We start from the raw sequence: 576,716 nt of genomic DNA, 5'->3' as shown, positions 1-576,716 counted from the left end.
TTCACAATGGTTGATTGCCCTACAGAGATGTATCTCATGAGGTCAATAGCCTCCTCACTCATAGCAGCAGGGCTCACTGGGGCAGGGCCTGAGGTGCCTGGGGAGAAGCACGTGTCCACCCTTATGGGTGAGCGGGCACGGGCAACTCGCTGAGGGGCTGCTGGGAGGGCAGTGCTGGTATGGGGGTAGCAGCTGTACCTGTACATGGGGTGGTCACAGAGGTGTCCGCCACCACAAGGGAGCTCCCATCGGAGGAGGTATCTGAGTCTGTATTGTCCCCTTCAGTCTCTGCCATGGTGCTCCCCTCGCCTTCCGTCACACTGGTGCCCTCAGCATCACTGGACTCTGCCTCCAGGTTCCTGTGGGATGAAGCTCCCTCCGTCGCTGGTGCTTCTGCTCCGCCGCCAGATGATGCTAATGCACATAAGGACAAGATGACAAAACAAGAAAGGGGGGGAGAGAAACAAATGATACACTGGGTCAATGACTGCACCAACACCTCCGTTGGCGTACTCAGCACCGTCACACACAGGGAACAGGCCTACGCACTTTGCATTGCACTACCAGTGATATTGCTAGCCACCAAGGCATGAGGAGAAGCACACACTGCCAACTGCAGCACACCTGGGACCCATGCAACCCTGACCAGTAGTGGATGCTAACAAGGTAGGTAGGCAGTATTTCCCCTTCAGACACTTAGCCACCAGAGGACCTATGCTGCTATGTCTGGCCTGGCCTAGGGGCACCCACTGACACCCACCCACCACCAGGATACCATCCCTCTAGCCATTTCCTTCAATGATGGCCACTGTACTCACCCCCTTGTGGTTGCTGTGATGCCCTCAAGCGCCCATCAAACTCTAGATAGGGCACCACAAGTATGCAGGCCATCAGAGGGGTCAGGGTTCGACGGACACCCCTTCCTCATTTGGAGGCCATCCCCAGCTGGGCCTCCGCTGTCTTCCGTGACCAGCGTCTCAGGTACTCCCAGTGTTTGCGACAGTGGGTGCTCTGCCTGCCATTGACCCCCAGGGTCCGCACCTCCTTGGCGATGGCACGCCATATACCCTTCTTTTGATGGACGCTGACCTGGAGAGGCCATACAGACAGGAGAACACCATTAGCCAAACAGTCCAGCCTGTAGCAGGTATGACCCACCATACCCGTTTCTATCACTATTGGCACACACATAGCCCAGCACTCAACATGTACCCAACCAAGAGAACATCCTTCCCCTACTTACACGATGCCTTCACACACACCTCCATACATTCATGCCACATGCATCGTGCCCACAGTGTACTCACCTGTTGGTCTGGAGGCCCATACAGCAGTCCGTACTGGGGTAGGACCCCATCCACCAGCTGCCCCAATTCCTCTGAAGTGAAGGCTGGAGCCCTTTCCCCGGTCACACGGGCCATGGTAGGTCCCAGACACAGGTCACAGCAGCACATGCAGTGTAGGTCTTCTCCTGTGAAAGGTCAGGAAACGAGTGAGGAATCAGATAGAAAATGGCTGTCACGTCTGCGGCAGTGCATACCGTCACCGCTGGCGTAGATCGCCATTGGCCACTGTACCCCATAGGGCCTAATAGTAACCAATGAGGAATTCTACAGTGGTTACCGACTGCCTCCCACTACGTCGCACAACGTCAGCGGCATTACCTCACTTCTACCTGTCCCTCCACACACGACAAACTGACACCATTTTGGGGGGGGCAGGCCTACAGAATAATTCCGCATCACAGTAGAAATAGGCACATAATTGACAATTCACACTGTCCCATAACATGTTTACAGATTGCAGACTACTGTTGTGGCTCCATTGTTCAGTTTGTGACAGCTTCCTCACTCTTTTGTTCCTTAGATTCCTACCACTGCGGATGAATAGGAGATGGTGTACAGAACCCTGGTGGACTTGGCTACACTGGAGGACAGGCACATTATCCTCACCTATAGACTGGACATGGCCAAAATCACAGAGCTGTGTGCCCAATTGGAGCCTGACCTGATATCTGCTATCCGTCATCCCACTGTGAGCCCCCCTCCTGTGCCAGTACTATCAGTACTCCATTTCTTGGCAAGTGGTTCTTTCCAAATGACAGTGGACTTGGCAGCAGGAATGTCACAGCCAATGTTCTCAAATATGCTGACAAGACTGTTGTCTGCCCTGTTTTAACACATGTGCAGCTACATTGCATTCCCCCAGGTTGAGGATTTGACCACTGTGAAGGGCGAATTCTATGCAATGGGACATATTAATTGAGGCGATTGACAGAACACAAATTGCATTGTCCCCCCCACCAGAATGAACAGGTGTTCAGGAATCGTAAGAGTTTCCACTCTATGAATGTGCAGATGGTGTGCTTGGCGGACCAGTACATCTCCCACATCAATGCTAAGTATCCCGGGTCGGTGCATGATGCCTTTGTCCTAAGGAAGAGCAGCATCCCAAATGTGATAGCCCAACTACAGAGGCACAGGGTGTAGCTAATAGGTGAGGCCTGGTTCCCACCCAGTATATGTTGGTGTATGAATATGGTGTTGGCCATATAGGATAGTGTAAGGCTAAATGTTGTCCCTCAATATTTGCAGATGACTCTGGTTACCCAAACCTATCATGGTTGCTGATCCCTGTGAGGAATGCCAGGACAAGGACAGAAGAATGTTATTATGAGGCACATGGGCGAACCAGAAGGATAATTGAAAGGACCTTTTGCCTCCTGAAGGCAAGGTTCTGGTGCCTCCATCTAACAGGTGGATCCCTGTGTCACTCACCCTACAAGGTCTGCCAGATAGTGGTGGCATGCTGCATATTGCACAATCTGGCCCTCAGATGCCATGTCTCTTTTCTGCAGGAGGAGGAGACTGGAGATGCCCTGTGGCAGCAGTGGACCCAGTGGACAGTGAGGATGAGGAGGCAGAGGATGAGGCTGTGGACAACAGAGCATCTGTAATCCGTCAGTACTTCCAATGACACACAGGAAAGACAGTGCAATTTTACATTTCAATGACGTTGGTTGTATTCTGTGTGGCATTGGCATGCTGGTATTTCCCACTTCAATGCCCACTTACTGTTCCCTCTGGGTATTCATTTTGCGGATGTTGGTGATTTGACAAATACTCCGGGGGTGATCACAACAGCCAGCTACACGTCATTAATTCTATGCTCATTTTATGTACAGTTCATTTGCAATGGTTGTACCTGTTTCAATCAATACATATTTGAAATACATGACATACTTGAAATAAATTATTATCAAAGGGCGTTTATTATAGTGCTAATATATAGAGGGGCAAGCGCAAGGGGATGGGGTGAGGATGGAGGAAAGTCCTGAGTATTGTTCAAGTCTGTTTGTAGCACAGGTGTATTGTCCAAGGGTACATAGGAAGGAAAGCAATGGCAGTTCAAGGTGGACAGGGTGACAGAGTGGGACACAAGGGTGACAATCAGGAGAGTCTCATTTCCTGGCGGGACTCTTGGCAAGTGTCTCTTGCTTTTATCTGGATTGCAGGGAACATTTGTGGGGCGGTTCACCTTCTGCAGGGGGAGGGGTGTTTGTGGCCTGTGAGTCCTGCTGCGGGGCCTCCTGGCCACTAGCGGCAGTGGAAGTGGAAGGGTGTTCAGATGACTGGCTAGTGGCAGGGGCCCGCTGGTGTGACACTGCCTCCCTCATAATGTTGGCCATGTCTGCCAGCACCCCTGCTATAGAGATCAGGGTGTTGTTGATTCCCTGCAAGTCCTCCCTGATCCCCTGGTGCTGTCCCTCCTGCAGCTGCCTGTTCTCCTACACGTTGTCTAGGATCTGACCCATCGTGTCCTGGGAATGTTGATAGGCTCCCAGGATCTCGGAGAGTGCCTCCTGGAGAGTCGGTTTCCTGGTCCTGTCCTCCCCCTGGCGCACAGCAGTACTCACTGTGTCCCTGTTGGCCCGTTCTTCTGTCCCCTAAACGGTGTGCCCACGGCCACTGACCCCAGGTCCCTGATTGTCTTGTGTGCGAGGTGTGGCCTGGGGTCCCTGTACAGGTTGGCACACTGCTGATTGACGTGGCCTGGGGACAGAGGTTTGGGGATGCTGGGTGGGTGCTGTGATGTTGTTTCCTGATGGGGGAGGCTCTGTGGTGGTCTGTAACTGGCTTGGGTTACCGGCTGTCCAGTGGTCCCTGATGGCCAGATGGATCGTCCAGATCCTGAAGACCAGAGTTACTGTCATCACTGTGGGCCTCTTCTGTTGGGGAACTGGATAGTAGGGGCACCTTCTCTCTTGTGACATTGGCTGGGGTACCTGTGGGGATGTAAATGATGTGCTATGGTTAATGTGTATGACATATTGTACATCCCTGGCGTCCCCTCTATGGTTGGTGTTGTCCTGACAGCTTTTACTTGTGTATGTTGGTGTATGGTGGGATTGTTAGTTTTCTATGCTGTGCATGCTTTAGTGATGAGTGTCCATGCAGGGCTGCGAGCTGTTTCCAAGCATTGGTACAGCATGCAGGGCTTGGCATTGGGATTAAAGAGATGTGATGGTGGAGTGTGTGGGATGTAGTGGAGTGATGGGAGTGAGGGTATATGATGGCATGCAGGCAGGGGGGTGAAAATGGTAGAGAGTTGACTTACTAGAGTCCTGTCCTCCTCCAACTCCGGCCAGGCCCTCAGGGTGCAGTATTGCCAAGACTTGCTCCTCCCATGTTGTGAGTTGTGAGGGAAGAGGTGGGGGTTCACCGCCAGTCCTCTGAATAGCGAGCTGGTGTGTTGCTGCTATGGAACGTACCTTCCCGCACAATTCTCCACCATAGCTCCATCTTCTTGGCTATTGATATCTGCTGTACCTGTGCTCCAAATAGCTGTGGCTCTACCCTGACGATTTCTTCCACCATGACCCTTAAATCCTCCTCAGTGAAACAGGGGTGCCTTTGTGGTTCCATGGGTGTTATGTGATTTGTGTTGGTGAGGGTGTGTTGAGTAATGTGTTGGGGTGTGTGAAGTGGGGTGGGTGAGGGAAGTATGGGTGTATGTGGTGTGTTTATGTAGTTGTGTCAGTGGTCTTGGTGTCAGTTTCGTGGCAATGGTTTGTATTCGTAAGGGGTTGTGGGTAATGTGGGTGTGTGTTTTATAGTGGTGTGGTGTGTGTATGGGTGTCAGGTGAGTGGTGTTTGAATTGTCCAATGTAATGTTGTTTTGTCTGTGGGTGTCCATTGTGAGCGCGGCGGTATGTACTGCCAATGGTTTACCGCTGTTGAATGTCCACCGTGGTGATTCGTGGGTCATAATGTGGTGGGCGTTGTTCTGTTGGCGAAACGGTGTGGGTTTTGATACTGCTACTTTATCACTGACCTTTGGTCTGACGGATTTGTGTGTGCGGCTGGATTCTGTTAGATTGGTGTGTGTGCGTGTCATAATATGATGAATGGATAGCCGCCGCTGCGGGGTAAGTTGGCGGCCGTTAGCATGGCAGTAAGCGGGATTTACCCCCAGGGCCATAATGAGGGCTTATGTCTCACCAAAACATGCATACAAGGGTGTTCTCATGTACCATCTTTATTCCATTGCACCAACAATAGCCTGCCATTCTGTCAGAAGCAAATCAAATCATGCATGGCACCGAAAATCTGTGCCAGTCATCACATTTTCATTTACAGACCTTAACAACTTAGGAGGGAGTATATCTGACAATTTTCCATTGAATATGCATTATGTCTATATCAGCAGCTGGAGCCATGTCACCTAGCCTATAAAGGAAGTCCCTAATTAATAACACCAATAGACAAACACATGACAGTACTACATTTTCTGATCACAGGGTTATTCCATTCCATTTTTCCAGTTTGGAAAGTGGAATGTCACCAACAAATATCTGTGTTGTGCCACAAACACTTTGCCCTACAATGAGGAGACACATCAACAGAAACATACACTTTATGCTCAATGAGGATTTAGCCAATCTGAAGGGAGAAGAGCATGATTTGGCTCCACAACATCATGTGTTGGAGCACACAATGGCACCCATTTGGTATTAGGACTGCCACATGACAAGTAGCAAGTCCAATGGAGTCCTTATAACCTCTATCCTCTTGCTGTGTGAGCTGTCTTGGTACAGGATTTGTACATCCAAACTCTGTGACTTTTATACCCAGGAACAACCCATGTCCCCATTATACTTCCAGACAGCATCATATACCCCCAAATTTCACAACTCTGAAATGTCCAAATGAAGATTCCATAGTGAAAGTACCTAAAAGAGACCAAAACAAAATAATAGCTATCAAACCATAAATATAAAACAATTCACATAGTCAACTCCTGGAGAACACTGTCCATGACAAAAATCTGATCAAAACAAAGCAATACAAACAAAATGACCATATGTTATAACCTTTCTCAACAAACACCTTTCACGTGGATTAACCAGAGCTTGCCCTCCCTGATATTTTCCCCTAACATACTCCTTTCATCATCATGAGAATTGCTGTAACAGTCAAACTTATGACATTTGACAAAAATACTCACACTCATGAGAAGACGTTGTTGATGAGATGTTGGCGGAAGTCAGCTTCCTCCTCTTCACCACTATCATCATCATTTGGCATTCCAGGATTGTCACCCAGTGGCACTTCATGGCCTCCATCCTCTGGGATTTAAGGGATGACTGCTTTGCAGGGGCTAGGTTGTGAAGCATGCAGCAAGCCACAGTGATCTGACACACCTTCACAGGTAAGTGGAGGAGGGCTCCCCCAGTTTTGCCCAGACATCTAAATGTGGCCTTCTGAAGCCCAAAAGCCCGCTCCATTGGCTGCCTTGTCCTATTATCGGCCTCACTGAAGCAGACTTCCCCTGGAGTCCTCCACTGGGCCAACAATAATAGCTGGTTGAGATATGCTGAGTCTCCTAGATGGAAGACAGACAAAAGTGCAACAATAAGTTACACACTTCCTGATTATGCTTCTTGACATTACCCATACAAAGTTAGGACAGATCATATTTACAAACAAGCCAGGCCCTCTGTGGTAGCAGTTGTGACATCAGCTTGGGTATGGTGCTGTTCCTCATGACAAAGAAATCATGGGCTGATCAAGGGACCCGGGGGCAGGTGTTTACGATATTCACACTGGGTAAGCAGAAAACTTGCTTGTTGATAGAATGGAAGTTCTTCCTGCTATGGTAAACTTGTTCCCTTGCTTGCAGTGGTGCTAGGGCAATATGGGTGCCATAAATGACTCCACAAACATGGGGTAGCAGAGCAAATCCATAGAATCCAACCTTCACATTGGCTAAATCCTCATGCCTGGGGAGCTGGATGTAGCTGGAGGTAGCTGTCAATGTGTCTCATCACTGCCAAAAGCACATCTTTTAGTAAATAACACAACATTGATTGTGATATACCAGCATATATTGCCAATGTGTATTGAAAGGAACCTGTGGCCAGAAAATGCAATACTGCCAGAACTTTCACAATTTTTGTAATCCATTTGGGATTCGTATTTTGAGGCATGAGAGGCTCCAACCTATATCATAGATCCAGTATGGTTTGCCTATTCAAACAAAACATCCGGATGATATCCCTTTCTTCCATGGTCTGAAGGTCTGGAAATGGGTGGTACACTGGAAGCTGTTGTCTTCTCCCTCTCCCAGGGTACCTATGTAGGAATTGGAAACAATATATGAAAGTTGCCCAGAATGTCCACAGTAAGAAATGTGAAGAGTAAGCCAACATTCATGTGACGGTACATGACTGTTTCATATTGCAAAATACACATATTACTTTTAAAGACTATATAGGGGCAGCATCCCTATCCAATCCCCATTGTGGACTCAACATGTGTCTTGACCATGACTGTATAATTTGCAACCCTTTTTCATAAGCATTTGTTTTTGGACAAAATACCATCAACGGTGGTGTATACTGTACCACCCTAATATAGACTAATGCATTAAACAAATGAATAGTGGAGTCAAATGTAAATGTCACGGGATTTGTACATACTTAAACATGTAACTCCTCATTTGGAGTGGTGGTGATGGAGCTAACAGTCACCAATACAGTACTTTCAAATGCTAAAATGGCAGCTGCCTGACCTCACACATTGGACATTTTGCATCTGACGTGTCCGGTGGAAGTCGACCATGCAGTGAACGGTTGAGTCCACGACAGACACAACCATAGGCTAACATTGGTAATTGTGATGGTAGTGGGCCAATGTCTGTGTATGCTGGGGACCGCATACATGTAACATAGTTGTTCACCTTCTATAGTTTGGCCCTTTTAGCATACCATAGTGAACTGATGTAACCAAATAAGATGGCTACAAAATTATTTCCACAGTGTCCACACGAGCCCCTGAATTCTGCAAATACTCATTTACCTTAAACAACATCATGATGTGATGATGGTCGTGTAATATAGCACTGTAGCTACACTATGGGGGTCATTCTGACTTTGGCGGGCGGCGGAGGCCGCCCGCCAAAGTCCCGCCGTCAGAATACTGCTGCGCGGTCAAAAGACCGCCGCGGTAATTCTGAGTTTCCCGCTGGGCTGGCGGGCGACCGCCAGAAGGCCGCCCGCCAGCCCAGCGGGAAACCCCCTTCCATGAGGATGCCGGCTCCGAATGGAGCCGGCGGAGTGGAAGGGGTGCGACGAGTGCAGTTGCACCCGTCGCGATTTTCAGTGTCTGCTTGGCAGACACTGAAAATCTTGGTGGGGCCCTGTTAGGGGGCCCCTGCAGTGCCCATGCCATTGGCATGGGCACTTCAGGGGTCCCCAGGGGCCCCACGACACCCGTTACCGCCAGCCAGGTTCTGGCGGTCAAAACCGCCAGAACCAGGCTGGCGGTAAGGGGGTCGGAATCCCCATGGCGGAGCTGCCTGCAGCGCCGCCATGGAGGATTCCCTAGGGCAGCGGGAAACTGGCAGTACACCGCCGGTTTCCCGTTTCTGACCGCGGCTGTACCACCGCGGTCAGAATGCCCATGGATGCACCGCCAGCCTGTTGGCGGTGCATCCGCGGTCCCCGGCCCTGGCGGTAGTCTACCGCCAGGGTCGGAATGACCCCCTATGTGCTGTAGAAGTAATCCTGTCACATGCAAAGGCTCATTTCAAATTGACGCTACCTAATATGCCTACTGTCTAAGTAGTGAAATGAAAGGTGTACTGAAGTAGTTTAGCTAAGTATGACAGGTAGCATAGAACTGTAGCCTTAAGACAGTCATGGCCAAATTACTGCAAGATATAGCCCTATAAACATCCCCAATGTTGCATGATACTGGTGACAACAGAAGTCTTAGATTGTATTGCTGAAAGCTAATATACCGTTGAATATTGTTGTGTGTCAGTAGATATCTATGATGTGAAGAGGTGGAATCACTTCAGTCCTAATGGGATAGTACATCACAGCACCATTTTGTATTGCAAACACTGATTGCCTTCTAAGTCGGATGGTAGACACACATATATGATCTCTACATTACAACATCTCACTCCCTGATGCATCTCACCAGTCAATTAATGATTCTTGAAACAGTATTGCAGTATTACAGATAAGACAACAACAGGGAAAGGGACACCGGGCAACGTGCAGCCACTAATGCTGATGGCACCAGTGATGACTGCACACTCAAATTACTGTAGAATCCCAGTGGGAAGTGTTGTCCAGTCACTGCAGTACAAATGCACTGTATGCTATGTTACATGTAATAGGGCTACCATCACATGGTTCTGGCACTTTGCAGGATTAGCATAAAAAATGTTGACGATGATCCTGCAAGGCATCTAGAGGCCCTTTGAAAACAATGGAAGCCTCACTTTAATGCCTGCTCTTCGCAGGCAATAAAACTGCTGATAAAAATGATGCAAAGAAATCTCCTAGATTTCTTTGTGCCATTTTTTCGTCCTCCTTCGCACTGGAACACCCCCTTGCATACATGATGTGTGGCGCACGCATAATGGGCGTAAGGGTTTACAAAGTGGTACAATGCAAGAATTGCGCCACTTTGAAAATATGGTGCAGCGTTTTTGGCCTTCCAGTGCCACATTAGCGTATTTAAAATGATGCTAATGTGGCATTGGAATGGCGCTAGGCCCTCTTAAATCTGTGTCTCGGAATTTAGAAGAGTGTGCCTGTGCAGTGTCAGTGACCTGGCCAAAGAGGGCATCAAAGAGCAGATTTTGAATCATACATTCAAAGCTGTTCTGAGAGGGACTCCCAGATTAGGTTTGGTCCACAGCCCCCATAGACCTTAGGATTTACCTGGCTGTGCATTTGTTAAATGAAATGTCAATTGAAATGGGTAGGGTTGTGGCTTATCATCAGTTGCGCCCACAATGGTGTGGGTTTTAGACATCATCAAGCAGCAGCTGCATGAGGTGTATGATGGGCTCAATGGCAGCAGAGGACAAGCACAGCTGAGTACAGGTGAGTCTTTGCCTTTTATCCCTCTCTTTCCGCCAACTCAGGTGTGGTGTTTTTACCACCACAATCACGTCATCGTGATTGGGCCGGTGGGGAAACTGGAGGTCTGTCCTCTGGCATACGCATTGGCCTATCCTGCCACAATTGAGATTTCCTGGTGGTGACGGTGGTGCTGCAGCAGTCTTTAGTTCATGCAATTGCTTGCTTCGTATTTGGACAGGCGGACCACCAAGTTGGCGGCGGAGGTCTCCGATGTCATTTCGATGGCGTACCCTTTCTGCCAAACTTGTAATCAGGCCCTAGGATTGGAACAATGACTAACCCAACTAAAACCTAAAGGCTCAAAATGAACCAAAGTAGGGTACAATATATTACACTGCAAGGTCCAACTCTTTGCCAACAATCAGGGCCTACCAAGAAAACAAGAACAGGAGCTCAAGCAAACAAATCCAAAATAGTATGAAATTTTACTATTTTGACATTCAATCTTATGTCAAAATTAGGAATTACAAATTAATCAATAGGATTGAATAGTTAAAAAAAATACTGTTGACAATAAAAAAATAATTTAATATTAACGAAAACAAATATCAGCTCTCCAAACCAGAACACGTAATACAATATACTATATAAGATATACAGACCGCAAAAACATCTTTAACAATAAAAACATTTATAAAATAAAACAATATAATAATATATTACACTCTTTAAAAATTAAAAAAGTGTTACTTGCAGTTTTGCAGCTGAAAAATTTAAATTCCATGACAATTTGGAATGCAAAAATAACCCGTAAATTAAACCATTAAAACATCCCCCAAATAATGCCAATACGCCAAAGACTAAAATACAATTTCAACAGATTAATAACAGTTCATGGAAACCAACCAAAACCTGAAAAGGTAAAATATTTCAAATGCTACAGGAAAACTGAAAAGTTAAGGAAATTAAAAATAATCTTAGGACAAATGTATTTCTTGACTTAAAGCATCCAAAAAGGTTTCACCAATGACCGAAACCTTTAAAATAAACACAAAATGAAAACCCACACACCTTCTCAGCCCCATAATCATTACAATCCAGTATACAAATTAAAAAAAGACCCAATGCATAAGTATTACTACCAGGCTATTCACACTCAACAACTACAGCCCAATTCTAACACTAAGCCAACAAACCACTAAACACCATTACCCTAAAGGTGGACTAGGGAGTGGTCACTGGAGGTAGAACCTGATGATGACATGGTTGATCCTATGTACTTTGTGGCATTCCCCTCATCCATCAGGAATAGCTCCTGTACCATCCTTGTCCGTCACCCCTAGTTCTATCGCCACCCTCACTGTTGTTCCTCACTCAGTTGGCTGTGCCCGCTCATGCAAAAGAGTGGGCGTCTCCTTTGCCCCTGGCACCTCATCCCCAGCCCCTGTTACCCTTGCTGCCCTGAGTGAGGAGGCTATTGACCCCCTGAGGATTATCAATGCCACCCAGGGTTTAGCAAGCCAACTTCAGCAGACAAATGCTTTCCTGGAAGGCATTGATAGTGACATGTTGGGCCTACAGAGATCTTTTCAGGCTCTAGTTCCTTGCTAATGGCAGTCATCCACCCCCTCCCTCTTTCCAATCCAAATTCTCTATTCCCCAGGTCTTGCGACCTCTGGCGACAGTGGGTGTTCTGCCTGCTATGGACCCCTGGGGTCCACAACTTTCAGGGGATGACTCTCCAAACCTTCTTCTGGGGGGCGTCTACCTGTATAAATGCAATAGACAAATCAAGCAATTACAAACACAAACTTTTGTCCAAAGGATTGTGTCACATACTTGTCAGAAACACTAAGCAAAATATGGGCAATCTGACAATACACCACAATTGTAAAGCACACAGGCCAATAAGTACAGGGGCATTGGATTCATCTGAAGACTAACCCAGCCTACTGAAATCAGGAAACCCATGCTCAAGCACATGTACTGTGATGTGAGCTATAATAAAACACTACACACCAATGTGGCTTCTGAAGGATAAACTCCTTAGACCTGACAGGACAACCACATGTATACTGTGCAAGATTGGCTCAATGCATACAGTCCTTACAAGCAACTGCCCTAGTACAGACGTCCCCCTTACATTTGAATGACAATGAAAGGGCTGGCACGGTGGGTATGGAAAGTGTATTCCCTGTGCATGTGTGTACATGTGGCCTACCAAATGCAGTCTCATGCCGCTTCAGGGTGGGTTTCAGTGGTATGTACCTGTAACACAGAACACTCTGTTGAACATATGTTTCTAACCTACAGAGATGGTATCCAACACACAAAGGTATGTATTGTATAGTTTCTGCTACGTCAACAAGCTACTGAGTCACATGTCATGGACTCCAAGGAATCTACACACTGTCGGCTCTGTGGGTCTGTCATTTGTGCAATTAGCCGGTACAGAACAAATATGTCTTCTGTGAAGGTGACAACAGAGTTGTGGGAGTAAGGGACCTGTCATTATTCAAAGACACACATTGACAATGATGCAACATGCATACATGGACTAGAAATGGGATTTTCCTCAGTACCCATTCCTAATCTAGTCAATTCACTGAGGCATTCTGGGCACGTTTTGCCACTAGAGCCTCAAATTACCCGCATGACAGGATCTTCAGGTCTGCAGAGAGTGGGCACAGTGCCACAGTTGCATAGCCAAAGTGACTCTCTCACAGTTTGGACTATGTCCCATACTGGGAGATACATTTGACAGACCCTGGTCTCTCCATGCTACAGAAGCTATATGACACTCACATTTCCATCACTTCCATTCATGACAGTGCAGTATATGGAAAGCAGAAATATGGCTTGTGGCTTGAGTGGTAACCTGAAGGGCACAGTGAGTCATGATATGCCTTCCATAAACAGTTTGTCAGGGGCAGATGTGGGGTGAAAGATCTGTGGCACATTACACATTGCTTACACAATTTTCAAATGACTCAGACAAGATGCATACACAGCTTATGCTATCATGCACATACATATACCCATCATAACGAGAAATGTCATTGGATGGCAGTAAAGACTCCTTGCCTGGTTAGGTGCATCCAGCACAAGGAGCTAGGGCCCACAAAACCCACACAACACAATGTGAATGAACAAAACATATAGGCCCTCATTCTGACCTTGGCGGGCGGCGGAGGCCGACCGCCAAAGTCCCGCCGTCAGGTTACCGTTCCGCGGTCGAAAGACCGCGGCGGTAATTCTGACTTTCCCGCTGGGCTGGCGGGCGGTCGCCTTCAGACCGCCAGCCAGCCCAGCGGGAAAGAGGCTTCCACGATGAAGCCGGCTCGGAATCGAGCCGGCGGAGTGGAAGCTGTGCGACGGGTGCAGTTGCACCCGTCGCGTATTTCACTGTCTGCGCAGCAGACAGTGAAATACATTTAGGGGCCCTCTTACGGGGGCCCCTGCAGTGCCCATGCCAGTGGCATGGGCACTGCAGGGGCCCCCAGGGGCCCCGCGACCCCCCCTACCGCCATCCGGATCTCGGCGGTCCGACCGCCGGGATCTGGATGGCGGTAGGGGGGGTCGGAATCCCCGCGGCGGTGCAGCAAGCTGCGCCGCCGCGGAGGATTCAATGGGGCCGCGGTACACTGGCGGGACCCCGCCAGTGGTGCCGGTCCGACCGCGGCTTTACCGCCGCGGTCGGAATCCCCATTGGAGCACCGCCGGCCTGTCGGCGGTGCTCCCGCGGTCCTCCGCCCTGGCGGCCAAAGACCGCCAGGGTCAGAATGACCACCATAGTACCTGTCTCCAATACCTGCACCATGAACATCCCATTGATGCCACACAGAATGCAACAACAGGAACACTTGAAGTCTAACTGGCACACAGGGGCACATTGTAGACTGTGAGGAAAGAAAGGATGGTGTTTAACCTATGTACCTATGAGGTACTTACCTGCTCCTTTGGTGAGCCATAGAGCTGACCAAGCAGGGGAATGACCTCACTCACAAGCATCTACAGCTTCTCTTGAGAGAAGGCAGGGGCCCTTTCACCAGCTGGACGTGGCATTATTACTCCCAGAGGTGACAAGCAGCAGCTGAAGTGGTGGAGGTGTTGCGGGCAGTAGTGTCAGGAGTCAACTGACTGATTTTGCACAACGCAGCGTACACGTACATGGTCATCACCACCGAAGGACTCAGCCGTTGGGCCGTGACAATGTTAGCCCAATGGTTGTGTCTGCCACAGTTGGAACTGCCTACTGCATGAACTACATCCGCTAGTAACCACAGGTAGTTCCTGAGGTCCAGTGGAGTAGGTCAAGCATCCATCAGTTAGGCAGCTTGAAAGACTGTATGGCCCTGTTCTATGCATCACAAAAACAATATGAGTTTAATATCATCACAAACATCCTCAATCTGTCTTGCTGTGTAGGTCCAAGCAAAGCAATTACCAGTGTACTGTATTGCAGGGCACATATGGCATATGACAGGGGTCAACATGACACCACCACTGACAGTGTTTTTGGGTGTCGGAAAATACTGTCACATTTTGAGGGGCAATCATGTAGCAGATAGTTGAGTGTCACCCAAATCCATGTTTTGGACACGTGTTTACAACCATGGGGGTCACATTTGAACCTTGTGTAGCTGCCAGCTGTGAAGTGTACTGGGTGTCATATGTATCCAGTCAGAAGTGCTTTGTCACATGATATTGTTGGCATGCATCATGTATGTTGATGTGGACACAGTGCCTAATGTTCCGGTAATCATGTCTTTTCTCACATAGGTAGCCTGGAAGAGAGAGGATGTGGCAACCTCCTGTCTATCGTCCATTGCCAGACCTCCAGACCATGGAGGAACACCACGTCATCCAGCTCTACAGTCTGAAGAGGCAAACAATAGTGGATTTATGCCATCAGTTGGAGCCAGAACTGATGCCAGCCAACAGTAATTCATACTGCATACCACCCATTGCATAAGTCATTTCAGTATTGCACTTCCTAGCCACAGGGTCCTTTCAACATACAGTGGCCCTATCTGTGGTATTTCCCAACCTATGTTCAGTCTATTGTTGAAAGATTTCCTATTAGCAATATTGAAACATGTGAGAGAACAGGGCTGATTGCAGAGGCCCTCTAACTTTTTGCCCCCATTTTCCACTTTTTGCTGGTGTTTTCCTGACTCTGATGGTGCCCTGGGTACTGCTAACCAGTCCCAGGGCCTGTGCTCTGTGTGAAATCAATGTGCAAATTACGCTAATTATAATTGGCTAAGTCAACCTACCTATAAGTCCCTAGTATATGGTAGGGCATGTAGGTTTAGGGACCCCAGCAGAGGTAGGTGTACTGCTGAGGTGCCCACTGTCATTTTAAAGGCAGGCCTGCCTTGCTGGCTGCTTTTAAATTAAAGTTACATACAAATTCGACTTTGGAATTAAAAGTAGTTCCAAAGTCTTAAACTCCCTTATTTTTACATATAAGACACCCCTAAGGTGTGCCCTATGTGCCCCTAGGGCTGGGTGCCATGTAACTATAAGCAGGGACCTTATACAAATAGTTTTATAAGCCCTAGTGAGGTAAAAACAGCCAAATTGGTTTTCCCTTATTGTAGTGAATGGCCTTCATAGGCTAGAATGGGGAGACTTTGTTTTAATTTTAAAAGTCCCCTTAAGTGACAGACACTAAGAGTTTGGTATCAAAATAGTTTGTATAATAAATCCCACAACTTCCAGTTGTTGGATTTAATGTAACTTGTTCAGATAAAGAGCTTTAAACTTTACCTGAAAAGTTGCCAACTTTAGCCCTGCATTGTTTTTGCTGCTGTGCTCTGATTGGCCAGCCTCTGGCAGCCAGGCCAGGCTGCCTTGATGAGGTTTGAAGTGTCCTGGCTTCACACAAAGAGATGTGCCTGTGGGAGGGGATCTCCCCTCAGCAGATGGTGAGGCAGGAAAGGGGAGGGCGGACAAACTGGTCTTCAAAGGGAGAGAAGGACATTTGGAGCAACCCAGCAACACCCCCACATCCTGTAATCCCAGACAACTAGGTGCCCCCTTGATTAGATTAGGAGAGGGCAGGAGAGGGGTGTGTTTATGATTTTTAGCTACACCAGTGGGTGGGCGCAGCCAGATATAACCTCCAAAAATCACTTTCAGCCATGATGGATTTTTGAGGAATGTTGCCTCCTGGGATTGATTTTTGCCACGCTGCCCAGGAAGTGGTCATCACAAGGGGAAGGACACTGCACCTGATTGGAGAATCAGCCCCCCCCCTTTTTCACCCATGAGCAAGGATAAAACTGGCAGACTTGCACCCACACCTCAGATCCCCATCAGATTCCAACAAGGAAGAACCAAAGGAGAAGAAGGACTGCCCTGCTGGACCCCTGGCCTGCACCTGGAACCTGCACTCTGAAGGACTGCACCAGCTGCAAACTTGGGCTTCACCACAAGAAGGACTTTGCCTGGCTTCAACTGGTTCAAGGAGGGACTCCCTGTTTGCTACAGGTGATAAATTGCTAACCAGAGTCCCCTGCACCAACACCTGAATAAATCAACCAGTTGACCACTGCCCGGTGGCCAAAAAGGAGTTTGCGCCAGGTGCATTCTGGGAGTTGCAGTCCACAGCCCCAAGGATCATCTCAGAGCTTCTGGATCCTTGGGGCGAGCTGTGGACCCCAAAAGAACCTTAAAGGAACATCTAGAAGAAGATCCAGAAGTTTGGAGAAGTTTGGAGAACTTTTGAAAAAAAGCTCCATAGAGGGACCGACCCGCCGCAGTAACTCTAGCTGGCTTGCCTCAACCGCGACCCGGCCTGATTTGCAGGTTTGACCCGGTGAAGAAAATCTCCAAAAAAAGAGACTAAGGGCCAGATGTAGTAAGATATGATTTTGCGACTTGGAAATTGAGAGTCGCATGACTCGCAGTTCCTGAGTCGCAAAATCATATGCAGAATGGTATCCCAGACACCTTCTGCGAATCGCAAGAGGGACGCAAAGACCCACCTCATTAATATTAATGAGGTGGGTCGCAATTTGCGACCCCCTTGCGATTCCCTGCACTCACAGGGATGGTGGCCTGCTGGAGACAGCAGACCTCCATGTCTGTGACTGCTTTTTGAATAAAGCAGTTTTTTTTGTTTGTATTGCAGCCCGTTTTCCTTAAAGGAAAACGAGTTGCAATACAAAAGAAAAAATGAAACCATTTGGTTTAATTTTTTCAGAGTAGGCAGTGGTCCATTGGACCACTGCCTGCTCTGAAAAAATATTTATGGCGACATTCACAAAGGGGAAGGGGTCCCATGGGGACCCCTTCCCTTTTGCGAATGAGTTAGCACCCACTTGACATGGGTGCTAACTGCGAATTGCTTTGCGACCGCATTCGCGGTCACAAAGCAATTCTGCATTGCGGTGCGAATCGCAAATAGGAAGGGAACACCCCTTCCTATTTGTTAGTCACATTCCCATTTTGCGAGTCGGAACTGACTTGCAAAATGGGATTGTGCATCGCGATGCGCTTTTTGCATGGCGCAAACTGCGAATTTTGCAGTTTGCGCCACGCAAAACGCTTTGTACATCTCACAGCCAGCGTATCCAAGGAGTGCTCCAAGGATGTCGGATCAAGATCCAGGTTTACCCCGGTCGAAGGATTTTCACCTCGAAAAAATGACGAAGTCCGAAGGTAAAAATCTCCACTGAGGACTCCCGCGACGTGTATCTGGAGAAGAGTTCCAGGAGGTCGGATTGGACTGGCAGGTTCGTCCCGCTGAAGAAAATCTTCAGAAAAACAACTACGTTTTGACCGAGGCCTCCCGCGGCCTGTAGCCGAGCCGGGCTCCATCGTGGTTTTCCTTAAACTTCGACTTTGTCCCGGTCGAGGTACAACCAGATGACCCGATTGGCGCTTTTTGTTTCTAGGAGCTAAAAAAACTATAATTCTTTAAAAATTAATATCTCCGGTTCCACTTATCCGATTTTATTAGTTTCTGTGTCATTTTGAAGATAAAAATATAACCTATTTTTGTACATTGATATTGGATTTTTAAACTGTTTCCTGTGTTTTATTTAGTTACTGTTTTGTGATACTTGAATGCTTTACACTCTGTCTCCTAAGTTAAGCCTTGTCGCTCGTTGCCAAGCTACCAAGGGTTCAGCTAGGTTTAATTTACTGAGACCTGAAGATGGCAGCCGAGCGGACGCTTGAACAAAGAGCTCTGCTCACGGCCCACCACAATCGGCATTTATCCTGTTCCCTGCGTGGCACTGCTGCCAAGACTACGGCAAGTGGAGGCCCCTCTCATGACAGCGGTGCACCGGAGGCCGAAAAAGCAAGAAAAAGAAAAAGAGCAGCCCAAGAGTGTGAACGTCTGCAGCTCCGGTAGCACAGCTGGCGCCTTGAGTTGAGCGGCCCGGAACACACTTACAGGAAAAAAGGTGAGCGCCGGGGTTGCCGCCGGGCACGGGCCTTTGTAATTCCTGGACGGGCGGGCCCCCGGCGATGCAGCTGGCGAGGCAATACCTATTCCCTGCGGGTGCCTGGGTTCAGGCCCTAGCGGCACCTGGTGGGCCGCATTATAGTCTGAGACGCGCTGGGCTGGAGAGGGTGGCTTGTCCCCACGGGTGCCCAGGCTCGGGCTCCCGCGGCGCCTGGGCCAAATTGAAATTAGAGTCGAGCTGGGCCAAGGGGGCTGGAACCGAGCCCGAGTGAACAGCGTGTGAGCGGCAATAGAAACAACCCCAGGGACCTCCAACAAAGTGTAAACAAAGATAGCAGCCCCCGACGAGTATCCCGGATGACACGGGGGCTGGGGGCAACACCGGTACCCTAGAAACAAAGAGGAAAAGAAGAGCGTGGAAGATCAATAAAACAAAAAAAAAGGGGGACAATATAACAAACTAATACAACGGAAAACAACAAGTAATAAAAGCGAAAAATGGCAAAGGAAGGAAAGTAAGAATCAGGAAGGGCCCTACCAGACCCCCTGAGGCACTACTTTTGGACAATATCAAAGATCTGAGTAGATAACACATAAGTTGACAGATCCTCCTTATCTGCTTTCCCAAAACACTGCGGTAAAACACAAGATGACTAACTGAAACTCCTTCTGTGACCAAGTATTAAACCAGGCACTGTGCAAATTCAGCACAAAGGTGGAACTCCTTGACAAGAGGCCCACACGGAAATAACACACTAGAATCGCAAGCGGAAGATGTGTAAAACATCACTCCAAACGGCCGTGAACATATAAATGGAGCAGTCTGTGGCACCGGCTCCCTGGAACCCCTAGGATATTCGTAAAAACACTACCCAATCCTCTACCGGTGAATCAAGCTTACACTAAACTACTACAGTGGAAAAAGAGTTTCATCAGCAGATCTATTGCTTGGATACACACGGAACAACATCAAATTGGGCCCTTGGAGCCTGTGGCGGAGGCTCAACTACGGAGGCACGCATTGGCTCCCCAGCCGCTTGCGCCTGTGGGGTCATTCAGACGTAGGTAACTCTAACCCATTAATGCGCACTACGGCCTCTGGCAATCCCCGCCAAATACAGAAACAGTGTCTAGAGCACCAGTGATTATTACTATAGGACACAATGGTCAAACCAAAACAGCCCAAACCGGGGACCCACATGGACGGTGGTATCCCACCCGCCGCAATCAATTCTGACACGCATATTGCAACACTTCTTCAGGTGAGCGAAACGCTGCGTACACATTCCCTAAAATTTTATAAACTCTTACAAGTGATAATGGATACCAAGTCCTCACTTGAGGGTAAAATCGATGCTGCGGTCATGGAGGTCACACTACTCCGTGCGGACCATCGCAAGCTAATGGACAGGGTCGTCAACACAGAACAGGCACTAAAAACTGTCCAGCCAGAGGTCGCAAGTATGAAAACTAAAATTCAACAAATGGAATTGGAACTGACACAACTGCAGTGCAGGGCCGAGGACGCGGAGGGTCGCTCCAGACACAATAACATCAGATTCCTGGGTATTCCGGAACAAACAGAGTCACCCAAAGCTGAGGATTTCTTAGAGGTCTGGCAGAAAGACATAATGAAAATACAGGACACCACCAAAGCACCAGTGATAGAAAGAGCACACAGAATTCCTGGTAGACCCCCGCGACCAGGCGCTCCACCCCGACCTCTGATAGCACGATTCCTAAACTACAGAGACAGGGATCAAGTCCTACAATATTTCAGAACCTCAGGAACAGTTAGTTTGGAGAACTGTAACGTAACAGCCTATCCTGACTATACAATGGAATTACAACGTAAGAGAGCATCATATGTCAAAATCAAGCAACTGCTACGCAAACACAAAATTACTTACTCACTCATGTTCCCAGCTCGCCTCCGAATAATAATTGACAAAAAGACTCTTATGTTCCGTTCTCCGGAAGATGCATGGACATGGATACATGCCAAGGGCCTGGTTGACTCATCCAAAGACGATACAGCAAAGGAGGAATGGATTACACCCAACTCCCGGAGAAAGAAAAAGAAAAGCACGTCCAACAAAATCACAGATGGAGTTCGACAAGGCGCAAGTTCTAAAAGAAGCTAGCACATTCGCTCACTCGCAATCGGATACTAGAAGCGAAGCAGACCTCAACGACAGCGGCTTGTTACGCAGTGAATCCAGCTCCTTCCTCTCCCCACTGACGGGAGGCCCTGACCTTACTCCACGTATGGCAGACGAAATATGAGAACCTACTGACGATGCCTTGAGCGAGATTGCCCTCCCTAAAACAGCCGGGGGCGAACCCCCCTTCTGGGTGCGGAAATGGACATATGAACATTCCTTGATGTAGGCCGACTCAGCGCTGACTCTGGAAGCTGCGGAAATGCCAGCGTTGGATAACGCGACTTCATCTAGGGCTGCGCAGGGAAAAAGCATCATGGAGGTGGGCCACATAAATGTGCCCAACCTCCACTAACCTACATCCCCTACCACCTGAATGGTACCCGAATGGAACAGAACTGTACAGACACTAGTTTAGGCACTGGTTGTGCCACAGCATATAAAGTTTGGCTTTGTCCAATGCATCCTTTTTACTACCTTAAGTCGATTGTCTTACTTTCTTTCTCTATTGGAGGGGCTTATTCCACTTTTCTATGGTCACTAGTATCCTACACAAAAGATTGGGACGTGGGGGGAGAGACTGTGGGGGCGTGTGCTGCGGGGGGCCTGGACGATGGGGGGGGATCGGAGCTCCAGCTCTTCGAGTGGGATTGGTGGGAAGAGACAATGTAACAAAATATATTGCACAAGGAACCCATATATAACATGCTAACTTGGAATGTGAAGGGTATGGCGGGTATGACTAAACAAAATAGGATATATGCATTTCTAAAACGCCATCACATACACATAGCCATACTGTAAGAAACACATGTCACGCCAGAAGATATTAAAGCAATGGAGGGGAGATGGGAGGGACTAGTGTACGGCTCTGGGACATCGACTTTTGCAAGGGGAGTACTGATTTGGATAGCCCCAGGGTCCCATACAGAGTGAAGCATAGCATAACGGGCAAAGAAGGCAGGTTTATTCAACTAGAAGGCTAGTGATCAATGGACTATATGCCCCAAATTTTAAACAGGGCGAATTCCTACAGAACACTATTTCACACCTGTCAAATGTCCTAACTACACCTAGTATTTGGGGAGGGGACATGAACTGTGTCCCACAAGTAGATATGGATAGGTCACACCCCCCATCAGTAGCTGCCCCAGTAAGGAAAAACTCACAGATACTACACTCCTGGATAATAGAACGCCGTCTAATAGACGTATGGAGGCACCTACATCCTCTAGACAGGAAGTACTCTTACCACTTCCCCGTGCATCTCCTATACACCCGAATAGATTTAATACTCACCTCTCAAAACTTGATTCACAGGCGCAGAATACACCGCAAGGGTAATTTCAGATAATTGTCCACTTATAGCACACATTAAATGGGGCAGACCACGCGCTTGCATTCCAACATGGCATCTCCAACCAAGCTTGCTGCAAGATCCCCCGTTCAGAAAAGAGATAGCCACCCACATCACTTCTTATTTTACTCTAAACAACGGGACAACGAGCTCCAGAGCAAATGAATGGGATACACATAAGGTGGTAATAAGGGGCACATGTATATCAGTGACAGTGGGTGTACGACAAACACTGACGCAAGAGCTCCGCAAGTATGAACAAGACGTTCGCACTGCAGAGTGCAAACTCGCAGAAGGCACAATAGCTGACACGGAGCTTGCTAGACTACGAGTACAGTGGAACGAGGCGGATCATCGCCTTAGGCAATACGACTACCGCCACTACCTGGCCGCAACACATGCAGAGGGGGATTGATCAGGGAGACTTCTAGCATGGCTGCTAAAGAATGAACGATGGAATTCCCCTATAGGGGCCATCCGCCTTGACACAGGGACAATAGTAAACACCCAAGCGGAAATAAACAATGCCTTCAGAGAATATTATAGCAAGTTATACAAGGCTCAACCCCCTCCCTCATTAGAACAGTTAAGTGAGTTCTTCAGAGGGATAAAATTAAATCGCCTAACCGTCACACAGGTGGGAGAGCTGGAGAAACTGATGGATTTCGCAGAGATACAACAGGCATTGCAACAATTGGCACACGGCAAAGCACCAGGTAGCGATGGCATTCCCATAGAGTATTATAGCACATTCTCGGCTCAAACATTAGCGCCATACTTAGAAATGCTATCTCAGGCCTTAGAGCGAGGTCAATTGCCAGACACCCAACGTGAGGCGTTGATAGCGGTACTACCTAAACCAGGTCGTGACCCACTGGTTTTTCGCTCATACAGACCGCTATCGTTGCTGAACACAGATTGCAAATTGCTCGGCAAAATCTTAGCAAATCGTCTGCTCCCTTTGCTGCTGGACCTGGTCCACCAAGACCAGTCCGGATTCATACCTGGCCTCAATACTTTTATCAACATACGGAACCTACTACACCTGATGGCAAATACCCCAGAGGGTGAGTACAAACTTGGCAGTGTCACTAGATATTGAAAAAGCATTCGATACGCTAGGATGGCCCTTCCTGATAGAAACGCTTAACCGAATGGGATTTGGCAAGACATATATCAGCTGGGTCAGGCTTTTATACTCTAAGCCAACAGCGAGAGTCAAGACAGGTGACACTATATCCGAGAAGTTCAGTATCGAAAGAGGCACCCTAAAGGGCTGCCCATTATCCCCACTACTGTTTGCTCTTGCTATTGAACCATTAGCTGCCTGGCTACGTACATTTGCTCCGGAATGGGGCATTTTGGATGGGCGCACACATCGTATAGTGTCACTGTATGCAGACGACGCACTAATATTCCTACAAAATCACGCAGATTCCCTTCCTGATCTATTGGTACTGCTGGATCAATTCAGTGCAGTGTCTGGATAAAAAGTTAACTCGTCAAAATCCTGCCTATTTCCAATGCGTACGGTACCAGAAATACACCGCTTAACCTCCATTACGGGGGACCTGAAATGGTGTCACACCACTTTCAAATATTGAGGAATAACTGTGTACCATGATCCCCAGGATCTTAAAGAGGGCAACCTGGGACAGGCGATAATGTCCTTCAGGGGCTCTCTATCTTTCTGGTGTTCGCTTCCACTCTCTCCCATGGGAAGGGTGGTCAAAGCGAAGATGATTGTATTGCCGCGTTTACTGTATTTCTTTATGGCGCTACCACTGGTGCTTCCCACCTCCTTTTTCAAAATACTGAATAGCATACTGATAGACTTAGTATGGGGCAACTGTCGCTGACGCGTTGCTCTTGCGAAAATACATCAACCACTTACACTGGGAGGACTTGGGGCACCACGATTTGAACTGTATTATGCATCCGCCCAATTGCAATGGGTGTTTAAATGGCTTTTTAATCCTATGAGTTAAGAGGCACAGACAGTACACACGGACCTAGGTCATACTAACATAATATATTACCTGCTGGACCGAGAGGGCTCACGGCAGACACATTTTTTTTACTAAACACTGCCTGTTGGGTCTGGAACCGATTTGCACTAACCGGGAACAAGAAACTACAGTACTCCCCTAAGATCCAACTCTTGGCCATTCCGAAAATCGAAAAGACAGCAGCAAAGCTAGGCCTGACCACATGGCCTGAGAAAGGCATACAAACAGTGGGTGATATATACGGTGAAGGGCACCTCCTAACATATGAGGCATTGGCCAGCGCCCATAACCTGGGACAAAGGGGCTTTATAGCATTTGACGCAATACGACAATTGGTACGTTCAGCATGGAACAGTGGAAACAATGAACGTAAAGCAGCCCCTATACTACATGATTTACTAGATAGCGTAGACGCCCCAATATATGTATCAGGAATATACAGAATCCTAACTGCACATATCGAACACGGCAGGAACAAGCAAAAAAATAGATCGGACCAAGTACTTGCCACACCGCTTTCGCAGCATGCATGGAACCAGGCTATGACAATGATCTATGAAGTGTCACGCAACCCCCGGCTGCGTTGCACCCAGTTCAATTATTTACACCACACATATTTATCACCACATCGACTAGCACGCATATTTCCCCAAACGCCACAGAGGTGCCCCAGATGTGGAGTCACAGAAGCCACCTTTTTCCACATGACATGGGAATGCCCCCCAATTTTGCATGCATGGAATGATATAATAACTTTGTTAACTGAGTGGATGGATACTCCATTGTCCTCTAAGCTGGAGCTATGCTTGTTAGGAATTAGAGATAGAGCCAAAGGACAGAAGCAGATACATAGATGCATAGCACTGGCACTAGTGCTGTACAGGCGTCTGATAGCAATCCATTGGAAAGCGCCCAATGTGCCGAGCACCCGTCAGTGGCAAGAAGAGCTGTTACGCTGGGCAAAAGCAGAAGCACAAACACTCCAATCACTCCAGGAGAAAGGGGTCCAAGTCAAGGGCGTAGAAACCTGGAACTCCTTTGTGATAACCTTGGAAAGTAAAGATGATAAGCGACCCCCCTGAGCAAACACTATTGACAAACAACATCAGACAACTCATAGAACATACACACAATGCTGGCACAGACAGTATATCCCAGAATACGCAGCAAAGATGGAATTCAGCAGGGAATAGTTGTATCAACTGAGACTTTAGGGCTGCGAGATGCGGTGCACAATAAGATACAGATACACCAGAACAAATAAATCAAATCTAAGGTGAAAAAATAAAAAAAAAGAAACCGTGCAGACCGCCGAAGACCAGCCCTTGTCTCCCCTTTTCCGCTGCTCCTCCCCGCTTCCCTCTCCCTCCTATTTCCTCCCCTGTCCCTGGGTGGCCAACGTGTCGCTTTTGATCACTCCGTGCCCAAACCACTGTGGGAGCATATGTCGCGCTGTTCCCGCTTCTGTTGTGGGCTATGGAGACGCGGGCGGCCTCCCCCCTCACCCCTTGCTATGTAACTTGTGTCATGTGTATGGTTTCAATCCTATTCTCCTTGTTTTGTTATTTGTAGAGGTACCTTCAACATTACATCTTCATGTGGGCATTTCAGAGCTGTGGCATTGACAGGTATGTGATGCTGTTCTGACACATGGAGTGGACATGGATTGTTTCAGGTAATGTAGGTCACATAGTTTGGGTGTATGAGACCTGTGCCAAGACCGCTTGCATAGTGTATGATGGAAGCTCAGAAATGCCCATTGGACTTGTTGTGTGTCCTGTGGTGGGCCTGATGCCTCATGTGTGTCATCATGTGAACATAAAGTATGTAGTCATAGCTCACAACTAAGTCAGTTTCCATTCACATTGACAGAACACTCTTTTTGTATGACCTGTATATACCTATAGATGGGTTTCATCATTGAAGAGCATAGTGCCTGTGACCAAACACTGACATATGCTTGTGTCATACCACCAGATGCATGAGCATTGGATTCAAAGACCCTGTGATCAGGAACTGTTGTACTCCCATCTGCCTGAATCTTGGATTATGTGATGTTGGATTACTTTGGTGTGGTATGTGATAAGGCTCAAGCTGGCGACATCAACCTCTTCAATGTTTGCCTATTCTACAGGACAATGTCTGACAAATCCCTTTCTTCTGTGGCCTGGAGGTCTGTACCTGCAAATATGTTCATTTACTCAGTATGTCTCAATCATTTATAATTTCCAATAGTTCGGACATATTGACAGCGTATGTGCTGAACACAGTAATTAATGTTTTTGTTTGACCAGACACTTGTATGTACGTGTTTGTGTGGGATGGTTGTAATCCTGAGCTGGGAACTGTTGAGATGCAACATATTTCATCGTGAACAAGTACTTTGAATCATCATTGTATGGTTCACATGGTCCAACATATCTACATGGCTAAATATGAAAACAAAATCAGCAGGCAATGAGTTAGTGATTGGTGATTTTATTGTGAAGCTACGACTATCAGAAAATATATGTGAAATGAATCAACCAAAGAAAATATGTGAAGGGCTCATTCAGGATAAACGAAATCATTGGAATAGATACCACACCACTGGAAGTCCAAAGTCCAGAGTACTCCTCCTAGAAATGGAAGGTTTTTCAGGATTAGTCCACAAAATTAATGTGTAACACATAAAGGAGGACCTTAAGGAAGAGCGTTATTGAAGCAGGTGGTGGGTGTCTTGCAATCCACACCTCCTGGATTCTTTGCTGGGTGTCCCCACTTGCAAGAGGGGATCAGCTGCTGCAGAGGCAGGGTGTCTGTGGCTGGTTTTTCCTTCGGTAGGGCTTCCACCGATATTGATGGTCCTGCTGTTGATGAACCAAAGGATGGGGTAGATTGGTTTTTAAAAGCCCTGCTCAGGGTTGTGTGTATGTCCCTCAACACCCCTGTTAGGGAGGCCATGCTGGAATTGTGGGCCTCCATCTGTTCATGCATGTCCCTATGAATGTCCCTCTGTAGCTGCTTGATTTCTTGGAGTTCAGTAAACACCTGGCCCATTTCATCTTGGGCCTCCTGATAGACACCCAAGATGTGGCTGATGGTGTCCTGGCCAAGAGCAGCATCAGTGCCTTACCCCACAGGCCCACAGCATTCCACCCACATACCCTACCACCACAGATCTGTGCCTTTGCCACACGGTGCCCTCTCCAACTTGTTCTTGGCCCTTCATTGTCTGAAGTGTTGCGATGCAGCTCAGGATCTAGGGCTGGGGTCACAAAGTGGTGGAAACTGTGCTAGGTACACAGGTTGGGAGGCAAATGGTTCCCTGTGATGTTAAAAGAACAGGGCTGGGAGGTGACATTGTGGGCACATTAAGACTCACTGTTGCCATCTGTTGTTCAGATGGTCCAGAACCATCCTCAATGTCCACAAGTTCAGGAGTAGTATTGTCACTGAGGGTTCATCCAGGGGGGCAGTGGCAGTCTGTTCTGTGGACTTCCGGTGCCCACCGGCAGATCCACCTGCTGATGAAAAATATACATTGTTACTGGTTGAATTGTGAAATCTACCTCCAAAGGTTTTGTGTTACAGTAAGCAGAGCCCTTGGACAAAGTTAAATTGTAGGTAATCCAATTGTGCCAAGTAACTATGGTATTGGGTGATTTGACATGGTGTGTGAAGCATATAAACCCTATTTGACTCAAGCAGCTGATGAGATGTGCAGATCAGTTGCAATTTGGAAAGCTGTGGAGAGGCAAGATATGGCTTTGACCAATTGGAGGCCTAGTTGAGTGGGATGCAGGCAAACCAAGTACTTGGTTATATATGTGACTGGAGTGCCAATGTGTCTGCTGCCAATACCAATCTGGTGATGTAGCTTGAGGCCTTAGGAATACTTGTTGTACACACTGGGTAAGGTGTCATTCCTGTCTTAAATAGTTGTATCTTGGGTTAGCAAGTCAAGATAGAGCTAGGTAGACAGACAAGTCTCTCATTTGAGCATGATATGTATCTTGATCACATCCAGGTGAGTAAACTTCAATCAAGAGTTCATAAACAGGAGTATTTGGATAAGTGACCACTGGCCTGGGGTTTGAAGTTACCCGAACAGGGCCTATTGTGCTTCGCAGTCAGAATACTCTCTCTACTACACCCACTATGCAAATGGGATCCTCCCAGGTGAGAACACTAAATTGAGAGTATTTGGACAAGTACCCACTGGGCTGGTGTTTGGAGTTACCCGAACAGTGCTTCCTGGGAGTTGCAATATGGTCACTCCCTCTACTAAACACACTTGACAAATGGTATGCCACCAGGTGACTAAACTCCAATTGAGAGTTCACAAACAAGGGTATTTTGGGCAAGTAACCAGTGGGCTGATGTTTGGAGTTACTGTGTCGCGTAGGCTCTCATTATTCTAATGAGACTACTGGATTTTGAGCAGCAAGATCGTCCACAGTGTGGGAGACTGAGTCTGACCCACGGTGGGTGACACCTGTCGCTCCAAATCCAGGCTTTGCTCTGGCTAATTATCAGTGCCTCATCTCTCCTGAATGGTAGAGATGATTGGGCAGCCGAGCGCATGACATATCGTACTTCTCAGGGAAGTCGTGGTCACTCAGGTCGCATCCGGTTCTCTCATTCACAATTCGGTCTCATATATAAATGACAATAAGAGCAGTATACGTTTTAAAGATTGGTTTAATAAAACGACTGCATTTTAGATAGCAAAGCGTGAGCTGCAATAACCAGAACAACACAGCACAACAATATTAAAATGGTGACGATGAGAGTGAAGCATAAGAATAATGCTATCATATTGCTACTAGAATCGATGGACTATTTCCTATCTAAATCATATTTTGAGCACGGCATGTTAAGCTCTAATCCTGCCTTTGAGGTTACCCTGGAAGGACATCAACCCTCATTCCTGAGCAAAGGCCTGTAATCTGCGTCAGCATCTGCAGCGAAGCATTCAGCATACAGTTGTGGTTCTCTGCCTGGAATCTCCCTCTTGACGTGTAATGGGACTAAAAAGTGTTTTTATAATTAACACAGCTGATGTTCTAAGAAAATGTCCATAAGTAAGGATATGTATTTTCTATGAATGTTGGAGACTAAACATCTACCACGTTTACCGGCAATCTACCAGACTGTAGCCTTGACTGAAGCACAGAGTGATCAAGAATGTGTTGTTTGAGAACACAGTGCTGGACTATAATACAGTTAAATAGAAGAAATTAAAACAAGACCATAAAACTGGTTATTGTAAAAATAATGCGAAGCTGAATAAAATATATCTAGGTCAAGGTGCACAGCGGCCAAGTGTATTAAACTAACGTGCATGGAGCTATAACTAAAATGGCTACACAACACCCTCCCCTTGTCGAAAGAAAGTGGTTCAAGCCAAAACTAACATTTCTCAACCTAAGATATACCTAAAACTCTATTCAATTTTGACAAGTTAAAAGGACACACAAGCACACTACTGGGCAATTTAAAACATGAGCATGTGGCTTAGAACTGAATTCAATGAAAATGTCAATTTAAAAGAGTTCCAAATCGAGCACGATTCATGGAAAGCAGGAGATATTCCACTTCGGCAAATGACAAAACCGCAAAGTCCGTGCCACAAATGATCGAGGAGCAGGTGTGTTCCATAGCCCCAGTATCAACCAAGGCGGCATCCCGTGCAGTGCCCATTGATAAGTTGATGGCAACTTCCTCCAGGAAGTGTAACTCATAATTAGCTTCACGTAGCAAACACAGCCTCAGTGTGCATGTCTGGTGATGAACCCTCAGCGAGAACATCAACAGATCAGCATCTATTGCTGGGGGGCTCTGCTGTGAAAGACAAACATCCAGTGCATGTTCAAAAGAGCACCAAAGGCACCGGAACATGGGCTGCACACAATACAAAACTGGTCTGAATGACAAAGACCAGTCACACTCCAAATGCTCCAGGACTGTTGCTACGAAATGCAGCATCATACGTTCACGACACAGCTGCGCTGATGGGAGCGCCGTCATTTGTCCTTGTTGTGGTGGGACAGCCATTGCACAGAAACAACAGCAACAGCAGGATGCCGGCTAATAAAGCCAAAGTTATCGGAAATCCCCCAAAAATACTACTGAAAATTGAGTGGATAGCTGAAGGTATCAAACCGAATATGGAGGAGAAGGTGTGAACAAAACCAGAACCGACAGCTTTGAAAAAATGTGCTAATCCAGCCATGCTGGACGCATTAAATATTCGTTCCACGAGTTCACCAAAGTGACTCGGAAAGTTCGTATTTAACAGGGATTGTATTGCTGCTGATGACCTTGCTACTTGAAAGGGAGTTGGTCTTGCGTGCAGATGTAAGGGCCACATGCTTTTCAAACAATAAAGACTTGAGTCTACTTAACTTGCCAAACTTCACGTTTGAAGTAGCAATGTGAGGCCAGGTATTGGCTACCTCCTTCATTTTAGTGGGGGGAAACAATAGGTTCCCGCAGCATGTAACGACCTTAGGGACCGAGACAACGTAAACTATTCCGGCGCACATGCCACAACAGTCTTCACTATTGAGAAGGACGTAGCTGCCGTTTAAAAGCACCTGGAACGTAGGTCTAATCAAGGGGACTGGAACTCCCTTAAGATAACAAGCCAAGTTTGCAGCCGAGGCGTTACACGCCCCATGCAAGGACAGCTGTTTACAAATCATCGAATGGCTGACAGAAGTCTAGCATTCACTACTGCTAAGAAAGACCTCTTTCATGCCATTGAAGCATTTGTACAAGAAGGGAAGCTCCTACACCTCATGGATATAACTATCTCCCAGCTTTTCATATCTGCCTACTGGAATGTGTTTCAAACAGGAGGTGAATTGTAGTGTTGAAATAGGCAGATTAATAACCCCGTGTATTAACCACTCTGACGATGGTATTTTGGCCACCGTGAAAGGCAACCTTTCTAGTTCCTCGATGTTAAGCATGACATAAGTCGCTTCTTTCTTAGCCATTAGTTGTTGTTGCCGCGTTAGATTAAAGGAAAAAATATTTCCCTTGCACTGACGTGCTGCCACGGAACGTGACCCGCCGTCAATGTTTTAAGCGTCCAACCTAACTGCATAATGGACCTGGTCTGACTCTGTCCATGGTCTAAAGAAGACATATCAGATCGTATAATGTCTATAGAAGAAGAGACAATGTTGCTAATTGTACATATCCGGTCGGACAAGGTGTTGATCCCATTATCCATAACAACTAATGCCTTTTTTCAGATTTTCCTGATCTATTTGCCTTAACCGGGCAGCAGCATCTTGTTGGGAAAGTTTCCATATTTCATTGTATACTGCATATAAGAAACGCTTCCTACGTGGTATTCTGGGGCCTGAGAAGAAATCTTGTAAGTCAGTGATGTTAGACAAGAGATTTAGGTGTGCTTTGACCGCGTTTAGTGAGGATGATTTTAGCCACTGTTGGCATAATTTTCCTACACTATGGGGGTCATTCTGACCCTGGCGGCCGGTGACCGCCAGGGTCACCGACCACGGGAGCACCGCCAACAGGCTGGCGGTGCTCCCGAGGGCATTCTGACCGCGGCGGTTCAGCCGCGGTCAGAAAGGGTAAACCGGCGGTCTCCCGCCGGTTTACCGCTGCCCCATTGAATCCTCCATGGCGGCGGAGCGCGCTCCGCCGCCATGGGGATTCAGACACCCCCTACCGCCATCCTGTTCATGGCGGGAAACCCGCCATGAACAGGATGGCGGTAGGGGGTGCCGCGGGGGTTATGGGGTCGCAAAGACCCACCTCATGAATATTAATGAGGTGGGTCGCAGTTTGCGACCCCATAGCGAGTCTAGGCACTCACAGGGACGGTGGCCTGCTGGAGACAGCAGACCACCATGTCCATGACTGCTTTTTGAATAAAGCCGTTTTTTTTTTCTTTTTGCAGCCCGTTTTCCTTAAAGGAAAACGAGCTGCAAAAAGAAAAAATTCCGAAACCATTTGGTTTCGTTTTTTTCAGAGTAGGCAGTGGTCCATAGGACCACTGCCTGCTCTGAAAAAATATTTGTATTCGCATTCACAAAGGGGAAGGGGTCCCATGGGGACCCCTTCCCTTTTGCATATGAGTTACCATCCACTTCAAGTGGATGGTAACTGCGAGTTGGTTTGCGACCGCATTCGCGGTCCCAAAGCAACTCTGCATGGCGATGCGGTCGCAAATAGGACGGGAACACCCCTTCCTATTTGCGAGTCGCAGCCTCAAATTGCGAGGCGCAAAAGGCTTGCTACATCTGGCCCATACTGCTTAGTCTCTTTATAGAGACCTGGCCACCAATAACGGGGCCTGTAAGATTGAAATTGTACCCGCCACACCAGCATGTGCAGATGCCACCCCCTCATGCGCTGCTTTGATCAATTGTGGTCTTATATCTTTGTTAGGAACGTCTCGTACGCCTACGCCTGGTATCTTAACTTCAGCGTTCAGCATACTTCCCATATGATATTGATATTTGTTAGGAAATCCTTTAGGATGGAGCATACCATCATCCGTAGCTTTTACAGCAGCCCAAATGTCTGCGTCTGGTTTGGAACTTGAGCGAGTCACTGCAGCTACAGTGGCTACTGCCACTGCTGACTTTGCGGCTTCATCTGCCAATGTATTTCCAGCAATGTGTATTCCAGCACGCCGGTGTCCAAGTGTATGCACAACATGGACATTCGGTAGCGTCTCTTTCAGATCCGCTACTTTCCCCCACAGTAGTCTATGTTTAATGGTGTTGCCTTTGGAGTCTCTGAACCCATTCTGGCGCCAATAATGCAGGTATTCATTAAAGGACTGGACACAATAATATGAATCGCAAACAATCAGCGTAGGCTGTGCCGGATCCGTGTGTTCCAGTGCCATCAGCAGAGCTTTTAGCTCAGCCAATTGTGCCGTACAATTCCCTAGGGTCTGTGTAAAGGTATGTAGAGAACCAAATGTATCCCCTTCTATATAGCCACTTACAACTGCGCAAGCAGCAGAATATTGATGTTTAGTTCCAATTGCAGGTTGTGCAAAGCCATCGGTGTACATGACTCTATAATACTGATCAATAGGCAAAGTATTTGCTGGAACTGGATATTCTACTTCATATTGTAGGAATTCCTGAGTTTGTAACTTTGGGTCAAAAATGTAGTCTACATCAGTGGCTGTTAAAGACATAGCCCATTGTATCCAACACGGCCTATTGTGCTTTGCAGTCAGATCACTCTCTGTATTACACACACTTGACAAATGATATCCTCCCAGGTGAGTAAACTTCAATTGAGAGTTCAAAAACAAGGGTATTTGGACAAGTGTCCACTACGCTAGTGGTTGTAGTTACAGAAACAGGACCTCCTGGGAGTTGCAAACAGATTACTCTCTCTACTCCCCAACACTTGACAAATGTTTGGCATTACATCGCTGTATGCAGGCTGCATTTAGGTTTAAGTATAAGTTGACATTTTGGGACATAACATGAACCCTGGAATGTGTTTTTGTTAATGGTAGATTTCCAGGTACCATTTGGACATATGGCATGTGACAGGCCTTGGTAGCTGTGATGTTGGGTCCAATTTTATACATTGACAGTGTTAAATTTCAGATACTTTGGGTATTGAATGTTAGTGAGGTACATGAACAAGACAGTGGCAAAAGCTGAGCTGTGAGCATGCATGACATTGAATTTTGTGACAGTTGTGTTGTAACTTACTTGACTCCACTCCCCGAGGTATTCCTATCACGCCCTCAGGATGCAGGATGGCCAAGCCCTTCTCCTCCCAGGAAATAGACTTAATGGGGCACCGGGAGGGCCACCGCTAGTGTTTTTGGCATTCAGCTGCTTCCTGGAGACCAGGGAATGGACCTTGCCCCTGGGGTCACTCCACTTTTTTCTAATGTCCTTCTTTGTGCACAGGGTGGTGCCTACATCATTCACTCTGTTGACTATCCTGTTCCACATTTCCATTTTCCTACTGAGAGGAGTGTGCTGGACTTGGCCTCCAAACAATTATGGCTTTACTCTATTTATTTCATCCACCATGACTCGCAGCTCATCCTCTAAAAATCATGGGTTTTTGGCCTGTGACATGACTGGAAATTAAAGGGGGTGACAGTGACTAACTCTATTCTCTACTCCAACTTCAAATTAAACGATATGGCTATAATCCCTAAACTAAGCAGATATTTGTAATTTATCACAGAACACATTTTAAAAACATCTAGGTGGTCATTACAACCCTGGCGGATGGTGTTAGAGCAGCGGTAAGACCGCCAACAGGCCGGCTGTAAAAAAAAATTGACTTACGACCGTGGCGGAAACCGCCAACATAGACAGCCACTTTAATACTCCGACCGCCATGGCGGTACAAACAAACAGCTTGGCGTCACCACCAACAGACAGGCGGAGGACAATGTACCGCCCACAGTATCACAACCTACCAATCCGCCACCTTTTCTGGGGCGGATTCACCATGAACAAAAACACGGTGGAAACTGGACTTCGAAGGGAAACTGCTCACCTCTACACACCCCACGAGAAACCAGGACGCCATGGAACCAGAGCTTCACATTTTTCCAGCCTTTATCTTCTTGCTCCTCTACAAGGAGCAGGAACGCCGGCGGCGAAGACCACGGTGAGTAGTGCACCTACGACAGAGGGGAGGGGGGAGGGAATAAACAGGGACACACGCAACACGCAACACCCCCACCCTCACCCACGACAACACACACACTAATACAGCATGATACATTACAGTTACACCCCCAAACCTCCCCGGAAGAATGCAAAGACAAAAGAAAATGAGTGTAACCATTGTAATCTATTAAAATCCAGTACGCAAAAATATATTTACACTATAAACAAATATATACACCAAGAATAGAAGTCCAGGTATTGCACCATTTAAGTCCGTGGAACACTGGGCCCACACTGCATGGGCGAGGCCCACACAAGATGCCCGAACTTGACGGAGAGAACAATGCAGGGGCATCAGATAGAAATAAAACAGGCACCTCAGGGGGAAGCGAAAGGGGGGCACCTCACCCGGTTGAGTGCACAGCGCCAAATCCACGAGGGGGCCACATGCCCAATGTTCAATCCTGGGAAGTGCAAAGCCACAGTCTCAAAAGTCTCTACAGTGGGTGGTTTGCCCACTGTACAATCCTGGGGAGTGCAAAGCCACAGTCTCTCAAGTGGATAACAGTATCCACTGGTTCTGGAAGGGGCTTGGTACCCAGAGTGCTTCATCCTGCCAAGGACAGAGGTAGTAGATGTAAATCTCCACTGGTTCTGGAGGGGGCTTTGTGCCCAGAGTGCTTCATCCTGTTAAGGACAGAGGTAGTGGATGTAAATCTCCACTGGTTCTGGAGTGGGCTTTGTGCCCAGAGTGCTTCATCCTACCAAGGACAGAGGTAGTGGATGCCTTTCTCCACTGGTTCTGGAGGGGGCTTGGTGCCCAGAGTGCTTCATCCTGTCAAGGACAGAGGTAGTGGATGTAAATCTCCACTGGTTCTGGAGGGGGCTTTGTGCCCAGAGTGCTTCATCCTGCCAAGGACAGAGGTAGTGGATGCCTTTCTCCACTGGTTCTGGAGGGGGCTTGGTGTCTAGAGTTCTTCATCCTTCCAAAGACAGAGGTAATGGATGTAAACCTCCACTGGTTCTGGAGGGGGCATGTGCCCAGAGTGCTTCATCCTGCAAGGACAGAGGTAGTGGATGCCTTTCTCCACTGGTTCTGGAGGAGGCTTGGTGCCCAGAGTGCTTCATCCTGCCAAGGACGTAGGTAGTGGATGTAAATCTCCACTGGTTCTGGAGGGGGTTTGGTGCCCAGAGTGCTTCATCCTGCCAAGGACAGAGATGGTGGATGTAAATCTCCACTGGTTCTGGAGTGGGCTTGGTGCCCAGAGTGCTTTATCATGCTGGTGGCGGACTCAGTAGCGTCAGTGCTGTTGGCGCGCATGGGCCAGCGGTGCTGGTGGCGGCGGTGTCCTGTTCAGTGGTGCTTGTGGCGGCAGGTGTCCTTGGCAGTGGTACTTGTGGCGGCGGTGTCCTGTTCAGCGCTGCTTGTTGCGGCGGTGTCCTTGGCAGCGGTGCTTGTGGCGGCGGTGTCCTGTTTAGCGGTGCTTGTTGCGGCGGTGTCCTTGGCAGCGGTGCTGGTGGCAGCAGGTGTCCTTGGCAGTGGTGCTTGTGGCGGCGGTGTCCTGTTCAGGGGACTTAACTAGCACACTCGCCGTGCCTAGGGAAACACACAGTCCACCTCCCCCACCCAGACACCTCCTCTGCGTGCTGAATCAGCAGAATGAGTGTGTACTCACCCCCTTGTTGCTGCTGTGATGCCCTCAAGCGCCCATCCAACTCTGGGTACGCCACCGCCAGGATCCTGAACATCAGGGGGGTCATGGTGCAACGGGCACCCCCTCCCACGTTGGGATGCCATCCCCAGCTGGGCCTCCGCCGTCTTCTTGCTCCAGCTGCGAATGTCCTCCCATCTCTTCCGGCAGTGGGTGCTCTGTCTGTGATAGACCCCCAGGGTCCGGACGTCCTTGGCGATGGCACGGCAAATATCCTTCTTCTGGTGGGCCTACATGAATTGTACAGTGGAAAAAGAGAAGTTATTACCAACTGCACCATCACAGTCATTGGCCCGCATCCCTATCCTTGCCATGTGGCACATGCACTCTCCGTCGTTTCATGCATGCATCATTCTCCCCACCCCTATCTTTCATCCGCACCACTCCACACAGGCATTTCCCATACAGCATGCTCCCAGTGTACTTACCTGTTTGTCTGGAGGACCGTAGAGTAGCGTGTACTGGGGGAGGACCCCATCCAAGAGTTTCTCCAACTCCCCTGTGCTGAAGGCAGGGGCCCTTTCCTCAAACGCACAAGCCATTGTCTCTTCCAGACTGAGGTCACAGCAGCACTTGCAGTGTAGGTCCTCTCCTGTCGAAGATCAGGTATCGAGTGATTGAAGTGATAGAAAATGGCAGTCACGTCCGCGGCGGTGCGTACCGTCACCGCCGGCGTACATCGTCATTGGCTCCTGGGACCCATAGGGTCCCATGTTAACCAATGCAGAATTGCGCCGCGGTCTTCGACCGCCTACCGCAACGGTGTACAACGCCAGGGCAGTTACCTCACATCCCATTGTCCCACTTTACGGGTCAGGCAGCCGCCATTTCAGGGGCCCACATGCCTTTATTTTAACTGCATCCCACATACCTAGGCCTTGCCTCAACACTCACACAGGCAATATTTGGGTTATAAATGGTTTTCTGAGTAAGCTGTGTTTACGTACCTCTGAGTTGGTTGACTCTGTGTTCGCTGTTGTCCTTCATAGGCACCGTCCGCTGGGACATGTGAGGAGATGGCAGCATCTTCCGGTGTACAGACTGCTTGTGGACCTGTCGACAATGGAGGAAAGACATGTGATCATCACCTACAGGCTTGATCGTGCCACAATCCTGGAACTGTGTGCACAGCTATCCGCCATCCCACAGGAATCCCACCTCAAGTGCAGGTGCTGTCAGTACTCCAGTTCCTTGCAAGTGGGTCTTTTCAAACTTCAGTGCCCATAGCATCAGGGATGTCCCAGCCTATGTTTTCCAACGTGTTGTCCAGAGTGTTGTCTGCCCTGCTGAAACACATGAGGAGCTACATCATTTTCCCTCAGGTGGAGGATTTTCCTACAGTGAAAGGTGACTTCTATGCCCTGGGACATATCTCCAACATCACAGGTGCCATTGATGGGACACATGTGGCCTTGGTCCCCCCACGCAGGAGTGAACAGGTGTACATAAACCGGAAGGGTTATCATTCGATGAATGTGCAGATGGTGTGTTTGGCCGTCCAGTACATCTCCCATGTTAATGCCAAATTCCCTGGCTCAGTGCATGACGCTTACATCCTGCGTAATAGCAGCATCCCTTATGTGATGGGTCAACTCCAGAGGCACCGTGTGTGGCTATTAGGTGAGCACCTGGAAGTAAGTGAGTGGGAATAGTTGTCTGGGGATATCCCTACTGGTTAGTGTGTGTCTAACAGTTGTCCCTCGCCATTTTCAGGTGACCTCTGGTTACCCCAACCTGTCATGGCTACTAACCACAGTGAGGAATCCCAGGACAAGGGCAGAGGAACGCTACAATGAGGCCCATGTGCGAACTAGGAGGATTATCGAGCGGACCTTCGGCCTCCTGAAGGCCAGGTTCCGGTGCCTCCATATGACAGGTGGATCCCTATTCTACTCACCAAAGAAGGTGTGCCAGATCATCGTGGCCTGCTGTATGCTTCACAACTTAGCTTTGCGATGACAGGTGCCTTTTCTGCAGGAGGATGGTCCAGATGCAAGTGTTGTGGCAGCTCTGGAGCCTGTGGACAGTGAAGACGAGGAAGCAGAAGAAGAGGACATCGACAACATGAACTCTGTGATCCTGCAATATTTCCAGTGAGACACAGGTAAGAAGACAAAGCTGCCTACTACATGTACTTAAACACTACTACCTCTCTACTGTCTGTCCTTCTCACCCAGTGTATGATCAATGAGTTGTCACTTTCCCTTACGATTTCACAGATGTGGGTCCCACTGTGTGACATCTGCTTTGTTTCCTCATGGACCACAGCTGTGTGTCATTGGTATGTTGACATTACATTTGAAAGAGCATTTTGTTACTGTAATTGCTAATACACTATTTCGAAATCACAGACAGACTCCAGATTGTTTTGTGCTTCAAGGGTGTTTATTTAAGTGCTCAATATTTGAGGGTGCTGTAACATTGTGAGGGGTGATGGTAGAGGAATGTCCATGGCAGAGTCCAGTCTATTAGTCTCACAGGTGCATTGCCCAAAGGGGCATAGGGAGTGGAGCTGGGGCAGTTTGAGCATGGACAGGGTGACAAGGTGGGACAAAAGGATGACATTCAGGGCGGTCTCATTTCTTGGCAGGGGTCTTGGCATCGTTATCTGTCTTTGTCCTTGATCTCAGGGACCGTTTGCGGGGTGGTTCTCCATCTGCAGGGGGTGGGGTGCTGGTGTGGTGGTCCTGTGCGGTGCCTCCTGTCCACTAGCGCTGGCGGAGGTGTTGGGCAGTTCATCGTCCAGGCTAGTGTCAGGGGCCCCTTGTTGTGCCACAGTGTCCCTCCTGGTGTTGAGGACTTCCTTCAGCACCCCTACGATGGTGCCCAGGTTGGAATTGATGGATCTGAGTTCCTCCTTGAAGCCCAAATACTGTTGCTCCTGCAGCCGCTGGGTCTCCTGAAACTTGGCCAGTACCATTGCCATTATCTCCTGGGAATGATGGTACGCTCCCATGATGTTGGAGAGGGCCTCATGGAGAGTGGGTTCCCTGGGCCTGTCCTCCCCCTGTCGCACAGCAGCCCTCCCAGTTCCCCTGTTTCCCTGGGCCTCTGTCCCCTGAACGGTGTGCCCACTGCCACTGCCCCCAGGTCCCTGTTGTTGTTGGGGTGGTGGGTTAGCCTGGGTTCCCTGTTGTGGTGGACACACTGCTGATTGACGTGTCCTGGGGACAGAGGGATGGGCCCGCTGGGTGGGTGCTGTGCTGGTGTTTCCAGAGGGGGCAAGCTCTGTGGTGGCCTGTGCCAGTGTGAGGGGAACCGACTGTACCGAGGTCCCAGATGGGCCGGGCTGGTCATCTAGATCCAGTTGGACAGAGCTGCTGTCATCAGTGTGGGCCTCTTCTGTTGGTGGTGTGGACATGTCTGGACCCTCCTGTGCGGTGACGTTCGGTAGGGGTCCTGCAGGGGTGAAAAAGCATGAGTATTGCATCTGTATGTGCCATGGTGTGCAATGAGTGGGTGACCGTGTACCCCAGTGCTGCATTCCTGTGTGGGACCTTGTGTGATGATGGTTTAGGGGGGTATATGGGTTTGTGCAGTGTCCATGCATTGGTGATGGGTGTCCATGCTTTGGTGTTGCATGCAGGGCTTGGTGTTGGGATGTGTGGTTTGTGATATTGGGACATTTGTGAGGAGTAGGAGTGATGGGGGTGAGGGTGGGGGTATGTGATGGCATGCAGGTAGGGTGGGGGATATATATTAGTTAAGGTTTGACTCACCAGAGTCCATTCCTCCAGCTACTCCTTCGAGGCCCTTAGGATGCAGAATCGCCAAGACTTGCTCCTCCTATGTTGTTAGTTGTGGGGGAGGGAGTGCGGGTCCGCCGCCATTCTTCTGTACCGCAAGGTGGTGTCTGGATACCACGGAACGCACCTTCCCCCGTAGGTCGTTCCACCTCTTCCTGATGTCATCCCTATTTCTTGGGTGCTGTCCCACTGCGTTGACCCTGTCCACTATTCTGCGCCATAGCTCCATCTTCCTAGCTATGGAAGTGTGCTGCACCTGTGATCCGAATAGCTGTGGCTCTACCCGGATGATTTCCTCCACCATGACCCTGAGCTCCTCCTCAGAGAACCTGGGGTGTCTCTGCCGTGCCATGGGGTGGTGTGGGTGATGTGTGGGGTGGTGTGTGTTGTGATATGTGGGGTGATATTTAGTTGTGTGTTGTGTGGGATGCGTGGATGTTATGTGGGTGATGGTGTTGTGTGCCTGTGGATGCTTGTTTGTAGATTGTAGTCTCTCTCTCTGGACTTCTTTCGGAATTTTGGTCGTAGGGGTTTGTGGGTGATGTGGGTGTGTGTTTTATATTGTATTGGGCATGTGGGAGTGGTGTGTGTATGTGTATCAGGTGTGTGTATTTCGATTTGTCCAATGTGGTAGTGTTTTGTAAGAGTGTGTGTATTTTGAGCGCATCGGTGTGTACCACCAATGGAATACCGTGGTTGAAAGACCGCCGCGTGGATTCGTGGGTCGTGATAGTGTGGGTGTATTCCTGTTGGCGTGACGGTGGAGGTTTTGTTTTCGCCAGTTTATCACTGACCTTTGGCGTGGCGGACTCGTGTGGGTGTCTCAATTTTGGCGGATTCCGAGCTGTGGGTCATAATGGCTGTGGCGGATTTCCACGGCGGTGTGTTGGCGGTCTTTTGCACGGCGGTAAGCAGCTTTTACTGCCAATGTTGAAATGACCCCCCAGTCTCTACTGTATTATGGCCTAAAACAAGTAAGATTAACAGTAAAAAAACTCTTACACTAGTAAAAAAACATTAAATAGAAAAACATTTTTCAACACAAAGGGGGTCATTCCGACCGCCAGGGTCACGAATGACGGAAGCACCTCCAACAGGCTGGCGGTGCTTCAAATGCCATTCTGACCGCAGCGGTAAAGCCACGGTCGCCCCGCCGGGGCCGGCGGTTTTCCGCCGTTTTTGCCCCGGCTGGGAGAATCCGCCAGGGCAGCGCTGCAAGCAGCGCTGCCCTGGGGATTCTGACCCCCGTACCGCCAGCCTGTTTCTGGCGGTTTTCACCGCCAGGAAGAGGCTGGTGGTAAGGGGTGTCCTGGGGCCCCTGGGGGCCCCTGCACTGCCCATGCCACTGGCATGGGCAGTGCAGGGGCCCCCTAACAGGGCCCCGGCCAGCTTTTCACTGTCTGCCTAGCAGACAGTGAAAAGCGCGACAGGTGCAACTGCACCCGTCGCACGTCCGCAACACCGCCGGCTCCATTCGGAGCCGGCTCCTGTGTTGCGGCCCTCATTCCCGCTGGGCCGGCGGGCGCTAACTTGGTTAGCGCCCGCCGGCCCAGCGGGAATGTCAGAATGGGGGCCGCGGAATTTTGACCGCATGGCGGCCAAATGGCGGTTTCCGCCCGCCAAAGTTGGAATGACCCCCAAAATCATTACTATCATCAAAGTAATAATCATTACTAAAAGTTATTTCAATAACTATAAATAAAATAATTAACAATTTACAAAAACACGTATAACACATGCAGAATTAACATATACCCTTACCAAATTATTATTTATAAAATAAAAATAACATTTAAAAAACATTGATTTAACATTGAAAAATGAATAAATAGTATTACAATTACTAAGTTGGAAATAAAATAAATGATTTTTATTGAAATTGTCCTTAAAGTGAAAAAATATGTAATCAATCAAAAACGAATACTCTATAGAACTAAAATGTAAGTATCATTATTAAATTTGTAAAACATAAAAAAAATATCCAATTAAATTAGTTTGAGAAAAACAGATTAAATATATATTTTTTAATGAATTCATATATTTAAAAAAATTGATAACGCTAAAAAAATAGTTACAATTTCACAACATCCCACACAGCTCTCTCCAAAAGCATTTCCAAAATGTAAAAGAATGTTTTAAAAAATATAACGATAAATCCAAAATGTGTAAAGGCCCCCTCCTATTCCCCATAACTCTATGCTACTCTCCTAAAAATATGCACTACTTACAAAACATAACAAAAAAACAAAAATAGCAGATGACAACAACCTTAAATGCAGTAATATATTAATCAACTATATTAGTTATAACAACAATGAAGAAGCACTTAAAAAATGTATTCTCACCTACTATAGGACAATCAACTATATCTTCACAATATTATTGCCACAATATTCTTGTCCCACAATATTTTAAATTGAGCATTGCAGCAGAACACTCTCCAAAACACCCATTGGTAAATGGTATGGTACTGTACATAAAGTATTCAAGCAAGAGTTAAACATGTTTGGCGGGGGTTGTGATTGAACACTTTTCAGAGTGAGGGCACTGCCAATAATGTTATTTCACTTAAGTTTTAGGAATTGTGAAAAATCCAAACATCACATGAAGTAGGAGCCACAGCCATTTAGCAGGACAGTGATAACTGTGTGGTACGCAGCCAGTGGTGCATTCTGGAGCCCACTGTCATAAATATATTACAATAGCTTAGTGTGGCTGTTCACTATCATTTACAGGCAGCACATTCACTAGCCTTTCCTTTCACACTCCATTTACCCCAGCACATTTTTTCAGATAATTGACTTTTCAAAAATCAGACATATCCTGACAATTGACCAGTGTCTTTTAAAGTACAGCAAATGCGATGAAAACCTCATTTAAAGACATCTTTAATACTCATATCCCATCTGAAGTCCACCATGGTTATTTTGGGGGTGCTGTACTATGCCCAGCGGCCCTATTTTCAGCATCTGTGGTTGGCAGTGCAAGTTGTGTTGTCAGTTGTATGCATTGCACAGCATAACTGGTAAATGTAAATTCTATTCTTAATTTTATGTTAGTGTTTAAGGGTGTTTATTCAGTGAGTGTTTATATAAATATAGAGCATTCGGACAGTGTTTATGCTGCCTCAGCCTGGTACATATAAATGCCATGAACCTCAAACATTCAGGCCTCATGTAGAAGAATCTGCTGCATTGCCATCGATGCGTCAGATTTCTTGCACTTCCTGCACATTCCCTAACAACGCCATGTATGCACTTTATTAACAACACAGAGCTCCATGGCGCACATTTTCACAAATGCATCAGAAATACTGATGCATCTGTTGGCGCTAAACTCACGCATTGCTGGAGTGGCATCATTAAACAGACACAACTCCAGTAGTGGGAGGAATCTCCCATAGGAAAAAGCACTGCATCAACTCTATGCATGCTCTGAGCTGGCAGTAAAAAGATACAGTAGTGGTGCAAAGGGCTTTTAAATTAGGTCCTCAGTTCATATTTCATATACGAAAACTCAAAACATTCATTACAGTTGAAAAGTATTGTTGTTATGAATGTTAGCAAAAAATTATACATTGTGTGCTAATTAGCAAGGGCGAGAACAACAAATGGTGTATTCTGTGGAATACATTTGAAAATTAAGGAGAAAAATAGTAAGCTTCGGCAATCCAATGCATATGCAAACCAATATCTGATAGTTGAGCCATCTCCTAATCCACTTGTAAAGCACAGAACAGCCTGCCACTGCACATAAGAGCGTCCTCACTTTTTGAATTCCACAAGAAGCTGAAGACCTGGATTTTGAGTAGTCCCAATAGGTCCTTGGTGGACTGACTCCCACCCACTCAGTGCCTCCCAGGTCATAATGCATTGCAGAAATTTGGATAGCATAACATAACAAACAAAACATAACATTGGAGACAAAAGGTGATAATAGGTAAAATAAATGCCTTGTTTCGGGATTCTTTAGTTTTTAAAGTACAAAACAGTGTTGCAGAGAAGGCAAATCTGGTTTCCAAAACTGTGAAGAGGAGAACAAAGCAGAAGAAATAAATCTACATGTTACTGCTTCTTTATTATCACGCATTTTCTTCCATACTGCAGCAATTGGATTTGAAAGTAGCCTTCTTTCTACGCAGTACTGTTAAGCGGTAACGTTGAAATGTGCTGACCAATTTACAAACTTTTCTTTAACTGTGCTTGTTGAAGCCCAGGTTTACATACTGAGTGATACATTGACTGATAATCCATGAATCCCCTATATATTTGTAAATCCATTTTTTAAAAAAAAAGCAAACTGTTGGGTGAGGGATTTTTTTCTATTACCATGCATTGAAGTTTTACAAATCTGCAGTGTTAGACCTGACTGCCTTAGGGAGGTCACCCCTAACTTTTTGTCTGCCTCCCTCCACTTTTTGGACACTGTTTTTGCTGGTTTTAGGACTCTGCGCACTTTACCACTGCTAACCAGTGCTAAAGTGCATATGCTCTCTCCCGTAAAACATGGTTACATTGGTTAATACCCAATTGGCTTATTTAATCTACTTGTAAGACCCCAGTAAAGTGCACTACATGTGCCCAGGGTCTGTAGATTAAATGCTATTAGTGGGCCTGGGGAAACGCTGTGATAGACGACTCCGTAATATCGAAGTTGTGGTTAACGAAAGCGGAAACAACGCTTTCCTTAACCACGACTTCGTTGTTTTGTGCCTTAACCACGCATGTGCTGAACAACGCACATGCGTGGTTAAGGCACAGAACAAGGGAGTCGGCTGAGGAGGCCGACGATATGAGTCAGGTACGTAGGGTGGGGGTTTGGGGTTTTAGTTTTAGGGGCAGGGTGGGGGGTTGGGGTATTTTTTGTTTTAGGGGCGGAGTGGGGGGTTGGGGTTTTAGTTTTAGGGGTGGGGGTCAGGGTATTTTTAGTTTTAGGGACGGGGTGGGGGGTTGGGTGTTAGTTTTAGGGGCGAGGTGGGGGGTCGGGGTATTTTTAGGTTTAGGGTTGGGGTGGGGGGTTGGAGCTTTAGTTTTAGGGGCAGGGGTTGGAGTATTTTTAGTTTTAGGGGCGGGGTGGGGGTTGGGGTTTTAGTTTTAGGGGTGGGGGGTCGGGGTATTTTTAGTTTTAGGGACAGGGGTGGGGGTTGGGGTTTTAGTTTTAGGGGAGGAGGCGTTGGGACGGTTTAGGGGTGGGGAGGGTGGGAGGGGTATTTTTAGTTTTACGGTCGGGGGGTCGGGGTATTTTTAGTTTTAGGGGCGGGTTGGGGTTTTAGTTTTAGGGGCAGGGTGGGGGGTCGGGTATTTTTAGTTTTAGGGGCGGGGTGGGGGTCGGGGGGTTTTAGTTTTAGGGGCGGGGTGGGGGGTCAGGGTACTTTTAGTGTTAGGGGTGGGGGTTGGGGTTTTAGCTTTAGGAGAGGGGGCGGTTTAGGTTTAGGGCGGGGAGGGGTATTTTTAGTTTTAGGGGTGGGGGTTCGGGCGGTTTAGGTTTGGGGAGGGGTATTTTTAGTTTTAGGGGCGGGGTGGGTGGTCGGGTATTTTTAGTATTTGGGGGTGGGGGTCAGGGTGGTTTAGGTTTTTAGGGGCGGGATGGGGGATTGGGGTGGTTTAGGTTTTAGGGGTGGGGTGGTTTTAGGTTTTAGGGGCGGGGTGAGGGGTTGCAGTAATTTTAGGGGTGGGGGTTTGGGTGGTTTTAGGTTTTAGGGGTGGGTTGGGGGTCGGGTAATTTTAGGGGTGGGGTGGGGAGGTTGGGAGGCTTTTAGGTTTTAGGGGCGGGTCGGGGGCTCGGGTAGTTTTAGGGGCAGGGTGTTGGGGTGGTAACTACACTCTAATATCAAGAACTTCATCTGTGAAGTACAACAAGGATCATCCCTCAGGCCAACAATATTCAACATACACAGGATTACACTAGTGAACATCGTCCGATAGATAAAAACTAACTGCCCCAAACTAAAAATGGCCAGAACTAAAGTAATAATTCCTGAAAAGAAAGCATCCCTCGAGAACTCTACCTGGTGGACAACTAACCTCGGACCCTTAACCATCCCCACTGCAAGAATCCTGGAATCACTCAGGCTTTGATCATCAGGAGACTCAGTTACAGCAGTACACTTGTTGGACCTGACAGCCTTCGGCATGGTCCCCCCAACATTTTGCCCTCAATCTTCCAGTTTTTGCTCATTTTGTTTTTGCCCCCCCTTAGGACTCTGCACAAGTTACCAGTGCTAATGTCCTTTTGCTTTCTACTTTAAACTTGGTAAAATTGACTTACAGCCAATTGCCAGATTTAATGTAAGTGTATGACACTATTAAAGAGGTACCACAGGTACCCAGGACCTGTAACTTAAATTCTGCTGGTGGGACTGAAGTGTTCCTTGTAGCTCTTAAGTAGCTCTTTAAACATTTCTCAGGCCTGCCATTGCACCCTCTGTATGCAACTGAGAGAAACTCTTACATTCATTTTTCACTACAGCAAGGCCTATCTCTTCCATAGGATAACATAGGGTTACCCTATTACATTTAAAAAGTGAAAACTTTCAATTGGGACCAAGTAGGTGAGTTGTGTTTGGACTCTAAATAATTCTAATTTAAAACCCACTTTAATGGTGAAGTTTGATTTTAAGTCACAATTCTGAAAATGTCATTGCATTTTCCTCCTAAAAGCCAAAATGGAGGGGACATTTACTTCCTTGTGCAAAGGCTTTGCGTTTACCAAAAAGTGTAGCCAACGAAAGTTAGTATTCCCTTCCACTGTATCTACTCTTGACTGGTTTTGTGGGTAGTTGTATGACAGAATATTGACAAAACAATATCAAATTACACAAATATTGGGTAAAAATATTGTATACAAAAATATCAGGTTTACATAACTTATTTGTAAACTACAAAAATAGTGTTGAAAATATATTGGAACAGATTATTGAAAAAAGGGGAGAATATTGTTGTTTACTAATTGGCAAATTATGAGTAATTTATTTCAGTTATTAAATTAGTAAATAATAACATCATTTGAATAAACTAGCTTCAGTGTATTATATTTAAAATTATATATGTGCATTAGTATTTTAAGTAAACAATTTTAAATACCTTAAACTTAAAGCACATTAAACTTAAAACATTAACAGTAGCATACATCTAAATTTACCCAAGGTATGTATAGCCAACCAATATATCTAACTTAATATAAATATTACAATTATCAATAGTTTAAATCAATGCTTCAAAATGTGTATATAAATTATATGTAGAAACATATATACATAATTATTTATAAATATATATATATATATTTAATAATGTAAAACAATATATTAACAATTAACAATTAAAAACTCAGATTTCAACAAAAGTAGGAAATGTGTTATACTAAGCAAGCATTACAATCGGGGCCTCGTAAAGTGTTTGGTGGACTTAAAATTCCATCCGCCAAACTCCTGACAGGGTGTCCGCCACCTACATGTTGACCTTCCCACCGGAGTCATTAAGAGTTTACCGCTAGGTCGGTAGGCGGAAACCTAGGAAAAGGCTGGCGGAGAATGAAGGTTGTAATCCGCAGGGCAGCGCTGCTTGCAGTTCTGCCCTGGGGGATTAGGATCTCCACTACCTCCAGACCGTCAGGATCCAAGATCCTGGTGGAGCTGGTAGTTCCCTGGCAGTTGGATCACCAGGGTTGTTATGTGGCAGTCGGATCGGCACATCCTGGGAGGTCCAGACCGCCACTGTGAGTATGGCGGTTATAAGACCACCACACTCTTAATGAGGGCCTTAGCATTCCCAACTCCAACATGACTAAAACAGGGGAAAGTTTTGGACTTCTGAGAGGTTGGATTTACTATTCCTACTGCAGTCTATGCAACAACAGGGAAAGTATTAGACAATATTCCCACTCCAATCTAAGCATGGAAGGTGTTAGACTCCCAAGTGGTTAGATTAAATATTACTACTCCAGTCTAAGCAACAGTAGGGAAAGTGTTAGACTCCAGGAGGGTTAGATTTACTATTCTCACTCCAAACTATGCAACAGTAGGGGAAGTGTTTGACTCTGGAAAGTTAGATTGACCATTCCCACTCCAGACTACACAATCGGAGGTAAAGTGTTGGATGTGGTCAGCCCGCCGTGCTGATCACGAGACCAGTTTCTACCAGCCATTCAATGGCAGGGCACCACGCAGGGGAGTACAGCAGTCCCCTGCACTGCCCACAACCATGTTATGGGCAGTGCATGGGTCCATCTGCCCAGCACCCTCTGTGCCACGGCATCGGCCTGGGCTTCATGAGGAGCTGAGGCCAATGCCGCCACACTGTTTCCACTGGGCTGACTGGCAGAAAACTCTGATTTAAGAGGTTTCTGCTGATCATTCCAAGTGAAAACCTCGTAATGGGTCCGGGGGGAGACGTCCATCTCCATGGTGGTCTCCTGTCCGCGAGTTTGGGGGTTGGCTGGTCCAACTGCCAAGCTCTTAAAGAGCCCTTAAATTTACTGTAAAATATAAAACATAAAAAAATAAACCAGCGGTTACTAAATGAAACAACTGAAATAATTGATAATCAGATACATATAATTAGCAGTAATATAAAATTATTAGTGATCTTAAAAAAAATCCCACCATGATCCCCAGCGAAAACAGACAACTGGCTACTGCGATAAAAGTACTTACTCACATTTTTAAATGTAAATATTAATTAAAAATAGCAAATTAGATTTAAATACATAATATAATTATTAACAAATTAAATATATTATAATTTAAATCACTTCCACAATGCTACTACATTTTAAATTACTGAGGTTATAAAAATGAATTTTACATTTTAAATTTCAAACCGTAGTATAACAAATTAATAAAGATTGTACTAACAATACTAACACCTAAGGTTAATATTTTACTAATATATTTTAAATTAAAAAAACTATGGGGGTCATTCTTAGTCTGGCGGGCGGCGGAGGCCGCCCGCCAGACTTCCCCCACCAAAATACCACTCCGCGGTCGAAAGACCGCGGAGGGTATTTTGGGATTTGCCCTGGGCTGGCGGGCGACCGCCAAAAGGCCGCCCGCCAGCCCAGGGCAAATCAACCTTCCCACGAGGACGCCGGCTCAGAATTGAGCCGGCGGAGTGGGAAGGTGCGACGGGTGCAGTGGCACCCGTCGCGTATTTCAGTGTCTGCAAAGCAGACACTGAAATACAGAGTGGGGCCCTCTTACGGGGGCCCCTGCAGTGCCCATGCCATTGGCATGGGCACTGCAGGGGCCCCCAGGGGCCGCGCGGCACCCCCTACCGCCATCCTGTTCCTGGCGGGAGACCAGCCAGGAACAGGATGGCGGTAGGGGGTGTCAGAATCCCCATGGCGGTGGAGCGCGCTCCGCCGCCATGGAGGATTCTCAAGGGCAGCGGAAAACCGGCGGGAGACCGCCGGTTTTCCGAATTTGACCGCGGCCAAACCGCCGCGGTCAGAATGCCCTGTGGGGCACCGCCGGCCTGTCAGCGGTGCTCCCGCCGACCCTGGCCCCGGCGGTCTCAGACCGCCGGGGTCAGAATCAGGGCCTATATTTTTTACAGCTGTATTTAAGTAGGATAATACTTAAAACAATATTATTTAAAAAGACGATATATGAAAGAAATAATATACTTGCCAATGATCTTCTCTGACACAATATTTCTGTAGTATATTTTTGATATCATATTTATGTATCACAATATTTAAACCTAGAGATTTTGTCAAGACCATGTTTTTTTAGGTTTCAAGGATGGATAGGGATGGGTTTTTTGGTTTGCTAATAACTTTGTACCACTATGACAAATCTTCACAAAACATTTTTTTTAAAGTTCATCTATCTCTGCTCCTTCTTGGAAAGTTTCGGGGTGATACATCAAGCTGGGCCCAAATAAAAACAGCGACCCCAAAACATAAAACTCTATGCATTTTCTATAGAATTTTTAGGCAGGGCTACAGCAAAAACTGCTAAATGGAATTACACCAAATCTGGCAGGAAGCTAGATCTTGGTCTACGGATTGTGCTTTTTGTGATTTGGTTCAGGAGTTTTTATGAAATTAAGGGTCAAATATAATTGTATATCTTGGCAGTTGGGCTCACAAGAGTCTCTGAGACTCATGCACTAGCACCAATTTAAAAACTAGTGCATTCAGACTGGCCCATGGACATTTATTTCACTTGGGTCATCTTGCTCTGTGAGAGCTCTTGAGAAAAATTTTACTGGCAGGAGCAGGAACTAAGGGCTTGATTTAGAGTTTGGGGGATAGGTTATTCCATCACAAATGTGACAGGTATCCTGTCCACAGAATTATGATCTCTATGGGCTATAATGGGATTGTAATACAGGGGAAGGAATACCTGTAATGCTTGTGATGGAGCAACCCCCTCCGCAAAACTCAAAATTAGGTTCATAGGCTCCTGTCCTAAAGTTAATTACAAAATAAAGATTTACAGGGGCCCCTAAGGCCCCATGGGGGGACCCAGCCCTACCCCCCTAATGGGGCCAAATAAGAAACAAATGGCAAACCTGAAATGCTCCAAAATGCTTTAGGCGGTAATTTTTTGCTACAGGAAATTAATAAATACATTGCGTAGATTGGAGCCACAGTTTGTTTCTTTGCAGGTTGTAATGAACGTTTAGAGGAGGCCACGGATGTTGGATGAAATAAGGGTTCACTACCCTGCCAAAGGCTTGCCACTGTAAGTGGCTGGGAATCAGCGAAAAGAGTGGTAATATATATTTATGTATATAAGTGTATATCTGCATATATACAGTGTGTATGTAATATAAATTTGGTAAATTAGGTTACACATACATTTAGCTATATAGATAGATATTTATAGATGGTATACATAAATCTTTATAAATTAAGTTATACATACATAATAAAGTATTATTAAAAACTATAAAATATAAACATAATACCTCCCTATCGACTTAGTTAAGGACTTCAGATGTAAGGGATAGCAACGTTAAATGTATTTTAACATAACGTAAAGACACTCCTGACATCAGAGCCTCCATGTTATGACTCCTGATGTAAATGACACAAAGGCTCATCACTCAGTCCTACATTGTCACCACATTGCCCCCCCCCCACTTCTCTTGGTCGAGCCATTGGTTTCAATATGTTGTGTGTGGATGATACACAGATTATCTTCTCTATTAATACAATGTATTTCATACAAAAGAAAAATGAAATGCTTGCTTTGTCCAACTAAGCTCTTGAATGTATGATGACTGCCTAAGCTCAATGTTGAATTTGGTAAAGACTCTTCCATCTGGCCTCATGCCCTACAAATCTTCCCCCCCCCACTGGCCTATGCTTTCAGACAGAAATCCTGGTATCAATAAACTCACTTTTTCAGCTTAGGTGCTAAAAATAATCACCATTTTTTTTCCTCATCAACACATTTTGGAAGACCAAAAGTAAGCTCTCCTTGACTATGGTAAGTTCCTATCTGTTGGCATCTCTGCTTTAATATTTTAAAAACAGTTCAAAACTCAGCTGCTCGCTTGATTTTAAGACTGCAACTTGATCTTCTGTTTCCTCATAACGACAGATTTTCATTATCTTCCATTTCTGCAAATGAATACTGTTAAACTTCACTGTATTGTACAACGTGCAATTTGGAACCTTGGCCTAAGTCACAAATCCTTCCCTTATTATCTCTCATGGTCCCTTCTCGCCTCCTCTACTAATCTAATTGTATTTCTACACCTGCTGTAGCAGTCATGCATTCTCTTTTCTGCCTGTCAAACTTTGGAATTCTCTCCTTTAGTATCTCAGGCTCATCATTCTTCTACTTTCAATTCAGAAAAAAGCTAAAAGCATCGCTCCTCACTACCATCTACCTTCCTTATGTTGTTGTCTAAAGACACGGACCCAGGATCAAAAAGGAGAGGGGGACAAGATGAGTATCTCGGAGGGGCCCATCTTCCTAGTTGTATAGTGCTCCTGATTATTTCACAGGTGGTAGGATGCCCTGTTCTATAACCAAACAGGAGGAACCCAATGATGAAGCATGCCACCAAGAGATATCCCTAATAGGTGAGGGATATATTAAAAAGCCCTGCTCTTTTTCTCAGCTTGCAGGAGGTTCAGCATGCACTACCAAGACAGGGATCTTTTTTCTTGAGATACAGACACAGGGCACCCTTATGTGTGCATTAGAGGCATGTTACAAATTTCTATTCATACATTTATCCATTCATTCATTCACTCATTCTTTCAAAGTTCAACAAAAAACTCATACAAAGATTTGGTGAATACACAATAAAAAGAAAAAAAGATCAATATACAACACCCACAAACCTTTTCCTTTCCCTATTAACACTATACTTCTCATTCCCTTGGACATTATGGACCTCATTACGACTTTGGTGGTCACACAGACCGCCGTATTACGGGTTACACAGACAGGACCACCAAAACCCAGCCAGAAAATACAGCAACGCCAGTATGTTGGAGGGTGGGAAAGAGGTGGTCCGACCACCAGCACTGAGAGCTCGTCAACCAACCACTGAACTTATAACAAGTTCAAAATTGCAGTGACAGTCATGCCGTGGTGGTCCTCCAATGGTGGCCCGAACCAAGGCAGTTTGCCTCCACGATAGTAATACACACCACATTAGATGATTTTCAACAATACACAGCTGACACACATCCACATCCCTGACACACCTACAAACCACACTATAAAACACAACCCCCTCGCACACTACAATCCTTTGCAACTCCCATGCAGAACACACCATTCAGAGCACTCAAAATATGAAATTCTCAATTTAATTGGCACCCCTCAATCTCACACTGAGCAAATATCCAACATCCTCAACACACCTACATCACACCCATTTGCACCCCTCCAATACATTTACTACCCATCACCTTCTAAATTCTCAGCACCTTTCTTTATCATTTATTATTGCATTTCACCACCATGTCACCCCAGAAAAATCCCTGTTTCACCAAAGATGAGTTAAGAGTCATGGTGGATGAAATCATTAGAGTAGAGCCATGTCTATTTGGAGCCCAAGTCCAGCACGCTACCATGGATAGGAAAATGTGAATGTGGCAAAGGATAGTCGACAGAGTGAATACTGTAGGCCCCACCCCACGCACAAGAGATGACATTAGGAAGAGGTGGAACAACCTCAGGGGAAGGTACGAAACATGGCATCCAGACACCAGCTGCATGTCAAAATGACTGGCGGTGGGCCCCCACCTCCTCCCTTACAACTCACATCATGGGAGGAGAAGGTCTTGGCCATCCTGCATCTGAAGGGCTTGACATGGAAACCTGGGGGAGTGGAGTCAGGTAAGCCACAACAATAAAAATGGCACCAAAATGTATTGGCATGCATACTCACTGCTCACCTTTTGCCACCCTCACTGTTACACCACTCAACAGTCCAGTGTCCACCTGTCCATAGATCCCTGTCTGGCCTACAACATGTGAATTAGACAACCATGAGGGAACTACTTCTCTCTATAGTAGGTGTAATACAGGGATTGGCAGCATTACAAATCCCAGTAGGCACTGTACCAACATCAGTAAAACCAGAACTGTGTAGCCTACTCAAATTGTATATTTAGTACAAACTCTGCATTAGAGTGTACCTCACCTGAGAGGATGGCATCTGTATAGTTTATGTATATGGCAGGCCCTGACAGCAATGCAAAGGCCAGGAGGCACTGTATACCTAATGCCAAACATCAGCCCACTGTACATCTGTTCAAGTATCCCTGCATGTGAACTTGCTATGGAAGTGTACTCACCTGAGAGGATGACCCATGTATATTGTGTGTACAGCTTGAAGTGACATGACTGTATATCCAAGAGGGGCCTGTCCCTGTAACTCAAAAAACCATGCCAGTGTCCTTTTGACAATATGCATATGCATGTAAACTCACAGATGAAGTTTACCCACCAGGAGGGAGCAAGATACATATCATGGTACACTCTGTGATGTGACCACCTAGATCCATCTTGGACAGCTATGCCAAGATGCCCAAAATGTGGACAGGAATGACAGCTCAAGCCTTGTACCAAAAAACATTAAATACAGATCAAAGGCACAAAAATGTCTCATCTGATTGGTATTTGCAGCACACATGGTCCCAAATCCCTGAGCACATGATGACAACTATCACTCTTACTGTCTTCTTGACAGCATGAGCCCCGCACCCCTGCACAGCACCACCTGTTGCTCCTGCATCCTGTGTCATCTGAGCCTGCCTGGCTCTGGTATTCGAGGACCTCCTCCATCCACAGGCATTTGCCTGTGCCTCATCCTTTGTGGTCTAGTGGTGAGTTATATTACCTTTCTGCCCCTCTTCCCTTTTTTACTGTGTGCCCTTCTTTTATTTTACTGCTCATTTACTGTTTATCCTTCCTTTTAGTGCCTGTACTCCTTTTTTACTCCTTTGCACTTCTTGCCTATAAGCTCTCTTTTTTGTGCTTTTTGACCATTTATCTCTGCTGCTGCTACTCCTGCAGCCCTCCCAGCACTGTGTTTTCCCAACATCATAGCTGAACAACCCCTTCCCACTTCCCTCCCCTTCTTAAAGGTGCCCACTGCACAGTAAGGAGCGACTCTTACTGTCTTCTTGACAGTGTGAGCCGCGCTCCCCCCGAGCAGCACCACCTGTTGCTGCTGCGCCCTGTGGCACTTGAGCCTGGTATTTGAGGCCCTCCTCCACCTGCAGGCATTCCCCTGTGCCTCATCCCTGATGGTCCAGTGGTGAGTTCTAGTGCCTTTCTGCCCCTCTGCCTTTTTTACTGTTTGCCTTTCTCTTACTGCTCCTTTTCTGGTTACCCTTCCTTTTAGTGCTTTTACTCCTTTTTTGTTCTTTTGCACTTCTTTCCTGTTCACACTGTTTTTTTCTATTTTTTGACAATTTTTACCTAACCCTGCTACCCATGCAACCCCCCTCCCAGCCTAGCGTTTTCCCGACCTCCCGCCTCCCATTTGAGTGACCCTTCCCACCTGCCTTCCCTTCTTATTGGTGGCTGCGCCAATGGTGCACCAAAGGCAAGCCCACCAGTGCCTGGACCGTGCCCAGCGACATGTACCCTGGTCCTCTGAACATCCATCGTTATGTGGCAAAGATACTCTACACACTGAACTCCAGATGTTCCACTGCCTGCCATAACGCATCAACCTAAGACAACATTGGACCTTTTTACTGCTTCAACTGCCACTGCACCTTCACCCTCCACCAATTGTCGAACCCCCCACTATGGGACCATCGAACACCCACCCGACCGCCGCAACTGAATCTTCCTCAACACACCCTCCCTCCACAAACACGATGTTGCATTCTGGGACCTGCTAGACTCCACCCACCCGGACATTGCCTTTCTCACCGAAACTGGGACAAAAGTCAGCCCCCGACATCGCCACCACCATCCCCAGCAGCTATAAAGTGCTCCATAAGGGCTAGCCCTCTCTGCCAGGTGGTGGGCTGGCCATCGCACAGAAATCCACCCTCCGTCTGACAACCAACTCAGGAGAACACTCCCCCATCATGGAGCACCTCCATTTCCAGATCTGCGTCAACCCTAACCCCACCTTCCATGGCATTATCATCTACAGGCCAACCGGCCCCCATCCAACCTTCAGCGACTCCATCGTCAACATAATACTCCACGCACTTACCTCTGGAAACTACTTTCTCCTCAGTGACCTAAACTATCAGATTGACAACTGCAAATGACCACAACACTGCTTCCCTGCTTGAGAACCTCACCACCATTGGCATCAAGCACCTGGTCACCTCGACTACACACATCGCTGGACATACACTCAACCCCATCTTCTCCGTCAGAAACAACATCACCTACGCCAACACCTCCACACTATACTAGACGACCACCACTGCATACACTTCTCCATCACCACGCCTATTGTCCGCCTCTGCACCCTCCGCTCCACACATAGAAAATGGAACCAGATCACCAAGGGGCAACTCACCAGCACCCTCAGCAAGTCACCACCTCCACCCGCAACAAATGCAAACATCTTGGCCTGGAACTTCCTCCGAATCTCTGAATGCACCAACAAGCTAGTGCTACTCCGAACTACCTCAGACAAACATGACCCCAAGAAGACCAGCTGATTCTCCCCCACACTTTAGGACTCCAGGTGCATCTGCAGACATCTAGAAAAAAGATGGAGGAAACGCAAGACCTCGTAGGAAGTCCGCCATCCACTCTCACCACAACCTTTTCAGACCCACTGGGAAAACCGCCCTGCAGGACCATATCAACTCCACTGCACACAATATTAAAGAGCTCTTTGCCATGATAAATGATTTAGCTAAACACCAAACAGAAGCTGTAAACATCCCTCCATCCTAGGACCTCGTGACAGACTAGCCACCTTCTTCCATCAAAACATCTAGGACATCTGAGATAGCTTCAGATCCCAAAACCCTCCATGCCCACCTACAACCAACCAGCCCAGGTCCTCTATACCTCTGCAGATCCTGCACTGCTGGGCCACCCTCACCACGGACGACACTCGCTCCATCATGAGTAGCATCCACTCTGGAGCCACCACAAATCTCTGTCCCCACCACATTTTTTATGAAACGAACACCTCCATTGCACTGAGCTCCACCACAGTCTCAACGGCTCCCTAGAGATGGCTACCTTCCCTGAGGACTGGAGGCACACAGAAATCCATCCGCTCCTAAAAAAAAACATGACCGTCCTTCTAGACCTCAAGAACTACTGCCCGATTTCACTGCTGCCGTACCCAGCCAAGGTAATTGAAAAGGCTATCAACGCACAGCTCGGCAATTATATTGAAAATAACATCATCGTGGACATCTCCCAGTCAGGCTTCAGGAGCAACCACACCGTAGAGATCCCCCTCCATCATGCCACAGATAACATCTGCTTGCTCCTCAACACAGCCAAACAGCAGCCCTTATCCTACTGGACCTTTTGGCCACTTTTGACATGGTCTCCCACCACACCCACCACATCCTCTACTCCAGACTCCACACAGCTGGCATCCGCCGTAAGGTCCTAAAATGGATATGCTCCTTCCTGACCAGCAGAACACAGAGAGTCAGACTCCCACGCTACCTGTCAGAACCTACAGAGATCAGCTGTGGAGTACCCAGGTTCCTTCCTGAGCTCACAACATCTACAACATCTACGTCCATCGTGTCCATCATCAAATGCCACAGACTCAACATCGTCTCCTGTGCCAATGACAACCAGCTGATCATCTTCCTGACTGAAAACCCCACAACTGCCAAGAAGAACTTCCACAACAGGATGGAAGCCATTGCTTCCTTGATCAATGAGAGCTGCCTCAAGCTCAAATCAGACATGACCGAAATCCTCATCCTGGGACCCTCCACATCTGCCTGGGATGACTCCTGGTGGTCTGAGACACTCGGCACCCCGCCCACCCCAATAAAACACGCACACAACCGTGGCTTCACCCTGGACTCATCTCTCTCAATGACTCTCCAGATCAGCTCTATCACATCCTCCTGTTTCCACACACTCCGACTTCTCCTGAAAATCTTCAAATGGATTCCAAACAATTGCCACAAGACTGTAACCCATGCCCTGGTCACCAGCAGTCTTGACTATAGCAACGCCCTCTACGCCGGCACCACCCAGAAGAATATGAAGAAACTACAGCACATCCTCTGCCAGACTCATCCTGAACATTTCCCACCACGAACACATCACCAAACACCTGAAAGACCTCCACTGGCCCCCCATTGAGAAAAGGATCAACTTCAAACTCCTCGTCCAAGCATACAAGGCTCTCCACAACTAAGGATCTGCCTACCTCAATGCATCACCTTCAACGCTGTGCTTCACAAGCACTGCCCACACTACCCCGCATAAGGAAAACCTCGGCTGGAGAAAGATCCTTCACCTACCTTGTGGCGAAGAGGTGGAACACCTTGCCTCTTCACCTTCACCATTGTTACCTCAATTCAGGAAGGACCTTAAGACCTAACTCTTCGACTGAACCACAAAGGACACAACCCCCCACAGCGTCTTGAGATCCTTACGGGTGAGTAGTTGCACTTTATAAGATTTGAATTATTGATAAGGAGCTGGAACTGCCTGCATGACAGTCAACTAGAACTTAAGCTGACCTAACCCACATCCTGCCCAGCCACTGTCTTCGCTGCACTGCTGGCAGGATATAGGTCTAGGACATCCCTTAACAGTAATGGTCCCACATTCAGTTGAAATTCTGTTGTCCCGAACAAAGACTCAACATATGATGAATGCTCACCTGACAAAGTACGAAACAATTATAGTAGGGTCACCTAATGTATCTTTGAAGAGATGTACTGTGTTGAGCCCGGCAACTTTGCTTCCTAATGAAAATGCAGACATTGATGATGCTGAGGAGGTAGAACATGATTGTCTTGAGGTAACGGATCTGCGCACCAAACCGAGACCCGACATTAATGATACCCAATTGGAAGAAAATGATTACATTATCTTTGTTGATGGTTCATGCCTGAGAGACTCAGTAGGAGTACTGAGAGCGGAATATGCTGTGTGTACAATCTCTGGTATCCTAGAAGCATCCTGGCTCGAAAGAGTATACTCTGCTCAAGTGGCTGAATTAATTGCTCTTACTAGGGCATGCCACGCTGCTGAGAACCTGAAAGTCACTATTTCTACTGATAGCAGATATGGATTTTGAATTGTCCATGATTTTGGCCAGTTGCGGTCACAGAGGGGTTTCCTCACCTCTTCTGGTTCTCCAGTGAAAAATGGTGAAAGAATTAAGGAATTGTTGCACGCGATACAATTACCTCTTGAAATTGCCGTGGTAAAATGCAATGCTCATGTTAAATCACAAGACTTTGAGGGTCATTCCGACTCCCGCTGGCGGCGGTAACCGCATGCCCGGTGGGAGCCGCCGAATGACCGCACCGCGGTCAAATGACCGCGGCGGCCATTCTGGCTTTCCCGCTGGGCTGGCGGGCGACCGCCAGAAGGCCGCCCGCCGGCCCAGTGGGAAAGCACCTTCAACGAGGAAGCCGGCTCCGAATGGAGCCGGCGGAGTTGAAGGCGTGCGACGGGTGCAGTGGCACCCGTCGTGATTTTCAGTGTCTGCTTGGCAGACACTGAAAATCAATGTGGGGCCCTGTTAGGGGGCCCCTGCAGTGCCCATGCCATTGGCATGGGCACTGCAGGGGCCCCCAGGGGCCCCACGACACCCGTTACCGCCATCTTCACCTCCAGGAACAGGATGGCGGTAAGGGGGTCGGAATCCCCATGGCGGCGCTGCTTGCAGCGCCGCCGTGGAGGATTCCCTGGGGCAGCGGGAAACCGGCGGGACACCGCCGGTTTCCCGTTTCTGACCGCGGCTGTACCGCTGCGGTCAGAATGCCCATGGAAGCACCGCCAGCCTGTTGGCGGTGCTTCCGCGGTCGTTGGCCCTGGCGGTCGGTGACAGCCAGGGTCAGAATGACCCCCTTTGTGTCAATTGGAAACGGATATGCAGATCAAGTTGCAAGGTTTTGTGCATTGAACTGTATATTGTTTCAAGACCAATGGGAATTGTTACCTGAAACTGAAAATGAAACATGCTCAGGGTATGCATTAAGGGTGGTTGACACACTGGATGAGTTGAGATCATTGCAGGGACGTGCCAGCAAAGAGGAGAAACGCTCTTGGCTCAAAATGCAATGTGTACAGAGATCTGATGATTTATGGGTTTCTGAGGAGGGGAAAATGGTTTTGCCAAACAGCCTTTTGCCACAGTTTGCGAGGTTTTACCATGGTCAAGCACATGTTGGGAGAGACGCAATGATCAGGTTGTTCAAAGTTGATTGGTTCAATCCAAAGTTCAGACAAGCTGCAGAAGTTATCTGTCACTGGTGCATTATCTGTCAGCAGATGAATGCGGGGAAAGGGACTGTGGTGAATTTGAGCCACATTGGGAGAGCAGGAGGTCCATTTAGCAGAATGCAAATGGATTTTATTGAGATGCCTGTATGTGGAGGTCTGAGGTACGTGTTGGTGATTGTGTGCATTTTCAGTCACTGGATTGAAGCTTACCCTACACGTAGAAATGACAGTCTCAAAGTAGCGAAGCTGCTGCTTAGGGAGTTGATACCACGTTTCGGGTTTCCGATCTCTTTAGAATCAGATAGGGGAAGTCACTTCAACAATGAGGTGATTAAGCTCTTGTGTGCTGCCCTGAACATTGAACAGAAATTACACTGTAGCTACCGCCCTGAAGCATAAGGATTAGTGGAGCAGATGAAGGGTACCTTGAAGTCGAGAATGGCAAATATGTGTGCAGCCACAAATTTGAAATGGGCAGATGCATTGCCCTTAGTGCTGATGTCAATGAGAAACACACCCGACAAGAAAACAGGACTATCTCCTCATGAAATTCTTATGGGCCGAGCTATGAGATTGCCTGCAGTGCCTGCAAATGCTCTTGTGAATATCACGGATGATATGGTGTTGGACTACAGCAAGGGTCTGGCTGACGTGGTCCGCTCTTTCTCTCACCAGGTGGAAGCTACCACATTGCCACCGATAACTGATCCAGGTCACACCCTGAAAGCCGGTGACTGGGTTGTTGTCAAGAAACACGTGAGGAAGTCGTGTTTGGAGGGGGCCGTATCAAGTAATACTGACAACTACTACTGCTGTGAAATGTGCAGGACTTCCAAACTGGATCCATGCCAGTCACACAAAGAAGGTGACGTGTCCAACTGATGAGGAACTGGAATTGTCAAAAACAACAGCTGCAGAGAAGGAAGTCTCAGGGCCTGAGAGTAATCAAAGGGGAACTGAGACTGAAGGAGAGCCCGTTGAGGATGGCTTGGTCACTCAAACAGCAAACGAAATCCAGAGGGGTGACGGTCAGCCTATCTCAACTGAGGAGCCAGGAGGACCGACCCAAAGAGAGGTTCTCCCAGAAGCAGACGGATACGGGTTCGAAGTTGAGCCCTTGACAGACCCTGAAGGGGAAGGAGGTGAGGTAGAAGGAGGTCAAAGTGTTCCGACTCCTCCTGAGCCGTTTGCAGATCCATCAAGAGAAAACACCATAGCACAAGAGGAGGGCACTGTTCAACATCCTGAAAGGCCGAGCGATAGGAAAACACTTAAAGGAGATAATTGGCCGGAACCACAAGCTGCAAAGGAGAAAGTGGTCCTTAATGAAACAATAGAAGAAGAAATTGACACAACAAGGAAAGAAGATCTCAGTAAAGGAGAGTTGCAGGGTGATCGCAAACTGAAAAGAAAGAGAGTTTCAAACAGGAGGTACGCAGGCACTGAATGGGCTTATGCGACATCAGCTGAATGGCAACAAGAATTCTTGGCTTTCTGTTTTGATCAAGAAATTCCAGGTCAATACTACGGCACCTGAATTCAACCATAGAAAGAGACTGTGTTAAATTGAAATTAAATAGTGAGAAAAACCTGAGAAAAGAGACTGATAAATTACTGGATGTGACACTGTTAACCTGAATTGACTCTGAAAAACCGATTATGACAGGCTGCTAACCTGATTTGACAAAGGGTCCTGGGAGTGAGTGAAACGCTGTAAATACTTGCCAAGAGAGAGACGTTGCACGAAAAAAAAAAAAGAGCTTTTGATTTTCCTCAAGTTGATTGTTTGCTTTATATTATTCTGCTCTCTTATTCTTTACAGATCATGAGTAACATTAGAGATAATGATGATAGGGGTAGGATTCATAAATGGTTAAGTGTTATTTTGGGTGTTGTGTGTGCAATGGTAATTAGAGGTGTGATTGTGGGAAGGCCATTGGTGGATAAGAGTGCGATTAACAGTTCTTCAATTCCTGAGACTGCTACACTAACACCATGGGAGAGGTTTGAGCAGGATACAAAGTATTTGCATGAGGGAACTAATACGAAAAAGGAACTATCTACTAATGTCTTCTATCGCTTATTGAATGAGTATGTTGAAACAATGGATGCGAAGAATTGCTATGTGTGCACGAAGATTCCTTCGTCAGTCAAGAAGGAGTTACTTATCATAGTTTGCTGCTTACCTACGGAATAAGCTGTAGTTTGCTATTAACAAGATTCTATTATCAAGAACATATTCAATACTTCTATTCTAATCTTGGTGTAGTGTTTTCTTTTGTACCTGTAATTGAGTTTTTAAGTAAAATAGCTAAGGAACATAACATAAAAATAGTTAGGGGTTTCTTTGAGCCGACACTGACATTTGGGACAGCTTATGCGCACCGCAATAATCTAACATGCTTACTAACGCCTGAGGAGAAGAGCTTAGATCACACTGATGATAGAAGAAAATTGTTAAAGGAAAAGCTAGAAAAGGGATTAGGAAAATGAAAGTTTGTGAATGATTATGCTTATAGTGCAATAAAGGCGCGAGGCAAGCTAGCTGTAGATGCATTACACGTAGGAAAGCTTTGGATATATAGGCCAAAATCTGAGCATGACACTTTATTTGTGGGAACGAGTTAATGCAGACGTGTTTTTGTTTCAGAGTAAGTGAACATTCATGTTAAATGGACAGGATCCAGCGATCCCTGGGATCTATTATATATGTGGGCTCAATGCTTATTACCGTCTTCCAAAGGGATGGTATGGGACATGTTATTTGGGAATAGTTTTCCCAAAGATCTACCAATTTGACAACTTAAAGAAATTTCCTAAAATGTCTCAATTACATCATACAAGACAGAAGAGAGAGACAGCGGCTGCTGTCGTAGGTGATATATTTGGAGCCATAATTCCTTCTTATCTTAAACTCCATAAAGATTCGAAAGTTGACTACTATTGTGGATAAAATGCTGACAAACTTCACAGGGGCTATACTCCTGATGGATACTGAACTTGCTGCAGAGAGGGCTATGACTCTTCAAAACCGGCTTGCTTTAGACCAGAGGTCTTCAAACTAGGGGGCGGGCCCCCCTTGGGGGGCCTCAAGTGATCCCAGGGGGGGCGCCAAACTCTGGCCAAAAGAAATATTATATAGATAACATGCCTTTGTTTTAAGCAGAAGCATGTTATTGTAGTTTTAAAAAGGTAACAGTACTTAACTGCAATGTTTAAATAGGTTTAGACCTATTTAAACATTGCCATCTTTCTAAAATAATTGTGAAAAATTCTGAGGGGGGGCCCAATGATTTTTATTTTTCAACTGGGGGGGCGCGGCATTAAAAAGTTTGAAGACCACTGCTTTAGACATTCTTTTAGCGAAGCGTGGCGGAGTCTGTAAGATGCTCAATGAGCGCCACTGTTGTGCATTCATACCTGACAATAGTAATAAGATTAGGAGTATGCTTACTAAACTAACAAGAGCTAGTACAGATTTGAAGGAGCTGAAGGAACCTGGAGTTTGGGAAAAGGTTGGAAAGGGACTTGCGAAAGTAGGGAGTTGGTTTAGTAGTATTTGGAATGGGATACTTGCAAAAATAACATGGGGTATATTGATTGTTCTAGCTTGTTTATTTGGACTATGTTTATCGTGCAAAATTAGTAAAAGAACTAGAGAAAATTTGGCAAAACGCAATAAAAGGAAAGAGGAAAAAAAAAGGATAAAATATTCAAAGAAATTTATACAAAATTAAGGAAGGGAGAAAAAATTGAAATGCGTAATTTAAGAAAGTAAAAGGTTGTGAAGGGAAAGGTTTTTGTGTGATGACAAGTGTCATCAGAGGAGGGATTGTTGGAGCGTAGCTCTTATAATCAAAATTAACATGAAAATATTTATGAACTAATGCATAATAATGCAGCATAGAAAATGTATTAATGTCTTTTACTAACGTGAGTCCGAAATGTGCCCACAGAGAGTGGCCGCCAATATATACCGGGACTAATAAAATTGACTAATAATGAGTTATTGATGCACTAATGTATGATTTTGAATTAGTATTAAAAGCTATACATTAAGGTTTTGCTAATTAATTCACTAGGCCTTAGTTGGCATAATTCGGGGCCTAGCTGCCCGGTTTCATATGAAATGTGTTTTTCTAACGTGCAGTATGCTGACTTGCTGAAGGACATGTAATCGTATTTTTCCAGAAGCTAGAAGATGTGTGTAACTGTAGTAGATCCGTTCTCATGAAACTCGACTTGCACAAGGAAACATTCTTGCTGAATGCAACAGTGTAGACTCGCAACAGGTACAAGGTCGCCTAAACTGGTATAGACAATGGAACCACTAACTGGGGATGCGAGAGGACCACGAGAATATGAAATCATAACGGACATTCTACCCGTTGGAGACGTCAATCACAAGAACCAATAAACTACGTGAGAACTGTTATGAGGTGACAATTTTGATGGTAACCATTGGATGGAGATAATGGTGTGCCAAACCTGCCTAATTGGGAATTAGGGGACTGTACAACAGAAAAGGGATAAAAACCTTTGACACGAGGAGACTAGAGATATGCCATTGCGAACTGTTCTTGCTATTACCCAGACACTTTGTCACTCTGCCTAAAAACTTTGCTGTTTGACTCTTCAAACCATCCTCACCCTTACGTTGCCCGTTCTATACGTCTCCTCCTTATGAGGGTAGTGTCCCTACTTACCCCGTTTTGCTGAACTTTGCTGTGTTTCCGGGCTGATGGCGAATTAACTGATGTCCTGAAGACGAAGACTGACTCTGTATGCTGACCCATTACAGAGGGTAACTATATGATGATGAAATTGTAATTGTCTCTTTGCCTTTCCTTTCTAGGTACCAACTGCTTCTTTTGACAGAGACCATAGTTAGATATTTTCTAAATTTGTGTTGCAAAATTGTTTTGCATGAAGCCAACATGCCAATGCTAATTCGAGGGTAGTTAAGAAGTTCACTAAAAGGACGCAAATAGAAAAATGACTGAATCAATGCTTTGTTGAATAATGCGCTAATGATACTCTGCTAAGGTTAACCTATGTTGACGTTGTGTTGTGTTCTAATGTTTGTGGTCTTTGCTTTGATGAAATCTTATTTGAGTTGCCAGATTATGACAATGCTTATGTGTTTCATGGTTTTGAGACTAAAAACCCTACTAGTAGAATTGTAATCAATAGGGAATAAATATCCTAAAATCGTACTAAACTGGTGTGGTTATTCATGACTGAAAGGTCATGGTGGTTTCCGAGTCTTATTAATGTTATTGATTAATCTAATTGATTTGTTATGGTGATTATTGATGACGTTATTGACTTATTGGTTGACATGTTGATTAGCTATCTCGTCTTAAGGTGTCTTCAATCAGGGTCAAAAGATTAATCGGCCTAAAACGAGTCCCGAGTGAATAAATTATCTAGATTGGGACGCGTTATCAGCATCTACAACTTGTCAGGCTCCTGTGGGTTCCAGGTGTGCAGCAAATGGTGTTAGGCATAGTCCCCCATGGGCAGGTGATTTTCCTACTAACTGCTAGTGCATGGCCTAGTGCATAGGGCTGCTCCCAGTGTGTTGTATTCACCAACAGTAGTGGTGTTGATGGCATTGACCATGTGTCTCCTCTGTCTTTCCCCACCTTCTTGTTTTGTCACCCTGTCCTTGTGTGCATTAGCATCATCTGGCGGAGGAGAAGAGGCACCGGAGACGGAGGGATCTGCATCCCACATGTAGCCCAGGAGGGTGAATCCACAGAGGGTGAAGGCACCAGTGGGACCGAGGGCGAGCGGAGCTCCACGACAGGGACAGGAGGGGACACCACCGACTCCTCCCCTGATGGGAGCTCCCTTGCGGTGGTGGGCTCCTCTGTGCCTACCCCAACAACAGGTGCAGCCGCCACCCCCCTCCCAGCACCGCCCTCCCAGCAGCCCCTCAGCGTGTTTCCTGTGCCCGCTCACCCAGGAGGGTGGGCATCTCCTTCGCCCCAGGCACCTCAGGCCCTGCCCCAGTCAGCCCTGCTGCCCTCACTGAGGAGGCTATTGACCTCCTGAGATCCCTCACTGTTGGGCAGTCAACCATTCTTAAGGCATTTGCAGCAAATAAATGCATACCTGGAGGGCATTCATTCTGGTGTGGTGGCCCAACAGAGAGCAATTCAGGCTCTGGCCTCTGCACTGATGGCAGCCATTGTCCCTGTGGCCAGCCTCCCCCTCCAACTTCCACTACCCAGACTCAATCCCCTCTACCTCAGCCTATCCCAAGCACACCATCAGACCAGCATGCACACACATCAACACACAAAAGTGGCTCAGGAAACATAAGCACCACACATCCCACAGGCACTCACACAAGCACCATACCCATGCAGACACACCAACATCCACTGCCTCCACTCTGTCTCCCTCCTTCACGTCCTCCACCTCCCTCCCAGTCTCATCCCCTCTCACCCCTGCATGCACTACATCCTCAGCCACTACCTCCATCACCAGCACGCCCATCACTACACACCGCTCACGTGCAATCACCACCCCCACTACCATTCACACGTCCCCTGTGTCCTCTCCCAGGGTGTCTGTGAGCCCTCCTCCCAAAGTACACAAACGCAGGCACACACCCACTCAACACCCATCCGCCTCACAACAGCCTCCAACCCATGCACCTTCACCCAAACTCAGCAGACGTACTCCTCCTACAACCACTACCTCTTCCTCCACTGCCAGTGTGTCCAAAAAAATTATCCTAGCTATCCTGGAGCTCTTCCCCACACCACCACCCCATCTTTCTCCTAGGGCCAGGATGTCTCGATCCCAGTCCAGCACCTCAGCTACCAAATCTGCATCCGCTGTGGTCCCTGCTACTCCAGTACGTTCAAAGGAGGCACCCGTCAGAGCTGCCAGAGGGCCACCTACACAAAAGAAGGCCCACCCTATTTCACCACCTGCATAGCTCAAAAAGGGACCGGCTTCCAGCAGGGGATGGTCACACCACCCATCCAGTAAGGCCTCGCACAAACACAGAGTGAACAGTGCCAAGGTTCCTGCAGCGGCTGTCAAGATGGGGAAGGGCCACAAGCCAAAGGGCACATCACCTCTGGGCACGATTTCACCTGGGGAGGGGCTGGTGACCACCAAATCATCAGGGATGGCAGGCACATGCACCCCCGTCACCACCGCTGCTCCGAACGCCACCTGCACCGCCTTTGCCACAACGTCAGTCTGCAGCACCCTCCCCAAGGATCAGCCATCCGAGGCTGCCAGAGACGATATGGTGTCTCCATCCACCCCAACAGTCACTTGCACCACGGCCAGCACTGGCAGCATCTCCGCCGGAGCCATCGCCGCTGCACCACCATCAGCACCGCCAAGTGCAAAGCAGATGCAACTCTGTTGGACATCAGCCCCATCCCCAGTGTGCAGCCGTCAGAGTCTGCAGGTAACGTCCTGGACCCTGGACACACCACTTGAGACACCACCTCCAGCACTGACATGAACCAGCAACTGGCAGCCTAACTCGCCGCAGGATGGAGTGTGGGTCTGCCTCCATGGAGTATCATGCTACCTGTTCTGGGTACATCACGTGGCTGTGACACCCAGGTGAGATGAAGTCAACATGCCAACCCCAGTACAGCATCACAGGGCACAAAGCCCCCTCCAGAACCAGTGGAGAAAAACATCCACTAACACAGTCCTTGGCAGGATGAAGCACTCTGGGCACAGAGCCCCCTCCAGAACCAGTGGAGAAAAACATCCACCAACACAGTCCTTGGCAGGATGAAGCACTCTGGGCACAAAGCCCCCTACAGAACTAGTGGAACATGTCACCGACTTGAGAGACTGTGGCTTTGCACTCCCCAGGACCAAGCAGTGGGCAAAGCACCCACTTGAGAGACTTGAGAGACTGTGGCTTTGCACTCCCCAGGACCAAGCAGTGGGCAGTGCACACAGTTGAGAGACTTGAGAGACTGTGGCTTTGCACTCCCCAGAAGCAAGCAGTGGGCAAACCACCCACTTGAGAGACTGTGGTTTTGCACTCCCCAGGACCAAGCAGTGGGCAAAGCACCCACTTGGGAGACTTGAGAGACTGTGGCTTTGCACTCCCCAGGAGCAAGCAGTGGGCATGGAGCCCCCTCAAGGAGCAGTGGCGTCGTACCATCATCCGGCTGAGGTGCCCCCCTCCCCTTCTGAGGTGCCTGTTTTTTTTCAACCTGATGCCCCTGCAGTGTTCTCTCCGTTTTGGGCCCACTGGCCTACGGACATTCAATTGGACAGTGTACGGACTTGTGTACTTGCTGTAAATATTTGTGTATACTGCTTATTTGCTGTTCTCTTGGGCTATCTGATTGGTCAATATTACACTAGTTAAACTCATTTTGTTTGGTCCTTGCGTTCTTCCAGGGGGTGACGCGGTGTATCTGTGATGTTATTGGATATGTGTGTGTGTGTGTTGTTGGGGCTGGGGGTGTTGTGTTTTGCGTGTGTGTATCACTCTCTTTTCCCTCCTCCCCTCCCCTGTGTGCTAGTTGCAGTACTCACTGTGGTCGTCGCCGCCGCCTCTTTCTTTCCACTTCGTGGTGTCTTAAGAGATACAGCAACATGGGCAGGACCTGTAGTTCGGGCTCCATGGCGTCCTGGTTCTTCGTTGAGTGCCGTGAGGTGAAGGGTTTCCCTTCCAAAGACTGTTTCCGCTGTGCTTTTGATGGCATTGGTACCGCCCCGTAAAAGCTGGCGGATTGGTGCCTTGTAATAGTGTGGGAGGTACATTGTCTTCTGCCTGTCTGTTGGCGGTGTTCGCCGCAGTGCTTGTTGCTACTGCCGTGGTGGTCTGAGTGTTAAAGTGGCTGTCTGTGTTGGCGGTTTCCACCATGGTCGTGATTCAATTTTATTGACCACCAGCCTGTTAACGGTATTACCGCCGCTTTATCATCGACCGCCAGGGTTGTAATGAGGGCCATGGTGTGTTTCAAGTTGTGCTAGGTTACTTAGCATTTGGGTGTGCATGTCCCCTATTGGGTGTGAACCTTGCAGCTAGTTCGTGTAGAGGTATGTCCTATGCTGTTGGAGTTTGTAGACTTGCCCTTCCCCATTGTGTAGCTGCAATTGGTTTGGGTATTGTTTGTCCCCGAGATCTATGTACGGCCATTTCCTATGCACATGTTGTTTGAGGAGCCACTTCAACCTGACGTGTCCCGTTGCAGACTCCTTCCATGTATGCTCCTGATGCTCCCATCCCAAATGTGCTGGTATTGGTGGTTTGGTGCACTTTGTCTTTTTTGACTTTTTGTCTCTCTGTCTATTGTGTATGCCATTGTGCTTCCATTGTGGTGTGCTGTGTGTGTCCATTACAGGGATGTTTTTTTGGTGGTGTTGTATATATTCTATGCTACATCGATCGATATATGTGTTGTATGTGTGGACAATCCCTGGCCAGTGTTGTATGTGACAGCGTGATTTGTATTTGTATAGGTGCTGTAGGTATGTTGTTGTTGCTGCGTGTGACTATGTTGTGTAGCCTTCAGTGTCCCTGTGCCTGAGCTGTATGTCTGTGTGTATTTGTGTGTTGGTGTAGTGCAATATGAGTGTGCTGGACAAAGTGTGCTTATTGTGAGTGTGTAGGTGTCTGTGTTGCTGTATGTCAGTGAGTATGTGTGGCTTGAGACGTGTCCCTGCTGCCCGTGGTGTCCTCCATGATGTGTTTGATGGTGCTACAAGCTGTTTTTAAGGTTAATGATGCAGGTAAGTTTGTGTACTTACAGTTGCTGTTGTCCACAGCAACGTTGATTTAGTTGTCTTTCGGCAAGCAGGAGCTGCGTCATGATGTTTGCAAAGGTCTCCATGGTGGCTCCGGACATGTGCAGCTGTCTGCAGGTGAGTGTCTCCCTTTATACTGTCCATTTCTGCCAGGTTGTCCCTGGTGGTTGGACCGCCACAATCTCGTAATGACTCGGGCAGAAACACAGGCTCTGCCGATCTGTTTGTGGTTCAAGGTGATTGTTACGGTCTCTGTGGTCTGTCGGTGCTGGCAGACTGCTGGCTGTCTTCTGTTTATACAACTGTGATGAAATGGATTATTAATTGTGGTGTTATTTTCAGTAAAAGGGCTTCAGTAATTTAAACCTGGGCTCAGTCCTTGATAGCTATCGGACAGAGCAGACAGGCTTAGCTGAAGAACATGTGTAAACCATTTACAATTACCAAAACATAACACAATAAAACTCCTACTAAAATGTATAAGCTAAAGAATAATTTAGTGAAAGAAATTGCACCAAAACAACAAAAACTTAATGAGGGGAACCAAAAATATGATATGAATTTGTAAATAAAAATAGCAGCAAAAACTGCAAATCGTCAACCACGGGCAACTGGTTGCACTAGACTGGGAAAAGGGAAAGGTATGAGGCCAACGGAGATGGCGAGAGGGCCGGATGCAACTTCTTTGTTGGTCCCAGTCAAAACGTTACCTTCAGACTTAGGGCCCAATTAGGAGTTGGGTGGTTGAACCACCACAACTCCAATACAGTGATGGTGAGGCGACCATCAAGCCAGTGGCCTCACCATCGTCATATTACGATGTTTCTACCGGGCTGACAGAGGAAACCGTGGTATTACAACGCTTCCACTAGTCAGCCCACTGGGAAAAGTGGGGCAGCAATGCCATCACACACAGCACCCATGGAATGCACACTGCCTGCCATAGCAAACAGTGTGCATTCTGAGGGTTTTGGCAGAGAGGCTCCTGCACTGCCTTTCTGCTGGTCTTTTAATGGTGGGGACCCGCCATTAAAAGGCTGGCTAAAAGTCATGACCAGCATGGCGGTGCCGAAATTGACACCACTGTGGGTGACCATGAATTCGACCACCACCAACCCATTGGGATCCCTGATCCTGTCAGAGGCTGCAGTCTCCTGGCGGTCAGACCGCCCAACACCATGTCACATTGACCAACACCGTGAGTTTGGCGGTCTGTGGACTACCAGACTTGTTAATTAGGCCCTTTGAAAATGTAAAAGAAATTAGAGTGCGTAGTGGGGCAAAGCAGCAGGAAACGGATTTGGTGAGGCAGAAAAGAATGTAGCCAGTGCTATGGAAAAGCCAGGCTTCCAGTAGATGTGCCCTTGGTGAATTTGCTCAGAAAAAGTTTCTATGTGCCAGGGTTTATGGTTAGGAAGGAGGATTACACTCTGTCACCAACAAAGGGTTCCAGGCCCTAAGGAACAGCACTTGGACTTCAGGACTTACTCCAACAGAAGCCAACAGTATGGTCCAGGGCAGGTCCATTAGAAATTGGTCATCCATGTTCTTCAGGAATGTGGGCTTCTTGTAGCTTTTGTGTCCCTTTAGCTTAAAAGGAAATCAGTTAACTGACCCTTGGACTTCACTTCTTTGTCCTGGGTACAAGTGGGAGCAGGTTAGGTTTGTAGGCTTCTCTTCACAGGTCTCAGCAGCAGGTGCAGTCCTTCTTCTGTCTTCCATCAATCCAGTAGTGATCTGAAGGAGGTGCCCAAGGGTGCCAGAAGTATGCCTGGCACTAGCCTGTGTGTGGGGGTGACTCCTGTCCCCCAGTGATCAATAGGGAAAAGGTTCACATTTGCAGCAGTTTCTGTGTGCCCTACTGTGAACAACTCCACAGTACCCATCTCTACCTTATTTCAACATGGCAGGACCTTTCTCTATGTTATAGAGTTCCTGTGCCATCCCTAGACCTGTGGGCGGGGAAATGAGCAGTGTCTCTTCTGTGGTCACTTAACACTGATTCTTGGGGCAGCTCCTTTTCTGTTGTTTGGACAAAATATCTTAAAAAAATATTGTGATACAAAAATATGATGTCCAGGTATATCAAAGGTGAAAATATTTGTTGATGTTGTAAAAAAAATTCAGTGTAGAAAAAATTTGTTACATGCAATATTACTTCTATTCCGTCGATGGGTGGTTTAAAGGAGTATTGGCGTTCCTGTCACCTATATGTTCAAATTATACCACAATAGTTATTCATTTTTCAGACAGTGCACTTCCGGAAAAAGACACCCCAAATCCCTGCAAATCAACGATCTGTGATCGCCGATGACAATGTCTATATACAAAAGGCACACATCCCACCAATGTCCAATGTTTTTCAATCTTCACAGTTTATTCCGTATTCCTCCTCCAATTACATTCAGCTTCAGTTCAAACTCCAGCCACTCTTGCCAACACGTGTTTCATCTGGGGAATCTCCCAGTTACTTCTTCAGGGCTGCAATTACACATGTACTTCATATTGTATGTCCACTATTTTACATCAATGATATTCTTTTACAGAATAATCCACCTTCTGTGAAGTAAGTGGGAACCTTTTGTAATTTACATCAACTTCTTTTTCCATTCCCATGTATTGGGTAACCATAAAATATAAGTGCATGTCTATCCACTCTCCTTATTAAATTAATCTTATAGATAATATTTAAGATGATTAAATTGATTGCAGATAATTTTCTTTGTGTACATGCATACGCATGTGTGACCCTACTAGATTACCGTACACCCATATTGTGGTGGATGAGACAGACTGCCACCATCACCCATATAGAGTACCTGTATATTCATACTTTTTATATATATCAAGCTGTTGTCCTGTTGTCCTCCTTATTACATACTCCTTCGACCAATATTTACATATCTTTTTCAACTATTCATAAGTCTCCATATCTCTTATGCATATTCTCCCCTCATATCGGGTTCTCTGTAAATATAATCCCTCGTTAAGGTCTCCCTTATCATATGTACTCAACCTTCCAATCTAGTCCAAATTTCCCATCTATAGTTACCACGTTCTTCTCCATCATGCTCCTCTCTAAATATTCTAACGCGCTCCCCCTGTCCTGTGTGTTCTTCATGTGTTCCGTTTATATGCAGTTACAATCTGATCAGTGCTTGTCAATTGAACCCTGTTCAAGTTAATGTCGTATATCATTTTCTTCTCCAACCTATGCTTCCTGCATTTTGCTACAGCGGTATCCTTCCAAACCCACACTGTATTGAAATAAAAGTGAACTAAGTCTCTGCGGACTATTGGTCCACACCCCTCTCAAATCCATCATAATAAATTCTTAATTCACATCACTACCCACATTTTAGTCGGCCCGCCTCTTCTAGTGTCCTCCCTTTTACTGTAGCTACTCAATAAACACATCGTGTTAATGGAAATTCGCTCGAAACCTCCCACATATGCCCCAGTCCTCTCACCTGCGTTCACCCTCCTCATTTGCAGCGAGTCCACTTCCTTGCGATCTATCAGTCCGCTCTCTATCTAGACGTGTGCCTTTTGTATATAGACAATGTCATATTACTTGTAAGTATAATTAACATAATGTATTGTGTGGTTGATTGCATATGTTGTACACGTTTATTATTTGTATTTGTGTTTTTAGTCATGTCAGTTTATACTTATGAAATTGTTCACATTTGTATTTTCGTTGTATTTATGCATATAATTAATTGCTGATTTTTTTAGAAGAGGGATATTGAGTTTTTAGGGAATAAAGAAGGGGAGATTAAAAAAAATATGCTTTAAATGTAAATTGTATGTGAATAATTGTCAAGATATGCAAATTAATAATTTACAATGTTTTTAATTTTTTTAATATGTTAATATTTTTATATATTTTAATTTTATGTTAAGACATACATTAATGGTTTTCATATTTTTCAAAGAAACAAAATGTATTATAAAAGATGAAAAACATACAAATATTTTAATAAAGTTACATTATTTAAATAATATGCAAAATTGTACAAAGTTTTTTGTTTAAAAGCTGATTTTTAGATTTGTTATTTTTACATTTAAAAAATAAATAAAATGTAACTATTATTCACATTGGTTATATTTTTCTAGGCTATATTAGTGTAAAATTGGATAAAATTTCAGTTAATTTCATCTAAATATATATGTGAATGTAGAGTATTAATTGTGTAGTTATTATTTGCATTATATAATGTTATGTAAAATGCTTTTTTCAAGTGATTATTGTAAATTTCAACTCTTTAGCATCCAATAACCTTCTTTAAATAGGTTTAGATTGGGCCAGCAAATCCAAGGCCCTCATTATGACCACCAGCCTTGTAGTGGTGGTCAGGACCGCCGCTGCAGTGGCGGTCTGACTGCCACATTAAGACCCTAGCAGTTAGACTGCCGGCACCAACAGGATCCATGATCCTGACGGCCTGGAGGTGACGGTGATCGCAATCAGCCAGGGCAGTGCTGTACGCATTATGACCGTATTCTCCATCACCTTTTTCAGTAAAACTGCCATGAAAAGACTGGCAGGGGGCCATAAGGATGCCCAAGCACTTGGCATTAGCAGTGCAGGCAGTGAACTTTGGTGGTGGTGAACCCTGTGGTGGTAGCATTGCCACCAGCTCTATAACAAGCCAGAGACAATGCTGCTGCCTGTTTCCCATGAGGTTAGTGGACAGAAACCTCGGTTCCCACTCGCCAGCCCAGTGGAAAACTCCTAATGGTTCAGGCGGGGAAGTAGTCAGTGTGGCGGTGTCAACTATCCACCAAACTCCTAATGAGGCCCTAAATGTTACCCTTTAAGTGTCCAACACCTTCCCCAATATGGTTAGATTGGAGTGGGAATAGTAAATGTTACACCCTTTAGTGTCAAACACCTTCACCCAAATTGGTTTAGATTGGAGTGGGAATAGTACATGTCATCTCTTTAGTGTCCAACACCTACCCCAAATTGCTTCAGATTGGAGTCCAAACAGTAAATGTAACCCTTTTAATGTCCAACACCTTCCCTAAATTGCTTTATATTGGAGTGGGAACACTAAATGTAACCTCTTCAGTGTCCAACACCTTCCCCCAATCTGATTAGGTTGGTTTGGGAATGTTGAATTTCACACCCCTTTAGTATCCAACGTGTTCCCACAGTAAGATTAGATTGGAGTGGGAATGGTAAATGTTGCCCCTTTAGTGTGAACAGTAAGGGCTCTATTACAAATCTGGTGGTCCAAAGGACCGCTCTGGCTGTGGTAGTCTGACCGCCACATTACGACCCTGGTGGTCGGACTGCCAAAAGACCGCTGTCTCCAACAGGATCTTTGATATAAGCTGGATGACGGCGGTCATGGTTGTAATCAGCCATGGCGGCACTGAATTCAGTGCCGATGTGCTGATTACAACCATGTTCCCCAGCAGCCTTTTCAAGCGGTACAACCACCATGAAAAGGTTGGGAGACCACAAGTGCTGGGGCTCCCCCTCCCTAGCACCGTCAGAATGTGCACTGTCTCCTTAGCAGACAGTGTGCACCACGAGGGTGCTGTGGGGACCCCTGTGTGACGGCATTGGACTCAGATCCATGGGGAACTGAGTCCAATGCCACCGCAAATTTTCCACTGGACTGATCAGCAGAAACCTTTGTTTCCATCGGTCAGCCTTGTGGAAAACTTGTAATGGAGCTGGTGGGGAGCCCACCAGCACCATGGCAGTCTCCTCATCAGGAGTTTGGCAGTCAGGTTTTTCCAACCGCCAAACTCATGATCAGCCCCTAAATGTCACCCCTTTAGTGTCCAACACCTTCCCCAAATTGGTTTACATTGGAGTGTGAATAGTAAATGCCACCCCTTTAGTATAAAAAATCTTCCCCAAAATCTGTTGAGATCAGAGTGGAAATAGTAAATGTTACCCCATTGGTGTCCAACACCTACCCTTAATATGGTTAGATTGGAGCCTCTTTAGTGCCCAACATCTTCCCCCTATATAGTTAGATTGGAGTTGTAATGGTAAATGTCACCCCTTTAGTGTCCAACACCTTCCCCAAATCAGTTTACATTGGAGTGGGAATAGTAAATATCACCCCCTCAGTGTACAACACCTTATTTAAATTAGTTTAGATTGGAAGGGAAATAGTAAATGTTACTATTTTAGTGTCCAACATCTTCCTCCAAATTGGTTTAGATATGTGTGATAATAACAAACATCACCCCATTAGTATCTAACAAAATTGTAAATTATTTATATTGGAGTATGATCATTTAAATTTATAATTTTATTTACAAATCAATTATTTTTCTTTTCTTTGTTTGTAATAGAAATACTTATTGTTATTTCATCATTATGGTTGGTGCTAAATATATAAAAAGTTATATGTTTGCAACAATAATACAATTAATTACATTTTTTATACAAAAGACATGCAACACATTTTCTATTTGTATTTATATTTCCAATTGGAATTTATTATATAGCTTTACATTTCTAATGTTATATATTTCAAATAAAAAAACATATATATAACAAAGTAAATGCAACTTTTTTTTATTTGTTTTTTTACATAATAAAAAACAGGTAAAGCACATTAACTTTATTTTAACATATTTTATTAGTATTCATAATAAATGTGCATATATTATACTATTATTTAATTTATACTTTGCTATTTTCATAATCCTTTATAACATTGCTTTGTATGGTTTACATGTTAAATGATTTTTTACATTTTTTCTCTACATTTATTCAACATTTTTACAATATCTAACATGTATTTCTATAGGAAGGTAGTGTTTTTTTTTGTTTCAATTACCAGCCATTTTTTACCGCTACCTTCTATTTTGTATTATATTATGGTTATTTTTTGTTTATTTTACTGGAACCAGGTTGCAATAAGGTACTTCTATTTGTTGGAACAGGCAAATCATTTTTTAAATTGTTTAAGGGTTTTGAGGGTAGGGGTATTTAAGAGTGAGTCCTACAATTTAGCTATAGTACTCTTTGTGTTTTTTGTGTATATTTAAGTATATTTCTGTTAGTGTTTTCACTAGTTTGTAGTTTTGCATTTTGTACACAGTTTTACTAATGTATCACTATACTGTGGTAAATTGTGTGATGATAGTTATATTTTGATTATTAACTGGTATGTATATGTGAATGTTTGGAAATGTAGTGTGCTTTTTATATGGGTTTATTATTTATTTTGCAATCTGTTGTCTACAAACATGTTCTATATGATTCTGGATTTTTTTTTTTTTAAGGAAATCACTTTTTGTTTATAATAAACCAATGGTTTTGCATTGATTTCTTTTTTACAGGTTTCCTTTTTTAAGTTTTTTATGGTACCTTTTTGGGTTTATTATGAAACCTAGATACTTTTGATTGCTTTGCGGTACTTCTATCAGATTCATTATATTTTTACATTCTTTTGGGTATTTTGTGATATTTTTGATCTCGTTTTTGGTGGGTTACTATTTTTATTACATGGAGACAGCTACACAGAACAGCAAGTTGTATTTCTTTGATTTATTTTGGGAGGGAAATGTGATATTATATTATTTATGTCAAATTTATGTGATTATGTGGAATTGTTTAGGTTATGTGTTGTACGTATTTTATATCATGGACTGCATTTGCTTTTACTTATCTTGGTGAGTGATGGGAACATGTTTTACAAAATAATTTAAATACAATTTTATTTATTATTAATATTCTTTATTAACATGGACTCTGTTTGGCAGAAAGGATACTGCCATCGAAACGGCGCTGGATTCCCTGACCACCAACTTCGCAGTTCGCCTGCTGAATTACAATGTTGGCGGTCTGAATGAGAGACCGCTCGAGTCCTGCCGACTCACCCTGCCATTCGCTGACCACCTCAGTGGTGGCTTGGGGAAAAGTAGATATCAGAGGGCAGTACAGACAAGGTTCCTGCTGTCCGGATTACAAAGTGCCTTTCTGTCAAGCCGACTGTGGTGAGGAGACCCTCTGCTTCGAGATGGCGTAATCGAAGAAAATGGGGTGCAAACTCACCCATTTCTTTTGTTTCACCTTCAGTCTGTGCCATGGACCTCTTCATCCAGGGCCCCCCTTCATAGCACCACTATGGCTTTGGAGAAAATGATCCCGTTGGGGTAGAAATCCAAGTAAGTATAGTTCACACTCTTCTACCATTGACTGGACTGGTCACATCTGGCCCAGACACCAGCTATGGAAAAGTACTCATTGTAGGAGGCTGGTCTGGTTTGTAGTGGGTACATAAGATCCTTACACCTATACCAAGGTCCTGTTATCCCTTATCAGTGAAATGTGGGCAGTGTCTAGAAGCCAGGCTTTGTAGGGATAGCTGTAGCTGAGCAGCCAAGTCTTATCTTATGATATGCAAAGCTCATGCAATACCATTGTAGTCACACAGTCTTCACATACATGAAGGAAAATACTCAGTTTTACAAAAATAAAGGTACTTCATTTTGGTGACACAAATGCCAAAAATATCACAGAGACTATACTCCCTTAGAAGGTAAGTAAATCACAAATTATATTCACTAGTATGCAGAAATAGCTGTAAAAACAGTTAGAAAACAGTGCAAATAGTGAAAATCATGATATTTAGAAATGGGCCTGGGGGAACACAAACCATATATAATAAAGTGAAATGCGAATGTCAGTTTCCCACCTAGGAAAGTGTAGTGTGTAGAGGGGCACTGAGAGTATTAGAAAACACCAAAGGTAAGTAATATAACTTACCCCAGAGCCCAGGAAAACAGGAGTACATCACAGTAACTTTCCTAGAACACAAGAACACAAGAAAGAAGATTATGCAAGAACCAGAAGAGACTGCAAGACACCAATGATGGATTCCTGGACCTGAAGACATGTGGAAGAAGGCGACCAAGTCCAAGAAGTACAGAAGAGTCCAGGGACAAGAGGAGCCCCTGCTAACCCGGATAAAGGTGTAAAATAGGAACCACAAGTGAAGAACAACAGTGAGCACTGCACCCAAGGAGACAGTTGGGGGTTCCTGGTTAGTGCAGATGATGTCCCACGACGGATGGATGAGTGCTGTCTGGTTTGTGTCGCTGGATTCCGCCAAAAAGACTCAACACATGCAAAGCTTGTGGTTAGCAGAAAATGGCGCTGTCCGAGACCAGGAGGGACCTGGTGGGCTCTACCCATGAGGGGGAGTCAGAGGAGGCTCTTAGCAACTCAGAGAGCCCTCAGAGGACCAGGCAGCGCACACGAGTCCCACAGCATCGGGACAAAGAAGGTGCAAAAGGAGGCCCATGCAGCAGTACAACTAAGGGTCCCATGCCACCGGAGAACCACACAGGAAGCTGTGCATTGCAGGAAGGAGTGCTGGAAGCCAGAGATGTACGGTGCATGAAGAACTTCATGGAAGGATGGCAACAAGCCTTGGCAACTGCAAAACAAGCAGTGCACTTGGTACTTTCTTGTGTGGGGAGGCAAGCTCTTACCTCCACCAAAGTTGGACAGCTGGATGTCAGGACAATCAGGACCACTTCAGTCTACCACCCGTGATGCAGGATCCAAGCAGCTCATCAGGAGAGGGGTCCCACTCAACCGGCTGTCGTTGTAGAGAGGTGCCTGCTGAAGAAGCGAAGTGACTCCTTCACCACAAAGGGAGATTCCTTCATTCTTCTGGTGCAGGCTGAAGACAGGCTGTCCTCTGAGGATACACAACTGGAAAACAGTTGCAGTTGCTGGCAGGAGCTGAAGATACAATGTTGCAGAAGTCGTCTTTGCTTCTTTGTTGCAGTTGTAGAGTTCCTGGAGGGTCCAGATGCAGTTTCTATGGTACAAAGGTGAAGTGAAGGATGCAGAGGATTCCTGCGGGAGTCTTGCAATCCGATTCTGAAGAACCACCCAAGAGAGAGACCCTAACTAGCCCTGAAAGGGGGATTGGTCAGCTAAACAGGTAAACACCTATCAGGGGAGGGTTCTGACGTCACCTGCTGGCACTGGCCACACAGATGCTCCCAGAGTGCACTGCCAACTTGGAATCCAAAATGGCAAAACCCAGGGACCCTCTGGGGTAGCTTTGAGCACCAGCCCTGGGGTGCTGATGCACAGGGGAGTGGTCATTCCCCTTTCCTCTGTCCAGTTTCGCACCAGAGCAGGGAATGGGAGTCCTTTGTTCTGCCTTTCTGGGATTGAGCTCCTCAAGCAACAGGCGGGCAGAAACCTGCCTGAGAGGTGGCAGCAGCTGGGGCTGCCTGGAAAACCTCAGAAGGCTGGAATAGCAATACTGTGGGTCCCCCAAGGAGCTCCTAGAGTGCACGGAATCATGCATCCAATGCTTGCAAGAGCATTAGGATATGACTCCAACATGTTTGATACCAAATATGCCTATGTTCGGAGTTACCATTATGTAGCTGGACATAGGTAGTGACCTATGTCCAATAAACGCATAAAATGGCGTACCCGCACTCACTAAGTCTTGGAAAATGGTCCTGGAGGTTGTGGGGGCACCTCTGCTAAAGCAGGGGTGCCCTCACACACAGGTACTCAGCACCCTGCCCTCATGGGTGAAGGGCCTGTTATAGGGCTGACTTGTAAGTGACCTGGTGCACTGCAAATGGCAGTGGAAGGGTTCATCCATCCTTTCACACAGGCTGCAATAGCAGTCCTGTAGAAGCCTTTGCATGGGCTCCCTATGGGTGGCAAAAGATATGCTGAAGCCCATAGGGATCCCCTGGGACCCCAATGCCCTGGGCACCTAAGTACCAAATACTAGGGACTTATAAGAGGCACCAGTATGCCAATTGTGGGTGCAATACTGGATTACCAGTATGAAATAACCATAATTTAAGGGAGAGATCATAACTACCGGGGTCCTGATTAGCAGGATCCCAGTAGACACAGTCAAACACACTGATGGACAGGCCAAAAGTGGAGGTAACCAAGCTAGAAAGAGGATACTTTCATTCACCCCCCCAAATGAAGGACAATAAGGTTAACCGTGGCAAGTTGAGACTTCATTGTCTAAGTGGTGATAAGTGGAGAGTAGCTCTGCAATAGAGTGGTTACTCCCTTCATCATCCACTATGTGATCCCTTCCCTGTGGGGAGGTGAATCACCCTGGTTGGTTACTTTTAGTTAGAGAACAGTGAAACTGTGGACTCTGAGATTCCCTAGGTTTAAGGTTACGAAAAAGTTTGAAAGAGCCACAGGATCACTGACCCTGGGACCATATGTCAGGACAGGGTTGCTGTCCTAGGGATTGTAATGCCAGACAGGGACGCAGGGCTAGAACAGGGCAATAAAATTGGCCCCATGGTTCTAAAAGAGGACAGTTGCTGTCCCTCTTTGGGTAGAGCAGGACAGGGTTGCTGTCTCAAGGGCTCTACATAAGGACAGCGCTGTTGTCCTATGGTTTTAGAGATAGTGCAGGGGTGCTGCACTAAAGTTTCTCTGGGAGGGCTGGAGGGTCGCTCCAAATTTTCTAAGACAGGGCAGGGATGCTTTTCTGTCTTAGGTTTCTCACAGAGAGGTACTTTTACCTACGGGAGTCCAGCTGTGGTAGCTTTTGACTCCCTTGATACAGGTTCCACTCTAGGACGGGTGTCTCCCACCACAGGAATGATATCCTTTGTGGCAGGGTAGGTTTGGGATACTTTGATACCCCTTTTACCTATGGTGTGAGGAGGATCCTGAGGCTTCAGGGCTTTTTCTCTTCTTTGCATTATAATCTCACTTCAGATTAAAGGAAGCAATTCCTGTGGTATGCATGGGTCATAAACTCTAGTCCAGCCCAACATGAGGCCTCTAGGTCATTTCCTAGGTGACAGTCTACAGGTAAGCTAGGTGACACCACCACCCGCTTAGGGCCAGCAACGCCACCCCGACTAAGTTGCACTACAGCTAAGGGGAGAGACTAAGTGGTATTGTTGCCATCAGTAACTTGGTAGTTCTGTCTAAGGAGGTGTTGTGCAGGTGACACGAGGTTTTCAGTCACTAAAGTGATACTGGCAACTGTGTCTATGTAGGACTGGGCCTCAACACCATTTATTTAAATTGACTGCTTGTACTAATCCATGTTAAGGGGACAAGCAGCCAAGGTGGCAAGGCCAATGCCTCCAGGTGAGACAGAAACTGTCTTGGGAGTTTCTATACCTACCCCAGTTTTTATGATGGACTCAAAAGTGAACCCAACCACACCTTTACTTTGACTATTGCCAGTAGTCCCACCACTATTAGTACTATTAGTAGGGACACTAGAAGGGGATGTAGTAGTGATGGTAGGCTCAGGAGCTTTTCCTGGACAGGATGTGTCCCCTGGCCTATGGCCTTTCCCTCTGCACACATAGCACTAAGGTGTTTTAGTGTGTGCAGAAGAGGAAGATGAGGAAAATGTTTTATTCCCTCCCCCAGAAGAGTTTTCTGGACCTGATGAGGAGTCTTTACTTTTGTGTTTGTCCCCTCCCTTGTCCTGAGACTTATCACCTTCTTTCTTCTTGTCCTTGTCATCCCCTGTATGAGCTTTTCTGCTAACCCTTGTTCTTGGGGAGATGTCAGATCTGAGTCTACCAAGTACTGGTGCAACAAGTCAGACACACAGCTATTTAAAATATGCTCTCTCAAAAGAAGATTGTATAAACCCTCATAATTAGACACTTTGCTGCCATGTAACCAGCCTTCTAAAGCCTTAGTAGAGCAGTCCACAAAGTCAAACCAATTTTGTGAGGACTCTTTTCTGGTCTCCCTGAACTTTATTCTATGGTTGTCAGTGGTTAAGCCAAAACCATCTGAGTCTGCAGTCTTAAGAATGCTGTGGTTTCTGAGTCTTCTTCTCTGACAACCCCTGTCTTTCCCTTTCCACAACCAAGGCCTCTCTATCTAGAGCTAGCTGTTGCTGCAGCAGCCTCTGCCTGGCCTCCTCCAGTCTCAGTTCCCTGAGCTCCCTATCTATGGAATCCTCACCTGGAGTTGTACCATGTGATCCTTCAGACACTGAGGTGATACAGGAATGGGCAGAGGTAGACCTTTCCCTAACTTTTGTGACCCTAGTGACCTGACTTCTGGGTGTGAAAGGAGCCCTACTTGTGTGATTACCCCCCCTCCCACTACCAGCTACACTACTGGGTCTGCTAGGTGTAAGATCCTTGGAAGCGCCCTCTCCTTCACCTCGCCTCACATCAGAGTCAACTAAAGATATGCTCCTTCCACCATAGTTTCACCAAATCTCTTCAAAATACTCCTTTAAATGTAGCAGCAATTAGTTTTACTTCATATCCGACCTCAAAACGGATGTGAGGCGAGGTGAAGTGATGTTGAAGAAGATTGAGGCTTCAAGAGTGAGATTGTATGAAATTGGTCCCCTATCGTTTTAGTCCTGATGAAGACCCGTGTGTGAGCCCAGAATTGGCCAGAGAGCCAGAGGGGGTTGACGATGGTGGTTGAGCCTGGTTGTGTTTTCTCTTTTTTATAACAATGGAAGGACTTGCATGGGGATTTGATACTCTTGTAATTATATTAATGATTCAATGTGTAAAAGGTTGAACCAACAGGCATTTCTTTTAAATCTCTATATCTATTGGATAGTTGTGAGACTTTTTCTTCTAATCACGAGCACTTACACTTTCTCTTCTAGTTTGTTTTTTTGAATGTTTTTTTTATGTGAAAACTTTTGTACGTAAATAAAGGATGTTTTTCAAATATCTAATTATGCTGCATGTAAATTATAGGATATATGTATGTTTTTAGATTTGGTTCCAAAGTGGGAATTGTGGAACAGCATAGAAGTTGCCATTGTATCTATAACACTGCTATACATTGACGTCAAAATCAGCTGTGTAACACAGCCCTTGGGTTAAAGTGTTACGTTCCAACACACAGGAGAAACACAGTTTTCCGTTTCCACAGTGTTGTTCCACCATTGACCAGTCTCAGTCTGACCACTGTGTATTTGCCTTGTTAAATGTTTGGATCCTGATTGACCCTGCATCCTGTTAGCTTGACTGGCTCCTGTCTTTGCGTTACCCTAAAGGTTCCTTGTGCCTACATTCATATCATAGTTGCTTTCCCAACCCTCACATTCTTCCTGGGGTATTGTGTCAGGTGGGTCTACAATGCATACTCAAATACATTGTATAGCATAATCAGTTTATTTATCGTACCATGGGGGGAACTTGTCTCCAAATAGCCGAATCATGGCCTATCCCTTATCTGGGTTTCATGTATGCATGAGTGACAAATAGTGACAGTGTACCATGGCTGTATGCATGGATTGGGTATGGTGCCTCCAGCACAACAAACAACGTCAGATAATGTGCATGAAATGTCTACACATGTTAGACCCTGACAGTCCACACGCTGATTCACATTGCTCCCAACATATTGATGGGGTTTGTGTGGTGAATAGCTGTGAGATTATTCAGCACAGAGGCACTGATGTTCCCAGATGCAGTGGGAAATTTAGAGGCCAACCTGTGTACAAGTGTTGTGAGGACACCTGCCAGTATAAGAATCCTGAGACATTAACTTAGCCAGCACACCAAGGTTGCCCTGTTGCCAGTCTCATAAAACGTCTGCAGTGACAGGACTGGACCATCCCCATGTGTGTTCTCAATTCCTCATTTGCTTTCCTTCTATTGATCTGCAAAGGATACTTTGTAGATACAGGAAATGGCTCCACAGACTCATGACTAGACCTGCACGTAACTGACAACATAGACCCCACTAATTATACAGGCTAAACATTGGCCCACACACATGAACCAGACACCTCTGTGCATTTTACCACTGGAAATATGTGCTGCTTGGTCTGCTGGTCCTCGACTGCCACAGGAGAGACATGGCTCAGTTACATGACTCCAACTGTGGCATAACATTACAATTGTGTATTATATGCGGTGTCACAAACACGGTACCCACATAGTATTATCTCATGCCTGACTCATGGTGGGTAAACAAACAAGTGCCTAGGAAGGAGTATCCAACATTCCAGGACATGTGATGGCTAGGTTTTGGAACATTGCCATGAACAACCGTCTGCTATCTATCCTGTGCATGCTTTGTCATTGGTGGTGTTTATGTTCCAAAAAACCTAGGAAGTGCACACAGCAGTTGCTGCTATGTGTATGACTAACACATGTCCTCTCTCATTTCCACACTGACTTGCATCTGAGGGTTGGACACATTGATTCCACATGCATACAAGCAGATTTGCAAAAATGCATCTTGTGATGGTCACACAGTGGGACAACAACAATTGTAGTAGCCAAATCACACACATTGACCCATACGCATTGAGTTACTGTATTGAGTTGGGTCGCCTTGCTATCCTCTCTTGACGCAAAACATGCCCAAACTGGGTAATGCATAATTGTATCCCACATGTTTGGCCATCTATTGCGTCAGTGAAGAGTGCAAATCCGGTACAACAAGTAGAGGATCATGGTCCACAGTAGTATGATCTGTCACATGTGCCCATACACTGTAATGCCCAATGTGGGTGCAATCAGCCTATCTCTGTATTGTCACAACTGTCATGTACCATTACAAATGAGAAATGACCCAAACCCAGTTAAAGACAGAAATGTTGATGCAGATGCGTCGAAATATGACGCACATTGCCATGAAACATCCATTGGCCCTGAGCGGTAATTCCCACACTGTACCCCCGGAAATTGGTTAAGTATGAAACATATTTCACAATATGGATGCAGGGTTATTTCTAATCATCTGTGTAAAAAAAATGACGCACAGACTGTAAGCGTCATAATATTTTGATTCATAACAATAGAAACGCACCGCATTTGAGGCAGGAAGTGATGTAATAGGATATCCTGTTTACAGAATTGGTACAGTGGGTGTACTTTCACTTTCAATTTGTAGTCTGTAGTATTTCCTGACTGTGTGGCTGTGTTTTGACTTGTCTCTCTGTGCATTTTGTGATTTTGTCTCCAGTGTGGTATTTAAATTGTCTTATTGTGTTTCATAACTGTCTGTGGTATCCTGCCTTAGATTTTTGTGGTAATTTGTGGTGTCAACATTTGTCTTTGTTGTGTTGGGAGTATGTTGTGGGTAGTGGTAGTTTGGGTATAGTTGGGCTGTGTTCTTAGTTATTTTGCATTTCCCTGTCCTACTTTCCCTGTATTCTCCTCTGTACCCCTTTATTCCCTTTTTTTGGTGTAAGAATTTTGGGTAGGCCTCGTCTTGGCAGGATGGGAGAGGAGGAGCTGGGTGGGTTTATTTGACTGGTGTGCCACTTCGTACCCTTAATGATAGAGGCAGGTGGTCGTGTGATCCAAGGCTATCACACAAATGCAAGGAGGCTCCGGTGGGCAAAAGTGTTGTACCATCTCCAAAGAATCTACAACACACCGCGCAATGACCACCAGCTGAAGCACCGCTGGGCTGACCTTGTTGCCAGGGAGCAAGACCTGCTGGACCACCTGGGGATTGTGATTGGTGGCCCTGTTGGTGAGTACAAATCAGAGTAATGTGTACATTTAAATGCTCTGTAGTGACAGTAGCTGATTTGTTCATATGCTGCCGGCAATGTTTTTGAACATGTGGAATGCTAGTTAAACATACAGGGCCATATTTCTACTTTGTTAGCACCACAATTGTGACCTGTTTTGAAGCAAGAGCGGCACAAATTTACAAAATACAATTGTATTTTGTAAGTTTACGCCGCCTTTGTGTCAAAAAGCAGCCCAAATGTGGTGCAAAATGTGTATAAATATGGGCCACAGTTGCCTGTGAGGTATACAATATTTCCTACAAATTACCGTCATTTGTTGACGCAACAGCTAGACTAACTTTCAAAACACAACAGGAGCCTGTAAATTAGTGCTGCCTTCACGTCAATTGATGATGCCAATGTGGCACTAAAATATGTTTCATGTGTGGTCTGTGAGTGTATCAGGAAACATATGTTGGAAATCCAGATGTTTTCAAGAAATAATGTGTCCCTCAATTGTTTTCGGATACATGTCTGGACTGGATTCTGACACATACATAACAAGTTATAGCGTACCTCAGGTAACATCTTAGACTGATATTTTGAGTTTGTAGTGCCACATTTAAATTAGGGATGGGTGGTAAAAGGTATGCACACGGGTTCACATCTCTGTGGTTGGTGCAACTTCCCATAGCTGTGGCACATCAAATGAAGAAAATGATACAAATTGAGGGCTAACAACTGTCCCTGGCCCTCTGTACATTGTACGTGTGTCTTAAATTGGTCTTAGTCACAATGTCTGAGTGACTGGTATTGCAGTCCTAACGGAAAGTGGCTTTGCATGTCTCCCATGGATGCACATGATGGGAGGAATACACTCCATGAATTTGTCTGCTAACTAATGAAAGAGCATGTTTGCCACCAAATGATAGTTAGGGCCTCTGCATGTGTGCAGATATGTGTGTCTCACTCACTGGAGTCCCCGGGTCTATACATTTTTGCAGTGGTATGTAGGATGCAGTATCATCATATCTGAGAGGCTTGACTTTCTGAGTTAATATTACACATGGTATTTGGAAGTGTTGTACATTGCACAGACATTGAGCACATTTCTCCCTTCCATGACTTACAGGTGGACCGATTTGCGGACCCAGACATCCCCAGTAAGTGTTGATATTTATGTTCTGTGCTGTGTTTGCTGATGATGTGTAATGGACTCCTGTGTGTTGGACACATAGCAAGGTGTGATGCGCTGGTCATTGATCTGTTTTGTTACTTGAGTGGAATATCATTTTTTCCCCATCTTTGAGTTGGCCAATCCTTATCGTATTGTCATAATTTGGGATTGTAGGTCGGTCCTGTAGGCACGGCAAAGTGAATAGGGATGAGTTATGTGGAGAAAACTTGAAATCAGAAAATGTAGCAGTGGACCATATTTGTGATTTAGTCAGCTAGTCAGACCCTGATTCTCCCAGAATAGGGATGCCAAAGTCTTACCCACAGACTTCAGCTTCCCTATTCAATAATAAACATGTTTGACTGTATGTTTAACTTCATAGCAGCATGTAGCTCCACATGTTATGCCACGAGTATGAGGCACTTGAGTACAATGGCCTAGGTGTGCATGCAGCTCATGGCCAGAGATGTGCTTGCATCTATCTGTTTGTTGTAAGTAATGGGTTACTGGTAGGAATTTATGTTGACAATGGTCTGCATTTCCAAACATAAATGTTGATGGGATTTTCCAAGGTTTGGGTGTATCCTAGTTGGACTTCCTCCTTACCTGTTGTGTGCTGGCCAAACCCATGTACAGCTTTTCAAAGCTTCCTGGGTGTCCTTGTTGTTAAGAATTATTAGTTGCTTGTCCACCCACCACCCCTCAGGCACAGGCGTAGGGTTGTGAATAGTGTACCTAGGACTGATGATCCAATTTTAGTACACAGATATGTAAATCTGTAAATCATTTGTCCAAACTTAGGATACCCACTCATGATAAGCACCTGCATTCTATACTGGCAATTCCATTTACAACTCGCAGATCTTGTGGCCCTAGATTCTCATCAAGAACATAGTAATTTGTTGGCCTGCCAGTGGTGGAGGATTTGCAGCAGGATTTTTACCTGACAAGTGGCTGAACAATGATGCCAAAGTCATTCCAGTTGTTACCCATCTTTTAGGGTTTTGATGTGCTGTTTGATGATAGGACATGTGTAGGCTGGCTTGGCATGTACTGCCTCAGGGACAATCAGTGATCTGTATGATGATATGGGCTGTTTCAGGTACACTAGATGTATTGTCTGATTTACTTCTTGAACCATTTCACACAATGAAGTACCTAATGTTTGGTTTACTATTTGTCTTAACAGCTGCCAATATGACACCCATCCAGATTTGAGAGTTTCAGCAAAGGGCAATGTGTTACCGCCACATTCTGGATGTGGAGTCTGGGTTCCGCAACATGGCAAGGCGTTATCGCCATGATAGAGCCTCCGGAGTGTGGAGGGCATTTGCCCAAGGGGGCCCTTCAGTGTCCACCCCAGCCAACACCACCAGCACCACCACTACCACCCAGGTGGCACCAACATTAGCAGGGACCTTTGCTGGACCATCAACATCCACAGCTCCAGGGCCTGTCACAGCACCACCTGCACCTCAGCCTGCAGACATGGCACCAACAAGGGCCCATACTTCCTCCACTGGCACCCAGACCACCCCTGATGCAGTCATAGACCCTGCAGCTTTTAACTAGATGCAACAGAACTTGGACCATGTGTTGCGTAAAATGACCACACTGCAGCAGGAGGTGGCACAAGTGAATCAGAGGGTGCGTGCCATCAAAAAGACCCTGCGTAGGGCAAACTTGTAGGCTTATACTCAGCCATGATTCCCTACCCTCCCTACTCTTTTCTGGTTATTTAAATTAGTGGGTTTAGGGGGCTAAGTGTTAGGTTAGTATAGGCTGTTAGTTTAGTTAGTAGTAGTGGGTGAGGGGTGGGGATATCATACTTTTTACAACTGTTTTTTATTATGTGTGTGTTGAACGATGTTGGGATTTTGGTGTATAAAAAAAAATATATATATAAATATATATTTGTTTAGTATAAGATAGTATGTGTTTAGGTTAGTATATGTTGTCCTTCATGTGTCCCGTCTTATAAGGTGGGTGGGGGATTGATGTTTAGATCGTTTCGTTAAATGTGATAAGTAAGTTTCACTTAGGTTAGTTAGGGACAGTTGTGGGTAATGTGTAGTTAGAGTAGTTTAGGTTAGGTAAGGTGTTTCCCCTGATTTTTTGGTTTCTGTTTTTACTGTTTAATAAATATCTGGGTAACCCTTTACAGTACTTGTCAAATGCTTACAGATCAGGGCCTTGCCATGAGTGAACAGTGTCTCTTTTGTATTAGCTTTTGTGTCCCATGCTGCAACCATATCCCAACTGAGCTGTTACATTGGCAGCTACACCAAAGCTACTTAGCTACGATTCAGCCATCCATTGCACCCACCACTCACGGTTACTGTGGATCCCAAAGTGTGGTTATTTTGTGATGTATGTTTTCAATGTCACATACTTTGCTAACAGATTTGGTATTGGGGACACTGTGTTAAGTCTGTCTGCAGCCTGATGTCCAAGCAAATCCTTATAAGGTGAGTGGTATTGTGCTCTCATGTAGTATGGTATATATAACTCACACCTAACATTTGTTACAATGTTCAGCCCGGTGGCTTATTTCTATGGAAACTCATACACATCCATTCATGCTGTATGTTGTGTTAGCTAAAAAGTGGGGAAAATTTCACATACGTAAGTTTTGACTTTCAGTTAAAATTAAAAACACTATTTTCTGGCTTAGACATCCTTTGAAGAAGCGTTATTCTGTCCAACACAGTATTATGGTGTATAGTTTATATTTTCCTAGGAAATAACCCTCAGGAAGGGCAGATGATGGTACAATCCAGACCACTGGGCATAGTTATCAGCCAAGATTCGTTCAGGCCAGGTGTATTGACAATCAATAATCATTGACCTGAGGTAAACATTACTGATGGCCATCACGGTTGATGTGTCACATTACACAGAGACAAAGGTGTTGTGTAAGTGCTATTTATTTTCAAGTGCTGTAGTGCTATATGTACATTGTCCATGATTGTCCATTAGTGTGACATCTTCCACTGTGATCCTAAACAAGTGCAAAAGGACATGTCAATGGACATGCTGAGGTGAAGTGTCAGACAGTGCAGAGGGACAGGATTTGCCAATGAGATAGTGAGAGACAATCACAGGGCAGGGTGACAAGATAAACAGTGGGTTGAAGAGCAGTGCTTGAGTACAGTTGTTGCAAGACTGGCATGTTATAAAGCACAGGACCTTGGAAATAGGTGGCCATGTGGCAGGGACTAGTGCTACCAGGTACTCTTACGGGTGAAGGTGATCAGTTTCACGTCTTCATCTTCTGATGTGTGTGTTGTCTCTTCTGCCCTTGGTGGTGGTGGTTGTGAAGGGGCAACACACACCTCAGTGTTTGAAGACGTGGAGTCAGACATCCCAGTAGCTGCCAACTGTGGGGCTCTTAAGGGCAGTACTGCAGCAAGGAGGAGCTGCTGGTTCTTAAGAATAGCAGCCACATCACGGTGGTAGGCAGCCAGGTCGGCCCGAGGGGTTCAATATTGCATTCGTGCATGCGTTGACAGGATTGTTGTTGTAGGTGTTGGGTCAACTCTATTAAAGCTGTGCTGATTTCCTCCAACCTTTTTTCAAGTTCCTGCAAGATTGTTGTTCACCCTTGCATAGCTGCTGCCTGTTCTTGAGTTGACATCATGCATGAACGCACCCCACCCTCACCTCCTTGGCCAGCTCCCGCTGTACTCCAACTACAGTTCTCTCAAACCTGGTGCAAGTGTCGTCAGAGTCCTCAGCTGTGTTGGAGCTGGCAGGTCGTACAATTGGGGTGGTGGGTGGGTTCTCTGTGATGGCTGCTAGTTCTGTGCTCCTCCTTGTGACTGAAGGTGGGGTCTGGAGGGTTCCAAGGACACCTTGGAGGGTCTTCTGGCTGATGTTCGTCAGCTCGTCATCCATGTCATGAGGGTAGTCCTGGAGAGGCATATCCGCAGGAGAGCCATCGTCCTCTGCAATGAGATATGGTACAATTAGTGTGTCTGTGTTGTGGGATTTGTAATGTGACATGCCTGCCTTCTGATTATTTTCACATTGTGATCTTGGTTCCTGCTCATTGTTCATGTCTATAATATAAGCATTCTCCCAGGCCTATGCCCCACCTGCATGTCACATGTATTGTGGTCAGTTTGTGGACTTGTCAGCATCACATCCTCTAGGTGTTGGTTCAGGCCAAATTGTGAATTGCCACCTTCTTGTCCTACTCAACCCTCTGTCACTTCCATTCTCATGGTGAGGCCTTTCACTGTCTGTGGGTGTTCTGATGGCACTAGCACCACACTTAACAATCTGGAACTGCCCCAGTCTCTGATCTTTCACATCCACCTAAATGTTGTTGAGATCTAGCATATACTATGTATAGCATTGTTATGGCACAATATGGATGTCAGCATTGGTAATGTGTACTGCTGATGTTGGGGAATGTGTGGTACATTGGATTGCACTGATATTCCTAGCAGTGTTCCATTTCCTCCTCTGACAGTGCAGGTGTATTTCTATAACCAGTTACATGTGTCCTCCCCCTCAATGCTGTTGTCTGAGCAGTATGACATTTGTGATGTTGCATGTTGTCATTGGAGCTATTGCGAACCAGACACAGGGTGGACCCTGACATATGCAGCATGGGTATGGCATTGGTGCTGTGTACCTCCTAATGTTTATGACAATGGCTGATGTTTGTAGCAACTTTGGAGAATCAAATTTGACAGGATTAGAACATTTATATTGATTTCAGGGGATTGATAACGTTGTCATCCTGAACCCTCTAATTTGGGTGTGTTTGATCCATGGGGATGTTACTGCCATTAGCTACTTGACCTGCACACACAGCAGAGGTGGTAGTGGCAACTGTTGTCAATGTTACATTCCACTTGCAGATATGGCCAGAGGTTGGTAATTGGGCCCTAGTTAATGTAGGGAGAAAACTGGCTGATGTGTGACAGGCTGCCAGTTTTACGTTGTACCCTGCCCTCCTGGCCTGGCTTTACCTTTGCAACATCCTTGGCATGGCAGCATATCCACATGCAAAGGTTGTTGGTGTTGTGTAGTATTGTGCCCCAAGTTTCCTCTGAATGGGCCATTCCCCTGTGCCGTGCCCCTTTATCCATTCCACTCCCTGAATATCATGACTTACATGCATTGTGTAGTAGGTATGTCCACCCCCCCTTCTTACAGTTAACATTTGTGCATTTTAATTCCCCATGCGACTTACCCTGCATGTGTGTTGTCTCCTGGTAGTCTGCACTGTCCTGTCCTTGAATCCCTGTGACGATCTCCTCAGGGATGACGGCTGCCACCATCTCCTCCATGTGGTCCAGGGCCTCCTGTGGTGCTGGACTGCCACCTCCAGTCTGCAGTGCTGCCTTCCTGTTCCTGGCTATCTTTTCCTTGGTCCTGCGCTTGCAGTCATGCCAGCGTTTCTTGCACTCAATGACTGTTCTCTGTACTTCTGCCACACTGTTGATCTTGTCAACAATTTGTTGCCATATTGCCTCTTTCCTACTGATTGGCAAACAGTTGGTGCTGGTGTTCGTCACCTCTTTAACCAGAATTTCCTGCTCCTCTGCACGGAAGAGACACTTTCTTTTCTTCTTCTCCTTGTCCTGGGCCTTTTGTGGGTCCTCCAGGCTGGTTCCTGGTCTGTTGTCATCTTCCTGGGGTCTGTGCAACCATCTACGATCCATTTTGTCTCTCCTTAGCACATTTTGCAGTGTTTGCGCTGCTTTTTGATGCAATTGCATTAAAAAACGGCGCGTATCCAGTTTGCAACGTCGTAAACCGGCTCACAGTTTTTCGCCGCATTAACGTTGTTTTCCTTTACGATGTGACGCATTGGTTTGAGTAAAAAAAAAAGACTCACAACTGTGTATAAGTATAAATTTGACGCCCGGACTGCGCAAAGAAATGGCGTTAGCTGGCTGTAATATTTTTGACCCAAAACTGCGTTGGCGCAGTTTTGCGTCAAAAAGTATAAATATGGCCCAAGGTACTTTATTTTGGTGACCCAAATGCCAAAAATAACATAGAGACTATACTCCTTTAGGAGGTAAGTAATAAACAAATTATATACACTAGTATGCAGAAATAGCTGTAAAAACAGTTAGAAAACAGTACAAATAGTGAAAATCACAATAGTTAGAAATGGGCCTGGGGGAACAAAAACCATATACTAAGAAAGTGGAATGCAAATATCAGTTTCCCACCTAGGCAAGTGTAGTGTGTAGAGGGGCACTGGGAGTATTAGAAAACACCAAACGTAAGTAATAGAACCCACCCCAGAGCCTAGGAAAGCAGGAGTAAATCACAGTAACTTTCCTAGAACACACAAGAACACAAAAAAGAAGATTATGCTAGAACCAGAAGAGACTGCAAGACACCAGTGATGGAGTCCTGGATCTGAAGACCTGTGGAAGAAGGGGACCAAGTCCAAGAAGTACAGAAGAGTTGAGGGAGAAGAGAAGCCCCTGCTAACCTGGATGAAGGTGCAAAAAAGAACCACCAGTGAAGAACAACAGTCAGTACTGCACCCAAGAAGACGGATGTGGGTTCTTGGTTGGTGAAGATGATGTCCCACGCGGATGGACGCTTGCAGTCTGGTTTGCATCGCTGGATTCCGCCAACAAGCCTTGGCACATGCAAAGTTTGCAGTTAGCGGAAAATGGCACTGCCCGGGACCAGGACGGACCTGGTGGAGACTTGCCAGAAAAGGCTGTCAGAGGGGGTTCTCAGCAACTCAGTGAGCCCTCAGAAGACCAGGCAGCATGCACAGGAGTCGCACAGCATGGAGACAATGCAGGTGAAAAAGGAGGCCCAAGCAGCAGTACAACAAACGCCCCACGCCGCTGGAGAACCACGCAGGAAGCTATGCATCACAGGAGGGAGTGCTGAGGGCTGTAGCTGAACAGTACATGAAGAACTTTGTGGAAGGATGCCAAAAAGCCTTGGCAACTTCAAAAGATGGGGTGCACAGGGGTACTGTCTTGCGTGGGGAGGCAAGTTCTTACCTCCACCAAAGTTGGTCAGTTCGACGTCAGGACCATTTGGACCACTTCAGTCTACCAACTGTGATGCAGGATCCATGCAGCTCATCAGGAGAGGGGTCACACACAACCATTCATCGTTGCAGAGAGGTGCCTGCTGAAGCAGGGGAGTGTCTCCTTCACCCCAAGGGAGATTCCTTTATTCTTCTGGTGCAGGCTGAAGACAGGCTGTACTTTGAGGATGCGCGACTGGGAAGCAGTTGCAGTTGCTGGCAGAAGCTGAAGATACAATGTTGCAAAAGTCGTCTTTGCTGCTTTCTTGCAGTTGTAGAGTTCCTTGAGGGTCCAGATGCAGTTTCATCAGTAAGAAAGTGAAGTAAAGGATGCAGAGGAGTCCTGTTGGAGTCTTGCAATCCAAATCTGAAGAACCACCCAAGAGGGAGACCCTAAATAGCCCTAAAAGGGGGATTGGTTAGCTAAACAGGTAAGCACCTATCAGGGAAGGGCTCCTACTTCTTCTTCTGGTATTGTCCACTCAGATGCTCCCAGAGTGCCCTGCCAACTTGGAATGTAAGATGGCAAAATCCAGGGACCCTCAGGAGGAGCTCTGAGCACCACCCCTGGGGTGGTGATGGACAGGAAAGTGGCCACTCCCCTTTTCTTTTTTTCCAGTTTCACTCCAGGGCAGAGACTGGGGGTCCCTGAACCGGTCTAGACTGGATCATGCAAGGAGTGCACCAAATGTGCCTTCTAAAGCATTTCCAATTGCTTGGGGAGGCTACCCCTCCCAAGCCTGTAATGCCTAATTCCAAAGGGAGAGGGTGTAACACCCCTCTTCCAAAGGAAATCCTTTGTTCTGCCTTCCTGGGCTTGCGCTCCTCAAGCAACAGGAGGGCAGAAACCTGTCTGAGAGGTGGCAGCAGCTGGGGCTGTCTGGAAAACATCAGAAGGCTGGAATGGCAATGCTGGGGGTCCTCTAATAAGCCCCCAGAGTGCATGAAATCATACAACCAATGCTTGCCAAAGCATTGGGGTATGATTCCAACATGTTTGATAGCAAACATGCCTGTGTTCGGAGTTACAATTATGTAGCTGGACATAGGCAGCGACTTATGTCCAGTACACGCATAAAATGGCGTCCCCGCTCTCACGGCATCTTGGAAAATGGGCAAGGAGGTCATGGGGGCATCTCTGCTATTGCAGGGATGCCCTCACACACAGGTACTATGCACCCTGCCCTCATGGCTGAAGGGCCTGCTATAGGGGTGACATATAAGTGGCCTAATGCAGTGTAATTGGCAGTGAAAGGGTGCATGCACCCTTTCACACAGGCTGCAATGGCAGTCCTGTAGAAGCCTTTGCATGGGCTCCCTATGGGTGGCAAATGATATACTGCAGCCCATAGGCTGCCCCAATGGGATGGTTACCTAAGTACCATGCATTAGGGACTTATAATGGGGCACCAGTATGCCCATTGTGGGTGAAGTACTGGATTACCAGAATGCAATAACCATAGTTTAAGGGAGAGAGCATAACTATTGGGGTCCTGATTAGCAGGATCCCTGTAGACTCAGTCAAAAACACTGACAAACAGGCCAAATGTGGAGGTAACCAAGCTACAAAGAGGTTATTTTCCTACACTCATAGGCTGTATTTTTCACATATGATGCACAAGTGTATATGTTTCACTCATTTAGTCAAAATGTACAAACCTGCATTGACATGTATAAAAAATATTTCTGGAATTGCTGACCACGTCCCAAGCTGTTCCCCTTCCTTCAGAGAGATTGCAGCTGGGCCAGTGGTGGCATCTAAATATGGGGGGCGAAAGACCGCTGAGTCCATTGAGTACTCGGGACAGTCACCATGGCGGAATTACTTTGAGACCTCCAAACTTGTAATCAGACACTAAGTTTGTCTTTGTTTTATTGGTGACATGATTAGGGTTGTTATCTCATGGAGACACAATGTAGCCTTCAAGTTGCCTGGTCCCAACTCCACCTGGACGCCAGAGCCCTAATCATGATTGTAACATGGCTACCACAGGGGCGTTCCGGGGTAAGGGGATTGGATGAAAGAGAGAGAGAGAACTGCACTGATCATCCTTTGGAACCCCTGGACATCCGTCTCGGTTAGTTTTATGCCGGGTCCCTATTATAAGGTCAGCTAATTAGTGGTTACTCTATTTTTATATGTGTGTGACTATTTAAGCCTAAGGATTTCAGCTTCCAATACCTGTGGTAATCCCCCTTACCGTGTTTGTTTCTCTCTCCCTCTTTGGTGAGCCTCTAGAAATTTGCTATGTGGATGTGGATGTGGATCCTGTAAAAAGAAACATATTTACTTCTCTCTATATCTCCTAATACCCAGCCAAACCTTTCTCTTTCTCTTTCCTTGCATATGACCTACCTATCTGTCAAATGAGGTGAGGTATCTCTGAAAGTCCTACTAGAGTAGTTGGTTAGGCCACTAGAAAATGCGTGTGAAATAGTACAGGGTACAGGTACAGACAATATTCAATGTTAGTACATTCAGTAATCAATATTAACAATACCACGAGGTAATGTTCAAGCACACTAAGGGGAAGGTATGAACCCAGGGACTCAATGTTAATTGTACACTAATGCTGAGCAATGTTAATGGCATATGAACCATAACAGGATTATTCCTGTCTAAACCACACATAAAGAAGAATGTTTATATTGTACATGTAACTTCTCAACTGTGCTGGTTATTATTAATATTAACAGCGCGACCAACAGCTCTCAACTCTCAGTTGCAATGTACAGACAATCAACATAAAGAATGCGAGCAATAATTGTACTGACAATCAGCATAAAGAATGCAGGCAATGTTCTTGTTCTGTAACATACAACAACCAACATCCACATTGTATGCATCAACTAAAACTAATGCAATTCAACAAGGGCGCTGTCTTCAAGAATAGTGACAGCGCTATAGCAAAGAATCAGTGGGTAAGATCAGGTTGTATTTGCTGTTGTGGCGCGTTACCGCTCTAGTAATACTCAAATTATCTCTCTTGTTATTGCCAGGTTTCCTGATACCGCCGTCCGAATTTGGAAGAAAATGATCGGCACAGCAGCACAAGGAAAGGCGTCAGCTGACTTGAACCCAGAGACACGCTGTTGCTGACAGTTGCTTCCACTCAGGAGTTCAGGAGATGAGCTGCAGTTCCCTGGAGAATCTCTGACAGCAAGCAGAGATATCAAGAACGTGCATGCTTAAAGTAAACACTGTTAACGACCACGGCCATTGCCCGAGGCCACGCCCACTAAGCCTCAAGAGTCAGCCAGCCTCAGGGGAGAAACAAACAAGAATAGGCAAGGTAAATCAACCACACCCATTAAAGCCTCTTGAGCCAACCAGCCCCAGGAGAGACAAGCACAGGCAAATCAAAAGCACAATAAATAACACTATTTGAGCATCTTCATGGTCATCAAGCAGAGATTTATCAACAAGGATTGAAACATGCTCATGTCAGTGGAAACCTGTTAAATAATTGTAGGAAAGCACCATCTTGCCTGGTATGTCACCCCCATGTTTACTTGTGCGTCAGTTTGTTTTTGTCTGTGTCACTCAGATCCTGCTAGCCCAGACCCCAGTGCTCATAGTTTGTGGCCTATATGTGTTCCCTGTGTGGTGCCTAACTGTATCACTGAGGCTCTGCTAACCAGAACCTCAGTGTTTATGCTCTCTCTGCTTTTAAAATTGTCACTGCAGGCTAGTGACCATTTTCACCAATTCTGATTGGCACACTGGAACACCCTTATAATTCCCTAGTATATGGTACCTCGTTACCCAGGGTATTGGGGTTCCAGGAGATCCCTATGGGCTGCAGCATTTCTCTTGCCACCCATAGGGAGCTCAGACAATTTTTACACAGAACTGCCACTGCAGCCTGAGTGAAATAACACCCACGTTATTTCACAGCCATCTTACACTGCACTTAAGTCACCTATCTGTCTAACCCTTAGTGAAGGTTAGGTGCAAAGTTACTAAGTGTGAGGGTACCCTGGCACTAGCCAAGGTGCCCCCACATTGTTCAGGGCAATTTCCTCGGACTTTGTGAGTGCGGGGACACCATTACACGCATGCACTACATATAGGTCAATACCTATCTGTAGCTTCACAATGGTAACTCTGAATATGGCCATGTAAAAAATCTAAGATCGTGGAATTGTCCCCCATGCCAAATCTGGTGTTGGGGTTCCAATCCCATGCATCCCCGGGGCTCCACCATGGACCCTGGGTACTGCCAAACTAGCTCTCTGGGGTTTTCTCTGCAGCTATTGCTGCTGCCAACCCTCAGACAGGTATCTGCCCTCCTGGGGTCTAGGCAGCCCAGTCCCAGGAAGGCAGAACAAAGGATTTCATCTGAGAGAGGGTGTTACACCCTCTCCCTTTGGAAATAGGTGTTAGGGGCTGGGGAGGAGTAGCCTCCCACAGCCTCTGGAAATGCTTTGAAGGGAACAGGTGGTGCCCTCCTTGCATAAGCCAGTCTACACCGGTTCAGGGATCCCCCAGCCCCTGCTCTGGTGCAAAACTGGACAAAGGAAAGGGGAGTGACCACTCCCCTGTCCAGCACCATCCCAGGGGTGGTGCCCAGAGCTCCTCCAGTGTGTCCCAGACCTCTGCCATCTTGAATGCAGAGCTGTAGGCACAGTGGAGGCCTCTGAGTGGCCACTGCCAGCAGGTGACGTCAGAGACCCCTCCTGATAGATGCTTACCTGGTTAGGTGGCCAATCCTCCTCTGAAGGCTATTTAGGGTCTCTCCTGTGGGTTTTCTCATCAGATAATGAATACAAGAGCTCACCAGAGTTCCTCTGCATCTCCCTCTTCGACTTCTGCCAAGGATCGATCACTGACTACTCCAGGATGCCTGCAAAATGGCAACTAAGTAGCAAGACAACTACCAGCAACATTGTAGCGCCTAATCCTGTTGGCTTTATCAACTGTTTCCTGGTGGTGCATGCTCTGAGGGCTGTCTGCCTTCACCCTGCACTGGAAGCCAATAAGAAATCTTCTGTGGGTCGATGGAATCTTCCCCCTGCTAACGCAGGCACAAAACTTCTGCATCACCGGTCCTCTGGGTCCCCTCTCATCTTGACGAGCGTGGTCCCTGGAACACAGGAGCTGGATCCAAGTGACCCTGACAGTCCAGTGGTCCTTCTGTCCAAATTTGGTGGAGGTAAGTCCTTGCCTCTCCACACCAGACAGTAATCCTGTGTACTGCATGATCTGCAGCTGCTAGGGCTTCTGTACACTTTTGCAAGTATTCCTTCATTCACAGCATAGCCCAGGTCCCCAGGACTCCATCCTGCATTGCTCAACTCGCTGAGTTGACCACCGGCTTCGTGGGACCCTCTTTTGTTGTGTTGAGATGACCGTTGTGCTCAGATTTCTTGAACACCTGTTCAAGTACTTCTGCGGGTGCTACCTGCTTCTGCGCCTCCTCTGTCTCCTCCTTCTGGGCCCAGGCAGCACCCATTATCTTCAACCATGACTCTTGCAGCTAGCAAGGCTTGCTTGCGGTCTCTCTGCATGGAAACAACTCTGCATCCTCCAGCACACTGTGGGACATCTTCTGACCAAAGGAGAAGTTGCTGGCACCTTCCGTTGTTGCAGAATCTTCAGCTTCTTCCACAAGGAGGTAGCCCTTTTGCACCTTCATCCGGGGTTTAGTGGGCTCCTGCCCCCCCGGACACTTGCGTGACTCTCGGACTTGGTCCCCTTCCTTTGCAGGTCCTCAGGTCCAGGAATCCGTCTTCAGTGCTTGGCAGTCAGTTGTTGCCTTTGCAGAATCCCCTATCTTGTCTTTACTGTCACTATGGTAGTAGTGTAACTTTACTCCCACTTTTAAGGGTCTTGGGGTGGGGTATCTTGGACACCCCTAGTGTTTTCTTATACTCCCAGCGACCCTCTACACACTACATTAGGCATGGGGTCCATTCGTGGTTCGCATTCCACTTTTGGAGTATATGGTTTATGTTGCCCCTAGGCCTATTGTGTCTTATTGCATCCTATTGTATTCTACAGTGTTTGCACTACTTTTCTAACTGTTTACTTACCTGATTTTGGTTTGTGTGTATATTTTGTGTATTTTATTTACCTCCTAAGGGAATACATCCTCTGAGATACTTTTGGCATATTGTCACTAAAATAAAGTACCTTTATTTTTAATAACTCTGAGTATTGTGTTTCTTATGATATAGTGCTATATGATATAAGTGGTATAGTAGGAGCTTTGTATGTCTCCTAGTTCAGCCTAAGCTGCTCTGCTATAGCTACCTCTATCACCCTAAGCTGCTAGAAGACTACGAATCTACTAATAAGGGATAACCTGACCTGGCACAAGATGTAAGTACCATCAGGTACCCACTATAAGCTAGGCCAGCCTCCTACAATAATGTACATTGGTTCACATTTAGTGGGAATCCCTACTCTTTTGAAAGGCCTCAGCAGACCCGCAAGCTTGACAATTCACCCCTCCCAAGGTGCCCACTAGGCTTGTCTGGGTGTCGCAAATGGGACTATCAGACTAATCGAGGGGTGTGAACATGTGTAGATAGTTATTATTAACACTCTTCCAGACCGTAGCCTTTCCAGTCAAGCAAATAATAACATTTTTTACGCACTCACTTGGAATCCAACACTGCTTTCACCTCATACTGGGGTTGATTGACTCCCAGTATAGGCGATAGGCCTTTAGGACAATGCATTGTTTCAGATACTGGCTTTAGCAATGATATGTGGAAAACTGGATGTATAGGTAAATTGGGGGGCAACTCCAGTTTCATTGCCACCTTACTCGCTTTCTTGTTGATTACAAAAGGCCCAAGAAAATGGGGATGGAATTTCCATGTACCCTTTATATTGATGTGTTTATTTCACAATCAAACCATTTGTCCTTCCTGGTGCACTGATCCAGGATGCCTCTTTTTGTCTGCGTACATCTTTTATGTTTGCTTAGCTAGTCTTAAGTTTCTTGGGCCAGTCTTTGAATGTCCAAAAGTTGTGTTAAAAAGTCTGGCACACCTAGTGTAGTTAAGGTAGGTACCATATCTATTTGTAACATTCGTGGATGAAAACCATAAGTGGAAAAGAAGGGAGAATAACCTGTAGTTGTATGGATAGTGTTATTCTATGCAAACTCTGCAGCCCATAAACAATCTGCCCAGTCAACATCGGAGCCTAGAAGATAGCACCCAATGTACTGCTTCATGCATTGGTTGACCCTTTCCATATGACCATAAGTTTGTGGGTAATGGCTAGACAAAAGGCAGACTTCCATATCCAATTCACTACAAAGATGTTTCCAGAATTTTAATATGAATTGAGGTCCTTGATTAGAGATTAAGACAGATGGCAGTCCATGGAGACTGTTCGACTTTTCATTCTTGGCGTGGTGTCCCTTGACTTTTTGCCTCTGTTTCCCAGGTTGTTGATGTGTGCTGGACTCTGATTTTGCTGTTTTTGTTACTCTGGGCACTTTATCACTGCTAACCAGTGCTAAAGTGCAAGTGCTTCTTTGCAAAATGCGTATGTTATTGGTTTATCCATGATTGGCATATTTGTTTTACTAGTAAGTCCCTAGAGGTGCCCAGGGCCTCTAAATCAAATGCTACTAGTGGGCCTGCAGCACTGATTCTGCCACCCACATTAGTAGCTCTGTAATCATGTCTCAGACCTGCCACTGCAGTGTCTCTGTGTGCAGTTTTAACTGTAAATTCGACTTAGCAAGTGTACTCAATTGCCAAGCCTATACCGTCCCTTTTCTCACCTGTCAGACACCCCTAAGGTAGGCCCTAGGTAGCCTCAAGGGTAGGGTGCTATGTATGGTTAAGGCAGGACATATAGGCCCTCATTACAACATTGGCGGTAAGTGCCCCTTACTGCCATGCTGACTGCTGTCAACATACCGCGGCGGGATACCGCTACGGGTATCATGACCCACACATAGCAATCAGCCACTATACAGACACACACACAAGTGCCGCAAAGACACCCCAGGTTCTCAGAGGAGGAGTTAAGGTGTCAACACCAGAGCAGTATGCGCTCTATTGGCGACAAAAATGCAAAAACCCAGCACTCTCAAAAAAAAGTTATTTATGCATTGTGCTGATGTGTTGTGGTTTAACCTTTTGCATTGCAGAGTTCAATCCTGAAAACTTATTTTTAATATGCTTACAAATACTGTTCCTTTACAATGTATTGCTGCAAGTTTTCAGAGTGTGTTAGGGTGTGGCCCCTTTCCAGGGCCTTCCAGAGCCTTTCCCTGCAACATGCCTGGGCGTGGTTCTGGGCTGGGCCAAGACTCTATAAAAGAGAGCCAGCCCAACTCCCAGTGCTCACTATTCAGAGGTCCCGGTGCAGAGCAGCAGCTTCTTCCTGAGCTCCTGTTCCGGCGGCCTATTTGGATTTTCCGGTCTTCTGCCCTTCATCCTTCATTGGTGATCATTGTTCCACGCGGTAAGACGGTGGTTGGACTGTCCCGACACCGTTATTTAGAATTTTCATATTCTTGGTTTAATTCTTAAATGAGTAACAGATTACTTGCGCGCTACCATTTCTTGACATTTATATGGTAGTTTACAAATAGGCAAGACGCGCGATTGGTTTCATAAAGGTTTGACTTTGTTATTCATTGCGTGCTACCATTTCTTGACATTGGCATGGTGGCTTAAGAATCGGCAAGACGATTCGTTTTATGGTGTTTAAACATTGTTGTCCATTGCGCGCTACTATTTCTTGACATTTACATGATGTCTTACGAAATGACAAGACGCGCAATTCGTTTCATGAGGATTTAACTTTGTTGTTCATTGCGGGCTACCATTTCTTGACATTTACCTTATTGGCTTAAGAATCAGCAAAAGAAGCGCGATTCGTTTCATTGTACTTTGATCTTGTTATTTATTGTGTGCTGTTATTTCTTGAAATTTACATAGTGTTTTACGAATCGGCAAGACGCGTGATTCGATTAATGATGATTTGACCTTGATATTCATTGGGTGTTACCATTTCTTGGTATTTTACATGGTGACACTCGAATCGGCAAGACGCACAATTCTCTCCTCTTGTTTATTTCATGTTGTTTATTATATGACACTATTCTAAGATACTTATATATATATATCTGCAATATGTGCAATTTGTGTTGAAATATTTTAAGAGTACACAGAAAGCCAGAGTTTCTAGATGCAAAATTGTATGGTCCTAGTGTACATTCTCAAAACAGGATTTGTATGACTGGTTTAAAATTTAGTCCGAATGTTTTTCTGATTCTCATGTAAAGGAAAGTACTTGAACAAGAAAGTTTTCATTTAATTCATCTTGATTCCCCTACAGGTATCCGGCCATCTTGAAACTTAATCATTTTAAACTTAACTCTTAGATTGTTCATGTTTTCAGAGTCACTAGGCTTAGAATCATAGTCTAGTATTGATTTCAGGAGATCTAATTTTCATATTGTGTGTTCTAACCTTTTTCTTACTACAGGTCTCCTTCCCAGCTGTTCCCTTCCTAATCCCCTCTTCCCCTCTTGAACTCTCTCAGTCTCTGTGATTTATCTATCAGAGTCTTGGAGCTGTTCAGTGGTGGATGTGTTGGGAACGTGCACAGACCCCGAGGATCTGGTGACTCTGACAGAATAGTGAGCCCACAAATTATTATCCTCCTGGCTTGTGTATGTTCTCAGCATGGCCACGCTAGACGAGTTAGTCAAGGCTATCACCCAGCTCCAAGCAGAGGTGGTATCATCCAAAGAATTGACAACTAGCTTAGCAGAGAGAGTAAGTCAGTTGCAAGATAAGGTAGAGAAGAAGGAACAAAGTCCCACAGGAGTGTCTTGGCCAGGTACTTCTTCTCAGGCTTCTGGAAGTAATCTGATTTCCCTAAATGTTCCTTCTGCAATTCCTTTAGCTCCCTCAGAATGTTTCTCAGGTGACCCTTTGAGAGCGCAATCTTTCTTGGTTCAAGTGGAACTACACTTCACCTGCAGACCAAATATTTTCCCCGATGCCCAGTCCAAAGTAGCTTTCTTGTTATCATATCTGTCTGGGGATGCAGCTACTTGGGCAATTCCTCTTGTGCGTAAAAATAGTCCCTTGTTGCACAACTGGAGAAATTTTGTTTGTGAATTTGAGAGAGTTTTTGATCGTAGAACTGTAACACAGTCAGCAGATCGTGAATTATTAGATTTACGCCAAGGGAATCAAGACCTGGTGTCGTATTTAGCCAACTTTAACCGGCTGGTTGCCGAGACATCCTGGCCTGAAGAAAAACAAGCGGTCTTGTTTTACAAGGGACTCAAAGAGGAACTAAAAGATATCTTAGCGCAAGTCGATCCACAACCTACAAACTGTCAAGAATGAATAAATCTTGTATTGAGACTTGATCATCGTTTAGCAGAACGTAAAGGAACGCGCAAAAAGGTTGAAAAATATTCATGGCGCGTTCATGATAACAGAGAATCAAGAACTCCGAAAGAAAGAACGCCGGAACCAATGAAAATTGGAATCATCAGAAGACCTTTGACCAAAGATGAAAAGGACCTACGCAGAAAAAATGGACAATGTCTTTATTGTGGGTGAAAAAGTAATTTTGCCAAAGATTGTCCAATCAAACCAAAGAACAAGCATGGTCCAGTTCAGTAGGTTGCAGCCAATGCACCAGTCGAGTTGGAAAAATAAAACACCCAAGATGCAAAGAAGGGTTGCTCTTGGGTGTCACCGTGGACCCTTCACAATCTAGACATCTTAAACTGGAAATAAGAGTTCAGGTCAAGAAAAAGATCTATTTCAAAAAAGCTCTAGTCGATTCTGGGGCTACTGGGAACTCTGTTGATGTCCAATTGGTTTGTGCATGGGGGATCCCATGTATTGAAAAGAAGACCCCAGAAATCATCCAGGCAGTCAATGGAAAACTCTTGACTGGAGGTCCGGTAACTCTTCAGACTATCCCCTTGTTGATGATTTGTGAAGATAAGAATCAAAGAAAGAAACATAAAGAGAAAATCATCCTTGACGTGATCCATGCTCCCCAATATGGGATTATCCTCGGCTTGCCATGGTTAACCCATCACAATCCGGAGATCAATTGGGCAGAACGAAAAATTGTGTTCTCATCTGAGCTATGCAACGAACAATGGCCCTCATTACAACATTGGCGGTAAAAGCCGCTTACCGCCGTGCAGAAGACCGCCAACACACAGCCGCGGCCGCGGAATTCCGCCACAGCTATTACGACCCACTGTTCGCAATCCGCCGAAATTCAGACACCCACACAAGTCCGCCACACCAAAGGTCAGTGATAAACTGGCGAAAACAAAACCTCCACTGTCACGCCAACAGAAACACGCCCATGCTATTACCACCCATGAATCCATGCAGCGGTCTTTCAACCGCGGTATTTCATTGGCGGTACACACCACCGCGCTCAAAATACACACACATCTCCAAAACACCGCCACATTGGACAATTCCAAATACACACACCTGATACACATACAAACACCACTCCCACACACCCATCACAATATAAAACACACACCCACATCATCCACAAACCCCTACGACCAAAAATTAGAGACGAAGGCGACAGACAGAGAGCACAGCAATAGACAACCCCACCACACAGAGGCACACAACACCATCACCCATACAACATCCACGCACAAAACACCCCACACCACTACACATCACGACACTCATCAACACATACACCGCCCCACACATCACCTACACCACCCCATGGCACGCCAAAGACACCCCAGGTTTTCGGAGGAGGAGCTCAGGGTTATGGTGGAGGAAATCGTATGGGTAGAGCCACAGCTATTTGGTCACAGGTGCAGCACACCTCTATAGCTAGGAAGATGGAGCTATGGCGAAGAATCATGGACAGGATCAACGCAGTGGGACAGCACCCAAGAAATAGGGAGGACATCAGGAAGAGGTGGAACGACCTACGGGGGAAGGTGCGTTCAGTGGTCTCCATGCACAACATCGCGATTCAGCGGACTGGCAGCGGACCCCCACCTTCTCCCCCACAACTAACAACATGGGAGGAGCAGGTCTTGACCATTATACATCCAGAGGGCCTCGGAAGAGTCAGTGGAGGAATGGACACTGGTAAGTCAAATCTTAACTATCATATCCCCCACCCTACCTGCATGCTATCACACACCCCCACCCTCACCCCCTCCCCTATCACTCCAACTCCTCACTAATGTACTAATAACACAAACCACCCATCCCTACACCAAGCCCTGCATGACACAACAAAGCATGGACCCCTATCACTAAAGCATGCCCACTGCACATACCCATAACACCCCCCCAACCATCATCACACAAGCCCCCACACAGGAATGCTTGCACAGGGGTACACGCACACCCACCCATTGCACACCATGACACACACAGATACAATAATCATGCTTTTATAACCCTGCAGGAACACTACGTAACGTCACCAGACAGGAGGGTCCAGACATCCACAGAAGAGGCCCACAGTGACGACAGCAGCTCTGGCAAACTGGATCCAGATGACCAGCCCGGACCATCGTGGGCCTCGGGACAGTTGGTTCCCTTCGCACAGGCACAGCCCAACACTGACCTTCCACCCTCTGGTAACACCAGCACAGCACCCACCCTGCGGGCCCATACCTCCGTCCCCAGGACACGTCAATCAGCTGTGTGTCCACCACTACAGAGAACCCAGGATAACCCACCATCCCAACAACAACAGGGACCTGGGGGCAGTGGTAGTGGGCACACAGTCCAGGGGACGGAGGCACGGGAACACAGGGGAACTGGGAGGGCTGCTGTGCGACAGGGGGCGGACAGGCCAAGAGAACCCACTCTCCTGGAGGCCCTCTCCTCCATCATGGGAGCATACCACCTCTCCCAGGAGACGATGACTACGGTCCTGGCCAAGTTTCAGGAGACCCAGCGCATGCAGGAGGAACAGTATTTGGGGTTCAGGGAGGAGCTCAGAACCATCAGCTCCGCCCTGGGCACCATCGTAGGGGTGCTGAAGGACATACAAAAGACCATGAGGGACACCGTGGCACTCCAAGGGGCCCCTGACACTAGCCTGGACGATGTACTGCCCACCACCTCCGCCGGCGATAGTGGAAATGATGCCCCGTCACAGGACCACCACACCAGCACCCCACCCCCTGCAGACGGTGAACCACCCCGCAAGCAGTCCCTGAGATCCAGGAATATGACAGACCAAGATGGCAAGCCCCCAGCCAGGAAATGAGACCACCCTGATTGTCCTCCCACTGTCCCACTTTGTTACCCTGTCCAGATTGGAACTGCCCCAGCTCCACTTCCTATGCCCATATGGGCAAAGCACCTGTGAGACTAATAGACTGGACTCTGCCATGGACATTCCTCCACCATCACCCATCACCGTTTTGCCACCCACTCCAATAATTAGCACTTCAATGAACACCCTTGAACCACAAAGCAATCTGGAGTCAGTCTGTGATTTTGAAAAATTGTAATATCTATGACAATGACAAAAACCGTTCGAAAATGTAATGTCAACATACCTATGTTACACATCACAAGCCCATGAAGGATGCAAGCAGATGACACACATTGGCAACCACACCTGTGAAACCGTAATGGAAATGTATCACTCAGTTAGCAAATACTACTTCAAATTGACAGACAGGATAGAGGTAGAAGTGTGAAAGTACTTGTAGTAGGCAGGAATGTGTTCTCACCTGTGCGTCACTGGAAATACTGCTGTATCACAGAGTCCCTGTTGTCAATGTCTTCTTCCTTTGCTTCCTCCTCATCACTGTCCACAGGCTCCACAGCTGCCACAACACCGTCATCTGGACCATCCTCCTGCAGAAAAAGCACCTGTCGTCGCAAAGCCAAGTTGTGAAGCATAGAGCAGGCGATGATGATTGGCACACCTTCCTTGGTGAGTAGAATAGGGAACCACCTGTCATATGGAGGCACCTGAACCTGGCCTTCAGGAGGCCGAAGGTGCATTCGATCACCCTCCTAGTCCGCCCAGGGGCCTCATTGTAGCCTTCCTCTGCCCTGATCCTGGGATTCCTCACTGGGGTCAGTAGCCATGACAGGTTGGGGTAACCAGAGTCCCCTAATAGCCACACACGGTGCCTCTGGAGTTGACCCATCACATACAGGATGCTGCTATTCCGCAGGATGTAGGCGTCATGCACTGAGCCAGGGAACATAGCATTTACCTGCGAGATGTACTGGTCTGCCAAACATGCCATCTGTACATTCATCGAATGATAACTCTTCCGGTTCCTGTACACCTGTTCACTCCTGCGGGGGGGACCAGAGCTACATGGGTGCCATCAATGGCACCTATGATGTTAGGGATATGTCCCAGGGCATAGAAGTCACCTTTAACTGTAGCCAAATCCTCCACCTGAGGGAAAACGATGTAGCTCCTCACGTGTTTCAGCAGGGCAGACAACACTCTGGACAACACGTTGGAAAACATAGGCTGGGACATCCCTGATGCCATGGCCACTGTTGTTTGAAATGACCCACTTGCTAGGAAATGGAGCACTAATAGCACCTGCACTTGAGGGGGGATTCCTGTGGGATGGCGGATTGGTGACATCAGGTCTGGCTCCAACTGGGTACACAGTTCCTAGATTGTGGCACGGTCAAACCTGTAGGTGATGATTAAATGTCGCTCCTCCATTGTTAACAGGTCCACCAGCGGTCGGTACACCGGAGGATTCCGCCATCTCCTGAAATGTCCCTGCTGACGGTGCCTAAGAAGGACAACAGCGACCACAGAGTCAACCAATTCTGAGGTATGTACCCACAGCTACACAGAACACAACACTAAATACAAAATTCTTCCTGGATGTGTGTTGAGTCTAGGCCTAGGTATGTGTGACGCAGTTGTAAATGAAGCCATGGGCCCCTAAAATGGCGGCTGCCTGACCTCTAAACTGGGACAATGGGATTTGAGGTAACTGCGCTGGCATTGTACACCGTTGCGGTAGGCGGTCGTAGACCGCGGCGCAATGCTGCATTGGTTAACATTGGACCCTATGGGTCCCAGGAGCCAATGATGAAGTGCGCCGGCGGTGATGATACGCACCGCCGCGTACGTCACCGCCGCGGACGTGACCGCCATTTTCTATCTGTTCAATCACTCTATACCTGATCTTCGACAGGAGAGGACCTACACTGCAAGTGCTGCTGTGACCTCGGTCTGGAAGAGACAATGGCTGGGGCGTCTGGGGAAAGGGCCTCTGCCTTCACTGCACAGGAGTTGGAGAAGCTTGTGGACGGGGTCCTCCCCCAGTACACGCTACTCTACGGTCCTCCAGACCAACAGGTAAGTACACAAGGAGCACGTTGTATGGGCTATGCCTGGGTGGAGAGGGCAGGATGTCAGTAGGAAGGGGGCAGAGTTCTGCGAGCATGAAGGACTGTGAATGCATGTGCCACATGGCAAGGGTAGGGATGTGGGCCACTCACTTCGACGGTGCTGTTGCTAATGACTTCTCTTCTTCCCCTGTACATGTCATGTAGGTCAGCGCCCACCAGAAGAAGGATATTTGGCGTGCCATCGCCAAGGACGTCCGGACCCTGGGGGTCCACCAGAGACGGAGCACCCACTGCCGTAAAAGATGGGAGGACATCCGTAGCTGGAGCAAGAAGACGGCAGAGGCTCAGCTGGGGATGGCCTCCCAATGTGGGAGGGGTGCCAGTCGCACCATTACCCCCCTGATGTTCCGGATCCTGGAGGTGGCCTACCCTGAGTTGGATGGGCGCATGAAGGCATCACAGCAGACACAAGGGGGTGAGTACAGCATGCACACACCTCAACACACAAAAGTGGCTCTGGCAAACATAGGCACCACACATCCCACAGGCACTCACACAAGCATCACCCACATACAGACACAGCAACATCCACTGCCTCCACTGTGTCCCCCTCCTCATTGTCTCCCTCCTCCCTCCCAGTGTCGTCTACACTCTCACCTGCATGCACTACATCTACAGCCACTAGGACTCGCACCAGAACACCCAGCACCACACCCCGCTCACCTGCACTCACCACCCCCACTACCATTTACACATCCCCTGTGTCCTCTCCCAGTGTGTCTGTGACGCCCCCTCCCAAAGTACACAAACACAGGCACCCACACACCCAACATCCATCCACCTCACGACAGCCTCAGAACATGCACCTGCACCCAAATCATCTAAAGTTACACCTCCTACAACCACCTCCTCTTCCTCCACTCCCAGAACCCCTCCAGCTAGCCGTCTCAGTGTTCATCAGAAACTTTTCCGGAGCAACCTTGACCTCTGTCCCACCACCCCCCCTCCAATTCATAGGTCCCGCACTAGCACCTCAGCCAAAAAAAGTCTGGTTCCAGTGGTGCGTGTTAGAGGTATGTGGAGTGCACCGGGCACCAGGGCAGCCAGTGTGACACGGAGCCAAAGCACTGCCAGTCCACCCCCTGTAAAGCACCAGAAGTTGGACAGTGCCCGACGGGAGAAGGGGAAGACTCCTGCCGGCAAAGCCGCTCACAAGGGTCCCGGGGGAAGTGCCGAGTCAGCTGTGACTCCTCCCAAGGTGGTGAAAGGGCAGAAGAAGTCTCCAAAGTCTGGTAAGAGCAGCACGGCAGAGAAGGCCGCCATCCTCCCCGCTGGCCAGGACGCCACCGCCAGCCCCTTCGTCACTGGTTCGGAGACCACCGCCAGAGTCAGTGCCCTGGAGGGCAGCACTATCGTCACAGGTCCGGAGACCACCGCCAGAGTTAGTGCCCTGGAGGGCAGCACTATCGTCACTGGTCCGGAGACCACCGCCAGAGTCCACTGCCCAGGAGGGCAGCACTATCGTCACTGGTCCGGAGACCACCGCCAGAGTCAGTGCCCAGGAGGGCAGCACTATCGTCACTGGTCCGGAGACCACCACCAGAGTCAGTGCCCAGGAGGGCAGCACTATCGTCACTGGTCAGGAGACCACCGCCAGCGTCAGTGCCCTGGGGGGCCCGACAGCCACAGCCCCGCTGGGCACTAAGGGACCGTCATGCCACACACCGCTGCACAGGTCAGAGACAGAAATGTCAAGCCCCGCTGAACAGGGCAAAGACCGCCATGGCAAGCACCGCTGAACAGGGCAAGCACCGCTGAACAGGGCAAGCACCGCTGAACAGGGCAAAGACCGCCATGGCAAGCACCGCTGAACAGGGCAAAGACCGCTGAACAGGGCAAAGACCGCCATGGGAAGCAACGCTGAACAGGTCAGAAACTGCAAAGTCAAGCACCGCTGAACAGGGCAAAGACCGCCATGGCACGCACCGCTGAACAGGGCAAAGACCGCCATGGCAAGCACCGCTGAACAGGTCAGAAACTGCAAAGTCAAGCACCGCTGAACAGGGCAAAGAACGCTGAACAGGGCAAGCACCGCCAACTCAAGCATCGTTAGCCCATGTGCGGCTGGGACAGTGACGGAACTGGGACCGTCACGGGGAGCGTGATGCACTCTAGGCACCAGTCCCCCTCCAGAACCAGTAGAGAACTGCATCTACTACCTGAATCCTTCACAGGATGAAGCACTCTGGGTACCAGTCCCCCTCCAGAACCAGTGGAGAACTGCATCCACTACCTGAATCCTTCACAGGATGAAGCACTCTGGGCACCAGTCCCCCTCTAGAACCAGTGGAGAACTGCATCCACTACCTGAATCCCTCACAGGATGAAGCACTCTGGGCACCAGTCCCCCTCCAGAACCAGTGGAGAACTGCATCCACTACCTAATTCCTTCACAGGATGAAGCACTCTGGGCACCAGTCCCCCTCCAGAACCAGTGGAGAACTGCATCCACTACCTGAATCCTTCACAGGATGAAGCACTCTGGGCACCAGTCCCCCTCCAGAACCAGTGAAGACTGTTATCCACTTAAGAGACTGTGGCTTTGCACTTCCCAGGATGGTACAGTGGGCAAACCACCCAGTGTAGAGATTTGAGAGACTGTGGCTTTGCACTCCCCAGGATGGTACAGTGGGCAAACCACCCACTGTAGAGACTTGAGAGACTGTGGCTTTGCATTCCCCAGGATACATCAATGGGCATGGAGCCCCGTCGTGGATATGGCGTGGTGCTGTCATCCGGCTGAGGTGCCCCCCTTTCCCTTCCCCCTGAGGTGCCTGTTGTATTTCTACCTGATGCCCCTGCAGTGTTCTCTCCGTTTGTGGACAGGTATCTAGTGTGGGCCTCGCCCATGCATTGTGGGCCCAGTGGTCCGCGGACATTGAATTGTGCATACCTGCACTACTAATCGTGATTAATATATTTGTAATGTGTATATATTTCTGTATATATGAGCTTACTGTATTTGGATACATTACAATGGTTCAACTAATTTCGTTTTGTCTTTGCATTCTTCCTGGGGGTTGGGGGTTGTTACTGTGATGTATGGAAATGCATTGGTGTGTGTGTTGTAGTGTGCAAGGGTCGGGTTGAGGGTGGGGGTGTTGCGTGTGTGTGTCCCTGACTTTGGCTCCCCCCTCCCCTATGTCGTAGGTGCAGTACTCACCGTTGTGTTCGGCACCGCCGTTGCTGGTGTTCGTAGAGGAGCAGGAAGACAAGCGCAGGGGGTATTTGGAGTTCCGGCTCCATGGTGGCCTCCTTCCTCGTGGAGTGTGTTAAGGTAAGCGTTTTCCCATTGCAAAAGCTGTTTCCGCCGTGTTTTTATCCACGGTGAATCCGCCCCAGAAAAGGTGGTGGATTGGTGGGTTGTAATAATGTGGGCGGTACATTGTCCTCTGCCTGTCTGTTGGCGGTGACCGCTGCGCTCCTTATATGTACCGCCGTGGCGGTCGGAGTGTTAAAGTGGCTGTCTATGTTGGCGGTTTCCGCCACGGTCATAATTCCCTTTTTTTTCCGCTGGCCTGTTTGCGGTATTACCGCAGCTTTAACACTGTCCGCCAGGGTTGTAATGACCACCAATGTCTCCAAAAGATTCCAGTACCAAAAGTTTGCAACTATTACATAGCTACTGCTGCGGAGAAGGAAATTCAGCTGCCCAAACAGTATTCATCTTACAAAGATGTATTTGATGAGAAAGGAGCAGAGACTCTACCTCCTCATAGATTTTATGACTGTCAAATTGATCTAGCCCCAGGTGCGATACCTCCCAACTGTCGTGTATATGCCCTGTCAGAACATGAAAATCAACATTTACGAAAATACCTAGATCAATTTTTGGAGAATGGCTTCATTCGCCCCTCTAAGTCTCCTGCAGCTTCGACTTTGTTTTTTGTTACAAAAGCTAATGGAGAACTTCGACCTTGCATCGACTATAGGGGTTTGAACGAAGTCACCATCAAGAATAAATATCCTTTGCTCCTAATTCCGGTCTTATTGGAACAAATAAAGAGAGCAAAAATCTACACGAAGCTTGACCTTCGAGGTGCTTATCATTTGGTCAGAATGAGAGAGGGTGACGAATGGAAAACAGCGTTCAAGACAAGATATGGCCTTTTTGAATACACCGTCATGCCTTTTGGTCTGTGTAATGCTCCAGCAGCATTTCAATTTTTCTTGAATGGCGTTGTTAGAGAGTACCTCGACATATTTGCCATAGTCTACATCAATGACATTTTGATCTACTCAGACAATGAAAATGAACATGTCCAACATGTCAAGAAAATTCTTGCAGCCCTTCGAAAACACCATTTATATTGCAAACTAACCAAGTGTGAGTTTCATGTTACCACAGTTGAGTTTTTAGGGGTTATTCTTACCCCTCAAGGTATGGTGATGGCAGAAAAGAAAGTAAAAGCCGTATCTGATTGGCCCACCCCAAAGACTGTTCGTGATGTACAATGTTTCCTGGGGTTTGCAAATTTTTACCGGAGGTTCATAAATCATTTCTCCCAGACAGTGGCTCCAATCACTAAGCTACTAAGAAAGAAAGAAAAGTTTGTATGGTCCCCAGAAGCTGATCAAGCCTTCTCGACTTTGAAGGAAGCTTTCTCCACTGCCCCAGTCTTGACTCATCCTGATGCAAATCAACCTTTCATAGTGGAAGCTGATGCTTCAGATGTAGCAATAGGAGCCGTCTTATCACAACTAAATAAAGACACTGGTCAACTTCATCCTGTAGCTTATATGTCTTGGAAGTTGAACGAAGCCGAACAGAACTATGTCATTGCTGAAAAAGAGCTTCTGGCGATTCGTGATGCCTTTAAAGAATGGAGACATCATTTGTTTGGTGCTAAATACACTGTCACAGTATATACTGATCATGGAAACTTCAATTCATGAGTTCCGCCAGACTTTTGACCCCTCGGCAATTACGCTGGATGCTTTTTTTTGCCGAATTTGATTTTGTAGTAACCTTCCGGCCTGGTGAAGATAATCGCAAGGCTGACGCCTTGTCCCGTCAAGAGTCCACCACGTTGCCTGCATTTCAAGCCTCCAGAGCTATCATTGCTCCTGACCAGGTTCTATGTATCATAAAAACTGAAGATTTCTTTGAAGAAATTTGCAACTCTTTCACTGTTGAAAAATGGCAAACATGGGCCCAAGCAGATCCCAAAAGGTCAATCAAGCAAGGTTTACCCTTTTATGATGCTCGTTTGTTCGTACCCACTACCAAACTTCGCAAGATAGTGTTTCATTGGTTGCATGTTATACCTACGGCAGGTCACCCAGGTACTCCTAAAACTCTTGAACTGATACAACGCTATTTTTGGCGGCCTACCCTAACAAAAGATGTAAAAGCAATGTTAAACAACTGTGAAGTTTGTGCTCGCATTAAAACAAGTCATTCAAAACCAAAAGGGTTGTTACATCCACTTCCAACCCCAAGTCGTCCATGGGAGCACATTTCTTTAGACTTTATTACCGGTCTGCCAGTGGTTCAACAGCATTCAGTAATTCTGGTGGTAGTAGATAGTCTCACGAAATATGGACATTTCATCGCCTGTAAAAAATTGCCCACTTCTAGTGAATTGGCAACTATTTTACTGAACAGAGTGGTTCGTTATTATGGACTGCCAAAGGTTATCCTCTCCGATCGGGGGTCACAATTTTCCTCCAATTTCTGGAAGACATGGTGCAAAACACTCCAAGTGACATCTACGCTATCTACTAGTGACCATCCTCAAACAGATGGTCAAACGGAGAGACTAAATCAGACTTTGAAACAATACCTACGTGCCTACGCTGAAAAGGCACTTCACTCTTGGTCATCTATGCTCTGGTTAGCTGAGTTAGCTTACAATAACTCATTCCACACTTCTATTGGCGTTACTCCCTTTTTTGGTTTATTTGGCTATCATCCTGACACCTTGCCCATCATAATTCCTCAAGAAAGTTCTCTTACTCCAGCTGTGTCAGAAACCATTCAGCATTTACATCAAACCCAGAAACTGATTCAACAGCATTTAGAAAAAGCCAAACAAAAATATAAAAGGCATTATGACAAGAAACATTGTGAGGGACCGCAATATCAACCAGGTGACAAAGTGTGGCTGTCCACAAAACATATAGACTTCAAGAAGAAGCACATGTTTAACCCTAAATTCATAGGTCCTTATACTGTCCTTCAGCAAATCAATCTGGTGACCTATAAACTACAATTGCCCAGATCCTTACGGATTCATCCAGTGTTCCACACTTCCCTCTTGAAAATGGCAGTCCAAAAGGTCCACCCTCATCCATCTCCTGTTCTAGTACAAGGGGAAAAAGAATACGAAGTCAAGAAAGTGTTGGATTCTAAACTGGGAGGGCGTAATCTATGGTACTTAATCTCATGAAAAGGTTATGGTCCTGAAAGTAACTCATGGGTTTCCGCATCTGATGTTCATGGTCCAGTACTTGTGAGACGCTTTCATCGTCTTAATCCAAGCAAACCAGGCCCTAGAGCGCGTCTGGGAGAGTGGAGTACTGTCAACACCAGAGCAGTACGCGCTCTATTGGCGACAAAAATGCAAAAACCCAGCACTCTCAAAACAAAGGGCCTCATTCTGAGGCCGGCGGGCGGCGGTCGCCGCCCGCCTGGCGGGGACCGCCATATGGCCGCTCCGCGGTCGAAAGTCCGCGGAGGCCATTCTGGCTTTCCCGCTGGGCTGGCGGGCGACCGCCAGAAGGCCGCCCGCCAGCCCAGCAGGAAACCCCTTCCCACGAGGAAGCCGGCTCCGAATGGAGCCGGCGGAGTGGGAAGGGTGCGACGGGTGCAGTAGCACCTGTCGCGAATTTCAGTTTCTGCTAAGCAGACACTGAAATTCAAAGTGGGGCCCTCTTACGGGGGCCCCTGCAGTGCCCATGCCATTGGCATGGGCACTGCAGGGGCTGCCAGGGGCCCCACGACACCCCTCACCGCCATCCTGTTCCTGGAGGTCGGAACCGCCAGGAACAGGATGGCGGTGAGGGGGTCGGAATCCCCCATGGCGGCGCAGCAAGCTGCGCTGCCATGGGGGATTCCCCAGGGCAGCGGAAAACCGGCGGGACACCGCCGGTTTTCCTGTTCTGACCGCGGCCATACCGCCGCGGTCAGAATGCCCTGCTGAGCACCGCCAGCCTGTTGGCGGTGCTCCCGCCGACCCCGGCGGTCCTTGACCGCCGGGGTCGGAATAACCCCCAAAGTAATTTATGCATTGTGCTGATATGTTGTGGTTTTAACCTTTTGCATTGCAGAGTTCAATCCTGAAAACTTATTTTTAATATGCTTACAAATACTGTTCCTTTGCAATGTATTGCTGCAGGTTTTCAGAGTGTGTTAGGGTGTGGCCCCTTTCCAGGGCCTTCCAGAGACTTTCCCTGCAATATGCCTGGGCGTGGTTCTGGGCTGGGCCAAGACTCTATAAAAGAGAGCCAACCCAACTCCCAGTGCTCACTATTCAGAGGTCCCGATGCAGAGCAGCAGCTTCTTCCTGAGCTCCTGTTCCGGCGGCCTATTTGGATTTTCCGGTCTTCTGCCCTTCATCCTTCATTGGTGATCATTGTTCTAGACGGTAAGACGGTGGTTGGACTGTCCCGACACCGTTATTGAGAATTTTCATATTCTTGGTTTAATTCTTAAATGAGTAACAGATTACTTGCGCGCTACCATTTCTTGACATTTATATGGTAGTTTACAAATAGGCAAGACGCGCGATTGGTTTCATAAAGGTTTGACTTTGTTATTCATTGCGTGCTACCATTTCTTGACATTGGCATGGTGGCTTAAGAATCGGCAAGACGCACGATTCGTTTTATGGTCTTTAAACATTGTTGTCCATTAGCGCGCTACTTTTTCTTGACATTTACATGATGTCTTACGAATTGACAAGACGCGCAACTCGTTTCATGAGGATTTAACTTTGTTGTTCATTGCGGGCTACCATTTCTTGACATTTACATGGTGGCTTAAGAATCGGCAAAAGAAGCGGGTTTACTATATATATATATATATATATATATATATATATAGATAGATATATATCTGCAATATGCGCAATTTGTGTTGAAACATTTTAAGAGTACACAGAAGGCCAGAGTTTCTAGATGCAATATTGTATGGTCCCAGTATACATTCTCAAAACAGGATTTATATGACTGGTTTAAAATTTAGTCAGAATGTTTTTCTGATTCTCATGTAAAGGAAAGTACTTGAACAAGAAATTTATCATTTAATTCATCTTGATTCCCCTACAGGTATCCAGCCATCTTTAAACTTAATCATTTTAAACTTAACTCTTAGATTGTTCATGTTTTCAGAGTGACTAGGCTTAGAATCATAGTCTAGTATTGATTTCAGGAGATAAAATTTTCATATTGTGTATTCTAACCTATTTCTTACTACAGGTTTCCTTCCCAGCTGTTCCCTTCCTAATCCCCTCTTCCCCTCTTGAACTCTCTCAGTCTCTGTGATTTATCTATCAGAGTCTTGGAGCTGTTCAGTGGTGGATGTGTTGGGAACGTGCACAGACCCCTAGGATCTGGTGACTCCACAAATTATTATCCTCCTGGCTTGTGTATGTTCTCAGCATGGCCACGCTAGACGAGTTAGTCAAGGCTATCACCCAGCTCCAAGCAGAGGTGGTATCATCCAAAGAATTGACAACTAGCTTAGCAGAGAGAGTAAGTCAGTTGCAAGATAAGGTAGAGAAGAAGGAACAAAGTCCCACAGGAGTGTCTTGGCTAGGTACTTCTTCTCAGGCTTCTGGAAGTAATCCGATTTCCCTAAATGTTCCTTCTGCAATTCCTTTAGCTCCCCCAGAATGTTTCTCAGGTGACCCTTTGAAAGCGCAATCTTTCCTGGGTCAAGTGGAACTACACTTCACCTGCAGACCAAATACTTTCCCCGATGCCCAGTCCAAAGTAGCTTTCTTGTTATCATATCTGTCTGGGGATGCAGCTACTTGGGCAATTCCTCTTGTGCGTAAAAATAGTCCCTTGTTGTACAACTGGAGAAATTTTGTTCGTGAATTTGAGAGAGTTTTTGATCATAGAACTGTAACACAGTCAGCAGATCATGAATTATTAGATTTACGCCAAGGGAATCAAGATCTAGTGTCGTATTTAGCCAACTTTAACCGGCTGGTTGCCGAGACATCCTGGCCTGAAGAAAAACAAGCGGTCTTGTTTTACAAGGGACTCAAAGAGGAACTAAAAGATATCTTAGCGCAAGTCGATCCACAACCTACAGACTTTCTAGAATGAATAAATCTTGTCTTGAGACTTGATCATGGTTTAGCAGAACGTAAAGGAACGCGCAAAAAGATTGAAAAATATTCATGGCGCGTTCATGATAACAGAGACTCAAGAACTCTGAAAGAAAGAACACCAGAACCGATGAAAATTGGAACCATCAGAAGACCTTTGACCAAAGATGAAAAGGACCTACGCAGAAAAAATTTACAATGTCTTTATTGTGGGTGAAAAAGTAATTTTGCCAAAGATTGTCCAATCAAACCAAAGAACAAGCAAGGTCCAGTTCAGAAGGTCGCAGCCAATGCACCAATCGAGTTAGAAAACTAAAACACCCAAGATGCAGAGAAGGGTTGCTCTTGGGTGTCACCGTGGACCCTTCACAATCTAGACATCTTAAACTGGAAATAAGAGTTCAGGTCAAGAAAAAGATCTATTTCAAAAAAGCTCTAGTCGATTTTGGGGCTACTGGGAACTTTGTTGATGTCCAATTGGTTCGTGCATGGGGGATCCCATGTATTGAAAAGAAGACCCCAGAAATCATCCAGGCAGTCGATGGAAAACTCTTGACTGGAGGTCCGGTAACTCTTCAGACTATCCCCTTGTTGATGATTTGTGAAGATAAGAATCAAAGAAAGAAACATAAAGAGAAAATCATCCTTGACGTGATCCATGCTCCCCAATATGGGATTATCCTCGGCTTGCCATGGTTAACTCATCACAATCCGGAGATCAATTGGGCAGAACGAAAAATCGTGTTCTCATCTGAGCTATGTAATGAACAATGGCCCTCATTACAACATTGGCGGTAAAAGCTGCTTACCGCCGTTCAGAAGACCGCCAACACACAGCCGCGGCCGCGGAATTCCGCCACAGCTATTACGACCCACTGTTCGGAATCCGCCGAAATTCAGACACCCACACAAGTCCGCCACACCAAAGGTCAGTGATAAACTGGCGAAAACAAAACCTCCACTGTCACGCGAACAGAAACACGCCCATGCTATTACAACCCACAAATCCACATGGCGGCCTTTCAGCCGCGGTATTTCATTGGCGGTACACACCACCGGGCTCAAAATATACACACATCTCCAAAACACCACCACATTGGACAATATCAAATACAGACACCTGATACACATACAAACACCACTCCCACACACCCATCACAATATAAAACACACACCCACATCATCCACAAACCCCTACGACCAAAAATTTGAGACGAAGGCGACAGACAGAGAGCACAGCAGTAGACAATCCCACCACACAGAGGCACACAACACCATCACCCATACAACATCCACGCACAAAACACCCCACACCACTACACATCACCACACTCATCAACACATACACCACCCCACACATCACCTACACCACCCCATGGCACGCCAAAGACACCCCAGGTTTTCGGAGGAGGAGCTCAGGGTTATGGTGGAGGAATTCTTACGGGTAGAGCCACAGCTATTTGGATCACAGGTGCAGCACACCTCTATAGCTAGGAAGATGGAGCTATGGCAAAGAATCATGGACAGGGTCACCGCAGTGGGACAGAACCCAAGAAATAGGGAGGACATCAGGAAGAGGTGGAACGACCTACGGGGGAAGGTGCGTTCAGTGGTCTCCATGCACAACATCGCGATTCAGCGGACTGGCAGCGGACCCCCACCTCCTCCCCCACAACTAACAACATGGGAGGAGCAGGTCTTGACCATTATACATCCAGAGGGCCTCGGAGGAGTCGGTGGAGGAATGGACACTGGTAAGTCAAATCTTAACTATCATATCCCCCACCCTACCTGCATGCTATCACATACCCCTACCCTCACCCCCTCCCCTATCACTCCAACTCCTCACTAATGTACTAATAACACAAATCACCCATCCCTACACCAAGCCCTGCATGACACAACAAAGCATGGACACCCATCACTAAAGCATGCCCACTGCACATACCCATAACTCCCCCCCAACCATCATCACACAAGCCCCCACACAGGAATGCTTGCACTGGGGTACACGCACACCCACCCATTGCACACCATGACACACACAAATGCAATAATCATGCTTTTATAACCCTGCAGGACCACTGCGTAACGTCACCAGACAATAGGGTCCAGACATCTCCACTCCACCCACAGAAGAGGCCCACAGTGACGACAGCAGCTCTGGCCAACTGGATCCAGAGGACCAGCCCGGACCATCGTGGGCCTCGGGACAGTCGGTTCCCTTCGCACAGGCACAGCCCAACACTGACCTTCCACCCTCTGGTAACACCAGCACAGCACCCACCCAGCGGGCCCATACCTCTGTCCCCAGGACACGTCAATCAGCTGTGTGTCCACCACTACAGGGAACCCAGGATAACCCACCACCCCAACAACAACAGGGACCTGGGGGCAGTGGTAGTGGGCACACGTTCCAGGGGACGGAGGCACGGGAACACAGGGGAACTGGGAGGGCTGCTGTGCGACAGGGGGCGGACAGGCCAAGAGAACCCACTCTCCACGAGGCTCTCTCCTCCATCATGGGAGCATACCACCACTCCCAGGAGACGATGGCTACGGTCCTGGCCAAGTTTCAGGAGACCCAGCGCATTCAGGAGGAACAGTATTTGGGGTTTAGGGAGGAGCTCAGAACCATCAGCTCCACCGTGGGACCATCGTAGGGGTGCTGAAGGACATACAAAAGACCATGAGGGACACCGTGGCACTCCAAGGGGCCCCTGACACTAGCCTGGACGATGAACTGCCCACCACCTCCGCCGGCGCTAGTGGACAGGACACCCCGCCACAGGACCACCACACCAGCACCCCACCCCCTGCAGACGGTGAACCACCCCGCAAGCGGTCCCTGAGATCCAGGAACAGGACAGACCAAGATGGCAAGACCCCCGCCAGGAAATGAGACCACCCTGATTGTCCCCCCACTGTCCCACTTTGTTACCCTGTCCAGATTGGAACTGCCCCAGCTCCACTTCCTATGCCCATATGGGCAAAGCACCTGTGAGACTAATAGACTGGACTCTGCCATGGACATTCCTCCACCATCACCCATCACCATTTTGCCACCCCCTCCAATAATTAGCACTTCAATAAACTCCCTTGAACCACAAAGCAATCTGGAGTCAGTCTGTGATTTTGAAAAATTGTGATATCTATGACAATGACAAAAACCGTTCGAAAATGTAATGTCAACATACCTATGTTACACATCACAAGCCCATGAAGGATGCAAGCAGATGACACACGTTGGCAACCACACCTGTGAAGCCGTAATGGAAATGTATCACTTAGTTAGCAAATACTACTTCAAATTGACAGACAGGATAGAGATAGAAGTGTGAAAGTACTTGTAGTAGGCAGGAATGTGTTCTCACCTGTGTGTCACTGGAAATATTGCTGTATGACAGAGTCCCTGTTGTCAATGTCTTCTTCCTCTGCTTCCTCCTCATCACTGTCCACAGGCTCCACAGCTGCCACAACACCATCATCTGCACCATCCTCCTGCAGAAAAGGCACCTGTCGTCGCAAAGCCAAGTTGTGAAGCATAGAGCAGGCGATGATGATCTGGCACACCTTCCTTGGTGAGTAGAATAGGGAACCACCTGTCATATGGAGGCACCTGAACCTGGCCTTCAGGAGGCCGACGGTGCTTCGATCACCCTCCTAGTCCACCCATGGGCCTCATTGTAGCGTTCCTCTGCCCTTGTCCTGGGATTCCTCACTGGGGTCAGTAGCCATGACAGGTTGGGGTAACCAGAGTCCCCTAATAGCCACACACGGTGCCTCTGTAGTTGACCCATCACATACGGGATGCTGCTATTCCGCAGGATGTAGGCGTCATGCACTGAGCCACGGAACATAGCATTTACCTGCGAGATGTACTGGTCTTCCAAACATACCATCTGTACATTCATCGAATGATAACTCTTCCGGTTCCTGTACACCTGTTCACTCCTGCGGGGGGACCAGAGCTACATGGGTGCCATCAATGGCACCTATGATGTTAGGGATATGCCCCAGGGCATAGAAGTCACCTTTAACTGTAGCCAAATCCTCCACCTGAGGGGAAACGATGTAGCTCCTCACGTGTTTCAGCAGGGCAGACAACACTCTGGACAACACGTTGGAAAACATAGGCTGGGACATCCCTGATGCCATAGCCACTGTTGTTTGAAATTACCCACTTGCTAGGAAATGGAGCACTGATAGCACCTGCACTTGAGGGGGGATTCCTTTGGGATGATTGATTGGTGACATCAGGTCTGGCTCCAACTGGGTACACAGTTCCTGGATTGTGGCACGGTCAAACCTGTAGGTGATGATTAAATGTCGCTCCTCCATTGTTATCAGGTCCACCAGCGGTCGGTACACCGGAGGATTCCGCCATCTCCTCAAATGTCCCAGCTGACGGTGCCTAAGAAGGACAACAGCGACCACAGAGTCAACCAATTCTGAGGTATGTACCCACAGCTACACAGAACACGACACTAAATAAAAAATTCTTCCTGGATGTGTGTTCAGTCTAGGCCTAGGTATGTGTGACGCAGTTGTAAATGAAGCCATGTGGGCCCCTGAAATGGCGGCTGCCTGACCTCTAAACTGGGACAATGGGATATGAGGTAACTGCGCTGGCGTTGTATACCGTTGCGGTAGGCGGTCGTAAACCGCGGCGCAATGCTGCATTGGTTAACATTGGACCCTATGGGTCGCAGGAGCCAATGATGAAGTGCACCGGCGGTGATGATACGCACCGCCGCGGACGTCACTGCCATGGACGTGACCGCCATTTTCTATCTGTTCAATCACTCGATACCTAATCTTCGACAGGAGAGGACCCATACTGCAAGTGCTGCTGTGACCTCGGTCTGGAAGAGACAATGGCTGGTGCGTCTGGGGAAAGGGCCTCTGCCTTCACTGCACAGGAGTTGGAGAAGCTCGTGGACGGGGTCCTCCCCCAGTACACGCTACTCTACGGTCCTCCAGACCAACAGGTAAGTACACAGGGAGCACGTTGTATGGACTATGTCTGGGTGGAGAGGGCTGGATGTCAGTAGGAAGGGGACAGAGTTCTGTGAGCATGAAGGACTGTGAATGCATGTGCCACATGGCAAGGGTAGGGATGTGGGCCACTCACTTCGACGGTGCTGTTGCTAATGACTTCTCTTCTTACCCTGTACATGTCATGTAGGTCAGCGCCCACCAGAAGAAGGATATTTGGCGTGCCATCGCCAAGGACATCCGGACCCTGGGGGTCCACCAGAGACGGAGCACCCACTGCCGTAAAAGATGGGAGGACATTCGCCGCTGGAGCAAGAAGACGGCACAGGCTCAGCTGGGGATAGCCTCCCAACGTGGGAGGGGTGCCCTTCGCACCATAACCCCCCTGATGTTCCGGATCCTGGAGGTGGCCTACCCTGAGTTGGATGGGTGCATGAGGGCTTCACAGCAGACACAAGGGGGTGAGTACACTCACATTCTGATGACTTTGCGTGCAGTGGAGGGGTGAGGGCTGTGGGTTTCCCTAGGCCAGGGCGAGTTCCGTAGGCTAGGCCCCTCCGGAATGCAGGCCATGTGCCACTCCAACCCACCTCTGTGGAGTGCCAAGTACAGGTATACATGCCCCTGTGTCATCTATGTGGGAAGATGACACTCATAGCCATGTAGGCCATATCCCAGGAACTGCATCTGTAGAGGCCAAGAGCACGGTGTAGTGCAGGGGGCTGCTGTGTCTGTATTGTCCGCCAACGGTAGCGATAAGCCATGCACTCAACCTGTCTTTCTTCTGTTTCCCCACCCCTTTTTGTGCTCTCCCTGTTCTTTTGTGCATCAGCATCATCAGGCGGAGGTACAGTGGCACCGGAGCACAAGGGAGCTGCATCCCACATGGCCATGGAGGGCCACACCACGGACTCAGAATACACCAGAGGGATGGAGGGCGAGGGGAGCTTCACGTCAGTCACCGGATCAGCAAACAGCGACACAGACTCGTCCTCCTATGGGAGCTCCCTTGAGGTGGCGGCACCATCTGTGCCCCCCACTTCTACAGGTACAGCCGCCACCCCCCCTACTGGCACCGCCCTCCCAGCAGCTCCTCAGCCTTCGCTCCGTGTCCGCTCATCCAGGAGGGTGGGCATCACCTTCGCCCCAGGCACCTCAGCCCCTGCCCCTGTCACCCCTGCTGCCCTCAGTGAGGAGGCCATTGACCTCCTCAGGTCACTCACTGTTGTGCAGTCTACCATTGTGAATGCCATCCAGGGTGTAGAAACGGAGTTGCAACACACTAATGCATTCCTGGAGGGCATTCATTCTGGTCAGGCTGCCCATCATCGAACCCTGCAATCTCTGGCCTCAGCACTGATGGCAGCCATTGTCCCTGTGTCTAGCCTCCCCCCTCCAACTTCCTCCACCCAGACCCAATCCCCTGTACCCAAGCCTATCCTAAGCACACCATCAGACCAGCATGCACACACCTCAACACACAAAAGTGGCTCTGGCAAACATAGGCACCACGCATCCCACAGGCACTCACACAAGCATCACCCACATACACACACAGCAACATCCACTGCCTCCACTGTGTCCCCCTCCTCGTTGTCTCCCTCCTCCCTCCCAGTGTCGTCTACACTCTCACCTGCATGCACTACATCTACAGCCACTAGGACTCGCACCAGAACACCCAGCACCACACCCCGCTCACCTGCACTCACCACCCCCACTACCATTTACACGTCCCCTGTGTCCTCTCCCAGTGTGTCTGTGACGCCCCCTCCCAAAGTACACAAACGCGGGCACCCACACACCCAACATCCATCCACCTCACGACAGCCTCCAGAACATGCACCTGCACCCAAATCATCTAAAGTTACACCTCCTACAACCACCTCCTCTTCCTCCACTCCCAGACCCCCTCCAGCTAGCCGTCCCAGTGTTCATCAGAAACTTTTCCTGAGCAACCTTGACCTCTGTCCCACCACCCCCCCTCCAATTGATAGGTCCCGTACTAGCACCTCAGGCAAAAAAAGTCTGGTTCCAGTGGTGCGTGTTTGAGGTATGTGGAGTGCACCGGGCACCAGGGCAGCCAGTGTGACACGGAGCCAAAGCTCTGCCAGTCCACCCCCTGTAAAGCACCAGAAGTTGGACAGTGCCCGACGAGAGAAGGGGAAGACTCCTGCCGGCAAAGCCGCTCACAAGGGTCCCAGGGGGAGTGCCGAGTCAGCTGTGACTCCTCCCAAGGTGGTGAAGGGGCAGAAGAAGTCTCCAAAGTATGGTAAGAGCAGCACGGCAGAGAAGGCCGCCATCCTCCCCGCTGGCCAGGACGCCACCGTCAGCCCCTTCGTCACTGGTCCAGAGACCACCGCCAGAGTCAGTGCCCTGGAGGGCAGCACTATTGTCACAGGTCCGGAGACCACCGCCAGAGTCAGTGCCCTGGAGGGCAGCACTATCGTCACTGGTCCGGAGACCACCGCCAGAGTCCAGTGCCCAGGAGGGCAGCACTATCGTCACTGGTCCGGAGACCACCACCAGAGTCAGTGCCCAGTAGGGCAGCACTATCGTCACTGGTCCGGAGACCACCGCCAGAGTCAGTGCCCAGGAGGGCAGCACTATCGTCACTGGTCCGGAGACCACCGCCAGCGTCAGTGCCCTGGAGGGCCCCATCAGCCACAGCCCCGCTGGGCACTGAGGGACTGTCATTGCCACACACCGCTGCACAGGTCAGAGACAGAAAAGTCAAGCCCCGCTGAACAGGGCAAGCACCGTTGAACAGGGCAAAGACTGCCATGGCAAGACGCTGAACAGGGCAAAGACCGCCATGGCAAGCACCGCTGAACAGGGCAAAGACCGCTGAACAGGGCAAAGACCGCCATGGCAAGCACCGCTGAACAGGTCAGAAACTGCAAAGTCAAGCACCGCTGAACAGGGCAAAGACCGCCATGGCAAGCACCGCTGAACAGGGCAAAGACCGCCATGGGAAGCACAGCTGAACAGGTCAGAAACTGCAAAGTCAAGCACCGCTGAACAGGGCAAAGACTGCTGAACAGGGCAAAGACCGCCATGGCAAGCACCGCTGAACAGGGCAAGCACCGCCAACTCAAGCATCGTTAGCCCATGTGCGGCTGGGACAGTGACGGAACTGGGACCGTCTCGGGGAGCGTGATGCACTCTGGGCACCAGTCCCCCTCCAGAACCAGTGGAGAACTGCATCCACTACCTGAATCCTTCACAGGATGAAGCACTCTGCGTACCAGTCCCCCTCCAGAAACAGTGGAGAACTGCATCCACTACCTGAATCCTTCACAGGATGAAGCACTCTGGGCACCAGTCCCCCTCCAGAACCAGTGGAGAACTGCATCCTCTACCTGAATCCTTCACAGGATGAAGCACTCTGGGCACCAGTCCCCCTCCAGAACCAGTGGAGAACTGCATCCACTATCTGATTCCTTCACAGGATGAAGCACTCTGGGCACCAGTCCCCCTCCAGAACCAGTGGAGAACTGCATCCACTACCTGAACCCTTCACAGGATGAAGCACTCTGGGCACCAGTCCCCCTCCAGAACCAGTGGAGACTGATATCCACTTGAGAGACTGTGGCTTTGCACTTCCCAGGATGGTACAGTGGGCAAACCACCCAGTGTAGAAACTTGAGAGACTGTGGCTTTGCACTCCCCAGGATGGTACAGTGGGCAAACCACCCACGGTAGAGACTTGAGAGACTGTGGCTTTGCACTCCCTAGGATACATCAATGGGCATGGAGCCCCGTCGTGGATCTGGCGTGGTGCTGTCATCCGGCTGAGGTGCCCCCCCTTCCCTTCCCCCTGAGGTGCCTGTTGTATTTCTATCTGATGCCCCTGCAGTGTTCTCTCCGTTTGTGGACAGGTATCTAGTGTGGGCCTTGCCCATGCATTGTGGGCCCAGTGGTCCACGGACATTGAATTGTGCATAATTGCACTACTAATCGTGATGTATATATTTGGAATGTGTATATATTTCTGTATATATGAGCTTACTGTATTTGGATACATTACAATGGTTCAACTAATTTCGTTTTGTCTTTGCATTCTTCCGGGGGGTTGTGGGTTGTTACTGTGATGTTTGGAAATGCGTGTGTGTGTTGTAGTGTGGAAGGGTCGGGTTGAGGGTGGGGGTGTTGCGTGTGTGTGTCCCTGACTTTGGCTTCCCCCTCCCCTATGTTGTAGGTGCAGTACTCACCATTGTCTTCGGCACCGCCGTTGCTGGTGTTCGTAGAGGTGCAGGAAGACAAGCGCAGGGGGTATTTGGAGTTCCGGCTCCATGGTGGCCGGTGAGCGTTTTTCCATTGCAAAAGCTGTTTGTGCTCGCATTAAAACAAGTCATTCAAAACCAAAAGGGTTGTTACATCCACTTCCAACCCCAAGTCATCCATGGGAGCACGTTTTTTTAGACTTTATTACCGGTCTGCCAGTGGTTCAACAGAATTCAGTAATTCTGGTGGTAGTAGATAGTCTCACGAAATATGGACATTTCATCGCCTGTAAAAAATTGCCCACTTCTAGTGAATTGGCAACTATTTTACTGAACAGAGTGGTTCGTTATCATGGGCTGCCAAAGGTTATCCTCTCCGATCGGGGGTCACAATTTTCCTCCAATTTCTGGAAGACATGGTATAAAACACTCCAAGTGACGTCTACGCTATCTACTAGTCACCATCCTCAAACAGATGGTCAAACGGAGAGACTAAATCAGACTTTGAAACAATACTTACGTGCCTACGCTGAAAAGGCACTTCATTCTTGGACATCTATGCTCTGGTTAGCTGAGTTAGCTTACAATAACTCATTCCACACTTCTATTGGCATTACACCCTTTTTTGGTTTATTTGGCTATCATCCTGACACCTTGCCCTTCACAATTCCTCAAGAAAGTTCTCTTACTCCAGCTGTGTCAGAAACCATTCAGCATTTACATCAAACCCAGAAACTGATTCAACAGCATTTAGAAAAAGCCAAACAAAAATATAAAAGGCATTATGACAAGAAACATTGTGAGGGACTGCAATATCAACCAGGTGACAAAGTGTGGCTTTCCACAAAACATATAGGGGCTCATTCTGAGCCCGGCGGGCGGCGGGAGCCGCCCGCCTGGAGGGAGCCGCCAAATTACCGCACCGCGGTCAAAAGACCGCGGCGGCCATTCAGACATTTCCTCGGGGCCGGCGGGCGCTCTCCAAAAGAGCACCCTCTGGCCCAGAGGAAATGCCCCTGCAACGAGGACGCCGGCTCAGAATTGAGCCGGCGTAGTTGCAGGGGTGCGACGGGTGCAGTTTGCACCCGTCGCGTATTTCAGTGTCTGCATTGCAGACACTGAAATACACAGTGGGGCCCTCTTACGGGGGCCCCTGCAGTGCCCATGCCATTGGCATGGGCACTGCAGGGGCCCCCAGGGGCCCCGCGGCACCCCCTACCGCCATCCTGTTCCTGGCGGGAGACCCGCCAGGAACAGGATGGCGGTAGGGGGTGTCAGAATCCCCATGGCTGCGGAGCGCGCTCCGCAGCCATGGAGGATTCCCCCGAGCAGCGGGAAGTCGGCGGGAGACCGCCGACTTTCCGCTTCTGACCGCGGCTGGACCACCGCGGTCAGAATGCTCGTGGGAGCACCGCCAGCCTGTTGGCGGTGCTCCCGTGGTCGGTGGCCCTGGCGGCCACCGGCCGCCAGGGTCAGAATGACCCCCATAGACTTCAAGAAGAAGCACATGTTTATCCCTAAATTCATAGGTCCTTATACTGTCCTTCAGCAAATCAATCCGGTGACCTATAAACTACAATTGCCCAGATCCTTACGGATTCATCCAGTGTTCCACGCTTCCCTCTTGAAAATGGCAGTCCAAAAGGTCCACCCTCATCCAGCTCCTGTTGTAGTACAAGGGGAAGAAGAATACGAAGTCAAGAAAGTGTTGGATTCTAAACTGGGAGGGCGTAATCTATGGTACTTAATCTCATGGAAAGGTTATGGTCCTGAAAGTAACTCATGGGTTTCCGCATCTGATGTTCATGCTCCAGTACTTGTGAGACGCTTTCATCATCTTAATCCAAGCAAACCAGGCCCTAGAGCACGTCTGGGAGAGGGGAGTACTGTCAACACCAGAGCAGTACGCGCTCTACTGGCGTCAAAAATGCAAAAACCCAGCACTCTCAAAACAAAGTAATTTATGCATTGTGCTGATATGTTGTGGTTTTAACCTTTTGCATTGCAGAGTTCAATCCTGAAAACTTATTTTTAATATGCTTACAAATACTGTTCCTTTGCAATGTATTGCTGCAGGTTTTCAGAGTGTGTTAGGGTGTGGCCCCTTTCCAGGGCCTTCCAAAGACTTTCCCTGCAACATGCCTGGGCATGGTTCTGGGCTGGGCCAAGACTCTATAAAAGAGAGCCAGCCCAACTCCCAGTGCTCACTATTCAGAGGTCCCGGTGCAGAGCAGCAGCTTTTTCCTGAGCTCCTGTTCCGGCGGCCTATTTGGATTTTCCAGTCTTCTGCCCTTCATCCTTCATTGGTGATCATTGTTCCATGCGGTAAGACGGTGGTTGGACTGTCCCGATACCGTTATTGAGAATTTTCATATTCTTGGTTTAATTCTTAAATGAGTAACAGATTACTTGCGCGCTACCATTTCTTGACATTTTTATGGTAGTTTTCAAATAGGCAAGACGCATGATTGGTTTCATAAAGGTTTGACTTTGTTATTCATTGCGTGCTACCATTTCTTGACATTGGCATGGTGGCTTAAGAATCGGCAAGATGTGCAATTAGTTTTATGGTGTTTAAACATTGTTGTACATTGCGCGCTACTATTTCTTGACATTTACATGATGTTTTACGAATTGACAGGACGCGCAACTCGTTTCATGAGGATTTAACTTTGTTGTTCATTGTGCGCTACCATTTCTTGACATTTACATGGTGGCTTAAGAATCGGCAAAAGAAGCGCAATTCGTTTCATTGTACTTTGATCTTGTTATTTATTGTGAGCTGTTATTTCTTGACATTTACATCGTGTTTTACGAATCGGCAAGACACGCAATTCGCTTAATGATGATTTGACCTTGATATTCATTGCGTGTTACCATTTCTTGGTATTTTACATGGTGACACTCGAATGTGCAAGACACATGATTCTCTCCTCGAGTTTATTTCATGTTGTTTATTGTATGCCACTATTCTAAGATATGTATTATGTAATATTCGAGTTGACAAGTTATGTGATTTGTTTCCTGAATCCATATCATGTTATTCATGGTGCACAATCCTTTTATGGTGTTTACTATATATATATATATAGATATATATGCAATTTGCGCAATTTGTGTTGAAACATTTTAAGAGTACACAGAAGGCCATAGTTTCTAGATGCAATATTGTATGGTCCTAGTATACATTCTCAAAACAGGATTTATATGACTGTTTTAAAATTTAGTCAGAATGTTTTTCTGATTCTCATGTAAAGGAAAGTACTTGAACAAGAAAGTTTTCATTTAATTCATCTTGATTCCCCTACAGGTATCCGGCCATCTTGAAACTTAATCATTGTAAACTTAACTCTTAGATTGTTCATGTTTTCAGAGTGACTAGGCTTAGAATCATAGTCTAGTATTGATTTCAGGAGATATAATTTTCATATTGTGTGTTCTAACCTTTTTCTTACTACAGGTCTCCTTCCCAGCTGTTCCCTTCCTAATCCCCTCTTCCCCTCTTGAACTCTTTCAGTCTCTGTGATTTATCTATCAGAGCCTTGGAGCTGTTCAGTGGTGGACTTGTTGGGAACGTGCACAGACCCCCAGGATCTGGTGACTCTGACATAAGCGCCATGGTGGAGGAAATCATCCGGGTAGAGCCACAGCTATTCGGATCACAGGTGCAGCAGACATCCATTGCTAGGACGATGGAGCTATGGTGGAGAATCGTGGACAGGGTCAACGCCATGGGACAGCACCCCAGGACAAGGGATGACATCAGGAAGAGGTGGAGCGACCTACGGGGGAAGGTACGTTCGTGGTTGCAAGACACCAGATAGCTGTACAGAGGACTGGTGGTGGACCCCCACCTCCTCCCCTACAACTAACAACATGGGAGGAGCAGGTCTCGGCGATCATGCATCCTGAGGGTCTTGCAGGACTAGCAGGAGGACTGGACTCTGGTAAGTCAAATCTCTATTACTATCACCCCCCCACTTGCATGCCATCACAAACTCCTACCCCTACCCTCAACCCATCACTCCACCACCTCACATATACCCCACCATCACAACCCACCCATCCCCAAACCAAGCCCTGCATGCAATACCAATGCATGGACCCCCATCACAGACCTGCATGGACACCCATCACCACAGCATGCACACAGCATGCACACTAGTGACAATCACTTAGCCAAAGCAATCACAACTCACACAACCCAAAGGTGCCTTGCTAATAACAACCATAGAGGGTACATTTCCATGCACAATATGGCACACGCAGAAACAATAGCACTGCATTTACATCCCCACAGGACCCCCACTCAACGTCACCGGAGAGGAGGTGCCAGCTGCATCCAGTCCCCCCCCAGAAGAGGCCCACACTGATGACAGCAGCTCTGCACGCCTGGATCGGGATGACCAACCTGGCGCATCAGGGACCTCTGGACAGTCGGTGACTCAGACACAGTCCCAACCCACCACAGGGCCTCCCCCAACAGGAAACACCACCACAGAACCCACCCAGCGGGCCCATTCTTCTGTCCCCAGGACACGTCAATCAGCAGTGTGTCCACCACTACAGGGATCCCAGGCAACTCCACAAACACAGGACGATCAGGGACCTGGGGTCAGTGAAAGTGGGCACACATTTCAGGGGACAGAGGCACAGGACAACAGGGGGCTAGGAGGACTTCTGTGCGACAGGGGGACGACAGGCCCAGGAAACCGACTCTCCATGGGGCACTCACCAACATCCTGGGAGTATACCACCATTCACAGGAGACCATGAGCCAGATACTGGCCAAGTTGCAGGAGACCCAGCGGCTGCAGGAGGGACAGTTCATGGGGATCAGGGAGGACCTGAGGGACGTCCACACCACCCTGGTCACCATTGCAGGGGTGCTGGCAGACATAGCCAACACCATGAGTGAGGCAGTGGCACACCAACGAGCCCCTGACACTAGCCAAACCGAAGAACAGCCCTCCACCTCCGCCGACACTAGTGGACAGGAGGCCGCTCCATAGGAACAACAGGCCACGAGCATCCCACCCTCTGCAGAAGGAGAACCACCACGCAAACGGTCCCTGCGATTCAGGAAGAAGTCAGAGAACATTGTCAATACTCCCACCAGGAAATAAGACTCTCCTGATTGTCACCCTTGTGTCCCACTCTGTCACCCTGTCCACCTTTAACAGCCTTTGCTCCCCATCCTATGCCGCCTTGGACAATGCACCTTTGACAAAACTAGACTGGATTCTACCCTGGACTTTCCTGCATCATCAACCCAGCTCATTGCAATGCCCCCTCCACTTATTAGCACCTAGATAAACACCCTTGGAACAAAATCAAATATGGAGGCTGTCAATTGTTTCACAAATGTATTAGTAACGCAAACTGTAAACATTGCAGTTCAAATGCACTGTAATATTTACATAGGTATGACCTGTAGTGGGCAGCAGTAAGCGTGCCATTGCCAAGGAGGTGCGGACCCTGGGGGTCTTTGACAGGTGGAGCACCCACTGCCACAAATAGTGGGAGGACTTGCGCCGCTGGGCAAGGTAGACAGCAGAGGCCCAGCTGGGGCTGGCCTCCCAACGAGGAAGGGGTGCCTGTTGTACCCTATTCCGCATCCTGTCGGTGGCCTCTCCGGAGTTGGATGGGCGTTTGAAGGCATCACAGCAGCCACAAGCAGGTGAGTACAGAATCATGACTTTGCGCGCTTTAAGGTATTACCTGGGTGGGGGACTTGGACTGTGGGTGCCCCTAGGCCAGAGCAAACGTGCAGGGTATGTTCAATGACGTGCAAGCTCAGATGCACTCCAACCCCAATAATGTTAGTGGGCATCTACTACTGGGCAGGGTCCTGTTGGTTTCAAGTGTGCAGCTAATAGCGTTAGGCATTGTACCCCATGGGTTGGTGATTAGCATTGTAACTGGTAGTGCATGGCCTAGATCATAGGACTGTTTCCTGAGAGTTGTGTACGCCAACGCTAGTGTTGTTGCTGGCATTGACCAAATGTATCTTCTGTCTCTCCCCCCCCTTTTTGTTTTGTCACCCTGCCCTTGTGTGCATTAGCATCATCTAGCGGAGGAGCAGAGACACCAGCGACGGAAGGAGCTTCATTCCACATGGGCCTGGAGGCCAAATCCACCGACGGTGAGGGCACCAGTGGGATAGAGGACGAGGGGAGCACCACGACGGAGACAGGAGGTGACACTACCGACAGCGACACCTCCTCCGATGGCAGCTCCCTAGCAGTGGCGGACAACTCTGTGGCCACCCCAACTACAGGTACAGCCGCCACCCCCGTACCAGCACCGCCCTCCCAGCAGACCGTCAGCGAGTTTCCCGTGCCCACTTACCCGGGAGGGTGGGCAACTTCTTTGACCCAGACACCTCAGGCCCTGTCCCAGTCAGCCCTGCTGCACTCAGGGAGGAGGCTGTTGACCTCCTCAGATCCCTCTCTGTTGGGCAGTCAACCATACTGAATGTCATCCAGGGTGTAGCAGGGCATTTGCAACAAACAAATGCATACCTGGAGGGCATTCACTCTGGCGTGGCGGTCCAACAGAGAGCATTCCAGGCTCTGGCCAACCCAACGCACTGATGGCAGCCATTGTCCCTGTCTCTAGCCTCCCCCTCCAACTTCCTCTACCCAGTCCCAATCCCGTCAACCCCAGCCTATCCCAAGCACACCTTCAGACCAGCAACCACCCAAATCAACACACAGAAGTGGCTCAGGCAAACACAAGCACCACACTTCATCTCACAAGCACTCACACAAGCACCATCCACATGCAGACACACCAACATCCACTGCCTCCACTGTGTCCCCCTCCTCCTCCTCGTCCACCTCCCTCCCAGTAGCATCACCACTCACACCTGCATGCCGTACATCCTCATCCACTACCTCCATCAACAGCATGCCTATCACTACATACCCTCACTGACAGTCACCAAATGCAAAAACAACAGAAGATGGACAGAATGCAGAACAAATCAAACATTCAACCACAGTCACAGATCTGGGATTAATCCATCAGTTTTTTTTACTTGCCATGCCATTCCAGCTCAGACCTAGCCATATGCAAATCAGTCTTGACCCTGTTCCCCATGGGAACTGTCCAGCCAGAACTGCCAGGCCAGGTCCTCCCTGGACCAGAAACAAGAATCTTGGAACCAGTTTCAGGGTATCACCCTTTATCAGCCAGGCTAGCTTGAATCTTGAACCCCAACATCCATGCACACATCCCCTGTGTCCTCTCCCACTGTGTCTGTGACCCCTCCTCTCAAAGTACACAAATGCAAGCACACAGACACCCAACAGCCATCCACCTCACAACAGCATCCAGCCCATGCACCTGCACCCAAACACAGCAGACTGACACCTCCTACAACCACTCCCTCTTCCTCCACTCCCAAACCTTCACCATCTTCTCACCCAGTGTCCCTAAGAAGCTTTTTCTTGCCACCCTTGACCTATTCCCTCCCCCTCCCCCATGCCTTCACTTTGGGCCAGGGTGGCCAGAAACCAGCCCAGCACCTCAGCCGCCCAGTCCACAGCCACTGTGGTTTTTGCAGCTACTGCAGGTGTGAGAGGCTCCAAGGAGGCACCCATAAGCCCAGCCAGTGTGCCAGCACCACTGCCAAGGCCAAGAAGCGTGCGCCACCTAGTAAGGGCAAGAAACGGACACCAGAGAGCAAGGGAAAGGAGGCACCATCAGCCAGCAAGAAAAATACACCAGCTGGCAGAGGGAAGGAAGCACCAGCATCTGCCAGGGGAAGGAAGGGGCACACAACACCAGCCATGGCACTTCAGCCATCCGAGGCTGCAGGTGAAGGCCTGGAGGCTACCACCACCACTGCCAGCACAGACACCTGTACCGCAGCCAGCACTGCCACCTACACCGCATCCAGAAACGCCACATGCACCGCCGCCAGCAGCACCACTGCCAGCAGCAGCAGCCCCAGTGGGCAGCCGTCCGAGGCTGCAGGTGAAGGACTGGAGGTTACCACCACCACTGACAGCACCGCCACCTGCAGCACAACTGGCAACCACTGAGCAGCCGGTTCCGCCGGCGAGCAGTGTGTAGTGGTGACTACATGGGCTGCAGTGCGTCCTGGCCCCTGCAACACCTGTTGGTTTGACACACAGGTGAGAGACTGTGACCTTGCACCATCCAGGATGAAGCACATTGGGGACAAGGCCCCCTCCAGAACCAGTGGAAAAAGCCATCCACTCAGCCCCTCCTGGCACGGATGAAGCACACTGGGCACAAGGCCCCCTCCAGAACCAGTGGAAGAAACCATCCACTCAGCCCCTCCTTGCTAGGATGAAGCACACTGGCCACAAGGTCCCCTCCAGAACCAGTGGAAGAAGCCATGCACTCACCCCATCCTTGCCAGGATGAAGCACACTGGGCACAAGGTCCCTTCCAGAACCAGTGGAAGAAGCCATGCACTCACCCCATCCTTGCCAGGATGAAGCACACTGGGCACAAGGTCCCCTCCAGAACCAGTAGAAGAAGCCATCCACTCACCCCATCCTTGCCAAGATGAAGCACATTGGGCACAAGCCCCCCTCCAGAACCAGTGGAAGAAGCTATCCACTAGGGTGACTCTGGCTTTGCACTCCCCAGGACCAAACAGTGGGGAAACCACCCACTTGAGAGACTGTGGCCTTGCACTCCCTAGGACCAAGCAGTGGGCAACCCACCCACTAGAGAGACTGTGGCCTTGGTCAAACCATCCACTTGAGACACTGTGGCCTTGCACTCCCCAGGACCAAGCAGTGGGCAAATAACCCACTTGAGAGACTGTGGCTTTGCACTCTCCAGGTCCAAGCAGTGGGCAAATAACCCACTTGAGAGACTGTGGCCTTGCACTCTCCAGGACCAAGTAGTGGGCAAACCACCCACTTGAGAGACTGTGGCTTTGCACTCCCCAGGACCAAGCAGTGGGCAAACCACCCACTAGAGAGACTGTGGCCTTGCACTCCCCAGGACCAAGCAGTGGGCAAACCACCCACTTGAGAGACTGTGGCCTTGCACTCCTCAGGACGAAGCAGTAGGCAACCCACCCACTAGAGAGACTGTGGCCTTGCACTCCCCAGGACCAAGCAGTGAGCAAACCACCCACTTGAGAGACTGTGGCTTTACACTCCCAAGGACCAAGCAGTGGCAAACCACCCACTAGAGAGACTGTGGCCTTGCACTCCCCAGGACCAAGGAATGGGCAAACCACCCACTTGAGAGACTGTGGCCTTGCACTCCCCAGGACCAAGCAGTGGGCAAACCACCCACTTGAGAGACTGTGGCTTTGCACTCCCCAGGTCCAAGCAGTGGGCAAACCAACCACTAGAGAGACTGTGGCCTTGCACTCCCCAGGACCAAGCAGTGGGCATGGAGCCCCCTCCATGCCAGTGGCGTTGTACCATCTTTCGGCTAAGGTGCCCCCCATGGTATGCCTAACTTTTGGGTGACAGTTATGTCAATAATATTCCTAGCAGCTAGGAATCTAAAAGGAGCTCAAGAGGAAAAAAGACTTGCTCCCGATCTCATCTCACTTCTGCAGAGAGGTACAGATGTCTGAATTCATTTTTGGAACTGGTTTGAGCCAGAGAATAGGAGACGGCAGGATGTTTTTTACTTGAAAAACTAGTCTGCATTGTAGTCAAGTGTCCCAGCTTCCCTGCCAGAGATTATCGGTTTCTACTCTGGATGTATCTGATGCAACATCCATTTTATTAGGTTTAACTGAACACTCTTTCAAGAAGTGGCTCTTTTTGCCACAATAGAGGGATAGTTTCTGATCACGTTATCATTGACATTCTTCCTTAGAGAGGGCCTCCAATTCCACCTATCTGCATGGGTTCAGTCTCATCACTGGTCTTATTGGAATCTTGCTTTTTATCTGGCATCACAACCACCTTACTTTCAGAGCGTCCCCTAACATTCTGCCATTCAGTCAGACGATGATCCCTTTTCACAACTAGGTCAATCAACTCCTCTAAGGTGTCAGAAGTATTTACCACTTGGGTGAGGCGATCCTTTAATTTGTCCTTTAACCCTTTATAAAAACAAGACCCTCCTTTTTCTACCGGCCATGTCGACTCCACCGCAACCTGTTAAAGGTGGGTTTGTAAGTAAGAAGATCCTTGTTACCCTGTCACAAATTGAGCAGTTCAGTGTCTACTGATTGCATGAAAGTGTGCTTTTCAAAAAGTTTTTTCATCTTAAGTTTAAATGCACAATCGTCATATAGCAATGGGTTATTCAGGTCAACCTGAGGCATCAACCAAGAAGCTGGTGTCCCAGCTAGATAAGAAAGCAAAAAGATAACTTTTCTTTGGAAAAATAGTTGGGCAACATAAAAAGTAAAGTTGGCATTGGTTCAGAATTATCACAAATTTTATGGAATCTTCCACAAAACACTCCAGAATAGCTAGGAGTACTGGAGACAGTGTGGTTACATAGATAACTGGAGAAGGTCCCGACTCCTCTTCCTGACCAGAACTGAAAGTAGCGTAAGGGAACCAATGGAACCCAGGGATAAAAGTCGGAGAGTGTGTTAGTATTTATTTGCTATTTTGCATTTTTAAGTTTAATAAAAGTTATATTTTACTTTAAACATCAGTATTACGTATGTGGTTAGGTAATCATATATTGCTTCTTTAATGGTTTGTTTGGAAAATCTGCCATAGATTCTACATCATGCAGTATATGTCTGTTTTCAAATATTTAGTTGTTTAAATAAGTGTGCCTTTTATATTGTTGATTTAGTTGTTTGTTCGACTTAATTGGTTAACATTGTTTACAGCTTTATTGTATTGGTTGGTTTGCTATAGTTTGAATTGTTTTATCAGATGAGCTCTTCTATGGCAATTGCTAATTTGTTTTTTATTTTGATATATGATATTTTTTTATATTACTGGACATAACTGTATTCATACTTATATGTATGTTAATATTTAGGTTCATGTTTAACCCCTCAGGTGCCTTGGACAAGGTGGTTATGTTCGTGGTCATGGCGCTCAGACGCCAGGGATGTAACCACCTATTCCAAGTACCGGTCCATGCTAGCACTCCCCCCAGAGGCCTCGCACACCCCTCCGCTGGGCAGGAATGGAAGGGGAATTGCTTCCCTTTCCACCCCCGTCCCCTGGCCTCCCATGGCGTCTGATGTCATCAGCACGCGATTGTGCGCTGACCGCATCAGAGGCTGCCCCCTCTGCATGGAGAAATGCAAAAGCATTTCTCCTATCACCACATGGAGGGGACGAGAGAGGCATCAAAGTAAAGGAAAGGCCTTTCCTTTCCTTTATTGTCTCTCTCAGCATTTCAGCTGCCCGATCCCGATGCGATTGGACAACAGAAATTCCTACTAGACCCCAGGGAGCTTTTTTTAAATTAATTTGTGAATAAGGGGAGTGGCCCCTTGGGCAACGGCTGCTCCCCGAGGGCAGATCGGCCTATTATAATTAGGCTGCTTTGCCCCCGGGGGCAGAAAACTCTTTACACCAGGGATAATTTTTTTATATGTGGAGAGCAACCCCTTAGGCAACGGTCGCACCCCTTGAGGCATAATTAACTTTAGGCCATTTCTGTCCCCCTTTGGGACAGATTGGCCTATTTTTATTAGACCAATCTGCCCCGACAGGGGGCAAAAACCACTAGACAACAGTGATTTTTTGTTTTTAGGTCAGTTTCACGCGAGGGGAGCGACCCCTTAGGCAAGGCTCGCTCCCATGGTGTACAATATTATTTAAGGCCATTTCTACCCCCCTTGGGGGCAGATTGTCCTATTTTATTAGGGCAATCTGCCCCCAGGGGGGGCAGAAACCACTAGGCACCAGGGATTTTGTTTGCACCAATTTCACACAAGGGGGCCAACCCCTTAGGCAAGGGTCCCTCCCTTGGGGGGCAAATTTATTTTAGGCCATTTCTGCCCCCCCAAGGGGCAGATCAGCCTAATACTATTAGGCCGATCTGCCCCCGGGGGCATACACCAAGGATTGGCGTGTGTGTATGTGTGTGTTTTGTTTGGGGGCAGCCCCTTGGGTGAGGATCGCTCCCTATGGGGGCACATTACTGTTGGCTAGATCTGCCCCCCTTGCGGGCAGATTGGCCTATTTTTGGAAAGCCCATCTGCCCCCAACGGGGGCAGAAAGCATACCAGAGACTAGGGAAGATTTTATTATTTTTTTTCAAACAAGACAGAGGGGGTATGGCCATGCGGCCACCCCTAATTAAAAGTGGTCAAAGTTGTTCTGCCCACCGGTGGGCCAATGGGGCAATTACCCATGATCGACTCCCTGGGGGGCAGAAAGCCTACTAGAGGCCAGGGAATTAAAACAAAATAAAAAATACCGGGTTGTTGGCTACCAACTAGTATGGGCATGGTTATGCCCCACCCCAACTGAAGGGGTAATAGTCTTTCAGGTCTCACCTGCACAATAAAACATGTTATCCACTGCAAGCAAGAGAAAATATGATTATTTTGGGTTTTGGTTTTACATTTGGGCCATGAGAGCTTGTCTAACTCTCAAAATCATCCCACATGGAATGGTGAGGGCTGCACTTTTTAGACTTTGGGACACTGTCATGTAGAAAAATCCACAAGACCTAGACAAAACTGAAAACAAAACATTTGGGTGGGTCGTGGGTGGTGTGCTTCACTTGCACCCGCACCATTTTCTTACCCACAATGTCCTGCAAACCTCTAACTTTGCTTGCAATCACACATTTTCCCGAAATTTTTGTGATGGAACCTTCCGGAATCTGCAGGAATCCACAAAATTCCTACCACCCAGCATTGTCGCATCTATACCGATAAAAATTCTGCCCCACTTGTCTGCCTAAATTTTTTTTTTTCAAACTGCCCTTTTGGACCCGCTTGGGTTCCCTCTCAATTTCAATATGTTTTTGGCTCTTCCCTGTCACAGGCACTTGCCCCACCTACACAAGTGAGGTATCATTTTTACAGGGAGACTGAGGGGAACGTTTGGTGCCAGGTGCGGTGATCCCACACAGAAATGTGGGGGAAATTAGATGTTTTTAGTTAAATTTGAGGTTTGCTGAGGATTCAGGGTAAAAAATCACTGGGGGATCCACGCAAGTAACAGCGCCCTGGACTCCCTCGGGTGTCTAGGTTTCAGAAATATTTGGGTTTGGTAGGTTTCCCTAGATGGCTGCTGAGCCCAGGAGCAAAAACACAGGTGCCCCCCGCAAAACATGTAGGCCCTCATTCAAACCACCATGCGGTAACCGCCATATGGCCGCTCCATGGTCAAAAGACCGCTGGGGCCATTTCAACTTTCTCGCTGGGCCGGCGGGCGCTAGCCAAGTTAGCGCCCGCCGGCCCAGCGGGAAAGGGGCCTGCAACACTGAAGCCGGCTCCCAATGGAGCCGGCGGTGTTGCAGGTGTGCGACGGGTGCAGTAGCACCCGTCGCGCTTTTCACTGTCTGACAAACAGTGAAAAGCAGGCTGGGGCCCTGTTAGGGGGCCCCTGCACTGCCCATGCCATTGGCATGGGCAGTGCAGGGTCCCCCAGGGGCCCCAAGACACCCGTTCCCGCCATCCTGTTCCTGGCGGTAAAAACCGGCGGGAAGGGGGTCAGAATCCCCATGGCGGCGCTGCTTGCAGCGTCGCCATGGCGGATTTGGGCAACCGGGGGAAATCCGGCGGGAAATCCGGCGGGAAACCGCCGGACCCGGTTTTCTGACCGCGGCTTTACCACCGCGGTCAGAATGGCCCAGGAAGCACCGCCAGCCTGTTGGCAGTGCTTCCGTCATCCGCGACCCTGGCGGTTTTTACCGCCAGGGTCGGAATGACCCCCGTAGTTTTCTATTTGATAATTTTGGTGTGTCCACATAGTGTTTTGGGGCATTTCCTTTCACGGGCACTAGGCCTACCCACACAAGTGAGATACCATTTTTATCAGGAGACTTGGGTAAATACTGACTGGAAGGAAATGTGTGGCTCCTCTTAGATTCCAGAACTTTCTGTCACCAAAATGTTAGCAAAAAGTGTTTTTTTGGTCAAATTTTGAGGTTTGCAAAGGATTCTGGGTAACAGAACCTGGTGAGAGCCCCACAAGTCACCCCATCTTGGATTCCCCTTGGTGTCTAGTTTTCAGAAATGCACAGGTTTGGTAGATTTCCCTAGGTGCCGGCTGACTTACAGGCCAAAATCCACAGCTCAGCACTTTGCAAAAAAACAGCTCTGTTTTCTTTAGGAAAAATGTGATGTGTCATGTTGTGTACTGGGGCATTTCTTATCACGGGCACTAGGTCTACCCACACAAGTGAGGTACCATTTTTATCAGTCAACTGGGGGGGGAACGTTGGGTGGAAGGGAATTTGTGGCTTCTCTCAGAATCCAGAACTTTCTGTCACCGAAATGTGAGGAAAAAACTATTTGTTTGGCTATATTTTGAGGTTTGCAAAGGATTCTGGGGAACAGATCCTGTTGAGAGCCCCACAAGTCAACCCATCCTGGATTTCCCTTGGTGTCTAGTTTTCAAAAATGCACAGGTTTGGTAGGTTTCCCTAGGTGCCGGCTGAGCTTGAGGCCAAAATCCACACCTAGGCACTTTGCAAAACACAGCTTTTTTTTCCTTGGAAAAATGTGATGTGTCACGTTGTGTACTGGGGCATTTCTTGTCACGGGCCCGAGGTCTACCCATACAAGTGAGGTGCCATTTTTATCAGGAGACTTGAGGGAACACGAGGTGGAAGGACATTTTTCTCTCCTCTCAAACTCCAGAACTTCCTGTCACCGAAATGTGAGGACAAAGTGTTTTTTGGGCCAAATTTTGAGGTTTGTAAAGGATTCTGGGTAACAGAGCCTGGTGAAAGCCCCAAAAGCCACCCAATCCTGGATTCCCCTAGGTGTCTAGTTTTCAAAAAAGCACAGGTTTGGTAGGTTTCCCTAGGTGCCAGCTGAGCTAGAGGCCAAAATCCACAGCTAGGCACTTTGCAAAAAACAACACTTTTTTCTTTGGGAAATGCAATGTGTCCACATTGTGTTTTGGGGCATTTTGGGAACTAGGCCTACCGACACAAGTGGGGTACCATTTTTATTGGGAGACTTGGGGAAATGCAGGGGTGGAAGGAAATTTGTGGCTCCTCTCAGATTCCAGAACTTTCTGTCACCGAAATGTGAGGAAAAAAGTATTTGTTTGGCTAAATGTTGAGGTTTGCAAAGTATTCTGGGTAACAGAACCTGGTGAGAGCTCCACAAGTCACCCCTTCCTGGATTCCTCTTGGTGTATAGTTTTAAAAAATGCACAGGTTTGGTAGGTTTCCATAGGTGCCGGCTGAGCTAGAGGCCAAAATCCACAGCTAGGCACTACCATGCAAGGGAGGGAAAGGGCCAATTACACACCCACACGCCAAACATACACCAGACACACAAACACATGCACAGCAACAACCCTACCCATATAGACACACACACACATGCACTCACACTACGCCCACACACAACCAGAACACACACCATGCCCAACACACATGTCACTCATACAAAAAACAATACCACACGTAACCACGCCACAACACTCATACCTAGCCACACACAAACTGATCACAAAACCACGGCCAACACAGACATCAGGTAGAAGACAGGCATATCAGACACATATATGGCACACAACCACAAGTGCCATCCACACATTCACTAGTACCATACTGTTAGAAATGGGGTATTAGGTTGTGTATGAGGCTGGCCTGGCTTATAGTGGGTACCTGATGGTACTTACACCTTGTGCCAGGTCCAGTTATCCCTTATCAGTAGATCAGTAGTGTTCTAGCAGCTTAGGCTGATAGAGGTAGCTATAGCAAAGCAGCTTATATTATATAGCCCTATATCATAAGAAACACAATACTCAGAGTTACTAAAAATAAAGGTACTTTATTTTAGTGACAATATGCCAAAAGTATCTCAGAGGATATACTCCCTTAGGAGGTAAATAAAATACACAAAATATATACACAAACCAAAATGAGGTAAGTAAACAGTTAGAAAAGTAGTGCAAACACTGTAGAATACAATAAGGTGCAATAGGACACAATAGGCCTAGGGGCAACACACATAATATACTCCAAAAGTGGAATGCGAACCACGAATGGACCCCAGGCCTAGTGTAGTGTGTAGAGGGTAGCTGGGAGTGTAAGAAAACACTAAGGATGTCCAAGATACCCCACCCCAAGACCCTGAAAAGTAGGAGTAAAGTTACCCTACTACCCCAGAAAGACAGTAAAGTCAAGATAGGGGATTCTGCAAAGGCAACAACTGATTGCAAAGCACTGAAGATGGATTCCTGGACCTGAGGACCTGCAAAGGAAGGGGACCAAGTCCAAGAGGCACGCAAGTGTCCGGGGGGACAGGAGCCCACTAAACCCTAGATTAAGGTGCAAAAGTGCTGCCTCCGGCTGGAAGAAGCTGAAGATTCTGCAACAACGGAAGGTGCCAGGAACTTCTCCTTTGGTCAGAAGATGCCCCACGGCATTTTGGAGGATGCAGAGTTGTTTCCAAGCAGAAAGACCGCAAACAAGCCTTGCTAGCTGCAAGAGTCACAGTTGAAGATAATGGGTGCTGCCTGGGCCCAGGAAGGACCAGGAGATGGCCCCTTGGAGGAGGAGACAGAGGAGGCACTCAGAAACAGAATGAGCCCACGCAGAAGCAGGCAGCACCCGCAGAAGCACTTTAACAGGCGTTCAAGAAATCTGAGCATGGCGGTCGTCTCAACACAACAAAAGAGGGTCTCACGAAGCTGGTGGTCAACTCAGCGAGTTGAGCAATGCAGGACAGAGTGCTTTGGACCTGGGCTGTGCTGTGCATGAAGGAGTCCTTGCAAAAGTGCACAGAAGCCCTAGCAGCTGCAGATCACGCAGTACACAGGATTACTGTCTGGCGTGGGGAGGCAAGGACTTACCTCCACCAAATTTGGACAGAAGGACCACTGGACTGTCGGAGTCAAATGGATCCAGCTCCTGTGTTCCAGGGACCACGCTCGTCAAGATGAGAGGGGAACCAGAAGACCGGTGATGCAGAAGTTTGGTGCCTGTGTTAGCAGGGGGAAGATTCTGTCGACCCACGGGAGATTTCTTCTTGGCTTCCAGTGCAGGGTGAAGGTAGACAGCCCTCAGAGCATGCACCACAAGGAAACAGTCGAGAAAGCTAGCAGGATTAGGCGCTACAATTTTTCTGGTAGTCGTCTTGCTACTTTGTTGCGTTTTCTCAGGTGTCCTCGAGCAGTCAGCGGTCGATCCTTGGCAGAAATGGAAGAGGGAGATGCAGAGGAACTCTGGTGAGTTCTTGCATTCGTTATCTGACGAGAAACCCACAGGAGAGACCCTAAATAGCCTTCAGAGGAGGATTGGCCACCTAACTAGGTAAGCACCTATCAGGAGGGGTCTCTGACATCACCTGCTGGCACTGGCCACTCAGAGGCCTCCATTGTGCCCTCACACCTCTGCATTCAAGATGGCAGAGGTCTGGGACACACTGGAGGAGCTCTGGGCACCACCCCTGTGGTGGTGATAGACAGGGGAGTGGTCACTCCCCTTTCCTTGGTCCAGTTTCACGCCAGAGCAGGGGCTGGGGGATCCCTGAACCCTTGTAGACTGGTTTATGCAAGGAGGGCACCATCTGTGCCCTTCAAAGCATTCCCAGAGGCCAGTAGAAGCTACTCCTCTCAGGCCCTTAACACCTATTTCCAAAGGGAGAGGGTGTAACACCCTCTCGCAGAGGAAATCCTTTGTTCTGCCTTCCTGGGACTGGGCTGCCCAGACCCCAGGAGGGCAGAAGCCTGTCTGTGGGTTGGCAGCAGCGGTAGCTGCAGTGAAAACCCCAGAGAGCTAGTTTGGCAGTACCTGGGATCCATGCTGGAGCCCCAGGGATGCTTGGGATTAGCACCCCAATACCAGATTTGGCTTGGGGGGACAATTCCATGATCTTAGATATTTTACATGGCCATGTTCGGAGTTACCATTGTGAAGCTACATTTAGGAATTGACCTATATGTGGTGCACACGTGTAATGGTGTCCTGCACTCACAAAGTCTGGGGAATTTGCCCTGAACAATGTGGGGGCACCTTGGCTAGTGCCAGGGTGCCCTCACACTTAGTAACTTTGCACCTAACCTTCACTAAGTGAGGGTTAGGCATAAAGGTGACTTATAAGTTACTTAAGTGCAGTGTAAAATGGCTGTGAAATAACGTGGACGTTATTTCACTCAGGCTGCAGTGGCAGTCCTGTGTAAGAATTGTCTGAGCTCCCTATGGGTGGCAAAAGAAATGCTGCAGCCAATAAGGGTCTCTTGGAACCCCAATACCCTGGGTACCTAAGTACCATATTCTAGTGAATTATAAGGGTGTTCCAGTGTGCCAATCAGAATTGGTGAAAATGGTCACTAGCCTGTAGTGACAATTTTAAAAGCAGAGAGAGCATAAACACTGAGGTTCTGGTTAGCAGAGCTTCAGTGATACAGTTAGGCACCACACAGGAAACACATATAGGCCACAAACTATGAGCACTGGGGTCCTGGCTAGCAGGATTCCAGTGACACAGGCAAAAACAAACTGACACACAAGTAAAAAGTGGGGGTAACATGCCAGGCAAGATGGTAGACACGCAGATTAGAACTGCTTGGGTTTGTGCTACATCGTCGAACAAGATTCATGTAGATATCTTCCATACCGAAGCAATGGATTTAAACTGCTATTCCAGTCGGGGGCAATCCAATATATTGAATATTATAATGGACAATATGGTGGATGTCAAGCAGTCTGTTGTTTTCTCCACCTGAAAGATCGTTTTTCTTCTATCACAACTCCCATCTAGAAACCTCGTCAGATACCATCTTATATGACAATGATCAAGGAATCGACATTTTGTGTAATAGAAGTGTCAGCCCTAATGCAGGGGTATCTATTTTGGAAATACAAAATTGGGAACGGCCCTGATGAAGGTGGTCTCCATATGAGAGGATCCCCGAAACGCGTGTAGGCCTTTGGTTCCTACTAATTTTTTGTAACGGTGTATAAAACTGTTGATGTATTAAAAAAAATGGTGTCTGTATATATGCATATAGATGTATGATATATCATATTGTTGTTATAATAACTTTTGTAGCTATTTTTGTATGAATTTTGGATAACTATTTACAACATAGGAATTTTTGTGTGCATGTGGTATGACTGAGTTAATTTATGGTTAACAATGTATTTGATATGATACAATAAAATATTAAATACAATTAGTAAATGTCTTTACAAAATGAGATTTATTTCTATGAAAGCTATGAGTTGGATATAGCCTAGGACAGGACATATAACTATCAAAATAAATGTGTGCATAAATTATCATATGAATATTATATTGTGACCCTTTGTTGTATATTTATGCACAAAGTACAATTCTAGAGTAGCTTTTTTCTTTTTAAGCTTTAGCTTCTATCTCCCTGGACGAGCTACTATATTGTTTTTCAGGGACCCTTTGGTTCAGAAAAGATGGTACTTTCCTACAGTTTGGCAGTCAGCTTACCCCCATCCAAGCAAGGACCCTCATTCTAGACAAGGTAAAGGAGAATCACACTCAGTTAACCCCGCTCACCCCCTTGGTAGCTTGGCACGAGCAGGCAGGCTTAACTTCAGAAGCAATGTGTAAAGTATTTGTACCAACACACACGTAACTCAGTGAAAACACTTCAAAATGACACAACATAGGTTTAGAAAAATAGGTAATGTTTATTAAAACAAAACAAGACCAAAACAACAAAACTCCAACATACACAATTCAAGTTATGAATCTGAAAAAGAATGAGATTCTTAGGCCCTCATTTTGAACATGGCGGGATAGCCCGCCTCCGACCATGCTAATGGTCAACGGAAGACCACCAGTGATGGCAGCAGGCATCCCACCATATTCTGACGCATGGAGCCTCACGGCCATTGATGGAGGTGTGGTGCCGACATGCGCCATGCTGGTTGTCGATGGCGGGGTGGATGCTGCTCCACCCTCCCCCCCACATTAGTCCAGACACTGCCAAGCCTATAATGATGCAGTCATAGGCGTGGCGTTGTATGGAGGCATGGCGATGCCGGCAGAGCAGCATCCTAGGAGCACGTTCAATCCTGGAGCAGCGCCACGGAACAGGTAAGTGCTGCCTAAGAGGGAAGGGGGGTGGAGGGATGTCTGTCTGCGTGTATGAATGCTTGTGTGCATGTTGGAATATGGGTGCATGTGGATGTGGGGGTTTGGGGTTTGGGGGGACCTGTATGGAGGTAGGGGGTGCTGTATGGTGAGGGGGGGTTGTGGAGGGCCTACAGGTAGATTGGAGGGAGGAGGGATGAGGGGTTGGTTTTCAGGCTTCGGGGGGTAGGGGCGGTTCTAGGGGCTTGGGGGTGGTTAGTGGTTGTGGCAAGGGGGGGCCTGGCGTGTCACATACAGGTGACAGGAATGAGAATTCCTGTTACCCATATGCTTTCCGCCAGGGACTTCCCTGGTGGAGACGGGAACATTATCCCACTGCCAGTCTGACCTCCACTGCCGGGTTGAAAGTGCCTACCGTCGGCCCAGAGGTCGAATCTAGCCCAGTGGTGCGCAGTAGTGAATTGGCTGCTTTCCAGCCAGTTCACTACTGTGTTCATCATATGGCGGTCTGAATCGCCATGCAGTTTGCGGTAACGACCGCCTCTGCCGGTGGGGCGGTCATTACTGCCATGTTTGTAGTGAGGGCCTTAATCCTTAGAAAACAGTGAGAATACTGTTGTTTCACAAAAGTACTTGGGTGAGAGGTGCAACCAGCCCAACTGTCAAACTGACCCAGACAGGGAATCCACAAACAGGCAGAGTCACACAAATGGTTTAAGCAAGAAAATGCCTGCTTTCTAAAAGTGATATTTTCAAACACACAATCTTAAAATCAACTTCACTAAAAGATGGATTTCCAAATTGTGAGCTCAGAGACCCCAAACTCCACATGTCCATCCGCTCCCAAAGGGAATCTACACTTCAATCAGATTTAAAGGTAGCCCCCATGTTAACCTATGAGAGGGACAGGCCTTGCAACAGTAAAAAACAAACTTAGCAATATTTCACTGTCAGGACACATAAAACACATTACTCTGGCCCTAATTACAACCCTGGGGGTTGGTGTTAAAGTGGCAGTAATATCGCTAACAGGCCAGCGGTTAAAAAAATGGAATCACCACCATGGCGGAAACCGCCAACACAGACAGCCACTTTAATACTCCGACCGCCACGGCGGTAGCAACAAACACCGCAGCGGTCACCGCCAACAGACAGGCGGAACACAATGTACCGTCCACACTATTACAAGGCACCAATCTGCCAGCTTTTCCGGGGCGGTACCAACGCCATCAAAAGCACAGCGGAAACAGTACACAGAAGGGAAACCACACACTGCTTGACGCTCAACGAAGAACCAGGATGCCATGAAGACCAAGTTACAGGCCCTGCCCATGTTGCTGTATCTATTAATACACCACAAAGTGGAGAGAAGGCGGTGACGACGACGGTGAGTACTGCACTTAGCACACAGGGGAGGGGAGGAGGGAAAAGAGAGTGACATACACATGCAAAACACAACACCCCCACCCCCACCCACAACAACACACACACACACATATCCAAAAACATCACAGATACACCCCGTCACCCCCTGGAAGAATGCAAGGACAAAACGAAATGAGTTTAACTAGTGTAATATTCGAACAATCAGATAGCCCAAGAGAACAGCAAATAATCAGTATACACAAATACTTACAGCAAGTACACAAGTCCGTACACTGTCCCATGAAATGTCCGTGGACCAGTGGTCCCAAAACGGAGAGAACACTGCAGGGGCATCAGGTTGAAAAAAACCAGGCACCTCAGGGGGAAGGGGAGGGGGCACCTCAGCTAGATGATGGTATGATGCCACTGCTCCTCGAGGGGGCTCCATGCCCACTGCTTGGTCCTGGGGAGTGCAAAGCCACAGTCTCTCAAGTCTCTCTAGTGGGTGGGTTGCCCACTGCTTGGTCCTGGGGAGTGCAAAGCCACAGTCTCTCAAGTCTCTCTAGTTTGTGGGTTGCCCACTGCTTGGTCCTGGGAAGTGCAAAGCCACAGTCTCTCAAGTCTCTCTAGTGGGTGATTTGCCCACTGCTTGGCCCTGGGGAGTGAAAAGCCACAGTCTCTCTGGTGGGTGGGTTGCCCACTGCTTGCTCCTGGGGAGTGCAAAGCCACAGTTTCTCAAGTCTCTCTAGTGGGTGGGTTCCCCACTGCTTGGTCCTGGGGAGTGCAAAGCCACAGTCTCTCAATTCTCTCTAGTGGGTGATTTGCCCACTGCTTGGTCCTGGGGAGTGCAAAGCCACAGTCTCTCAAGTCTCTCAAGTGGGTGGGTTGCCCACTGCTTGCTCCTGGGGAGTTCAAAGCCACAGTCTATCAAGTCTCTCAAATGGGTTGGTTGCGCACTGCTTGGTCCTGGGGAGTGCAAAGCCACAGTCTCTCAAGTGGGTGACATGTTCCACTGGTTCTGGAGGGGGCTTTATGCGCAGAGTGCTTTACAATGCCAAGGACTGTGTTAATGGATGTGTTTCTCCCCTGGTTCTGGAGGGGGCTTTGTGCCCAGAGTGCTTCATCCTGCCAAGGACTGGGTTAGTGTGTGCTTTTCTCCACTGGTTCTGGAGGGGGCTTTGTGCCCAGAGTGCTTTATCCTGCCAAGGACTGGGTTAGTGGATGCTTTTCGCAACTGGTTCTGGAGGGGGCTTTGTGCCCAGTAATGCTGTACCTGGGGTGTGGCAGTTGACTTCGTCTCACATGGGTGTCTCAGCCACGCGATGTGCCTGGAACAGGTAGCATGATACTCCATGGAGGCAGAGCCACACTCCATCCTGCGGCGACATAGGCTGCCAATTGCTGGTTTGTGTCAGTGCTGGAGGTAGTGTCTCAAGTGGGGTGTCCAGGGTCCAGGACGTCACTTTCAGACTCTGACGGCTGCACACTGTGAATGGGGCTGATGTCCGACAGAGTGGCATCGGCTGTGCATGTCCCGGTGCTGATGGTGGTGCAGGCGGCGGTGGCTGCGGCAGAGATGCTGCCAGCGCTGGCCGTGGTTCAAGTGACTGTTGCGGTGGATGGAGACACCATACAGTCTTTGGCAGCCTGGATGGCTGATCCTTGGGGAGGATGCTGCAGACTGGACAGGTTATGGCAGCGGCGGTGCAGGTGGCGGTCGGAGCGGCGGAGGTGACTGTGGTGCATGTGGCTGCCATCCCTGATGATTTGGTGGTCACCAGCCTTTCACCAGGTGACATCGTGCCCAGAGATGATGTGCCCTTTGGCTTGTGGCCCTTCCCCATCTTGACAGTCGCTGCAGGGACCTTGGCACTATCCACTTGGTGTTGTGCGAGCCCTTGCTGGGTGGGTGGTGTGACTGTTCCCTGCTGGAAGCTGGTCCCTTTTTGAGCTTTGCAGGTGGTGGAATAGGGTGGGCCTTCTTTTCTGTCGGTGGCACACTGGCAGCTCTGCCAGGTGCCCCCTTTGACTGTACTGGAGTAGCAGGGGCCACAGCGAATGCAGATTTGGTGGCTGAGGTACTGGGCTGGGATCTAGACATTCTTGCCCTAGGAGAAGGACGGGGGGAGGTGTAGGGAAGAGGTTCAAGTTAGTTAGGAAAAGGTTTTTTGACACACCGGGATGAGAAGATGGAGGGGGTTTGGGAGTGGAGGAAGAGGTAGTGGTTGTAGGAGGTGTACATCTGCTGAGTTTGGGTGAAGGTGCATGGGTTGGAGGCTGTTGTGAGGTGGATGGCTGTTGAGTGGGTGTGTACCTGCGTTTGTGTACTTTGGGAGGATGGCTCACAGACACACTGGTAGAGGACACAGGGGACGTGTGAATGGTAGTGGGGGTGCTGATTGCACGTGAGCGATGTGTAGTGATGGGCGTGCTGGAGATGGAGGTAGTCGCTGAGGATGTAGTGCATGCAGGTGTGAGTGGAGACGAGACTGGGAGGAAGGTAGAGGACGTGGAGGAGGGGGACACAGTGGAGGCAGTTGATGTTGGTGTGTCTGTATGGGTATGGTGCTTGTGTGAGTGCCTGTGGGATGTGGGGTGCTTATGTTTTCCTGAGCCTCTTTTGTGTGTTGATGTGTGTGCATGCTGGTCTGATGGTGTGCTTGGGATAGGCTGAGGTAGAGGGGATTGGGTCTGGGTAGTGAAAGTTGGAGGGGGGAGGCTGGACACAGGGACAATGACTGCCACCAATGCTGAGGCCAGAGCCTGAAATGCTCTCTGTTCGGCGCCACGCCAGAATGAATGCCCTCCAGGTATGCATTTGTTTGCTGCAAATACCTCTCGACATCCTGGATGGCATTCAGAATGGTTGACTGCCCAACAGTGAGGGATCTCAGGAGGTCAATAGCCTCCTCACTGAGGGCAGCAGGGCTGACTGGGGCATGGCCTGAGCAAGGAGATGCCCACCCTCCTGGGTGAGCAGGCACGGGAAACACACTGAGGGGCTGCTGGGAGGGCAGTGCTGGTGGGGGGGTGGTGGCTGTACCTGGGAGCTCCCATCAGAGGAGGAGTCGCTGTTGCTGGTGTCCCCTCCTGTCTCCTTCGTAGAGCTCCCCTCGCCCTCCACTCCACTGGTGCCTTCAGACTCCGTAGATTCACCCTCATGGGCTATGTGGGATGCAGCTTCCTCCGTCGCTGGTGCCTCTGCTCCTCCGCCAGATGATGCTAATGCACACAAGGACAGGGTGACAAAATAAGAAGGGGGGAAAGACAGAGGAGACACATGGTCAATGCCAGCAACACCACTACCGTTTGCGGACACAACACACAGGGAGCAGCCCTATGCAGCCCTATGCAGGAGGCCATGCACAAGCAGTTAGTAGGAAAGTCACCTGCCCATGGGGTACTATGCCTAACAACATTTGCTGCACACCTGGAACCCACAGGAGCCTGACTAGTTGTAGATGCCCACTCACACTATTGCAGTTGGAGTGCCACAGTGCCTACCTAACAAAGGACCTACCCTACCAAGCTCGCCCTGGCCTAGGGGAACCCACAGCCCACATCCCCCAACCAGACACTTTGTAAAGCGCGCAGAGTCAGCTTAATGACACTGTACTCACCCCCTTGTGGCTGCTGTGATGCCCTCAAGCCCCATCCAACACCGGATATGCCACCACCAGGATCCAGAACCTCAGGGGGGGTCATGGTGCGAAGGGCACCCCTTCCACGTTTGGAGGCCAGCCCCAGCTGGGTCTCTGCCGTCTTCTTCCTCCAGCGGTGCAGTTCCTCCCATCTCTTGCGGCAGTGGGTGCTCCGTCTATGATAGACCCCCAGGGTCCGCACTTCCTTGGCGATGGCATGCCAAAAACCCTTCTTCTGGTGGGTGCTGACCTAGAGGAAAGGTACAGGATGAAAGAAAATTACTCTCCTGTCCGGGCTGTCATTCTCATTGCCCACCAGTTCCCACCCATGCCCTGATGCACATACACTCACCATCCTCACGTGCAGGCCTCAGCCCCCCCACATGTATCTTCCATCCACACCACTCCAAACAGGCATTGCCCACGTATCATGCTCACAGCGTACTCACCTGTTTGTCTGGAGGACCATAGAGTAGCGTGTACTGGGGGAGGGCCCCCATCCACCAGTTTGTCCAACTCATTCACGGTGAAGGCAGGGGCCCTTTCCCCAGACACATGAGCCATTGTCGCTTCCAGACTGAGGTCACAGCAGCACTTGCAGTGTAGGTCCTCTCCTGTTGAAGGTCAGGTATCAAGGGAGTGAACAAATAGAAAATGGCAGTCACGTCCACGGCGGTGCATACCGTCACCGCCGGCGTACATCGTCATTGGCTCCTGGAACCCATAGGGCCCAATGATAACCAATGCTGAATTGCGTGGCGGTCTTCGACCGCCTACCGCGACGCTGCACAACACCAGCGCAGTTACCTCATTTCCCCTTGTCCCTCCTTACAGGTCAGGCAGCTGCCATTTCAGGGGGGCACATGGCATGGCACTTAACTGCGTCACAGCACATTTTGGCAGATATACGGACAAACTGCAAAACACCAGTGCAACCTATGTGGTACATGACTCTCTGCTCACCATTCGCCTCCATAGGGCACATCCGCTGGGGCAGATGATGAGATGGTGTCATCCTCCGGTGTACAGAACCCTGGTGGACCTGTCGACAATGGAAGACAGACACATCATTATCATCTACAGACTTGATCGTTCCACAATCCAAGAACTGTGTGCTCAATTGGAGCCAGACCTGAAGTCAGCTATCCGCCATCCCACAGGAATACCCACTCTAGTGCAGGTCCTGCCAGTGCTCCATTTCCTGGCAAGTGGCTCCTTTCAAACTACAGTGGCCATGGCATCAGGGATGTCTCAGCCAATGTTTTCTAACGTGTTGACCAGAGTGTTGTCAGCCCTGCTGAAACACATGCACAGCTACATCGTTTTCCCCCAGGTGGAGGATTTGCACACATTAAAAGCTGACTTTTATGCCCTGGGACGTATCCCCAACATCATTGGTGCCATTGATGATACACATGTGGAATTTGTTCCCCCGCAGAAATGAACAAGTGTACAGAAATAAAAAAAGCTACCATTCTATGAATGTGCAGATGGTGTGTTTGGCAGACCAGTACATCTCTCATGTGAATGCCAAGTATCCTGGCTCTGTGCATGATGCTTACATTTTGAGAAATAGCAGTATCCGTTATGTGATGGGCCAACTCCAGAGGCACTGGGTGTGGCTAATAGGTGAGCCTAAGGTCCCCACACAGTATGAAGAGGTGTCTGGGTATGGGGTAGTCACTAAGGGTTAGTGTGTGTCTAACAGATATCCCTCGACATTTGCAGGTGACTCTGGTTGCCCCAGCCTCTCATGGCTACTGACCCCAGTCAGGAATGCCAGGACAAGGGTAGAGGAACGCTACAATGAGGCACATGGGTGAACTAGGTGTATTATTGAGAGGACGTTCGGCCTCCTGAAGGCCAGATTCCGGTGCCTCCATCTAACAGGTGGCTCCCTATACTACTCACCGAAGAAGGTGTGCCAGATAGTCATGGCATGCTGCATGTTGCACAACCTGGCATTGCAATGCCAGGTGCCTTTTCTACAGGAGGATGGGTTTGGTGATGAGGAGGCAGAGGAAGAAGATATTGACAACCGAACCAACATCATCATGCAGTGCTTCCAGTGACAGACAGGTAAGAGACTGGTACTGCTCATCTCATATCTGACTTCTGTGTACCTCATTCTGCCTTCTGCTATATTTACTGCTGCCCAACAACTGTCATGCATTGGTATGAGCAAATGAACATTTACATTGATATTTGTGGATGATGTTGCAATTATACTTTTGTGAAAGAACAGACTGACTCCAGATTGAAGAAAGAGAACCACCCCGAAAATGGTCCCTGCGATCCAGGCAGAAGACAGAGAACATTGCCAAGACTCCCGCCAGGAAATAAGACTCTCCTGATTGTCACCCTTCTGTCCCACTCTGTTATCCTGTCTACCTTGAACTGCTATTGCTTCCCTTCCTTTGCCCACTTGGACAATGCATCTGTGCTACCAAGAGACTGGACTCTACTATGGACCCTCCTCCACCATCACTCCAGCCCCTTCCAAATACCCCTATACACATTAGTCCATAGTAGAGTACAGTCTCTTGGTAGCACTTCTGCCTGGATCGCAGGGACCATTTGCAGGGTGGTTCTCTTTCTGCAGGGCACCCCTGGTGGCCTGTTGGTCCTGTGGTGGGGCCTCCTGTCCACTAGCGCTGGCAGACGTGGAAGGCTATTCATCGGTTGGGCTGGTGTCAGCGGCCCAGTGGTGTGCCACTGTCTCCCTCATGGTGTTGGCCATGTCTGCCAGCACCCCTGCAATGGTGACCAGGGCGGTGTTAATTGACTTCAAGTCCTCCCTGATCCCCAGGTACTGTCCCTCCTGCAGCCGCTGGGTCTCCTAAAACTTGGCCAGTACCGTACCCATGGTCTCCTGGGAATGGTGGTATGCTCCCATGATGTTTGAGAGTGCCTCGTGGAGAGTGGGTTCCCTGGGCCTGTCCTCCCCCTGTCACACAGCAGTCCTCCCAGCTTCCCTGGTGTCCTATGCCTCTGTCCCCTGAACCGTGTGCCCACTGCCACTGACCCCAGGTCCCTGATTTGCTTGGGTTAATGGGTTTGCCTGGGGTCCCTGTAGTGGTGTAAACACTGCTGATTGACGTGTCCTGGGGACAGTGGCATGGGCCCGCTGGGTGGGTGCTATGGTGGTGTTTCGTGAGGGGGGAGGTTCTGTGGTGGCTTGGGACTGTGGCAGGGTAACTAACTGTGTAGAGGTCCCTGATGGGCCAAGCTGGTCATCTTGATCTAGGCGTGCAGAGCTGCCGTCGTCACTGTGGGCCTCTTCTGTGGGGGGACTGGATATGCCTGGCACCTCCTGTCCGGTGACGCTGGGTAGGGGTCCTGTTTGGGTGTAAATGCATTGTTATTTTAGCTGTGTGTGCCATCTTGTGCAATGGGTGTGTTTCCCTCTGTTACTGTGCTTGCAATATCGCATTGGCCCTTGTGTGAGTGGTGATTGATTGTGTGCCCTGGGTGAGTCTCTCTCTTGGACATGCTTTGGTGATGGGTGTCCATGCAGGTCTGCGATGGGTGTCCCTTCATTGGTGTAACATGCAGGGCTTGGTATTGGGATGAGTGGGTTGTGATAGTGGGGTTTATCTGAGGTGGTGGAGTGATGGGTGTGAGGGTAGGGGTAGGAGTTTGTGATGGCATGCAGGTAGGGTAGGGGATATAGTAGTAAAGATTTGACTTATTAGAGTACAGTCCTCCTGCTACTCCTGCGAGGCCCTCAGGATGCATAAGTGCCAAGACTTGCTCCTCCATGTTGTTAGTTGTGGGGGTGGAGGTGGGGGTCCACCGCCAATCCTCTGTACGGCTGCCTGGTGTCTAGATACCACGGAACGTACCTTCCCCCGTAGGTCATTCCACCTCTTCCTGATGTCATCCTGTGTTCTTGGATGCTGTCCCACTGTGTTGACCCTGTCGACAATTCTCCCCATAGCTCCATCTTCCTAGCAATGGATGTCTGCTGCACCTCTGATCCGAATAGCTGTGGCTCTACTGGATGATTTCTTCCACCATGACCCTGAGCTCCTCCTCAGAAAACCTGGGTTGTCTTTGAGGTGCCATGATGTGGTGTGAGTGATGTGTGAGGTGATGTGTGATGTGATGTGTGGGGTGATGTTTTAGGGTGTGTGGTGTTTTGTGCGTGGTTGGTGTATCAGTGATGGTGTTGTGTGCCTCTGGATGCTGGTGTGGTCTTTGCTTTTCTGTCTCTCTGCTTCTTCAAAAATGTTCATTGTAATGGGTTGTGGGTAATGTGGGTGCGTCCATCCGCGCCTGGACCGTGCCTAGCGCCACGACCCCCAGCACTCCCAAACCCCTCAGCACCGCTACGACCCCAACACCCTCCACGCCCTCAACCCGGGGCGCTCCAGTACCTGCTTCCAAGCCAACCCTAAACGCACCCATGGACCCTTTGCATGCCTCACCTGCAAACTCACCTTCCACCGCGAAACCACCCCGCCCGCAAGCCCACGCGCCAACAACCACCTCAAATGAATCCTGATCAACGCACGCTCCGTCCACAAGCACACCATTGAACTATGGGACCTCCTGGACTCCACCGCACCGGACATCGCCTTGATCACTAAGACCTGGATGAACGCCTCTTTGGCCCCTGACATCGCCATAGCCATCCCCGACGGCTACAAGATCTCCAGGAGAGACCTCACCAACCAAGTCGGTGGAGGAATCGCCATAGTCTTCAAGGACTCCATCAACGTCACCACCTCCACCGAAGACACCCCCCTCGCCGCCGAACACCTGCACTTCCAGATCCACACCGACCCCAGGACCACCCTCAGAGGAACTCTCATCTACAGACCCCCTGGACCACGCGCCCTCTTCAGCGACTCTATCACTGACTTCATCTCCCCGCACGTCCTTGCCCCGCCGGACTACATCCTCCTCGGTGACCTCAACTTCCACCTGGAACAGAACAACGACCCCAACACCACCGCTCTGCTCGACAACCTCGCCAACCTCGGTCTCAAGCAACTGGTGAACACCCCCACCCACATCGCCGGACACACGCTCGACCTCATCTCTCCGCCAGCAACCACATATCCTTCAGCCACTCCTCCGGAATACACTGGACCGACCACAGATGTGTCCACTTCACCTTCCGACGCGAGACTCGCCACCTCCGCACACAATCCATCCCACGTAGACATTGGAACAAAATCCCCGCGGAACAGCTTCTTTCCACTCTCAGCGACAACCAACCCACCTTCTCCACCGACCCCAATGACGCAGCCCTCCGCCTCACACATTGGATCACCAACTGCGCAGGAAACCTCCCACCCCTCAGATGCCTCCCAAGACAGACCAACACCAGGAAACCTCTTTGGTTCACAGACACCCTCAAGGAATCTAAAAAAAACTGCCGCACCCTTGAGAAAGCATGGCGCAAGGACCACACCGCAGAAAACATGTCTGCCCTCAAAAACGCCACCCGCAAACACCACCAACTGATCCGCGCCACCAAAAGAACTTCCTTCACAGACAGACTGGACAAGAACACTCACAACAGCAAAGAACTCTTCAACATTGTCAAAGAGCTCTCCAATCCCAACGCCAACGCCAACGCCATCACGCCCTCACAAGACCTCTGCAACTCCCTCGCCACCTTCTTCCATCGTAAGATCACCGACCTACGCGACAGCTTCGGACACCAGACCCAGCCAACCACCACAGAACCTACAACCCCAGCCATCACCCTCAACGCCTGGACTCACATCAGCACAGAAGAGACCAAAGCTACCATGAACTCCATCCACTCCGGTGCCCCCTTGGACCCTTGCCCACACTTCATCTTCAACAAAGCCGACAACATCATTGTCCCGCATCTCCAGACCATCATCAAAAGCTCGTTTGCTTCTGCCACCTTCCCCGAGAGCTGGAAACATGCAGAAGTCAACGCCCTACTGAAGAAACCTACGGCGGACCCCAGCGACCTGAAGAACTTCCGCCCCATCTCGCTCCTCCCCTTCCCTGCCAAAGTCATAGAGAAGACCGTCAACAAGCAACTTACCAACTTCCTTGAAGACAACAACCTACTCGACCCCTCTCAGTCCCGATTCCGAGCCAATCACAGCACAGAAACCGCCCTCATCTCAGTCACAGACGACATCAGAACTCTGATGGACAACGGAGAAACAGTCGCCCTCATCCTCCTCGACCTCTCGGCTGCCTTCAACACCGTCTGCCACCGAACCCTAATATCCCGCTTCTGCTCCACCGGTATCCAAGGACAGGCCCTGGACTGGATCACCTCCTTCCTCTCCAACCGCTCCCAAAGAGTCTACCTCCCACTGTTCCGCTTAGACCCCACCGAGATCATCTGCGGCGTCCCACAAGGCTCCTCGCTCAGCCCGACTCTCTTCAATGTCTACATGAGCCCCCTCGCCGACATCGTACGCAAACACAACATCAACATCACCTCCTACGCCAACGACACTCAGATGATACTTTCCCTCACCAAGGACCCCACCAGCGCCAAGACCAAGCTGCAAGATGGAATGAAAGACGTCGCAGAATGGATGAAACTCAGCTGTCTGAAACTGAACTCAGACAAAACGGAAGTCCTCATCCTCGGAAACACCCCGTCCGCATGGGACGACTCCTGGTGGCCCACGGCCCTTGGCACCGCACCAACCCCCTCAGACCACGCACGCAACCTCGGATTCATCCTGGACCCACTTCTCACCATGACCAAACAAGTCAATGCCGTATCATCATCCTGCTTCTTCACCCTCCGCATGCTCCGAAAGATCTTCCGTTGGATCCCCGCCAACACCAGAAAGACTGTGACCCACACCCTCGTCACGAGCCGCCTGGACTACGGTAACACCCTATACGCAGGAACCACCGCTAAACCTCTCGTCCTCGACATACCCCGCAACAGCCACATCTCTGCCCACCTGAGACACCTGCACTGGTTTCCCGTCAACAAAAGGATCACCTTCCGGCTCCTCACCCACGCACACAAAGCCCTCCACAACAAGGGACCCGAATACCTCAACCGTCGCCTCAGTTTCTACACGCCCACCCGTCAACTTCGCTCCGCCAACCTTGCACTCGCCGCCGTCCCTCGCATCCGCCGCACCACAGCAGGTGGGAAATCCTTCTCCTACCTGGTGGCCAAGACATGGAATTCCCTCCCCACCAACCTCAGGACCACCCAGGACCACCTCGCATTCCTGAGGCAACTGTGTGTGGTGTGTGTATGTGTGTCAGGTGTGTGTAGTTTGAATTGTCCAACGTGGTCGTGTTTTGTAAGTGTGTGTGTGTATTTTGAGCGCGGTGGTGTGTACCGCCAATGGTTTACCGCGGTTGAATGACCCCCACATTGATTGGTGGGTTGTGATAGTGTGGGCGCATTCCTGTTAACGTGACGGTGTGGGTTTTGGTACTGCCAATTTTTCACTGACCTTTAGTGTGTCGGACTTGTGTGGGTGTCTGTATTGTGGAGGATTTCTCAGTGTGGGTCATAATACCCGTAGCGGATTTCCGCCACGGACACGGTATGTTGGTGGTCGTCGGCACGGCGGTCAGCGGACTTTACCGCCAGGGTTGTAATGAGGACGTATATGTCCTACCTTAACCATACACTGCACCCTGCCCTTGGGGCTACCTAGGGCCTACCTTAGGGGTGCCTTACATGTAAGAAAAGGGATGGTTTAGGCCTGGCAAGTGGGTACACTTGCCAAGTCAAATTTACAGTTAAAACTGCACACACAGACACTGCAGTGGCAGGCCTGAGACATGATTACAGTGCTACTTATGTGTGTGGCTGGGCGTGTAAAAACAAAGCAAGGCCTTCCCGGACCTGAGAGTGCTGACTGGATCGCCGCATCGCTCTCCTGCGGAAAGAAGAAATGACGCGCCCGACCCGATGAAAGGAGAAACGACGCAAGGTCTCGCTTGTGAGTGAAATCGACGCATTGCAAGCACTTTTCGATGCACACTCGCCTGTGCGGGGTTATTTTTGATGCACCCAAGGTATATTTTCATGCTAACAGTGTTAGTGTGTGTTTAAAACTAAATGAAGACTATTTTTGCTTTTAATTGATAACTTGACTTGTGTATTGCGGATTTTTGTCGTTTTGGTCTTGTTTTGTTTAGATAAATATTTCCTATTTTTCTAAACCTATGTTGTGTCATTTGTTTGTGATTTCATTAAGTTACTGTGTGGGTTGGTACAAATACTTTACACCTAGCACTCTGAAGTGAAGCCTACTGCTCATGCCAAGCTACCAAGGGGGTAAGCTGGGGTTAGCTGAGAGTGATTCTCTTTTACCCTGACTAGAGTGAGGGTCCTTGCTTGGATAGGGGGTAACCTGACTGCCAACCAAAGACCCAATTTCTAACATTGATGATCAGCGGATGGGATTGGACTTTTGTTTGAACTTGACATACAGTAATTAAGTGTACACTACTGTTTTGAGTTCAGACTACTTTGTGACCACATACTACTTGTCTTGTGATTTAGCTTTTTCTCTTTGGGACTGTTTTTGTTCTACTTCTATTTTTGCTGATCCCTTGATTGACTTTTCTTGAACTTCATTTGGGAACTTGTTTTCTGCCTTTGAAACTTTGTACTTTTAACTCTTCATCATTTCACAATCTGGAGATGCATCAGCAGGAGCCGCTTTTGATTTGGAAAAATTGGAGAGCTTTACAGTAGCTCAGTTGAAGCAGTTTTGTAGAGATTTGGCCTGTCCCATTAAAAGCTCTTCCAAGAAGGAGGAGCTGCAAAAGGCGCTGAGGCCTGGGTGACAGCCAAAGAAGCTGAGGGGCACACAGAGAAGGAGCAGGGTGAGGAGGGGATGCAAGTCATTGACAATGATGTAGTGGATGGGCCTGTTATGCCTAGGGAGAGAGTCTCCAGGGCAGGTAGCAGCATGTCCTCCAAGCGTCTGACACCTGAAGAGTTACAGGACAGACAGGAAGAGGGGAAATACCAATTGGAGCTGAAAAAGTTAAGTCTAAAGATGAAGATGGAGAGGGAGATGGAGCAGAGAAGGTTGGCCATTGAGGAAAGGAAGATGTAGCTGGCTCATGAGCTTAGCTTGAAGGAGTTAGACCAGAGGAGTCAGTCTAGCAGAGATGGTGGCAGCAATCCTACAGTGCAGCCTGAAAGGAGGGTGTACATTCCTAAATACCTTGTGAAAGATTACAAGAGGGAGGATGACATATACATGTGGTTGAAGGGGTATGAGTCTGCTCTTCACATGAATCTAGTCCCTGAAGCTCATTTGGGGGCGGGTCTGTGGAAGCTCTTTGCGGTAGAGGGGAGAGATATACTGCCCCCTGGGCAGTGCAGGGGCCCCTGTGCAGTGCCCCATCGCGCAGGTCACTGCCCAATTTATGGGCAGTGATCTGCGCGACGGGTGCAGCTGCTCCCGCCGCACAGAGGCTTTGACGGCAGCTCCATGTAGAGCTGCTGGCGATGTCTTGGCCAGGCATTCTGCTGGGCTGGCGGTCGGAAACAATGTTTCCGCCCGCCGGCCCAGCAGAATGTTTTCAATATGGCCGGCGGGGTCCCAGGGGAGCTGACGGTCAATAGAAAGACCGCCAGCAAGAACATGCTGGGTTCATAATGAGGGCCTAAATCTAAAAGTAATAAGTTGGAATCTTTTAAGTCTACAAATCTCAAAAGTTACAGATGTGGTAACAGTTATCATTTGGGAAGTTCGAAGTCATGTTCAGTTTTCAACAAAATATGCATAAAATGCAAAATGAAGGGCATTTTGGTAAGGTATGCAAGTCCATCAAAGGACAATAGTAGAAAGTGGTCAGTCTGTTTAATGCAAATGACATTTTGAATGAAACTTCTACGTCTTGTGATGAAAGCGTTGTATTATGCATGGATGTCAGCCAGTGTCACAAATCCAAAAATGTTCCTTTAGCTGCCAGACCTATTTAAGGAGTTGTGTGCATAAGATATCATTGAACCAATTGAGAGTTCTGAATGGTTGTCTCCAGTGGTGCTTGCATGTACACCAAACTGAAATTTATGAATGTGTGTAGATCTTAATACAAGCATTGCAGTTGATAGACACCCGTTCCCCAGTATTACGTAGATGTTAACCAAAATAAAAGGGGCAAAGGTTTTTTCAACCTAAGATATGGCATCTCCATGTCATCAGATTGTATTACATGAGGATGCTTGTCCCTTAAAGTCCTTTCTAGGTCCTAAAGGGCCATTAAGGTGCAAAAGGATGCCTTTCTGTCTTGCTTTGGTATAGGCGGTCTTCCTGTGGTTGATGCATATAATGTTCAGACACGTTGAAGGTGTGACTTGTTTTCAAGATGATTTGTTAATATATGCTGACAAAAGATGGTCTCGTGAGGAAATTAGCATTTGTATTGGGCACATTTGAGAGGTGTATGATGTTGGAGGTGGAAAAATATACGTTTGGGGTGTCAAGTAGTGAAGGTCATTTATGGGGTTGATGGGATTTTAATCTAGGTTAATTCCCATGAGTGTGGAGAAAACTTACTCAATGCACAATTGACTAGAGAAGGGAGAAACATTTGTTTGGAGTGAAACTATATGTAGGAGTTCAGTACAATTAAAGAGTGTGTTCCAAAGCTATACCTCTCAAACCATTTGATACCAGGGATTCTAGTAAAGTTGTGACAGGTGCAAGCCAGTGTGGATTAAGTGAGGTGTTCCTACAAATAAGAGACAACAGAGAAGAATCAGTGGCTTTTGCAAATCACAGCCTTAAAGGTGCAAAGTCTTTATACACAGTGGTGGAGCTAGAAGCTTTGGCGTGATATTGGGGCATTTAACATTTTTGGTATTATTTGTCATAAGGCTGGATTGCAGCAATGGCCTTTATCTTGGACTTCTGGATTACCTGCTTAATAAGCTTTATGTGGTCCAAGATACAGCAGCCTACATTTTACTTAGCTTGCCCCCAAGAACACATGTATCTCTGCAACTGCGTGCTCTCCACAGCCGTCTGATAAAGAAATAATACAAATGTTATTCCTAATCCATAGAACACTGCACTATTCAGGCGCAGGCTATCTCAGGGCCAGAATTAGATTCTATGTCTCCTCTAGGAACTTACTGGCAGCCCACAGCCTTCCGACAAGGATCCCTAAGATCCGTCACATGTGATTGGGCAAAAGAGCTTTCTCCTACCTTTGACCAGTGGCTTGGAATAATTCCACACTGGAGATACACTTGGTAGGGGCTATCACCTTGTTTAAGAAAAGGTTGAAGACATGGCTCTTGCAACAAGTCTAGGGGCCTCATTACAATTTTGGTGGTTAGACCTCCAGACCACCTTGGTGGCGGGCACCAAATTATCACTGTATTACGAGTTACATAGGCAGGCCCGCCACAAGCCAGCTTAAAATCCGGCCCCACCAGGACACTGGAGGGTGGGAAATAGGCGGTTCTCACCACTGGCACCGCCAGCCAACCACCGAACCTATTACAATTCGAAAATCACAATGGCGGTCTTGTCATGGTGGTCTTCCAATGGTTGTGGGAATTGCAGTGGTTGGCGGTCAACACAGTAATACACAACACCACATTAAGTGCTTTTGAAAACAACATAGCTGACACACATATACACACTCGAAACACCTACAAACCACACTATAAAACACACCTCTTCACACACCACAATCCTTTGCATCTTCACGCTGAATACAAGCCAGAGCACTGCCCAAAAACTTCACCAAACATAGATTAGGCACCCCTCCAACTTGCACTAACCACATATCCCACACACTCAACATACCCCATCACACATATTTGCAACTCTGCATCCATTTACTTCCTGCCACCTCCTCATTACACAGCACTTAACCATCATATTTATTTTACTATTTTTTTACCACCATGTCACCACAGAAAAATCCATATTTCACAGATGATGAGTTAGGAGTCATGGTGGATGAAGTTATTAGAGTAGAGCCACAGCTATTTGGAGCCCAAGTCCAGCAAACTACTTTTGCTTAGAAAATAGAAATGTGGCAAAGGATAATCAACAGAGTGAATTCTGTAGGCAGCTATCCGTGCACAAGAGACAATATCAGGAAGAGGTGGAATGGCCTCAGGGGGAAGGTTCGTTCCATGGTGTCCAGGCACCACCTTCCAGTCCTGAAGACTTGCCGTGGGCCCCCACCTCCTCCCCTACAGCTAACATCATGGGGGGAGAAGGTCGTGGCCATCCTACATCCTCAGGGCTTAACAGGAATACCTGGGGAAGTCAAGTCAGGTAAGTCACAACAACAAAAATGGCACCAAAATGTATTGGCATTCATGCTCTCTGATCCCATCTTGCCACCTACAATGTCACCCCACTCAACAGCCCTGTGTCCACCTGTCCATAGACCCCTGTCTAGCCTCCAACCTATCAAGTAGACTCACCTGGGGGAACAACATCTTTGTATAGTGGGTGTAGTAAAAGGATTGACAGCACTACAAGTTCCAGCAAGCACTGTACTACTATCATTAAAACCAGAACAGTGTAGCATAACCAAAATGACCTTGTTTGACAGCTCCCCATTGGAGTGTACCCACCTGAGGGGATCTCAACTGTATAGTGTGTGGGTAGGACAGGCAATGACAGGAATGCTAAGGGCAGGGGGTACTGAGACTCTCACTATACTCAGCGTCGGGGTAGGGTGCATGTGAGGGATGATGTGGCCCAGTGGCAAGAGGCTGCTAGTGATGCCTCCTACCAGGATACCATCAGCCAGGTCTTGAGTGCTTACCAACTTTCCCAAGGGTCAGGTACTAACCCGACTCAGGGAAATCAAGAAGCTACAGAGGGATTTCCATCATGAGATGCATGAACAGTAGAAGGCCCACAATTCCAACATGTCCTCCCTAACAGGGGTGCTGAGGGACTTTAACAGTACCCTGAGCAGGGCTAGGCAACATATCACACACCTTCCTTTGGTGCATACACAGACCAGGCATTTCATCAGTGCCAGGTACTGGAAGGGAGGCCCTGCCAGGGAAAGAACCCGCCTCAGGTACCCCTGCCTCTATAGTTACTGAGCACCCCACAAGTGGGGACATCCAGCCAAGCATCCTGGAGGTGCAGGTGGCAAGACACCAACCACTGCCAGCAAGTGACCACTTCCTGATGTCACTTCTTTGTGTGCCACGGACTCACTCTATTGGCTGTTCCTTAACCATTTTTCATTTTCCATGGTAGTAGGACACTGGAACCCAAATGTTGTGGCTTCTACTCTATTGATCATATCCACCATGACTGATCCCTTCACCTTATGTATGTTTTTTGATCCAGTGTCACTATTGATTCTTGTTGTAATGTAAATAAACACCCCCATCACCAAAACTTTGCCTTCTACACCTCTTTTTTATCTGTCTGGAATTTTGAATGGCAATCACATGTAATGTACATGCCGAAGAAATTAGAAAACAATGGATAGAGGGTGATGTTTCAGGTAGTGTCATGCTGAGGATGACTAGCAACACAATGTCACAAGTGTCTGGTCCCATCAAATGTTTTATTGTACTGTATTGCACATCAGGTGTTAAGAATGTCTGCGCATTCATATTCTAGAATGTCCTAGCCATATGTAGTCAGGTCGGATATCCTGTTACTACTGAATACCAGACCACATCAGAAAGGGCCTGTAAGACCTTGTCCCGTAGAGTAGCCAAAGACAGTATGGGATGTTGTCTCCAGTTTGACCCTTATCACATACCTAAACCAGACATACACTGTCACGCAGAATAGGGCAGTACAATAGAGCCTGAGCCCAGGCCCTTCCCATAACAATAAGCAAGCACCTGGTAGAATGTCACAAACCGGTTTTATTGTTGTGGCACAGGAACACTGGCCTGCAATGAGGAAACACAATGACAGCTACTGGCAGCTCATACAGAATCAATGCCCTCACAATGTGAAGGTAAAAGGAATAAATTGCACAGGATGACATGTTACAGGGCCACATGATCACACACGAGACAATTGGACCAACACACCATTACAAACAGGTCTATTGTGTAGCTCATATTCCTGCCCTCCCACTGTCCAGGCAGCCTGGGCATAGGACTCATGCACCCCAAATCTGTGGCAAGCAGTACCTGGATCAATCCATGTCCACTTCACATGTCAGACCTGCAACAGCCACCTGCCAATGACACAAATTTGAAATGCCCACACGTGGATGGCATGGTGAAGAGACCTGGAAGGAATAAGTGACATACTAGGAGTTTGGGCAGGTAAAGGCATATATAAGACACAAACCTCATTTCAAACTTCAGTTGTTTCACTGACTGCAATGTGACTGCTCATGTGGACCTCATTGAGTTCAAAATCATGAATACAGATTTAATTGAATTGAATTGAATTCACTGATCCAAACAAAGGATATCCTTAAGAGAGCAACATCTTCAAGTCTGATGTATCCAACAAACCTTGGCTATATGATGCATAGCATGAGATGTCCTGTCTCATGGTGACAGAGATACCCTTCTCAACAAATCCTGACCACTACTGTACCCGATGCAGTCACAGTAATCACAGAACATCACATACTTACACTTATGTAAAGTACTTATGGATGAGATTGTCCCGCATGTCTCCACCTTCATCGTCATCACTGTCATCCTCACTCGCCATTTCCAGAGGGTCACCCGGTGACACTGCCAGCTCCCCCCCATCAGGGATGTATGGGATGTTTCTCCTAAGGGTAATGTTGTGGGGCACACAGCAGGCCAAAATGATCTTATACACTTTTACAGGTGAGCAGAGGAGAGCTCTACCTGTCTTATCAATGCTACGAAATCTTGCCTTCAGGATCTCAAAAGCCCATGCCACAACACGCTGTGTTCTTCCATGTGCCTCGTTGAAGCTGACGTAGTAGATTTCCTCACTGGATTCAGCAACCACGGATGGTTTCCCTGTAAGGGAATGTGACACATGTTGTGAGAAAACAGGGCTGATTGCAGAGGCCCCATAACTTTTTGCCCCAATTTTCCACTTTTTGCTGGTGTTTTCCTGACTCTGATGGTGCCCTGGGTACTGCTAACCAGTCCCAGGGCCTGTGCTCTGTGTAAAATGGATATGCAAATTAGGCTAATTATAATTGGCTAAGTTAACCCACCTATAAGTCCCTAGTATATGGTAGGGCATGTAGGTTTAGGGACCACAGCATAGGTGGTGCACACCTAGGTGCACTGCTGAGGTGCCCAGTGTCATTTTAAAGGCAGGCCTGCCTTGCTGTCTGCTTTTAAATTAAAATTATATGCAAATTCGACTTTGGAATTAAAGGTACTTCCAAAGTCTTAAACTACCTTTTCTTTTACATATAAGTCACCCCTAAGGTGTGCCCTATGTGCCCCTAGGGCTGGGTGCCATGTAACTATAAGCAGGGACTTTATAAAAATAGATTTATAAGCCCTGGTGAGGTAAAAACAGCCAAATTCGTTTTTCCCTCATTGAAGTAAATGGCCTTCATAGGCTAGAATGGGCAGACTTTATTTTAAATTTTAAAGTCTCCTTAAATGTTGCATACCAAGAATTTGGTATCAAATTAATTGTTGTAATAAATCCTACAACTTCCAGTTGTTGGATTTAATATAACTTGTTCAGGTAAAAAGTTTAGACTTTACCTAAAAAGTTGCCAATTTCAGCTCTGCATTGTTTTTGCTGCTGTGCTCTGATTGGCCAGCCAGCAGCAGCTTCTGCCAGGCTGCCTTGATGAGGTGTGTAGTGGCCAGGCTTCACACAAAGGAATGTGCTTGGGGGAGAGAATCTCCCCTCAGCAGATGGTGAGGCAGGAAGGGGGAGGGCGGCCAAACTGATCTTCAAAGGCAGAGAAGGACATTTGAAGCACCCAGCAACACCCCCACATCCTGCAACCCCAGACAATTAGGTGCCCCCTTGATTAGATTAGGAGAGGGCAGGAGAGGGGTGTGTTTATGATTTTTAGCCACACCAGTGGGTGGGCTCAGCCAGATGTAACCTCCAAAAATCAGATTCATCCATGTTGGATTTTTAGAGACTGTTGCCTTCTGGGATGGATTTTTGCCACACTTCCCAGGAAGTGGTCATCACAGGGGGACGACCCTGTCCCTGATTGGAGAACCAGGGCCCCCCTGCTTTTCACCCAGGAGCAAGGATAAAACTGGCAGACCTGCACCCACGCCTCAGATCCCCTCCAGAATTCAACAAGAAAGGAACTAAAGAAGAAGAAGGACTGCCCTGCTGGACCCCTGGCCTGCACCTGGACCCTGCACTCAGAAGGACTGCACCAGCTGCACACTTGGGCTTCACCACAAGAAGGACTTTGCCTGGCTTCAACTGGTTCAAGGAGGGACTCCCTGTTTGCTACAGGTGAAAAATTGCTAAACCAGAGTCCCCTGCACCAACTCCTGAAGAAAGCGACCAGCTGACCACTGTCCAGTGGCCAAAAAGGAGTTTGCGCCAGGTGCATTCTGGGAGTTGAAGTCCGCACCCCCCCAAGGACCATCACAGAACTTCTGGACCCTTGGGGTGAGCTGTGGACCCCGAAAGAACCTTAAAAGAACATCTGGGTGAAGCCCCAGAAGTTTGGAAAAGATTTGAGAATTTTTGGAAAAAAGCTCCAGAGAGGGACCGACCCGCCGCAGAAATTCTAGCCGGCTTGCCTCAACCGCGACCCGGCCTGACTTCGTGGTTCATCCCGGTAAAGAAAAACATCCAAAAAAGAGACTAAGTCCGAACGTAAAAAGTTGACCGGGACCTCCCAGCCATCGTATCCGAGAAGGGCTCCATGGACGTCGGATCAAGATCCAGGTTTACCCCGGTCGAAGGATTTTCATCTCGAAAAAACGACTAAGTCCGAAGGTAAAAGTCTCCACCGACGAAACCCACATCGCGTATCCGGACAAGGGCTCCAGGAGGTCGGATTCAACTGGCAGGTTCGTCCCGGTGAAGAAAAACTTCAAAATAAAGACTAAGTCAGAAGGTAACTTTTTAACCGAGGCCTCCCGCGGCCTGTAGCCGAGCAGGGCTCCATCGCGGTCGGCCTGAAAGTTTGACTTTGCCCCGGTCGAGGTGCAACCAGATGACCCGATTGGCGCTTTTTGTTTCTAAGCGCTAGAAAAGTAATAATTCTTTAAAAATTCATATCTCCGGTTCCCCTGAACCGATTTTAATCGTTTTTGTGTCATTTTAAAGATAAAAATATAAACTATTTTTATAAATTGGTTTTGGATTTTTAAACTGTTTCCTGTGTTTTATTTAATTACGGTTTTGTGATATTTGAATGCTTTACACTTTGTCTCCTAAATTAAGCCTTGACGCTCGTTGCCAAGCTACCAAGGGTTGAGCTGGGATTAATTTACTGAGACCTAACTGTACCTATGTGGAGGTTAGTGGCTTGTTGCTAGGTGTAGGTACCTACCTGCCCTACCAATAACCCATTTTCCAACATAATTGGAAGCAGCGACGGGATCCTGTACTTGTGTTCAATATCACGTTACAGTTTTAGGTAAAACAAATTAAAAATCCTTTAAATTGTCCTAGTGCAAAAATTGTTTTTAATTTTTAATTTGGATTAATTTCAATTATTTATTTTTGTAATTTTTCTAAATTCTTGTTTCCAATTTTTGCAAAAAGTTTTTGTTGACACAAAACCAGGGAACCATGGAGCTTGATCTGGCTAGCCTACCCACACTGACAGTAGTCCAGCTTAGGGGGTTGTGTATTGAAAGAGGGTTGCCTGCAACCACTGATCTCAGGAAGCAAATCCTGATCACATCCCTGACAGCATGGGCTGAGGCCCAAGAGGTAGAGTCAGAAGAAGCTCCAGAGGAGGGAGAAAGAAGGGAGGATGCAAGCTCTAACCACTCAGGGGAGGGAAGGCATCTGAGCCTAAGTGAGGATGAGGAAGAACGGTCCTCAGTAAATACAGTCACTAGGGGCAGATCCAAAGCTAGTGGTGGGAAGGGGGTCCTTTCAGGAGGAGAGAACCCATCCATCAGAGAAAGAGAGCTGGAGGCCCAGCTAGCATACATAGCTTTGGAAGCAGAGAAGCTGGCCCTAGAAAAGAAAAAGTGGGGATACAAAGAGAAAAGAGATGGAAGCAGCGATAAAGAAGCTGAGGTGTCCACGGGTGGGGGAGTTTGCCCCAGATTACCCAAGGGGGTAGTTCCTGCTTATGTAGAGGGGGATGACATAGATAAGTGGCTGGGGGCATTTGAGAGGGCACTCCATATGAGAAGGGTTAGGCCTCAATACTGGGGTTCCCTTTTGTGGGAGTTGGTCCCCAACTCAGGGAGGGATAGGCTTCTGACCTTAAGGGGGGAGGAGGCAGATTCATACCCTAGTATGAAGAGGTGCTTAGCCAAGAAGTTTGGTCTGACCCCAGAGCAATATAGAATGAAGTTCAGGGACACCCAGAAGGTCAGTACCCAGTCTTGGGTTGACTTTGTGGACATTTCACTAAAGGCACTAGAGGGCTGGATTATTGGTAACAAAGTAGATACTTATGAGGGGTTATACAATCTGATCATGAGAGAGCACATCTTGACCAATTGTACCCAAGAAAGGTTACGCCAGCATCTAGTGGACTCTAAGCAGACCAACCCTAGAGAGGTAGGGGAGGCAGCTGATGAGTGGTTGAGAACCAGGGTGGTTGTCAAGTCCCAGGGGGGAGACTCCAAGAAGGGGGGGACAGGTCCCCAAAAACCTAAGGAGGGAGGTGGTAAGCCCACCACAGAGACTCCCTCTGTACCCCAGAACCCTAAGAAGGAGGAGAGTAAATCCCACTCTGACCAGCAGAGACAGTTAGACCCAGGGTTAAGAAAGCTCTTGGACAGTAGGGCTTGCTTTGACTGTCAGCAGACAGGTCATTTCAGAGGAGATGCAGCCTGTCCAAAGAAGGTGGTTAGCACTGGGCTGTCCAGTGTAGCCATAGAGGAGGATTCCTCAGATGATGAAGTCCTCCTAGCATTGAGCTGGGAGACAGGACCAGATGGTAAGCTGGTGATCCCTGAGGGTGGGAGTAGACACTTCCACCACATTCAAGTGAATGGGATCCCTACCACTGGCCTGAGAGACACCTGTGCCAGTCATACTATAGTGAGTGACCGGTTAGTGACCCCAGACATGTATGTCCCAGGAAAGACAAAGAAAGTCAGGATAGCCACAGGGGAGGTCACCTCCAAACCTGTAGCCATAGTGCCCCTGAAGAGGGAGGGTATCCTTGACTGGATTAGGGTGGTAGTCAGTGCTGACCTTCCCCTAGATTGTATCCTGGGCAATGACCTCCCAGAGGTGAGTCTGGTCACAGATGGGGTGGTCGCCCAGGGCGCCCCCCCAACCCAAAGTCCTGGGGAGTCAGTCCCTACAGTTAGAAGACAGGGGTCCCCAAGAAAAGGAAAGAAGAAAAGGAAGGGTAGGCCACTCTTAAAGAGAGTTCCAGGGAGTCAAGGGCCCTCTGCCCCAGTAAGGGGGGAGCCCAGAGTTGGCACTGGTGAGGCCTCACCTGACCCCAAGGAAGTCGTGAGTAGTCAGGCAGCTGTCCAGATGCAAGGTGTTGCCCCTGCACTGACAGAAGGGAGAGTGGAAGGAGGGTGACTGCCACAGGAGGTGGTAGCCCCCCACTCTAGACAGCAAGAGGGGTGCCAGGACCCCAAAGTTGCCCCTAAAGCAGCTCAGCCACCTGTCAGTGGAGACCTTAGGGTGTGGTTCTGGGTACTGACAGCTGTCAGTAGCCTCTGCTGGGTGCTAGCCTTCCTGGCAGCAATGTACTTAACCTGGGAGGCAGACCCCAGGGCCAATAGCAAAGTAGGCCCCCTGACCCTATTGGTCATGGTGGGGTTGCTCAAGTGTTGGGTGACCTCTTTGGGTAAGCTAGGTGTTGCCCTAGCAAAGTTTGGAGTAGGGAAGGTGGGCACCTCACTACCCAAGTTGGCAGAGAGAGAGGAGGAAGACCCCCCTAGAGGGAAGTTTCAGTTTGAGTTGGGTCCTTTTACTGTTGGGATGGCTTCACTACCCAGAGGGAGTGACCCTGACAGGAGGATATAAGGCAGAGTAGGCCCTGCAAAGGGACAGCCAGTTTTCTTCACTGTCTTCCTCGGCTAACAAGCCAGGAAGACTCTCCCAGGGTTGGGCTGAGTCTCCTGGGCGTGTGGGCTGGGGGGGGGGTTGTGTGAGAAAACAGGGCTGATTGCAGAGGCCCCATAACTTTTTGCCCCAATTTTCCACTTTTTGCTGGTGTTTTCCTGACTCTGATGGTGCCCTGGGTACTGCTAACCAGTCCCAGGGCCTGTGCTCTGTGTAAAATGGATATGCAAATTAGGCTAATTATAATTGGCTAAGTTAACCTACCTATAAGTCCCTAGTATATGGTAGGGCATGTAGGTTTAGGGACCACAGCATAGGTGGTGCACACCTAGGTGCACTGCTGAGGTGCCCAGTGTCATTTTAAAGGCAGGCCTGCCTTGCTGGCTGCTTTTAAATTAAAATTATATGCAAATTCGACTTTGGAATTAAAGGTACTTCCAAAGTCTTAAACTACCTTATTTTTACATATAAGTCACCCCTAAGGTGTGCCCTATGTGCCCCTAGGGCTGGGTGCCATGTAACTATAAGCAGGGACTTTATAAAAATAGATTTATAAGCCCTGGTGAGGTAAAAACAGCCAAATTCGTTTTTCCCTCATTGAAGTAAATGGCCTTCATAGGCTAGAATGGGCAGACTTTATTTTAAATTTTAAAGTCTCCTTAAATGTTGCATACCAAGAATTTGGTATCAAATTAATTGTTGTAATAAATCCTACAACTTCCAGTTGTTGGATTTAATATAACTTGTTCAGGTAAAAAGTTTAGACTTTACCTAAAAAGTTGCCAATTTCAGCTCTGCATTGTTTTTGCTGCTGTGCTCTGATTGGCCAGCCTGCAGCAGCTTCTGCCAGGCTTCCTTGATGAGGTGTGAAGTGGCCAAGCTTCACACAAAGGAATGTGCTTGGGGGAGAGAATCTCCCCTCAGCAGATGGTGAGGCAGGAAGGGGGAGGGCGGCCAAACTGGTCTTCAAAGGCAGAGAAGGACATTTGAAGCACCCAGCAACACCCCCACATCCTGCAACCCCAGACAATTAGGTGCCCCCTTGATTAGATTAGGAGAGGGCAGGAGAGGGGTGTGTTTATGATTTTTAGCCACACCAGTGGGTGGGCTCAGCCAGATGTAACCTCCAAAAATCAGATTCATCCATGTTGGATTTTTAGAGACTGTTGCCTTCTGGGATGGATTTTTGCCACACTTCCCAGGAAGTGGTCATCACAGGGGGACGACCCTGTCCCTGATTGGAGAACCAGGGCCCCCCTGCTTTTCACCCAGGAGCAAGGATAAAACTGGCAGACCTGCACCCAAGCCTCAGATCCCCTCCAGAATTCAACAAGAAAGGAACTAAAGAAGAAGAAGGACTGCCCTGCTGGACCCCTGGCCTGCACCTGGACCCTGCACTCAGAAGGACTGCACCAGCTGCACACTTGGGCTTCACCACAAGAAGGACTTTGCCTGGCTTCAACTGGTTCAAGGAGGGACTCCCTGTTTGCTACAGGTGAAAAATTGCTAAACCAGAGTCCCCTGCACCAACTCCTGAAGAAAGCGACCAGCTGACCACTGTCCAGTGGCCAAAAAGGAGTTTGCGCCAGGTGCATTCTGGGAGTTGAAGTCCGCACCCCCCAAGGACCATCACAGAACTTCTGGACCCTTGGGGTGAGCTGTGGACCCCAAAAGAACCTTAAAAGAACATCTGGGTGAAGCCCCAGAAGTTTGGAAAAGATTTGAGAATTTTTGGAAAAAAGCTCCAGAGAGGGACCGACCCGCCGCGGAAATTCTAGCCGGCTTGCCTCAACCGCGACCCGGCCTGACTTCGTGGTTCATCCCGGTAAAGAAAAACATCCAAAAAAGAGACTAAGTCCGAACGTAAAAAGTTGACCGGGACCTCCCAGCCATCGTATCCGAGAAGGGCTCCATGGACGTCGGATCAAGATTCAGGTTTACCCCGGTCGAAGGATTTTCATCTCGAAAAAATGACTAAGTCCGAAGGTAAAAGTCTCCACCGAGGAAACCCACATCGCGTATCCGGACAAGGGCTCCAGGAGGTCGGATTCAACTGGCAGGTTCGTCCCGGTGAAGAAAAACTTCAAAATAAAGACTAAGTCAGAAGGTAACTTTTTAACCGAGGCCTCCCGCGGCCTGTAGCCGAGCAGGGCTCCATCGCGGTCGGCCTGAAAGTTTGACTTTGCCCCGGTCGAGGTGCAACCAGATGACCCGATTGGCGCTTTTTGTTTCTAAGCGCTAGAAAAGTAATAATTCTTTAAAAATTCATATCTCCGGTTCCCCTGAACCGATTTTAATCGTTTTTGTGTCATTTTAAAGATAAAAATATAAACTATTTTTATAAATTGGTTTTGGATTTTTAAACTGTTTCCTGTGTTTTATTTAATTACTGTTTTGTGATATTTGAATGCTTTACACTTTGGTGGTCATTCTGACCTCGGCGGTAAAAGGCGCCTACCGCCGGTCAGAAATCCTCCATAATCCCGCCGCGGTCGCGGAAACCCGCCACGGTCATTCTGACCCGCAGAAGGCAAACCTCCGAAAATCCGACCGCCACAACAGACCGCCAGACCAGCGGTCGGCGGAAAGGTGGAGGTGACCAAACCTCCACCGCCACGCCAACAGAAATACGCCCATGCCATTACGACCCACGAATCCACGCGGCGGTCATTCAAACGCGGTATTCCATTGGCGGGACACACAGGCGCGGTCAGAATACACACAAACGAACAAAACTCACCCACATTGGACGATTTGAATCCCACACACCTGATACACATACACACACCACTCCCACACACACAATACAATATAAAACACCCACCCACATCACCCACAAACCCCTACGCTTAAAAATTCGTAAAGAAGACAAGAGCGAGACACCAGCATCCAAAACATAACAGCCACAGCCACTCAACACCATCACCCACACACTATCCACACACAAAACAACACACACCACCACACTCAACTCACTTAAATACACATACTCCACCCCACACATCATACACACCACCCCATGGCACCCCAAAGACAACCCCGCTTCACAGACGAAGAACTCAGGGTTATGGTGGAGGAAATCGTTCGGGTAGAGCCCCAGCTGTTCGGCACACAGATACAATACACCAGCATTGCCCGGAGGACGGAGCTATGGCAGAGGATTGTCGACAGGGTGAACGCAGTGGGACAGCACCCCAGAAATCGGGAAGACATCAGGAAGCGATGGAACGACCTACGGGGGAAGGTGCGTTCCATGGTATCCAGGCACAACATCGCCGTGCAGAAGACTGGCGGAGGACCCCCACCTCAACCCCCACAATTCACATCATGGGAGGAGGAAGTCTTGAACATCCTGCATCCTGACGGCCTCGCAGGAGTCGGCGGAGGAATGGATACTGGTAAGTTGAAGCTTCAATACTGCTTCCCCCCCACCTGCATGCCAAATCAGACCCCAACCCTCACCCCCATCCTCGAACCCCACCCTCACCCCCACCCCCATCCTCACCCCCACCCTCACCCCCACCACCATCCTCACCCCCACCCCCAGCACACCTATTCCCCGCCAATGTCTCACCATCACAACCCACACATCCCAAAACCTAGGCCTGCATGCGTCCACTAAGCATGGACACCCATCACCAAAGCATGCCCAATGCATATACACATCCCCCCCACAAGCCACCCTCACCAAAGCCCCCACACACGAATGCCAGCACTTGGGGACACGGGAACCCACAGATACACCCATATGCCACACATTGAAACTATAACCATACCTCTATACCCCTGCAGGACCCGACCGTCAACACACCGCGGCGGAGGGGCCAGAATTATCCACACCCCCCACCCAAGAGGCCGTCAGCGATGACAGCAGCTCTGTCGATCTGGACACCGATGACCAGCCCGGACCATCGGGGACCTCTGGACAGTCGGTTCCCCTCACACAGGCACAGGCCACTATAGACCCTAACCCCTCTGGGAACACCAGCACAGCTCCCACCCAGCAGGCCCATGCCTCTGTCTCCAGGGCGCGTCAATCTGCGGTGTGTCTACCACTACAGGGCACCCAGGATAACCCACCACCCCAACAACAACAGGGACTTGGGGGCAGTGGTAGTGGGCACACCGGCCAGGGGGCAGAGGCCCAGGGAAACAGGGCAACTCGGCGGGCAGCTGTGCGACAGGGGGGGGAGGAGAGGCCCAGGGAACCCACTCTCCACGAGGTCCTCACCACCATCATGGGAGCATACAACCGCTCCCAGGAGACGATGGCGACGGTACTGGCCCGGTTCCAGGAGATCCAGGTGCTGCAGGAGGAACACTATCGGGGGTACAGGGAGGACATCAGAGCCATCAACACCACCCTGGTTACCATGGTAGGGCTGCTGCAGGACCTCGTAAACAGCAGGGCGGACACTGAACAACACCCAAGGGCCCCTGCCACTAGCCTGGACCAAGAACAGCCATCCACCTCCGCCGGCGCTAGTGGACAGGAGGCCCCCGCACAGCAGCAGCCCACCAGACCCCCACCTCCTGCAGGAGAAGAACCACCCTGCAAGAGGGCCCTGAGATCTCGCAAGAAGACAGAGTAGGATGTCAAGACCCCCGCCAGCAAAGGATACCACCTGATGTCATCCCACTGTCCCACATTGTCACCCTGTCCATCCTTGAACTGCCCATGCTCCATCTCTCCACAGGCCTCTGGACAATGCACCTGTGTGACTGTTACTCTGGACTCTGCCATGGACATTCCTTCACCATAGCCCCCACCCACTTGAAACCACCCATCCCATTTTGAGCACTTCAATAAACACCTATTTTGCACCAAAATATCAGGAGTCTGGCTGTGATTTCAATAGATTGTAATTGACATGACAGTGCAAATATGTCCTTGTACATGGTGAAGTCAACAAACAGCTGCCACAAAGCTGTAGTCCATGGGGAAACGAAGCACAGGACTCGTAGTGGGGACCCCAGATCTGAAATAGGGAGGGAAAAGACAAAACTCAGTCATCATACACTGGGGCAAATAGACAGGCAGCAGAGATGCTGCAGAGTAGTTAACATTTACTAAATTATCTTTGAAATGTTACCTGTGTCCTATTGGAAGTACTGTTCAATGATTCTGTCCCTGTTGTCTGTTTCAGCCCCGTCGTCTTCCTCCTCGTCACTCTCCTCAGGTTCCACCGCTGCCACAACACCACCGTCTCGACCATCCTCCTGCAGTAAAGGCACCTGGCGGCGCAAAGCCAGGTTGTGAAGCATGCAGCAGGCCACGATGATGTGACACACCTTCTTAGGTGAGTACATTAGGGATCCACCGGTCATATGCAGGCACCTAAACCTGGCCTTTAGGAGGCCAAAGGTGCGTTCGATCACCCTCCTAGTACGCCCATGGGCCTCATTGTACCGTTCCTCTGCCCTGGTCCGGGGATTCCTTACTGGGGTCAGTAGCCACGACAGGTTGGGGTACCCAGAGTCCCCCACTAGCCATACACGGTGTCTCTGTAGCTGTTCCATCACGTAAGGGATGCTGCTATTCCTGAGGATGTAGGCGTCATGCACTGACCCTGGGAATTTGGCATTTACATGCGAGATGTACTGGTCAGCCAAACACACCACCTGGATGTTCATTGAATGGTAACTTTTTCGGTTCCTGTACACCTGCTCTCTGTCTCTTGGGGGAACCAAAGCCACATGGGTCCCATCAATGGCACCAATTACGTTGGGAATATGTCCAAGGGCGTAGAAATCACCCTTCACTGTAGCCAATTCGCCCACCTCAGGGAAAATGATGTAGTTCCTCACGGATTTCATCAGGGCAGACAACACTCTGGATAACACCTTCGAAAACATGGGCTGAGACATCCCGGAAGCAATTCCCACGGTTGTCTGAAATGACCCACTTGCCAAGAAATGTAGTACTGACATGACCTGCACCAGAGGGGGAATCCCTGTGGGTTGGCGGATGGGGGACATCAGGTCGGGCTCCAGCTGGGCACACAGTTCATGGATAGTGGCACGGTTAAGACGGTAGGTCAGGATAATGTGGCGTTCTTCCATTGTCGACAGGTCCACCAGCGGTCGGTACACGGGAGGATTCATCCGTCTCCTCGCCCAACCCAGCGGACGGTGCCTAGGAAGGACAACATGGAGCACACAGTCAGGCAACCCACAGGTACGTACTCACAGCTAGCACAGTATACGATTCTCTATGCAGTGAATGGCGTGTCTGAGTGGCTATGCAAGGCCTAGGCCTGTGTGACGCAGTTGAAATTGAGCCATGTGGGCCCTGGAAATGGCGGCTGCCTGACCTGTGAAGTGTGACAATGGGATGTGAGGTCAATGCGCTGGCGTGGCACACCGCGGCGGGCGGCGGGCGAAGACCGCGGCGCGAAGCCGCATTGGTTAACATTGAAGCCTATGGGTTTCAGGAGCCAATGGCGAAGGGCGCCGGCGGTGGCGGGACGCACCGCCGCAGTACGCACCGCCGCGGACGTGACCGCCATTTTCTATCTACTTATCCACTTGCGACTTGAACTTTCACAGGAGAGGACCTATACTGCAAGTGTTGCTGTGACCTCGGTCTGGAAGGGACAATGGCTGCTGCGACTGGGGAAAGGGCCCCTGCCTTCACTGGAGAGGAGTTGGAGAAACTTGTGGATGGGGTCCTCCCCCAGTATGCGCTACTCTACGGTCCTCCAGACCAACAAGTGAGTTTAATTCAATATGGATTTGGGGCCACTGGCTGGCTTGGGGGCCTGGCGGGGATGGGGGGCATGTTGGGGCTGGCGGGGGGGCCTGGCGGGGGGCCTGGCGGGGATGGGGGGCATGTTGGGCCTGGCGGGGGCCTGGCGGGGATGGGGGGCATGTTGGGCATGGCGGGGGGCCTGGCGGGGGGCCTGGCGGGGATGGGGGGCATGTTGGGGCTGGCGGGGGGCCTGGCGGGGATGGGGGGCATGTTGGGCCTGGCGGGGGGCCTGGCGGGGATGGGGGGCATGTTGGGCATGGCGGGGGGCCTGGCGGGGGGCCTGGCGGGGATGGGGGGCATGTTGGGCATGGCGGGGGGCCTGGCGGGGATGGGGGGCATGTTGGGCATGGCGGGGGCATGGCGGGGGGCCTGGCGGGGATGGGGGGCATGTTGGGCATGGCGGGGGGCCTGGCGGGGGGCCTGGCGGGGATGGGGGGCGTTGGGCCACTGGAAAGGAAAATGCTGAGTAACTTGAACGTGGTATTTCTCCCTCCCTGTACGTGTCACATAGGTCCGCGCCCATGAGAAGATCGGGATTTGGCGTGCCATCGCCAAGGAAGTCCGGGCCCTGGGGGTCCACCATCGACGGGGCACCCACTGCCGCAAGAGGTGGGAGGACATCCGCCGCGGGACCAAGAAGACCGCCGAGTCTCTGCTGGGGATGGCCTCCCAACGTAGGCGGGGTGCCTGCCGTCAACTGAGCCCCCTGATGTTCCGGATCCTGGCGGTGGCCTACCCTGATTTGGATGGGCGCGTGAGGGCAGCACAGCAGACACAAGGGGGTGAGTACAAGCATTATCTACTCTGTTGTCGCGCAGTGGAGGTGTCTGGGTGGGGGAGGAGGGCTGGGGGTCCCCCTAGGCCAGGGCGATATCTGTAGGCTGGGCACCCCCGTAAGCCCCTGTGTCCCCAGCCACCACCCTCAGTAGTTTGTCAGTACAGCCATCCCTGGGCCGTGTCATCCATGGGTGCAGTTGTCAACTCTAGGCGTGTAGGGCATGTTCCACGGAATGCGTAGCGTACCCCAAGTGCGCAACTTAGTGCAGGGGGCATCTGTGTATGTCATGTCCGCTAACTGTACCGGAGATCCATGTACTCAATATCCCTTTATTTCTCGCTCCCCCCCCCTTTTTGTTTGTCTTTCTGTGCTTGTGTGCATCAGCATCATCAGGCGGAGGAGAAGTGGCATCGGGGCAGGAGGGAGCTGCATCTCACATGGCCCAGGAGGGCCATGCCACAGAGTCAGACTGGACCAGTGAGACGGAGGGCGAGGGGAGCTCCACGACGGGGACGACTGGAGCCTGCAGCGACACGGACACGTCCTCGGAAGGGGGCTCCCTTGCGGGGGTGGCACCATCCGTGCCCCCCGCCATTACAGGTACAGCCGCCACCCAGCGCACCATCTCCGCCCTCCCAGCAGCCCCTCCGCGTTCGCCCTGTGCCCGCTCTGCCAGGAAGCCGGGCATCTCCTTCGCCCCAGGCACCTCAGGCCCTGCCCCTGTTACCCCCGCTGCCCTCAGTGAGGAGGTCATTGACCTCCTCCGAACGCTCATTGTTGGGCAGACTACCCTTTTGAATGCCATCCAGGGGGTGGAGAGGGAGGTTCATCGCAGCAATGCGTACCTGGAGGGCATTCATTCGGGTCAGGCTGCCCATCAGCGATCGTTCCAGGCTCTGGCCTCAGCACTGACGGCAGCCATTGTCCCTGTCTCCTGCCTGCCTCTACTAACTCCCTCCTCCCAGTCTCCTGTTCCTCTGCCTGTCCCACCCACACCATCAGACCAGCCTGCACACACCTCAACACCCAAGAGAAGCTCATCCAAACATAAGCACCACAGATCACGCAGACATTCACACACGCAACATTCCGATGCAGACATGCCAACAGTCACTACCACCTCTGTGACCCCCACCTCCTCGTCTCCCTCCTCCCTCCCTGTGACGTCTACACTCACACCTCCATTCACCTCACCATCAGCCAGTGTTTCCATCACCAGCACACCCTCCACTCCAGTCCGCACACGTGCAGTCACCACCCCCACTGCCATTTACACGTCCCCTGTGTCCTCTCCCACTGTGTCTGTCACCCCCTCTTCCACACCACACAAACGCAGCCACCCACCCACCCAACAGCCATCCACCTCACGACAGCCTATCCCTCCTGCACCTGCACCCAAAGACAGCAAACGTGACTCACCTACAACCACATCCTCTCCCTCCACTCCCATTCCCACTGTACCTACCACTCTCCATTGTCCCAAGAAGCTCTTCCTCGCCACTACTAACTTCTTTCCTGACCCTGAGCCCCCCCCTCCTTCTCGTCGGGGTAAGAAGAGCACCTCAGCCACCACCAGCCCTGCAGCCCCCTTGACAATGGTGCAGGGGTATTGGAGCCCGCCAGCCCGCATGGCTGGATCTTCGCCCAGCAGCAAGGGGACAGCCAGCCCACCCCCTGGGAAGAGGAGCAGAAGGCGGAAGGGGCGCCGCAGGAGCCCGCCTTCTACATCCCCCCCGGACACCACCCAGAGACAGTCACCAGCCACAGCTCCAAAGGGAGGAAAGGGCCACAGGCCGACGACTAAGGAGGGCAAGGGCAGCAAGTTGGAGAGGTCAGGCAGCAGGCCTGCTGCCCAGGAGGAGCCCACAACCCCCATAGCCGCTGCCCCGGGAGGAACCGGCACAGCTGCCCCGGGAGAGCCCACCAGCCCCATAGCCGCTGCCCAGGGAGGACCCAGCCCAGCTGGCCAGGAGGGCCCCACCACCCACAGCCCAGGTGGGCAGTGAAGGAGCACCATCCCCGCTGCCCAGGAGGGCACCACCAGGCATTTAGCAGTTGGCCATAGACCGTCCGCCGTCTCAAGAACCGCTGAACTGGGCCCTTCAAGGCAAGAACCGCTGAACTGGGCCCCGCCGTCTCAAGAACCGCTGAACTGGGCCCTTCAAGGCAAGAACCGCTGAACTGGGCCCTTCAAGGCAAGAACCGCTGAACTGGGCCCTTCAAGGCAAGAACCGCTGAACTGGGCCCCGCCGTCTCAAGAACCGCTGAACTGGGCCCTTGAAGGCAAGAACCGCTGAACTGGGCCCCGCCGTCTCAAGAACCGCTGAACTGGGCCCTTCAAGGCAAGAACCGCTGAACTGGGCCCTTCAAGGCAAGAACCGCTGAACTGGGCCCCGCCGTCTCAAGAACCGCTGAACTGGGCCCCGCCGTCTCAAGAACCGCTGAACTGGGCCCTTCAAGGCAAGAACCGCTGAACTGGGCCCCGCCGTCTCAAGAACCGCTGAACTGGGCCCTTCAAGGCAAGAACCGCTGAACTGGGCCCTTCAAGGCAAGAACCGCTGAACTGGGCCCTTCAAGGCAAGAACCGCTGAACTGGGCCCCGCCGTCTCAAGAACCGCTGAACTGCGCCCTTCAAGGCAAGAACCGCTGAACTGGGCCCCGCCGTCTCAAGAACCGCTGAACTGGGCCCTTCAAGGCAAGAACCGCTGAACTGGGCCCTTCAAGGCAAGAACCGCTGAACTGGGCCCTTCAAGGCAAGAACCGCTGAACTGGGCCCCGCCGTCTCAAGAACCGCTGAACTGGGCCCCGCCGTCTTAAGAACCGCTGAACTGGGCCCTTCAAGGCAAGAACCGCTGAACTGGGCCCCGCCGTCTCAAGAACCGCTGAACTGGGCCCTTCAAGGCAAGAACCGCTGAACTGGGCCCTTCAAGGCAAGAACCGCTGAACTGGGCCCCGCCGTCTCAAGAACCGCTGAACTGGGCCCCGCCGTCTCAAGAACCGCTGAACTGGGCCCCGCCGTCTCCAGAACCGCTGAACTGGGCCCCGCCGTCTCAAGAACCGCTGAACTGGGCCCTTCAAGGCAAGAACCGCTGAACTGGGCCCTTCAAGGCAAGAACCGCTGAACTGGGCCCTTCAAGGCAAGAACCGCTGAACTGGGCCCTTCAAGGCAAGAACCGCTGAACTGGGCCCCGCCGTCTCAAGAACCGCTGAACTGGGCCCTTCAAGGCAAGAACCGCTGAACTGGGCCCTTCAAGGCAAGAACCGCTGAACTGGGCCCTTCAAGGCAAGAACCGCTGGCCCTTTGGCAGACGTGGCAGGGCAGGATCTATCTCGGGCTGGGCTGCAGGATGTCCTCTGGCCAACTTGCCTCCTCCAGTGGCAGTGGGGTCTGTTATGGACTGTATGGACTGTGGCTTTGCTCTCCCCAGGATGGCCCAGTGGGCAGGCCACCCACTGTATGGACTGTATGGACTGTATGGACTGTGGCTTTGCTCTCCCCAGGATGGCCCAGTGGTCATGGAGTCCCCTCGTGGATCTGGCGTCGTGTACTCAAGTGGCTGAGGTGCCCCCCCTTCCCTTCCCCCTGAGGTGCCTGTCCTATTTTCTTTCTGATGCCCCTGCAGTGTTCTCTCCGTGGAGTTCTTGTCGTGGGACTGGGCCTTGCCCCTTTGCACAGGACCCCTGTGATCCACGGACAGTGGTTGGACTACATTTAGTAGCTGTATATATTTTGTACATAGTTTATTTATTTATTGGGATTAATGGCGTACATATTTCAATATATCTGCCCGTTTATGATCTCTTCTTTTGGTCTTTGCATTATTTCGGAGGGGGGTGGTGTGTGGGTTGTGACAGTGATCTGTGGGAATGCATTGATGTGTGTGTTGTAGTGGGTGTGGGTGGGTGGGTGTGTGCCGGTAATCTTTTCCCTCCCCTGTGTCGTAGGTGCAGTACTCACCGATGTCTTCCGCGCCGCCGGGCGTGCTCCTGGTATATGAGGAGGAATAGGAGTGCGGGGATGACCTGTAACTCTGGCTCCATACTGCCGGAATCTCGCGTGGAGTGCGTAGAGGTGAGCGTTTTCCCGTTCGTAGTCTGTTTCCGCCGTGTTCTTATCGGCGGTGCTCCCGCCCCGGAAAAGGTGGCAGATTGGTGGGTCGTAATAGGGTGGGCGGTACTTTGTCTGCCGCCGGGCTGTTGGCGGGAACCGCCGCGCTGTTTGTTTGTACCGCTGTGGCGGTCGGAGTGTTAAGTTGGCGGGCTGTGTTGGCGGTTCCCGCCAGGGTCAGAATTGCATATTTTAGACCGCCGGCCTGTTGGCGGCTTGGCCGCCGCTTTATCACCGACCGCCAGGGTCAGAATGAGGGCCTTTGTCTCCTAAGTTAAGCCTTGACGCTCGTTGCCAAGCTACCAAGGGTTGAGCTGGGATTAATTTACTGAGACCTAACTGTACCTATGTGGAGGTTAGTGGCTTGTTGCTAGGTGTAGGTACCTACCTGCCCTACCAATAACCCATTTTCCAACACATGTGCAACCATGAGTCCAAAGCATTGCCTCACTAGCAGCAGACATAGCATACAAGCACACATGACATCTGTTACTTATCAACCATCCAAGCCCCCTCTGGGTACAAACATGTCATCAGCTGTAGAATAGTGCTGCTCTGCATGATGAAGGCATCATGGACTGAACCCGGGTACTGAGAACAGACTTGGGAAATGTGGAAGTCAGCCAAACACACTACTTGGACATTGAGGGAATAGAAGTTCTTCCTGTTCCAATAGACCTATTCATTGCCATGCGGTGGAACCAAGGGTACATGGGTACCATCAATGGTTCCCACAATGTGTGGGATGTGTGCCAAACCATAGAATGCTGCCTTCACATGGGTAAAATCCTCACATTCAGTACACCGGATGCAACTGTCCAGTTGTTTCAACATTGCTGAAAGAACATCCTTCAAGACCAGACTGAACATAGGCTGGAACATCCCAGCAGTTAGGGCCACTTTATTTTGAAAGAACCCTTTGTCCAGGAACTGCAACACTAACATGACTTTTGAAATGGGTGGCATGCTATTTGGATGACAGATGACCGGCATCAGATCTGGCTCCAACTGATAACAAAGATCCACGATTGTCTGCCTATCCATGCGTTATATCCGGATTACATCTTTGTCCTCAATGACCGGTAAGTCTGCTAGTGGACGGTACACAGGAGGTTGTTTGTTTCTTCTCCTCACAGGGTAACTATGTAGGACCAAGGGAAGATATGGCCATCATTCATTGCGTCCCTTGCAATTTACATTATCCATGTCATGTCAGTCACTGAAACATGATACACAGCACACATCAAGACTAACATTTACACATTTGTAACACATTACCTCCTTGCTTTTCAACATATGTGATCTGGACAGCAACAGTATGTGCATCTAACTTGCAACTCTGACTGTGATTCAATGCTCCAAGTCCTGGATTGTCCTTTAAGGAGAGGATGGTGGGTGTGCTCTCAATTTAGTTGTCATATGTGCTGGACCACATACCAAAATGATTACTAAAATGATTGACTCAGATGACAGGGCAAGGGCCAGCACTCAATATTCACCCTGACAATACTTCCCTAATTGTGATGCATGATAAATAGCATTATATTACATTGTATGCCTCTAAAATGGCAGCTGCCTGACCTACTCACTGGCCATTAGGACCATACCCGCTGGCGGAAGTTGTCATGGCGGTAGGCGGACGCTACCACGGTGGACTTTGCCAAAGGATAACATTGCTGGGAGTGTTTGCCAGTGGTAACGATCACGTACATGACGGATGTGACCACCATCTTATTCTGAATCCCTCACTTGACTCCTGACACTGCTTCCAGCAAGACCTCCGCTACCTTAGCTGCTGTGTATCACCACTGGGCGCAATCATGCCTCTTCCAACAGGCAATAGGGCCCCTTCCGTCTCACCAGAAGAGCTACAGAAGCTTCTGGATGAGGTCCTACCCCTGTATGACCAGCTCCATGGTACACCAGGGGAGCAGGCAAGTGCCCCATGGGTACATTTTTCTCTGTATCTCTATTTGTCTTAGCTTTAGTTAGCCTAGGCTTAGGCCCTGCTTGTCAGATTGTGCCCTCAAAGCCCTGTAGGTGCTGTCAGTGTGCATTAATGGTTGAGTCAATGGGCACGTATCTATATCAAGGGACAAGTTTGGAATCCTAAGACAATGTGGTGAGTGTGTATTGAGTGTTCCCTGACCCAAATTATATTGTATGAATATGACTTGATGAGGTGTCATGTCAGCCATCCCCAGGCAACTTTTGCCAGAAGATGTTTCTAATGTGTGGTCACATGTGATTGCATGACAGCAGGAGGGCTGAATACCTGTTGTATGTGTCTAATGATCGCTATTTGAGCTCTTTCCGTGTTTGAATGGTGATCTCTGGTCACATCTGGCCTTGTCGGCCTGTTGTTCTGAAGCCAGGTAATTACTTACTATGCACCTCAGCTCTGCTCATAGACCCAATGGCAGTTGGCTGTAGGCTATATGATGTACTGTTATGCATGTAAGTGTCGGATATGGTGAATAATGTAGGTCTGTCTGTCTGTCTGCTCAGCCTGCAGAGACCAGGCCCTGACTATTGTTACTCACAGCAAAAGTCAGAATCCGGTCTGGTACTGATACCTTTTTGCAATGCAAGTGTTACACTGTGCCCACACCCTGTATCCCTGCACAGCATGTGAGGTTGCCAAATCATGTCTCATTGCCAATCTCCACTGATTACTATGGAATTTCATAGGGGTAGGGTGGTGATCTGTGACTGATATGCTCTTATCAACTCTGATAACGTGTGTCATATAGCCTTGACATCCCACAGCCCTGTTATCTATTTCACCCAGCTCTGATGTACCCTGTGCAGGCTCCTTGTATTTTGGACATTGCACATCTGCAAACTATATGTTGTTAACTGATGTGCCATGTTATTGGACTCTGTGGTTTCGTCATAAAGGGGGACATTTACAATGCATGTCCAGGTTTCTCTTAAGTTATGCAAGGTTTAGTTAACTCACAAGTGTGGAAGTGTGTATTGTAATGTTGATGTGATACATACAACCCCAACCATTGAAGTAGCAGGTACTTGTATCTGTATCTGCACATGTCCTCTGACTCTTGTCACTCCTTCTTTGCGGTCCAAGCACAACGGGTCAGTCTGTATGGCCTGTATGGACCTGTATGGACTCTATGCAGCAGGTGACATTCATAGGTAGTCGATGTTTGTGTGCATTGTTTTCTGGGTTGTTTACCTGTCACTTGCCACTTTGTGTGGTGTGTTCCATTGTGTTTCTGTTCATTGTCATGTGGCAAACTCAATTCCACAAACATCCAAGTAGGCCTACCTGGTCAGTGCAGGGCTTGAGCTGTGGCGTGTGAAGGGCACCCTATTGGGGAGTGTTTGTAGTCATGTCCCTGTGTCCAATGACTGTAATGTGCCACAGGTGGACAGGAGGGTCAAGACAGGATGATATTAGCTTGGTGCACTGACATGTATGTGACTCAGCCATTTTGTATGGGACTTGTGGACATAATATGCTGTCTTGTCATTTGCATCCATGCAGGTCAATGGCCATCAGAAGAAGGGGATCTAGACAGCCCTCGCCCCGAAAGTACAGACCATTGGTGCAGAAGAAGTGGGAGGACCTGAGACACTGGGCCCGGAAGATCACAGAGGTCCTAATGGCCCTCATTTTGGTGGTGGCCTACCCGGCCTGGGATGGACTTTTAAGGGCAGCACAGCAGCCACAAAGGGGTGAGTACAAGGCAAATTCATGCTTAACATGTTGCGAGGTGATTGAGTTAGGGACATGCTGCTCCCCCTGACAATGTGGGATGTGTTATGTGTCACAGATCATCTGGGATCAAATTGGTATAGATGGGCCATGTGATTCCAACTGGTGTGGTCCTCATTTTGGTGCTCGGACCTAGGACTAAATTGTGAGGAACCCTCAGTTCAATGGCACAGCAGGGAGTACATACGACTGTGTTTGGTGTATGAATATTCTGCTTTACCTACGCTGGTGGGTGTTAGTTTCCACCTACAGATCACTCCTCCAAAATGTCACTGTACAAAGGTAGGTAGGATGTGGCTCACTGCCCACCGCCATGTGTCTGAGGATTTGTGTAGGTTGATATCTGCAACCCATAGGCACGTTTTCTCCATTGTAATTAAATACAATCTGCATTCATCGTAATTTAGAGTCAATTTAAATTAATATAACAAAAGTATTCAAGAATCCTCATCTATATATCAAAGTCCAATGATTAAACTAAATTGTTCTTTATTCCTCTTGGTACACTCCAATCCAAAAATTGTTTCTCCGATTTCAGTCCAGTCAACACGTGTCTCGTCAGGGGAATACCCCTCGACTTCCTCAGGACTTTCTGTAATAAACAATATCCAACAAATACATAATAAATATTAAATATACATGAATTCTTCTCAATATTTTTCTCATCTCCCATATCCTTTTAATGTGACTATGTGATCCCATACCCAAAGTGGAAACCGTAATCTCAATTAACAACAGTTATCACAACTCGTGATTTTTCAAAAACATAAACATTATTGGTTATTAAAAACCAAAGTAAATCTCTTAAAAGTGTCAGGAAAACCTTATACAGCCTGAGAGAATGGTGTAACACATAATCTACCTCCATTTTGGAAATACGAAAGAATTATACTTGTTTATTCCTACAGTCAATTTGTCATATCCTGCCCTTTTTTTTAATTAATCCCGTTCTGGCGTGTAATAATGCCAATCTTCACATTTGTGAATATGAATTCCGTGTTTATTAATCCCTATATGATCCTTTGCTACCGGTAATATGTCATCACCAAGTCCCCTGCCTCGTGCTGCTTACCTTGTATTATATAATAATAATGTACCTTTCTTCCGTCTAGGATGCCCCAATAAAGTCAAATAAAGAAGCGTATCCTGCAATAATAAGTTGTGACTATTAGGAATCTATATTTATTTTAAAAAAAGAACCTGATCTGTCAGACAGTGAGCACTCAATATTGACACATACCTGTCTTTCGCTCTACTCCCTCCGCGAGTATGCTGTGTTTTGCCAAAGAGAGTCCGTTCTCCCTTTCAACGTATAAATGTCTACCCTCGTGAGACAAAGAGAGTGGACTTTCTGTCTAGGATGCTCCAATAAAGTCAAATAAAGGAGGGTATCCTGCAATAATAAGTTGTGACTATTAAGAAACTGTATTTATTTTAAAAAATAACTTGACCCATCATACAGTGAGCACTCGATATTAGCACGTACCTGTCTTTTGCTCTACTGCCTCTACGTGTACGCTGAGTTTAACAAAGAGAGTCCGTTCTCTCTTTCAATGTATAAACGTCTACCCTCGTAAGACATAAAGGGCGCACTAGCTCCACTCTACATTGACGCGTTCATACACTAACCTTGAACTTGTTCCCTCATTTACTATTCCCTCACTAAGAGCAAAAAGGAAAGTTTTTACTGTATCACATCACTCAAAGCCTACTATTATTGAAATAGAAATATTATTATATAACAATAATTATTCTTGTTTTTATCACTTGCCATGTAACAATCTCCATATACTACCACATCAATCGTTCATATTCCTTTATATATGCAAAAAATATATAAAGTCTAAAACCAAGTATCTGTAATGTTCTAACTACTAAATGACTCAAAGCTTATTAGAATTATATTTAAAAGTCCATTAACAAATGATGTCAAATAATTCCAAATCCATCCCCTTTTCTATTTCTCTCCCAAAAATATTCTAATTCATAATCTGAATTCAGTCCAAATTCCACTGCTCCTAGATCCGTAATCCAAATTGATTCCTTTCTTCTGAACGCTAACTCCCTATTGCCTCCTCGTGGGTTTTTCTCTATGTGCTCAAATCCCAAAAAATCTAAAACCTTTATAGGCAGCTTGTGCTGAACATTATCTCATATGTAAGGCAATGGGATAACGCTCATCATCCTGTCTTATAGCTCTCCAATGTTCAGAAATCCTTGCCTTCGGTGGATGAATCGTGTTACCTACATATTTTTTATCACATTTGCAGACCAGCATATAGATTACAAATGTCGTATTGCAGTTTATATATGTCTGAATAGTGTATCCTCTATTCCTCAATCCTAAAAAATCTTTCTTGGCTTGCCATGTCCATATACACATTGCACAGCTACCACATTTGAAAAAATATGGGTATCCAACTAATTGCGTTCCGTCTTCACCCTTCAATAATTCAGACTAAGAATATTATTCAGTGTTTTTCCTCTTCTATATCATGCCTCTGGTCGATTCTTGATATACTTTTTTAAATCTTGATCTTGCAATAAAATACCCCAATGCTTTTTCATGCTTTTCAGTAGTAAGGCAAAGTTATCAGTATAATCCAAAACTATTCTTAATGTATCCATTTTTTTCTCTATTTTCCCGTTAGTTGTTTGCAATGTATATAAGCAAGATATCCTAGAGGCTTTGCACTGCAATTTTAAATCAATCTCTTCTTGATATCCCCTGGCAATAAATCTCCTCCCCATATCCTCAATACAGATGTAAAATTCACTATCTTTGCTACAATTTTGCCTCGCTCTAACCATTTCTCCATACGGTATTGCTTCTATCTGGTGTCTGGGGTGTGCACTGGTTGCATGTAAAATTGTGTTACACAATGTTGGTTTCCGATGTAACCTACACTCTATCTTATTATCTTCCACATATAGGCCCTCATTCTGACCCTGGCGGTCTTTGACCGCCAGGGCGGAGGACCGCGGGAGCACCGCCGACAAGCCGGCGGTGCTTCAATGGGGATTCCGACCGCGGCGGTAAAGCCGCGGTCGGACCGGCACCACTGGCGGGGTCCCGCCAGTGTACCGCGGCCCCATTGAATCCTCCGCGGCGGCGCAGCTTGCTGCACCGCCGCGGGGATTCTGACCCCCCCTACCGCCATCCAGATCCCGGCGGTCGGACCGCCGAGATCCGGATGGCGGTAGGGGGGGTCGCGGGGCCCCTGGGGGCCCCTGCAGTGCCCATGCCACTGGCATGGGCATTGCAGGGGCCCCCGTAAGAGGGCCCCTACATGTATTTCACTGTCTGCTGCGCAGACAGTGAAATACGCGACGGGTGCAACTGCACCCGTCGCACAGCTTCCACTCCGCCGGCTCGATTCCGAGCCGGCTTCATCGTGGAAGCGTCTTTCCCGCTGGGCTGGCTGGCGGTCTGAACGAGACCGCCCGCCAGCCCAGCGGGAAAGTCAGAATTACCGCCGCGGTCTTTCGACCGCGGAACGGTAACCTGACGGCGGGACTTTGGCGGGCGGCCTCCGCCGCCCGCCAAGGTCAGAATGAGGGCCATAGTTCCATATCTAAGAAGTCAATATTAGTTAAACTGTATCTATATGTAAATTTTGTGTTAACCTCATTACTGTTTAAATAATCATAGAACACCCTTCAGACTCTCCACACTTCCTGCCACTTACCTTGCATTACATAATAATAATGTACCTCTCTTCCTTCTACGATGCCCCAATAAAGTCAAATAAAGAAGCGTATCCTGCAATAATAAGTTGTGACTATTAATAATCTATATTTATTTAAAAAAATAACCTGAACCGTCATACAGTGAGCACTCGATATTAACACGTACCTGTCTTTTACTCGACTCCCTCTGCGAGTACGGTATGTTTTGCCAAAGACAGTCAGTTCTCCCTTTTAACGTATAAATGTCTACCCTCGCAAGTCAAAGAAAGCGGACTGTCCATCTAGGATGCCCGAATAAAGTCAAATAAAGGAGCGTATCCTGCAATAATAAGTTGTGACTAATAAGAATCTGTATTTATTTAAAAAAATAACCTGACCCATTATACATTGAGCACTCAATATTAACACGTACCTGTATTTCGCTCTACTCCCTCTATGAGTACGCTGAGTTTAACAAAGAGAGTCCGTTCTCTCTTTCAAGGTATAAATGTCTACCCTCGTAAGACATAGAGGGCGGACTAGCTCCACTCAACATTTTCTCCTTTGTATGTTGAGTGCTGGTGCCTCACAGCAGTCTGATGCATGGGTGTCCATCATTCATTTGGCATGACTTACATGGCAAAAACCTGGCAACTGTAGCCAACTACTTTCCCTTGGAAAATGAAAAATGTGCATTATCATGGGTGAAGTGTCAACAGTGTAGCCACCATTCCTTGTGCCACCGTGTCTGCATGTGCTCTATTCCCACTAGGTTACATATCTGTGCTTCAGATAGAGGCATGTGCTAGCCATGCAGGTAGAATGATGCCTAGAATCTCTCACAAATATGTCAATGGGGTCCTGCTGTCATTATGGTACATCTGCAATGGTTGTCCATTTACTGTGATGCCCCAGACAGGACTGTGTCACCATCATATGTTGTCAGACAGATACACTCATGCCTCATAGTATGTAATTAGTCATGTGTAACTGCAACAGCTATGATGGACATGACAGGTAGGACCAGGGCGTGGATCCACCTCATGATCATTTTTACCCTTGATGTGAAATGTTGGCTGTAGGTGCACAGCACCTGTGTGTCGATTGGAAATTGTGCCCTGACAGTTGGGATACATCATGAATTGATTTGCAGTGATGTTTGCATCACATGTGTTTGGGGTCAGGGATTCATCCACAGACAGATGCCATAAGGTGTGGATAGTGAAGTTAATTCTTATTGTACAACAATATTGTGTCCTTCTGTTAGTGATGGGAAGGTCTGTGTCCTCCCTTCCTGCATGGTACTGTTGTCTACTACAAACACACTCGGAAGTAAACATGGAAATGGGTGTGAGACATTTGTGGGGGCTGTCTTGGGCTATCCTGACTTCATTATTGTTCCTTGAACCACCCCATGTGGCGCACACCTGAGTGACCTTACTACTACCTCCTTGACTTATTTTGGGCAGCTGTCACTTGTAGAACTGTACATTGGTGGGATGTGTCCTTAGTGACATGGATGATTCCCTGTCACCTAATCCATGTATGGCATATTTGTATCAGTGTTGTCTGCATTTCCGTAGCAACATCTGTTATTGTTAATACATTACGTCAGTGTTAGATGTGTGCATTGGCTTGTGTCTGTGTAATTGGTAGGATACCTTACAATGGGATCCAATTGTTGGCCAGTAGTTCGCTGTGCTAAACTGCATGTGGCACAGGTTTCGGGTAGAGTGGTCACCTAGTTGTGGTATGGTTAGTATGGTAGCTAGACTTCATCCATGCTATTACAGTTGTCTGAGACCATGATTTGCTCATGTGCCACCTTTGTGATTCCACATGGCGTTCATGGGTTTGTATTGTCACATGATGGTGCCACTTTGTTGCCACTTTAGGCGGGGGCCTACTTGACATGACGGTATGTTTTATCTCTCAGAGTTGTTTTCATGTCCATGACATGACCTTACTTCACTTCCTTTTGGCAGCATCAGCACTGGCAGGCGAGCCGAGTGGGGAAGCATCTGGCCATGGGACCTTGGGTCAAGACACCAATGACATGGAGGGTCCCAGTGTCCCGGAGGGTGAGGGGAGTGCAATAGGGGAGACCGGATCTGCATCTAGAGCTTCAGATTCCTCCTCCAGTAGCCAGTCCCTAGTGGAGGTGGACCCATCGGGGACCAACCCAGTACCATCTTTGTCCACCACCCCATTCCATCACCGCCCTTTATGTTGCTTCCCCCTAGTTGGCTGGCTCCTCACTCAAGAGGGTGGGTGCCTCCTGTGTCACAGGCACCTCTTCCCAGCCCCTGTTATCCTTGCTGCCCTCAGTCAGGAGGCGATTGACCTTCTGAGAAACATCTTTGTGGGTCAGTACGCCATCGTGAATGCCATCCAGGGACTGGCAAGCCAAGTCCAGCAGAGCAATGCATTCCTAGAGGGCATTCAAGGTGCAATGGCTGGCCTACAGAGATTTTTTCAGGCTCTGGCCTGCACACTGACAGCAGACAGTCACCCCTTGTCTTTGATCCCCCCTCCACCTTCTTCTTCCCAGTCCAAATCCCCCCTTCCCCAATCTACCCAAAGCACACAGACAGACTTGCATTCATCCACCTCAACAGACAAGGGTAGCGCACACAAACACCACCACCACAGGACACACTGGCATGCACACAAACAACATCCGCCCACAGACATAGCAGCAGTCACGATGTGGCCTGACACTCCCCCACCCCCAGCATCACACACACAACATCTGGCACATCCACAGACACAACATCAACAGTCACTGATACAGCCACCACACCCATCCTACTTGCAGACACCACCCCAGCAGACCCTCAGACATTCACCCCAGTCACCACACTCGCAGACACCACAATCACAGATACACCTTCCCAACATATGACCATGGCATCTCCCCGCACCACCACCTCCCTCATCCTAAAACCCATCCTCACTCACCCACCCAACAGACACCCAACACACACACGCACACCACTCACAAACACGCACCCAAGACATCCGCACCTACACGTCAGACAACCACTCCATTAACCTTCAAATCTCAACCCCCCTTCTGATTACCTTCCCTGTGTGTCTAAGAAGGTTTTCCTTTGTGGCTTTGACCTTACCCCTGTTCATCCCCAGTACCGCCCCAAAAGGCCATCTCTTCCACCTCCAAGGCCTCCCCTGCCCCCTGGAAGCACCTGTTCCCCTCCCACCACCAAGAAGAAGCCCATCCCTCCTAAGAAGGCTTCCTCCCTCTCAAGCCCAAACCCCCCTCCCCACCCTCACAGATTATCCCTGAGATGCCTGCCTGCCCCTTTGATGGCCCCTACCTGTGGAGGTTTCATGACAGTCAGGAGTTAAATAGGGGCCTGACACTGTGCCTTTTGGCCCTAAAATTTTGGACTGGCCTATGGCCTTGAACGTTGGTCACAAAACATTTATTTATAATAAAGCCAGCCAGTTGTTGGTTTGTTGGATACACCGTTGTCACCGTTGTCCTGCATTTCCCTAGCTTTCTGTTGTTCCTGAGTGACATTGGTTGTGTGTCTGAGGTTGTGTGTGTTTGGGCTGCTTGCCGCTCCATATGGTGTTTTTTGCAGTATGTGAATTTGTGTGCAGTGCTGTTGTCCCCAAGGGAATGGTGTCTTGTGTGATGGGTATGTGTCTGTAGATTGGATGATGGTGTCATAGCATTGTGTTGTATTTGTTGTGGTATGTGTTTCTTTTTGTGTTGTGCGATGTGAGTATGTACAGTATGGTGTATAACTTGTCCACCTGATATGGCTGTTATCTACATGTGGTGTGTGTGTTCTTGAGCTTCATCAGTGCAGACATTGAGTGTGTTGTTTTGTGCTAGTTTGCTTTGCATTTGAATGTGCAAGTGTCCATTTAGGTGTGTGCCCCTCCCTGCAGGTTGGTGAAGGTGTATGTCCCATGGAGTCTGAGTTGTGTATGCTTATTTGACTTGCCCTTCCCCATTGTGTGTTTTTACATGGCAATTTGTATTGATATTTCTTGTCCCTGCGATCCAATTGGGGACAATTCCTGTTCGCATGTTGTTTGTGGTCCTGCTCAAAGTAATATGTGTTCCAGTGCAGCCTCCTCACATGTATTGTCCTGATGATCCGATCCCAGACGTGCAGGTATTTTTGTCTATTTGTCTTTGTGTGTATTGTGCATGGCTTTGTGTCCCATTGTGCTATGTGTGTGTGACAAGTGTGTTGATTGTAGGGTTGTTTGATGGTAACGTTGTGTGTTTGCCATGGCACATGGATGTATATGTGTGTTGTATATGTGGCCAGTCGCTGGCCAGTGTTAGGTGTGAGTGTGCAGAATGTATTTGTATATGTGCAGTAGTTGTGTTTTTTTTGCTGTGTGATTGAATGTTGTCTGGCCTTCTATGCCTCTGAGCCTGTGCTCTGTAGCCATGTGTACATGTGCAGATGTGCCAGGCTGTATGTCTGTGTGCTGACTGAAGTGTGCATGTTGTGAATGTGTGAGTTTCTGTGTTGCAGTATGTAAGTGTGCAAGATCTTGGAAAGTGGACCGGGGGGGTCGCGCTACATCCCCCAGTAGTCCAGGCAGCAGGGGAAGCTGCACACCATTTCCGGTGCCCAGAGGCACATACAATGAACACCACATTCCACAGCGCAGGGATCCTGGAAAGTTGACCGGGGGGGCGCACTACATCCCCCTGTTGTCCCGGTGGCAGGGGAAGCTGCACATGGACATTTCTGGTGCCCAGAGGCGCATATAATGAACACCACATCTCACAGAGCCAGGATCTTGGAAAGTTGACTGGGGGGGTGCACTACATCCTCCAGTAATCCAGGCGGCAGGGGAAGCTGCACACCGACATATCCGGTGCCTGGAGGTGCATATAATGAACACCACAAACCACAGTGCGAGGATCTTGAAAAGCTGCCGGCACTACATCCCAAGTAGTACAAGTGGCAGGGGAAGCTGCACACCAACATTTCCTGTGCCCGGAGGCCCATATAACGAACACCGCATCCTGCAGTGCTGGATGTGTGCGGGACGCTCCAGTGTGTGTGCCAGGGGGAAGACCGGGCCATGACAGGGCCCGTCTTCGCCCGTCATCGCCCAGAAGACGCTGGGCGTATTCTCTTGGGGCCAGATGTATTAAGATTCCAGTTAGCGATTCTCAAATAGCGATTTTTAAGAAATCGCAATTTAAGAAATGTAGAATGCAATGTATCAAAATTGAAAATCGCTAATAGCGATTTCTTAAAATTCGCAAATGAAATTTGTGAGATGCAAATACCGAATCGCAAAAAAAATTGCGATTCGGTAATTGAAAATCGCAAATAGCGAAAATGGCAAACCGGAACAGCCTAATGACATCACAACCAGAAAGTGAGTCAGCCCATGCTGTTTCCAGGAGCCACACCCACAAGAGCAGGGAGAGAGACACAGCCCAGCACCAGGCAGCCAGCATTGTGAGCAAGCCAGGACCAAACAGCAACATGGCCAAAGCTGGAAATGGGAAGGAGAAGGGAGACAGGAAGAGGAAGCTCAAATTCAGTGAGCAAGAATTGGAGGTGCTCACTGAGGAGGTTGTTAGGATCCATGACAGACTATTTGGAAAGAACTCACTCCAAGTACCTGAGAGTGAGAAGCAGAAACTCTGGTCTGATATCCAGACAAAAATATGCGCAGTGGGTGTTGCACAGTGCTCTGTGGAGGAGATACACAAGCGATGGTATGACTTGCGTTCTCATGCCAAAAAGATGGTGTCCAGCAGGCTAAAGGAGGCAAGGAGCACCGGAGGCAGACCATCCACCCAGACTCTGTCCACCCCATGGAAGACATGGTGGAGTCCACATTGCTTCCAGAAGCTGTCAGTGGCGTTACTGACATTAACACCTCAGGGACACCCAGCACCAGCAAAGGTAAGGCCAGTCATTTTGTGTATCCCCATATGTGCATGTACAAATGCCCCTTAAGAAATAGATATTTGCTTGATGCACAGTGAAAAGTAGTCCATCTCACATCTTCCACACAACACAACTATGCCTTATGGGAGTGGTAGAACACAACCCTAAGGTGAATACACAACATAAATAGCAAGATAGTGGTCAGCCGCATAGAGAAACACCACAAACGACTTATAGTGACACAATTTAATTGTACATTTAAAGCAACAATGCGAAATTCTGTGAAAAATGGAAAAACTGACATGCTGCACATTGTCCTTGCAGATTCCCCAGTCCCTGCTGCTGCAGGATCTGAAAAAGTGGGGGAACCAGAAACACAGCCACAGTCTGACTCAAATACCAGTGAGTCCTACAGTATTGCTCCTACTAGACGCAGGGCAAGGGTGTTACCACTCCCAGAGTATAATCTAGACTCAGATGAGGTGCCAGAAGACGAACCCACACCACCACCAGAGGCTAATCCCACAGGAAGACAGCAGTCCCTGCGCCAGCGACAGTCAACTCCCTTCAGGAGGCGCCACGATGCAGACAGACAGTCCACAGATGAAGGAGAGGGCCCATCAATCTTTGGCGGCCTTGAGGCTCCATGCTGAAGGTGCAGCTCCTGCAATGCAAACACATGTGGTGAATGCACAGACAGTTTGTGTCTCACAATTACAATATGGGATTACTACACAAGCAGTTGGAGACTCTGATTGAGGAACAGCAAACAGCAGCTGAGAACACCAAGGAGTTGACACACACCATTGAGGAACTCCGCAGTGAGATACAGCAGGAGGGCGTCAGCCAGCGCATCACCAATTCATGGGAAGGTTTGATAGCTTCTGTAGATCCGTCAATCGGCTCGCAAGTTCAACAGCCTTGACATCATGGCGTGCCGTGGCCACACAGGTGGAGATGACACATTGCAGTTGGAACATTGCACAGGGATTGGTGCAAATAACCAACGTACTGGATGCAATGCAAACAGCACGCAGTGCCACACCAGCGAACTGGGTGTTGGGGATAGTGAGGAGTCCTATAGCCTCACCAGTCTGGCAGTCCCTATGATTGATCTGAGGCATTGCAGTGCCAGACACAGTACTGCATGTGAATCTGCTACAACAGGTGCCAGCGAGGGCACTGAGCACTCAAGTGGAGTGCGTGGACGTAAGAAGTGATGTTGAGGGCTACAGGGGACTATCTAAACATATAGCAATACAGTTATACGATGATGCTAATAGTGTTACACTGTTAATCTTTCATGTCTGCCTATTGTGCATAGCTATGTCCTATTGACACATTTGTTACCTGAAGTCAAGGTAATAAAGATGCTAACTACAGAAATACATATTATTGAAGTGGAGTTGTCATTACTTACATCAAAAATGGTTACGTGTGATGTCAGCACATCTTTGCCTGTCCTCTGTTGCACTGCTCCTGTCTGCTGGTTGAAGGGGTGGTAAAGGATCATCATCCTCATCTGAGTCCTGCTCCGTGAGTTGCACTGGAATGCCCCTGGTGGTTGCTATGTTGTGCAAAATAGCACATATGGCCACAATTTTGCATGTCGACTCTGGGCTGTACTGTAGTCCACCTACACTCTTATGGATGCACCTGAAGCGGCTCTTCATCAGCCAAAAAGTGCACTCCAACACATTGCAGGTTGCCCTAGGTGCAGCATTGTACCTCCTCTCTGCTGGAGTTGCAGAGCTCAGGTAGGGCGTTAGCATAAAGGGACACACAGCATGAGTACTTGTGATATCTGATGTCACACTTACATCAATGCAACATTGTAAACTATCAAATTACCTAGAATATATCCTTCACCAAACTCCACAGCTAGCAGTCTTGTGTGAGTCCCGCTGTGGCGAAAGATGTATGAGTCATGTGTGCTCCCTGGGTATCTGGCCACGAGAATGGTAATGATGTAGGAGGCATTGCATATCACTTGTATGTTCATAGAATGATTGTTTTTACGATTGCGATAAACATAATAGCTGGCCGATGGTGGACAGATTGCTACATGTGTCCCATCGATGGCACCTAGGACATGTGGGAACTGTGCTCTCTGGTAGAGATTGATTTTAGTTTGTTGTAATGCCTGTGGGGTGTTGGGGAATCTTATGTATAGTTGTATTCTGCTCAGCATGGCATTGAGGAATGCGTTACAAAATCTAGAGAGAGCACCCTGTGATACCCCTCCAGCTGCTGCTATGACCCCTTGATAGCTCCCTGAGGCTAGTAGGTGCAGGGAGCATGATACCTGCACATGAGTGGGTCTGCTATTGGTCCTGTGTGTTGTGCGCTGCAGCATGGGTTGTAGCTCAGCTATCAGGTCAAGTATCATGGCTGAGCTTAACCTGTACTTCTCATAAATTTCCTCCTGAGTCTGGTCAAAAAGGGTAATGCACACTCTGAAAATGTTCTCCTGCCTCTTCCTCCCTCTCCTCAAACCTGCCAAGGTCCTCATTCTCCTCGCCATAACGTAGAGTGCAGCCATTGTGGAAGAGCAGCTGAGGCATTCTGGGCCCTGCAAATTGTTTTTGCGTGTCGCAATCAGCATATTGCAAATAGCGCCTAGATTTAGCGGATCGCTATCCGCGATTCGCTAATCGGTGTCGCAATTCGCATTTCACAATTAGCGATTCGGTAATTCATATCGCTATTTGCGATACGCTGTTTGTGACACGCCAATTCATGTGTCATTAGCAAAAAATCGCTATTTTAGCGATTCCTTATTTTTGCACTGCGAATGGCTTTCATACATCGCAAAAGGCATTTTTTTGCATTCGCAAACGGACGATTTTTGCGATTCGCACCCTTGGTCTTTTATCTGTAATTATCTGGGTGAGGGAAGGCTTACTATGAGATGAGAGCTTGAGCCTCCGGCTATTGTCTGTTATTTTTGCAGTATGCCTAGAGTCAAGACATCTAGTCGTACAACATCCAGAAAGGCTGCCCCAGGGGCCTATGAGCCCTATAGGTCAAGCAGGCCCCTGCAAGTCGAGTATGGGCAAATTTATAGTAAGGGTTGTGGTCATAATTGACCAAGAAATTGAGCTGGTGGAATGTCCGCTTTCTGTGTCCAACCTACGCTTCGCTCCTCTGAGGATACCGGGGGCCCGTTGTCATGCACCACAAAAGACGAAGAGTCGGTTGGGAGGGGAGGAAGTAGTGTTGAGATGCCCTTTGTTGACCTGGTGGTAGATAGGACCCAGGGGGGTGTGGAGGAGTCCGAACAGGTCTGGACGCAGGCATATGTACCTTCAGAGTCTAGAGCCATAGTTATAGCTTCCTCACAAAGTTCAGGTGTAGATATGTAGAGAGGTGGGAAGAGGAAACGTATAAGCACCAAATGAGTGGCAGTAACCAGCTGGTAACTCAATGTTCCACTCAACCCAAAAAGAAGGGGGCAGAAATTTAGGTGGGGCTGGGATCTGTGCAGGCCCAGGGGATGAAAATTGAACAGATAGAAGTAAAACTATGTTGTATTTTTTATTTAAAATTGCAGCCTTGATCGAGGCAAAGCTCAAACAGTATGAGCCTATTCACAATAGCAGAGACCACTCTATTAATCTTAGGGTTGGGTGTAGTGAAAGGTCCCTGGAGCCTTGTGTAGTTCCCAATGCCCAGAGAGTTAGCCCAAGAGGGAATGAAGAAGGATTGCTGATCCACCAAGTAGTAAGCAGGGAAAGTGGACCAATAGTAATCAATGTACCACCAAAGGGATCCTCCCAACGCCCATTCAGTGAACATCTTGAAGGGTGAACTGGAAGGGGCAGCGGGCCCAGCTAGTGGTACATTCTGGTACCCCAGATATATGACCTAGTACTACCCCGGAATGCACTCCATATATTATCATTCTAGAGAACGTTCCACGGCTATCAAGAGGAATAAAAGTGAGTCTCATAACTCACTACTAAATAAAGTTGCATATTGACTACGGAAACAGTCAGGCTGGCCACAGGATATCTGTGGGGAAATTGTTACTACCAGAATGGTGGCTTGGTTGGGTCCTACGCCAAACTCCACACAGGGTGAATGTATAATTGTGAACTTCAAGACACAAAGTTGTGTCCAATTTTTGTTAAATTCGATTAGCCCAAAAAGCCAAGAGAATGGGGGCATTAGAGCACTACCCTTGAATCTTTTTATCCACCAGTAGCAGAGGACATTGGGAAGATCCAGCCTGATGTACATCAACCACCACAAAATCGGGGAATACACCATACTGTTTTTAGGGTACCAACTTTCAACCAATAGTACTTATTGACCTCGCTAGATCAGCTAGACTGACTAATGTAATCCAACAGAAGAGGGCGAGGTAGTGAGTGATTGGCACTCCTACTTCCTCAAATTATAGCTTAAAGTAACTAAATTGACACGGTGCACAGAACTCAGGTAACCACCCTCCAAGAATTACCAACACGATATGCCCAAAGGGATATCTAACAGTACAATAAAGAGTAATGGCACACAAGCGGTATTTCACTCTAAGTAGATCAAATGTTAATCTTACATCAGTCAAAGTAATCTACACACTGTATCTATCTGGAAAAACACCAAACATTTATCCTTATACAAATTTATTGATCCTATTAATCATTCTGAAATCCACAAAATTATATGAACTGTATACAAACATAGATCTCACTCTATTTCAAAGCCTATATATAGTCATTAATACAAAAAAGAAATACATTTTAGACCCAATCCCCTCTACCTCAGCCTATCCCAAGCACACCATCAGACCAGCATGCACACATATCAACACACAAAAGTGGCTTAGGAAAACAAGCACCACAAATCCCACAGGCACTCACACAAGCACCATACCCATGCAGACACACCAACATCCACTGCCTCCACTGTGTCCCCCTCCTCAATGTCCTCCACCTCCCTCCCAGTCTCGTCTCCAGAACCAGTGGAACATGTCACTGACTTGAGAGACTGTGGCTTTGCACTCCCCAGGACCAAGCAGTGGGCAAACCACACATTTGAGAGACTTGAGAGACTCTGGCTTTGCACTCCCCAGGACCAAGCAGTGGGCAACCCACCCACTTGAGAGACTTGAGAGACTGTGGCTTTGCACTCCCCAGGACCAAGCAGTGGGAAACCCACCCACTTGAGAGACTTGAGAGACTATGGCTTGGCACTCCCCAGGAGCAAGCTGTGGGTGACCCACCCACTTGAGAGACTTGAGAGACTGTGGCATTGCACTCCCCAGGACCAAGCAGTGGGCAACCCACCCATTTGAGTGGCTTGATAGACTGTGGCTTTGCACTCCCCAGGACCAAGCAATGGTCAGACCACCCACTTGAGAGACTCAAGGAGCAATGGCGTCGTACCATCATCCGGCTGAGGTGCCCCCCCTCCCCTTCCCCCTGAAGTGCCTGTTTTTTTTATCGATCTGATGCCCCTGCAGTGTTCTCTCCATTTTGAGGCAGGTGTCATGTGTGAGCTTTGGCCATGCTTTTTGGGACCACTGGTCCACGGACATTTCATTGGACAGTGTTCGGACTTGTGTACTTGCTGTTAATATTTGTGTATACTGCTTATTTGCTGTTCTCTTGGGCTATCTGATTGTTCGAATATTACACTAGTTACACTCATTTCGTTTGGTCCTTGCGTTCTTCCAGGGGGTGACGGTGTGTATCTGTAATGTTATTGGATATGTGTGTGTGTGTGTTGTTGTGCGTGGGGGGTGGGGGTGTTGCGTTTTGCCTGTGTGTGTCACTCTCTTTTTCCTCCTCCCCTCCCCTGTGTGCTAGGTGCAATACTCAACGTAGTCATCGCCGCCTTCTTTCCACTTCGCAGTGTATTATTAGATACAGCAACATGGGCAGGACCTGTAGTTCGGGCTCCACAGTGTCCTTGTTCTTCGTTGAGTTTCGAGAGGTGAGTGGTTTCCCTTCCAAAGACTGTTTCCGCCGTGCTTTTGATGGCATTGGTACCGCCCCGGAAAAAGTGGTGGATGGGTGCCTTGTAATAGTGTGGGGGGTACATTGTCTTCCGCCTGTCTGTTGGCGGTGTCCGCCGCTGTGTTTGTTGCTACTGCCATGGCGGTCGGAGCGTAAAAGTGGCTGTCTGTGTTGGCAGTGTCCGCTATGGTCGGAATTCCAGTTTTTTGACCGCTGGCCTGTTAGCGGTATTACCATCACTTTATCACCGACCGCCAGGGTTGTAATGAGGGCCTGTGTTCCATTCCAGTGTTACCTTTATTTAACCCTTTGAGCGCTAGTTGCTTCTATGCGCTAGAAAGCATTAAAAGCTTTAAAAATTCATATTTCCGGTTCCCCTTATCCGATTTTAATCATTTTGATGTAATTTTAAAGATAAAAATAGATTTGATTAATATGAATTGGTGTTGGATTTTTATTGTGTTTTACTTATTAACTGTTTTGTGATTTTTAAATGCTTTACACATTTGTCTTTCTAAGTTAAGCCTTGTCGCTCATTGCCAAGCTACCAAGGGTTGAGCTGGGTTTAATTTATTGAGACCTAACTGGACCTAAGTGGAGGTTAGTGGCCTATTGCTAAGAGTAGGCACTTACCTGCCCTTACCAGTAACCCATTTTCCAACAGCCAATGTAAAGACATTTATTGCAAGCCCTATGGACTAAACTCCATAGCTTTGTAAGATACACTACATACATCCCTGTGAACTGCACAATGCCATACAACCTTATACTATGCTTACAACGCCAGTGAGAGATAAACGTCTTCTAAGTGCGACAATCAATAATGTCTCAAAATCTTCAATGACATTTGGAAAAGTCCATTCACATTTTATAAACGTCCTTGCCAAAGAGAATTTGCTTATATCAGTAAATTATAAATATTTAGTAAGGGCGCTTGCCCACATACCTTATAGTGGATTATCTATTGTGAACAAAAGCTTGGCCTTTAGCATCGATTTTGTTTCTAACAAGCTTTGGCTTTAAGCCTCCTACTTTTGAACATACCTCTGCAACACACACTGGGTGTGCTGGGCCTTTGCCTTGTTTAACAGGAAGAAAGACTTCCATCTCAAACTTTACTGAATTGTAAATGGTGCACCACAGAGCTTTCAGCAAGCACAAGCATGATTGTCTCCAGGGTTTACGCTATTTCCATGCTATAGACCCACACATGTGCACCCAGCAATCCTGTGCAGCATATGGAAAATGAGTTATCAGTGACGTCATCAATGATGTAATTTGAGATGTCAACAGTGATGTTATTAAATTGGTGTTGGATTTTTATGTGTTTTGTGTTTTACTTATTTACTGTTTTGTGGATTTTTAAATGCTTTACACACTTGTCTCCTAAGTTAAGCCTCGTCACTCATTGTCAAGCTTCCAAGGGGTTTGCTTGGTTTAATTTATTGAGGCCTAACAGGACCTAAGTGGAGGTTAGTGGCCTATTGCTAAGTGTAGGTACTTACCTTCCCTTACCAATAATCCATTTTCCAACAGTCCTACTCTATCACAAGGTCACAGGCAGATGCTGTCAACATCAGGGCCTGCCCCCTCTTTTGTACTTTCAGCTATCCAGGCACCAATACCAGTGAAAAAGGTGATCACTGACATAATATTGATGCATAAAATATTAAAACACTAAAATCCTTAATTAAATATCAATAACAAAAATATTGACTCCCCATACTTAACTGTAAAAAACAGAAATATCAAGAACACACATATATCATTGTTAACATATTTTTAGATATATTATATATATATATAAAAAAAAATATCAGAAACAAAAATATCATGGTTTATACAGTACAGGTCAGTAAAATAGCCTCCTTTCTATTCATCATCTTCCTAACAATATATGATAACATTTGAGAATGCAACACCACACAATCTTAAAATATATTTTTTTAGTTCAACAGGAACAGAAATTCTCCTAGAAGAACTCCTATCCCAGCTGATGAAGATGAAAGTGAAAAGGATGATGAAAATGATGATGATGAGCGTCCACCTTCCCTTTTGAATAGTTCCGCCCTAGCAATTAGTCATTCCTCACTAATGATAATTTACCTTTGTTCCAACATTTGGCATCTTCCATTCTGACTTCATGTTCACACCTTCATCACCTTCATAGGCTCAGAAAAGTGAGATCCAATTCTACACTTAAAAGGTTTCTCATCTCCTTCCTTTACATTCAAACACCAGGGTACTTCTTTTGCGTGTTCCTTCTCTACGGTACTTCACTCAGTACAGACACAGATGACAACTTCTTATCCATCCATTATCTGCTCCTCTTTAAACTTGGAAACCTCCCATTAAATAAAACAATTGGTGAAACTTTGGTATCAGCATTGGGTGTCATACAAATGGTCCACAACAAATTGTAAACCTTCTGCAATCAATCTGATCCACCAGCCACTACCAATTGTACTTTTTCTTGGATGACCCAATTACATCATTCATCCAAATGGTTTATGGTCCACACACACCACAAACTCTGACTTCCATGAATGAATGAAATGGAACTTATAAAGTACACAGCTACTCCAATGGCCTGGTGGAGCAGACTGACATATTATGAGTTTGACGGTAAAGCACATAGAAGACCACCAGTGGTCTACTGCCACCGCCAGGAAGCACAGACTGCTGTGGTCTCCTGGAAGCACAAACAGGCCAGCGGAGACCATGTCTCTGCCAGATCTATTGGGAGGTTGCACACCACCAATGTGACTGGCGCGGTCCAACCACCACGTATCAGGAGGTAGAAAGAGACAATATAAAGGGAGACACTCACCTGTAGACGGCCATACACATTCGGAGCTGCCTCATAGCCATTCCTAAATGTCATGCTGCTGCTTCTGTTTGCAGAAAGACAATGAAATCCATGCTGATGTGGACAACAGCAACCGTAAGTACACACACTGTCCTGTATAATTCATATTCCAAAAACTCTTGTACTGCTAGCAACATGACATGCGGGGATGCCACAGACAGCAGCTACACCTAACATTCGATTCACACACACACACTCATTAATAACTTTATTCAGATTCATATAATCCATAAAAGTGCATAAATACATAAATACTTAAAATCAAAGAAAAATAATACACATAAAAACCAACAAGGGCCAATCAATCAATAGTCTACTGTATACTCCATCTCTTGATAGTCCTGAAGTAGTCATTTTATAATACTAAGTCCAGCTATATGAAGCACTTATAGGCACCATATAATCAAGTACCATCCTTAAAACCCAATTCAAACAATAAAATAAAACCATCAGTTTAAACTTGTATGCCTCTCCCATCAGTAAGACCAGTGTTCATCCAAATCGTTAGCCTCTATGTCAGCTCTTAGAGGCTATCCAACTCTCGATCTGCATAAAGTGCTCAGTGCAACTTCAAGCCTATCAAGGTCCGTACTTTTCTTTTGTCCTAGAGCTGACTATAAATTAGCTCCCACATCTCCCTCCCAAGCCAGAAACCTATCTCTTTTAATACACACACTCAGGAGAAACCAGCTCAATGGGTAAGCTATGGTCTTATCTGCTCTTGTCCTAAACAGGAGCAATGCCAGCCAGTAGTCCCCAATCACTAGGGATAGACAAAGTGGCCTAAGCCACCACTGCCTTGAGGATCGATGCCCTGGGCAGACAGTAACAATATGGTTCACCATTTAATGTATTAATTTGCAAAGAGGGCATAAGGCAGATTACCTATCTACTCGCCAGAAGCTACAGAAGGCATTCAACGGCAAGCAGCCGTGTCGGTATTGCATATACAAACTTTTTGCACCCCTGGGGGAGTAACTTAATCCAAGAGTTCTTCAAATTTAGGCGCAACTTTAAACTCCAAATAGGTTTCTGTTAGGTGGTCCTGGTTGGCCCTCGTCTGCTGGCACTCCCTAATATACTGCCAATAAACCACCTTGACTACCTGTTTATCTTCTCTGCAAATTTGATCCTGCTGGTCCCAGAGTGCCTCAAGTTTCAGCTTTTTGTACCAAACATAAACAAAACTCAGCCATGGGACTTTCCGAGCTAAATCAAGCTTTAGCAAGTGGCCCAGACATGCACTGTACGTGGCCAGTTCAGGGGTAGACCAAACCTGTACCCAGTAGAGAAGGGGTTTTAGCTGTATTTGATCAGTCACTTGGTTGATGCTCATGTCATATCTCAAGGGAAATAAGCGGGGTACTAGTTGGTACGGCCACTAGTGCCCTAATGAAATTGTTTTCAGCTACCTCTAACGTATGTGTATTTGCATACCCACACATTTCTGCACCGTACATTGCTGCATTGGGGGCCTTGGTTCGATATGCCTCGAGGGCTGGTGAAATAGAATGGGTTCCTATGGCTCTAAAAAAACAAAGAAAGACCTTAGATCTATATAGTAATGTCAGGGAGCATTTTACTACATTGGAATCCCATTTTAGTTTTAGAGACATGGTAATCTCCAGATAATCAAACTCTGACACCCTTTCAAGATTAGAATCACCCACTCTTTTACTCCTCATTTTTGCTATAGAATTCCCAAAAAACATATACTTGGTCTTTGAGCAATTTATTTCCAACCCTCTTTCTCTGCAAAAGAGACCACATTTAGGAATTTTCCCACCGTTAATGATGGAGGAATCATTTATACACTGGCCAAGCTATTCCGTGACGTCAGAAAGTGTGGGGGTCAGCACGATCCTTGACATACCCCCCATACAGATTGGGATTCTAGATGTCAATTCTCCATTCCCTCCCCAACGGACCTGGGCATAAATGCCACTATGTAATCGAATTAAGATGTCAACTAGACTACTAGGAGCTCCCATCTTCCTTAAGACTTTCAACAGATTTTTTAATCAAAAGCAGCTTGTAAGTCAACAAAGGATACGTATAAACTCTGACGCTGGAGGAGGACCTGATTCCAGTAAAATATTGAAAAAATAAATACCTGGTAGGTCTGGGTAGTGGAAGTTGGAGGGGGGAGGATGGACACAGGGACAATGGCTGCCATCAGTGCCTAGGCCAGAGCCTGAAATTCTCTCTGTTGGGCCGCCACGCCAGAATGAATGCCCTCCAGGTATGCATTTGTTTGCTGCAAATGCCATTTGACACCCTGGATGGCATTCAGAATGGTTGACTGCCCAACAGTGAGGGATCTCAGGAGGTCAATAGCCTCCTCACTGAGGGCAGTAGTGCTGATTGGGGCAGGGCCTGAGGTGCCTGGGGCGAAGGAGATGCCCACCCTCCAGGGTGAGCGGGCACGGGAAACACGCTGCTGGGCTGCTGGGCTGCTGGGCTTCTGGGCTGCTGGGCTGCTGGGAGGGAGGTGCAGGTAGGGGGGATAGTGGATGTACCTGCTGTTGCGGTAGGCACAGAGGTGCCCACAACCGCAAGGGAGCTCCCATCAGAGGAGGAGTCGCTGTTGCTGGTGTCACCTCCTGTCCCCGTCGTGGAGCTCCCCTTGCCCTCCGTTCCACTGGTGCCTTCACCCTCTGTGGATTCACCCTCCTGGGCCATGTGGGATGCAGCTCCCTCCATCTCCGGTGCCTCTGCTCCTCCACCGGATGATGCTAATGGACACAAGGACAGGGTGACAAAACAAGAAGGGGGGGAGACAGAGGAGACACATGGTCAATGCCAGCAACACCACTACCGTTGGCGGACACAACACACAGGGAGCAGCCCTATGCACTAGGCCATGCACCAGCAGGAAAATCACCTGCCCATGGGGACTATGCCTAACACCATTTGCTGCACACCTGGAACCCACAGGAGCCTTACTAGCTGTAGATGCCTACTAACACTATTGGGGATGTGGTGCCTTAAAGCCTGCCTAACAAGGGACCTACCCTACAAAGTTCGCCCTGGCCTAGGGGAACCCACAGCCCACATCCCCTACCCAGACACCTCGTAAAGCGCGCAGAGTCAGCTGAATGATACTGTACTCACCCCCTTGCGGCTGCTGTGATGCCCTCAAGCGCCCATCCAGCTCCAGATATGCCACCGCAAGGATCCGGAACATCAGGGAGGTCATGCTCCACGTTGGGAGGCCATCCCCAGCTGGGCCTCTGCCATCTTCTTGCTCCAGCGGCGCAGGTCCTCCCATCTCTTGCGGCAATGGATGCTCCGTCTATGATAGACCCCCAGAGTCCGCACTTCCTTGGCGATGGCACACCAAATACCCTTTTTCTGGTGGGCGCTGACCTAGAGGAAAGGTACAGGATGAAAGGAAACTACTTTCCCGTCAGACCGTCATACTCATTGCCCACCACTTCCCACCCATGCCCTGATGCACACACACTCACCATCCTCACATGCAGGCCTCAGCCCCCCCACATGTATCTTCTATACACACCACTCCATACATTCATAGCCCACTCATCATGCTCACAGTGTACTCACCTGTTTGTCTGGAGGACCATAGAGTAGCATGTACTGGGGGAGGACTCCATCCACCAGTTTGTCCAACTCCTCCATGGTGAAAGCAGGGTCCCTTTCCCCAGACACATGAGCTATTGTCGCTTCCAGACTGAGGTCACAGCAGCACTTGCAGTGTAGGTCCTCTCCTGTTGAAGGTCAGGTATCAAGTGAGTGAACAGATAGAAAATGGCGGTGACGTCCGTCGCGGTGCGTACCGTCACTGCCGGCATACATCGTCATTGGCTCCTGCAACTCGTAGGGCCCAATGATAACCAATGCTAAATTGCGCGGCGGTCTTCGACTGCCTACCATGAGGTTGCACAATGCCAGCGCAGTTACCTCATTTCCCCTTGTCCCTCCTTACAGGTCAGGCAGCCGCCATTTCAGGGGGGGACATGGCATGGCACCTACCTGCGTCACAGCACATTTTGGCAGAAATACGGACAAAGTACGCCACACATAGATTTACTCACATTACTGCAAAAACACTTGTGCAACCTATGTGGTGCATGACCCTCTGCTCACCATTCTCCTCCATAGGGCACATCCGCTGGGGCAGATGATGAGATGGCGTCATCCCCCGGTGTACAGACCCCTGGTGGACCTGTTGACAATGGAAGACAGACACATCATTATCACCTACAGACTTGATCGTGCCACAATCCAAGAACTGTGTGCCCAATTGGAGCCAGACCTGATGTCAGCTATCCGCCATCCCACAGGAATCCCCCCTCTAGTGCAGGTCCTGTCAGTGCTCCATTTCCTGGCAAGTGGCTCCTTTCAAACTACAGTGGCCATGGCATCAGGGATGTCTCAGCCAATGCTTTCTAACGTGTTGACCAGAGTGTTGTCCTGCGCATGTGCAGCTACATCATTTTCCCCCAGGTGGAGGATTTGCCCACAGTGAAAGCTGACTTCTATGCCCTGGGACATATCCCAAACATAATTGGTGCCATTGATGGTACACATGTGGCATTTGTCTATACTTTGCAGAAATGAACAGGTGTACAGAAATCGAAAAAGCTACCATTCTATGAATGTGCAGATGGTGTGTTTGGCAGACCAGTACATCTCTCATGTGAATGCCAAGTATCTTGGCTCTGTGCATGACGCTTACATTTTGAGGAATAGCAGCATCCCTTATGGGATAGGCCAACTCCAGAGGCACCGGGTGTGGCTAATAGGTGAGCCCACACAGTTTGAATAGGTGTCTGGGTATGGGGTAGTCACTAAGGGTTAGTGTGTGTCTAACAGATTTCCCTCGACATTTGCAGGTGACTCTGGTTACCCCAGCCTCTCATGGCTACTGACCCCAGTGAGGAATGCCAGGTCAAGGGCAGAGGAACGCTACAATAAGACACATGGGTGAACTAGGTGTATTATTGAGAGGACTTTCGGCCTCCTGAAGGCCAGATTCCGATGCCTCCATCTAACAGGTGGCTTCCTATACTACTGACCGACGAAGGTGTGCCAGATAATCGTGGCATGCTGCATGTTGCACAACCTGGCTTTGCGATGCCAGGTGTCTTTTCTGCAGGATGGGCCTGATGATGGTATTGTGGCAGCTGTGGAGCCTGTGGACAGTACGGAAGAGGAGACAGAGGAAGAAGATATTGACAACCGAACCAACATCATCATGCAGTACTTCCAGTGACACACAGGTAAGAGACTGGCACTGCTCATCTCATATCGGACTACTGTAGGACATTGTATAAGTCAGCCTCTTAACCTCTGTGTATGGACACTGACAGTTCACTTTGGCTTGGATCACCATGCGCTCTATAAATTCTAAAAACTAAACTAAACTAAACTAAACTATGAGGTGATGTGTGGGGGTGATGTTTTGGGGTGTATGGCGTTTTGTGCGTGGATGGTGTATGAGTGATGGTGTTGTGTGCCTTTGGATGCTGGTGTGGTCTTTGGTTTTCTGTCTCTCTGCTCCTTCAAAATGTTTCATTGTAAGGGGTTGTAGGTAATGTGGGTGTGTGTTTCATATTGGATTGGGTGTGTGGGTGTGGTGTGTGTATGTGTGTTAAGTGTGTGTATTTTGAATTGTCCAATGTGGTTGTGTTTTGTAAATGTGTGTGTATTTTGAGCGCGGCGGTGTGTACCGCCAATGGTTTACCACGGTTGAATGACCACTGCGTTGATTCGTGGGTCGTGATAGTGTTGGCGTATTCCTGTTGGCGTAACGGTGTGGGTTTTGGTACTGCCAATTTATCACTGACTTTTGGTGGGGCGGACTTGTGTGAGTGTCTGTATTGTGGAGGATTTCTCAGTGTGGGTCATAATACCTATAACAGATTTCCACCGTGGACACGGTATGTTGCCAGCCGTCGGCACGGCGGTCAGTGGACTTTACCGCCAGGGTTGTAGTGAGGGCCAAAGTCCAGAGTTCAGGCCACCCATGAGGTAACACTGTCACACTTACTTTCAGAAGTGTTTCTTGATTCAGGAAAGTAGTCCACAACACCACCCAAGGGGTCAGAGGCTCTGGTTTGCCTCTTGGGGTCTGGGACTACAACTCCTACAATGCACCACTTCAACTTATGGAGTTGCTCCAAACGTCTTCAAACTTCTGGATCTTCTTCCAGAGGTCCTTCTTGGGTCCTTGAAGTGTCCACAACTTGATCCAAGAGTTCCAGAAGCTCTGAGTTGCTCCTTGGGATTTGGGACTACAATTCCCAGAACGTACCTGGTCAGAATCCTCAAATGGCCACTGGACGCTGGTCAGCTGGGCTCTGCTTGCAGGACTTAATGCAGGGGACTCTGGTCAGCTCCTTTATACCTGTAGTAAACACGGAGATCCTTCTTGAAGCAGTAGAAGACAGGCAAAGTCCTTTTAGTGGTGAAGCCCAAGTGTGCAGCTGGTGCAGTCCTTCAGAGTGCAGTTTCCAGATGCAGGTCAGGGGTCCAGCAGGGCAGTCTTTCTTTTTCTGATGTTCTTTTTTGTTGGAATCTGCTAGGGATCTGAAGTGTGGGTGCAGGTCTGCCAGTTTTATCCCTGCTCCTGGCTACTTCACACCTCATCAAGGCTGCCTGGCCAGGCTGGCCAATCAGAGCAGATCACTACAGGGCTGAAGTTGGCAACTTTTCAGGTAGAGTTTAAAAGTCTTTACCTACATGCCCTACCACATACTAGGGACTTCTGGTAGGTTGAAATAGCCAAATTTTAATTAGCCTAATTTGCACACTTGTTTTATACAGAGCACAGTTCCTGGACTGGTAGCAGTACCCAGGTCACCATCAGAGTCAGAAAAACACCAGCAAAAACTGAAAAATTGGGCCAAAAAGTTAGGGGCCTCTGCAATCAGCCCTGTTTTCTCACAAGGACAATTTAAAGAACATTTGGGGGCCTATTTATAGTCCCCTAGGGCCACTTTGTGCAACATTAACGTCATTTATGTTTACGTTAATGTGGCCCAACAAGGCCAATCCCTGTGCCGTATTTACAAGGTGGCGCAGTGCATGCATTGCGCCACCCTGTAACCCTTTGCTTTATATTATGCCTGCACCAGGCATATTGAATGGAAAGGGGGTGTTCCCCCATTAGGGGAGCCAGTAGAATGGAGCAAGAAAATCAATGGGATTTCCTTCACTACTAATTATGGCACTTTTAATGCTGCTCAAGAGCAGGCTTAAAAGGGGGCTTTCATTCTTTAGAATGGGCCCCGATGTACTCTGCAAGAGTAGCGCCAACAGTTTGGTGCTACTCCTGCTGAGTACATCAATAGAGTCATTAAAAATGACTCTATTGCCCCCTACCCTGCGCCATGGTGCACCGTATTTTAAAAATGGCGCACACTGTGGCGGTAGGGGGCGCTAAGGGGCGCAGGGAAAGTGCTGCTGCATTTCCATAAATCTGCCCCATAGTTCTTGGGCAATGACCTGATGGTAATCCTGATGGTAATCCTGTCAGAGAAAGATAACACCTTCCCACAACCAAGGCCTTTGTTTCAGCTTTGGGAGCAAGTTCACATCTCTTTAAAGAGCTATTCAGCTCCTGTGTTACAGTTGGAAGCTCAAGCAAATAGACCTCTAGATGTTTTAGGCCATGCAAAAGGTGACATTGTAAAAGTTAAATATTTAGCACAAATCAGTCTTTACTAATAAATTGGATTTGTAAAATATATTTTAAAAAGTCCAAGAGTTAACTTTTAGCTAGTTCCCAAGCAGGAACACTATTATCTAATTTTAATAATAACTCCCACTGCTACAGCAAAAATAGCTTTTAGGGCCTTTTCACTTTAAGGCCATGTTTTACATTCAACTTTTACATGTGCTACTTTTAAATATGAGGCACCCTTCCTACTGGGCTGGCACTTAAGTCTCACATAGCAGTGTCAAATTAATACTACAAAAGAAGATTTAGGCCTGTTAAAGTTATTTTGATAGGCTGGGAATGCACAGCCAGGTTACTGGTGGGAGACCTGCAGTCATGGTTTGTTTTGTCACTTTAGTGGTGGTCAAATAAGTGCTGCAGACCATGGGTACACTTTGTACAATGTAGGAATATGGCTACTTTCAGTATGTTTCTGGGGAAATAGCACATGCATCAGGCCTAGTTTTTTAAAGACTGTATTATATTGTCTAGCATAACAGCAGTCATATAACACAGACATCTGCAAGATATTGACAATAAAAAATACTCAAGACAATAAAGAGGCAGCAATATTGGTGAAGGTCAGGTTGGCAGCGCAGGGAACTCTCTTCAGTTGTAGTCTTCTCAAAGAGTGGGGGCATGAGGGCTACCTCTCTCCTGCCACACTGGAAGTGGACCTTGGGGCCCCTGGCGTTTCTAGGTTAATGTGTGGTCACACCCACATGACTCCCTCAACAGTTCCCCGTCTGACACACTCCCCCTCTTGCATACACAATTTGCCTCCTCCCTCAGGTTGTGCTATCGATCTTCTGGTATCGATCCCTGGGGAGTCATCCCAGCTCTCCATGTGGGGTACAGTGTGTTGAATAGTTAGCGTCAGTTGGTTAACCATCTCCTCTCACCATTCTCGGTCCTGCTTTGCATTCTTATCTGTTCTAAACATGCGTGCTATGCGCCCCTTAGCCAATTATTGTCCAAGAAATGTGAAGCGTTAAACCAGTTCACAGGGTTGGGAGTAGACTAAATAGGCAATGTCTGGGCATTGCTTCCAGGTCAATGGCAGTAATCACCTCACGTTTTCTCAAGACTGTGCGTCAATAACTCCCTAGCATTGGGCAGGTCCAGGTCATGTGCAGGAAGGTTACCAGGCTGGTATTATATCTCTGGGATCCCTGTGTTGTGTAGGGAGGATTATATGTATTCTCTGGAGGGAGGGGGGAGGCGTGAGTTGTACAGGTAATGACATTGCATAAATGTAAATCTTGTTTTTCTGTGCACTAGCCTTGTCCCTTTCCCTATCTGTCAAAGGGTCACTGAGGTTATCTTTCCACAACTGATGCATCTGTATAGTATGAGTGCTTGAGTCTAGCTTGAGCCTGCATAGATGTGCAAGATCATACCCTGCTTGAACATATGCCCAAAATGAGCCACAGCAGCTGGGACTCCTGTAGCAGGGAATGCAGGCCACAGTTCCTGGATCGTGCAATAAAACGTTTGTGGATTGCAGGTCAAATTATTCTCTGACTTCTACAAAGGAGATAAAGGCATCACCCTGATAGAGATCCCCCAGTGACTGGCATCCTCCCTCTGTCCAATGACATCCATCAGTGTGTGCATCTGGCAAAGGGTTGGTTGTTGGAGGACACAGCGCACATCACTTCCCATACTGCCATGACGTGCCACAAGATGTTCAGGCAGTTAACCAGGTTCTCGTTGCCCCCATAAGCTGCAAGGGGAGATTCAACTCCTCGATCAATCCGTCCAGCCATTGTTTCTGTCAGAATGGGCTCTCCTCACACTTAAGCAGAGCTTATTGCAGGTGCCCTGCCAAGTAATAGAGGTGCAAATAGGGACCCCCCCAAGCCGCCTATGTCGAGTTCCAGATTCAGGATATCAGGTTTCACTCTTCTCCATTTCCCAGACCATACAAGCAAGGTCAGAAGGCAATTGAGTGCTGCAAAGGTCGTTTCAGACATAGTGCAGAAAGTATTCTGGAGTGCATACAACACCGTGGGAGTAGTAACATTTTGTTCAGGGCCACACGTCCCATAATAGAGATTGACAGGGTGTTCCAAAAGGCAATCAAAGACTCTAGTCCTTGCACCATCTTCCTCATATTACATTCATATTGCTGCTCTGGTGTTTGAGTCACTTGAAACCCCAGATATTGGAATGCATTCACCTCCCAAGGAGCACCCACTTCTTGAAGGACTTCCCTGACTATGCCCTCCAGTGCTACCAGTGGGAACATGACGATCTTCTGTGCATTTACTTGGAGGCCAGACACGCCATCAAAGGTGTCCATCATCTGTCGGAGGAGGGGAACAGCAGTCCCAGTCTGACATAGTCCTGCAAAAGTGTCACCTGTGTACACAAATAATACATATATTTTTGGCTAACTGGTATACCCCAGTCAGCCAAGTGAGTTCGAAGATATATTGGTAGTGGCTTTACAGCCAGGGCAAAGGGCAAGGGGGGCAGCACCATCTCTGTCTAGTGCATCTTGCAATCCCCAGGGGATCAGAAAGAATATTCCTGGTACACAGTCTGACCAATGGTGCTTCATATAAGAGTCACACTCAGCACACGAACCATGGACAAAAGCCAGTTCAGAGCAATACCTCCCAGTGATACTCCCAAATCAGAGAGTCAAAGGATTCAATTTCAAGGGCCATGAGGGCCCCTCCATCTTTTCCCCCGACCAAGTGCATGATGTGGGATAGGTGCCTTACATTTATGCGCATGCCTGCACCTGGTATGAAGCCAGATTGATGTTCAAGTTTTCAATGCATTGCAAACTGAAAACAAGGCATATTTCCCTTCCCTCCAAGTGCCCACAAAGTCACGCCTAGTACATCACTTCTATATCCTTCCCTAAGTTCTGTCCCAAACTACCAAAATATTTGAAAAGTCCTTTCTTAACACATGCCACATTTTTCAGGCAAGGTGATTCATATATGCAATGGCATCTATAAGGGATTTGCACATTTTGACATTCATAAACTACAGTGACTGAGTAAGCTAAAGCTTAGGTACATGATGATGATCAGTGACATCCTGCTATTCTATAACAAAACCTTTACCTGTGGCCTAATCCCTCTAACTTACCCTACAGTAGAGAAAGTTAAGTTTCCTTTGCTTACTGATAAGCAAACATATTTGTTGGAAATAATTTGGGGTGGAGGGAGAGGCCATGGAGTAAAGTAGAATTAAGTGTCTAATTTCGTATTTTGCAGATGCGATACTCTGTGATGAACGTGCCAATTAAAAACTACACATTCCGTTCCTTTTCCTGTACTGCAGTGCATTCTTTTTTCCCACTGTCAATTTTTAGCAGACAGGATATCTGCATGTTATTCATGATGTTTGTAACATGGTATTATTATTCATCTGCCCTTTTGTAGTAACAGTAGAGTTAAAAATAATTTAGAGAAGAGCAGGGCCACAGGAATTAAGTAAGATAATTGTCCACTGTAGCAGCTCCAGCTGCAGACTGCAGGGAGTAGCAAAGTTGTACCCGGTGCGCTAGCATGCCCGCATTAATTTAGTACAGGAAGAATATTTGTATTCAATAGTGGATGATACCTTACTTGTTAATGAGAGGTAACTTATTTTTCTTTTTCCACAAAAAGTGTCTGTTTAATTTTTTAGAAAATCCTTTAAAAGAAAAATTAATTACTCAGTTTTTTTAATCTGGTGTTTTTCTTTCCTTAATTCCTTTCAGCCAGTCAGTGCTAAAATGGCCTTGTAACTCCCCTAATCACATTAAATTCCAATGTCCTTAGGGGACCAGCAATTTACTGCTACTGTGCCACTATATAATTTCAAACAGGTTTTTGCACAGACCATTGTTTACAATTAGCTTTTTTTTTAATATAGCTACTCCTGCTGGTCTACTACCATGACTGACACGGCAGAAGATAGCAGCCTGGCTGTGGTGGCAGAGGTTGGCGGCCAACTGGGCTGAGTACAAAGGGCTGGAAGACGCTGAGGTACTTGCTATTGCCCCGGGCCCCAGGTCCTCCAGCCAGCCACCTGCACCTCCATCCACTGGTCAACAACATTGCCAGTGCCGCCGGCAGCTAGAAGCAGTCTGCACCACCATTGCTGCCACCTCCCACTCAGACCGCTATTTCCAATGCCGCATGCTCTGTGAGCTGGCACAGCTGGCCACTGGATGGAATGCCTCCAGGCCCAGCACCGAAAACTGCAGATCCTCCTTGAAAATGCACTCTTTTGAGCCCTTTATTATTTATCTTTTGGTGGGAAGGACTTTTGTTGTGGGTGGAGAGGGTGGTAAATGATTGGGAAGGGCAGTTTTTTTGGGACATTTCCTTGGACGTTTACTTTGGACAGTGGTTGGGGTGATATTGTTTGGGGAGAGGAGAGGGCCTGTTGTGGGTGGAGAGAGTGGGTATTTATTGTTAAGTAATTATTAAGAAATTATTATATCATACTTTATGCCTGAAGTAGTTGTGTTTTACTTTTACTTTGTACTGCTGCCTTTTTTACACTACCTGTTTTTTTAATTATGCTTCTCAAAGTGTATAGCAGTTAGTTATATTTACTTAAACCCTTACTCTCTGTAACTATGTTGACCATTGGGGGTTATGCCATTCCTTATGCCTATATTGCCAAAAAAAAACTAGATAAACAATATCATAAGCTTAAGTAGAAGTTGGTTACTAACTAAGCTAGTTCACTTCCCTCCATAGTTGTCTTACCTGAATAGATGAGTTGATAGCTGCTACCTCTCCCGGTCATCTAAAACCTTACTGCAGGGTTTCCCAAAGTGCCTGGTTAATGGTGGTGGTGGTGGTAGTGCACTGACAAGTAAGCCATCAAAAGTGAGGTCTCACTCCCACCTAGGTGAGCTCCAGCTGTAGAATTAATCAAAAGGATTATCCATCACAAGAAAATAAATTGAAAGAAAAACACAGATTAAGTGGGTTATATATTTATGACATAGCTTTACAAAGACCGAGAACAGACTACTACCACCATGACATATCACAGAATACCAGATATTAAAACAAAAAATTGTAATATTTACTTCTTCTGAGTAATCGGTAGCAGGCAAATTAATTTTAACTAAAGATATGAACTCCTCAAGCAAGGAACAGTGGACTTAAAGTCTGGAGTGGATAAGGTTAAGCGTTTATGCAACACAAGGACTGAATTATGATGTTGCTGAATGATGTTCTTCTACATCTAAAATATAGAACCCCTTTTACACATGGTCAGTAAGTGGGGCTGGTGTGGGCTATTGCTTGGGTAATAGAAGATCCTGCAGTGAGTTGGTGTTGCTTTCACCATATCCGCCCCACCGAGTGTGTGATCCATTCATGGTACACATTAAGTCACACCTCAATAAATCACACAGCCCGGAGGGAGAGGATTAGGGGTTTGGTGAATGGATGTGAAAGAAGATTTGGGAAAAGATGTGAGAAAGACTAACACTCCATAACACAACAACAATATTCATCAGGGTGATGAGCAGCACATAATCACCAATCTGCTGTAGAAGGAAATGAAGTAATGAGTATGACACAGTTCAATTAACTGCATTGAAAACAGACCTTCAGCACCAGAGGCCCAATTTATTATTAGATATCTAAATGTTCTGTCATTCTAGGGTTGAAAAATGCAAATTGGGAGGATTGAAGTGAACCCACCCAGTAAAAAAAAAAATGTTGATTGTTAAAAGAAAAATTATACTCTATTGCCAGATTAGGTGGTGTATCTGCATTCTTCTCAGAAGGTCCGTCACTCTTGAGTGCCTGACTTACCTGGCTTTCATCTTTCATGCAGGAGAAGAGAAACTGTGTGGATTGTAAAACATAAACAATATTGTAGATTAAAGGAGAAGGACAAAAGGTAAGCTTTATGAGGTCTGGAACTAGGGGAAGAGCAAGAGGATAGCCTGCTACTGTCATTTATTAGATTCTAATTTATGTATGATCAAATTAACTGAGGAGTGAGAGCAATTTAAACCCAATCACGGACAAGTAGCTGAATGTACTGGGCTGATCAATCTCACAACTGTCATTATAACATTTAGCCGAATGTGTGCATAAAGTGATGATGTGGCATCACAAGTCTTCCTCTAGTTACAAGCAACATCGCCGGGCCACAACCACATAAGAGGAGTTTCACATTTGAGCCAGCACACACACTCAGCAGCATTTCCTAAATCAACCCACCTCTCTCTAGTCCGCAGAGCTGAGTGGGCCTCAGAGACATCATCATCATTGTTTCCGTTTGAAGTTGATACCTTCTTTCTTCTGGCTGTTGAGGTAGTCTCACCCTGATTTCCAGGGGAAAATAGAAGAATCTTTAAAAAACATGCTGTTGTGTGCCTATTGCTGGCAGAAGGGTCCAGTGGAAAATTGAATCATTCTTAAAAAATTAATACTGGTGTGTGTGCGGCTGTGCGCTTATGGCAGCCAGTGCTCCAGGGGTAAATGAGTAATGACAGTCCTTAAAAAAGAAATGCTGGTGTGTGGCAGATACCTATAGGAGGCAGAGGGTGGATGGAGGGATTTAAAAAATAATAATAATAATAATATATAGAAAATGTAAAAGAAATTGAATAAAAAGCAAATAAATAAAACTATTTAAAAAAGCGAACATTTAAAATAAATAAATAAATAGATAAAAATATTGCTAGTAGACTAGGGACTATGAGGAGCCTATTTGGGATTAGGGATGCAAGGAGGTGCAGGTGAAAAATGGAAATTAAACATTGTTTAATAATGCATTGTTTGTGCTGTCTGCCCCATGGTCAACAACAAGCAAGGGGCAAGGATAACAGAACACATGTAGGCCTATGGAAAAAGCACACTGCCTATACAAATGACCACTGGCCACATGGTCAAACAACAACAATCGGGAAGGCATAGACAACAAAGAAGACATGCAGGGCTATGGCAAAAGCACACTGATTGCCTACACAAATATGGCCGTCGGCCACATGGTCAAACAACAGGCCAGGAGTTCTAGGCAGCAAAGAACACATGCAGGCTTATAGCAAAATCACATTGGCTGGCTGCACAAAGTGGTTGTCCGCCACACGGTCAAACAACATCAGCAACACAAGCAAGGTGGCATTGGAGAACACAGAACACAAAATGCAAAAACAAAGCACACTGGCTGGGTGCACCAAATGGCCACTGGCCACATGGTTTAACAACATCAACAAAAACAAGCAAGGAAACATTGGAGAACAAAGAACACATGCAGGCCTTTGGTAAAAGTCAACTGACTGCCTACACAAAATGGACACCGACCACATGGTTGAACAAGCAAGGAGGCATGGACAACGGAACACATGCAGTCCTATGGATAAATTGCATATGCTGGTTGTACAAAATGGCCACCGGCGCCTGGTCCTACAACAACTACAACAGCAAGCAAGGAGTCATTAGTGAACAAAGAACACATGCATACTGACGGCAAAAGCACACTGACTGGCTAAACAAAATGACCACAGATCACACGGTCAAATAACAAGCAAGGAGGCATGGATAGCAAAGAACACATGCAGGCCTATTCCTACAGACTACACAAAAAGGCCCCGGCCACATGGCATGGAGAACAAACAAAGACAAATGGTGGCATATGGCAAACACACACTCTGGCCAGACAAAGGAGCCATGGTAACAACGATAAAGAAGACACTACCAATAATTCAACAATGCCAAAAACAAAGATTAAGTGAGGTAAACATGTTTTACAACAACACACATCCTCCCAAGGCATCATATATTACCCCATCAACACACACTTTTTTACAGAAAAAGGGAAATACAAAATAAAACCCACATTTTAAATTCAATCCAATGCCATCCATGCCCTAAATGATGTTTTAAAACAACGTATACCTAAGAAACAGTTGTTTAATGTACCCTTCACTACTGTAAGTTGGGTGGCCCATAGGCAGGCTAGTCCACATAGTAAAATGAATAAATAGTGCAAATTTAACAAACATGGAGAAAATGTGCTGAACTGTGCAATCTTTTTCCCTTACGAAAGTTAAGAAATTAAATACCGAATTGTAACTAGGCCCCTACTGAAACTCCAGGCCACCTACCCAATACAAACAAATACTGGTTCATGCACTCAATCAAACAAACAAAACCCTTATACAAGGTTTTTTTCAACTGACTTATTATATCACAAAAACAAAGGGCCTCAATAGAAGTTTGGCGGTTTTTCGACTGCCATGGAGGTAACAGCGGTCTGACTACCGTTAGGATGGTAGTTGGACCGTCATATTATGAGTCTAACAGGCTTATGGAGCAAAGACCACCATGGTTCTGCCGGCGATGCCAGGCAACAAAGACCACCACGGTCACAAGGCCGCACAAGCAGGCAGGCGGAGATAGTGTTTCCGCCGGACAAGGTTGCACATGCCAATGTGACCGTGGCCTCTCAGCAGGCGGAAATGGACAGCATAAAGGGAGACACTTACCTGCAGGCAGCCTCACTCATTCGCTGCCTCCATGGAGCCCATCACATATGTCCTGCCGCTGCTGATGATCATCGAAGATGCACAAAATCAATGCTGCTGTGTACTTCACCTACTGTAAGTACACACACACTTACCTGTATCATAAACCTGTCACGTACAACACACATATGTATTGATGTGGCATGGAACACAAACAACACTCCCAGTAAAGAGCCCTGCAATGGACACACACATCACAGCACAATAGAAGGACAATGGGATGCACAATACACAGGTAGACAGACAAAAAGCACTATGCTAACAATACCTGCACAATTGGGAAGGTAGATCAGGAAACCTCACGGAAGAAGTCTGCACTGGGACACAAATCATTTTGCACACTTCACTAAAATAACATGTGCACAGGAAAGGGCCCTACATGTGTCTCAGGGACAAACAGTACTAGACTTGAATGTCATGCCCATCTGCACATTGTTGAAGTGCAAGTCAACAAGCACATACAAATGCATGTGACATACCTCTAACACAAGTGAACACACTCCATGTCTGCACAAACAAAACTCAAGCTGACACATGTCAGATGAATACATAAGCCATACCAGGGAAACACTTCTAACACCATACCTGCTAATACTGGAGACCACAAGGTGAAATACTCACATAACACCACACAATGCCATGGCACCACCATTGCATAACACCTAAATATCCATATACTCAACCAATACTTTTTTTCTGGGGGACACCAGCACTGCCCACAAAGTCAGATAATGCAAACAACAGCAAATGGACCAGCAAGCAGGCTGAAACACACACAACTCCAGGCAGACAACACAAGTTACTCAGGAACAACATAAAGGTAGGAAAGGAATTGCATAACAAATGTATAACAAAAAACAACTGTTAGGTGTCTTAACCTTGAAATACTGTAAAGTCCAAAGACCCTTGGCATTCACAATGGCTGACTGACCCACAGAGACACTTCTCAGGAGGTCAATAGCGTCCTCACTGTGGGCAGCAGGGGTAACAGAGGCAGGGGGCTGCAGTACCTGCAGTTAACCAGACGCCCACCCTCTTGGGTGAGTGGGCACAGCCAACTAGGTGGGAAGCAACAGGGAGGGCGGTGTTAGAATGGGGGGCGGCAGACATAAATGGTGCAGGGGGATGCCCCAATGGGTCCACCGCAACTAGGGAGTGTCCACTAGAGGAGGAAGCAGATGATGATGAGGATCATGTTCTGGTCCCCCCCGTGGCCCTCTCCTCACCCTCCGGGCCACTGGGTCCCTCTATGTCAGTTGTGCCTTAACCCATGGTTCCATGGCCAGATTCTTCCCCTCTCAGCTGTGCCCTGTCTCCTTCGCTTGTTGGTGCAGATGCTGCAAAGACAAAGAGGAATAGGGTCATCACATGTCTGTGATCATACTTGAACAACAGATCTGATTAGCAAGCATTACCATGATCTCAAGTAGGCCCCTGCAACAAACTCCACCTAAGTGGCCCATACATGTTCCATACCATATTCAATGGATGCCATCGGAACTATCAACAGTTGCCCACAGGAAAATCAGGATCCCACACAAATAGGATTGTTTGGCTGTAGTTGTGCAATCGCAAGAACCAGTCAACAAGAGACCTCATCACCCACAAAGCCTTGCCCCATGGAGCAGACCTCAGTTACCTGTTGTCACACAATAGTAAGCCAATCCCAACTGCATTCCCACAGATCCCATACAAGGTCATGCACACATCTATTTGTCACATACATTGTAGTGTAGCCATTTTTAATATAGCTTCATGCACGTTAGTTTAACATACTAGGCCGCTGTGCACTTTGCTCTATATACATTTTATTCAGCCTCGCACTGTTATTTTACAATAACCAGTTTTACGGTCTTGTTTTAATTTCCTTCTATCACACTGTTCAGCTTAGTTCAGCACTGTGTTCTCAAATAATGCATTCTTGATCGCCCTGTGCTTCAGTCAAGGCTCAGTCTGGTACATTGCCGGTAAACGTGGTAGAAGTTTAGTCTCCAGTATTCGTAGAAAATACACATCCTTACATAGGGACATTTTCTTAGAACATCTGCGTGTTAGTTATAAAAACACTTCCTAGTCCTAGTACACATCAGAGGGAGATTCCGGCCAGGAACCTACAACTAGATGCTGACTGCCCCGTTGCAGATGCTGATGCAGATTACAGGCCTTTGCTCAGGTATAAGGGTTGATGTCCTCCCGGGGGAACCTGAGGCTTAGAACTTCACATGCTGTGCTCGAAATATAACTTAGAGAGAACATAATCTAGCAGCACTATGATAGCTTTATTCTTGTGCTTCACTCTCATCGTTACTATTTTAATCCTACTGTGTTGTGTAGTTCTGGTTATTGCAGCTCACGCATTGCTATCTAAAATGCATTTGTTTTATTAAACCAATCTTTAAAACTTAAACTGCCTTTGTAATTTCTATGTGAGACCGTACTGTGTATGAGAGAACTGGTTGTGACCTGAGTGACCACGACTTCCCTGGGAAGTGCTAAGATGTCATGCGCTCGGCTGCCCAATTGCCTCTTCCCTTTGGGAGAGATGAGGCACTGCTAGTTAGCCGGAGCAAAACCCGGATTTAGAGTGAGAAGGGTCCTTCACCGTGGGTCAGACTTAGTCCCCCACACTGTGAACGATCTTGCCGCTCAAAATCCAGTAGTCTCATTAGGATAATGAGAGCCTAGGCGACAACATACTGACCCTACAATAGGAAATGATGCTCCAAAATCCTGCCATGTTGATGTCAAAAGTATAATAGCCTGTAAAAGGTGAAATAGAAATACTCATGTCACACTGGAAACATATCAACAATGTGCACTTCAAGTGACATTTATACCAATAGAGTCAAGGAGGTAGTATTAATGTTGCTCAAATAGGCCACATATGTGGCATGGGAATGAACACGGTAGACATCATGTGCAAGATGTCAGGGAGAGATCTCCCCAAAATATACAACACAATTGTTCAGCAAACCCCAGGGTGATCACCACTAATGTCTGACACTGTTTCCAATTACATAATCTGAGTTCTTCAGTGGATGCCATTAGTCCTTTGCATGTAGGAGAGACACAGGAATTACAGAAACTTGTAGAAGGCACTCAACAGATTGTCCAGTGGGAAATTACATCACTGTCCCCATTTTGCTCATGCAAACCCAGATATCTATCTGTGGATGAATGCCTGTACCCAAACGTGTTTTAAACATAACTGTAAGTCGCTCCATGATGCATGCCAGCAGTCAGGGCACAAGTCTTAACCAAGTCTTAACCAATAACATGTGCAGTATTTTCCACCTGATGACACTTCAAGGGCATAAATAGTCACATTGTGACTCAAAACTATAAGCCTACCTGTCATGACCCTCATATCTACTGTAGTTGTACATGCCAAATAACATGCTATGATGCATGAGGTGATGTGTCAGACGATAAACAATGGTGACACACTCCTGTATATGGCACAACATGAAATATATCCTGATTATAAATGTACTAATCCACAAACAGTTTGCCATGCAAATACATATAAGGGAATACAGACATCATCCCATCAACATAGGTAGACCATGCATTAAACTGCATCTTTCAGATGTTTTCTAAAGAGAAAGGAACACATGCTGACATGTAGGCACAAGGACTGTTGACAACAGCGATGGCACATAAATCATGTGAATAGACATTCCCCAGTTACTAAGGGAAAGTAGTGATTCATAGCTACATCCAAAGAATAATGTAAGCCTTGACATTACAGACTGCAGTGAGACACCAGCACCCATCATACACTCAAGACAAGTCGCCTCTGGGTGGTAGATGTTCTCATACACATTTACCAAGACAAATGGCAAGGACAGTGATTCATCACCTACTTACCTTAGGCCTGAAACATTGAGGATTAGTGGTCTGTTGCATATAAATTACACACAACACAACAACAAACTGTACATGATTGATCAATGTACCCAGCCATATGTGGTCCCTACAGACCAGGTGGTTTGAGGATACCACCCAGTTTTGTCCTAGGTCTCTGGTCCAATAGGCAAGCCACATCAGTATAAAACACATGACATGTCAACACAAACAATTTCTAATCTACTGTGCGACACATGGCTCAACCCTAATTGGCAGGGGAAGCTGTCACAACCTCACCCAATCATGTGGCATTTGGACAGGCAGTAATATGCCCTGTACTCATCCCCTTGTGGCTGCTGTGCTGATCTCAAATACCCATCAAGATCCGGATAGGTCAACACCAGAATGCGGACCATTAGGGGGGTCATTGCCTGACAGGCACCCCACCCAGGATGGGAGGAAAACCCCAGCTAGGCCTCCACAATCTTCCAGGCCCAGCATCTCAGGTGATCCTATCTTTTTCTGCAGTGGGCGCTCTGCCAGCTGTGGACCCCCATGGTCCACACCTTCTTGGCAATGGTTCTGCATATCCCCTTCTTTTGATGGGCGTTGACCTGCATGAATGCAAAAGACAAGTCTAGAGATCATGTTCACAAATTTTATCGCAAATTGTTGAGTCAGTAACATCAAGCTAGAATGTTCCTATTTGTCAATACTCCCCAAATGTGACCCATATACGCCAATGAGTGCAGGGCCATGTCTACAGACATACATTTCCCAGTCTGCAGAACAGCCCACCACCCTGCTCAGGCCCTACAATGTCTAAGCAATCTTACTGACATAATGTGGGACATGTTCTAGGAACGAGACTGAGATGTGAGCCACTATGAGTCACATCACACCTCTGTGGCTTCTGAAAGGTAAATCCATGGTATGAATGAACCAACACATTTGCACTTCATGAGAATGTCTCTCTGCATACAGTCCCTAAAGGCTACTGCCAGAGTAAAAAACTCAATATTATACATGGGTAACAATGAAGGGGCTGGCGTGGTGGGTACAGAAAGTGTGTAGCCTGTCCATGTGTGGACATTTACAATGACAAAAGCAGACTCATGCCACTACAGGGGGTGGGGTTCTATGTTATGTATCTGTACCACAGAACACACTTTTGGACACATGTGTCCATCCTACAGAGATGGCATCCAACAAACAAAGGCATGCATTGTCCATTTCCGGCTATGTGACCAAGCTACAAAGTCACATATCATGGTCTCTTAGGAATCAACACACTGTCTACACTGTGGGAATGGCAATTATGTAATAATCATGCAGAGGACAAATATGACCTGTGAAAAGGTGACAACAGGGCTGTGGGAGTAAGGGACCTGTCATGAGTCAGAGACACAAATTGACAATGATGCTAAGTGCACATGTGTATATCAGTAACTCATCCCTGTACCCATTCCTTATCTGATTAAAGGAATGAGGCATTCTGGGCAGCATATTACACCAGAGCCTCATACTGGCCACATGACAGGATCTGCTGGGGTACATGGAGTGGGCACAGTGCCACAGTGACTCCACCCCAGCCTAGACTAGGACCCATACTGGGAGATACATGTGACAGGCTATGGTCTCTGCAGGCTGAGCAGACAGAGCCTACATGGTACTACATTCCCATAACTTTCATCCATGACAGTACATCATATTGCCAACAGCTAATTGGGTGGTGTGGCAAGCTGAAGGGCAGAGAGAATGCCTTACAAGCCACAGTCTAGCAAGGGCAGATGTGTGAAGCAGTTTTTGTTGCCATCATACACGTAGCTCACGTTTCTCATAACTGACACCCACAACGTGCACACCCAACTCATGCAATCAATCAATCAATCAATCAAGGATTTATAGAGCGCACTAATCACCCGTTAGGGTCTCAAGGCGCTGGGGGGGGAGCTACTGGTCATAGAGCCATGTCTTGAGGCGTTTCCTGACTGTCAAGAGGTCTTGGATCTGGCGAAGGTGGAGCGATAGGGAGTTCCAGGTCTTGGCGGCTAGGTAAGAGAAGGATCTTCCTCCAGCGGTGGTGCGGCGGATGCGGGGGATGGAGGCGAGGGCGAGGCTGGCGGAGCGAAGAGTGGGTGGGGGTATGGAAGGTGAGTCTGTCGTTGAGGTAGGCTGGGCCTGTGTTGTGGAGGGCCTTGTGTGCGTGGATGAGGAGTTTGAAGGTGATCCTCTTTGATACTGGTAGTCAGTGAAGGTCTCTGAGGTGGGGGGAAATGTGGTCGCGGCGTGGGATGTCCAGAATGAGGCGGGCAGATGCATTCTGGATTCTTTGCAGTTTTGTTAGGAGTTTGGTTGTTATTCCTGCATATAGGGCGATTCCGTAGTCCAATCGGCTGCTGACCCGGGCGTGGGTGACAGTTTTCCTGGTTTCGACAGGAATCCACTTGAAGATTTTGCAGAGCATGCGGAGAGTGTTGTGGCAGGAAGAGGAGATGGCATTGACCTGCTGAGTCATGCTGAGTGTGGAGTCCAAGATGAAGCCTAGTTTGTGTGCGTGGGTGGTGGGTGAGGGCACGGTTCCTAGGGAGGTGGGCCACCAGGAGTCATTCCAAGTTGAGGGGTTGGTGCCAAAGATGAGGATTTCTGTCTTGTCTGTGTTTAACTTGAGGTGGCTTGATTCCATCCAGCTAGCGATGGCGTGAAGTCCGTTTTGGAGGTTGTTCTTTGCAGTTGGAGGGTCTTTCGTGAGGGAGAGGATGAGCTGAGTGGCGTCTTCGTAGGAAACTATGTTGATGTGGTGGGTTCTTGCGATGTTGGCGAGGGGGGCCATGTAAACGTTGAAGAGCGTGGGGCTGAGTCAAGATCCATGGGGAACACCACAGATGATTCTGGAGGCTTCTGACAGGAACGGTAGGAGGCAGACTCTCTGGGTTCTGTCTGAGAGAAATGGCGAGATCCAGTCGAGTGCCTTGTCACGGATTCCAGCGTTGTGGAGGCGTGTGCGGAGAGTGTGATGACATACCGTGTCGAAAGCTGCGGAGAGGTCCAGGAGGATGAGTGCTGCTGTTTCTCCTTCATCGAGCATGGTCCTAATGTCGTCTGTGGCAGCAATGAGTGCAGTCTCAGTGCTGTGGTTTCTGCGGAATCCGGATTGGGAGGTGTCGAGTACCTTGCTGTCTTCCAGGAAATGGGATAGTTGGCTGTTTACAATTTTTTCAATGACCTTGGCTGGGAAGGGGAGGAGGGAGATCGGCCGGTAGTTCTTGGGGTCGTCTGGGTCTGCCTTTGGTTTCTTTAGCAGGGCGTTGATTTCTGCGTGCTTCCTTCTTTCTGGGAAGGTGGCTGACTCGAAGGAGCTTTTGATGGTTTTGCAGAGGTGGGTGCGATGATGATGTTTGCCTTATTGAAGATATGGTGTGGGCAGGGGTCCGATGGTGATCCGGAGTGGATGGAGGCCATGGTGGTGGCTGTGTCCTCTATGTTGATGGGGGTCCAGGTGTTGAGGAGGTGGGTGTTGCTTGGTTCTTGGGCGTTTGGGTAGTGGGTCTGGGGTTTAAAGCTATTGTGGAATTCTTCTATCTTTCGACGGAAGTGGGTTGCCAGTGAGTTGCAGAACTCCTGTGATGGCGGGGGTTCGTTGGAGCAGGTCCTGGGGGTGGAGAGCTCATTGACGATGCCGAAGAGCTCTTTACTGTTGTGAGCGTTGGCGTCGATGCGGTTTTTGAAGTGGGTCCTCTTGGTGGTGAGGATCAGTTGGTGATGTTTGCGTAGGGCATCCTTGAAAGCGATGTGGTTGGAGTTGGTAGGGTCGAGGTGCCAGGTTTTTTCCATTCTGCGACATAGCCATTTAGATTCCTGTAGTTCTGGGGTGAACCAGCTGGCCTTGATTCTGTGGGAGTTTTTTGGGGGTTTTTTGAGCGGTGCGAGGGTGTTGGTGCTATCTTCTATCCAGAGATGCAGGTTGGTGGTGGCTATGCTGGGGTCCAGGGTCCCAGGGGGTGGGTCCCGGGCAAGAGTGGAGATCAGTTGATCCGTTGATATTTTGCTCCAGTTGCGTCGGGGGGTTGTGTGCGGTGGTGGTGAGTGACTGTTTTTTGGTAGGAGACGTGGATGCAGCGGTGGTCTGTCCAACTGAGTTTGGTGGTGTGGCTGAAAGAGACGTGGTTGCTGGCTGAGAAGATGGGGTTGAGTGTGTGGCCTGCGGAGAGGGTGGGTGTAGTGACGAGTTGCTTGAGGCCGAAGTTGGCGAGGTTGTCGATTAGGTTGGTGGTGTTGATATTGTTGTTATTTTCTAGGTGGAAGTTTAGGTCACCAAGGAGGATGTAGTCTGTTGAGGCGAGGGCTTGGGAGCTGATGGCGTCGGCGATGTCGTCACAGAACTGCGGTCTGGGTCCAGGCGGTCTGTAGACCAGTGTTCCTCTGAGTGTGTTGTTGGCGTTGATGTGGATTTTGAAGTGGAGGCGCTCGGTGGAGTTGCTGGTGTCGTGGGAGTTGGTGGACACTCTTATGGTGTTTTTGTGGACTATGGTGATTCCTCCTCCTGGTCTGTTGATTCGGTCTCTTCTGGTGATCTTGTAGTTTTCTGGTATGGCTATGGCTACGTCTGGTTCTGAGGCCGAATTCATCCAGGTTTCGGTGAGGAATGCGACGTTGGGCGAGTATGTGGTCAGGAGGTCCCAGAGTTCAATTGCATGTTTGTGGATGGAACGGGTGTTAAGTAGGATGCATCTTAGGCAGTTGTCTGTTTTGATTTGGAGTTTGGAGGTTAGGTTGCAGGTGAAATTGCAGGCTTTGGCCTTTGGCAGTGTAAAGGTGTTTGGTGGCGTGGGAGGCGTGTTGGCGTGAGGTGTGTTGGCCAGGGGGTCTGGCGCTGGGCGCGGTCTTGGCGCGGACGGGTGCAGACGGGCTTGCCTTTGGCACGCCTTCGGTGCGCCAGCGGCACGCCCACTGCGCGTCCGTGCTGCGGCCAGCATAAGAGGGGAGGTGGGAGGGAGTGGCAGCTGGGAGGAGGGAGGGAAACCTCCAATGGAAGTGCGGCGGCAGCAGGAGTCAGGAGCAGGAAGAACTCCGAGGAGGAGGGAGGGGGGCGGGGCCTTCCGGGAGAGGAGAAGCCAAAAAGCCCAAACAAGTCCAAACAAGCCCAGACAAGCCCAAACAAGCCCAAAACAATGGCAGCACTTACCGGAGCAGTGGTGAGGAGGAAGCGACCTGCCTGCAAGGATGCAGGGTCAGAGGTCGCTTCTAACCTCGCACTGCGGCCGGCATAAGAGGGGAGGTGGGAGGGAGTGGCAGCTGGGAGGAGGGAAGGAAGCCTCCAATGGGAGTGCAGGGGCGGGGGCAACAGGAGTCAGGAGTAGGAAGAGCTCCGAGGAGGAGGGAGGGGGCGGGGCCTTCCGGGAGAGGAGAAGCCAAGAAGCCCAAACAAGCCCAAACAAGCCCAGACAAGCCCAGGCAAGCCCAGACAAGCCCAAAACAATGGCAGCACTTACCGGAGCAGTGGTGAGGAGGAAGCGACCTGCCTACAAGGATGCAGGGTCAGTGGTCGCTTCTAACCTCGCACTGCGGCCGGCATAAGAGGGGAGGTGGGAGGGAGTGGCAGCTGGGAGGAGGGAGGGAAACCTCCAATGGGAGTGCGAGGGTGGGGGCAGCAGGAGTCAGGAGCAGGAAGAGCTCCGAGGAGGAGGGAGGGGGCAGGGCCTTCCGGGAGAGGAGAAGCCAAGAAGCCCAAACAAGCCCAAACAAGCCCAGACAAGCCCAGACAAACCCAAACAAGCCCAAAACAATGGAAGCACTTACCGGAGCAGTGGTGAGGAGGAAGCGACCTGCTTGCAAGGATACAGGGTCAGAGGTCGCCATGCATATGCATGTTGTCTCACATATTCAACAATTATGAGGAGAGAGATGTCAGTGGATGGCTGTAATGTCACCTGACCTAGTTATGTGCATCCAACACAAGGTGGATCCAGTTACACAAAAACACGCACATCACACTGTGATTTAACTCAACATATGGCACTGGCCACCAATACCTGCACATTGACCCTCCCATTGAAGCCACACAGACTGCACCTACAGGCACAATCTAGCCTGTGAGAAGGGAAAGGATGGTAAAGAACAGAGAAAACTGTGCACATGAGGCACTTATCTTCTCCTCTAGTGAACCATAGAGCTGTTCATACTGGGGTAGGACTTTGTTAACTATTCTCTCCAGCTCCTCTGGGAAAAAGGTTGGGGTCCTATCACCTGCTGAACATGGCATGATTGCTCCCAGGGGCAGTTCACAGCTGGAGACATTGCTGGCAGCAGTGCCAGGAGTCATGCGAGTGAATCTGCAGAACATGGCCATCACGTCTGCCATGTCCACACTCATCACCGCTGGTGGACACAGCGATTTGCCTGCGACTGCCACTGGGAACGATGTTAGTTTATGGCTGAGACTGCGGCAGTTGCAACCGCCTAGTGCCATGACGACTTCCACCGGTGGTCGCTGGCAGAATGTCCAGTGGAGTAGGTCAGACACCCACCATTTTAGAGGCCTGATATGCAGTATTGGGCTTCAGAAACTGCATCACACCTGAGATGTTGTTTTGAGCACACACACATGCTTATCCTGTCTTGTCATGTAGGTTGTAAAACTCAAACACCATTGACGTATGTTGCAGGGCACAGATGGCAATTTGCAGTGGGGCACAGTACACCCCTGTCAAGGGTCATACTTGCAGTCGGGACATCCAATCACATTTCAAGGGGCATTTTGTGATGCACATTTTTGATTTAGGTCCAGATACAGAAATCTACACATGTGTGGCAAACTAAGGGGGTCACATGTGACCCATGTGTCATTTGCAGCTGTGATGTGTAATGTTTGCCATGTGCATCCCTTCTTAATTGCCTTGTTACATGTTATCATTGACATGCATCATGTATGTAGCTGGGGACACAATGACTAATGTCGGAACTCATTTCTTTTTATTAATAGGTACCCAGGGAGAGGGAGGATGCAACAATTGCCTATCTACTGTCCACTGCCAGTCCTACAGACCATGGAAGAACAACACATCATCATCCTTTACTGTCTGAATTGGCAAACAATACTGGACTCATGTCGTCAGTTGGAGCCAGATCTGATGTCAGCTATTAGTAATCCAACCAGCATACCACCCATTGCACAAGTCATGCCAGGGTATCACTTCCTAGCCATAGGGTCCTTCCAACATACAGTGGCCCTAGCTGCTGGTATGTCCCAACCTACTTTCAGTCTGGTGTTGAAGGATGTTCTCTCAGCAATGCTGAAACATATTGACAGCTACATCCAGGTTTCCCGATGTGAGGATTTAGCCCATGTGAAGGTTGACTTTTATGGTTTTGAATGCATCCCAAATGTAGTGGGGGTCATTTATGGCACACCTGTTAGCTTGATCCCACTGCATGCCAATGGGCAATTATAAAGTAACAGAAAGAACTTCAATTCCATCATTGTTCAACTTGTACATTTGGCAGATTTCCACAAAACACAGGCCCACTTCCCTGGAACAGCCCATGATTCCTTCATAATGCAGAAAAGCACTATCCCCAGCTGATGTCACAACTGTACCCAGAGAGTGCCTGGCTGGTTGCTTAGTCAGATCTGCCCTGTTTATGTGTGCACAATGTCTGGTGCCACAATTCTGATGAAAGGGACTCACTTTTGCAAATATGTCCCATTCCTTAAAAGGAGATTCTGCTTAGCCAAACCATCCTTCATTGTTGACGCCAATAAGAATCTAACTACGCTAGGGGAAGGCCGCTTCAATGAGGCCCATGGAAGAACAAGGCTGATAGTGGAGTGGGCTTTTGAGGTCCTGAAGTCCAGATTTAGGTGTCTGGACTGCACTGGTGAAGCCGTCCTCTACTCACACGGAAAAGTGTGTCATATCATTGTGGCATGGTGCATGCTCCACAAAATTGCCCTGGAGAGGAATAGCCTCCTGAAATGCCAAGTGAGGAGAACGGTGGTGAAGAGGAAGGAGCTTACTTGCGAGATCTCATCAATAGCTACTTTTCCAGAGTATAAGTATGTCATGTGATGTAATGTCTGTGACTGTACAAAGAACTGTAGTTATCAGAATGTGTGGAGTAGAGTATTTTGACAAAACATTGGTGAGCTAATGCTCTGCACTATTCAGCCAAAGGGTGCTTGAAGAGTTAGCCTTTGACATTTCCCCAGCCTTGATGTAGTTACTTTGTTTGTGTCTGTCTCATTGCAATGTGATTTTATATCAAAATGCTTGCTATTTGATTTATGTAATAGGTACGTTTTCAAGTCTATAATCCTTGTTTTTTCTTTGTACAGGTACCTTCACCATGACATCCTCATGCGGGCATTTCAGAGATGTGAAATTGGCAGGTATCTGATGCTGTTGCAACATGTGAAGTGTACATGGATTATTCCAGGTAATGTAGGTCACAGATTTGGGATGTATGAGACCAGTGCCAAGGCATCTTGAACAGTGTTTGGATGGAAGTTCTAAAGTGAACATTATACTTGTTTTTGTGCTGTGTTAGGCCAATTGCTCACGTATGTGATCATGTGTGTATGGAATGTGTTGTCATTAAGTGCAAGGCAGGCATTCACCCCTCACATAGGCTGAACACTCTCCTTGAATGACCTGTATTTAGCTGTAGATGTGTTTTACCATTGCAGGCCTCAGTGCCTGTGCCACAACACTGACATAAGTGTGTGTGATAACCACCAGATGCATGATCATTGTCTTTCGATGGATCTGTGATCAGGGACTGTTGCCCTCTGTCTGTACCTTAGTTTATGTGATATTGGATTACTTTGGTCTGGTATGTGATAATGCTCAAGCTGGTGACACCATACATCTGAGAAGGCCCTTCCTTCTATGGTATGGGGGCTGGTACCTTGGGATATCTACCTTGACACAATATGTGTCAGACATTCTTGGCTCATACAGTCCAGACATATGGACAGCGTATATGCTATACAGTGAAATAAAATGTTTAGTGTGACCAGACACTTGTAGCAATGTATTGGTGTGTTTTGCTAATAATACTTAGCAGGACACTGTACCCGTTATATATCCTTCCTTGAATTAGTACTGTGTGTTTTCCTCATTTACTTCACATGGTCTTACATCTCTACACAGCAAAATGTGGAACAAAAGCAAGCAGATAATGAGTTTGTGATAGTTGGATTTATTCTAATATTGTGCCATAAAAGTGGTTTGGTGCATGGTTGGAAAAAACAGTGAAGGGTTCAGACCCTGTGGATAGAATCACTGGAGTGGATGCCACACAATTGCCGGTCCAAAGTCTAGTGTATTCTCCCCATAGGAAATAGAAGGTGGTTGAAGAACAGTCAACAGAGTGAATATGTTGCACACAAAGCACTTAATTTAGGAAGAGGTCATTTGCTGGCAGTGGTGGGTGTCTTGCCTCTGCACCTCTTGGATTCTTTGCTGGACATCCCCGCTTATGTGTGGGGGGGTCTGCTGCTACATAGGCAGGTGTGTCTGTGGCGGGTTCTTCCCCTGACAGAGTCTCACTTTCAGTGGCTGACACAGATAAAGGGATTGGTGTTGCTGTTTTAAAGGAAGGGGTAAATTGTTTGTGATGATCTCTGATCAGGGTACTGTTAATGTCCATCAACACCCCTGTTCAGGAGGTCAGGTTGGTATTGGTGGGCCCCCTCTGTTGAAGCATATCCCTATGGATGTTCCTCTGCAGCTTGATCTTCCCGAGTTCTGCAAGTACCTAGCCCATAATGCCTTGGGACTCCTGATAGACCCCCAAGATGTGGGTGATGGCGTTCTGCTAAGGAGCATCCCCAGTGGCCTCACCCCACTGGTCCATAATATCCCTCCCATGCACTGTACCCTCAGGGGCCTGTGCCCTTGCCACAGGGTGTCTCCTCCTACCGGATCCAGGAACATCATTGTCTGAGTTATTGTGCTGACAGGGGTCATAAGATAGTTGCCACTGATAGGGACACAGGTTGGGCAAATGGCTGCCTGTGATGTTGAGGCAACTGGGCAGAGAGGTGTTGATATGGCCACAGTAAGACTCACTGTTGGAGTCTGACCAGGTTGTCCAGATGGGCCAGAACTGTCCTCCATGTCCAGACATCCAGGAGTGTCTTCTTCACTGAGGGCTTAATTTATGGGGGTAGTGGCAGTCTCATCTGTGTCCTCTGTGTGCCCAGTGGCAGCTGGACCTGTTGATGTGAAATATACAATGTTACAGGTTATATTGTGCCAGCTACCTCCAAATGTTTACAGTGACATTTTGCAAAGTCTCAGTACATAGTTGATTTGCAGGTTATCCTATTGTGACAGGTACCCATACTATTGCTTGTATTGACCTGACATTTGTGAAGCATGCCAATTCCATGTAAGGTGAGCAGATGCTGAAATTAGCAGGTCATTAGCACTTGGGAGGATGGACAGAGATTTACAGCTTACCACCAGTGCAGGACAAACAGTGACTGGGCAGGGTATGGCTTTGACCAATTTGAGGCCTAGTTGATTGGGATTTAGGCAGACCCAGGACTTTGTTGTATATGTGATTGTATATGTGATTGGAGTCATATGGTCAGTGCATTGTGAATGTGTCTGCTGCCAATACCATTCCGATGAGGCATCTTGAGGCCTTGGTAATCATTCTTGTTGCCCACTGGGTGATCTGTCCTTCCGGTCCTCAATAGCTTCATCTTGGCTTAGCTGTTCAAGATGGAGCTAGGTGGTCAGACACGTCTCTGAGTTAAGCATGATCTCTATCTTGGTCCCTCCCAGGTGAGATAACATCACTTGACAGTGAGCAGGTAATGGTTTTTAGACAAGTGACCACTGTTCTGCTATCTGGAGTCACTTGAACCATTCTGGTAACTCCCTCTAGTTCCCAAAACGTCTCAAATGTTATCCTCCAAGGTGAGTAGACTTCAATTGAGAGTTCATAAATAGATGGCTTGAGCAATTGAACATTGTTTTTATGGTTGGAGTTAGTGACACAGGGCCTATTGGGCTTAGCATTCAGGTCACTCACTCTACTTCTGAAACTAGACCAATGTTATCCTCCCAGGTGAGTATGTTAGACTTGGCACCCATCGCATGGTCTCCTCTAACTTTTTTAATCTGCTTCCCAGGTTGTTGATATGTGCTGGGCTCTGTTTTTGCAGTTTTTTATACTTTGGGTACTTTACGACTGCTAACCAGTGCTTAAGTGTAAGTGCTCCTATGTAAAATGTATGTGTAATTGGCTTATCCATGATTGGCATATTTGATTTACTAGGAACTCCCTAGTAAAGTGCACTAGAGGTGCCCAGGGCCTGTAAATCAAATGCTACTAGTGGGCCTGTAGCACTGGTTGTAACACCCACATTAGTAGCCCTGTAAACATGGCTCAGACCTGCCACTGCAGTGTCTGTAGGTTCAGTTTTAAACTGACAATTCAACATGGCAAGTGTACCCACTTGCCAGGCTTAAACCTTCCCTTTTTATACATATAAGGCACCCCTAAGGCAGGTCCTAGGTAGCCCATGGACAGGGTGCAGTGTATGTTAAAGGTCGGACATGTACTGATGTGTGTTAGATTTCTTATCAGTGAAATACTGCTAAATTCAGTTTTCACTGTTGCAAGACCGATCTCAATCATAGGTTAACATGGGGGCTGCCTTTAAATGTCCTTAAAGTGCAGATTCCCTTTGAGAGCAGATGGAAATGTGGAATTTGGGTTCTCTGAACTCACAATTTAAAAATACATGTTTAATGAAGTTGGTTTTTAGATTGTTAGTTTGAAAATGCCACTTTTAGAAAGCAGGCATTTTCTTGCTTTTACCATTCCGTGCCTGTTTGTGGATTCCCTGTCTGGGTCAGTTTGAGAGTTGGGCTGTTTGTGAATCCCCTCTATACGGTGAGACAAAGGGAGCTGGGGTGTAGCCTGCATACCCTGATAAGCCATCTGTGCTAGAGTGGAAAGAGGAGTGTTCACTTACACCTGAATGGTCTGTGCCTGCCCTCTCAAAATGCTGTGCCCAAACCCTTATTGTGTGTTTGGGGCCTAGCCTGGGCAAGGCAGGATCTTGTGAATGACAGAGACTCTCCTTTGAAGTATGCCTACTTCAAAGGCAGAAAGGGGTCTGAGCATTGGAAACCAAACCCCTGGAAATTGGATCACTTCTGGAACTAAGAGGAACCTCTGCCAAGGAGACGAGCTGAGGAGAAGTGCTGCCCCTGCCTGTGAGAGTGCTTTGTTGGGCTATCCTGCAGTTGCTGATCCTGCCTGTGAAAGGGAACAAAGACTGGACTTTGAGATATATTCCTGCTTGTGAACAATCTCCAAGGGCTTGAAATGAACTTGCCTCCTGTTTTGAAGTTTCTGGGCGATCAAATACTTCCTCTGCTAACACCTGGACTCTCTGCTGAGACTCCTGCCCTGCCAAATGGTTTCCTATCCAGTCCCTGGGCCCTTGAAGGGTTAAATTGGCTGGCAAGAGCTGGAAATCCATGCACAGAATGCCGTGTGGGGAACTTTTCGACACACCATTTACAATACGGTTGAAAATGACGTGCCGCTGGCTTTGTGGCTGAAATTGATGCTCCACCTGTATTGCAGCTGGGAGATCGACACATCGCGGCTGGAGAAACAACACGAACACCTGCATGCAGCTGTTGATAACCACCCAAACCCCACGCAGCATGGTTTTCTAGCACTGTGCAACAAGATTTTCCACGCATCATCCCTGGGCATCAAAGTCATCCTGACTCTGCGCTGATCCGAGCTGCTCTGTCCAGAAATCGACGCATCGCTCTCTTGCGAGGAAGAAAAGTGATGCCGACCCGACTGGAGAAGAAACAACACAATGCATTGCTGACTTTTCCGATGCACGCTCGCCCGTGTGGCTTTATTTTTGACACAAACCAAAATCATTGTTTGCATTGTTTTCTTTAGAGTATGACTATTTATTTTGAGAATTCATATCTTGATTTGTGTATGTTGGATTTTTGTCATTTTGGTGTTGTTTGCTTTAGATAAATTGAGCCTATTTTTCTAAACTGGTGTGTGGTCCATTTGGTAGTGTTTTCACTGTATTACTGTGTGTTGGTACCAATACTTTACACATTGCTTCTGAGTGAAGCCTGCCTGCTTGAACCAAGCTACCAAAGGGGTAAGTGGGGGTTAACCAAATGTGTTTTTCATTTGCCCTGACTAGAGTTAAATACATTGACAGCCGAAATCCCCCAAGGAGGTAAGCAAGCCTCCTCACAGGGGACACACCTGTCCTGCACAGAAATTGGCACAGTCAGTAAGCCGAGGCAGTCAGAAACAGCCTGGTAGCCAGGGACAAGAAAGCAGTTGTAGAAGGAAAATGAAACTGTGCTCAATAGATTAGCATGATAACATTCTTAAAGGATGCGGTGGTAACAGTCACAAAGTAGATTTCCCATGTCCCCAGGTAATACAAGGCAAGGTGAGCTCCTTGCTCGCAAGCCCAGACTCAGTCTGTGAAAGCCAAGCCAGGTTATCTCCAGAAAACAGCCTTTATCACGTAGTCTTTACCAAGAAGTCTTTATTGTGTGTCTAGCATGCAAGTAAGTGAGTATAGGTACGTATAGGCTAATGTGTTATTGTTTTCAAATGAATTAAATTAGAAAGTTATTAATAGTTTTAATGAATTTATACAGGTATTAAGATATTAAGGTATACTCAGGTATTATTGACAATACATGTGTATTATTGAATATGTTTATGAATATTAAACATGTAATGCATATTTACTTCAAACATGTAAAATAATTTTACCAGTGGAATGTAAGGGATCTAGGGGTAATGGGTGGGAACGTGTATTAATACTGAGGTAATAGTTAAAATACCTGTGTTTTAATATAGTTAAACATTAACTGCATATTTAATGCAGATGCATATTTGTTTAAAGAATTCATGAAAATATTTTAGGAATGGGAATTAAGGGATCTAGAGGTAATAGATGGAGAAATGTAGTAATACCTAGACATTAATTAAAATAAATGTGTTTTAATATATGTGATTAAGAAAAACATATTTAATTTATAATACATATTCGTTTAAAACATGCAAAATACTTTTTTAGAAGCGCAATGTATGGGATCTAGTGGTAATGGGTGGGCAAGTGTAGTGGTACTCAGGAATTACTTAAAATTCCTTCTGAATTAAAATATCTAATTATTAAATAAATATTTAATTGACATTGCATATTTGTGAACAGGAAGTTAGGGATATGGGGGTAATGTGTAGGTAAGGGGATTAACATGTATTAGTTAAAATACCTATGTATTAATGTTTGTTTTAAAACGGAAATAAATAAAAAAAAAAATTATAAATATAAATTTAAAATGTCAAATTAAGACTAACAATTACAATTTAAAAAACAAAATGCTAAAAATTAAATAAAAAAATACGGGGGCATCCTCAACCTGCTTGATAGCACCTACATTGATCTCCCTCCTGGGCCCTGCAGACACTGGCCACATTTGGGATGCTAACTTGCCCTCTTGGAGATGACATCTGGGCTGCTGTGGCCTTGTGGTTAAGTCTGTATGGGTGAGGGGCTTAAAACAAGATTGCAGCCACCTTGACCTCATTTGCTGCTTGCTGGCAGCTCTCTGATGCTGCCCCTGAGTGGGACCGTGACCCTTGGGCTGCATAATCTGGAGCCCAGCATACCACTCCAGTGTTGGTGGTTTGACCCTCCTGCAACCCTTGCTTTCTTTAAGTCGGAGCGACCGGGGGAGTCATGTTGCTGGTGACGGGCATTCACTTTCTGGAGCTTGGGCTGTGTGAGCATGGGACTGGAGTCGGCGGTACTGAGCATTGGTGCTCCGCTGCCCACAGGACTGGAGTGGACCCCAGATGAGGCTGGGCAAAGGATCCCGAGGGAATTTCTGGGTGGCCAGGAAGGGCCAGGTTTATGGCAGCAGTGTAAATTGTTCTGCAATTGGTGACATGCCTGTCCTGGGCTTAGAGACATCACAGTGGTGGACCCTAGGTGTGGCTGCCCTGGGATGCCTGGTGGAGGTTGCTTTGTGGGGCCCTAGTGTTTCCGTGCCCCTGGGGGGGCAGCCTGGGACTCGTTCACCTGCACTGTGGTGCTCTGGGTGGCTTTACATGCACCATGATGCCAAATAGTGGCATGCCAAGGTCACAGATATAGGTGGGATATGAGATTCCTGATGCTGACCAGTGCAGTGGACTGGGGCATGCTGTTTTGTACCTTGGATGACCAAAATATTTTTGCTGACCTACTGTACTGGCCCTTCAAGGGATTCACCCAATGCACAGTTGGGGCTGGCAGCCCAGATGCTGGTGAAACTGAGGGGGAATGTTGCGCAGCAGAGACACTGTGGTTGCCTGGCCCATTGCTCTTCAACGGCTTTGGCATCTCACCAAAGCAGGAGGCGGCACTGACCGGGTAGTGAAGGGGCACCTTCCCCATGCATGGACACCATTTTGCCCTTAATCGCCCTCCTGCACTGTGGTGGAGCTCCTTTTGGGCAGGCCCTGAAACTATCAATGCTGGCTGCTTATTCTGCCTTAGGGCAATCTAGCAGGTGGGTGGGTGGCTCTCCCGATGGATTTCCATCTGTTCCTCCATCTATTTCTAATTGGACTCCTGAGTTGTGCTGGCTTCTCCTGCCGCTTATTTGTTGTGCTGGCCCGAGCTGTCCTCCACCGCAACCACCACTTTGTGATCAGTGGTGGGTTGTGATAAGCCCTCCATGATAAAAATAGGAAAGACCAAGATCAATCAGTACACCACTTCCGGAATGGATACTCAGAGGGCTATGGAGGTGCCCCTCCTACTGTGCTTGACCATCTCCATGGAGACCTGACTGCCATCCTTATAGCTATTCGGGATTCTAGAGAGGTGGTAGAATCTAAAGTGGAAAGCATCCAGATTAATGTCTCCCTCCTATGCCAGGACATTTGCAAAGTGGCAGATAGGGTGAGGCTGAGACCCTGGTTTCAACAGATGAAGAGGAGGTGGTGATCCTCAAACTTCAGGTCTACAAACTGATCTCCACAACAGCTGTCCTGGAGGACAGGACGGTGGATGCTGAAAACTGATCCAGAAGAAATAATCCTTGCCTTGTTGGTTTTCCGGAGGGACGGGGTGAAGGCCCCCAGGATGGATGAGTCATGTTTCATTTTTGTGGCATTGATTCTTCAATGCTGGAAGTATGTGGTGGGAGTGGGATTGTTGTTTTGTTCTGTAATGTTGATATGTTTTTTTTTATGCACCCACCGCAAGCGTCATCCCCCACAGATATTCCCATTTACATTTCAGACTCCATGGTACTAGTTATTGTCCTATACTCAAGTCCATGGGACACTGGACGGACCCGTACATTTTTTAGCCATGCTCCCAATAGTTAGAGTTGTCTCCTGGAATATAAACGTCTTTTAGATTGTATCAAGAGATCAGTGATGCTGCACTCTATCAAGAGGTACTGGTCAGACAGAGTCCTGCTCCAGGAGATGCACTACTTGGGTTCCAATTGCCCTTTCCCTGGCTTTGGATATGGCTTTGGGTATGACTGAATTACTTATGGTAGCTTCTCCAGAGATTCAGAAGGGATTGTGATTCTTTTACATACATTGTTTCTTTTGGTGATGTCCACTTTTCACGTTGACCCTCGGTTGAGATATGTGGGGATTGAGGATCGCCTTGAGACTAAACACTGTAAATTTGTTCCATCCTACATCCCCCACCAGCTGTTACAATTGACCCCACAGGCACTCCAATCTCTGGTGGTGGCTCTTACTCATGGGACAACCCTGATAGGTGGTGACTTCAATGCAGTTCCTGACCCAGCATGGAACATCTCCAATGCCCACCCCCAGGTCAGATGACATGATTTGCTCAATTAGCTTCCTGGGCAGATTTCCTGGTTCTCTGTGATGCATGGTGTTTGAGGAACCCCTCAAAGTAGTCCTATACACAGTAGTCCTATACACATATGCCTGCAGTTTACAAAACTTTATTAAGAATTGATTTGCTCTGGCTCCCGACATGTGATTTACTGTCGCTGCAGTCTGTACTGATTCTGCAGCAAGGCATATATAATCATGCAGCCCTTCTCCTGGTGAGTCGAAGCTGCGCCATGTCTCTCTGGAAGAGGGCAAGCAGTACTGGAGAGCATCAACCCAATGGGTTTATGAATATGGGGATAGGTCCAGTAAACTACTCTACTGGCTAGTGACTACGAATGTCTTCAATAAAATGGTACCAGCCATTCAGGACGCCTCTGGAGCCCTCTGTGATGATTTTCCTGCGATTGCACAGGTCTTTGCAGATTACTATCAAGATCTCTATATCTCACTCCCCGTGCCTCCACAAGAGGTCAAATCCCCACTGAGTCAAGATGTCCTCTTGCCCTTTATTCCTAACTCTTTGGCTAAGGAAATTGACCAGCAAGTTACAGCAGAAGAGAAAGGGTTGGCTCTCACTGCCCTCCAATTGGGTAAAACCTCTGGCCCTGATGGGTTCCCCATTGAGTTCTTTAAACTGGAAAATGCTACCATTATGGTTATACCAAAGGTGGACCAAACTATGGACCGCTTCCCTTCATAAAGACCAATTTCCCTCATAAATGTCGACATCAAGATATTTGCGAAGGTCCTTGTGACTAGGTTGGGTTGGGCATTGCATTATCTAATCCATCAGGACCAGTGTGGTTTTATGATTGGCTTGTGCACCCATTGTTAAGGGTAGTGCAGTTAACTCTCTCAATCTAGCACTTGGGAGGCTCTTTGGTCCGCTGACTCATTGATTTTGAAAAAGCATTCAACAAGGTTTTGTGGACATTTCTGAAGGCTGTACTGAACCAAACTGGATGTAGGATTGACTTCTTTACACTAGTGGGTCTCCTATACAGTGTCCCTAGCGCCTAGGTCCATGTGATTGGAGTACTTTACCGGTCCTTCCCAATCTGCAGGGGCACTGACCTGGGTTGCCCTCGGTCCCCCTTGTTGTTCACTCTTACAATAGAGCCCCTGACATGCCTCATTAGATGTGATGCTCAGGTCGGGGAATGGCAGTGGTAGGGGGGCAGTGAGGAACACATCACCCTATCTGCAGATGATGTCCTGATTTTCCTTGGTGACCTTTGGTCTTCAGGCCCCAGATGCCTGGAAATCATCCATCTGTATGAGGAGGCCTCGGTCAGTGGATTAATATGTGAAAATTGCTATTGGTACCAGTTACAGGAAATGCTGCTATATTTACCTGGCACCCTGAGATACCAGTCCGATCTCTCCTTTAAATATCTTAAAGTTTACATCTCTTGTCTCTCAGACATGCCATGGTCCCTCAATTTTTGGCCCCTCACATCAGCATTAGATAGGGATTTGTGAAGTAGAGTTGCCTGCCACTTAACCTGATGGGGTATTGTTAGAAATGGGGTCTCTACTTGGCAGAGGTACACGCCCTTGTCCACATAGGGAACCACAATCCTAGTCAGCGTAAGTCACACACATCCAAATAATCTTGTGCCCGCCCTCTGGTACCTTGGCAGAGCAGTCAGGCTTAACCTAGAAGGCAATGGGTAAAGTATTTGTGCAATAAGTCACACAGCAACACAATGAAAACACCACAAAGATACACCATACAGGCTTAGAAAAATAGAGAATATATATCTGAATAAAATAAGGTCAAATCGACCAAGATCCAAAAAGAAAACATTGAAATATCACTTTTAGAAGGTTTAAAATAGACTCAATCCTGAGAAATAAGCAGTTGTGTCTTTGTTACACACAGTACCGGGTATGCGTAAAAAATAACGATGCACAGAGACTGAAGAAGAGGTGATGTGTGGAAAAATAGGTTGTTGTATTGGATTTGCCGACTTAGCATAGACGATCCGTCTTTCTTTCCACACTGCAAGTGTTTGCGCCATTTTTTGGTGCACAGTCTTGGTTCCTCACTGTGATGCAGGGATATTTTGACACCCAGGGACGATGCTTTAGAAATACCTTGACACGGTGGAAGAAGGAATGGACGCTGCGTTGATCCAGTAGGCGATGCATCAATTTTTTTGGCGCGAGGCAGGTGCTGCATCTAATTTCTAGTCGGGAAGTCGGGGCTGTGTCGTTCCAGTCTGCTGTGCGGCAATTTCTTGGTCGCAATGCAGTTTTCACGTTAATTTTCGGCATGCAGTGAATCGATTTTCGATGCACAAGGAGTTTCTTGAAGAGATTAAGGGGGTCATTCTGACCCTCCACGAATGACTGAAGCACCGCCAACAGGCTGGCGGTGCTTCATTGCCCATTCCGACCGCGGCTGTAAAGCCGCGGTCGGAAAACCGGGTCTGGCGGTTTCCCGCCGGATTAGCCCCGGCTGGGCAAATCCTCCATGGCGGCGCTGCGACCCCCTTCCCGCCAGCCTGTTTCTGGCGGTTTTCACCGCCAGAAACAGGATGGCGGGAACGGGTGTCCTGGGGCCCCTGGGGGCCCCGCACTGCCCATGCTACTGGCATGGGCAGTGCAGGGGCCCCCTAACAGGGCCCCAGTATGCTTTTCACTGTCTGCTCAGCATACAGTGAAAAGCGCGACGGGTGCAACTGCACCCGTCGCACACCTGCAACACCGCCGGCTCCATTCGGAGCCGGCTTCAGTGTTGCAGGCCCTTTCCCGCTGGGCCGGCGGGCGCTCCCTTGGCGGGCACCCGCCGGCCCAGCGGGAAAGTCAGAATGGCCCCCGCGGTCTTCTGACCGCGGAGCGGCCAATTGGCAGTTCCCGCTTGGCGGGCGGCAACCGCCGCCCGCCAAACTCGGAATGACCCCCTAAGTCTTTGTTGGCCCTTTGTTGCACCCTCCCCAGCGCCACATTTTTATGTGTGGTTTTGTCTTTCCCTGTTTTGTCTGACTTTTGGGGTGGGGTAGAGTGGGAGATTTCTGGGGTGCTAAGCTGCCATATTTATCTGGGTCTTTGGATGACCCTACTGGGTCTCCTGGAGGAAGCTGGGGAGCAGAGATCTGAAATAACTTTCTTAGGTGTGGCCTCCTTGGTGGCCAAACGGGACAGCACCGGTGCTTGGAACCTGCCAGGACACCCTTTGTTGGCAGCTTGGAGGAAGGGAGTAGGTTGGTGTATGTACCAGGAGAAGCCAATTTGTGATGGGAGGGGCTACTCCCAAAACATTATGAGATATGGGGTGTGTGGTGGTTATACAATGGACTACTGGTGTGATATTATTGTTGCTTACAGATGTATATTTTATGTTCCATGATCCAACATGTGCTGTATCGGGGCGGTACCAACGGCATCAAAAGCACGGCTGAAACAGTAGTCTGAGGAGAAACGACTCACCTCTCGACACTCAAAGAAGAACCACAACACCATGGAGCCCAAGCTGCACTTTTTCCCAATGCTGGTGTACCTTCTCATACACCAGGAACACGAACACCAGCGAAGACGACCACGGAGAGTACTGCACGTACCACACAAGGGAGGGGAGAAGGAAAAAAGAGAGTGACACACACACAAAACTCACAAAACTCCTACCCCAACACTATACGCACAAACAGATGCAACAACGTTACATACACACCCCGTAACCCTCAGGAATAATGCAAGGACAAAAGGAATGAAGTAAAATTAGTATAATAGTACAGTTTTTGAAAAATACGTACTGAAATCAATAAACAGTATGTACAATATATATAATATATACAGAAGGAGGGACAATGCCCACTCCAAAATGTCTGTGGCCCACTGGGCCAAAACACATAGGCCAAGGCCACACTTGACTCCTGCCTCAATGCAGAGAGAACACTGCAGGGGCATCAGGTCGAAAACACACAGGCACCTCAGGGGGATGGGGAATTCGCGGGCACCTCAGCCAGAAGATGGTACAATGCCACTGGCCTGGAGGGGGCTCCTTGCCCACTGCTTGGTCCTGAGGAGTGCAAAGCCACAGTCTCTCAAGTGGGTGGTTTGCCCACTGCTTGGTCCTAGGGAGTGCAAAGCCACAGTCTCTCTAGTGGGTGGTCTGCCCACTGCTTGGTCCTGGTGAGTGGTTTGCCCACTGCTTGGTCCTGGGGAGTGCAAAGCCACAGTCTCTCCAGTGGGTGGTTTGCCCACTGCTTGGTCCTGGGGAGTGCAAAGCCACAGTCTCTGTGGTTGTTTTCTTCCACTGGTTCTGGAGGAGGCCTTGTGCCCAGTGTGCTTCACCCTGGCAAGGAGGGGGTGAGTGAATGCCTTCATTCACTGGTTCTGGAGGGGGCCTTGTGCCCAGTGTACTTCATCCTGGCAAGGAGGGGCTGAGGAGATGCCTTCTTCTATTGGTTCTGGAGGGGGCCTTGTGCCCATTGTGCTTCATCCTGGCAAGGAGGGGCTGAGTGGATGCCTTCTTCCACTGGTTCTGGAGGGGGCTTTGTCCCCAGTGTGCTTCATCCTGGATGGGGAAAGGTCACAGCCTCTCACCTGTGTGTCACACCGACAGGTGCTGCAGTGGCCAGTTCGCACTGCAGCCCATGTAGTCACCATGACACACTGCTCGCCGGCGGTGACGGCTGCTAAGTGGATGCCAGTTGCGCTGCAGGTGGCGGTGCTAGCAGTGGTGGTGGTACTGCAGCCTCTGACGGCTGCCCACTGTGGCTGCTGCTGCTGGCAGTGGTGCTGCTGGCGGCGGTGCATGTGGCGGTGCTGGACGCGGTGCATGTGGCGGTGCTGGCCGCAGTGCAGGTGGCGGTGCTGCCAGTTATGGTGGTAGCCTTCAGGCCTTCACCTGCAGCCTCGGACGGCTGAAGTGCCATGGCTGGTGTTGTGTGCCCTTTCCTGCCCTTGGCAGATGGTGGTGCCTCCTTACTTCTGTCAGCTGGTGTCTTTTTCTTGCACTTCCTGGCTGGTGGTGCCTCCTTCCCCTTGCTGGCTGGTGTCCCCTTCTTGCCCTTGCTAGGTGGCGGGCCCTTCTTGGCCTTGGCAGGTGGTGCTGGCACACTGGCTGGGCTGATAGGTGCCTCCTTGGAGCCTCTCAGACATGCAGCAGCTGGAGAAACCACAGTGGCCGTGGACTGGGTGGCTGAGGTGCTGGGCTGGGCTGGGTTCTGAAGTGAAGAACGGGGGGAGGGGTATGGAATAGGTCAAGGGTGGCGATGAAAAGCTTCTTAGGGACACTGGGGCAGGAAGAGGGTGAAGGTTTGGGAGTGGAGGAAGAGGGAGTGGTTGTAGGAGGTGTCAGTCTGCTGTGTTTGGGTGCAGGTGCATGGGCTGGATGCTGTTGTGATGTGGATGCTGTTGGGTGTCTGTGTGCTTGCGTTTGTGTACTTTGGGAGGAGGGGTCACAGACATAATGGGAGAGGACTCAGGGAACGTGTGCATGGAAGTGGGGGTGGTGACTGCCAGTGAGGGACATGTAGTGATAGGCGTGCTGGTGACGGAGGTAGTGGATGAGGATGTAGTGCATGTAGGTGTGAGTGGAGACACTACTGGGAGGGAGGTGGACGATAAGGAGGAGGGGGACACAGTGGAGGCAGTGGATGTTGGTTTGTCTGCACATGGATGGTGCTTGTGTGAGTACTTGTGAGATAAAGTGTGGTGTTTGTGTTTGCCTGAGCCACTTCTGTATGTTGATTTGGGTGATTGCTGGTCTGAAGGTGTGCTTGGGATAGGCTGGGGTTGAGGGGATTGGGACTGGGTAGAGGAAGTTGGCAGGGGGAGGCTAGAGACAGGGACAATGGCTGCCATCAGTGCGTTGACCAGAACTTGGAATGCTCTCTGTTGGGCCGCCACGCCAGAGTGAATGCCCTCCAGGTATGCATTTGTTTGTTGCGAATGCCCTGCTACACCTCAGATGGCATTCAGTATGGTTGACTGCCCAACAGAGAGGGATCTCAGGAGGTCAATAGCCTCCTTACTGAGGGCAGCAGGGCTGACTGGGGCAGGGCCTGAGGTGCCTGGGGTGAAGGAGATGCCCACCCTCCTGGGTGAGCGGGCACGGGAAACTTGCTGAGGGGCTGCTGGGAGGGCGGTGCTGGTACAGGGGTGGCGGCTGTACTTGTAGTTGGGGTCACCACAGAGGTGTCTGCCACCGACAGGGAGCTGCCATCGGAGGAGGTGTCGCTGTCGGTAGTGTCTCCTCCTGTCTCTGTCGTGGTGCCCCCATCGCCCTTCGTCCCACTGGTACACTCACCGTTGGAGGATTTGGCATCCAGGCCCATGTGGGATGCAGCTCCCTCCGCCGCCAGTGCCTCTGCTCCTTTGCCAGATGATGCTAATACACACAAGGACAGGGTGACAAAACAAAAAGGGGGGAGAGACAGTGGATACACTTGGTCAATGCCAGCAAAAACACTACCATTGGCTTACACAACTCACAGGGAACAGCCCTATGCACTAGGCCATGCACTACCAATTGCAATACTGGTCACCAGCCCATGGGGTACAATGCCTAACGCCATTAGCTGTACACCTTAAAACGCACAGGACCCTGCCCTGTAGAAGATGCCCACTAACATTATTGGGGTTGGAGTGCATCTGAGCTTGCCCATCATTGAACGTACCCTGCCATGTTCGCCCTGGCCTAGGGGCACCACAGCCCACATCCCCCACCCAGGTAATACCTTAACGCGCGCAAAGTCATGATTCAGAATCTGTACTCACCCCCCTGTGGCTGCTGTGATGCCTTCAAGCGCCCATCCAAGTCCAGATAGGACACCGCCAGAATGCGGAACATCAGGGGGGTCAGGGTACGATGGGCACCCCTTCCTCGTTGGGAGGCCATTTCCAGCTGGGCCTCCGCGGTCTTCCTTGCCCAGCGGAGCAGGTCCTCCCACCGTTTGCGGCAGTGGGTGCTCTGCCTGTCAAAGACCCCCAGGGTCTGCACCTCCTTGGTGATGGCACGCCAAATACCCTTTTTCTGGTGGGCGCTGACCTTCAGAAAAAATACAGCAGAAAAGGTATTAGTCATACCGTCCGGAGTGTTATACTCATGGCCCAACATATCCCCCCCATCCTCTTACGCACATACACTGCCCACCATACATGCAGCACTCTGCCCGGACCCCTCAGACCACACCCATACATGAGGCTTACAAACACAGCAATCCATACATTCATGGCCCACGCATCATGCTCAGAGTGTACTCACCTGTTTGTCTGGAGGACCATAGAGTAAAGTGTACTGGGTAGGACCCCATCCACCAGTCTCTCCAACTCCTCCAAAGTGAAGGCAGGGGCCCTTTCCCCAGACACTAGAGCCACTGTCGCTTCCAGACACAGGTCACAGCAGCATTTGCTGTGTAGGTCCTCTCCTGTTGAACGTCAGGTAGCAAGTGAGTGCACAGAGAGAAAATGGCGGTCACGTCCACAGCGTTGTGTACCATCACCGCCGGAGTACATCGCCATTGGCTCCTGGAACCCATAGGGCCTAATGATAACCAATGCGGTATTGCGCAGCAGTCATGGACCACCGCCCGCAACGGCGCACAACGCCTGCGGAATTACCTCATTTCCAAATGTCCCTCCTCACAGGTCAGGCAGCTGCCATTCCAGGGGGGGCACAGGCCATGTCACCTAACTGCGTCACAGCAGACATTGGTACATAAACTGACTTTTGAGTTCACATACTGTTTCTGTAAAGCAAAAAAGGCATATTAATGTTGAAATATGTGAGAACATGACCTTCTGCTCACTGTTTTCACCTTAGAGTTCAACCACTGAGGATGAATAGGATATGGAGACATCCCCCTGTGTACAGACACCTAGTGGACCTGGCAACAATGGAGGACAGGCACATTATCCTCACCTACAGACTTGATAGGGCCACAATCCAAGAGCTGTGCGCCCAGTTGGAGACAGACCTGATCTCACCTATCCATCACCCCACTGGGATCCCCCCTCTTGTGCAAGTTCTCTCAGTGCTCCATTTCTTGGCAAGTAGTTCCTTCGAAGCGACAGTGGCCATGGCATCAGGGATGTCACAGCCTATGTTCTCAAACGTGCTGACCAGAGTGTTGTCTGCCCTGCTGAAACACATGCGCAGCTATATCGTATTCCCCCAGGTGGAGGATTTGGCCACAGTGAAGGCTGACTTCTATGCACTGGGACATATCCCCAACATCATTGGTGCAATTGATGGTACACATATTGCATCTGTACCCCCACCCAGAGAAATGAACAAGTGTTCAGAAAAAGAAAAAGCTTTCCCTCTCTGAATGTGCAGATGGTGTGTGAGGCGGACCAGTACATCTCCCATGTCAATGCCAAATATCCTGGCTCTGTGCATGATGCCTATATCCTGAGGAATAGCAGCATCCCATATGTGATGGCTCAACTCCAGAGGCACAGGGTGTGGCCAATAGGTGAGCCCATGGTCCCCAACCAGTTGATGTAGGTATATGAGTGTGGGGTTATCCCTAAGGGTGAGTGTGTGTCTAACAGGTATCCCTCAATATTTGTAGGTGACTCTCGCTACCCCAGCATCTCATGGCTACTGAGAATGCCAGGACAAGTGTAGAGGAATGTTACAATGAGGCACATGGGCGAAAAAGGAGGATCATTGAGTGAACCTTTGGCCTCCTGAAGGCCAGATTCCGGTGCCTCCATATGACTGGTGGATCCCTGCACTACTCACCCAAGAAGGTGTGCCAGATCATCATTGCATGTTGCACAACCTGGCCTTGAGACGCCAGGTGCCTTTTCTGCAGGAGGATGAGCCTGGGGATGGTTGTGTGGCAGCAGTGGAGACTGTGGACAGTGACGAAGAGGAGGCAGAGGAAGAAGATGTGGACAACAGAACTACACTAATTCAACAGTACTTCCAGTGACACACAGGTACGACACTGTAACTTCACCTTCCATTGCTGTTTTGTGTTTGACATTGAACATGGCAGCCTGAATTCCCTATTTCTATGGCCTCTTTCTGTACCCTTTGGCATCTCTATTTTCAGATCTCTGTGCCCCACTCTGGCTCCTGGTGTGCTTACTGCTGCCCACTACAGGTCATTCCTATGTAAATATTACAGTGCATTTGAATTGCAATGTTTACAGTTCGGATAACTAATACATTTGTCAAACAATTTACAGACTCCATATTTGATTTTGTTCCAAGGGTGTTTATTTTGGTGCTAATAAGTGAAAGGGGTACTGCAATGGGCAGGGTTGCTGATGGAGGAAAGTCCAGGGTAGAGTCCTGTCTATTTGTATGACAGGTGCATTGTCCAGGGGGGCATAAGAAGGGAAGCAATGGCAGCTCAAGGTGGACAGGGTGACAGAGTGGGACATAAGGGTGACAATCAGGAAAGTCTCATTCCTGGCGGGGGTCTTGGCAATGTACTCTGGCTTCTGCCTGGATCGTAGGGACCATTTGCGTGGTAGTTCTCCTTCTGCAGGGGGTGGGGTGCTAGTGGCCTGTTGTTCCTGTGGCAGGGCCTCCTGTCCCCCTAGCATCGGCGGAGGTGGAGGGCTGTTCTTCGGTGTGGCTAGTGTCAGGGGCCCGTTGGTGTGCCACTGCCTCCCTCATGGTGTTGGCCATGTCTGCCAGCACCCCTGCAAATTGTGACCAGGGTGTTGTGGATGTCCCTCAGGTCCTCCCTGTTCCCCATATACTGTCCCTCCTGCAGACACTGGGTCTCCTGCAACTTGGCCAGTATCTGTCCCATGGTCTCCTGGGAATGGTGGTATGCTCCCAGGATGTTGGTGAGTGCCTCCTGGAGAGTCCGTTCCCTGGGCCTTTCCTCCCCCTGTTGCACAGCAGTCCTCCCAGCTTCCCTGCTGTCCTGTGCCTCTGTCCCCTGAACCGTGTGCCCACTGCCACTGACCCCAGGTCCCTGATCGTCCTGTGTTTGTGGAGTTGCCTGGGGTCCCTGTAGTGGTGGGCACACTGCTGACTGACGTGTCCTAGAGACACAAATCCGCCACACCAAAGGTCAGTGATAAACTGGCGATAACAAAACCGACACCGTCACGCCAACAGGAATACGCCCACACTATCACGAAAATACACACACATTTAAAAAAAACGACCACATTGGACAAATCGAAATACAGACACCTGATACACATACAAACACCACTCCCACACACTCAATACAATATAAAACACACACCCACATCACCCACAAACCTCTACGACAAAAACTGAGAATGAAGCACAGAGAGAGACACCACCATCAACAAACTAGCATCGCCAGGCACACAACACCATCACTCACACAACATCCATGCACCTCACACAACACACACAAACACATCCCCTCACACATCACAACACACACCACCTCACACATCACCCACACGACACCATGGCACAGCAAAGACACCCCAGGGCCTCTGAGGAGGAGCTCAGGGTCATGGTGGAGGAAATCATCCGGGTAGAGCCACAGCTATTCGGATCACAGGTGCAGCACACCGCCATAGCTAGGAAGATGGAGCTATGGCACAGAATCGTGGACAGGGTCAACGCAGTGGGACAACACCCAAGAACAGAGGATGACATCAGGAAGAGGTGGAATGACCTACGGGGGAAGGTACATTCCGTGGTCTCAAGACACCAGATTGCAGTTCAGAGGACTGGCGGCAGACCCCCACCTCCTCCCCCAGAACTAACAACATGGGAGGAGCAGGTCTTGGCTATACTGCATCCTGAGGGCCTCGCAGGAGTAGCTGGAGGAATGGACTCTGGTAAGGCAAATCTTTAACTACTTCATCCCCCACCCTACCTGCATGCAATCACATACCCCCACCCTCGCCCTCGCCCTCACCCCCATCACTCCAACTCCTCACATATGTCCCACTATCACAAACCACACACCCGAACACCAAGCCCTGCATGCAACAACAAAGCATGGACACCCATCACCAATGCATGGTCACTGCACATACCCACCCACACCCCTAAACAATTATCACACAAGGTCCTACACAAGAATACAAGCACTGGGGGACAGGGTCATCCACCCATTGCACACCATGGCACATACAGATGCAATAATCATGCCTTTACACCCCAGCAGGACCCCTACTCAATGTCACCGGACAGGAGGTTCCAGACATGTCCACTCCACCCACAGAAGAGACCCACAGTGATGACAGCAGCTCTGTCCAACTGGATCTAGATGACCAGCCCGGCCCATCTGGGACCTCGAGACAGTCGGTTTCCCTCACACTGGCACAAGCCACAACAGAGCCTCCCCCCTCTGGAAACACCAGCAAAGCACCCACCCAGCGGGCCCACACCTCTGTCCCCAGCACACGTCAAGCAGCAGTGTGTCCACCACTACAGGGAACCCAGGCTAACCCACCACCCCAACAACAGCAGGGACCTGGGGCAGTGGCAGTGGGTACACAGTTCAGGGGACAGAGGCCCAGGAACACAGGGGAACTTGGAGGGCTGCTGTGTGACAGGGGGAGGACAGGCCCAGGGAACCCACTCCCCGCGAGGCCCTTTCCAACATCATGGGAGCCTACCACCATTCCCAGGAGACGATGGCAACAGTACTGGCCAAGTTTCAGGAGACCCAGCGGCTGCAGGAGGATCAGTATTTGGGGTTCAGAGAGGAACTTAAAACCATCAATACCACCCTGGGCACCATTGTAGGGGTGCTTAAGGAACTCATCAACACCAGGATGGACACTGTGGCACAACAAGGGGCCCCTGACACTACCCTGGACGATGAACTGCCCACCACCTCTGCTGGCGATAGTGGACAGGAGGCACCGCCACAGGACCACCACACCAGCACTCCACCCCCTGCAGATGGAGAACCACCCCGCAAACGGTCCCTGAGATCCAGGACAAAGACAGAGAACAATGCCAAGATTCCCGCCAAGAAATGAGACCACCCTGATTGTCATCCTTTTCTCCCACATTGTCACCCTGTCCATCCATCAACTGCCCCAGCTCCACTTCCTATGCCCCTTTGTACAATGCACCTGTGAGACTAGTAGACTGGACTCTGCCATAGACATTCCTCCACCATCACCCCTGACCATTTTAGAACCCCCTCCACGATTTAGCACTTAAATAAACACCTGTAAATCACAAAACTATCTGGAGTCAGTCTGTGCTTTCGAAAATGTGTATTTGCAATAACTGTGCAAAAATGCTATATCCAATGTACTGTCAACATACCTATGTCACACAGCTGTAATCCATGAGGAAACAAAGCAGATGTCACACAGTGGGTCCCACATCTGTGAAATTAAAAGGCAAAGTGACAACTCAGGGTCCATACACTGGGTGAAAGTGACAGACAGAGGAGAGGTAGAACAAATGTATCAGATGTAGCAGGCAGTGATGTCTTCTTACCTGTGTCTCACTGGAAATATTGATGAATCACCGTGTTTTTTTTGTCGATATCCTCTTCTTCTGCTTCCTCGTCTTCACTGTCCACAGGCTCCACAGCTGCCACAAGACCTCCAGCTCGACCATCCTCCTGCAAAAAAGGCACCTGTTGCCGCAAAGCCAAGTTGTGAAGCATACAGCAGGCCACGATGATCTGGCACACCTTCTTTGGTGAGTAGAATAGGGAACCACCTGTCATATGGAGGCACCTGAACCTGGCCTTCAGGAGGCCAAAGGTCCTCTCTATAACCCTCCTAGTTCACCCATGGGCCTCATTGTAGCGTTCCTCTGCCCTTGTCCTGGGATTCCTCACTGGGGTCAGTAGCCATGACAGGTTGGGGTAACTAGAGTCACCTGCAAATGTCGAGGGACAACTGTTAGACACACACTAACTCTTAGGGACAACCCCAGACCCAGACACCTAGTCACACTGTATAGGGTCCATGTGCCTCTGGAGTTGCCCCATCACTTAAGGGATGCTGCTATTCCTCAGAATTTAAGCATCATGCACTGAGACAGGAAACTTGACGTTCACATGGGAGATGTACTGGTTGGCCGAACACACCATCTGCACATTCATCGAATGGTCACTCTTCATGTTTCTGTACACCTGTTCACTCCTGCGGGTGGTACTAAGGCCACATGTGTCCCATCACTGGCACCTATGATATTGGGGATATGTCCCAGGGCATAGAAGTCACCTTTCACTGTAGGCAAATCCTCCACCTAAGGGAACACGATGTAGCTGTGCATGTGTTTCAGCAGGGCAGACAACACTCTGGACAACACGTTGAAGAACATAGGCTGGGACATACCTGATGCTATGGCCACTGTCGTCTAAAAATACCCACTTGCCAGGAAATGGAGTACTGACAGCACCTGCACAAAGGGGGGATACCTGTGGGATGGTGGATAGCTGACATCAGGTCCGGCTCCAACTGGGCACACAGTTCATGGATTGTGGCACGGTTCAGTCTGTAGGTGACAATTACATGTCGCTCTTCCATTGTCGACAGGTCCACCAGCGGTCTGTACACCGGAGGATGCCGCTATCTCCTCACCTGCCCCAGCAGACGTGCTCTATGGAGGATAACAGCGAGCAGAGAGTCAGCCAACACTGAGGTACGAAAACACTACTTTCTTCCACAACTTTTTTAAATCCGCTATGTGCCTGTCTTAGTGTGTATGCAAGGCCTAGATAGGTGTGACGCATTTACAATTAATGCCATGTGGCCCCCTGAAATGGCGGCTGCCTGACCTGTAATGTGGGACAAGGGGATATGATGTAACTGCGCTGGCGCAATCCTGCATTGGTTAACATTGGACCCTATGGGTCCCAGGAGCGAATGACGATGTACGCCAGCGGTGACGGTACGCACCGCCGCGGACGTGACCACCATTTTCTCTCTGTTCACTCACTTGATACCTGATCTTCGACAGGAGAGGACCTACACTGCAAGTGCTGCTGTGACCTCAGTCTGGAAGAGACAATGGCTCATGTGTCTGTGGAAAGGGCCCCTGCTTTCAGCACAGAGGAGTTGGAGAAACTAGTGGATGGGGTCCTCCCCCAGTACACGTTACTCTACGGTCCTCCAGACAAACAGGTAAGTACACTGTGAGCATGCTGTATGGGCAGTGCCTGTGTGGAGTGTTGTGGCTGGAAGATGGGGGGGGGGAGAATGAGGCATGCAGGAAACGACGGTGAGTGTATGTGTGTCATGGCAAGGGTAGGGAGGCGGGCCAATGACAGTGACGGTCTGGACGGTTATATCTTCTCCTTTTCCCCTGTACTATTCCTGTAGGTCAGCACCCACCAGAAGAAGGATATTTGACGTGCTATCGCCAAGGAAGTCTGGACCCTGGGGGTCCACCACAGACGGAGCACCCACTGCCGTAAAAGATGGGAGGACATTCGCCGCTGGAGCAAGAAGATGGCGGAGGCCCAGCTGGGGATGGCCTCCCAATGTGGGAGGGGTGCCCGTCGCACCATGACCCCCTGATGTTCCGGATCCTGGCGGTGGCATATCCGGAGTTGGATGGGCACTTGAGGGCATCACAGCAGCCACAAGGGGTTGAGTACACTCTCGTTCAGGTGATTCAGCGTGCATTGGAGGTGTCTGGGTGGGGGAGGTGTGCTGTGGGTTCCCCTAGGCCAGGGCCAGTTTAGTAGGCAAGGTCCCTTCGTAAGGCAGGCCATTTGACACCCCACCCCACCAGTGTTCAGAGCCAACTACACCTAGTCAGGCTCCTGTGACTTCCATGTGTGCAGCAATCGGGCATAGGCCTTGTAGCCCATGTCCCCGTGATTAATTAGGGAACTCAAAGTGCACGGCGTAGTGCAGAGGGCTTCTGTGTCTGTAGTGTCCACCAACGGTAGCGGTATTGCATGCACTGAACATGTCTTTCTTCGGTCTCCCCCCCCCTTTTTGTGGTCTCCCTGTTCTTGTGTGCAATAGCATCATCAGGCGGAGGAGCAGTGGCACCAGAGCACGAGGGAGCTGCATCCCACATGGTCCTAGAGGGCGAGACAACAGAGTCTGAAGCCACCAGTGGGACGGAGGGCGAGGGGAGACCAGCGACACGGACTCCTCCTCTGATGGGAGCTCCCTTGTGATGGTGGGCCCCTCTGTGCCCCGCATCTACAGGTACAGCTGCCACCCCCCCTTCCAGCACCGCCCTCCCAGGGGCCCCTCAGCGTGTGCCCCTGTCAGCCCTGTTGCCCTCAGTGAGGAGGCCATTGACCTCCTCAGATCCCTAACTTTTGGGCAGTCTACCATTCTGAATGCCATTCAGCGTGTAGAGAGGCAGTTGCAACAGACCAATGCATACCTGGAGGGCATTCATTCTGGTCAGGCAGGCCAACAGCAAGCTTTTCAGACTCTGGCCTCAGCACTGAAGGCAGTCATTGTCCCTGTGTCCAGCCTCCCCCTCCAACTTCCTCCACCCAGACCCAAACCCCTGTACCTCAGCCTATCCCAAGCACACCCTCAGACCTGCATGCACGCACCTCAAGACACAAGGGAAGCTCTGGCAAACATAAGCACCACACATCCCACAGGCACGCACATAAGCATTATACCCATGCACACATACCAACATCCACTGCCTCCACTGTGTCCCCCTCCTCCACGTCTCCCTCCTCCCTCCTTCTCTCCTCTCCACTCACACCTGCATGCACTACATCTTCAGCCACTACGTGCATCACCAGCACACCCATCACCACACACCGCTCACGTGCACTCACCACCCCCACTACCATTCACACATCCCCTGTGTCCTCTCCCAGTGTGTCTGTGAGCCCACCTCTCAAGGTCCACAAACGCAGTCACACACCCACCCAACAGCCATCCACCTCACAACAGCCTCCAGCCCATGCACCTTCACCCAAAGTCAGCAAATGTACACCTCCTACAACCACTACCTCTTCCTCCACTCCCATACCCCCTCCATCTACCCGTCCCAGTGTGTCCAAAAAACTTTTCCTCTCTAACCTTGACCTCTTCCCCTCACCTCCCCCACCCCTTCAGTCCCCTAGGGCCCACCTTTCCAGGTCCCAACCTGGCACCTCAGCCACCACATCAGCTGGATCAGTGGTGCCAGCAGTAACCGGCTTCTGGAGTGCGCCAAGCAGCAGGGCAGCCAGTGTGCCAAGGAGCCAGACCACAGACAGTCCCCTACCTCAGAAGCATAAGAAGTTGGCCACTGCCCGGAGGGAGAAGGGCAAAGCACCTGCCACCAAGGGCTCTCCCAGGAGTACAGTTGGGAGTGGGAAGACAGCTGCACCATCATCCAAGGTGGGGAAGGGGCACAGAAAGAAATGCAAGTCGGCGCAAACCTGCACGGCGGACAAGACCGCCACCAGCACTGCTTCACAGGACACCGCCGCGACCACCAGCACCGCTGCCAAGGACACCCTCGCCACCAGCACGCTCACTGAGCCACCCACCAGCACCGCAGGCCAATGAGCACCGCAAGCTCCGACGCTACCGAGGCCCCCACGAGCAGGATGAAGCACTCTGGGCACCAAGCCCCCTCCAGAACCAGTGGAGAAAGGCATCCACTACCTCAGTCCTTGGCAGGATGAAGCACTCTGGGGAACAAAACAACCTCCAGATCCTGCATAGGACTGAGGTAGTTGATGTATCTCTTCACTGGTTCTGGAGGGGGCTTGGTGCCCAGAGTGCTTCATCCTGCCAAGGACAGAGGTAGTGGATGTATCTCTCCACTGGTTCTGGAGGGGGCTTGGTGCCCAGAGTGCTTCATCCTGAAAAGGACTGAGGTAGTGGATGTATCTCTCCTCTGGTTCTGGAGGGGACTTGGAGCCCAGAGTGCTTCATCCTGCCAAGGACAGAGGTAGTGGATTCCTTTCTCCACTGGTTCTGGAGGGGGCTTGGTGCCCAGAGTGCTTCATCCTGCCAAGGAATGAGGTAGTGGATGTATCTCTCCACTGGTTCTGGAGGGGGCTTGGTGCCCAGAGTGCTTCATCCTGCCAAGGACTGAGGTAGTGGATGTATCTCTCCACTGGTTCTGGAAGGGGCTTGGTGCCCAGAGTGCTTCATCCTGCCAAGGACTGAGGTAGTGGATGTATCTCTCCACTGGTTCTGGAAGGGGCTTGGTGCCCAGAGTCCTTCATCCTGCCAAGGACTGAGGTAGTGGATGCCTTTCTCCACTGGTTCTGGAGGGAGCTTGGTGCCCAGAGGGCTTCATCCTACCAAGGACTGAGGTAGTGGATGTATCTCTCCACTGGTTCTGGAGGGGGCTTGGTGCCCAGAGTGCTTCATCCTGCCAAGGACTGAGGTAGTGGATGCCTTTCTCTACTGAAAGTCGTGCATCATGGAAGCTGGCCAGGCTCCTGGAACTGACCACCAGCCTCGGACGACTGACCACTGGGGATGGCAGCCATTTCTGCGGTGGTGCCACAGGCTCAGGATGTCACAGGGCCGCTGGCGGTGCTTGCGGCAGGGTCAGTTGCGGCGGTGCTGGCGGCGGCCTCTGTGGCATCAGTGCTGGCGGCGGGCTCTGTGGCGGCGGTGCTTGCGGCGGCCTCTGTGGCATTGGGGCTGGTGGCGGCCTCTGTGGCGGCGGTGCTTGCGGCGGGCTCTGTGGCATCGGTGCTGGCGGCGACCTCTGTGGCGGCGGTGCTGGTGGTGGGCTCTGTGGCGGTTGTGCTGGTGGTGGGCTCAATTACTGTGGTGCTGGTGGGGGGCTCAGTGACTGCGGTGCTGGTGGCGGCCTCAATGACAGCGGTGCTGGTGGCGGTGCAGGTGGCGGTCTTCTCCACCGTACAGGTTGGCGTCGGCGTGGACAGAAGGTGTAACACTGCCCTCAAGTGCCCATCCAACTCTGGATACGCCATCGCCAGGATCCGGAACATCAGGGGGGTCATGGTGCGACGGGCACCCCTCCCACGTTGGGAGGCCATCCCCCGCTGGGCCTCCGCCATCTTCTTGCTCCAGCTGCGAATGTCCTCCCATCTTTTACGGCAGTGGGTGCTCCGTCTGTGGTGGACCCCCAGGGTCCGGAAGTCCTTGGCGATGGCACACCAAATATCCTTCTTCTGGTGGGTGCTGACCTACAGGAATAGTACAGGGGACAAGGAAAAACTTTAACCATCCTGACCGTCACAGTCATTTGCCCATGTTCCCACCCTTGCCCTGACGCACATACACTCACGGTCCGCTCATGCAGGGCTCATTCCCCCCCCCCATGTATCTTCCATCCACACCACTCCAAACAGGCATTGCCCATGCAGCATGCTCACAGTGTACTCACCTGTTTGTCTGGAGGGCCGTAAAGTAGCGTGTACTGGGGGAGGACACCATCCACTAACTTCTCAAACTCCTCCGAAGTGAAGGCAGGGGCCCTTTCCCCAGAAACATGAGCCATCGTCGCTTCCAGACTGAGGTCACAGCAGCACTTGCAGTGTAGGTCCTCTCCTTTTGAAGGTCAGGTATCAAGTGAGTGTACAGATAGAAAATGGAGGTCACGTCCACAGCAGTGCGTACCGTCACCGCCGGCATACATCGTCATTGGCTCCTGGGACCCATAGGGCCCAATGTTAACCAATGCAGGATTGTGCCGCGGTCTTCGACCGCCTACCGCGATGGTGTAGAACGCCAGCCCAATTACCTCATATCCCCTTGTCCCACCTCACAGGTCAGGCAGCCGCCATTTCAGGGGGCCACATGGCATTAATAATAACTGCGTCACACATATCTAGGCCATGCATACACACAGTAACAGGCACATTGCCGATTAACAAATGTGTGCAAATGACAGTTTGTGATACCTCAGTGTTGGCTGACTCTCTTCTCGCTGTTCTCCTCCATAGGGCACCTCCGCTGGGAGCAGGTGATGAGATGGCGGCATCCTCCAGTGTAAAGACCGCTGGTGGACCTGTCGACAATGGAAGAGAGACACGTAATAGTCACCTACAGACTTGATCGAGCAACAATCCATGAACTGTGTGCCCAGTTGGAGCCAGACCTGATGTCAGCTATCCGCCATCCCACAGGAATACCACCTCTAGTGCAGGTCCTGTCAGTACTCCATTTCCTGGCAAGTGGGTCTTTTCAGACTACATTGGCCATTGCATCAGGGATGTCCCAGCCAATGTTCTCTAAAGTGTTGTCCAGAGTGTTGTCTGCCCTGCTGATACACATGTGCAGCTACATCGTTTTCCCTCAGGTGGAGGATTTGCTTACAGTGAAAGGTGAATTCTATGCCCTGGGACATATCCCCAACATCATAGGTGCCATTGATGGGACCCATGTGGCCTTGGTACCCCCGCAGGAGTGAACAGGTGTACAGAAACCGGAAGAGCTACCATTCTATGAATGTGCAGATGGTGTGTTTGGCCGACCAGTAGATCTCCCATGTGAACGCCAAATTTCCTGGATCAGTGTATGACGCTTACATTCTTAGGAATATCAGCATCCCTTATGTAATGGGGTAATAGGTGAGGACAAGGACCCTATACCCTGTGAATAGTTATCTGGAGTTGTCCCTACGGGTTAGTGTGTGTCTAACAGTTGTCCCTCGACATTTGCAGGTGACTCTGAGGACCCCAACCTGTCATGGCTACTGACCCTAGTAAGGAATACCAGGACAAGGGCAGAGGAACGCTACAATGAGGCACATGGGCGAACTAGGAGGATTATAGAAAGAACCTTCAGCCTCCTGAAGGCCAGGTTCCGGTGCCTCCATCTGACAAGTGGTTCTCTCTACTACTCACCGAAGAAGGTGTGCCAGATCATCGTGGCCTGCTGTATGCTGCACAACCTGGCTTTGCAATGGCAGGTGCCTTTTCTGGAGGAAGGTGGTCCAGATGGAGATCTTGTGGCAGATGTGGAGCCTGTGGGAAGTGAAGAAGAGGAGGCAGAAGAAGAGGATATCGACAACAGAAACAACGTTATCCAGCAATACTTCCAGTGAGACACAGGTAAGAAGATATCACTGCCTCACACATCTCATACAATTGTTTGACCTATCATAAGTCTGTCACTTTTACCCAGTGTATGGACCCTGACTTGTCACTTTACCTTTCAATTTGACAGAAGTGGGTCCCACTATGGGCCCTCTGCTATATTACCTCATGGACTAGAGCTATTAATCGGTATGTTGTCAATAAAATTGACATTGCTATATTCCATAGTTATTGTAAATACACATTTGTGAAAGCACAGACTGACTCCAGATTCTTTTCTGATTCAAGGGTGTTTATTTTTGTGCAAATAAGTGGAGGGGGTTGTAAAATGGGCAGGTGTGATGGTGGAGGAATGTCCATGGCAGGGCCCAGTCTATTTGTTTCACAGGTGCATTGTCCAAAGGGGCATAGGAAGTGGAGCTAGGGCAGTTTCAGGATGGACAGGGTGACAAAGTGGGACAGTAGGATGGCATTCAGGGGGTTCTCATTTCCTGGCGGGGGTCTTGGCATTGTTCTCTGTCTTGTTCCTGGATCTCAGGGACAATTTGTGGGGTGGTTCTCCATCTGCAGGGGGTGGGGTGCTGGTGTCGTGGTCCTTTGGCGGTGCCTCCTGTCCACTAGCACCGGCGGAGGTGGTGGGCTGTTCATCATCCAGGCTAGTGTCATGGGGCCCTTGTTGTGCCACAGTGTCCCTCCTGGTGTTGACAAGATCCTTCAGCACCCCTACAATGGTGACCAGGGTGGTGCTGATGGACTTGAGTGCCTCCCTGATCCCCAGATAGTGTTCCTCCTGCAGCCGCTGGGTCTCCTGAAAGTTGGCCAGCACCGTTGCCATCGTCTCCTGGGAATGATGGTCCGTTCCCATGATGTTGGAGAGGGCCTCGTGGAGAGTGGGTTCCCTGGGCCTGTCCTCCCCCTGTCGCACAGCTGTCCTCCCAGTTCCCCTGTTTTCCTGTGCCTCTGAATCGTGTGCCCACTGCCACTGTCCCCAGGTCCCTGATTTTCTTGGGGTGGTGGGTTTGCCTGGGTTCCCTGTAGTGGTGGACACACTGCTGCTTGAAGTGTCCTAGGGACAGAGGGATGGGCCCGCTGGGTGGGTGCTGTGCTGATGCTTCCTGAGGGGGGAGACTCTGTGGTGGCATGTGCCAGTGTCAGGGGAACTGACTGTCCAGAGGTCACAGATGGGCCGGGCTGGTCATTTTGATCCAGTTGGACAGAGCTGCTGTCATCACTGTGGGCCCCTCCTGTGGGGGGAGTGGACATGTCTGGAACCTCCTGTCTGGTGACGTTGGGTAGGGGTCCTGCAGGCGTGTAAAGGCATGATTATTGCATCTGTGTGTGCCATTAACTTGTGTGATAATTGGTTTGGGGTCTGTGTGGGTATCTGTTGTGGACATGCTTTAATGATGGGTGTCCATGCTTTGGTGTTGCATGCAGGGCTTGGTGTTGGGATGTGTAGGTTGTGATAGTGGGACATTTGTGAGGTGTTGCAGTGATGGGGGTAAGGGTGAGGGTGGGGGTATGTGATAGCATGCAGGTAGGGTGGGGGATGTAATAGTTAAGAGTTGACTTACCAGAGTCCATTCCTCCTGCTACTCCTGTGACGCCCTCAGGATGCAGTATAGCCAAGACTTGCTCCTCCCATGTAGTTAGTTGTGGGGGAGGGGGTGGGGGTCCGCCGCCAGTCCTCTGTACTGCAATCTGGTGTCTTGAGACCACGGAATGCACCTTCCCCCGTGGGTCGTTCCACCTCTTCCAGATGTCATCTTGGATGCTGGTCCACTGCGTTGACCCTGTCGATGATTCTGCGCCATAGCTCCATCTTCCTTGCAATGGAGGTGTGCTGCACCTGTGATCTGAATAGCTGTGGCTCTACCCGGACGATTTCCTCCACCATAACCCTGAGCTCCTCCTCAGAGAACCTGGGGTGTCGTTGAGGTGCCATGATGTGGTGTGGGTGATGTGTGAGGTGATGTGGGTTGTGATGTGTGAGGGGATGCGTTTGTGTGTGTTGTCTGAGGTGCGTGGATGTTGTGTGAGTGATAGTGTTGTGTGCCTGTGGATGCTAGTATTGTTTCTGGTGGTGTCTCTCTCTGGCATTCTTTCTCAATTTTGGTAGTAAGGGTTTGTGGGTGATGTGGGTGTGTGTTTTATATTGGATTGGGTGTGTGGGAGTGGTGTGTGTATGTGTATCAGGTTATGTATTTGGAATTGTCCAATGTAGTTGTGTTTTGTAAGTGTGTGTATTTTGAGCGCGGTGGTGTGTACCACCAATGGAATACCGCGGTTGAAAGACCACCGCGTGGATTCGTGGGTCGTGATACTGTGGGCGTATTCCTGTTGGCGTGACGGTGTCGGATTTGTTATCGCCAGTTTATCACTGACCTTTGGTGTGGTGGACTTGTGTGGGTGTCTGGATTTTGGCGGATTCCGAGCTGTGGGTCGTAATAGCTGTAGCGGAATTCTGCCGCCGCATCGGTGTGTTGGCGGTCTTCTGCACGGTGGTAAGCGAAATTTACCGCCAACGTTGTAATGAGGGCCTGTGTGTCCTTTTTTTTTTGTAGCGAGTGGAAAATTTAATAGTAGCCTCTCATGTTACTAAGATGTTCACAGATGCAAGTCCTAACCTAGCAGGTGGTCATCCCCACAGAGTGTAGGTTACATGGACAAGAGATCATGTATACTGCTCAATGAGTGTTACAATTAGAGAAGTCTCTGATGCCCCATGTTGTATTGCCATTAAAGGTGACCAGTTTAGTAACCTTAGTTAGATGGCACACACTACAAATACCACATCTATGGTGTCCTTTGGGTGGTGGTAGGTAGTTAATACCATCCGGTTTCTTACAAACATGACGTGGACGAGTGTGCACAAGCATATCTCTAAGATGACATGTGCCTTATCTGCAGGAGGAGGACATTGGAAATGCCCCTGTGCCAGCAATGGACCCTGAGGACAGTGAGGATGAGGATGTGGACAACAGAACATCAGTAATACAGCAGTACTTCCAGCGACACACAGGTGAGACAGTGGAACTGACCATTCCTCTAATTATATATGTTTTCACTGTGGCTGTAGCTGAATGGCAGTCACTTCCTTTGCATCTCAACTGTCACCTATGCCTTCTCAATTTGCAGATGTGGGTGTTATTACAACTGTGTACTGATGGGATGACTACAGATGGCTACGGGTCATTATTTGTATGCTATCACAAAGAGATCATGTATACTGCTTACTGAGTGTTACAATTAGAGAAGTCTCTGATGCCCCATGTTGTATTGTCATTAAAGGTGACCAGTTTAGTAACCTTAGTTAGATGGCACACACTACAAATACCACATCTATGGTGTCCTTTGGGTGGTGGTAGGTAGTTAATACCATCCGATTTCTTACAAACATGACATGGACGAGTGTGCACAAGCATATCTCTAAGATGACATGTGCCTTATCTGCAGGAGGAGGAGATTGGAAATGCCTCTGTGGCAGCAATGGACCCTGAGGACAATGAGGATGAGGAGGCAGAGGATGAGGATGTGGACAACAGAACATCAGTAATACGGCAGTACTTCCAGCGAGACACAGGTGAGACAGTGGAACTGACCATTCCTCTAATTATATATGTTTTCAGTGTGGCTGTAGCAGAATGGCAGTCACTTCCTTTGCATCTCAACTGTCACCTATGCCTTCTCAATTTGCAGATGTGGTTGTTATTACAACTGTGTATTGATGGGATGGCTACAGATGGCTACAGGTCATTATTTGTATGCTATCACAAAGTTCAGGTCAATTGCACAAGATGTAACTGTGAACATAATTGCTCATTTTTATCACCTAAACCACTATCACTCAAGTTGTGTTTAAGGGTGTTTATTGTGGTGCAATATATAGAATGAATAGTGCAATGGAATGGGTTGATGGTAGAGGAAAGTCCAGGGTGTTGGTCTAGTCTGTTTGTAGCACAGGTCCAGTGTCCAAGGGGCGATAGGAAGGGGATCAAAGGCAGTTCAAAGTGGACAAGGTGACAGAGTGGAACACAGGGGGGACATTCATGTGGGTCTCATTTCCTGGCAGTGGTCTTGGCCTTGGCAAGTATCTCTGGCTACTGTCTGGCTCACAGGGACCGGTTGTGTGGTGGTTCACCTTCTGCAGTGGGAGGGGTGCTGGTGGCCTGTGGGTCCTGTGGCAGGGCCTCCTGTCCAGTAGCTGCAGCATGTGTGGTGGGCTGTTCAGTTGACTGGCTAGTGGAAGGGGCCCGCTGGTGTGCTGTGTATTCCTGCATGATGTTGGCCATATCAGCCAGCACCCCTGCTATGGAGACCATGGTGGTGTTGAGCGCCTGCAAATCTTTCCTGATCTCCTGATGGTGTACCTCCTGCAGCTGCTGGTTCTCCTGCATGTTGTTCAGAATCTGGCCCATCTTGTCCTGGGATTGTTGTTAAGCACCCAAGACATTAGTGAGTGCCTCCCGGACAGTCGGTTCCCTGGGCCTGTCCTCCCCCGGCACACAGCTGTCCTCCGAGTGTCCCTGTCCCCTTGTGCCTCTGTCCCCTGAACGATGTGCCCACTGCCACTGACTCCAGGACCCTGATTGTCTTGGCTGTGAGGTGTGGACTGGGGTCCCTGTAGATGTGGGCACACTGCTGATTGACGTGTCCTGGGGAAAGAGGTGTGGGGACATTGGGTGGGTGATGTGGTGTTGGATACTGAGGGGGAGGCTCTGTGGTGGACTGGAAGTGGGTTGGGGTGCCTGACTGACCAGTGGTCCCTGATGGGCCAAGTAGGTCATCCAGATCCAGAAGTCCAGAGTTACTGTCATCACTGGGGGCAACTTATGTTGGGGGACTGGATAGTCGTGGCTCCTCCTTGCCACTGTGATTGGCTGGGGCACCTGTGGGGATGTAAGTGATGTATTACACTTCATGTCGGTGACATATTGTAAATCCCTAGCTTCCCCTATATCATTGCTGTTGCCCTGCCACCTTTGTTTGTGTATGGTGATGTAATGTGGGTTTGTTATTTCTCCTTGTGCATGCATTGGTGGTGGGTGTAAATGCAGGGCTTGGAGGGCTGTACATGCATTGGTATGGCATGCAGGGCTTGGCATTGGGGTTAGTCACATGTGTAGGCGCACTGTGTGGCATGGGGTGGAGTGATGGGAGTCAGAGTGAAGGGGTGAGACGGCATGCAGGTATGGGGGTGATAAGTAGTAAATTCTGACTCACCGGTGACCAGTTCTCCAGGAACTCTAGTGAGTCCCTCAGGATGCAGGACTGCCATGACTTGCCACTCCCATGCTGTCAGCTATGGGGGAGGAGGTGGGGGTCCACCACCAATCCTCTGGATGGCGAGCTGGTGCCTTGCTGCCATGGAATGTACCTTCCCCCATAAGTCGTTCCACTGCTTCTTGATGTTGTCCCTTGTTCTTGGATGCTGTCCTACGGTGTTCACCCAGTCCACGATTCTCCACCATAGCTCCATCTTCCTTGCAATGGATATTTGCTGTACCTGTGCTCCGAAGAGCTGTGGCTCTACTCTGACTATTTCCTCCACCATGACCCGCAACTCTTCATCTGTGAAACGGGGGTTCCTTTGTGGGGACATGGGTGTTGTGTGGTGAGTGTTGTGCAGGGGGGTTGAGTAATGTGGTGGGGTGTGGGACGTGGTGTGCGTGACAGATGTATGGATGTTTGTGGTTTGTGTATGTAGTTGCCTCTGTGATTTGCGTGGCTAGCTAGTGCAGTCTTTTTGTGTTGACAAAGGGTTGTGTGTAATGTGGGTGTGTGTTTTATAGTGCTGTGGGTGGGCGGTGGTGGTGTGTGTATGACTGTCAGGTGTGTGATTTTAGTTTTGGCCAATGTTGTGTTGTTTTGCATTTGGGTGGCCACTCTGACTGCGCTGGTGTGTACCGCCAATGGTTTATCGTGGTTGAATGTCTGCCTTGGTGATTTGTGGGTCATAATGTGAAGGGCATTGTCTTCTTGGAGTAACAGTATGGGTGTTCGTACTGACACTTTATCACTGACCTTTGGTCTGGTAGATTTGTGTTTGTGTCAGTATTCTGTCGGTTTTGTGTGTGTGTGTCATAATATAGCGAATGGATATTCACCTTCGCAACGGTATGTTGGGGCCTATCACCGTAGCGGAAAACAGCATTTACCGCCAATGTCATAATGACCACCTATGTTCCCTCAGGAAGAAGTCCAGGGTACCATACAGACTCCGACTCATCAGACTCAGGCTCCAGTAATTCAGACCCCAACATGAAAGGGCAATATCAGGAGAGGTGGAATAACAGGAGAAACAGGAGAGCTGGTTTTAGAACAGGTAGAGGGTGGGGCACTTATCCCATGTACCTAGCCCCCTATGCACATGGCCCCCTACCACTCCAAATGTATCCTCCTCATTTTGAACTGTTGGAACTTAAAGGAGATACATTTTCACAGTATCACTCACCTTTTTTAGGACCAGGCCAGAGACGCCCAAGAAGCAAATCAAAGAGACAGCCCCAAGTTCAATGGGCATCCGACCAAGATCAAGGGAGCATGGCAATGTGGAGTACACAGAGTCTGGACAATTAAGCAGGCCCAAGCAGCCGCACAGTCTAGTAGTAAATGCCAGTGGCATACTATTGACTGACCCACAGACAAGCGTCCTTGAGAAGGGTTTGGGTTTCTTACCAACACCCCCCGGACAAATACAGATTGTACATAGAAAAAAATGATTTAATTAGGAAAATCGAGTTAAGATCCTTTTTTGAAGGTCATTCAGCAGACATTTAACCCAAGAGGACACAGGTCTATGCAAGAATTCCTCCTTTATACTCCTAGTACACCTATCCCAGTAGAAATCCTCGCCTTTGAAAAAGCAGTCCTAAAAGTTATCAGTGAGATCAATCTAAACACTATGAAGGTGTTCGAAACCACAACAAAGGAATTAACAAACAACACCAACATAGTAATAAAACTAGCAGAAAAGGGAGGTGCCACCGTGATCCAAACCATCAAGAGTTATCGTAAAGAATGTCTGAGACTATTGGACGATACACACTACTACGAAAAACTCAAGGAGGACCAACTGATTTTCTTAAGACTAGGATCAACAGTATGGTGGAGCAAGCTCTAGCTCACAACTGGATCTCCCAGAAAGAAGGGGATTTCCTAATCAATAAAAATCCGGTAACTCCATACTTCTATTCCATCCTAAAAATCCACAAAAACCTCGAAATACCTTCTGTTAGACTCATAGTATCAGGTATCAATTCTATTTTGGAATCTTTGTCCTGTTTCACAGATGCTTTTCTAAGACCAATAGTCCAAAACAAAGATACCTACCTCAAAGATACGAAAGACATACTGTGTCTCTTGAAAGGCAGACTCATTGACCCAGAAAATGAGATACTGATAGGACTGAATGTGGAGAGCCTATAAACGAGTCTCCCTCACTCTGACACATTACGTATAATTGAGGAGGTTATCTTTGACATAGATTGGGACTACCAAACATCATGGAACGTGGTTATGGAATGTTGTTTCTGGGCCTTAACAAAAAAAAATGAGTTTGAAGGAAACCTGTACCTTCATAAACATGGGACCAGCATTGAAAGCACCTTTGCTCTGAGCCTAGCTGGCCTCCATGTCCATCATCCTGAAAAACAGAGAAGTCTAAACTCTACTAATCCATACATAGAGAACATGGTATTGTGGAAAATATATATTGATTATATACTGGTTATCTGGAAAGGAGAAAAACACAAGAGGGACATTCCTAGAATGGTTAAACAGACAGGACCAGTTCCTGAGTTTCACCCACACAATAAGCATGGAACTACAGGCCTTTTTGGATCTAAACATTATAGTCACCAATGGTGCCCTTAAAAAAACCACTCACGAAAAACCAACAGCTAAAAACTATTTACGTCTGTATAACAGTACACAGCCCCATCATTTGAGAGAGAACCTTGCATTTGGACAATTCTGCAGATGAAGAAGGAATTTCTCAGAGATATCGGATTACTAAAAAAGAAGCCCAGAGTTTAGCATCAAAACTGGAGGCAAGGAAATACCCCCCAAGATTAATCAATTGAGCCATGAAACAAGCTTACAATAACAACAGAGAAGCCCTTCTGTTCACCCCTCCTGAAAAAGAGAAGGAGGAAAGACCGATATGTATAACAACATTTATTATAGCCTCTGATCAAGTAAGCAAGATCCGGATGGTATCAACAACCCACCAACACCGAAAGCACACCATCCATGTGGTAGTTGTAGCGTGTGCCATCTAACGAAGGTTACTAAACAAGTCACCTTTAACGACAATACAGCATGGGACATCTGAGATTTCTCTAACTGTAACACTCAGTGAGCAGTATACATGATCACTTGGCCATGTAACCTACACTATGTGGGGATGACCACTGCAAGGTTAAGACTCACATCTGTGAAAATCATAGGAACCCAAGATGCAGATGGGCTACTACTAAAATGTCCACTCACTACAAAGAAAAAGCACACACAGTGCAGGAATATGAGTGAGTTATCCTACTAGTCCATACTGTTTGAAAGAGAACAACGGTGGATCTACAAATCAGACACACACCAAATAAGGCTCAATGAAAACATCCCTTGGAGCCAGCAGATGAAGCATTAACACCACAATGATTGGATATACATCTCCGACTGGGATAGGTACACCTTAGCTGCATAATAAGATTCTGCCCTTTGTCTATTTTTATCATTTACATTGACACGAGTACTCAATTCATCATCAATATCAGAAAAGTATTTTCTGTTACTATTATTATAAAAAGGGACACTCCCTTTTACATTTCACAGTGCCACCATGAGTTTTCAATCCTTCATTAATACAAGAAAAGTAACCTCTGGTACTCACAAATATTATAATTATTACAACAAACTAAAGGGAACCCTGACTTTATTTCTGCTTCCACAAGCCATGTAAGTGCCCCCAAAGACCTCCGTGCCACAACAGGCACTCTCAAGGGACACCTATCCTTAGGGCCGTGGCGTACTCCCCTTCGCTCCACAGGAGGCTGCTATTTTGGCAAGTTAGTGGTCCAGTCTGTTAGACTCGGCTCCGATGTGGTCCCTCGAGATTCAGACCCCGGGAAGGTGAGCATTAGGTACTGAGCTGGGCTCTCACCTTGAGGAAGTAAGTGCCATTAAAATATTTTAACATCGCGTCACGGACACTGCAAAATAAGATGAGTCCATCCTAAAACTTTGCTTAATCTTTAGAGTGTGACTACAAGCACACAACAAGCACACACCCGTCCCGGAGAATTCATGACACAGAAGAGTCCAAATACTATCGAGTAGGTCATGCATGCACCACATGTGTGTTTGTTTTGTGTGCTTTACGTGTTATAAGTGTAGTATGTCTTGTTATGTCTATTATGAGAATGCATTGGTTCTCTCATTCTGATAAACATGAGTGTCTTTTCCCACAAGTGGGGTGTAGTTTGCAAATAGGTGGCACCATACCCACAAGCAATAGATATAGCAGCCCAATATGAATGAGGGCTATGATAACTATGTTCCTTTATATTTTCACAGGTATTAATGACGGACATTATAAATGATAGGTATCATCTTAAGACACCACATTAGTTAGGAGAGTTGCACCATATCATATAGCATGTATTATCAATGCTTTCCTTAGTGGTAGTCAAACAAAGAGTGGCACCAGGGAGTCAACCTTGGTCCCAAAGAGGAGCCTAGGGGTAAGACTCTAAAACATGTAGACCAAGAAGTTAGGTACATGACACACCCCACTTCCCTAGCCCCCCTTTTTAACCATATAGCCTCCAGGAAATCTATTAAACCACTGAACCAGTAGGAGGCAGGTATTTTAGCTTATCCAAGATTCTACCTCTCCTATCCCTCATTTGATTTACTTTGACGAGACTACATCAGTGCTCCCACGTATCCTGTCAGTCATAGCACGCCCGCAGCAGAACAGGAAGAAACCCATTGATGGAGCATGCCACCAACGGGTAACCCTGGTGGGTGAGGGTTTTTCTAAAAGGAAAATCCTTTTTGCTTGTCCTTCTTATGGTAGTTATTTTGACTGGGCCTTTTTTGCAATGTTACATAGGCCATAAAGAGGATAGACCCAGCCATACAACCTCCTTCTCCCTCTTCATTTTTCGTACACAGGCATTTGTTAAAGTCCAACATGTGTACATGCAGGAAGATAGATATGTGAGTTTCATATCCCATGAATGCACCACTGTGGTCAAATTTTACTAAAATGACACTACACATATCTTGCCACACACACGGCACATACCAACCTTCATTGACACATGCATGTACACCATCTCCTGCCTCTAAGATGGATGGGGAACTACATGTCACATGTGTAGCACAGCATCATGAAGGCGGAAGCTAACTACACACCACAGAGTGAAGACACATGCACACACATTGGCAGGTGTAATGTGATTTTAACCTAGCCGTAGTCCACTGCATCCTCTGAGTACAAGTTGTCATGGGTATCACATGCTTTACCATGCATTGGACATAACCCATCATATATATTGTGTTGTTGGTACAAGTACCTTTGTACTGTATATCAGAATTTACAATGTGGTAGACCCACAAATCAATCAATCAAAAAAATTTATAGAGCGCACTACTCACCCGTGAGGGTCTCAAGGTGCTGGGGGGAACAAAAAAGAGGGGGGGTGGTCAGTGTTTGAACAGCCGTGTCTTGAGGCTCTTTCTAAAGAGCAGGAGGTCTTTGGTTTTGCGAAGGTTGGTGGGGAGGGAGTTCCAGGTTTTTGGGGCGAGGTAGGAGAAGAACCTGCCTCCTGTGGTGGTCCGTTGGATGCGGGGGACTGTGGCTAGGGTGAGGTCAGCTGATCAGAGGTTGCGTGTGGGAGTGTGGAAGTTTACTCTTTCGTTGAGGTAGGTTGGGCCGGTGTTGTGGAGGGATTTGTGAGCGTGGATGAGGATCTTGAATGTGATTCTCTTGTCTATGGGGAGCCAGTGAAGGGATTTGAGGTGTGGTGAGATATGTTCGTGGCGGGGGAGGCCAAGGACGAGGCGTGCGGCTGTGTTCTGGATTCTCTGGAGTTTGCATGTGAGTTTGAGTGTGGTGCCGGCGTAGAGGGCGTTACCGTAGTCTAGTCTGCTGCTGATGAGTGCATGGGTGACTGTCTTTCTGGTCTCTGGGGGAATCCATTTGAAGGATTTTTTAGAGTGTGGAGTGTGTGGAAGCAGGAGGAGGTTAGGGCATAGATTTGCTGTGTCATGGAGAGGGAGGGGTCTAGGATGATGCTGAGGTTGCGTGCGTGGTTTGCGGGGGTGGGTGCAGGGCCTAGGGCGGTGGGCCACCAGGAGTCGTTCCATGTGGTTTTGTTGGGGCTGAAGATGATGATCTCGGTTTAGTTGGAGTTAAGCTTGAGGTGGTTAGTAGTCATCCAGTTGGCGGTGTTGAGGTGAGCAGTGTGTAGGTTGGTTTTGGCGGTGGTGAGGTTGCGGGTGAGGGAGAGGATGAGTTGGGTGTCATCTGCGTAGGAGAGGATAGTGATTCCGTGCGCATGGAGGATGTTGGCTAGGGGGATCATGTAGATGTTGAAGAGTGTGGGGCTGAGGGAGGACCCTTGGGGGACTCCGCAGATGATCTTGGAAGTGGTGGAGTGGAAATGTGGGAGGCGGACTCTCTGGGTCCGGTCAATAAGGAAGGAGGTGAGCCAGTCTAAGGCTTTGTGGTGAATTCCTATGTTGTGGAGGCGTGTGCGGAGTGTGTGGTGGCAGACGGTGTCAAAGGCTGCAGAGAGTTCTAGGAGGATGAGTGCGACTGTCTCGCCTTTGTCGACTTTGGTCCTGATGTCGTCAGTGCATGCAATGAGGGCGGTTTCCGTGCTGTGGTTCTTGTGGAACCCGGATTGTGAGGGGTCAAGAGTGTTGTTTGCTTCGAGGAAGTGGGATAGGCGGGCGTTGACTAGTTTCTCGGCAACCTTGGCAGGGAAAGGGAGGAGGGAGATGGGGCGATAGTTGGAGAGGATCTCCGTGTCAGCTTTGTTTTTTTTTTAGAAGAGCGGTGATTTCCGCGTGCTTCCAGGGGTCTGGGTAGGTGGTGGAGTCGAAAGACACCTGTTCACTCCTGCGGGGGGGGGTACCAAGGCCACATGTATCCCATCAATGGCACCTATGATGTTGGGGATATGTCCTAGGGCATAGAAATCACCTTTCACTGTAGGCAAATCCTCCACCTGAGGGAAAACGATGTAGCTCCGCATGTGTTTCAACAGGGCAGACAACACTCTGGACAACAGGTTGGAAAACATAGGCTGGGATATCCCTGATGGTATGGCCACTGTAGCTTGAAAAGACCCACTTGCTAGGAAAAGGAGTACCGACAGCACCTGCATTTGAGGGGGGATTCCTGTGGGATGGTGGATAGCTAACATCAGGTCTGGCTCCAACTGGGCACACAGTTCCTGGATTGTGGCACGATCAAGCCTGTAGGTGATGATCACATGTCTTTCCTCCATTGTCGACAGGTCCACCAGCGGTGTGTACACCGGAGGATACCGCCATCTCCTCACATGCCCCAGTGGTAGGAGCCTATGGAGGAGAACATCGAGCAGAGAGTCAACCAACTCTGAGGTACGTAAACACAGCTTACTCTGAAAATATTCAGAAATCGATTTTGGCCTGTCATAGTGTTGCGGCAAGGCCTAGGTATGTGTGACGCAGTCAAAAATAAAGCCATGTGGCCCCCTGCAATGGCGGCTGCCTGACCTGTCAGGTGGGACAAGGGGATATGAGGTAACTGCGCTGGCATTGCACACCGTCGAGATAGGCGGTTGAAGACTGCAGCGCAATTCTGCATTGGTTAACATTGGACCCTCTGGGTCCCAGGAGGCAATGACGATGTACGCCGATGGTGACGGTACGCACCGCTGAGGACGTGACCGCCATTTTCTCTCTGTTCATTCACTCGATACCTGATCTTCGACAGGAGAGGACCTACACTGCAAGTGCTGCTGTGACCTCAGTCTGGAAGAGACAATGGCTCGTGTGTCTGGGGAAAGGGCCCCTGCCTTCAGCACAGAGGAGTTGGAGAAACTCGTGGATAGGGTCCTCCCCCAGTACACGCTACTCTACGGTCCTCCAGACAAACAAGTGAGTACACTGTGAGCATGCTGTATGGGCAATGCCTGTGTAGCGGGGTGGATGAAAGATAGGGGGGAGGTGAGAATGAGGCATGCATGAAACCACGGTGAGTGCATGTGCGTCATGGCAAGGGTAGGGATGCGGGCCAATGACTGTGATGGTGCAGTTGTTGATTACTACTCTTTTTCCCCTGTACAATTCCTGTAGGTCAGCGCCCACCAGAAGAAGGACATCTGGCGTGCCATCGGCAAGGAAGTCCGGACCCTGGGGGTCTACCACAGACGGAGCACCCACTGCCGGAAAAGATGGGAGGACATTCGCCGCTGGAGCAAGAAGACAGCGGAGGCCCAGCTGGGGGAGGCCTCCCAATGTGGAAGGGGTGTCCGTCGCACCTTCCCCCCTGATGTTCAGGATCCTGGCAGTGGCGTACCCGGAGTTGGATGGGCGCTTGAGGGCATCACAGCAGCCACAAGGGGGTGAGTACACTCTCATTCTGCTGATTCAGTGCGCATTGTAGGTGTCTGGGTGGGGAGGTGGGCTGTGGGTTCCCTTAGGCCAGGGCGAGTTTGGTAGTTAAGTTCCCTTCTTCAGGCAGGCCCTGTGGCACCCCACCCGTGTACAGTGCCAACTACACCTAGTCAGGCTCCTTCGACATCCATGTGTGCAGAAATCAGCCATAGCCTTGTAAGCCATGTCCCAGGGATTGAATAGTGGACCCCAAGTGCGTGGCGTAGTGCAGGGGGCTTCTGTGTCTGTTGTGTCCGCCAACGGTAGTGGTATTGCATGCACTGAACATGTCTTTCTTCTGTCTCCCCCCCCCCCTTCTGTGGTCTCCCTGTTCTTGTGTTCATTAGCATCATCAGGCGGAGGAGCAGTGGCCCCGGAGCAGGAGGGAGCTGCATCCCACATGGCCCTGGAGGACTCCGAATTCACCAGTGGGACGGAGGGCGAGGGGAGCTCCACGGTGGGGACAGGAGCTGAGACCAGCGAGACGGATTCCTCTGATGGGAGCTCCCTTGTGGTGGCGGCACCATCTGTGACCCCGCATCAACAGGTACAGGCGCCACCCCCGTACCAGCACCGCCCCCTCAGCAGCCCCTCAGCTTTTGCCCCGTGCCCACTCACCCAGGAGGGTGGGCATCACCTTCGCCCCAGGCACCTCAGGCCCTACCCCAGTCACCCTTGCTGCCCTCAGTGAGGAGGCCATTGACCACCTCAGGTCCCTCACTGTTGGGCAGTCTACCATTTTAAATATCATTCAGGGTGTAGAGAGGCAGTTGCAACAAACCAATGCATTCCTGGAGGGCATTCACTCTGGTCAGGCAGCATTTCAGCGAGCTTTTCAGACTCTGGCTTCAGGACTGATGGCAGCCATTGTCCCTGTCTCTAGCCTCCCCCTTCAACTTCCTCCACCCAGACCCACACCCCTGTACCTCAGCCTATCCCAAGCACACCATCACACCAGCATGCACACACCGCAACACACACGGGAAGCCCTGGCAAACATAAGCACCACACATCCCACAGGCACTCACGCAACCGTCACACACATGCAGACACACCAACATCCATTGCTTCCACTGTGTCCCCCCCTCCTCGTTTCCCTCCTCCCTCCCTGTCTCGTCTGCACTCGCACCTGCATGCACTACATCCTCAGTCACTACGTCCATCACCAGCACACACACACCACCACACTCCGCTCACGTGCGGTCACCACCCCCACTACCATTCACACATCCCCTGTGTCCTCTCCCAGTGTGTCTGTGAGGCCACCTCCCAAGGTACACAAACACAGCCACCCACCCACCCACCCACCCAACAGCCATCCACGTCACGAAGGCCTCCAGCCCATGCACCTTCACCCAAAGTCACCAAACGTACACCTCCTACAACCACTACCTCTTCCTCCACTCCCAAACCCCCTCCAGCTACCCGTCCCAGTGTGTCCCAAAAACGTTTCCTGTCCAACCTTGACCTCTTTACCTCACCTCCTCCACCCCTTCAGTCTCCTAGGGCCCGACTCTCCAGGTCCCAAACCAGCACCTCAGCCACAACATCGGCGGGACCAGTGGTGCCAGTAGTCACCAGATTATGGAGTGCACCAGGCAGCAGGGCAGCCAGTGTGGCAAGGAGCCACAGCACAGACAGTACCACACCTGTCAAGTTTCAAAAGTTGTCCAGTGCCCGGTGGGACAGGGGAAAGAAATCAGCCACCAAACCAGCTGCGACACCATCCAAGGTGGGGAAGGGGCACCTTGTGCGTCACGTGTGGCATTCCAGGGTTTTGTGTGAGAAAGTCTGATGTGTGCAATGCAATGATTAAAAGTGATGTGTGACCAATGTTATGAAATCATCTGAGTTAGTATGTTGACATCATGTCTGATGCAATGCTGAGGATTGACAATGGCTTGATTGTTGCACAAGTGGCAACATGTGCTGCTATGGAATTGTGGATGTTAGGAAATGAATGCATGACACATATACATTGATGTCAATTATGATAGGTGTCAGAGCTGTTGTTTACGTAATTAGCATGCCTGTTGCCAACAACTTTGTCACAGCACTTTTGACAGCACCATGTGCCACACATGGCTTTCAGGTACTCACAATATGGTACAGATGAAGTAACTGTATTGAGATCTCTAGGGGGGCTTATGTAGGAGACACTTGCACTACTGGACCCTTGACCCTAGGGTAGGTCGCTTCCCCCGCCGCTGCAGCTTCACCTGCCCAGGCCCCTGCCACCTCCAGCAGACTGTAAGTGCTCCTTTGCGCTCCCTCCGTTGAGCCCCTTGCTTTTTCTTCTTCTGTCTTCTGTGCTCCCTCTCTGTGTCCAAGCTCCTTCGTTTTTCTTCTGCTCTCTCTCTGTGTCCAAACTCCTTCGTTTTTCTTCTGCTCTCTCTCTGTGTCCAAACTCCTTCGTTTTTCTTCTGCTCTCTCTCTGTGTCCAAACGCCTTCGTTTTCCTTCTGCTCTCTCTCTTTGTCCTAGCTGCTCGTTTTTCTTCTGCTCTCTCTCTTTGTCCTAGCTGCTTGTTTCTCTTCTTTCTTCAGTAAATTTCCCTTTTTTTTTCCCAACTACTCTTCTTTTTCGGCCTCCCGCCCCCGCCCTCTGCTTTCCCGCCGCTGCCACCCGTGCAGCCCCGCCCCCCCTGCTCCCATTCGTCGCCCTCCCTCCCGCCTCCCGCCCCCAGCTGACTCCTCCTCCCCCACCTCCCTCTTATGGCGGCCGCTGTGCGGCCGCGCCGCTTGCGTGCCGAAGGCACGCCAAAGGCAAGCCCGCCTGCGCCCGTCCGTGCCTGGACTGCGCCCAGCGCCAGAACCCCTGGCCCCCAGCGCTCCCAAAACCCGTAGCACTGCTACGACGCCGCCTCCCTCCACGCACTCAACCCGGGACGTACCACAACCTGCTACCAAGCCAGCCTGAAACGCACTCATGGACCCTTCGCATGTCAAACCGGCAAGCATACCTTCCACTGCGACTGCACCCCGTCCACCAGCCCACGCGCCAACAACCACCTCAAGTGCATCCTCATCAACGCACGCTCCGCCCACAAACACGCCATTGAACTATGGGACCTCCTGGACTCTACCGGATGTCGCCTTCATCACTGAGACCTGGATGAACGCCTCATCGGCCCCCGACATCACCATAGCCATCCCCGGCGGCTACAAGATCGCCAGGAAAGACCGCACCAATCAAGTCGGAGGAGGAATCGCCATCATATACAAGAGCTCCATCAACGTCACTACCTCCACCGGAGACACTCCCCTCGCCGCCGAACACATGCACTTCCAGATCCACACCGACCCCAGGACCACCCTCAGAGGAACTCTCGTCTACAGGCCCCCTGGACCACGCGCCCTTTTCAGCGAATCCATCACAGACTTAATCTCCCCGCACGCCCTAGCCTCGCCAGACTACATCCTCCTCGGAGACCTGAACTTCCACCTGGAGCAGAACAACAACACCAACACCACCACCCTGCTCGACAACCTCGGCCTCAAGCAACTGGTTAACATCCCCACCCACATCGCTGGACACACGCTCGACCCCATCTTCTCCGCCAGCAACCACGTATCCTTCAGCCACTCCTTCGAAATACACTGGACCGACCACAGATGTGTCCACTTCACCTTCAGACACACAACCTATCTCACGCAGACGTTGGAACAAAATCTCCACAGAACAGCTACTCTCCACTCTCAACCAGAACCAACCTACCACCACCTCCGACGCCAACATCGCAGCCCTCAGCCTCACACAGTGGATCACCAACTGCGCTGACAACCTCGCCCCTCTCAGAAGCCTCCCAAGACAGACCAACACCAGGAAACCTCAATGGTTCACAGACGCCCTCAAAGAAGCCAAGAAAACCTGACGTACCCTCGAGAAAACCTGGCGCAAAGATCACATCGCAGAAAACATGTCAGCCCTCAAAACCGCCACCCGCGAACACCACCAGCTGATCCGCGCCACCAAAAGAGCATCCTTCAAAGAGAGACTGGACAAGAACACTCACAACAGCAAAGAACTCAACATCGTCAAAGAGCTCTCCAATCCCAACACCAACACCAGCTCCAACTCCATCACGCCCTCACAAGAACTCTGCAACTCCCTCGCTACCTTCTTCCATCGAAAGATCACCAAACTACACGACAGCTTCTGTCCACAGATCCCGCCGACCACCACAGAACCCACAGCCCCAGCCGTCACCCTCAACACCTGGACACCAATCAGTGCCGAAGAGACCAAAACTACCATGAACACCATCCACTCCGGTGCCCCCTCGCACCCTTGCCCACATTACATCTTCAACAAAGCCGACGCCAGCATCGCCCCCCTATCTCCAGACCATCATCAACAGCTCGTTTGCATCTGCCACCTTCCCTGAGAGCTGGAAACACGTGGAAGTCAATGCTCTCCTGAAGAAACCCACGGCAGACCCCAGCCACCTGAAGAACTTCCGCCCCATCTCGCTCCTCCCCTTCCCGGTCAAAGTCATTGAGAAGGCCGTCAACAAACAACTGACAAACATCCTCGAAGACAACAACCTGCTCGACCCCTCCCAATCCGGATTTCGGGCCAACCACAGCACGGAAACCGCCCTCATTGCAGTCACCGATGACATTCGAACCCTGCTGGACAACGGAGAAACAGCCGCCCTCATCCTCCTCGACCTCTCGGCTGCCTTTGACACCGTCTGCCACCGCACCATGATAACCCGCCTCCGCTCCACCGGTATCCAAGGACAGGCCCTGGACTGGATCGCCTCTTTTCTCTCTGACCGCTCCCAAAGAGTCTACCTCCCGCCTTTCCGCTCGGATCCCACCGAGATCATATGCGGCGTCCCACAGGGCTCCTCGCTCAGCCCTACTCTCTTCAATGTCTACATGAGCCCCCTCGCCGACATCGCACGCAAACACAACATCAACATCATCTCCTACGCCAACGACACCCAGCTGATACTCTCCCTCACCAAAGACCCAGCCACCGCCAAAACCAACCTGCAGGATGGAATGAAAGACGTCGCAGAATGGATGAAACTCAGCCGCCTGAAGCTGAACTCAGACAAGACGGAAGTCCTCATCCTCGGAAACTCCCCGTCCGCCTGGGACGATTCCTGGTGGCCCACGGCACTGGGCACCGCACCGACCCTCTCAGACCACGCACGCAACCTCGGATTCATCCTGGACCCCCTTCTCACCATGACCAAGCAAGTCAACGCCGTCTCGTCCTCTTGCTTCCTCACACTCCGCATGCTCCGAAAGATCTTCCGCTGGATCCCCGCCGACACCAGAAAAACTGTGACCCACGCCCTCGTCACAAGCTCCTGGACTACGGAAACACCCTATACGCAGGAATCACCGCAAAACTTCAGAAACGTCTTCAGCGAATACAAATTGCATCGGCACGCCTCATCCTCAACGTACCCCGCCACAGCCACATCTCCGCCCACCTGAGATACCTACACTGGCTACCCGTCAACAAAAGGATCACCTTAAGGCTCCACACCAACGCACACAAAGCCCTCCACAACAAGGGCCCCGAATACCTCATCCGTCGCCTCACCTTCTACACGCCCACCCGTCAACTTCGATCCACCAGCCTCACCCTTGCCGCTGTCCCTCGCATCGGCTGAACCACTGCAGGTGGGAAATCCTTCTCCTACCTGGCAGCAAAGACGTGTAATTCCCTCCCCGCCCACCTCAGGACCACCCAGGACCACCTCGCCTTCCGGAGGCAGCTCAAGACCTGGCTCTTCGAGCAGCAGTGACCTCCCCCCCAAGCGCCTTGAGACCCTCACGGGTAAGTAGCGCGCTGTATAAATATGATTGATTGATTGATTACAACTCTTCAGATTTAAATTGAGGCCACAGTTGTGCAAAGAGCTTTATTGTGCTGGCCAACAGTCAGTAGAGTAAACAATTAGTATGCAACTCAGCTCCAGTGGTTATGGGAGATTGTAGCAAGTTAGATCTCGGCAGATTTACCAACATGGTCTACCCATTATGATATTTGTGAGTAATCTTGATCACATCACATGTGCATATAATGTGAATGCTGAATGTGTATCTGGTACTTAGGTGATGTCTGACATGCACGTGCACAGGTTGGTCAATAGATAGGAATACTGAAGCTGCATCAATCTTACTGTGGCCCTAGGGGCACCGATACAGCCACCCTGCATGTGTTGCATTACACATTTTGCACAACATAGCACAGGGTAGTGGGCAATAGTTACAAAATCTGTAGACAACTTTGATGTGCCGTTCAGGCTTTGCCCAAACTATATGGCAACTTTGCATTCATTGTAAATGTGGGCACATCATGAGCAATGGTGTGCCCCACTGTAATGTGTGCTCAGAGCAGGTATTAACCCAGGACACATGAATGGACTACCTAACCTTAGAATTGCTGGTGGGAAGTCTCCTGCCCTCGTAACAGATGACCCCCCATCTTGCATTCATGATGCCTGGGCAAGGCTTGATGTAGCACCAGGGGTGTCAAAGTGGTGGATTGCATACAAAGCGCCACACATTAACAATGGCACAATGAATCTAGACTTGTTAGGCAACTTGATCCTCACTAGTTTGTTCACACAAATGTTGAGGAAGGATGCAGTAGTCTATTAACCTCTGGGCCCTGATGGTCAAGAATGGATAGCCATTATACCAGTGACATGTGCATGATAACGTAGATGGCTGATAGGAAATAGTTATAGATTTGGAGTCAGTCAGTGTTGTAGAATGTGTGGTGGACTGCATGTATCATCTGAGGATGCTGTGACATTGTATGTCTGTTCTTCCTCCACTCAATGTTGGATTTAATGCTTTAGTCTCATCATATTTCAGCTGCCAATATGACCTCAGCAGACCAGCATTCTATCCACAAGCAGGCAGACATGTACAGGCACATATTGGAGGTTAATGCCGGGTTACTAAAGGATAGAGAGGAGATTTCGGAAGGAGAAAACCACTGGGGCATGGCGTGCATTCGCACATGGGGGACCTCCGCAACAGCTGCAAACAAAGCAGGTCACATTGTGGAAGAAATCTGGAGTCCAGGGGGCCTCAGCAGGTCTGACCCTCTCCACATCTTCTGCACCTGTCTCAAGCCAGGCACCCCTACAGCCACCTGCTCTAGCCACATCAAACTTTGAATCAGACATGGGACTGGACATGGCTGTCATGATGGCCAGATGGGAACGGTTGCAGAAGGAGAGTGCCAAAAATTATAGGTTAATAAAGTACTGCAAAAAACAATTGAAACATTTGTGAAGTGTTAGTGCCATAACCTCCCAGTTCCTTCCCTCTCCCTTTTACGTTTATTACATATTTTTAGTGGGTTTTAGATGGGTAGTGTTAGGTTAGTGAACTAGTGTAGGTTAGGCATGGGTTAGAGTAAGTATAGTTGATGGTGGGTTTTAGTACATTTTTTATTTTGGGGGATTGAGTGGAGGGTTATGTTGGGGTAAATATGTATAAAAAATAAAACATTAAAAAAATATTTAAAAAAACCTCAAATAAAGACTTTACAAATATATATTTGTTTAGGGCATAGGTTAAGTTAGTACATGTGTAGCCTTAGTTTATGTTGTCCTTGTGGCTTGTCTCTTAAGGGGGTAGGGAGAGAATGTTTAGAGTGTGGCGTTAAATGGGTAAGATTAGTTTAGAATAGGTTAGGTAGGGGAAGGTGTAAATTAAGTTAAATCAGTTTAGGGGAGTTTAGTGTAGGCTAGTTTTTAGGATAGGTTTAGATATAGGCCCTCTGTGATGGTCACTTGCTATGACTATTGATGGCCACACAGTCTAGGGTTATACTTATTTATTGACAAATAGAGAGACACCGTTTTGTGACTTTTACTAGAGTTCTTTCTTTCTTCTTTTCCTTTAGGTCAGTTCCTGGGACTTTGGTTTCAGTGGTGGGGAGGTCTGCTGTATCCAGGTCACTTCGTTCCTCAGTGTACCTCGGATTTAGGGAGAACCATATGTCAGGTAAGTGTACTAGTAGGTAGTAAGTTTGGGGTGTCACCAGGGTGGGGAGTAAGTGAGGGATGTGTAGGTAGGGGTCATTCCTAAGTGCAAAACGTGTGATAGGTTGGATGCAAGACAAGAAAATTGGCACTCTCCTTTCCACCTGAACCACCTTCTAGGAGGCTACCCCTCCTAGGACTCCCTTACTTCCCCCTCGTGCCCCTTAGCCCCAGTAGGTATATTTCTGGTGAATAACCTCAGTACCTTGTCTAGCCACGCTCTTCCAGGAATGTGGCGTGGTTCTTTGGTGATGTCCTCCTTTCTAGCAGGTACTCCGTTCACTCCACCACCAAGCAATAGCTGTCCTCCTCATGGTCCTCTGCTTCTCTCCTCCTTGTCTTCCTCCTCATTGCTCCTGGCTGTTTCTGTGTCCCCTTTTTGGTCCTCCTTCAACCCCAGCCTGTTTTCCTCCTATGTCCTCTCTTTCCTCCTCCTCTTTCATCATCCTAGGGTCCTCTGCTCACGTTATGGCGTCATCCAGATCTTTTCCTTCTCCTTGCCATCCTTTCTGCCCGTCTGCTTGCTTTTCACTCTTGCTGCGTCCCAGCCCCTCCTCCTGCACCCGGAAGCAGTTGCTCTAGGTCGGGTCATAGATCAACAAAGTGCCCCTGGGGCCCTTTCTGGTGACGGTGTCCTGGGTTGTCACGGCAACCTGCTCTGCCGCCCTCAATCCCGTAACGGGGCCCTGTTACACCATCATTATAACATTGATGGTTGAAGCCGCCTACCGCTGTGGTGAGGGCCGCCAAAAGATGATCACCGTGGCTACCAGCCATCTGCCATAATATGACCACAGCCGTATTTTCGGCATAAGAATGGCAGAAATCTGGCTGTGGCCATACTGGCCGATGGCGGTAAGGTGGCGCTACTACCACCAGCAGCGTCACATCAGTAGACCGCCGCCAGCTGTATTATGACAAATAACACGGCCTGGGTGTGTTCTGCTGGCGGGCGCTGCTGGTGGTAGCAGCGCCCGTACCGGCTCCTGCCGGAGGACCCCCTGGATCCAGGTAAGTCGGGCCTCCGACAGGGGAGGGGAGTGTTGTGTGTGTTTGTGGGGGGGTGTGTGAATGTATGCGTGTGCATGAATGCGGGTGTGTGTTGAGTGTTGAATTTGTGTGTGCATGTACGGACGTGTGAGTGTGTGTATGCTGTGAAATGTGAATCCGTGTCTGCGTGTATGTTTGGAAGTGTGTGCGGATGTGTCTGTGATTGGATGTATGCATGCGTGTATGCATACGTGAATGAGTGTGGGTATGCTTGTGTGAAGGGGGGTGTGGATGTAGGGGGTGGGGGAGTTTGGAGAGGTAGTGGGGGTGGAGGTAACTGGAGAGGTGGGGGAGACGCCTATCAGTGACAGGAAAGGAATTCCCTATCATTGATATGGCCTACCCCCATGGTTTTCATGACATTACGAATGCCACGAAAACCATGGCGGTAGGAGGGGTCATAATCCCACAGGCGGCTGTTACTGCCGTGGCGGTCGGAGTGGTACATTGGGGGGTTGGCTTCAGCCAACCCACCAATTTCATAATGTGGCGGTAAGTACCGCCAGCCTGTTGGTGGTACTACTGCGACATTATCGCCGACCGCCGGGGTCGTAATGACCCCCATAATGTTTTTAATATTTTTAAATAAATCCTGTTAGAATTAGACTATTTTGTCTCCATGTTCATTGAGTGTCTTGGTGTTCTCATGTGTGCACTGGCCCAGTAAGAAGAATGGCTTAGGTTATGATTCCTGTCTTTATTTCCATTAATTTGTGAAACACACAAGGCATAACTGCAGCAAGGAGGAACTGCTGATTTCTTAACACCGCAGCAACATCACTTTTGGGAGGCAGCCAAGTTTTCCCTGAGGGCGGCCATTTCCGGCTGTATGGACTCCAGGGTATTCTGTATACCCCCCAGCCTGTTGTCTATAATGCTACTGCCATTTTGGGAGGGCAATTGTTGAAGCCCCTGCCTCAGGACAGCCGCTATGTTGGCCAGGGACTGCTGGAGTCCATGTAGCAGGGAGTGGGTGCCTCTGATGGCAGCTGAGTTGTCCTTAATTGGACTGAGGCACCTCTGTACTTCCTCTAGGCTGCCTACCACGGCCCCCATCCCCTCCTGCACCTGCTTGGCCAGCTCCCGCTGGACTCCTGCCACTGTCCTCTGGATGGTGATGCCTGGGTCCTCAGAGTCCAGGGCTGTGTTGTAACTGGCTAGTGCTGTGTGTTAGCAGCCAGGTGGTTCATGTGAAGACCCCGTAATGCTGTGTGTCCTCCCTGTGACTGGAGATGGTGTCTGGAGGGATCCTAGGACATCCTGGAGAGATTCTTTATTGTTGGTTGGCAGATGGTTATCCATGCCATCTGTAAAATCCAGGACAGGCAGGTTGGCAGGAGGTAAGGTATCATTGCCTACAATGAGATAGTGGAATGCCAATCTTAGATTGTGGGGGATGTTGACATGGCACATCATTTACTTGCTACTGGAGGCTAAGTGATGTGTTACAGACCCAAGTTTGTAGTTGTATATTATGTGTAGCATTGTGCATCACACATGGGGCAAGCTCACAAGGTATTTTGGGGCATATTTAGGAGCCCCTAGCGCCACTGGAGCGTCACGTTTTGTTATGCTCTGGTGGCGCAATGCCCTGCGCCATATTTAAAAGGTGGCACTCAGTGACCTAGTGTGACTTAAAGCACCTTGCACAGTGTGACAAGGGGCCCTTGTAAATAGGGCCCCTTCACACGTTGCATATTCCGGGGTAGGGGCGTGCAATGGGTATTGGTGTGGGCATTTTGACACTGCCTCAGATTTACAAGTTTTCGTAAACCAGAGGAATTGCCAAAATATAACGCCACCCCCAGGGGAAGGGTTAGCATGGGATAGCAAAGTGAAATGTAATATTTTCTCCTCATTTTTCACTTTTCCTATGTGTGCTGAATTTTGCAACGCACATAAACAAAACTAATGGCCTTTTAAGATTGTTTTTGTGCAGGAAGGTGTTTCTTCCTGCACAAAAACAATCTCTCCCTCAAAGCAGCCATTCTTGCACTATGGTGCAAGGGTTGCTGCGTTGGCTCACATCAGCTAATTTAGCGCCGGTGCAGGGAGTAATACAGGGTGCCCTGTATTCTAGTAATTACTGCACATCCCTGTGTTTTTAAAATGACGCTGCCACATTTGGGGAAGCGCCACACACCATCATTTATTATTACAGTTGGGCCTTTGTGCTTTGGTCCCATACCACCTACTTCCTTGCAGGTTCCACTGACACCATGGTGTCATGTAATTTGCCTTCCTATTCACCATGGCGGACATTGCCACAGTAGTGAAAAGTGTGCTGTCACTCTTTTGGTGCTATGATGCTTTTACACCATGAATGATGGCACTAGTGCAGCATAGCCCAGGTAGGTCCATTGAGTACAATGCTTGTGTTACCTTCTCATCTGCCTGTAGCAGGCACCACACATGTGCTAATTGGAAGGGACAGTGGAACCATTATGGATTTTCTGCCCTATTAGATTGTCCCTCCCTAAATTTGGGACATTTCGTCACACACAACCAACTGCAACAGGCATGCGTTGGTGTAATAATGTTGTGGATCAATGCATGCATTTAGTGACTTTGTTGATGTGGCACAAGGGGAGTGTGCAGCTTTGTTCCACATGGGCTACTTTTTGAATGATGACACATTTGACTTACGGGCTAGTAACATTGTGCCGGTAGTGCAACTTTGATGCCACTTGTGCAGTTCTTACACATTTTGATTGTACCATTAAGCAGTACACCAACCATTCACACAACATGGTCAATCTTGTCAAATGGTGAGATTGCAGCTATCTGTACAGCTGCCCACATGATGTTCACAGACATGCACCATGTGTTGTATGAGTTCACTTTTGTGGCCATCCCAAATGGTGCATGGAGTTGTGTGAGAGTTGCTGTTGGTTCACCCTGTGTGATTTGCATTACTCAGGTTGCACACTTTAGGCCTGATTTTTTTCTCTAGTGGCACATCTCAGTGCAGCAGCAATATGTGTTGCACGACACTACACCAGTTTAGAAACACAGGGATGTGCCATGTTTACTGGAATACGATACACCCCTGCACCTGTGCTGATTTCTTCTTCCTGCATCATTGTTGCAGCATGATGAAAGGGTGCCTACGTTGAGGGGATAGATTGTTTATGTGCAGAGAGGTGTCCCTTTCTGCACATGTACAAGCTATTTTTGCAAGGTGGCATTTCAATGTGTGCAGCAGGATACAGCACACATGAGAAGGGCAGTGACACAAGAAGGAAGGGAAGCATTTTGCCCTGTTACACCATCCTGACACCACCGCTGGGGTATTGACTTCACTTCCCGTCTCTGATGTACAAGTTGTGTTGGATCACGGGCTATGACAATATGAATTGGGTGTTGCTGTGACACAGCCACAGCTATACTAATTGCATGTCCCTTCCAGGCAATGTGTGGCATATTTACATGGTGGAGTATAGCCATAGTGAGGGGCTTCTGTCCATGAGTGCATTGCGCAACCAGAGCATCAGTAAAAGTGTGGCTTGGGTGACGATGGTGCATTTTGATTCAGGGCCTGCGTCCAGATGCAACCCTTTAGCATGCATTGAGTGTGTCCTATGTGCCTCCCCCTTTTGCCATTTGTGAGATTCCAGATAATCCACCCCTGCTACTTACCCTGCATTTGTGGTAGTTCTTGGTAGTCTGTGCTGTCCTGCCCTGCAATTCCAGTGACCAGCTCCTCCAGGATAACCGCTGCATCTATCTCCACCAGCTCATCCAGGTCCTCCTGTGGAGCAGGTCTTCCACCTCCAGTCTGCAGTGCTGCCTTTCGGTTCCTGGCCAGTTTTTCCTTAGTCGTGCGCATGAAATTGTGCCATCGCTTCTTACAATCGTTGACAGTCCTCCTCACCTCTGCCACGCTGTTGTCTTTGTCTACTATTGCCTGCTGTATGGCGTCTCTCCTAAAACTGGAAATTTGAAGGTGATGAAGAGCTGGTGTTGGTGCTCCATCATCTCTCTGACCAGGATGTCATTCTCCTCCTCACTAAAGCAACACATCCGCTTCTCCTGGGACTTTGCTGGACCCTCCTGGATGGTGCTTGCATGATTGGGGTCTCCCTGGGGACTCCCCTGGCCTGCATTCTCTATCTTGTCTGTTCAAATGTTTGTTCTTGTTTCTGCATTTTTTTCACGCAAATGCAGTTAAGTATGGTGCTAACCCGTTTTGTGTCAAAAATACGTGCCACAACATGGTTTAGCGCCACTTTTGCAACACTAGAATACATTTTTCTTACGGCTTGACGTACTGGTTTGCGTACTTTTTTTGCTAATCATTCCTTAGTGCTATTGTTCGTCATTTTTAAATATGGTGCACGGATGGCGCTAGAGAATGACGGTAGCTTGCATTAAAACGTTTGACGCACAACTACACTAGCGCAGTTGTACATTGTTTTTCATAAATCTGGGCCATAATTGTTAGCTTCCTCAATTCAGATGTAGTAGTTCTTCTAACAATATCACCAAGAGTAATCAATCTGCCTTTGCACCAGATTGAGAAATCTCAAATAACTCCTGATCACAGTAAATCTCTCCTAACAATAAATGTACCCACCGTACATAGAAAGTCTGTTGCTTCTTTTAGACATTACATATTGAGCTTGATGTACATTGTCCATGTTTTCATAATTAGAAATAGGAAAAAAACATTAATCTATACTTTTCAAGGCCTCCTTACGACTTAAGCGGTTGGAATACACCAAGCGCCAAAACCACAGCCATACTGGCTGACCCCCCTATTGTATATTTTGTATTACAATGTTTTTGATGGTCAGACCGGCGATAACAGTGCTATAGTATTGCCATTGGCTTCCTAGAGAGAGCTGAGGCCATTACCGTAGCACACAAGCACCCTTGGAATGCTCACTGTTTGGTGGAAACAGGAATCGTGATCAGCACGGCGGTGCTGAGTTTAGTGCTGCTGTGGCTGACAATGAGTTGGCTGACAGCCAATGTTGGGAACCTTGGTCACTGCGGTCCCCTGGTGGTCCGACTGCCAGGGTCGTAATATGGCAGTCGGACCACATGGAGTGCGCCAGTCCAACTGTCATGGCGGGGCTGGCAGTATCAAGTCCGCCATCCTTGTAATGAGGGCCAAATTGTCTATAAAAGGTTTTGCTTGTTGTGTTTAATCCTGATAAACAAGGAAAAAGTTAATATTTTACACCTGTTTAAATAAAGGAAAAATGTTAAAGTTATTAATTCAGTTGGGAGAAAGAAAACTGTAGTAATTCTCCTGTCAGGGATTTGATATTACCAACTTGTTATGCGGAAATTGTCAAGATATTTACATTTTACCCTTGAGTTTTGGTGTTTGTTAAGAACATTCTCTACTTGTTCGGCTAGAAATCCCTTTGGGCTTATTGTTGTGGAGATTGAAAAATTAAATCTTTGTTTGTTTAATCTAATATGAGCTGTTTTTTGGAAAGTTTAAAGAGAAATTGCTTTACAAATTAATTTAATACAGCTGTAACTTGACTAGAGTAGATTTTCTTTATCTAGCAGTTTGTGTAAACGCATTGTAAGTTTGACAGATGTCTCCGTCAACATGATAGAGACATTAATCAAACGTACACTGTTTTTTTTCAAAAAGAAAATCCCAAAGCGGTACTTGAAAAAATATATATATATTTTGCCCCTCTTGCCATGGGAGTTTCCTCTAATGGGGAGGGGGTCTTTGAGACCTTTTCAATGGTCCTTAATTCTGTTAATAGTTAAACCTATGATTGTTGTTGCTGCTTTCGGCTGTTGGAGGGGTTTGACCGCAGCGGAGATAGAGTGTTCCCTGTTGTGAAACCTGTGGTCTGCTGACTCAAAATTGGGAGGACAAATCATTATGTTGGTGAGGAGGGAACTCCATGGCCATTGTAATGCGGTTCCGTCTCCATCATCACATAAATTAGACTCTAAATCTGCCCCCTTCCATGTCCTGCACCTTCCCCAAGTTAGTTCAGACTGGAGTTAGAATAGTAAATCTGTCCGCTTCATTGTCCTTTACCTTTCCTGAGTTAGCTTAGCTTTTAGTGGAGAAACTCTATTTATCAATTTTCATTTTAGATAGCATACAGATTGCTTCTTTATATTATTTTTGGTTTCTTAAAATGTAGTTCTCATCATTGCACATACTAAATGCTAAATGATTAAAAAATAAGGAAATTATAGTGTTTTACTTACTTATTTTAACATTTTATTTGATTAGAAGTAATGGAAACTCCTTTGCGAGACATATCATTCTTTTTTTTTTTAGAAAATGTGATTTAAATACATAAAAAAATAAGAATTAATACACTTAGGCCCATTGTTGATGGAAAAGTGATGCAGTGCAGCACAGCAAGTAACCTGGAGCCCTGCACTGCGTCACTTGCAAAGGATAGGAATGTGCCATATTTAGGGCAAATGGCACATGGCATATGGCACATTCCTGTCCTTGTGTGGTACCGCTCAAAAATATGCCTCATGATATCCATTACTGTAATACGTACACAATAAGGTAGATGACAGAGTTTCAAGAACATGCTGCATTTATCTCTTCTTCTGCCATTTGTGTTTTTAGTCACCTTGCAGGTCTGTGTACGACTCAGTACAAAATAGTGGATGGACTTTTTGTTTTTTAAATGTACTTATTTAACCATAATTTAGAATAAAATAAATGTTAAAGTCATTCCATTTATGTGAAGAAATGGACGATTACATGTTAGACCTGGCATCCTTGGTGTGGTTTTCCCCCTAACTTTTGGCTTTGAACCCTCTGTTTACTGACTTTGTTTTGCTGGCCTTAGGATTCTGCACATCTTACCACTGCTAACCAGTGCTAAATTGCTTGTGCCCTCTCATTAAAACATGGTAGAAGTGACTTACACACAATTGGCATACTTATTTGACTTGTAAATCCCTAGTAAGGTGGCAGCACCTGTGCCAAGGGCCAGTAGATTAGATGCTGCTAGTGGCCTGCAGCACTGATTGTTCTGCACATTTAAGTAGCACTTTAAATGTGTCTCAGGTCTACCGGTGCAGTGCTGTTTGCGCAGTTTTGAACTGCCAATTCTACCTGGCAAAATAAGCTTTTGAACATGCAGGTGTACCTAAGTGCATTTGACCCGGGATGCACTACCAACAAGCCAAAATTCACTGCAATCAACAGTAACGAATACAATTTCTTCCTTGTAATGCTTATTTAATGCTTATTTAATCGGTTCTTTACATTAAGCCTTTTGCCAGGTCAAAGCCTTCATTTATAATTTATTTATATATCTATATATATAAAGCACAATATTCTTCGACTGGATTCCTTATCTTACCTCAGGAAGAAGCCACTGCCACTGTATCTTGCAAGGTGAATTTTATTAACATCGGCAAAGCAATCTGATGCGTTTCGCAACCAATGTTCCCTTGTTTATGGGTAACATCATCAACACAAATGATTCCCTTCTCTTAAAAAACCCTCAGTGGAAAAACATACTGAACATTAAAAACTGGCATAATTTTTACTTAGCAAAGGGATTGGGTGTTCTTATCTGCCATCTTTAAATGAGCACAAATCATCAGAGTAAGAGCCATTCTAAGTTATTTGGCTTACTAATCTGTCTCATTGATATTAATATACATAATTAAGTTTTGTTCGCAACCCAATATTTTTGGTACCCTATCTATAACATTTGCCTCATATTAACTTTAATATATATGACTTTGGGCACAAAAAATATTATTCAATAACAGTGACAAATTAATAAACTGATGGTAATACCATCCCCTGTGGGTATCCAATTATCATATATCGTTAATGAATATCGTTGACAGAAAGGTATTTGTGTGTATATTTTGCATATTTAAAGCACTGTTGCTTATATTCTCATATATGAATGTCTTTTTACCAATTGCTTCTTCGAATTAAATGAACACAATGTTGTTTTTTTATTTGTTTTTAACTTTCAGATGAGGCGACACTAGGGTGTTTACAGTACGGACTACCAGGGAGGACTGTGCCCAATAATTTTATAGCTGTGTGGCCACTTTACTAGACAAAAGAGCTATTGTATCCATTTTGGGGGGTTTGAGCTTGCCCATTAGGTCTTGATTATTTTGTTTCTTCAGTAGTTTATGAAGTGTCCTTGTCTAAGGCTTAAGTTGTATAATCTTTGTCTCTATGAATAATCATTACAAGTTATGAACATGGGCCCGTAGCGTAATTATAAAACTTGGATACCCACGGGGGATGTTATTATCATCGGTTTATTCATTTTTCACTGTTACTGAATAATAATTTGGTTGCCACTAGGTAGTTATAGTTATGATTTATTTTCTATAGAAAAAGCATTTTTTTTTACTTGCCTATTTCTTTGGCACTGGTTGCCAAATCTTCACAAAAAAATTCTAAAACATTTGAGGCTTACGTCAGCTGCTGTCTGGAAAGGTTTGGGGTGATCTGCCACGCGGGGAGGAGAAAAAAAGGGGCGGTCCCAAAACATTTCTTCATCATTTTAATTTCCATAGGGATTTTAAACAGGAATGGCGACCGAACCACTGGACATTTACACCAAGTTTGGCAGAGATCTAGCTCTTGGTCGAGCTAGCTCTTGGTCCAGAAGTGTCCTTTTCGTGATTTGGTGTAAATCCATTGAGTAGTTTTTGAAATATTAAATAAAAAACAAATTTGCATATATAGAACTGGAAGGATCCACAAATCCTCTCGATCTTGTGCTGAGATCTGATTGGCTGCCAACATTTCATCCAGGAAGTGATGGCAGCTATCTTGAGACTCTGCTTCAGCTGAGTCCCAGAAAAAAGGTAAAAGATAAGAAAAGGGGCCATGGTAGGGATACCCTGACCCCTTAGCTCTGGTGTTGGGGTCCCAGACGGACCTCCCACAAAAAAAGCATTTTTTAAATATTTTGCTGCAAATTTGTGATGAGGTCACAGATCTACGGCAATTTTTTTTAAAAAAAAGGCGTGGGTTCCTGCTCCTGTTTTAATAAAGTCCCAGTTGGGCCAGGTCCTAGGGGCATGCTTTGATTATATGCAGGGGCTGCGGGTCTCCCTGCAGTCCTGGGGACTGCCACCACCCCGGGGCAAACATTTAATTGTATTCAGGGGTGCAGTGCCCCCCCACAGCCATGGGGTCTGCCACCTCCCCAAGGCAAACATTTATTTCATGCAGCAGAGCTGCCCGCCCCCCCGGCAGCCCTGGGGATTACGAAGTAGTGAAAAGCATGCACCCGCTACTTTATTAACATGCATTTCTATGGACAGTTTATTATCAAAAGTAACACCTAGGGTACGAACAGATACTGAAGAGATTAAGGGTCTGATTATGAGTTTGGCAGACGGTCTGTCAGACCTCCATGTTGGCAGTCCCAAAAAGACCGTTCTATTATGAGTTACACAGGCAGGATTGCCGACCCCCAAGCAAAAAAGGCAGACCGCCAACAGTGCGCGGCCTGGAAATAGGAGGTCCGACCACCAGCATCGTCAGCACTGCGACCAACCACCAAGCATATTACAAGCACACAGTTGTCAGCCAATGGCGGTCACGAGGGTCAGCCAATGGCGGTCCAAACTATGGCAGTTCAAGGTCAGCAAGGTAACACACAACTGCACATTGGATGATTTCAAAAACAGCACAGCTGACACATATTGCCACAGTGGACACACCTGCAAAGGACACTATAAAACACACTCATTCACAGACCACAATCCTTTGCATTTCCACTGTACGACAAGGAACACCGACCACCATTTTCCCATTTTTACCATATTATAGGCACCCCTAATTTTTTTTTAGTATCACAAAGAACACCCTTCACACATTTTTGAACTTCCCCTGTTTAGTAAGTCACTGTCACCCCTTTTCTTACTTTTTCCACCATGTCACATTCTAAAAATCCACATTTTTCAGAAGATGAAGCAAAAGTCATGGTGGATGAAATAATAAGAGTAGAACCATAATTGTTTGGAGTACACGTCCAGCACACTCCTCAGTAGGAAATTGGAAATGTGGGACAGGATCGTTGACAGAGTGAATGCTGTAGGCACCACCCTGCTCACAAAGGAGAACATCAGGAAGAGGTGGAACGACATCAGGAACAAGGTCCGTTCCCTTGTCTCCAGGCACCAGCTGAAGGTCAAGAGGACTGGTGGTGTCCCTCCCAGTGCCCCATTACAGCTCTTTCAATGGGAGGAGAAGGTGTTGTCCATCCTGCATCCTGAGGGCTTGACAGGAATACCTCGGGGAGTGGAGTCTGGAAAGTCACAATACAAAAAATTTCACAAAACGCTGTGTCATGCATGCTCATAGCTCACCTTTACTCACTGTCTTGTTCACGTACCCCACTAACATTCAATACCCAGAGTATCTGGGTGTTGACATTGTCAATCTGTATTGTTTGACCCAAGAGCACAGTTAGTAAGGCCCATCACATGCCATTGGTACAAATGGGACAATTAAGTCAATCAATATACAAAAAAAATCCCAGGATGCATAGTGCTTCTCAACAGGTGAATGTATGCCCAAACCTAAATGCATCCTTCGTACATATATGTAAGACCCAACATGATGTATGGTGCGTCTCAATAGGTGAATGTATTCCCAAACCTAAATGCAGCCTTCGTACATATATGTAAGACCCAACATTTGGATAATGTTCGTAGCAGAGAGAGTGATCTGATTGCATGTCCTAGGAGGCACTGTTTCTGTAACTCAAACCACCAGCCCAGTGTTTAAATACCCCTGTTCCTCAACTCTCAATTGATGTGTACTCACCTGGGAGGATACCATGTGTATAGTGTGTGTAGTAGAGAGAGTGACATGACTGCAAATCTCAGGAGGCACTGTTTCTCTCACTCCAACCATCACCCCAGTGTTTAATTATCCAAATTCCCCTGTTCCTCGACTCTTAATTGAAGTGTACTCACCTGGGAGGATACTATTTGTCAAGGGTGTGAAGTAGAGGCACTGACCTGACTGCAACTCCCAGCAGGCCCTGTGTCTGTTACTACAAACACCAGACCAGTGTTAACTTGCCCAAACACACTTGTTACTTAACTTTCAATTGAAGTGTACTCACCTAGAAGGATAACATTTGCTGAGTTTGGGAAGTAGAGGGACTGACCTGATTGCAACTCCCAGGAGGCCCTGTTACGTATACTCCAACCACCAGCATAGCGGCCACTTGTCCAAATACCCTTGTTTGTCAACTAGCAAATGAAATATACTCACCTGGGAGTGATCAAGCACAGATCATGACCAAATCAGAGACGTATCTGTCAACATCACTCCATCTTGACTTGCTAACCCAAGATGAAATATTTGAGGACAGGAATGACACTTTGCCCAGTGTGAATAACAAGTATTCATAAGGCCTCAAGATGCCTCACCAGATTAGTATTGGCAGTAGACACATTCACATTGCATATACAACCATGTCCTGGGTTTAACTGCATCACACTCAACTGGGCCTCCAAATGGGCAAAGTGCCTAACCACTGTTTTGCCTGCACTGGTGGCAAGATGCCATTCTCAGGCCATCCTCCCAAGTGCAAATGGTCAGCACATTTCAGCAGCTGCTTTAGCCAAAAGGAAGCCTCACACATGGCAAGCTTCTCACATGTCATGTAAATACACCGAATACCATAGTTACTTGGCACAATAGGATTAACTGCAACTTAACTTAGTATAAGGTCTCTTCTTACTGTAACTCTAAACTGTTGGAGGTGGATGTCAAAATACAACTGGAAACAAGGCATGTTTACCATCAAAAACGGTGGAGCTGGTGCTGGGCACACAGAAGTCACAGAACAGACTTCTACTACCCTCTGGATGAAGCCCTCAGTAAAGACGACACAACTGAAGAGGAGGACTGTTCTCGCCCATCTGGGCAACCTGGTCAACTTCACATATTCTCACAACTACAGTAAATTGTACAGTCACAGTCAATACATAGTATGACATACTTACACTCATGCAAAATAGATGTTTATGAGATCTTCCTGCAGGTCAGCTCCTTCCGCTTCACCACTGTCATCCTCACTTGGCATTTCAGGAGTCACACCTGGTGACACTGCAGACTCCTCCTCCTCTGCGATGATCAGGATATTTTGCTGCAGGGAGATGTTATGAAGCATGCAGCATGCCACAGTGATCTGACACACTTTACAGGGTGAGTGGAGGAGGGCTCCACCAGTCTGATCCAGACAGTGGAATCTGGTCTTTGGGGACCCAAAAGCCCACTCCACTGGCTGTTGTGTCCTTCCGTGCGCCTCATTGTAGCGGACTTCCCCTGGTGTTGTTAGATTCCTCACCGGCGTCAACAACAAAGGACAGTTTGGATATGCGGAGTCTACTGTTAAGCAATGGGATATAAGTGCAACAATGAGTCACTCAGTTCATGAGTGTGGCACCTCAGATTTCACACACACAATCAGGACAGACGTGACTTACCAACCAGCCAGGTCCTCTCTTGGTGTAGCTGTGACATCAGCTGGGGTATGAGGCTGTTCTGCATTATGAAGGAATCATAGGCTGATCCAGGGTAACAGGTGCAGACATGTGATATGTAGAGATCTGTCAAACAGACAACTTACATGTTGATTAAATGGAAGTTCTGTCTTTTGAAATAGACATGTTCAGTGGCCTGTGGTGGCACCAAGCCAACATGTGTGCCATCAATGGCCCCCACTACATGTGGGAGGTGGGCAAAACCATAAAAGTCAGCCTTCATTTGCTAAATCCTCACATTGGGGGAACCTGATATAGCTATCAATGTGTTTCAACACTGCTGAGAGGAAATCCTTCAACATCAGACTGAACACAAGGTGGGGCATACCAGCAGAATGGGGACACTGTATGTTGGAAGGACCCTGGGACCAGGAAGTGCAAAACTGATATGATGTATACAACGGGTAGTAACCTGGTTGGGTAACTAATAGCTGGCATCAAATCTGGCTCCAACTGATGGTATTAGTCCACTACTGTTTGTCTAACCAGGTGGTGCAACATAATTATATACTGTTGCTCCATGGTCTGAAGGTCTGGCAGTGGACGTTAGGCAGGAGGTTGTCGCATCCTCCCTGTCCCAGGGTACCTATGTGTGACAAGACATGATTTGTAACATTAGTCAGTGTGTCCACAGCAACATACCACATGCATGCTAACAATATCACGTGACAAAGCAGTTCTGACTGAATAGACATGACACCCAGTACACATCACTGCTGGCAACTACACAAGTGACCCCTATGGTTTTCAACACGTGTGTCCACAACATAGATTTGGAACAAACTCAAAGATGTGTTACACAATTGCACATCAAAATGTGAATGTATATTCCGACCACCAAAATAACCATCAACGGTGGAGGCCCATGAACAGAAATCACATTCCATCTGTGCCCTGCAACATACTACACTGGTGGTTGTTTAGAAGGACCTACATAACAAGACAGAATAAGAATGTATGAGATGCAAAAAAACATATCTTGTAGGTGTAATGCTGTTTATAATGCAAAATACAGCATTTCAGACCGCCAAAATGGAGGATGCCTGACCTACTCCATTGGACATTAAGAACTGCCTGCGACTGCCAGCCGAAGTCATCTGGGCAGTAGGCAGTTCCAACCACAGCAGACACAGCCATAGGCTAACGTTGGTTGTGGCGGTCACAGACCAAAGGCTGTGTCCGCCAGTGGTGACGACCTCGTACGTAGCAGACGTGACCGCCATGTTGTGCACATCCACTCACTTGATTCCTGACACTGCTGCCAGCAATACCTCCACTACCTGAGCTACTGTGTGCCGCCTCTGGGAGCAATAATGCCACTTCCAGTAGTGACAGGGCCTTTGCCTTCTCTCCAGAGGAGTTGGAGAGGCTTGTTGATGAGGTCCTACCCCTGCATGTGTAGTGAGCTACTCACCTGAACTACAGGTGGCTCCAATGGGAATTCCCAAATCCCAATGAGAACTGACAGGGCAGCAATGAAGGACACTGCAACCCTAGGAGTTTCCAAGGAGAAAGAGGGGTTGGGATGAGAGCGAAAGAGAGAAATACCATGACTTCTGTGCATTCATATTTCTCTACTCCAGGCACTGCTGGGCTCAAGGAAATCTGGATTCTGGGTCTGGAGTCAGGATACTGGCAATCAGATTATCCAGAAGGGGCTAGACTTGGATTTCCCTGTAATGATACCATACTTTAAAACAGGAAACAATAAACAGATCTTTGGTATTAACTAACGTCAAATCAACATACCAATAACTCACATTAGAAACACTCCCCAGTGTGATTCAAGAATTATCCATGAATTATAATGAACTGGAATTATCATGCACATGGATTTCACTGAGAGAAAAATATCTGGGTTAATCACAACAAAACTACTTAAAATTCTTCAGTAGTTCAAGAGTCTTAAGTGTTCAAGGTTCATATGCAAATATGCAATGGCAATCAGATTATAAATCTCAATTGCCCCAAAAGTCTTTAGAACACCAATGTCAGATTCTCTTTGAGAAAACACAGATTGAAAACCAACTATGAGCACACGATCCAAGGAGGATCAGCTATTACAAGAAATACAACTTTTCTCTAATGTCTTTTCAGTCACTAGATTGATCTGAATATTATTGTGGGCTTTAGATGAGTTTGATTCATCAGAGCTAACCCCAAACTAAACAGAAAAACTTGGGGTACCTTATTTGGGATGACTTGTGTCTTTTTGCCAGTGCAAGAAAGGCATGACTAGCCGTGCTCACAGCTGGGACCATGACAGTTGCACCTCCCAAAGAACGGCCATTGGGTTTTGCGTCAAGGATGCATTGTCCTTCTTATTTATTATGATCTTCTGCTATCACTGGGAGAAGAGTCATATCCTTTTGTGTGTGTCTGTATGATTTGGTTTGATAAGAGAAACGTGAAACACGGGATGTATAGCATATTCATCTGGTAAGAGTAAACATACTTTGAGAAGATCAGAATATCAATAATCGGAAAAGGACCTATAAATCATGGTTGAAGTTTCCTTGGGCCCTCAGGTTTGATGTTGCAAGCGAATAACCACACCATGTCTCCTTTCTTATATTTAGGTTGAGGAGTTCTATGTTTATTGGGTTGTGCTTTCATGATTAGTTTGTTTTGTGGTAAGCATTTACAGGCTTGTTCTTGTTTGTCTTGAAATGTCAGTAACCTTTCAGAGACTGAAGACTCTGGTGTGTTAGGTAACATCATGAAGGGGACCGTGGATCATAACCAGTGAAGAAGAAAAAAGGAGGGCACCCCAAGAACTCAGCCAATGGTAGGGCGTGGTCCCATTGGCTCATAAGAGTGGAGGTTATACACCTAAGGATCTGTTCTAAACATTGGTTGACTGTCTCTGTTTGACCATCTGTTTCGGGACGATAGAATGTTGAAAGAACCAACTCAATTCCTAATGTAGTACATAGAACTTTCCAGAATTTTGATGTGAATTGTGAACCATGATCTGAAATAATCTTACTTGGTAATCTGGGTAACCTAAAAATTTGTTGTAAGAATATATCACTAAATTCCATGGCTGAGTGTATCTTTCTGAGGGGAATGAAGGGGGCCATTTTTGATAAAATATCTACCACTGCCAGAATAGTGGTCAATTTGTTAGATTCTGGTACATCAGTGATGAAATCTAAACTGATTGTAATCTAAGGAGCTGATGGAATGAGTAATGGCTATAGAAGACATAAGGGTATTGAGTCTTATTACGAGCACATGCAGGGCAAGAGTTTACATAAGTTTGAACCTCCTTTTGAATATTTTCCTACCAGAAATGTCCTCTAAGGTCTTCTGGATACCCTATCACCAGGCTAAGGATGAGTCATGGTGCTTTTCTGTGATTTGGTATTTCAAATCTCCTTGTGGTATCAATATATTTTGGTCATGAAAAAGGGAACCTTCCTTTATGCTGTGTTTTGATTTAAACAACCAATCCTGAATCTCAACTGTTTGCAGTGCCTTCTTAACTTCAGTCAAGAAATTGTCAGCTATTTTCACTGCCACAAAATTTTCAGAGGGTGTAGTACTAGCAGGAGGTTTAAAGTTCTCCTTGTCTTCTTTTTGCCCTAAACTAGACAAAATGTCTGATTTCAATTTCTTTGTTCCAGTATGATAAGTGATAAGGAAATCACTAAAAAAGTGTAGCGAGCGCATTTGGAGGGGTGTGAAAACCTTTATTGAATTGAAGAACTGTAAGTTCTTATGATCTGTGAAAATTCTAATGGTGTTTTTGCCCCCAATAGGTAATGACACAATTCTGCAAAAAATGCCTTGATAGCAAAAACCATGTCTCTGCCAATTTGTAGTTATTTTCAGCAGGAAGTAGCTTTCAAGAATAATATGCTAAAGGGTGCAGATGGTCAGTGTTGGGATTTCTCTAAGATAACACCCCACCAATGGCTTTTTGTGAAGCATACTGTAGTAACTGCACAAATTGGAAAGAGTTGGTGAGTCCTTTTTCAGATATGTCTTCTTGTACAGCATCAATAACTCCCAGCTTCCAGGCTTCCTCTTCATTCCCCAGTCTCCAGCATTCTATTCCCCAATCTTCCAAATAGCCTCATCAAGAATACACATTTCATTTACATTCCATTCTTTCCTTACAAGCATATTTCTACACGTACCCCTCAACAAACAATGGCTGATCAGGATCCGGATGTGACAGAATGGGAGCTGTTGTGAATTTCTGCCTTAAGGTTTGAAAGGCCTGTTCAGCTGCTTCTGACCACAAGAATGTTTACCCATTCTTTAATAACTGAGTATTTGGTACCACAATATCTGAAAACTGCAATAACTCTCTGATAAAAGTTGGCAAAACCAAGAACTCTCCGGATCTCTTTGCCAAAAGTAGGTGACAGTCTAGAATGAATAGATTATACAATTTTTGGGGTCATTGTAATTCCTTCCGGGGACAGATGAGAACCCAAAATTTCCACTGACCTGGAGTGAAATGTACATTTATCTAATTTAGCGTACAGAGAATGCTCTCTCTAATGCTGAAGAATAGTTCTTACATGCAGGACATGATCTGTCAGTCTTAGGGAAAATCCAAATATCGGCTATGTAGACAATTGCACAAACGTGGTAAGCATAGCGTAGATCTATTTTTGTATAGATAGTGGAGACATGTACTTCATTTAATAGCACAGGAGTGTGTGGTAATGGGTAACAATTTTTAATCATGGCCTTGTTAACTGTGTGAATGTCGATGGAGGCTCATAACTCCCCATTCTGTTGGGACAAAAAAGAAGGGTGAGAAAAAAGGTGAGGTGGAATGCTTAATGAATCCTAGTTATAGCATTTCATCCAAATATGTACGAAATGTTGGGTTTCTGGCTCAGTAAGAGCATAAATTCTACTGCATGGGAGTACTTCCCCAAGAATAAGATTGATTCTACAATCATACACCTTGTGAGGTGGTAACTGGGTAGCTTTAATAGGATCGAAGACATCTGAAAAGTCATGACATTCCTGTGGTAATGTGTTAGTGTGAGAGTGATGTGCAACTGCACAATGAATTGGTGTGACTGGTTTGTGAGCTTCTTGATAACATGTTGTCCTATAGAAGGGGGAATCCAAGGTTATAATTCTCAGGACCCAATCTATCTGTGGGTTCTGATGGTCTAACCAGGGGATACCTAGAATCACACCAAAAGTTGCTGTGCCAATAAGATCAAAGATTATTTGTTCTGTGTGACTGCTATCCCTAGCCAAGGTCAGAGGTCTGGTATTATACCATATCAGTGCAGAGGAAAGGGCTGAATCATCAAATACTATCATAGGTTCTGGTTCTGATTGTGTCATTTGGTAGATACTCAATTTTTCAGCCCGGGATAGGTCAAGGATATTTTCCAGTGGCTCCAGAGTCGGTGAGAACAGGGAGATTATGGGGGTCATTCTGACCCCGGCGGTCAAGGACCGCCGGGGCCGGGGTCGGCGGTAGCACCGCCAACAGGCTGGCGGTGCTCCACCGGGCATTCTGACCGCGGCGGTACAGCCGCGGCCAGAAACGGAAAGTCGGCGGTGTACCGCCGACTTTCCGCTGCCCATGGGAATCCGCCATGGGGATTCCGACCCCCTCACCGCCATCCTGTTCCTGGCGGTTCCGCCCGCCAGGAACAGGATGGCGGTGAGGGGTGTCGTGGGGCCCCTGGGGGCCCCTGTAATGCCCATGCCAACGGCATGGGCACTGCAGGGGCCCCCGTAAGAGGGCCCCACTTTGAATTTCAGTGTCTGCTCAGCAGACACTGAAATTCGCGACGGGTGCTACTGCACCCGTCGCACATCCTCCACTCCGCCGGCTCCATTCGGAGCCGGCATCCTCATGGAGGGGTGTTTCCCACTGGGCTGGCGGGCGGCCTTTTGGCGGTCGCCTGCCAGCCCAGTGGGAAACCCAGAATACCTGCGGCGGTCTTTTGACCGCGCAGCGGTATTCTGGCAGTTCCCTCCAGGCGGGCGGCTCCCGCCGCCCGCCGGGGTCAGAATGACCCCCTATGTCTTTTTTGTGGAGATAGAATGAAAGTCATTCTAATGGTTATGTGTCTTGGAACTCGATTAAGAACATTAGTCACATATTGGGAGATCTGAGGAACTATAACTCTCAAAGACACGATCTTGTCCTTCTTCAAGAGTGTTAGTTTTTATGCACTGTGGCATCTGTATCTCTGCAAGCTATGGTATTTTTCTTTTTGGACCTGGCTGTAATATCTCAGGCAAATTGACCAGGCTTGGCACAATAAAGACAAAGGTTAGCCTTACATCATCTGTCCTTCTCTTCTGATGACAAGAGCCCCTTGATACTTCCAATTTGCATGGGTTCTGATTACTTATCTTCCTAGTATTTTATTTCTGTTTTCAGGACTGCTACTTGTGGGTCATTTCATGGCCGCTCACTCCTACGTTTACTTAGTCTATGATCCAGTTCAGCAGCCAGATCAATTAATTCTATGCAGTTCTCAGGTAATTCTAAAATGTGTGCCAGTGAGTATTTAAAATTGTCCTTAAGACATCTTCAAAATATGGAAATACGTTTTTCCTCAGGCAAATTTGTTTCAGAAATAAAGCAATTAAATTGGGTAATGTTGTCACGTCTGCACGTCTCTTACCACTGTGGAGGAACGCCTGGTTGCTTACTGGTTCTGCACTGGCCAAGATAGAGGCGACCCTTCCTAGTAGCCATAGTGCTGCGACTGGAAAAGATGTCAAGGCAGACCGTACCCTCCACAAGGAGTCCCAGAGGAAAAACCAAAAAAATGGGAAAAAACCTCTACCACAGGAACTCCTGGAAAAGAGGAAAAAACTATGAAAAAAAAGGAAAACATTGAATATAATTGTGCAGGAAGAAGCAGGAGCACAGAGAAAACTGGAAACAGGAGCAAGGATCACCACCAAGACGGAAGTGTTTGCAATGCAAGTAGCAAGGAACTGCAGTGCTTATATACCATGAAACAGGAAGTGACACGGCAGGAAGAAAGTACAACACCATCTTGGATTGGGAAAGACCACATAGAAATGAATGAGAGAAAAGACAAAGTAGAAAAGGAAAAGGAAAAAAAGGTAAAAGAACACCAAGGAAGAAGACAATATGGAAGACCAAGAAGAAAGAAGAAATGAAGACAGAAGAAAAATAAAAATAAAAAGGAAGAAAGAAGAGGAAAGACCCAAGGAAGTAAATACAAGGAAAATCAGGGAGGTTGTCCGGGACTGTGGCGTGACCCAGAGCATTAAATGTGCCTCCAGGGCCTCACCGCAGCAAAACAAGCACAGAAAAACGGGCCACGGTGCTCCCGGTGCCCTGAAAAAGTGGACTGCCGGCCCGACTGTGGTCGAAAAGAGGGACGCCGCAGTAGTCCGCGGCATCACAAATGTAGGTTAAAAGATCTTTGGAGCCCTCTCACAAATTTGATAGCTTAGTGTCACTGAGCTGAATGAAAACATGTTGTGCAAAGAGGCTATTCATCACTGCCTTAAAGGCTGTAAAATTGTATAGGTTAGGGTCATTAGATTCCATCAAGGGAATGATCCAATTAGCGGCCACACCACCCAGATAAGAAATAAGGAAGGCGACTGTTACTGCATCAGAGTTAAATATATGGGGCTTACAAATTAAATATAATTGGCACTGACTCATGAATACTGTGAATTGTGTGCTATCTCCATGAAATCTTTCTGGATTAGCCAGAGGAACCGGACTAAGGGGGTCATTCTGACCCTGGCGGTCATGGACCGCCAGGGTCAACGACCGCGGAAGCACCGCCAACAGGCCCCGCGGTTTCCCGCGGCCCCAGGGAATCCTCCACGGCGGCGCTGCAAGCAGCGCCGCCATGGGGATTCCGACCCCCTTCCCGCCATCCTGTTTCTGGCGGTTTTCACCGCCAGAAACAGGATGGCGGGAGCGGATGTCGTGGGGCCCCTGGGGGCCCCTGCAGTGCCCATGCCACTGGCATGGGCACTGCAAGGGCCCCCTAACAGGGCCCCATTAAGATTTTCAGTGTCTGCTTGGCAGACACTGAAAATCGCGACGGGTGCAACTGCACCCGTCGCACACCAGCAACTCCGCCGGCTCCATTCGGAGCCGGCTTCCTCGTTGCTGGGGCTTTCCCGCTGGGCAGGCGGGTGGCCTTTTGCCGTCGCCCGCCAGCCCAGCGGGAAAGTCAGAATGACCGCCGCGGTCTTTTGACCGCGGTACGGTCTTCTGGCGGTTCCCGCCAGGCGGGCGGCTTCCGCCGCCCGCGGGGGTCAGAATGACCCCCTAAGTGTCATGACTGTAACATGTAGGTTTTGGTCTGGGCGGGATGAGGGAGGGGGTACCCTGGTTGGTTTGTAAGTATTACCAAATGTAGATGGGCTTAAGACTGCGAGAATCCCTTTCTGTGTAGTTTCCCTCCACTGTGTGAATTCAGTTTTGCTTCTGGTTAACTTCTCCTTAAACTCGCATTCTTTTCTTTTAGGTATTGTGCTTCTATCTGAAATTTGTGCAGTATATCAGTTATCCGGGAAGTCTCAGAAGGGGTCTCTTCTAATGCTTGGAGTAAGGTGTCCATGGTGATATCATCACCCAAAGGGAACACCATATTTGTGGCTTAGCCTTCTGTTGCGAGACAATTACCTGATCTCCAGGTGGTACTGATGGGCCAATGATAATCCCCAAATCGCAGTGAGAACCAACAGAGCAGCAATGAAGGACACACTGTAACCCTAAGATTTTCCAAGGGGAAGGGGAGTTGGGGCGAGAGAGAAAGAGAGAAATAATAGGACTTCTGTATATTCAGATTTCTCTACTCCAGGCACTGCTGGGCTCAAGGATATCTGGATATCTGGTTCTGGATTCAGGATACTGGCAATCAGGATTATTCAGATACAAGAGTCTATACTCGGATTTCCTTATAATAAAACCACACTTTGCAGTAGGAAAAACAAAACAAGTCTTTGCATAACTAATGTCAAATCAGCATACCAATAACTCACACTAGAAACACTCCCCAGTGTGATTCAAGAATTATCCAGGAATTCTCATGAATTGGAATTATCATGTACAAGGATTTCACTGAGCGAAAATAACTAGGTTAATCACAACAAAACTACTTCAAATTCTTCAGCAGTTTAAGAGTCTCAAGAGTACAAGGTTCATATGGAAATTTGCAATGGCATCAGATTATAGTTCTTAATTGTCCCAAGATTCTTTCAACTTTAAAACACCAACATCAGATTCTGATTGAGAAAACATAGATAGAAACCCAACCATGAGCACAAGATCCAGGGAGGTGCAGCTATTTTAAGAAATACAACTTTTCTCTAATGTCTTTTTAGTCACTCGATTGAACTGAATATTATTGCCAGCTTTAAATGAGTTTAATTAATCAGCGCTGATCAAGATCCTGAATTAAAAAGAAAAATGTGTGTTACCGTATTTGGAATGACTTGTGTCCTTTTACCAGTGAAAGAAAGCGTGATTCGAAAGATGAATTGAAAGCTGCCCGCCTTTTATAGGTACTGTAGTAACTGCAAAGAAGATTGGAAACACTAGATCAGAACTCAGGAAGCACAACCCTGCGAGGAGAAGCCTGTTGCTGTGAAGTGCAGTTGCAAAGAGAGAACTGCCACTGTGAAGGGAAGGCTGCTGAAGACTGGAGACAGGTAAGTGTTGCTTCTAAGTTAAATGAGACTAAGCAGGGTTTAGTCTGAAATGCTGGCTTTTGTAGCTGGCCTGAACCAGGTGCAAGGAAACATATGGGGAAAACAGAGGAACTTGTTAGTCACTATTGTAATTGCACAATTTTTCTCAACTGTCTTTTTTCCATTAGGAGAATCAATTAAAGAACCAGCAGTTGAACACAGTTGACATGTGCTTCTTAGATTACCTGTGTGAGGCCCAGGGGGTCAAACTTTATCTTGACAATAGGCATTGGTCTAGAGCTGCTTTAAACATTGCCAATATGTTAGGAACCGAGTTGCAAAGTTACACAAGGTTTCAAAGGTATTGCATGATTAAAACTGGTACTGCGCTTGAAAAGAAAACAACAGCATCTCTGATATCACTCATAAGGGGGAGAATAAGGCATGATTAGGGCATGACTAGCCCTGATCACAGCTGGGACCATGACAGTATGGACAGCTCTGTGGCTCACCAGAGGAACAGGCAAGAATCTCATAGGCACAATTGATACTGTTTGACACCATCCTTTCCCTCCTCACAGGCTACAGTGTGCCCCTGTGTGCCAGTTAGACTTCTTGCATGCCTGTTGCTGCAGTCTGTGTGGCATCAATGGGATGTACATTGTGCAGGTATTGGTGGCCATTACTATATGTTAAGTTCAGTCACAATGTGTTGTGTGAGTTTTTTGATATCCTAGATCCTCCTTGTGTTAGATACACATAAGTAGGAAAGGGGGCTGTACTGCCATCCAATGAAATCTCTTTCTTGACAATGGTTCTGCATGTTAGAAGGCATGTATGTGCATGACAGCATGAGCCATTTGAGGATCGTGTAAGCAATGTGTATAGTACCACAGATCTTTCAACCCACATCTGGCCTTGCCAAACTAGTCTGGAAGGCATATCCTGACTCACTCTGCCCTTCAGGTTGCCACACACACCACATGCTAAATTGCCGATAGCCACATGATGTACTGCCTTGCAAGGAAGTGATGGAAATGGAGTGACATGTAGGTTCTGTATGATCATCCTGCAGAGACCAGGGCCTGTCAAATGTTTCTCTCAGTATGGGACATAGTCGTCTGTTGTAGAGTCACTGTGGCTATGCAACTGTGGCAATGTGCCCACTCATTGTACACCAGTTAATCCTGTCATGTGCACAATATGATGCTCTAGTGCCATAATATACCCGGAGTGTATCAGTCCATTGACTAAGTTAGGAATGGGTACTGAGATACAATCCAGAAGTAGTCCAAATGTGCATTATGCATCATTATCAATGTGTGCCTTTGACTCATGACAGGTCCCTTACTACCATAGCTCTGTTGTCACCTTCACAGAAGTCATATTTGTCCTGTACAGGCTTATTCCACTGGTGACAGACCCATAGTGCAGACAGTGTGTTGATTCCTGGGAGGCCATGATATGTGAGTCAGTAGCTTGGTCAAATAGCATAAAGTGTACAATGCATACCATTGTATGGTGGATTTCATCTCTGTAGGCTAGGCACTTGTGTCCAAAGAGGTGTTCTGTGGTACAGGTACATACCACAGAACCCACCCTCTGAAGTGGCATGAGTCTGCATTTGGTAGGCCTCATGTCCACACATGCACATGGAATACACTTTCTATACCCACCATACCACCCCTTCATTGTTACACAAGTGTAATGGTGAAGTCTGTACTATGGCAGTTGCCTCTGGGGACTGTATGCAGTGAGTCAATTTCACAGAGTGTGAATGTGTTTGCCCATTCAGGCCTCAGGATTTTACCCTCCAGAAGCCACATTGGTGAGTAGTGTTTCATTGTGGCTTCCATCACAGTACATAATGCTGGAGCTTGGGCTAAATGATTTCAGTTGGCCTGCTTAGTTTTGTATGCCCTGATCAGGATGCTGGGTTGGTCTCCAGATGTATATATATATGTCTGTAGTCAGGTCCTTGTACTTATTGGCTTGTGTGGCTTACACTTGTGGTGTGTTAACCAATGGAACATTTCTAGATTGGTGTTTCTGACATGTGTTTGACTCAACCATTTCTGCCTCAATTTGTGATTGTAATCTCTTTATTTGCCTCCTGCATCCATGCATGTTAACACCCATCAGAAGAAGGAGACAGAGAGAGGCATCACCCAGAAGGTGTGGACCCTGGGGGTCCACAGCCGTTGGAGCTCCCACTGTTGCAAAAGGTGGGAGAACCTAAGACGCTGGGCCCAGAAGATAGCAGTAGTCTATCTGGGGCTATCCTACTGACGTGGGCGTGGTGCACGTTGGTCCATGACCTCTAATGTAACGCATCCTGGGGGTGACACACCAAGACCTTGATGGGCATTTGAGAGGAGCACAGCAGCCACCAGGGGTGAGTACATGGCATATTCCTGCCCATCACATTGCCAAGTAAATTTGTTGGGTTCTGACATCTCTCCCTGACAATTGGGTAGGAGCCATGTGTGACACAGGAGATGAGTGACTGTTTGTGTAGATATGTGATGTGGTGCATACTAAGGTGTCTTGCCTATTGGTCCAGGGACCTAGGACACAACTGTGTGCAATCTTCAAACTATTTACCTTCACGGGACAACATACGGCTGCGTACATTGATCAATCAAGTACTGTTTGTTGTAGTGCATGTAAATTCTGTACGACAGACCGCTACTCCCCAGTGTTACAGGCCAAATAAAAGTAAGTGATGGATCATTATCCTCAGCCATGTGTCTGGTCAAATTAGCATATTGGCTTCTGCCACCCACAGGCTATTTGTCTTCGGACGGGTACTTGTGCCTTACTACTGTCTGTAATTTGAAGATGGCTATCATACTTGTGACAGGGCATACATTGTTCTTCTATCTTTATGACTCCATTGGGACAAATTTCACTTGGTGAAGTGTGCATTGTTGAAATGTTTCAAGTATGACATGAGTATTCTCATCTCACCTTCTCCAGGCTACTATGCTGTTGTCAGCAACATAGTATGTTCTGGTTGCATCATTTCAAATTTTGTGGTACTGTATATGTAACAAATAGATGTCTGCATGACCTTGTGTGGGATCTGTGGGAATGCAGCTGGCATTGGGCTACTATTGTATGACAACAGGTAACTGAGGTATGCGCCATGAGGCAAAGCATTGAAGGTGATGTGGTCTCCTACTTGTTTGATGGTTACTGTGATTGCACAACTTCAGCTATGCAGTTGTAGTTGTTTGAGATCCTGATTTTCCTGTGGGCAACTGTTGACAGTTCATATGGCATGAATGCATATAATATGATACATATAGGGGCCACTTTGGTAGAGTTTTTTGTGGAGCCTACTTGATGTAATGGTAATGTTTGATAATTACAACTGTTGTTGAAGTGTGATCAGGAACATGTGGTAACCCTTTTTCTCTTTGTATTTTCAGACACAGCCCAGGCAAGTAAAGGAGACAGGGAACAGCCAAGTGGGGAAGCATCTGGTCATGATAAATCCGGTCAAGAAACCACTGACACAGAGGGTCCCAGTGACCCAGAGGGTGAGGGGAGTGCCACAGAGGAGAACGGATCTACATCCTCATAGTCGGATTCTACCTTCAGTGGCCGCTCCCTAGTGGGGGTCGACTCATCGGGACATACTCTTGTACCATCTTTGTCCTCCACCCTCAGTTGTATTGCTACCCTTTCTGTTGCTCCCATACACCCACCATACCTACCGATACCACCCCAACAGACACACAGACATCCATCACACCCACCATACCCGCAGACAGCACCCACAACAGACACACAGACATCCACCATATCCATCATAAATGCAGACACCACCCCAGTAGACACACCAACATCTGCTAATACCAGCAAACCTACAGACACCACCTCAACAGACATCCACCACTACCAGCATCACAACAGACACACACCCATCCACCACACCCACATCAGCCAGCACCTCCCAGACCCCCAAGACATGCAAACGCTCACAATCACACACACAACAGTCACATCCCAAATATAAGCATACATGAACACACCCAAGACATCAAAACCCATACACCTGACAACCACTCCTTCAATCTCCAAAAACCGCGAGTTATAGTTACCTTATAGTTACTTGAAATACGTCTTACTATAAATGCTGAGTTTCACTGGTTTTCTTGCAAGCAAATTCCCTGTAACCTTTGTTTTTTTAAGTGAATTTCTATGGTTTTTCACTTCTCTTTCCTACATATGTGTATATATATATATATATATATATATACATATAGATAGATATAGATATGTATATATATATATATATATATATATATATATATATATATATATATATATATATATATATAGGAATATATATATATATCTATATCTCATAAGCTGTAGCATCACTCATTGATGGCAGACTCAACAACAAAGCGGGACTCCACACTGCAGCCTCTCAAGTACTGGGAACCAAAGCATCACCCTGACTCCATCGGCGGATTCCGTGATAACGATGTAGGACCTCGCATCACAGCCTCACTGCACCTTGGAACTGACATATTGCTTCAACTGTGTGACACATTTTGAAAGCAGATCCTCGGTTGCTCAGCAAACCAGGATTTAAGGTACTTTGTTCAATGGGCCAAACTGGGTCCCTGAAGCTTGCCTTGGCTCCATTGAGGTTGGACTGAACTTGTTACTTTGTCCCTCTCTAGTGAGACCAGATCTCCACAGTTGGTGCTTTTGGTGCTCTTTTGAAATTGCATATCTCTGGTTCTATTGATTGGATGTTTGCCGTATTGGTATTTTTTTTTGTTGCTTTATTTTAGCAAAAGTCCATTTATTTTTCTAACCCTGTGTGGGATTCTTTTTGTGTGGTGTTTTTCTCTTTATTACTGTTTGAACTGTTGCACAAATACTTTACACATTGCCTTTGAGTTAGGTCTGACTGCTCCAGGCCAAGCTACCAGCAGGTTGAGCACAGGTTAATTTAGGGTTGGCTTATGCCTCACCCTGACAAGGATTGTGGTTGCTGCTTGACCAGGGCTCCCATCTCAGTCAACCAACAACCCAATTTCTTATATTAAACCTCTATCTTTAGTGCAAGATAATTTTGACTTTTTTTATTCTGACCTTCTTTAGGAAGAACAGTATTTTAAGATCAAGAAAGCATTTTAGATGCTTCTTTCTAATATAAATACATGTAGTGTTTTCTAGTTAGTAGTAGCCTTTTTAGTGTTGAAAAATTGATACATACTGTAACAAAATGTGTGATAAAAGCATGCATGGCAAAGAAATGCATGGTAAACAACTGCATGATAAAGGTAACTTTGATGCAAACCTATGTAGATGCCTGATAAAGGAATGCGTAGTAAAATATGCATGGTACAGATGTGCATGGTAAAGACATGCATGATAAAGGCATGCATGGTAAAGGCATACATTGTAAAATGATGCATTTGTTATCAACCAATGTCTTAAGCAGGTCTCTAGCATTTATGCCTCTCTGTCTAAGAACATACTGAGTGTCGTATTTGTATTGTTTTGTAGTAGGACTGTGAGAATGTGTACCTTGTGATACCTGACTTAGTGGGAACAATTGCATGAGAATTCTTACGGTCTTTATGTGAATACACACCAACATTTTTTTTTAAAGAAACAGCATATATGAAATTATGAGCAAATGAGTCAGAGGTTCTGTATCACAATAATTAAACAAACCATTAGTTATGCATTGATATAATAATTGTTGCCATGCAATAACATAATCGGTATCAGCAATGCAATAAATACCTGTAGGTCCTTAGGTTGCACGCGAACGTAGAGTAGGTACAAAATGTTCAGAAAAAAAGGTCATATTGCTGACATCTACACAAACAGGAGAAACATCTGAGTGCTACAAGTGCATCTGGGACGACAGCTGCACTGTTTGATAAATGTAGTGTCACTTATGAACAGGACAGTTAAAAAAATAAAACAAGATTCACAACGTGAGGCACCAAACAATGGAGAAGGTCAAGAAAAATAGGAAATCTGCCAAGGTAGGGGACCAGTTACACAGAAAGACCAGTGCTTAATTTGACCCAGTGTTTGGCAGTGAGGCGCATTATGCACTCATTTTTGGGGGATCAGCACTTTTTGTCACCAAGCATTTATAGAGAGAAAGAGACGGAAAAACACACGAACTGGAAAGATGGAGGAAGAGAGCGACAAAAAAAAACATCACAAAGGGAGAAAGCAGGAACAAGCAACGGTGAGATAACAGCACAGGGACTGTCTGTTAGTGCAATAAAGACAGTTGAGAGGAATTCAAGACTATACAGTCTTGATATTCCCTCTGCTGACAGTTAATAGCACCAGTCGCAGGCTTCTGAGCAGAGCTTTGAGCACTGGCACTCCAACTTTTAAAAAAGAAGCTCTGAGAAAGACCTTACTGTGAGTGAGGAGCAGCTGGCAACCGCTCTTCCACCAGAAGTAGACATTAAAATCAAAGGCTCAGGCATAGCTGGTATGGAGGGAGATCCGGCTCAAGCCAATAATTTACATTCACTTGTTAACAGTGCTTTGTAGTTTCCTATATTGCCATTAACATGGCCCGCACAGTTGCAGAACTAATAGCGTTTATGGTCAGTAAATGAAAAGATGAAAATATCCTTTATAAAGCAACTTTAGTTTGGACCAAGGGTGGCATCCTGGCACTAGGGAAAAGAAGAGCAGAGACATGCTCAACTGAAATCATAAGTAGAGAGGCAAATCTGAAGCTTTTTTGCAAACCTCAGGTCCAGTGGAAGAGTGTTGCAATGTTTTGCTGCTCAGTATGAAGGCTGGAATTTGAAGGAGTTGGGCAGAGTTGGGCAGTATCTGAGAGGTGAGTTCAACAAGAAATGTAATGATTTGTGCACTTGAATTTTGATTAAGTTGCAGATACTACACTAAGAAATTAGAAAGACCTGGATAGAATGAGTTGCCATAAACAATATGAGAACGAATACTGGACAGCACAATAGTTTTGACTCAGCCTAGAGTCAAGAATGGAATGAACATGAACAGCATCCACATGTATAAGGTAATTTGAGGAATCCTGACTTACTTGTTCATAAGTTGGTTTAAACTAAATTCAATATTTCTAATGGATTTTGTCAGAATGATGTAGTACCTAGATAAGAGTGTGGTATAACCAAAAGAAGTGTGTGTGGGGGGGAAGAGTTAAAAGTTTTGATAGTGAGACTACTCAACTTCCCAATGTAAACAGAGTAATCAAAAAGGAAGTGGAGCCACTGTGACCCCTCTCCTAACCTGGGAAGCCTTTGGATTTTTTTAAGGACTCTGACCCACTAGAGTTTCCACTAGTGACATGCTTCATCATTGAGTCGTCAGCCGCAATACCTAGTGTGTCTGGGTGGGCTCACTCTCTCGGAGGAGGGAGTGCTTTTAGATGGAATTTTCAATAGGGTGTATGTTGGGAAAGTAAAATTACATCTAGCTGCCAGAAAAAGATATTTGTTGAGATTCAACTGGTACTTGATTAAGGTTAAAAGCAAGTGGGATGTCAATGGGAACAAATTAAGGAACGCCCAACATTATCTGTAATACTGGTGTACATTCTTCACCCACCTCAGTGGGACTTGTGGCTTTCCTCAGCAGCTCAAACTTGCAGATCCCTATTTAGTATAGTCTCTTTGTTTGCTTTTTGCGATATATTCACTTTTTAAGTAAGTGAGAGAGCACAAAAACATTCATGCCTAACACAAACTTAAGCACTTTTTGGCATGGTACTTCAATGGGGGTGCTCTAAAAGGTCCCTTAGGGTATATTAGAGGATTGCTGATCCTGTAGTACTACATTCAACAAGGGTTCTGCCCTGTCAGCACATCTAGTGAGGCCTTCAATCCCTGCATCTGAGTTTGAGCAATTCTATTTTATGCCAATATTGAGACAACCAATGGATCAGGGCAGTGGTGACAGGGTAAAAAGTCCACAGCATGAAGTGTACTGGAAATGAGGAAAAAATACTCTGTAAAAAGAAAATATAGGTTAATACAAAAAAATTGCATCTGGTTTGCTTATTCATTAGCTTCATAATTGAGAGTGTGGTACTGTTTCAAGAAATGATCAGCATTTGATACACCTATGCCAGTGTAGCAGAGATCTGCATCTAAACATGTATGTAAGTGATCATGATTGTAGGATTCCTTACAAATCTATGTTGTGAGAACAGGCGTATATTTCACACCATGAGGTTAATGATTTTTCTCTGCATCTCCAAGATGTTTTTTCAGTGTTGACTGGATTTAAAGAAACATGGAAGACAGTGCCAGCTGCAGTAATCCGTGTTTTCCTAAAAGATGTCTGCAGGAGTACACAGTCTTCTGGAGTGCTTGTTGTTGATTCTCATTCACAAACAAGTGGTTAAGATATTTACAAATCAGCATAAGAGACTCATTTACAAAAGCTGGTGCTGAAGTTGTTGATCAGAAACCCATGACCAGTGCTGCTAACAGCTTAGGTGTTACACACTCACCTGGTTCCATCCGCATGGATGATACCTGAGCCGATGCCAGGCTCCCACTCCCAAATCTAGAAGAGGCTGAGCCTAGAGAAAGAACTCCTTGTACTCACTGACTTCTAGAAAGGGGAGGGGGAAGGGACTTCCTGACCCTTTGATTTAATCAAAGATGGATATTTGTGAGTCAGTACTTCTGGCTATTGTGAAAACACAATGCAGTGCATAGATTCTTTACATATTTTATAATATCATTCTTTCAGTGTTTCACACTTACAGGTTTCTTAAATAATCACAACATGGGAGCAGATGAATCAGATACTCTGGTGGAATCTTTTGGAACTCTTGGAGAGGAAATGGAAGTACTAGGTAGAGTTAACTCACTCCACAGAAAACTCAGAACATAGATTGGAGTTAATGGCCCTCCAAAACCTGAATTTGGAACATATTTTGGGAAATGGAGACAATCACAAGGAAATAGAAAATCAGGCTGGAAGTTAAACACTCTCAAGGTATGATTGCAATCAAGTTATTCTCGGAAATCGATTACATTCAGACAGGACACATGGTTGAGATACTGACTCTCCCAAAGTTGTGCTCTATACATAGGTCAGAACTCGATGATGTAAATTCACATGAAGGAGAATTGTTCTAAACATAAGGTTGGTGTTATTGATACTCCCAGGGTTACACTCTTTACATTGACTTACATTTGAAAACACAACAATACATGAACCATGTTTACTTCATGACACAAGGTTGGAATTACTGATTCTTCCAAGGTTGTGCTGGGAACATTGCTTAGAGTTAAGAGGCACTCCCAGGATAATCCCGAAAGAAGGTGACTTTTGATGCAGAGGTTGGAATCAAGGGCACTCTTAAGATAAACTGGAAAACACAATAGCACTCGGTTCAGGGCTGGAGTCGTATTTCCTCTCAAGGCATGCTAGAAAAAATTGTAACATTTCAAGGGTGGAGTCGTAGCACTCCCAATGTATACTAGAAAACACAATCATGCTAGTACATAAATTGGAGGTATAGGTTGGTTCAATTCTGTAGTCCATAAGCATCACAGTTCAGAAAACTGAAACAGTCCAGAGGCAGAAGCAAGGAGATAACAGACAGGACAGCAATGACTACCAAAGATTAGTGTGCACTAACCTAGGGCAAGTACTTAAACTGTAAAGCACTTTACAGGAGTTTAGAGATAGCAGGCTGGTCATGGCTAGACGTTAGTAAAGAGGTGGAATCGCAGCTCATGGAGGGAGACACTGGAGGGTTCTCAGGAGTCAGGATCTCAGAGTCACCAGTAAGTTCCTGGAAGATTGGAACATTAGGAGGTTTCCGGAAGACTTGGCAGATGGTGTAGAAACAAGGTTGCACGGGAACAAAGTGAGGAAAGTTCTGGAAACTCAGGAGATGAGTGAACGGGTGAAGTTTGCGCTGAACAGTAACACAGCAGATCCAGGCAACTCAGGAGATGAGTGCAGGGAAGGTGCTTGTGAATGGCTTGATGGAAGCTCATGCGGGTCTGGCTGCAGGTAAGAGGCCAAGCTCCAATGCCAGTTCAAAGGGGCTATGTATACAGGAAGTCAAAATTATTCCAGAAAGAAACATGTCTCATATGGAGACTTCCAAAGGAACCCTGGAAAAGTCATATGTTACCCAAGTGCAAGATGGCACAACCTAATGGCTCACAGTGGAAACATGACTATCCTAAGAGGGCATATGATATCTGCAGGTGCAAACTGGATAAGACTTGCATAGCAACACACACAGGATGGTCAATGGTTGAGGCCCAATGGAAGGGGGAATTCATAGAGCATTCAAGGCAGAAAGGTGTCACAGTGGAGGAATGGCATGAGGCCGGCGAGTAATACCACATGCATATTCAGCACATGATTAAGCCGTGACACTAGGAAACTAAATTACGCTATACCAAATAGCCATTTCATTGATCCCCAATGTGCTGAGAAAGGTTTAGGAGGTTAAGGCAGAGCTCATTCTTGCACAATCCAGGTCATCATGAATGAATTCATTTCTGATTCTGCTCCAGTATTCTTTGAGCACAGTATGGGTTTTGAAGGCCACTTTACCTTCTTTGTGGTGTCATCCTCTGATGAGATAGAAGGTGTTGCAACTTAACTTATCATCAGAGATCTTCACATAAAATGGTTGTGTGTATCCGGTATTAATGGTGTCCCCTACATTGTCATCAGAGTCTGTACTTCAGGCCTATTTTCCTGTTGGTGTGGTACCTGGATAATCCTCCACTTCTGATTTTGGACTACCTGTTGGGACTACCTGTAATGGATATTGTTTCAGTATCTGGCTGGTGGAACATACAGGAAGAAGAGCTAATATTACAGAGGGTGAGACAGTATCCTCTATCTAAAGAAGCAAATGAGGGCATCACTCCTACTACACAGGCGTCGTTAGAGCAAGGAGTAATTTATCCTGGAGTATCTTCTTGTAATACTCCTATTTATCCGGTTAAGAAATCTAAGGGTAATACTTGGTATATGGTTGAGGATCTGCGCCCCTTGAATTATGTAGTAGTACCAGAATTTCCAATTGTTCCTGACCCATTTTGACAAACATTCTTCAGGATGCTAAATATTTCTCTGTTATAGATCTCAAAAATGATTTTTTAGCATTACTCTTCGTCTAGACAGCCATTATTTGACAGCATTTTCCAATCATGGGGCTCAGTATTTGTATTCTAGATTACTTCAGGCATATTGTGAGTACACTAGCATTTTTAACAGAGTGGTGAAAAACAATCTGTTGAACTTCCAGTGTGACAGTACTTTGTTGCAGTATGTTGATGACATATTAGTTTGCAGTCCAACAAAACAACAGTGTAGAAAAGATACCACATCTCTTTTGGTTACACTCAAACAGGAGGGTACAATGTAGTAAGGCAAACTTCAGTACTGTCAAGAAGAGGTACATTACTTAAGAGGACAATTTCTATCAGCTTCAGATCGACAAGTAACTCCTTAAAGAGCAGCATCTATGCATCAAGTGACTGAGCCAGAAATTGTTAAGGAAATGCAGAAGTTTCTTGCTCTCTGCAACTATGTGAGATAATGGGTTTTTGATACAGTACTTTAAATAGCACATTTGCTGGCCTCTATTAAACAGGCAAAAGATAGAAACAATAAGATGACATAGACTCCAGAAATGAAGGAAAACGTTTGGAAATGAAAGACTGAGATAAGAAATGCCCCAGTTTTGGGGACTTCTGATTACACCAAGGAATTGTATCTCTTTTGTCATTGTAATGGTCAAGGGATGACAGCTGTCCTTACGCACAAATATACTCTAGGACATAAACCCATTACCTATTTTAGTGGACAGTTGGATTCAGTGATGAGAAGACATTGTCCTTGCGAGCAACCTCTCACCACAGCAGCCTTTTCAGTGCAGAGGAGCACCCCCATTGTTATAGGGGCACCTTTGCCGCTCTGTGCAGAACATGCAGTATTTGCCATCATTCAGAAGGCTATGACTACTCTAACTACACAGAGAGTGTCAAGATATGAATTGATACTGTTGCTACCTCCATTGAAGGTTGTGAAGTGTCATACAGTAAACCCTGCGTCTTTCTTTGCTCATCCTATATTAGACTCTGAAGATGATGAGCATGACTGTGCAACATATATCCCTAAAAAATCTAGTAAAGCTACTGAGAATTGTCTATTTTGTTGATGGCTCCTCTAACATTGACCAGGACACAGGAGTTAGACACACAGGTGCAGCAGTAGTCAAAGCACAACAGCATGATTCTTCAGACACACTCTACACAGTAGAGCAGTTAACACTATCAGCACATTATTCTGCACAAGCAGCAGAGCTGGCTGGTAGTCTTGATAGCAGTTCTTATGCAAGGAGCAAAAAAGTGAACCACAATATATTCAGATTTGGCTTATGTAACCACCACTGTACGTTCCAGCATTATGAGATGGAGCAGGAGAAGTTTCCTAAAGTCAGATGAGCGCCCTGTTATGTACAGGAATCTTTTGGAGTCTTTGATAGAGGCACTTGCATTACCACAGGCAGTGGCAGTTGTGAAGTGTGCAGCACACACAAATTCACAGGATTGTGTGCCACAAGGAGTTTGGGCAGTCAAAGATGCAGCTAGGCGCACATCCCCACCTGTACCATCAGGTCTACAACATGTCCCTTTTTTGATGGCTCAGACTGCTTCGCCATCTGAGACTGAATCTGACACTTCCATGGATAATGTCACGCCTCATTATGTTGAAACAGTGATATTACATCAATTATTGCATTAATTGCAGGAAGCTGCTCCATCATATAAAAAACAGTTATGGGAGACTAGAGGATGCTCCCATTCACAAGATGACTTAATATTTAGGCAAATATCTACAGGGAAAACAGTGATGCCTCAGGCTTCACTTATGATAGCTCTTGATCAATTGCATTTACCAGCCAATATTTTGAGTGATCATTTGTCTATGCAAATACAAGATTGATTTGTTCCCAACCTACTTCATATCCTTATCATCTGCCTTCATAATTCTATTGTTTCTCAACAATTCTTTCCAAATTCCACATTGAAGGCGATAAATTCTACCATTCCATAACCAAGAGGTCCTTTAAATGCTCCCCATCTTATCTTTGTGGACATGTTAGAAAAGGGCAACAACTAATGATATCTCTTAGTTGTAGTTTGTCCTTTTTCTCAATGGTTTGAAGCAGGACTGTGTGTTCACTGTGATGCTAAGTCCGCTGATAATTTTCTAATTCTTGCGGTAATTCCCCATTGTTGAATTCCAGAAGGGATAAGATCTGCTAATGGAACACACTTTATTAATGCAATCTTCACACATCTCACAACAATGCTAGGGATGAAACATAAATTATCCGCTGCTTATCATCGCCAGAGCAATGGTATAGTTGAGTGCCTTAATGGCCTGCAGAAGATTAAGATCAGCAAGCCATGCGCCACTTTGCATAAGAAGTAGTTGCATTGCTTACCATTGGTACTCTTTTCCCTTAGGAACATACCTAGCTCTGATCATCACTTGGCACTCCATCAGATAGTGACAGGTAGACCTATGAATGTGCAAATACCTGCCACCAGAAATAAGGTACAGGGAGAAAGTACAGCTGAAATCTTGAATTATGAAATGCAAGTTTGTCTCTTTGAATTAACCAAAGCAGTAAAGTTAATTTCCAGACAGATAACCAAGGCAAAGGAGAAGCAAGTCACCGAAGAAGTCAACCTTCCAGTTCAGCACAGAGGGGATACAGTTTTTGTTAGGAACTTTGTTCATAAATGAGAGAGCCAAGGTTCGCTGGACCTTTCACGGTGATGATGGTTACTCTCACTGCCTTCAAGGAAGATGGTAGGAAGCATTGGATTAATTTATTGGACATTCAATTGAACCCTGCATCATGCCAAACCCTACCAGTGATATAAATGGACCAAGAGGAGGGAGGAGCATTGTGACCGTAAAGATACCCTCTCCATCTCTGCCTTTGGAACATTCTCTGCTTTTGGACAATCTTTTGAACCAGCAAAACAAAGGTTATGCATTTTTGCTTTCTTATTTCTTTTTGCTTCTCATTACTATCACTTCTACTATTGCTTTTTCCTAGTAATACATATTCTAGTTTTATTAATTACATCATACACGGGCAAAGAGAATTTTCTACATATGAAAATGTATGCCTAGTATTCATACCAGATTAATAGATAATATGTGGTACCAGCACATGTCAGATATAGGTTCAACAAATATCAATGAATCATATTTTGTTTGTTCTTTAATTTCTCATGCCAAAGGATCAGATAGGTTACATTCAACTGAGAAAGTACCCCAAGCACATCTCTATGTCTTTTATAACTCTATTTGTGTAGGATAACAGTACAAATGCAGCCAACACATGTCAGAGTAGTACAGTCTTTAGTTAATGTCACAAAATATGACTCATCAGCTGAAGTTGTATACATCCTTACAGATAGGCAGGACATCAAAGATAATAGCACAAATGAAGAAAACTGGTCGTCCTAACACTGCAGAATGGATATAAATATTTTTGGGCTTAGGGTTTGTAGGAGTGACCCGCCTGCCCACTGAGTGTATCAGTTATTTAGTGAATCCTTTATGCCTAGATTCTGTGCATAGGCCAGGATTCAGAATAACTAGATCAGTTAATGCCCATGATCGGTGGCATCGTGTAATTGAATTTTCCTATAGGTTTATGCCATTATGGAACAGAATGGATATAGAGAATGCAGTAAAACAGTGTAAGAATGTTTGGGGCCACAATCTTAGACGTTACACTTGGATAGATGATCCAGTAACTTTCTTTGTTTCAGAGGAAATGGCACCGTTAATCTAGGTAGAAATATCAACTGCAGTGCCACAAATAGATAATGCCAACATGCAGGGGGGCACCTCCAGACTCTAGTACTATTATTGGCAATGTGGAGAACTACTGTATACTCAGCTACCACCAAACTAGAATGGCCTGTGTACCATGGTCACCTTGCATGCCCCTGTTTTGGTAATTCCTACAGTCAATTTGTCAACGCTTCATAAGCCATCCAGTTACTTGTTACATCATCATCGAAGGAGAAAAACTGCAGAGAATTATGGCACTACCACATGGAATGATATTGCCCAAGAGTCCAGGTTGTTTAATGATGCACAGTTGTTCTTTGGAAGCATTCTGCCATTTGTTCAGGCAAACGCAAATGCTTGATGGCTAGAGATAACTTGATGGGATCATATGAAGTCTATAAACACTATAAAAGATGGATTTAATGCCATAAAAGAAGAGTTGCATGCTATGAGAATGATTACAATGCAGTATAGTTATGTACTTGATCTTATGATGGCATGCAAGGAGGGGTATGTGAAAAAATTGGGGCTGCTTGTTGTACCTACATCCCAGTAACTGATTCAGACAATGGAAAACTTTGTCAGAGGCCATACAAACTTTGCATAATCTACAGAAGAAAATGGTACAGTTAAGAGGTGTCCCAGATAATTGGCTTGTAAGCACTTTTCTTTACTTCCATTCTGGATGCTGGAACTGTTGTGAGCCTTGTTGCCAGCTCTTGTGGCTTTGTTGTTGATATGCTTTGGTATTCAATAATGTTTAGAATGTTGCAGAAGGATTAGTGCAAATGTGGGATAGATGTTTCCAGTTACGACACCAACATGAGTAATAGATGCTCAGGGCAATGTACATCTCCTAGTGCCAAGTTCAGGCCAAGGTTTAGCTTCAGTAGTTGAAATACCAACTAGAGGGGGGAATGTTGGAGAGGAAATGAAATATGAAGAAATGATGCTCCATCAGGCATCGGTACAAAACAATATAAAATCATATGCAGTGGAAGACCAGTGTAGGCCTAAACTTTGTGTTGAAGCCAGAGGTGAAGTGTTCACCTAAAAAACAGAATGCATGATCATCAAGTTTGTAGTTAAAGGTAAACCTGTATTTGTAAGGCTAAAGGGATTTATATTTTTAAGCACATGGGCATATATTTTATGGTCTCAGTAAAGTAAAAACGTTAATGAAGAATGGGAGCTGAATAAGCCTAGGGTATGCAAAAACTGATAAGAGATCTAGGGGAAGATGAATGATAAAACACACACACACAAATACACATGCATTCAAGAGGAGTGAATGGTTAGTTTGTTAAGCATTATTAGAACTGCAACAAAGAATGTGTAAGAAATAGGTTAAAGGTTAGAGGACATCGGTGATGAGATTCTGCAACAAGTATGTGATTGCTAAACTTACTGATTAACTGTTTTGTATTGTTTGTACTTGCTACATATATGTGTCTGCCTGTGAAGCAGCAAATTGAGACCAACTGTTTACCTGTATAGAGATAGCTATTCTCCCTGCCTCAACAGTAAAAAGCTGTGTTTTATCTGGCCAAGAGTAGACCTGTCTTTTTTCATCTTAAGTATCCCTCCAACAAACTAAACCACCTGGATTCTTCTGAATTCCTGGTTTTAATAAAGATTCACGGTTTGTCGAGTTCAATGGAAGCTGGCCAACTCTGTGCCAAATAATGCAATCATTCACCCATGGAAACTGAGACAATATTTTGCATCTTTATTTGCAGTCTTATAGTGGACCAGACCTAGAAGGGTATTAAAGCCCTCTCCATACTTGATAATTTGAACAATAATAATAATATTAAGTTCAAGGGAAAAATAAAGGTGCCACTAACAGTGGAACTTAAAGACTTGAACATGCTCAAAATGGCAATTGGTCGAACACTGAAGAACCTAATAGAAAAAAACAAGTATTCCTGTGGGGGAAACCAGGACTACGGCCACATAAGTTACAAATTAATAGAGAAGCAATCCTTCAGATGAAAGATGTTGTTAGAAAAATCGGGTTTAAGGTCTCCTTTGATGGCAACATGACAAGAGTTGGTCCTAACTGCAAGTGGAATGGAATTCTATACTTTAGGAACAGTCCCAGAGAAGTCTTCAGAATTCTAGTATTTTTGGAGGTAGGGGATTCCAATCACAGAGAGAACAGGAGTCTCTTGGAATGATTAGCTTGCAAGTCAGGTATTTGGCCAAGGCCTTGTGCAATGTTCTGTGAATTATACAAGCAAGCTTGTATGTGCTCCTGGCCTTGGTATGGGCAAAATCGGAGTGATGTGAGATTCAAAGTCATCTACAGGAATTAGCGGATTGATCATCCTGAACAGCCTGATTTGGAGTTGAACACTTTTTCTTACTACATTGATGTGCACATTTAGATTGACATTTTTATCAAGTTTACAGTCCAAACATTTTACATGGATGGTGTACAGGCAAGTAGGATGGAGGAGTCTAACCAGGATTTTAATAGTGAGTTGCAGTGTGGCAGGGAGAGTAGAAGGAACTCTGTTTTATGGTTGTTCAGTTTGAAGCGGGTGAGTGATATTCTGATGGGTGTGAAGGTGATGGGAAATTGCAGGAGATGTTTGGGGTTTGCTTGAGTATTTTTGGGGCAAGCAGTAAACTGTATATCCCTCTTGATGACAGGTATAAAGGAGGGGGCATGTGGTGTATCTCAACAAGTAAGAGTGATGGAGGGTTGAGGATTGTAGTAATAAATGGGTGACCCAGGGGTTGTGTGTTGCGTGCCAACTAAATGACATGGAGAGACGTTCAAAGGTGGTTTGTTGTTATCCTCTGTGATAGTTAGAAGTGCCCTACATGAGATAGATCTAATAATGTTAATAAACAAATATTTTCCCTTTAAGGAATAGTACATCCATGAGTATCATCAACTTCTACTCATCATGGTCACTGTTAATTGTGGGCCTTCTCCAATTAGGCTTTTGAAACGGCCAAGGAACATATTTTATCATTCAGCATGTAGATTGCACATTCATTTTATCATCATATCTGAAAGCAATTCTGAGTTTACTGGTACTAATGACCTCTTCCATTTCCTTAAAATACAGATTATGGCAGCTTCTAGAGATGTGGCTACTCAGCTCCTCAAATGGGAGGTTATTCTAGGTTCAAGACATTAGGATAATGTGAGAAATTAGGCTGTTGGTTGCCTGGGGCAATAACCCTGTTGAAGCAAGAGCCACAATCCCTGTTAGGGTGAATCACAAAAGTCACCAAATTATCCTGTGCTTAACTCTCTGGTAGTCTTGCACAAAAGCAGTCAAGCTTCACTTACAGGCAATGTGTAAAGTATGTATGCAGCACACAAACAGTAATAAGGAGAAAACACATCAAAAGAAAAGTCCCACACCAACATAGAAAATAGAGTTAATTTTGATAAATTATTTAACACCAAAATAACAAAATTCTTTCAGCAGAACAGGGCTATAAGGTTTTAAAGTTTAAGGTAAAAAATAGTGTCTAAAAGATCAAAGCACCAACCAAGGACATATAGTTGCATGGAACCAGGTCAAAGTTGAAAAATATATCTGACTGCAATGGAGCAGGAGCTGGATATAAAAAGTGAAGTAGGCCTGGTTGACGATTATTTTCAGACTTAAAGAAATGTTAAGAAAAAGTCATTGAGAAGGTAGAAGTTCAATCAGTAAGATCTACAGGCCGTATCTGAGGAGGAGGAGCCATTGCTGGGGAGTCCCTTGATGAAGTCCTGGTGAAGAATTCTACATTGGGACTTTGGGCTTGATTTAGAAGTCAGCGCAGAAGAATACCCCATCACAAATGTTATGGATATCCCGTCTGCCATAATACGATGTCATTGTCTTACCAGGGCGGATCGTAATGATGCGTACAGGATAGCTGTCACGTTCGTGACAGAGTATTCCCTCTGCCAACTTCTAAATCAGGCCCTAGGTCTCCTTTTTGGAAAATATCTAGCAAGAGGAAGCTGGGGGCTGTAGCAAATGAGAGTTCCATGAGACCGATGCCCCTTTGGGGAAGGACCACTGAACAGGATGGCTGTGTTGCGGGCGAGATTGTTTTTGTGTAGGAAGGGTCACCTTCCTGAACAAAAACAATCTCTAATGGCGATTTGCTCCGTCTATGTATGCTGCAGAACAGTATTTCTCGTTGCACCACTCTAACTAATGTTAGTTTTGGGCACCGCCTCTAGTTTACAATTTCTCATAAATCTGAGTCAGTGTCAAAACACAATGGCCGTTGAGTGGGTACGCCCACAGCAACACCCATTGCATGCCTCTTAACAGCAAAAAACTGCATTTGGGAGGCCCATATTTACAAACTGCGTTAAGTCAGGAAAAGTGGCTTAATGCTGCCTTGCATAGCTCTGATGGGGCTAAAGCCTTGTAAATAAGAAACCAGGTTCTCTATGGTGCAAGTCCAGTTCTCATTCTAAATCACTGGGATCACTGATCTAGATTCTAACTGAATTATTTGCAATGCTAGCAATCTTCCTGCCTTTTGCCAAGCTCATAGTTCTTTGTCTTCAATCTGTGTAGAGCATATATAGCCTTTCATATAAACACTGCATTAAGATTACATTTTGGTCATTGCACATATTGTAGGAGTGCAGGAGACAGGGAGTTACAGTACCTCTGTTTGTACCTTCATTTTTCCCCCGGTGTTCTGTTCTGTGTTCACTTTCTTTTTGCTCATATTGAAGTCTCTCATTTACTCACTACCCAAAGCGCCTGACTAGATATTACAGAGCCCTCACTGGCTCTTAGGTTACCATTGCCCTCAATTTATTTTTGTTACCTGGCATCCTTAAATTGAAAGTGGCTATCAACCAGTTTTTATTTAGGGTCACACTCAGCCCCAATGTGATGTGCAGGAAAATTGGGGAGTGATCAGTTAGCCTTTCACCCAGGATCATAGCATCAGCCATCCACTGCATTTCCTTCACTGTAGTGAAAAAATACTTCACTTGCATTCATATGCTATGCACTCAAGATGTAACAGTAAATTCCTTTTCTTTTGGGTTCTGTAAGCTCCAGTTGGTAAGGAGGGCTACATCTTTTTTGCCTGATATAGCAGTAATTGGATCTACAGTAATATTCCGGTCCCCTGAGAATCATTTTAGATGAGTGTGAGAGGACAGTTCTGACCATCTGGTCCACCCTGATTTTTCACTTTGTGATCACCTGGTTTTTGACCTTTTACTGTGAGGTATCCTCATAATTGGGGACTCACTAACAGTAAATTAATGGTAAAATGGACTGTGCGTGTTTACCGCTGGTGCCTTCCTGCTAAGGAAAGGCTGCTGTGGTGCAGCAAGTGTAGGAGGCCCCAGGCTGGTTACACGTGATCATGGCCCTCTTACCCACCCTGAGGACCAGTTGGGGAAAAGACTGGGCTGGTGCAAGGAGACCGTCCTGCCCAGAAGACAAGGAAGGCACCCAGATGAAAGCCTGTGGGACTGGTTCCCTACAATTTGGGGATCTTCTAGGCCAGTACCGACACCAAGATCGTCAGAATTAGCTCACATCGGCTCGAGATATCCCAAGGAGAAGGTCTGCGACCTTTGACCTATTTTCCCAGCGAGCAGCGAAGCATGTGAGGCTCCACTGCTGCTCTGGTCAATGCCTTAGGGTGGGCCAGGGTCTGGGGGCTGCTCCATAAGAAGTAAAGCCGGGGTCGACATTGCGCCCCCCACAAAGGTGCTGGAAGTGGCCCCGGACCCCCTGTTTGATGAGGCAGCCTCATAGGGGTGTTGGGGTGGGACCAGACACCCCCCACACACAGAGGAATGCGGTGCAAAGCCACGGGAAAAAATCAATGAAAAACTAAGGGAAGTGGCTCTCTCCGGCACAGCAGGAGAGCCGCTCATCTAATATGCAACCTGCCCCACAATGCTTTGTGAGGCTCCGAGTTCTCTCCAACTCCTTTCTCAGCTTGTGGTGGCCCCAGGAAAATGGGATCACCACCAACAAAGTGTCCATGGACAGGGGGAGCTGCAGGAGCAGCACAGCCTCCCCCCAAAGCAGAGATGCGTCCCCACCCTAGACTGGGTGGGACAAAAGAAGTACAACCCCCCTAAGTATTACAAAGCACTGTGAAGCACCAGCTGGATAGAAATGTTGTGCTTTGCTTGTGGAACTACACCCTATAAGGGCCAAAGGCTCTAATGGCAAGTAGTTTTGCAGACTTAGTGAAAACAATAGAAGGTAATGCTAAAGGTAATATGGGGATGTGTGGGTCCAGTATGGAGACCCATCGTGTGAGCTGAGAAGGGTCATATGACAAAGCACCCTCTAGGGGTGCAGGATGGTGTTACTGATTATTACCAAGAGTAATCTAAGGGTAATCTGAAAGTAATCCTTACAGCACAAAGTGTTACACCATGTCCATATAGGTTCTTGTTCCTGCCTATTTGAGTAATGAGACTGATGGCCACATCTTTTTCAAGTAGATGTACTTTCTTGCAATATTTAGGTGCTCTCACTCCCAGTTACCATCAAACATTGCATTGAGATACAACTAAATGTTTTGCCATGTGGGTTGTGGGATTACATGCCCCCTCAGGGGAGACCAGAATGCTTATGCAATGTAATTCCATAAACTTGTGTATATTTGTAAATTGTTGCATAGTATTGAGTGGTGTTTGTGTAATACATGTACTTTTACATTATCAAAAGAAAAAGCACAGACTGGACAATCATTTATTGAGTGCTATTCTTGTGTGCTCGTGAATGGTGATTACTAGCCCACACCACCTCCTTTGAGCAAGCCTTGGACTGCTCTGCAATGCTACCCTATGAGAGTCAAGTGTTACAGTGGGGTGTTTGGTTCCTAGTGGTGGTTGAGGCCACACAACTAATGATCCACCGTCCAACAATGAACATGAACATTTATCTCCTGTTGAGGAGTATATTGAACTTATCTTCAATGCCTTACCCTGCATAGAAAGTTTGGCAAGCTAATGTCTACTCTCTGGGTCAGTTCAAAAGTGAGACAGACGAAGATTTCTTAAATAGGATGATACCAGCTGTTTTATAATGTCAGTGTTGACTGTGGTATCCTATTTCAGAGTCAGATCACGGAGATTGGTACTATTGACCTTGATAATGTAGGTATTCAGCGAGTCCTACTACCCGCCAAGCATGCTTGATACTAGGTCTACTACACCCAGAAACCGTTATATAAAGATTGATACTTTCCTACCTATTGATGTTGTTGCAAACATGATTGGGTTGATGTGTCTTTCATACTCTAGGCAGGACTTTGATTATACTGTGTTGCTCACTGTGCAATGGATGTCCTCCTGTGATTCTCACCTTTCTTCTCAGTAATACAGATGTTGCCAACAGAGACAGAAAAACAAATGAGCAAAGCTGGTTTCAAAACTATTTCTATTCACCCTGTAATATATACTCAATACAATTACTCCAGGAATAATCTACCAATCTAAACCTCGTGGTCTCTTCAATACCTAGTAGAAAATCTTCCTGAGCCTTTAGACAGCCAAGTTAACCCCTTCGCTCCTAATCCTTTCCCCCTCCTGTGCTAAGCCTATTTTTGACTATTTGGGATAGTTTGCGTGTAGCCTCCCATAACTTTCTGTCCACATAAGCTATCCACTCCAAAGTTGCATCCTGTCTTTCCATCATCCTGGGGATTCTAAAGATACCCAGGGTTTGTGGAATCCCCTGCTGGGCACCAAGAAATTAACCACAATAGAGCTAACATTTTGTTTTTTTGGGAAAAATGGGAAAAAAGTGCTGCAGAAGAAAGCATCTGTTTTTTTCACTGAAAATGGAATTGACAAAGGGTTTGCGGTGCTAATATCACCATCTTCACAGCTTTCAAGAACAGGCAGACTAGGATCAGAAAACTATATTTTTCAACACAGTTTTGGCATCTTACTGGGACGTACCCCATTTTTCCTATTTTTTGCGCTTTCAACCTCATTCCAGTTCATGACAGAAATGGGTGTGAAATCAATATTGAATCCTTGACAACTATACATTTCTGGGAAGTAGACAACATTCTGAATTCAGCAAGGGGTCATTTGTGTAGATCCTTCAAGGTTTTCCTATAGAAAATAACACTTGAAATAAAAAGATATTGAAATTGATCTGAAAAAAACAGCCATTTGTGTCACAATTTTCATCTGTAGCTTTTTATATGGCAGATTTTCAAAGCATTATACCTTTATGTCTGCTGGACCCTTCTGGTTGCAGGGATCTATAGGGCATCTACTAAAAGAGTGAAAAATAAGTATCAAGAAAACCTATGTACATCCGAAATCGGCGCAAGATTTGTAGTTTAGAAAGCAGTGGTTACCTGCACAACTCTGATTTTGTGAGTACCCATAATAGCATGCAAATTAGAGGTCTTACATTTGGAAGGCACAACTACAGACAAAGACAATTGGTAATAACACTTGTTCCACTATTCTCTGTTCCCCCATGTCACCAAATAAAAATGGTACCTCACTTTTGTGAATAGGCCTAGTGCCCGCAACAGGAAATCACACAAAATGCAACACGGACACAGCACATTTTCCTTCTCTAAACTGACCCTTTATTTGCAATGTGCCTAGCTGTGGATTTTGGGATCTAGCTCAGCCAGCACCTAGGGAAACCTAGTAAACCTGTACATTTTAATACCTACACAAGTGAAGGAATCCAGGATAGGATGACTTGTGTGGTTCTTACCAGGTTCTGTTACCAGGATCCTTTGCAAACCTCAATATTTGCACACATTTTCCTCACTTCCTTCAACCCAGCATTTCCCCATGTCCCCTGATAAAAAAGCTACCTCACTTGTGTGGATAGGCTTAGTGCCCACGACAGGAAAGGTCCCAAAACATGTTGTGGAGACACCAAAATTATTTATCATAAGATTACCTGTTTTTTGCAAGGGGGCACCTCTGTTTTTGGTACAGGGCTCGACAGCTATCTAGGAAAACCTACCAAACCCAGTTATTTTTCAATACTAGACACCTGAGGAAGCCCAGGGAGGTGTGACTTGCATGGACCACCCCTGCGTTTTCTTAACCAGAATCACCAGCAAACCTCAAATTTAGCTAAAAAAATCACATTTTCCGCACATTTGTGTGTGGGATCACCACACTGACACAAATTTCCTACTACGCAGCATTCCCCTCAGTCTCCCGATAAAAATGATACCTCACTTGAGTAGGTGGGCCAAGTGCCTTCAACAGGGAAGGGCAAAAAACATGTAGAAATTGAGGGGGAACCAAAGCGGGTCCCAATGGCAGATTTTTCATACGTTTTTAGGCTGCCTCTGCTTTGGGCATCCACACCGGAAAGGCAGAATTTTTATCAGTACAGATGGGACAATGTTGGGTGGTATGAATTTTGTGGATTCCTGTGGATTCCAGAAGTTTCCATCACAGAAACGTAGGAAAAATATATGATTTTAGGCAAAGTTGGAGGTTTGCAGGGCATTGTGGGGTAAGAAAATGGTGTGGGGTGCATGTGCATCACACCACCCTGGAATCCCCCAGAGGTTTAGTTTTCAAATAAGCCTGAGTCTGGTAGGTTTTTCCATGTGGCAGTGTACCCAAGTCCAAAAAGTGCAGCAGCTTACCATTGCAAGTGTGATGATAATGGAAGTTAGCAAAGCTCTATTGGTCCATATGTAAAATCAAAACCCAAAAGAGTCAAATGTCTTCTTGCTTGCCATTAGGATGAGATGCTTTAGTCGGCGAGGGGGCTAAAAGACTGGTTCCCTCTTCAGTTAGGTTGGTGAGCATGACCATGCCCATGGTGGTGGACAGCTGCCATCCCTTTATATTTTTTATTGCCTGCCATCTAGTGGGCTGTCTGCCCCCGGGGTGGTGGATCTGGGGCAGTTACCCCTTCGGTCCACCAGGGGGTAGAAAGACTTTGTCCCCATTAATTTGGGGTGGAGGCATGGCCATACTTGCACCTCTCATTTAAAAAAAAATCTTCTCTGATGTCTAGTGGGCTTTCTGCGCCTTAGGGGCAGATTTGGGGTTATATCCCCATCTGCCTCCGGGGGGAGGGGTGGGCAGAAAAACTATTTACATGTTTGGGGCAGGTGGGGGCATTGGCTAGCTCATTTTGGGCAGACGCCCACCTCAAAGTTTGAAAACAAAATAACAATATCATAATAACTGGTGCCTAGTGGGTCCTAGTGGGGGGGGGGAAGTGTTGGAAGGTTATTGACCCATCTGACTCCTAGGGGTCAGAAAGACTGTTTACATATTTGCGGTGAGTGGGAGGCATTGGTAAGCCCATCTTGGGCAGCCCATCCCAAAGTTTGAAAAAAAGTAATCCCTGGTGCCTAATGGGCTTTCTTCCCCCCGGGGGGGGGGCAGATCGGAAGACTATTGACCCCATCTACCCCAAGGGGAGAGCAAAATGACTATATTCATATTTAGGGTGGCTGGAAAGCATTGGTAAACCCATTTTGGGCAGCGTCCCACCCCAAAGTTTATAAAAAAATAATCCCTGGTGCCTAGTGGTCTTTCTGACCCCCAGGAGACCTTTGGGAAAGATTGCCTCCATTTGCCCCCGGGAAGGCGGAAAGACTGCTTACATATTTACATGTTTGTGGTCAGTGGGGGCATTGATAAGCCCATTTCAGACAGCCCTCCACCACAAAGTTTGGAAAAAACTAATCCATGGTGCCTAATGGGCTTTTTGCACCACGGGGGCAGATTGGGAGCTATTGCCCCCATCTGCCCCCCAAAGTGGTCAGAAAGACTGTTTACATATTTGGGGTGTGTGAGGGAGCATTGGTAAGCCCATTTTGGGCAGCTCACCACCCTATTTGGAAAAAAAGTAATCCTTTGTGCCTAGTGGCCTTTCTCCCCCTCCCCTGCCCGAGGGGGCAGATGAGGGGTTATTGCCCCATTTGACTGTCAGCATAAGGGCGCTGTGGGCTAATAAAGTTCTGAAGAGGTATTCAGCATGTTGGATTGTGGTGAGCAAGGTTGTAGTTCAGAATATTTTGTCCATCAAGCCTGTAGATCATGGACATGGGAATAACCTACTGCTGGTAGTGTTATGCATTGTCCAGAAATCAGTTCTCTGACCATTCCTGCAATGCATTAACAGTGTTTATCATAGGTGATGTAGATAAAGTATGGGTGAGAGTTGTTTAGATCCACATCATACATGCTATTAAGGTACCTCTCATTGACAATCATGGAAAATCGACCCTTTTAAATAGTTCACCCAAGAAATCATGCTGATCTGTATTAGGTGCATAAACAGTAGTAATATTTCAGCCTTGTTTAGTCTATCACTGACTAGAACGAATTATCCTCCCTTACCACTCTTGACCCATTCAGCCACAAATTGTACCTCTAGTCCTACTCATATCAGAACTCCTCTGGTGCAAGACAAGAATCCCATGAAGAACACTTGAGTCCTCCACCACTTACTTTGCTTTCTGCCACATTGGTTAAGGAGTAGATTCTATACTGTTTGTGGTCCTGATGTTTCTTGTGAAGAGCGTGTAATTGTTTGCATTATTTATCTATTTTAGTAATAGCAGGATCTTATTGCCTCAGGGGTAATTGACCAGTTATATGGTTCCCCCTATGCTTGATGTATGAACTGAGCATCTACATGCAAATTAGAACACGAAACTTATCCCAAATAACATTGCCCCATGTGAATATGGGCAATTGTCCCCTGCCCATTAATAGAACATAGATTGCAATCAGTTGTGTGCCAGAATATTGATCCCAAAAATATGGTCTGATGTAAATCTTGTTGCCTAAATATTGTAAATGATATTTGAAATCCAATATGCTTGTCAGACACTAGTTAAGCCACATCGTTCTAGTACTATACCTTTCTAATCAAGCTCACCCTCTGCAAAATGAGGTGGCAATAATTGCCTATGATCACCCTTACCAGTGACCCCTCATGACAATAGTAACGGCACCCCAATTTTAATTAGGGCAAAATAAACGATGTTCAGTTACGACCCATGGAGTGCGATACCAACAGTCCTGAAGCAGCAACTTTGCCATAGTTGATATCAGATCATCTGCAGATCTGAGGGTGGACACGGGCAGCTTGCACAAAAAACTATGCTTTAATACTATTGCTACTTTGAATGTGTGCTGCAGAATGTGGCGCACATGCAAAGAAGAAATAATGAAAACAGATAAACATATTTCTCCGGATTCTGGTGAAAATCTATGTCTACTAGTCTTTGTAGACACGGATTTGCTTCAAATTTATACACCACCCATGAAATGCCTCTGTAGTGCAAAGTAAAGGAAGCTACACGTTGAGCTGTGTTGCATTACTTTTCGTTACAAACCAACTCAAATCGCCATTGTGGTTAGTTTGTAAATACCAACCTGGATTTTGTGTCGGATCTGCATTAAAAAAGTAATGCAAACTTGATGCAAACTCTTGGTAAATCTGGGTGCTTGTGCCACTTAGCACCAATGCAGACAACCTTGTGTCTTAGTGCAATGGTGTGCACATAGTGGCTAGGGTAGTTTGTTTGCAGGAAGGTAGACCTTCCTGCAGAAAAACGATCCTTTGAGGCTATTTACTCTTTGCATGTGTGCTGTAGAATGGAGCACATACAAGGAGGAAATAACCGGAAGAAATAGAAATTTCTCCTCGTTACACCAGCCTGGGTCCACGGATAGATGTACAGGAACACCGATACACCACCCCTTGGTCACCTACCTGAGGCAAAGTAACCCATTGCAGCACAATTCACTCCATTACTTTTTTTTTTAACAGAGGGACATAAAAGAGCATTTCTGTATCTTTGTGAACACCACAAAGTATATTGCCCTAGTTCGGTAAAAAGAAGTGACACAAATCTGAGGCAAAATCTTTGAAAATCTTGTGCTGAGTATGATGATTTGGTGTATCAATCTATCCACTAGAGAGCCTTACATATGATCCTATTGTAACACAATGAATCCCGGTGGGTCAACTTAGGCTTTCATCCTACTAAGGTTTATGACGTGAGTATTAATGAGTTAGGTAACAATAAGTATCCATCATTTAACAGAGGCTGCAAGACACCTCCTTGGAGCGAATATGCCTGATTTTTTTAATGTTGTTTAGGGAAAACTAGTTGGGTGCCTGATTGAAGTGACCACCTAATGCAAGGGATGACCATAAAATGGCCACAAGGGGCACATGGTGCCTAGGAGAGCCACAGACACTAGGGACTAGTATGTCCACCAAATATCAAAATGCTGTATAAATTGCCATCAAGGCACTCAAGATATATGTTATAAGGTGGATTGCCATAAACTTGCAAGGAGTGGAAATCTAATCTAGGGAAAGCCTTTGGATCCCAGGAAGGGGCACTAAATGCAATGAAAGGTCAACACATGTCATTGAAAGTCACTACGTCAGGAAAGACCACATCATGTTGGCCACCAACTGTCTAGGATTGAACTCAATGAAGGATATACTTTGTATGGAATGGGTGTATGGATGGATGGTTGAATGGTCGTATGGATGGATGGGCAAATCATGCATATGGGATAGCCATCAGATGCCAGAAAGGGCCAGAAAGTGGTTTATTAGTTGGGGTGGATTAATGTCCACCACAAGTCATAAACACACTTCTTGATAGTCAGAAATGTAGGTACATCAAACCTGAACACAATCCCTGGTAGCTATGGCATAGAGCAGAGAGGCTAAACTTAGAGAAACTGGGTAAAGCATTCAGAATCACCAAAACAGTTAAAAAGTTGAAAACAAAACAAAAATAAAATACCATTCGAATTTAGAAAATAGAGTAAGATGTAATGAATAAAAGGACTAAAAAATTACAAAAATCCAATAAGAGGAACAGGAGCTATATATTTTTGAGATTTAAGTGAAAAGAGTTCCACAAAGAAACTTAAAGTGCCAATGGTAGGCAATGGTTACAGTAAACCAGGACCGTCGTGTAACTTGAGGCCAGTTGCAATGCAACACATGTCAGATACACCAAGTTGATTGGCCCAGCTGGGCTTGGAAGTAGGGCAGTTCAGAAAAGTTTTTAATTCTCTGAAAAATAACTTTGTACTTATCATCCAAACAACCACAGGAGTACTTTTCCAAGGCCACCAGGATCTCAGGGGAGCACTTAGAGACTCTCAGGGTGTCAGTCAGAGATCAACATTAAAGTCAGGTCCACATCTAATTGCCACAGATCAGGTACGATTCATCATAGAAATATCCTCTCTGCTTTTTAAAAACAATTCCTGCAGCCACCCAGGGGATCAGCCTTATGTTCCTTGGAGATCTTCCAGTCATTGGATTTCATGTGGAAGGGGGTCAAACCTCCTCTTTCTCAAAGGACGCAGGTTCAGTCTGCCTGGTTGTTAGATTGGTCATCATTAAGGTTATCTTCCCACAAATATTTTGCCTGCTTGCCTCATATTTCGCTAATTCTTTTTGTTGGGCTTAGGATTCTGAGGACTTTATCTCTACTGATCAGCGTTAAAGTGCATGTGCATCTCCTCTAAACATGGTAACATTAGTGTATACACAATTCACATATTTAATTTACTAGTAAGTCCCTCGTAAATTGGCACGTCATATACTCAGGGTCTGTAAATTAAATGCTACTGATTGTGCCAACCACTAGAGTAGCCCTTTAAACATGTCTCAAGCCTATCACTGCAGAGACTGTGTGTGCAGTTTGACTGCTACTTTGACTTGGCATTTAAAACCCCTTCCCAAGCCTGAAATGCCCCTTTTATTACATATAGGCCATCCCTAAGGTGGGCCCTAGGTAGTGCTTAGGGCAGGGTGCTATAAAACTAAAAGGTAGAACATGTACTTTTAAGTTTACATGTCCTGGTAGTGTTTTTACTACTGTGAGGCCCACTCCTCTCAAAGGTCAATAATGAGATTTCCTTGATACGCTTTTAAGCTGTAATCCCTGATTAGAAAGGAGTAGCTGTGACATGTTTCATATCTTTGGAATGGTAATGATAAAGCCTCTTTACTGGTAAAGTCAGATTTAACATTACTATTTTTGAAATGCCACTTTAAAAAGTGGGTATTGCTCTGCTGTTGCAGCTCTGTGTGCCTGCAGCCTGTCTCAATACATGCCTACACTTTGTGCATTCCCTCTAGACAGCCACCAACACAGGAAGGGTAGGTGTATCTGAGTGTTCATCTGCTTGCATCTGCATTCTGATTGCTCTTGCTGGGCAGGACAGGTGGGAGGGGATGGCACTTGCACCTGAATAGGCAGTGCCTGTCCCCACACAAAGGGCGGAGTACCCCCCACTGATAATCTGAAGACAGGGCTGAGGAAGAAAGGACTTTTGTGTACTTCAAAGGCCCTTCTGTGAAATCACTTCCAATTAAAAGCACATTTGGGTTTAAGTACTGAGTCTCGGACCCCACCAAATCAGACACGTCTGGACCTACATTAGGACTCTGTCAGAAGAGCTCCTGTGCTACATCAAGGACTGTCACTCTGCTGGACTGCTGACCTGGAAGGACTGCTTTTCTGCTGTGCTGTCCTGCTGCCTGTGGCTTTTGCTGAGGGAGAACTGGATTCTGCCTTGTACCTCAAGTGATCTTCAAGGGCTTGTTGGCTTGCTTCCTGTTGCCAGAGGCTCAGGCATATCAAAGTTTGTACCCCTACTTCTGTAACTGGTTCACTGGAAATGAGAAAAGGCATTTACAAGTATTATCTTTAGGTCCACATTCGGAGCAGAGATCCACCCGAGTGTAGACATAAAGATAGCACCCGTAAATGCCCTCTGAGAATTCACAAATCCGTATACTTAGACTTTTGGTCTAAGTTTAGACCAAATGTCTATGTTTACCTTTGTGAATTGGGCCATAAGTCCCAGGGCATATGTGGTAATCCTCAAGGGCACAACTTCTATTAAAAACAAGTTCAATGAAGGGTGATTAGTTAGCATTTCTTTCTTTGTCACTGTTTTTGTGGCTTTCCCCTTTTTGTGTTTTTTTCTTGTTTTGCTCTGGGTAAAAGCCTGATAAGGAAAATTATGTGTAAGTCCCTAAAAATGAGTGCCGGTCAACTCTACATGCACCCACCTGCTCAAATTAAGCACTGCTCAAGTCAAAACACAAAGCAGCATCTTTCATTTTAATTGTGCCTCTGAACAAATATCCAAGGCACCTTCCCTGAACATGAGGTTTTTTTTCTCAGGGACAGACATTTGTACTTTCTGACTGGAACAGGTGTAGGGAAGGTGAGGCTGAGATAATGATCTGTGAAGCAGCATTGATTTGGATGCCAGCCCTGAAGTCACCAACATGACATATGTATTTACAGACCTAATATACTATGGGGGTCATTCTAACTCTGGCGGGCGGCGGAGGCCGCCCGCCAGAGTTCCCCCAACAGAACACCGCTCCGCGGACTGAAGACCGCCGCGGTGATTCTGTGTTTCCCACTGGGCTGGCGGGCGACCGCCAGAAGGCCGCCCGCCAGCCCAGCGGGAAACCCCTTCCCACGAGGAAGCCGGCTCCGAATGGAGCCGGCGGAGTGGGAAGGTGCGACGGGTGCAGTTGCACCCGTCGCAAATTTCAGTGTCTGCTAAGCAGACACTGAAATTCTTTGTGGGGCCCTCTTATGGGGGCCCCTGCAGTGCCCATGCCATTGGCATGGGCACTGCAGGGGCCCCCAGGGGCCCCACGACACCCCATACCGCCATCCTGTTCCTGGCGGGCGAACCGCCAGGAACAGGATGGCGGTATGGGGTGTCGGAATCCCCATGGCGGCGCAGCAAGCTGCGCCGCCATGGAGGATTCCTGAGGGCAGCGGAAAACCGGCGGGAGACCGCCGGTTTTCCTGTTCTGACCGCGGCCAAACCGCCGCGGTCAGAATGCCCTGCGGGGCACCGCCAGCTTGTTGGCGGTGCTCCCGCCGACCCCGGCCCCGGCGGTCAAGGAATGACCCCCTTTGTGTTTTAATAGGTAATTGATGTAAAGTGGTGCACTTTAAGTCATTAATAAAATGCATCCACTTTAGTGTGTGGAGAACATTATGTATGATGTGCCTTAACCTGGGCGCAAGGCAGCGCCACAAGGCTTCCTGCCAGTGCCCTTGTCAAAAGAAAAGGGTAGTAGGTCCTGTCCTCTCCTATTGCGCTGGTACACAATTGGCTGACATGCGCCATTGCAGGCACCCGTGCACCTGGTGCAACCTGCTTGTAAATATGCCCCTAGACTTCTGGGAAATTTACCCTAATTACCCATAGTTCATCTTAGATGATTTTAACTTGCACTCATATGTAAGAAGAAAGACCTATGGTTGTTTTCCGAGTATCAAATTCTACTTTTGATATTTTGTATTGCTGTTACTGAGTTTTTGGTTTGCCTCATGCTAACCCGTTTAAATTTCTTCAGACGATTTGGCTACCCTTTGGTGATTTTGTATCTTTACTGTACATTTTTTAGATTTGTTTACATTAACCTGAGTATTAATTTGTAAGAAAACCCTTTAACTTTATTTCCGATTTAGGTCCTTATTGTGTGGTCATATTGGTTACACTGTAAATAAATGTTGGTTGATTGTTACCTAATTCCCCAGTTGAACCCTTTCCAAGGATGCATAGATCGATCTGTTATCAACAAGCCTGGTCCTGAAATTGTTTCAGTTCTGCTCTTCATGTCAGAAAATCTTCACACACAGGCTCTGACACAGCACATTGGAAGTGAAGCTGACCCACTGCCCCCCTCCAACTTATGGGCCCCGGTGCCGTTGCACAGGCTGCACCACTGGTAGCTGTGCCCTCTGGCTGAACAGCACATTTGCACTTATGTAATGTTACACTATGCTGTGTTTGAGCGAATACATACAGGTTGAAGTCATGTGAATACATACAGACATATTTGTGCACCTAAATTCAACCTAGATGTGTCAATCAATACATGTGAGAATTGTCCCCTAAATATTAATGTAAGATAATGTTTGTAGCGCGATCCAGTCGAAAGCACTGGAAAGCATCAGGTACGTTGAAGTATTACAGCCCTTTCTTCATGCATTTTAGCATTTAAACATTCTCACAAGATATCTACTTTCCAACACAGCAATAGCAGGTGGAAAAGATGTAAAGTTCTCTTTGGAATAATGAGTACTAGGTTCCCAAATGAGACCGCATTCCCCTAAATCTAATATTCTCTTCTTTGTTTATATCTCATGCATTTTTTACTACATTTTGATGGTTTCCGGCTTTGTTAGTCATGCAAGTTTATTGTAGTAGTCACAGTGCCTATTTCACAGGATTATCTCCTGCTATTGTGCACAGAACAGCTGCAGTGGTTAGTTCATTGGTATGTACCTGTTACAAATCTCTGAGCAACATTAAAAATATCACAAAGAGAGGCCAAACTTCACAGACACCTGTAGTTTTTGCAAACTCGTGAGAACAATTATGCCACTGGGAAATGCTAATGCATGGCATCAAATGAGATTTTAGTGGCAGCAATTAACATTTACACCAAGATCTGGGACTAAAAACAGACCGTGATAAGCAACGCAGCTGCTTTGTCTGGCATCTTTAAGATAATGATATATTTTGCGAAAAGTATGATATGCATTGCACATTTGCATCTGTGTAAGAAACTGGCATTGGCACTGCCAGTAGTTCTGGCTTTAAAGGGACGTTGTATAGTAATGTGAACCAGTACTAGTAAATAGTATGGAAGCAAAGATCTGAAGAATAATATTAGTGTAGGTTAAAAGGTCAGATGTCAATTGCACTCTCAAGCTAGCCCTAAACATCTATGTAGGCTGATGACTGTCCTCTTCCCATCTATGCTGGTGGCAGAGAAATACAACATAAATGATCTAGGGCCAGATGTATGAAAATATTTTGCACTCGCAAACGGTGCGAATCAGTAAATTTGGCCGTTCGCGATTGCAAAATAGTGGTTTGCAATGCATGAAAGGTATTCGCAGACCACAAAGTAGAAATCTCTAAAATTGCGATTTCTAGCGTTGCGACCTGGATTTTGCGAATCGCAATTTGCGATTCGCAAAATCCAGGTCGCAAGACAATGCTGCAAAAAATCGCAAATTGCGATTTTTCGCAGAATAGCATTTTGCACATGGAAAATACCATGACATGCAACCAGGTGGTAACCTGGTGCAAAATTTAAAAATGCAGTTAAACTGCATTTTTAAATTGAACATGCAAAGCACACATGCCCTTTTGGCATGTGTGTACCTTACATGTTGCTAAAAATGATTTTGGGGTGCAGCAGAGGGGGCCTTAGGCCCCCAGCACCCTGGCATTTTGCATTTCCAAAATTGAGATTTCTGGTTCAGAAATCGCAATTTTGGAAATGTAAAAGATTCGCAGCTATGGCCCAACAGGCCCATAGATGCGAATGGGGCCGGTATCGCAATTTGCGACTCGGTAATAGCATTTGCGATTTTTAAGAAATCGCTATTACCGAATCGTAAATGTGATAAGCACTTTGCGAGTCGGTAATAGTGATTTCTTAAAAATCGCTATTAGCGAACCGCAAAGGGCCGTGATGATACATCTGGCCCCTAGTTATCTAAGGCTCTTGAATAGCATTCCGATATTATGTGTGTGCCCTTGAAAGTTCAGGCAACTGGATTAAGAAAATGATCACAGCTGCGTGGAGAGCAACCACTTTTTTGTGGACGCACATGACTTCTCCACGGTCAAAATGTAGTCCTGACTCCCAACATGTGGGTGCAACCAAAGTCCCTGTATAGTGCTGCTCCATATTTATTTGGCGACAGCTGCGCTGTCAAGCAATACCATAAAAAGCACTGTTCTCCATTGAGAATATCCACAATTAACCATTGAAATGTGGAAAACTTGAGTATAAACATCCCTAAATCTCTGGAAGCCATGCTAGGTATGGCCAATAATTAAAAGTTTTTCTTCATAGATTGTTTTTATATGTGGCTGTGTGGATGGGTGAGTAAATGAATGTGAAAATTAGTGCATGGGTAGATGAGTGAGAGAGTGACTGAGCGAGGGCATCTTTAAATAGTCAGATCAATGGGTAAATGAGTTAATTGATAAAGGTGTAACGCAGTGTGTAGTCCTAATGGTACAGTGGTATGTCTGTGACTGGAGTGAATGCATTGATTGACTAATGGATAGATGGGTGAGTGCATGAATGGATGAAGGGGGCAAGGGAAGTGTTGATGATAAAAAATTATTGCACACCTCTCTGTAGCCTACATTGTCTAGCTTCCTGTTATTGGCAATGCTGTAGGGAGCACAAGGTGAACATAAGTGAGAATACATTCATCTAAGAAGACACAAACAGGTTCAAGGAAATAAATGTACAGCTAACAGGATTAAAACACTTACATGATCCCACAGCATGATTGCAACGAGGGTACAACAATCTATTGAACTAAGGGCCTGATTTAGAACTCAATGGAGGGGTTACTTCGTCACAACGGTGACATATATCCAGCGTGCCGAAATCTAAATCCCACAGATTATAATGGGATTTAGATTAAGGCAGACAGGATATCTGTTACCGTTGTGATGAAGTAACCCGTTGGTCGAGTTCTAAACCAGGCCCTAAGTTATAAAACTGTATCCCCCAATATAGTTCCCCTTCTGGTGGGACAAGAGGCAGCATACAGTGTTAAGAAGCCCTTAGAAATCGTGAGCATTGTAATGTACACATGAACACCTTCCCATGAATTGATGGCATTTTGCTCAACCAAAGAGGCCATTCTGAAGGCACCAATGGAGTACCTCACTTCCCTTACTTCTCAGACTCAATTGAACTGGTAAGGACAGGCCTCGATTGCCACCTAACTCTTGAAGTGAAAGAAATTCTGGTTGTCACAACTATTTATGCTCTGCAAAGGGCTTTGAATCATATTGCTGCAAGTAATGTAAAAGGGTTGCTCCTCTAATGGAAAATTAATGTTACCTTTAGAGGGATTCCACTTTGACATACAGTACAACCGCATCATATCACTCAACTGAACGCTTTGCATGGATGCAAGAGCCTGGCAATTATAGAGCTGCTGCAGGGTGCCTACCCACCATCAAACACCTCCCACAAGTACATCAACGAACTGGCCACAAACCACACAATAATTTGTATGGGCATGGATGCAATATTGTGACATTTGCTTGGCACAGAGCTGTTACACGCCCCAAATTACTATGGAAAAAGTATAATGTGGGACTAATAGGTGTAAGTAAGAAAACTGTACAATGCATTTCTACTTCTAATCTGCACTAGTAGTTGAATGGCTCGTGACTACGGGCGGAGAAAAGAGTGAGAAAGTACAGACAGATATCTCATTTCATGGTGCTTGGATTGCTTGGAAAAGGAAGGGATTGAAATTTTTTTTTTAAAGAAAAAAGTGGAATCAAAAATAAATTGCACAACTCTCAAGTCTACACATGCGTTTTGCGTTTTTACGCATGCGTAGGATTAGCAAAACCATCATAGCTCATTAATGTGTGTTACTGCTTGCATATGTGAAAGTGTCCCACTGTGCATACGTGTTTACAGATCATTGTCTCAATCACAGAGACATCATTTGCAACAAAACAAACACTTGCTTACCACACCCTGCCTGTCCTTAGCCCACACAAATAAAATGCCATTATATTTCGTTTCGTGGTTCCATGTGCAACACGTGTCCTACTTGCTGCGCCTGTAGATGGCTGTGCACCCCCTATGATTAAAATAATGCATTAATAGAAGCTGAGCTAAATGTAACACGATATGTATTGACTCCCAAAGCAAGAAAAGCTGAGGGGCATATTTATGAGCCCCTAGCGCCACCGGAGCGTCACTTTTCGTGATGCTACCGTGGTGCAATGCCCTGCACCGTATTTACAAGGTGGCGTTAAGCCACTTTTTGTGGCTTAATGCCACCTTATTAATATGACCCCTTCACATGCAGCCTTTTGTGTGGAAGGGGTGTGCAATGGGTGTTGCTGTGGCATGCTTTTTGAAGCTGCCTCAGATTTACGAGTTTTCCTAAACCTGAGGCAGCGCCAAAATCTAATGCCACCCCAGGGGTGGCGTTAGCAAGGTGCAACGAGGAGGAATACTTTTATTCCTCCTTGTTTGCTTTTTCTATGTGTGCTGCATTCTGCAGCATGCATAGAAAGAGCAAAATGCCAGAAATTATTGTTTATGTGGGGAAGATGTCCCTTCCTGCACATAAACAATCATTAGAAAATGACGCTTTGTCACTTCTGTGTGTACTGCATTCTGAAGTACACACAGAAGTGCCAAATCGCCATTAGTGATTGTTTAAGTGCAGGAAGGGACACCTTCCCGCACATAAACAATCACACCCCTCAATGCAGACATCCTTGCACGATGGCAGCTAAATTTAGCACAAGCTCAGGGGGCAACGCAGTGGTGCGTCATATTCAATTAAATACGGCACATCCCTATGTAGTGAAAATGACGGATCACGGTCCTGCCAATTTTGGCGCGCCATTGCGCTCAGTCATTTTTCTATAAAATGGGCCTTAGTGTGCAGAGACAAGTGAAAGCAATGACTTTAAACAGCTTATTCTCTAATCCACAAGGGCTCTTTCAATCCTCCTATCCTTCATTTCAACATTCAGGTGAAAATGACATGAGGGTATTCATTTGGAGAGGCATCAAGCCTCTTGTTTAGTTGCTAAACACTTTGGCCCTCATTACGAGCGTGACGGTCTCAAAACTGCTCTATTGTGACCGTGGCAGGTGTGCCACTGTCTGACCACTGAAACCGTCATGTTTCCGCTGTCGACAGCCTGGCTGTCTCGGTGGTCGCAATCTGCCAGGGCAGCGCTGCAAACCGAATTACAGGCAGTGAAATGCGCAATGGATTCTGTCGCACCCGACCCACCACAACATTGCCGCTGCCTCGATTACGAGCCGGAATCAATGTTGTGGTGAGTTTTCAGCTGGGCCAGCGGACGGAAATGCTGTTTTCGCCCACTGGCTCAGCAGAAAACTCCTAATTTAGCGAGCAAAAGACCTCCATTACTGGCGGTCTTTTGCCTGCCGTGGCTTTGGAGGTCCTATGAAAGGACCACCAAAGTCGTAATGAGGCCCTTTTTCACCTTTGTTCACAAACAGTCCAAGTTGTAAAGGGGGACTTTCGACAAGGACATTCTGGTGCACTTTCTGCTTTCTCTTAAAATGATCTCAAAAGCAAAAATAGGCTAATAAGATGGCTCAGTAACCTAAGCCGGTGTTGTATTAAGGACTTTCGGGGCCACTAGCGGAAAATATTTTTGGGCTCCCTGCTTCTAATTTTACTGCCCATTTCTTGAAAATTGAAGCCCACATAATAGCAAACAAAGTTTCAGTTGGAACATTTCCAAAAATTCTTAGGAAGCTACCTGGAAAGCAGGAGATATTTAGAGGTAGGGGTGGGCAGGGAGGAGCAAAACTAAGATATGGAAATAAACTAGGGTGAGTTATATAGTGAGAAAGGGTGCCTTTAGAAGGTGAGGGCCCTTGGCAATTGCCCACTTTGCCCATGCTTTAAAAAGTCTCTAACCTAAGCGCTTATTGACCATAATATATATAGAACCATATGCAAGAGACACTTTACTGGTCTGGTTCTATACTTATCAGGACAGATTGAGGCTTTTATCTGCTGGCAAGATGCCAATATCTGTAATTTACAGAGATGTGAAGCAAAACTGCAATAACAATTGCTACCTAAAGTTATTATTATTTTATAGAATCAAAGAAGTAAATTGGTATTTTTAACGCAATAAAAATTATTGTCAAAACACTCAAATTAGGATGAGGTGGGAGTCTTGAATAGTCTGCGTACAGATAGACCGAGGGTTACTCTACTAAACCATTTTACTGGTTGGTAAACTGGGTAAAATTAGAATGAGAACATTTGATTATCTTGTGGTGTGTTTCTGTATAAATACCTATTGGAAAAGCAAATAGATTTTTTAAGTGAAAACACTTCTTTATATATTGATACTTTTGTATATGTACTAGTGCAAATTAGTGAATGGATAAAATAGAGGATGAGACAAAGGATGGAAGAATAGAGAGAAGAGAGTGTATGGATGAATGAGTGACTGGATGAATGGGTGAACAGATACATGAGAGAGTGCAAAGATGGGTTAGGGTATGCATAGATGCCACTACATGGTCTTGAGGTGCGGGTTAGAGACATCACACTGACATAGGTTAATAGAGGTAGTGTATTGATGAGCAGCATAGACTCAGAAACACTGATGTGTCAGCAGGTTTCTAAAGAGAGAAGCTAAGACTTCAAATAATGCAAACAGTGATTGCTGTCTGAAATTATTAACGATTAAGCATGAATGCAAAAAATATATATAAATCACATTTCTGAACTGTAATTACCAGAATGCATTGAACCACCAGCTGATGAACGTTGTGGAAGGAACACTAATGCTGAAATGACAGCATGCTCCTGCTCATCCTCCCACAACTTATTGGTTACCCAAGGCAAGGACATGCCATCTAGGTAGGTTAGTGTGAGCCTCAAAAAGCTTAAGGCACTAGAAGACATAAGTACACAAGTTAAACAAGAGTACCCTTCCTCTTCACAGTTAAAATTCCACACTGCTGCATGTGTTTTGCTTCCCTAGTTTTACCTTTTCTCAGATAGTATTGTGATTGTGAGAGACTTTGTTACTCGTTGACAGAGGTGTGAACTCTGGTCAAACTGAAACCACAATCCATGTAAGGACAAGGCATAAGCAAACTCTAAATTAACTTGTGCTCACCCCTTGGTAACGTTGCTCAGAGCAGTCAGACTTAACTTACTTACAGGCAACGTGTACAGTATTTGTGCAACATTTCAAACAGTAAAGCCATGGAACTACCACACAAAAACAATACGACACCAGGTTGGAAAAATAGAGCAAACCTTAATAAATAAAACAAGATCGAAAATGATGAAAATCCAATCAGCAGAATCGAAGATATTAATTTTTTAAAGAATAAAGTGAAAAATAGTGCCTAAAAGCACAAAACGTCAACTGAGGCATCTGGTCGCGCTGGACCGTTTTAAAGTGAAAGGTTCAGGAGAACCATGGTGGAGTGCAGGTCGGCTTCAGTCCCAGATTAGTCCTGCTGAATTTTTCCTTCTCAAATATCGTGCTAACAGTCCTGTTTCATTGGATATGGCTATGAGGAGCAAGAGGAGTGTCGTTGAAGGCTGTTGGCATTGCACAATGTGCAGGCCTGGAGTTGTGGATGAGAGGTCTTCATGTTGGCCGCCCCCCATGAGCAGTTGATGCTGCAGTATGAAGAGGGGGCTAGCAGCACTTTGCGCCCATTTTTGGTCCGCACTCTCGGTCTTAGTGCGAACAAGCCTGTTCAGGGTCATTAAGAGCCCAAAAGCTTGATTTAAGCTTGCTGAGCCACATCAAGAGTCTAGGACCTGGGAGGCACCATTGGGGGGGGGGGGGCAGGAATTTGCTGCAGCTGGGTCCAAGAGCTGTTTTTAAGAGCCTTTTATGTCCACAAGGCTCACATAAGGAGGCCAACAGACTAGCCCTTGAAGTTACTGTGGGATCCTTGGTTCAAGATAAAGTTTCCGGTAGAGGTCTCCTTCCCACAGGCAAGAGGACAGCAGGCAGCAGATCAGCACAGCAGGAAAGCAGTACCTTTGGACCTGCAGTCCAGTAGAGTGGCAGTCCTTTTAACCGAACAACTGTCCTTCTCCCATGTACACATGTCCAGAAATGTACAGAAGAGTTGGATCCAGAATAACGTCAGGGGGTCTGCAGCTCTTTGTATGGCTGTAGGACACGGCCATTCAAGTGTAAGTGGCTCTGTGCCCAGCTCCTCCCTCCCATCCTGCCAGTGATGGTCCATTCAGACACACCAAAGCCCACTACTGTGTGTTACTGTCAAGCCAATGCTCAAATGACAGCTAAACACAGTCATGGGACCAGAGACAGGCACTAAATGGTTAGGGCAGGAAGATACCAACTTTTTAAAACTGATATTTTCAAATTTCAAATCCCACTTCACCATAAGTGAGGATTTTAAATTCCAATTCCAGAGACACCAAGCATGGACTAGTGAACTCTCTCCATTTGGAAATTACAACTATAAAATGTAATAAGGCAACTCTGATGTTATCCTTTGCAAGAAATAGGTATTGCAGTAGTGAGAAACAAATTTAAGAGTTTTCACTACCAGGACATATACAACCTAAAAGCACATGCCCTACTTTTTATATACATTGCACCCCACCTCTGTAATCCAGAGGCAATCATGATATCTTTAAGAAGACCACATTAAGCTGCACATTAACATGGTTTAATTTTAATAACTCCAATTTGACTGCTTGTCATGAAATACTTTTCTAGCATTCTGAGATTTTCAAATAAAGGTCCTACAATTATTGTGGACTCTTATTGTGGGGTTCTGAAATCATTTCCCCTAAGAAAACTGTGCTAAGGAAAACAATATTTTTTATCCCATGCACTACCCATTTAACTCTGCTCTCAGCGTCTGAAGAATTACATCTAAATATAGATGTGCATTTTTGATGCTTCCAACTTAGGGCCCCATTATAAATTCACTGTTGTATTCTCCCGGAGGCATACCACAGAAAGCAAATATGCAAATATGTCTCTCGACCTGGAATTATCAGGTCTGCAAACTCCAGGCATGATAATTCCTGGCCTGGCAACACCGAACCTGAACATGCAGGCTCATCCACATACTTCACCATGGGGAATAGAAATAGTCCCTCCCTAGTTGAAGTAACATTGGTCCTGCACGTCTGCCACTCCGCACTCCCACACCACGTGTGAGAGAAAAGGCCCTCTAATAAGCAGGTGGTAAATGTCTGCGAATTGATGGAAAACTGAATCTAGAGGCATATACTATTACCCAGTCCTGTAGAAATAAACTGTAATTATTGAAAATAGTTTCAGCAATACCTGACAGACTCGTTGTTTCCGGCCCTCTGGCATCCTCACACTGGAATGCAGTTAATAGTGGCCTTCTTCCCAATTTGATACGTAGGTTGAAAGTTGTTACTTTGTAGATGGGCAGCAAGTGAATTACTATTGTGTCCACATAGAGGTTAAGAGATAGGACACTAGCACTGTAGGGTTAAGCTCACAAGAATGTAATGGAATGTGATGAGGGATAATAGGGAGGGGAACTTTGGAATGGAGTGGTGTGGAGAGAGGAAGCTGTGGTCTGGGAGGAAGCTGGGAGTTATGTACATTGTTCATGACAATTTATTGTTAATTAAGGATCTACTGCTTATCATCACCTGCGTGATTACTACATGCACCAATACCATTTCTGGTGATCCCATACGCAAGTGCCAGTAATCTCTGAAGTGATCTACAGTGGGAACGAACATTATGAAAGCAGTGACACTTGAAGGCTGGTTTGATCTATTTTTAAAAAATAAGTTTTGTGGCAGAGTATTTGGTAAGCCAGAAGGCAATTTGTCATGCCATATTTGTGAAAAAACTGCCATATTACTTTCCATGAGTATCTATTATTGAATAATGTATGGACTTAATGTCCATTCCTATTGGCAAGATTTTTGCTATGAGGACAACGACACGGAGGCATTGTTAAATTAGCTGGTTTCTCTCAAAGCCTCTTTTGTTTACCTGGTTTCCTTCTGGGCATCAGACTACCTGCCAGACCTGTTGGCCTGTTCCTATCACCATCCACATGAAAATGGGTCTGGCCAGCTGTAAGACCTAGTGCCCAGAAGCCCTAGCCCCTAAAGAAACTTGGCGTGGTAGTTGATCTGCCCAATGAATAGCCACTACCTCAGTGTAGAATCTCTCTCAAAGAAACTAGCTGCAGGAGACAAATGTCATCGTATTGAAGTAATGGGCCAGAAGATTAGCATTGGCACTCAGTTCTTCATTACTTGTGTCGATACTTCCCCTGTCCACAAGGCCATTCCACGTAGCCCATTAAGTCTAGGCTCTGTTTCACTAGGAGCAGATGTGCACCAGGTGAACATTCAGCAGGGACTGCTCCCTGACCCCTCCTGCACCACAAGAGAAGATACAATTTTCTCCTGTCCTAACCCTACCTTGATCCCTTGACCGAACACCCTCTTCTATCCCTTCACCAAGTACCCTTACCATTGACATATTCAACCTTCTTTTGAAAAGCCAAACATATCACTGGAAAAAAACTCATCGACAGATTTATACTTTTTGGCGCAAAACTGCACTAACGCAGTTTTCCTCCAAAATAGTTAGCGCAGACCAGCGTCATTTTTCAATGCCACCCGGGCATCAAATTTATGCTATGACGCTGGGTTAGAGTCATTTTTTCCAACATTAACCATTGCGCCTTGTCGAAAGGTAAAATTACGTTCACGGAGGAAAAATTACTCTAATCCTGTTTACGACATGTAAACACGTCACAAAATGGAAATGCGCCATTTTTGCCCACAATAACATAAAAAACAGATGCTAATGGAGAAAACAGTGCAAAGGAGATCCAGAATGGAGCTAGGAAGCAAGGAGAGACCCCAGGGAGACCCCATTTAAACAGGAAACAGGCATGATGAGACAAGCAAGACCCAGGGGCGGGAGAAGAAAAAGAGGAAGTGTTGTTTCAGTGCAGAGGAGCATGAAATACTGGTGAGAGAGGTGATGGAACATCAAAATCAACTCTTCGTCACCTCTAAATTGCCAATTGGAAGGAGAGAGGCAATCTGGCAGCAGATTGTGGATAAGATCAAGAGTGTGGCAGTGGTCAGGAGAACTGTGACTGAGTGCAAGAAACACTGGCATGACTGTAAGCGAAGGACAAAGGAAATAATGGCACAGAACAAGAAGGCAGCACTGCAAACTGGAGGTGGGAGTGCAGCACCACAAGAGGACTTGGACGAGATGGAGGAGATGGATGCAGCGGTCATCCCGGAGGAAATTGTCACAGGAATACAAGGACAAGACAGCACAGAATACCAGGAAACACCACAAATGCAGGGTAAGTTGCATGGGGGAAATATATGCTAAAATTTCAAGTGCAAGAAGGGGGAGGCATGTAGGACTCACAATGCATGTCAAAGAAGCGCAGAAGGACACAATGCACACTAAGCAAGTTGCACCATGCCGACGTAAGCTACACATGTACCTACACCTTGGTAGTGCCATGCACCATGACACATACACAATCTGGACATATCTTGAATACCACGTCTAAATACCTACAAGTATATATGCAGCACATGGGTTGAATGGCATGTATAATCACTGTGCCACTGGTAGTGACATCACAATATCCCTTGCATGTAGTCACATCAACACCACCAACACGACCAAGACCTCAGAGACCAGATAGTCAGTCAGCGCCATTCCTGGGGTTATTTCATAGTGGTGTCCCTTGCAGTAACACCTTGCAACTTCCTTGCCTCATTGCCCAAACGCATGTGTGCTGCATCTCACAGCACACAAGTCATAGCAACTGTCCCAACAGTACACAGGCATGTGCGAGTAGCATCACCACACCGCACATAGATAACACATTCACATGAGGCAGCCATCCCTACATCATGCAGTCAGGGTGTCCCCTGGGTGCATGGAACAATAAAATGAACAGGTGCTGGGGGACTAGGAGGCAGGACCAGTATAATTGGTAACATGGTACTACCCTGACCAACTAAACTGAAGTAGTGTTGAACCACACATCTTAATGCTGAACGGAAATGTGCCACTACGGAAAACATGTACCATAGATAGGAAACAGTAGGTCACAACAGTCACAGGCTGAGCCCACAACTACTCTGACACCACCATGTCACTCACATGGGAATGGGGAAATAAACATACACATACAACACATGGGGTATGACTGTGAACATAATGGTGGACAATTCCACATTGACGGGCGGGGAATGGTGCATGGGCAAGTCAGGTGTTACTAAGACTGCCAGTGCAGTGTACCCTTTGCACTTGGCAGTATGAGTCACACGTTGGGATGGTGGCTGGAAATCCATCTGCTCATGGTAGCTCTGTGGGACACTTAGTACAACATTGTTGATGGATCAAATAGAGTCAGGGCCAGTTTTGGGCTGCATTGGGTAAAACAGGACATGCTGCACTCAGCCCTGCAAATCAGGCAGTGGAAAGGGCAAAGGGCCAGGATACGGGACCCTCTGCACTGCCCATGCGAAGTGCATGGGCTGTGCAGGTGCACCCAGGGCCACACCACATCACCAACAACCATCTCATGGGGGTCACCGACATGCAAAGGATGGTGGAAAAGCAAAAACAGACCTGAGGATAGTGTTGAACGTAACATTGGTCTGGTGTCACCGGACAGATGCAATAGCCAGTCTGTAAGCTGCTGGAAACCTGCAATGTCCAGGCCATTGGCCCATGGGGCATTCCACATTGACAATAGTTGCCACTACCACCTGTGCTGTTGGGGGTGGTCAAATACACAATGGCAGTCAGGTGCCCCTTGGACTGATGCACATGAAATGAAAACTTGCTTCAGGACCTGACCTGTACAACTCCTGTTAAATGGCTATGTCCATAGACACATTTACCATCAGGCACTGTCACATACAGAATGATGTACACAGCAGAAATGTCATACCCATACTGCCCATCCCTGGGTTCAACCCTATGCTTCTGTCAAATGAGCTGCACTGTCACCATGCTGCACTCATGTATCATAGTGCAAGGAGGGCTCCATTGAGGAGGAGGAGGACATAGGCGTTTAGTAAGGCAAACACACCTACACAGACAAGAGATGAAACTGAACTCTGCCAGGTCCATGAGTGCCATGCAATATAGCACACAAACAACAACAGGAGGAGCCATCAACGGCAACAAGAGCATAGTGCCCTGGTAATGCTGTCTCTGGGGTGGTGCAAGATCTCAGCACAGAATGGGTGTATGTGAAACATGTAAGACTGTGACAGGTAAAACTTACCATGTGTGGTGCTGTGGCATGAGCACAGCAACACCTACTGCAAGGCCTCACCATTCAAATGGATGCAAAGGGAAGGTGGAACATGAAAAGATGGCTTCAAGCCACAAAAAGGATAGACAACACACTTAGAAGATATGACGCAGCCAATTGTGCCAACTGGGCTTCCATTCATGTGACATGCAGGTGGGGATAGGGCTGTAGATTGCAGTTTTGATGTACAGGAACAATCCTTTGGAACTGAAGGGTGCATCAAAGACACTGTGCCGTATTGACAAGGTGGCTTAATGTCACCTTGAAAATACGGCCCCTTCATGACCATCAGTGTACGTGGAAGGTGGTGCAATGGGTGTTGCTGTGGGTGTGCCACAGCAACACCCATTGCAATTTGATGCTGCCTCGGATAAATGGAATTTTGACTACTTGAGGCATGGCCAAAACTCTTATGCCAGCCCCAGGGGTGGCATTAGCAGGGTGCAATAAGGAGGAATACATTTATACATCCTCGTTTTTTGCTTTTCCAATGTGTGCTGCAATCTGTAGCATGCATAGGAAGAGCAAAATGCCAGAAATTATTGTTTATGCGCATGATGGTGTTCCTTCCTGCACATAAACAATCATTTGTAAACAACGCTTTGGCTCTTCTGTGTGTGCTGCATATTACAGCTTGCACAGAAGTGCCAAAGCACCATTAGTGATTGTTAATGTGCAGGAAGGGACACCTTCACACACATGAACAATCACACCCCTCAATGCATACATCCTTGCTGAATTATGCATCAGCGTGGGGGACAACACAGGGATGCCCCATATTCACTTACATACAGTGCATCCTTGTGTTACCAATTTTTGCACAGCACCGCACTGCACCACTTTTACATAAATAAGGCCCTAATATGACAATGAGCCTCAAAGATCAAGGCCCATATTTATACTTTTTGACGCAAAACTGCGCCAAAGCAGTTTTGCGTCAAAAAAATTTGCGCCGGCTAACGCCATTCTGAAGCGCCATGCGGGCGCCGTATTTATTGAATGACGTTAGCCGGCGTTAGCCACCGGCGCCGTCTGGTGTGCGTTAAAAAAAACGAAGTACACCAGGCAGCGCCGGCGTAGGGGGATATTGGGCTTGGGCGTCAAGAAATGGGGCAAGTCAGGTTGAGGCAATTTTTTCGCCTCAACCCGATTTGTGCCATTTTTTCCCCTCCCAACCCCCATAGAAATGACTCCTGTCTTAGCAAAGACAGAAGTCATGCCCCCTTGCCCAATGGCCATGCCCAGGGGACTTCTGTCCCCTGGGCATGGTCATTGGGCATAGTGGCATGTAGGGGGGCACAAATCAGGCCCCCCTATGCCACAAAAAATTTTTAAAAAAATACTTACCTCATCTTACCTTAATGTCCCTGGGATGGGTCCCTCCAGCCTTGGGTGTCCTCCTGGGGTGGGCAAGGGTGACAGGGGGTGTCCCTGGGGGCATGGGAGGGCACCTCTGGGCTCCTTCAGAGCCCACAGGTCCCTTAACGTCTGCCTTTTGCAGGCGCTAAAAAACATTGCAAAAGCGGCCGGATGTCATTTTTTTTGACCCGCCCACTCCCGGGCGTGAATTTTGCCCGGGAGTATAAATCCGACGCACATGCCTCGGAGTCGATTTTTTAGACGGGAACGCCTACCTTGCATATAATTAACGCAAAGTAGGTGTCCATGCTAAAAAATTACGCTAACTCCATGGACTTTGGCGCTAGACGCGTCTAACGCCAAAGTATAAATATGGAGTTAGTTTTGCGTCGAAATTGCGTAAAAAAAAACAACGCAATTCCGGCGCAAACGGAGTATAAATATGCCCCCAAGTCAGTGATGTGACTTGTCAGCTGCCACAACACAGATAGACTGATTTTACACCATCTCATTGCAGAGGATGATGGCTCTCCTGTGCCTCTGCCTGTCCTGGAGTACCCTGATGACCCGATTGACCAGCTGACAACTATCAGCCAAGAGACCCTCCCAGAAGTCCTTTTAAACCTCAAGACACCACCTCCAGTCGCAAGGAGGAATATACATGTAGCAGACATCCCACAGGCCCCACTTAGCACCCCAATAGTACGACCTGCCAGCACTGACACATCAGAGGACTCTGAGAACCCAGGCACCAGCTTTGAGAGGACAGTGGTAGGATTCCAGTGGGAACTGGCCAAGGAGATGCTGGTGGGGATGCAAACTATGGCAGCCAGCCTTTACGGGATACGGACGTGCATGGTAACGGCAACAGAACAAACTGCAGCCAACCAACGCACACACTCCCCAATGCGTGGAGTCCAGGAGTTTCTGAGGGACATAGCTGCTGCAATGATGAGGAGGCCACAACAACTGCCCTCCCAAATTGGCATCAACATGCTTGAGGATGAAACGGACTACATGCACCAGAAAATGGTCTCCCTCAGGGCAGACATGGCTGCCTATCATAGGTATGTTGCAGCTATACTTAAAAATCAGCATCTCCTCCTTGCTGCAGTGATGCCATATGTATTGCCACAGATGGCAGCTGCCAGGAATTGGGAGTCCACATCTCCAACCACTGAAGTGTGTGTGGCCCCCTCTACCTCCTCACTACCACCATTAAGGGTAGAAGAGGCAACACACACATCGGAGGATGAAGATGTGGAACAGATCATCTTCACCCATAGGAGTTCCCGGTAGCACCAACCCATGCCACATGGGCAGTGTTTTCCTTAGTACTGTGCTTGACATCATCCCAGTGTTAGCACTGTTGCAGATATGCACTATTCTTCAACACACTGCTGACCTTTCTGCAATGGACTGCAATTGTCTCTAATTTTTCAATTGGTAATCTATGCTCCACTGCACTGAAAGCCACTTTACCCAAACATGTCCCATGACAGGTGTAGTGTCTCAATTGGATGGATTCCACGAATGGGGTCACGGACCTGGACATTGTAAATATTGCACTATTAAACTTGTTATTAAACACCCCCAACACAACCAGCACATTCTTGTGTGTTGTGACACACCTACTATGCCTAGGAATTTTGATGTGTGTAACATGTCTCAAGTCACAGAGTGTCAGTACATGAATAGGCTGGCACATATTTATGCACATGGTACCGACATGAGGAACGTCGATGCTGGTCTCATCCCCTACAAGCGATGCTCAGAGTATGTAAAACATGTTGAACACATGCATGCTACACCCACTACATTTGGCAGGAATGGCTGAGAAACAATTCTTCGGCAATATCATCAGCTGGGAGAACCAGTAGAACACATTGGTGTGAACAGAGGGACTCAACGTCATCTGTAATTGGTCAGTTTATCAGGATAGGAATGAAATATAGGCTGTTGTCAAATGTCCCAAAGTGCCCAAAATACCGTCACAAAGCCCATACAATGTCAGCTGAATTACCACACCTACCTGTCCTATACATGGTCAACATAGTCACAGACAAGTAGATGTGCTGTAGCTGCCAATGTGACAGCTTAGTTAGAAGAAGGTGATGAACATTTCAAGAGAGGCATCTCGAGGCAGGACGGAATCCCTAGGACAACACACAGTTTTCACTGTACACCCATGGGATGACCCTGAGACCCAAGCATGACACATGAAGTAAGGGAGTACCCAAAGGTTTGATTAGATTTTAACAAAACTAAAAAGAATTCAGAACACCTATCCTAACCTAACCTAACCTAACCTAACCTAACCTATCCTAACTATACATAACCCACAACAGACCCTAACTACTCTATGCTACACTTACCTAATACATTTAACAACACACTCTAAACATTCGTCCCTCCAACCCCCCTTATATCACAAGACACATGCAGGACAACATAAACTAAACTACACATTTACCACCTATTACTTATTTTTTCAATAAGTACATAAAAGCCCCAACATCACCCCCACCCACAAAGTAAAATGTAAAAAGTAGAAACCCCCCCCAAACCTACTTATCCTGACTAACTTACGAACCTAATCTAAACTATAACTAACCCTCCAATACCCACTAAAAACCTAGAAACATTGAGGAGGGAGTGGACTGAACTTGGAAAGAGAGACATCATGCCATTCAGAAGTTGGGCCTCTTGAGTATCCTCTTAATTTATTTCAGTGTCTTTGGTGGTCATTCCAACCCTGGCGGTCGGCGTGAAAGCAGCGGCTAAACCACCAACAGGCTGGTGGCAAAAATATTGGCATTCCGACCGTGGCGCTAACCGCCAACAGAGGCCGCCACTTTAACACACCGACCGCCACGGCGGAACCAACAAACAGCGCGCCGGTTACCGCCAATAGACAGGTGGGAGTCAATGTACCGCCCACAGTATCACAACCCACCAATCTGCCACCTTTTCCGGGGCGGTAGCACCGCAGATAAAAACACGGCGGAAACCGCTATACCGAAGGGAAAATGCTCACCTCAATACACCCTACGAGGAGCCAGGACAGCATGGAACCGGAACTTCACATACTCCCAGCGATGGTATTCCTGCTCCTGTACCAGGAGTACGAACGCCGGCGCAGAAGACAACGGTGAGTACTGCACCTACGACACAGGGGAAGCAAAAAATGATGTGACACACATACGCGACACACCCACCCCCACCCTCACCCACTACAACACACACATCAATGCATAGCAAAACATCACAGTTACACCCCCCAAACCCCCTGGAAGAATGCAAAGACAAAAGGAATTAGTTTGAAACATTTGCATATATAAAAAAAATAGCTATTTAAATATTTACACCAAAACACAATAATAAATACAGTAATGTACAAGTCCGAGCATTGTAGCAGGCATTGTCCGTGGACCACTCGGGCCAAATCACATGGGCAAAGCCCACACAGGATACCTGAATCCAACAGAGAGAACACTGCAGGGGCATCAGATGGCAAAACTACAGGCACCTCAGGGGGAAGGGAAGGGGGAGCACCTCAGCCGGATGAGTGCACGATGCCAGATCCACGAGGGGCCTCCATGCCCACTGTTCAATCCTCGGGAGTGCAAAGCCACAGTCTCAAAAGTCTATACAGTGGGTGGGCTGTCCACTGCTCAATCCTGGGGAGTGCAAAGCCACAGTCTCACAAGTCTATACATTGGGTGGTCTGCCCACTGTTCAATCCTGGGGAGTGCAAAGCCACAGTCTCTCAAGTCGATGACAGTCTCCACTGGTTCTGGAGGGGGCCTGGTGCCCAGAGTGCCTCATCCTGTGCAGGACAGAGGTAGTGGATGCTTTCTTCCACTGGTTCTGGAGGGGGCCTGCTGCCCAGAGTGCTTCATCCTGTGCAGGACAGAGGTAGTGGATGCATGTCTCCACTGCTTCTGGAGGGGGCCTGGTGCCCAGAGTGCTTCGTGCAGGCCTGCCCGACACAGATGCAGCCCAGCCCCTGCCGCTCATGGGCCAGCGGTGCTTGAGAAGGCGGTGCCCGGGTCAGCGGTGCATGAGACGGCGGTGCCCGGTTCAGCGGTGCTTGAGATGAAGGGCCCAGTTCAGCGGTGCTTGAGTTGGAGGGCCCAGTTCAGCGGTGCTTGAGATGAAGGGCCCAGTTCAGCGGTGCTTGACTTGGAGGGCCCAGTTCAGCTGTGCATGAGACGGCGGTGCCCGGTTCAGCGGTGCTTGACTTGGAGGGCCCAGTTCAGCGGTGCTTGAGACTGCGGTGCCCGGTTCAGCGGTGCTTGACTTGGAGGGCCCAGTTCAGCGGTGCTTGAGACGGCGGTGCCCGGTTCAGCGGTGCTTGAGTTGGAGGGCCCAGTTCAGCGGTGCTTGAGACGGCGGTGCCCGGTTCAGCGGTGTTTGAGTTGGAGGGCCCAGTTCAGCGGTGCTTGAGACGGCGGTGCCCGGTTCAGCGGTGCTTGAGTTGGAGGGCCCAGTTCAGCGGTGCTTGAGACGGCGGTGCCCGGTTCAGCGGTGTTTGAGTTGGAGGGCCCAGTTCAGCGGTGCTTGAGACGGCGGTGCCCGGTTCAGCGGTGCTTGAGTTGGAGGGCCCAGTTCAGCGGTGCTTGAGACGGCGGTGCCCGGTTCAGCGGTGCTTGAGTTGGAGAGCCCAGTTCAGCGGTGCTTGAGACGGCGGTGCCTGGTTCAGCGGTGCTTGAGATGGAGAGCCCAGTTCAGTGGTGCTTGAGATGGAAGTGGGCAGTCAGCGGCCCGGCTATGGCGGGGTGCTCATTTCCCTCCTGACTTGCGGCTGGCGGTGTCCTCCAGGGCAGCTGGGCCGGGCCTGTTGGTGGAGTCCTGCCCACATGGGATGGGGCTGGTGGGCCACTCCTGGCCAGCTGGGCTGATGGCGGTGGTGTCGGCCGTGCTGCCCTTCCCAGCCTTCCCAGTTCGCCTGTGGCCCTTCCCCACCTTGCCCGGTGTGGCAGCTGTCTCCACACTCCCTGGCGGAGGCCTGGTCGGGGTTTTGGTGCCTGATGTCATCTGCCTCTCCCGCCGGCCACTGCCTATCTTCGGGTGTTTCTCCGGGGGTGGGCTGGCCGTGCCTTGGCTCCGGACCAAACTGGCTGCCCTGGTGGGTGGGGCACTCCACTGTCCCTGGCAGACCTTCATGGCAGGGCCCGGTTTTGTGGGGGCTGAGGTGCTCAATCGAGTCATATGACATGGACGGGGTGGGGGAGTTGGTGGGAAGAGGTTGAGTTTCGACAGGAAAAACTTTTTGGGAGCAGTGGGATGGGTAGGTGTAGTGGTTATGGGAGTGGAGGAAGAGGTAGTGGTTGTAGGAGGTGTAAGTTTTGTGGTTTTGGGTGCTGGTGCTTGGGCTGGAGGCTGTTGTGAGGTGGATGGCTGTTGGGTGGGTGGCTGCCTGCGTTTGTGTATGTTGGGAGGGGGCGTCTCAGACACACTGGGAGAGGACACATGGGACGTGTAAATGGCAGTGGGGGTGGTGACTGCACGTGTTCTGGTGTCTGTGCTGCTGAGGGACGTAGTGGCTGAAGATGGTGTGCATGCAGGTGTGAATGTAGAGGTGACAGGGAGGGAGGAGGGAGACGTGGAGGAGTGGGACACAGTGGAGGCAGTGGCTGTTGCTATGTCTGCATGGGTATGATGCTTGTGTGACTGCCTGTGGGATGTGTGGTGCTTATTTCTGGCTGAGCCCCCCTTGGGTGTTGAGGTGTGTGTAGGCTGGTCTGATGGTGTCCTTGGGATAGGCAGAGGTACAGGTGATAGGGAATGGGTGGAGGAAGTTGGGGGGAGGAGGCTAGACACAGGGACAATGGCTGCCATCAGTGCTGAGTCTGGAACGATCGCTGAAGGGCCGCCTGACCAGAATGAATGCCCTCCAGGTATGCATTGCTCTGGTGCACTTCCCTTTCTACACCCTGGATGGCATTCAAAATGGTAGACTGCCCAACAGTGAGCGTCCTCAGGAGGTCAATGACCTCCTCACTGAGGGCAGCAGGGGTGACTGGGGCAGGGCCTGAGGTGCCTGGGGCGAAGTAGATGCCCACCTTCCTGGGTGTGCGGGCACGGAAAAAACGCTGAGGGGCTGCTGGGAGGGCGGTGCTGGTGCGGGGGGTGGCGGCTGTACCTGTAGTTGGAGTGGCCACAGATGTTGCCACCTCCAAAAGGGAGCTTCCTTCAGAGGACGAGTCGGTGTCACTGTTGTCGGCCCGAGTCCCCGCTGTGGAGCTCCCCTCGCCCTCCGTCCCACTGGTGAACTCAGACTCCGTGGTGTGGCCCTCCATGGCCATGTGGGATGCAGCTCCCTCGTGCTCCGGTGCCACTTCTCCTCCGCCTGATGATGCTAATGCACACATGAACAGGAAGACCACAAAAAAGGGGGGGGAAAACAAAATAAAGACATATTGAGTGCATGCATTGGCGACACCGTTGGCGGACAGGACAGACACAGAAGCCCCCTGCACTACACCACGCACTTGGGGTCGACTACTCAATCCCTGGGACATGGCCTACAAGCCTATGGACGACATCCGCACACATAGATGACACAGGGCCATGATTTCCTGTACTTGGCACCCTACAGAGGTGGGGGGCGGGGACACAGGGCCATGCCTTACGGAGGGGCCTAGCCTACACAATTCGCCCTGGCATAGGGAGACCCACAGCCCTCCTCCCCCACCCAGACACCTCCACTGCGTGCAAAGGCAGCAGAATGAGAATGTACTCACCCCCTTGTGTCTGCTGTGATGCCCTCACGCGCCCATCCAATTCGGGGTAGGCCACCGCCAGGATTCGGGACATCAGGGGGGTCAAAGTCCGACTGGCACCCCTCCCACGTTGGGAGGCTATCCCCAGCTGAGTCTCCGCCGTCTTCCTGCTCCAGCAGCAGATGTCCTCCCATCTCTTCCGGCAGTGGGTGCCTCGTCTGCAGTGGACCCCCAGGTTCCGGACGTCCTTGGCGATGGCACGCCAAATATCTACCTTCTGGTGGGCGCTGACCTATATGAAAAGTACGGAGGGAGAAGAGAAGTCATTACCTTCTGCACCGTCAATGTGAGTGACCCCCATCCCTACCCTTGCCATGTGGCACATGCAATCACCGTCGTTTCATGCACGCCTCAATCTCCCCCCCTCCCCCCCCAACTTTCATACACCCCACTCCACACAGGCATAGCCCATACAGCATGCTCCCAGTGTATTTACCTGTTTGTCTGGAGGACCGTAGAGTTGCGCGTACTGGGGGAGGACCCCATCCACTAGTTTCTCCAATTCCTCAGTGGTGAAGGCAGGGGCCCTTTCCCCAGTCGCTTGAGCCATTGTCTCCTCCAGACCGAGGTCACAGCAGCACTTGCAGTGTAGGTCCTCTCCTGTCGAAGATCAGGTATCGAGTGATTAAGCAGATAGAAAATGGCGGTCACGTCTGCGGCGGTGCGTACCGCGACCGCCGGCGCACATCGTCATTGGCTCCTGGGACCCATAGGGTTCAATGTTAACCAATGCAGCATTGTGCTGCGGTCTTCGACTGCCTACCGCCACGGTGTACAACGCCAGCGCAGTTACCTCACATCCCATTGTCACACTTCACAGGTCAGGCAGCCGCCATTTCAGGGGCCCACATGCCCTAATATTTTAACTGCGTCACACATACCTAGGCCTTGCCTCAACACTCATACAAGCCATTCTATGGATTAAGATTCGTGTTCTGTGCAAGCTGTGGTTACGTACCTCTGGGATGTTTGACTCTGTGCTCGCTGTTGTCCTTCATAGGCCCCGTTCGCTGGGACATGTGAGGAGATGGCGGCATCCTCCGGTGTACAGACCTCTGGTGGGCCTGTCGACAATGGAAGAGAGACATGTCATACTGACCTACAGGCTTGACCGTGCCACAATCCTGGAACTGTGTGCCCAGCTGGAGCCAGACCTGATGTCACCTATCTGCCAACCCACAGGAATCCCCCCTCAAGTGCAGGTGCTGTCAGTGCTCCATTTCCTAGCAAGTGGGTCCTTTCAAACAACAGTGGCCATATCATCAGGGATGTCCCAGGCTATGTTTTCCAAGGTGTTGTCCAGAGTGTTGTCTGCCCTGCTGAAACACATGCGGAGCTACATCGTTTTCCCTGAGGTGGGAGATTTGCCTACAGTGAAGGGTGATTTCTATGCCCTTGGACATATCCCCAACATCATAGGTGCCATTGATGGGACCCATGTGGCTTTGGTCCCCCCCCACAGGAGTGAACAGGTGTATAGAAACCGGAGGAGTTATCATTAGATGAATGTCCAGATGGTGTGTTTGGCAGACCAGTACATCTTCCATGTTAATGCCAAGTTCTCTGGCTCAGTGAATGACGCGTACATCATGCGGAATAGCAGCATCCTCTACGTGATGGAGCAACTCCAGAGGCACCGTGTGTGGCTAATTGGTGACTCTGGATACCCCAACCTGTCCTGGCTACTGACCCCAGTGAGGAATCCCAGGACAAGGGCAGAGGAACGCTACAATGAGGCCCATGGGCGAACTAGGAGGGGGATCGAGCGGACCTTCGGCCTCCTGAAGGCCAGGTTCCGCTGCCTCCATATGACAGGTGGATCCCTATTCTACTCACCAAAGAAGGTGTGCCAGATCATTATGGCCTGCTGCATGCTTCACAACCTGGCTTTGCGTCGCCAGGTGCCTTTTCTGCAGGAGGATGGTCCAGATGGTGGTGTTGTAGCAGCTGTGGAGCCTGTGGAGAGTGAAGAGGAGGAAGCAGAAGAGGACGACATAGACAACAGGAACACAGTTATACAGCAGTATTTCCAATGACAGACAGGTAAGAATACATAGCTGCCTACTACATGTACTTAACCACTACTACCTCTCTCCTGTCTGTCGTTTTCACCCAGTGTATGGTAACTGAGATGTCACTTTCCTTTGCGATTTCAGAAATGTGGCCCCCAGTGTGTGACATCTGCTTTGTTTACCCATGGACTACAGCTGTGTGACATTGGAATGTTGGCATCACAATGTAAATAAGCATTTTGGCACGGTAATGTCTGATACATTAGGATCAAGTTCAAGTTTTGTGCAATAACTGTGTTTATTTGAGTGCTCTATATTGTGGGGTGGTTGCAAATTGGTGAGGGGGGATGGTGGAGGAATGTCCATGGCAGAGTCCAGACTATTGGGATCACAGGTGCATTGTCCAGATGCCTGTGGAAAGTGGAGCTGGGGCAGTTTAAGGATGGACAGGGTGACAATGTGGGACAGTGGGATGACAATCAGGGTGGTATCCTTTGCTGGCGGGGTTCTTGGCATCTTACTTTGTCTTCTTCCTGGATCTCAGGGACCGCTTGCGTTGTGGTTCTCCATCTGCAGGGGGTGGGGTGCTGGTGGCCTGTTGGTCCTGTGGCGGGGCCTCCTGTCCACTAGCGCCGGCGGAGGTGGTAGGCAGTTCTTGGTCCATGCTAGTGTCAGGGGCCCTTTGTGGTGCCACGGTGGGCTGCAATGAGGTGGCTATCACATTCAGCACCCCTACGATGGTGCCTAGGGAGGAACTGATGGTTCTTAGTTCCTCCCTGAACCCCAAATACTGTTCCTCCTGCAGGCACTGGGCCTCCTGACACCTGGCCAGTACCATTGCCATCGTCTCCTGGGAGCGGTAGTATGCTCCCATGATGGTGGTGAGGGCCTCGTGGAGAGTGGGTTCCCTGGGCCTGTCCCCCCCCCTGTCGCACAGCAGCCCTCCCAGTTGCCCTGTTTCCCTGGGCCTCTGTCCCCTGGACCGTGTGCCCACTGCCACTGCCCCCAGGTCCCTGTTGTTGTTGGTGTGGTGGGTTAACCTGGGTGCCCTGTAGTGGTGGACACACCGCTGCTTGATGTGTCCTGGGGACAGAGGTATGGGCCCGCTGGGTGGGTGCTGTGCTGATGTTCCCAGAGGGGGGAAGGTCTGCTGTGGCCTGTGGCTGTCTGAGGGAACCGACTGTCCTGAGGTCCCCGATGGGCCAGGCTGGTCATCTTGATCCAGGTCAACAGAGCTGCTGTCATTGCTGTGGGCCTCTTCTGGGGGTGGGGTGGACATTTGTGGACCCTCCTGCGCGGTGACGTTGCGTTGGGGTCCTGCAGGGGTATAAAGGCATGATTATTGCATCTGTGTGTGCCATGGTGTGCAATGGGTGGCTGCCCGTGTCCCCCAGTGCTTGCATTCCTGTGTGGGGGCTTTTGTGACGGGGCTTTGGGGGGGGGGAGGATAGGTATGTGCAGTGGGCATGCTTTGGTGATGGGTGTCCATGCTTTGTGGTCACATGCAGGGCTTGGTGTTGGGATGGGTGGGTTGTGATGGTGAGACATTTGCAAGGAGTAGGAGTGATGGGGGTGAGGGTGGGGGTATGTATTGGCATGCAGGTGGGGTGGGGGGGATGAAGTAGTGAAGATGTGACTTACCAGAGTCCATTCCTCCAGATACTCCGCCGAGGCCCTCAGGATGCAGGATCGCCAAGACCTGCTCCTCCCATGTTGTAAATTCTGGGGGAGGAGGTGGGGGTCCGCCGCCAGTCCTCTGCACTGCAATGCGGTGTCTGGATACCACGGAATGCACCTTCCCCCGTAGGTCGTTCCACCTCTTCCTGATGTCATCCCGATTTCTTGGGTGCTGTCCCACAGCGTTGACCCTGTCCACTATTCTGCTCCATAGCTCCATCTTCCTGGCAATGGATGTCTGCTGGACCTGTGATCCGAATAGCTGTGGCTCTACCCGGATGATTTCCTCTACCATGACCCTGAGTTCCTCCTCCGAAAACCTGGGGTGTCTTTGCGGAGCCATGGGTGGTGTGGGTGATGTGTGGGGTGGGGTGGTGTGTGTTGTGATGTGTGGGGTGGTATTTGGTGGTGTGTTGTGTGCGGTGCGTGGAAGTAATGTGGGTGATGGTAATGTGTGCCTGTGGTTGCTAGTTTGTGGATGGTGGTGTCTCTCTCTGTGCCTCGTTCCTAATTTTTGGTTGTAGGGGTTTGTGTGTGATGTGGGTGTGTGTTTTATATTTAATTGGGTGCGTGGGAGTGGTGTGTGTATGTGTATCAGGTGTGTGTATTTTGATTTGTCCAATGTGGCTGTGTTTTGTAGGTTTGTGTGTATTCTGAGCGCGGCGGTGTGTACCGCCAATGGAATACCGCGTTTGAAAGACCGCCGTGTGGATTCGTGTGTCGTGATAGTGTGGGCGTATTTCTGTTGGCGTGACGGTGTTGGTTTTGTTGTCGCCAGTTTATCGCGGACCTTTGGTGTGGCGGACTTCTGTGGGTGTCGGTATTTTGGCGGTTTCCGTTTTGTGGGTCAGAATGACCGTGGCGGTTTACAGCGGCGGCGGCGGTATGGTGGCGGTCTTCTGACAGCGGTAAGAGGCTTTTACCGCCGATGTTGGAATGACCACCTTTGTGTTCTTTGCCACCTATTTCTCAACTGTGTCCAACTTATTGAGGACCTGTGTCACATCCCTCTGTAAGTCTCTGATGACACTCATGTCAATGGCAGCAGGTGTGGTTGGCTGCAGCAGGTGTGGTTGGCTGTGGGAAGTATGTTGATGGTGCAGGAGCTGGAGCAATTGTGATGTTGGCTGATGTGGCCCCCTGCACAGCTGTGGTGCTTGGGTCAGCTAGTGTGGACACTGTGGGTCCACTTTCACTGGTGGATCGCTCTGAGCAATAGCAGCGTGCCATCTTACTGAGTCCAGATTCCACTGCCAATATGTGCCGATAGCACACTGTCCTCTTTTGAAAGGCACGGAGTTCCTCGTTGTTCATGTTGACAGCTGTTAAAGTTAAAATGAGATAGGCACCCATCAGTATCAGCATTGGGTGGAGTATGTTCAGATAATTAGCTTACTATCTATATCAATTTAGACATGCACTCCTACTCACATTCCAGATGATACAATGGTCCTGATGGATGAAACGAAAATGCTGCCTTAGCACCATTTCCTTGATACCATAGCCACCCACAACAAGATTAGGAAACAAACAAAAATAGTTGTGCATTGATTTTGCACCATGTGTAACAATGCAAAGGCAGCATCAACTTCACATAGATCAGGGGCACTATTCCTCATTATCTGTGTCAAATTTTCAAACATACATCACCAGTAACTTGTATCTGTTATTGGGAGTGTGGGATGCAGTTGGTAACCATAAGGGGTCAGTGTTGCTAGGTACACATGCAAGCCTGATCATGTCAATGACTGTCACCTACACTGTGAGCATCACATCTACCTACAAATTTGTTGTTCCCACCCCATGTGCCTCAGGGGGGGGATGGCCATGCAGATCATCATCTCAACTGTCCAGGTCATCCACCAAGGCATGCCCACTCATACATCTAGTCAGGGAGTTACCATATGTTAGGTGATGAGTGGTTACGGCCAGTGTGTAGGAATGTGGGGGTAAGACATTGTATTGTTGCCTTAAGAATTCTGATGAGGGAAAGTTCCCCCCCCTTGCCCTGTGCGGTTAGTAGGTACATTACAGCTGCCTGGCATGTACGTACTTATCACTTGGGGAAAGTTGCTGATGCGGAACTTACTTCCAAATAAGGACAACATGAAAAACTGACAATGGAATGTTTTAGTCATCAAATTTTAACCACACACCTAGACTGGAACAATACCCCATGATTGATTTAAATGACAGTCAGTAGGAGATTAGGTGTTTGGTTTTTATGTGTTTTAAGGCCGTAAAGGATGTTCTTTTTTATTCCTCTTATTTCCTTTTTAACATAATTTTTACTTATCTTTTATCTTTCTACCGGTGGTTGTTTTGCTTTTAGGGTTGAAAGTAACCAATAAAGCTATGTATGTACAAATATAACTGTGGGAGAAAACAATTTTGCGAGGGCTTTGATAGTGTGCCCCCGAAGTACACCACTGATCCCAATGTTTCTTGATTTAGGGCTAAACCAAGTAGCTGATTTAATTTCCCTATGACCTCTATTATATTGGATAAGGATTTGGACCACCCTGAATTGGATTTATACAAAGCATCATTGCTTGACCTGCTAAAGAGACCAAATGCAGCTATTATTCCTTGGATTAAATATGTGTCCAATTGGTTTTGTATCTTGGGGTTTGGAGATTATTGGGAGAATCCCCAAAAATTAGTGAAATCCCATAAAACTGCTTTGAAATCAGCTTACTGGTCCAATGTATGGAACAATTATATTTGTTGTAAAACTCATGGTCGATTATCTAATCTTTTTACTGATTTTAAGTGGTTTCCGCAGTATGAATCCTATTAAGATATTATACTAGATCTACAGGGCAAAGGTTTATGTGCTAGATTCCGTTTTGGGTCCTTACCAATGTTGTCTTTAACTTGCAACTGGGGGCCAATCACTACTTCAGATATATGTCCGGCTTCTGGCGGTGCCCCGGAAACAGTTGAATATTTTATGTTTTTTTGCCCAACATATTTTTTTTCCACAGTCAATATGGATTCGAAAAACCTGTAGGGAAATGGGGCTGGAAAACTGCAGTATAGCAATAAGGGTTTTAAAAAAGCCATAGATCAAATTAATTAATTTTAGCAGTCAGCAAGTTTTTAGTGGCAGCATGGCATATACGTGATCACCATTTCAATCAAGGACCCACGAAGCGTGCCCAGGCAGGATTTTAGATGAATACTCTGATATCACATGTATGTATTTATTTATGTGTTTTTTTTTTACAAAATTATTAAATCATTGTACAGATTATAAAATGAGATGAAATTTTTCTTTTAATGTATGTGATGCTTTCATGGTTAATTGACCGAATAAAGCTTGACTTGAAGATGTTAGGTGATGACAACTAGGAAGCTGGTATCCATAGGTCTATCACATCTACATTCATGTGTCCAGGTGTAGACACCCATCAATACCTGATCAGCCAATACCATTCCTCGCACACCCTTATCCATGCCAGCACACAATTGGACTTGACCTGCATGAACGCCTATTACATTCCATATAAGTGTCACGTAAGTGGAGTACAATAAATGTGGCACCATGCTAGGGGAAAATTGCCCACCCAATCCTACATGTACATTACAATACAGGAATGCACCAATTTGTCTACAAAATGGTGCTTCACTGTGTTGTGAGAATGACGGTGTGTCCCAGTGCCATTATTTTCACAACGATGCACGTCTAAGTCACAAACGAGCCTACATGTGGCTTGTCATCACCTTGTTTACACAATGCTGTCCACTGAGCACCACAAGCCTCACAAGATATGACTCTCTGCACGTGTGGGGAACAACTTAAATGTGACACAGTGTCACCATCTAGCCTACTTTGATTTCTGATCATTTGACAGCTCATCACTTCTAGCATTGGGTGCAACACACATGACTCACTCACACAAAACACTTAGGTCCTCATTACAACCATGGGGGACAGTGGTAAAATGGAGAAAAGTACTTCCAACAGGCTAGTGGTACTTTCCCCCATAATATGACATTGGTGGTTTGGCTGAAGCCAAACCGCCAATGTACCACGCCATCCGCCATGGCGGTAATGACCACCGGGATGGAGACTTGTAGTCTCCAGTAAGGTGGCCGTCACTAGCCCACCTGCGGGATTACGACCCGCCTACGGCCATGGTTTTCATGGCTTCCTTACCGCCACAAAAACCATGGCAGTAGGCACTATCAGTGACAGGGAAATCCTTCCCTGTTACTGATAGGGGTCTTCCCCACCCTGGCTCCCCCTCCCTGGTATCTCCCCCACACCCCTTCGACTCCAGACCCCCCAACGACCTACACACACCTTTATGCACAATCTAACACATGGATATACACACTCATACCCACATTCATCCATGCATGCACACATCTATTCACACACACATCCACACACACTGACATACATACATGCACACAACACAACATACACGCACTCACACATCCATACACACAGACATCACGCATCTCACAACCACATACACGCACGCACAGACATACATCCCCCCATACACACAACATCCCCCACTACCCTGTCGGATCACCCGACTTACCTGACTGCAGGGGGGTCCTCCGGCAGGAGACAGGATGGGGCGCTTCTGCCAACAGCAACGTCCACCAGCAGAACACTTTCAGGCCGCATCATGTGTCATGATACGGTCTGCGGCAGTCTACAGGCATGGCGCTGCTGCTGGCATCAGCGCCACCTTACCGTCATCTGCCACCATGGCCGCAGCCAGATTTCTGCCATCCTACTGGCAGAATTCCGGCTACGATCATAATTTGGCAGACAGCTTTTAGCTGCGGTGACTGTCTTTTGGTGGCAGTCACCATGGCGGTAGACGATATAGACCACCAATGTTGTAACGAGGGCCTTAATCACTACACAGGACAGACAAAATCACACTTACTGGATACATCTGGGTCCTCAAATCTTGCCACTTTGCCTATGGTGTAGGGGCAGGTCCAACTGAAAGATATGGAAGGAAAAACCATGGTTAATATCATATCACTGTGACTACTAGTTCACAACATATTACGGTGTGTACTATTTCAGAGGAGTGAGCTAATTATCCAGGTTGTGGGCAGTGCAACAGATACACCTCTGCAAACTCACAATGGAACTGACACTTAGGTGAGTGAGAGCCACACATCTGCACTTTTACACTGGGCCTGATTCTCAGGTAGTGCTACACCCTCCAACAACCATATTTGTCAATCTGTGGAAAATGGAACTCCATGGAATGAGGGGGAGTTGGGGGACAGATACATGACACTAGCCTGGTGCTCTTCAAAGACAACTGACTCAGGTATTCTGGCTTGTCCTGCAAGGCACAGAGAGGCACTTTGTGAAGGACAAGCGGCTCAATTTTCATGCATTGAGTAATCCACTACTGATGAGTCACAGTTGGCTGATGGTATCAAATGCCCCATTGCCAGTGCCCCCTAAGATGGGTATGCCCTCTTTGTAAACGTAATGGCAGGGACGATGTATGTGAATTTTGACAATGTTGCACCATACATGGATTGGCCTACTTTGAATTCACAATCCAGTCACAAATGGAATGCTGGTGTGTCTTGACCTATCATACATGACACACTGCTGGGGCACAGATTTTGCCATGGCCCTTGAAATGTGTGACTTAGTGACATTTGTGCATGACTCACCTAACATCTGACTTGCATTGGTAAGATGGGAGGATATGTGAACCCCATGTCTATACTGGCACAGTGACACCACATGCTGGTTGCATGCAACCTGTCCACAAGCATTGCATGCAGCATCCCAACACATCTTCTACTTTCATTCAAGTGCGGTGAACAGTAAATAGTTTGCCAGTGGGAGACTCACCAACAGGGCCACCGATCACCATACCAAGATGGTAGAGAAAATTCTGCTCCCTGGCCACCAGATCAGCCCAGCGATACTTGAGCTTGAGCTGGTGGTCATTGTGGCTGCTGTGGTACACCCTCTTCAAGTGGTGGTGCACCTTGCCCCACCACAACCTCCTCGCCTCCGTCCGGTAGCCCTGTACCACATGGCCACCCATCTCCAACATTAATGGAGGTAGTGGGCTACCAGCCACACAAAGCCTTCCAGCTCCTCCTCCCCCATTCTAGTCTGCCTCCCACTAACAGACATTGCACTGGGGTACAGGTTGAAAATGATAAATAATAGTTATAATAAGCAGAAATAAGTAAAGGAAACAACGCTAAAAAAATAACAATCCGAACTAACCCACTTATGCAACTAACCCAGACAGACACCCCATAGCACAGGTACAAGTTAAAATACAAAAAACACACACAATCACAGACACTGGGACAAATAACGATCAATTACAACAGAAAACACAACAGGAGGGACACCACAAGATACAAAACAGAGCAATAAAACACCACCAACTCCAAGACACAACCACACAGTCACGGGGCACAGACTGTAAGGAGAAAGTGAAAGTACACCCACTGTACCATGCTTGTAAACAGGATCTCCTATTACATCACTTCCTGTCCCCTTGCGTCACGTTTTCTGTAATGTGTTTTTTTTACGCATCTGATATTTGCGTGAGAATTTCTGACGCATGACTTATGTGCATCCTTTTTTATTGATGCATCACCTTTATGAGTAGCTTTAACAGTAAATCAGCATTACCATGAGTGCGAAGGTGGAATTCACGCTAAGGGACCATTTGCGTAATTTTTTTTTACTCCATTCCTGATTGCGTCATTTTTTCCATTGTCAATGGCTGCACCCTGTATTGTTGTATAGCCATTTTAGTTATAGCTCCATGTACGTTACTTTAGCACAGTAGGCTTGCCGCAGTGCACTGTAACCTAGATATATTTTATTCAGCTTTGTTTATTATTTGAACAATAGCCACATTTGTGGTCTTGTTTTATTTCTCTCTATCTAGTTGTTCTTTAATTAGGCCAGCACTGTGTTCTTAAACAAGCACTCTAAAGGCTACAGTAAGATAAGTTGCTGGTAAACGTTTTGTCTCTGGTATTCATAAAAACTCTCACATCCTTACGTAGGGACATTTTCTCAGAGCATCAGTTGTTTTACTATAAAAACACTTCCTGTCCCATACACATTGGAGGGAGATTCCAGACAGAGGACCACAACTGTATGCTGATTGCTGGATGCTGAATGCTTCGCTACAGCTGCTTATGCAGACTTCAGGCCTTTGCTCAGGTATGGAGGATGATGTCTTCCCAGGGGAACCTGAAGGGCAGAACTAGAGCTTAACATGCTGTGCTCTAATATAGCCTAGGTAGGAATGAATCTATTGACTTTAGTGACAATATGGTAACATTATTTATATGCTTTACTCTCCTTGTCACAATTTTAATCTTGTCAAGCTATATCGTCCTGGTTATTGCAGTACATGCTTCATTGTCTAAGATGCAGTCGCTTCATTAAAACCTTATTGAAACATATACTGCCTCTGCTTGTCATTGTATATGTGAGACCAATGTAAATGAGAGAAACGGATGAGACCTGAGTAACCACAATTTCCTTGAGGAGTCAATTGTGTCATGCGTTCGGCTGCCCAATCATCTCTGTTTGGGTAGAGATGAGACACTGCTAGTTAGCCGGAGCAAAACCCGGATTAGGGCAACAGGTGTTGCCTGTAGTGGGTTAAGACTCAGGCCCTCATTACAACCCTGGCGGTAAGCATTAAAGTGGAGGTAATACCGCCAACAGGCCGGCGGTAAAATGGATGGGATCACGACCACAGCGGAAACCGCCAACACAGACACCCACTTTAACACTCCGACCGCCACGGCGGTATCAACAAGCACTGTGACGGTAAGCGCCAACAGCCAAGTGGAAGTCAATGTACCTCCCACCTCATCACAACCCGCCCATTCGCCAGATTTTCCGGGGCGGTACCAATGTCATCAAAAGCATGGCAGAAACAGGACTTAGAAGGGACACCACTCACCTCTCGACACTCAACGAAGAACCAGGACGCCATGGAGCCCGAGTTGCAGGTCCTGCCCATGCTGGTTTTCCTCCTCATCTACCAGGAGAACGAACAGTGGTGGCAACGACCATGGTGAGTACTGCACGTAGCACACAGGGGTGGGGGAAGAGAGTGACACACACGCAACACCACCACCCCCATCCTCACCCCCAACACCATACACACAAACACATGCAACAACACAACATGACATTTACAACCCGTAACTCTCTGGAATAACGCAAGGAGAAAAGGAATGGAGTCAAATTAGTGTTATATTAGAAATAGTAATATATACGTAATAATTAGAAAAACAGTATTTACAAAAATATACAATATGTACATAAGGCTGTACATTGTCCACTCAAAATGTCCGTGGGCCACTGGGCCAAAACTCATAGGCCAAGCCCACACTTGACTCCTGCCTCAATACGGGGAGAACACTGCAGGGGCATCAGGTCAAAAACACACACGCACCTCAGGGTGAGGGTGAAAGGGGGGCACCTCGCGTGAAGATGATAAAACAGCACTGCTCCTTGAGGAGGGTCCATGCCCACAGCGATGTCTTGGGGAGTGCAAAGCCACAGTCTCTCAAGTGGGTGGGTTGTCCACTGCTTGGTCCTGGGGAGTGCAAAGCCACAGCCTCTCAAGTCTCTCAAGTGGGTGGTTTGTCCACTGCTTGGTCCTGGGGAGTGCAAAGCCACAGTTTCTCTAGTGGATGCCTTCTTCCACTGGTTCTGGAGGGGGCTTTGTGCCTTGTCTGCTTCATCCTGCCAAGGATAGGGTGAGTGGCTGCCTTTATCCACTGGTTCTGGAAGGGGCTTTGTGCCCAGTCTGCTTTATCCTGCCAAGGATAGGTTGAGTGGCTGCTTTTCTCCACTGGTTCTGGAGGGAGCTTTGTGCCCAATCTGCTTCATCCTACCAAGGATAGGGTGAGTGGATGCCTTTCTCCACTGGTTCTGGAGGGGCTTTGTGCCCAGTCTGCTTCATCCTGCCAAGAATAGGGTGAGTGGATGCCTTTCTCCACTGGTTCTGGAGGGGGCTTTGTGCCCAGTGATTCAATACTTGGGGTGTGGCAGTTCACAGTCCCTCATCTGGGTGTCTGAGGCACGAGATTTTCAGGGACCAGGCTGCATGATAGTCCATGGAAGCAGGGCTAGACTCGTGCGACGGCTATGGCAGCAAACTGGTGGTAGTGCTGGTGCTGGTGGGGGTGTTGCCAGTGGTGGAGGGAGGCTCCAGCCCTTCTCCTGCAGCCTCGGACGGCTGCCCACTGGGGCTGCTGCTGCTGGTAGTGGTGCCACTGTCATCGGTGCAGGTGGCGGTGCTTGCGGTGGGGGCCTGCGGCGGTGCTAGCTGCGGTGCAGGTGACGGTGCTGGCCGTGGTGCAGGTGCCTGTGCTGCCAGTGGTGGAGGGAGGCTCCAGCCCTTCTCCTGCAGCCTTGGACAGCTGCCCACTGGGGCTGCAGCTGCTGACCGTAGTGGTGCTAGCGGTGGTGCAGGTGGGGGTGCTTGTGGCGGTGCTAGCAGCGAGGCTGCTGGCAGTGCTGGCTGCGGGGCAGGTGGCGGTGCTGGCAGTTGTGCTGGTAGCCACCAGGCCTTCACCTGCAGCCTCGGACGGTTGAAGTGCCTTGCCTGATGTTTTGTGCCCCTTCCTCACCTTGGCAGATGGTGGTGTGACCTTGGGTCTGGCAGCTGGAGTCTTTGAGGTGGCCTTGCTGGGTGCTTGTAGCTCTTTCCCCTTGCTCAATGCTGTCCCCCTCTTCACCTTGCCAGGTGGTGGAATGGTTTTGGGGTTTGCAGGGGTTGGTGGCACACTGGCTGGGGTGACGGGCGCCCCCTTTGAGCATCTGATAGCTGAAGGGACCACAGCGGACGTCGACTATGTGGCTGAGGTGCTGGGCTAAGTTCTGGCCACCCTGGCCCTAGGGGAAGGACGAGGGGAGGGGTAGGGAAGAGGTCAATGCTTGCCAGGAAAAGCTTTTTAGAAACACTGGGGCGGGAAGAGGGAGAGGGTTTGGGAATGGAAGAAGAGGGAGCGGTTTTAGGAGGTGTGCTGAATTGGGGCGCAGGTGCATGGGCTTGATGCTGTTGTGAGGTGGATGGCTGTTGGGTGGGTGGGTGTTTGCGTTTGTGTACTTTGGAAGGGGGTCACAGACACAATGGGTGAGGACACAGTTGACATGTGCATGGATGTGGGGGTGGTGACTGCCAGTGAAGGGTGTGTTGTGATGGGCGTGCTGGTGATGGAGATAGTGGGTGAGGATGTAGTGCATGCAGGTGTGAGTGGAGATGCTACTGGGAGGGAGATGGACGACGAAGAGGAGATGGACACAGTGGAGGCAGTGGATGTTGGTGTGTCTGCATGGGGATGGGCTTGTGTGGATGCCTGTGAGATCAAGTGTGGTGCTTGTGTTTGCCTAAGCCACTTTTGTGTGTTGATTTGGGTGAATGCTGGTCAGAAGGTGTGCTTGGGATAGGCTGGGGTTGAGGGAATTGGGACTGGGTAGAGGAAGTTGGAGGGGAGGCCAGATACAGGGACAAGGGCTGCCATCAGGGAGAAGGCCAGAGCCTAAAATGCTCTCTGTTGGGCCGCCACGCCAGCGTGAATGCCCTCCAGGTATGCATTTGTTTGTTGCAAATGCCTCTTGACACCCTGGATGGCATTCAGAATGGTTGACTTCCCAACAGTGAGGGATCTCCGGAGGTCAATAGCTTCCTCACTGAAGGCGGCAGGGCTGACTGGGGCTGGGTCTGAGGTGCCTGGAGCGAAGGAGATGCCCACCCTCCTGGGTGAGCGCACACGGGAAACATGTTGAGGGGCTGCTGGGAGGGCGTAGCTGGTAGGGGGGTGGCAGCTGTACCAGTTGTTGGGGTGGGCACAGAGGTGTCCGCCACCGCCAGGGAGCTTCCATCAGAGGAGTCGCTGTCTGTGGTGTCCCCGTCGCAGTGCTCCCCTCGCCCTCCTTCCCACTGGTGCCCTCACAGTTGGTGGATTCGGCCTCCAGGCCCATGTGGGATTGTTGTAATTTAGCAGTGATTAGATTAAGCATTAGCAGAAGACATCTTGTATTTAGTAACTATTGTGAACATTTTGCGGAATCCATTTTGTATTCATGGCAGCCATTTTCTCTGCTACATGCTGCCATGTGCTCACCATGTGCTCTGTCCTACCTTTCTGTTAACTGCTCTTGAAATCTGCCTAGTGACAAGTTATATTTAGCATCTCTTACTTTCGCACATGCTCAGTAAGGTCTGCAGCTGTTAGTCCTTGGAAACTGTTAGCTCGTCATACCTTTCGACTGTGCATTTTCCACATGACCTAACATGTATACAAGTCTTGTTTCCATAATTGTACCATCTCCTTTTAGCCCCTGTGTGAGTATAAAAGGACCATGCTCTCTCAGTTCAGTGTGCTACTTCAGACATTACCCAAGGGTGCTGTCTGAACTATAGTACCACCTCATGAGGTTAATAAACTTTTGTCTTTTATTCCAGTTTCAGTGCCAACTTCTTCCTACATGGTCTGAGGACTTTGTGCAGAGAAAGGTGAACCCCTTGCACTAGTAGGCCTTGCTGAGGCTTACTTCAACAAATTGGCACCCGAACAGGGACTCATCGGCGACTCGGATGCCCAACGGATTGGTCGCGCCGAAGGATTGGGATCTCGCTGCGGACGATCAATGCCTGAGGAGACCCGAGTCTTGGCAACCACAGCGTTTTTCCCTTCCTTCTGACTTGACCATCCAGGTGGCGCCGGTCCTCGACTGAGATCCTTTTTGTTCATTCGTCATGCAGTGACCATTTGGTCGATTTTAGAACTTGGCAGTTGGAACCTGGACACCCTGTGATTGGTAAGAGCCGTTTTACGGCACTTGCTGTGGGTTTTGATGCCTGTGTTTGGTAATGTAGTTTAGCACTACTTACTGTGGCTCTCGTGATTTGGGTGACTAGTCAATTTGTATTCTTTGGATTTTATATATAAATTGCAATTTATATAGGCAGGTAATGAGGAGAATTTTCTCCAATTAAATTTTGATTTGAACGGCACCTTAAGTGCTACTTTGATTATAATATTGCATATTCTGCACTATTTTTGGCATGCCTGTTTTTAGCGCACTTCCTAGGATGTGTTGCTTTTGTAATGGTACCAATTTGAGACTGGAAGAATCGCAACCGGCACCCGCAGAGGGGACGCCAAATAGAGATATGTATGTTAAACATGGTCTTTCTTCTATAATGTACAGCACATTATGGAATAAATACACCCGCGCGGATCCTGAGTTACGTTGGCCTATGCATGGGTCATTTTATTTGCGAAAGATTGAGTATGTGGAACAATGTATGTGTAAGCGAAAGTCTAGGCAAGATATGTTTGACTGTGTACGAATGTGGGAGAAAGAAGCGCGTGGACGAGTGAAGCGTGAGCAAGCCTTGCTTGAGAAAGAGCAGCGGAAGAATGTATATGTGAAAGCATTGGAAATGAGAAAGAAAGAAATAAATGACTTAAAGGAGCTAGAAGAGAAAGAACGTAAGCTACAGGTAACTGGCCAATACACTGTTAGGCAACCTCTCTATCCTATCCCTAATAGAACACATGATGATTTATTGTTACTAGATCGCCCTCCACCTCCGTATGTCGTCCCTTCTGCCCCTCATGAGTTGCCTAAAGTCTCCAGTTCGGAGCAACAGAAGATGCGGGACAGTCGCTCTATGCTGCCTGCTGACCGTGCGTCTGAGCTTAGATCTATTGCTCGTAAAACAATTCGTAGCGTTGTTTCTGCTTCTGAACTTTTAGACAACATGAAAGGGTGGACGGAAAAGGAGCAGCTATATTTTACTGAGGCATTTGGCTCAGAAGTTGTTGAACTATATCGGAAATATTCTGAAGAGTTAGAGCCCGATGATGTAGCAGCTGATCATAAGCAAATGCGTGATGGTCTTTTTGTTTTCTCCCAGGTGGCTGATGCAATCAGGCTTTTAATGGAATTACGTATTGTGGCAGTCCGTTTGCAAGAAGAGAAAGGGGCTGCGGATGCAGTTGCACGAGCATCTCAGGCCGAAGGGGCGCAAGCTTCCATCTTTGAAACAGATAAGATTCTGATAGTTCACGCAAAACCAATGCGGGAGGCCGCGCCTTTGTATGTTCCTCCTAAAGGATTGGTTACAAATTATGATAAAACTTCTGTTGATGCTAAGGGTTATTTTATTTATAATTGGGTGTATACACCTTGGAATAGGGCAGATGTAATGGCACTTAAAACAGCATTACCTGACCCGCGGAAAAATCCAGCTGCCTTTTATGAGGAAGTTGAGGGAGCAATTAGTTCTTGTACTATGACTTTGGACACCTTGATTCTTTTGTTTTACCTGAAGGTGTGACTCTCATACAATATGTTGATGATATTTTGTTGGCAGCTGATACCCCGGAGCAATGTGAAAAGTGCACTTTGTCCTTACTTTCTTTTCTTGCTTCACACCATCATAAAGTGTCACGAAAGAAATTGCAATATTGTAGACCAAAGGTAACCTATTTAGGTCACCTTTTGTCTAAGGAGGGCCGTGCACTTACATCAGATCGTATTCAAGCAATTTTAGACACACCAGTACCCTCTACTCAGAAAGATGTTCGTGCATTCCTTGGTCTTACTTCTTTTTGTAGGCAATGGATATTAGGGTTTTCACACATTGCCAAACCTTTGCTAGCACTTTTTACTAAAGATACTCCAATGCCCCTCCCATGGACAGATGAATGTGAGACTGCTTTCCGGCAGCTGCGACAAGCCCTTTGTTCTGCACCAGAGTTAGGTACTCCAGACTACATGAAGCCTTTTGCACTTTACGTACACGAGAAAGATGGATGTGCATTGTCAGTTTTAGTAAAGACACATGGCAAAAAGCAGCGTCCCTGTGCATATTTTTCAGCAGTACTTGATCCTGTCGCTCGAGCGTTGCCTGGGTGTTTTCGTTCAGTTGCCGCAACAGCTGTGTCAATACGTCAGAGTGAAGGGATAGTTTTGTCACATAAGCTGTTGGTGCTAGTACCCCATGCGGTTGATGCTCTTTTAAATCAAACAAAGACACAACATTTAACTAGCGCCCGTATGACAGGTTATGAGTTGACATTGTTGGCTCCTCACATTACACTGAAGAGATGTGCGACACTAAATCCAGCTACTTTGTTGCCATATCCGGTGACTCAGCCTCAGTCACAAGAAACACATGATTGTATATTCCTTACCGAAGAACAGACAAAGGGTTGTGTTGATTTACAAGATACGCCCCTTTTAGATGTAGACGGGGAACTGTGGGTTGATGGGTCTTGTTTGAAGTTGCCAGATGGTACGACCTCAGCTGCATATGCAATCACCACAATACACACGGTAGTGGAGACAGCTCGTATACCACAGAAGTCAGCTCAAGTAGCTGAACTGATAGCTTTGACACGAGCATGTGAGCTTAGTACTGATTTAAGTGTGAACATTTACACAGACAGCTGCTATGCTTTTGGAGTGGCTCATGATTTTGGTTTGCTTTGGAAGGAGAGAGGTTTTCTCACATCCCACGGGATGCAGATAATGCACGGAGAATTAGTGCATAACCTCTTGACTGCATTGACATATCCGAATAAACTACCTATTGTGAAATGTAGTGCACATAAGAAAGTGACCGATAAGATAGGGCAAGGTAATGCTCTTGCAGACCGTGTAGCACGTGAGACTGTGATGCAGCGAAGTACTACTTCTATGTATGTAGTGAAGTCACAAGCTGAACGTTGGCATAATGCTAGACAAGACGTATTAGATATACAGAAATCTGCTTCTGTGAAAGAACGTGAGCAATGGTCTAAAGATGGAGAATTGGATGATGAGGGCTGTTGGTGGAATAAGCAGATGGATAAATGGAAATTGCCTATAGCTTTTGTACAACCTATGGTTCAGATGGCACATGGGCTGGCACATGTTGGAGCTTCAACAATAACGAAGTTGCTTACGCAAGTTTGGGAGCATCCAGAAATTTCCAGTACAGCTAAGAGAGTAGTACAGTCTTGTTTGATCTGCTTACAATACAATCCTGGAAAAGGGACACGTACTCCTGCTGGAGGGTTTGCTACACCAACTGCACCTTTTGAAGTTCTACAAATGGATAATATTCAGCTTGAACGCTGCAACAATTTAAAGTATGTCTTGGTGGTGGTTTGTGCCTTCAGTAAATGGATAGAGGCGTACCCCACAAAGGATAATACTGCCATTACCACAGCGAAGGTGCTTTTGAAAGAATTTTTCCCTAGGTTTGGTGTTTGCAGACTTTTATGGAGTGATAACGGACCTCATTTTGTTGGGGAAGTTATTAAGTATGTCCTGAAAGGATTAAGGATCAAACAGAAGTTCCATGCGGTTTTCCACCCACAATCAGCAGGGTTGGTGGAAAGGTATAATGCTACATTGAAGCTGAAATTAGCGAAGATACAGGCTTCCACATCCTTAACTTGGCCAGATGCATTACCATTGGCATTATTGTCTATTAGGTCAGTGCCACACTCCCGACTTGGCCTTAGCCCCTATGAAGTAGTATTTGGGAGACCAATGAATATTTGGGGAGTTCCTAAACCAAAATCTGTGTATGATGTACCTTGTGTCCTGATGAATGATTATTTGGCACAGTTAACCGACAATTTGGTTTCTATTCATCAACAGGTTCGAGAAGCACTTCCTGACAGATCTACAGGTGAAGGCCATGAACTCCGACCTGGTGACCAGGTGATGATTAAGTCTTTTGAAAGATCAAGCAGCTTGGAACCAAGGTGGCGAGGCCCAGAACAGGTGCTCCTTGCGACAAGGACAGCAGTTCGAGTGACGAACCGAAAGAATTGGGTCCATAGCACTCACTGCAAGAGAGTGCTACCTACCTTGGTGGAACCTGCTGTGCTGACCGATCATCGAGAGATTTTGACTACGGAGAAAGGCCGTGCTATATCACCTGACGAATCTGCAGAGGTCTTCCCGGACCATACGACTTCTGGAGTGTCGCGATATAATTTGAGACCAAGGAAAGAATCTGAAAATTGTTTTGAAAAGACTGGTTGAGCTACCGCCCTGGGTTAGTGAAACGGAGAGCCAATGTGGCAAGGGGGGTGGATCAGCCGTGCATTAGAGTAGTGACACCCGTCTTGGCCCGTGGTGAAGAAATCAGCAGCTGCCCAGGGATAAGAGCTCCAACGATTGTTTTTAATTCATTTCTGAAAGCTCGATTATCACTGTTGCCAAAATGAATAACAAATTGATCATTAGTATTATGGGGTTTGTTGTTGTTTTGGTGGTTACAGCAACAATCACCTGGTTTATTGAAAAGAAGTATCCTGCTCGTGAGTTTTTTGTTGCCACTACTCCAGTACCAGAGGATCACTATTACTGTACGCTTCCCTATCAGGAGCAGAAGCACCGTCAATCGTACTTCAATAATACTTTCATTCAGATGTTGCATCATACTCATAATGCGACAAATACTACTAACTGTTGGGTATGTGGAATGATACCTGCGCATCAAAAGAAAGGAGGAACACCTTTCATTCCTCTTCCTTTTTTTCACACGATGGTTCTTGTCAAGCTTGGTACATGCTTTTGTTTGCATCTGGAAAACGTACGGAGGGCGGACTTCTTTTTCGCCTTAATAAAGTATGCTACCAAGATAAAGATGGGTATCCCCAAGCTAAAGGAACTAAATGGGAATCGGAAGAGTATCAACCGGACAATGTTTCAATACCATATGTCTTCACAAATATACGAGACTCTGACAAGAAAGAACAATTTGTGATTTCTGTTACAAAAACTAGCAGATTGATGTATACGAAGCATTGGACGAATTCCAGTAGGAATAAGCGATTGTACCTTGATTTTAACTACTGAGAGTGTAAATAATAGTAGTTTCACAGCTTCACATAATACATATTTTGATTGTGGTAATTATGGATATTACCAACTACCTGTTGGAAGGTCCTGTGTGTAATAATTGCAATATTTTTAACATGCTGTATCTGTATTCAGTGTGGTCCAATGTTCTGCTCCATGTGTATTACTGCTTGTATGCCTACCAAAAGAAATATTACAGAAATGAAGGCACAACATATGTTAGATAAGGAAATAGCTGAAATGATGAGCATAAATATACAGGATGAATATTTAGATTATCCCAGAAAGACGAATGTCTTCAGCTAATGCTGAAAGGGTCGTCTGTTGTAATTTAGCAGTGATTAGATTAAGCATTAGCAGAAGACATCTTGTATTTAGTAACTATTGTGAACATTTTGCGGAATCCATTTTGTATTCATGGCAGCCATTTTCTCTGCTACATGCTGCCATGTGCTCACCATGTGCTCTGTCCTACCTTTCTGTTAACTGCTCTTGAAATCTGCCTAGTGACAAGTTATATTTAGCATCTCTTACTTTCGCACATGCTCAGTAAGGTCTGCAGCTGTTAGTCCTTGGAAACTGTTAGCTCCTCCTACCTGCCGACTGTGCATTTTCCACATGACCTTACATGTATACAAGTCTTGTTTCCATAATTGTACCATCTCCTTTTAGCCCCTGTGTGGGTATAAAAGGACCATGCTCTCTCAGTTCAGTGTGCTACTTCAGACATTACCCAAGGGTGCTGTCTGAACTGTAGTACCACCTCATGAGATTAATAAACTTGTCTTTTATTCCAGTTTCTGTGCCAACTTCTTCCTACATGGTCTGAGGACGTTGTGCAGATAAAGGTGAACCCCTTGCACTAGTAGGCCTTGCTGAGGCTTACTTTAACAGGATGCAGCTCCCCTCAACGCCGGTGCCTCTGCTCCTCCACCAGATGATGCTAATGCACACGACAGGGTGACAAAACAAAAAGGGGAGGAGAGACAGAAGATACACTTGGTCAATGCCAGCAACACCACTTCCATTGGCGTACACAACACACAGGGAGCAGCTATACGCACTAGGCCATGCACTACCAGTTACTAAGATAGTCACCAGCCCATGGGGTACAAAGCCTACCACCATTAGCTGCACACCTGAAACCCACAGGACCCTGCCCAGTAGTAGATGCCAACTAACACTATTGGGGTAGGAGTGCTTCAGAGCCTGCCCAACAAGGGACCTACCCTGCCATGTTCGCCCTGGCCAAGGGGACCCACAGCCCACATCCCCCACCCAGGTAAACCTTAACGCCTGCACAGTCAGGAATCTGAATCTGTACTCACCTCTTTGTGGCTGCTGTGATGCCTTCAAATGCCCATCCAACTCTGGATAGGCCACCGCCAGGATGCAGAACATCAGGGGGGTCAGAGTACCCCTTCCTCGTTGGGAGGCCAGCCCCAGCTGGGCCTCCACCATTTTCCTTGCCTAGCGGCGCAGGTCCTCCCACTGTTTGCGGCAGTGAGTGCTCCACCTGTCAAAGACCCCCAGGATCCGCACCTCCTTGGTGATGGCACGCCAAATACCCTTTTTCTGGTGGGCACTGACCTGCATGGAAAAGGCAGCAGAAAAGGGAATTAGTCAACAGTCCAGACAGTCACACTCATGGCCCACCAGATCCCTCTCATCCTGGGATGCACATAAATTGACCACCATACATGCAGCACTTTGGCCAGGATGCCTCAGCCCCCCCCTACATGTGGCTTATACACAGAGCAATCCATAGATTCATGGCCCACACATCATGCTCACAGTGTACTAACCTGTTTGTCTGGAGGACCGTAGAGTAACGTGTACTGGGGTAGGACCCCATCCACCAGTTTCTCCAACTCCTCCACAGTGAAGGCAGGGGCCCATCCCCCAGACACATGAGCCATTGTCGCTTCCAGACACAGGTCAGAGCAGCAGTTGCAGTGTAGGTCCTCTACTGTTGAAGGTCAGGTAGCAAGTGAGTGAACAGATAGAAAATGGCGGTCACGTCCGCGGCGGTGCGTACCGTCACCGCCGAAGTACATTGCCATTGGCTCCTGGAACCCATAGGACCCTATGATAACCAATGCAAAGTTGCGCAGCGGTCATCCACTTGTCCCTCCTCAGAGGTCATGCAGCCGCCATTTCAGGGGAGCACAGGGCATGGCACCTAACTGTGTCACAGCAGACATTGGCACAGCAACTGACTCTTGGATTCACATACTGGTTCTGTAAAGGAAAAGATGCATCAATATTGCAATATATGTGTGAATATGACCCTCTGCTCACCGTTTTCCTCCATAGGCTTCAACCGCTGAGGCTGAATATGAGATGGCGACATCCTCCGGTGTACAGACCCTTAGTGGAACTTGCGACAATGGAGGACAGACACATTATCGTGACATACAGATTTGATTGGGCCACAATCCAGGAACTGTGTGCCCAATTGGAGCAAGACCTGTTTTCAGGTATCCGCCAGCCCACAGGAGTCCCCCCTCTAGTGTAGGTCCTGTCAGTGCTCCATTTCCTGGCAAGTTGTTCCTTCCAAACAACAGTGGCCATGGCATCTGGAATGCCTCAGCCAATGTTCTCCAACGTGTTGACCAGAGTGCTGTCAGCCCTGCTGAAACACATACGCAGCTACATCGTTTTTCCCCAGGTGGAGGATTTGGCCACAGTGAAAGCTGACTTTTATGCCCTGGGACATATCCCCAACATCATTGGTGCCATTCATGGTACACTTGGGGCATTTGTCCCCCCCTCGAGAAATGAAAAAGTGTTCGGGAATAGAAAAAGCTATCACTCTATGAATGTGCAGATGGTGTGTTTGGCGTACCAGTACATCTCCCATGTGAATGCCAAGTATATTGGCACTGTGCATGACGCATTTATCTTGAGGAATAGCAGCAACCCATATGTGATGGGCCAACTCCAGAGGCACCGGGTGTGGCTAATAGGTGAGCCCAAGGTCCCCACCCAGTAAAAGTAGGTGTCTGGGTATGGGGTTGTCCCTAAGGGTTAGTTTGTGTCTAACAGTTGTGCCTCAATATTTGCAGGTGACTCTGGTTACCCCAACCTCTCATGGCTACTGACCCCAGTGAGGAATCCCAGGACAAGGGCAGAGGAACGTTACAAAGAGGCACATGGGCGAACAAGGTGAATAATTGAAAGAATCTTCAGCCTCCTGAAGGCCAGGTTCTGATGCCTCCATCTGACAGGTGGATCCCTGTACTACTCACCCAAGAAGGTGTGCCAGATCATCGTTGCATGTTGCATGTTACACAACCTGGCCTTGAGACGCCAGGTGCCTTTTCTGCAGGAGGATGAGCCTAGAGATGGTCTTGTGGCTGCGGTGGAGCCTGTGGACAGTAAGGAAGAGGAGGCAGAGGAAGAAGATGTTGACAACAGAAGTAATATAATACAGCAGTACGTCCAGTGACACACAGGTAAGAGACTAACTTCACTTTACTTTTCAGTTTCCTGTTGGACATTGTACATGGCAGCCTGAATTCCCTATGTCTTTGTCCACTTACTGTACTCTTTGGCATCTCTATTTTCAGATCTCTGTGGCCCACTCTGGCTCCTGGTATGTTTACTGCTGCCCACTAAAGGTCATTCTATTGTACATTTAACTGTACATATGAGTTGCAATGCTTTAATAATGTTGTACTAATACATATTTGAATCATTTGACAGACTCCAGATTTGTATTTATTCCAAGGGTGTTTATTTAAGTGCTCATAAGTAGCGGGGATGTGCAATGGGATGGGGTGTTGGTGGAGGAATGTCCAGTTAGAGTCCAGTCTTTTGGTATCACAGGTGCATTGTCCAAGGGGGCATAGGAAGGGGAGTAATGACAGTTGAAGGTGGACAGGGTGACATAGTGGGACACAAGGGTGACAATCAGGAGAGTCTTATTTCTTGGCAGGGGTCTTGGCAATGTTCTCTGGCTTCTGCCTGGATCGCAGGGACTGTTGCATGGTGGTTCTCCTTCTGCAGGGGGTGGGGTGCTGGTGGCCTGTTGTTCCTGTGGCGGGTCCTCTTGTCCACTAGCGCCAGCGGAGTTGGAGGGCTGTTCATCAGTGTGGCTAGTGTCAGGGGCCCGTTGATGTGCCACTGCCTCCCTCATGGTGTTGGCCATGTCAGCCAGCACCCCTGCAATGGTGACCAGGATGGTGTAGATGTGTTTGAGGTCCTCCTTGATCCCCAGGTACTGTACCTCCTGCAGCCGCTGGGTCTCCTGCAGTGTGGCCCGTATCTGCCCCCTGGCCTCCTGGGAATGGTGGTATGCTCCCAGGATGTTGGTGAGTGCCTCCTGGAGAGTGGGTTCCCTGGACCTGTCCTCCCCCTGTTGCACAGCAGTCCTCCCAGCTTCCCTGTTGTCCTGTGCCTCTGTCTCCTGAACCGTGTGCCCACTGCCACTGACCCCAGGTCCCTGATCGTCCTGGGTGTATGGGGTTGCCTGGGGTCCCTGTAGTGGTGGACACACTGCTGATTGACGTGTCCTGGGGACAGTGGCATGGGCTTGCTGGGTGGGTGCTGTGGTGGCGTTTCCTGAGGGAAGAGGCTCTGTGGTGTGTTGGGGCTGTAGCACGGTAACCGACTGTCCTGATGGGCCAGGTTGGTCATCGTGATCCAGGTGTGCAAAGCTGATGTTGTCACTGTGGGCCTCTTCTGGGGGGGACTGGATGTAGCTGGCAAGTCCTCTCCGGTGACATTGAGTAGGGGACCTGTGGGGATGCAAATGCAGTTATTGTATCTGCATGTGCTATCTTGTGCATGGGTGTGTTTCCCTGTACGGTTGTGATTTCCCTGTCAGCTTTGCCTTGTGTGCGTGGTGATTGTGTAGGCTGGGTGATTCTCTCTAATGGGCACGCTGTGGAGATGGGAGTCCATGCAGGTCTGTGATGGGATTCCATGGATTGTTGTGGCAGGGCTTGGTATTGGGATGGGTAGGTTGTGATAGTGGGGTATGTGTGAGGTGTTGGAGTGATGGCAGTGAGAGTGAGGGTGGGGGTCTGTGATGGCATGCAGGTTGGGGGGATATAGTAGTAAAGATTTGACTTACCAGAGCCCAGTCCTCCTGCTACTCCTGCGAGGCCCTTAGGATGCATTATTGCCAAGACTTGCTTCTCCCATGTTGTTAGTTGTGGGGGAGGAGGTGGGGGTCCATCGCCAGTCCTCTGTACGGCTACCTGGTGTCTTGCAACCACAGAACGCACCTTCCGTCATAATACCCGTAGCGGAATACCAACACGGTCATGGTATGTTGGCAGAGGTCAGCACGACGGTAGGAGACATTTACCGCTGGGGTTGTAATGAGGGCCTCACTCACCCACACCGCAGGCGATTCTGCCGCTCAATCCAGTAGTCTCATTAGAATAATGAGAGCCTATGCGATATGGGGCTGCCAACGTATGGTCAGGCCCTAATTTTTGGGTCCTCTTGCGTATCTCTGTCTCACTACATACAAAAACACCTCAGTACTATATATGGAGACCTCCATGGCATTGAGGATTTCCTCCTCAGCTAAGTAGGGAACACCTATCTGACGCTTGCGGTTGTTCAAGCTTGAACTCTGAAAGGATAATCCCCATTTGGTGTGCTTATCTCCGAACAAATTTACTATTCATTATGGCGAATCCACAACAGGTAGCAATTGCAGTCAATATGAGACCACCCCTTACTGCACATTTATTGGCACTTGGCCTAACGACCCGTCCAGTCACATTTGTTGTTGATGCACATGCAGCCTATAGAACAGAACTTTTTTATTCTTGGGTCACATTTCCAGCAGTTGATGGGAATATAAATACATTTCATAACTATACACCTGCAAACGTACCTGCACAATACAGAGCATATGTGTGGTATCTTCATCTTTAGTGTATGCATCCCTTCCATCTCTAGTTATGGAATGTCTCTTAGTACATGGAATGTTAGTCATATAGGGTTCTGGAGAGAGGCAGACTGGAGGAGGGCTGGAAGGAAGATGATGTGATAAGAGCTGCTGGATCAATCTTTGTGGATGAGATATCAATTTTGGACTTAATAAAAAGCTTTAACCCCTTCGCTGCCAGGCCTTTTCCCCCTCCTGTGCCGAGCCTTTTTTTGGCTATTTGGGGCAGTTCGCGCTTAGGCCCTCATAACATTTTGTCCACATACGCTAGCCAAGCCAAATTTGCGTCCTTTTTTGCCAACATCCTAGGGATTCTAGAGGTACCCAGACTTTGTCGGTTCCCCAGAAGGAGGCCAAGAAATTAGCCAAAATACAGTGAAAGTTTTTTTTTTCTTTTTAAATGGGAAAAAGGGGCTGCAGAAGAAGGCTTGTGGTTTTTTCCCTGGAAAGGGCATCAACAAAGGGTTTGCGGCGCTAGAATCACCAGCTTCCCAGCTTTCAGGAACAGGCAGACTTGAATCAGAAAACCCAATTTTTCAACACAATTTTGGCATTTCACTGGGACATACCTCATTTTTATGATTTTTTGTGCTTTCAGCCTCCTTCCAGTCAGTGACAGAAATGGGCATGAAACCAACGCTGGATCCCAGAAACTGCAACATTTCTGAAAAGTAGACAAAATTCTGAATTCAGCAAGGGGTAATTTGTGTAGATCCTACAAGGGTTTCCTACGGAAAATAACAACTGAAAAAGAAAAATATTGAAATTGAGGTGAAAAAAACATCATTTTTTTCATCGACGTTTTACTCTGTAACTTTTTCCTGCAATGTCAGATTTTCGAAAGCAATATACTGTTACGTCTGCTGGACTCTTGTGGTTGCGGGGATATATAGGGCTTGTAGGTTCATCAAGAACTCTAGGTACCCAGAGCCAATAAATGACATGCACCCTGCAGTGGGTTTTCATTCTATACCGGGTATACAGCAATTCATTTGCTGAAATATAAAGAGTAAAAAAATAGCTATCAAGAAAACCTTTGTATTTCTAAAATGGGCACAAGATAAGGTGTTGAGAAGCAGTGGTTATTTGCACATCTCCGAATTCCGGGGTGCCCATACTAGAATGTGAATGACAGGGCATTTCTCAAATAGTCGTCTTTTTTAGACACTGTCTTACATTTGGAAGGGAAAAATGTAGAGAAAGATAAGGGGCAATAAGATTTGTTTTGCTATTCTACGTTCCCCCAAGTCTCCCGATAAAAATGATACCTCACTTGTGTGGGTAGACCTAGCGCCCGCGACAGGATATGCCCCAAAACACAATGTGGACACATCACAGGAAATAGAGCTGTTTTTTGCAAAGTGCCTACCTGTAGATTTTGGCCTCTAGCTCAGCCGGCACCTAGGGAAACCTACCAAACCTCTGCATTTTTGAAAACTAGAGACCTAGGGGAATCCAAGATGGGGTGACTTGTGGGGCTCTGACCAGGTTCTGTTACCCAGAATGCTTGCAAACCTCAAAATGTGGTTAAAAAAACATATTTTCCTCACATTTCGGTGACAGAAAGTTCTGGAATCTGAGAGGAGCCACAAATGTCCTTCCCCTCAGCGTTCCCCCAAGTCTCCCGATAAAAATGGTACCTCACTTGTGTGGGTAGGCCTAGCGCCCGCGACAGGATATGCCCCAAAACACAACGTGGACACATCACAGAAAACAGAGCTGATTTTTGCAAAGTGTCTACCTGTAGATTTTGGCCTCTAGCTCAGCCGGCACCTAGGGAAACCTACCAAACCTGTGCATTTTTTAAAACTAGAGATCTAGGGGAATCCAAGATGGGGTGACTTGTGGGGCTCTGACCAGGTTCTGTTACCCAGAATCCTTTGCAAACCTCAAAATTTGGCTACAAAAACATATTTTCCTCACATTTCAGTGACAGAAAGTTCTGGAATCTGAGAGGAGCCACAAATTTCCTTCCACCCAGCGTTCCCCCAAGTCTCCCGATAAAAATGGTACCTCACTTGTGTGGGTAGGCCTAGCGCCTGCAACAGGATATGCCCCAAAACACAACGTGGACACATCACAGAAAACAGAGCTGTTTTTTGCAAAGTGCCTGTCTGTAGATTTTGGCCTCTAGCTCAGCCGGCACCTAGGGAAACCTACCAAACCTGTGCATTTTTGAAAACTAGAGACCTAGGGGAATCCAAGATGGGGTGACTTGTCGGGCTCTGACCAGGTTCTGTTACCCAGAATCCTTTGCAAACTTCAAAATTTGGATAAAAAAACACATTTTCCTCACATTTCGGTGACAGAAAGTTCTGGAATCTGAGAGGAGCCACAAATTTCCTTCCACCCAGCGTTCCCCCAAGTCTCCCGATAAAAATGATACCTCACTTGTGTGGGTAGGCCTAGCGGCCGCGACAGTAGACGCCCCAAAACACAACGTGGACACATCCCATTTTTTTAAAGAAAACAGAGCTGTTTTTTGCAAAGTGCCTACCTGTAGATTTTGGCCTCTAGCTCAGCCGGCACCTAGGGAAACCTACTAAACCTGTGCATTTTTTTAAACTAGAGACCTAGGGGAATCCAAGATGGGGTGACTTGTGGGGCTCTGACCAGGTTCTGTTACCCAGAATCCTTTGCAAACCTCAAACTTTAGCTAAAAAAACACATTTTCCTCACATTTCGGTGACAGAAAGTTCTGGAATCTGAGAGGAGCCACAAATTTCCTTCCACCCAGCGTTCCCACAAGTCTCCTGATACAAATGATACCTCACTTGTGTGGGTAGGCCTAGTGGTCGCGACAGGAAACACCCCAAAACACAACGTGGACACATCCCATTTTTTGAAAGAAAATAGAGCTGTTTTTGGCAATGTGACTACCTGTAGATTTTGGCCTCTAGCTCAGCCGGCACCTAAGGAGAGCTACCAAACCTGTGCATTTTTGAAAACTAGAGACCTAGGGGAATCCAAGATGGGGTGACTTGTGGGGCTCTGACAAGGTTCTGTTACCCAGAATCCTTTGCAAACCTCAAATTTTGGCTAAAATGACACATTTTCCTCACATTTCGGTGACAGAAAGTTCTGGAGTCTGAGAGGAGCCACAAATTTCCTTCTAGCTAGCGTTCCCCCAAGTCTCCCGATAAAAATGATACCTCACTTGTGTGGGTAGGCATAGCGCCCGCGACAAGAAATGGCCCAAAACACAACGTGAACACATCAAATGTTTTCATAGAAAACAGAGCCTACCTGTGGATTTTGGCCTCTAGCTCAGCCGGCACCAGGGGAAACTTAGCAAACCAGCGCATTTTTGAAAACTAGAAACCAAGGGGAATCCAATATGGGGTGAATTGTGGGGCTCTGACCAGGTTCTGTTACCCAGAATCCTTTGCAAACTTCAAAATTTGGATAAAAAAACACATTTTCCTCACATTTCGGTGACAGAAAGTTCTGGAATCTGAGAGGAGCCACAAATTTCCTTCCACCCAGCGTTCCCCCAAGTCTCCCGATAAAAATGATACCTCACTTGTGTGGGTAGGCCTAGCGGCCGCGACAGTAGACGCCCCAAAACACAACGTGGACACATCCCATTTTTTTAAAGAAAACAGAGCTGTTTTTTGCAAAGTGCCTACCTGTAGATTTTGGCCTCTAGCTCAGCCGGCACCTAGGGAAACCTACTAAACCTGTGCATTTTTTTAAACTAGAGACCTAGGGGAATCCAAGATGGGGTGACTTGTGGGGCTCTGACCAGGTTCTGTTACCCAGAATCCTTTGCAAACCTCAAATTTTGGCTAAAAAAACACATTTTCCTCACATTTCGGTGACAGAAAGTTCTGGAGTCTGAGAGGAGCCACAAATTTCCTTCTAGCTAGCGTTCCCCCAAGTCTCCCGATAAAAATGATACCTCACTTGTGTGGGTAGGCATAGCGCCCGCGACAAGAAATGGCCCAAAACACAACGTGAACACATCAAATGTTTTCATAGAAAACAGAGCCTACCTGTGGATTTTGGCCTCTAGCTCAGCCGGCACCAGGGGAAACTTAGCAAACCAGCGCATTTTTGAAAACTAGAAACCAAGGGGAATCCAATATGGGGTGAATTGTGGGGCTCTGACCAGGTTCTGTTACCCAGAATCCTTTGCAAACCTCAAAATTTGGCAAAAAAACAAGTTTTCTTCACATTTCGGTGACAGAAAGTTCTGGAATCTGAGAGGAGCCACCAATTTCCTAACACCCAGCGTTCCCTCAAGTCTCCCGATAAAAATGGTACCTCACTTGTGAGGGTAGGCCTAGCACCTGCGACAGGATATGCCCCAAAACACAACGTGGACACATCACAGAAAACAGAGCTGTTTTTTGCAAAGTGCCTATCTGTAGAGTTTGGCCTCTAGCTCAGCCGGCACCTAGGGAAACCTACCAAACCTGTCCATTTTTTAAAACTAGAGACCTAGGGGAATCCAAGATGGGGTGACTTGTGGGGCTCTGACCAGGTTCTGTTACCCAGAATCCTTTGCAAACCTCAAAATGTGGATAAAAAAACACATTTTCCTCACATTTCGGTGACAGAAAGTTCTGGAATCTGAGAGGAGCCACAAATTTCCTTCCACCCAGCGTTCCCCCAAGTCTCCCGATAAAAATTATACCTCACTTGTGTGGGTAGGCATAGCGGCCGCGACAGGAGACGCCCCAAAACACAACGTGGACACATCCCATTTTTTGAAAGAAAATAGAGCTGTTTTTTGCAATGTGCCTACCTGTAGATTTTGGCCTCTAGCTCAACTGGCACCTAGGGAGAGCTACCAAACCTGTGCATTTTTGAAAACTAGAGACCTAGGGGAATCCAAGATGGGGTGACTTGTGGGGCTCTGACCAGGTTCTGTTACCCAGAATCCTTTGCAAACCTCAAATTTTGGCTAAAACACCACATTTTCCTCACATTTCGGTGACAGAAAGTTCTGGAATCTGAGAGGAGCCACAAATTTCCTTCTAGCTAGCGTTCCCCCAAGTCTCCCGATAAAAATGATACCTCACTTGTGTGGGTAGGCCTAGCGCCCGCGTCAAGAAATGGCCCAAAACACAACGTGAACACATCAAATTTTTTCATAGAAAACAGAGCCTACCTGTGGATTTTGGCCTCTAGCTCAGCCGGCACCAGGGGAAACCTAGCAAACCAGCGCATTTTTGAAAACTGGAAACCAAGGGGAATCCAATATGGGGTGAATTGTGGGGCTCTGACCAGGTTCTGTTACCCAGAATCCTTTGCAAACCTCAAAATGTGGATAAAAAAACACATTTTCCTCACATTTCGGTGACAGAAAGTTCTGGAATCTGAGAGGAGCCACAAATTTCCTTCCACCCAGCGTTCCCCCAAGTCTCCCGATAAAAATGATACCTCACTTGTGTGGGTAGGCCTAGCGGCCACGACAGGAAACGCCCCAAAACACAACGTGGACACATACCATTTTTTGAAAGAAAACAGAGCTGTTTTTTGCAAAGTGCCTACCTGTAGATTTTGGCCTCTAGCTCAGCCGGCACCTAGGGAAACCTACTAAACCTGTGCATTTTTTCAAACTAGAGACCTAGGGGAATCCAAGATGGGGTGACTTGTGGGGCTCTGACCAGGTTCTGTTACCCAGAATCCTTTGCAAACCTCAAACTTTGGCTAAAAAAACATATTTTCCTCACATTTCGGTGACAGAAAGTTCTGGAATCTGAGAGGAGCCACAAATTTCCTTCCCCCCAGCGTTCCCCCAAGTCTCCCGATAAAAATGGTACCTCACTTGTGTGGGTAGGCCTAGCGCCCGCGACAGGATATGCCCCAAAACACAACGTGGACACATCACAGAAAACAGAGCTGTTTTTTGCAAAGTGCCTACCTGTAGATTTTGGCCTCTAGCTCAGCCGGCACCTAGGGAAACCTACCAAACCTGTGCATTTTTTAAAACTAGAGACCTAGGGGAATCCAAGATGGGGTGACTTGTGGGGCTCTGACCAGGTTCTGTTACCCAGAATCCTTTGCAAACCTGAAAATTTGGCTAAAAAAACATATTTTCCTCACATTTGGGTGACAGAAAGTTCTGGAATCTGAGAGGAGTCACAAATTTCCTTCCACCCAGCGTTCCCCCAAGTCTCCCGATAAAAATGGTACCTCACTTGTGTGGGTAGGCCTAGCGCCTGCAACAGGATATGCCCCAAAACACAACGTGGACACATCACAGAAAACAGAGCTGTTTTTTGCAAAGTGCCTATCTGTAGATTTTGGCCTCTAGCTCAGCCGGCACCTAGGGAAACCTACTAAACCTGTGCATTTTTTTAAACTAGAGACCTAGGGGAATCCAAGATGGGGTGACTTGTGGGGCTCTGACCAGGTTCTGTTACCCAGCTCAGTGCTCAGCACCTAGGGATACCTACCAAACCTGTGCATTTTCGAAAACTAGAGACCTAGGGGAATCCAAGATGGGGTGACTTGTGGGGCTCTGACCAGGTTCTGTTACCCAGAATCCTTTGCAAACTTCAAAATTTGGATAAAAAAACACATTTTCCTCACATTTCGGTGACAGAAAGTTCTGGAATCTGAGAGGAGCCACAAATTTCCTTCCACCCAGCGTTCCCCCAAGTCTCCCGATAAAAATGATACCTCACTTGTGTGGGTAGGCCTAGCGGCCGCGACAGTAGGCGCCCCAAAACACAACGTGGACACATACCATTTTTTGAAAGAAAACAGAGCTGTTTTTTGCAAAGTGCCTACCTGTAGATTTTGGCCTCTAGCTCAGCCGGCACCTAGGGAAACCTACTAAACCTGTGCATTTTTTTAAACTAGAGACCTAGGGGAATCCAAGATGGGGTGACTTGTGGGGCTCTGACCAGGTTCTGTTACCGAGAATCCTTTGCAAACCTCAAACTTTAGCTAAAAAAACAAATTTTCCTCACATTTCGGTGACAGAAAGTTCTGGAATCTGAGAGGAGCCACAAATTTCCTTCCACCCAGCGTTCCCACAAGTCTTCCGATACAAATGATACCTCACTTGTGTGGGTAGGCCTAGCGGCCGCGACAGGAAACACCCCAAAACACAACGTGGACACATCCCATTTTTTTAAAGAAAATAGAGCTGTTTTTGGCAATGTGACTACCTGTAGATTTTGGCCTCTAGCTCAGCCGGCACCTAGGGAGAGCTACCAAACCTGTGCATTTTTGAAAAATAGAGACCTAGGGGAATCCAAGATGGGGTGACTTGTGGGGCTCTGACCAGGTTCTGTTACCCAGAATCCTTTGCAAACTTCAAAATTTGGATAAAAAAACACATTTTCCTCACATTTCGGTGACAGAAAGTTCTGGAATCTGAGAGGAGCCACAAATTTCCTTCCACCCAGCGTTCACCCAAGTCTCCCGATAAAAAAGATACCTCACTTGTGTGGGTAGGCCTAGCGGCCGCGACAGTAGACGCCCCAAAACACAACGTGGACACATACCATTTTTTGAAAGAAAACAGAGCTGTTTTTTGCAAAGTGCCTACCTGTAGATTTTGGCCTCTAGCTCAGCCGGCACCTAGGGAAACCTACTAAACCTGTGCATTTTCTTAAACTAGAGACCTAGGGGAATCCAAGATGGGGTGACTTGTGGGGCTCTGACCAGGTTTTGTTACCCAGAATCCTTTGCAAACCTCAAACTTTAGCTAAAAAAACAAATTTTCCTCACATTTCGGTGACAGAAAGTTCTGGAATCTGAGAGGAGCCACAAATTTCCTTCCACCCAGCGTTCCCCCAAGTCTCCCGATAAAAATGGTACCTCACTTGTGTGGGTAGGCCTAGCGCCCGCGACAGGATATGCCCCAAAACACAACGTGGACACATCACAGAAAACAGAGCTGTTTTTTGCAAAGTGCCTACCTGTAGATTTTGGCCTCTAGCTCAGCCGGCACCTAGGGAAACCTACCAAACCTGTGCATTTTTGAAAACTAGAGACCTAGGGGAAATCCAAGATGGGGTGACTTGTGGGGCTCTGACCAGGTTCTGTTACCCAGAATCCTTTGCAAACCTCAAACTTTAGCTAAAAAAACAAATTTTCCTCACATTTCAGTGACAGAAAGTTCTGGAATCTGAGAGGAGCCACAAATTTCCTTCCACCCAGCGTTCCCCCAAGTCTCCCGATAAAAATGGTACCTCACTTGTGAGGGTAGGCCTAGCACCTGCGACAGGTTATGCCCCAAAACACAACATGGACACATCACAGAAAACAGAGCTGTTTTTTGCAAAGTGCCTATCTGTAGAGTTTGGCCTCTAGCTCAGCCGGCACCTAGGGAAACCTACCAAACCTGTGCATTTTTGAAAACTAGAGACCTAGGGGAAATCCAAGATGGGGTGACTTGTGGGGCTCTGACCAGGTTCTGTTACCCAGAATCCTTTGCAAACCTCAAAATGTGGATAAAAAAACAAATTTTCCTCACATTTCGGTGACAGAAAGTTCTGGAATCTGAGAGGAGCCACAAATTTCCTTCCACCCAGCGTTCCCCCAAGTCTCCCGATAAAAATGATACCTCACTTGTGTGGGTAGGCCTAGCGGCCACGACAGCAAGCGCCCCAAAACACAACGTGGACACATCCCATTTTTTGAAAGAAAACAGAGCTGTTTTTTGCAAAGTGCCTACCTGTAGATTTTGGCCTCTAGCTCAGCCGGCACCTAGGGAAACCTACTAAACCTGTGCATTTTTTAAAACTAGAGACCTAGGGGAATCCAAGATGGGGTGACTTGTGGGGCTCTGACCAGGTTCTGTTACCCAGAATCCTTTGCAAACCTCAAACTTTGGCTAAAAAAACACATTTTCCTCACATTTCGGTGACAGAAAGTTCTGGAATCTGAGAGGAGCCACAAATTTCCTTTCACCCAGCGTTCCCCCAAGTCTCCCGATAAAAATTATACCTCACTTGTGTGGGTAGGCATAGCGGCCGCGACAGGAGACGCCCCAAAACACAACGTGGACACATCCCATTTTTTGAAAGAAAATAGAGCTGTTTTTTGCAATGTGCCTACCTGTAGATTTTGGCCTCTAGCTCAGCCCGCACATAGGGAGAGCTACCAAACCTGTGCATTTTTGAAAACTACAGACCTAGGGGAATCCAGGATGGGGTGACTTGTGGGGCTCTGACCAGGTTCTGTTACCCAGAATCCTTTGCAAACCTCAAATTTTGGCTAAAACACCACATTTTCCTCACATTTCGGTGACAGAAAGTTCTGGAATCTGAGAGGAGCCACAAATTTCCTTCTAGCTAGCGTTCCCCCAAGTCTCCCGATAAAAATGATACCTCACTTGTGTGGGTAGGCCTAGCGCCCGCGACAAGAAATGGCCCAAAACACAACGTGAACACATCAAATTTTTTCATAGAAAACAGAGCCTACCTGTGGATTTTGGCCTCTAGCTCAGCCGGCACCAGGGGAAACCTAGCAAACCAGCGCATTTTTGAAAACTGGAAACCAAGGGGAATCCAATATGGGGTGAATTGTGGGGCTCTGACCAGGTTCTGTTACCCAGAATCCTTTGCAAACCTCAAAATGTGGATAAAAAAACACATTTTCCTCACATTTCGGTGACAGAAAGTTCTGGAATCTGAGAGGAGCCACAAATTTCCTTCCACCCAGCGTTCCCCCAAGTCTCCCGATAAAAATGATACCTCACTTGTGTGGGTAGGCCTAGCGGCCACGACAGGAAACGCCCCAAAACACAACGTGGACACATACCATTTTTTGAAAGAAAACAGAGCTGTTTTTTGCAAAGTGCCTACCTGTAGATTTTGGCCTCTAGCTCAGCCGGCACCTAGGGAAACCTACTAAACCTGTGCATTTTTTCAAACTAGAGACCTAGGGGAATCCAAGATGGGGTGACTTGTGGGGCTCTGACCAGGTTCTGTTACCCAGAATCCTTTGCAAACCTCAAACTTTGGCTAAAAAAACATATTTTCCTCACATTTCGGTGACAGAAAGTTCTGGAATCTGAGAGGAGCCACAAATTTCCTTCCCCCCAGCGTTCCCCCAAGTCTCCCGATAAAAATGGTACCTCACTTGTGTGGGTAGGCCTAGCGCCCGCGACAGGATATGCCCCAAAACACAACGTGGACACATCACAGAAAACAGAGCTGTTTTTTGCAAAGTGCCTACCTGTAGATTTTGGCCTCTAGCTCAGCCGGCACCTAGGGAAACCTACCAAACCTGTGCATTTTTTAAAACTAGAGACCTAGGGGAATCCAAGATGGGGTGACTTGTGGGGCTCTGACCAGGTTCTGTTACCCAGAATCCTTTGCAAACCTGAAAATTTGGCTAAAAAAACATATTTTCCTCACATTTGGGTGACAGAAAGTTCTGGAATCTGAGAGGAGTCACAAATTTCCTTCCACCCAGCGTTCCCCCAAGTCTCCCGATAAAAATGGTACCTCACTTGTGTGGGTAGGCCTAGCGCCTGCAACAGGATATGCCCCAAAACACAACGTGGACACATCACAGAAAACAGAGCTGTTTTTTGCAAAGTGCCTATCTGTAGATTTTGGCCTCTAGCTCAGCCGGCACCTAGGGAAACCTACTAAACCTGTGCATTTTTTTAAACTAGAGACCTAGGGGAATCCAAGATGGGGTGACTTGTGGGGCTCTGACCAGGTTCTGTTACCCAGCTCAGTGCTCAGCACCTAGGGATACCTACCAAACCTGTGCATTTTCGAAAACTAGAGACCTAGGGGAATCCAAGATGGGGTGACTTGTGGGGCTCTGACCAGGTTCTGTTACCCAGAATCCTTTGCAAACTTCAAAATTTGGATAAAAAAACACATTTTCCTCACATTTCGGTGACAGAAAGTTCTGGAATCTGAGAGGAGCCACAAATTTCCTTCCACCCAGCGTTCCCCCAAGTCTCCCGATAAAAATGATACCTCACTTGTGTGGGTAGGCCTAGCGGCCGCGACAGTAGGCGCCCCAAAACACAACGTGGACACATACCATTTTTTGAAAGAAAACAGAGCTGTTTTTTGCAAAGTGCCTACCTGTAGATTTTGGCCTCTAGCTCAGCCGGCACCTAGGGAAACCTACTAAACCTGTGCATTTTTTTAAACTAGAGACCTAGGGGAATCCAAGATGGGGTGACTTGTGGGGCTCTGACCAGGTTCTGTTACCGAGAATCCTTTGCAAACCTCAAACTTTAGCTAAAAAAACAAATTTTCCTCACATTTCGGTGACAGAAAGTTCTGGAATCTGAGAGGAGCCACAAATTTCCTTCCACCCAGCGTTCCCACAAGTCTTCCGATACAAATGATACCTCACTTGTGTGGGTAGGCCTAGCGGCCGCGACAGGAAACACCCCAAAACACAACGTGGACACATCCCATTTTTTTAAAGAAAATAGAGCTGTTTTTGGCAATGTGACTACCTGTAGATTTTGGCCTCTAGCTCAGCCGGCACCTAGGGAGAGCTACCAAACCTGTGCATTTTTGAAAAATAGAGACCTAGGGGAATCCAAGATGGGGTGACTTGTGGGGCTCTGACCAGGTTCTGTTACCCAGAATCCTTTGCAAACTTCAAAATTTGGATAAAAAAACACATTTTCCTCACATTTCGGTGACAGAAAGTTCTGGAATCTGAGAGGAGCCACAAATTTCCTTCCACCCAGCGTTCACCCAAGTCTCCCGATAAAAAAGATACCTCACTTGTGTGGGTAGGCCTAGCGGCCGCGACAGTAGACGCCCCAAAACACAACGTGGACACATACCATTTTTTGAAAGAAAACAGAGCTGTTTTTTGCAAAGTGCCTACCTGTAGATTTTGGCCTCTAGCTCAGCCGGCACCTAGGGAAACCTACTAAACCTGTGCATTTTCTTAAACTAGAGACCTAGGGGAATCCAAGATGGGGTGACTTGTGGGGCTCTGACCAGGTTTTGTTACCCAGAATCCTTTGCAAACCTCAAACTTTAGCTAAAAAAACAAATTTTCCTCACATTTCGGTGACAGAAAGTTCTGGAATCTGAGAGGAGCCACAAATTTCCTTCCACCCAGCGTTCCCCCAAGTCTCCCGATAAAAATGGTACCTCACTTGTGTGGGTAGGCCTAGCGCCCGCGACAGGATATGCCCCAAAACACAACGTGGACACATCACAGAAAACAGAGCTGTTTTTTGCAAAGTGCCTACCTGTAGATTTTGGCCTCTAGCTCAGCCGGCACCTAGGGAAACCTACCAAACCTGTGCATTTTTGAAAACTAGAGACCTAGGGGAAATCCAAGATGGGGTGACTTGTGGGGCTCTGACCAGGTTCTGTTACCCAGAATCCTTTGCAAACCTCAAACTTTAGCTAAAAAAACAAATTTTCCTCACATTTCAGTGACAGAAAGTTCTGGAATCTGAGAGGAGCCACAAATTTCCTTCCACCCAGCGTTCCCCCAAGTCTCCCGATAAAAATGGTACCTCACTTGTGAGGGTAGGCCTAGCACCTGCGACAGGATATGCCCCAAAACACAACATGGACACATCACAGAAAACAGAGCTGTTTTTTGCAAAGTGCCTATCTGTAGAGTTTGGCCTCTAGCTCAGCCGGCACCTAGGGAAACCTACCAAACCTGTGCATTTTTGAAAACTAGAGACCTAGGGGAAATCCAAGATGGGGTGACTTGTGGGGCTCTGACCAGGTTCTGTTACCCAGAATCCTTTGCAAACCTCAAAATGTGGATAAAAAAACACATTTTCCTCACATTTCGGTGACAGAAAGTTCTGGAATCTGAGAGGAGCCACAAATTTCCTTCCACCCAGCGTTCCCCCAAGTCTCCCGATAAAAATGATACCTCACTTGTGTGGGTAGGCCTAGCGGCCACGACAGCAAGCGCCCCAAAACACAACGTGGACACATCCCATTTTTTGAAAGAAAACAGAGCTGTTTTTTGCAAAGTGCCTACCTGTAGATTTTGGCCTCTAGCTCAGCCGGCACCTAGGGAAACCTACTAAACCTGTGCATTTTTTAAAACTAGAGACCTAGGGGAATCCAAGATGGGGTGACTTGTGGGGCTCTGACCAGGTTCTGTTACCCAGAATCCTTTGCAAACCTCAAACTTTGGCTAAAAAAACACATTTTCCTCACATTTCGGTGACAGAAAGTTCTGGAATCTGAGAGGAGCCACAAATTTCCTTTCACCCAGCGTTCCCCCAAGTCTCCCGATAAAAATTATACCTCACTTGTGTGGGTAGGCATAGCGGCCGCGACAGGAGATGCCCCAAAACACAACGTGGACACATCCCATTTTTTGAAAGAAAATAGAGCTGTTTTTTGCAATGTGCCTACCTGTAGATTTTGGCCTCTAGCTCAGCCCGCACATAGGGAGAGCTACCAAACCTGTGCATTTTTGAAAACTACAGACCTAGGGGAATCCAGGATGGGGTGACTTGTGGGGCTCTGACCAGGTTCTGTTACCCAGAATCCTTTGCAAACCTCAAATTTTGGCTAAAAAACCACATTTCCCTCATATTTCGGTGACAGAAAGTTCTGGAATCTGAGAGGAGCCACAAATTTCCTTCCACCCAGCGTTCCCCCAAGTCTCCCGATAAAAATTATACCTCATTTGTGTGGGTAGCCCTAGCGGCCGCGACAGGAGACGCCCCAAAACACAACGTGGACACATCCCATTTTTTGAAAGAAAATAGAGCTGTTTTTTGCAATGTGCCTACCTGTAGATTTTGGCCTCTAGCTCAGCCGGCACCTAGGGAGAGCTACCAAACCTGTGCATTTTTGAAAACTAGAGACCTAGGGGAATCCAAGATGGGGTGACTTGTGGGGCTCTGACCAGGTTCTGTTACCCAGAATCCTTTGCAAACCTCAAATTTTGGCTAAAAAACCACATTTTCCTCACATTTCGGTGACAGAAAGTTCTGGAATCTGAGGGGAGCCACAAATTTCCTTCTAGCTAGCGTTCCCCCAAGTCTCCCGATAAAAATGATACCTCACTTGTGTGGGTAGGCCTAGCGCCCGCGACAAGAAATGGCCCAATACACAACGTGAACACATCAAATTTTTTCATAGAAAACAGAGCCTACCTGTGGATTTTGGCCTCTAGCTCAGCCGGCACCAGGGGAAAGCTAGCAAACCAGCGCATTTTTGAAAACTAGAAACCAAGGGGAATCCAATATGGGGTGAATTGTGGGGCTCTGACCAGGTTCTGTTACCCAGAATCCTTTGCAAACCTCAAAATGTGGATAAAAAAACACATTTTCCTCACATTTCGGTGACAGAAAGTTCTGGAATCTGAGAGGAGCCACAAATATCCTTCCACCCAGCGTTCCCCCAAGTCTCCCGATAAAAATGATACCTCACTTGTGTGGGTAGGCCTAGCGGCCACTACAGGAAGCGCCCCAAAACACAACATGGACACATCCCATTTTTTGAAAGAAAACAAAGCTGTTTTTTGCAAAGTGCCTACCTGTAGATTTTGGCCTCTAGCTCAGCCGGCACCTAGGGAAACCTACTAAACCTGTGCATTTTTTTAAACTAGAGACCTAGGGGAATCCAAGATGGGGTGACTTGTGGGGCTCTGACCAGGTTCTGTTACCCAGAATCCTTTGCAAACCTCAAACTTTAGCTAAAAAAACAAATTTTCCTCACATTTCGGTGACAGAAAGTTCTGGAATCTGAGAGGAGCCACAAATTTCCTTCCACGCAGCGTTCCCACAAGTCTCCCGATACAAATGATACCTCACTTGTGTGGGTAGGCCTAGTGGCCGCGACAGGAAACACCCCAAAACACAACGTGGACACATCCCATTTTTTGAAAGAAAATAGAGCTGTTTTTGGCAATGTGACTACCTGTAGATTTTGGCCTCTAGCTCAGCCGGCACCTAGGGAAACCTACTAAACCTGTACATTTTTTTAAACTAGAGACCAAGGGGAATCCAAGATGGGGTGACTTGTGGGGCTCTGACCAGGTTCTGTTACCCAGAATCCTTTGCAAACCTCAAAATTTGGCTAAAAAAACATGTTTTCTTCACATTTCGGTGACAGAAAGTTCTGGAATCTGAGAGGAGCCACAAATTTCCTACCACCCAGCGTTCCCCCAAGTCTCCCGATAAAAATGGTACCTCACTTGTGAGGGTAGGCCTAGCACCTGCGAAAGGATATGCCCCAAAACACAACGTGGACACATCACAGAAAACAGAGCTGTTTTTTGCAAAGTGCCTATCTGTAGAGTTTGGCCTCTAGCTCAGCCGGCACCTAGGGAAACCTACCAAACCGGTGCATTTTTGAAAACTAGAAACCTAGGGAATCCAAGATGGGGTGACTTGTGGGGCTCTGACCAGGTTCTGTTACCCAGAATCCTTTGCAAACCTCAAAATGTGGATAAAAAAACACATTTTCCTCACATTTCGGTGACAGAAAGTTCTGGAATCTGAGAGGAGCCACAAATTTCCTTCCACCCAGCGTTCCCCCAAGTCTCCCGATAAAAATGATACCTCACTTGTGTGGGTAGGCCTAGCGGCCACGACAAGAAGCGCCCCAAAACACAACGTAGACACATCCCATTTTTTGAAAGAAAACAGAGCTGTTTTTTGCAAAGTGCCTACCTGTAGATTTTGGCCTCTAGCTCAGCCGGCACCTAGGGAAACCTACTAAACCTGTGCATTTTTTTAAACTAGAGACCTAGTGGAATCCAAGATGGGGTGACTTGTGGGGCTCTGACCAGGTTCTGTTACCCAGAATCCTTTGCAAACCTCAAACTTTGGCTAAAAAAACACATTTTCCTCACATTTCGGTGACAGAAAGTTCTGGAATCTGAGAGGAGCCACAAATTTCCTTCCACCCAGCGTTCCCCCAAGTCTCCCGATAAAAATTATACCTCACTTGTGTGGGTAGGCCTAGCGGCCGCGACAGGAAACGCCCCAAAACACAACGTGGACACATCCCATTTTTTTAAAGAAAATAGAGCTGTTTTTTGCAATGTGCCTACCTGTAGATTTTAGCCTCTAGCTCAGCCTGCACCTAGGGAGAGCTACCAAACCTGTGCATTTTTTAACACTAGAGACCTAGGGGAATCCAGGATGGGGTGACTTGTGGGGCTCTGACCAGGTTCTGTTACCCAGAATCCTTTGCAAACTTCAAAATTTGGATAAAAAAACACATTTTCCTCACATTTCGGTGACAGAAAGTTCTGGAATCTGAGAGGAGCCACAAATTTCCTTCCACCCAGCGTTCCCCCAAGTCTCCCGATAAAAATTATACCTCACTTGTGTGGGTAGGCCTAGCGGCCGCGACAGTAGACGCCCCAAAACACAACGTGGACACATCCCATTTTTTGAAAGAAAATAGAGCTGTTTTTGGCAATGTGACTACCTGTAGATTTTGGCCGCTAGCTCAGCCGGCACTTAGGGAAACCTACTAAACCTGTACATTTTTTTAAACTAGAGACCTAGGGGAATCCAGGATGGGGTGACTTGTGGGGCTCTGACCAGGTTCTGTTACCCAGAATCCTTTGCAAACCTCAAAATTTGGCTAAAAAAACACGTTTTCTTCACTTTTCGGTGACAGAAAGTTCTGGAATCTGAGAGGAGCCACAAATTTCCTACCACCCAGCGTTCCCCCAAGTCTCCCGATAAAAATGGTACCTCACTTGTGAGGGTAGGCCTAGCACCTGCGACAGGATATGCCCCAAAACACAACGTGGACACATCACAGAAAACAGAGCTGTTTTTTGCAAAGTGCCTATCTGTAGAGTTTGGCCTCTAGCTCAGCCGGCACCTAGGGAAACCTACCAAACCGGTGCATTTTTGAAAAGTAGAGAACTAGGTGAATCCAAGATGGGGTGACTTGTGGGGCTCTGACCAGGTTCTGTTACCCAGAATCCTTTGCAAACCTCATAATGTGGATAAAAAAACACATTTTCCTCACATTTCGGTGACAGAAAGTTCTGGAATCTGAGAGGAGCCACAAATTTCCTTCCACCCAGCGTTCCCCCAAGTCTCCCGATAAAAATGATACCTCACTTGTGTGGGTAGGCCTAGCGGCCACGATAACAAGCGCCCCAAAACACAACGTAGACACATCCCATTTTTTTTAAGAAAACAGAGCTGTTTTTTGCAAAGTGCCTACCTGTAGATTTTGGCCTCTAGCTCAGCCGGCACCTAGGGAAACCTACTAAACCTGTGCATTTTTTTAAACTAGAGACCTAGTGGAATCCAAGATGGGGTGACTTGTGTGGCTCAGACCAGGTTCTGTTACCCAGAATCCTTTGCAAACCTCAAACTTTGGCTAAAAAAACACATTTTCCTCACATTTCGGTGACAGAAAGTTCTGGAATCTGAGAGGAGCCACAAATTTCCTTCCACCCAGCGTTCCCCCAAGTCTCCCGCTAAAAATGATACCTCACTTGTGTGGGTAGGCCTAGCGGCCACGACAGGAGGCGCCCCAAAACACAACGTGGACACATACCATTTTTTGAAAGAAAACAGAGCTGTTTTTTGCAAAGTGCCTACCTGTAGATTTTGGCCTCTAGCTCAGCCGGCACCTAGGGAAACCTACTAAACCTGTGCATTTTTTCAAACTAGAGACCTAGGGGAATCCAAGATGGGGTGACTTGTGGGGCTCTGACCAGGTTCTGTTACCCAGAATCCTTTGCAAACCTTAAACTTTGGCTAAAAAAACATATTTTCCTCACATTTCGGTGACAGAAAGTTCTGGAATCTGAGAGGAGCCACAAATTTCCTTCCCCCCAGCGTTCCCCCAAGTCTCCCGATAAAAATGGTACCTCACTTGTGTGGGTAGGCCTAGCGCCCGCGACAGGATATGCCCCAAAACACAACGTGGACACATCACAGAAAACAGAGCTGTTTTTTGCAAAGTGCCTACCTGTAGATTTTGGCCTCTAGCTCAGCCGGCACCTAGGGAAACCTACCAAACCTGTGCATTTTTTAAAACTAGAGACCTAGGGGAATCCAAGATGGGGTGACTTGTGGGGCTCTGACCAGGTTCTGTTACCCAGAATCCTATGCAAACCTCAAAATTTGGCTAAAAAAACATATTTTCCTCACATTTGGGTGACAGAAAGTTCTGGAATCTGAGAGGAGCCACAAATTTCCTTCCACCCAGCGTTCCCCCAAGTCTCCCGATAAAAATGGTACCTCACTTGTGTGGGTAGGCCTAGCGCCTGCAACAGGATATGCCCCAAAACACAAAGTGGACACATCACAGAAAACAGAGCTGTTTTTTGCAAAGTGCCTATCTGTAGATTTTGGCCTCTAGCTCAGCCGGCACCTAGGGAAACCTACTAAACCTGTGGATTTTTTTAAACTAGAGACCTAGGGGAATCCAAGATGGGGTGACTTGTGGGGCTCTGACCAGGTTCTGTTACCCAGCTCAGTGCTCAGCACCTAGGGAAACCTACCAAACCTGTGCATTTTCGAAAACTAGAGACCTAGGGGAATCCAAGATGGGGTGACTTGTGGGGCTCTGACCAGGTTCTGTTACCCAGAATCCTTTGCAAACTTCAAAATTTGGATAAAAAAACACATTTTCCTCACATTTCGGTGACAGAAAGTTCTGGAATCTGAGAGGAGCCACAAATGTCCTTCCACCCAGCGTTCCCCCAAGTCTCCCGATAAAAATGATACCTCACTTGTGTGGGTAGGCCTAGCGGCCGCGACAGTAGGCGCCCCAAAACACAACGTGGACACATCCCATTTTTTTAAAGAAAACAGAGCTGTTTTTTGCAAAGTGCCTACCTGTAGATTTTGGCCTCTAGCTCAGCCGGCACCTAGGGAAACCTACTAAACCTGTGCATTTTTTTAAACTAGAGACCTAGGGGAATCCAAGATGGGGTGACTTGTGGGGCTCTGACCAGGTTCTGTTACCCAGAATCCTTTGCAAACCTCAAACTTTAGCTAAAAAAACAAATTTTCCTCACATTTCGGTGACAGAAAGTTCTGGAATCTGAGAGGAGCCACAAATTTCCTTCCACCCAGCGTTCCCCCAAGTCTCCCGATAAAAATGGTACCTCACTTGTGAGGGTAGGCCTAGCACCTGCGACAGGATATGCCCCAAAACACAACGTGGACACATCACAGAAAACAGAGCTGTTTTTTGCAAAGTGCCTATCTGTAGAGTTTGGCCTCTAGCTCAGCCGGCACCTAGGGAAACCTACCAAACCTGTGCATTTTTGAAAACTAGAGACCTAGGGGAAATCCAAGATGGGGTGACTTGTGGGGCTCTGACCAGGTTCTGTTACCCAGAATCCTTTGCAAACCTCAAAATGTGGATAAAAAAACACATTTTCCTCACATTTCGGTGACAGAAAGTTCTGGAATCTGAGAGGAGCCACAAATTTCCTTCCACCCAGCGTTCCCCCAAGTCTCCCGATAAAAATTATACCTCACTTGTGTGGGTAGGCCTAGCGGCCACGACAGGAAGCGCCCCAAAACACAACGTGGACACATCCCATTTTTTGAAAGAAAACAGAGCTGTTTTTTGCAAAGTGCCTACCTGTAGATTTTGGCCTCTAGCTCAGCCGGCACCTAGGGAAACCTACTAAACCTGTGCATTTTTTAAAACTAGAGACCTAGGGGAATCCAAGATGGGGTGACTTGTGGGGCTCTGACCAGGTTCTGTTACCCAGAATCCTTTGCAAACATCAAACTTTGGCTAAAAAAACACATTTTCCTCACATTTCGGTGACAGAAAGTTCTGGAATCTGAGAGGAGCCACAAATTTCCTTTCACCCAGCGTTCCCCCAAGTCTCCCGATAAAAATTATACCTCACTTGTGTGGGTAGGCATAGCGGCCGCGACAGGAGACGCCCCAAAACACAACGTGGACACATCCCATTTTTTGAAAGAAAATAGAGCTGTTTTTTGCAATGTGCCTACCTGTAGATTTTGGCCTCTAGCTCAGCCCGCACATAGGGAGAGCTACCAAACCTGTGCATTTTTGAAAACTACAGACCTAGGGGAATCCAGGATGGGGTGACTTGTGGGGCTCTGACCAGGTTCTGTTACCCAGAATCCTTTGCAAACCTCAAATTTTGGCTAAAAAACCACATTTCCCTCATATTTCGGTGACAGAAAGTTCTGGAATCTGAGAGGAGCCACAAATTTCCTTACACCCAGCGTTCCCCCAAGTCTCCCGATAAAAATTATACCTCATTTGTGTGGGTAGCCCTAGCGGCCGCGACAGGAGACGCCCCAAAACACAACGTGGACACATCCCATTTTTTGAAAGAAAATAGAGCTGTTTTTTGCAATGTGCCTACCTGTAGATTTTGGCCTCTAGCTCAGCCGGCACCTAGGGAGAGCTACCAAACCTGTGCATTTTTGAAAACTAGAGACCTAGGGGAATCCAAGATGGGGTGACTTGTGGGGCTCTGACCAGGTTCTGTTACCCAGAATCCTTTGCAAACCTCAAATTTTGGCTAAAAAAACAAATTTTCCTCACATTTCGGTGACAGAAAGTTCTGGAATCTGAGAGGAGCCACAAATTTCCTTCCACCCAGCGTTCCCCCAAGTCTCCCGATAAAAATGGTACCTCACTTGTGTGGGTAGGCCTAGCGCCCGCGACAGGATATGCCCCAAAACACAACGTGGACACATCACAGAAAACAGAGCTGTTTTTTGCAAAGTGCCTACCTGTAGATTTTGGCCTCTAGCTCAGCCGGCACCTAGGGAAACCTACCAAACCTGTGCATTTTTGAAAACTAGAGACCTAGGGGAAATCCAAGATGGGGTGACTTGTGGGGCTCTGACCAGGTTCTGTTACCCAGAATCCTTTGCAAACCTCAAACTTTAGCTAAAAAAACAAATTTTCCTCACATTTCAGTGACAGAAAGTTCTGGAATCTGAGAGGAGCCACAAATTTCCTTCCACCCAGCGTTCCCCCAAGTCTCCCGATAAAAATGGTACCTCACTTGTGAGGGTAGGCCTAGCACCTGCGACAGGATATGCCCCAAAACACAACGTGGACACATCACAGAAAACAGAGCTGTTTTTTGCAAAGTGCCTATCTGTAGAGTTTGGCCTCTAGCTCAGCCGGCACCTAGGGAAACCTACCAAACCTGTGCATTTTTGAAAACTAGAGACCTAGGGGAAATCCAAGATGGGGTGACTTGTGGGGCTCTGACCAGGTTCTGTTACCCAGAATCCTTTGCAAACCTCAAAATGTGGATAAAAAAACACATTTTCCTCACATTTCGGTGACAGAAAGTTCTGGAATCTGAGAGGAGCCACAAATTTCCTTCCACCCAGCGTTCCCCCAAGTCTCCCGATAAAAATGATACCTCACTTGTGTGGGTAGGCCTAGCGGCCACGACAGGAAGCGCCCCAAAACACAACGTGGACACATCCCATTTTTTGAAAGAAAACAGAGCTGTTTTTTGCAAAGTGCCTACCTGTAGATTTTGGCCTCTAGCTCAGCCGGCACCTAGGGAAACCTACTAAACCTGTGCATTTTTTAAAACTAGAGACCTAGGGGAATCCAAGATGGGGTGACTTGTGGGGCTCTGACCAGGTTCTGTTACCCAGAATCCTTTGCAAACCTCAAACTTTGGCTAAAAAAACACATTTTCCTCACATTTCGGTGACAGAAAGTTCTGGAATCTGAGAGGAGCCACAAATTTCCTTTCACCCAGCGTTCCCCCAAGTCTCCCGATAAAAATTATACCTCACTTGTGTGGGTAGGCATAGCGGCCGCGACAGGAGACGCCCCAAAACACAACGTGGACACATCCCATTTTTTGAAAGAAAATAGAGCTGTTTTTTGCAATGTGCCTACCTGTAGATTTTGGCCTCTAGCTCAGCCCGCACATAGGGAGAGCTACCAAACCTGTGCATTTTTGAAAACTACAGACCTAGGGGAATCCAGGATGGGGTGACTTGTGGGGCTCTGACCAGGTTCTGTTACCCAGAATCCTTTGCAAACCTCAAATTTTGGCTAAAAAACCACATTTCCCTCATATTTCGGTGACAGAAAGTTCTGGAATCTGAGAGGAGCCACAAATTTCCATCCACCCAGCGTTCCCCCAAGTCTCCCGATAAAAATTATACCTCATTTGTGTGGGTAGCCCTAGCGGCCGCGACAGGAGACGCCCCAAAACACAACGTGGACACATCCCATTTTTTGAAAGAAAATAGAGCTGTTTTTTGCAATGTGCCTACCTGTAGATTTTGGCCTCTAGCTCAGCCGGCACCTAGGGAGACCTACCAAACCTGTGCATTTTTGAAAACTAGAGACCTAGGGGAATCCAAGATGGGGTGACTTGTGGGGCTCTGACCAGGTTCTGTTACCCAGAATCCTTTGCAAACCTCAAATTTTGGCTAAAAAACCACATTTTCCTCACATTTCGGTGACAGAAAGTTCTGGAATCTGAGGGGAGCCACAAATTTCCTTCTAGCTAGCGTTCCCCCAAGTCTCCCGATAAAAATGATACCTCACTTGTGTGGGTAGGCCTAGCGCCCGCGACAAGAAATGGCCCAATACACAACGTGAACACATCAAATTTTTTCATAGAAAACAGAGCCTACCTGTGGATTTTGGCCTCTAGCTCAGCCGGCACCAGGGGAAAGCTAGCAAACCAGCGCATTTTTGAAAACTAGAAACCAAGGGGAATCCAATATGGGGTGAATTGTGGGGCTCTGACCAGGTTCTGTTACCCAGAATCCTTTGCAAACCTCAAAATGTGGATAAAAAAACACATTTTCCTCACATTTCGGTGACAGAAAGTTCTGGAATCTGAGAGGAGCCACAAATATCCTTCCACCCAGCGTTCCCCCAAGTCTCCCGATAAAAATGATACCTCACTTGTGTGGGTAGGCCTAGCGGCCACTACAGGAAGCGCCCCAAAACACAACATGGACACATCCCATTTTTTTAAAGAAAACAAAGCTGTTTTTTGCAAAGTGCCTACCTGTAGATTTTGGCCTCTAGCTCAGCCGGCACCTAGGGAAACCTACTAAACCTGTGCATTTTTTTTAAACTAGAGACCTAGGGGAATCCAAGATGGGGTGACTTGTGGGGCTCTGACCAGGTTCTGTTACCCAGAATCCTTTGCAAACCTCAAACTTTAGCTAAAAAAACAAATTTTCCTCACATTTCGGTGACAGAAAGTTCTGGAATCTGAGAGGAGCCACAAATTTCCTTCCACGCAGCGTTCCCACAAGTCTCCCGATACAAATGATACCTCACTTGTGTGGGTAGGCCTAGTGGCCGCGACAGGAAACACCCCAAAACACAACGTGGACACATCCCATTTTTTGAAAGAAAATAGAGCTGTTTTTGGCAATGTGACTACCTGTAGATTTTGGCCTCTAGCTCAGCCGGCACCTAGGGAAACCTACTAAACCTGTACATTTTTTTAAACTAGAGACCTAGGGGAATCCAAGATGGGGTGACTTGTGGGGCTCTGACCAGGTTCTGTTACCCAGAATCCTTTGCAAACCTCAAAATTTGGCTAAAAAAACATGTGTTCTTCACATTTCGGTGACAGAAAGTTCTGGAATCTGAAAGGAGCCACAAATTTCCTACCACCCAGCGTTCCCCCAAGTCTCCCGATAAAAATGGTACCTCACTTGTGAGGGTAGGCCTAGCACCTGCGAAAGGATATGCCCCAAAACACAACGTGGACACATCACAGAAAACAGAGCTGTTTTTTGCAAAGTGCCTATCTGTAGAGTTTGGCCTCTAGCTCAGCCGGCACCTAGGGAAACCTACCAAACCGGTGCATTTTTGAAAACTAGAAACCTAGGGGAATCCAAGATGGGGTGACTTGTGGGGCTCTGACCAGGTTCTGTTACCCAGAATCCTTTGCAAACCTCAAAATGTGGATAAAAAAACACATTTTCCTCACATTTCGGTGACAGAAAGTTCTGGAATCTGAGAGGAGCCACAAATTTCCTTCCACCCAGCGTTCCCCCAAGTCTCCCGATAAAAATGATACCTCACTTGTGTGGGTAGGCCTAGCGGCCACGACAAGAAGCGCCCCAAAACACAACGTAGACACATCCCATTTTTTGAAAGAAAACAGAGCTGTTTTTTGCAAAGTGCCTACCTGTAGATTTTGGCCTCTAGCTCAGCCGGCACCTAGGGAAACCTACTAAACCTGTGCATTTTTTTAAACTAGAGACCTAGTGGAATCCAAGATGGGGTGACTTGTGGGGCTCTGACCAGGTTCTGTTACCCAGAATCCTTTGCAAACCTCAAACTTTGGCTAAAAAAACACATTTTCCTCACATTTCGGTGACAGAAAGTTCTGGAATCTGAGAGGAGCCACAAATTTCCTTCCACCCAGCGTTCCCCCAAGTCTCCCGATAAAAATTATACCTCACTTGTGTGGGTAGGCCTAGCGGCCGCGACAGGAAACGCCCCAAAACACAACGTGGACACATCCCATTTTTTGAAAGAAAATAGAGCTGTTTTTTGCAATGTGCCTACCTGTAGAATTTAGCCTCTAGCTCAGCCTGCACCTAGGGAGAGCTACCAAACCTGTGCATTTTTTAACACTAGAGACCTAGGGGAATCCAGGATGGGGTGACTTGTGGGGCTCTGACCAGGTTCTGTTACCCAGAATCCTTTGCAAACCTCAAACTTTGGCTAAAAAAACACATTTTCCTCACATTTCGGTGACAGAAAGTTCTGGAATCTGAGAGGAGCCACAAATTTCCTTCCACCCAGCGTTCCCCCAAGTCTCCCGATAAAAATTATACCTCACTTGTGTGGGTAGGCCTAGCGGCCGCGACAGGAGACGCCCCAAAACACAACGTGGACACATCCCATTTTTTGAAAGAAAATAGAGCTGTTTTTGGCAATGTGACTACCTGTAGATTTTGGCCGCTAGCTCAGCCGGCACTTAGGGAAACCTACTAAACCTGTACATTTTTTTAAACTAGAGACCTAGGGGAATCCAGGATGGGGTGACTTGTGGGGCTCTGACCAGGTTCTGTTACCCAGAATCCTTTGCAAACCTCAAAATTTGGCTAAAAAAACACGTTTTCTTCACTTTTCGGTGACAGAAAGTTCTGGAATCTGAGAGGAGCCACAAATTTCCTACCACCCAGCGTTCCCCCAAGTCTCCCGATAAAAATGGTACCTCACTTGTGAGGGTAGGCCTAGCACCTGCGACAGGATATGCCCCAAAACACAACGTGGACACATCACAGAAAACAGAGCTGTTTTTTGCAAAGTGCCTATCTGTAGAGTTTGGCCTCTAGCTCAGCCGGCACCTAGGGAAACCTACCAAACCGGTGCATTTTTGAAAAGTAGAGACCTAGGTGAATCCAAGATGGGGTGACTTGTGGGGCTCTGACCAGGTTCTGTTACCCAGAATCCTTTGCAAACCTCATAATGTGGATAAAAAAACACATTTTCCTCACATTTCGGTGACAGAAAGTTCTGGAATCTGAGAGGAGCCACAAATTTCCTTCCACCCAGCGTTCCCCCAAGTCTCCCGATAAAAATGATACCTCACTTGTGTGGGTAGGCCTAGCGGCCACGATAACAAGCGCCCCAAAACACAACGTAGACACATCCCATTTTTTTAAAGAAAACAGAGCTGTTTTTTGCAAAGTGCCTACCTGTAGATTTTGGCCTCTAGCTCAGCCGGCACCTAGGGAAACCTACTAAACCTGTGCATTTTTTTAAACTAGAGACCTAGTGGAATCCAAGATGGGGTGACTTGTGTGGCTCAGACCAGGTTCTGTTACCCAGAATCCTTTGCAAACCTCAAACTTTGGCTAAAAAAACACATTTTCCTCACATTTCGGTGACAGAAAGTTCTGGAATCTGAGAGGAGCCACAAATTTCCTTCCACCCAGCGTTCCCCCAAGTCTCCCGATAAAAATGATACCTCACTTGTGTGGGTAGGCCTAGCGGCCACGACAGGAGGCGCCCCAAAACACAACGTGGACACATACCATTTTTTGAAAGAAAACAGAGCTGTTTTTTGCAAAGTGCCTACCTGTAGATTTTGGCCTCTAGCTCAGCCGGCACCTAGGGAAACCTACTAAACCTGTGCATTTTTTCAAACTAGAGACCTAGGGGAATCCAAGATGGGGTGACTTGTGGGGCTCTGACCAGGTTCTGTTACCCAGAATCCTTTGCAAACCTTAAACTTTGGCTAAAAAAACATATTTTCCTCACATTTCGGTGACAGAAAGTTCTGGAATCTGAGAGGAGCCACAAATTTCCTTCCCCCCAGCGTTCCCCCAAGTCTCCCGATAAAAATGGTACCTCACTTGTGTGGGTAGGCCTAGCGCCCGCGACAGGATATGCCCCAAAACACAACGTGGACACATCACAGAAAACAGAGCTGTTTTTTGCAAAGTGCCTACCTGTAGATTTTGGCCTCTAGCTCAGCCGGCACCTAGGGAAACCTACCAAACCTGTGCATTTTTTAAAACTAGAGACCTAGAGGAATCCAAGATGGGGTGACTTGTGGGGCTCTGACCAGGTTCTGTTACCCAGAATCCTATGCAAACCTCAAAATTTGGCTAAAAAAACATATTTTCCTCACATTTGGGTGACAGAAAGTTCTGGAATCTGAGAGGAGCCACAAATTTCCTTCCACCCAGCGTTCCCCCAAGTCTCCCGATAAAAATGGTACCTCACTTGTGTGGGTAGGCCTAGCGCCTGCAACAGGATATGCCCCAAAACACAAAGTGGACACATCACAGAAAACAGAGCTGTTTTTTGCAAAGTGCCTATCTGTAGATTTTGGCCTCTAGCTCAGCCGGCACCTAGGGAAACCTACTAAACCTGTGGATTTTTTTAAACTAGAGACCTAGGGGAATCCAAGATGGGGTGACTTGTGGGGCTCTGACCAGGTTCTGTTACCCAGCTCAGTGCTCAGCACCTAGGGAAACCTACCAAACCTGTGCATTTTCGAAAACTAGAGACCTAGGGGAATCCAAGATGGGGTGACTTGTGGGGCTCTGACCAGGTTCTGTTACCCAGAATCCTTTGCAAACTTCAAAATTTGGATAAAAAAACACAATTTCCTCACATTTCGGTGACAGAAAGTTCTGGAATCTGAGAGGAGCCACAAATTTCCTTCCACCCAGCGTTCCCCCAAGTCTCCCGATAAAAATGATACCTCACTTGTGTGGGTAGGCCTAGCGGCCGCGACAGTAGGCGCCCCAAAACACAACGTGGACACATCCCATTTTTTTAAAGAAAACAGAGCTGTTTTTTGCAAAGTGCCTACCTGTAGATTTTGGCCTCTAGCTCAGCCGGCACCTAGGGAAACCTACTAAACCTGTGCATTTTTTTAAACTAGAGACCTAGGGGAATCCAAGATGGGGTGACTTGTGGGGCTCTGACCAGGTTCTGTTACCCAGAATCCTTTGCAAACCTCAAACTTTAGCTAAAAAAACAAATTTTCCTCACATTTCGGTGACAGAAAGTTCTGGAATCTGAGAGGAGCCACAAATTTCCTTCTAGCTAGCGTTCCCCCAAGTCTCCCGATAAAAATGATACCTCACTTGTGTGGGTAGGCCTAGCGCCCGTGACAAGAAATGGCCCAAAACACAACGTGAACACATCAAATTTTTTCATAGAAAACAGAGCCTACCTGTGGATTTTGGCCTCTAGCTCAGCCGGCACCAGGGGAAACTTAGCAAACCAGCTCATTTTTGAAAACTAGAAACCAAGGGGAATCCAATATGGGGTGAATTGTGGGGCTCTGACCAGGTTCTGTTACCCAGAATCCTTTGCAAACCTCAAAATTTGGCTAAAAAAACAAGTTTTTTTCACATTTCGGTGACAGAAAGTTCTGGAATCTGAGAGGAGCCACAAATTTCCCACCACCCAGCGTTCCCCCAAGTCTCCCGATAAAAATGGTACCTCACTTGTGAGGGTAGGCCTAGCACCTGCGACAGGATATGCCCCAAAACACAACGTGGACACATCACAGAAAACAGAGCTGTTTTTTGCAAAGTGCCTATCTGTAGAGTTTGGCCTCTAGCTCAGCCTCAAACCTACCAAACCTGTGCATTTTTGAAAACTAGAGACCTAGGGGAATCCAAGATGGGGTGACTTGTGGGGCTCTGACCAGGTTCTGTTACCCAGAATCCTTTGCAAACCTCAAAATGTGGATAAAAAAACACATTTTCCTCACATTTCGGTGACAGAAAGTTCTGGAATCTGAGAGGAGCCACAAATTTCCTTCCACCCAGCATTCCCCCAAGTCTCCCGATAAAAATGATACCTCACTTGTGTGGGTAGGCCTAGCGGCCACGACAGGAAGCGCCCCAAAACACAACGTGGACACATCCCATTTTTTGAAAGAAAACAGAGCTGTTTTTTGCAAAGTGCCTACCTGTAGATTTTGGCCTCTAGCTCAGCCGGCACCTAGGGAAACCTACTAAACCTGTGCATTTTTTTAAACTAGAGACCTAGGGGAATCCAAGATGGGGTGACTTGTGGGGCTCTGACCAGGTTCTGTTACCCAGAATCCTTTGCAAACCTCAAACTTTAGCTAAAAAAACACATTTTCCTCACATTTCGGTGACAGAAAGTTCTGGAATCTGAGAGGAGCCACAAATTTCCTTCCACGCAGCGTTCCCACAAGTCTCCCAATACAAATGATACCTCACTTGTGTGGGTAGGCCTAGTGGCCGCGACAGGAAACACCCCAAAACACAACGTGGACACATCCCATTTTTTGAAAGAAAATAGAGCTGTTTTTGGCAATGTGACTACCTGTAGATTTTGGCCTCTAGCTCAGCCGGCACCTAGGGAGAGCTACCAAACCTGTGCATTTTTGAAAACTAGAGACCTAGGGGAATCCAAGATGGGGTGACTTGTGGGGCTCTGACCAGGTTCTGTTACCCAGAATCCTTTGCAAACCTCAAATTTTGGCTAAAAAAACACATTTTCCTCACATTTCGGTGACAGAAAGTTCTGGAGTCTGAGAGGAGCCACAAATTTCCTTCTAGCTAGCTTTCCCCCAAGTCTCCCGATAAAAATGATACCTCACTTGTGTGGGTAGGCCTCGCGCCCGTGACAAGAAATGGCCCAAAACACAACGTGAACACATCAAATTTTTTCATAGAAAACAGAGCCTACCTGTGGATTTTGGCCTCTAGCTCAGCCGGCACCAGGGGAAACTTAGCAAACCTGTGCATTTTTTTAAACTAGAGACCTAGGGGAATCCAAGATGGGGTGACTTGTGGGGCTCTGACCAGGTTCTGTTACCCAGAATCCTTTGCAAACCTCAAACTTTAGCTAAAAAAACAAATTTTCCTCACATTTCGGTGACAGAAAGTTCTGGAATCTGAGAGGAGCCACAAATTTCCTTCTAGCTAGCGTTCCCCCAAGTCTCCCGATAAAAATGATACCTCACTTGTGTGGGTAGGCCTAGCGGCCGCGACAGGAAACACCCCACAACACAACGTGGACACATCCCATTTTTTGAAAGAAAATAGAGCTGTTTTTGGCAATGTGACTACCTGTAGATTTTGGCCTCTAGCTCAGCCGGCACCTAGGGAGAGCTACCAAACCTGTGCATTTGTGAAAACTAGAGACCTAGGGGAATCCAAGATGGGGTGACTTGTGGGGCTCTGACCAGGTTCTGTTACCCAGAATCCTTTGCAAACCTCAAATTTTGGCTAAAAAACCACATTTTCCTCACATTTCGGTGACAGAAAGTTCTGGAATCTGAGAGGAGCCACAAATTTCCTTCTAGCTAGCGTTCCCCCAAGTCTCCCGATAAAAATGATACCTCACTTGTGTGGGTAGGCCTAGCGCCCGCGACAAGAAATGGCCCAAAACACAACGTGAACACATCAAATTTTTTCATAGAAAACAGAGCCTACCTGTGGATTTTGGCCTCTAGCTCAGCCGGCACCAGGGGAAACTTAGCAAACCAGCTCATTTTTGAAAACTAGAAACCAAGGGGAATCCAATATGGGGTGAATTGTGGGGCTCTGACCAGGTTCTGTTACCCAGAATCCTTTGCAAACCTCAAAATTTGGCTAAAAAAACAAGTTTTTTTCACATTTCGGTGACAGAAAGTTCTGGAATCTGAGAGGAGCCACAAATTTCCCACCACCCAGCGTTCCCCCAAGTCTCCCGATAAAAATGGTACCTCACTTGTGAGGGTAGGCCTAGCACCTGCGACAGGATATGCCCCAAAACACAACGTGGACACATCACAGAAAACAGAGCTGTTTTTTGCAAAGTGCCTATCTGTAGAGTTTGGCCTCTAGCTCAGCCGGCACCTAGGGAAACCTACCAAACCGGTGCATTTTTGAAAAGTAGAGACCTAGGGGAATCCAAGATGGGGTGACTTGTGGGGCTCTGACCAGGTTCTGTTACCCAGAATCCTTTGCAAACCTCAAAATGTGGATAAAAAAACACATTTTCCTCACATTTCGGTGACAGAAAGTTCTGGAATCTGAGAGGAGCCACAAATTTCCTTCCACCCAGCGTTCCCCCAAGTCTCCCGATAAAAATGATACCTCACTTGTGTGGGTAGGCCTAGCTGCCACGACAAGAAGCACCCCAAAACACAACGTAGACACATCCCATTTTTTGAAAGAAAACAGAGCTGTTTTTTGCAAAGTGCCTACCTGTAGATTTTGGCCTCTAGCTCAGCCGGCACCTAGGGAAACCTACTAAACCTGTGCATTTTTTTAAACTAGAGACCTAGTGGAATCCAAGATGGGGTGACTTGTGGGGCTCTGACCAGGTTCTGTTACCCAGAATCCTTTGCAAACCTCAAACTTTGGCTAAAAAAACACATTTTCCTCACATTTCGGTGACAGAAAGTTCTGGAATCTGAGAGGAGCCACAAATTACCTTCCACCCAGCGTTCCCCCAAGTCTCCCGATAAAAATGATACCTCACTTGTGTGGGTAGGCCTAGCGGCCATGACAGGAGGCGCCCCAAAACACAACGTGGACACATACCATTTTTTTAAAGAAAACAGAGCTGTTTTTTGCAAAGTGCCTACCTGTAGATTTTGGCCTCTAGCTCAGCCGGCACCTAGGTAAACCTACTAAACCTGTGCATTTTTTCAAACTAGAGACCTAGGGGAATCCAAGATGGGGTGACTTGTGGGGCTCTGACCAGGTTCTGTTACCCAGAATCCTTTGCAAACCTCAAACTTTGGCTAAAAAAACATATTTTCCTCACATTTCGGTGACAGAGGGTTCTGGAATCTGAGAGGAGCCACAAATTTCCTTCCCCCCAGCGTTCCCCCAAGTCTCCCGATAAAAATGGTACCTCACTTGTGTGGGTAGGCCTAGCGCCCGCGACAGGATATGCCCCAAAACACAACGTGGACACATCACAGAAAACTGAGCTGTTTTTTGCAAAGTGCCTACCTGTAGATTTTGGCCTCTAGCTCAGCCGGCACCTAGGGAAACCTACCAAACCTGTGCATTTTTTAAAACTAGAGACCTAGGGGAATCCAAGATGGGGTGACTTGTGGGGCTCTGACCAGGTTCTGTTACCCAGAATCCTATGCAAACCTCAAAATTTGGCTAAAAAAACATATTTTCCTCACATTTGGGTGACAGAAAGTTCTGGAATCTGAGAGGAGCCACAAATTTCCTTCCACCCAGCGTTCCCCCAAGTCTCCTGATAAAAATTATACCTCACTTGTGTGGGTAGGCCTAGCGGCCGCGACAGGAGACGCCCCAAAACACAACGTGGACACATCCCATTTTTTTAAAGAAAATAGAGCTGTTTTTGGCAATGTGACTACCTGTAGATTTTGGCCTCTAGCTCAGCCGGCACCTAGGGAGAGCTACCAAACCTGTGCATTTTTGAAAACTAGAGACCTAGGGGAATCCAAGATGGGGTGACTTGTGGGGCTCTGACCAGGTTCTGTTACCCAGAATCCTTTGCAAACCTCAAATTTTGGCTAAAAAAACACATTTTCCTCACATTTCGGTGACAGAAAGTTCTGGAGTCTGAGAGGAGCCACAAATTTCCTTCTAGCTAGCTTTCCCCCAAGTCTCCCGATAAAAATGATACCTCACTTGTGTGGGTAGGCCTCGCGCCCGTGACAAGAAATGGCCCAAAACACAACGTGAACACATCAAATTTTTTCATAGAAAACAGAGCCTACCTGTGGATTTTGGCCTCTAGCTCAGCCGGCACCAGGGGAAACTTAGCAAACCTGTGCATTTTTTTAAACTAGAGACCTAGGGGAATCCAAGATGGGGTGACTTGTGGGGCTCTGACCAGGTTCTGTTACCCAGAATCCTTTGCAAACCTCAAACTTTAGCTAAAAAAACAAATTTTCCTCACATTTCGGTGACAGAAAGTTCTGGAATCTGAGAGGAGCCACAAATTTCCTTCTAGCTAGCGTTCCCCCAAGTCTCCCGATAAAAATGATACCTCACTTGTGTGGGTAGGCCTAGCGGCCGCGACAGGAAACACCCCAAAACACAACGTGGACACATCCCATTTTTTGAAAGAAAATAGAGCTGTTTTTGGCAATGTGACTACCTGTAGATTTTGGCCTCTAGCTCAGCCGGCACCTAGGGAGAGCTACCAAACCTGTGCATTTGTGAAAACTAGAGACCTAGGGGAATCCAAGATGGGGTGACTTGTGGGGCTCTGACCAGGTTCTGTTACCCAGAATCCTTTGCAAACCTCAAATTTTGGCTAAAAAACCACATTTTCCTCACATTTCGGTGACAGAAAGTTCTGGAATCTGAGAGGAGCCACAAATTTCCTTCTAGCTAGCGTTCCCCCAAGTCTCCCGATAAAAATGATACCTCACTTGTGTGGGTAGGCCTAGCGCCCGCGACAAGAAATGGCCCAAAACACAACGTGAACACATCAAATTTTTTCATAGAAAACAGAGCCTACCTGTGGATTTTGGCCTCTAGCTCAGCCGGCACCAGGGGAAACTTAGCAAACCAGCTCATTTTTGAAAACTAGAAACCAAGGGGAATCCAATATGGGGTGAATTGTGGGGCTCTGACCAGGTTCTGTTACCCAGAATCCTTTGCAAACCTCAAAATTTGGCTAAAAAAACAAGTTTTTTTCACATTTCGGTGACAGAAAGTTCTGGAATCTGAGAGGAGCCACAAATTTCCCACCACCCAGCGTTCCCCCAAGTCTCCCGATAAAAATGGTACCTCACTTGTGAGGGTAGGCCTAGCACCTGCGACAGGATATGCCCCAAAACACAACGTGGACACATCACAGAAAACAGAGCTGTTTTTTGCAAAGTGCCTATCTGTAGAGTTTGGCCTCTAGCTCAGCCGGCACCTAGGGAAACCTACCAAACCGGTGCATTTTTGAAAAGTAGAGACCTAGGGGAATCCAAGATGGGGTGACTTGTGGGGCTCTGACCAGGTTCTGTTACCCAGAATCCTTTGCAAACCTCAAAATGTGGATAAAAAAACACATTTTCCTCACATTTCGGTGACAGAAAGTTCTGGAATCTGAGAGGAGCCACAAATTTCCTTCCACCCAGCGTTCCCCCAAGTCTCCCGATAAAAATGATACCTCACTTGTGTGGGTAGGCCTAGCTGCCACGACAAGAAGCACCCCAAAACACAACGTAGACACATCCCATTTTTTGAAAGAAAACAGAGCTGTTTTTTGCAAAGTGCCTACCTGTAGATTTTGGCCTCTAGCTCAGCCGGCACCTAGGGAAACCTACTAAACCTGTGCATTTTTTTAAACTAGAGACCTAGTGGAATCCAAGATGGGGTGACTTGTGGGGCTCTGACCAGGTTCTGTTACCCAGAATCCTTTGCAAACCTCAAACTTTGGCTAAAAAAACACATTTTCCTCACATTTCGGTGACAGAAAGTTCTGGAATCTGAGAGGAGCCACAAATTACCTTCCACCCAGCGTTCCCCCAAGTCTCCCGATAAAAATGATACCTCACTTGTGTGGGTAGGCCTAGCGGCCATGACAGGAGGCGCCCCAAAACACAACGTGGACACATACCATTTTTTTAAAGAAAACAGAGCTGTTTTTTGCAAAGTGCCTACCTGTAGATTTTGGCCTCTAGCTCAGCCGGCACCTAGGTAAACCTACTAAACCTGTGCATTTTTTCAAACTAGAGACCTAGGGGAATCCAAGATGGGGTGACTTGTGGGGCTCTGACCAGGTTCTGTTACCCAGAATCCTTTGCAAACCTCAAACTTTGGCTAAAAAAACATATTTTCCTCACATTTCGGTGACAGAGGGTTCTGGAATCTGAGAGGAGCCACAAATTTCCTTCCCCCCAGCGTTCCCCCAAGTCTCCCGATAAAAATGGTACCTCACTTGTGTGGGTAGGCCTAGCGCCCGCGACAGGATATGCCCCAAAACACAACGTGGACACATCACAGAAAACTGAGCTGTTTTTTGCAAAGTGCCTACCTGTAGATTTTGGCCTCTAGCTCAGCCGGCACCTAGGGAAACCTACCAAACCTGTGCATTTTTTAAAACTAGAGACCTAGGGGAATCCAAGATGGGGTGACTTGTGGGGCTCTGACCAGGTTCTGTTACCCAGAATCCTATGCAAACCTCAAAATTTGGCTAAAAAAACATATTTTCCTCACATTTGGGTGACAGAAAGTTCTGGAATCTGAGAGGAGCCACAAATTTCCTTCCACCCAGCGTTCCCCCAAGTCTCCTGATAAAAATTATACCTCACTTGTGTGGGTAGGCCTAGCGGCCGCGACAGGAGACGCCCCAAAACACAACGTGGACACATCCCATTTTTTTAAAGAAAATAGAGCTGTTTTTGGCAATGTGACTACCTGTAGATTTTGGCCTCTAGCTCAGCCGGCACCTAGGGAGAGCTACCAAACCTGTGCATTTTTGAAAACTAGAGACCTAGGGGAATCCAAGATGGGGTGACTTGTGGGGCTCTGACCAGGTTCTGTTACCCAGAATCCTTTGCAAACCTCAAATTTTGGCTAAAAAAACACATTTTCCTCACATTTCGGTGACAGAAAGTTCTGGAGTCTGAGAGGAGCCACAAATTTCCTTCTAGCTAGCTTTCCCCCAAGTCTCCCGATAAAAATGATACCTCACTTGTGTGGGTAGGCCTCGCGCCCGTGACAAGAAATGGCCCAAAACACAACGTGAACACATCAAATTTTTTCATAGAAAACAGAGCCTACCTGTGGATTTTGGCCTCTAGCTCAGCCGGCACCAGGGGAAACTTAGCAAACCTGTGCATTTTTTTAAACTAGAGACCTAGGGGAATCCAAGATGGGGTGACTTGTGGGGCTCTGACCAGGTTCTGTTACCCAGAATCCTTTGCAAACCTCAAACTTTAGCTAAAAAAACAAATTTTCCTCACATTTCGGTGACAGAAAGTTCTGGAATCTGAGAGGAGCCACAAATTTCCTTCTAGCTAGCGTTCCCCCAAGTCTCCCGATAAAAATGATACCTCACTTGTGTGGGTAGGCCTAGCGGCCGCGACAGGAAACACCCCAAAACACAACGTGGACACATCCCATTTTTTGAAAGAAAATAGAGCTGTTTTTGGCAATGTGACTACCTGTAGATTTTGGCCTCTAGCTCAGCCGGCACCTAGGGAGAGCTACCAAACCTGTGCATTTGTGAAAACTAGAGACCTAGGGGAATCCAAGATGGGGTGACTTGTGGGGCTCTGACCAGGTTCTGTTACCCAGAATCCTTTGCAAACCTCAAATTTTGGCTAAAAAACCACATTTTCCTCACATTTCGGTGACAGAAAGTTCTGGAATCTGAGAGGAGCCACAAATTTCCTTCTAGCTAGCGTTCCCCCAAGTCTCCCGATAAAAATGATACCTCACTTGTGTGGGTAGGCCTAGCGCCCGCGACAAGAAATGGCCCAAAACACAACGTGAACACATCAAATTTTTTCATAGAAAACAGAGCCTACCTGTGGATTTTGGCCTCTAGCTCAGCCGGCACCAGGGGAAACTTAGCAAACCAGCTCATTTTTGAAAACTAGAAACCAAGGGGAATCCAATATGGGGTGAATTGTGGGGCTCTGACCAGGTTCTGTTACCCAGAATCCTTTGCAAACCTCAAAATTTGGCTAAAAAAACAAGTTTTTTTCACATTTCGGTGACAGAAAGTTCTGGAATCTGAGAGGAGCCACAAATTTCCCACCACCCAGCGTTCCCCCAAGTCTCCCGATAAAAATGGTACCTCACTTGTGAGGGTAGGCCTAGCACCTGCGACAGGATATGCCCCAAAACACAACGTGGACACATCACAGAAAACAGAGCTGTTTTTTGCAAAGTGCCTATCTGTAGAGTTTGGCCTCTAGCTCAGCCGGCACCTAGGGAAACCTACCAAACCGGTGCATTTTTGAAAAGTAGAGACCTAGGGGAATCCAAGATGGGGTGACTTGTGGGGCTCTGACCAGGTTCTGTTACCCAGAATCCTTTGCAAACCTCAAAATGTGGATAAAAAAACACATTTTCCTCACATTTCGGTGACAGAAAGTTCTGGAATCTGAGAGGAGCCACAAATTTCCTTCCACCCAGCGTTCCCCCAAGTCTCCCGATAAAAATGATACCTCACTTGTGTGGGTAGGCCTAGCTGCCACGACAAGAAGCACCCCAAAACACAACGTAGACACATCCCATTTTTTGAAAGAAAACAGAGCTGTTTTTTGCAAAGTGCCTACCTGTAGATTTTGGCCTCTAGCTCAGCCGGCACCTAGGGAAACCTACTAAACCTGTGCATTTTTTTAAACTAGAGACCTAGTGGAATCCAAGATGGGGTGACTTGTGGGGCTCTGACCAGGTTCTGTTACCCAGAATCCTTTGCAAACCTCAAACTTTGGCTAAAAAAACACATTTTCCTCACATTTCGGTGACAGAAAGTTCTGGAATCTGAGAGGAGCCACAAATTACCTTCCACCCAGCGTTCCCCCAAGTCTCCCGATAAAAATGATACCTCACTTGTGTGGGTAGGCCTAGCGGCCATGACAGGAGGCGCCCCAAAACACAACGTGGACACATACCATTTTTTTAAAGAAAACAGAGCTGTTTTTTGCAAAGTGCCTACCTGTAGATTTTGGCCTCTAGCTCAGCCGGCACCTAGGTAAACCTACTAAACCTGTGCATTTTTTCAAACTAGAGACCTAGGGGAATCCAAGATGGGGTGACTTGTGGGGCTCTGACCAGGTTCTGTTACCCAGAATCCTTTGCAAACCTCAAACTTTGGCTAAAAAAACATATTTTCCTCACATTTCGGTGACAGAGGGTTCTGGAATCTGAGAGGAGCCACAAATTTCCTTCCCCCCAGCGTTCCCCCAAGTCTCCCGATAAAAATGGTACCTCACTTGTGTGGGTAGGCCTAGCGCCCGCGACAGGATATGCCCCAAAACACAACGTGGACACATCACAGAAAACTGAGCTGTTTTTTGCAAAGTGCCTACCTGTAGATTTTGGCCTCTAGCTCAGCCGGCACCTAGGGAAACCTACCAAACCTGTGCATTTTTTAAAACTAGAGACCTAGGGGAATCCAAGATGGGGTGACTTGTGGGGCTCTGACCAGGTTCTGTTACCCAGAATCCTATGCAAACCTCAAAATTTGGCTAAAAAAACATATTTTCCTCACATTTGGGTGACAGAAAGTTCTGGAATCTGAGAGGAGCCACAAATTTCCTTCCACCCAGCGTTCCCCCAAGTCTCCTGATAAAAATTATACCTCACTTGTGTGGGTAGGCCTAGCGGCCGCGACAGGAGACGCCCCAAAACACAACGTGGACACATCCCATTTTTTTAAAGAAAATAGAGCTGTTTTTGGCAATGTGACTACCTGTAGATTTTGGCCTCTAGCTCAGCCGGCACCTAGGGAGAGCTACCAAACCTGTGCATTTTTGAAAACTAGAGACCTAGGGGAATCCAAGATGGGGTGACTTGTGGGGCTCTGACCAGGTTCTGTTACCCAGAATCCTTTGCAAACCTCAAATTTTGGCTAAAAAAACACATTTTCCTCACATTTCGGTGACAGAAAGTTCTGGAGTCTGAGAGGAGCCACAAATTTCCTTCTAGCTAGCTTTCCCCCAAGTCTCCCGATAAAAATGATACCTCACTTGTGTGGGTAGGCCTCGCGCCCGTGACAAGAAATGGCCCAAAACACAACGTGAACACATCAAATTTTTTCATAGAAAACAGAGCCTACCTGTGGATTTTGGCCTCTAGCTCAGCCGGCACCAGGGGAAACTTAGCAAACCTGTGCATTTTTTTAAACTAGAGACCTAGGGGAATCCAAGATGGGGTGACTTGTGGGGCTCTGACCAGGTTCTGTTACCCAGAATCCTTTGCAAACCTCAAACTTTAGCTAAAAAAACAAATTTTCCTCACATTTCGGTGACAGAAAGTTCTGGAATCTGAGAGGAGCCACAAATTTCCTTCTAGCTAGCGTTCCCCCAAGTCTCCCGATAAAAATGATACCTCACTTGTGTGGGTAGGCCTAGCGGCCGCGACAGGAAACACCCCAAAACACAACGTGGACACATCCCATTTTTTGAAAGAAAATAGAGCTGTTTTTGGCAATGTGACTACCTGTAGATTTTGGCCTCTAGCTCAGCCGGCACCTAGGGAGAGCTACCAAACCTGTGCATTTGTGAAAACTAGAGACCTAGGGGAATCCAAGATGGGGTGACTTGTGGGGCTCTGACCAGGTTCTGTTACCCAGAATCCTTTGCAAACCTCAAATTTTGGCTAAAAAACCACATTTTCCTCACATTTCGGTGACAGAAAGTTCTGGAATCTGAGAGGAGCCACAAATTTCCTTCTAGCTAGCGTTCCCCCAAGTCTCCCGATAAAAATGATACCTCACTTGTGTGGGTAGGCCTAGCGCCCGCGACAAGAAATGGTCCAAAACACAACGTGAACACATCAAATTTTTTCATAGAAAACAGAGCCTACCTGTGGATTTTGGCCTCTAGCTCAGCCGGCACCAGGGGAAACTTAGCAAACCAGCTCATTTTTGAAAACTAGAAACCAAGGGGAATCCAATATGGGGTGAATTGTGGGGCTCTGACCAGGTTCTGTTACCCAGAATCCTTTGCAAACCTCAAAATTTGGCTAAAAAAACAAGTTTTTTTCACATTTCGGTGACAGAAAGTTCTGGAATCTGAGAGGAGCCACAAATTTCCCACCACCCAGCGTTCCCCCAAGTCTCCCGATAAAAATGGTACCTCACTTGTGAGGGTAGGCCTAGCACCTGCGACAGGATATGCCCCAAAACACAACGTGGACACATCACAGAAAACAGAGCTGTTTTTTGCAAAGTGCCTATCTGTAGAGTTTGGCCTCTAGCTCAGCCGGCACCTAGGGAAACCTACCAAACCGGTGCATTTTTGAAAAGTAGAGACCTAGGGGAATCCAAGATGGGGTGACTTGTGGGGCTCTGACCAGGTTCTGTTACCCAGAATCCTTTGCAAACCTCAAAATGTGGATAAAAAAACACATTTTCCTCACATTTCGGTGACTGAAAGTTCTGGAATCTGAGAGGAGCCACAAATTTCCTTCCACCCAGCGTTCCCCCAAGTCTCCCGATTAAAATGATACCTCACTTGTGTGGGTAGGCCTAGCTGCCACGACAAGAAGCACCCCAAAACACAACGTAGACACATCCCATTTTTTGAAAGAAAACAGAGCTGTTTTTTGCAAAGTGCCTACCTGTAGATTTTGGCCTCTAGCTCAGCCGGCACCTAGGGAAACCTACTAAACCTGTGCATTTTTTTAAACTAGAGACCTAGTGGAATCCAAGATGGGGTGACTTGTGGGGCTCTGACCAGGTTCTGTTACCCAGAATCCTTTGCAAACCTCAAACTTTGGCTAAAAAAACACATTTTCCTCACATTTCGGTGACAGAAAGTTCTGGAATCTGAGAGGAGCCACAAATTACCTTCCACCCAGCGTTCCCCCAAGTCTCCCGATAAAAATGATACCTCACTTGTGTGGGTAGGCCTAGCGGCCATGACAGGAGGCGCCCCAAAACACAACGTGGACACATACCATTTTTTTAAAGAAAACAGAGCTGTTTTTTGCAAAGTGCCTACCTGTAGATTTTGGCCTCTAGCTCAGCCGGCACCTAGGTAAACCTACTAAACCTGTGCATTTTTTCAAACTAGAGACCTAGGGGAATCCCAGATGGGGTGACTTGTGGGGCTCTGACCAGGTTCTGTTACCCAGAATCCTTTGCAAACCTCAAACTTTGGCTAAAAAAACATATTTTCCTCACATTTCGGTGACAGAGGGTTCTGGAATCTGAGAGGAGCCACAAATTTCCTTCCCCCCAGCGTTCCCCCAAGTCTCCCGATAAAAATGGTACCTCACTTGTGTGGGTAGGCCTAGCGCCCGCGACAGGATATGCCCCAAAACACAACGTGGACACATCACAGAAAACTGAGCTGTTTTTTGCAAAGTGCCTACCTGTAGATTTTGGCCTCTAGCTCAGCCGGCACCTAGGGAAACCTACCAAACCTGTGCATTTTTTAAAACTAGAGACCTAGGGGAATCCAAGATGGGGTGACTTGTGGGGCTCTGACCAGGTTCTGTTACCCAGAATCCTATGCAAACCTCAAAATTTGGCTAAAAAAACATATTTTCCTCACATTTGGGTGACAGAAAGTTCTGGAATCTGAGAGGAGCCACAAATTTCCTTCCACCCAGCGTTCCCCCAAGTCTCCTGATAAAAATTATACCTCACTTGTGTGGGTAGGCCTAGCGGCCGCGACAGGAGACGCCCCAAAACACAACGTGGACACATCCCATTTTTTTAAAGAAAATAGAGCTGTTTTTGGCAATGTGACTACCTGTAGATTTTGGCCTCTAGCTCAGCCGGCACCTAGGGAGAGCTACCAAACCTGTGCATTTTTGAAAACTAGAGACCTAGGGGAATCCAAGATGGGGTGACTTGTGGGGCTCTGACCAGGTTCTGTTACCCAGAATCCTTTGCAAACCTCAAATTTTGGCTAAAAAAACACATTTTCCTCACATTTCGGTGACAGAAAGTTCTGGAGTCTGAGAGGAGCCACAAATTTCCTTCTAGCTAGCGTTCCCCCAAGTCTCCCGATAAAAATGATACCTCACTTGTGTGGGTAGGCCTCGCGCCCGTGACAAGAAATGGCCCAAAACACAACGTGAACAAATCAAATTTTTTCATAGAAAACAGAGCCTACCTGTGGATTTTGGCCTCTAGCTCAGCCGGCACCAGGGGAAACTTAGCAAACCAGCACATTTTTGAAAACTAGAAACCAAGGGGAATCCAATATGGGGTGAATTGTGGGGCTCTGACCAGGTTCTGTTACCCAGAATCCTTTGCAAACCTCAAAATTTGGCTAAAAAAACACGTTTTCTTCACATTTCGGTGACAGAAAGTTCTGGAATATGAGAGGAGCCACAAATTTCCTACCACCCAGCGTTCCCCCAAGTCTCCCGATAAAAATGGTACCTCACTTGTGAGGGTAGGCCTAGCACCTGCGACAGGATATGCCCCAAAACACAACGTGGACACATCACAGAAAACAGAGCTGTTTTTTGCAAAGTGCCTATCTGTAGAGTTTGGCCTCTAGCTCAGCCGGCACCTAGGGAAAACTACCAAACCGGTGCATTTTTGAAAACTAGAAACCTAGGGGAATCCAAGATGGGGTGACTTGTGGGGCTCTGACCAGGTTCTGTTACCCAGAATCCTTTGCAAACCTCAAAATGTGGATAAAAAAACACATTTTCCTCACATTTCGGTGACAGAAAGTTCTGGAATCTGAGAGGAGCCACAAATTTCCTTCCACCCAGCGTTCCCCCAAGTCTCCCGATAAAAATGATACCTCACTTGTGTGGGTAGGCCTAGCGGCCACGACAAGAAGCGCCCCAAAACACAACGTGGACACATCCCATTTTTTTAAAGAAAACAGAGCTGTTTTTTGCAAAGTGCCTACCTGTAGATTTTGGCCTCTAGCTCAGCCGGCACCTAGGGAAACCTACTAAACCTGTGCATTTTTTTAAACTAGAGACCTAGTGGAATCCAAGATGGGGTGACTTGTGGGGCTCTGACCAGGTTCTGTTACCCAGAATCCTTTGCAAACCTCAAACTTTGGCTAAAAAAACAAATTTTCCTCACATTTCGGTGACAGAAAGTTCTGGAATCTGAGAGGAGCCACAAATTTCCTTCCACCCAGCGTTCCCCCAAGTCTCCCGATAAAAATTATACCTCACTTGTGTGGGTAGGCCTAGCGGCCGCGACAGGAGGCACCCCAAAACACAACGTGGACACATCCCATTTTTTGATAGAAAATAGAGCTGTTTTTTGCAATGTGCCTACCTGTAGATTTTAGCCTCTAGCTCAGCCTGCACCTAGGGAGAGCTACCAAACCTGTGCATTTTTTAACACTAGAGACCTAGGGGAATCCAGGATGGGGTGACTTGTGGGGCTCTGACCAGGTTCTGTTACCCAGAATCCTTTGCAAACCTCAAACTTTGGCTAAAAAAACACATTTTCCTCACATTTCGGTGACAGAAAGTTCTGGAATCTGAGAGGAGCCACAAATTTCCTTCCACCCAGCGTTCCCCCAAGTCTCCTGATAAAAATTATACCTCACTTGTGTGGGTAGGCCTAGCGGCCGCGACAGGAGACGCCCCAAAACACAACGTGGACACATCCCATTTTTTGAAAGAAAATAGAGCTGTTTTTGGCAATGTGACTACCTGTAGATTTTGGCCGCTAGCTCAGCCGGCACCTATGGAAACCTACTAAACCTGTACATTTTTTTAAACTAGAGACCTAGGGGAATCCAAGATGGGGTGACTTGTGGGGCTCTGACCAGGTTCTGTTACCCAGAATCCTTTGCAAACCTCAAAATTTGGCTAAAAAAACACGTTTTCTTCACATTTCGGTGACAGAAAGTTCTGGAATCTGAGAGGAGCCACAAATTTCCTACCACCCAGCGTTCCCCCAAGTCTCCCGATAAAAATGGTACCTCACTTGTGAGGGTAGGCCTAGCACCTGCGACAGGATATGCCCCAAAACACAACGTGGACACATCACAGAAAACAGAGCTGTTTTTTGCAAAGTGCCTATCTGTAGAGTTTGGCCTCTAGCTCAGCCGGCACCTAGGGAAACCTACTAAACCGGTGCATTTTTGAAAAGTAGAGACCTAGGTGAATCCAAGATGGGGTGACTTGTGGGGCTCTGACCAGGTTCTGTTACCCAGAATCCTTTGCAAACCTCAAAATGTGGATAAAAAAACACATTTTCCTCACATTTCGGTGACAGAAAGTTCTGGAATCTGAGAGGAGCCACAAATTTCCTTCCACCCAGCGTTCCCCCAAGTCTCCCGATAAAAATGATACCTCACTTGTGTGGGTAGGCCTAGCGGCCACGACAAGTAACGCCCCAAAACACAACGTAGACACATCCCATTTTTTGAAAGAAAACAGAGCTGTTTTTTGCAAAGTGCCTACCTGTAGATTTTGGCCTCTAGCTCAGCCGGCACCTAGGGAAACCTACTAAACCTGTGCATTTTTTTAAACTAGAGACCTAGTGGAATCCAAGATGGGGTGACTTGTGGGGCTCTGACCAGGTTCTGTTACCCAGAATCCTTTGCAAACCTCAAACTTTGGCTAAAAAAACACATTTTCCTCACATTTCGGTGACAGAAAGTTCTGGAATCTGAGAGGAGCCACAAATTTCCTTCCACCCAGCGTTCCCCCAAGTCTCTCGATAAAAATGATACCTCACTTGTGTGGGTAGGCCTAGCGGCCACGACAGGAGGCGCCCCAAAACACAACGTGGACACATACCATTTTTTGAAAGAAAACAGAGCTGTTTTTTGCAAAGTGCCTACCTGTAGATTTTGGCCTCTAGCTCAGCCGGCACCTAGGGAAACCTACTAAACCTGTGCATTTTTTCAAACTAGAGACCTAGGGGAATCCAAGATGGGGTGACTTGTGGGGCTCTGACCAGGTTCTGTTACCCAGAATCCTTTGCAAACCTCAAACTTTGGCTAAAAAAACATATTTTCCTCACATTTCGGTGACAGAAAGTTCTGGAATCTGAGAGGAGCCACAAATTTCCTTCCCCCCAGCGTTCCCCCAAGTCTCCCGATAAAAATGGTACCTCACTTGTGTGGGTAGGCCTAGCGCCCGCGACAGGATATGCCCCAAAACACAACGTGGACACATCACAGAAAACAGAGCTGTTTTTTGCAAAGTGCCTACCTGTAGATTTTGGCCTCTAGCTCAGCCGGCACCTAGGGAAACCTACCAAACCTGTGCATTTTTTAAAACTAGAGACCTAGGGGAATCCAAGATGGGGTGACTTGTGGGGCTCTGACCAGGTTCTGTTACCCAGAATCCTATGCAAACCTCAAAATTTGGCTAAAAAAACATATTTTCCTCACATTTGGGTGACAGAAAGTTCTGGAATCTGAGAGGAGCCACAAATTTCCTTCCACCCAGCGTTCCCCCAAGTCTCCCGATAAAAATGGTACCTCACTTGTGTGGGTAGGCCTAGCGCCTGCAACAGGATATGCCCCAAAACACAACGTGGACACATCACAGAAAACAGAGCTGTTTTTTGCAAAGTGCCTATCTGTAGATTTTGGCCTCTAGCTCAGCCGGCACCTAGGGAAACCTACTAAACCTGTGGATTTTTTTAAACTAGAGACCTAGGGGAATCCAAGATGGGGTGACTTGTGTGGCTCTGACCAGGTTCTGTTACCCAGCTCAGTGCTCAGCACCTAGGGAAACCTACCAAACCTGTGCATTTTCGAAAACTAGAGACCTAGGGGAATCCAAGATGGGGTGACTTGTGGGGCTCTGACCAGGTTCTGTTACCCAGAATCCTTTGCAAACTTCAAAATTTGGATAAAAAAACACATTTTCCTCACATTTCGGTGACAGAAAGTTCTGGAATCTGAGAGGAGCCACAAATTTCCTTCCACCCAGCGTTCCCCCAAGTCTCCCGATAAAAATGATACCTCACTTGTGTGGGTAGGCCTAGCGGCCGCGACAGTAGGCGCCCCAAAACACAACGTGGACACATCCCATTTTTTTAAAGAAAACAGAGCTGTTTTTTGCAAAGTGCCTACCTGTAGATTTTGGCCTCTAGCTGAGCCGGCACCTAGGGAAACCTACTAAACCTGTGCATTTTTTTAAACTAGAGACCTAGGGGAATCCAAGATGGGGTGACTTGTGGGGCTCTGACCAGGTTCTGTTACCCAGAATCCTTTGCAAACCTCAAACTTTGGCTAAAAAAACACATTTTCCTCACATTTCGGTGACAGAAAGTTCTGGAATCTGAGAGGAGCCACAAATTTCCTTCCACCCAGCGTTCCCCCAAGTCTCCCGATAAAAATTATACCTCACTTGTGCGGGTAGGCCTAGCGGCCGCGACAGGAAACGCCCCAAAACACAACGTGGACACATCCCATTTTTTGAAAGAAAATAGAGCTGTTTTTGGCAATGTGACTACCTGTAGATTTTGGCCGCTAGCTCAGCCGGCACCTAGGGAAACCTACTAAACCTGTACATTTTTTTAAACTAGAGACCTAGGGGAATCCAAGATGGGGTGACTTGTGGGGCTCTGACCAGGTTCTGTTACCCAGAATCCTTTGCAAACCTCAAAATTTGGCTAAAAAAACACGTTTTCTTCACATTTCGGTGACAGAAAGTTCTGGAATCTGAGAGGAGCCACAAATTTCCTACCACCCAGCGTTCCCCCAAGTCTCCCGATAAAAATGGTACCTCACTTGTGAGGGTAGGCCTAGCACCTGCGACAGGATATGCCCCAAAACACAACGTGGACACATCACAGAAAACAGAGCTGTTTTTTGCAAAGTGCCTATCTGTAGAGTTTGGCCTCTAGCTCAGCCGGCACCTAGGGAAACCTACCAAACCTGTGCATTTTTGAAAACTAGAGACCTAGGGGAATCCAAGATGGGGTGACTTGTGGGGCTCTGACCAGGTTCTGTTACCCAGAATCCTTTGCAAACCTCAAAATGTGGATAAAAAAACACATTTTCCTCACATTTCGGTGACAGAAAGTTCTGGAATCTGAGAGGAGCCACAAATTTCCTTCCACCCAGCGTTCCCCCAAGTCTCCCGATAAAAATGATACCTCACTTGTGTGGGTAGGCCTAGCGGCCACGACAGGAAGCGCCCCAAAACACAACGTGGACACATCCCATTTTTTGAAAGAAAACAGAGCTGTTTTTTGCAAAGTGCCTACCTGTAGATTTTGGCCTCTAGCTCAGCCGGCACCTAGGGAAACCTACTAAACCTGTGCATTTTTTTAAACTAGAGACCTAGGGGAATCCAAGATGGGGTGACTTGTGGGGCTCTGACCAGGTTCTGTTACCCAGAATCCTTTGCAAACCTCAAACTTTAGCTAAAAAAACACATTTTCCTCACATTTCGGTGACAGAAAGTTCTGGAATCTGAGAGGAGCCACAAATTTCCTTCCACGCAGCGTTCCCACAAGTCTCCCAATACAAATGATACCTCACTTGTGTGGGTAGGCCTAGTGGCCGCGACAGGAAACACCCCAAAACACAACGTGGACACATCCCATTTTTTGAAAGAAAATAGAGCTGTTTTTGGCAATGTGACTACCTGTAGATTTTGGCCTCTAGCTCAGCCGGCACCTAGGGAGAGCTACCAAACCTGTGCATTTTTGAAAACTAGAGACCTAGGGGAATCCAAGATGGGGTGACTTGTGGGGCTCTGACCAGGTTCTGTTACCCAGAATCCTTTGCAAACCTCAAATTTTGGCTAAAAAAACACATTTTCCTCACATTTCGGTGACAGAAAGTTCTGGAGTCTGAGAGGAGCCACAAATTGCCTTCTAGCTAGCTTTCCCCCAAGTCTCCCGATAAAAATGATACCTCACTTGTGTGGGTAGGCCTCGCGCCCGTGACAAGAAATGGCCCAAAACACAACGTGAACACATCAAATTTTTTGAAAGAAAACAGAGCTGTTTTTTGCAAAGTGCCTACCTGTAGATTTTGGCCTCTAGCTCAGCCGGCACCTAGGGAAACCTACTAAACCTGTGCATTTTTTTAAACTAGAGACCTAGTGGAATCCAAGATGGGGTGACTTGTGGGGCTCTGACCAGGTTCTGTTACCCAGAATCCTTTGCAAACCTCAAAATGTGGATAAAAAAACACATTTTCCTCACATTTCGGTGACAGAAAGTTCTGGAATCTGAGAGGAGCCACAAATTTCCTTCCACCCAGCGTTCCCCCAAGTCTCCCGATAAAAATGATACCTCACTTGTGTGGGTAGGCCTAGCGGCCACGACAGGAAGCGCCCCAAAACACAACGTGGACACATCCCATTTTTTGAAAGAAAACAGAGCTATTTTTTGCAAAGTGCCTACCTGTAGATTTTGGCCTCTAGCTCAGCCGGCACCTAGGGAAACCTACTAAACCTGTGCATTTTTTTAAACTAGAGACCTAGGGGAATCCAAGATGGGGTGACTTGTGGGGCTCTGACCAGGTTCTGTTACCCAGAATCCTTTGCAAACCTCAAACTTTGGCTAAAAAAACATATTTTCCTCACATTTCGGTGACAGAAAGTTCTGGAATCTGAGAGGAGCCACAAATTTCCTTCCCCCCAGCGTTCCCCCAAGTCTCCCGATAAAAATGGTACCTCACTTGTGTGGGTAGGCCTAGCGCCCGCGACAGGATATGCCCCAAAACACAACGTGGACACATCACAGAAAACAGAGCTGTTTTTTGCAAAGTGCCTACCTGTAGATTTTGGCCTCTAGCTCAGCCAGCACCTAGGGAAACCTACCAAACCTGTGCATTTTTTAAAACTAGAGACCTAGGGGAATCCAAGATGGGGTGACTTGTGGGGCTCTGACCAGGTTCTGTTACCCAGAATCCTATGCAAACCTCAAAATTTGGCTAAAAAAACATATTTTCCTCACATTTGGGTGACAGAAAGTTCTGGAATCTGAGAGGAGCCACAAATTTCCTTCCACCCAGCGTTCCCCCAAGTCTCCCGATAAAAATGGTACCTCACTTGTGTGGGTAGGCCTAGCGCCTGCAACAGGATATGCCCCAAAACACAACGTGGACACATCACAGAAAACAGAGCTGTTTTTTGCAAAGTGCCTATCTGTAGATTTTGGCCTCTAGCTCAGCCGGCACCTAGGGAAACCTACTAAACCTGTGGATTTTTTTAAACTAGAGACCTAGGGGAATCCAAGATGGGGTGACTTGTGGGGCTCTGACCAGGTTCTGTTACCCAGCTCAGTGCTCAGCACCTAGGGAAACCTACCAAACCTGTGCATTTTCGAAAACTAGAGACCTAGGGGAATCCAAGATGGGGTGACTTGTGGGGCTCTGACCAGGTTCTGTTACCCAGAATCCTTTGCAAACTTCAAAATTTGGATAAAAAAACACATTTTCCTCACATTTCGGTGACAGAAAGTTCTGGAATCTGAGAGGAGCCACAAATTTCCTTCCACCCAGCGTTCCCCCAAGTCTCCCGATAAAAATGATACCTCACTTGTGTGGGTAGGCCTAGCGGCCGCGACAGTACGCGCCCCAAAACACAACGTGGACACATCCCATTTTTTTAAAGAAAACAGAGCTGTTTTTTGCAAAGTGCCTACCTGTAGATTTTGGCCTCTAGCTGAGCCGGCACCTAGGGAAACCTACTAAACCTGTGCATTTTTTTAAACTAGAGACCTAGGGGAATCCAAGATGGGGTGACTTGTGGGGCTCTGACCAGGTTCTGTTACCCAGAATCCTTTGCAAACCTCAAACTTTGGCTAAAAAAACACATTTTCCTCACATTTCGGTGACAGAAAGTTCTGGAATCTGAGAGGAGCCACAAATTTCCTTCCACCCAGCGTTCCCCCAAGTCTCCCGATAAAAATTATACCTCACTTGTGTGGGTAGGCCTAGCGGCCGCGACAGGAAACGCCCCAAAACACAACGTGGACACATCCCATTTTTTGAAAGAAAATAGAGCTGTTTTTGGCAATGTGACTACCTGTAGATTTTGGCCGCTAGCTCAGCCGGCACCTAGGGAAACCTACTAAACCTGTACATTTTTTTAAACTAGAGACCTAGGGGAATCCAAGATGGGGTGACTTGTGGGGCTCTGACCAGGTTCTGTTACCCAGAATCCTTTGCAAACCTCAAAATTTGGCTAAAAAAACACGTTTTCTTCACATTTCGGTGACAGAAAGTTCTGGAATCTGAGAGGAGCCACAAATTTCCTACCACCCAGCGTTCCCCCAAGTCTCCCGATAAAAATGGTACCTCACTTGTGAGGGTAGGCCTAGCACCTGCGACAGGATATGCCCCAAAACACAACGTGGACACATCACAGAAAACAGAGCTGTTTTTTGCAAAGTGCCTATCTGTAGAGTTTGGCCTCTAGCTCAGCCGGCACCTAGGGAAACCTACCAAACCTGTGCATTTTTGAAAACTAGAGACCTAGGGGAATCCAAGATGGGGTGACTTGTGGGGCTCTGACCAGGTTCTGTTACCCAGAATCCTTTGCAAACCTCAAAATGTGGATAAAAAAACACATTTTCCTCACATTTCGGTGACAGAAAGTTCTGGAATCTGAGAGGAGCCACAAATTTCCTTCCACCCAGCGTTCCCCCAAGTCTCCCGATAAAAATGATACCTCACTTGTGTGGGTAGGCCTAGCGGCCACGACAGGAAGCGCCCCAAAACACAACGTGGACACATCCCATTTTTTGAAAGAAAACAGAGCTGTTTTTTGCAAAGTGCCTACCTGTAGATTTTGGCCTCTAGCTCAGCCGGCACCTAGGGAAACCTACTAAACCTGTGCATTTTTTTAAACTAGAGACCTAGGGGAATCCAAGATGGGGTGACTTGTGGGGCTCTGACCAGGTTCTGTTACCCAGAATCCTTTGCAAACCTCAAACTTTAGCTAAAAAAACACATTTTCCTCACATTTCGGTGACAGAAAGTTCTGGAATCTGAGAGGAGCCACAAATTTCCTTCCACGCAGCGTTCCCACAAGTCTCCCAATACAAATGATACCTCACTTGTGTGGGTAGGCCTAGTGGCCGCGACAGGAAACACCCCAAAACACAACGTGGACACATCCCATTTTTTTAAAGAAAATAGAGCTGTTTTTGGCAATGTAACTACCTGTAGATTTTGGCCTCTAGCTCAGCCGGCACCTAGGGAGAGCTACCAAACCTGTGCATTTTTGAAAACTAGAGACCTAGGGGAATCCAAGATGGGGTGACTTGTGGGGCTCTGACCAGGTTCTGTTACCCAGAATCCTTTGCAAACCTCAAATTTTGGCTAAAAAAACACATTTTCCTCACATTTCGGTGACAGAAAGTTCTGGAGTCTGAGAGGAGCCACAAATTTCCTTCTAGCTAGCTTTCCCCCAAGTCTCCCGATAAAAATGATACCTCACTTGTGTGGGTAGGCCTCGCGCCCGTGACAAGAAATGGCCCAAAACACAACGTGAACACATCAAATTTTTTCATAGAAAACAGAGCCTACCTGTGGATTTTGGCCTCTAGCTCAGCCGGCACCAGGGGAAACTTAGCAAACCTGTGCATTTTTTTAAACTAGAGACCTAGGGGAATCCAAGATGGGGTGACTTGTGGGGCTCTGACCAGGTTCTGTTACCCAGAATCCTTTGCAAACCTCAAACTTTAGCTAAAAAAACAAATTTTCCTCACATTTCGGTGACAGAAAGTTCTGGAATCTGAGAGGAGCCACAAATTTCCTTCTAGCTAGCGTTCCCCCAAGTCTCCCGATAAAAATGATACCTCACTTGTGTGGGTAGGCCTAGCGGCCGCGACAGGAAACACCCCAAAACACAACGTGGACACATCCCATTTTTTGAAAGAAAATAGAGCTGTTTTTGGCAATGTGACTACCTGTAGATTTTGGCCTCTAGCTCAGCCGGCACCTAGGGAGAGCTACCAAACCTGTGCATTTGTGAAAACTAGAGACCTAGGGGAATCCAAGATGGGGTGACTTGTGGGGCTCTGACCAGGTTCTGTTACCCAGAATCCTTTGCAAACCTCAAATTTTTGCTAAAAAACCACATTTTCCTCACATTTCGGTGACAGAAAGTTCTGGAATCTGAGAGGAGCCACAAATTTCCTTCTAGCTAGCGTTCCCCCAAGTCTCCCGATAAAAATGATACCTCACTTGTGTGGGTAGGCCTAGCCTCCGCGACAAGAAATGGCCCAAAACACAACGTGAACACATCAAATTTTTTCATAGAAAACAGAGCCTACCTGTGGATTTTGGCCTCTAGCTCAGCCGGCACCAGGGGAAACTTAGCAAACCAGCTCATTTTTGAAAACTAGAAACCAAGGGGAATCCAATATGGGGTGAATTGTGGGGCTCTGACCAGGTTCTGTTACCCAGAATCCTTTGCAAACCTCAAAATTTGGCTAAAAAAACAAGTTTTTTTCACATTTCGGTGACAGAAAGTTCTGGAATCTGAGAGGAGCCACAAATTTCCCACCACCCAGCGTTCCCCCAAGTCTCCCGATAAAAATGGTACCTCACTTGTGAGGGTAGGCCTAGCACCTGCGACAGGATATGCCCCAAAACACAACGTGGACACATCACAGAAAACAGAGCTGTTTTTTGCAAAGTGCCTATCTGTAGAGTTTGGCCTCTAGCTCAGCCGGCACCTAGGGAAACCTACCAAACCGGTGCATTTTTGAAAAGTAGAGACCTAGGGGAATCCAAGATGGGGTGACTTGTGGGGCTCTGACCAAGTTCTGTTACCCAGAATCCTTTGCAAACCTCAAAATGTGGATAAAAAAACACATTTTCCTCACATTTCGGTGACAGAAAGTTCTGGAATCTGAGAGGAGCCACAAATTTCCTTCCACCCAGCGTTCCCCCAAGTCTCCCGATAAAAATGATACCTCACTTGTGTGGGTAGGCCTAGCGGCCACGACAAGAAGGGCCCCAAAACACAACGTAGACACATCCCATTTTTTGAAAGAAAACAGAGCTGTTTTTTGCAAAGTGCCTACCTGTAGATTTTGGCCTCTAGCTCAGCCGGCACCTAGGGAAACCTACTAAACCTGTGCATTTTTTTAAACTAGAGACCTAGTGGAATCCAAGATGGGGTGACTTGTGGGGCTCTGACCAGGTTCTGTTACCCAGAATCCTTTGCAAACCTCAAACTTTGGCTAAAAAAACACATTTTCCTCACATTTCGGTGACAGAAAGTTCTGGAATCTGAGAGGAGCCACAAATTACCTTCCACCCAGCGTTCCCCCAAGTCTCCCGATAAAAATGATACCTCACTTGTGTGGGTAGGCCTAGCGGCCACGACAGGAGGCGCCCCAAAACACAACGTGGACACATCCCATTTTTTGAAAGAAAACAGAGCTGTTTTTTGCAAAGTGCCTACCTGTAGATTTTGGCCTCTAGCTCAGCCGGCACCTAGGGAAACCTACTAAACCTGTGCATTTTTTTAAACTAGAGACCTAGTGGAATCCAAGATGGGGTGACTTGTGGGGCTCTGACCAGGTTCTGTTACCCAGAATCCTTTGCAAACCTCAAACTTTGGCTAAAAAAACACATTTTCCTCACATTTCGGTGACAGAAAGTTCTGGAATCTGAGAGGAGCCACAAATTTCCTTCCACCCAGCGTTCCCCCAAGTCTCCCGATAAAAATGATACCTCACTTGTGTGGGTAGGCCTAGCGGCCACGACAGGAGGCGCCCCAAAACACAACGTGGACACATACCATTTTTTGAAAGAAAACAGAGCTGTTTTTTGCAAAGTGCCTACCTGTAGATTTTGGCCTCTAGCTCAGCCGGCACCTAGGGAAACCTACTAAACCTGTGCATTTTTTCAAACTAGAGACCTAGGGGAATCCAAGATGGGGTGACTTGTGGGGCTCTGACCAGGTTCTGTTACCCAGAATCCTTTGCAAACCTCAAACTTTGGCTAAAAAAACATATTTTCCTCACATTTCGGTGACAGAAAGTTCTGGAATCTGAGAGGAGCCACAAATTTCCTTCCCCCCAGCGTTCCCCCAAGTCTCCCGATAAAAATGGTACCTCACTTGTGTGGGTAGGCCTAGCGCCCGCGACAGGATATGCCCCAAAACACAACGTGGACACATCACAGAAAACAGAGCTGTTTTTTGCAAAGTGCCTACCTGTAGATTTTGGCCTCTAGCTCAGCCGGCACCTAGGGAAACCTACCAAACCTGTGCATTTTTTAAAACTAGAGACCTAGGGGAATCTAAGATGGGGTGACTTGTGGGGCTCTGACCAGGTTCTGTTACCCAGAATCCTATGCAAACCTCAAAATTTGGCTAAAAAAACATATTTTCCTCACATTTGGGTGACAGAAAGTTCTGGAATCTGAGAGGAGCCACAAATTTCCTTCCACCCAGCGTTCCCCCAAGTCTCCCGATAAAAATGGTACCTCACTTGTGTGGGTAGGCCTAGCGCCTGCAACAGGATATGCCCCAAAACACAACGTGGACACATCACAGAAAACAGAGCTGTTTTTTGCAAAGTGCCTATCTGTAGATTTTGGCCTCTAGCTCAGCCGGCACCTAGGGGAACCTACTAAACCTGTGGATTTTTTTAAACTAGAGACCTAGGGGAATCCAAGATGGGGTGACTTGTGGGGCTCTGACCAGGTTCTGTTACCCAGCTCAGTGCTCAGCACCTAGGGAAACCTACCAAACCTGTGCATTTTTGAAAACTAGAGACCTAGGGGAATCCAAGATGGGGTGACTTGTGGGGCTCTGACCAGGTTCTGTTACCCAGAATCCTTTGCAAACCTCAAAATGTGGATAAAAAAACACATTTTCCTCACATTTCGGTGACAGAAAGTTCTGGAATCTGAGAGGAGCCACAAATTTCCTTCCACCCAGCGTTCCCCCAAGTCTCCCGATAAAAATGATACCTCACTTGTGTGGGTAGGCCTAGCGGCCACGACAGGTAGCGCCCCAAAACACAACGTGGACACATCCCATTTTTTGAAAGAAAACAGAGCTGTTTTTTGCAAAGTGCCTACCTGTAGATTTTGGCCTCTAGCTCAGCCGGCACCTAGGGAAACCTACTAAACCTGTGCATTTTTTCAAACTAGAGACCTAGGGGAATCCAAGATGGGGTGACTTGTGGGGCTCTGACCAGGTTCTGTTACCCAGAATCCTTTGCAAACCTCAAACTTTGGCTAAAAAAACATATTTTCCTCACATTTCGGTGACAGAAAGTTCTGGAATCTGAGAGGAGCCACAAATTTCCTTCCCCCCAGCGTTCCCCCAAGTCTCCCGATAAAAATGGTACCTCACTTGTGTGGGTAGGCCTAGCGCCCGCGACAGGATATGCCCCAAAACACAACGTGGACACATCACAGAAAACAGAGCTGTTTTTTGCAAAGTGCCTACCTGTAGATTTTGGCCTCTAGCTCAGCCGGCACCTAGGGAAACCTACCAAACCTGTGCATTTTTTAAAACTAGAGACCTAGGGGAATCCAAGATGGGGTGACTTGTGGGGCTCTGACCAGGTTCTGTTACCCAGAATCCTATGCAAATCTCAAAATTTGGCTAAAAAAACATATTTTCCTCACATTTGGGTGACAGAAAGTTCTGGAATCTGAGAGGAGCCACAAATTTCCTTCCACCCAGCGTTCCCCCAAGTCTCCCGATAAAAATGGTACCTCACTTGTGTGGGTAGGCCTAGCGCCTGCAACAGGATATGCCCCAAAACACAACGTGGACACATCACAGAAAACAGAGCTGTTTTTTGCAAAGTGCCTATCTGTAGATTTTGGCCTCTAGCTCAGCCGGCACCTAGGGGAACCTACTAAACCTGTGGATTTTTTTAAACTAGAGACCTAGGGGAATCCAAGATGGGGTGACTTGTGGGGCTCTGACCAGGTTCTGTTACCCAGCTCAGTGCTCAGCACCTAGGGAAACCTACCAAACCTGTGCATTTTTGAAAACTAGAGACCTAGGGGAATCCAAGATGGGGTGACTTGTGGGGCTCTGACCAGGTTCTGTTACCCAGAATCCTTTGCAAACTTCAAAATTTGGATAAAAAAACACATTTTCCTCACATTTCGGTGACAGAAAGTTCTGGAATCTGAGAGGAGCCATAAATTTCCTTCCACCCAGCGTTCCCCCAAGTCTCCCGATAGAAATGATACCTCACTTGTGTGGGTAGGCCTAGCGGCCGCGACAGTAGGCGCCCCAAAACACAACGTGGACACATCCCATTTTTTTAAAGAAAACAGAGCTGTTTTTTGCAAAGTGCCTACCTGTAGATTTTGGCCTCTAGCTGAGCCGGCACCTAGGGAAACCTACTAAACCTGTGCATTTTTTTAAACTAGAGACCTAGGGGAATCCAAGATGGGGTGACTTGTGGGGCTCTGACCAGGTTCTGTTACCCAGAATCCTTTGCAAACCTCAAACTTTGGCTAAAAAAACACATTTTCCTCACATTTCGGTGACAGAAAGTTCTGGAATCTGAGAGGAGCCACAAATTTCCTTCCACCCAGCGTTCCCCCAAGTCTCCCGATAAAAATTATACCTCACTTGTGTGGGTAGGCCTAGCGGCCGCGACAGGAGACGCCCCAAAACACAACGTGGACACATCCCATTTTTTGAAAGAAAATAGAGCTGGTTTTGGCAATGTGACTACCTGTAGATTTTGGACGCTAGCTCAGCCGGCACCTAGGGAAACCTACTAAACCTGTACATTTTTTTAAACTAGAGACCTAGGGGAATCCAAGATGGGGTGACTTGTGGGGCTCTGACCAGGTTCTGTTACCCAGAATCCTTTGCAAACCTCAAAATTTGGCTAAAAAAACACGTTTCCTTCACATTTCGGTGACAGAAAGTTCTGGAATATGAGAGGAGCCACAAATTTCCTACCACCCAGCGTTCCCCCAAGTCTCCCGATAAAAATGGTACCTCACTTGTGAGGGTAGGCCTAGCAGCTGCGACAGGATATGCCCCAAAACACAACATGGACACATCACAGAAAACAGAGCTGTTTTTTGCAAAGTGCCTATCTGTAGAGTTTGGCCTCTAGCTCAGCCGGCACCTAGGGAAACCTACCAAACCGGTGCATTTTTGAAAAGTAGAGACCTAGGTGAATCCAAGATGGGGGGACTTGTGGGGCTCTGACCAGGTTCTGTTACCCAGAATCCTTTGCAAACCTCAAAATGTGGATAACAAAAACACATTTTCCTCACATTTCGGTGACAGAAAGTTCAGGAATCTGAGAGGAGCCACAAATTTCCTTCCACCCAGCGTTCCCCCAAGTCTCCCGATAAAAATGATACCTCACTTGTGTGGGTAGGCCTAGCGGCCACGACAAGAAGCGCCCCAAAACACAACGTAGACACATCCCATTTTTTGAAAGAAAACAGAGCTGTTTTTTGCAAAGTGCCTACCTGTAGATTTTGGCCTCTAGCTCAGCCGGCACCTAGGGAAACCTACTAAACCTGTGCATTTTTTTAAACTAGAGACCTAGTGGAATCCAAGATGGGGTGACTTGTGGGGCTCTGACCAGGTTCTGTTACCCAGAATCCTTTGCAAACCTCAAACTTTGGCTAAAAAAACACATTTTCCTCACATTTCGGTGACAGAAAGTTCTGGAATCTGAGAGGAGCCACAAATTTCCTTCCACCCAGCGTTCCCCCAAGTCTCCCGATAAAAATGATACCTCACTTTTGTGGGTAGGCCTAGCGGCCATGACAGGAGGCGCCCCAAAACACAACGTGGACACATCCCATTTTTTGAAAGAAAACAGAGCTGTTTTTTGCAAAGTGCCTACCTGTAGATTTTGGCCTCTAGCTCAGCCGGCACCTAGGGAAACCTACTAAACCTGTGCATTTTTTCAAACTAGAGACCTAGGGGAATCCAAGATGGGGTGACTTGTGGGGCTCTGACCAGGTTCTGTTACCCAGAATCCTTTGCAAACCTCAAACTTTGGCTAAAAAAACATATTTTCCTCACATTTCGGTGACAGAGAGTTCTGGAATCTGAGAGGAGCCACAAATTTCCTTCCCCCCAGCGTTCCCCCAAGTCTCCCGATAAAAATGGTACCTCACTTGTGTGGGTAGGCCTAGCGCCCGCGACAGGATATGCCCCAAAACACAACGTGGACACATCACAGAAAACTGAGCTGTTTTTTGCAAAGTGCCTACCTGTAGATTTTGGCCTCTAGCTCAGCCGGCACCTAGGGAAACCTACCAAACCTGTGCATTTTTTAAAACTAGAGACCTAGGGGAATCCAAGATGGGGTGACTTGTGGGGCTCTGACCAGGTTCTGTTACCCAGAATCCTATGCAAACCTCAAAATTTGGCTAAAAAAACATATTTTCCTCACATTTGGGTGACAGAAAGTTCTGGAATCTGAGAGGAGCCACAAATTTCCTTCCACCCAGCGTTCCCCCAAGTCTCCTGATAAAAATTATACCTCACTTGTGTGGGTAGGCCTAGCGGCCGCGACAGGAGACGCCCCAAAACAGAACGTGGACACATCCCATTTTTTTAAAGAAAATAGAGCTGTTTTTGGCAATGTGACTACCTGTAGATTTTGGCCTCTAGCTCAGCCGGCACCTAGGGAGAGCTACCAAACCTGTGCATTTTTGAAAACTAGAGACCTAGGGGAATTCAAGATGGGGTGACTTGTGGGGCTCTGACCAGGTTCTGTTACCCAGAATCCTTTGCAAACCTCAAATTTTGGCTAAAAAAACACATTTTCCTCACATTTCGGTGACAGAAAGTTCTGGAGTCTGAGAGGAGCCACAAATTTCCTTCTAGCTAGCGTTCCCCCAAGTCTCCCGATAAAAATGATACCTCACTTGTGTGGGTAGGCCTCGCGCCCGTGACAAGAAATGGCCCAAAACACAACGTGAACACATCAAATTTTTTCATAGAAAACAGAGCCTACCTGTGGATTTTGGCCTCTAGCTCAGCCGGCACCAGGGGAAACTTAGCAAACCAGCGCATTTTTGAAAACTAGAAACCAAGGGGAATCCAATATGGGGTGAATTGTGGGGCTCTGACCAGGTTCTGTTACCCAGAATCCTTTGCAAACCTCAAAATTTGGCTAAAAAAACACGTTTTCTTCACATTTCGGTGACAGAAAGTTCTGGAATCTGAGAGGAGCCACAAATTTCCTACCACCCAGCGTTCCCCCAAGTCTCCAGATAAAAATGGTACCTCACTTGTGAGGGTAGGCCTAGCACCTGCGACAGGATATGCCCCAAAACACAACGTGGACACATCACAGAAAACAGAGCTGTTTTTTGCAAAGTGCCTATCTGTAGAGTTTGGCCTCTAGCTCAGCCGGCACCTAGGGAAAACTACCAAACCGGTGCATTTTTGAAAACTAGAAACCTAGGGGAATCCAAGATGGGGTGACTTGTGGGGCTCTGACCAGGTTCTGTTACCCAGAATCCTTTGCAAACCTCAAAATGTGGATAAAAAAACACATTTTCCTCACATTTCGGTGACAGAAAGTTCTGGAATCTGAGAGGAGCCACAAATTTCCTTCCACCCAGCGTTCCCCCAAGTCTCCCGATAAAAATGATACCTCACTTGTGTGGGTAGGCCTAGCGGCCACGACAAGAAGCGCCCCAAAACACAACGTAGACACATCCCATTTTTTGAAAGAAAACAGAGCTGTTTTTTGCAAAGTGCCTACCTGTAGATTTTGGCCTCTAGCTCAGCCGGCACCTAGGGAAACCTACTAAACCTGTGCATTTTTTTAAACTAGAGACCTAGTGGAATCCAAGATGGGGTGACTTGTGGGGCTCTGACCAGGTTCTGTTACCCAGAATCCTTTGCAAACCTCAAACTTTGGCTAAAAAAACACATTTTCCTCACATTTCGGTGACAGAAAGTTCTGGAATCTGAGAGGAGCCACAAATTTCCTTCCACCCAGCGTTCCCCCAAGTCTCCCGATAAAAATTATACCTCACTTGTGTGGGTAGGCCTAGCGGCCGCGACAGGAGGCGCCCCAAAACACAACGTGGACACATCCCATTTTTTGAAAGAAAATAGAGCTGTTTTTTGCAATGTGCCTACCTGTAGATTTTAGCCTCTAGCTCAGCCTGCACCTAGGGAGAGCTACCAAACCTGTGCATTTTTTAACACTAGAGACCTAGGGGAATCCAGGATGGGGTGTCTTGTGGGGCTCTGACCAGGTTCTGTTACCCAGAATCCTTTGCAAACCTCAAACTTTGGCTAAAAAAACACATTTTCCTCACATTTCGGTGACAGAAAGTTCTGGAATCTGAGAGGAGCCACAAATTTCCTTCCACCCAGCGTTCCCCCAAGTCTCCTGATAAAAATTATACCTCACTTGTGTGGGTAGGCCTAGCGGCCGCGACAGGAGACGCCCCAAAACACAACGTGGACACATCCCATTTTTTGAAAGAAAATAGAGCTGTTTTTGGCAATGTGACTACCTGTAGATTTTGGCCGCTAGCTCAGCCGGCACCTAGGGAAACCTACTAAACCTGTAAATTTTTTTAAACTAGAGACCTAGGGGAATCCAAGATGGGGTGACTTGTGGGGCTCTGACCAGGTTCTGTTACCCAGAATCCTTTGCAAACCTCAAAATTTGGCTAAAAAAACACGTTTTCTTCACATTTCGGTGACAGAAAGTTCTGGAATCTGAGAGGAGCCACAAATTTCCTACCACCCAGCGTTCCCCCAAGTCTCCCGATAAAAATGGTACCTCACTTGTGAGGGTAGGCCTAGCACCTGCGACAGGATATGCCCCAAAACACAACGTGGACACATCACAGAAAACAGAGCTGTTTTTTGCAAAGTGCCTATCTGTAGAGTTTGGCCTCTAGCTCAGCCGGCACCTAGGGAAACCTACCAAACCGGTGCATTTTTGAAAAGTAGAGACCTAGGTGAATCCAAGATGGGGTGACTTGTGGGGCTCTGACCAGGTTCTGTTACCCAGAATCCTTTGCAAACCTCAAAATGTGGATAAAAAAACACATTTTCCTCACATTTCGGTGACAGAAAGTTCTGGAATCTGAGAGGAGCCACAAATTTCCTTCCACCCAGCGTTCCCCCAAGTCTCCCGATAAAAATTATACCTCACTTGTGTGGGTAGGCCTAGCGGCCGCGACAGGAAACGCCCCAAAACACAACGTGGACACATCCCATTTTTTGAAAGAAAATAGAGCTGTTTTTGGCAATGTGACTACCTGTAGATTTTGGCCGCTAGCTCAGCCGGCACCTAGGGAAACCTACTAAACCTGTACATTTTTTTAAACTAGAGACCTAGGGGAATCCAAGATGGGGTGACTTGTGGGGCTCTGACCAGGTTCTGTTACCCAGAATCCTTTGCAAACCTCAAAATTTGGCTAAAAAAACACGTTTTCTTCACATTTCGGTGACAGAAAGTTCTGGAATCTGAGAGGAGCCACAAATTTCCTACCACCCAGCGTTCCCCCAAGTCTCCCGATAAAAATGGTACCTCACTTGTGAGGGTAGGCCTAGCACCTGCGACAGGATATGCCCCAAAACACAACGTGGACACATCACAGAAAACAGAGCTGTTTTTTGCAAAGTGCCTATCTGTAGAGTTTGGCCTCTAGCTCAGCCGGCACCTAGGGAAACCTACCAAACCTGTGCATTTTTGAAAACTAGAGACCTAGGGGAATCCAAGATGGGGTGACTTGTGGGGCTCTGACCAGGTTCTGTTACCCAGAATCCTTTGCAAACCTCAAAATGTGGATAAAAAAACACATTTTCCTCACATTTCGGTGACAGAAAGTTCTGGAATCTGAGAGGAGCCACAAATTTCCTTCCACCCAGCGTTCCCCCAAGTCTCCCGATAAAAATGATACCTCACTTGTGTGGGTAGGCCTAGCGGCCACGACAGGAAGCGCCCCAAAACACAACGTGGACACATCCCATTTTTTGAAAGAAAACAGAGCTGTTTTTTGCAAAGTGCCTACCTGTAGATTTTGGCCTCTAGCTCAGCCGGCACCTAGGGAAACCTACTAAACCTGTGCATTTTTTTAAACTAGAGACCTAGGGGAATCCAAGATGGGGTGACTTGTGGGGCTCTGACCAGGTTCTGTTACCCAGAATCCTTTGCAAACCTCAAACTTTAGCTAAAAAAACACATTTTCCTCACATTTCGGTGACAGAAAGTTCTGGAATCTGAGAGGAGCCACAAATTTCCTTCCACGCAGCGTTCCCACAAGTCTCCCAATACAAATGATACCTCACTTGTGTGGGTAGGCCTAGTGGCCGCGACAGGAAACACCCCAAAACACAACGTGGACACATCCCATTTTTTGAAAGAAAATAGAGCTGTTTTTGGCAATGTAACTACCTGTAGATTTTGGCCTCTAGCTCAGCCGGCACCTAGGGATAGCTACCAAACCTGTGCATTTTTGAAAACTAGAGACCTAGGGGAATCCAAGATGGGGTGACTTGTGGGGCTCTGACCAGGTTCTGTTACCCAGAATCCTTTGCAAACCTCAAATTTTGGCTAAAAAAACACATTTTCCTCCCATTTCGGTGACAGAAAGTTCTGGAGTCTGAGAGGAGCCACAAATTTCCTTCTAGCTAGCTTTCCCCCAAGTCTCCCGATAAAAATGATACCTCACTTGTGTGGGTAGGCCTCGCGCCCGTGACAAGAAATGGCCCAAAACACAACGTGAACACATCAAATTTTTTCATAGAAAACAGAGCCTACCTGTGGATTTTGGCCTCTAGCTCAGCCGGCACCAGGGGAAACTTAGCAAACCTGTGCATTTTTTTAAACTAGAGACCTAGGGGAATCCAAGATGGGGTGACTTGTGGGGCTCTGACCAGGTTCTGTTACCCAGAATCCTTTGCAAACCTCAAACTTTAGCTAAAAAAACAAATTTTCCTCACATTTCGGTGACAGAAAGTTCTGGAATCTGAGAGGAGCCACAAATTTCCTTCTAGCTAGCGTTCCCCCAAGTCTCCCGATAAAAATGATACCTCACTTGTGTGGGTAGGCCTAGCGGCCGCGACAGGAAACACCCCAAAACACAACGTGGACACATCCCATTTTTTGAAAGAAAATAGAGCTGTTTTTGGCAATGTGACTACCTGTAGATTTTGGCCTCTAGCTCAGCCGGCACCTAGGGAGAGCTACCAAACCTGTGCATTTGTGAAAACTAGAGACCTAGGGGAATCCAAGATGGGGTGACTTGTGGGGCTCTGACCAGGTTCTGTTACCCAGAATCCTTTGCAAACCTCAAATTTTTGCTAAAAAACCACATTTTCCTCACATTTCGGTGACAGAAAGTTCTGGAATCTGAGAGGAGCCACAAATTTCCTTCTAGCTAGCGTTCCCCCAAGTCTCCCGATAAAAATGATACCTCACTTGTGTGGGTAGGCCTAGCCTCCGCGACAAGAAATGGCCCAAAACACAACGTGAACACATCAAATTTTTTAATAGAAAACAGAGCCTACCTGTGGATTTTGGCCTCTAGCTCAGCCGGCACCAGGGGAAACTTAGCAAACCAGCTCATTTTTGAAAACTAGAAGCCAAGGGGAATCCAATATGGGGTGAATTGTGGGGCTCTGACCAGGTTCTGTTACCCAGAATCCTTTGCAAACCTAAAAATTTGGCTAAAAAAACAAGTTTTTTTCACATTTCGGTGACAGAAAGTTCTGGAATCTGAGAGGAGCCACAAATTTCCCACCACCCAGCGTTCCCCCAAGTCTCCCGATAAAAATGGTACCTCACTTGTGAGGGTAGGCCTAGCACCTGCGACAGGATATGCCCCAAAACACAACGTGGACACATCACAGAAAACAGAGCTGTTTTTTGCAAAGTGCCTATCTGTAGAGTTTGGCCTCTAGCTCAGCCGGCACCTAGGGAAACCTACCAAACCGGTGCATTTTTGAAAAGTAGAGACCTAGGGGAATCCAAGATGGGGTGACTTGTGGGGCTCTGACCAGGTTCTGTTACCCAGAATCCTTTGCAAACCTCAAAATGTGGATAACAAAACACATTTTCCTCACATTTCGGTGACAGAAAGTTCTGGAATCTGAGAGGAGCCACAAATTTCCTTCCACCCAGCGTTCCCCCAAGTCTCCCGATAAAAATGATACCTCACTTGTGTGGGTAGGCCTAGCGGCCACGACAAGAAGGGCCCCAAAACACAACGTAGACACATCCCATTTTTTTAAAGAAAACAGAGCTGTTTTTTGCAAAGTGCCTACCTGTAGATTTTGGCCTCTAGCTCAGCCGGCACCTAGGGAAACCTACTAAACCTGTGCATTTTTTTAAACTAGAGACCTAGTGGAATCCAAGATGGGGTGACTTGTGGGGCTCTGACCAGGTTCTGTTACCCAGAATCCTTTGCAAACCTCAAACTTTGGCTAAAAAAACACATTTTCCTCACATTTCGGTGACAGAAAGTTCTGGAATCTGAGAGGAGCCACAAATTACCTTCCACCCAGCGTTCCCCCAAGTCTCCCGATAAAAATGATACCTCACTTGTGTGGGTAGGCCTAGCGGCCACGACAGGAGGCGCCCCAAAACACAACGTGGACACATCCCATTTTTTGAAAGAAAACAGAGCTGTTTTTTGCAAAGTGCCTACCTGTAGATTTTGGCCTCTAGCTCAGCCGGCACCTAGGGAAACCTACTAAACCTGTGCATTTTTTTAAACTAGAGACCTAGTGGAATCCAAGATGGGGTGACTTGTGGGGCTCTGACCAGGTTCTGTTACCCAGAATCCTTTGCAAACCTCAAACTTTGGCTAAAAAAACACATTTTCCTCACATTTCGGTGACAGAAAGTTCTGGAATCTGAGAGGAGCCACAAATTTCCTTCCACCCAGCGTTCCCCCAAGTCTCCCGATAAAAATGATACCTCACTTGTGTGGGTAGGCCTAGCGGCCACGACAGGAGGCGCCCCAAAACACAACGTGGACACATACCATTTTTTGAAAGAAAACAGAGCTGTTTTTTGCAAAGTGCCTACCTGTAGATTTTGGCCTCTAGCTCAGCCGGCACCTAGGGAAACCTACTAAACCTGTGCATTTTTTCAAACTAGAGACCTAGGGGAATCCAAGATGGGGTGACTTGTGGGGCTCTGACCAGGTTCTGTTACCCAGAATCCTTTGCAAACCTCAAACTTTGGCTAAAAAAACATATTTTCCTCACATTTCGGTGACGGAAAGTTCTGGAATCTGAGAGGAGCCACAAATTTCCTTCCCCCCAGCGTTCCCCCAAGTCTCCCGATAAAAATGGTACCTCACTTGTGTGGGTAGGCCTAGCGCCCGCGACAGGATATGCCCCAAAACACAACGTGGACACATCACAGAAAACAGAGCTGTTTTTTGCAAAGTGCCTACCTGTAGATTTTGGCCTCTAGCTCAGCCGGCACCTAGGGAAACCTACCAAACCTGTGCATTTTTTAAAACTAGAGACCTAGGGGAATCCAAGATGGGGTGACTTGTGGGGCTCTGACCAGGTTCTGTTACCCAGAATCCTATGCAAACCTCAAAATTTGGCTAAAAAAACATATTTTCCTCACATTTGGGTGACAGAAAGTTCTGGAATCTGAGAGGAGCCACAAATTTCCTTCCACCCAGCGTTCCCCCAAGTCTCCCGATAAAAATGGTACCTCACTTGTGTGGGTAGGCCTAGCGCCTGCAACAGGATATGCCCCAAAACACAACGTGGACACATCACAGAAAACAGAGCTGTTTTTTGCAAAGTGCCTATCTGTAGATTTTGGCCTCTAGCTCAGCCGGCACCTAGGGGAACCTACTAAACCTGTGGATTTTTTTTAACTAGAGACCTAGGGGAATCCAAGATGGGGTGACTTGTGGGGCTCTGACCAGGTTCTGTTACCCAGCTCAGTGCTCAGCACCTAGGGAAACCTACCAAACCTGTGCATTTTTGAAAACTAGAGACCTAGGGGAATCCAAGATGGGGTGACTTGTGGGGCTCTGACCAGGTTCTGTTACCCAGAATCCTTTGCAAACCTCAAAATGTGGATAAAAAAACACATTTTCCTCACATTTCGGTGACAGAAAGTTCTGGAATCTGAGAGGAGCCACAAATTTCCTTCCACCCAGCGTTCCCCCAAGTCTCCCGATAAAAATGATACCTCACTTGTGTGGGTAGGCCTAGCGGCCACGACAGGAAGCACCCCAAAACACAACGTGGACACATCCCATTTTTTGAAAGAAAACAGAGCTGTTTTTTGCAAAGTGCCTACCTGTAGATTTTGGGCTCTAGCTCAGCCGGCACCTAGGGAAACCTACTAAACCTGTGCATTTTTTCAAACTAGAGACCTAGGGGAATCCAAGATGGGGTGACTTGTGGGGCTCTGACCAGGTTCTGTTACCCAGAATCCTTTGCAAACCTCAAACTTTGGCTAAAAAAACATATTTTCCTCACATTTCGGTGACAGAAAGTTCTGGAATCTGAGAGGAGCCACAAATTTCCTTCCCCCCAGCGTTCCCCCAAGTCTCCCGATAAAAATGGTACCTCACTTGTGTGGGTAGGCCTAGCGCCCGCGACAGGATATGCCCCAAAACACAACGTGGACACATCACAGAAAACAGAGCTGTTTTTTGCAAAGTGCCTACCTGTAGATTTTGGCCTCTAGCTCAGCCGGCACCTAGGGAAACCTACCAAACCTGTGCATTTTTTAAAACTAGAGACCTAGGGGAATCCAAGATGGGGTGACTTGTGGGGCTCTGACCAGGTTCTGTTACCCAGAATCCTATGCAAACCTCAAAATTTGGCTAAAAAAACATATTTTCCTCACATTTGGGTGACAGAAAGTTCTGGAATCTGAGAGGAGCCACAAATTTCCTTCCACCCAGCGTTCCCCCAAGTCTCCCGATAAAAATGGTACCTCACTTGTGTGGGTAGGCCTAGCGCCTGCAACAGGATATGCCCCAAAACACAACGTGGACACATCACAGAAAACAGAGCTGTTTTTTGCAAAGTGCCTATCTGTAGATTTTGGCCTCTAGCTCAGCCGGCACCTAGGGGAACCTACTAAACCTGTGGATTTTTTTAAACTAGAGACCTAGGGGAATCCAAGATGGGGTGACTTGTGGGGCTCTGACCAGGTTCTGTTACCCAGCTCAGTGCTCAGCACCTAGGGAAACCTACCAAACCTGTGCATTTTTGAAAACTAGAGACCTAGGGGAATCCAAGATGGGGTGACTTGTGGGGCTCTGACCAGGTTCTGTTACCCAGAATCCTTTGCAAACTTCAAAATTTGGATAAAAAAACACATTTTCCTCACATTTCGGTGACAGAAAGTTCTGGAATCTGAGAGGAGCCATAAATTTCCTTCCACCCAGCGTTCCCCCAAGTCTCCCGATAAAAATGATACCTCACTTGTGTGGGTAGGCCTAGCGGCCGCGACAGTAGGCGCCCCAAAACACAACGTGGACACATCCCATTTTTTTAAAGAAAACAGAGCTGTTTTTTGCAAAGTGCCTACCTGTAGATTTTGGCCTCTAGCTGAGCCGGCACCTAGGGAAACCTACTAAACCTGTGCATTTTTTTAAACTAGAGACCTAGGGGAATCCAAGATGGGGTGACTTGTGGGGCTCTGACCAGGTTCTGTTACCCAGAATCCTTTGCAAACCTCAAACTTTGGCTAAAAAAACACATTTTCCTCACATTTCGGTGACAGAAAGTTCTGGAATCTGAGAGGAGCCACAAATTTCCTTCCACCCAGCGTTCCCCCAAGTCTCCCGATAAAAATTATACCTCACTTGTGTGGGTAGGCCTAGCGGCCGCGACAGGAGACGCCCCAAAACACAACGTGGACACATCCCATTTTTTTAAAGAAAATAGAGCTGGTTTTGGCAATGTGACTACCTGTAGATTTTGGACGCTAGCTCAGCCGGCACCTAGGGAAACCTACTAAACCTGTACATTTTTTTAAACTAGAGACCTAGGGGAATCCAAGATGGGGTGACTTGTGGGGCTCTGACCAGGTTCTGTTACCCAGAATCCTTTGCAAACCTCAAAATTTGGCTAAAAAAACACGTTTTCTTCACATTTCGGTGACAGAAAGTTCTGGAATATGAGAGGAGCCACAAATTTCCTACCACCCAGCGTTCCCCCAAGTCTCCCGATAAAAATGGTACCTCACTTGTGAGGGTAGGCCTAGCAGCTGCGACAGGATATGCCCCAAAACACAACGTGGACACATCACAGAAAACAGAGCTGTTTTTTGCAAAGTGCCTATCTGTAGAGTTTGGCCTCTAGCTCAGCCGGCACCTAGGGAAACCTACCAAACCGGTGCATTTTTTAAAAGTAGAGACCTAGGTGAATCCAAGATGGGGGGACTTGTGGGGCTCTGACCAGGTTCTGTTACCCAGAATCCTTTGCAAACCTCAAAATGTGGATAAAAAAACACATTTTCCTCACATTTCGGTGACAGAAAGTTCTGGAATCTGAGAGGAGCCACAAATTTCCTTCCACCCAGCGTTCCCCCAAGTCTCCCGATAAAAATGATACCTCACTTGTGTGGGTAGGCCTAGCGGCCACGACAAGAAGCGCCCCAAAACACAACGTAGACACATCCCATTTTTTGAAAGAAAACAGAGCTGTTTTTTGCAAAGTGCCTACCTGTAGATTTTGGCCTCTAGCTCAGCCGGCACCTAGGGAAACCTACTAAACCTGTGCATTTTTTGTAAACTAGAGACCTAGTGGAATCCAAGATGGGGTGACTTGTGGGGCTCTGACCAGGTTCTGTTACCCAGAATCCTTTGCAAACCTCAAACTTTGGCTAAAAAAACACATTTTCCTCACATTTCGGTGACAGAAAGTTCTGGAATCTGAGAGGAGCCACAAATTTCCTTCCACCCAGCGTTCCCCCAAGTCTCCCGATAAAAATGATACCTCACTTTTGTGGGTAGGCCTAGCGGCCATGACAGGAGGCGCCCCAAAACACAACGTGGACACATCATTTTTTGAAAGAAAACAGAGCTGTTTTTTGCAAAGTGCCTACCTGTAGATTTTGGCCTCTAGCTCAGCCGGCACCTAGGGAAACCTACTAAACCTGTGCATTTTTTCAAACTAGAGACCTAGGGGAATCCAAGATGGGGTGACTTGTGGGGCTCTGACCAGGTTCTGTTACCCAGAATCCTTTGCAAACCTCAAACTTTGGCTAAAAAAACATATTTTCCTCACATTTCGGTGACAGAGGGTTCTGGAATCTGAGAGGAGCCACAAATTTCCTTCCCCCCAGCGTTCCCCCAAGTCTCCCGATAAAAATGGTACCTCACTTGTGTGGGTAGGCCTAGCGCCCGCGACAGGATATGCCCCAAAACACAACGTGGACACATCACAGAAAACTGAGCTGTTTTTTGCAAAGTGCCTACCTGTAGATTTTGGCCTCTAGCTCAGCCGGCACCTAGGGAAACCTACCAAACCTGTGCATTTTTCAAAACTAGAGACCTAGGGGAATCCAAGATGGGGTGACTTGTGGGGCTCTGACCAGGTTCTGTTACCCAGAATCCTATGCAAACCTCAAAATTTGGCTAAAAAAACATATTTTCCTCACATTTGGGTGACAGAAAGTTCTGGAATCTGAGAGGAGCCACAAATTTCCTTCCACCCAGCGTTCCCCCAAGTCTCCTGATAAAAATTATACCTCACTTGTGTGGGTAGGCCTAGCGGCCGCGACAGGAGACGCCCCAAAACAGAACGTGGACACATCCCATTTTTTTAAAGAAAATAGAGCTGTTTTTGGCAATGTGACTACCTGTAGATTTTGGCCTCTAGCTCAGCCGGCACCTAGGGAGAGCTACCAAACCTGTGCATTTTTGAAAACTAGAGACCTAGGGGAATCCAAGATGGGGTGACTTGTGGGGCTCTGACCAGGTTCTGTTACCCAGAATCCTTTGCAAACCTCAAATTTTGGCTAAAAAAACACATTTTCCTCACATTTCGGTGACAGAAAGTTCTGGAGTCTGAGAGGAGCCACAAATTTCCTTCTAGCTAGCGTTCCCCCAAGTCTCCCGATAAAAATGATACCTCACTTGTGTGGGTAGGCCTCGCGCCCGTGACAAGAAATGGCCCAAAACACAACGTGAACAAATCAAATTTTTTCATAGAAAACAGAGCCTACCTGTGGATTTTGGCCTCTAGCTCAGCCGGCACCAGGGGAAACTTAGCAAACCAGCGCATTTTTGAAAACTAGAAACCAAGGGGAATCCAATATGGTGTGAATTGTGGGGCTCTGACCAGGTTCTGTTACCCAGAATCCTTTGCAAACCTCAAAATTTGGCTAAAAAAACACGTTTTCTTCACATTTCGGTGACAGAAAGTTCTGGAATCTGAGAGGAGCCACAAATTTCCTACCACCCAGCGTTCCCCCAAGTCTCCAGATAAAAATGGTACCTCACTTGTGAGGGTAGGCCTAGCACCTGCGACAGGATATGCCCCAAAACACAACGTGGACACATCACAGAAAACAGAGCTGTTTTTTGCAAAGTGCCTATCTGTAGAGTTTGGCCTCTAGCTCAGCCGGCACCTAGGGAAAACTACCAAACCGGTGCATTTTTGAAAACTAGAAACCTAGGGGAATCCAAGATGGGGTGACTTGTGGGGCTCTGACCAGGTTCTGTTACCCAGAATCCTTTGCAAACCTCAAAATGTGGATAAAAAAACACATTTTCCTCACATTTCGGTGACAGAAAGTTCTGGAATCTGAGAGGAGCCACAAATTTCCTTCCACCCAGCGTTCCCCCAAGTCTCCCGATAAAAATGATACCTCACTTGTGTGGGTAGGCCTAGCGGCCACGACAAGAAGCGCCCCAAAACACAACGTAGACACATCCCATTTTTTGAAAGAAAACAGAGCTGTTTTTTGCAAAGTGCCTACCTGTAGATTTTGGCCTCTAGCTCAGCCGGCACCTAGGGAAACCTACTAAACCTGTGCATTTTTTTAAACTAGAGACCTAGTGGAATCCAAGATGGGGTGACTTGTGGGGCTCTGACCAGGTTCTGTTACCCAGAATCCTTTGCAAACCTCAAACTTTGGCTAAAAAAACACATTTTCCTCACATTTCGGTGACAGAAAGTTCTGGAATCTGAGAGGAGCCACAAATTTCCTTCCACCCAGCGTTCCCCCAAGTCTCCCGATAAAAATTATACCTCACTTGTGTGGGTAGGCCTAGCGGCCGCGACAGGAGGCGCCCCAAAACACAACGTGGACACATCCCATTTTTTGAAAGAAAATAGAGCTGTTTTTTGCAATGTGCCTACCTGTAGATTTTAGCCTCTAGCTCAGCCTGCACCTAGGGAGAGCTACCAAACCTGTGCATTTTTTAACACTAGAGACCTAGGGGAATCCAGGATGGGGTGACTTGTGGGGCTCTGACCAGGTTCTGTTACCCAGAATCCTTTGCAAACCTCAAACTTTGGCTAAAAAAACACATTTTCCTCACATTTCGGTGACAGAAAGTTCTGGAATCTGAGAGGAGCCACAAATTTCCTTCCACCCAGCGTTCCCCCAAGTCTCCTGATAAAAATTATACCTCACTTGTGTGGGTAGGCCTAGCGGCCGCGACAGGAGACGCCCCAAAACACAACGTGGACACATCCCATTTTTTGAAAGAAAATAGAGCTGTTTTTGGCAATGTGACTACCTGTAGATTTTGGCCGCTAGCTCAGCCGGCACCTAGGGAAACCTACTAAACCTGTACATTTTTTTAAACTAGAGACCTAGGGGAATCCAAGATGGGGTGACTTGTGGGGCTCTGACCAGGTTCTGTTACCCAGAATCCTTTGCAAACCTCAAAATTTGGCTAAAAAAACACGTTTTCTTCACATTTCGGTGACAGAAAGTTCTGGAATCTGAGAGGAGCCACAAATTTCCTACCACCCAGCGTTCCCCCAAGTCTCCCGATAAAAATGGTACCTCACTTGTGAGGGTAGGCCTAGCACCTGCGACAGGATATGCCCCAAAACACAACGTGGACACATCACAGAAAACAGAGCTGTTTTTTGCAAAGTGCCTATCTGTAGAGTTTGGCCTCTAGCTCAGCCGGCACCTAGGGAAACCTACCAAACCGGTGCATTTTTGAAAAGTAGAGACCTAGGTGAATCCAAGATGGGGTGACTTGTGGGGCTCTGACCAGGTTCTGTTACCCAGAATCCTTTGCAAACCTCAAAATGTGGATAAAAAAACACATTTTCCTCACATTTCGGTGACAGAAAGTTCTGGAATCTGAGAGGAGCCACAAATTTCCTTCCACCCAGCGTTCCCCCAAGTCTCCCGATAAAAATGATACCTCACTTGTGTGGGTAGGCCTAGCGGCCACGACAAGAAACGCCCCAAAACACAACGTAGACACATCCCATTTTTTGAAAGAAAACAGAGCTGTTTTTTGCAAAGTGCCTACCTGTAGATTTTGGCCTCTAGCTCAGCCGGCACCTAGGGAAACCTACTAAACCTGTGCATTTTTTTAAACTAGAGACCTAGTGGAATCCAAGATGGGGTGACTTGTGGGGCTCTGACCAGGTTCTGTTACCAAGAATCCTTTGCAAACCTCAAACTTTGGCTAAAAAAACACATTTTCCTCACATTTCGGTGACAGAAAGTTCTGGAATCTGAGAGGAGCCACAAATTTCCTTCCACCCAGCGTTCCCCCAAGTCTCTCGATAAAAATGATACCTCACTTGTGTGGGTAGGCCTAGCGGCCACGACAGGAGTCGCCCCAAAACACAACGTGGACACATACCATTTTTTGAAAGAAAACAGAGCTGTTTTTTGCAAAGTGCCTACCTGTAGATTTTGGCCTCTAGCTCAGCCGGCACCTAGGGAAACCTACTAAACCTGTGCATTTTTTCAAACTAGAGACCTAGGGGAATCCAAGATGGGGTGACTTGTGGGGCTCTGACCAGGTTCTGTTACCCAGAATCCTTTGCAAACCTCAAACTTTGGCTAAAAAAACATATTTTCCTCACATTTCGGTGACAGAAAGTTCTGGAATCTGAGAGGAGCCACAAATTTCCTTCCCCCCAGCGTTCCCCCAAGTCTCCCGATAAAAATGGTACCTCACTTGTGTGGGTAGGCCTAGCGCCCGCGACAGGATATGCCCCAAAACACAACGTGGACACATCACAGAAAACAGAGCTGTTTTTTGCAAAGTGCCTACCTGTAGATTTTGGCCTCTAGCTCAGCCGGCACCTAGGGAAACCTACCAAACCTGTGCATTTTTTAAAACTAGAGACCTAGGGGAATCCAAGATGGGGTGACTTGTGGGGCTCTGACCAGGTTCTGTTACCCAGAATCCTATGCAAACCTCAAAATTTGTCTAAAAAAACATATTTTCCTCACATTTGGGTGACAGAAAGTTCTGGAATCTGAGAGGAGCCACAAATTTCCTTCCACCCAGCGTTCCCCCAAGTCTCCCGATAAAAATGGTACCTCACTTGTGTGGGTAGGCCTAGCGCCTGCAACAGGATATGCCCCAAAACACAACGTGGACACATCACAGAAAACAGAGCTGTTTTTTGCAAAGTGCCTATCTGTAGATTTTGGCCTCTAGCTCAGCCGGCACCTAGGGAAACCTACTAAACCTGTGGATTTTTTTAAACTAGAGACCTAGGGGAATCCAAGATGGGGTGACTTGTGGGGCTCTGACCAGGTTCTGTTACCCAGCTCAGTGCTCAGCACCTAGGGAAACCTACCAAACCTGTGCATTTTCGAAAACTAGAGACCTAGGGGAATCCAAGATGGGGTGACTTGTGGGGCTCTGACCAGGTTCTGTTACCCAGAATCCTTTGCAAACTTCAAAATTTGGATAAAAAAACACATTTTCCTCACATTTCGGTGACAGAAAGTTCTGGAATCTGAGAGGAGCCACAAATTTCCTTCCACCCAGCGTTCCCCCAAGTCTCCCGATAGAAATGATACCTCACTTGTGTGGGTAGGCCTAGCGGCCGCGACAGTAGGCGCCCCAAAACACAACGTGGACACATCCCATTTTTTTAAAGAAAACAGAGCTGTTTTTTGCAAAGTGCCTACCTGTAGATTTTGGCCTCTAGCTGAGCCGGCACCTGGGGAAACCTACTAAACCTGTGCATTTTTTTAAACTAGAGACCTAGGGGAATCCAAGATGGGGTGACTTGTGGGGCTCTGACCAGGTTCTGTTACCCAGAATCCTTTGCATACCTCAAACTTTGGCTAAAAAAACACATTTTCCTCACATTTTGGTGACAGAAAGTTCTGGAATCTGAGAGGAGCCACAAATTTCCTTCCACCCAGCGTTCCCCCAAGTCTCCCGATAAAAATTATACCTCACTTGTGTGGGTAGGCCTAGCGGCCGCGACAGGAGACGCCCCAAAACACAACGTGGACACATCCCATTTTTTGAAAGAAAATAGAGCTGTTTTTGGCAATGTGACTACCTGTAGATTTTGGCCGCTAGCTCAGCCGGCACCTAGGGAAACCTACTAAACCTGTACATTTTTTTAAACTAGAGACCTAGGGGAATCCAAGATGGGGTGACTTGTGGGGCTCTGACCAGGTTCTGTTACCCAGAATCCTTTGCAAACCTCAAAATTTGGCTAAAAAAACACGTTTTCTTCACATTTCGGTGACAGAAAGTTCTGGAATCTGAGAGGAGCCACAAATTTCCTACCACCCAGCGTTCCCCCAAGTCTCCCGATAAAAATGGTACCTCACTTGTGAGGGTAGGCCTAGCACCTGCGACAGGATATGCCCCAAAACACAACGTGGACACATCACAGAAAACAGAGCTGTTTTTTGCAAAGTGCCTATCTGTAGAGTTTGGCCTCTAGCTCAGCCGGCACCTAGGGAAACCTACCAAACCGGTGCATTTTTGAAAAGTAGAGACCTAGGTGAATCCAAGATGGGGTGACTTGTGGGGCTCTGACCAGGTTCTGTTACCCAGAATCCTTTGCAAACCTCAAAATGTGGATAAAAAAAACACATTTTCCTCACATTTCGGTGACAGAAAGTTCTGGAATCTGAGAGGAGCCACAAATTTCCTTCCACCCAGCGTTCCCCCAAGTCTCCCGATAAAAATGATACCTCACTTGTGTGGGTAGGCCTAGCGGCCACGACAAGAGGCGCCCCAAAACACAACGTAGACACATCCCATTTTTTGAAAGAAAACAGAGCTGTTTTTTGCAAAGTGCCTACCTGTAGATTTTGGCCTCTAGCTCAGCCGGCACCTAGGGAAACCTACTAAACCTGTGCATTTTTTTAAACTAGAGACCTAGTGGAATCCAAGATGGGGTGACTTGTGGGGCTCTGACCAGGTTCTGTTACCCAGAATCCTTTGCAAACCTCAAACTTTGGCTAAAAAAACACATTTTCCTCACATTTCGGTGACAGAAAGTTCTGGAATCTGAGAGGAGCCACAAATTTCCTTCCACCCAGCGTTCCCCAAAGTCTCCCGATAAAAATGATACCTCACTTTTGTGGGTAGGCCTAGCGGCCACGACAAGAGGCGCCCCAAAACACAACGTGGACACATACCATTTTTTGAAAGAAAACAGAGCTGTTTTTTGCAAAGTGCCTACCTGTAGATTTTGGCCTCTAGCTCAGCCGGCACCTAGGGAAACCTACTAAACCTGTGCATTTTTTCAAACTAGAGACCTAGGGGAATCCAAGATGGGGTGACTTGTGGGGCTCTGACCAGGTTCTGTTACCCAGAATCCTTTTCAAACCTCAAACTTTGGCTAAAAAAACATATTTTCCTCACATTTCGGTGACAGAGGGTTCTGGAATCTGAGAGGAGCCACAAATTTCCTTCCCCCCAGCGTTCGCCCAAGTCTCCCGATAAAAATGGTACCTCACTTGTGTGGGTAGGCCTAGCGCCCGCGACAGGATATGCCCCAAAACACAACGTGGACACATCACAGAAAACAGAGCTGTTTTTTGCAAAGTGCCTACCTGTAGATTTTGGCCTCTAGCTCAGCCGGCACCTAGGGAAACCTACCAAACCTGTGCATTTTTTAAAACTAGAGACCTAGGGGAATCCAAGATGGGGTGACTTGTGGGGCTCTGACCAGGTTCTGTTACCCAGAATCCTATGCAAACCTCAAAATTTGGCTAAAAAAACATATTATTCTCACATTTGGGTGACAGAAAGTTCTGGAATCTGAGAGGAGCCACAAATTTCCTTCCACCCAGCGTTCCCCCAAGTCTCCCGATAAAAATGGTACCTCACTTGTGTGGGTAGGCCTAGCGCCTGCAACAGGATATGCCCCAAAACACAACGTGGACACATCACAGAAAACAGAGCTGTTTTTTGCAAAGTGACTATCTGTAGATTTTGGCCTCTAGCTCAGCCGGCACCTAGGGAAACCTACTAAACCTGTGGATTTTTTTAAACTAGAGACCTAGGGGAATCCAAGATGGGGTGACTTGTGGGGCTCTGACCAGGTTCTGTTACCCAGCTCAGTGCTCAGCACCTAGGGAAACCTACCAAACCTGTGCATTTTCGAAAACTAGAGACCTAGGGGAATCCAAGATGGGGTGACTTGTGGGGCTCTGACCAGGTTCTGTTACCCAGAATCCTTTGCAAACTTCAAAATTTGGATAAAAAAACACATTTTCCTCACATTTCGGTGACAGAAAGTTCTGGAATCTGAGAGGAGCCACAAATTTCCTTCCACCCAGCGTTTCCCCAAGTCTCCCGATAAAAATGATACCTCACTTGTATGGGTAGGCCTAGCAGCCGCGACAGTAGGCGCCCCAAAACACAACGTGGACACATCCCATTTTTTTAAAGAAAACAGAGCTGTTTTTTGCAAAGTGCCTACCTGTAGATTTTGGCCTCTAGCTCAGCCGGCACCTAGGGAAACCTACTAAACCTGTGCATTTTTTTAAACTAGAGACCTAGGGGAATCCAAGATGGGGTGACTTGTGGGGCTCTGACCAGGTTCTGTTACCCAGAATCCTTTGCAAACCTCAAACTTTAGCTAAAAAAACAAATTTTCCTCACATTTCGGTGACAGAAAGTTCTGGAATCTGAGAGGAGCCACAAATTTCCTTCTAGCTAGCGTTCCCCCAAGTCTCCCGATAAAAATGATACCTCACTTGTGTGGGTAGGCCTAGCGGCCGCGACAGGAAACACCCCAAAACACAACGTGGACACATCCCATTTTTTGAATGAAAATAGAGCTGTTTTTGGCAATGTGACTACCTGTAGATTTTGGCATCTAGCTCAGCCGGCACCTAGGGAGAGCTACCAAACCTGTGCATTTTTGAAAACTAGAGACCTAGGGGAATCCAAGATGGGGTGACTTGTGGGGCTCTGACCAGGTTCTGTTACCCAGAATCCTTTGCAAACCTCAAATTTTGGCTAAAAAAACACATTTTCCTCACATTTCGGTGACAGAAAGTTCTGGAATCTGAGAGGAGCCACAAATTTCCTTCTAGCTAGCGTTCCCCCAAGTCTCCCGATAAAAATGATACCTCACTTGTGTGGGTAGGCCTAGCGCCCGCGACAAGAAATGGCCCAAAACACAACGTGAACACATCAAATTTTTTCATAGAAAACAGAGCCTACCTGTGGATTTTGGCCTCTAGCTCAGCCGGCACCAGGGGAAACTTAGCAAACCAGCTCATTTTTGAAAACTAGAAACCAAGGGGAATCCAATATGGGGTGAATTGTGGGGCTGTGACCAGGTTCTGTTACCCAGAATCCTTTGCAAACCTCAAAATTTGGCTAAAAAAACACGTTTTCTTCACATTTCGGTGACAGAAAGTTCTGGAATCTGAGAGGAGCCACAAATTTCCCACCACCCAGCGTTCCCCCAAGTCTCCCGATAAAAATGGTACCTCACTTGTGAGGGTAGGCCTAGCACCTGCGACAGGATATGCCCCAAAACACAACGTGGACACATCACAGAAAACAGAGCTGTTTTTTGCAAAGTGCCTATCTGTAGAGTTTGGCCTCTAGCTCAGCCGGCACCTAGGGAAACCTACCAAACCTGTGCATTTTTGAAAACTAGAGACCGAGGGGAATCCAAGATGGGGTGACTTGTGGGGCTCTGACCAGGTTCTGTTACCCAGAATCCTTTGCAAACCTCAAAATGTGGATAAAAAAACACATTTTCCTCACATTTCGGTGACAGAAAGTTCTGGAATCTGAGAGGAGCCACAAATTTCCTTCCACCCAGCGTTCCCCCAAGTCTCCCGATAAAAATGGTACCTCACTTGTGTGGGTAGGCCTAGCGCCTGCAACAGGATATGCCCCAAAACACAACGTGGACACATCACAGAAAACAGAGCTGTTTTTTGCAAAGTGACTATCTGTAGATTTTGGCCTCTAGCTCAGCCGGCACCTAGGGAAACCTACTAAACCTGTGGATTTTTTTAAACTAGAGACCTAGGGGAATCCAAGATGGGGTGACTTGTGGGGCTCTGACCAGGTTCTGTTACCCAGCTCAGTGCTCAGCACCTAGGGAAACCTACCAAACCTGTGCATTTTCGAAAACTAGAGACCTAGGGGAATCCAAGATGGGGTGACTTGTGGGGCTCTGACCAGTTTCTGTTACCCAGAATCCTTTGCAAACTTCAAAATTTGGATAAAAAAACACATTTTCCTCACATTTCGGTGACAGAAAGTTCTGGAATCTGAGAGGAGCCACAAATTTCCTTCCACCCAGCGTTTCCCCAAGTCTCCCGATAAAAATGATACCTCACTTGTATGGGTAGGCCTAGCAGCCGCGACAGTAGGCGCCCCAAAACACAACGTGGACACATCCCATTTTTTTAAAGAAAACAGAGCTGTTTTTTGCAAAGTGCCTACCTGTAGATTTTGGCCTCTAGCTCAGCCGGCACCTAGGGAAACCTACTAAACCTGTGCATTTTTTTAAACTAGAGACCTAGGGGAATCCAAGATGGGGTGACTTGTGGGGCTCTGACCAGGTTCTGTTACCCAGAATCCTTTGCAAACCTCAAACTTTAGCTAAAAAAACAAATTTTCCTCACATTTCGGTGACAGAAAGTTCTGGAATCTGAGAGGAGCCACAAATTTCCTTCTAGCTAGCGTTCCCCCAAGTCTCCCGATAAAAATGATACCTCACTTGTGTGGGTAGGCCTAGCGGCCGCGACAGGAAACACCCCAAAACACAACGTGGACACATCCCATTGTTTGAAAGAAAATAGAGCTGTTTTTGGCAATGTGACTACCTGTAGATTTTGGCCTCTAGCTCAGCCGGCACCTAGGGAGAGCTACCAAACCTGTGCATTTTTGAAAACTAGAGACCTAGGGGAATCCAAGATGGGGTGACTTGTGGGGCTCTGACCAGGTTCTGTTACCCAGAATCCTTTGCAAACCTCAAATTTTGGCTAAAAAAACACATTTTCCTCACATTTCGGTGACAGAAAGTTCTGGAATCTGAGAGGAGCCACAAATTTCCTTCCCCCCAGCGTTCCCCCAAGTCTCCCGATAAAAATGGTACCTCACTTGTGTGGGTAGGCCTAGCGCCCGCGACAGGATATGCCCCAAAACACAACGTGGACACATCACAGAAAACAGAGCTGTTTTTTGCAAAGTGCCTACCTGTAGATTTTGGCCTCTAGCTCAGCCGGCACCTAGGGAAACCTACCAAACCTGTGCATTTTTTAAAACTAGAGACCTAGGGGAATCCAAGATGGGGTGACTTGTGGGGCTCTGACCAGGTTCTGTTACCCAGAATCCTATGCAAACCTCAAAATGTGGCTAAAAAAACATATTATTCTCACATTTGGGTGACAGAAAGTTCTGGAATCTGAGAGGAGCCACAAATTTCCTTCCACCCAGCGTTCCCCCAAGTCTCCCGATAAAAATGGTACCTCACTTGTGTGGGTAGGCCTAGCGCCTGCAACAGGATATGCCCCAAAACACAACGTGGACACATCACAGAAAACAGAGCTGTTTTTTGCAAAGTGACTATCTGTAGATTTTGGCCTCTAGCTCAGCCGGCACCTAGGGAAACCTACTAAACCTGTGGATTTTTTTAAACTAGAGACCTAGGGGAATCCAAGATGGGGTGACTTGTGGGGCTCTGACCAGGTTCTGTTACCCAGCTCAGTGCTCAGCACCTAGGGAAACCTACCAAACCTGTGCATTTTCGAAAACTAGAGACCTAGGGGAATCCAAGATGGGGTGACTTGTGGGGCTCTGACCAGGTTCTGTTACCCAGAATCCTTTGCAAACTTCAAAATTTGGATAAAAAAACACATTTTCCTCACATTTCGGTGACAGAAAGTTCTGGAATCTGAGAGGAGCCACAAATTTCCTTCCACCCAGCGTTTCCCCAAGTCTCCCGATAAAAATGATACCTCACTTGTGTGGGTAGGCCTAGCAGCCGCGACAGTAGGCGCCCCAAAACACAACGTGGACACATCCCATTTTTTTAAAGAAAACAGAGCTGTTTTTTGCAAAGTGCCTACCTGTAGATTTTGGCCTCTAGCTCAGCCGGCACCTAGGGAAACCTACTAAACCTGTGCATTTTTTTAAACTAGAGACCTAGGGGAATCCAAGATGGGGTGACTTGTGGGGCTCTGACCAGGTTCTGTTACCCAGAATCCTTTGCAAACCTCAAACTTTAGCTAAAAAAACAAATTTTCCTCACATTTCGGTGACAGAAAGTTCTGGAATCTGAGAGGAGCCACAAATTTCCTTCTAGCTAGCGTTCCCCCAAGTCTCCCGATAAAAATGATACCTCACTTGTGTGGGTAGGCCTAGCGGCCGCGACAGGAAGCACCCCAAAACACAACGTGGACACATCCCATTTTTTGAAAGAAAATAGAGCTGTTTTTGGCAATGTGACTACCTGTAGATTTTGGCCTCTAGCTCAGCCGGCACCTAGGGAGAGCTACCAAACCTGTGCATTTTTGAAAACTAGAGACCTAGGGGAATCCAAGATGGGGTGACTTGTGGGGCTCTGACCAGGTTCTGTTACCCAGAATCCTTTGCAAACCTCAAATTTTGGCTAAAAAAACACATTTTCCTCACATTTCGGTGACAGAAAGTTCTGGAATCTGAGAGGAGCCACAAATTTCCTTCTAGCTAGCGTTCCCCCAAGTCTCCCGATAAAAATGATACCTCAGTTGTGTGGGTAGGCCTAGCGCCCGCGACAAGAAATGGCCCAAAACACAACGTGAACACATCAAATTTTTTCATAGAAAACAGAGCCTACCTGTGGATTTTGGCCTCTAGCTCCGCCGGCACCAGGGGAAACTTAGCAAACCAGCTCATTTTTGAAAACTAGAAACCAAGGGGAATCCAATATGGGGTGAATTGTGGGGCTCTGACCAGGTTCTGTTACCCAGAATCCTTTGCAAACCTCAAAATTTGGCTAAAAAAACACGTTTTCTTCACATTTCGGTGACAGAAAGTTCTGGAATCTGAGAGGAGCCACAAATTTCCCACCACCCAGCGTTCCCCCAAGTCTCCCGATAAAAATGGTACCTCACTTGTGAGGGTAGGCCTAGCACCTGCGACAGGATATGCCCCAAAACACAACGTGGACACATCACAGAAAACAGAGCTGTTTTTTGCAAAGTGCCTATCTGTAGAGTTTGGCCTCTAGCTCAGCCGGCACCTAGGGAAACCTACCAAACCTGTGCATTTTTGAAAACTAGAGACCGAGGGGAATCCAAGATGGGGTGACTTGTGGGGCTCTGACCAGGTTCTGTTACCCAGAATCCTTTGCAAACCTCAAAATGTGGATAAAAAAACACATTTTCCTCACATTTCGGTGACAGAAAGTTCTGGAATCTGAGAGGAGCCACAAATTTCCTTCCACTCAGCGTTCCCCCAAGTCTCCCGATAAAAATGATACCTCACTTGTGTGGGTAGGCCTAGCGGCCACGACAGGAAGCGCCCCAAAACACAACGTGGACACATCCCATTTTTTGAAAGAAAACAGAGCTGTTTTTTGCAAAGTGCCTACCTGTAGATTTTGGCCTCTAGCTCAGCCGGCACCTAGGGAAACCTACTAAACCTGTGCATTTTTTTAAACTAGAGACCTAGGGGAATCCAAGATGGGGTGACTTGTGGGGCTCTGACCAGGTTCTGTTACCCAGAATCCTTTGCAAACCTCAAACTTTAGCTAAAAAAACACATTTTCCTCACATTTCGGTGACAGAAAGTTCTGGAATCTGAGAGGAGCCACAAATTTCCTTCCACGCAGCGTTCCCACAAGTCTCCCAATACAAATGATACCTCACTTGTGTGGGTAGGCCTAGTGGCCGCGACAGGAAACACCCCAAAACACAACGTGGACTCATCCCATTTTTTGAAAGAAAATAGAGCTGTTTTTGGCAATGTGACTACCTGTAGATTTTGGCCTCTAGCTCAGCCGGCACCTAGGGAGAGCTACCAAACCTGTGCATTTTTGAAAACTAGAGACCTAGGGGAATCCAAGATGGGGTGACTTGTGGGGCTCTGACCAGGTTCTGTTACCCAGAATCCTTTGCAAACCTCAAATTTTGGCTAAAAAAACACATTTTCCTCTCATTTCGGTGACAGAAAGTTCTGGAGTCTGAGAGGAGCCACAAATTTCCTTCTAGCTAGCGTTCCCCCAAGTCTCCCGATAAAAATGATACCTCACTTGTGTGGGTAGGCCTCGCGCCCGTGACAAGAAATGGCCCAAAACACAACGTGAACACATCAAATTTTTTCATAGAATACAGAGCCTACCTGTGTATTTTGGCCTCTAGCTCAGCCGGCACCAGGGGAAACTTAGCAAACCAGCGCATTTTTGAAAACTAGAAACCAAGGGGAATCCAGTATCGGGTGAATTGTGGGGCTCTGACCAGGTTCTGTTACCCAGAATCCTTTGCAAACCTCAAAATTTGGCTAAAAAAACACGTTTTCTTCACATTTCGGTGACAGAAAGTTCTGGAATCTGAGAGGAGCCACAAATTTCCTACCACCCAGCGTTCCCCCAAGTCTCCCGATAAAAATGGTACCTCACTTGTGAGGGTAGGCCTAGCACCTGCGACAGGATATGCCCCAAAACACAACGTGGACACATCACAGAAAACAGAGCTGTTTTTTGCAAAGTGCCTATCTGTAGAGTTTGGCCTCTAGCTCAGCCGGCACCTAGGGAAACCTACCAAACCGGTGCATTTTTGAAAAGTAGAGACCTAGGTGAATCCAAGATGGGGTGACTTGTGGGGCTCTGACCAGGTTCTGTTACCCAGAATCCTTTGCAAACCTCAAAATGTGGATAAAAAAACATATTTTCCTCACATTTCGGTGACAGAAAGTTCTGGAATCTGAGAGGAGCCACAAATTTCCTTCCACCCAGCGTTCCCCCAAGTCTCCCGATAAAAATGATACCTCACTTGTGTGGGTAGGCCTAGCGGCCACGACAAGAAACGCCCCAAAACACAACGTAGACACATCCCATTTTTTGAAAGAAAACAGAGCTGTTTTTTGCAAAGTGCCTACCTGTAGATTTTGGCCTCTAGCTCAGCCGGAACCTAGGGAAACCTACTAAACCTGTGCATTTTTTTAAACTAGAGACCTAGTGGAATCCAAGATGGGGTGACTTGTGGGGCTCTGACCAGGTTCTGTTACCCAGAATCCTTTGCAAACCTCAAACTTTGGCTAAAAAAACACATTTTCCTCACATTTCGGTGACAGAAAGTTCTGGAATCTGAGAGGAGCCACAAATTTCCTTCCAGCCAGCGTTCCCCCAAGTCTCTTGATAAAAATGATACCTCACTTGTGTGGGTAGGCCTAGCGGCCACGACAGGAGGCGCCCCAAAACACAACATGGACACATACCATTTTTTGAAAGAAAACAGAGCTGTTTTTTCCAAAGTGCCTACCTGTAGATTTTGGCCTCTAGCTCAGCCGGCACCTAGGGAAACCTACTAAACCTGTGCATTTTTTTAAACTAGAGACCTAGGGGAATCCAAGATGGGGTGACTTGTGGGGCTCTGACCAGGTTCTGTTACCCAGAATCCTTTGCAAACCTCAAACTTTAGCTAAAAAAACAAATTTTCCTCACATTTCGGTGACAGAAAGTTCTGGAATCTGAGAGGAGCCACAAATTTCCTTCTAGCTAGCGTTCCCCCAAGTCTCCCGATAAAAATGATACCTCACTTGTGTGGGTAGGCCTAGCGGCCGCGACAGGAAACACCCCAAAACACAACGTGGACACATCCCATTTTTTGAAAGAAAATAGAGCTGTTTTTGGCAATGTGACTACCTGTAGATTTTGGCCTCTAGCTCAGCCGGCACCTAGGGAGAGCTACCAAACCTGTGCATTTTTGAAAACTAGAGACCTAGGGGAATCCAAGATGGGGTGACTTGTGGGGCTCTGACCAGGTTCTGTTACCCAGAATCCTTTGCAAACCTCAAATTTTGGCTAAAAAAACACATTTTCCTCACATTTCGGTGACAGAAAGTTCTGGAATCTGAGAGGAGCCACAAATTTCCTTCTAGCTAGCGTTCCCCCAAGTCTCCCGATAAAAATGATACCTCACTTGTGTGGGTAGGCCTAGCGCCCGCGACAAGAAATGGCCCAAAACACAACGTGAACACATCAAATTTTTTCATAGAAAACAGAGCCTACCTGTGGATTTTGGCCTCTAGCTCAGCCGGCACCAGGGGAAACTTAGCAAACCAGCTCATTTTTGAAAACTAGAAACCAATGGGAATCCAATATGGGGTGAATTGTGGGGCTCTGACCAGGTTCTGTTACCCAGAATCCTTTGCAAACCTCAAAATTTGGCTAAAAAAACACGTTTTCTTCACATTTCGGTGACAGAAAGTTCTGGAATCTGAGAGGAGCCACAAATTTCCCACCACCCAGCGTTCCCCCAAGTCTCCCGATAAAAATGGTACCTCACTTGTGAGGGTAGGCTTAGCACCTGCGACAGGATATGCCCCAAAACACAACGTAGACACATCACAGAAAACAGAGCTGTTTTTTGCAAAGTGCCTACCTGTAGATTTTGGCCTCTAGCTCAGCCGGCACCTAGGGAAACCTACCAAACCTGTGCATTTTTGAAAACTAGAGACCGAGGGGAATCCAAGATGGGGTGACTTGTGGGGCTCTGACCAGGTTCTGTTACCCAGAATCCTTTGCAAACCTCAAAATGTGGATAAAAAAACACATTTTCCTCACATTTCGGTGACAGAAAGTTCTGGAATCTGAGAGGAGCCACAAATTTCCTTCCCCCCAGCGTTCCCCCAAGTCTCCCGATAAAAATGGTACCTCACTTGTGTGGGTAGGCCTAGCGCCCGCGACAGGATATGCCCCAAAACACAACGTGGACACATCACAGAAAACAGAGCTGTTTTTTGCAAAGTGCCTACCTGTAGATTTTGGCCTCTAGCTCAGCCGGCACCTAGGGAAACCTACCAAACCTGTGCATTTTTTAAAACTAGAGACCTAGGGGAATCCAAGATGGGGTGACTTGTGGGGCTCTGACCAGGTTCTGTTACCCAGAATCCTATGCAAACCTCAAAATTTGGCTAAAAAAACATATTATTCTCACATTTGGGTGACAGAAAGTTCTGGAATCTGAGAGGAGCCACAAATTTCCTTCCACCCAGCGTTCCCCCAAGTCTCCCGATAAAAATGGTACCTCACTTGTGTGGGTAGGCCTAGCGCCTGCAACAGGATATGCCCCAAAACACAACGTGGACACCTCACAGAAAACAGAGCTGTTTTTTGCAAAGTGACTATCTGTAGATTTTGGCCTCTAGCTCAGCCGGCACCTAGGGAAACCTACTAAACCTGTGGATTTTTTTAAACTAGAGACCTAGGGGAATCCAAGATGGGGTGACTTGTGGGGCTCTGACCAGGTTCTGTTACCCAGCTCAGTGCTCAGCACCTAGGGAAACCTACCAAACCTGTGCATTTTCGAAAACTAGAGACCTAGGGGAATCCAAGATGGGGTGACTTGTGGGGCTCTGACCAGGTTCTGTTACCCAGAATCCTTTGCAAACTTCAAAATTTGGATAAAAAAACACATTTTCCTCACATTTCGGTGACAGAAAGTTCTGGAATCTGAGAGGAGCCACAAATTTCCTTCCACCCAGCGTTTCCCCAAGTCTCCCGATAAAAATGATACCTCACTTGTGTGGGTAGGCCTAGCAGCCGCGACAGTAGGCGCCCCAAAACACAACGTGGACACATCCCATTTTTTTAAAGAAAACAGAGCTGTTTTTTGCAAAGTGCCTACCTGTAGATTTTGGCCTCTAGCTCAGCCGGCACCTAGGGAAACCTACTAAACCTGTGCATTTTTTTAAACTAGAGACCTAGGGGAATCCAAGATGGGGTGACTTGTGGGGCTCTGACCAGGTTCTGTTACCCAGAATCCTTTGCAAACCTCAAACTTTAGCTAAAAAAACAAATTTTCCTCACATTTCGGTGACAGAAAGTTCTGGAATCTGAGAGGAGCCACAAATTTCCTTCTAGCTAGCGTTCCCCCAAGTCTCCCGATAAAAATGATACCTCACTTGTGTGGGTAGGCCTAGCGGCCGCGACAGGAAGCACCCCAAAACACAACGTGGACACATCCCATTTTTTGAAAGAAAATAGAGCTGTTTTTGGCAATGTGACTACCTGTAGATTTTGGCCTCTAGCTCAGCCGGCACCTAGGGAGAGCTACCAAACCTGTGCATTTTTGAAAACTAGAGACCTAGGGGAATCCAAGATGGGGTGACTTGTGGGGCTCTGACCAGGTTCTGTTACCCAGAATCCTTTGCAAACCTCAAATTTTGGCTAAAAAAACACATTTTCCTCACATTTCGGTGACAGAAAGTTCTGGAATCTGAGAGGAGCCACAAATTTCCTTCTAGCTAGCGTTCCCCCAAGTCTCCCGATAAAAATGATACCTCAGTTGTGTGGGTAGGCCTAGCGCCCGCGACAAGAAATGGCCCAAAACACAACGTGAACACATCAAATTTTTTCATAGAAAACAGAGCCTACCTGTGGATTTTGGCCTCTAGCTCCGCCGGCACCAGGGGAAACTTAGCAAACCAGCTCATTTTTGAAAACTAGAAACCAAGGGGAATCCAATATGGGGTGAATTGTGGGGCTCTGACCAGGTTCTGTTACCCAGAATCCTTTGCAAACCTCAAAATTTGGCTAAAAAAACACGTTTTCTTCACATTTCGGTGACAGAAAGTTCTGGAATCTGAGAGGAGCCACAAATTTCCCACCACCCAGCGTTCCCCCAAGTCTCCCGATAAAAATGGTACCTCACTTGTGAGGGTAGGCCTAGCACCTGCGACAGGATATGCCCCAAAACACAACGTGGACACATCACAGAAAACAGAGCTGTTTTTTGCAAAGTGCCTATCTGTAGAGTTTGGCCTCTAGCTCAGCCGGCACCTAGGGAAACCTACCAAACCTGTGCATTTTTGAAAACTAGAGACCGAGGGGAATCCAAGATGGGGTGACTTGTGGGGCTCTGACCAGGTTCTGTTACCCAGAATCCTTTGCAAACCTCAAAATGTGGATAACAAAACACATTTTCCTCACATTTCGGTGACAGAAAGTTCTGGAATCTGAGAGGAGCCACAAATTTCCTTCCACTCAGCGTTCCCCCAAGTCTCCCGATAAAAATGATACCTCACTTGTGTGGGTAGGCCTAGCGGCCACGACAGGAAGCGCCCCAAAACACAACGTGGACACATCCCATTTTTTGAAAGAAAACAGAGCTGTTTTTTGCAAAGTGCCTACCTGTAGATTTTGGCCTCTAGCTCAGCCGGCACCTAGGGAAACCTACTAAACCTGTGCATTTTTTTAAACTAGAGACCTAGGGGAATCCAAGATGGGGTGACTTGTGGGGCTCTGACCAGGTTCTGTTACCCAGAATCCTTTGCAAACCTCAAACTTTAGCTAAAAAAACACATTTTCCTCACATTTCGGTGACAGAAAGTTCTGGAATCTGAGAGGAGCCACAAATTTCCTTCCACGCAGCGTTCCCACAAGTCTCCCAATACAAATGATACCTCACTTGTGTGGGTAGGCCTAGTGGCCGCGACAGGAAACACCCCAAAACACAACGTGGACTCATCCCATTTTTTGAAAGAAAATAGAGCTGTTTTTGGCAATGTGACTACCTGTAGATTTTGGCCTCTAGCTCAGCCGGCACCTAGGGAGAGCTACCAAACCTGTGCATTTTTGAAAACTAGAGACCTAGGGGAATCCAAGATGGGGTGACTTGTGGGGCTCTGACCAGGTTCTGTTACCCAGAATCCTTTGCAAACCTCAAATTTTGGCTAAAAAAACACATTTTCCTCACATTTCGGTGACAGAAAGTTCTGGAGTCTGAGAGGAGCCACAAATTTCCTTCTAGCTAGCGTTCCCCCAAGTCTCCCGATAAAAATGATACCTCACTTGTGTGGGTAGGCCTCGCGCCCGTGACAAGAAATGGCCCAAAACACAACGTGAACACATCAAATTTTTTCATAGAATACAGAGCCTACCTGTGTATTTTGGCCTCTAGCTCAGCCGGCACCAGGGGAAACTTAGCAAACCAGCGCATTTTTGAAAACTAGAAACCAAGGGGAATCCAGTATCGGGTGAATTGTGGGGCTCTGACCAGGTTCTGTTACCCAGAATCCTTTGCAAACCTCAAAATTTGGCTAAAAAAACACGTTTTCTTCACATTTCGGTGACAGAAAGTTCTGGAATCTGAGAGGAGCCACAAATTTCCTACCACCCAGCGTTCCCCCAAGTCTCCCGATAAAAATGGTACCTCACTTGTGAGGGTAGGCCTAGCACCTGCGACAGGATATGCCCCAAAACACAACGTGGACACATCACAGAAAACAGAGCTGTTTTTTGCAAAGTGCCTATCTGTAGAGTTTGGCCTCTAGCTCAGCCGGCACCTAGGGAAACCTACCAAACCGGTGCATTTTTGAAAAGTAGAGACCTAGGTGAATCCAAGATGGGGTGACTTGTGGGGCTCTGACCAGGTTCTGTTACCCAGAATCCTTTGCAAACCTCAAAATGTGGATAAAAAAACACATTTTCCTCACATTTCGGTGACAGAAAGTTCTGTAATCTGAGAGGAGCCACAAATTTCCTTCCACCCAGCGTTCCCCCAAGTCTCCCGATAAAAATGATACCTCACTTGTGTGGGTAGGCCTAGCGGCCACGACAAGAAACGCCCCAAAACACAACGTAGACACATCCCATTTTTTGAAAGAAAACAGAGCTGTTTTTTGCAAAGTGCCTACCTGTAGATTTTGGCCTCTAGCTCAGCCGGAACCTAGGGAAACCTACTAAACCTGTGCATTTTTTTAAACTAGAGACCTAGTGGAATCCAAGATGGGGTGACTTGTGGGGCTCTGACCAGGTTCTGTTACCCAGAATCCTTTGCAAACCTCAAACTTTGGCTAAAAAAACACATTTTCCTCACATTTCGGTGACAGAAAGTTCTGGAATCTGAGAGGAGCCACAAATTTCCTTCCACCCAGCGTTCCCCCAAGTCTCTTGATAAAAATGATACCTCACTTGTGTGGGTAGGCCTAGCGGCCACGACAGGAGGCGCCCCAAAACACAACATGGACACATACCATTTTTTGAAAGAAAACAGAGCTGTTTTTTCCAAAGTGCCTACCTGTAGATTTTGGCCTCTAGCTCAGCCGGCACCTAGGGAAACCTACTAAACCTGTGCATTTTTTCAAACTAGAGACCTAGGGGAATCCAAGATGGGGTGACTTGTGGGGCTCTGACCAGGTTCTGTTACCCAGAATCCTTTGCAAACCTCAAACTTTGGCTAAAAAAACATATTTTCCTCACATTTCGGTGACAGAAAGTTCTGGAATCTGAGAGGAGCCACAAATTTCCTTCCCCCCAGCGTTCCCCCAAGTCTCCCGATAAAAATGGTACCTCACTTGTGTGGGTAGGCCTAGCGCCCGCGACAGGATATGCCCCAAAACACAACGTGGACACATCACAGAAAACAGAGCTGTTTTTTGCAAAGTGCCTACCTGTAGATTTTGGCCTCTAGCTCAGCCGGCACCTAGGGAAACCTACCAAACCTGTGCATTTTTTAAAACTAGAGACCTAGGGGAATCCAAGATGGGGTGACTTGTGGGGCTCTGACCAGGTTCTGTTACCCAGAATCCTATGCAAACCTCAAAATTTGGCTAAAAAAACATATTTTCCTCACATTTGGGTGACAGAAAGTTCTGGAATCTGAGAGGAGCCACAAATTTCCTTCCACCCAGCGTTCCCCCAAGTCTCCCGATAAAAATGGTACCTCACTTGTGTGGGTAGGCCTAGCGCCTGCAACAGATATGCCCCAAAACACAACGTGGACACATCACAGAAAACAGAGCTGTTTTTTGCAAAGTGCCTATCTGTAGATTTTGGCCTCTAGCTCAGCCGGCACCTAGGGAAACCTACTAATCCTGTGGATTTTTTTAAACTAGAGACCTAGGGGAATCCAAGATGGGGTGACTTGTGGGGCTCTGACCAGGTTCTGTTACCCAGCTCAGTGCTCAGCACCTAGGGAAACCTACCAAACCTGTGCATTTTCGAAAACTAGAGACCTAGGGGAATCCAAGATGGGGTGACTTGTGGGGCTCTGACCAGGTTCTGTTACCCAGAATCCTTTGCAAACTTCAAAATTTGGATAAAAAAACACATTTTCCTCACATTTCGGTGACAGAAAGTTCTGGAATCTGAGAGGAGCCACAAATTTCCTTCCACTCAGCGTTCCCCCAAGTCTCCCGATAAAAATGATACCTCACTTGTGTGGGTAGGCCTAGCGGCCGCGACAGTAGGCGCCCCAAAACACAACGTGGACACATCCCATTTTTTTAAAGAAAACAGAGCTGTTTTTTGCAAAGTGCCTACCTGTAGATTTTGGCCTCTAGCTGAGCCGGCACCTAGGGAGAGCTACCAAACCTGTGCATTTTTTAACACTAGAGACCTAGGGGAATCCAAAATGGGGTGACTTGTGGGGCTCTGACCAGGTTCTGTTACCCAGAATCCTTTGCAAACCTCAAACTTTGGCTAAAAAAACACATTTTCCTCACATTTCGGTGACAGAAAGTTCTGGAATCTGAGAGGAGCCACAAATTTCCTTCCACCCAGCGTTCCCCCAAGTCTCCCAATAAAAATTATACCTCACTTGTGTGGGTAGGCCTAGCGGCCGCGACAGGAGACGCCCCAAAGCACAACGTGGACACATCCCATTTTTTGAAAGAAAATAGAGCTGTTTTTGGCAATGTGACTACCTGTAGATTTTGGCCGCTAGCTCAGCCGGCACCTAGGGAAACCTACTAAACCTGTACATTTTTTTAAACTAGAGACCTAGGGGAATCCAAGATGGGGTGACTTGTGGGGCTCTGACCAGGTTCTGTTACCCAGAATCCTTTGCAAACCTCAAAATTTGGCTAAAAAAACACGTTTTCTTCACATTTCGGTGACAGAAAGTTCTGGAATCTGAGAGGAGCCACAAATTTCCTACCACCCAGCGTTCCCCCAAGTCTCCCGATAAAAATGGTACCTCACTTGTGAGGGTAGGCCTAGCACCTGCGACAGGATATGCCCCAAAACACAACGTGGACACATCACAGAAAACAGAGCTGTTTTTTGCAAAGTGCCTATCTGTAGAGTTTGGCCTCTAGCTCAGCCGGCACCTAGGGAAACCTACCAAACCGGTGCATTTTTGAAAAGTAGAGACCTAGGTGAATCCAAGATGGGGTGACTTGTGGGGCTCTGACCAGGTTCTGTTACCCAGAATCCTTTGCAAACCTCAAAATGTGGATAAAAAAACAAATTTTCCTCACATTTCGGTGACAGAAAGTTCTGGAATCTGAGAGGAGCCACAAATTTCCTTCCACCCAGCGTTCCCCCAAGTCTCCCGATAAAAATGATACCTCACTTGTGTGGGTAGGCCTAGCGCCTGCAACAGGATATGCCCCAAAACACAACGTGGACACATCACAGAAAACAGAGCTGTTTTTTGCAAAGTGCCTATCTGTAGATTTTGGCCTCTAGCTCAGCCGGCACCTAGGGAAACCTACTAAACCTGTGGATTTTTTTAAACTAGAGACCTAGGGGAATCCAAGATGGGGTGACTTGTGGGGCTCTGACCAGGTTCTGTTACCCAGCTCAGTGCTCAGCACCTAGGGAAACCTACCAAACCTGTGCATTTTCGAAAACTAGAGACCTAGGGGAATCCAAGATGGGGTGACTTGTGGGGCTCTGACCAGGTTCTGTTACCCAGAATCCTTTGCAAACTTCAAAATTTGGATAAAAAAACACATTTTCCTCACATTTCGGTGACAGAAAGTTCTGGAATCTGAGAGGAGCCACAAATTTCCTTCCACCCAGCGTTCCCCCAAGTCTCCCGATAAAAATGATACCTCACTTGTGTGGGTAGGCCTAGCGGCCGCGACAGTAGGCACCCCAAAACACAACGTGGACACATCCCATTTTTTTAAAGAAAACAGAGCTGTTTTTTGCAAAGTGCCTACCTGTAGATTTTGGCCTCTAGCTGAGCCGGCACCTATTGAGAGCTACCAAACCTGTGCATTTTTTAACACTAGAGACCTAGGGGAATCCAAAATGGGGTGACTTGTGGGGCTCTGACCAGGTTCTGTTACCCAGAATCCTTTGCAAACCTCAAACTTTGGCTAAAAAAACACATTTTCCTCACATTTCGGTGACAGAAAGTTCTGGAATCTGAGAGGAGCCACAAATTTCCTTCCACCCAGCGTTCCCCCAAGTCTCCCAATAAAAATTATACCTCACTTGTGTGGGTAGGCCTAGCGGCCGCGACAGGAGACGCCCCAAAGCACAACGTGGACACATCCCATTTTTTGAAAGAAAATAGAGCTGTTTTTGGCAATGTGACTACCTGTAGATTTTGGCCGCTAGCTCAGCCGGCACCTAGGGAAACCTACTAAACCTGTACATTTTTTTAAACTAGAGACCTAGGGGAATCCAAGATGGGGTGACTTGTGGGGCTCTGACCAGGTTCTGTTACCCAGAATCCTTTGCAAACCTCAAAATTTGGCTAAAAAAACACGTTTTCTTCACATTTCGGTGACAGAAAGTTCTGGAATCTGAGAGGAGCCACAAATTTCCTACCACCCAGCGTTCCCCCAAGTCTCCCGATAAAAATGGTACCTCACTTGTGAGGGTAGGCCTAGCACCTGCGACAGGATATGCCCCAAAACACAACGTGGACACATCACAGAAAACAGAGCTGTTTTTTGCAAAGTGCCTATCTGTAGAGTTTGGCCTCTAGCTCAGCCGGCACCTAGGGAAACCTACCAAACCGGTGCATTTTTGAAAAGTAGAGACCTAGGTGAATCCAAGATGGGGTGACTTGTGGGGCTCTGACCAGGTTCTGTTACCCAGAATCCTTTGCAAACCTCAAAATGTGGATAAAAAAACAAATTTTCCTCACATTTCGGTGACAGAAAGTTCTGGAATCTGAGAGGAGCCACAAATTTCCTTCCACCCAGCGTTCCCCCAAGTCTCCCGATAAAAATGATACCTCACTTGTGTGGGTAGGCCTAGCGGCCCACGACAAGAAGGGCCCCAAAACACAACGTAGACACATCCCATTTTTTGAAAGAAAACAGAGCTGTTTTTTGCAAAGTGCCTACCTGTAGATTTTGGCCTCTAGCTCAGCCGGCACCTAGGGAAACCTACTAAACCTGTGCATTTTTTTAAACTAGAGACCTAGTGGAATCCAAGATGGGGTGACTTGTGGGGCTCTGACCAGGTTCTGTTACCCAGAATCCATTGCAAACCTCAAACTTTGGCTAAAAAAACACATTTTCCTCACATTTCGGTGACAGAAAGTTCTGGAATCTGAGAGGAGCCACAAATTACCTTCCACCCAGCGTTCCCCCAAGTCTCCCGATAAAAATGATACCTCACTTGTGTGGGTAGGCCTAGCGGCCACGACAGGAGGCGCCCCAAAACACAACGTGGACACATACCATTTTTTGAAAGAAAACAGAGCTGTTTTTTGCAAAGTGCCTACCTGTAGATTTTGGCCTCTAGCTCAGCCGGCACCTAGGGAAACCTACTAAACCTGTGCATTTTTTCAAACTAGAGACCTAGGGGAATCCAAGACGGGGTGACTTGTGGGGCTCTGACCAGGTTCTGTTACCCAGAATCCTTTGCAAACCTCAAACTTTGGCTAAAAAAACATATTTTCCTCACATTTCGGTGACAGAAAGTTCTGGAATCTGAGAGGAGCCACAAATTTCCTACCACCCAGCGTTCCCCCAAGTCTCCCGATAAAAATGGTACCTCACTTGTGAGGGTAGGCCTAGCACCTGCGACAGGATATGCCCCAAAACACAACGTGGACACATCACAGAAAACAGAGCTGTTTTTTGCAAAGTGCCTATCTGTAGAGTTTGGCCTCTAGCTCAGCCGGCACCTAGGGAAACCTACCAAACCGGTGCATTTTTGAAAAGTAGAGACCTAGGTGAATCCAAGATGGGGTGACTTGTGGGGCTCTGACCAGGTTCTGTTACCCAGAATCCTTTGCAAACCTCAAAATGTGGATAAAAAAACACATTTTCCTCACATTTCGGTGACAGAAAGTTCTGGAATCTGAGAGGAGCCACAAATTTCCTTCCACCCAGCGTTCCCCCAAGTCTCCCGATAAAAATGATACCTCACTTGTGTGGGTAGGCCTAGCGGCCACGACAAGAAACGCCCCAAAACACAACGTAGACACATCCCATTTTTTGAAAGAAAACAGAGCTGTTTTTTGCAAAGTGCCTACCTGTAGATTTTGGCCTCTAGCTCAGCCGGAACCTAGGGAAACCTACTAAACCTGTGCATTTTTTTAAACTAGAGACCTAGTGGAATCCAAGATGGGGTGACTTGTGGGGCTCTGACCAGGTTCTGTTACCCAGAATCCTTTGCAAACCTCAAACTTTGGCTAAAAAAACACATTTTCCTCACATTTCGGTGACAGAAAGTTCTGGAATCTGAGAGGAGCCACAAATTTCCTTCCACCCAGCGTTCCCCCAAGTCTCTTGATAAAAATGATACCTCACTTGTGTGGGTAGGCCTAGCGGCCACGACAGGAGGCGCCCCAAAACACAACATGGACACATACCATTTTTTGAAAGAAAACAGAGCTGTTTTTTCCAAAGTGCCTACCTGTAGATTTTGGCCTCTAGCTCAGCCGGCACCTAGGGAAACCTACTAAACCTGTGCATTTTTTCAAACTAGAGACCTAGGGGAATCCAAGATGGGGTGACTTGTGGGGCTCTGACCAGGTTCTGTTACCCAGAATCCTTTGCAAACCTCAAACTTTGGCTAAAAAAACATATTTTCCTCACATTTCGGTGACAGAAAGTTCTGGAATCTGAGAGGAGCCACAAATTTCCTTCCCCCCAGCGTTCCCCCAAGTCTCCCGATAAAAATGGTACCTCACTTGTGTGGGTAGGCCTAGCGCCCGCGACAGGATATGCCCCAAAACACAACGTGGACACATCACAGAAAACAGAGCTGTTTTTTGCAAAGTGCCTACCTGTAGATTTTGGCCTCTAGCTCAGCCGGCACCTAGGGAAACCTACCAAACCTGTGCATTTTTTAAAACTAGAGACCTAGGGGAATCCAAGATGGGGTGACTTGTGGGGCTCTGACCAGGTTCTGTTACCCAGAATCCTATGCAAACCTCAAAATTTGGCTAAAAAAACATATTTTCCTCACATTTGGGTGACAGAAAGTTCTGGAATCTGAGAGGAGCCACAAATTTCCTTCCACCCAGCGTTCCCCCAAGTCTCCCGATAAAAATGGTACCTCACTTGTGTGGGTAGGCCTAGCGCCTGCAACAGATATGCCCCAAAACACAACGTGGACACATCACAGAAAACAGAGCTGTTTTTTGCAAAGTGCCTATCTGTAGATTTTGGCCTCTAGCTCAGCCGGCACCTAGGGAAACCTACTAAACCTGTGGATTTTTTTAAACTAGAGACCTAGGGGAATCCAAGATGGGGTGACTTGTGGGGCTCTGACCAGGTTCTGTTACCCAGCTCAGTGCTCAGCACCTAGGGAAACCTACCAAACCTGTGCATTTTCGAAAACTAGAGACCTAGGGGAATCCAAGATGGGGTGACTTGTGGGGCTCTGACCAGGTTCTGTTACCCAGAATCCTTTGCAAACTTCAAAATTTGGATAAAAAAACACATTTTCCTCACATTTCGGTGACAGAAAGTTCTGGAATCTGAGAGGAGCCACAAATTTCCTTCCACTCAGCGTTCCCCCAAGTCTCCCGATAAAAATGATACCTCACTTGTGTGGGTAGGCCTAGCGGCCGCGACAGTAGGCGCCCCAAAACACAACGTGGACACATCCCATTTTTTTAAAGAAAACAGAGCTGTTTTTTGCAAAGTGCCTACCTGTAGATTTTGGCCTCTAGCTGAGCCGGCACCTAGGGAGAGCTACCAAACCTGTGCATTTTTTAACACTAGAGACCTAGGGGAATCCAAAATGGGGTGACTTGTGGGGCTCTGACCAGGTTCTGTTACCCAGAATCCTTTGCAAACCTCAAACTTTGGCTAAAAAAACACATTTTCCTCACATTTCGGTGACAGAAAGTTCTGGAATCTGAGAGGAGCCACAAATTTCCTTCCACCCAGCGTTCCCCCAAGTCTCCCAATAAAAATTATACCTCACTTGTGTGGGTAGGCCTAGCGGCCGCGACAGGAGACGCCCCAAAGCACAACGTGGACACATCCCATTTTTTGAAAGAAAATAGAGCTGTTTTTGGCAATGTGACTACCTGTAGATTTTGGCCGCTAGCTCAGCCGGCACCTAGGGAAACCTACTAAACCTGTACATTTTTTTAAACTAGAGACCTAGGGGAATCCAAGATGGGGTGACTTGTGGGGCTCTGACCAGGTTCTGTTACCCAGAATCCTTTGCAAACCTCAAAATTTGGCTAAAAAAACACGTTTTCTTCACATTTCGGTGACAGAAAGTTCTGGAATCTGAGAGGAGCCACAAATTTCCTACCACCCAGCGTTCCCCCAAGTCTCCCGATAAAAATGGTACCTCACTTGTGAGGGTAGGCCTAGCACCTGCGACAGGATATGCCCCAAAACACAACGTGGACACATCACAGAAAACAGAGCTGTTTTTTGCAAAGTGCCTATCTGTAGAGTTTGGCCTCTAGCTCAGCCGGCACCTAGGGAAACCTACCAAACCGGTGCATTTTTGAAAAGTAGAGACCTAGGTGAATCCAAGATGGGGTGACTTGTGGGGCTCTGACCAGGTTCTGTTACCCAGAATCCTTTGCAAACCTCAAAATGTGGATAAAAAAACAAATTTTCCTCACATTTCGGTGACAGAAAGTTCTGGAATCTGAGAGGAGCCACAAATTTCCTTCCACCCAGCGTTCCCCCAAGTCTCCCGATAAAAATGATACCTCACTTGTGTGGGTAGGCCTAGCGCCTGCAACAGGATATGCCCCAAAACACAACGTGGACACATCACAGAAAACAGAGCTGTTTTTTGCAAAGTGCCTATCTGTAGATTTTGGCCTCTAGCTCAGCCGGCACCTAGGGAAACCTACTAAACCTGTGGATTTTTTTAAACTAGAGACCTAGGGGAATCCAAGATGGGGTGACTTGTGGGGCTCTGACCAGGTTCTGTTACCCAGCTCAGTGCTCAGCACCTAGGGAAACCTACCAAACCTGTGCATTTTCGAAAACTAGAGACCTAGGGGAATCCAAGATGGGGTGACTTGTGGGGCTCTGACCAGGTTCTGTTACCCAGAATCCTTTGCAAACTTCAAAATTTGGATAAAAAAACACATTTTCCTCACATTTCGGTGACAGAAAGTTCTGGAATCTGAGAGGAGCCACAAATTTCCTTCCACCCAGCGTTCCCCCAAGTCTCCCGATAAAAATGATACCTCACTTGTGTGGGTAGGCCTAGCGGCCGCGACAGTAGGCACCCCAAAACACAACGTGGACACATCCCATTTTTTTAAAGAAAACAGAGCTGTTTTTTGCAAAGTGCCTACCTGTAGATTTTGGCCTCTAGCTGAGCCGGCACCTATTGAGAGCTACCAAACCTGTGCATTTTTTAACACTAGAGACCTAGGGGAATCCAAAATGGGGTGACTTGTGGGGCTCTGACCAGGTTCTGTTACCCAGAATCCTTTGCAAACCTCAAACTTTGGCTAAAAAAACACATTTTCCTCACATTTCGGTGACAGAAAGTTCTGGAATCTGAGAGGAGCCACAAATTTCCTTCCACCCAGCGTTCCCCCAAGTCTCCCAATAAAAATTATACCTCACTTGTGTGGGTAGGCCTAGCGGCCGCGACAGGAGACGCCCCAAAGCACAACGTGGACACATCCCATTTTTTGAAAGAAAATAGAGCTGTTTTTGGCAATGTGACTACCTGTAGATTTTGTCCGCTAGCTCAGCCGGCACCTAGGGAAACCTACTAAACCTGTACATTTTTTTAAACTAGAGACCTAGGGGAATCCAAGATGGGGTGACTTGTGGGGCTCTGACCAGGTTCTGTTACCCAGAATCCTTTGCAAACCTCAAAATTTGGCTAAAAAAACACGTTTTCTTCACATTTCGGTGACAGAAAGTTCTGGAATCTGAGAGGAACCACAAATTTCCTACCACCCAGCGTTCCCCCAAGTCTCCCGATAAAAATGGTACCTCACTTGTGAGGGTAGGCCTAGCACCTGCGACAGGATATGCCCCAAAACACAACGTGGACACATCACAGAAAACAGAGCTGTTTTTTGCAAAGTGCCTATCTGTAGAGTTTGGCCTCTAGCTCAGCCGGCACCTAGGGAAACCTACCAAACCGGTGCATTTTTGAAAAGTAGAGACCTAGGTGAATCCAAGATGGGGTGACTTGTGGGGCTCTGACCAGGTTCTGTTACCCAGAATCCTTTGCAAACCTCAAAATGTGGATAAAAAAACAAATTTTCCTCACATTTCGGTGACAGAAAGTTCTGGAATCTGAGAGGAGCCACAAATTTCCTTCCACCCAGCGTTCCCCCAAGTCTCCCGATAAAAATGATACCTCACTTGTGTGGGTAGGCCTAGCGGCCCACGACAAGAAGGGCCCCAAAACACAACGTAGACACATCCCATTTTTTGAAAGAAAACAGAGCTGTTTTTTGCAAAGTGCCTACCTGTAGATTTTGGCCTCTAGCTCAGCCGGCACCTAGGGAAACCTACTAAACCTGTGCATTTTTTTAAACTAGAGACCTAGTGGAATCCAAGATGGGGTGACTTGTGGGGCTCTGACCAGGTTCTGTTACCCAGAATCCATTGCAAACCTCAAACTTTGGCTAAAAAAACACATTTTCCTCACATTTCGGTGACAGAAAGTTCTGGAATCTGAGAGGAGCCACAAATTACCTTCCACCCAGCGTTCCCCCAAGTCTCCCGATAAAAATGATACCTCACTTGTGTGGGTAGGCCTAGCGGCCACGACAGGAGGCGCCCCAAAACACAACGTGGACACATACCATTTTTTGAAAGAAAACAGAGCTGTTTTTTGCAAAGTGCCTACCTGTAGATTTTGGCCTCTAGCTCAGCCGGCACCTAGGGAAACCTACTAAACCTGTGCATTTTTTCAAACTAGAGACCTAGGGGAATCCAAGACGGGGTGACTTGTGGGGCTCTGACCAGGTTCTGTTACCCAGAATCCTTTGCAAACCTCAAACTTTGGCTAAAAAAACATATTTTCCTCACATTTCGGTGACAGAAAGTTCTGGAATCTGAGAGGAGCCACAAATGTCCTTCCCCCCAGCGTTCCCCCAAGTCTCCCGATAAAAATGGTACCTCACTTGTGTGGGTAGGCCTAGCGCCCGCGACAGGATATGCCCCAAAACACAACGTGGACACATCACAGAAAACAGAGCTGTTTTTTGCAAAGTGCCTACCTGTAGATTTTGGCCTCTAGCTCAGCCGGCACCTAGGGAAACCTACCAAACCTGTGCATTTTTTAAAACTAGAGACCTAGGGGAATCCAAGATGGGGTGACTTGTGGGGCTCTGACCAGGTTCTGTTACCCAGAATCCTATGCAAACCTCAAAATTTGGCTAAAAAAACATATTTTCCTCACATTTGGGTGACAGAAAGTTCTGGAATCTGAGAGGAGCCACAAATTTCCTTCCACCCAGCGTTCCCCCAAGTCTCCCGATAAAAATGGTACCTCACTTGTGTGGGTAGGCCTAGCGCCTGCAACAGGATATGCCCCAAAACACAACGTGGACACATCACAGAAAACAGAGCTGTTTTTTGCAAAGTGCCTATCTGTAGATTTTGGCCTCTAGCTCAGCCGGCACCTAGGGGAACCTACTAAACCTGTGGATTTTTTTAAACTAGAGACCTAGGGGAATCCAAGATGGGGTGACTTGTGGGGCTCTGACCAGATTCTGTTACCCAGCTCAGTGCTCAGCACCTAGGGAAACCTACCAAACTTGTGCATTTTCCAAAACTAGAGACCTAGGGGAATCCAAGATGGGGTGACTTGTGGGGCTCTGACCAGGTTCTGTTACCCAGAATCCTTTGCAAACCTCAAAATTTGGCTAAAAAAACACGTTTTCTTCACATTTCGGTGACAGAAAGTTCTGGAATATGAGAGGAGCCACAAATTTCCTACCACCCAGCGTTCCCCCAAGTCTCCCGATAAAAATGGTACCTCACTTGTGAGGGTAGGCCTAGCACCTGCGACAGGATATGCCCCAAAACACAACGTGGACACATCACAGAAAACAGAGCTGTTTTTTGCAAAGTGCCTATCTGTAGAGTTTGGCCTCTAGCTCAGCCGGCACCTAGGGAAACCTACCAAACCGGTGCATTTTTGAAAAGTAGAGACCTAGGTGAATCCAAGATGGGGTGACTTGTGGGGCTCTGACCAGGTTCTGTTACCCAGAATCCTTTGCAAACCTCAAAATGTGGATAAAAAAACACATTTTCCTCACATTTCGGTGACAGAAAGTTCTGGAATCTGAGAGGAGCCAAAAATTTCCTTCCACCCAGCGTTCCCCCAAGTGTCCCGATAAAAATGATACCTCACTTGTGTGGGTAGGCCTAGCGGCCACGACAAGAAGCGCCCCAAAACACAACGTAGACACATCCCATTTTTTGAAAGAAAACAGAGCTGTTTTTTGCAAAGTGCCTACCTGTAGATTTTGGCCTCTAGCTCAGCCGGCACCTAGGGAAACCTACTAAACCTGGGCATTTTTTTAAACTAGAGACCTAGTGGAATCCAAGATGGGGTGACTTGTGGGGCTCTGACCAGGTTCTGTTACCCAGAATCCTTTGCAAACCTCAAACTTTGGCTAAAAAAACACATTTTCCTCACATTTCGGTGACAGAAAGTTCTGGAATCTGAGAGGAGCCACAAATTTCCTTCCACCCAGCGTTCCCCCAAGTCTCCCGATAAAAATGATACCTCACTTTTGTGGGTAGGCCTAGCGGCCATGACAGGAGGCGCCCCAAAACACAACGTGGACACATACCATTTTTTGAAAGAAAACAGAGCTGTTTTTTGCAAAGTGCCTACCTGTAGATTTTGGCCTCTAGCTCAGCCGGCACCTAGGGAAACCTACTAAACCTGTGCATTTTTTCAAACTAGAGACCTAGGGGAATCCAAGATGGGGTGACTTGTGGGGCTCTGACCAGGTTCTGTTACCCAGAATCCTTTGCAAACCTCAAACTTTGGCTAAAAAAACATATTTTCCTCACATTTCGGTGACAGAGGGTTCTGGAATCTGAGAGGAGCCACAAATTTCCTTCCCCCCAGCGTTCCCCCATGTCTCCCGATAAAAATGGTACCTCACTTGTGTGGGTAGGCCTAGCGCCCGCGACAGGATATGCCCCAAAACACAACGTGGACACATCACAGAAAACTGAGCTGTTTTTTGCAAAGTGCCTACCTGTAGATTTTGGCCTCTAGCTCAGCCGGCACCTAGGGAAACCTACCAAACCTGTGCATTTTTTAAAACTAGAGACCTAGGGGAATCCAAGATGGGGTGACTTGTGGGGCTCTGACCAGGTTCTGTTACCCAGAATCCTATGCAAACCTCAAAATTTGGCTAAAAAAACATATTTTCCTCACATTTGGGTGACAGAAAGTTCTGGAATCTGAGAGGAGCCACAAATTTCCTTCCACCCAGCGTTCCCCCAAGTCTCCCGATAAAATTGATACCTCACTTGTGTGGGTAGGCCTAGCGGCCGCGACAGTAGGCGCCCCAAAACACAACGTGGACACATCCCATTTTTTTAAAGAAAACAGAGCTGTTTTTTGCAAAGTGCCTACCTGTAGATTTTGGCCTCTAGCTGAGCCGGCACCTAGGGAAACCTACTAAACCTGTGCATTTTTTTAAACTAGAGACCTAGGGGAATCCAAGATGGGGTGACTTGTGGGGCTCTGACCAGGTTCTGTTACCCAGAATCCTTTGCAAACCTCAAACTTTGGCTAAAAAAAAACATTTTCCTCACATTTCGGTGACAGAAAGTTCTGGAATCTGAGAGGAGCCACAAATTTCCTTCCACCCAGCGTTCCCCCAAGTCTCCCGATAAAAATTATACCTCACTTGTGTGGGTAGGCCTAGCGGCCGCGACAGGAGACGCCCCAAAACACAACGTGGACACATCCCATTTTTTGAAAGAAAATAGAGCTGTTTTTGGCAATGTGACTACCTGTAGATTTTGGCCGCTAGCTCAGCCGGCACCTAGGGAAACCTACTAAACCTGTACATTTTTTTAAACTAGAGACCTAGGGGAATCCAAGATGGGGTGACTTGTGGGGCTCTGACCAGGTTCTGTTACCCAGAATCCTTTGCAAACCTCAAAATTTGGCTAAAAAAACACGTTTTCTTCACATTTCGGTGACAGAAAGTTCTGGAATATGAGAGGAGCCACAAATTTCCTACCACCCAGCGTTCCCCCAAGTCTCCCGATAAAAATGGTACCTCACTTGTGAGGGTAGGCCTAGCACCTGCGACAGGATATGCCCCAAAACACAACGTGGACACATCACAGAAAACAGAGCTGTTTTTTGCAAAGTGCCTATCTGTAGAGTTTGGCCTCTAGCTCAGCCGGCACCTAGGGAAACCTACCAAACCGGTGCATTTTTGAAAAGTAGAGACCTAGGTGAATCCAAGATGGGGTGACTTGTGGGGCTCTGACCAGGTTCTGTTACCCAGAATCCTTTGCAAACCTCAAAATGTGGATAAAAAAACACATTTTCCTCACATTTCGGTGACAGAAAGTTCTGGAATCTGAGAGGAGCCACAAATTTCCTTCCACCCAGCGTTCCCCCAAGTCTCCCGATAAAAATGATACCTCACTTGTGTGGGTAGGCCTAGCGGCCACGACAAGAAGCGCCCCAAAACACAACGTAGACACATCCCATTTTTTGAAAGAAAACAGAGCTGTTTTTTGCAAAGTGCCTACCTGTAGATTTTGGCCTCTAGCTCAGCCGGCACCTAGGGAAACCTACTAAACCTGGGCATTTTTTTAAACTAGAGACCTAGTGGAATCCAAGATGGGGTGACTTGTGGGGCTCTGACCAGGTTCTGTTACCCAGAATCCTTTGCAAACCTCAAACTTTGGCTAAAAAAACACATTTTCCTCACATTTCGGTGACAGAAAGTTCTGGAATCTGAGAGGAGCCACAAATTTCCTTCCACCCAGCGTTCCCCCAAGTCTCCCGATAAAAATGATACCTCACTTTTGTGGGTAGGCCTAGCGGCCATGACAGGAGGCGCCCCAAAACACAACGTGGACACATACCATTTTTTTAAAGAAAACAGAGCTGTTTTTTGCAAAGTGCCTACCTGTAGATTTTGGCCTCTAGCTCAGCCGGCACCTAGGGAAACCTACTAAACCTGTGCATTTTTTCAAACTAGAGACCTAGGGGAATCCAAGATGGGGTGACTTGTGGGGCTCTGACCAGGTTCTGTTACCCAGAATCCTTTGCAAACCTCAAACTTTGGCTAAAAAAACATATTTTCCTCACATTTCGGTGACAGAGGGTTCTGGAATCTGAGAGGAGCCACAAATTTCCTTCCCCCCAGCGTTCCCCCAAGTCTCCCGATAAAAATGGTACCTCACTTGTGTGGGTAGGCCTAGCGCCCGCGACAGGATATGCCCCAAAACACAACGTGGACACATCACAGAAAACTGAGCTGTTTTTTGCAAAGTGCCTACCTGTAGATTTTGGCCTCTAGCTCAGCCGGCACCTAGGGAAACCTACCAAACCTGTGCATTTTTTAAAACTAGAGACCTAGGGGAATCCAAGATGGGGTGACTTGTGGGGCTCTGACCAGGTTCTGTTACCCAGAATCCTATGCAAACCTCAAAATTTGGCTAAAAAAACATATTTTCCTCACATTTGGTTGACAGAAAGTTCTGGAATCTGAGAGGAGCCACAAATTTCCTTCCACCCAGCGTTCCCCCAAGTCTCCCGATAAAAATTATACCTCACTTGTGTGGGTAGGCCTAGCGGCCGCGACAGGAGACGCCCCAAAACACAACGTGGACACATCCCATTTTTTGAAAGAAAATAGAGCTGTTTTTGGCAATGTGACTACCTGTAGATTTTGGCCTCTAGCTCAGCCGGCACCTAGGGAGAGCTACCAAACCTGTGCATTTTTGAAAACTAGAGACCTAGGGGAATCCAAGATGGGGTGACTTGTGGGGCTCTGACCAGGTTCTGTTACCCAGAATCCTTTGCAAACCTCAAATTTTGGCTAAAAAAACAAATTTTCCTCACATTTCGGTGACAGAAAGTTCTGGAGTCTGAGAGGAGCCACAAATTTCCTTCTAGCTAGCGTTCCCCCAAGTCTCCCGATAAAAATGATACCTCACTTGTGTGGGTAGGCCTCGCGCCCGTGACAAGAAATGGCCCAAAACACAACGTGAACAAATCAAATTTTTTCATAGAAAACAGAGCCTACCTGTGGATTTTGGCCTCTAGCTCAGCCGGCACCAGGGGAAACTTAGCAAACCAGCGCATTTTTGAAAACTAGAAACCAAGGGGAATCCAATATGGGGTGAATTGTGGGGCTCTGACCAGGTTCTGTTACCCAGAATCCTTTGCAAACCTCAAAATTTGGCTAAAAAAACACGTTTTCTTCACATTTCGGTGACAGAAAGTTCTGGAATCTGAGAGGAGCCACAAATTTCCTACCACCCAGCGTTCCCCCAAGTCTCCCGATAAAAATGGTACCTCACTTGTGAGGGTAGGCCTAGCACCTGCGACAGGATATGCCCCAAAACACAACGTGGACACATCACAGAAAACAGAGCTGTTTTTTGCAAAGTGCTAATCTGTAGAGTTTGGCCTCTAGCTCAGCCGGCACCTAGGGAAAACTACCAAACCGGTGCATTTTTGAAAACTAGAAACCTAGGGGAATCCAAGATGGGGTGACTTGTGGGGCTCTGACCAGGTTCTGTTACCCAGAATCCTTTGCAAACCTCAAAATGTGGATAAAAAAACACATTTTCCTCACATTTCGGTGACAGAAAGTTCTGGAATCTGAGAGGAGCCACAAATTTCCTTCCACCCAGCGTTCCCCCAAGTCTCCCGATAAAAATGATACCTCACTTGTGTGGGTAGGCCTAGCGGCCACGACAATAAGCGCCCCAAAACACAACGTAGACACATCCCATTTTTTGAAAGAAAACAGAGCTGTTTTTTGCAAAGTGCCTACCTGTAGATTTTGGCCTCTAGCTCAGCCGGCACCTAGGGAAACCTACTAAACCTGTGCATTTTTTTAAACTAGAGACCTAGTGGAATCCAAGATGGGGTGACTTGTGGGGCTCTGACCAGGTTCTGTTACCCAGAATCCTTTGCAAACCTCAAACTTTGGCTAAAAAAACACATTTTCCTCACATTTCGGTGACAGAAAGTTCTGGAATCTGAGAGGAGCCACAAATTTCCTTCCACCCAGCGTTCCCCCAAGTCTCCCGATAAAAATTATACCTCACTTGTGTGGGTAGGCCTAGCGGCCGCGACAGGAGGCGCCCCAAAACACAACGTGGACACATCCCATTTTTTGAAAGAAAATAGAGCTGTTTTTTGCAATGTGCCTACCTGTAGATTTTAGCCTCTAGCTCAGCCTGCTCCTAGGGAGAGCTACCAAACCTGTGCATTTTTTAACACTAGAGACCTAGGGGAATCCAGGATGGGGTGACTTGTGGGGCTCTGACCAGGTTCTGTTACCCAGAATCCTTTGCAAACCTCAAACTTTGGCTAAAAAAACACATTTTCCTCACATTTCGGTGACAGAAAGTTCTGGAATCTGAGAGGAGCCACAAATTTCCTTCCACCCAGCGTTCCCCCAAGTCTCCTGATAAAAATTATACCTCACTTGTGTGGGTAGGCCTAGCAGCCGCGACAGGAGACGCCCCAAAACACAACGTGGACACATCCCATTTTTTGAAAGAAAATAGAGCTGTTTTTGGCAATGTGACTACCTGTAGATTTTGGCCGCTAGCTCAGCCGGCACCTAGGGAAACCTACTAAACCTGTACATTTTTTTAAACTAGAGACCTAGGGGAATCCAAGATGGGGTGACTTGTGGGGCTCTGACCAGGTTCTGTTACCCAGAATCCTTTGCAAACCTCAAAATTTGGCTAAAAAAACACGTTTTCTTCACATTTCGGTGACAGAAAGTTCTGGAATCTGAGAGGAGCCACAAATTTCCTACCACCCAGCGTTCCCCCAAGTCTCCCGATAAAAATGGTACCTCACTTGTGAGGGTAGGCCTAGCACCTGCGACAGGATATGCCCCAAAACACAACGTGGACACATCACAGAAAACAGAGCTGTTTTTTGCAAAGTGCCTATCTGTAGAGTTTGGCCTCTAGCTCAGCCGGCACCTAGGGAAACCTACCAAACCGGTGCATTTTTGAAAAGTAGAGACCTAGGTGAATCCAAGATGGGGTGACTTGTGGGGCTCTGACCAGGTTCTGTTACCCAGAATCCTTTGCAAACCTCAAAATGTGGATAAAAAACAAATTTTCCTCACATTTCGGTGACAGAAAGTTCTGGAATCTGAGAGGAGCCACAAATTTCCTTCCACCCAGCGTTCCCCCAAGTCTCCCGATAAAAATGATACCTCACTTGTGTGGGTAGGCCTAGCGGCCACGACAAGAAACGCCCCAAAACACAACGTAGACACATCCCATTTTTTGAAAGAAAACAGAGCTGTTTTTTGCAAAGTGCCTACCTGTAGATTTTGGCCTCTAGCTCAGCCGGCACCTAGGGAAACCTACTAAACCTGTGCATTTTTTTAAACTAGAGACCTAGTGGAATCCAAGATGGGGTGACTTGTGGGGCTCTGACCAGGTTCTGTTACCCAGAATCCTTTGCAAACCTCAAACTTTGGCTAAAAAAACACATTTTCCTCACATTTCGGTGACAGAAAGTTCTGGAATCTGAGAGGAGCCACAAATTTCCTTCCACCCAGCGTTCCCCCAAGTCTCTCGATAAAAATGATACCTCACTTGTGTGGGTAGGCCTAGCGGCCACGACAGGAAGCGCCCCAAAACACAACGTGGACACATACCATTTTTTGAAAGAAAACAGAGCTGTTTTTTGCAAAGTGCCTACCTGTAGATTTTGGCCTCTAGCTCAGCCGGCACCTAGGGAAACCTACTAAACCTGTGCATTTTTTCAAACTAGAGACCTAGGGGAATCCAAGATGGGGTGACTTGTGGGGCTCTGACCAGGTTCTGCTACCCAGAATCCTTTGCAAACCTCAAACTTTGGCTAAAAAAACATATTTTCCTCACATTTCGGTGACAGAAAGTTCTGGAATCTGAGAGGATCCACAAATTTCCTTCCCCCCAGCGTTCCCCCAAGTCTCCCGATAAAAATGGTACCTCACTTGTGTGGGTAGGCCTAGCGCCCGCGACAGGATATGCCCCAAAACACAACGTGGACACATCACAGAAAACAGAGCTGTTTTTTGCAAAGTGCCTACCTGTAGATTTTGGCCTCTAGCTCAGCCGGCACCTAGGGAAACCTACCAAACCTGTGCATTTTTTAAAACTAGAGACCTAGGGGAATCCAAGATGGGGTGACTTGTGGGGCTCTGACCAGGTTCTGTTACCCAGAATCCTATGCAAACCTCAAAATTTGGCTAAAAAAACATATTTTCCTCACATTTGGGTGACAGAAAGTTCTGGAATCTGAGAGGAGCCACAAATTTCCTTCCACCCAGCGTTCCCCCAAGTCTCCCGATAAAAATGGTACCTCACTTGTGTGGGTAGGCCTAGCGCCTGCAACAGGATATGCCCCAAAACACAACGTGGACACATCACAGAAAACAGAGCTGTTTTTTGCAAAGTGCCTATCTGTAGATTTTGGCCTCTAGCTCAGCCGGCACCTAGGGAAACCTACTAAACCTGTGGATTTTTTTAAACTAGAGACCTAGGGGAATCCAAGATGGGGTGACTTGTGGGGCTCTGACCAGGTTCTGTTACCCAGCTCAGTGCTCAGCACCTAGGGAAACCTACCAAACCTGTGCATTTTCGAATACTAGAGACCTAGGGGAATCCAAGATGGGGTGACTTGTGGGGCTCTGACCAGGTTCTGTTACCCAGAATCCTTTGCAAACTTCAAAATTTGGATAAAAAAACACATTTTCCTCACATTTCGGTGACAGAAAGTTCTGGAATCTGAGAGGAGCCACAAATTTCCTTCCACCCAGCGTTCCCCCAAGTCTCCCGATAAAAATGATACCTCACTTGTGTGGGTAGGCCTAGCGGCCGCGACAGTAGGCGCCCCAAAACACAACGTGGACACATCCCATTTTTTTAAAGAAAACAGAGCTGTTTTTTGCAAAGTGCCTACCTGTAGATTTTGGCCTCTAGCTGAGCCGGCACCTAGGGAGAGCTACCAAACCTGTGCATTTTTTAACACTAGAGACCTAGGGGAATCCAAAATGGGGTGACTTGTGGGGCTCTGACCAGGTTCTGTTACCCAGAATCCTTTGCAAACCTCAAACTTTGGCTAAAAAAACACATTTTCCTCACATTTCGGTGACAGAAAGTTCTGGAATCTGAGAGGAGCCACAAATTTCCTTCCACCCAGCGTTCCCCCAAGTCTCCCAATAAAAATTATACCTCACTTGTGTGGGTAGGCCTAGCGGCCGCGACAGGAGACGCCCCAAAACACAACGTGGACACATCCCATTTTTTGAAAGAAAATAGAGCTGTTTTTGGCAATGTGACTACCTGTAGATTTTGGCCGCTAGCTCAGCCGGCACCTAGGGAAACCTACTAAACCTGTACATTTTTTTAAACTAGAGACCTAGGGGAATCCAAGATGGGGTGACTTGTGGGGCTCTGACCAGGTTCTGTTACCCAGAATCCTTTGCAAACCTCAAAATTTGGCTAAAAAAACACGTTTTCTTCACATTTCGGTGACAGAAAGTTCTGGAATCTGAGAGGAGCCACAAATTTCCTACCACCCAGCGTTCCCCCAAGTCTCCCGATAAAAATGGTACCTCACTTGTGAGGGTAGGCCTAGCACCTGCGACAGGATATGCCCCAAAACACAACGTGGACACATCACAGAAAACAGAGCTGTTTTTTGCAAAGTGCCTATCTGTAGAGTTTGGCCTCTAGCTCAGCCGGCACCTAGGGAAACCTACCAAACCGGTGCATTTTTGAAAAGTAGAGACCTAGGTGAATCCAAGATGGGGTGACTTGTGGGGCTCTGACCAGGTTCTGTTACCCAGAATCCTTTGCAAACCTCAAAATGTGGATAAAAAAACACATTTTCCTCACATTTCGGTGACAGAAAGTTCTGGAATCTGAGAGGAGCCACAAATTTCCTTCCACCCAGCGTTCCCCCAAGTCTCCCGATAAAAATGATACCTCACTTGTGTGGGTAGGCCTAGCGGCCGCGACAGTAGGCGCCCCAAAACACAACGTGGACACATCCCATTTTTTTAAAGAAAACAGAGCTGTTTTTTGCAAAGTGCCTACCTGTAGATTTTGGCCTCTAGCTGAGCCGGCACCTAGGGAGAGCTACCAAACCTGTGCATTTTTTAACACTAGAGACCTAGGGGAATCCAAAATGGGGTGACTTGTGGGGCTCTGACCAGGTTCTGTTACCCAGAATCCTTTGCAAACCTCAAACTTTGGCTAAAAAAACACATTTTCCTCACATTTCGGTGACAGAAAGTTCTGGAATCTGAGAGGAGCCACAAATTTCCTTCCACCCAGCGTTCCCCCAAGTCTCCCAATAAAAATTATACCTCACTTGTGTGGGTAGGCCTAGCGGCCGCGACAGGAGACGCCCCAAAACACAACGTGGACACATCCCATTTTTTGAAAGAAAATAGAGCTGTTTTTGGCAATGTGACTACCTGTAGATTTTGGCCGCTAGCTCAGCCGGCACCTAGGGAAACCTACTAAACCTGTACATTTTTTTAAACTAGAGACCTAGGGGAATCCAAGATGGGGTGACTTGTGGGGCTCTGACCAGGTTCTGTTACCCAGAATCCTTTGCAAACCTCAAAATTTGGCTAAAAAAACACGTTTTCTTCACATTTCGGTGACAGAAAGTTCTGGAATCTGAGAGGAGCCACAAATTTCCTACCACCCAGCGTTCCCCCAAGTCTCCCGATAAAAATGGTACCTCACTTGTGAGGGTAGGCCTAGCACCTGCGACAGGATATGCCCCAAAACACAACGTGGACACATCACAGAAAACAGAGCTGTTTTTTGCAAAGTGCCTATCTGTAGAGTTTGGCCTCTAGCTCAGCCGGCACCTAGGGAAACCTACCAAACCGGTGCATTTTTGAAAAGTAGAGACCTAGGTGAATCCAAGATGGGGTGACTTGTGGGGCTCTGACCAGGTTCTGTTACCCAGAATCCTTTGCAAACCTCAAAATGTGGATAAAAAAACAAATTTTCCTCACATTTCGGTGACAGAAAGTTCTGGAATCTGAGAGGAGCCACAAATTTCCTTCCACCCAGCGTTCCCCCAAGTCTCCCGATAAAAATGATACCTCACTTGTGTGGGTAGGCCTAGCGGCCCACGACAAGAAGGGCCCCAAAACACAACGTAGACACATCCCATTTTTTGAAAGAAAACAGAGCTGTTTTTTGCAAAGTGCCTACCTGTAGATTTTGGCCTCTAGCTCAGCCGGCACCTAGGGAAACCTACTAAACCTGTGCATTTTTTTAAACTAGAGACCTAGTGGAATCCAAGATGGGGTGACTTGTGGGGCTCTGACCAGGTTCTGTTACCCAGAATCCATTGCAAACCTCAAACTTTGGCTAAAAAAACACATTTTCCTCACATTTCGGTGACAGAAAGTTCTGGAATCTGAGAGGAGCCACAAATTACCTTCCACCCAGCGTTCCCCCAAGTCTCCCGATAAAAATGATACCTCACTTGTGTGGGTAGGCCTAGCGGCCACGACAGGAGGCGCCCCAAAACACAACGTGGACACATCCCATTTTTTGAAAGAAAACAGAGCTGTTTTTTGCAAAGTGCCTACCTGTAGATTTTGGCCTCTAGCTCAGCCGGCACCTAGGGAAACCTACTAAACCTGTGCATTTTTTTAAACTAGAGACCTAGTGGAATCCAAGATGGGGTGACTTGTGGGGCTCTGACCAGGTTCTGTTACCCAGAATCCTTTGCAAACCTCAAACTTTGGCTAAAAAAACACATTTTCCTCACATTTCGGTGACAGAAAGTTCTGGAATCTGAGAGGAGCCACAAATTTCCTTCCACCCAGCGTTCCCCCAAGTCTCCCGATAAAAATGATACCTCACTTGTGTGGGTAGGCCTAGCGGCCACGACAGGAGGCGCCCCAAAACACAACGTGGACACATACCATTTTTTGAAAGAAAACAGAGCTGTTTTTTGCAAAGTGCCTACCTGTAGATTTTGGCCTCTAGCTCAGCCGGCACCTAGGGAAACCTACTAAACCTGTGCATTTTTTCAAACTAGAGACCTAGGGGAATCCAAGACGGGGTGACTTGTGGGGCTCTGACCAGGTTCTGTTACCCAGAATCCTTTGCAAACCTCAAACTTTGGCTAAAAAAACATATTTTCCTCACATTTCGGTGACAGAAAGTTCTGGAATCTGAGAGGAGCCACAAATGTCCTTCCCCCCAGCGTTCCCCCAAGTCTCCCGATAAAAATGGTACCTCACTTGTGTGGGTAGGCCTAGCGCCCGCGACAGGATATGCCCCAAAACACAACGTGGACACATCACAGAAAACAGAGCTGTTTTTTGCAAAGTGCCTACCTGTAGATTTTGGCCTCTAGCTCAGCCGGCACCTAGGGAAACCTACCAAACCTGTGCATTTTTTAAAACTAGAGACCTAGGGGAATCCAAGATGGGGTGACTTGTGGGGCTCTGACCAGGTTCTGTTACCCAGAATCCTATGCAAACCTCAAAATTTGGCTAAAAAAACATATTTTCCTCACATTTGGGTGACAGAAAGTTCTGGAATCTGAGAGGAGCCACAAATTTCCTTCCACCCAGCGTTCCCCCAAGTCTCCCGATAAAAATGGTACCTCACTTGTGTGGGTAGGCCTAGCGCCTGCAACAGGATATGCCCCAAAACACAACGTGGACACATAACAGAAAACAGAGCTGTTTTTTGCAAAGTGCCTATCTGTAGATTTTGGCCTCTAGCTCAGCCGGCACCTAGGGGAACCTACTAAACCTGTGGATTTTTTTAAACTAGAGACCTAGGGGAATCCAAGATGGGGTGACTTGTGGGGCTCTGACCAGGTTCTGTTACCCAGCTCAGTGCTCAGCACCTAGGGAAACCTACCAAACTTGTGCATTTTCCAAAACTAGAGACCTAGGGGAATCCAAGATGGGGTGACTTGTGGGGCTCTGACCAGGTTCTGTTACCCAGAATCCTTTGCAAACTTCAAAATTTGGATAAAAAAACACATTTTCCTCACATTTCGGTGACAGAAAGTTCTGGAATCTGAGAGGAGCCATAAATTTCCTTCCACCCAGCGTTCCCCCAAGTCTCCCGATAAAATTGATACCTCACTTGTGTGGGTAGGCCTAGCGGCCGCGACAGTAGGCGCCCCAAAACACAACGTGGACACATCCCATTTTTTTAAAGAAAACAGAGCTGTTTTTTGCAAAGTGCCTACCTGTAGATTTTGGCCTCTAGCTGAGCCGGCACCTAGGGAAACCTACTAAACCTGTGCATTTTTTTAAACTAGAGACCTAGGGGAATCCAAGATGGGGTGACTTGTGGGGCTCTGACCAGGTTCTGTTACCCAGAATCCTTTGCAAACCTCAAACTTTGGCTAAAAAAACACATTTTCCTCACATTTCGGTGACAGAAAGTTCTGGAATCTGAGAGGAGCCACAAATTTCCTTCCACCCAGCGTTCCCCCAAGTCTCCCGATAAAAATTATACCTCACTTGTGTGGGTAGGTCTAGCGGCCGCGACAGGAGACGCCCCAAAACACAACGTGGACACATCCCATTTTTTGAAAGAAAATAGAGCTGTTTTTGGCAATGTGACTACCTGTAGATTTTGGCCGCTAGCTCAGCCGGCACCTAGGGAAACCTACTAAACCTGTACATTTTTTTAAACTAGAGACCTAGGGGAATCCAAGATGGGGTGACTTGTGGGGCTCTGACCAGGTTCTGTTACCCAGAATCCTTTGCAAACCTCAAAATTTGGCTAAAAAAACACGTTTTCTTCACATTTCGGTGACAGAAAGTTCTGGAATATGAGAGGAGCCACAAATTTCCTACCACCCAGCGTTCCCCCAAGTCTCCCGATAAAAATGGTACCTCACTTGTGAGGGTAGGCCTAGCACCTGCGACAGGATATGCCCCAAAACACAACGTGGACACATCACAGAAAACAGAGCTGTTTTTTGCAAAGTGCCTATCTGTAGAGTTTGGCCTCTAGCTCAGCCGGCACCTAGGGAAACCTACCAAACCGGTGCATTTTTGAAAAGTAGAGACCTAGGTGAATCCAAGATGGGGTGACTTGTGGGGCTCTGACCAGGTTCTGTTACCCAGAATCCTTTGCAAACCTCAAAATGTGGATAAAAAAACACATTTTCCTCACATTTCGGTGACAGAAAGTTCTGGAATCTGAGAGGAGCCACAAATTTCCTTCCACCCAGCGTTCCCCCAAGTCTCCCGATAAAAATGATACCTCACTTGTGTGGGTAGGCCTAGCGGCCCACGACAAGAAGGGCCCCAAAACACAACGTAGACACATCCCATTTTTTGAAAGAAAACAGAGCTGTTTTTTGCAAAGTGCCTACCTGTAGATTTTGGCCTCTAGCTCAGCCGGCACCTAGGGAAACCTACTAAACCTGTGCATTTTTTTAAACTAGAGACCTAGTGGAATCCAAGATGGGGTGACTTGTGGGGCTCTGACCAGGTTCTGTTACCCAGAATCCATTGCAAACCTCAAACTTTGGCTAAAAAAACACATTTTCCTCACATTTCGGTGACAGAAAGTTCTGGAATCTGAGAGGAGCCACAAATTACCTTCCACCCAGCGTTCCCCCAAGTCTCCCGATAAAAATGATACCTCACTTGTGTGGGTAGGCCTAGCGGCCACGACAGGAGGCGCCCCAAAACACAACGTGGACACATCCCATTTTTTGAAAGAAAACAGAGCTGTTTTTTGCAAAGTGCCTACCTGTAGATTTTGGCCTCTAGCTCAGCCGGCACCTAGGGAAACCTACTAAACCTGTGCATTTTTTTAAACTAGAGACCTAGTGGAATCCAAGATGGGGTGACTTGTGGGGCTCTGACCAGGTTCTGTTACCCAGAATCCTTTGCAAACCTCAAACTTTGGCTAAAAAAACACATTTTCCTCACATTTCGGTGACAGAAAGTTCTGGAATCTGAGAGGAGCCACAAATTTCCTTCCACCCAGCGTTCCCCCAAGTCTCCCGATAAAAATGATACCTCACTTGTGTGGGTAGGCCTAGCGGCCACGACAGGAGGCGCCCCAAAACACAACGTGGACACATACCATTTTTTGAAAGAAAACAGAGCTGTTTTTTGCAAAGTGCCTACCTGTAGATTTTGGCCTCTAGCTCAGCCGGCACCTAGGGAAACCTACTAAACCTGTGCATTTTTTCAAACTAGAGACCTAGGGGAATCCAAGACGGGGTGACTTGTGGGGCTCTGACCAGGTTCTGTTACCCAGAATCCTTTGCAAACCTCAAACTTTGGCTAAAAAAACATATTTTCCTCACATTTCGGTGACAGAAAGTTCTGGAATCTGAGAGGAGCCACAAATGTCCTTCCCCCCAGCGTTCCCCCAAGTCTCCCGATAAAAATGGTACCTCACTTGTGTGGGTAGGCCTAGCGCCCGCGACAGGATATGCCCCAAAACACAACGTGGACACATCACAGAAAACAGAGCTGTTTTTTGCAAAGTGCCTACCTGTAGATTTTGGCCTCTAGCTCAGCCGGCACCTAGGGAAACCTACCAAACCTGTGCATTTTTTAAAACTAGAGACCTAGGGGAATCCAAGATGGGGTGACTTGTGGGGCTCTGACCAGGTTCTGTTACCCAGAATCCTATGCAAACCTCAAAATTTGGCTAAAAAAACATATTTTCCTCACATTTGGGTGACAGAAAGTTCTGGAATCTGAGAGGAGCCACAAATTTCCTTCCACCCAGCGTTCCCCCAAGTCTCCCGATAAAAATGGTACCTCACTTGTGTGGGTAGGCCTAGCGCCTGCAACAGGATATGCCCCAAAACACAACGTGGACACATAACAGAAAACAGAGCTGTTTTTTGCAAAGTGCCTATCTGTAGATTTTGGCCTCTAGCTCAGCCGGCACCTAGGGGAACCTACTAAACCTGTGGATTTTTTTAAACTAGAGACCTAGGGGAATCCAAGATGGGGTGACTTGTGGGGCTCTGACCAGGTTCTGTTACCCAGCTCAGTGCTCAGCACCTAGGGAAACCTACCAAACTTGTGCATTTTCCAAAACTAGAGACCTAGGGGAATCCAAGATGGGGTGACTTGTGGGGCTCTGACCAGGTTCTGTTACCCAGAATCCTTTGCAAACTTCAAAATTTGGATAAAAAAACACATTTTCCTCACATTTCGGTGACAGAAAGTTCTGGAATCTGAGAGGAGCCATAAATTTCCTTCCACCCAGCGTTCCCCCAAGTCTCCCGATAAAATTGATACCTCACTTGTGTGGGTAGGCCTAGCGGCCGCGACAGTAGGCGCCCCAAAACACAACGTGGACACATCCCATTTTTTTAAAGAAAACAGAGCTGTTTTTTGCAAAGTGCCTACCTGTAGATTTTGGCCTCTAGCTGAGCCGGCACCTAGGGAAACCTACTAAACCTGTGCATTTTTTTAAACTAGAGACCTAGGGGAATCCAAGATGGGGTGACTTGTGGGGCTCTGACCAGGTTCTGTTACCCAGAATCCTTTGCAAACCTCAAACTTTGGCTAAAAAAACACATTTTCCTCACATTTCGGTGACAGAAAGTTCTGGAATCTGAGAGGAGCCACAAATTTCCTTCCACCCAGCGTTCCCCCAAGTCTCCCGATAAAAATTATACCTCACTTGTGTGGGTAGGTCTAGCGGCCGCGACAGGAGACGCCCCAAAACACAACGTGGACACATCCCATTTTTTGAAAGAAAATAGAGCTGTTTTTGGCAATGTGACTACCTGTAGATTTTGGCCGCTAGCTCAGCCGGCACCTAGGGAAACCTACTAAACCTGTACATTTTTTTAAACTAGAGACCTAGGGGAATCCAAGATGGGGTGACTTGTGGGGCTCTGACCAGGTTCTGTTACCCAGAATCCTTTGCAAACCTCAAAATTTGGCTAAAAAAACACGTTTTCTTCACATTTCGGTGACAGAAAGTTCTGGAATATGAGAGGAGCCACAAATTTCCTACCACCCAGCGTTCCCCCAAGTCTCCCGATAAAAATGGTACCTCACTTGTGAGGGTAGGCCTAGCACCTGCGACAGGATATGCCCCAAAACACAACGTGGACACATCACAGAAAACAGAGCTGTTTTTTGCAAAGTGCCTATCTGTAGAGTTTGGCCTCTAGCTCAGCCGGCACCTAGGGAAACCTACCAAACCGGTGCATTTTTGAAAAGTAGAGACCTAGGTGAATCCAAGATGGGGTGACTTGTGGGGCTCTGACCAGGTTCTGTTACCCAGAATCCTTTGCAAACCTCAAAATGTGGATAAAAAAACACATTTTCCTCACATTTCGGTGACAGAAAGTTCTGGAATCTGAGAGGAGCCACAAATTTCCTTCCACCCAGCGTTCCCCCAAGTCTCCCGATAAAAATGATACCTCACTTGTGTGGGTAGGCCTAGCGGCCACGACAAGAAGCGCCCCAAAACACAACGTAGACACATCCCATTTTTTGAAAGAAAACAGAGCTGTTTTTTGCAAAGTGCCTACCTGTAGATTTTGGCCTCTAGCTCAGCCGGCACCTAGGGAAACCTACTAAACCTGGGCATTTTTTTAAACTAGAGACCTAGTGGAATCCAAGATGGGGTGACTTGTGGGGCTCTGACCAGGTTCTGTTACCCAGAATCCTTTGCAAACCTCAAACTTTGGCTAAAAAAACACATTTTCCTCACATTTCGGTGACAGAAAGTTCTGGAATCTGAGAGGAGCCACAAATTTCCTTCCACCCAGCGTTCCCCCAAGTCTCCCGATAAAAATGATACCTCACTTTTGTGGGTAGGCCTAGCGGCCATGACAGGAGGCGCCCCAAAACACAACGTGGACACATACCATTTTTTGAAAGAAAACAGAGCTGTTTTTTGCAAAGTGCCTACCTGTAGATTTTGGCCTCTAGCTCAGCCGGCACCTAGGGAAACCTACTAAACCTGTGCATTTTTTCAAACTAGAGACCTAGGGGAATCCAAGATGGGGTGACTTGTGGGGCTCTGACCAGGTTCTGTTACCCAGAATCCTTTGCAAACCTCAAACTTTGGCTAAAAAAACATATTTTCCTCACATTTCGGTGACAGAGGGTTCTGGAATCTGAGAGGAGCCACAAATTTCCTTCCCCCCAGCGTTCCCCCAAGTCTCCCGATAAAAATGGTACCTCACTTGTGTGGGTAGGCCTAGCGCCCGCGACAGGATATGCCCCAAAACACAACGTGGACACATCACAGAAAACTGAGCTGTTTTTTGCAAAGTGCCTACCTGTAGATTTTGGCCTCTAGCTCAGCCGGCACCTAGGGAAACCTACCAAACCTGTGCATTTTTTAAAACTAGAGACCTAGGGGAATCCAAGATGGGGTGACTTGTGGGGCTCTGACCAGGTTCTGTTACCCAGAATCCTATGCAAACCTCAAAATTTGGCTAAAAAAACATATTTTCCTCACATTTGGGTGACAGAAAGTTCTGGAATCTGAGAGGAGCCACAAATTTCCTTCCACCCAGCGTTCCCCCAAGTCTCCCGATAAAATTGATACCTCACTTGTGTGGGTAGGCCTAGCGGCCGCGACAATAGGCGCCCCAAAACACAACGTGGACACATCCCATTTTTTTAAAGAAAACAGAGCTGTTTTTTGCAAAGTGCCTACCTGTAGATTTTGGCCTCTAGCTGAGCCGGCACCTAGGGAAACCTACTAAACCTGTGCATTTTTTTAAACTAGAGACCTAGGGGAATCCAAGATGGGGTGACTTGTGGGGCTCTGACCAGGTTCTGTTACCCAGAATCCTTTGCAAACCTCAAACTTTGGCTAAAAAAAAACATTTTCCTCACATTTCGGTGACAGAAAGTTCTGGAATCTGAGAGGAGCCACAAATTTCCTTCCACCCAGCGTTCCCCCAAGTCTCCCGATAAAAATTATACCTCACTTGTGTGGGTAGGCCTAGCGGCCGCGACAGGAGATGCCCCAAAACACAACGTGGACACATCCCATTTTTTGAAAGAAAATAGAGCTGTTTTTGGCAATGTGACTACCTGTAGATTTTGGCCGCTAGCTCAGCCGGGCACCTAGGGAAACCTACTAAACCTGTACATTTTTTAAAACTAGAGACCTAGGGGAATCCAAGATGGGGTGACTTGTGGGGCTCTGACCAGGTTCTGTTACCCAGAATCCTTTGCAAACCTCAAAATTTGGCTAAAAAAACACGTTTTCTTCACATTTCGGTGACAGAAAGTTCTGGAATATGAGAGGAGCCACAAATTTCCTACCACCCAGCGTTCCCCCAAGTCTCCCGATAAAAATGGTACCTCACTTGTGAGGGTAGGCCTAGCACCTGCGACAGGATATGCCCCAAAACACAACGTGGACACATCACAGAAAACAGAGCTGTTTTTTGCAAAGTGCCTATCTGTAGAGTTTGGCCTCTAGCTCAGCCGGCACCTAGGGAAACCTACCAAACCGGTGCATTTTTGAAAAGTAGAGACCTAGGTGAATCCAAGATGGGGTGACTTGTGGGGCTCTGACCAGGTTCTGTTACCCAGAATCCTTTGCAAACCTCAAAATGTGGATAAAAAAACACATTTTCCTCACATTTCGGTGACAGAAAGTTCTGGAATCTGAGAGGAGCCACAAATTTCCTTCCACCCAGCGTTCCCCCAAGTCTCCCGATAAAAATGATACCTCACTTGTGTGGGTAGGCCTAGCGGCCACGACAAGAAGCGCCCCAAAACACAACGTAGACACATCCCATTTTTTGAAAGAAAACAGAGCTGTTTTTTGCAAAGTGCCTACCTGTAGATTTTGGCCTCTAGCTCAGCCGGCACCTAGGGAAACCTACTAAACCTGGGCATTTTTTTAAACTAGAGACCTAGTGGAATCCAAGATGGGGTGACTTGTGGGGCTCTGACCAGGTTCTGTTACCCAGAATCCTTTGCAAACCTCAAACTTTGGCTAAAAAAACACATTTTCCTCACATTTCGGTGACAGAAAGTTCTGGAATCTGAGAGGAGCCACAAATTTCCTTCCACCCAGCGTTCCCCCAAGTCTCCCGATAAAAATGATACCTCACTTTTGTGGGTAGGCCTAGCGGCCATGACAGGAGGCGCCCCAAAACACAACGTGGACACATACCATTTTTTGAAAGAAAACAGAGCTGTTTTTTGCAAAGTGCCTACCTGTAGATTTTGGCCTCTAGCTCAGCCGGCACCTAGGGAAACCTACTAAACCTGTGCATTTTTTCAAACTAGAGACCTAGGGGAATCCAAGATGGGGTGACTTGTGGGGCTCTGACCAGGTTCTGTTACCCAGAATCCTTTGCAAACCTCAAACTTTGGCTAAAAAAACATATTTTCCTCACATTTCGGTGACAGAGGGTTCTGGAATCTGAGAGGAGCCACAAATTTCCTTCCCCCCAGCGTTCCCCCAAGTCTCCCGATAAAAATGGTACCTCACTTGTGTGGGTAGGCCTAGCGCCCGCGACAGGATATGCCCCAAAACACAACGTGGACACATCACAGAAAACTGAGCTGTTTTTTGCAAAGTGCCTACCTGTAGATTTTGGCCTCTAGCTCAGCCGGCACCTAGGGAAACCTACCAAACCTGTGCATTTTTTAAAACTAGAGACCTAGGGGAATCCAAGATGGGGTGACTTGTGGGGCTCTGACCAGGTTCTGTTACCCAGAATCCTATGCAAACCTCAAAATTTGGCTAAAAAAACATATTTTCCTCACATTTGGTTGACAGAAAGTTCTGGAATCTGAGAGGAGCCACAAATTTCCTTCCACCCAGCGTTCCCCCAAGTCTCCCGATAAAAATTATACCTCACTTGTGTGGGTAGGCCTAGCGGCCGCGACAGGAGACGCCCCAAAACACAACGTGGACACATCCCATTTTTTGAAAGAAAATAGAGCTGTTTTTGGCAATGTGACTACCTGTAGATTTTGGCCTCTAGCTCAGCCGGCACCTAGGGAGAGCTACCAAACCTGTGCATTTTTGAAAACTAGAGACCTAGGGGAATCCAAGATGGGGTGACTTGTGGGGCTCTGACCAGGTTCTGTTACCCAGAATCCTTTGCAAACCTCAAATTTTGGCTAAAAAAACACATTTTCCTCACATTTCGGTGACAGAAAGTTCTGGAGTCTGAGAGGAGCCACAAATTTCCTTCTAGCTAGCGTTCCCCCAAGTCTCCCAATAAAAATGATACCTCACTTGTGTGGGTAGGCCTCGCGCCCGTGACAAGAAATGGCCCAAAACACAACGTGAACAAATCAAATTTTTTCATAGAAAACAGAGCCTACCTGTGGATTTTGGCCTCTAGCTCAGCCGGCACCAGGGGAAACTTAGCAAACCAGCGCATTTTTGAAAACTAGAAACCAAGGGGAATCCAATATGGGGTGAATTGTGGGGCTCTGACCAGGTTCTGTTACCCAGAATCCTTTGCAAACCTCAAAATTTGGCTAAAAAAACACGTTTTCTTCACATTTCGGTGACAGAAAGTTCTGGAATCTGAGAGGAGCCACAAATTTCCTACCACCCAGCGTTCCCCCAAGTCTCCCGATAAAAATGGTACCTCACTTGTGAGGGTAGGCCTAGCACCTGCGACAGGATATGCCCCAAAACACAACGTGGACACATCACAGAAAACAGAGCTGTTTTTTGCAAAGTGCCTATCTGTAGAGTTTGGCCTCTAGCTCAGCCGGCACCTAGGGAAAACTACCAAACCGGTGCATTTTTGAAAACTAGAAACCTAGGGGAATCCAAGATGGGGTGACTTGTGGGGCTCTGACCAGGTTCTGTTACCCAGAATCCTTTGCAAACCTCAAAATGTGGATAAAAAAACACATTTTCCTCACATTTCGGTGACAGAAAGTTCTGGAATCTGAGAGGAGCCACAAATTTCCTTCCACCCAGCGTTCCCCCAAGTGTCCCGATAAAAATGATACCTCACTTGTGTGGGTAGGCCTAGCGGCCACGACAATAAGCGCCCCAAAACACAACGTAGACACATCCCATTTTTTGAAAGAAAACAGAGCTGTTTTTTGCAAAGTGCCTACCTGTAGATTTTGGCCTCTAGCTCAGCCGGCACCTAGGGAAACCTACTAAACCTGTGCATTTTTTTAAACTAGAGACCTAGTGGAATCCAAGATGGGGTGACTTGTGGGGCTCTGACCAGGTTCTGTTACCCAGAATCCTTTGCAAACCTCAAACTTTGGCTAAAAAAACACATTTTCCTCACATTTCGGTGACAGAAAGTTCTGGAATCTGAGAGGAGCCACAAATTTCCTTCCACCCAGCGTTCCCCCAAGTCTCCCGATAAAAATTATACCTCACTTGTGTGGGTAGGCCTAGCGGCCGCGACAGGAGGCGCCCCAAAACACAACGTGGACACATCCCATTTTTTGAAAGAAAATAGAGCTGTTTTTTGCAATGTGCCTACCTGTAGATTTTAGCCTCTAGCTCAGCCTGCTCCTAGGGAGAGCTACCAAACCTGTGCATTTTTTAACACTAGAGACCTAGGGGAATCCAGGATGGGGTGACTTGTGGGGCTCTGACCAGGTTCTGTTACCCAGAATCCTTTGCAAACCTCAAACTTTGGCTAAAAAAACACATTTTCCTCACATTTCGGTGACAGAAAGTTCTGGAATCTGAGAGGAGCCACAAATTTCCTTCCACCCAGCGTTCCCCCAAGTCTCCTGATAAAAATTATACCTCACTTGTGTGGGTAGGCCTAGCGGCCGCGACAGGAGACGCCCCAAAACACAACGTGGACACATCCCATTTTTTGAAAGAAAATAGAGCTGTTTTTGGCAATGTGACTACCTGTAGATTTTGGCCGCTAGCTCAGCCGGCACCTAGGGAAACCTACTAAACCTGTACATTTTTTTAAACTAGAGACCTAGGGGAATCCAAGATGGGGTGACTTGTGGGGCTCTGACCAGGTTCTGTTACCCAGAATCCTTTGCAAACCTCAAAATTTGGCTAAAAAAACACGTTTTCTTCACATTTCGGTGACAGAAAGTTCTGGAATCTGAGAGGAGCCACAAATTTCCTACCACCCAGCGTTCCCCCAAGTCTCCCGATAAAAATGGTACCTCACTTGTGAGGGTAGGCCTAGCACCTGCGACAGGATATGCCCCAAAACACAACGTGGACACATCACAGAAAACAGAGCTGTTTTTTGCAAAGTGCCTATCTGTAGAGTTTGGCCTCTAGCTCAGCCGGCACCTAGGGAAACCTACCAAACCGGTGCATTTTTGAAAAGTAGAGACCTAGGTGAATCCAAGATGGAGTGACTTGTGGGGCTCTGACCAGGTTCTGTTACCCAGAATCCTTTGCAAACCTCAAAATGTGGATAAAAAAACACATTTTCCTCACATTTCGGTGACAGAAAGTTCTGGAATCTGAGAGGAGCCACAAATTTCCTTCCACCCAGCGTTCCCCCAAGTCTCCCGATAAAAATGATACCTCACTTGTGTGGGTAGGCCTAGCGGCCACGACAAGAAACGCCCCAAAACACAACGTAGACACATCCCATTTTTTGAAAGAAAACAGAGCTGTTTTTTGCAAAGTGCCTACCTGTAGATTTTGGCCTCTAGCTCAGCCGGCACCTAGGGAAACCTACTAAACCTGTGCATTTTTTTAAACTAGAGACCTAGTGGAATCCAAGATGGGGTGACTTGTGGGGCTCTGACCAGGTTCTGTTACCCAGAATCCTTTGCAAACCTCAAACTTTGGCTAAAAAAACACATTTTCCTCACATTTCGGTGACAGAAAGTTCTGGAATCTGAGAGGAGCCACAAATTTCCTTCCACCCAGCGTTCCCCCAAGTCTCTCGATAAAAATGATACCTCACTTGTGTGGGTAGGCCTAGCGGCCACGACAGGAGACGCCCCAAAACACAACGTGGACACATACCATTTTTTGAAAGAAAACAGAGCTGTTTTTTGCAAAGTGCCTACCTGTAGATTTTGGCCTCTAGCTCAGCCGGCACCTAGGGAAACCTACTAAACCTGTGCATTTTTTCAAACTAGAGACCTAGGGGAATCCAAGATGGGGTGACTTGTGGGGCTCTGACCAGGTTCTGTTACCCAGAATCCTTTGCAAACCTCAAACTTTGGCTAAAAAAACATATTTTCCTCACATTTCGGTGACAGAAAGTTCTGGAATCTGAGAGGAGCCACAAATTTCCTTCCCCCCAGCGTTCCCCCAAGTCTCCCGATAAAAATGGTACCTCACTTGTGTGGGTAGGCCTAGCGCCCGCGACAGGATATGCCCCAAAACACAACGTGGACACATCACAGAAAACAGAGCTGTTTTTTGCAAAGTGCCTACCTGTAGATTTTGGCCTCTAGCTCAGCCGGCACCTAGGGAAACCTACCAAACCTGTGCATTTTTTAAAACTAGAGACCTAGGGGAATCCAAGATGGGGTGACTTGTGGGGCTCTGACCAGGTTCTGTTACCCAGAATCATATGCAAACCTCAAAATTTGGCTAAAAAAACATATTTTCCTCACATTTGGGTGACAGAAAGTTCTGGAATCTGAGAGGAGCCACAAATTTCCTTCCACCCAGCGTTCCCCCAAGTCTCCCGATAAAAATGGTACCTCACTTGTGTGGGTAGGCCTAGCGCCTGCAACAGGATATGCCCCAAAACACAACGTGGACACATCACAGAAAACAGAGCTGTTTTTTGCAAAGTGCCTATCTGTAGATTTTGGCCTCTAGCTCAGCCGGCACCTAGGGAAACCTACTAAACCTGTGGATTTTTTTAAACTAGAGACCTAGGGGAATCCAAGATGGGGTGACTTGTGGGGCTCTGACCAGGTTCTGTTACCCAGCTCAGTGCTCAGCACCTAGGGAAACCTACCAAACCTGTGCATTTTCGAATACTAGAGACCTAGGTGAATCCAAGATGGGGTGACTTGTGGGGCTCTGACCAGGTTCTGTTACCCAGAATCCTTTGCAAACTTCAAAATTTGGATAAAAAAACACATTTTCCTCACATTTCGGTGACAGAAAGTTCTGGAATCTGAGAGGAGCCACAAATTTCCTTCCACCCAGCGTTCCCCCAAGTCTCCCGATAAAAATGATACCTCACTTGTGTGGGTAGGCCTAGCGGCCGCGACAGTAGGCGCCCCAAAACACAACGTGGAAACATCCCATTTTTTTAAAGAAAACAGAGCTGTTTTTTGCAAAGTGCCTACCTGTAGATTTTGGCCTCTAGCTGAGCCGGCACCTAGGGAAACCTACTAAACCTGTGCATTTTTTTAAACTAGAGACCTAGGGGAATCCAAGATGGGGTGACTTGTGGGGCTCTGACCAGGTTCTGTTACCCAGAATCCTTTGCAAACCTCAAACTTTGGCTAAAAAAACACATTTTCCTCACATTTCGGTGACAGAAAGTTCTGGAATCTGACAGGAGCCACAAATTTCCTTCCACCCAGCGTTCCCCCAAGTCTCCCGATAAAAATTATACCTCACTTGTGTGGGTAGGCCTAGCGGCCGCGACAGGAGACGCCCCAAAACACAACGTGGACACATCCCATTTTTTGAAAGAAAATAGAGCTGTTTTTGGCAATGTGACTACCTGTAGATTTTGGCCGCTAGCTCAGCCGGCACCTAGGGAAACCTTCTAAACCTGTACATTTTTTTAAACTAGAGACCTAGGGGAATCCAAGATGGGGTGACTTGTGGGGCTCTGACCAGGTTCTGTTACCCAGAATCCTTTGCAAACCTCAAAATTTGGCTAAAAAAACACGTTTTCTTCACATTTCGGTGACAGAAAGTTCTGGAATCTGAGAGGAGCCACAAATTTCCTACCACCCAGCGTTCCCCCAAGTCTCCCGATAAAAATGGTACCTCACTTGTGAGGGTAGGCCTAGCACCTGCGACAGGATATGCCCCAAAACACAACGTGGACACATCACAGAAAACAGAGCTGTTTTTTGCAAAGTGCCTATCTGTAGAGTTTGGCCTCTAGCTCAGCCGGCACCTAGGGAAACCTACCAAACCGGTGCATTTTTGAAAAGTAGAGACCTAGGTGAATCCAAGATGGGGTGACTTGTGGGGCTCTGACCAGGTTCTGTTACCCAGAATCCTTTGCAAACCTCAAAATGTGGATAAAAAAACACATTTTCCTCACATTTCGGTGACAGAAAGTTCTGGAATCTGAGAGGAGCCACAAATTTCCTTCCACCCAGCGTTCCCCCAAGTCTCCCGATAAAAATGATACCTCACTTGTGTGGGTAGGCCTAGCGGCCACGACAAGAGGCGCCCCAAAACACAACGTAGACACATCCCATTTTTTGAAAGAAAACAGAGCTGTTTTTTGCAAAGTGCCTACCTGTAGATTTTGGCCTCTAGCTCAGCCGGCACCTAGGGAAACCTACTAAACCTGTGCATTTTTTTAAACTAGAGACCTAGTGGAATCCAAGATGGGGTGACTTGTGGGGCTCTGACCAGGTTCTATTACCCAGAATCCTTTGCAAACCTCAAACTTTGGCTAAAAAAACACATTTTCCTCACATTTCGGTGACAGAATGTTCTGGAATCTGAGAGGAGCCACAAATTTCCTTCCACCCAGCGTTCCCCAAAGTCTCCCGATAAAAATGATACCTCACTTTTGTGGGTAGGCCTAGCGGCCACGACAGGAGGCGCCCCAAAACACAACGTGGACACATACCATTTTTTGAAAGAAAACAGAGCTGTTTTTTGCAAAGTGCCTACCTGTAGATTTTGGCCTCTAGCTCAGCCGGCACCTAGGGAAACCTACTAAACCTGTGCATTTTTTCAAACTAGAGACCTAGGGGAATCCAAGATGGGGTGACTTGTGGGGCTCTGACCAGGTTCTGTTACCCAGAATCCTTTTCAAACCTCAAACTTTGGCTAAAAAAACATATTTTCCTCACATTTCGGTGACAGAGGGTTCTGGAATCTGAGAGGAGCCACAAATTTCCTTCCCCCCAGAGTTCGCCCAAGTCTCCCGATAAAAATGGTACCTCACTTGTGTGGGTAGGCCTAGCGCCCGCGACAGGATATGCCCCAAAACACAACGTGGACACATCACAGAAAACAGAGCTGTTTTTTGCAAAGTGCCTACCTGTAGATTTTGGCCTCTAGCTCAGCCGGCACCTAGGGAAACCTACCTAACCTGTGCATTTTTTAAAACTAGAGACCTAGGGGAATCCAAGATGGGGTGACTTGTGGGGCTCTGACCAGGTTCTGTTACCCAGAATCCTATGCAAACCTCAAAATTTGGCTAAAAAAACATATTATTCTCACATTTGGGTGACAGAAAGTTCTGGAATCTGAGAGGAGCCACACATTTCCTTCCACCCAGCGTTCCCCCAAGTCTCCCGATAAAAATGGTACCTCACTTGTGTGGGTAGGCCTAGCGCCTGCAACAGGATATGCCCCAAAACACAACGTGGACACATCACAGAAAACAGAGCTGTTTTTTGCAAAGTGACTATCTGTAGATTTTGGCCTCTAGCTCAGCCGGCACCTAGGGAAACCTACCAAACCTGTGCATTTTTGAAAACTAGAGACCGAGGGGAATCCAAGATGGGGTGACTTGTGGGGCTCTGACCAGGTTCTGTTACCCAGAATCCTTTGCAAACCTCAAAATGTGGATAAAAAAACACATTTTCCTCACATTTCGGTGACAGAAAGTTCTGGAATCTGAGAGGAGCCACAAATGTCCTTCCCCCCAGCGTTCCCCCAAGTCTCCCGATAAAAATGGTACCTCACTTGTGTGGGTAGGCCTAGCGCCCGCGACAGGATATGCCCCAAAACACAACGTGGACACATCACAGAAAACAGAGCTGTTTTTTGCAAAGTGCCTACCTGTAGATTTTGGCCTCTAGCTCAGCCGGCACCTAGGGAAACCTACCAAACCTGTGCATTTTTTAAAACTAGAGACCTAGGGGAATCCAAGATGGGGTGACTTGTGGGGCTCTGACCAGGTTCTGTTACCCAGAATCCTATGCAAACCTCAAAATTTGGCTAAACAAACATATTATTCTCACATTTGGGTGACAGAAAGTTCTGGAATCTGAGAGGAGCCACAAATTTCCATCCACCCAGCGTTCCCCCAAGTCTCCCGATAAAAATGGTACCTCACTTGTGTGGGTAGGCCTAGCGCCTGCAACAGGATATGCCCCAAAACACAACGTGGACACATCACAGAAAACAGAGCTGTTTTTTGCAAAGTGACTATCTGTAGATTTTGGCCTCTAGCTCAGCCGGCACCTAGGGAAACCTACTAAACCTGTGGATTTTTTTAAACTAGAGACCTAGGGGAATCCAAGATGGGGTGACTTGTGGGGCTCTGACCAGGTTCTGTTACCCAGCTCAGTGCTCTGCACCTAGGGAAACCTACCAAACCTGTGCATTTTCGAAAACTAGAGACCTAGGGGAATCCAAGATGGGGTGACTTGTGGGGCTCTGACCAGGTTCTGTTACCCAGAATCCTTTGCAAACTTCAAAATTTGGATAAAAAAACACATTTTCCTCACATTTCGGTGACAGAAAGTTCTGGAATCTGAGAGGAGCCACAAATTTCCTTCCACCCAGCGTTTCCCCAAGTCTCCCGATAAAAATGATACCTCACTTGTGTGGGTAGGCCTAGCAGCCGCGACAGTAGGCGCCCCAAAACACAACGTGGACACATCCCATTTTTTTAAAGAAAACAGAGCTGTTTTTTGCAAAGTGCCTACCTGTAGATTTTGGCCTCTAGCTCAGCCGGCACCTAGGGAAACCTACTAAACCTGTGCATTTTTTTAAACTAGAGACCTAGGGGAATCCAAGATGGGGTGACTTGTGGGGCTCTGACCAGGTTCTGTTACCCAGAATCCTTTGCAAACCTCAAACTTTAGCTAAAAAAACAAATTTTCCTCACATTTCGGTGACAGAAAGTTCTGGAATCTGAGAGGAGCCACAAATTTCCTTCTAGCTAGCGTTCCCCCAAGTCTCCCGATAAAAATGATACCTCACTTGTGTGGGTAGGCCTAGCGGCCGCGACAGGAAGCACCTCAAAACACAACGTGGACACATCCCATTTTTTGAAAGAAAATAGAGCTGTTTTTGGCAATGTGACTACCTGTAGATTTTGGCCTCTAGCTCAGCCGGCACCTAGGGAGAGCTACCAAACCTGTGCATTTTTGAAAACTAGAGACCTAGGGGAATCCAAGATGGGGTGACTTGTGGGGCTCTGACCAGGTTCTGTTACCCAGAATCCTTTGCAAACCTCAAATTTTGGCTAAAAAAACACATTTTCCTCACATTTCGGTGACAGAAAGTTCTGGAATCTGAGAGGAGCCACAAATTTCCTTCTAGCTAGCGTTCCCCCAAGTCTTCCGATAAAAATGATACCTCAGTTGTGTGGGTAGGCCTAGCGCCCGCGACAAGAAATGGCCCAAAACACAACGTGAACACATCAAATTTTTTCATAGAAAACAGAGCCTACCTGTGGATTTTGGCCTCTAGCTCCGCCGGCACCAGGGGAAACTTAGCAAACCAGCTCATTTTTGAAAACTAGAAACCAAGGGGAATCCAATATGGGGTGAATTGTGGGGCTCTGACCAGGTTCTGTTACCCAGAATCCTTTGCAAACCTCAAAATTTGGCTAAAAAAACACGTTTTCTTCACATTTCGGTGACAGAAAGTTCTGGAATCTGAGAGGAGCCACAAATTTCCCACCACCCAGCGTTCCCCCAAGTCTCCCGATAAAAATGGTACCTCACTTGTGAGGGTAGGCCTAGCACCTGCGACAGGATATGCCCCAAAACACAACGTGGACACATCACAGAAAACAGAGCTGTTTTTTGCAAAGTGCCTATCTGTAGAGTTTGGCCTCTAGCTCAGCCGGCACCTAGGGAAACCTACCAAACCTGTGCATTTTTGAAAACTAGAGACCGAGGGGAATCCAAGATGGGGTGACTTGTGGGGCTCTGACCAGGTTCTGTTACCCAGAATCCTTTGCAAACCTCAAAATGTGGATAAAAAAACACATTTTCCTCACATTTCGGTGACAGAAAGTTCTGGAATCTGAGAGGAGCCACAAATTTCCTTCCACTCAGCGTTCCCCCAAGTCTCCCGATAAAAATGATACCTCACTTGTGTGGGTAGGCCTAGCGGCCACGACAGGAAGCGCCCCAAAACACAACGTGGACACATCCCATTTTTTGAAAGAAAACAGAGCTGTTTTTTGCAAAGTGCCTACCTGTAGATTTTGGCCTCTAGCTCAGCCGGCACCTAGGGAAACCTACTAAACCTGTGCATTTTTTTAAACTAGAGACCTAGGGGAATCCAAGATGGGGTGACTTGTGGGGCTCTGACCAGGTTCTGTTACCCAGAATCCTTTGCAAACCTCAAACTTTAGCTAAAAAAACACATTTTCCTCACATTTCGGTGACAGAAAGTTCTGGAATCTGAGAGGAGCCACAAATTTCCTTCCACGCAGCGTTCCCACAAGTCTCCCAATACAAATGATACCTCACTTGTGTGGGTAGGCCTAGTGGCCGCGACAGGAAACACCCCAAAACACAACGTGGACACATCCCATTTTTTGAAAGAAAATAGAGCTGTTTTTGGCAATGTGACTACCTGTAGATTTTGGCCTCTAGCTCAGCCGGCACCTAGGGAGAGCTACCAAACCTGTGCATTTTTGAAAACTAGAGACCTAGGGGAATCCAAGATGGGGTGACTTGTGGGGCTCTGACCAGGTTCTGTTACCCAGAATCCTTTGCAAACCTCAAATTTTGGCTAAAAAAACACATTTTCCTCACATTTCGGTGACAGAAAGTTCTGGAGTCTGAGAGGAGCCACAAATTTCCTTCTAGCTAGCGTTCCCCCAAGTCTCCCGATAAAAATGATACCTCACTTGTGTGGGTAGGCCTCGCGCCCGTGACAAGAAATGGCCCAAAACACAACGTGAACACATCAAATTTTTTCATAGAAAACAGAGCCTACCTGTGTATTTTGGCCTCTAGCTCAGCCGGCACCAGGGGAAACTTAGCAAACCAGCGCATTTTTGAAAACTAGAAACCAAGGAGAATCCAGTATGGGGTGAATTGTGGGGCTCTGACCAGGTTCTGTTACCCAGAATCCTTTGCAAACCTCAAAATTTGGCTAAAAAAACACGTTTTCTTCACATTTCGGTGACAGAAAGTTCTGGAATCTGAGAGGAGCCACAAATTTCCTACCACCCAGCGTTCCCCCAAGTCTCCCGATAAAAATGGTACCTCACTTGTGAGGGTAGGCCTAGCACCTGCGACAGGATATGCCCCAAAACACAACGTGGACACATCACAGAAAACAGAGCTGTTTTTTGCAAAGTGCCTATCTGTAGAGTTTGGCCTCTAGCTCAGCCGGCACCTAGGGAAACCTACCAAACCTGTGCATTTTTGAAAACTAGAGACCTAGGGGAAATCCAAGATGGGGTGACTTGTGGGGCTCTGACCAGGTTCTGTTACCCAGAATCCTTTGCAAACCTCAAAATGTGGATAAAAAAACACATTTCCCTCACATTTCGGTGACAGAAAGTTCTGGAATCTGAGAGGAGCCACAAATTTCCTTCCACCCAGCGTTCCCCCAAGTCTCCCGATAAAAATGATACCTCACTTGTGTGGGTAGGCCTAGCGGCCAAGACAGGAAGCGCCCCAAAACACAACGTGGACACATCCCATTTTTTGAAAGAAAACAGAGCTGTTTTTTGCAAAGTGCCTACCTGTAGATTTTGGCCTCTAGCTCAGCCGGCACCTAGGGAAACCTACTAAACCTGTGCATTTTTTAAAACTAGAGACCTAGGGGAATCCAAGATGGGGTGACTTGTGGGGCTCTGACCAGGTTCTGTTACCCAGAATCCTTTGCAAACCTCAAACTTTGGCTAAAAAAACACATTTTCCTCACATTTCGGTGACAGAAAGTTCTGGAATCTGAGAGGAGCCACAAATTTCCTTTCACCCAGCGTTCCCCCAAGTCTCCCGATAAAAATTATACCTCACTTGTGTGGGTAGGCATAGCGGCCGCGACAGGAGACGCCCCAAAACACAACGTGGACACATCCCATTTTTTGAAAGAAAATAGAGCTGTTTTTTGCAATGTGCCTACCTGTAGATTTTGGCCTCTAGCTCAGCCGGCACCTAGGGAAACCTACTTAATCTGTGCATTTTTTAAAACTAGAGACCTAGGGGAATCCAAGATGGGGTGACTTGTGGGGCTCTGACCAGGTTCTGTTACCCAGAATCCTTTGCAAACCTCAAACTTTGGCTAAAAAAACACATTTTCCTCACATTTCGGTGACAGAAAGTTCTGGAATCTGAGAGGAGCCACAAATTTCCTTTCACCCAGCGTTCCCCCAAGTCTCCCGATAAAAATTATACCTCACTTGTGTGGGTAGGCATAGCGGCCGCGACAGGAGACGCCCCAAAACACAACGTGGACACATCCCATTTTTTGAAAGAAAATAGAGCTGTTTTTTGCAATGTGCCTACCTGTAGATTTTGGCCTCTAGCTCAGCCCGCACCTAGGGAGAGCTACCAAACCTGTGCATTTTTGAAAACTACAGACCTAGGGGAATCCAGGATGGGGTGACTTGTGGGGCTCTGACCAGGTTCTGTTACCCAGAATCCTTTGCAAACCTCAAATTTTGGCTAAAAAACCACATTTCCCTCATATTTCGGTGACAGAAAGTTCTGGAATCTGAGAGGAGCCACAAATTTCCTTCCACCCAGCGTTCCCCCAAGTCTCCCGATAAAAATGATACCTCACTTGTGTGGGTAGCCCTAGCGGCCGCGACAGGAGACGCCCCAAAATACAACGTGGACACATCCCATTTTTTGAAAGAAAATAGAGCTGTTTTTTGCAATGTGCCTACCTGTAGATTTTGGCCTCTAGCTCAGCCGGCACCTAGGGAGAGCTACCAAACCTGTGCATTTTTGAAAACTAGAGACCTAGGGGAATCCAAGATGGGGGTGACTTGTGGGGCTCTGACCAGGTTCTATTACCCAGAATCCTTTGCAAACCTCAAATTTTGGCTAAAAAAACACATTTTCCTCACATTTCGGTGACAGAAAGTTCTGGAATCTGAGAGGAGCCACAAATTTCCTTCTAACTAGCGTTCCCCCAAGTCTCCCGATAAAAATGATACCTCACTTGTGTGGGTAGGCCTAGCACAACGTGAACACATCAAATTTTTTCATAGAAAACAGAGCCTACCTGTGGATTTTGGCCTCTAGCTCAGCCGGCACCAGGGGAAACCTAGCAAACCAGCGCATTTTTGAAAACTAGAAACCAAGGGGAATCCAATATGGGGTGAATTGTGGGGCTCTGACCAGGTTCTGTTACCCAGAATCCTTTGTAAACCTCAAAATGTGGATAAAAAAACACATTTTCCTCACATTTCGGTGACAGAAAGTTCTGGAATCTGAGAGGAGCCACAAATTTCCTTCCACCCAGCGTTCCCCCAAGTCTCCGGATAAAAATGATACCTCACTTCTGTGGGTAGCCCTAGCGGCCACGACAGGAAGCGCCCCAAAACACAACATGGACACATCCCATTTTTTGAAAGAAAACAGAGCTGTTTTTTGCAAAGTGCCTACCTGTAGATTTTGGCCTCTAGCTCAGCCGGCACCTAGGGAAACCTACTAAACCTGTGCATTTATTTAAACTAGAGACCTAGGGGAATCCAAGATGGGGTGACTTGTGGGGCTCTGACCAGGTTCTGTTACCCAGAATCCTTTGCAAACCTCAAACTTTGGCTAAAAAAACACATTTTCCTCACATTTCGGTGACAGAAAGTTCTGGAATCTGAGAGGAGCCACAAATTTCCTTTCACCCAGCGTTCCCCCAAGTCTCCCGATAAAAATTATACCTCACTTGTGTGGGTAGGCATAGCGGCCGCGACAGGAGACGCCCCAAAACACAACGTGGACACATCCCATTTTTTGAAAGAAAATAGAGCTGTTTTTTGCAATGTGCCTACCTGTAGATTTTGGCCTCTAGCTCAGCCCGCACCTAGGGAGAGCTACCAAACCTGTGCATTTTTTAAAACTACAGACCTAGGGGAATCCAGGATGGGGTGACTTGTGGGGCTCTGACCAGGTTCTGTTACCCAGAATCCTTTGCAAACCTCAAATTTTGGCTAAAAAACCACATTTCCCTCATATTTCGGTGACAGAAAGTTCTGGAATCTGAGAGGAGCCACAAATTTCCTTCCACCCAGCGTTCCCCCAAGTCTCCCGATAAAAATTATACCTCACTTGTGTGGGTAGCCCTAGCGGCCGCGACAGGAGACGCCTCAAAACACAACGTGGACACATCCCATTTTTTTAAAGAAAATAGAGCTGTTTTTTGCAATGTGCCTACCTGTAGATTTTGGCCTCTAGCTCAGCCGGCACCTAGGGAGAGCTACCAAACCTGTGCATTTTTGAAAACTAGAGACCTAGGGGAATCCAAGATGGGGTGACTTGTGGGGCTCTGACCAGGTTCAGTTACCCAGAATCCTTTGCAAACCTCAAATTTTGGCTAAAAAACCACATTTTCCGCACATTTCGGTGACAGAAAGTTCTGGAATCTGAGAGGAGCCACAAATTTCCTTCTAGCTAGCGTTCCCCCAAGTCTCCCGATAAAAATGATACCTCACTTGTGTGGGTAGGCCTAGCGCCCACGACAAGAAATGGCCCAATACACAACGTGAACACATCAAATTTTTTCATAGAAAACAGAGCCTACCTGTGGATTTTGGCCTCTAGCTCAGCCGGCACCAGGGGAAACCTAGCAAACCAGCGCATTTTTGAAAACTAGAAACCAAGGGGAATCCAATATGGGGTGAATTGTGGGGCTCTGACCAGGTTCTGTTACCCAGAATCCTTTGCAAACCTCAAAATGTGGATAAAAAAACACATTTTCCTCACATTTCGGTGACAGAAAGTTCTGGAATCTGAGAGGAGCCACAAATTTCCTTCCACCCAGCGTTCCCCCAAGTCTCCCGATAAAAATGATACCTCACTTCTGTGGGTAGGCCTAGCGGCCACGACAGGAAGCGCCCCAAAACACAACATGGACACATCCCCTTTTTTGAAAGAAAACAGAGCTGTTTTTTGCAAAGTGCCTACCTGTAGATTTTGGCCTCTAGCTCAGCCGGCACCTAGGGAAACCTACTAAACCTGTGCATTTTTTTAAACTAGAGACCTAGGGGAATCCAAGATGGTGTGACTTGTGGGGCTCTGACCAGGTTCTGTTACCCAGAATCCTTTGCAAACCTCAAACTTTAGCTAAAAAAACACATTTTCCTCACATTTCGGTGACAGAAAGTTCTGGAATCTGAGAGGAGCCACAAATTTCCTTCCAAGCAGCGTTCCCACAAGTCTCCCGATACAAATGATACCTCACTTGTGTGGGTAGGCCTAGTGGCCGCGACAGGAAACACCCCAAAACACAACGTGGACACATCCCATTTTTTGAAAGAAAATAGAGCTGTTTTTGGCAATGTGACTACCTGTAGATTTTGGCCTCTAGCTCAGCCGGCACCTAGGGAAACCTACTAAACCTGTACATTTGTTTAAACTAGAGACCTAGGGGAATCCAAGATGGGGTGACTTGTGGGGCTCAGACCAGGTTCTGTTACCCAGAATCCTTTGCAAACCTCAAAATTTGGCTAAAAAAACACGTTTTCTTCACATTTCGGTGACAGAAAGTTCTGGAATCTGAGAGGAGCCACAAATTTCCTACCACCCAGCAGTCCCCCAAGTCTCCCGATAAAAATGGTACCTCACTTGTGAGGGTAGGCCTAGCACCTGCGACAGGATATGCCCCAAAACACAACGTGGACACATCACAGAAAACAGAGCTGTTTTTTGCAAAGTGCCTATCTGTAGGGTTTGGCCTCTAGCTCAGCCGGCACCTAGGGAAACCTACCAAACCTGTGCATTTTTGAAAACTAGAGACCTAGGGGAATCCAAGATGGGGTGAATTGTGGGGCTCTGACCAGGTTCTGTTACCCAGAATCCTTTGCAAACCTCAAAATGTGGATAAAAATACACATTTTCCTCACATTTTGGTGACAGAAAGTTCTGGAATCTGAGAGGAGCCACAAATTTCCTTCCACCCAGCGTTCCCCCAAGTCTCCCGATAAAAATTATACCTCACTTGTGTGGGTAGGCATAGCGGACGCGACAGGAGACGCCCCAAAACACAACGTGGACACATCCCATTTTTTGAAAGAAAATAGAGCTGTTCTTTGCAATGTGCCTACCTGTAGATTTTGGCCTCTAGCTCAGCCCGCACCTAGGGAGAGCTACCAAACCTGTGCATTTTTTAAAACTAGAGACCTAGGGGAATCCAGGATGGGGTGACTTGTGGGGCTCTGACTAGGTTCTGTTACCCAGAATCCTTTGCAAACCTCAAATTTTGGCTAAAAAACCACATTTCCCTCATATTTCGATGACAGAAAGTTCTGGAATCTGAGAGGAGCCACAAATTTCCTTCCACCCAGCGTTCCCCCAAGTCTCCCGATAAACATTATACCTCACTTGTGTGGGTAGCCCTAGCGGCCGCGACAGGAGACGCCCCAAAACACAACGTGGACACATCCCATTTTTTGAAAGAAGATAGAGCTGTTTTTTGCAATGTGCCTACCTGTAGATTTTGGCCTCTAGCTCAGCCGGCACCTAGGGAGAGCTACCAAACCTGTGCATTTTTTAACACTAGAGACCTAGGGGAACCCAAGATGGGGTGACTTGTGGGGCTCTGACCAGGTTCTGTTACCCAGAATCCTTTGCAAACCTCAAATTTTGGCTAAAAAACCACATTTTCCTCACATTTCGGTGACAGAAAGTTCTGGAATCTGAGAGGAGCCACAAATTTCCTTCTAGCTAGCGTTCCCCCAAGTCTCCCGATAAAAATGATACCTCACTTGTGTGGGTAGGCCTAGCGCCCGCGACAAGAAATGGCCCAAAACACAACGTGAACACATCAAATTTTTTCATAGAAAACAGAGCCTACCTGTGGATTTTGGCCTCTAGCTCAGCCGGCACCAGGGGAAACTTAGCAAACCAGCGCATTTTTGAAAACTAGAAACCAAGGGGAATCCAATATGGGGTGAATTGTGGGGCTCTGACCAGGTTCTGTTACCCAGAATCCTTTGCAAACCTCAAAATTTGGCTAAAAAAACACGTTTTCTTCACATTTCGGTGACAGAAAGTTCTGGAATCTGAGAGGAGCCACAAATTTCCTACCACCCAGCGTTCCCCCAAGTCTCCCGATAAAAATGGTACCTCACTTGTGAGGGTAGGCCTAGCACCTGCGACAGGATATGCCCCAAAACACAACGTGGACACATCACAGAAAACAGAGCTGTTTTTTGCAAAGTGCCTATCTGTAGAGTTTGGCCTCTAGCTCAGCCGGCACCTAGGGAAACCTACCAAACCTGTGCATTTTTGAAAACTAGAGACCTAGGGGAATCCAAGATGGGGTGACTTGTGGGGCTCTGACCAGGTTCTGTTACCCAGAATCCTTTGCAAACCTCAAAATGTGGATAAAAAAAACCATTTCCCTCACATTTCGGTGACAGAAAGTTCTGGAATCTGAGAGGAGCCACAAATTTCCTTCCACCCAGCGTTCCCCCAAGTCTCCCGATAAAAATGATACCTCACTTGTGTGGGTAGGCCTAGCGGCCACGACAGGAGGCGCCCCAAAACACAACGTGGACACATCCCATTTTTTGAAAGAAAACAGAGCTGTTTTTTGCAAAGTGCCTACCTGTAGATTTTGGCCTCTAGCTCAGCCGGCACCTAGGGAAACCTACTAAACCTGTGCATTTTTTAAAACTAGAGACCTAGGGGAATCCAAGATGGGGTGACTTGTGGGGCTCTGACCAGGTTCTGTTACCCAGAATCCTTTGCAAACCTCAAACTTTGGCTAAAAAAACACATTTTCCTCACATTTCGGAGACAGAAAGTTCTGGAATCTGAGAGGAGCCACAAATTTCCTTCCACCCAGCGTTCCCTCAAGTCTCCCGATAAAAATTATACCTCACTTGTGTGGGTAGGCATAGCGGCCGCGACAGGAGACGCCCCAAAACACAACGTGGACACACCCCATTTTTTGAAAGAAAACAGAGCTGTTTTTTTCAATGTGCCTACCTGTAGATTTTGGCCTCTAGCTCAGCCCGCACCTAGGGAGAGCTACCAAACCTGTGCATTTTTTAAAACTACAGACCTAGGGGAATCCAGGATGGGGTGACTTGTGGGGCTCTGACCAGGTTCTGTTACCCAGAATCCTTTGCAAACCTCAAATTTTGGCTAAAAAACCACATTTCCCTCATATTTCGGTGACAGAAAGTTCTGGAATCTGAGAGGAGCCACAAATTTCCTTCCACCCAGCGTTCCCCCAAGTCTCCCGATAAAAATTATACCTCACTTGTGTGGGTAGCCCTAGCGGCCGCGACAGGAGACGCCCCAAAACACAACGTGGACACATCCCATTTTTTTAAAGAAAATAGAGCTGTTTTTTGCAATGTGCCTACCTGTAGATTTTGGCCTCTAGCTCAGCCGGCACCTAGGGAGAGCTACCAAGCCTGTGCATTTTTGAAAACTAGAGACATAGGGGAATCCAAGATGGGGTGACTTGTGGGGCTCTGAACAGGTTCTGTTACCCAGAATCCTTTGCAAACCTCAAATTTTGGCTAAAAAACCAAATTTTCCTCACATTTCGGTGACAGAAAGTTCTGGAATCTGAGAGGAGCCACAAATTTCCTTCTAGCTAGCGTTCCCCCAAGTCTCCCGATAAAAATGATACCTCACTTGTGTGGGTAGGCCTAGCGCCCGCGACAAGAAATGGCCCAAAACACAACGTGAACACATCAAATTTTTTCATAGAAAACTGAGCCTACCTGTGGATTTTGGCCTCTAGCTCAGCCGGCACCAGGGGAAACCTAGCAAACCAGCGCATTTTTGAAAACTAGAAACCAAGGGGAATCCAATATGGGGTGAATTGTGGGGCTCTGACCAGGTTCTGTTACCCAGAATCCTTTGCAAACCTCAAAATTTGGCTAAAAAAACACGTTTTCCTCACATTTCGGTGACAGAAAGTTCTGGAATCTGAGAGGAGCCACAAATTTCCTACCACCCAGCGTTCCCCCAAGTCTCCCGATAAAAATGGTACCTCACTTGTGTGGGTAGGCCTAGCACCTGCGACAGGATATGCCCCAAAACACAACGTGGACACATCACAGAAAACAGAGCTGTTTTTTGCAAAGTGCCTACCTGTAGATTTTGGCCTCTAGCTCAGCCGGCACCTAGGGAAACCTACTAAACCTGTGTATTTTTTAAAACTAGAGACATAGGGGAATCCAAGATGGGGTGACTTGTGGGGCTCTGACCAGGTTCTGTTACCCAGAATCCTTTGCAAACCTCAAACTTTGGCTAAAAAAACAAATTTTCCTCACATTTCGGTGACAGAAAGTTCTGGAATCTGAGAGGAGCCACAAATTTCCTTCCACCCAGCATTCCCCCAAGTCTCCCGATAAAAATGATACCTCACTTGTTTGGGTAGGCCTAGCGCCAGCGACAGGAAATGGCCCAAAACACAACGTGGACAAATCAAATTTGTTCATAGAAAACAGAGCCTACCTGTGGATTTTGGCCTCTAGCTCAGCCGGCAACAGGGGAAACCTAGCAAACCAGCGCATTTTTGAAAACTAGAAACCAAGGGGAATCCAATATGGGGTGAATTGTGGGGCTATGACCAGGTTCTGTTACCCAGAATCCTTTGCAAACCTCAAAATTTGGCTAAAGAAACACGTTTTCCTCACATTTCGGTGACAGAAAGTTCTGGAATCTGAGAGTAGCCACAAATTTCCTACCACCCAGCGTTCCCCCAAGTCTCCCGATAAAAATGGTACCTCACTTGTGTGGGTAGGCCTAGCACCTGCGACAGGATATGCCCCAAAACACAACGTGGACACATCACAGAAAACAGAGCTGTTTTTTGCAAAGTGCCTACCTGTAGATTTTGGCCTCTAGCTCAGCCGGCACCTAGGGAAACCTACCAAACCTGTGCATTTTTGAAAACTAGAGACCTAGGGGAATCCAAGATGGGGTGACTTTTGGGGATCTGACCAGGTTCTGTTACCCAGAATCCTTTGCATACCTCAAAATTTGGCAAAAAAAACACATTTTCCTCACATTTCGGTGACAGAAAGTTCTGGAATCTGAGAGGAGCCACAAATTTCCTACCACCCAGCGTTCCCCCAAGTCTCCCGATAAAAATGATACCTCACTTGTGTGGGTAGGCCTAGCAGCCGCGACAGGAGGCGCCCCAAAACACAACGTGTACAAATCCCATTTTTTTAAAGAAAACAGAGCTGTTTTTTGCAAAGTGCCTACCTGTAGATTTTGGCCTCTAGCTCAGCCGGCACCTAGGGAAACCTACCAATCCTGTACATTTTTGAAAACTAGAGACCTAGGGGAATCCAAGATGGGGTGACTTGTGGGGCACTGACCAGGTTCTGTTACCCAGAATCCTTTGCAAATCTCAAATTTTGGCTAAAAAAACACTTTTCCTCACATTTCGGTGACAGAAAGTTCTGGAATCTGAGAGGAGCCACAAATTTCCTTCCACCTAGCGTTCCCCCAAGTCTCCCGATAAAAATGATACCTCACTTGTGTGGGTAGGCCTAGCGCCAGCGACAGGAAATGGCCCAAAACACAACGTGGACACATGAAATTTTTCCATAGAAAACAGAGCCTACCTGTGGATTTTGGCCTCTAGCTCAGCCGGCACCGGGGGAAACCTAGCAAACCAGCGCATTTTTGAAAACTAGAAACCAAGGCGGAATCCAATATGGGGTGAATTGTGGGGCTCTGACCAGGTTCTGTTACCCAGAATCCTTTGCAAACCTCAAAATTTGGCTAAAAAAACACGTTTTTCTCACATTTCGGTGACAGAAAGTTCTGGAATCTGAGAGGAGCCACAAATTTCCTACCACCCAGCGTTCCCCCAAGTCTCCCGATAAAAATGGTACCTCACTTGTGTGGGTAGGCCTAGCACCTGCGACAGGATATGCCCCAAAACACAACGTGGACACATCACAGAAAACAGAGCTGTTTTTTGCAAAGTGCCTACCTGTAGATTTTGGCCTCTAGCTCAGCCGGCACCTAGGGAAACCTACCAAACCTGTGCATTTTTGAAAACTAGAGACCTAGGGGAATCCAAGATAGGGTGACTTTTGGGGATCTGACCAGGTTCTGTTACCCAGAATCCTTTGCATACCTCAAAATTTGGCAAAAAAAACACATTTTCCTCACATTTCGGTGACAGAAAGTTCTGGAATCTGAGAGGAGCCACAAATTTCCTACCACCCAGCGTTCCCCCAAGTCTCCCGATAAAAATGATACCTCACTTGTGTGGGTAGGCCTAGCAGCCGCAACAGGAGGCGCCCCAAAACACAACGTGGACACATCCCATTTTTTAAAAGAAAACAGAGCTGTTTTTTGCAAAGTGCCTACCTGTAGATTTTGGCCTCTAGCTCCGCCGGCACCTAGGGAAACCTACCAAACCTGTAAATTTTTGAAAACTAGAGACCTAGGGGAATCCAAGATGGGGTGACTTGTGGGCTCTGACCAGGTTCTGTTACCCAGAATCCTTTGCAAATCTCAAATTTTGGCTAAAAAAACACATTTTCCTCACATTTCGGTGACAGAAAGTTCTGGAATCTGAGAGGAGCCACAAATTTCCTTCCACCTAGCGTTCCCCCAAGTCTCCCGATAAAAATGATACCTCACTTGTGTGGGTAGGCCTAGCGCCCGCAACAGGAAATTGCCCAAAACACAACGTGGACACATCAAATGTTTTCATAGAAAACAGAGCCTACCTGTGGATTTTGGCCTCTAGCTCAGCCGGCACCAGGGGAAACCTAGCAAACCAGTGCATTTTTGAAAACTAGAAACCAAGGGGAATCCAATATGGGGTGAATTGTGGGGCTCTGACCAGGTTCTGTTACCCAGAATCCTTTGCAAACCTCAAAATTTGGCTAAAAAAACACGTTTTCCTCACATTTCGGTGACAGAAAGTTCTGGAATCTGAGAAGAGCCACAAATTTCCTACCACCCAGCGTTCCCCCAAGTCTCCCGATACAAATGGTACCTCACTTGTGTGGGTAGGCCTAGCACCTGCGACAGGATATGCCCCAAAACACAACGTGGACACATCACAGAAAACAGAGCTGTTTTTTGCAAAGTGCCTATCTGTAGATTTTGGCCTCTAGCTCAGCCGGCACCTAGGGAAACCTACCAAACCTGTGCATTTTTTAAAACTAGAGACCTAGGGGAATCCAAGATGGGGTGACTTGTGGGGCTCTGACCAGGTTCTGTTACCCAGAATCCTTTGCAAACCTCAAAATGTGGATAAAAAAACACATTTTCCTCACATTTCGGTGACAGAAAGTTCTGGAATCTGAGAGGAGCCACAAATTTCCTTCCACCCAGCGTTCCCCCAAGTCTCCCGATAAAAATGATACCTCACTTGTGTGGGTAGGCCTAGCGGCCGCGACAGTAGGCGCCCCAAAACACAACGTGGACACATCCCATTTTTTTAAAGAAAACAGAGCTGTTTTTTGCAAAGTGCCTACCTGTAGATTTTGGCCTCTAGCTGAGCCGGCACCTAGGGAAACCTACTAAACCTGTGCATTTTTTTAAACTAGAGACCTAGGGGAATCCAAGATGGGGTGACTTGTGGGGCTCTGACCAGGTTCTGTTACCCAGAATCCTTTGCAAACCTCAAACTTTGGCTAAAAAAACACATTTTCCTCACATTTCGGTGACAGAAAGTTCTGGAATCTGAGAGGAGCCACAAATTTCCTTCCACCCAGCGTTCCCCCAAGTCTCCCGATAAAAATTATACCTCACTTGTGTGGGTAGGCCTAGCGGCCGCGACAGGAGACGCCCCAAAACACAACGTGGACACATCCCATTTTTTGAAAGAAAATAGAGCTGTTTTTGGCAATGTGACTACCTGTAGATTTTGGCCGCTAGCTCAGCCGGCACCTAGGGAAACCTACTAAACCTGTACATTTTTTTAAACTAGAGACCTAGGGGAATCCAAGATGGGGTGACTTGTGGGGCTCTGACCAGGTTCTGTTACCCAGAATCCTTTGCAAACCTCAAAATTTGGCTAAAAAAACACGTTTTCTTCACATTTCGGTGACAGAAAGTTCTGGAATCTGAGAGGAGCCACAAATTTCCTACCACCCAGCGTTCACCCAAGTCTCCCGATAAAAATGGTACCTCACTTGTGAGGGTAGGCCTAGCACCTGCGACAGGATATGCCCCAAAACACAACGTGGACACATCACAGAAAACAGAGCTGTTTTTTGCAAAGTGCCTATCTGTAGAGTTTGGCCTCTAGCTCAGCCGGCACCTAGGGAAACCTACCAAACCGGTGCATTTTTGAAAAGTAGAGACCTAGGTGAATCCAAGATGGGGTGACTTGTGGGGCTCTGACCAGGTTCTGTTACCCAGAATCCTTTGCAAACCTCAAAATGTGGGTAAAAAAACACATTTTCCTCACATTTCGGTGACAGAAAGTTCTGGAATCTGAGAGGAGCCACAAATTTCCTTCCACCCAGCGTTCCCCCAAGTCTCCCGATAAAAATGATACCTCACTTGTGTGGGTAGGCCTAGCGGCCACGACAAGAAACACCCCAAAACACAACGTAGACACATCCCATTTTTTGAAAGAAAACAGAGCTGTTTTTTGCAAAGTGCCTACCTGTAGATTTTGGCCTCTAGCTCAGCCGGCACCTAGGGAAACCTACTAAACCTGTGCATTTTTTTAAACTAGAGACCTAGTGGAATCCAAGATGGGGTGACTTGTGGGGCTCTGACCAGGTTCTGTTACCCAGAATCCTTTGCAAACCTCAAACTTTGGCTAAAAAAACACATTTTCCTCACATTTCGGTGACAGAAAGTTCTGGAATCTGAGAGGAGCCACAAATTTCCTTCCACCCAGCGTTCCCCCAAGTCTCCCGATAAAAATGATACCTCACTTTTGTGGGTAGGCCTAGCGGCCACGACAGGAGGCGCCCCAAAACACAACGTGGACACATACCATTTTTTGAAAGAAAACAGAGCTGTTTTTTGCAAAGTGCCTACCTGTAGATTTTGGCCTCTAGCTCAGCCGGCACCTAGGGAAACCTACTAAACCTGTGCATTTTTTCAAACTAGAGACCTAGGGGAATCCAAGATGGGGTGACTTGTGGGGCTCTGACCAGGTTCTGTTACCCAGAATCCTTTGCAAACCTCAAACTTTGGCTAAAAAAACATATTTTCCTCACATTTCGGTGACAGAGGGTTCTGGAATCTGAGAGGAGCCACAAATTTCCTTCCCCCCAGCGTTCCCCCAAGTCTCCCGATAAAAATGGTACCTCACTTGTGTGGGTAGGCCTAGCGCCCGCGACAGGATATGCCCCAAAACACAACGTGGACACATCACAGAAAACAGAGCTGTTTTTTGCAAAGTGCCTACCTGTAGATTTTGGCCTCTAGCTCAGCCGGCACCTAGGGAAACCTACCAAACCTGTGCATTTTTTAAAACTAGAGACCTAGGGGAATCCAAGATGGGGTGACTTGTGGGGCTCTGACCAGGTTCTGTTACCCAGAATCCTATGCAAACCTCAAAACTTGGCTAAAAAAACATATTTTCCTCACATTTGGGTGACAGAAAGTTCTGGAATCTGAGAGGAGCCACAAATTTCCTTCCACCCAGCGTTCCCCCAAGTCTCCCGATAAAAATGGTACCTCACTTGTGTGGGTAGGCCTAGCGCCTGCAACAGGATATGCCCCAAAACACAACGTGGACACATCACAGAAAACAGAGCTGTTTTTTGCAAAGTGCCTATCTGTAGATTTTGGCCTCTAGCTCAGCCGGCACCTAGGGAAACCTACTAAACCTGTGGATTTTTTTAAACTAGAGACCTAGGGGAATCCAAGATGGGGTGACTTGTGGGGCTCTGACCAGGTTCTGTTACCCAGCTCAGTGCTCAGCACCTAGGGAAACCTACCAAACCTGTGCATTTTCGAAAACTAGAGACCTAGGGGAATCCAAGATGGGGTGACTTGTGGGGCTCTGACCAGGTTCTGTTACCCAGAATCCTTTGCAAACTTCAAAATTTGGATAAAAAAACACATTTTCCTCACATTTCGGTGACAGAAAGTTCTGGAATCTGAGAGGAGCCACAAATTTCCTTCCACCCAGCGTTCCCCCAAGTCTCCCGATAAAAATGATACCTCACTTGTGTGGGTAGGCCTAGCGGCCGCGACAGTAGGCACCCCAAAACACAACGTGGACACATCCCATTTTTTTAAAGAAAACAGAGCTGTTTTTTGCAAAGTGCCTACCTGTAGATTTTGGCCTCTAGCTCAGCCGGCACCTAGGGAAACCTACTAAACCTGTGCATTTTTTTAAACTAGAGACCTAGGGGAATCCAAGATGGGGTGACTTGTGGGGCTCTGACCAGGTTCTGTTACCCAGAATTGTTTGCAAACCAAAAAATGTTGGCTAAAAAACCACATTTTCCTCACATTTCGGTGACAGAAAGTTCTGGAATCTGAGAGGAGCCACAAATTTCCTTCTAGCTAGCGTTCCCCCAAGTCTCCCGATAAAAATGATACCTCACTTGTGTGGGTAGGCCTAGCGCCCGCGACAAGAAATGGCCCAAAACACAACGTGAACACATCAAATTTTTTCATAGAAAACAGAGCCTACCTGTGGATTTTGGCCTCTAGCTCAGCCGGCACCAGGGGAAACTTAGCAAACCAGCTCATTTTTGAAAACTAGAAACCAAGGGGAATCCAATATGGGGTGAATTGTGGGGCTCTGTTCAGGTTCTGTTACCCAGAATCCTTTGCAAACCTCAAAATTTGGCTAAAAAAACACGTTTTCTTCACATTTCGGTGACAGAAAGTTCTGGAATCTGAGAGGAGCCACAAATTTCCCACCACCCAGCGTTCCCCCAAGTCTCCCGATAAAAATGGTACCTCACTTGTGAGGGTAGGCCTAGCACCTGCGACAGGATATGCCCCAAAACACAACGTGGACACATCACAGAAAACAGAGCTGTTTTTTGCAAAGTGCCTATCTGTAGAGTTTGGCCTCTAGCTCAGCCGGCACCTAGGGAAACCTACCAAACCTGTGCATTTTTGAAAACTAGAGACCTAGGGGAATCCAAGATGGGGTGACTTGTGGGGCTCTGACCAGGTTCTGTTACCCAGAATCCTTTGCAAACCTCAAAATGTGGATAAAAAAACACATTTTCCTCACATTTCGGTGACAGAAAGTTCTGGAATCTGAGAGGAGCCACAAATTTCCTTCCACTCAGCGTTCCCCCAAGTCTCCCGATAAAAATGATACCTCACTTGTGTGGGTAGGCCTAGCGGCCACGACAGGAGGCGCCCCAAAACACAACGTGGACACATCCCATTTTTTGAAAGAAAACAGAGCTGTTTTTTGCAAAGTGCCTACCTGTAGATTTTGGCCTCTAGCTCAGCCGGCACCTAGGGAAACCTACTAAACCTGTGCATTTTTTTAAACTAGAGACCTAGGGGAATCCAAGATGGGGTGACTTGTGGGGCTCTGACCAGGTTCTGTTACCCAGAATCCTTTGCAAACCTCAAACTTTAGCTAAAAAAACACATTTTCCTCACATTTCGGTGACAGAAAGTTCTGGAATCTGAGAGGAGCCACAAATTTCCTTCCACCCAGCGTTCCCCCAAGTCTCCCGATAAAAATTATACCTCACTTGTGTGGGTAGCCCTAGCGGCCGCGACAGGAGACGCCCCAAAACACAACGTGGACACATCCCATTTTTTTAAAGAAAATAGAGCTGTTTTTTGCAATGTGCCTACCTGTAGATTTTGGCCTCTAGCTCAGCCGGCACCTAGGGAGAGCTACCAAGCCTGTGCATTTTTGAAAACTAGAGACATAGGGGAATCCAAGATGGGGTGACTTGTGGGGCTCTGACCAGGTTCTGTTACCCAGAATCCTTTGCAAACCTCAAATTTTGGCTAAAAAACCACATTTTCCTCACATTTCGGTGACAGAAAGTTCTGGAATCTGAGAGGAGCCACAAATTTCCTTCTAGCTAGCGTTCCCCCAAGTCTCCCGATAAAAATGATACCTCACTTGTGTGGGTAGGCCTAGCGCCCGCGACAAGAAATGGCCCAAAACACAACGTGAACACATAAATTTTTTTCATAGAAAACAGAGCCTACCTGTGGATTTTGGCCTCTAGCTCAGCCGGCACCAGGGGAAACTTAGCAAACCAGCTCATTTTTGAAAACTAGAAACCAAGGGGAATCCAATATGGGGTGAATTGTGGGGCTCTGACCAGGTTCTGTTACCCAGAATCCTTTGCAAACCTCAAAATTTGGCTAAAAAAACACGTTTTCTTCACATTTCGGTGACAGAAAGTTCTGGAATCTGAGAGGAGCCACAAATTTCCCACCACCCAGCGTTCCCCCAAGTCTCCCGATAAAAATGGTACCTCACTTGTGAGGGTAGGCCTAGCACCTGCGACAGGATATGCCCCAAAACACAACGTGGACACATCACAGAAAACAGAGCTGTTTTTTGCAAAGTGCCTATCTGTAGAGTTTGGCCTCTAGCTCAGCCGGCACCTAGGGAAACCTACCAAACCTGTGCATTTTTGAAAACTAGAGACCTAGGGGAATCCAAGATGGGGTGACTTGTGGGGCTCTGACCAGGTTCTGTTACCCAGAATCCTTTGCAAACCTCAAAATGTGGATAAAAAAACACATTTTCCTCACATTTCGGTGACAGAAAGTTCTGGAATCTGAGAGGAGCCACAAATTTCCTTCCACTCAGCGTTCCCCCAAGTCTCCCGATAAAAATGATACCTCACTTGTGTGGGTAGGCCTAGCGGCCACGACAGGAGGCGCCCCAAAACACAACGTGGACACATCCCATTTTTTTAAAGAAAACAGAGCTGTTTTTTGCAAAGTGCCTACCTGTAGATTTTGGCCTCTAGCTCAGCCGGCACCTAGGGAAACCTACTAAACCTGTGCATTTTTTTAAACTAGAGACCTAGGGGAATCCAAGATGGGGTGACTTGTGGGGCTCTGACCAGGTTCTGTTACCCAGAATCCTTTGCAAACCTCAAACTTTAGCTAAAGAAACACATTTTCCTCACATTTCGGTGACAGAAAGTTCTGGAATCTGAGAGGAGCCACAAATTTCCTTCCACCCAGCGTTCCCCCAAGTCTCCCGATAAAAATTATACCTCACTTGTGTGGGTAGCCCTAGCGGCCGCGACAGGAGACGCCCCAAAACACAACGTGGACACATCCCATTTTTTTAAAGAAAATAGAGCTGTTTTTTGCAATGTGCCTACCTGTAGATTTTGGCCTCTAGCTCAGCCGGCACCTAGGGAGAGCTACCAAGCCTGTGCATTTTTGAAAACTAGAGACATAGGGGAATCCAAGATGGGGTGACTTGTGGGGCTCTGACCAGGTTCTGTTACCCAGAATCCTTTGCAAACCTCAAATTTTGGCTAAAAAACCACATTTTCCTCACATTTCGGTGACAGAAAGTTCTGGAATCTGAGAGGAGCCACAAATTTCCTTCCAGCTAGCGTTCCCCCAAGTCTCCCGATAAAAATGATACCTCACTTGTGTGGGTAGGCCTAGCGCCCGCGACAAGAAATGGCCCAAAACACAACGTGAACACATCAAATTTTTTCATAGAAAACTGAGCCTACCTGTGGATTTTGGCCTCTAGCTCAGCCGGCACCAGGGGAAACTTAGCAAACCAGCGCATTTTTGAAAACTAGAAACCAAGGGGAATCCAATATGGGGTGAATTGTGGGGCTCTGACCAGGTTCTGTTACCCAGAATCCTTTGCAAACCTCAAAATTTGGCTAAAAAAACACGTTTTCTTCACATTTCGGTGACAGAAAGTTCTGGAATCTGAGAGGAGCCACAAATTTCCTACCACCCAGCGTTCCCCCAAGTCTCCCGATAAAAATGGTACCTCACTTGTGAGGGTAGGCCTAGCACCTGCGACAGGATATGCCCCAAAACACAACGTGGACACATCACAGAAAACAGAGCTGTTTTTTGCAAAGTGCCTATCTGTAGAGTTTGGCCTCTAGCTCAGCCGGCACCTAGGGAAACCTACCAAACCTGTGCATTTTTGAAAACTAGAGACCTAGGGGAAATCCAAGATGGGGTGACTTGTGGGGCTCTGACCAGGTTCTGTTACCCAGAATCCTTTGCAAACCTCAAAATGTGGATAAAAAAACACATTTTCCTCAAATTTCGGTGACAGAAAGTTCTGGAATCTGAGAGGAGCCACAAATTTCCTTCCACCCAGCGTTCCCCCAAGTCTCCCGATAAAAATGATACCTCACTTGTGTGGGTAGGCCTAGCGGCCACGACAGGAAGCGCCCCAAAACACAACGTGGACACATCCCATTTTTTTAAAGAAAACAGAGCTGTTTTTTGCAAAGTGCCTATCTGTAGATTTTGGCCTCTAGCTCAGCCGGCACCTAGGGAAACCTACTAAACCTGTGCATTTTTTAAAACTAGAGACCTAGGAGAATCCAAGATGGGGTGACTTGTGGGGCTCTGACCAGGTTCTGTTACCCAGAATCCTTTGCAAACCTCAAACTTTGGCTAAAAAAACACATTTTCCTCACATTTCGGTGACAGAAAGTTCTGGAATCTGAGAGGAGCCACAAATTTCCTTTCACCCAGCGTTCCCCCAAGTCTCCCGATAAAAATTATACCTCACTTGTGTGGGTAGGCATAGCGGCCGCGACAGGAGACGCCCCAAAACACAACGTGGACACATCCCATTTTTTGAAAGAAAATAGAGCTGTTTTTTGCAATGTGCCTACCTGTAGATTTTGGCCTCTAGCTCAGCCCGCACCTAGGGAGAGCTACCAAACCTGTGCATTTTTGAAAACTACAGACCTAGGGGAATCCAGGATGGGGTGACTTGTGGGGCTCTGACCAGGTTCTGTTACCCAGAATCCTTTGCAAACCTCAAATTTTGGCTAAAAAACCACATTTCCCTCATATTTCGGTGACAGAAAGTTCTGGAATCTGAGAGGAGCCACAAATTTCCTTCCACCCAGCGTTCCCCCAAGTCTCCCGATAAAAATTATACCTCACTTGTGTGGGTAGCCCTAGCGGCCGCGACAGGAGACGCCCCAAAACACAACGTGGACACATCCCATTTTTTTAAAGAAAATAGAGCTGTTTTTTGCAATGTGCCTACCTGTAGATTTTGGCCTCTAGCTCAGCCGGCACCTAGGGAGAGCTACCAAACCTGTGCATTTTTGAAAACTAGAGACCTAGGGGAATCCAAGATGGGGTGACTTGTGGGGCTCTGACCAGGTTCTGTTACCCAGAATCCTTTGCAAACCTCAAATTTTGGCTAAAAAAACACATTTTCCTCACATTTCGGTGACAGAAAGTTCTGGAATCTGAGAGGAGCCACAAATTTCCTTCTAGCTAGCGTTCCCCCAAGTCTCCCGATAAAAATGATACCTCACTTGTGTGGGTAGGCCTAGCGCCCGCGACAAGAAATGGCCCAATACACAACGTGAACACATCAAATTTTTTCATAGAAAACAGAGCCTACCTGTGGATTTTGGCCTCTAGCTCAGCCGGCACCAGGGGAAACCTAGCAAACCAGCGCATTTTTGAAAACTAGAAACCAAGGGGAATCCAATATGGGGTGAATTGTGGGGCTCTGACCAGGTTCTGTTACCCAGAATCCTTTGCAAACCTCAAAATGTGGATAAAAAAACACATTTTCCTCACATTTCGGTGACAGAAAGTTCTGGAATCTGAGAGGAGCCACAAATTTCCTTCCACCCAGCGTTCCCCCAAGTCTCCCGATAAAAATGATACCTCACTTCTGTGGGTAGGCCTAGCGGCCACGACAGGAAGCGCCCCAAAACACAACATGGACACATCCCATTTTTTGAAAGAAAACAGAGCTGTTTTTTGCAAAGTGCCTACCTGTAGATTTTGGCCTCTAGCTCAGCCGGCACCTAGGGAGAGCTACCAAGCCTGTGCATTTTTGAAAACTAGAGACATAGGGGAATCCAAGATGGGGTGACTTGTGGGGCTCTGACCAGGTTCTGTTACCCAGAATCCTTTGCAAACCTCAAATTTTGGCTAAAAAACCACATTTTCCTCACATTTCGGTGACAGAAAGTTCTGGAATCTGAGAGGAGCCACAAATTTCCTTCTAGCTAGCGCTCCCCCAAGTCTCCCAATAAAAATGATACCTCACTTGTGTGGGTAGGCCTAGCGCCCGCGACAAGAAATGGCCCAAAACACAACGTGAACACATCAAATTTTTTCATAGAAAACTGAGCCTACCTGTGGATTTTGGCCTCTAGCTCAGCCGGCACCAGGGGAAACTTAGCAAACCAGCGCATTTTTGAAAACTAGAAACCAAGGGGAATCCAATATGGGGTGAATTGTGGGGCTCTGACCAGGTTCTGTTACCCAGAATCCTTTGCAAACCTCAAAATTTGGCTAAAAAAAACACGTTTTCTTCACATTTCGGTGACAGAAAGTTCTGGAATCTGAGAGGAGCCACAAATTTCCTACCACCCAGCGTTCCCCCAAGTCTCCCGATAAAAATGGTACCTCACTTGTGAGGGTAGGCCTAGCACCTGCGACAGGATATGCCCCAAAACACAACGTGGACACATCACAGAAAAGAGAGCTGTTTTTTGCAAAGTGCCTATCTGTAGAGTTTGGCCTCTAGCTCAGCCGGCACCTAGGGAAACCTACCAAACCTGTGCATTTTTGAAAACTAGAGACCTAGGGGAAATCCAAGATGGGGTGACTTGTGGGGCTCTGACCAGGTTCTGTTACCCAGAATCCTTTGCAAACCTCAAAATGTGGATAAAAAAACACATTTTCCTCAAATTTCGGTGACAGAAAGTTCTGGAATCTGAGAGGAGCCACAAATTTCCTTCCACCCAGCGTTCCCCCAAGTCTCCCGATAAAAATGATACCTCACTTGTGTGGGTAGGCCTAGCGGCCACGACAGGAAGCGCCCCAAAACACAACGTGGACACATCCCATTTTTTTAAAGAAAACAGAGCTGTTTTTTGCAAAGTGCCTATCTGTAGATTTTGGCCTCTAGCTCAGCCGGCACCTAGGGAAACCTACTAAACCTGTGCATTTTTTAAAACTAGAGACCTAGGAGAATCCAAGATGGGGTGACTTGTGGGGCTCTGACCAGGTTCTGTTACCCAGAATCCTTTGCAAACCTCAAACTTTGGCTAAAAAAACACATTTTCCTCACATTTCGGTGACAGAAAGTTCTGGAATCTGAGAGGAGCCACAAATTTCCTTTCACCCAGCGTTCCCCCAAGTCTCCCGATAAAAATTATACCTCACTTGTGTGGGTAGGCATAGCGGCCGCGACAGGAGACGCCCCAAAACACAACGTGGACACATCCCATTTTTTGAAAGAAAATAGAGCTGTTTTTTGCAATGTGCCTACCTGTAGATTTTGGCCTCTAGCTCAGCCCGCACCTAGGGAGAGCTACCAAACCTGTGCATTTTTGAAAACTACAGACCTAGGGGAATCCAGGATGGGGTGACTTGTGGGGCTCTGACCAGGTTCTGTTACCCAGAATCCTTTGCAAACCTCAAATTTTGGCTAAAAAACCACATTTCCCTCATATTTCGGTGACAGAAAGTTCTGGAATCTGAGAGGAGCCACAAATTTCCTTCCACCCAGCGTTCCCCCAAGTCTCCCGATAAAAATTATACCTCACTTGTGTGGGTAGCCCTAGCGGGCGCGACAGGAGACGCCCCAAAACACAACGTAGACACATCCCATTTTTTGAAAGAAAATAGAGCTGTTTTTTGCAATGTGCCTACCTGTAGATTTTGGCCTCTAGCTCAGCCGGCACCTAGGGAGAGCTACCAAACCTGTGCATTTTTGAAAACTAGAGACCTAGGGGAATCCAAGATGGGGTGACTTGTGGGGCTCTGACCAGGTTCTGTTACCCAGAATCCTTTGCAAACCTCTAATTTTGGCTAAAAAACCACATTTTCCTCACATTTCGGTGACAGAAAGTTCTGGAATCTGAGAGGAGCCACAAATTTCCTTCTAGCTAGCGTTCCCCCAAGTCTCCCGATAAAAATGATACCTCACTTGTGTGGGTAGGCCTAGCGCCCGCGACAAGAAATGGCCCAATACACAACGTGAACACATCAAATTTTTTCATAGAAAACAGAGCGTACCTGTGGATTTTGGCCTCTAGCTCAGCCGGCACCAGGGGAAACCTAGCAAACCAGCGCATTTTTGAAAACTAGAAACCAAGGGGAATCCAAGATGGGGTGACTTGTGGGGCTCTGACCAGGTTCTGTTACCCAGAATCCTTTGCAAACCTCAAACTTTGGCTAAAAAAACACATTTTCCCCACATTATGGTGACAGAAAGTTCTGGAATCTGAGAGGAGCCACAAATTTCCTTTCACCCAGCGTTCCCCCAAGTCTCCCGATAAAAATGATACCTCACTTGTGTGGGTAGGCATAGCGGCCGCGACAGGAGACGCCCCAAAACACAACGTGGACACATCCCATTTTTTGAAAGAAAATAGAGCTGTTTTTTGCAATGTGCCTACCTGTAGATTTTGGCCTCTAGCTCAGCCCGCACCTAGGGAGAGCTACCAAACCTGTGCATTTTTGAAAACTACAGACCTAGGGGAATCCAGGATGGGGTGACTTGTGGGTCTCTGACCAGGTTCTGTTACCCAGAATCCTTTGCAAACCTCAAATTGTGGCTAAAAAAACCAAATTTCCCTCATATTTCGGTGACAGAAAGTTCTGGAATCTGAGAGGAGCCACAAATTTCCTTCCACCCAGCGTTCCCCCAAGTCTCCCGATAAAAATTATACCTCACTTGTGTGGGTAGGCCTAGTGGCCACGACAGGAACCGCCCCAAAACACAACATGGACACATCCCATTTTTTGAAAGAAAACAGAGCTGTTTTTTGCAAAGTGCCTACCTGTAGATTTTGACCTCTAGCTCAGCCGGCACCTAGGGAAACCTACTAAACCTGTGCATTTTTTTAAACTAGAGACCTAGGGGAATCCAAGATGGGGTGACTTGTGGGGCTCTGACCAGGTTCTGTTACCCAGAATCCTTTGCAAACCTCAAACTTTGGCTAAAAAAACACATTTTCCTCACATTTCGGTGACAGAAAGTTCTGGAATCTGAGAGGAGCCACAAATTTCCTTTCACCCAGCGTTCCCCCAAGTCTCCCGATAAAAATTATACCTCACTTGTGTGGGTAGGCATAGCGGCCGCGACAGGAGACGCCCCAAAACACAACGTGGACACATCCAATTTTTTGAAAGAAAATAGAGCTGTTTTTTGCAATGTGCCTACCTGTAGATTTTGGCCTCTAGCTCAGCCCGCACCTAGGGAGAGCTACCAAACCTGTGCATTTTTGAAAACTACAGACCTAGGGGAATCCAGGATGGGGTGACTTGTGGGGCTCTGACCAGGTTCTGTTACCCAGAATCCTTTGCAAACCTCAAATTTTGGCTAAAAAACCACATTTTCCTCACATTTCGGTGACAGAAAGTTCTGGAATCTGAGAGGAGCCACAAATTTCCTTCTAGCTAGCGTTCCCCCAAGTCTCCCGATAAAAATGATACCTCACTTGTGTGGGTAGGCCTAGCGCCCGCGACAAGAAATGGCCCAAAACACAACGTGAACACATCAAATTTTTTCATAGAAAACAGAGCCTACCTGTGGATTTTGGCCTCTAGCTCAGCCGGCACCAGGGGAAACTTAGCAAACCAGCTCATTTTTGAAAACTAGAAACCAAGGGGAATCCAATATGGGGTGAATTGTGGGGCTCTGACCAGGTTCTGTTACCCAGAATCCTTTGCAAACCTCAAAATTTGGCTAAAAAACACGTTTTCTTCACATTTCGGTGACAGAAAGTTCTGGAATCTGAGAGGAGCCACAAATTTCCCACCACCCAGCGTTCCCCCAAGTCTCCCGATAAAAATGGTACCTCACTTGTGAGGGTAGGCCTAGCACCTGCGACAGGATATGCCCCAAAACACAACGTGGACACATCACAGAAAACAGAGCTGTTTTTTGCAAAGTGCCTATCTGTAGAGTTTGGCCTCTAGCTCAGCCGGCACCTAGGGAAACCTACCAAACCTGTGCATTTTTGAAAACTAGAGACCTAGGGGAATCCAAGATGGGGTGACTTGTGGGGCTCTGACCAGGTTCTGTTACCCAGAATCCTTTGCAAACCTCAAAATGTGGATAAAAAAACACATTTTCCTCACATTTCGGTGACAGAAAGTTCTGGAATCTGAGAGGAGCCACAAATTTCCTTCCACTCAGCGTTCCCCCAAGTCTCCCGATAAAAATGATACCTCACTTGTGTGGGTAGGCCTAGCGGCCACGACAGGAGGCGCCCCAAAACACAACGTGGACACATCCCATTTTTTGAAAGAAAACAGAGCTGTTTTTTGCAAAGTGCCTACCTGTAGATTTTGGCCTCTAGCTCAGCCGGCACCTAGGGAAACCTACTAAACCTGTGCATTTTTTTAAACTAGAGACCTAGGGGAATCCAAGATGGGGTGACTTGTGGGGCTCTGACCAGGTTCTGTTACCCAGAATCCTTTGCAAACCTCAAACTTTAGCTAAAGAAACACATTTTCCTCACATTTCGGTGACAGAAAGTTCTGGAATCTGAGAGGAGCCACAAATTTCCTTCCACCCAGCGTTCCCCCAAGTCTCCCGATAAAAATTATACCTCACTTGTGTGGGTAGCCCTAGCGGCCGCGACAGGAGACGCCCCAAAACACAACGTGGACACATCCCATTTTTTTAAAGAAAATAGAGCTGTTTTTTGCAATGTGCCTACCTGTAGATTTTGGCCTCTAGCTCAGCCGGCACCTAGGGAGAGCTACCAAGCCTGTGCATTTTTGAAAACTAGAGACATAGGGGAATCCAAGATGGGGTGACTTGTGGGGCTCTGACCAGGTTCTGTTACCCAGAATCCTTTGCAAACCTCAAATTTTGGCTAAAAAACCACATTTTCCTCACATTTCGGTGACAGAAAGTTCTGGAATCTGAGAGGAGCCACAAATTTCCTTCCAGCTAGCGTTCCCCCAAGTCTCCCGATAAAAATGATACCTCACTTGTGTGGGTAGGCCTAGCGCCCGCGACAAGAAATGGCCCAAAACACAACGTGAACACATCAAATTTTTTCATAGAAAACTGAGCCTACCTGTGGATTTTGGCCTCTAGCTCAGCCGGCACCAGGGGAAACTTAGCAAACCAGCGCATTTTTGAAAACTAGAAACCAAGGGGAATCCAATATGGGGTGAATTGTGGGGCTCTGACCAGGTTCTGTTACCCAGAATCCTTTGCAAACCTCAAAATTTGGCTAAAAAAACACGTTTTCTTCACATTTCGGTGACAGAAAGTTCTGGAATCTGAGAGGAGCCACAAATTTCCTACCACCCAGCGTTCCCCCAAGTCTCCCGATAAAAATGGTACCTCACTTGTGAGGGTAGGCCTAGCACCTGCGACAGGATATGCCCCAAAACACAACGTGGACACATCACAGAAAACAGAGCTGTTTTTTGCAAAGTGCCTATCTGTAGAGTTTGGCCTCTAGCTCAGCCGGCACCTAGGGAAACCTACCAAACCTGTGCATTTTTGAAAACTAGAGACCTAGGGGAAATCCAAGATGGGGTGACTTGTGGGGCTCTGACCAGGTTCTGTTACCCAGAATCCTTTGCAAACCTCAAAATGTGGATAAAAAAACACATTTTCCTCAAATTTCGGTGACAGAAAGTTCTGGAATCTGAGAGGAGCCACAAATTTCCTTCCACCCAGCGTTCCCCCAAGTCTCCCGATAAAAATGATACCTCACTTGTGTGGGTAGGCCTAGCGGCCACGACAGGAAGCGCCCCAAAACACAACGTGGACACATCCCATTTTTTTAAAGAAAACAGAGCTGTTTTTTGCAAAGTGCCTATCTGTAGATTTTGGCCTCTAGCTCAGCCGGCACCTAGGGAAACCTACTAAACCTGTGCATTTTTTAAAACTAGAGACCTAGGAGAATCCAAGATGGGGTGACTTGTGGGGCTCTGACCAGGTTCTGTTACCCAGAATCCTTTGCAAACCTCAAACTTTGGCTAAAAAAACACATTTTCCTCACATTTCGGTGACAGAAAGTTCTGGAATCTGAGAGGAGCCACAAATTTCCTTTCACCCAGCGTTCCCCCAAGTCTCCCGATAAAAATTATACCTCACTTGTGTGGGTAGGCATAGCGGCCGCGACAGGAGACGCCCCAAAACACAACGTGGACACATCCCATTTTTTGAAAGAAAATAGAGCTGTTTTTTGCAATGTGCCTACCTGTAGATTTTGGCCTCTAGCTCAGCCCGCACCTAGGGAGAGCTACCAAACCTGTGCATTTTTGAAAACTACAGACCTAGGGGAATCCAGGATGGGGTGACTTGTGGGGCTCTGACCAGGTTCTGTTACCCAGAATCCTTTGCAAACCTCAAATTTTGGCTAAAAAACCACATTTCCCTCATATTTCGGTGACAGAAAGTTCTGGAATCTGAGAGGAGCCACAAATTTCCTTCCACCCAGCGTTCCCCCAAGTCTCCCGATAAAAATTATACCTCACTTGTGTGGGTAGCCCTAGCGGCCGCGACAGGAGACGCCCCAAAACACAACGTGGACACATCCCATTTTTTTAAAGAAAATAGAGCTGTTTTTTGCAATGTGCCTACCTGTAGATTTTGGCCTCTAGCTCAGCCGGCACCTAGGGAGAGCTACCAAACCTGTGCATTTTTGAAAACTAGAGACCTAGGGGAATCCAAGATGGGGTGACTTGTGGGGCTCTGACCAGGTTCTGTTACCCAGAATCCTTTGCAAACCTCAAATTTTGGCTAAAAAAACACATTTTCCTCACATTTCGGTGACAGAAAGTTCTGGAATCTGAGAGGAGCCACAAATTTCCTTCTAGCTAGCGTTCCCCCAAGTCTCCCGATAAAAATGATACCTCACTTGTGTGGGTAGGCCTAGCGCCCGCGACAAGAAATGGCCCAATACACAACGTGAACACATCAAATTTTTTCATAGAAAACAGAGCCTACCTGTGGATTTTGGCCTCTAGCTCAGCCGGCACCAGGGGAAACCTAGCAAACCAGCGCATTTTTGAAAACTAGAAACCAAGGGGAATCCAATATGGGGTGAATTGTGGGGCTCTGACCAGGTTCTGTTACCCAGAATCCTTTGCAAACCTCAAAATGTGGATAAAAAAACACATTTTCCTCACATTTCGGTGACAGAAAGTTCTGGAATCTGAGAGGAGCCACAAATTTCCTTCCACCCAGCGTTCCCCCAAGTCTCCCGATAAAAATGATACCTCACTTCTGTGGGTAGGCCTAGCGGCCACGACAGGAAGCGCCCCAAAACACAACATGGACACATCCCATTTTTTGAAAGAAAACAGAGCTGTTTTTTGCAAAGTGCCTACCTGTAGATTTTGGCCTCTAGCTCAGCCGGCACCTAGGGAGAGCTACCAAGCCTGTGCATTTTTGAAAACTAGAGACATAGGGGAATCCAAGATGGGGTGACTTGTGGGGCTCTGACCAGGTTCTGTTACCCAGAATCCTTTGCAAACCTCAAATTTTGGCTAAAAAACCACATTTTTCTCACATTTCGGTGACAGAAAGTTCTGGAATCTGAGAGGAGCCACAAATTTCCTTCTAGCTAGCGCTCCCCCAAGTCTCCCAATAAAAATGATACCTCACTTGTGTGGGTAGGCCTAGCGCCCGCGACAAGAAATGGCCCAAAACACAACGTGAACACATCAAATTTTTTCATAGAAAACTGAGCCTACCTGTGGATTTTGGCCTCTAGCTCAGCCGGCACCAGGGGAAACTTAGCAAACCAGCGCATTTTTGAAAACTAGAAACCAAGGGGAATCCAATATGGGGTGAATTGTGGGGCTCTGACCAGGTTCTGTTACCCAGAATCCTTTGCAAACCTCAAAATTTGGCTAAAAAAACACGTTTTCTTCACATTTCGGTGACAGAAAGTTCTGGAATCTGAGAGGAGCCACAAATTTCCTACCACCCAGCGTTCCCCCAAGTCTCCCGATAAAAATGGTACCTCACTTGTGAGGGTAGGCCTAGCACCTGCGACAGGATATGCCCCAAAACACAACGTGGACACATCACAGAAAAGAGAGCTGTTTTTTGCAAAGTGCCTATCTGTAGAGTTTGGCCTCTAGCTCAGCCGGCACCTAGGGAAACCTACCAAACCTGTGCATTTTTGAAAACTAGAGACCTAGGGGAAATCCAAGATGGGGTGACTTGTGGGGCTCTGACCAGGTTCTGTTACCCAGAATCCTTTGCAAACCTCAAAATGTGGATAAAAAAACACATTTTCCTCAAATTTCGGTGACAGAAAGTTCTGGAATCTGAGAGGAGCCACAAATTTCCTTCCACCCAGCGTTCCCCCAAGTCTCCCGATAAAAATGATACCTCACTTGTGTGGGTAGGCCTAGCGGCCACGACAGGAAGCGCCCCAAAACACAACGTGGACACATCCCATTTTTTTAAAGAAAACAGAGCTGTTTTTTGCAAAGTGCCTATCTGTAGATTTTGGCCTCTAGCTCAGCCGGCACCTAGGGAAACCTACTAAACCTGTGCATTTTTTAAAACTAGAGACCTAGGAGAATCCAAGATGGGGTGACTTGTGGGGCTCTGACCAGGTTCTGTTACCCAGAATCCTTTGCAAACCTCAAACTTTGGCTAAAAAAACACATTTTCCTCACATTTCGGTGACAGAAAGTTCTGGAATCTGAGAGGAGCCACAAATTTCCTTTCACCCAGCGTTCCCCCAAGTCTCCCGATAAAAATTATACCTCACTTGTGTGGGTAGGCATAGCGGCCGCGACAGGAGACGCCCCAAAACACAACGTGGACACATCCCATTTTTTGAAAGAAAATAGAGCTGTTTTTTGCAATGTGCCTACCTGTAGATTTTGGCCTCTAGCTCAGCCCGCACCTAGGGAGAGCTACCAAACCTGTGCATTTTTGAAAACTACAGACCTAGGGGAATCCAGGATGGGGTGACTTGTGGGGCTCTGACCAGGTTCTGTTACCCAGAATCCTTTGCAAACCTCAAATTTTGGCTAAAAAACCACATTTCCCTCATATTTCGGTGACAGAAAGTTCTGGAATCTGAGAGGAGCCACAAATTTCCTTCCACCCAGCGTTCCCCCAAGTCTCCCGATAAAAATTATACCTCACTTGTGTGGGTAGCCCTAGCGGGCGCGACAGGAGACGCCCCAAAACACAACGTAGACACATCCCATTTTTTGAAAGAAAATAGAGCTGTTTTTTGCAATGTGCCTACCTGTAGATTTTGGCCTCTAGCTCAGCCGGCACCTAGGGAGAGCTACCAAACCTGTGCATTTTTGAAAACTAGAGACCTAGGGGAATCCAAGATGGGGTGACTTGTGGGGCTCTGACCAGGTTCTGTTACCCAGAATCCTTTGCAAACCTCTAATTTTGGCTAAAAAACCACATTTTCCTCACATTTCGGTGACAGAAAGTTCTGGAATCTGAGAGGAGCCACAAATTTCCTTCTAGCTAGCGTTCCCCCAAGTCTCCCGATAAAAATGATACCTCACTTGTGTGGGTAGGCCTAGCGCCCGCGACAAGAAATGGCCCAATACACAACGTGAACACATCAAATTTTTTCATAGAAAACAGAGCCTACCTGTGGATTTTGGCCTCTAGCTCAGCCGGCACCAGGGGAAACCTAGCAAACCAGCGCATTTTTGAAAACTAGAAACCAAGGGGAATCCAAGATGGGGTGACTTGTGGGGCTCTGACCAGGTTCTGTTACCCAGAATCCTTTGCAAACCTCAAACTTTGGCTAAAAAAACACATTTTCCCCACATTTCGGTGACAGAAAGTTCTGGAATCTGAGAGGAGCCACAAATTTCCTTTCACCCAGCGTTCCCCCAAGTCTCCCGATAAAAATGATACCTCACTTGTGTGGGTAGGCATAGCGGCCGCGACAGGAGACGCCCCAAAACACAACGTGGACACATCCCATTTTTTGAAAGAAAATAGAGCTGTTTTTTGCAATGTGCCTACCTGTAGATTTTGGCCTCTAGCTCAGCCCGCACCTAGGGAGAGCTACCAAACCTGTGCATTTTTGAAAACTACAGACCTAGGGGAATCCAGGATGGGGTGACTTGTGGGTCTCTGACCAGGTTCTGTTACCCAGAATCCTTTGCAAACCTCAAATTTTGGCTAAAAAAACCAAATTTCCCTCATATTTCGGTGACAGAAAGTTCTGGAATCTGAGAGGAGCCACAAATTTCCTTCCACCCAGCGTTCCCCCAAGTCTCCCGATAAAAATTATACCTCACTTGTGTGGGTAGGCCTAGTGGCCACGACAGGAACCGCCCCAAAACACAACATGGACACATCCCATTTTTTGAAAGAAAACAGAGCTGTTTTTTGCAAAGTGCCTACCTGTAGATTTTGACCTCTAGCTCAGCCGGCACCTAGGGAAACCTACTAAACCTGTGCATTTTTTTAAACTAGAGACCTAGGGGAATCCAAGATGGGGTGACTTGTGGGGCTCTGACCAGGTTCTGTTACCCAGAATCCTTTGCAAACCTCAAACTTTGGCTAAAAAAACACATTTTCCTCACATTTCGGTGACAGAAAGTTCTGGAATCTGAGAGGAGCCACAAATTTCCTTTCACCCAGCGTTCCCCCAAGTCTCCCGATAAAAATTATACCTCACTTGTGTGGGTAGGCATAGCGGCCGCGACAGGAGACGCCCCAAAACACAACGTGGACACATCCAATTTTTTGAAAGAAAATAGAGCTGTTTTTTGCAATGTGCCTACCTGTAGATTTTGGCCTCTAGCTCAGCCCGCACCTAGGGAGAGCTACCAAACCTGTGCATTTTTGAAAACTACAGACCTAGGGGAATCCAGGATGGGGTGACTTGTGGGGCTCTGACCAGGTTCTGTTACCCAGAATCCTTTGCAAACCTCAAATTTTGGCTAGAAAAACCACATTTCCCTCATATTTCGGTGACAGAAAGTTCTGGAATCTGAGAGGAGCCACAAATTTCCTTCCACCCAGCGTTCCCCCAAGTCTCCCGATAAAAATTATACCTCACTTGTGTGGGTAGCCCTAGCGGCCGCGACAGGACACGCCCCAAAACACAATGTGGACACATCCCATTTTTGGAAAGAAAATAGAGCTGTTTTTTGCAATGTGCCTACCTGTAGATTTTAGCCTCTAGCTCAGCCTGCACCTAGGGAGAGCTACCAAACCTGTGCATTTTTTAACACTAGAGACCTAGGGGAATCCAGGATGGGGTGACTTGTGGGGCTCTGACCAGGTTCTGTTACCCAGAATCCTTTGCAAACCTCAAACTTTGGCTAAAAAAACACATTTTCCTCCCATTTCGGTGACAGAAAGTTCTGGAATCTGGGAGGAGCCACAAATTTCCTTCCACCCAGCGTTCCCCCAAGTCTCCCGATAAAAATGATACCTCACTTGTGTGGGTAGGCCTAGCGGCCGCGACAGGAGACGCCCCAATACACAACGTGGACACATCCCATTTTTTGAAAGAAAATAGAGCTGTTTTTGGCAATGTGACTACCTGTAGATTTTGGCCGCTAGCTCAGCCGGCACCTAGGGAAACCTACCAAACCGGTGCATTTTTGAAAAGTAGAGACCTAGGTGAATCCAAGATGGGGTGACTTGTGGGGCTCTGACCAGGTTCTGTTACCCAGAATCCTTTGCAAACCTCAAAATGTGGATAAAAAAACACATTTTCCTCACATTTCGGTGACAGAAAGTTCTGGAATCTGAGAGGAGCCACAAATTTCCTTCCACCCAGCGTTCCCCCAAGTCTCCCGATAAAAATGATACCTCACTTGTGTGGGTAGGCCTAGCGGCCACGACAAGAAGCGCCCCAAAACACAACTTAGACACATCCCATTTTTTTAAAGAAAACAGAGCTGTTTTTTGCAAAGTGCCTACCTGTAGATTTTGGCCTCTAGCTCAGCCGGCACCTAGGGAAACCTACTAAACCTGTGCATTTTTTTAAACTAGAGACCTAGTGGAATCCAAGATGGGGTGACTTGTGGGGCTCTGACCAGGTTCTGTTACCCAGAATCCTTTGCAAACCTCAAACTTTGGCTAAAAAAACACATTTTCCTCACATTTCAGTGACAGAAAGTTCTGGAATCTGAGAGGAGCCACAAATTTCCTTCCACCCAGCGTTCCCCCAAGTCTCCCGATAAAAATTATACCTCACTTGTGTGGGTAGGCCTAGCGGCCGCGACAGGAGACACCCCAAAACACAACGTGGACACATCCCATTTTTTGAAAGAAAATAGAGCTGTTTTTTGCAGTGTGCCTACCTGTAGATTTTAGCCTCTAGCTCAGCCTGCACCTAGGGAGAGCTACCAAACCAGTGCATTTTTTAACACTAGAGACCTAGGGGAATCCAGGATGGGGTGACTTGTGGGGCTCTGACCAGGTTCTGTTACCCAGAATCCTTTGCAAACCTCAAATTTTGGCTAAAAAACGCATTTCCCTCATATTTCGGTGACAGAAAGTTCTGGAATCTGAGAGGAGCCACAAATTTCCTTCCACCCAGCGTTCCCCCAAGTCTCCCGATAAAAATTATACCTCACTTGTGTGGGTAGGCCTAGCGGCCGCGACAGGAGACGCCCCAAAACACAACGTGGCCACATCCCATTTTTTGAAAGAAAATAGAGCTGTTTTTTGCAATGTGCCTACCTGTAGATTTTGGCCTCTAGCTCAGCCGGCACCTAGGGAGAGCTACCAAACCTGTGCATTTTTGAAAACTAGAGACCTAGGGGAATCCAAGATGGGGTGACTTGTGGGGCTCTGACCAGGTTCTGTTACCCAGAATCCTTTGCAAACCTCAAATTGTGGCTAAAAAACCACATTTTCCTCACATTTCGGTGACAGAAAGTTCTGGAATCTGAGAGGAGCCACAAATTTCCTTCTAGCTAGCGTTCCCCCAAGTCTCCAAATAAAAATGATACCTCACTTGTGTGGGTAGGCCTAGCGCCCGCGACAAGAAATGGCCCAAAACACAACGTGAACACATCAAATCTTTTCATAGAAAACAGAGCCTACCTGTGGATTTTGGCCTCTAGCTCAGCCGGCACCAGGGGAAACCTAGCAAACCAGCGCATTTTTGAAAACTAGAAACCAAGGGGAATCCAATATGGGGTGAATTGTGGGGCTCTGACCAGGTTCTGTTACCCAGAATCCTTTGCAAACCTCAAAATGTGGATAAAAAAACACATTTTCCTCACATTTCGGTGACAGAAAGTTCTGGAATCTGAGAGGAGCCACAAATTTCCTTCCACCCAGCGTTCCCCCAAGTCTCCCGATAAAAATGATACCTCACTTGTGTGGGTAGGCCTAGCGGCCACGACAGGAAGCGCCCCAAAACACAACGTGGACACATCCCATTTTTTGAAAGAAAACAGAGCTGTTTTTTGCAAAGTGCCTACCTGTAGATTTTGGCCTCTAGCTCAGCCGGCACCTAGGGAAACCTACTAAACCTGTGCATTTTTTAAAACTAGAGACCTAGGGGAATCCATGATGGGGTGACTTGTGGGGCTCTGACCAGGTTCTGTTACCCAGAATCCTTTGCAAACCTCAAACTTTGGCTAAAAAAACATATTTTCCTCACATTTCGGTGACAGAAAGTTCTGGAATCTGAGAGGAGCCACAAATTTCCTTCCCCCCAGCGTTCTCCCAAGTCTCCCGATAAAAATGGTACCTCACTTGTGTGGGTAGGCCTAGCGCCCGCGACAGGATATGCCCCAAAACACAACGTGGACACATCACAGAAAACAGAGCTGTTTTTTGCAAAGTGCCTACCTGTAGATTTTGGCCTCTAGCTCAGCCGGCACCTAGGGAAACCTACCAAACCTGTGCATTTTTTTAAACTAGAGACCTAGGGGAATCCAAGATGGGGTGACTTGTGGGGCTCTGACCAGGTTCTGTTACCCAGAATCCTTTGCAAACCTCAAAATTTGGCTAAAAAAACATATTTTCCTCACATTTCGGTGACAGAAAGTTCTGGAATCTGAGAGGAGCCACAAATTTCCTTCCACCCAGCGTTCCCCCAAGTCTCCCGATAAAAATGGTACCTCACTTGTGTGGGTAGGCCTAGCGCCTGCAACAGGATATGCCCCAAAACACAACGTGGACACATCACAGAAAACAGAGCTGTTTTTTGCAAAGTGCCTATCTGTAGATTTTGGCCTCTAGCTCAGCCGGCACCTAGGGAAACCTACCAAACCTGTGCATTTTCGAAAACTAGAGACCTAGGGGAATCCAAGATGGGGTGACTTGTGGGGCTCTGACCAGGTTCTGTTACCCAGAATCCTTTGCAAACCTCAAACTTTGGCTAAAAAACCACATTTTCCTCACATTTCGGTGACAGAAAGTTCTGGAATCTGAGAGGAGCCACAAATTTCCTTCCACCCAGCGTTTCCCCAAGTCTCCCGATAAAAATTATACCTCACTTGTGTGGGTAGGCCTAGCGGCCGCGACAGGAGGCGCCCCAAAACACAACGTGGACACATCCCATTTTTTAAAGAAAACAGAGCTGTTTTTTGCAAAGTGCCTACCTGTAGATTTTGGCCTCTAGCTCAGCCGGCACCTAGGGAAACCTACTAAACCTGTGCATTTTTTTAAACTAGAGACCTAGGGGAATCCAAGATGGGGTGACTTGTGGGGCTCTGACCAGGTTCTGTTACCCAGAATCCTTTGCAAACCTCAAATTTTGGCTAAAAAAACACATTTTCCTCACATTTCGGTGACAGAAAGTTCTGGAATCTGAGAGGAGCCACAAATTTCCTTCCACCCAGCGTTCCCCCAAGTCTCCTTATAAAAATGATACCTCACTTGTGTGGGTAGGCCTAGCGCCCGCGACAAGAAATGGCCCAAAACACAACGTGAACACATCAAATTTTTTCATAGAAAACAGAGCCTACCTGTGGATTTTGGCCTCTAGCTCAGCCGGCACCAGGGGAAACTTAGCAAACCAGCGCATTTTTGAAAACTAGAAACCAAGGGGAATCCAATATGGGGTGAATTGTGGGGCTCTGACCAGGTTCTGTTACCCAGAATCCTTTGCAAACCTCAAAATTTGGCTAAAAAAACACGTTTTCTTCACATTTCGGTGACAGAAAGTTCTGGAATCTGAGAGGAGCCACAAATTTCCTACCACCCAGCGTTCCCCCAAGTCTCCCGATAAAAATGGTACCTCACTTGTGAGGGTAGGCCTAGCACCTGCGACAGGATATGCCCCAAAACACAACGTGGACACATCACAGAAAACAGAGCTGTTTTTTGCAAAGTGCCTATCTGTAGAGTTTGGCCTCTAGCTCAGCCGGCACCTAGGGAAACCTACCAAACCTGTGCATTTTTGAAAACTAGAGACCTAGGGGAATCCAAGATGGGGTGAATTGTGGGGCTCTGACCAGGTTCTGTTACCCAGAATCCTTTGCAAACCTCAAAATGTGGATAAAAATACACATTTTCCTCACATTTCGGTGACAGAAAGTTCTGGAATCTGAGAGGAGCCACAAATTTCCTTCCACCCAGCGTTCCCCCAAGTCTCCTTATAAAAATGATACCTCACTTGTGTGGGTAGGCCTAGCGCCCGCGACAAGAAATGGCCCAAAACACAACGTGAACACATCAAATTTTTTCATAGAAAACAGAGCCTACCTGTGGATTTTGGCCTCTAGCTCAGCCGGCACCAGGGGAAACTTAGCAAACCAGCGCATTTTTGAAAACTAGAAACCAAGGGGAATCCAATATGGGGTGAATTGTGGGGCTCTGACCAGGTTCTGTTACCCAGAATCCTTTGCAAACCTCAAAATTTGGCTAAAAAAACACGTTTTCTTCACATTTCGGTGACAGAAAGTTCTGGAATCTGAGAGGAGCCACAAATTTCCTACCACCCAGCGTTCCCCCAAGTCTCCCGATAAAAATGGTACCTCACTTGTGAGGGTAGGCCTAGCACCTGCGACAGGATATGCCCCAAAACACAACGTGGACACATCACAGAAAACAGAGCTGTTTTTTGCAAAGTGCCTATCTGTAGAGTTTGGCCTCTAGCTCAGCCGGCACCTAGGGAAACCTACCAAACCTGTGCATTTTTGAAAACTAGAGACCTAGGGGAATCCAAGATGGGGTGAATTGTGGGGCTCTGACCAGGTTCTGTTACCCAGAATCCTTTGCAAACCTCAAAATGTGGATAAAAATACACATTTTCCTCACATTTCGGTGACAGAAAGTTCTGGAATCTGAGAGGAGCCACAAATTTCCTTCCACCCAGCGTTCCCCCAAGTCTCCTTATAAAAATGATACCTCACTTGTGTGGGTAGGCCTAGCGCCCGCGACAAGAAATGGCCCAAAACACAACGTGAACACATCAAATTTTTTCATAGAAAACAGAGCCTACCTGTGGATTTTGGCCTCTAGCTCAGCCGGCACCAGGGGAAACTTAGCAAACCAGCGCATTTTTGAAAACTAGAAACCAAGGGGAATCCAATATGGGGTGAATTGTGGGGCTCTGACCAGGTTCTGTTACCCAGAATCCTTTGCAAACCTCAAAATTTGGCTAAAAAAACACGTTTTCTTCACATTTCGGTGACAGAAAGTTCTGGAATCTGAGAGGAGCCACAAATTTCCTACCACCCAGCGTTCCCCCAAGTCTCCCGATAAAAATGGTACCTCACTTGTGAGGGTAGGCCTAGCACCTGCGACAGGATATGCCCCAAAACACAACGTGGACACATCACAGAAAACAGAGCTGTTTTTTGCAAAGTGCCTATCTGTAGAGTTTGGCCTCTAGCTCAGCCGGCACCTAGGGAAACCTACCAAACCTGTGCATTTTTGAAAACTAGAGACCTAGGGGAATCCAAGATGGGGTGAATTGTGGGGCTCTGACCAGGTTCTGTTACCCAGAATCCTTTGCAAACCTCAAAATGTGGATAAAAATACACATTTTCCTCACATTTCGGTGACAGAAAGTTCTGGAATCTGAGAGGAGCCACAAATTTCCTTCCACCCAGCGTTCCCCCAAGTCTCCCGATAAAAATTATACCTCACTTGTGTGGGTAGGCATAGCGGCCGCGACAGGAGACGCCCCAAAACACAACGTGGACACATCCCATTTTTTGAAAGAAAATAGAGCTGTTCTTTGCAATGTGCCTACCTGTAGATTTTGGCCTCTAGCTCAGCCCGCACCTAGGGAGAGCTACCAAACCTGTGCATTTTTTAAAACTAGAGACCTAGGGGAATCCAGGATGGGGTGACTTGTGGGGCTCTGACCAGGTTCTGTTACCCAGAATCCTTTGCAAACCTCAAATTTTGGCTAAAAAACACATTTCCCTCATATTTCGGTGACAGAAAGTTCTGGAATCTGAGAGGAGCCACAAATTTCCTTCCACCCAGCGTTCCCCCAAGTCTCCCGATAAAAATTATACTTCACTTGTGTGGGTAGCCCTAGCGGCCGCGACAGGAGACGCCCCAAAACACAACGTGGACACATCCCATTTTTTGAAAGAAAATAGAGCTGTTTTTTGCAATGTGCCTACCTGTAGATTTTGGCCTCTAGCTCAGCCGGCACCTAGGGAGAGCTACCAAACCTGTGCATTTTTGAAAACTAGAGAACTAGGGGAACCCAAGATGGGGTGACTTGTGGGGCTCTGACCAGGTTCTGTTACCCAGAATCCTTTGCAAACCTCAAATTTTGGCTAAAAAAACACATTTTCCTCACATTTCGGTGACAGAAAGTTCTGGAATCTGAGAGGAGCCACAAATTTCCTTCTAGCTAGCGTTCCCCCAAGTCTCCCGATAAAAATGATACCTCACTTGTGTGGGTAGGCCTAGCGCCCGCGACAAGAAATGGCCCAAAACACAACGTGAACACATCAAATTTTTTCATAGAAAACAGAGCCTACCTGTGGATTTTGGCCTCTAGCTCAGCCGGCACCAGGGGAAACTTAGCAAACCAGCGCATTTTTGAAAACTAGAAACCAAGGGGAATCCAATATGGGGTGAATTGTGGGGCTCTGACCAGGTTCTGTTACCCAGAATCCTTTGCAAACCTCAAAATTTGGCTAAAAAAACACATTTTCTTCACATTTCGGTGACAGAAAGTTCTGGAATCTGAGAGGAGCCACAAATTTCCTACCACCCAGCGTTCCCCCAAGTCTCCCGATAAAAATGGTACCTCACTTGTGAGGGTAGGCCTAGCACCTGCGACAGGATATGCCCCAAAACACAACGTGGACACATCACAGAAAACAGAGCTGTTTTTTGCAAAGTGCCTATCTGTAGAGTTTGGCCTCTAGCTCAGCCGGCACCTAGGGAAACCTACCAAACCTGTGCATTTTTGAAAACTAGAGACCTAGGGGAATCCAAGATGGGGTGACTTGTGGGGCTCTGACCAGGTTCTGTTACCCAGAATCCTTTGCAAACCTCAAAATGTGGATAAAAAAAACCATTTTCCTCACATTTCGGTGACAGAAAGTTCTGGAATCTGAGAGGAGCCACAAATTTCCTTCCACCCAGCGTTCCCCCAAGTCTCCCGATAAAAATGATACCTCACTTGTGTGGGTAGGCCTAGCGCCAGCGACAGGAGACGCCCCAAAACACAACGTGGACACATCCCATTTTTTGAAAGAAAACAGAACTGTTTTTTGCAAAGTGCCTACCTGTAGATTTTGGCCTCTAGCTCAGCCGGCACCTAGGGAAACCTACTAAACCTGTGCATTTTTTAAAACTAGAGACCTAGGGGAATCCAAGATGGGGTGACTTGTGGGGCTCTGACCAGGTTCTGTTACCCAGAATCCTTTGCAAACCTCAAACTTTGGCTAAAAAAACACATTTTCCTCACATTTCGGTGACAGAAAGTTCTGGAATCTGAGAGGAGCCACAAATTTCCTTCCACCCAGCGTTCCCCCAAGTCTCCCGATAAAAATTATACCTCACTTGTGTGGGTAGGCATAGCGGCCGCGACAGGAGACGCCCCAAAACACAACGTGGACACACCCCATTTTTTGAAAGAAAACATAGCTGTTTTTTTCAATGTGCCTACCTGTAGATTTTGGCCTCTAGCTCAGCCCGCACCTAGGGAGAGCTACCAAACCTGTGCATTTTTTAAAACTACAGACCTAGGGGAATCCAGGATGGGGTGACTTGTGGGGCTCTGACCAGATTCTGTTACCCAGAATCCTTTGCAAACCTCAAATTTTGGCTAAAAAACCACATTTCCCTCATATTTCGGTGACAGAAAGTTCTGGAATCTGAGGGGAGCCACAAATTTCCTTCCACCCAGCGTTCCCCCAAGTCTCCCGATAAAAATTATACCTCACTTGTGTGGGTAGCCCTAGCGGCCGCGACAGGAGACGCCCCAAAACACAACGTGGACACATCCCATTTTTTTAAAGAAAATAGAGCTGTTTTTTGCAATGTGCCTACCTGTAGATTTTGGCCTCTAACTCAGCCGGCACCTAGGGAGAGCTACCAAGCCTGTGCATTTTTGAAAACTAGAGACATAGGGGAATCCAAGATGGGGTGACTTGTGGGGCTCTGACCAGGTTCTGTTACCCAGAATCCTTTGCAAACCTCAAATTTTGGCTAAAAAAACACATTTTCCTCACATTTCGGTGACAGAAAGTTCTGGAATCTGAGAGGAGCCACAAATTTCCTTCTAGCTAGCGTTCCCCCAAGTCTCCCGATAAAAATGATACCTCACTTGTGTGAGGAGGCCTAGCGCCCGCAACAAGAAATGGCCCAAAACACAACGTGAACACATCAAATTTTTTCATAGAAAACTGAGCCTACCTGTGGATTTTGGCCTCTAGCTCAGCCGGCACCAGGGGAAACCTAGCAAACCAGCGCATTTTTGAAAACTAGAAACCAAGAGGAATCCAATATGGGGTGAATTGTGGGGCTCTGACCAGGTTCTGTTACCCAGAATCCTTTGCAAACCTCAAAATTTGGCTAAAAAAACACGTTTTCCTCACATTTCGGTGACAGAAAGTTCTGGAATCTGAGAGGAGCCACAAATTTCCTACTACCCAGCGTTCCCCCAAGTCTCCCGATAAAAATGGTACCTCACTTGTGTGGGTAGGCCTAGCACCTGCGACAGGATATGCCCCAAAACACAACGTGGACACATCACAGAAAACAGAGCTGTTTTTTGCAAAGTGCCTACCTGTAGATTTTGGCCTCTAGCTCAGCCGGCACCTAGGGAAACCTACTAAACCTGTGCATTTTTTAAAACTAGAGACATAGGGGAATCCAAGATGGGGTGACTTGTGGGGCTCTGACCAGGTTCTGTTACCCAGAATCCTTTGCAAACCTCAAACTTTGGCTAAAAAAACAAATTTTCCTCACATTTCGGTGACAGAAAGTTCTGGAATCTGAGAGGAGCCACAAATTTCCTTCCACCCAGCATTCCCCCAAGTCTCCCAATAAAAATGATACCTCACTTGTTTGGGTAGGCCTAGCGCCAGCGACAGGAAATGGCCCAAAACACAACGTGGACAAATCAAATTTGTTCATAGAAAACAGAGCCTACCTGTGGATTTTGGCCTCTAGCTCAGCCGGCAACGGGGGAAACCTAGCAAACCAGCGCATTTTTGAAAACTAGAAACCAAGGGGAATCCAATATGGGGTGAATTGTGGGGCTCTGACCAGGTTCTGTTACCCAGAATCCTTTACAAACCTCAAAATTTGGCTAAAGAAACACGTTTTCCTCACATTTCGGTGACAGAAAGTTCTGGAATCTGAGAGGAGCCACAAATTTCCTACCACCCAGCGTTCCCCCAAGTCTCCCGATAAAAATGGTACCTCACTTGTGTGGGTAGGCCTAGCACCTGCGACAGGATATGCCCCAAAACACAACGTGGACACATCACAGAAAACAGAGCTGTTTTTTGCAAAGTGCCTACCTGTAGATTTTGGCCTCTAGCTCAGCCGGCACCTAGGGAAACCTACCAAACCTGTGCATTTTTGAAAACTAGAGACCTAGGGGAATCCAAGATGGGGTGACTTTTGGGGATCTGACCAGGTTCTGTTACCCAGAATCCTTTGCATACCTCAAAATTTGGCAAAAAAAACATATTTTCCTCACATTTCGGTGACAGAAAGTTCTGGAATCTGAGAGGAGCCACAAATTTCCTTCCACCCAGCGTTCCCCCAAGTCTCCCGATAAAAATGATACCTCACTTGTGTGAGTAGGCCTAGCAGCCGCGACAGGAGGCGCCCCAAAACACAACGTGTACAAATCCCATTTTTTTAAAGAAAACAGAGCTGTTTTTTAAAAAGTGCCTACCTGTAGATTTTGGCCTCTAGCTCAGCCGGCACCTAGGGAAACCTACCAAACCTGTACATTTTTGAAAACTAGAGACCTAGGGGAATCCAAGATGGGGTGACTTGTGGGGCACTGACCAGGTTCTGTTACCCAGAATCCTTTGCAAATCTCAAATTTTGGCTAAAAAAACACATTTTCCTCACATTTCGGTGACAGAAAGTTCTGGAATCTGAGAGGAGCCACAAATTTCCTTCCACCTAGCGTTCCCCCAAGTCTCCCGATAAAAATGATACCTCACTTGTGTGGGTAGGCCTAGCGCCAGCGACAGGAAATGGCCCACAACACAACGTGGACACATGAAATTTTTCCATAGAAAACAGAGCCTACCTGTGGATTTTGGCCTCTAGCTCAGCCGGCACCGGGGGAAACCTAGCAAACCAGCGCATTTTTGAAAACTAGAAACCAAGGGGAATCCAATATGGGGTGAATTGTGGGGCTCTGACCAGGTTCTGTTACCCAGAATCCTTTGCAAACCTCAAAATTTGGCTAAAAAAAAAAAACACGTTTTCCTCACATTTTGGTGACAGAAAGTTCTGGAATCTGAGAGGTGCCACAAATTTCCTACCACCCAGCGTTCCCCCAAGTCTCCCGATAAAAATGGTACCTCACTTGTGTGGGTAGGCCTAGCACCTGCGAGAGGATTTGCCCCAAAACACAACGTGGACACATCACAGAAAACAGAGCTGTTTTTTGCAAAGTGCCTACCTGTAGATTTTGGCCTCTAGCTCAGCCGGCACCTAGGGAAACCTACCAAACCTGTGCATTTTTGAAAACTAGAGACCTAGGGGAATCCAAGATGGGGTGACTTTTGGGGATCTGACCAGGTTCTGTTACCCAGAATCCTTTGCATACCTCAAAATTTGGCAAAAAAAACACATTTTCCTCACATTTCGGTGACAGAAAGTTCTGGAATCTGAGAGGAGCCACAAATTTCCTACCACCCAGCGTTCCCCCAAGTCTCCCGATAAAAATTATACCTCACTTGTGTGGGTAGGCCTAGCGGCCGCGACAGGAGGCACCCCAAAACACAACGTGGACACATCCCATTTTTTAAAAGAAAACAGAGCTGTTTTTTGCAAAGCACCTACCTGTATATTTTGGCCTCTAGCTCAGCCGGCACCTAAGGAAACCTACCAAACCTGTACATTTTTGAAAACTAGAGACGTAGGGGAATCCAAGATGGGGTGACTTGTGGGGCTCTGACCAGGTTCTGTTACCCAGAATCCTTTGCAAATCTCAAATTTTGGCTAAAAAAACACATTTTCCTCACATTTCGGTGACAGAAAGTTCTGGAATCTGAGAGGAGCCACAAATTTCCTTCCACCTAGCGTTCCCTCAAGTCTCCCGATAAAAATGATACCTCACTTGTGTGGGTAGGCATAGCGCCCGCAACAGGAAATTGCCCAAAACACAACGTGGACACATCAAATGTTTTCATAGAAAACAGAGCCTACCTGTGGATTTTGGCCTCTAACTCAGCCGGCACCGGGGGAAACCTAGCAAACCAGTGCATTTTTGAAAACTAGAAACCAAGGGGAATCCAATATGGGGTGAATTGTGGGGCTCTGACCAGGTTCTGTTACCCAGAATCCTTTGCAAACCTCAAAATTTGGCTAAAAAAACACGTTTTCCTCACATTTCGGTGACAGAAAGTTCTGGAATCTGAGAAGAGCCACAAATTTCCTACCACCCAGCGTTCCCCCAAGTCTCCCGATACAAATGGTACCTCACTTGTGTGGGTAGGCCTAGCACCTGCGACAGGATATGCCCCAAAACACAACGTGGACACATCACAGAAAACAGAGCTGTTTTTTGCAAAGTGCCTATCTGTATATTTTGGCCTCTAGCTCAGCCGGCACCAAGGGAAACCTACCAAACCTGTGCATTTTTGAAAACTAGAGACCTAGGGGAATCCAAGATGGGGTGACTTTTGGGGATCTGACCAGGTTCTGTTACCCAGAATCCTTTGCAAACCTCAAAATGTGGATAAAAAAACACATTTTCCTCACATTTCGGTGACAGAAAGTTCTGGAATCTGAGAGGAGCCACAAATTTCCTACCACCCAGCATTCCCCCAAGTCTCCCGATAAAAATGATACCTCACTTGTGTGGGTAGGCCTAGCGGCCGCGACAGGAGGCACCCCAAAACACAACGTGGACACATCCCATTTTTTTAAAGAAAACAGAGCTGTTTTTTGCAAAGCACCTACCTGTATATTTTGGCCTCTAGCTCAGCCGGCACCTAAGGAAACCTACCAAACCTGTACATTTTTGAAAACTAGAGACGTAGGGGAATCCAAGATGGGGTGACTTGTGGGGCTCTGACCAGGTTCTGTTACCCAGAATCCTTTGCAAATCTCATATTTTGGCTAAAAAAACACATTTTCCTCACATTTCGGTGACAGAAAGTTCTGGAATCTGAGAGGAGCCACAAATTTCCTTCCACCTAGCGTTCCCCCTAGTCTCCCGATAAAAATGATACCTCACTTGTGTGGGTAGGCATAGCGCACGCAACAGGAAATTGCCCAAAACACAACGTGGACACATCAAATGTTTTCATAGAAAACAGAGCCTACCTGTGGATTTTGGCCTCTAACTCAGCCGGCACCGGGGGAAACCTAGCAAACCAGTGCATTTTTGAAAACTAGAAACCAAGGGGAATCCAATATGGGGTGAATTGTGGGGCTCTGACCAGGTTCTGTTACCCAGAATCCTTTGCAAACCTCAACATTTGGCTAAAAAAACAGGTTTTCCTCACATTTCGGTGACAGAAAGTTCTGGAATCTGAGAAGAGCCACAAATTTCCTACCACCCAGCGTTCCCCCAAGTCTCCCGATAAAAATGGTACCTCACTTGTGTGGGTAGGCCTAGCACCTGCGACAGGATATGCCCCAAAACACAACGTGGACACATCACAGAAAACAGAGCTGTTTTTTGCAAAGTGCCTACCTGTAGATTTTGGCCTCTAGCTCAGCCGGTACCTAGGGAAACCTACCAAACCTGTGCATTTTTGAAAACTAGAGACCTAGGGGAATCCAGGATGGGGTGACTTGTGGGGATTTGACCAGGTTCTGTTACCCAGATTCCTTTGCAAACCTCAAATTTCGGCTAAAAAAACACATTTTCCTCACATTTCGGTGACAGAAAGTTCTGGAATCTGAGAGGAGCCACAAATTTCCTTCCACCCAGTGTTCCCCCAAGTCTCCCGATAAAAATGATACATCACTTGGTTTGGGTAGGCCTAGCGCCCGCAACAGGAAATGGCCCAAAACACAACGTGGACACATCACATTTTTTCATAGAAAACAGAGCCTACCTGTGGATTTTGGCCTCTAGCTCAGCCGGCACTGGGGGAAACCTAGCAAACCAGTGCATTTTTGAAAACTAGAAACCCAGGGGAATCCAAGATGGGCTGAATTGTGGGGCTCTGACCAGGTTCTGTTACCCCGAATCGTTTGCAAACCTCAAAATGTGGCTAAAAAACACGTTTTCCTCACATATCGGTGACAGAAAGTTCTGGAATCTGAGAGGAGCCACAAATTTCCTACCACCCAGCGTTCCCCCAAGTCTCCCGATAAAAATGATACCTCACTTGTGTGGGTAGGCCTAGCGGCCGCGACAGGAAGCACCCCAAAACACAACGTGGACACATCCCATTTTTTTAAAGAAAACAGAGCTGTTTTTTGCAAAGCACCTACCTGTATATTTTGGCCTCTAGCTCAGCCGGCACCTAAGGAAACCTACCAAACCTGTACATTTTTGAAAACTAGAGACGTAGGGGAATCCAAGATGGGGTGACTTGTGGGGCTCTGACCAGGTTCTGTTACCCAGAATCCTTTGCAAATCTCATATTTTGGCTAAAAAAACACATTTTCCTCACATTTCGGTGACAGAAAGTTCTGGAATCTGAGAGGAGCCACAAATTTCCTTCCACCTAGCGTTCCCCCTAGTCTCCCGATAAAAATGATACCTCACTTGTGTGGGTAGGCATAGCGCCCGCAACAGGAAATTGCCCAAAACACAACGTGGACACATCAAATGTTTTCATAGAAAACAGAGCCTACCTGTGGATTTTGGCCTCTAACTCAGCCGGCACCGGGGGAAACCTAGCAAACCAGTGCATTTTTGAAAACTAGAAACCAAGGGGAATCCAATATGGGGTGAATTGTGGGGCTCTGACCAGGTTCTGTTACCCAGAATCCTTTGCAAACCTCAAAATTTGGCTAAAAAAACAGGTTTTCCTCACATTTCGGTGACAGAAAGTTCTGGAATCTGAGAAGAGCCACAAATTTCCTACCACCCAGCGTTCCCCCAAGTCTCCCGAAAAAATGGTACCTCACTTGTGTGGGTAGGCCTAGCACCTGCGACAGGATATGCCCCAAAACACAACGTGGACACATCACAGAAAACAGAGCTGTTTTTTGCAAAGTGCCTACCTGTAGATTTTGGCCTCTAGCTCAGCCGGTACCTAGGGAAACCTACCAAACCTGTGCATTTTTGAAAACTAGAGACCTAGGGGAATCCAGGATGGGGTGACTTGTGGGGATCTGACCAGGTTCTGTTACCCAGATTCCTTTGCAAACCTCAAATTTTGGCTAAAAAAACACATTTTCCTCACATTTCGGTGACAGAAAGTTCTGGAATCTGAGAGGAGCCACAAATTTCCTTCCACCCAGTGTTCCCCCAAGTCTCCCGATAAAAATGATACATCACTTGTTTGGGTAGGCCTAGCGCCCGCAACAGGAAATGGCCCAAAACACAACGTGGACACATCACATTTTTTCATAGAAAACAGAGCCTACCTGTGGATTTTGGCCTCTAGCTCAGCCGGCACTGGGGGAAACCTAGCAAACCAGTGCATTTTTGAAAACTAGAAACCCAGGGGAATCCAAGATGGGGTGAATTGTGGGGCTCTGACCAGGTTCTGTTACCCAGAATCGTTTGCAAACCTCAAAATTTGGCTAAAAAACACGTTTTCCTCACATATCGGTGACAGAAAGTTCTGGAATCTGAGAGGAGCCACAAATTTCCTTCCACCTAGCGTTCCCCCAAGTCTCCCGATAAAAATGATACCTCACTTGTGTGGGTAGGACTAGCGCCCGCAACAGGAAATTGCCCAAAACACAACGTGGACACATCAAATTTTTTCATGGAAAACAGAGCCTACTTGTGGATTTTGGCCTCTAGGTCAGCCGGCACCGGGGGAAACCTAGCAAACCAGCGCATTTTTGAAAACTAGAAACCAAGGGGAATCCAATATGGGGTGAATTGTGGGGCTCTGACCAGGTTCTGTTACCCATAATCATTTGCAAACCTCACAATTTGGCTAAAAAAACACATTTTCCTCACATTTCGGTGACTGAAAGTTCTGGAATCTGAGAGGAGCCACAAATTTCCTACCACCCAGCGTTCCCCCAAGTCTCCCGATAAAAATGGTACCTCACTTGTGTGGGTAGGCCTAGCACCTGCGACAGGATATGCCCCAAAACACAACGTGGACACATCACAGAAAACAGAGCTGTTTTTTGCAAAGTGCCTACCTGTAGATTTTGGCCTCTAGCTCAGCCGGTACCTAGGGAAACCTACCAAACCTGTGCATTTTTGACAACTAGAGACCTAGGGGAATCCAAGATGGGGTGACTTTTGGGGATCTGACCAGGTTCTGTTACCCAGAATCCTTTGCATACCTCAAAATTTGGCAAAAAACCCACATTTTCCTCACATTTCGGTGACAGAAAGTTCTGGAATCTGAGAGGAGCCACAAATTTCCTACCACCCAGCGTTCCCCCAAGTCTCCCGATAAAAATGATACCTCACTTGTGTGGGTAGGCCTAGCGGCCGCGACAGGAGGTGCCCCAAAACACAACGTGGACACATCCCATTTTTTTAAAGAAAACAGAGCTGTTTTTTGCAAAGTGCCTACCTGTAGATTTTGGCCTCTAGCTCAGCCGGCACCTAGGGAAACCTACCAAACCTGTACATTTTTGAAAACTAGAGACGTAGGGGAATCCAAGATGGGGTGACTTGTGGGGCTCTGACCAGGTTCTGTTACCCAGAATCCTTTGCAAATCTCAAATTTTGGCTAAAAAAACACATTTTCCTCACATTTCGGTGACAGAAAGTTCTGGAATCTGAGAAGAGCCACAAATTTCCTTCCACCTAGCGTTCCCCCAAGTCTCCCGATAAAATGATACCTCACTTGTGTGGGCAGGCCTAGCGCCCGCAACAGGAAATTGCCCAAAACACAACGTGGACACATCAAATGTTTTCATAGAAAACAGAGCCTACCTGTGGATTTTGGCCTCTAACTCAGCCGGCACCGGGGGAAACCTAGCAAACCAGTGCATTTTTGAAAACTAGAAACCAAGGGGAATCCAATATGGGGTGAATTGTGGGGCTCCGACCAGGTTCTGTTACCCAGAATCCTTTGCAAACCTCAAAATTTGGTTAAAAAAACAGGTTTTCCTCACATTTCGGTGACAGAAAGTTCTGGAATCTGAGAAGAGCCACAAATTTCCTACCACCCAGCGTTCCCCCAAGTCTCCCGATAAAAATGGTACCTCACTTGTGTGGGTAGGCCTAGCACCTGCGACAGGATATGCCCCAAAACACAACGTGGACACATCACAGAAAACAGAGCTGTTTTTTGCAAAGTGCCTACCTGTAGATTTTGGCCTCTAGCTCAGCCGGCACCTAGGGAAACCTACCAAACCTGTGCATTTTTGAAAACTAGAGACCTAGGGGAATCCAAGATGGGGTGACTTTTGGGGATCTGACCAGGTTCTGTTACCCAGAATCCTTTGTATACCTCAAAATTTGGCAAAAAAAACACATTTTCCTCACATTTCGGTGACAGAAAGTTCTGGAATCTGAGAGGAGCCACAAATTTCCTACCACCCAGCGTTCCCCCAAGTCTACCGATAAAAATTATACCTCACTTGTGTGGGTGGGCCTAGCGGCCGCGACAGAAAGCACCCCAAAACACAACGTGGACACATCCCATTTTTTTAAAGAAAACAGAGCTGTTTTTTGCAAAGCACCTACCTGAATATTTTGGCCTCTAGCTCAGCCGGCACCTAAGGAAACCTTCCAAACCTGTACATTTTTGAAAACTAGAGACGTAGGGGAATCCAAGATGGGGGGACTTGTGGGGCTCTGACCAGGTTCTGTTACCCAGAATCCTTTGCAAATCTCAAATTTTGGCTAAAAAAACACATTTTCCTCACATTTCGGTGACAGAAAGTTCTGGAATCTGAGAGGAGCCACAAATTTCCTTCCACCTAGCGTTCCCCCTAGTCTCCCGATAAAAATGATACCTCACTTGTGTGGGTAGGCATAGCGCCCGCAACAGGAAATTGCCCAAAACACAACGTGGACACATCAAATGTTTTCATAGAAAACAGAGCCTACCTGTAGATTTTGGCCTCTAGTTCAGCCGGTACCTAGGGAAACCTACCAAACCTGTGCATTTTTGAAAACTAGAGACCTAAGGGAATCCAGGATGGGGTGACTTGTGGGGATCTGACCAGGTTCTGTTACCCAGATTCCTTTGCAAACCTCAAATTTTGGCTAAAAAAACACATTTTCCTCACATTTCGGTGACAGAAAGTTCTGGAATCTGAGAGGAGCCACAAATTTCCTTCCACCCAGTGTTCCCCCAAGTCTCCCGATAAAAATGATACATCACTTGTTTGGGTAGGCCTAGCGCCCGCAAGAGGAAATGGCCCAAAACACAACGCGGACACATCACATTTTTTCATAGAAAACAGAGCCTACCTGTGGAGTTTGGCCTCTAGCTCAGCCGGCACTGGGGGAAACCTAGCAAACCAGTGCATTTTTGAAAACTAGAAACCCAGGGGAATCCAAGATGGGGTGAATTGTGGGGCTCTGACCAGGTTCTGTTACCCAGAATCGTTTGCAAACCTCAAAATTTGGCTAAAAAAACACGTTTTCCTCACATTTCAGTGACAGAAAGTTCTGGAATCTGAGAGGAGCGCAAAATTTCCTTCCACATAGCGTTCCCTCAAGTCTCCCGATAAAAATGATACCTCACTTGTGTGGGTAGGACTAGCGTCCGCAACAGGAAATTGCCCAAACCACAACGTGGACACATCAAATTTTTTCATTGAAAACAGAGCCTACCTGTGGATTTTGGCCTCTAGCTCAGCCGGCACCGGGGGAAACCTAGCAAACCAGCGCATTTTTGAAAACTAGAAACCAAGGGGAATCCAATATGGGGTGAATTGTGGGGCTCTGACCAGGTTCTGTTACCCATAATCCTTTGCAAACCTCACAATTTGGCTAAAAAAACACGTTTTCCTCACATTTCGGTGACAGAAAGTTCTGGAATCTGAGAGGAGCCACAAATTTCCTACCACCCAGTGTTCCCCCAAGTCTCCCGATAAAAATGGTACCTCACTTGTGTGGGTAGGCCTAGCACCTGTGACAGGATATGCCCCAAAACACAACGTGGACACATCACAGAAAACAGAGCTGTTTTTTGCAAAGTGCCTACCTGTAGATTTTGGCCTCTAGCTCAGCCGGTACCTAGGGAAACCTACCAAACCTGTGCATTTTTGACAACTAGAGACCTAGGGGAATCCAAGATGGGGTGACTTGTGGGGATCTGACCAGGTTCTGTTACCCAGAATCCTTTGCATACCTCAAAATTTGGCTAAAAAAACACATTTTCCTCACATTTCGGTGACAGAAAGTTCTGGAATCTGAGAGGAGCCACAAATTTCCTTCCACCCAGCGTTCCCCCAAGTCTCCCGATAGAAATGATACCTCACTTGTGTGGGTAGGCCTAGCGGCCACGACAGGAGACGCCCCAAAACACAACGTGGACACATCCCATTTTTTTAAAGAAAACAGAGCTGTTTTTTGCAAAGTGCCTACCTGTAGATTTTGGCCTCTAGCTCAGCCGGCACCTAGGGAAACCTACCAAACCTGTGCATTTTTGAAAACTAGAGACCTAGGGGAATCCAAGATGGGGTGAGTTGTGGGGCTCTGACCAGGTTCTGTTACCCAGAATCCTTTGCAAACCTCAAACTTTGGCTAAAAAAACACATTTTCCTCACATTTCGGTGACAGAAAGTTCTGGAATCTGAGAGGAGCCACAAATTTCCTTCCACCCAGCGTTCCCCCAAGTCTCCCGATAAAAATGATACCTCACTTGTGTGGGTGGGCCTAGCAGCCGCGACAGGAGACGCCCCAAAACACAACGTGGACACATCCCATTTTTTTAAAGAAAACAGAGCTGTTTTTTGCAAAGTGCCTACCTGTAGATTTTGGCCTCTAGCTCAGCCGGCACCTAGGGAAACCTACCAAACCTGTACATTTTTGAAAATTAGAGACCTAGGGGAATCCAAGATGGGGTGACTTGTGGGGCTCTGACCAGGTTCTGTTACCCAGAATCCTTATCAAACCTCAAATTTTGGCTAACAAAACACATTTTCCTCACATTTCGGTGACAGAAAGTTCTGGAATCTGAGAGGAGCCACAAATTTCCTTCCACCCAGCGTTCCCCCAAGTCTCCCGATAAAAATGATACGTCACTTGTTTGGGTAGACCTAGCGCCCGCGACAGGAAATGGCCCAAAACACAACGTGGACACATCACATTTTTTCATAGAAAACAGAGCCTACCTGTGGATTTTGGCCTCTAGTTCAGCCAGCTCTGGGGGAAACCTAGCAAACCAGTGCATTTTTGAAAACTAGAAACCCAGGGGAATCCAAGATGGTGTGAATTGGGGGGCTCTGACCAGGTTCTGTTACCCAGAATCGTTTGCAAACCTCAAAATTTGGCTAAAAAAACACGTTTTCCTCACATTTCGGTGACAGAAAGTTCTGGAATCTGAGAGGAGCCACAAATTTCCTTCCACCTAGCGTTCCCCCAAGTCTCCCGATAAAAATGATACCTCACTTGTGTGGGTAGGCCTAGCGCCCGCGACAGGAAATTGCCCAAAACACAACGTGGACACATCACATTTTTTCATAGAAAACAGAGCCTACCTGTAGATTTTGGCCTCTAGCTCAGCCGGCACGGGGGGAAACCTAGCAAACCAGCGCATTTTTGAAAACTAGAAACCAAGGGGAATCCAATATGGGGTGAATTGTGGGGCTCTGACCAGGTTCTGTTACCCAGAATCCTTTGCGAACCTCAAAATGTGGCTAAAAAAACAAGTTTTCCTCACATTTCGGCGACAGAAAGTTCTGGAATCTGAGAGGAGCCACAAATTTCCTACCACCCAGCGTTCCCCCAAGTCTCCTGATAAAACTGGTAACTCACTTGTGTGGGAAGGCCTAGCACCTGCGACAGGATATGCCCCAAAACACAACGTGGACACATCACAGAAAACAGAGCTGTTTTTTGCAAAGTGCCTACCTGTAGATTTTGGCGTCTAGCTCAGCCGGCACCTAGGGAAACCTCCCAAACCTGTGCATTTTTTAAAACTAGAGACCTAGGGGAATCCAAGATGGGGTGACTTGTGGGGATCTGACCAGGTTCTGTTACCCAGAATCTTTTGCATACCTCAAAATTTGGCTAAAAAAACACATTTTCCTCAAATTTCGGTGACAGAAAGTTCTGGAATCTGAGAGGAGCCACAAATTTCCTTCCACCCAGCGTTCCCCCAAGTCTCCCGATAAAAATGATACCTCACTTGTGTGGGTAGGCCTAGCAGCCGCAACAGGAGACGCCGCAAAACACAACGTGGACACATCCCATTTTTTGAAAGAAAACAGAGCTGTTTTTTGCAAAGTGCCTACCTGTAGATTTTGGCCTCTAGCTCAGCTGGCACCTAGGGAAACCTACAAAACGTGTACATTTTTGAAAACTAGAGACCTAGGGGAATCCAAGATGGGGTGACTTGTGGGGCTCTGACCAGGTTCTGTTACCCAGAATCCTTTGCAAACCTCAAATATTGGCAAAAAAAACACATTTTCCTCACATTTCGGTGACAGAAAGTTCTGGAATCTGAGAGGAGCCACAAATTTCCTTCCACCTAGCGTTCCCCCAAGTCTCCCGATAAAAATGATACCTCACTTGTGTGGGTAGGCCTAGCGCCCGCGACAGGAAATTGCCCAAAACACAACGTGGACACATCACATTTTTTCATAGAAAACAGAGCCTACCTGTAGATTTTGGCCTCTAGCTCAGCCGGCACGGGGGGAAACCTAGCAAACCAGCGCATTTTTGAAAACTAGAAACCAAGGGGAATCCAATATGGGGTGAATTGTGGGGCTCTGACCAGGTTCTGTTACCCAGAATCCTTTGCGAACCTCAAAATGTGGCTAAAAAAACACGTTTTCCTCACATTTCGGCGACAGAAAGTTCTGGAATCTGAGAGGAGCCACAAATTTCCTACCACCCAGCGTTCCCCCAAGTCTCCCGATAAAAATGGTACCTCACTTGTGTGGGTAGGCCTAGCACCTGCGACAGGATATGCCCCAAAACACAACGTGGACACATCACAGAAAACAGAGCTGTTTTTTGCAAAGTGCCTACCTGTAGATTTTGGCGTCTAGCTCAGCCGGCACCTAGGGAAACCTCCCAAACCTGTGCATTTTTGAAAACTAGAGACCTAGGGGAATCCAAGATGGGGTGACTTGTGGGGATCTGACCAGGTTCTGTTACCCAGAATCTTTTGCATACCTCAAAATTTGGCTAAAAAAACAAATTTTCCTCAAATTTCGGTGACAGAAAGTTCTGGAATCTGAGAGGAGCCACAAATTTCCTTCCACCTAGCGTTCCCCCAAGTCTCCCGATAAAAATGATACCTCACTTGTGTGGGTAGGCCTAGCGCCCGCGACAGGAAATTGCCCAAAACACAACGTGGACACATCACATTTTTTCATAGAAAACAGAGCCTACCTGTAGATTTTGGCCTCTAGCTCAGCCGGCACGGGGGGGAAACCTAGCAAACCAGCGCATTTTTGAAAACTAGAAACCAAGGGGAATCCAATATGGGGTGAATTGTGGGGCTCTGACCAGGTTCTGTTACCCAGAATCCTTTGCGAACCTCAAAATGTGGCTAAAAAAACAAGTTTTCCTCACATTTCGGCGACAGAAAGTTCTGGAATCTGAGAGGAGCCACAAATTTCCTACCACCCAGCGTTCCCCCAAGTCTCCCGATAAAAATGGTACCTCACTTGTGTGGGTAGGCCTAGCACCTGCGACAGGATATGCCCCAAAACACAACGTGGACACATCACAGAAAACAGAGCTGTTTTTTGCAAAGTGCCTACCTGTAGATTTTGGCGTCTAGCTCAGCCGGCACCTAGGGAAACCTCCCAAACCTGTGCATTTTTTAAAACTAGAGACCTAGGGGAATCCAAGATGGGGTGACTTGTGGGGATCTGACCAGGTTCTGTTACCCAGAATCTTTTGCATACCTCAAAATTTGGCTAAAAAAACACATTTTCCTCAAATTTCGGTGACAGAAAGTTCTGGAATCTGAGAGGAGCCACAAATTTCCTTCCACCCAGCGTTCCCCCAAGTCTCTCGATAAAAATGATACCTCACTTGTGTGGGTAGGCCTAGCAGCCGCAACAGGAGACGCCGCAAAACACAACGTGGACACATCCCATTTTTTGAAAGAAAACAGAGCTGTTTTTTGCAAAGTGCCTTCCTGTAGATTTTGGCCTCTAGCTCAGCTGGCACCTAGGGAAACCTACAAAACGTGTACATTTTTGAAAACTAGAGACCTAGGGGAATCCAAGATGGGGTGACTTGTGGGGCTCTGACCAGGTTCTGTTACCCAGAATCCTTTGCAAACCCCAAATATTGGCTAAAAAAACACATTTTCCTCACATTTCGGTGACAGAAAGTTCTGGAATCTGAGAGGAGCCACAAATTTCCTTCCACCTAGCGTTCCCCCAAGTCTCCCGATAAAAATGATACCTCACTTGTGTGGGTAGGCCTAGCGCCCGCGAAAGGAAATTGCCCAAAACACAACGTGGACACATCACATTTTTTCATAGAAAACAGAGCCTACCTGTAGATTTTGGCCTCTAGCTCAGCCGGCACGGGGGGAAACCTAGGAAACCAGCGCATTTTTGAAAACTAGAAACCAAGGGGAATCTAATATGGGGTGAATTGTGGGGCTCTGACCAGGTTCTGTTACCCAGAATCCTTTGCGAACCTCAAAATGTGGCTAAAAAAACACGTTTTCCTCACATTTCGGCGACAGAAAGTTCTGGAATCTGAGAGGAGCCACAAATTTCCTACCACCCAGCGTTCCCCCAAGTCTCCTGATAAAAATGGTACCTCACTTGTGTGGGTAGGCCTAGCACCTGCGACAGGATATGCCCCAAAACACAACGTGGACACATCACAGAAAACAGAGCTGTTTTTTGCAAAGTGCCTACCTGTAGATTTTGGCGTCTAGCTCAGCCGGCACCTAGGGAAACCTCCCAAACCTGTGCATTTTTGAAAACTAGAGACCTAGGGGAATCCAAGATGGGGTGACTTGTGGGGATCTGACCAGGTTCTGTTACCCAGAATCTTTTGCATACCTCAAAATTTGGCTAAAAAAACAAATTTTCCTCAAATTTCGGTGACAGAAAGTTCTGGAATCTGAGAGGAGCCACAAATTTCCTTCCACCCAGTGTTCCCCCAAGTCTCCCGATAAAAATGATACCTCACTTGTGTGGGTAGGCCTAGCAGCCGCAACAGGAGACGCCCCAAAACACAACGTGGACACATCCCATTTTTTAAAAGAAAACAGAGCTGTTTTTTGCAAAGTGCCTACCTGTAGATTTTGGCCTCTAGCTCAGCCGGCACCTAGGGAAACCTACAAAACGTGTAAATTTTTGAAAACTAGAGACCTAGGGGAATCCAAGATGGGGTTACTTGTGGGGCTCTGACCAGGTTCTGTTACCCAGAATCCTTTGCAAACCTCAAATATTGGCTAAAAAAACACATTTTCCTCACATTTCGGTGACAGAAAGTTCTGGAATCTGAGAGGAGCCACAAATTTCCTTCCACCCAGCGTTCCCCCTAGTCTCCCGATAAAAATGATACTTCACTTGTTTGGGTAGGCCTAGCGCCCGCGACAGGAAATGGCCCAAAACACAACGTGGACACATCACATTTTTTCATAGAAAACAGAGCCTACCTGTGGATTTTGGCCTCTACCTCAGCCGGCACCAGAGGAAACCTAGCAAACCAGTGCATTTTTGAAAACTAGAAACCCAGGGGAATCTAAGATGGGGTGAATTGTGGGGCTCTGACCAGGTTCTGTTACCCAGAATCGTTTGCAAACCTCAAAATTTGGCTAAAAAAACATGTTTTCCTCACATTTCGGTGACAGAAAGTTCTGGAATCTGAGAGGAGCCACAAATTTCCTTCCACCTAGCGTTCCCCCAAGTCTCCCGATAAAAATGATACCTCACTTGTGTGGGTAGGCCTAGCGCCCGTGACAGGAAATTACCCAAAACACAACGTGGACACATCAAATTTTTTCATAGAAAACAGTGCCTACCTGTGGATTTTGGCCTCTAGCTCAGCCGGCCCCAGGTGGGGCAGAAATGGCCTAAAATAAATTTGTCCCCACCCCCGAACCGCCCAACCCCCCCGCCCGCCCCCGGGAGCGACCCTTGCCTACAAGGTCGCTCCCCTTGCGTGACGGCGCAAAAAAAAAGATCCCTGGTGCCTAGTGGTTTCTGCCCCCCTTGGGGGCAGATTTACCTACAATCGGCCAATCTGCCACCAAGGGAGGCAGAAATGGTCTAAATACAATTTGCCCCCCAGGGGAGCGACCCTTGCCTAATGGGTCGCTCCCCATCTCTAAAAAAACAAAAAAACACAAAAAAACTATTTGCCCTGGCGCCTAGAGGTTTTTGCCCCCCCTGGGTGCAGATCGGCCTAATACCAATAGGCCGAGCTGCCCCCAGGGGGTGCAGAAATGCTCTAAAATAAATTTGCCCCCCACCCCTCCACGGGGAGCGACCCTTGCCTACAAGGTCGCTCCCCTTGCGTGACGGCGCAAAAAAAAGATCCCTGGTGCCTAGTGGTTTCTGCCCCCCTTGGGGGCAGATTGACCCAAAATCGGCCGATCTGCCCCCAAAGCGGGCAGAAATGGCCTAAATACAATTTGCCCCTCCAGGGGAGCGACCCTTGTCCAAGGGGTCGCTCCCCATCTGTAAAACAAAAAAAACAAAAAAATCCCTGGTGCCTAGTGGTTTCTGCCCCCCTAGGGGGCAGATCAGCCTAATCAAAATAGGCTGATCTACCCCCCAGGGGGGCAGAAATGGCCTTAAATAATTCCCCCCCCCCCCCAGGGAGCGACCCTTGCCTAAGGGGTCGCTCCCCTTGCGTGAAATTCACGCAAAAAAAAAAAAAACTCCTTGGTGACTAATGGTTGGCCTCATCAAAATAGGCCAATCTGCCCCCAAGGGGGGCAGAAATGGCCTAAATGTAGTTTGCCCCCTAGGGGAGTGACCCTGGGCTAAGGGGTCGCTCCCCACCTAAAAAAAAAAAAAGAAAACATAACAAAAAGAAAAAAAAAATGATCCCTGGTGCCTAGAGGTTTCTGCCTCCCCTGGGGGAAGATCGGCCTAATAATAGGTTGATCTGCCCCAAGGGGGGGCAGAAAAGGCCTTCCCAAAAAAATGCCCCCCCTGGGAGCGACCCTTGGCCAAGGGGTCGTTCCCCTTGCATGAAATTCACGCAAAAAAAAAAACTCCCTGGTGTCTAATGGTTTCTGCCCCCCTTGGGGGCAGATTGGCCTCATCAAAATAGGCCAATCTGCCCCCAAGGGTGG

Source organism: Pleurodeles waltl, chromosome 3_1 (genome assembly GCF_031143425.1).
Source record: "Pleurodeles waltl isolate 20211129_DDA chromosome 3_1, aPleWal1.hap1.20221129, whole genome shotgun sequence".
Classification (NCBI taxonomy): Eukaryota; Metazoa; Chordata; class Amphibia; order Caudata; family Salamandridae; genus Pleurodeles; species Pleurodeles waltl.
Note: the sequence above shows the minus strand (reverse complement) of the source record.